General features: G+C 37.8%; 16 protein-coding genes and 1 long non-coding RNA gene across 54 annotated transcripts; 11 read left to right on the top strand and 6 right to left on the bottom strand.

Moving 5' to 3' along the window:
• Positions 1–26017: 26017 nt before the first annotated feature.
• On the bottom strand, positions 26018–47013 carry lrrc38b (leucine rich repeat containing 38b). Its single transcript, XM_079596923.1, has 2 exons — positions 44575–47013; positions 26018–30079 (listed from the first exon to the last, which is right to left on the bottom strand). The coding sequence occupies exons 1-2, from the start codon at positions 45200–45202 to the stop codon at positions 29832–29834; spliced, it is 876 nt and encodes a 291-aa protein (XP_079453049.1). The 5' UTR covers positions 45203–47013; the 3' UTR covers positions 26018–29831.
• Positions 47014–76604: 29591 nt separating this feature from the next.
• ephb2b (eph receptor B2b) lies at positions 76605–237439 on the bottom strand. 4 transcript variants are annotated; one of them, XM_079596905.1, is made up of 17 exons: positions 237083–237439; positions 235655–235740; positions 160489–160568; positions 151759–152443; positions 114307–114462; positions 111623–111958; positions 97617–97741; positions 96229–96391; positions 94809–94917; positions 94511–94575; positions 92571–92693; positions 92231–92478; positions 88484–88699; positions 88242–88391; positions 85568–85761; positions 83278–83433; positions 76605–81956 (listed from the first exon to the last, which is right to left on the bottom strand). In XM_079596905.1, exons 3-17 carry the CDS (start codon positions 160564–160566, stop codon positions 81848–81850), a joined length of 2913 nt encoding a protein of 970 aa, XP_079453031.1. In that variant the 5' UTR covers positions 160567–160568; positions 235655–235740; positions 237083–237439; the 3' UTR covers positions 76605–81847. The 4 variants fall into 4 exon arrangements, with proteins under 4 accessions (XP_079453031.1, XP_079453029.1, XP_079453028.1 ...); XM_079596903.1 differs by lacking the exons at positions 235655–235740; positions 237083–237439 and adding an exon at positions 213673–213844; XM_079596902.1 differs by lacking the exons at positions 235655–235740; positions 237083–237439 and adding an exon at positions 213673–213768 and having other exon boundaries at positions 92571–92684.
• lactbl1b (lactamase, beta-like 1b) lies at positions 214119–260453 on the top strand. 7 transcript variants are annotated; one of them, XM_079596910.1, is made up of 11 exons: positions 214119–214334; positions 224543–224620; positions 237570–237681; positions 245359–245533; positions 248589–248658; positions 250867–251017; positions 252094–252200; positions 254017–254174; positions 256341–256588; positions 257764–257869; positions 258113–260452. In XM_079596910.1, exons 5-11 carry the CDS (start codon positions 248596–248598, stop codon positions 259089–259091), a joined length of 1812 nt encoding a protein of 603 aa, XP_079453036.1. In that variant the 5' UTR covers positions 214119–214334; positions 224543–224620; positions 237570–237681; positions 245359–245533; positions 248589–248595; the 3' UTR covers positions 259092–260452. The 7 variants fall into 7 exon arrangements, with proteins under 7 accessions (XP_079453036.1, XP_079453035.1, XP_079453032.1 ...); XM_079596909.1 differs by having other exon boundaries at positions 214171–214334; positions 224582–224620; XM_079596906.1 differs by lacking the exons at positions 214119–214334; positions 224543–224620 and adding an exon at positions 236436–236696.
• A 178-nt stretch (positions 260454–260631) lies between these two features.
• nmur3 (neuromedin U receptor 3) lies at positions 260632–267259 on the bottom strand. Its single transcript, XM_079596922.1, has 3 exons — positions 266940–267259; positions 263435–264390; positions 260632–261935 (listed from the first exon to the last, which is right to left on the bottom strand). Exons 2-3 carry the CDS (start codon positions 264294–264296, stop codon positions 261583–261585), a joined length of 1215 nt encoding a protein of 404 aa, XP_079453048.1. The 5' UTR covers positions 264297–264390; positions 266940–267259; the 3' UTR covers positions 260632–261582.
• Positions 267260–274396: 7137 nt separating this feature from the next.
• Positions 274397–283017, top strand: LOC306990288 (guanylin). Of its 4 annotated transcripts, none has more exons than XM_079596926.1 (4): positions 274397–274559; positions 281879–282100; positions 282390–282576; positions 282674–283017. In XM_079596926.1, the coding sequence occupies exons 2-4, from the start codon at positions 282029–282031 to the stop codon at positions 282730–282732; spliced, it is 318 nt and encodes a 105-aa protein (XP_079453052.1). In that variant the 5' UTR covers positions 274397–274559; positions 281879–282028; the 3' UTR covers positions 282733–283017. The 4 variants fall into 4 exon arrangements, with proteins under 4 accessions (XP_079453052.1, XP_079453054.1, XP_079453051.1 ...); XM_079596928.1 differs by having other exon boundaries at positions 274473–274509; XM_079596925.1 differs by lacking the exon at positions 274397–274559 and adding an exon at positions 275125–275355.
• A 6348-nt stretch (positions 283018–289365) lies between these two features.
• Positions 289366–294188, top strand: LOC306990888 (guanylate cyclase activator 2B; the record flags this gene model as incomplete). Its single annotated transcript, XM_079598209.1, has 3 exons — positions 289366–290052; positions 291316–291467; positions 294124–294188. The coding sequence occupies exons 1-3, from the start codon at positions 290030–290032 to the stop codon at positions 294186–294188; spliced, it is 240 nt and encodes a 79-aa protein (XP_079454335.1). The 5' UTR covers positions 289366–290029.
• Positions 294189–318246: 24058 nt separating this feature from the next.
• Positions 318247–334186, bottom strand: alpl (alkaline phosphatase, biomineralization associated). 6 transcript variants are annotated; one of them, XM_079596915.1, is made up of 13 exons: positions 334043–334186; positions 331900–331974; positions 329417–329542; positions 328502–328621; positions 326701–326816; positions 325281–325455; positions 324308–324483; positions 323348–323488; positions 322835–322904; positions 322191–322325; positions 320769–320960; positions 320546–320665; positions 318247–319356 (listed from the first exon to the last, which is right to left on the bottom strand). In XM_079596915.1, the coding sequence occupies exons 3-13, from the start codon at positions 329484–329486 to the stop codon at positions 319094–319096; spliced, it is 1578 nt and encodes a 525-aa protein (XP_079453041.1). In that variant the 5' UTR covers positions 329487–329542; positions 331900–331974; positions 334043–334186; the 3' UTR covers positions 318247–319093. The 6 variants fall into 6 exon arrangements, with proteins under 6 accessions (XP_079453041.1, XP_079453042.1, XP_079453040.1 ...); XM_079596916.1 differs by lacking the exon at positions 334043–334186 and adding an exon at positions 333863–333918; XM_079596914.1 differs by lacking the exon at positions 331900–331974 and having other exon boundaries at positions 334043–334150.
• Positions 334187–337835: 3649 nt separating this feature from the next.
• On the top strand, positions 337836–360187 carry ece1 (endothelin converting enzyme 1). 8 transcript variants are annotated; one of them, XM_079596900.1, is made up of 20 exons: positions 337880–338074; positions 339169–339205; positions 344766–344852; positions 346862–347000; positions 348335–348547; positions 348730–348854; positions 349004–349150; positions 349334–349399; positions 349484–349672; positions 350572–350714; positions 351224–351338; positions 354087–354197; positions 354283–354381; positions 354776–354853; positions 354962–355065; positions 356167–356277; positions 356396–356463; positions 357386–357576; positions 358085–358180; positions 359571–360187. In XM_079596900.1, exons 2-20 carry the CDS (start codon positions 339200–339202, stop codon positions 359745–359747), a joined length of 2265 nt encoding a protein of 754 aa, XP_079453026.1. In that variant the 5' UTR covers positions 337880–338074; positions 339169–339199; the 3' UTR covers positions 359748–360187. The 8 variants fall into 8 exon arrangements, 6 of the variants coding, with proteins under 6 accessions (XP_079453027.1, XP_079453026.1, XP_079453024.1 ...); XM_079596898.1 differs by having other exon boundaries at positions 346859–347000; XM_079596901.1 differs by lacking the exon at positions 339169–339205 and having other exon boundaries at positions 337836–338074.
• A 432-nt stretch (positions 360188–360619) lies between these two features.
• Positions 360620–412343, top strand: eif4g3a (eukaryotic translation initiation factor 4 gamma, 3a). Of its 3 annotated transcripts, none has more exons than XM_079596895.1 (34): positions 360620–362461; positions 373957–374026; positions 374798–374965; positions 376679–376771; positions 378789–378821; positions 386823–386999; positions 387622–387733; positions 387963–388069; positions 390806–390988; positions 392146–392245; positions 392347–393060; positions 393141–393229; positions 393504–393738; positions 394523–394647; positions 397435–397560; positions 398259–398408; positions 398675–398872; positions 399010–399156; positions 399548–399784; positions 402456–402560; positions 403352–403490; positions 404663–404766; positions 405054–405144; positions 405292–405412; positions 405509–405723; positions 405829–405947; positions 406651–406823; positions 407533–407658; positions 408830–408911; positions 409133–409231; positions 410065–410211; positions 411075–411156; positions 411247–411393; positions 411476–412343. In XM_079596895.1, exons 1-34 carry the CDS (start codon positions 362298–362300, stop codon positions 411655–411657), a joined length of 5160 nt encoding a protein of 1719 aa, XP_079453021.1. In that variant the 5' UTR covers positions 360620–362297; the 3' UTR covers positions 411658–412343. The 3 variants fall into 3 exon arrangements, with proteins under 3 accessions (XP_079453021.1, XP_079453020.1, XP_079453019.1); XM_079596894.1 differs by having other exon boundaries at positions 390797–390988; positions 392149–392245; XM_079596893.1 differs by having other exon boundaries at positions 390797–390988.
• A 634-nt stretch (positions 412344–412977) lies between these two features.
• On the top strand, positions 412978–418296 carry cstf1 (cleavage stimulation factor, 3' pre-RNA, subunit 1). Of its 2 annotated transcripts, none has more exons than XM_079596786.1 (6): positions 412978–413266; positions 413612–413788; positions 414281–414558; positions 415022–415219; positions 416505–416895; positions 417578–418296. In XM_079596786.1, the coding sequence occupies exons 2-6, from the start codon at positions 413620–413622 to the stop codon at positions 417835–417837; spliced, it is 1296 nt and encodes a 431-aa protein (XP_079452912.1). In that variant the 5' UTR covers positions 412978–413266; positions 413612–413619; the 3' UTR covers positions 417838–418296. The 2 variants fall into 2 exon arrangements, with proteins under 2 accessions (XP_079452912.1, XP_079452911.1); XM_079596785.1 differs by having other exon boundaries at positions 413050–413266; positions 413615–413788.
• Positions 418297–422624: 4328 nt separating this feature from the next.
• cass4 (Cas scaffold protein family member 4) lies at positions 422625–440410 on the top strand. 2 transcript variants are annotated; one of them, XM_079596892.1, is made up of 7 exons: positions 422625–422860; positions 433556–433951; positions 435628–435690; positions 436255–436368; positions 436534–437802; positions 438723–438806; positions 438899–440410. In XM_079596892.1, the coding sequence occupies exons 1-7, from the start codon at positions 422855–422857 to the stop codon at positions 439310–439312; spliced, it is 2346 nt and encodes a 781-aa protein (XP_079453018.1). In that variant the 5' UTR covers positions 422625–422854; the 3' UTR covers positions 439313–440410. The 2 variants fall into 2 exon arrangements, with proteins under 2 accessions (XP_079453018.1, XP_079453017.1); XM_079596891.1 differs by lacking the exon at positions 422625–422860 and adding an exon at positions 425922–426212.
• A 302-nt stretch (positions 440411–440712) lies between these two features.
• Positions 440713–459466, top strand: LOC306990277 (constitutive coactivator of PPAR-gamma-like protein 1 homolog). 2 transcript variants are annotated; one of them, XM_079596890.1, is made up of 17 exons: positions 440713–442402; positions 444011–444257; positions 445602–445684; positions 446874–447002; positions 447722–447812; positions 448827–448891; positions 448983–449239; positions 449716–449800; positions 449918–450139; positions 450228–450399; positions 451658–451907; positions 452090–452204; positions 453372–453581; positions 454560–454749; positions 456014–456152; positions 456865–456961; positions 457628–459466. In XM_079596890.1, the coding sequence occupies exons 1-17, from the start codon at positions 441929–441931 to the stop codon at positions 457931–457933; spliced, it is 3132 nt and encodes a 1043-aa protein (XP_079453016.1). In that variant the 5' UTR covers positions 440713–441928; the 3' UTR covers positions 457934–459466. The 2 variants fall into 2 exon arrangements, with proteins under 2 accessions (XP_079453016.1, XP_079453015.1); XM_079596889.1 differs by having other exon boundaries at positions 456011–456152.
• A 1524-nt stretch (positions 459467–460990) lies between these two features.
• Positions 460991–488181, top strand: phf2 (PHD finger protein 2). Of its 2 annotated transcripts, none has more exons than XM_079596887.1 (22): positions 460991–461548; positions 468194–468279; positions 469138–469252; positions 469508–469668; positions 469852–469993; positions 470296–470482; positions 470851–471013; positions 471093–471180; positions 471811–471917; positions 473148–473239; positions 473340–473429; positions 473595–473933; positions 475330–475449; positions 476193–476308; positions 476471–476649; positions 477328–477395; positions 477966–478135; positions 481026–481324; positions 483798–483893; positions 483977–484086; positions 485351–485645; positions 485844–488181. In XM_079596887.1, the coding sequence occupies exons 1-22, from the start codon at positions 461451–461453 to the stop codon at positions 485930–485932; spliced, it is 3210 nt and encodes a 1069-aa protein (XP_079453013.1). In that variant the 5' UTR covers positions 460991–461450; the 3' UTR covers positions 485933–488181. The 2 variants fall into 2 exon arrangements, with proteins under 2 accessions (XP_079453013.1, XP_079453014.1); XM_079596888.1 differs by having other exon boundaries at positions 461002–461548; positions 481047–481324.
• LOC306990276 lies at positions 475443–496444 on the bottom strand. The gene is made up of 3 exons (XR_013795843.1): positions 496320–496444; positions 490596–490718; positions 475443–476202 (listed from the first exon to the last, which is right to left on the bottom strand). It is a non-coding gene; the product is annotated as an uncharacterized lncRNA (long non-coding RNA).
• Positions 496445–500584: 4140 nt separating this feature from the next.
• ptpdc1a (protein tyrosine phosphatase domain containing 1a) lies at positions 500585–557748 on the top strand. 7 transcript variants are annotated; one of them, XM_079596882.1, is made up of 11 exons: positions 500585–501026; positions 511476–511689; positions 549251–549349; positions 551238–551409; positions 552114–552194; positions 552285–552403; positions 553451–553588; positions 553724–554874; positions 555007–555192; positions 555664–555774; positions 555897–557748. In XM_079596882.1, the coding sequence occupies exons 3-11, from the start codon at positions 549259–549261 to the stop codon at positions 556029–556031; spliced, it is 2184 nt and encodes a 727-aa protein (XP_079453008.1). In that variant the 5' UTR covers positions 500585–501026; positions 511476–511689; positions 549251–549258; the 3' UTR covers positions 556032–557748. The 7 variants fall into 7 exon arrangements, with proteins under 7 accessions (XP_079453008.1, XP_079453006.1, XP_079453009.1 ...); XM_079596884.1 differs by lacking the exons at positions 500585–501026; positions 511476–511689 and adding exons at positions 548257–548448; positions 548590–548665; XM_079596880.1 differs by lacking the exons at positions 500585–501026; positions 511476–511689 and adding an exon at positions 544137–544336.
• Positions 538001–543093, bottom strand: barx1 (BARX homeobox 1). 2 transcript variants are annotated; one of them, XM_079596742.1, is made up of 5 exons: positions 543027–543093; positions 540651–541295; positions 539386–539677; positions 539146–539230; positions 538001–539057 (listed from the first exon to the last, which is right to left on the bottom strand). In XM_079596742.1, exons 2-5 carry the CDS (start codon positions 540850–540852, stop codon positions 538890–538892), a joined length of 747 nt encoding a protein of 248 aa, XP_079452868.1. In that variant the 5' UTR covers positions 540853–541295; positions 543027–543093; the 3' UTR covers positions 538001–538889. The 2 variants fall into 2 exon arrangements, with proteins under 2 accessions (XP_079452868.1, XP_079452869.1); XM_079596743.1 differs by lacking the exon at positions 543027–543093 and having other exon boundaries at positions 538888–539057; positions 539146–539225; positions 540651–540977.
• Positions 557749–564659: 6911 nt separating the features above from the next.
• wnt7aa (wingless-type MMTV integration site family, member 7Aa) lies at positions 564660–575239 on the top strand. The gene is made up of 4 exons (XM_079596709.1): positions 564660–565351; positions 566366–566592; positions 570065–570336; positions 572886–575239. The coding sequence occupies exons 1-4, from the start codon at positions 565281–565283 to the stop codon at positions 573363–573365; spliced, it is 1050 nt and encodes a 349-aa protein (XP_079452835.1). The 5' UTR covers positions 564660–565280; the 3' UTR covers positions 573366–575239.
• The last annotated feature ends 1477 nt before the right edge of the window (positions 575240–576716 follow it).

The following is a 576716-nucleotide window of genomic DNA, read 5'->3' as shown; positions in this document are numbered from 1 at the left end:
AGCAAAAATGTCTAGAAATGATACACATGCCAGGCCAGTAGTTGGCATTGTTACGAAAAAATAATAATACTAATTTACTCACATACTCATTCTTCTACAGAGCCTATAGACTGAACATGTAATACACATACACATGACGTCACCATTTTTACAAATTCATGCTTTCGTAGTTTACACTGGCGATAACGGTAGTGTAAATAATTGGCCAAACCATGTAAAAAGTTTTCAGTTGTTAGTTGAAAAAGGTCTTGTGTAAACGCCCTCTTCCTTACACAGACTTCAGAAGAGTTAAAACAACTTTAATCTAGTAATTTTTGTCTTTTTTTTAGGTGCTTTAAAGCCTCAGTACCCATTAATTGGAATTGCAAAGAAAAGAGTAACCAGTCATTTTGTCATACTGGTTTGGAACTGCATGAGGGTCAATATATACAGGCATAATTTTTCATTTTTGGGCAAACTATCCCTTTAAGATGAATATTCCTAATCTATATCCTGATGTGTGGTTGTAGCAGAGAATGAACAGTTGCATGTTCCCATATCAGACACCTGGTTATACGAGAGTACACAATGCTACACTAATGCTTCCTCTAGATGAAGCATACAGAAGAGCAGTGTTCTTATCAGCAAGCATCTTTCCTGTGAGCTGTGGTGAACTTCCACTCCCGCTATATCTTTTTTCATTAGCGTCGCTTTCTGAAACACCGTTATCACTGTGGTAGATCAAAGCAGGAACAACAACAGAACCACGAACATCACAGCCAGGCGAGAAATTACATAAGGGCTGCGCAGCCATGCCAGATCACCTCGCCTTTATGACCAGGCTGTTTATTACACTCACGCTTTCATCTAGCTGCAAAGGGCCTACACCTCTGATATCGAGATTACAGTGGAGACAAAAACAAAGACTCGACATTGATTATGCAAATTGATCTCTGCATGTAGTCACTTTTAATGGAATAGGCATGCGTGTTTTGCAAATTAGTTAAATGGGTAGTTCACTCAAACAATTACATTTCTGCCATCATTTACTCACCCCCATGCCTTTACAAACATGTATGACTTCTGCAAATCACAAAAGAATATATTTTGTAGAATGTTTTATCTATTTGTATCCTTATAATGAAAGTCAGTAGTGTCCAAACAACATGGGACACCACTGATTTTCACTGTATGGACCAAAAAAAATGTTTTCAAAAATATCTTTGGACATCAGGATGAGTAAATTATGACTTTTTTTAATATATATTTTATTTTTAAATCTTTTTTGGGTGAAATGCATCCATTATAGTGCTTTAGGGGCCTCTATGTTATCATACCCATGAGTTTAGCCGGCCGACAGGGGAAGAAAGAAAGTCCTACATGCTTGGCAACAGAACGAAAGCCAGAGGAAAATGCAAAGAGACAGAGGGAGTGGGGTGCATGGGTTAAACACAGTTTATGATTTGGCAATGTATTCTGGGGTCTTTATGAAGGCCACCAGGCTGCAAATTAGGAGCCTCCACTAAAAGTGCCGCTCCCAGATGGATCATTTCAGGCACGTTATTTACGACCCAGGCCACTTCCTTGTCAGTTATGCAACCGTGCTCTGTTCTCAGGCATTGCACCAGAAAAAAACATCCCCCTTTCTGCCAGAGTCCGGAGTTAATCAAGCTAGGACCATTAGTGGGTCATGAAAAGGATACAAGCTCTTCATAGCACCCCGAGCTAATGGGGGAAACAGCTTAAAGAGCTTATGCACACTTTAAACACGCAGATCGAGTCTTGACTAAGTGAGAGACCAGATGTGTTTGAACGCCTTCGGCCATTAATAAACACCGACTCAGAGGTCTTCCAGAGGAGACAAATAGAGTTACCTTTCTGTGACCCTGTTGCACTGTGTTTGCTCCCGTTGGATTTATGGGCCCGTTTGATGTCAATGTAAGAACCCATGTGGGAACTAAATCAAAAAATGTGACAGAGTTCTCACTCAGGGTTGCGCTCACCAGATCAATAAATCTGTCAGATCAGACATCATTGATCCTTTGGGGAAGACTTCTTCACTAGCAATTGCTTTGAGATTACTGGCTTGACATGCAAGGACGTGTGGCAGCTCTGGTAATCAAATTGTCTGAGGTCGGGCTTGCAAAATTATATAGGGATGTTACAACAGAGGTGCTCTGAATATGGCCCGAGTTACAACAAAGCATTGATCACAAAGCTGTTTAGCAGTAAGGAATAAAAGATGAAGCCTGGAACAATGCAGGAGATTGACAAAATACAAAACAACACTTATGAGCTAGAAAGAGGTAGGCACTTATACTTCTAATAATGGATTTAAAGCAATAGTTCACCCAAAAAAAATTACATTTTGTCATCATTTGCTCACCCTCATGTTGTTCCAAACTTGACTTCTGCAGAACACAAAATACGTTACTTCTAGTTACTACTAATAAGTTACTACTAAAATGTCAGTCAATGGGATTCTACAAAATATCTAAATGAAGACAGAATGTTCAGTTTTGTTCATTAAACTCTCCCATTTAACAAACCCAAGAATTATGCTACTCATGGAAAGACCCAAAGCTTATGTCACAAAGCCCATTTTTCAGATTTGGAGGGCAGCACTTAAAAAATGAATAAATGTATCAATATTAATTTAATAAATTTGAAACTACACTCTAAAAAATGCTGGGTGGTTTTAACCCAATTTTGGGTCAAATATGGACAAACCCAAACGTTGGATCAAAAATGCAATTAAAAAATGTAACCCCAAAAAAGTTCTGTCCATATTTGACCCAAAATTGGGTTAAAACAACCCAGTATTTTTTAGAGTGTAGACATCTCAATAAACAAACTGTTAAAAAATAGAGCTGGGGATTTCAAATTAAAGCATTGGATTTTCAAGAGGCCAAGCCCAAAATAAGAATGTCTTGCCTTTTCTAGGCTTATTGTTGAACATGGCCCAAAACTAACAGATACCCTTGTTATGGATCACCCTTCACTGCTATAATATTACTTACCCCATAAGTTACAACAACACACCATTTTTCACTCAAATAAAACTGTGTAAAGTCTAACATTTCTAGTAATCTGCATCTATCTTAAAAATCGATATAGTTGTTCCTGTATCTCAAAGTGGCACTAGCACTGCCAATGCCATGGGTTCGATATTCAGGGAGTGCATGAGCTGATACGTACATCTTGAATGCATTGTAAGTTGCTTTGGGTGAAAACGTTGTCAAATCCATAAACATTGCGCTTTGTGACAATACACGCTTCATCCTGAGTGTATTGGTAGAGCTGCAAATGATGGTCAGGTCATGAGGGCTTCTATAGTCGTGAAATTAAGCAATTGACAAATCCCTAACCCTAAATCCAACAACCAGAAAAGTCCAAGTGTTCATTTCATTGGTTTAAACTGAATAATTTTATAGCATGGATATTGAGATCTTAAGTCATGATGTCATGCATCAAAAGATATTGGACTAGTTTGGACTTTTTAAAATCAGAATGTTGACCTATTAAGCCAAAATTATGTTTGAACAACAGTCCAAAAGAAACAAATGAAGTAAATGGCTCAATGATTGAGTGTATTTTGAAACTCCCCTTAATTCACAGTATGGTTTCTTAACACTGCTGTAATCTTTTGGCTGTCGATTTTCATCGGAATCAAATATAAATCTACACGTCAGGGTGGAGCTTCTGACTCCTATCGTTACAAGCGCAGTAAATTCAGAAATATTGCACTCGTTAAAGAAGGAAATGACTTTTGGAAATTGTACAAATGTGTATCAAAGCAAGGACCTGTAAACCGAAAAGAGTCCTGAAACCATGACCTTGCTCTAGTGAGTCTACAAAGGCCTCAGCTCTTGGCAGCTCCATATTTCCGAGTTGTCATGGTTCGAGTGATGTGAACTGAAGATGAAGACAAGCATGTCATCTGCTGGAGCAACACAATACCCGCTGCATGACCCTTTTTCCCTGGCTGCCACCGCCAGGCTGGATGGGGATGAGCATAGCTGGGCTGGGGCTTGCTGGAACAGAGTCTTGGAATCCCCACATCTGGCTTATATCTGTGGCTTACGGTCATTTGATTTTTGGCTGATGGCTTCCAGCAGTTCCACAAAGGCTGGATTGTTCTGAAGACTCAGAGCTTTTCTTCTCCAGTCAGCACTGGCGCCGGTGACCACAGCTGGGGCTGCTTTTCGCAGACGCGGTTTCAGCCCCGCAAGGACTGGAGACAGGGAGGAGATGAGCACAGCCCACTCAATGGGGACACAAAGCTCCTATAGACCCTTCCAGCATTTACTGTCAAGAAAGACTGTAATGTCAAGTTATTTTCTGGACGTCCACCCCACTTTGATTCACGACGGTTGTGATGTTCCAGTAATTGGAGCATCACACGGATTTCATGGAGAGAAACTGTTGTGAGGGGCTTAGACCAAGTTGCATTGCTCTGGTACATTCCACCTCTTCAGACCCATCCTCCCCTGTTTTTTCTGCAGCGCATTGCAGGGCTGACAACTGGGTTCAACTTCAGGTCAGGGTCTTTGCTTGACAATGGGCAACCCAGTCTTGAATTGGAGCAGATCAGGCAGTTTTCCCATAGGGTCCTCACACACACTCAGATGGGACTTAACTTAGTGGCCTTTCCCGTTTCAGCCATGCCATCGGAGATCTCAGCATTCTATCTCTCTGTAGACCTTTGCAGGCTCCATCCGTCTGTGTTCTTTCTTAACGGCATTTGAACCAGGGCTACGTGTCCATTCAGTGGAAAACAAGCTTAACTCATTGTGCTGTTAATGTAATTCAGGCTTTTTAGCAAAGTTGTCCCATTAGCACACTAAAAAATACAATACACAAGTATTGTTGTCTTGTTGTTCAGTACTAATATGTAAGAAATATTTTTTAAAGAATACATTAATACTTTTATTCAGCAAGTTTAAAATTGATAAAGAGTGGCAGAAAATACTTTTATTTAATTACAAAAAAATATTTCAAATAAATATATATATTTAAATGAAATAATAAAATAAAAAATTGTTTTACTTTCTATTCATTAAGATAAAAAATTATCACGGTTTCTACAAAAATGTGTAATACAATACAAGTAATGTAGTAATGTACAAGTAGTGTAATGTAATACAGCATAATGGCATGCATAATACAGTGTACAATCAGCATTCATTTATCTTTTTGACATGTTGTCCATACGCAAAAAAAAAAAAATTTTTTAAGTAGCCTACTGTGACAATCAGCGGCTGGAGTGCCCGCGTGAGCCACTGGGGGGCACTCCTTCTCTGTTTCACTCATTTTTATGTTTTACTCTGGACTGATTAATGTTGATTTTATGCACCTGTGTTTTATTATCTTGTTTAGCGCACCTGTCTTAAGCCTGAGTGGCCCGTTGCACCAGTGCTCAGTATTGTTTGTGTCTTACTGCATTACCCAGCGTTTTCCGAGTTCCTTTGTATTTTCTAGTTTCACGGTTCCTGGATTCTTTGCCTGTATCTGGTTTTCCCGTTTGCCTTCTCCCTGCATTGTACTTCTGATATTGGACTGCTTACCTGGTTTTGACCCCTGCCTGTTTCCTTGTACCTGTCTCTGGATTCTCCTCTAATTAAAGCCTGCATTTGGATCACCACTGTCTGCGTCCTCGAGCAGTTTATGACACCTACATGTCATGTAAACTGTAATAAAGTAAATTGTAATAATATTTCAAACAATTTCTGTTTTACTCTTATTTCTGATAAAAATTACTATTCAAAAACATTTCAAATCCTCCCACCCAAACCCAAATTTATAATACAATATAATTGTATTATCTGAAAGTTGTTTTCTTGTAAATAATTACATATTCCATATATATATAAATAAAATATATAAAATAAATATAAACACAATACATAAAGAAAATATATATTATATTTTTTGCATGTAGAGTACATTCGTCTTTTTTTAAGGATGATATTTACTCGGGAAAAGAAAAGATACAGATTAACAAAATGGAAAACTTGCACATATTTTCTGACTTTTTTTCTCTCCATGATATCAATTTCCCTGGGAAATAAAGTGATGAGTTTGACACTTAACAGTAATTGTAGCAATCCAGATTGGCTGTAAAAAAAATATTTTTTTTAAAGAAACGTTGTTTCTTGAGCTCTTTTGGTGACAGGGCTGTAGGTATTTGCAGGACAGAATGTGCTGGTGCGCTCGAGCCAGCGGAGGACATGGATCCTACACATTTTGTGTGTGAACTCTGGCTGAACCCCTGGGTTACTGTTTCAGGCACGCTCTGACAGCCTCACCCCAATGACCCGGCTCGCGACTACGCAGTTCACCAAGAGGTCCCCTGTTCATGCACACCAGTCCCATCAACCCCCCGTACCCCTCCATTATGCCCCACTCTACCCACTGCCCTGCTCTTCAGTTCCACCTCTCCCCCCTTCAGTTTGCCACAGTCAATGAGATGGGTTGGGAATCTGTCTTTGTTGAGTCTTTTAAATATGGACACAAATGTAAAACAATTTGTTTTGCATACCAGACATACTGGTAACACAAACTCTTGCTGGGAAAAAACGAGTTCAATTAAAGTTTAGATGTCAGCTAAAGTGCAACATTTGCATACACATAGAGCTTTTAGTCCAGGATGTACTTGTACAATAATATCAACAGATTTCAAAGGCTTGTCTTGCTATAAATGGATAGGAGAAAGAAATAAAACCTTGACCTTCATTTTAGCAAATCAGGGAATGCTATAAATCAAGTCTTTTATCTTTTCCTTGGCAATAGTAAGATAACAACAATTTAGTCACTAGAATGCCTTGGAGGTAAACTTTTAGTACAACAGCATGCGAGTAAAAAACTGATCTCAGCATCTGCAATTAAGAGAGGCATCACAGTTCAAAACCATTTTCAAACATATATTTTAGGGTTACCCTTGATCTTTCTTTTTGACGCGCTTGTTAAAATCTGAATTATCAAATGGGATTACGAAGCCAGCAACACAAAAGTAAAAGGTTGAGTTTCAAAACCAAGAACAAACTTATTGTCGTACATGTATAACTGAAAAGCAAGATGAAGGAACAACACTTTCAGCTCAACCTGTGAAGGCAGAACTCCATGGAATACCAGTCAACACATAAATCGACTGCAACTGGTTCTACAACACTAATGGCAAATAAAACAGCAAGAGAGCTCAACTTCACCACACACATCTTGAATGATGTCTTGCAAGTTCACACTTTATAACGTCATGACAATCTGTCTTCCGCAATAACTTAACTTAGGCAAAGGAACTTCCTATAAATATGTTTTTATTTTATTGAAAATTCTTAAAATTCTACAAAAAATGATATTATAATTCTATTAAAAAATGACCTACTCTTATGCATTGTTGGCTCTTGTATTGTGCGTTTCTTGTGATATTCAAATCGTCTGCTAAATGATAAAATGTAAATGAATAAGAGATTATTTATGACTCACGGGCTGTTGCAACATTTTATGTTCATTTTTGTTTCTATGAAGAGAGCAAGATAACAGATTTTAAATTCAAATAGATTCCTGTCATCATCAGTTTTCGTTGTTCATCCTAAAACATTTTTTAGCAGGTTCTATTGTGGGGTGGTGCCTAGAAAGCATTTCAACAAAGTCCCACACGCCACACCTCATAAAATGTTTGTTTTTCTTCTTCAGTTTCTTTAATCGCAGACAGTTATGAGCCCCAGGGTTCAGTCTTTGTCAACAAACACCTACTCACTTCAGAAACATGAGTTTCATTTGCAGTGTCACTACATTAACTCACTTCCCTGTGTAAGCCAACTCCTCATCTCATTATCTCCCGGCCAACACCCTCCATTACTGTCCCGGGCGTGACATAATGGTACGGTCTACTTATTCAATCAAAAGACTCCTGCTGGTGCTGTCTGTGCAAAGTGCCAGATAACTGAGCCCATCCCTGACTCCTGAAGCATCCAGTGACTGACTGTCTCCTCTCTGTCTTAACCCAGGGCAATATCTGTCTCCATCACCATATGGTCACACAGACTCTCACCTGGAATCGACAAGCTTTTAATATCATGTCTCAGACAGTGCTTTAATGATGCGCCGGCTGTAAGAAACTGCTCGGGGTTCATTTGTTCTCTTTTGAGGTGAGACGTTTGGTCATTTATTAGTTGAGGTACCAAGTGATTCATCACCAATACTAAAAATAATTCATTTTATTGATAAATGAATAATTCTATACTAGTTCATCTAAATTAATGATAAATGTAAGTCAATGCATTCCTGCACTCTCCCAGCTGATTTGAGTGTTATGGCCAAAAATGTCTATCGAAAACACAAACAATGTCTGCAATCTAAAAAATAAAGAATAATTTTTGAGATGTTCATATAGTCAATAGACATTTCAACTAACAGCCTCCAAGATTTGATCTCCTGTTATGAACTAATAAACATAATCTTTTAAAGTGAAGACCTCATTTTCTAAATAAATTCTGAATAAATAAAACAAAACAAACAAATCGATTTAAAGGCAACTATTAAATGTAAGCATCACAACATTATAATGTACAGAATTAAATGTAGGCCCTATTGTATTATTTTTGAGTTCTGCTAAAGATTGCATTCAACAGTGCTTTTAAATTATTAGTGTTTTTTAATGCTTAACTTTTTTAACATCGCATGATGGATAATGCATTCTGAAAAAAGGTGGAAATTAGCATTCACAATAATAAATTAAATTAATATCTAATGTCGACCAATCACTAATATATTGTGCATCGCGAGAGGTATCCCAAAGACAAAATGCTGTTCTATAAATGTCATGCTAAGGAAAAATTCAGATCTTGAAAAGGTAAAATACTTTAAAACTAAAATTAAACCGTGAAAATTGTATTCTCAAGATGCTTTCCCGGCATTCTCAATTCAGAAGTTCTACCAGAACATGTTTGCACTAGAGTCCTGAGAGGCTCTCTTCCAGCTCTCACAGCCTCCATGAGCAGCCCTTTCCACCACGCGTCGCTCTTCCAGTCAGCCAGGGAAAGACCTGAACTTGAGATGACCCTGCTGAGCGAAGTCCCCATTGGGTTCATCTACAGGCCACTGCACCGTTCCCTCCCATCCTTCCCCCAACCCCACTATCATTCCTTAAATTTACCATTTCCTTTGGTCTTGGAGTTGGATTCAATAGGCATCTGCATAGAGAACAGCCCCCTCCGCCCCACCGCTATCACTCCAACCCCCACCCTGTCACTCAACTTGCAGCCACTCCGTCTGACAGGAGGATGAGATCTTATGTGTTTGCCACACCTCCATGACATCACCGATTCTCTTCCCTGACTGCAAGTCTCCAGTACTGACACATGTACACAATAGTGTTTGTTATTGTCAGTGCAGGCATGCATACATGCACTCCTGTCAGCAGAAAGCTCTGAGTCAGTGCTGTGTATGAGGGTGAGCGTTTGCACCTCATTAAAAGAAGGGCAAAGGCTGCTGGAAAATCAAGAGTCAACGCCCGGAGAGGAACTTCTCTCTTTAAGTGCTCTTTGCATGTGGTTCAAGTTACCAGTTTCCAAAGTCTTTTTCATCATCACACCAAAAAGAGATGTCAGAGGGTTTACTAAAGTAAGAACTATAAAATATTACTCAGAAGCAAATTAGCAGAAAATTAATATTTGATGTTCAAAGAATGTTTTGGGTTCAATGAAAGCTTTTTTATTTATTTTATTGCATTTGTGTCATAATATTCATCAATATTTTAATTATAATAATTAAAAGATTATAATACATCAAACTATCTTACAAAAGTTTTAAAAGGTCTGTTATGTTTGTTTGTTTTTGAAAAAAAAAGTCACTTCTGCTCACTAAGGCTGCATTTATTTAATGAAAAATACTATAACAACAATATTGTGAAATATTATTACAATTTATTTTAAAACTATTTTAATTTGAAAATGTAACTTATTCTTATGCTGACAAAGATGAATTTGGAGCAATCAGCCATTTTTTGTGTATTAAATTCTTTAAAATAAATCTTAATGAATTTTTGAATGGTAATGTATATACACATATACATATTATTTAGGAAGTTTATTTACTGTAATTGTGGTTACAGTATTGCAGAGTTCCTGGAGTGTCTGAAAACGTTTGGTAGATTGTCCTATGCAAGTTGCTTTGGATAAAAGCCATGGAAAAATGCTTGAAAATGTAATGTAAATTATGTGAAAATGACCGATTTAAAACCGGGAGCTCTGATGACACTAAAGTTGAATGATTTTTGGATATGACATTGCACAGAAAAGCGAACACACTATTACTTTTATATGCTTGTAAATGTTCATGTCTTGAGACCATACTTTTGAAACTGTGTATTTTAATGTTTATTGGCTGACCTGTTCTACTTTCACTGTAAATGCGTTACTGTAACCACAATTTTTGCTTTAAAAAATAAAATAAAAAACTGTCAATACAGCCTAACTTCTTTGGAACCTGGAACACCCCTTTAAGCATCGCTTGAAGCCCTCTTAATCATCTGCACATGTGGCTTTGAAGAAACACTTTTTTTTATTCTCTTTTAAATCAATATGGAAAATCTGTGGCAAATCACTTTGAAAGTCTGGAGTATGATTCCACATCAGAGGACCCATTAGGCGAGGATGCTGCAGTGAGAGAAACCATAGCCACGTTCTGCTTTCCTCTCGCTCAGATGAGGGTGTGGGCCATGAGGTGATTAAAGACAGAGCCATAAGTGTCTGCCGAGACCTGGGAATGCCATTAATGGAGAGTGCCAAGCGAACGGCCAGCATAATGCTGCAGACTTTCCCAATTAGCTCATAAAAGACCCATCACAAAGCAAAGCCTGGTAGGAACAGTCCCAGAGAATGGACTTTCAAGGCAAAGCAAGAACATGCTACCCAAGAGTCCTTCAAAATCCAAACCCCTCGGAGAGAAGAACATAGGCAAGGAAAGGGATATTTTAGTTACCTTCTCCCAGATTAAATTGCTGCTGGAGAGCAGACTGAATTAATACATCTTAAAATGGCCCTTATGAAAATTGGATTTCCATTAAGTACCGTAGCAAGGAATTTTAACAAGGTATACGGGCCGATGTCTTGGCAGCCAATTTATGCTTTTTCCTGCCATTAAAAAAGTATAATTCTCATAATAGGTGCAAATTAGAGTGTTTTCGCAAAATTAACCTCATGACTGTCGTTAATTTAAAGCAGATAAGACATGGCTATTAAACGCCACAGTAATGGGAAACATCTCAGTATAAGAACAGCAATAGACTCTCAAAATAGATACAGTGGATAAGATAAGACAAATTGATTACAAAGTTCTTAAATGTCAACGGACAGAACATTTGATTATAAGTAACACTTGGATTTACACATCATTTTGTCCATTAGAATTTTTTATAATCGAACTCTCTATAAAATGTTTAAACAGGAAAAGTCAGACAGAATACATAAACTGTTTTCAGCTCTAGCTTGGATCAGCAGATGTTCTAACTTCCTTCATTATTTGATTGCCAGTTTTTGTTAGCAAGGAAGGTTAATTAAACTTTATTCATGAAATACATAAATAGTATGGCAAACATATGAACAACCCAAAATGAGCAAATTGTCAATCTACATTTTCTCCTGAGAAAAAATATCTAAGTATAAGTCATTTGCTTAATAATATTATTTCTATTCTTAATAATGGATGTATTAATATTGCTTAGTATTGTTATCCCATCCACTCTTTCAGCTTCTCTTATCACTTAAAAAAAAAAAAGTAAAACAGTTATTCTTGCCCGCAGGTCATGAACCGAAACCTCTCTTGTGCTTTGCTGCCACTTTGTGGCAACACTGTGTTTTGCATTCTTATTATTCGACCTACAACTGATCAATATAAATCAAAGATTTAAAGAAATCTAATAAAAAATGTAGCCCCATCAGCTAAAGGCCTAGAGCACAGTGATCCCCAATTTTGAGGTTTATAAACTCATGTTCAAGGCTAACTGTCACGATTTGGTTTTGTTCATGTCATGTTTCTGTCTTGTCATGTGATTTCCTAATAGTCATGTGATCCTGCCATGTGTTCCCTTGTCTGATGTGTCATGTTGTCATTGGTTCATTGGTTCATTGTTCACAGGTGTCCCTTGTCTTGTCATTAGTCTTGTGTGTATTTAAGCCCTCATGTTTGCCATGTGTCTTTGTCAAGTGTTGTTTTCTGTAGATCACTGGTTGTAAGTCTTTGTTCATGTCTTCTTTTTGTGTTTTCATGCCATGTTTTTGTTTAATCTTATTTATAATAAACTGCACTTGGGTTCTCATCTGCACTTGCCTCCAGTGGATCATTTACACTAAATTATAATCACTTTAATTCTGTGCATTTTCTGTGTTCAACAGAACTGCTGTTGGTTTCAGGCCAGACATTGGTTCAACAGAACTGCTGTTGAAATATACGTCACAGCAGTTTCAGGACAACAGATTCAGACCAGATGTTGGTTCTGCAAAACCAAAATGTATCAGCAGTTCCAGGCCAGCAGATTCAGACTATATGTTGGTTCTGCAGAACCATATGCAACATTAGTTCCAGGCCAGCAGATTCAGACCATATGTTGGTTCTGCAGAACCATATGCAACAGCAGTTTTAGGCCAGTAGTTCAGGCCAGCATATTCAGACCATATGTTGGTTCTGCAGAACCATATGCAACAGCAATTTCAGGCCAGAAGATTCAGACCATATGTTGGTTCTGCAGAACCATATGCAACCAGTTCCAGGAGTTTTTAAAGACATTGGTTCAACAGAACTGCTGTTGAATCATGCGTCACAGCAGTTTCAGGACAGCAGATTCATGCCAGACGTTGGTTCAACAGAACTGCTGTTGGTTTCAGGCCAGACATTGGTCCAACAGAACTGCTGATGAATCATGCGTCACAGCAGTTTCAGGACAGCAGATTCATACCAGACGTTGGTTATACAGAACTGCTGTTGGTTTCAGGCCAGACATTGGTTCAACAGAACTGCTGTTGAAATATATACATGACAGCAGTTTCAGGACAGCAAATTTATTCCAGAAGGTGATTCTGCAGAACAATACGTAAAAGCCGTTTCAGGATAGCAGATTCAGACCAGAAGTTGGTGCAGAACCATACGCAAAAGCAGTTTCAGGCCAGCAGATTCAGACCAAATGTTGGTTCTGCAGAACCATATGCAACAGTAGTTCCAGGCCAGCAGATTCAGACCATATGTTGGTTCTGAAGAACCATATGCAACAGCAGTTTCAGGCCAGAAGTTTCAGGCCAGCATATTCAGACCATATGTTGGTTCTGCAGAACCATATGCAACCGCAGTTCAAGGCCAGCTGTTTCAGGCCAGCAGATTCAGACCATATGTTGGTTCTGCAAAACCATATGCAATAGCAGTTTTAGGCCAGCAGATTCAGACCATATGTTGGTTCTGCAGAACCATATGCAACCACAGTTTCAGGCCAGCAGATTCAGACCATATGTCGGTTCTGCAGAACCATATGCAACAGCAGTTTCAGGCCAGCAATATCAGGCCAACAGTATCAGGCCAGCAGATTCAGACCATATGTTGGTTCTGCAGAACCATATGCAACAGCAGTTCCAGGCCAGCAGATTCAGACCATATGTTGGTTCTGCAGAACCATATGCAACAGCAGTTTCAGGCCAGCAGATTCAGACCATAGGTTGGTTCTGTTGAACCATATGCAACAGCAGTTTCAGGCCAGCAGATTCAGACCATATGTTGGTTCTGCAGAACCATATGCAACAGCAGTTTCAGGCCAGCAGATTCAGACCATAGGTTGGTTCTGTTGAACCATATGCAACAGCAGTTTCAGGCCAGCAGATTCAGGCCAGCAGATTCAGATCATATGTTTGGTTTTGCAGAACCATATGCAACAGTAGTTTGAGGCCAGACATTGGTTCTGCAGAACCATATGTTACAGCAGTTTCAGGCCAGACGTTGGTTCAACAGAACTGCTGTTGAATAATACGTGACAGCAGTTTTTAGGACAGCAGATTCATACCAGACGTTGGTTATACAGAACTGCTGTTGGTTTCAGGCCAGACATTGGTTCAACAGAACTGCTGAATCTGCTGTCCTGAAACTGCTATCACGTATATTTCAACAGCAGTTCTGTTGAACCAATGTCTGGCCTGAAACCAACAGCAGTTCTGTATAATCAACGTTTGGTATGAATCTTCTGTCCTGAATCTGCTGTCACGTATTATTCAACAGCAGTTCTGTTGAACCAACGTCTGGCCTGAAACTGCTGTAACATATGGTTCTGCAGAACCAATGTCTGGCCTCAAACTGCTGTTGCATATGGTTCTGCAGAACCAAACATATGATCTGAATCTGCTGGCCTGAATCTGCTGGCCTGAAACTGCTGTTGCATATGGTTCTGCAGAACCAATATATGGTCTGAAACTGCTGTTGCATTTAGTTTTGCAGATCCAACGTCTGGCCTGAAACTGCTGGCCTGGAACTGCTGTTGCATATGGTTCTGCAGAACCAACGTCTGGTCTGAATCTGCTGGCCTGGAACTACTGTTGCATATGGTTCTGCAGAACCAACGTCTGCATCTGCTGGCCTGGAACTACTGTTGCAAATGGTTCTGCAGAACCAACATGTGGTCTGAATCTGCTGGCCTTAAACTGCTGTTGCATATGGTTCTGCAGAACCACCGTCTGGCCTGGAACTACTGTTGCAAATGGTTCTGCAGAACCAACGTCTGGCCTGAAACTGCTGGCCTGGAACTGCTGTTGCATATGGTTCTGCAGAACCAACATATGGTCTGAATCTGCTGGCCTGGAACTACTGTTGCATATGGTTCTGCAGAACCAACATATGGTCTGAATCTGCTATCCTAAAACGGCTTTTACGTATTGTTCTGCAGAAGCACCTCCTGGAATAAATCTGCTGTCCTGAAACTGCTGTCACGTATTATTCAACAGCAGTTCTGTTGAACCAGAGTCTGGCCTGAAACTGCTGTATTTTATGGTTCTGCAGAACCAACGTCTGGCCTGAAACTGCTGTTGCATATAGTTCTGCAGAACAAACGTCTGGCCTGAAACTTCTGGAACCAACATATGGACTGAATCTGCTGGCCTCGAACTGCTGTTGCATATGGTTCTGCAGAACCAACATATTGTCTGAATCTGCTGGCCTGAAACTGCTGTTGCATATGGTTCTGCATATGCAACTGCAGAACAATACGTAACAGCAGTTCCAGGACAGCAGATTCAGGCCAGATATTGGTTATGCAGAACCATATGCAACAGCAGTTTCAGGCTAGATGTCGGTTCTGCAGAACCATATGTAAAAGCAGTTTCAGGCCAGCAGATTTAAACCATGTGTTGGTTCTGTAGAACCATATGCAACAGCAGGTTTCAGGCCAGCAGTTTCAGGTCAGATATTGGTTCTGCGGAACCATATGCAACAGCAGTTGTAGGCCATACGTTGATTCTGCAGAACCATATGTAACAGCAGTTTCAGGCCAGCAGATTCAGACCATATGTTGGTTTTGCAGAACCATATGCAACAGCAGTTTCACGCCAATAGTTTCAGGCCAGACGTTGGTTCTGCAGCATTAAAGGCCATTTTTACCTTTATTTATGGGCCTTCTAAATTTAGTTTAAAAAGTGACAGAATAATGACAGTATTCCTTATGACAGAAATATTCCTTTTTTAAACACATTTGAAAGCAGGGCATTTTGTTATCGCTGAATTTGAACAAATCTAAATACATGCATGTTTCTGCACGTAAAAATATATAAATATCACAAATATATCTGTTTACAAGATAGAAATTGTTGTGTAATTTGTTTTATGTAGTTATGTATATTGTGTGCTGCTATCTTGGCCAGGACTCACTTGTAAATGAGATATTTATCTCAATGTGATTATTTCCCTGGTTAAATAAAGGTTTTAAAAAAAAATCTTCTTCTTCTTCTTCTTCTTCTTCTTCTTCTTCTTCTTCTTCTTCTTCTTCTTCTTCTTCTTCTTCTTCTTCTTCTTCTTCTTCTTCTTCTTCTTCTTCTTCTTCTTCTTTTCTAGTCTTTCTCTGGGTTTTGATAGTACTTTTTAGGAAAACCGCCAGTCCGATCAGTTGGTAACGATATAGCAACCCGTGCCAGAACAGTAAGGTCTAAGCCGAGTTCGGTGGTTCTAGCTTGAAAGCTCTATGAGGACATGCATTTAGAAATTTGAGTCTCATAATAATAATAATAATAATAATGCTAATAATAATATTATCCCAATAAACCTGATATAAAGACATAGTTAAAAAAGCAAGGCATTATGTCAATACCTAAAAACAATATTAAGTTTGAAAAATAAGAAACCTTTAAAATATGTTAATACTTGTTAACATTTGAATGTTTGTATTTACATTACGTATATTGCTTGTTAATACTTGTTAACATTTGAATGTTTGTATTTACATTTTGTATATATATATATATATTTTGTTTTTATTAATGTAGCTATTTTTTCCTGTTTATCCAATTGTATCCTATAAACTAATATATAAAAACTATATTAGAAATATTAAGTATTTAGAAATACAGCCAGGGGTTGTAGGATACTGTGTGAGATATATAATGAACCTAGCTTTGATATATTTGGATCACACTGATATAATCGGCACTCGGTGTTATGGTTTGAACTCTTGTTTGTTAGACTTCAGAATTATTAGTCAACTAAAGGTTCATGAGGTTTAAATATAAATGTGTGTTGCATATAATTTCTTCCATAATTCTAATATGAGATTTTTTTTCCCCGTTTATTGGTTAATTTAGTTTACTTGTTAGTAAATATGTTCACAATCACTGTGAACCTAGTGATTGTATGCTTTGCAAGTTCACACTAACCATGTCTGCCTACAACCACAAGGTGCTGTCATAGTAGCCTACAGCTCATTTGGTGCATCACACCACAAGGGGGCAACCTAACATAAAAACACTCCATCCAGCTATTTTTAAGATTTAATAATTACATATTTTTAATGCACAAATAAATAAAATAATTTCTTGGCTGATAACCAAAAAGAAAAATCTGAGAAATGTTTGAGATATTACTGAAAATACATTGTTTACTCAAAACTTAACACCCACAGTCTCTCATACCGCTCGTTTCTTATTTAAAAATCACATTTCCAAATGTTCTTAAGCAGCTTTCAGCGCTGACTTTCATCCACACTCATTCCTCGCAGAACCTAAATCTGTAGTCCATGAATACATTTCCTCAACACATGGCCAGTGTGCTGATTTCCCATTGCTACTTATGGCTATATGGGTAAAAGTGAATATGATTTTTTACCAAGGTTAAGATTGCTGTGGGTTTATAAGACTTCAGGCCCCTGATAATGGTGCATTCTGGCAGATGTGAATAAGCTCTCTGACATATGCAGTCTGACTAAGCATAAGTCTGTCTCTCTCTTCACATTCTCTTCTCTTATGTACACATTCTCATTTACACGTACAGTATGCAGTATTTTGGTATGGATTACACTTCTTTTTTTGATCTCTGTATGTGTGCACACATTTATAGGGTAGTCGTAGGGTTTATTTCCGTGAGAAAATAATGGAGACATGAAAATAAAACATTAAATACTATGAAATATGAGATTAAACAATGTGAATGAACCAATTTTTAGTGACCCCTCAGTTCACAGGTTAAATTAAAGGTGGATTTCTTAGGTTTAATGAGGTCCCTATGAGCTTCAGCCAAGATTTTCACTGATGGTCAAATCAATGTGGCTATTAATGACCAAACAACAGTTAGTAAATTAATATTTTTTGTTAAAGATACCAAAATATTAATTTAAGTGCACAATACTGTATAGGTTATTATATCTGAAGCAATGTAAAAACATAAAATGTTAAAGTGTACGTCATTCTCCCTCAGTTCTAACAGCTCTGTGGTGCAGCGATCTGTCAGTTTGATTGACAGCTGGGCTTATTCAGGGTTTTTGTCCCCATAGTCCCCATGTGGTGTGACATGCAGCTAGTCTGACAACACACTACCTAAGAGAAGAGCCAGTAACATGATTTCTCTAGGTTAGATTGGCCTCTAGCATGCTTCTAATTCTTTTAGTGTCACTACATGGGGAAAGTGATTGGCTGCATCCGAATTCCCATACTTCTCTACTATATAGTAGGCTAAAAACAGTATGTGACAAAAGTATGTCCGAATTCACAGTACTCATAAAAAGAGCAAACAGTACTAGGCAAAAAGTAGCGGGATGACTAACTATTTCTGCCGAGATTCTGAAGTGTATACGATGGACACATAGGGCCTGTCCAAATACACACAGTTGCAGTCTTGACCACTTAAAAGGTTGTGCACGCTACAGGAAGTGTGCAAGACTGTCCCAGGTCTGGAAAATGCCAAAGAGCAGTACACTTAACGCACACTAAAGCAGACTTTGCATATCTTGTCATTCATCACATTCAGGAACTTGCGTGATCCGATTTTGCATCATATAGGAAAACTTTCCAGTTAATTAGATCAGAAATTATATATATATAATTTGTTTGTAAAACAAAGTGATGCACATTTTATTGGTGCAGAGACTTCAGAGAGTATATGTAGCTTGTAAAACGATTGAAAATTAAGCACCACAATCACACGGTGATTAAGTGTGTCCCATGGTGCAAACAAAAATCTTAAAACACTTTACACCCAATTGAAAATTTTGGCCAAACTCTGTAAATACTTCATACGTCTATAGACAAGCGGTCATACAAAAACCGCAACTGTTGGTATTTGGACAGGCCCTTTACTATCTTGCCACGGGAGAAGATTTGTGAATGGCAGTGAAGCGACGCAACTGACGCTCACATGATAATAAAAACATGGTGAATGTAGTACGTCCAGATTACTACACACACTACCTAAAGAGAAGATACTTCTTTTAGCAGCCAAGAAATAATTACTTATTCAAAACAAGTACCTACTCAAGTGAGTATGCGATTTCGGACGCACCCATTGTTAATATGCCTTAGCTTCTAATAAACTTCAAGAGTCTAAAGGGACATGGTGATGGCAACAAAGAAAATGTGATGGGAGAAAAAAATATATATTTCAATGCTTTTGCGTCACTCGTAAAATGCTAAGTTTCTTGCGGGAAAACAATACTTTTGGGAGAGAACGCAAAAGTTGTGCAAGTGGACACAAAAGCATTGAAATCTCCTTTTTTCCCCATCACCATGTCCCCTGAGGCCCTATGTTAATGTAATGAAGTTCATAAGACCCAAACAGAAAGATGATTTCCTGCCTAATGACACAGAGGGATTTAATTATCATGGGTCAGGAAATGAACAAGATCTGGACCAGAGTTTTTTCACTGTTTAATTTGCTACCAAACTGTGGTCTACCACCAGATCTATCAGATGAAAAAAAGTTTATAAAAAAATGTATAAAAAAAATAGAAACAATAAAAAACATGTTGAAAATTGCACCCTTACTAGTTAAAGTGTACGTCAAGTCCTACTGTAGTTGTACTTTGCAGCTCAACCTATTTCTGTCTCTTCCTACTTTTCTTACACACTCTCTTAGATACACTCAGAGGAGACATGTGACTTTGCATCATGTGCTAATTAGCTCAGACAGGCCTCTGAAGAGAGCCAGAGAATGCTGAGTGAGACAGGAGCACAGCCAAAGCCAGGCCACTCGCCCATGTGTAGTTCTCACTCCCATTGTAACAAATGAAACAAATGTTGCATTCCTTTTTATCAGCCTAATGCGTTTGCTGCTATTGTTATGATTTCATTTAAATGTTTTTTTTATTTTAAATTAGTACATCTTTTCACATATGCGGTTTGCATTAAGGCTACCTTGCAGCCATAATGAACCTCACTCTTTTTAGAAACATCTTTGCACACAGTCATATCGTGTATTCAGAACTAAATTAGAATGAGGTGCGAATACATTCAGAGTCTTGCTATGTGCAACTAAATGTTTATTTCCTCCATCAAATAGGAACACCTTGTTCCCAGCAGCAAGCAACTAACTGAGACCTCACAGATTGCATCCACTTAAAATTGAATCAGAGAACATTAAAATAGTAACTTAGTCCTAATATATCCATTTGTACAGTTCATATATGTATTTGGCTTGTAGCCTAAAGGGCTTCCAGGCATGGCACATTAACTGCCATAAAGTTATTTCGTTCTCAGTTAATTTGCTCCTCTCGCTTTCAAGCAAGCTTGCGCCGCCCGCCCACTGCTTGTTATTTACATTATTTTGTATTTACCCATCATTCTCTTCTCTTGCTTCAGGCCACTGAAGCAGAGTCCTAATTACATCAGATCCATGTGCACTGAGGTGAGCAAAACAAAGTTGACCTTTTCAGGTATGCACTCCTTAACATGCTTTGTAACTTATTTTAAGGCTCAGTGGAATTAAAAAGGTAGATATTAGATCACCAATAGAACAGCAAGGACATTGTTTGAATGTCATTGTGTAGTTGCATCTTGGGGACCTTGACATTTGCGGTGTAAAAGGATCTCAAAACAAAACAAGTTTATTCAAAATGTGCTTTTAGTATACTGTAGCTTTTAAACTAAAAATAAGTGTAGGCTACTTTATGTATTGTCCTTAACAGAAATATACAATTAAAATATACATAAAAATATACAGAACAGTTTGAGTATATTTGGCTTATACTTTTACAACTAAATCTTAAGTATAATTAAGTTTTCAATACTTGGCTTGTAGTTGAATTTACTAATTTGATGCAAGTTAAAGAGACCATGTGTAAAACTGTGAGAAGAATTTAATAAGCTGCTCATGGTTTAAAAATATTGATTCACAAAGAAAACATGTTTCTAATTCGGAGTATCTGAATTTGTGTAGGCTAGTCCCCATATTATTTTACTTCACCCTTTCCCCACCACTGATGGAATTTTCTGGCTATTCAGGTTTTCACTGTTATACTGTAGGGGGCGCTATTACGCATCTTCTGAAATAGTACAGAATCTCCTGATCAAAACATAGGTGAAGCAGAAACAACTGTCGCAAATAATGCAAACAAATTCAAAACTGCCCAACAACATTACTGAATGAAATATTAGCCCAGCAAGGGTTAACAACTAAATCTTTGGGGATGTTGATGGACCATCTACTACTCCATCGGTATTTTGATCATCATTCTGAATCCAAACAGGACAGTCTTTGACAAATGCGTTTGTTTAAAATGCTGGGGGGTTTTTTCAATTAAACCCACATTCAAGAGTTTATTTTAAAAATGCTTGAATAAATAAATAAAGTACAGTTAAAAGTATATTTCTAGTTTAAAAAAAACGTATAGCCTACTTAAATACAAATAGGAACATGATTCAACACAGTAAGTAAAGTCTACTGAGGCGAGTTGCAGTGAGAACATGTGCAGTTTATTAACATAAAGGTAGACAAAATACACAAACAACAAAGACTTCGCTTGACTTGAACCATGCCCTAAACTTGAACAGAAACATAAACTCACCGACAGTGGGTTACACAAACATAGCTGGACGAGACATTGGTAACATGAGGGCTATATATATACACCCACAGAGTAAAGACTTAGCAAGACACACCTGAAAGCAATGAACCAAGGAACCAATCAGAATATTGCACATTGAGCGAAAGGGGCACATGACAGGATCACATGATGGGATAAGGGAATCACATATGCCAAAACCAGGAACATGACAATGGGAAAACTTAAAATAAGAGCCATGAAAACATGGACATGAATACAAAACCAAACGAGACAGTAGTATATACTTAATGTGCAAAAGTATATCGTGTAATTAGCAAACTATAAGTATGCTGTTAAAAAAAGAAGCTTTTTTTATTCTTCAAAGGATCCTGAAAAAAAGCCAAAAATTCCACAAAAATATTAAGCAGCTGTTTTCAACATTGATATTGACATCGATAACATGTTCCTTGAGCACCAAATCATCATAATTTATAATAATATCTGAAGGATCATGCGACACTGAAGACAGGAGTAAATAATGATTCAGAAAATGTATCAATTGATGAATTACATTTTATAATATATTAAAATAGAAAACAGTTATTTTAAATTGTAATGATACTTTACAATATTACTGTTTTTACTATATTTACTGATCAAATACATGTAGCCTTGGAGAACATAATAGACTTTCTTTTAAAACATAAAAAATGATACCGACCTCAAACTTTTCAATGGGGGTATATTTACATGCTTTATGAGCTTTTTTAAATTTATTTGACTTTTATTGTATTTTAATATGGGAAACATGTTACTAAATTGTAGCTTCTTAACTTTAGCTTTTGTCGACTGAAGTGAACTTTAATTCATATTTTCCTTTTTTTTTCACCATAATTAGTTTGCGATCAAAATTATCGCAGTACCTTCCTGGACCCCCTGCTGGACAGTTTCAGCGCTGTAAAATCAACACCTGTCTTCATTATGCAGTTACTCTGCTTAATTTCACATGAAAACCTCTGTAAGTGTATTTAAGCGTTTTTTAATAGCACATGATTACAGTACGTAATGATTCAATTACAGATTGCTGTAACACGTTCAAATGTATGCGATTAGTTTCATAGCTCATTGAGTGAGGGTAATTTCTGAAAGAAACATCATTAGACAGTGTAACAGAACAAGAGCTTCTGACCAGTTCTCAGTGTTCCATTTACCTGTACTTTACTGCAGACTCAACACTTCTTAACTGAGTTTAAATAGGCCATATGGATATATGCTCTATTTTCAAAAGCTTTAGGAATCAAAGCTGTTTGCTTGCACACTCTAACAAGTTTGCTTCTAGTTAGTAAGAAATACATTACAATGTAGGTGATCTATACTTTTCAGTTTTCAGATATGCAAAGGCAGCTGTATTTCGATCGTCAACTTTAGACATTCTACATGCCAACTAACCCTAACCAGTAGGGGGAAAGGGGGAAGATATGGGGAATGTTCAGTTTTAGCACTTATTTTATATGGGACATGAACAAATAGGAAACAATCACATTTTTAAAAGTCGCCCCATTTTATCTGAATCAAATGAGCGTAGCATCCTTTTATTCAATATGTTCTTTGTGATTGAGCAGAAGGCTTGAGAAAGGCATCCTTGATGAATGGCTAATAGATCGACCTCATTAAGAATGACAGTAGTGGTTGTGAAATGTGGTGTGTCTCCCTCTCTCTGTCTTGCTGTCCGTCTCCCTCCCTGTTTTCCTGTCCAATCAGTTTCGCCACACTGAATTAATCTGAGAACGACGAGCAGACATCAATCACATCAGAGGGACGTGGCCTTGGAGGAACATCCTATTAAAGCTCGTTCACATTGTACAAGGCCACATCCACCATTTCCAAGCCATACACAATACTGTCAAGGCTGGATAGATGATTACAGCGAAAACCAGACGCGGAAATTCAAATCTGATGATTACCCACAATCTGCCTGTTGTTGTCTGTACAGGCTTTGTTCCCTGAAGGCATGTGAAATGCGCTGATTGATTCTTTCTTTTTTCCTCTTCAAATGTCAGGTTTGTCAGGGGTCAGAATGCTAGGTTGTTGAAAGGTATGTGTCAACTTCTGCCCACAAGCATGATTCAGGTCACATGCGTTTTTTGCATCATAATAACAAAGCTGTCCATACGCCCTCAATCTGTCAGGAGCGAACGGTCTGCTCTCTGGCACTGCTAAACATCTGTAATCCATCTTCTCCATGCAAATACGAAAATATCATATAATAAATGTAATGAAAGTCTTTAGGTTATTATTCACAAGGAGTGTGTGTGATTCTGCTGTCGTTTTAGTGGTGTGATATGTGTACAGATGGCCACTGTGGAGACTGAAGAGCATGTGCAATGCATAATATATACACTAATGTATTTTTCGTGTGGTATTTTGATGGCACTACAGTGTGTGATCAGATTTTGGTTTGAGGTCAATTAAAGTTGTCCTTTTACTCACTTGTGCATCTCTAGTGGTCTGTAGCTTTACACACACACACACACACACACGCTGCTTAATATTTTTGTGGAAACCATGATACATTTTTTTCTCCAGGATTCTTTGATGAATAGAAAGTTAAAAACAGCATTTATTGCACAAGACACATACTTTGTAACATTATAAATGATACTGTCACTTTGATTTGGTAATTTAATGTATTCTTGCAGAATAAAAGTAAGTTTTATTTACTTTTACTTCAAAGTAAGTTTGAAGTAAAAGTAAATGAATCCTCTTTTTTAACCAATTGTCATGTTAGTGAATGAAAAAAAGAAGAACAAAAGAGTTTAAACCCCAGAGGCTGCAATACAGTAACTTGAGGAACCTACTTTACCTGAAGTTTAAGCTCAGACCAGCAAGCTTTCGCACAAAGATCTCTCTAGAGGTGTCCGCTTCTTTCTTCAGCATTCCTCGCTGTTTCTCTCTCAGGTTTCTAGGTCATCTTACTTCTAATTCACTTCACATTGTTTGCTGGGGGGAAACATGTATTATGTATATATACTTTTCAAATATTTTATAATATAAATTAATTATATAGGTTAAATATATATTTTTATAGTCTTTTATGTATTTTATTTTATTTCTGCTTTGCTCAAAGATCTTATGCTTTGCTTTTCTTTCTATATATTACTGGTTCAGAAATGTGCTACATTGAATACTGTAACTCATAGTCAATATTATTGCTAAACGCCTGTTGTTACTCAACTATTTCTGGACTGTTTTGTTGTTGTTGTTCTGACAAAAGTGGGGACATTATTGTAAACAGACAGGGTAAAATCCCTCCAAAAGGCTTAGTGTATTTTAAAGCTTGCTGTGCACTGTACAGAGAGAAAAGGGTTTAATTTCCATCTCATGTCTCTGGCTCTTGCACATAAAATCCTGGGAGTATTAGACCTACGTTCTTAGAGAGTTTGAGTGTGATTGAGAAAAATAGAGGTCACGCCATCTTAATCGGAATAGACTTCTCTGTAGTGCGTTATGTGAACCACAACTAATGAGAAGAGACTGAGCTCTAAGCTTAAAGTGACACTGTGAACCTCCTACCTGCTCTTTACCACGGAATATCAGAGGATGGGACCTGGGAACATCTCCCGAAAATGGCACTTCCTCTTAGTGTGAGCAGGACAGACAAGTGCTCCCGCCTCTCCCTCCTAGCTCACGCTTCGGCATCCCACCGTGCAAGCCTCAGGCCCTGTAGTCATGGTAACCAAATCAAGTAAATGCTTGCAGGAGGGCTCTCTATTTCCACTCTTCATTGCCTGAGTGTTCTCACCATAGATTTTTTTTTTATTTTTTTTATGGAGAACGGCATTACCATTTCTCTTGCACACTTGCGTCACTGTCCACCTATTACTTTATGGTGCTTTTTGGAGTCATTAAAGAATCATGTGGACAAAATCCAAACAGTGAAATTAGGAGCTGACCATCTGCTCTATTATAAAACAGCAATGTGGGCAGACACCTGTCACATGACCCAACTATGCCATTTCTCTCCACAGCTGTAATCTATATCAAAAAGCATCATTTGTGAATGCAAACACCGTCTTTGGAAATTACGTTAATCCATTTGTGGATTGTAAACTTACAAGACAAGTGGGTTTGAACTGCTAGTTATTCTGACTAAATTAATATTTCACAAGTTTTCATATTCAGTTTCTATGATAGATCAAGTAATAGTTCACTGAAAAAATGTAAATCTCCTTCATGTTGTTTCAAATCTGTTGGGTTTTTTTCACTGAAAAGCTTGACTTCTGATGCAATTAATTTCATCATATTTGAGCAAATTATATTATATATTTTATTATTTCTGAGTGAATTATCTCTTTAAGAATTAAAGGGAAAGTTCAACAAAAAAAGAACAAAAAAAGAGACAATTGTTTGTGTTTCAGTCAGTGGTCACCAAAACTCTTTGATTATAAACATTCTTAAAAAGATCTACTTTTGTGGTCTCCGCAAAGAAAGAAATGCATACAGATTTGGATCGACATGAGGATGAGTAAATGATGACAGAGTTTTCAATTTGGGTGAATTAACTCTTTAATGCAAGTTCTGAATCAATATTAATTTCAACACCTATGAGGTAACAGGTAAATTTTTGACAGTTTAAGAGTTTATAACTTACCTAAATACATTGTTTTCATCATTTGATTCTTCAGATCTACTAAAGTATCTAGCCAAACATGCTATATTGATTACTGAGACTGAAGTCCCTTAAGTCATCTGTGCTCCCGACAGATTGAGGACATGACCGGACAGTTCATTGGAATAATGTCACAAGTGTTAATACTGGGGCGTGAAATTATGTTGTGGCTAAGTCCCTCACATTTATTGTCACTAAAATGACCAATCCCCCCCCCAAAAAAAACATAGTTATGGCTAATCATACTTTACGTGGAAAGTATCACTCAAACACGTCTCTTTCACAGAGATGTACATTGCTATTTAAAAATGGAAGGGGAAATGAAGAAAATCAATATAAAGAAAAAAAGATCAGTCGAAAATAGTTTACTGTTTAATATAGTATTGTATTTCATCAACAGTGCACTGCCATATGTAAAAAAACAAAATACTGAATGATGTCACCGTTGGGTCATGCAGGAAAAAACCTTCATTTAATTTCTCCCCTTCTTTTTACTGTAACTACATAGTAGTTGGTTTTCTAGGTATATGTGTTCAGTTAAGACTGAGAACAAATATACTCCATGTTATAATGGAACACACATCTTTACATCGCTCAGTGTGACAGTTGTGACACAGGATAATAATGCGAGCTCTGGGCTCTTTTCAAATGACACATACTGAATTATTGACAGATGGTACAGCAATGAACACGCTATATTTTACTTGCTATCGTAGACAATGAAGCAAAAGTATTGATTTGATGCATTTTGTCATTATTAGAAATGATCCATGTAAAATCAGCTGCTTTTCTGTACTAAAAACTTATGGGTAACTCATTTTGGTACTAAAAAGTCATGGGTTCCCTCAGGAATTTCAAATGAATTAGTACTTTTCAATTTATGATTTTAAAGAGGACCTATTATGCTTTTTACATTTTCAACTTTCTTTAGTGTGCATGACAAAGGTCCAGTGCGCACAAAGTCCACTCCAAAGAGAGTTATTCTGAGGCTTGGTTGAGTAGTTAGTTAGTGTTAGTAGTGCGTTGAAACTCGTGGTTATGGTCAGCGTGACATTTCCAAAACACGCTCAAAGTTGTTGACCAATCACAACACACTGGTCCAAACAACCAATAAAAGCACATTGTGCTTTTCAGGCAGAGGGGCTTCAGAGACCGGAACTAAACAGGGCTGCGTTTCCAAAAAGCTTCGTAAGCCTAAGTTGATTTTAGGTGGCGATTGTTCTAAGATCAGCTGATGCTTTTGGGAAATGCAGCCCAGAGCGTTACTGACCAACTGGGAAGAGAGGTGCTACAAAAATGTAAAATATGTTATTTGAACATTCAAGCATGAATATTCTCTAGTAGACCCCAAAAAACAAATTCAAGACTTTGTTAAAAGGCATAATAAGGCCGCTTTAAATATTAAAAATAAGATGCTTAATCTAACAACTGATTGTCTTTATATAGCGACTTTTAAAACATTTTCTTTTTCAAATTTCACATTTCAGGTTTGACTATGTATAATGTATGTTGCAGAACAAAACATTAATGTCCATTTATATTTTTTACTCTTATTTTATGTTTTTTTTTTTTTCAAATGTTATCCATAAAGCAGAACCTGCTATTCAAAAACTTTGAAATTCCAATGGGAAACCATGCTGATGTCGGCCTACAAACTGACGTCATGACTAAACAGCTTCATTGTCATGGCATATTAAGTGTCTATAACATTCTGAATTTTCAAAAGACAATACCTCATTTCATTTGCAAATACATACAGCTAGCTATAAATATTTGCGGTGATATGCGGGGGGAATCATTCAATATAACAAATATTATAGCTGCAAGTTTGATTTATGCTGATGATACCATGCTACAGTCGAGCTTTGAAAGATTGTGCATATGGTCAACCGTGTCCTGACACTAGAACATTTACACTACATTAATATGCATTCGTGCTTTCTTACATCCAACACAATATGATGGCTGAGGTTGTGACTGGAATAAAATTAATTTAAAATAAGACGGCCATTGAATCACAATGATTTCTTTTTCCATCCCCAACATTTTTGAAGACTAGCACACTGTCTGCCTCATTTCACAGATCCAATTAATTATTCATGTACTGCAAAAAATGAAGTTGTGATAGGCCCACCTGTCTGGAAAAAAAGCTATATATTCTGAAAATAGCACATCCAGAGCATCTGCTAATGGACAGCAAAAGTGGAACAGAGGATGGTATTGGGATATTCATGAATGTGATTAATTGTGCAAAAGACACAAACAAACTAATCCTTAAGACAGAAGCAAAATGTTGAAGTAATAATAAAGGAAAACAAAAACAATCAAATGTCTTTTCCTGACATTCGAAAATCATTTGCCTCACACGGTCTACTGACAAAATAATTTTCTTGAAATAGACAGTTTTGATGGAATTGACATCATTAACAAATTTAGTTATACACTGTATTAGTATTATTAGTTGACAGACACTAGACAGCAATCTGAAGACACGTGAATGTACAATGGCCTCAAAACATATTTGGAAACTTAAGTCACACTTACAAACTCTGCAAAGAAAGGATGCTGTACTTACTCAGAACATACTTCCCTTTTCTGCAATTGCTTTTTTTCACAAAACAGTCTCAAAGCAATTCTGTATACATTTAATTGAATTATTCATTAACATACAAATACATTATATAAGGCAATTTTTAATTAATCATTCATTTTTATTTAAACCAATCACAAATCTTTTGTTTGTTGTTTTTGTGCTTTGCTTGGTTTAATCTTGCAATGGCAATATAGAAGTTTGACTTAAATATCCAAATCCTGTTTCGGCCCACTGTATGCCTTTTTCAAATATACCTTTAAGACATGAATAATACATTGACATTTGTAGTATGTACTTATCTTTATCCCATAAATATTGTCTTTAGTCACATTAAGGGTAAATATGTGAGTAGTACCATAATTACGCTAAATAAATGTAATCTTGCTAAGATTACAGATTCTCTTTAAAGAAAAATAAATCTATATTTCAAAACACATTAACCTCAGTCCCTCAGTCGAAGCGTTCTTTGGCAGATCTGGGCTGAACCAGTATACCTGGTGCTTTGAGGGCAGGTGTAACTTAGCTAGAACCATTTTAAAGTGCGGCGTTTGACACGGCTATTCACGTTAAGCTCTATTCTAAACTTTCAATTTCAGGTAATGCTTTCTAAAATCTCTCTAAGCTTATGTTATTTTCCCCCATCCTTTCAAAATGGAAAGAAAATGGCTTCCGTCACATATACTTGGCTGTATAAAGCTGGATCGTTTGACTTCTGACTCACCTCGCATGATTTCATATAGCTATTTCATCAGTGCTTGTCTGAACCATTGCTGCCTACCTGTGCTAATTTGGCACAATCAACTTTGCTAACTTTATAATGACTACATGAAGGGAAACTCTACGGACAATAACACTGAGAATTCTACTGCGGGACAGGATCTCAAAGAATTTCCTTCAACACGTAAAACCCTGGAAGTTTGCATACTAAGGCTTACTTTCATACCAAAAATCCTTTGATTCTGATGGTACTGCATCCGTAGCCACTATCAATCAGGCTATTTCTGATCAAGTTCTACTTGGTGTCTGTTCAGTCACGCTGTTTGTTTGAACTCTGTCAAGAACTGGCAGCTCTGAATCATATCGAAGGTCGTTCGGCTCCCTCTTCATTCTTCACTCTCCTCCTCGTCCCCTTTAGTGCCCTTGCTCCAGCGCTGAAAACAGTGGACGGTGGATGCCAGGAAGAAGCTGGCCATGATGGCGGCCACCGAGACGGAGATGCCCGAGAAGATGATGATGAAGAAATCGGTGAGGGTGAGGGTGATCTGGCACTCCCGAAAACTGTCCTGGGAGAGCTGGCTGAGAGGCACACGGCGTCCATCTGTGGGCAAAGAGCACTCCATTCCCTCTATACCTGTATAAAAAGCACAAAAACATAATACAGTTTTAGTTATTATTGAAGAGGCTTCACATTACAATGGTTAGATCAATGCACATGGTTTCCATAAAACAAACTGTGCTTTTTATTTTTATTTTTATGAAAAGCAGTTGCTTAAACAGATTTAGGCCTAAAAGCCCAAGTGGTCTTCCTCTGACTGTACACTTTCATGGGCTGTTGGGTATTAGTCTACTGTGGAGTGTAAGATTGGTAAAAGAGCACACTGGGCCTCAAAAGGGGTGCTAGTGAGCATCATTATGAATCATAAAATGATAAAATTCCCATTTAAAGGCTTAGTTCACCCAAATGAAAAAAAAAAATGAAAAATACAATGGAAGTCAGTGGGGCCCATCAACTGTTTGGTTACCCATATTCTTCAAAATATCTTATTTTGTGTTCAACAGAAGAAAGAAACTCATACATGTTTGGAACAACTCGAAGGTGAGTAAAAGATGACAGAATTTTCATTTTTGGGTGAACTATCCCTTAAATAAATGAATCACAAGCAGTAATTATATTTTATAATATATATTAACAAATAAAACAGTTATGTTAAATTGTAATAATATTTCACGGTTTTACTGTTTCTACTGTATTTGTGCTCAAATAAATGCTTGGTGAGAATAAGAGACTTCATTACAAGACGAAACTTTTGAACGGTATTGTAAAAAAAAAAAAAAAAAAAAAAAAAAAATGAAGAGTAAATTACTCTTCCTGTCATTCCAATGCAATGGGTTGTGGTCAATTCACACTCACACTTAAACTTTACATTTTGCACAACACTAGTATATAGACATGCATGTCTGTATATCTGGTATTTTAACAATTATATAATTGGTCTAAACTGGACTAAATACATAACATAAAAAAAATAACAATGACCATAATATACAGCTCTATTAGTTTACATAGAAGGACTGTACAATTGCACTGTATGGACATTCTGATCAGATTCATCTGACACGAATGGAATCCCTGGACTCGTTTCAAGAACTTTTTGAATTTTTTACAGATGGAAATGAAATGGCAGGGGGCTTATGAGAAGCCCTAAAATAGCTCTCATGTTTATTTATGCCACTGTTTGACCAGCACAGAAGTCAGACTGTCAGCCCTCACTCATTTAAAACCGAAGTAAAAGACGCACGCACATGCACACACTCTCAGTGTGACCCTGTTGATTCACTGCTGTGTGTTAATGAGACTGAATCAAGGGCATATGAGACTCGGGCACGTCTACCACACATAATCATGAAATCCACAGAGAGGAATATCCGACAACAGCTTTCAGCTGCGCAGAAATATAATCAACTCACATTATATAAATGTAAATTATATATTTGTGTATGCGAGTAGATGTTAATAAGAGAGTGATTAGAGTTTACGCAGAGGAATCCAACAGAAAAGAATGCATCTTCATCTGAGCAGAAAATAAAAAGAAATGAGAAAGAAAAGTAAATGATATCAAGGCTGGCTTGTTTTCTTCTATGGCTGACCGCTTAAGCGCAAGAAATAAAACAGCAGGAGCACGTCACGAGATCCAAAGATGATAAAACAAGCATTGGGGTTTATCCACTCGTTTCTCTCTCTCTCGCAGTCAGAACGTGCAGTCTCACTGAAGAATGGGAGTGATGACATGTTCGCTCGCATTGCTTTTAACTGCCAGGTCATCTGATGCACTGGAGCGTGAGGCTCTGTGTGGGAGATGTAACTATATCCAGAGCGAACTCACAGTTTGTGTGGGATAGCTGCACAACGGCAGAAGACGACAGAAGTGTGAATCTAGCATCTCTCATTTTCACTTGCTCTGTACTGTAAAACACTGCAAGCATTTTACATGCTTCAACTACTATTTTACAGTAAAATACTAATTTCTGCATTTTACTGTGAAACAGATAACATAGCATAGATAACATACTGTATTACAATAGGGTGATACATATGCCTGGAAATTATGTATAGTGCAAAACAATGATTAACAATTAATATATAATGATGGGTAAACATATTTTTTAAATAAAATATTCTGAAACTTACAGTGAAACACTTTATACATTATTTTAAAATTTAATTAATCAAGTGCAAGGGCTTATGGGTATTCCCCTATGGAATTTCACCATGCAACAAGATGTGGTTATTTTACAGTATTTTTTTTAACCATATTGTGTTATTAGGGGGGAAAAACATTCAATATCATTCATTATTTTACATTATGCATAATTTTGAACTCATTCATGTAAAATAATAAATAAATCTACCAGTGATATTTTACAATAAAATGCTATATTCAGAAATGTACAGCAAAATCAATGCACGGGTAGGTCATTTTCACTCATAACACAACATAAAAAAAAACAGGATTGTGTTGCATGCTGGGTTCCCACAAAGTTTGTGTGTGATGAAGGATTTGCTGACTGCCATGGGAGTTCAATACTAATTTATTAGCATAATAGCTCTGGAGTTAATTCCAATTCAATGAGGTACTGTTATTTTACAGTATATATAAGCATGATAGTAGCCAGTAATATGCGGACACATTCACAGTAAGACGTTTTACAGTGTGTATTAAACGCACGTGTAATTTCATTTAAAAGGATCTGATGTAACAATTAAAGCCTATGAAGACATTTTAAATATGGGTTGTCACAGTCATGGCCTCAGCCTCAGTCCTGACACCAGCCAGCCGTGTGCTTTTATCATGCTACTGAAACCCATGTTGGTTTCTGGCAACTCAGGCCAAAGGAAATGTTCATAAATAATCATTTGAAAGGAAACCTGACCTGTTGGCTAAAAAATCATGGACAGCTGTGGATTGATACACTCTGCATGTCTTGAGGTTGTCAGGATATTATTAACAGGATGATATTAGTCTGATACCTGTTCTCGTGGCATTAGTCACCAGTTCTCAATTACAGCCAGGACTATCCAATACCAATTTGATGCTTAATGTGTCACCTGTCCTTTACAACAGAGCACCATCATCACAGGTCATGAGATTCAAGAGGTCATAGGAAGCTTTGTAATGCTTTTGTAATAAGATTGTTTCAGACAGACTGAAGGTGCTTAAGGTGAGTTTAACGAGATTAAGGTCCTGCAATAATGTACAATATGTGAAAAATAAGCATGAAAAGCATTAACCTCTAGTGCACCCAATAAACAAAATAGCATCATATTTTACCCCTTTAACAACTTTGTCATGGCTGTAGACAGATATTTAGCAAGGAATCTAACATTGTAAATATTTCCACAGAAACAGGTATGTATTTTTGTGTTAAATGACTAGCTTCCAAGATGAATGCGTTCAGTGGGCTAAATGTCCTGCAGGTATCAGGCATGAAATGTTGATATGATTAACTCACGGGTGGAAGTACCGGGGGAAGTCGAGCTCAGAGCAGGTGGGTGGATGATACTGGAGCCAAATGTAATGGAAAACCTTAAACACTGAAGTGGTGCATAGTTGGAGTTTAGCTTGTGTTAAACAAAACAAAAAATCAGTGCAATATACAGTTTTAAGTCTAAAATAACCCATTTTTTTCTTAGTTTTTTGAGTCAATTATTTGACAGCCTTGATTTTTTTCGATAACTGTATTTCTATAACTATAACATACATTTGTATATAAGTACATTTCAGCAAAAAAAAAAAAAAGTATGCACCTCACAGCATTTACATTACTTTCTCTTTCATCTCCAAGTATGTATCGACATTGATTTTCACATCAGATTCAAGAACAAGTCAAAAATGTGAGTTTGGACAGTCCATATGTGTTTTAGTGTCAGAATAACTCACTGGAGGATGAAGGAGACAAATGGCCTGCATTTATATTCACAGCTTCGTCACACTCATCGCTCTGCTAACTTCAGGCACTTTAAGAGGCTATGCTCTTTGATCATGTGATCCTCACCTGCTTCTCCAGGTTGATTAATGTTTCTTAACACTTCACATTTACCTGCGCGAGGTAGATTTTTTTTCTTCTATTTTCATTCTTAGGAGATGGAGAGCACAGGCTGTGCTCAGAGAGAGATGAATTCATCAATACTCTGTGGCAGGAAATATTCTTAACCTCAGCGCATCGTGACCTGGTTACGGTTTGCAAATGATTTATTTCCGTCACAGGTTACTGTACTTGAACTGGTGGCCTGGGCAGCTTGCTATATTGGAGCTATATTTTGCAGATATGAGGTTTCTGAAAATTCAATCATATTTATATGTCCGCAGGTGCACTGTGCCACGGTTCAAGGAGATTTTGAACACTGTTTGAGATGTATATGCTGTGTTCATGGAGGGCACTAACCAGGAAAAAACAACTTGTCCTATAAAGAGCCTGTGGAAATTTTAAATATGTTTGTTTTTCGAAAACAAAGGTCAAGTTTATTTAAAGGAACTGTTCTACTAAGGATGCTCTGATTGATACTGAGGTGTCAGGATGTTCCCCTACCATAAAAAAGTAAGCTGAAAAGTGGAGCAGCTAATATTATTCAGAGCCCATATAGGGGAGTGTTTAATTGTATTCAGGAAGGGGAAGAATGAGTCAGAACCGTTGGTTCAGGGCAACAAGGCAGAGGGTTTCAAATGTACATGTAAATCATGTGGATAATGTTTTTACAGAATTGTATCTTTTTTATTAATAGTATGTTAGTAATTTGCAATTATTAAATTGCATTTTTATATAATTTTCTTAACATAAATCTATCCACTTAGCTTGTTGATGGGCTGGGCTGTTGATGCATTGTTGAATTTAATAATTAATAATATGGGGTTGGTAAGATTTTTTAGTTTTTCAGTTTATTTCCGTTTACAGAGACTGACAAAATACAGAAACAAGAGTAATATTATTACAATTTAAAATAACTCTTTTCTATTATATTTTATCTTAAAATATATTTGAATTTTTTCCTGTGATATCAAAGCAGAATTTTCAGCATCAGAAAACAACAACATTTATATTTAATAGAAAACTTTTGTAAGATTATAAATGTCTTTAGTGTCACTTTTGATCAATTTAATGCATCCTTGCTGAATAAAAGTACTAATTAAATTTTTTAATTAAAAAAACTCTTACTGATCCCAAAGTTTTGAACAGTAGTTTACATAATTATGACATAGAAGTTTATATATCATTTTAAAATACATTCATATGTATTTAAAAATATGACCCATACAACTTGCTAAATGGAATTTTTTCCTTGTTCATCCTTCCACAATGTCTTGTTAGAGGAACTTTAAAATAGATGAATCAATGATAGGATGAAGTTTTGCATTTTGTTTCGGTGCATGTTAACACTGTAAATGCTGAAAAAGATACTAGGTCTCTTCACACCCTCGGCTGTGAAAGCAGAGCTGTGAACACTCAAAGTAGTCCGTTTCCAGTACAACTCTAAGAGGCCTCGAGGAAAACGAACACACTCGCTTGCTTTTAATGAGAGGATCCGAGACAAGATGTGCCTAGACAGTGTCAGGTTCTCTCTCTCGTGAGTGTCAAAAGATAGCCTTCTGTCAAGCATGCGTTCAGGATAGCTGAGATTAATCACGCTGATTTTCTCTGACCTTTCGACCTAAATAAGTTTTGCTACAGGGAGTAAGCCTAATTTTGTCAATTTTAACATTTATTCTGACCCTGTTATATACCTGGGGTGCACGAGTACTACAAGCCATGACCCTCCAAGTTACACCTACAAGTTTCGAGTGGATGCCACTGACCTAAACAATCTTTTGAAGTAAGACTAGCTTATGTTGCTTTTGATTCTTATGAAGTTTGAAATAACAGTAGTAAAACATAAAATAAACTATACTATCAAATTATTACACTCTTGGTAATTAGGGGTATCACGACTTTTGATTTTTTTTTTCTGATGTGCTGTTCTAACATGCGCTTTTCACACTAAAAGCCTGTCAAACAGCGCCTAGTTACTGGACCAAGATATGTTTCAAGTCTTGTTGCACTATTATTATTTTCAAATACACACAAGGTTTACATACTGTAGGTAAACACAGAATAGTAAACATGCTGCTGCTTGTCCTTAAAGGGATAGTTCACCCAAAAATGAACATTCTGACCCTATTTACTGTATAATGTTGTTCCAAACTTGTATTAATTTCTTTCTTGTGCTGAACACAAAATAAGTTATTTTGAAGAATGTGGGTATACAGCTGCTGGTCCCTGTTGACTTCCATAGTAGGAAAAGTATACTATGGAAGTCATTGGGGACCAGCAACTGTTTGGTTACCCACATTCTTCAAAATAACTTTTATTTCCAACAGAAGAAAGAAACTTAGTCAGGTTTAAAACAACTTGAGAGAGTAAATGATTACAATTATTTTTTGGGGGGGGGGAAATATTAATAAAACAACAAAACACAAAGTCAAAAATCACTCACTGCTTTTGACTGAGAAATGCCGTCAAGAGCATGCCAAACCTGTAGGTGGCAGTGTAACTAAAAGCTCAAGCCCACATTAGCCAATCAGAATCCCGAAAATAGTCACACACTGTGACGTCGGCTGCCTAAAACTCAGTTTTTCGCAGTTTACATTCAAACTAAGTTTTCCAAAATCTCCACTCTGGCCGGAGTTATTAGAAAGAATCGTTTTCAGAAAGAATCGTTTTCAGAGGCGAATTCTCCGTTTGCGTGTAAACGAAGGGAAATGTCACCATTTTTCAAAATAACCATGTAACGTTACGTGTAAACGGGGCCTATATCTTTCAATCAGATATCGAATGTATAAATATAGATTTAATTTATTACTTTATTTATTTATAATGTATTTACACTAAAATTCTCTAATCATTGTCATTTACTTCCCCATATAGTGAACCATGTGGCATTCACTAGTTATATAGTGAACGAGTGAGGGATTCAAATGCCATCAAACGAACAGCCAGGTGATTGTCAGCACTTGATGGATTACATTCAAAATTAGCGTCTGGTAAGAGGAATGAATGCTTCGGTGTAACGCACTCTCTTGGCAGTGATTGATTTACTTGCCCGACGTGAGCCTGATATTGGAGTCTGGCATCTTCCCCATCTCTAACTCCATTCAGGCCATTGACTGTAGGCACATGAATAGCCGGTGTGCATTTCAGCGTATTGACAACCTTGCCTGACCTCAGCTTAACTCTAGCTTTGCGCTCTACCTTGTAATACACTGCACAGGAACTCAAGGGCTCTCTTTGGAGGTACAAGTATAAGCTGTTTGATTGAGCTCTGCAAATGGTTCTGTTTTGCATGTATTAGCATTTAAACAGAAAATCACTGTTAAAGATGAAGCTCACAGAAAGGTCAAGGGGAGGTAGAGAATTAGCAAGCGAGATATTATAGTAAAGAAGCTTTCGGTCCTGTGTCAGCAACAGCCGTGCGTGACTCATTCTAATCAGGAGGGGTTTCCCTCAAACAAGGGACTCAGTGATGTCACCGACACATGGGATTGCTCTCGGTGGTGCAGTTAGACATACTCTGCATACCATTTGTGGCATGAAGCATACGGTGGAGTTATTTTAGCATGCAAAAAATACACACTATCGCATTTACGGAAACATGCCAGCAGACAGAACCGCAGTGGGGGAAGAACATACCGCATGCATTTAAAAACAAACTATGTGCTGAGGATTTATTTGATCTCTATTACATAATAAGGATATATGCAGAAAGTACAGCATGCCAGTCGACATGCAGCCTAGGACATGCCAGATGGTGGAAATTCATTTAATTATAATGTGTTTTTTTTGTGTGTGCGTGCCATTTCTGCCCAACTGTTTAGTTCATTAGCAGGTCATATTTTGATCATGTGATTAAAGACTATAGACAGTAGACGGTAACCTTATAGAAGCTTAGGAAAATATCAAAGTTTTATTCAAGCGGTTTGTTCTACAATCAACTTGTAGAGGTCATGGGTTAAATTCCTAACATACCAATACAATGTTTACCATGAATAAACTGTGTTGCTTTGGGGGAAAACGTGTTGCCCAACGATCAGCGACGTTCATCTCAATCTGAGGTCAGTTTATAAGGTTTCTGTTGACACGTCTTGGGTAAACAGCTGGTTGTAAATCAGTTAAAATGAGCCTCTTCAGGCTACTTTTACACTGGTCAGGGCAGTCTGAGGTCACAGGTGATGTTAATTATAGATGCGCTTTGTTCTGTCTCAACCATGAGCAGTGATGACAGCGGTGGATCATGTTTACACTTGTTTCCCTCGTAAAAGATTCATAGCAGAGGCTGCTGGTAGACTGAGAAAGTCCACTGAGCACATCGTCTCCTGAGGACACTTTGTGAGCAAAGAGTCAAGTTATTTTCGTAAAATCGTAAATTTTTTACATGGATTTCATATGGTGACACCATATAGGGAGAATTATATGTATATAATGTATTTGCATGTGTATTTCTTATACGTATTTACAACAGTTCAAGCCGAGTAGATAATGTCTGCTCACTTTCTGATCGGATTTAACATCACCATATTAATCCATCTGTTAAATGGCACCCCTAGTGACTAGCTCTTTGCCTTCATCCACCAGGCATAGTTCAAAGGTCACACAGTAAAGGGCCCATCCGTCCATTAAATCATTACATCAGCCATTATCCATTGCAGCCCACTCTGCCAGGCTGCCTAGTCTGTGTTCAGGGGCGTATGATCACATGTGCACATGGGAAATCAAAATGTGTGAAAGAGCACCAGCACAAACAAGCGCAGATCAAGTCTGCACTAGCTACACACCAGACGCGATAAGCGTATAAATCAATGGTGTCAATAAAAGCAGAGCCATCCATCCAGTATATATGTCTCTGTCTGTCTATCTATGTGCGTGTGTGTGTGTACAGACTTAAAAAACTGTTTCCTGGGACCATTAGCTCAAGTGATTTGGTCTTGATCTAAACCAGGCTTGGCAGTGATCGACTGTAATGGGCTCTCATTTATTCTGATTGTTGATGCTCACAGAGGATTATCTAGACACTCTCTATTCTCCAAACGAGTCTCCATCTGTCAAACATAGTGATGATGCCACATACTTGTGTATTGAACACACGCATACAGATCACAAATTCTATGCTATTGAACTTAAGTGCGTACTTAACATTTCAGCTGAACATATCAGTTTGCATGCAGTAGATAATTGCATCTGAAACTGAACTGCAATAGCAGAGACATTGAGAATAAAATTGTCATTCTGGGATTCAGCAATGTTTCTTATGAATATGATTTTTTTTTTAAATATCTGGGTAAGTCCAAAGACCATTACCAAAATACATTTTAAGCATATACATATCAATAGCTCTTTGACGGAATATAATGTCCATTTTCAGAAGCTCTAAGAAAACTTAATTGGGCCTGACCCAAGAAATCTTCTTTCAGCCAAGGCAATGCAGGACGTTTCTAAATGAAAATGACCACAACCACAAAAGAGAACTTAGAAAATGCAGAGTCACAAAAATAAATTAAATAAATAAAAATGACTAGAAAAAAAAATGCATCCAGTACAAATGGCCCTCCCCAAAACAAAAATGGTCTTATGCTCAAAGATATAGAAAAATAATAATAAAATATTGACTTCTAAATGCACTTTTTGGAATTGAATAAGTCAATTAAATGCTTATAAATGCCACTATAATGAATTTAAATTATCAATAATATTTTCAATATTAATATTTATTTAGGAGTTGGGAATTAATTATATAATACAGATCATGTAATTACTTTGCCTACAATTTTTAATTGTTTGACAGTAAGTAAGTAAACAAAGATCTAATGGGCCCTATTTTAACGATCTGAAACACAAGTATCAAACGAGTAGCTTCATTATTCAAAGGTGTGGTTTGGGCGTAACGTGAAATAAACCAATCAGAGCGTCCTCTCGCATTCCCTTTAAGAGCAGACGCGCTTGTTCCATGGCGGATTGGCCAGGCGCACGCCAGGAGCAGTTCACAGCCGAGGAGTTCTCGTCAGGGCCGTAAAGGACAGAGAGAAGTGACATTGTATGGGGATGGGAGAAACCCACCCAAGTTAGCTCCGGTTAAACAGGCGTATAATAATTTGGGTAAATGTGTAAGCTAAATTTATGCCTATTTTTTCACATCTTCATGGACACAACAATGATTTCCCTCGTGTGTTAATATTTTTCCTTGTAATAATGTATGATTTGCAAAAATGAAAACTGCTGCGTCTGTTTATATTAGAGAATCAAAGTGTGTGTTTGTTCACACGCTACATAATGGCCAAGCACGCGCCCTTAGCATAGGGCTAACGCGCAACGCGCAGTACAACGGAATTGTTTTCTAAAACTGCAAAATACCACCAGGGAACTTTTGCGCCGGAACACGCCTCGTCTTTTCGCTGAACCGCCCCCGCGAGCGCAAGTTCATTCCCTAATTCACTGACGTGCGTCTGTGGAGGGAAAAGTCCGCTGTGCGCGGGTGCAGAATAGGAATGATACATGCGTCGGTGAACTAAGTCAATTGCGCTGGGTGCAAGATAGGGCCCAATGACCCTTAAGTAGTTACTATACCATCATTATCCAAACCAGCAGATGACTTAAGGAAAATGCCAGAGAATAACCTCAACTTTGGGAATAATTTATTGCTGAAGCTCTGAGATCAGATCAAAAGTGAATTGCAGGATGTAACATAGCCAAGAGCAACGGTGAGAGGATAATCTACAGTAATATTTTCAGCTACTAATCCAACAATTTCTTTCTCTTATCATTTTTCTCATGCAGCTAGAAATAGAAGGACTGATAGTTCCTGCTGCTGGGAAATCCATCTTCTCATTAAGGGGATAATCCACGGTGAGCTCTGATAATGCAGATATGCATTCGCGAATTGTGTCTGACCAACGCAAAGCATCTCGGGTAAGATCAGCAGTTCAACTGAAGAGTTTAAGAGGGTAATAAACCATTCCTCTGATAGGGGGAGAACAGCTACAACGTTTATTTGATTTAAAATTCCATTTTCCTAAACCTTGAGGCAGAATATACCATTTCTCTATAGACTACTCTCTTTCTCATGAGAATTTACTATCACATATCTTAGACTAGAAATGCAATGCACCAAGCATAACCTACTGTATTCAAATCAATAATTGCAGCAGCAGTCGTTGATTAGATCACAACACATCAGTCACTAAAGCTAAATGAATTAGCATGATACTCTCATTCATCATATCATTGTAAGTGAAGTCTATCTCTAGATAGATAAATAGTCTATTAGGACATGCTGTCCATGCACAATCCAGTCATCTGTTTATGTCCGCTCCAAAGGTCATTCTAGGCTGTTTGTAGTTATCACCAGCTGCTCCCTGACTTCCTCAAGTCATAAGTGATGCAGAAATAAGTGGAAAACATGAGGTGAGATGTGCGGTCCTAACTCAATTTCAGCGTGCATCTACGGTGAGCCTGTTGGCAGGTATGTCGGAGGCTTGGCTCCACTTTTGGCTCCCCGTCTGCTGCTGATGCTGATGTGAGCTTGGCTCCTTTATCTCGTACAATTCATTATTACCCTCTAATAACTGCTTTGAAAGCCCATGATAAATGTATTTGTCGGAGTCACTGAGGAATCTCATATTTCACCCAGTGCACAAACTTCTTTTCAATGACCAAACTGAAATGGACATTAGCATAGCAAATGTGAACGCAATGACAAATGATAGTCAATGTGATTTTCTGTTCACTGTGGTTGCATTCTCAGATACTTTTAGAAAATACTAGGGTCTGGCTTCACAGACAGGGCTTAGACTAAGACAGGACTAGGATTTAGTTAAATTAGGAAATTTACCTTGTGAGACAAAACAATGGCACTGACATATTTTAAGATATGTCAGTGCAAGTTGCTTTCAGTTAAAACAGCTCAAACATGCATTTAAGTCTGGGACTAGGCTTGAGCCTTGTCTGTGAACCCGGGCATATATGTTTCACAGTACTCATGAGGACTGCATTTTATTAGCCATTGTGTGGTTACTCCGCAAGAGAGGCTCTTAATTTCTCCTTGCGCTAAAGTAAGGTCATGTTCATAAGTAAACAAACAGCGCAAGCAGCTCAGCTAAATGACACATAATGGAGCTCTGGGGCTGCATGGTGTTTGGCCATTAGATAATATTTGTTCAGAGTTATCTATTTTCCATTTTATCCACAGGGAAATGATAACTAGGATGGTATATACAATTTCAAGTTGTAAATCTCCCTGTCCTCTTGCGGTAAAAATCTAGCATGCAGATAGATTGAGTGAGATAGGGTCAATTTATTCACCATCTGATTTATGGGTTTGTGCCGCTTGTGGGTTTTGTTGTAAACCATAAATAGACACAGTGGCCGTCATTTATCACAATGATCTACAGGTTTGCTACATGTATATAATATTTATTTACCGGTAAACAGAATGCAACAACTTTCAAATGAAATGTTGTAAACTATGGGCCCTATCTTGCACCCAGCGAAATTTACTTTGTACAACGACGCATGTATCAATCCTATTTTGCACCCGACGCACAGCGGACTTTTCCCTCCACAGACGCACGTCGTAAATGAGTGAATTTGCAGTTTTCATTTTTTCAAATCATACATTATTACAAGGAAAAATATTAACACATGAGGGAAATCATTGTTGTGTCCATGAAGATGTGAAAAAATAAATCTAGCTTACACATTTACCCAAATTATTATACGCCCGTTTGACCAAAGCTAATTTGGGTGGGTTTCTCCCATCCCCTGTCACTTCTCTGTCTTTTACGGCCCTGACGAGAACGTCGGTCTCCTCGGCTGTGAACCGCTCCTGGCGTGCGCCTGGCAAATCCGCAGTTATAATAGCAATCCGCCATGGAACAAGCGCATCTGCTCTTAAAGGGAATGCGAGAGGACGCTCTGATTGGTTTATTTCACGTTACGCCCAAACCACACCTATGAACAATGAAGCTACTTCAGACCAACCCATTTTAGATTTGCGTCGGAAGCAAGAGTCATTTATCCCGCCGGTATAATAGCAACAGCGCCCGAGATCCGCCCACAAAGTTACTTGCGTTTCGCGTTTGATACTTGCGTTTCAGATCGTTAAAAAAGGGCCCAAAGTGTCAAAGAAAATAAAAAAAAAACAGATGATGACTGTATATGTTTGTGATCTAATTTTGCATTTTATCTCAGCTATTTATTTGTAAGAAATACATACCACTAATATGTATTATGTATATATTCAGTCACTAGAGGAATTTATGTTTTGCTTTCAGTAAATATGCTTCTTTCTAATATTTCTGTAGATGAATGTCAAATAATGTGTCCAGTGGAAAATCTTGATCTATTTCACAGAGCTGTATTTATCAGACAAAGAACTGAATCTCTGAATAAGCTGATTTTTGTTCTTCTTTTTTGCTATTGTGACCCTTCCCCTGAGAATGATGCTCTTTAATTTTCTCTCTCTCTCTCTCTCTGTCTCGCAAAATATGTTTTTATGACTGTCTGAGTCTGGAGATTATACCTGAACATCTGTTCTAAAACAAGTAGCTTTTTATACTGAACTTTACTTTTAAAACAGTACTATGGGTATACCATGGTACATTAAGGGTGTTAATATCTTACTTTCATGTATATTATGATACTGAATGATTACCATGTTCATGGATCATGGTTTGTTATGGTACAATCATTATAGTCCAAAAAAACATGGTATTACCACAGTACAGTAAAACATACAGTAAAACACCCGAAAATTTGAATTCCATCATCATTACAAAACTTTGTTGTTCCAAACCTCTTTCTTCCAAGTAAAATGAAAGAGAAATGTTTCAACTGTTTGTCTATAAAATGAAAGTCAGTGGGTCCAAAACAACACAGGACCCCAGTTACTTTCAGTGTATAGACAAAAACGCAGAAACATTCTTCAAAATTCTTATTCTTTAATGTTCCACACAAAAAAGAATGTTAAATATGTTTGAAACAACAAAAACTATGACAGAATTTATATTTTCTAGTATACTATCCCTTTAACCTCTGTGAACACTACCACAAAGTAATCACAGATCAGAAAAAAATGGTTATTTTCATTACTGTAACCTCAATGAACAGCAGAACAATATCACAGCAAGAAGCAATTGATGAAAGATCCCATATAAATAGCATGTCCATAAATGACTGATATATCACACACACAAGCACCCTGGCCTGGCGGGAATAAGCAGGTGTTCGGCATGCGTAGCATGTCTAATGATCACACACCACATCCCCATATGGAATGTTAAATGTGAGCTCTGGAGAGGATAAGGGCATCACTGCATACTTTAACATCGCACAATGTTTTGGCACTGTCCTCATTTATCTGTCATTACTCTGGAAATCCCTTGTAGTCATTGTAGGGGTGGGAGAGAGCTAAATTTAGATCAGAGGAAGAGGTCCCTTGTTTAATCTGGAGTAATATAAATAGCAAAGAATCTTGTCATACAGTAACATTTATGCAACAGTAAGACAAGGCTCAACAAGCTACAATAGTTGATGTCAAGGACTTACCATTGGGAAGCTTGTGACTGTTTTCCACCAGCCAGGTAAATAGGTTGGCAAAGTTGCAGTTGCACACCCAGGGGTTGCCCTCTAACCTAACCACCCGGAGGGAGGGTAGCTGGCTCAGGGCACTCACCTGCAGCCCGGACAGGGCATTGCGTTCTAGTTCAAGTTCACGCAAGGAGGTAAGACCCATGAAAGCATCTTCATTGATCATGCTCAGGTACGGGTTGTTGCCCAAGCGTAACTTAATTAGGCTCCTCGACTCTCCAAAAGTCCCTTTGGGGATCTCGGTCAGGTTGTTGCTGCCGAGATCCAGGAAAACCAGCCTGGAAGAAGTGCTAAGGGTGCCCGGCTCAATGTGTGAGAGCGAGTTGTTGCGGAGGTCCAGGTAGACCAGGTCACTGTAGAGCACTAGGAAGTCCGAAGGAATCCGTGGGATCCAGTTGTCTGCCAAAAGTAGCCTCCGTACGTCCAAGGGGATCTCGTCCGGAAGACGGGTAAGTCCGCGGCCGCTACAGTCCACAGTGTGAGGGTCTGGGCAAAGGCAGGTGGCTGGGCAATTTTCCCCTTGAGTCAACAAAGTGAAGGAGAGCAAGGCAAGGACAGGCTGGAGCCGGTAGACACATGGCAACATGGTCAAGAAAGAAGGGGAAAAGAGAGGGAATAGGGTTCTGGGGTGAAGGGGATCAGGGTCAGAGGGCAGGAGATTAGGAAAGGGGAGGGGAAGGGGATATCGAGAAGAGAAATAGAGGAATCAGTGCCAGCGCAGGAGCATCCTGCTGTCCTGGGCAAGAAATCTTAAGGCTTGCACATAGAGCAGCTCGAGCAAGACGCGGACGCTGTTTTCCAAGAGATCATGTAGCAAGCAGCCCCGAAGTGATGAGCAGACTGCTGGCTTTGAAGCCACGAGGGGAGGAGAGATAGCGAGCTGTGGGAGGGAGCACGAAAGCATGAGAGACTGAGAGAAAGGGGTGGAGAAATCAGCAGACAGAGGTAAACAGAGACCAGAGAGGCAGAATGAGTGGAAAATCAGAGGCACGGACAGATTGGCAACGTGGAAGAGGAGGTGGGGAGGGGGGATCTTCCAGCCGCTCTCTCGCAATTAACCCGCGCTTGATCGAAGTCTGACACAAAAGGATTCAGCATAGAGAGGCTCTGTCATGGTGAGCAAAGAGTGACATTTTTGCATCCCTCCATTTGTCTCTCAGCTGAGCGCAGGAATGAATGCTTGACCGCCGGCTGTTATCATGACCCTTGGCACTTTGGAGCCGCTGTAACCGAGCTGTCATGGTCCTAATGAGGAGAATTCCCACAGAGAATTAGGTGCAAGGCAGCGGTGTCCTCTTCCCTTCTCTTTCCTCTTGTTATCTCCCTTTCGTCTGGCTCCCGCGTGCCGTGCGATGCCAAGGCACGACTGTGTCTGATGAGAGGTTGTACAGCACGGTTTAGCTGCTCTGTTGCTATGGTGAGGAAATCCAAATATCCACATAGAAGTTGTCTGCATGCAGATTAGAGACTGGCGTGGGGAACGGGGGAAGTCTATCAGCATGCTGGCTCATGGACTCCACTGCTTTTGTCCTGTGTTGTCTTTGCCGTTTAATATGGAGGGATGAGGCGACCATGCACTCAACACGTGATGTCATTTCCTAGTAAGATAAATGGTCCCACAATTGCAACAGATTTTACATGCAATCATGCTCTTGTGCTCTTATATCATTATATAGCCTCATCCACATTGTAAAAATATATTCTGTAGTTCTGTCAATAAATCAGAAAAGCATTTGGACCCACATAACAGATTTTAGAAATTCTCTAGACTTGACCTTCATATGACATAAATCGATTTCAAACCAATCCCAGAGTTTTGTTGTTGTTGTTGTTGTTGTTATTATTAAACAAACATCAGTGCCAAAGTTAATTATGGAAATTTCTAGAAAGCAAAGGGCACGTCTTCATTCATTTAGCTCTCATCGGGCAGTTCACTCAATCATTGCTGCTTAAAGTAAAGGACAGCGAGGAGGGGCTAGACAGCATGAGACACTCATACAGCTCCTCCAGCATCTCCAGACAGGTAAATGGAATTAGGAAAGCAGACTTCGGTCACGACACAAAGTAAATCAGGAAATGACATGAATTGTACAGGACAGGTGAAACATGCCATAATGGGGTAACAAACATATCAGTCTGCAATTTAATAGAGCATTTTAAAGAGACCCAGAGTGTCATATAAAAAAAAGTGTATTGCATGTGAATACATGTGTTTGTATGTATAAATTTAAATTTTTTTTAGAATTTACTATTTGAACTGCCAAACTTTAATATATAGAGAGAGATTTGAGAAATAAATTGTTTTGTCGTCAATATTTATTACCCTAATATTTTGACAGTATTGAACTTACTTCAGTGAAATATGTCTAATCAGGTAAAAGATTTGTGAATAAATAAGCAGTCAAAATGAATGATTGAATTGATGTGATTATTTTTTGGTCGAAATTCTTCTTTTGTGTGACTTCTTATCCTTCCATTTCAGCATCCTGTGGTCGTGACCAATTCAAGACTCACATTCAATCGAGACACGATCCCTTTTTCACAGTAAAGTTGTGAGAAATATATTATTGTGTACACAAATTCAATTTTCATGATTTCACTTTGGTTAAAAATTTCTGCAAAATGAATGAATATCAATTTATATAGCATTCAGTAGCTTTCTTACATATAAAACCCTTTCTGTGCCTTTCTGGAAATACAGGCAGGATCTAAAAGTCAAAACAGGGCAGTTCATGCAATACAAGAAAAGTGAAGATGTATCTAGAACATCGCTCATGTCTTCATAATGGTGCACGCTCCCGAAGGTAAAGGTCTCTATTGAAGTTCCATAGTTAACTTTGCATGTGTAAATTAAGTCTCCTCCCGGTCCATCCCCACAGACCTCAGACCCGGTCCAAGGAACGGAAGCCTTTGAAAGATCACTCAAATTATGTTCGGAATGAGGCCATATTACCATAAAACTGCACAATTAATTAGATGCCCATGGAAAATATGTAGGGTGCATGTGTGTCTGTGACAGGGGATTGCAATCATGACTTTCCATTCACTATGAATAAATACCACACTTTATATGGGACAAGCAAACTCTTTTTTATGACAGACCATATAAAAAAAGAATGTCTTAGATGGAAGGATTTTTTTTTTTTATATTAGGAGGACCATGTCAGAATATCTGCAGATAATGAATTATGTTCCTCGTTATTGATTTCTGCAACTGGTTGCCACGTAACATCAACAAAAGTAAAGTAAGTTAAATAAATGAAGTTGTCCTCTCTTTCTTCACCTACTTCTGGGTCTGCATGTACTAGGCAATAAGTTTTTCTTCTAAAGTTTGTCTTCTATTGAGAGAAACACATGACGCATTAAAAACAATAGGGTGTGGTGGCATGACTATGAAACTCAAAACAACAGACATGGCAAACATTTAAAATATAATACAAATTACATTTTTTATTAATTGTCTAAGAATGAAGTATACAAATAATGTGAATAGTGCATCTTAGATATGTGCAGCAATATAATTATGGAGGAACTGATAAGACGACTATAGAGTACAAAGTGAATCAAAGTACCTTTTGTTTTTTCATTCAAGGCTGCAACAGAAATGTTTATTTTGGCTGACACTGTTTGCTGTATATTAAAGAATTGACAGTGTGCTGTAAATGTAGAACTACAAAACCAGCCCTGACCTCTCAGATCGATCCAGCTTGACCGTGTGCCCGTCATACAAATCAGGCATGTTTGCGCTTCTATTTTCAGTTGTTGTAACTGTAGATTATAATAAAACTAAAGACACGACACTTCATGGTTTGTTCTTTGTCCCATGGCTCTCTTCTCACAAGGCAATAATAGGCAATAAAAGATGACCTGCAGCCTGCAATGAGCAGTTCTTGCCTCCCTTATGTTTTTAGCTCTAGACCTGAGGTGATACAGTGTGTGGATTTAGCGCCAGACGCTGCTAATGCAACTCAATAGCTTGATATTAAAACTGTTAACTACCTAGAAAATTTCAGAGGAAAGTGAAAAGGCAATATTTTCTCAACTAAGACATTACTGGAATAACTTTGTACATACTATTAAGGTGTTATAATGAAAAGTAGGTTTTGTGTCAAATGACTTATTTAATTGATATTATAACTTGATGCATTTTATTATGAATAAAAAGGTTATTGACCACAACATGCATATCTTTAAATCTGTACTTATCTGAAGTATTGAAGATTGTCACTCTAAATATTCCAATTGATCTAATGATCTAAAATAAGTAATCTGACATTAAATGTTTACATGCAGAAGTTAGAAGACACTGACTGACCGACCGATTGATCCAAAATTATCTTTACAGAGTGAACACTTAATGCATTAATTTCTTTATTTTTTTACGGAGATGAAGAATACTTATAGGAAATAAAACACTAACTCGGCAGACCCTTTGTATTGTTAATGCATTGCTAAAGGGCAAGTAAACCAGCACTGCCCAGCATGAGATGGTGCAATTAAAGCCCTGCGCATCAATAAGTAATGAATGTCAAGTGCAGCATGTTGTTTGGCTTGGCAGGGTGCTAGTGGCCCGTGAAGGCGGATGTCCAGTCCAGGATGGGCCGGAGGGTGGGGGGGGGGGGGGGGGGGGGGGACATAGAAACAACAGGTGTTGGCGGATGTTGCCCTTTTACTCTGTTGCAAGAGCAGCTTTAAGGGTTATCTCACAATTGTTAACGATAAGCATCTGGACAGAACTAACTGGTCCTGGAACAGAGCAAAAGGGCAAACGTTTTCCCACAGGAGGGAAACAGAGGCTTTGGAAAATACTTGAAATGTCACCTCCCTTTGAGTCGATCTCGGAATGTGGTGGACATTCAAAACGCTCGGGCAGCTGTCGAGACCAAAGCTGTGGCCAGAGTGAAAGGATGCCAAGTTTGAGCCAAGTCGGGATAGCGCTTAGATATCAGGGATTAAAGCGTTATCGTGGAGAAATGCAGGTGACGGAAGCAGACAATCTGATCCTGAGCCGCGATAATGTTGATTCACACAAGTGTGCCTCCTTTAATACGCGTTACATAACTCTTCAGTTACGGACTATAAACAAGAGATATATTACCCAGCAAAAGTGAGAGCTTCTAAAAATACTTTTGACATTTTCATGTGAATAAGAACCCATAACTAACACAACAGCCACACAAGATGCATGTCATGTACTGAGAGTAATACATTGAGCTTCTTAAATACAATCTCTTCCATCTTCTGGCAATCCATTACAGTTCTCAGTGTACTGTGGATATAAAACAGCAATAACCTAATGACCTAAAGCGGGCGTACTAATGTCACTTCTTCCTGAACATATTGCATCTGCTCCTGTCTGAGCTTATTTGCACAGAGAAAACAGAACAATTCCTGATAAAAATGCTTCACATTCAGAACAGATGTTCTTGCACTGAGTTTTAGTAGAATTGTCATTGATTCTCCTTCTCAAAGGGATAGTGCACCCAAAAATGACAATCGTGTCAGTGCCGTTCCAAATCAGTGTGACTTTATTCTGTGGAGCACAAAAGGAAAAATTTACTATTCGGGGAATTTAATATTTTTGAAAGAAGTCTCTTATGATTACTAAGGCTGCATTTTTTGATTAAAAAAAAATACAGTAATATTATACAACCCTTTTTTTGTATACAGTTAAATGATTATTTGATGAAAGGAAAGTAAAAAAAAAAAAAAAGCATTTATTTGGAATGGAAATCTTTATTAACATTATAAATGTGTCACTTTTGAGCAATATAAAGAGTCCTTTCTAAATAAATCTTGCTGACCGTGGTAGTGTATAAGTGGTCTATATGATTCATGTGCTATAAGTCTTGTGAATTCATTCTAAAGCTTTGTGTGAAGACAAATTTAAGTTGTTTATTTACTGATGATCTTACAATACTGTGAGCTGTCAACACATGTGAACCAATTTTGTGAACAGGATCAACTGATTAATTGAAAAGAGCGGATTCAAATTAATCATTTGTTCACAAATCAGACACTTCATATAACTTGTTTAGACTATTTTGTGATACTTTAATGGTTCTTTTTGAAGCTTGAAAGTTTCAGTCACCATTAATAGCAAATAGTAGAATCCTGATTCATTTCTCAATTTTCATTCCACAGAAGAAAATCATGAGCAGAGGCATCATGAGTAAATGACAGAATTGTTATTTTTGGCCGAACTATCCCTTTAACACTGGCTTCTAAATTGGCTTTGTCTGAAGAAAGCGCATGTATTTTGTTGATTGAGTCAAAAACTTTTCATCTTTGCTTCGTCACCAGCATCAAGCAGAGACTCTGCGGCAATGCAAAGCGAAGTCTTGTTCTGGGGTCACAGCGAGAGGAAATTAAAAGTATGGATTGTGAGGGTACCACATCGATTCCCTCGCAGTGGGGACGTACTGTCTCACTCTCTTTATCTGTGTCACGTCTCAGCAGGGGGAATGGGTGCAAATCACTCGCCTCCCTCCACCACAGGAACACTGTGAGGCGAGAATGACACAATCCGCCATGAGATAAAAAGTAAAAAAAAGATAAAACAAACAGGGCAAGCTAGAGGTGACATCCATTTAGTTTCTCATTCCCTCATCACGTTGTTTGCCACCTGCCCCGTCGCCAGTCCCCTGAGCGTCCTCATCCCTCCGTCTGGCTGTGCTTTGCTAGTCGACGGCGTTAGCGTCGTATTGCTCGAGCCATCTCAGCATCCTTCACACTCGTGCTATTACAGGAGGCGTTTATGTGAGCGTGACAGCCAAATGATGACAGCGCTATCAAAGTGAGCTCTGTGTTTTTCTCGGCTTCAGCAGATGTCAAGGTCTTCGGTTCCTCTGTATTTTGCTTCATTAAAAGGGATCTTAAGGTCACATTTATTTTATCCTACAGTCAGTATTTTACAAGAACAGCATTGTGTGAAAACATGTATGTTTGATTGTTTAAGCCTCAACCTTTTTGAGAATGTTAACAGGCATTGTGTCACGGGCGGCACTGGCCCTCTAGTGGACAGAACCGGAATTGTTTTTATCATTTTATCATTGTGTCTGTGAAATGTTAATAAATATTTAGAAACAAATATATTATAATATCAATAAAATACTATATTTATAATGCAGATATTATATAATTTATATTATAATAATATTGATTATGATATTCTATTTTGAATTTGTTTTGTTGTATTTTAATGCATTATAATACAGTAGTCAACATTTGAAGTGGATCAAAAAAACAAGAACGGATATTCATAACTTTGATGAAATGTTTTGATCCACTTCAAATGTTGACTACTGTAATATTTTGAAATATTATTTTGTGTTTAGTTGGTGTTCTTATGACTGAACTAATATCTAATTTTTGTATCTTAAAAATATATTTAAAATATATATGAAAACATAATATCCTTTAATTTTCAGTTATTATTTTAATACTAAGTTTAATTTTATCATTAGTTTTTTATATTTCTATTTAGCTTTCCATTATTATTATTATTTTGTAAAGTTTTAGTAATTTTTACTTTATTTCATCTAATATGTATATATTATTTTATTGCAGCTTTATTTAAAATAAAATAAAAAACATTTTAATTGAATTTTTAATTGTTTTAGTTAACAAATAACAACACTGCGATTATTATTTATTTTTTTGTTTAATTTCCAAAAGCACAACTGGACCAGCCTCTCTGAAGTACTAAATGCTAACGTGTGCTACAGCAAAAAATAAAAAATAAATATTAACAGCTTTGGTCGCACGACTGACCATCATTTTTACCAAACCCCAAGCATTTGTCTTCTGCATCCCTGTGACAAGTCATTCCCAATTAACTGAATGGATTTGTCTGCTGAGAAGTGTCTGAAGGGTGAAAACATCATATTCTAAGTGTCAAGATGCTCTACCATCACAACCACATCTTCAGTTCAATACTGCTCGGTCATAGCGACTCAGTGAAAGCACTTGCTCCACCTATAGAGCCCAATTAGTCTGCCATTAGCCTTGCCAGCAGAAAGTGATATATTCAGAGCAGCTCATTTTCCATCAAGGCCAAAGGGCATAAAGGTTCTCCTCCCCTCTATTAAATGTCAGCCGCAGAGGATAAATAGTATATTATACTCATTGCGATAGCAGTAATTTCAGCAGTTTTATTTCATATAGTAAAAGATAAAAGGTCACAAAATACAGACTTGTTCCTGTTAATAGCCATGCGGCTGAAAGCTGAAGCGACAGAGCGTGAAATGGGGAAACCTTCGGATTTTCAAAACGGTCGTTTAAGGTATGGTGTCAGGGACCAAGCAGTTAAGCAAGAGGAGTCACAAGGGAAGTTCAAAAATAAGGAATTTTATTTCCCAAAAATCATGATAACAAAAATAAAAGTAAAGGTTTGGGCCCAACAAAAAGGGTCAAATACACAGACAATAACTAAAGCTCTGAACGTAAAAGACTCAAAACACAAAATACAACTGACTTCCCACAAAAACAACAACGAGGACTTATATATTGGCTGATCAGACCAATTCTGACCCACAGGGAAAGACTAACAACAACACTACCACATACGCTACAAATAACAGTAAACTCTACATAACACTTATACCAAAAAGAATGTACTTTTACTTAACCTTAACTCAACAAAAATACTTAGATACTTTTGGGGTTTAGATTTATACAATATTAAATAGAGAATGAACTATCCCCCCCCGGACATAACAAACAATGATAGTGTCCAATTAGGCCATCTCCACTATAAAGCTGCTCCTGCTCCTAGCGCCACCCCTTTAAGCCAGCCGACTTCCTGGATCTCTCCCGGGTGTGGAATCCAACACTGGTAAGCTCAGAAACAAATAATACAAACAGAATGACAATCCCAAAAATATATTTCTGAATGGTCAATTAAATAAAGTATAATATATGTAAAATGAACTACGTGTCCTGTGAGTTATTTGTAACTAAATAAATATTTGCAACAAATGTATAATGTGTATGAGAAAATAGATATATAAACTAATCCCAAAGGAAACAGCATAAGCTCAGGAAAACTATAAGTGCATGAGGTTACCGCTCTTAAACTGGTTGTGAGGCCATAGCTGTGGCCATCACATATGGAAAGCGTTAGAGTTAACAAGTGATGGCCGCCTTAATGCGACGCAACAGAGGAGACAGCAGTGAGAGTGACAGGAGCATGTGACAGCACCCGAGCAGACAGGTGTCGTCACGCGAGCACATTTCCCATGATCCACTGCAGTAAGCCCACACCGGTCCGGGGCTTTACCTCATCAGCACTGTGTCCCAGAGGCAGTAGCTGAGGTAGCTGCTGATGGACAAGCCGGCTCTAGCTGCTAGCGATTTCTGTTTTGCTGAGAAGGACATTATGTGTGACATAAGGTTAAAGAACTGATATGTTTAACAAGTTTTCATGTCAATACTTGGATGTGCCTGAAAGAGAAGTTTATTGCTAAAGCAGCAACTATCCAGAAAACCCCTACAGCCACCCAGAAAATAACATCTTAGACACTGGCAGCGCTCTGTCCCACACTTGGACTCTAGAGGCTCGTGGAGTTTGTTTTGACACTTGAGACACTTTCAGAAACAGATTTTAAAAAGACAGCAAAAAACGGTAAACACAGTACATGTTTCATATCATTATAAAGTAATTACTTTGTTGACTAGATGCTGAATTAGCAGAGAAAGCACAGTTGTGTTTGCCCGTCGAGGCTGAGAGGACGCTAACATTAGTAGTACCTCAAGCAGTTAAAACAATGTGACGAAAACATACACAAATCTGACCCAAATGTTTAATGTCACGATTGTTACCATGCATTTGCAATAGTTTATATCCGGCTGGTCACCTTTATGCATTTTATTATATCCAGCGAGGTTACATGTTTAAAGCTATTGTGTGATGAAGCAAATTGATATGTTCATGCAGCTAAGAGAAACATTCAAACAAATCAGGAACGCATTAAATTTCAGTTCTTTTTATCATCACTTCAATACACATGTTGTAATTTTGATTCAATTTTGATTTTGATAATCGAGTGTTTTAAAGTAGAAGCAAATAACATTTGAGAGTATACATACAATATACATAAGTGTCTAATTTCAATGCTATGGCCTTTGTGTAGATGTTCAAAGATGGCCATCCTTAAATAATAATAATATATTTTATTTGTAATGCACTTTACATTTGGAGCAAAAGTGCTACAGTTAAGATCATAAATGCATGGTAAAAACATTCATATAAAATACAAATAGACATAGTAGTTAAAAGTCATAAGTTCTCCTAAAAATAAATCCCTTTTTAAAAGTCTCAATAGATTGAGATGCCCTAAGATGGTCGGGGAGGGTAAGCAATTTTCGGAGCGGCTAGCGATAGCAAGTTACGAAAGCAGGAGCTCCCACCGTCCCTTCAGCGCGTCTCCAAAGCCACGCGGTCTTCAATGAACACATGAACACACACAGCAGAGTTTGCAAAGCGTCACGAGACGAGAGACAGCTTAAATTCAAACTGTTCATAAAACGTTAGTCTCTTCAGGAAAAACATTTGGACTAAACCGCTCAATTCATATGGATTAGTTTTACGATCTCTTTATGAACTTTTTGAAGCATCAAAGTGTTAGTTGCATTGCTGTCTATTGAGGGAAAAAATATCTTCATTTGTGTTCTGAAGATGAACGAAAGTCATACAGGTTTGAAATGCCATGAGGGTGAGTACTTAATCACAGAATTTTCATTTTTTAGGTGAACTATCCCTTTAAAGTTCTGCACTACGTTGTGTTATGTTTGTTTAATTCAGTATACATTTTAAAAACTATTGGTTGATTAATCATAGGCCAGCGTGGTCCAAACTAGTTATCGTTAAAATCAACTATCAGTTGACCTCTACCCAGAACACCCTAGCAAATGCATAGCAACCCTAACAACAACACAGAACACCTTAGCAACAGCCTAGACTAGCATTCTAGCAACCCCCCCTACCACCTAGAAATCACCTAGAACACCCTAGCAACCACACAAAACGCCTTAGCAACCGCATATCACCACACAACCCCCTCCATTGTGGAAGTGAGTTTTGCTGCTGGAAGCATCACAATTATTTAAGGCTGCACAATATATGAAAATAAAATTGATTTTGCAACATGGCTTACTGCAATATTCAAATCACAAAGGCTGTTATTGAAATACATTTAATTTAATTTGTTCTGCTCTTAGCTGGTTTAAGATGGTCTCTCAACCAGACCAGGATAGGAGATTAACAAACCAGCTTAAGCTGGATGAAGTCGTTTTTTTCAGTAAAGAGTTTGGTGGTGGGCTCTTTTAATTTGGGCCAGTATGCAACCACCTAGCAACCACATAGCAACACACTAAAAACCACTCTTAACACTTTTGGCAGCCACCCACAACACTCCAACTTTATGGTCGCGAGTTCTGCTCAGGCAAACACCACTCACATTTTCATCAGGAAATGTAAAAGTCTAGTTCTAAATAATTATAGTAATTGAGCTGAGCTTGTAACGTCAAAACATTGGATCATGCCACGTTTAACAGATAATAACATATTAAATGCTACAACTGCTGACAATGATGGGTATTGCACCTCACCTTCCTCAGCATTGTCATCCTATAGCAGCAGCACACACAAAGATAGCACAACCTGACCTACACACATGTACCCACACACACATCCACTCCCATGGCTGCTCCGCTTCACTTGGTTAATCGAATTTGTCTCTGTTGCAGTCCTTTTGGTTCTGGGATTTGAGTTTTTCTGCCCATGAGCGGTGTGAGTGCCCCATGACATGTCATTATTCACTTTTAGTTATTTTACGTTTAGCTGCTCTCACTCATCCGACCCAAACTCTCACTCTCTCTCTCTCTCTCTAGCTGTCTCTCTTGCTGTCTCTCTCTCTCTCTCTCTAGCTGTCTCTCTGAATTAAATGTTAGCAAACAGACATGTAATTAGCACCACCAAACTGTGTCCTGCTTCCCGAAGAGTAAGATTACATAGATAGATGCTAACCAGCTACATGTTGAAACCCTTTAGGTCTGTATATGCTCCATTAGAAATGCACTCACCCACTGTTTATATATTTATATCTGTCCACCGGTGTTCCACATTCCACATGGGGCCGTAAGGCACACCTGGATATCTTGACACCACATCCTTTACTGTCAGCTTAGGAACATGGAAACACTTAAACTGCTGGAGAAGACACTTCTAGATGCTCTAGAGCTGAGGTGATGGTAATGAGCTATGGCACACTCAAAGACTAACGCACATCCAAAACAAAGTGGGATTGCTATCAGTAACTATAGTGAATTGCTATTTAATTAAACTAAATAAAACTCCTAAAATGTGCATCATCTAAATCAGGGGTTTTCAAACCTTTTAATGCCACGAACCACAAATTATTATTCTTTTATGTGTATATGTAGAAAATATGATATCACATATTATGCTGATTTGGTGCTAAAAAAAACATGTTATTATTATTATTATTGAATTATTTATTATTATTGTTTAAAACATTTTTTTGTGGAGACTGTGAAAAAAAAAATCTGGATTATTTGATGAATATAAGTCAATTTAATGTATCCTTGCTGATTTTCAACCAATGTTTAGAAAGCATACTAAAATGGGTATAAACGCCATAAATTTGAACTTATTTATAATTATTTTACACAACTGTTCTCAGAACTTCTCCACCCTTTGTGAACTGGACATTGGTGCAGTTTGAAAAATCCAGATCTAAATAATTATTGCAAGGACGTAAAGAGATCAACTAAAGAGAAACTGAAACTGCCAAGTAATAAATAGGGCCTTTTCACAAATATTATGCTGTGTCCTTATTATGCACCAGTATGCAAAACAGCTCAAATCTTAATTTAATTTCAGAATGATCCAGGTTTCAGTGGCAAAACTAATGCAAGTTAACTGGCGACTTGAAGCTGCTATATTGAGCAACTCCCTCTACTGGTCAAAACAAACACCAAATGACTGAGGCAATGTCCTGGGTCTGTTGCTCAGCCTTTATTACCCACATTTAGAATTGTTTCACTTTGGAAGCTGTTTTAAATGCACAGTACAAAATGTTTCCAGAGACAGCTCCAGCTAAATGAAGCCATCTGGTCACCCAAGCTCCGGGTCTCAGTAGACTACAGAAATACAAAGGGCATGCTAGGTAGCACAAGGCAAGCCACAGACGAGACGATGGTGTCAGGTGATGCACATGCAACAACAGCATCTGTTTTTCTTGGATTGCAGAACTTAGTACAAACACACTGAGTGAATCTGTTAATGATAAACTGAAAATGCATTTCTCTGTATTTTATGATCAAATATGTAACAATCCATAATGAATTCCTATGAATAGTGAGATTTGGCAATTGTAGTGTGAGTTTTGGGCCCAATATAACTTAAGAGAAGCTGGACAGTGCATGCAGCAATTCTGGCATGCAGTCTCGGTGGCTCGGCTCTGCCTGCGAGGGATCTGGCACTCAGTCTTCCAGCAGTGCCAGCATACCCTCCATACACAGACACACTGCTCTCCTAATGCAGGACAGAGAGGCTTTCAGCCCTGCTGTACAGGGCATCTTACATCACACGCTCAGTGATGTGGCTCTTTGTACCCTTTAAGGACCTACTTCTATCTGTTCCAAGTAAGTGGTTTCATCTGAACATCTGCTCGGCTTATGCAGTTTATTAACCCCATATGGTGAAAGGCTGTTTAAACTTCAATACACATTGGTTGTGGTCTATTATTTATGATTAATTAATGGTATTTTTGTAACATAACATAATTGTTTAATTGAATTATAATTCATTAAATAGAATTAGGGCTGCATAACGATTAATCGCAACTAATCGTTTGTAGAATAAAAGTTTTTGTACTAGAATAAAATAATAAAATGTGTGTGTACTGTGTATAATAATGTATAATTTTAAGAAAAAAATCTATTTATATATGAAGTATTTATAATTATATATAATATAAATTATATTTAAATATAAAAATGTATATAAACATGTAAATATTTTTTATGTGTGTGTATTTATAAATACATAATTATTTTACACAGTACACACACATATATGATGTAAACAAAAACTTTTATTCTGCAAACGATTAGTTGCGATTAATCGTTATGCAGCCCTAAATAGAATGATATTTAGCAACGTTTCATGTTAGAGCTGTGCAATATATTGAAATTATCGAAATGTACATATCACAGTATTCATATCACAACGGCTTGCTATAACTGGGAGACAATGATCAAAAGATAAAGACAGTCACTGCTCTTGACTGAATAACTTTTGTAGCTTTAATAAGAATCACTGTACATTTAATTCAAAAAGTGAAGACTAAGCAGCGTTTTATTTTTACATTTGATTATTCAGTTTCTGTTGTTAAATAAACCTAATGTAGGCCAACCTGAAACCCTAAACCCCCTGGTTACACTGATGTTAAAATGACACTTACTTATGCTACAGTAAAACACTGCTGTTCACTTTCAGAAGTTGCTGGGATGCTTTCTACTGACAAAAAGAATGTGAAGAAATGTATGTTGGTTATATCATTTTAAATACATTTTAAATATAATTGAAGCTTATTTTAACACACTTCAATCATTATAATATCGCATCATTTATTGAGTTATCGCATATTGCATTTTTCTTCAATATCGTGCAAATGGAACATTCATTAAAAACATTCCTTGCTCACCGGTAAAACGCTCAAATCCCACCTCGACATAAAATGTATCTGTACTGTACTGTACTACTGGCTATGTGTTGTAGTCATTAAAGAAAACGCATTTTGTTGTTTCATATTTATGTTTAAATAATATAATGTTATTTTTGTACGTTTTAACATTTTAAAATGATTATATGAAAAGGGAACATCATGAGTAAGATGGGATAGATGCGCAATATATCGGGACTCATATGGAGTGGGTCAGACATGATTTTGACCACTTCATTAAGTTTTGTTTTGTAGAAAGCCTTTCTTTAAAGTGAATTTAGTTTTGTATAAATTGTTTTTTTGCTGTATTTTGACATCAAAATACATGTCCCTAATTTTGGTAACAGAATTGAAAATAATATGAGCCACATATAAACTAAATAGAAAACAATTTTCAGGTTGCAGGTCTTTTATTTACCTTAAAAACTACTCCCATTTTGTACCACAAATGTGTGGAAAATGCCTCCTAAAGCAATGCATCAGTGCTTCAGTGCTGTTGACAGGGTCAAAAGGTCAGCTGAAGAGATGGCTTGAAAGAATGACATCATTAACATGCCGCCACCAGCCAAGCAGGCAGAGGGCAAGCAGGGTGGGAGCTGCGGGGTACAGGCCAGAAATAAACCACAAATGGAAATCTCCTGCTCGCTTTCTCCTTTAGATCACCCCTCTCGACCATTTTCCTCTATGCCACAGCGACTTTACTGATTTAAAGCAATAAGACGTAACCTCAGAATACCACTTGCGTGTGTGTAATATATCACAAATGACCTTGGTGACACAACATTCAAATAGACTTCAATTCCTCAGTCACAATTTCGAAAGTCTTGCAACTAGAAATGGCAAATGGGAATTATGCTCCCATTGAATAATTTTCATTAAATTCGTCTGGTTTAGGATCAGCCCTAGGACACCCTGGCATGTCGGTTGCCACGGAGATAAGTCCCCTGTGTGTGAGATGTGACGTAGACTGCTGCGATTTAGTATTCCGCTCCCTCCTTACATGGTAGTAAAGAATCCCTCTCTGGGAAGAGAGGCCACGTGACACGCACATCAAGTCAGTCGCTCTCTTTCAGAAAGGACACACACACAGACTTTTTATCCATGTTATGTGAAAGACGTCCTCTCATCTGGGAAAGTGACACCAGAGATGTCCATTCATCTAGCAGATAGGCTGCGGGTGAAAGGATGGGCTGTCAGTCATGGTGACTAAGCTGTGGTACACTTGATGAAAATGTGACATTTGAGTGGTGTTGGTACATCTTGACCGCACAGTGACAGGAGCAGTGTTACTCTGCTGAAGAAAGCCATTTTTTCCAGCATAACTGCAGTTTTGGGTGACTTTCAGCGTATATTTAGACATTATTATTTAATATAAAAATAATGAACAGATTGATCTGGTATGGGGAAAAGGCTCGGGTCTGGTAACCAGAGGGTTATTGGTTTGATTACCACAAGGAACAACAAGATATGAGCTCTTACTGTACAGCTTCAGTTTTGGTTTATTAAAACAAAAATAGAACCATAATCTACTCATACTCACAGTGAAAACATTGTCATTAGACCAATGAATCATTCATATATATTATTTACACCGACCAACTAAATTCTGGGCCAAGATTGTAGGGATAAAGTTGATACATTTAATATGTTCATTTGACAAAAAAAAATGTATGCACAATTGAAATTGACGTTTAATTTTTCTTTGACATTTCTCAGATCAATACATCACACCACAGCATTTTCATAAATAGACCGTAAAATACCATGTTAAAGGTACACTATGTCATATTTTTTTGTTCAATAGTAACTACATTTAAATAACGAGTCAATACATCATTAATCCTTCTTCCAAAGCAATTTACCCGTGTTGAGTAACCGGCAAAATAACGGAGGTGGCGCATTCCACGGAGAAGAATCCATGAAACGCATTATTAAAACAAGCATCTCAAACTCCATCTCTGCATATGCTGTGAGTTTGGGTTATTTATATAACATTCATCTGGGTCATTAGATTTGTAACATAAATAATTTATAAATCTAAGCCAACATGGGAGAATAAAGGAGAATAAATCAATAACTTTCTAAATATGTAAACCGTTTATCGCCATTTCAAAATAAAAGGTTAAACCCTCGCTCTTTACATGTTTTGATGTCTACATATTCGTGTTCAAGAAATTACAGTGGCTATAGGTAGCAATTATATCGTAAAGAAGGTGTCAAATATTAAAGATTAAATGAACATTTGAATTAAATATGGATCGGCCAGTATTAAACAAGGATTTGATCTACTGTAAAGTGTAACACCAGGCCGCTGGCGCCCTCTGCAGGCATTTGTTATAATACATAATGTACGTTTAATGATTGTTTATATTAAGTATTTTAACAGTGTTGTACTATAGGAATATATTATTCTATATATCCTAAAACCATATGATTACTTGCTTTTGTTACTTTATAATATTATTGCCTTGTTATTATGTATTTTAAGTCATTTTAAAGGCTATTATTTGCTTAGGTCTATTTTAATTACAACAAAAAATATTAATCGTCAAAATTATCGACTGATTACCTAATTACCAAAATAATCGTTAGTGACCAGCTTAGTTGTCATGGAGTAGCTAAGTTTCGAACCTCTGGGGAATCACCCATTTTTAATAAACGCAGAAGAGAGGAGAGTCTGCTGGCAGAAAGAGAATGGACAGAGCTCGTAATAAAACAAGAATCAACATTGGCTTGGATTTTCGGAGATGCCGAGGTGAGTAACCTCAACAGGTGAGTAAGGTATTTTATTGAACAAATAAATTGTAAAATGTAGCTCTCTAACAGAGCTCATTGTAAAGCATTAACTAGTGTGAAGGGTCATTAGAAGTACCATGTCTATATGGGAATAGCTACAGTTTTGTTTTTTAAAGGCTAGAGGGTTAAAACTTAGAGAGTGTGATTTTAAATTATGTGTGCATGAGCATAATAAACACAATCAAAAAGTATGCCTGTGAAACACACATTTACCTGATCTTCTCAGGGAAAACCCTTTACACAAGACATAAATGCCACTACACCGCAGGGAAAAATAGTTGATAGTTAATGCAGATATGCTTTTGTAAAAGTACCTGCAAACATATGGTCTCTCCGGTGAGTTGGTTGTGTGGAATCACAAAGTAGTTTGTGTTGGATTTCCCCGCTGTAGGAACAGGCCCTGAGAGTGCGAGTCGAGACTGGAGACACAGAAACAGCCTGTGAGGGCGAGAGATCACTGATATATGACAGCCATTTTACGAAGGGAAGAGCACAGCTGTGTGCTCTCAGATAAGTGAAACAGTGATGACAGAGAGAGATGTGCAAGAGCAGGATGCTGTGTGGAATTCTGAGTTTTAAGTCCATATCAGATCGAACTGCATCAGATCTCCAGATTTCATTTTATATTAAACAAATTTGCATCTAAACATCTATCAATCAAAACATGTTGGAAATAGCCTATTTTTTGTAATTTCTTTAAGGTAACTTTTGTCGGCGCTAGATAAGATACATAGTATTATCAAAGGTGCTGTATGTAACTTTTTCACTCTACAAAAGCATAAAAATACCATAATAGGTTTGCAGATATTTAGGAAACATGCTGAGTTCACGTACTCGTTTCTGAGAACAGTTTCTTTTACTGAAATGTGCGTTCCGTGTTGGATTGTCTGTTTTTGTTTTGGTCTGCGTGATCTCGCCCACTGCCAGTTCACCCAATAGTATTTCGACACCCCGGGATGCCAGTTGGCAGGAAACACAGCGTATTGCAGCCAGCAAACAAACTGGGTCAGAGATTGCAGAGTCTAGCCAATCTAAAAAGCCTTGGTACCCATCTAAATATCTCTATGAACGATATAAAAATGTATGGATAAATCAACTCATTCCTGTTGCGCGTCCTCAGACTGGTTACGTTTAAAAGCATAATTCAGTCGTTCTGTCGTCACTGGCGCGCAATGAATTCTGGGGTAGGCAAGGCCGCTAAGGATCCATCTGCTGTATATCCTTCATTTCACAGGATCGCATTTAAAGGAGCCATCGAATTGGGACAGATTGTCCCATTGCGGTGACGAAGTCGCCCTTGAATGTGCCCTTCAAAGAATGCAGCCTCTGAATTGGGACGCAGCAGACGTGTGAGGTCTGCGGCGAGCAGGGTGCGCGGAGGTATGGAAATAAATTTTTTGACAGGCAGGTAGGACATTGTATCATTGCATTCGGACCGAATGCTTGGGCGAATTGACGCAATGATTTGACAAACATGTCCTACGTCCTACACCCGTCTCTCTGGGTGACTAGTAAATGCAACAAAAACCCAGGCCAAACATGAAACACCTTTTACAAATTTATTGACTAATAAAAAGGATTGCTTGTGTGCGTTGGTGCTTTATTCCAGCCTTTTAAAATAGTTGAATGAATGAATGCTCACGAGGTGCCTGTAACGATGTTAAATAGGCTATAGGCTATTTAATTAATCTTAAACAGTAACGCACACAGCGTAAAGGAGAATGTGAGTCAACTACTTTGAATATTAATTAAGCATTTTGGGCATAAACATGTAATTAGTAAAAAGTTTGACATTGAAAAAATGACACAGAAGGATTAAAATATTTAATCCAAATAAATAAATAAATGTTCGTGGTTCATAGTGATGTTTTTCATCTGTTCTCACACACTTCAGCGTCGCGGTCACTAGTTTAGATGAACACTGACACCCTGTGGTGAAATAATAGCCTATTTTGAACACCCGCAGCTTTCTCAGATCGGCTTGGGTTGGATTAAAACATGTTCCGATGAGTTTAGAAATTTTGTCTGTCAATAAAAATGTAAAAACAAAAATCTTATTGCGGACACTCATATTAGGTGGCATTTATTCAACTAAATGATCACAGTAAATTGAAAGTAAACATAACCGGAAATAAATTAGATGTACTATTTTCAAACGGAAGTGCGTCACGAAGCTCAGTGCGAGTGGTCCATTGTCAGGATTTGTTTTGTTTGTTCTATGAATGGCTCAGCTAAACAGGCAAAAGACAATTAATTATCATTATTCATTTAAATTATACTAATGTATAATTAAAACATCTACAAATGTATAAAACTGATCAGAGATCAGGTAAAACCATAGGGGTAAAACCCATAGACAGTATATAAGATGGACACAGCGACCCCATAGACTTCAACGGAGAAAAGTGAAGCCCATTTGAAGCACTCACTTCCTGATCGCCAGGCGAACTGCGCAGGCTCAAACTGAGCTTGAACACGTGAGCAACGTGTCTGACAGCTGTCAGTCTTCTATTAGCTGTGCGGAGAGAAATCTGAATCATTCCCTTCCGAATCTCGCAGAGACGGAGAGCGTGAGCATTAGCTGTCCATGAGCTAGCAGTAGGATCAACTTTATCACTCTCTGTGGGCTACTCCCTTCACTTTATCGGACTTAATGCCTCCACGTCCCCCCGATTGCCTGCGAGCTTCTCCGCCGGTCTATACGGTAATTTCTCTACAGTGCGACAGAGAGTCGCGTGAGTTATGACGCAATCGTTAGCCTATTTTTACAAAAACGGCTTCTACGGGGCCATAACGTAAGGTACAAAGTAATGGAGCCTTTTATACATTGTCGAGTTTCTTTAGAAATAAATAATGGACAAATGGAGTCTTTGGACGCCTCAGATGTAAAGTTATTCGCTGTCAAAGTGACGCAAAAATGAATGGGAGTCAATGGAATGCTAACAGCAGGTGAAGTTCTGCTACAATGGCGGCGCCCGCGGAGGCTTCAGTTTCCGGCGGATGGATTACCCCCTTGGTAAAACCGGTAAAACCCATAGACACTTGTTCATTGGTTTTCAGTGACTCATGATTCATGTGTTGACAGAGATCATCGCCCCCCAGCGGTGAACCATCGAAATTTCGAAGTGTTTCGAAATAGTTCTGACGTAATGAAGCCTCGTTTACTGAAATCACGTGACTCTTGCAGTTCGATAGAGAGCCTAAGTCCCGCCCCTCCGCTTCCGGCTCATGGGACCTTATTTCGGAAAAAATATGTATGGAAGTCAATGGCGAGAGATAACTTATCTTTTTATTCCGTCTGAACTGTCCCCTGAACTACACATATGATGTTTGTCAATTTAAAAGGTAAATATGAAAGTCAAGAAAGTCGCAGTTTGTCATAAAACAGAAGAGTAACGTTTAGTTGTATGTGAAAATCGCTCAATGAACTACATCTCTCGTCTCGCACTATGTAGCCTACGTCACAAGATCCGTTGCTCGTATGTGTGTATTCTGGCTCAAAACACGAGTCAGGCATGACGGCGTAACGTTAGGATTATAATGTAAGACTATAGAAAAAATGACAGACGTTAGCTTCAGTAAAGTTAGCTGAATTCATTGAGAGAAAAGGTATGACGTCGCATGTGCGCCTTCTGGGTTTGTAGTCTTTGTAATTACGTATTTTCACAGTCTTATACCTCAACAGTTTTACATCAAACTGCGACTTTCTTGACTTTAAAATGTATCTTTTAAATTGACAAACATCATATGTGTAATTCAGGGCACAATTCAAACGAGATCAAAATATTTGTTGTCTCTCGCCATTGACTACCATACAATATTTTTCCGAAATAAGGTCCCATGGTGGTCGACCGGAAGGGGAGGGACTTAGGCTCTCTATTCGTAAAGGTTTCGAAGCTATACATGAGACGTCAGGATGTGAAGAGACTTTCAAGTTGAAAGTTTCAACCATCATAATAAATAAATAGTTTTTTAAGCCTTTAAGTTTTACATAGGAATTATAACATTGAGAATTTACAGGAAATTACGTTTCAGTGTTGTTATAGCAATATAATTGAATGATTTTTATAACACGAGCATCTACACATTACAGCAAACATACTAACCGTACGTTTCCCTCTGATGTTTGTAACTCTGTAGGAGGAAAGTCGTGTCGTATTTACAACAGGCCCAATCACTACTGTTGCAGATTACAACTAACTAGGCTATATCTAACTATAAAGATAGAAGAACAAAGCTGTGTAGAAAGAATTTCTCACGCCAGGTGCGCGCAACTAATACGAATACAAACAAAACACATAGGCTACGTGAACTTTTACAACAGCATGTAGGATCATACCACCCATCCATCCTCCCCATACAAAATAACAAAAAAAAAAATCTGATTTACAAAACAAAACGGCTTACCTGTTACAGTATGAGATGGAGACGACTGGGATTGTAACTGTGTTGCCGTTACTTGCGGCCTGATGGAGTGGGGTTCTCTCCCGCGGCAATGCGAGTTAACACACAGGAACTCACAGGCCCGAAATGGGCATTGGGCATAACATGCTAGATGTCAATCAAACTCATCAAGCATATCCAATAACACCTTTTATTTATTTAAGGACTTAAGATGTTAATCATGTTTGTAATATTACAATAAACGAAACAACAATCCTTTAATAAATAAAATATTTCTCTAATAACTGGGTGTGCTTATTCATTGTAGTGGGCGGGTCTATGCTCGTCAGGCCCGTCCATTGGCTACGCAGCTGCAATATTGCCAGCTTCTTGTTCATTTTTGCTCCACCAACAAAAATAGTTCCAAATAAAGCATGTCTCAAAGCAACACACAGTAAAGGCACATTCCTGAATATTTTAATTCATTCACTTGTTGCGTTCATTAATGAATCAGCCCTTTAAACAAATTGGTTGAGAATGATTCAATGACTCACTAGTGTTGTGTCCGAGATTGCACCCTATACCCTTAAATAGGACACTATTTGAGGGGACAGCCATTTGTAGTGATGTCCGAAAGCAGTGCACATTATCGAGTGCACTCATCCAATCACACAACTGATGTAGGCCTACATTCAACAGAGAATACCCAAAAAAGAAAATAGTTTCAAATGATTGTTAAACAGCAAGCACAAAAAGCGGCAGCCCTTCTGGCACACTCAGTGTCTGAAATTACTCCTTCAAGTGGACTATAATAGTGGGGTAATGTAGGGAATAGTGAATTAGGGGATAGGGGGTCATTTCAAACACAGCTTAAATTTGAATGAATTGGATGAGTAACTTTCATTCATAAATAAATCAGTTGTTTGTTTGTTTGTTGTATTGAGTAGGCTATGTATTATTAATAATTCTCAGTCTAAGGGTTTATATTTCACATATGTTAGCTCGCAATGTTCTGTTAAAGTCTGAATGCAGAAATAAAAAAAATGATTTTTGAGCAAATAGGTCAAAGAAATGATTCAACCACACACTTATTGTCACCTACTGGCTCTAAAGGTGTGTTGGACATGAAGCAGTACTGCACAGATCAATCGGTGTATGACATCAAAGAAAAGAGAGAGCGTTTCGCAAGCATACCTGTAAGAAGCAGTCCACTCTCTAATCGCTCTCACAGTACTTTGATGTCATACACCGATCAGTCTGTGCAGCGCCGCTTCAACACAAACACACGTTAAGAGTTGCAAAAATCAATTGAGCTACAAGAAAACAAGAAGCACCTTTGAGTTACAAATGCATGTTTTTTTGTTTAAAACATGATTTGTTTAACTCCAAATAGTTACAAATCAACATGAAAACATTGTCATGTCATTTCAATGATATTTATTAGCTATAAAACAAAATCCAGTGCTATACATTATAGAGGTTATTAGCTAGTAATGATTTTTGTCTTGAAAATCATTCCCGGCCCAGTGGCTGTGCTTTCTGTGGGGAGGCAGCGCTGTAAGGCGCTCACAAATCTAGTGTTGTCCTCATAACTTCCCTGACCAATTGGCTTGCCGGGCTCTGCCAAATGACTCAGCTGTCCCCTCCAGGGTCCATCCCATCGCTCTGCCAGAATAATGTCACAGTTTCAACAGGGGCCATTCCTCCACGGAAGCCACTAGACGATCATTCACTCGGGTAGGCTACAAAAAGGGATATAGAAAATATGATTTAAAAGAGGGGTGCAGATGGATTTGCCCTTCATCAACATAAAACTGATTAGTATAAGAGTGATTCAGTCTGTTATGGAAGGTTTCGGGATTGACGGATGAGGGACGGATTGGGACTGAAGCGAGTAAAAGAAAAGATGCTGAGACCTCATCTCAACACAGTCCACCCTTCTGGAATCAATACTCAGCTCAGTGTTCTCACACAGCCACGGTTTTGTGCACACTCAGCAAAGACTGTAACTGGAACACAGCATTAAAAATGAAAGAACCAAACTATTAATCTTACAGTTTACATAGGCTATAGCAAGGGAATTCATAGCAAACTGTAATTGATATTTTATTTATTATGAAAAAGAAAACGCAAAAAAAGAGCAGACTTCTGCTTTAAATAAACTGTGAATGACTGATGTCTCCGCTATGCTTTAGAGAACATCTATTCTGATTCTGTGGATTCGATTAACTTGAATTTAAAAAACAGGACTGGTTTTACAGAAAGATGATGAGCAAAACATTTTTACATTTTTAAACCCAACGGTTGGGTTTGTTCATATTTGACCCAAACGTGGGTAGAAACAACCTAGAGACAAACAATTAGAGTGAGAATATGCACAAATCCGTCCCTGCTTGAGCACATGATGATTGTTTTGGTGTTTGCAAAATCATTCATTCGCCAGCATGCAGTGTGCATTTAAAGAGGATCCTAAATGAAAGACATAAACATTTCACAACAAAACAACTTATAGAAAAATTATAAACAATTGCTAATCTTAGTTTTGTGTGTTAAACCTAGCCAAGGGGGGAGGAACAAAGGTGCTCTTTGTGTACAATGAAGCCAAGGCTTCCATCTGCTGGTCAAAGTAGCCATTGTTATTTCTTCTGCAAACACAAATTGACTACTTTTTAAAATTGGAATCATAAACTGCGTTCATAAAAAATGTTCACTGATCCTTAGAAGATGTCTTTAATAAAATATGTAAAATTGTAATACTTTTACGATGGCTTAAAAACAGAATTTCGTTAGGCAGAGGCAAGTGGTTCCCCAACCCTGGTCCTGGAGGACAACGACAGCGATGTGGGCTACTAAAAGCGGAAAAGTTTGTCCTTTGCCTTTTTTTGTGAACAGACGACAGCGTTGTCAAAACGCAGTGTAGACTATATGTGCTTTGCATTTCCTTGCTATAAAAACTTTGTTAAATTCTTAGATTCTTAGATTTAATTTATGATTCAATAACAGACTAAATCAGACACAGTCCACGGTTAAACAGTTCATCCGTTAAATAAAGTCCACAAGTGAAATAACACCTAATGTGCGACAGGAAAGGCTTAGTGTGGTGTTTGTTTTGATCAATAGATGGCACTGTTGCTCACTATAGCAGCTTCAAGTCGTGTTATTCGTCGTCCTTAACTAATTACTTACTCTTGAAGGTTTTGCTTGTGAACAAAGGCTTAATGTTTGGTTGGTTACCAACATAGCCTATATACAATAAACAAATATTCACCTAGTCCTAGAATGCTAAATCAATAAAAGAATTTCCATTCTTACTATTTCTCTGTTCTAATGTACGGTACCCACAAATCGTCACTAGATGGCGACAGAGTACCTTTTTTTGCGTCGGGTTTTTTTTTTTTTTTTTTTTACGCACCACCACCTATTTATTTTTCTTTCAGGGTGGCAGATGGCACATTGAAAACAATTTAGTGCCAGAGAAGTCTTTAATGAAGCTGTAGGGCATGTGTACTGTGAATACATCTGAAGGGCATTACAGACCGCACTAATGTGTCAGTGTTTTCCCCCCTCTGCAGTCTCTCAGTGAATGTGCGCATGTGCCCGGGCTGAGTTACCCAACAACGACCCAGAGTTCATCGTGTTAAGTAGGTCATACTCAGCAGGTCAGACGTGACGCTCGCCTCTGGAGGAACGTTCTATCATAGGCGCGCGCGTGCGTTTGAACCTCACACTCCATAGTTCACAGTGTTAAATAGGTCAGTCACTCACAGCGGGTCAGATACAACCATGTCGACCGTGGAGAAATTTGTTCTCTAAAGTGTCTAAGTGTAGGCTACGTGTGTGCTGTAAATATTAATGTTAAGTTATTTCCATACCGCAGTAAATCAATGAAATCTGGTGTTTGTGGTTGAATGTCAGCTGTTTCAATAATTTTACATTTAATCATTTAGCAGACGCTTTTATCCAAAGCGACTTACAAGTGAGGAGGAACAAAAGAAGAAATCAAACCAAGGACAACAATATGCAATTGTCGTGAGTATTCCCAGTTACAGTTGTCTAGTACTCACATGCACTCACAGTAGGCTACTACACTTAGCAAGTTTATTTTAATGAAATAAAAAAAAGGATATAGAATAGTATAGTGTTAGTATTAATGATCAAGTGTTGACGAATTTTGGACCCCCCCAAATATGATCATCATAAGCTATATATTTTTTATATAGGCGTATCATATTAATATTAGGCTATACACAATATACATTTTTATAGAAGGCTATAAAGTGTCTTTATACAATATATATACTACATATAAAGACCCAACTTATACTGTAAAAATTAATGTAGCCTATACAAAATATTTGAAAAACATTTAGTTTCTATTGTTAGCCTACCATGTTAAGTTTTTTTTCCGTTAAATATTTATTATTTTATAATAATCAATATTTTATTATTTGTCTAAATATTTTTTTATTTAGTTTAATATTATTTTTATTTATTTATTATTTTTACACTGTTTTCATTCCCATCCTAAAACGTAAGAGGTAGCTTTTTATTTGTATGTGTAAAGACTCAATATATAGCCTACTGTAAAAATGTATAATTGTAAAATATTATTTGAAAGATATTTAGTTTCTACTGTTACATTATTATGTTTTCCGGTATCAACTATAGTAAAATACTGTTTTATATATTAATTTAGATTAAATATTTTATTATTTATCTAAATTAAATTTTTGATTAAATTATATCTTTATCTTTTATAAATCATTAATTGTTTTAATAATTAGTCTTTAATTCCATCCTAAACATTTTAAAAGCATCTAGCCTATATATTTTCATGCATGAGGACACAATTTATACTGCAATAAAGTGCAATGTGTAAAATATTATTGGAAATATTTTTTTTTATTTTTTTTTGGTCACATTATGATGTTATTTTCCCTTGCTATAGTGCTGTATTGTTTGGTGTATTTATTTATTAACAATAACTATTTTGTTATTTATTTAAATATTTATTTGGTTTAATCTTATGCTATTATTTCTTTATTTTACACTGTTTCTCTCTAAACGTTTCCACGGACACTCTATAGCCCCCATTTCTGGCATTATAACTAATGCTATTGACTGTAATTGTACAGACACTGACCTAAAATATGCATTTGAAATCATCCTCAAATTACATTCTGTGTTCATTAATACACAATTCATGCAAGTCATTTTCTATTTTGTTTAATACCAAGACATATTTCCATCCTTTTTAAAGCAATTATAATGCCTTACCTCAGTTTTTAATGTTCCACATGTGCTGAATCCTAACATATTATCATTCTCCCATAGTTTCCACCCTTCACCAATTCTGCTTTAGAAAAAAAAAAAAAGAAGATAATTCAGTTATTATGAACATCATCACTGTATCTCTGCCTCCCTTTTTTTCTCTGGCTGGCAAATGGTGTGTGTCTGGGACAAATTTTCAAAGCATTTGGATCTCTGTCTTGCATTAAGTTCCTCCACAGACCTTCAAAAGGCTCAGGTCTTTGGTTAAAGTTAGAGGGATGTGCAAATGATCTCTGGTAATTGTGGGGTGGAAGAGCTCCAGATCATCTATCTCAGAGAACCATCAAAGATCCTTTAGGTTTTAAGTGTTTAAAAATGGTGGCTCTCAAAAGGAATGTGCTTTGAAACAGCAAACGGCAGACCTCTTTAAATACATCTTCATTTTGGCCTGTGCGTATCTTAATCCCATCCATGATGCTGTGAAATGGAAGCAAATACACTCCCTGTGGGTCTGTTCCACATACAGCCTGAAGAACATTTACCGCTACCGTTGATGGCTGCTGCCACTGAAATGAGAACTGACCGTGTACGGATCTGCTAGTCGGTTGGAAATTGTTTGATTTTGCCTAAAACAATTAGGAAAATACTTCCAACTGCTCAATAATTCACTTTAACTGGACTACTCAGAAAAGAATATTGTAAATAATTTATGCATTGAATGTTATATTACACAAATTATGACTAGTTCAGCTGTACTGCAGTGTATTATTACATGAATACATATTCCACTGAATTATACACTCGGAACATTAGAGACCTTTTTGCAATATTCTGTTTCTTCTAATGGCAAATTATTGTTCACCGCTGACATTTTTAATGCAAGCACTGCAATATTTAATGACCCTTGTGGTCAAAACATTTGTATTTTTCCATATTTGCGTGTATACAAAGTTGGTTGAAAAATCTAATTAAAAAAACATTGAAATAATATCTTACCTTGCGGTCTTTTTGTTATATAATAATATTTAAAATGTATTTCTACATTTTTTTGTTTTTAATCAATTTTAAGAAAAGGTTAAAAATAGAATATCTAACTCTTGCATTAATTCAAACAAATAATACAAAAGAGAATGTTTGAAAGACTTAGATATGCTATTAATAATAATAATAATAATAATGCTTCCAAAATGCTACACACAACAAATAATAAACAACATAATAAATAGCAAAAAGAACAAGAACAACACCACCAAATAATAATAATAATCCATAAGCTCAAGATCACTGTACAAACAAACAAATAATAACAGCAGCTTTCCAACAGCTCAAGGTCACTGCAAAACAAATAAACATCAACAACAAATATTAATAATAATAATAATGTATAAATAGCTTCCCAAAAGCTCAAGGTGACTGCACACACATCAAATAAACAACAACAAATAATAATTATAATAACATCTATTTAGACCAAAAGAGAAAACATTTGGAGCATTTGTATCTGAACAGACAGTGTCAGGAATTTTAAAATGATAAACATTTGGATAATTTGTCATCAAAAATATTTTAGAGAAAAAATAATAATAGTAATAATTAAAGCATAAGAATAATAACAATCCCAATAATAATAATAATAATAATACAACTTACCTCATGATAAGAGTCTTATATAAATAATTAGTATTTCAGGCAAATGTCCAAAGCAAAATCCAAGCACACATTCCAAGTGAACATTTCCAGTACTGATGAATTTTAGACTCGTCTCCATATGTGAGCAACTGCTCTTTCACACACAGTCTCAAGGACTCTGAATCAACAATTTGACAGCAATCTGGCAAAAAGCTTCCACACCTGTCATAACGGTCCCAATGCTGAGGAAATCTGTGAAAGTTAATGGTTTAAAAAAGCTCTCATGAATCAAATATTTTCAAAATGTAATTAATATGCTGAAATGTTATTAAGCAATTTATACCACAAACATCATGTGGCTGAATAAAACATTATTCATATTAGTTAAGTATTTCAGAAATATTAGTATTCAGATATTTCAGAATAAATTACAAAATATGAAACATCACAGAATTATTAAATATGATAAATAAATAAATCATTCCAATACTGCAATTATTTTCATCAGGTTTTCCAATAAAAATATTGTATAATCCTTAAAACAAAGATCCATTTTCTGAGATTCAAATTTCAGAAAGGGAATAAAACGTTTTAAGGATGTGTACATATTTTTAATAAAAATAATATAAATTTGCATTATCATCTCTGCATATATTTAGCTATATTCTGTATTATCTATGACTATAAATGTGATCCCCCTGCCTCCATATCTATAGTAGTAGTCTTTGTTTACAGAAATATCAATATTTACATGAACTATTACTTTTACGCCATGAAATGAAAACTTAAAGTAACATCACGGGCCAGACTTTATCATCAAGGCTATCATAGTTCTGTTTATATTTTCACACAACATGATTCAACATGAGTAATGTTTTCCCGATGTGAAAAGCTGTCATCGTGAGCTCAAGTGGTCTTTTTGAACTGCTCACACTGCAACCAATCTCTGCAATGGCTCATTTGAATGGCATTTCTATTATTTGACTGTATAATATTTGTACTGACAAGAGTGCAAATATGAGAAATGTAAGGGATGTAGAAGTAAGTCTTCTCAGCATGGGATGATTCAACTAAAATATACACGACCAGAACAAACGATCCGCTCCAAATGGCTTCCACTAGTGATAGATGGATCTTCACAGTACGAGATCAGCCCGTGTTTCGGTAATCTGCACACGCCACGGTCAGGAAAGCTTACTGATCGCACTTTGATTGACCTGATACTCTTTTAAATATCTGCCGATCGCATATGTGGAACAATGAACATTAGCGGTCCTTCAAATAAGTGAAGCGCACACATGGCCACTGTTTACATTTGTAGTTTCCTTTTTTTCTTCTTCTTCTTCTTATCATGACCACATCATGATCTTTTAAAAATGTGATTCGAAAGGAATGATGTGTGAGTGCAAACTAGTCCGGTCATCATCATCGTCGTGACCATGAATGAAAAAGCAAGGGGCGTTTCCATTAATCTAGATATTTCTGGGCATCCACGTCGAGCTTGATCACTTTCATGTGCATTTCCAGTGAAAGATGATCGTTGGGTTTTTGGTCCCGTTCTGTTGAGGGTCTGGCGCTGGTGCTATTCCTGCTGAGCCCGCGGTGGCAGTGGTTAACAGGGCGTAAAGGAGGGGGAAGCAAAGGCGGTCGGGATTAGATGAGAAGAACTGTTGGATTGTCAGCGGGTTGTGCACTGAACTCCTGAACTCCAACTTCTCCTCGCAGGAGCCGCGTTTTTTTTCGCATGCCAGTCTCGGCGAGGTCAGCGAGAGGTCGCGGGGCTTTCACACATTGGCCCGTTAACGAGGCCTCCGAAGCGGGGCGAGCTGTGAGGAGACACTGGGATCCGGTCGGAGAGAACAGCAGGAGGGGGAGTGCAGACTAGTGCACTTTGTGAAAACCCAAACACCCTACAGGAACGTCAGCACAAAGGCTGTAGCATAAAGCCCAGTACCATGAGGGGTGATTTGGGGCGTATAAATGCATTTAATGTGAACTTTCTAAGGAGATATTTCACTTTACTCCTGTCTTCAGGGTGATTTTAAAACTGGGTCTTTAAAACATTGAAATAAATGTTCCAGGTTGAGTATAAATTACCACAAACAATTTTTTTGGCCAGAATTGAGGTGATGGTAAGGAACTTACAATGGAAGTGAATGGTGCAGAAAATGTGAAGTTTAATTTTATAAAAGCATTTGCATTCATTCTTTTGATAACATATCTGTATTATTTTAGCTGTAATGCTGTTTTAAATAATCAATATAAGGTGTATTGCATTGTTATTGTGAATAAGTTGTAAAGAAAATGTTACTGAGCCCCTTTTTACTAACTAAAATAATTTGAATGCAAATATTTATGTTTTGTTGATATACTCTTAAAACAGTGAGTATTTTAATGTTGACGGATTGGCACTATTCATTTACATTGTAAGTGCTTTACTGTAACCCAGATATATATATATATATATATATATATATATATATATATATATATATATATATATATATATATATATATATATATATAGAAACGAAGGAACAAGTCACTTCATTTTTGTGGTAATCAACATTATGCCACAAACGCTGTTGATTAGACATTTTGTTCATCACATAATATAAATCTAGACCATTAAGATAACTTGATGGGAACAAAAATATAAATATTTGGGTTATTTTATTTGAGTCAGTTTAACTTCAGTTGTTAGGTTTTTTAAACACTATTTAATTTTACAATAATTTAAAATCTTTTTTTTTTAAGAAAAGGAGGGACAAGAAAGTGTAGTACTTTTTTTGTGGTATACAACATTATGCCGACGCTGTTAATTAGACATTTTGTTCATCACATATAATATAAATATAATTGGTCCATGTGAAGATATAGCTTTATTTGAAGCTATAGCTTATTCGTTAGTTTACATTGTTTTTATTTGACTAATTACAACATTTTACAATATTTTTTTTATTCAATATATTTTTTAAAGAAAATAAATGGAAATTAATCAACATTAGTTTTGTCTGAAGCAAATTACACTTCTTTCAAGCTATATATTTTTAGTATTATGCATTAAAATTTAACCCATGACTTTGGCATTGCTAAAGCAATGTGCTATCAGGAAAACAAGAACTGAGGCTAACACACAAAACACAGAACGTTGTATAACAGATCTCATTTCATTTTTTAATGAGGAGAGTCAAGTTGGGCTTTTTTCAATTTTTAGAAAATAAACCAATAACAATATTACAAATAATGAAATTGTTACATCATTCACAGGGTTACAGTCAAATGTACATTTTATACAGCGAAACAGGACCTCAAATCTCTGTCACAGTGGTCCAGGTGCTCTATTTGGGCTAGCCAAGAGAGAGAGAGAGAGAGAGAGAGAGAGAGAAAGTCTGATGCCCTGTAATGAAAACCAGGGCTGAGAGACATGCGGAAGAATGCACTACTGTCTTCCTAACACCAGAGGGTGCTGCGGCCCTACAGGCACTACAGCTCGGTTCAGGAAGCCATTTTCTATACGAGAACTTCCCACCATATTTGGAGGATGCAGGCAGAAATATGAACCAATAAGAGCGGGCCAGACCAGCTTGTATTTACGTTCACAGTCGCAGATAATCATCATAATAATGGTTTTGCATTGGTATTATGCTGCGGCTGTAGCTGCGAGCATATGCTGTTCACAGCTTGCTGTCACCCAGCTTTCAACAAAACGCTTTAAATGGTGCACGGTTCTGTGCTGATCACGTTTTAGCTTGCCAGAAGGAGCATTTGCAGTTCGCATGTCCACATAATGGCAGCTTATTGGTTATTTTCTCAAGCCATCTGAGCAAAAAGGGTTCTCAGTTTTAAAAAATGTCTACGTACCATCTTTCCCAGCACTTTTAAAGGCCTAGAGCTGTGTTGTGGTAGAAACTATGTGTTTAAGGTGATAATCCATGTGAAAAAAACAATAAGAAGTGCTTAAATCACTCAGCGTGACATTCTTTCACACTCTTGACGCCACATTTCATTTGTCTGTGGTCTACGTAGTGTTCTGTTAAACGACAAATGAGGGAAGGAGACGTATAGCAATTAGTCCCCTACTGAGAAACAAACTTGAGCGGTTAAAGATGCAGTGGAAAAACAGAATTACATAAGACCGTTGTGATGAAATATTTCTATGTAAATACAGGTTTGCTGAAGAAAATGCATAGCAAACGTCAAGCATGTCATAATCTTTCAACATATCAATATCTTAAAACAGAAAGGCTCATTGGCTGCTAATGTTCCTTCGGATCTCTCGATGCAAAGTGCCAGAAACTCGTGTGATCGTCATTGCCAAACTGCAAGAAAAACGTCTTTTTGCAAATAGCGAAGACCCATGAAACTATACTTATGAAACGACACATTTCATTGGAAGGATAAGGAGATGAGGATCAGGAATACAGGATATCCCTTCAACACTGGATTTCATTCAAAGCTCTGTTAATCCGGTGCTGTTAGGCAGATTTAAAACACGCCGTAACTTGCAGGCAGAACCTCTAAATATTGCTGAGCTACTGCCATTAAAACTAAACTTCTACATTTCTGTAGGTCCAAGTTTTTTAGAGACACAGCAGAAATGTGTGTGGATCGTTGTGTGTCTGCTGCAGCTTTGAGTGACAGTGATTGTCCAAGGAGGGTGAAGCAGAAAGTGTTATTCTGAGGAAGATGAGGGATTCAGAACCTTAGTCTCACACTGCAGCAGTGACACCGAGAAACCATTAATTATTGAGAGGATGTGCGCTGGACAGACAGGTAAAGATGGCTGGTGGCACAAGTTTTATAATGTGAGAACAATCTGTCTCTCACTTCTAAGACTCACTCCCTGTCCTAACCAGCAGTTGAAAGCAATCAAGGTCCTGCATATGGCATATATACCATGTTTACACATTTTTAAATGTATAAAAAAAGTATTACATAAAAAAATGTTACTTGTCTTTTTTTTTTACTTTTTTTTTCTCTCTCACCAAACAGGACATTTTTTTTCCTTATCTCTTATCTATGTTAGTTAGTTTATTGACATTTTTCTAGTGTATTTTATACAAATTATTGATTTTTTTTATCAATATTTACCATTTATATATATATATTTTTTAGCCCTGCAAGTAATGGGGCATTTTTCCAATTGCGTGATATTTATTTCCATAGTGGGCTTTATACTGTAGCTCTGCCCGCTGTAAAATCTCATTGGTCCCAAATCCACGTCCAAATATTCACTACCGTTCAAAAGTTTTGGGTCAGTAAAGATTATTTTGAAAGAAATTATTACTCTTATTCAGCAAGGATTGTTGTGAGAGTTAAGAATTGTACATTGTTACAAAAAAAACTAATTTAAATAAATCCTGTTCTTTTAAAATATTCTATTCATCATGTGATCCTAACAAAAATATTAATCAGCACAACTGTTGTCAATGATTTCTAAAGGATCATGTGACACTGAAGACTGAAGTAATGGCTGATGAAATTTCAGCTTTGCCATCACAGGAATAAATTACTAAAATATATAAAAAAAAGAAAAATGTAATGATATTAAAACATTGCTGCTTACTGTATTTTTAACAAATAAATGCAGCCTTGGTGTGCATAAAAGACTTCTTTCAAAAGCATTAACAAGTCTTACCGCCCCCAAACTTAAGAACTGTAGTGTAACTGAAACACTGGCAGTGATTGTGCCACGCTGAATTTATCGCTTTCAGTGTGGACGGACAAATTACACGTTGCTGGTTAGGACAAGGCGTTAAGCCCAGATTCATTTCCTTTCTCCCTGTATCCTCCTGCTGGTGATGAAATAGTTACCAAGAACTGAGAGCTGAAACCACTTAGTTTGTCAAGCTCATAGGAAAGTTAAATCCTACCTCTTTCTGGACACAGAGGAAGGTAGACGTGGTTGTCTCTCAAGATTTTTATCACTACACATCTCAAGAGTTCACACCTGGCATGGCCTGTCTGCTGGATGTAGTGTTTCCTGCCCAAACACTGCGCGACAGAATCTTCTTTCTAATGGAAGCATTTTGTAATGGGAAGAACAGAGAATGGTCAACACCATCTGATTAGAACTTCATCAGCACTCTGAGATTCAGCCTATGGACCTTACCTACACCGAACTGACCTCACAGTACTGCATGCTTTTAACAGATGCATGTCAACCCTGAGGTTATGGAATAAAGCGAGCCCCTCGTCGACTGAGCGAGAAGTATATTGTTTACCACAGTGACCTTAATGCTGGTATGGCGTACCTGCATGTGCACACACACACACACACAAACACACTCGCGCACACAGACACTCCTGCATGGATGAAGATGCCTCTGGCTCGTTCATCTCTACAGCTGCTTTTTATCTCTCAGCCCGTCCTAGTACAAAACGAAAAGGCCCAAAATAAACAATGACAATAGCGACTCTCCATTCAGTTTCAACAACACATAAAAAAAATTAATCTGTACACTAAAATCCAACACAGCTTTGAGGAAAAACCTCTTTGAGGGGGAGTTTATGCTTCAGAATATTATATACAGAGTTTTATTGTTCTTGTGTCTATGGCATGGAGGTGAAAAATCTCAGAGAGTACCGTGGAAGTACCTTACCATGGAGAACGGTAGGAATTACGGGTGTATTCTCTGTAAAAAAATAAAACAAAACCTATACACACTCATTTACAGCCGGTATTGTTTGTGATTTGTGGTTTGAATGTCCTACGAAACTCCGGCTTAATATCATAAGCATTTTAGAAGTATAATTTAAGCTTTGCCCCAATTGGTGAATGTAACCAGTTCAAATATGTCCTACAATAACAATATCCTCATATAAAACTATGCTTCACAATGAACAATCACTTCCCTGTTATGAAAATGTCCTCTAACTGCATACTTTATCAGATATTAAAACCCCTAAACACCTTATTATAAAACATCTTTTTTTTTTTTAAAGAAATGATTTTGGTGGCAAAAATATAAGCATATCAACACAGTGATCTCCAAAGTGTATCAAATCCAAGCTTCCTGTGAAATCAGTTTCGCACCACACATGCTCTGCAGCTCCATGGGCTCCATACGCACAGCGCACACATGCACACGCACACGGTAGGGATCCAAACATAAAAGAAGAGCATAGATGATGTGAAGACCACACCATACTGGCACTCGGGTCCTTCTTTGTAAGCAGTTCACGGAAAGAGCACGCTAAAAAATGTCTTTATGCAACTGTGGGGGAGAATATCGCATGCTGTCTCTCAAACTAAATCATCTTAGCCCATGACAAAAAGGAGGAAGAATATAAAAGATGACCCCCTCGAGCCATATACGCACACGCACACGAAAGAAAATCCATCAAATGTCAATGTAGATCCATCTAATACTGAAACTGGAACTAAAAGTTGGACTACATCAGGCTCGTACTGATGACCTCACAACGTCAAGTGCATCTGATATGTACAGGACGAGGTACAAAGGGATGATGCTCTATTTGGCAGACTGTTATGACATCTGTAGAAGATTTCTTTTTTCTTCCCCCAAGCAATGAGAAATCTGCACCACAAATTCAACACTGTGATAACTACTTTGACTTTTTTTCTCCATTTGTCTGTTTGTTTGTGTTGATGTAATTTAAATGGCAACATGACTGAAGTCTCATATTTTCTTCAAGGCAGTATCAGCTGCCGAAATGAAGTCCCATTTCATGGTGTTCACATACTTTTCCCTCGGCTGTCAGCGAGGGGACAGGGATCAAGGTCCCGCAGGTTGTCCTGTGTGTATCCACTAATCAGACAGTCTTTCTTTCTATTCAAGATTTTCCTAAAATATAAGAAAGAAAATCAGAAGCATGTATTGTGAGGTGAAGGTTTTTTTTTATCTCCTGTTTCTTCATTGCCCTTTTAAAGGGTAGCCTTTCGATTTAGTCCACATATTCAGTCAGCAAGTTTACACCAATCTATATATTTATATAGATTCCTTGTTTTCATAGCTTTAAAAATTCTTTACAAAAAACTCTTTTAAAAAAGAAGACAATAAAAACAAAAACAAAATGAATAAAAGAATAAAACTGGAAAAAGTAAGAGGGAAATTCAAGGGGGCGGAGCCAGTTGCTGGCAAACTGAACGGTCATCCTGTGATTGGTGGCGGCTAAAGCTAAACGATCAGGTGTTGTGACCATATTTTCCAGACGCAGCTTTCCCGAGTCGAGCCCATTAGGGTGTCTGGGGGTTAATGGGGGATTCAGATGTCACAGATGGAGAAGGAGAGTGTTTCGGAGGAGGGGGCAGGTGCATATCCTAGGTGGTCCAGAAGGAAAATCAGGCTTAGGGTCTGTGGTTGCCGCCCCATCCCTTCACGTTGGCTTTCCGCCGCCTCCTCTTGTTCTCCTCCCAGTCTAATCGTGGCATGTGGTCAAACCTCTACCGATTGGATCTGGTTCATCTGGGCCCTCATCATCTGAACGCTGTTGAGGATCTTCTTCTGATGACCTGCTAGTGTCACTCCGACCCTGAGAATGTCCCTACGTACAAACACACACAGAGAGAAAGAGGCGAGATTAAACATGAGCACTCTGAAGGCAGATACCATAATGCTGTAGTAACACATTTTTATTCACTGGCTTCAGCACATTATGCCAAGGTAAACTTAGCATGTTAGTTCAAGACGGAGTAACCGGTAAATTCCTTTATCCCTATCATCCTGTTTGTTGCAGTTGCACAATCCAAGCGTCTCTGAAACAACAACACCTCCTTTGTTTTCACGGCGTGTCTGGTGTGGCCAGGTAACAGTTGAGGTGAGGAGAGGAGAGGAATCTAAGCGTGCATTTCTCTGGCTCCCATTTCCACTGTGATTGACAGCCAGCAACAAAGATAAGGAAATATACCTATATTTATTTCTGAATTTAAACCCAGACTGTGTCTAATCACTAAGAAATTATTTCAGACTGCATTTGATATTTCATTTTGAAAAAAGACAAAGGGGGTAATAAGGAGATTGAACAGTACAGCTACATAATCAATCACATTGAAACCGTATTATGCCCTTGTGCATTTATCATTACACTGCAAAAGGCAGTCATTTACATAAATGCATTTTACATTTAATGCATAAAATATTATGAATGAACAATGAACTGCATTTTAACAGCATTTATTAATCTAGGTTAATGTATAAAGTTTTTTATAATATATATTTATAATATACCATTCAAAAGTTTGAGGTCAGTAAGATTTTTTTGTTTCTGAAAAGAGGACACTTAAGCTCACAAAGCCTGCATCTGTTTGATCAAAAATACAGTAAAAACAGTAATATTGTGAAATACTATTTAAACAAACTGTAATTTCCTCTTATGGCAAAGCTGAATTTTCAGCAAGTCTTCAGTGTCACATGATCCTTCAGAAATCATTCTAATATGCTGATTTTCTGCACAATAAACATTTCTTATTATTATCAATGTTGAAAACAGTTGTGTTGCTTAATCGTGGAAACCGTGATACATTTCTGCATTCTTTTATGAATATTAAGTTAAAAAAGCATTTATTCAAGATATAAATCTCTTGTAACATTAAAAATGTATTTACTGCCGCTTTTAGTCATTTTATTGACTATTATTATTTATAGACTTTTTACAATTACTACTACTATTACTATTATTATCTTACTGACCCCAAACATTTGAATGCTAGAATATATATATAAATATTATATTTTACACCATATTGTGCAGTGAACTTAAAGCAATAAAGAGCCAAAATATGAATTGATAGTCAGCACTTATGGAGTAAAAGATCCCCTAGAGGTTCTGCTGACAGGCTGGGCTCTCTCGTAGGTATAACACTTACTCCATGGTCATCTGGGAGACGAGGTCGAAGCTGGTGAAGTTGCCATTGGCAAAGTTGTCTTTGTACTGGCCCATCTTAATAGCGTCCAGCCAATCATCCACAGTGCTAAAGCTAGAGAAGTCGGGCACACTGCGGTCAAGCAAGGGCAAATGCACGCTGGAAGGCAATGAGAAAGAGAGAGACATGAGTCACACTGTTGCAGTAAAAATAGCCTTTAGCCACCAAGTACACACTGAAATCCCCCTAGTGTACATGGTACATTCCTAAACTACATGTGGTTCACATTTATTTGCCAAATTATCATCAATGCAAAAAAATTAATCTTGTGCATATTTTTGGCAATTGTGTCACGCTTGGGAATTTTGAGCTATATTATTTCTTGGGTCAATATAATTCAATCTCTGGAGAGGACAAAAAGATGTTAGGGAAGAATTTAAGTGCAAAATATCCTCTGCCCTGCTTAATTCTTTAAAAAAATGCAATTAATGTCCCCAGATGACTGTACTTTCTAGCAACATTACTGTAGCATATAAGCCTCGAGGCAAAAAGAGCTGGTGGGAATCGCGCAAAACCAAAGCCTCTCACCATCAGTGTGATGACAAAAGAAACTGGGCCACTTTACATTTGTCCACAAGAAACTGACTAGAGTGTTGCCCACTGTTAGTTCGTCTACCAGCTTTACTATTGTTTGAAGTTCATGATCGCCTGAAGCTTTCAATAATGATTTGATCTATCACCCATCTATATACCCAGTTGATTTTATTTATGTACGTAGTAATTCAATTCCAAAAGAAATAACTGACAGCATTAATAAAGTCTACCACAGGTATCAGAACATAAACCAAAGCATTGACCCCAGATTGAAAACAGTATGGTAATAATTTCGAAGGAGGCTGTTTAAAGACATTTCTATTAAGGTCATATTCCATTTGGTTTTGTAAATATGCCTTGAATGATGCAAGCGAGACGGCTCTGGCAAAAGGTCAGGCGTAGAAAATTCCCCCTAATATATGAAACGCACATAAAAGGACACATGCAAACAGACATACACTTCAGTGTAATGGCGAGGGTGTAAGTACTAAATACCTTAAAAAATAAACTTCAAAGCAAGTAATAAAGCTGTTTTTGTAGCCACACATATATCATGTAACATGGATGGATCTGCACTCCTCTCCAAACAATACAGTATTATGTATGTGCAGCGGTTAGACTGAAAACGCCATTATGATCCCATTCCCTTGATGCTGCCATGGCATACCATAGTGTAAAGTTTCACGTCTGTGTCTTTACTCTTTTCCCAAAAGGCAATGTGTCTCCATAAACTAAATACTGTAGAAACTTGTTTAAACATCTCTGTGACATTCTACATAAATGTGATTTATTGTAATGACTATTGCACACTACACTGCACAAGTTATGTCAGATGAGTCAACGTGTTGAACGTATGCCCCGTTTCAAAGCTTAGAGAGCTGCAACCTTGCAGGTGACTGATTTGGAACACACTACACGTGAATTTATTACAACAGAATATTATGTTAGCATGAAGCTCTAATAAGCATTAACCTCATTGCACAGATATATTTGGTAAAATATATTTAACTTTTGATATTTTTTCCTAAAAAGAGAAAAACATAATAAAAAAAAATGTATGTTGCTTTCTCAAAATAAGGTATCTTAGAAGGTAGCATCATGTTGCTCTTAGGGTCCGAACTAACAATTATTTTGATAATCGATTAATCTTGATTATTTATTCGATTCATCAATGAAAAAATCCCAAAATAATTTTAATGAAAAAAGTATTAATTTTAATCCTAAAATTTGTATTCCACTTGCATGACTTACTGTATATTAACAAATATAATTTACAAAAAAGGATACAACTGTAAAATTTAAGTTATGTGCTGAGGAAAACGTGTCTCAAACGCATTAAACGGCACATGCATCCGTCGCATTAACCAATTTTTGAAGCCCCTAATATGACGCATTCTCGTGTTTAGGACAACTTCCCCACAGAAGCTTGCACTGCGTCCTCTGCTGTTTTTCACGCATGTCAAATTATTCACTTCTTTAATGTGAGTTGACTGGCAGATTATTTCCTTGCATAGTGCGCAGACACGATTAACCGATGATTTGCTGCAGCCCTAGTTGATTCATATCTTTTGAAACACCCTTCACATCAGTGATGCACTAAAATGCTGTCAGACTGGGCAGCCCACTAGGTTTTACAACCACTGACTCATCTGCTTCTGATAATTCAAGAAAACTGCATTCTGCATGTTTTCTAACTCACCCCGATGACAGTGGAGTCATGGCCTTCAAGCTGTTGGGGTTACGGATCATCTTGTCCAGGTTGTTGACAATCTGGCTGAACTTGGGCCGGTTGTTGCGGTCTTTCTGCCAGCAGTCCAGCATGAGCTGGTGGAGGGCACTCGGGCAGTCCATGGGAGGGGGTAGCCGGTAGTCTTGCTCAATGGCGTTGATGACCTGTAGAGGGAGACACAGATCTGTAAGGGTCTCTAGCCTGTTATTAAGAGGGGCGGAGAAAGATACGCTTGATGCATCTCAAGCACTATATATAAAAATTTCAGTGGCAGGTGACAAACGATGGCGGGAAAGAGGGAGGGATGGTTTCGGGAAATGACATGAGGAAGATATGAACTCAGGGTGCCTGCACTTGCATCACCACGTAACATGCGGTCACGCTCTTAACATCTTTAATGGTTTCTCGGGCCTGGTGTTTGTTAATCAGTACGTTTAATTCTTGGAATTGTAACACAAAGTACATAACATTTAATGTATTACATTGACATGAATTGAATTGAAATAAATGTAATGTATTGCCATAAAACATTGTTTTGATAGGAGCTGTCGGCATGGCGCAAGGCAGGTGTCGGTAGATACGAGCCAGCGTCTGGGCGGGGGGTTGTAACACCGCAGGAGACAGAGGATTGATCTGCAGTCTTCATAAATGCACTGTGATCATTATCTGGGTCTTAGGGGGACACAAGGAAGCCATTTGTCATTGGCCACAAACACACACACGATCACACTCACCCTTCACACTTACACAACCACACACACAGACTATAAATAAGCGGTCACAGTCAGCTGCTATCTAAATACCTCCTAAAATCAGCTAATAGATCTTGATTATAAGGGTGCTGATAACAACAATTTGGCAGTGCATGCGTTTCCTCTCTGATCAAATGTGAAAAAAGAACAGTCTTAGAGTTACTAAGTTTTTTGGCAGCCTACAGCCCGAGTCTGGCTCCCTCCCGCCCTACTCATTTCCAATCATGCAACATCTGTCAGATTAAATATGATTAACACATGGCCTGTAATATACACGCTGACTAAATTGTACATTTGGAAAATGTGCTGCAAGTTGTTACAGGAAATTAGGAATGTCACTTAAATAAAACTTAAATACATCTCCAGCAAATTAACTGTGTAGCGTCACTAAATGTGCAAAACAGACATGGAGCGTTTATCCGAACTGAGCCGATGGATGTATCGTCACATTTGAATGAAACAGGATGCTTCAAGCGGCCTTGGTGGCCAGGAACGAGATGCACAGCCATGAAGCGAATAGTGCGAGCAGGACCCGAGTGAGACCCGTCGTTCCCCAGCTCATTATCGTAGCCATTACGGCACTCCATTCAAGGCCTGATTAATCTCATTCAGGCGCCTCAAACGGCCAGCCCGATGGGAGGACCACGACGCTATCTGGAGCTGCTAATAAGATAACAGCCGAGATCTGCGCTCCCTCTTAGCGCATTAGCGTTCACACTTTCAATTTGAAACTATTTTCATTATTTGGACCCATAATTTGCCTTTTCCCAGCCACCCAGAGGGATGCTAGAAATGGGAGCTGTCTTCAAGGGCAGGGAATGTTTAGTGTTGGCACCGTGCTTTGCATGTGAAATCGTCTTTTTGTTCATCAGGAAGTGAGTGTGAAGTACGGGTGAATTTTTCAGGTAGCCTTTATGAGAGATCTATATAGAGACTAAATGATCCCCTTTGACATAATACAAGGACAATAGCTTGAAGACACTCTCAATGTCACATGATGTAGCCACGAAGAGCATACGTTCCAAAACAAACACAAATACAGTCCAAACCTCTTATTTAAACCCCAAAAATTTGATTTCTTGACGCAAATCCTTATGTCTTCTGCATTCTGATGCCAATCAATGGGATGTGATGATCGGTGCGGCTGTTTCTGCAAAGACTGATAGCGCTCATGCAGTGTTTGGGGTTTGAGGTTTGGCCTTGCATACAGCAGAGCAGCACATGGGCAGATTTACGACGTGCTCTCTCTGCTGTTTACCTTAGCCTCTGATTCAACATTGCAGCACAGCTCTCATCTATCACGCGCTAACATACAGCAACCGACCAATAGTCTCTGGCATGAGTGTTTGACTGCTTCTATTGAAAAATTGGTGGTTATACTTAATAAAGATGGAGGATGTGGAGTTTTGAAAAGGTTATGAGTTTGGAACAGAAATGGGAAGATTTGAATAACTAACTAAAGTAAAAGGAATTATATAACCGTGTTTAAAATTCAAATTCCTTAACCATGTAACCGCAGAATAAATGTACACAACCATTGAAAAGTTTGGGGTCAGTCTTTTTTTTTTTTTTAAGAAATAAATATTTTTATTTAGCTTATTAAGCAGCACAACTGTTTTCAACATTGATAATTAGAAATGTTACTTGGGCACCAAATCCAAGGATCATGTGACACTGAAGACTGGAGTAATGATGCTGAAAATTCAGCTTTGCCATCACAGGAATAAATCAATAGAATTTTTTTTAAATTGTGATAATTGTTCAGAATATTACCGTATTTTTTATCAAATAAATGCATTCTTCTTGGCCATAAAAGACTTCTTTCAAAAACATTAAACAAATCTTACAGACCCCAAACTTTAGAACGGTAGTGTAGGCACTTAGGTACTTACGTCCTGATTGGTCATGTCCCAATATGGCCGCTCTCCATACGACATCACTTCCCACATGACAATCCCGTAGCTCCATACATCACTAGCAGAGGTGAACTTCCTATATTGGATGGCCTCCGGAGCAGTCCATCGAATAGGGATCTTCCCACCCTGTATAAACCCAAATCAAACACTCAAATCATCTCAAATCAAAGCACAAGTGTACATGAAATTTGCAAATCAAATAAAACAAGAGTTTTCACCAGGGCACTGGTATAGGTGGGGTCAGATGTGTCATCCTCCAAGAAGCGGGAGAGTCCGAAATCAGACACCTTGCAAACAAGGTTACTGTTAACTAAGATGTTGCGGGCGGCCAGGTCCCTGTGCACGTAATTCATGTCTGCGAGATACTTCATCCCAGAGGCGATCCCTCGTAACATGCCCACCAGCTGAATCACAGTGAACTGCCCATCATTTTGCTGTAAACAAGTACAGAATAGAAATGGGTCAAGACATAAAGATATGTGTTTTAAGTAGTGATTTTATTATTTATTTAGTATGAAAATTATTGCATAAAAAGGACAGAATACACTCATAATTCTCAAAAACAAAGAAACATTATCTGGAGTTATTTCACACTAAATAAAAGCAGAGCCAAATGTGACTTTTTATAGTAAGTTATCTAATGATTATTGGTGTATGTCTATGAATAGATTATCTAAATTTACTAATAAGATTGATTTATTAATAAATGATGCAAAAACAGTGAACATTTGAAGTTTAGGCCTTTCTTATATTATTGTAAATGATTTAATTAGTAAAAATGGCCTTGATAGTAAAAATATACCTTTTATTATTTAAAACCTTCTTCTTTTATGTTGTTTCTACATTAATTTGAGGATTCAATGTGTAAATATATTTATGATTACAAGTTCTAGTCTATTAATCACAATTAAAAACCGGATTAATTAGATACAATCTTTTCTTAAAAATAATTCACAGCCCAACTTCTTATACAAGGCTTTTGTAAAGGTGAAGTGCACAAAAAATATTGTATGAAATTGTGATACAGTTTTTTGAAATTGTGCTACAGTTATCTCTCCTGGGCAACCTTTAAATCCCAAACAACAGCACTAAGACGAGAATAAAGCTGTGGAAATCACGGTTAATGTCTAGTGTGCCCAGTCGGATAAGAGACCGAACACAATGCATTGAGTCAAGCCTGGATTGGTAGAGTTTATGCTACGCAATGCTAGATCAGACATTCGATGATCAATGTGGGCCCGTGGCAAATCTTGCAGCTGTTGACCATGGTGGTCAAAAAGCCCTTTGCTCATGAGGAGGTCCAGCAGTTTCTGACCCAGCTGTGCTTGCAGCTGCCTTCATCTGCAGACCCTCCGCAGACAGCCATGAGGAAAGCAGCATTCAGCTTCCGATCAGAGACGACGAGTGCAGCCGGCGCAGTGTGGACAGACACGCACGCGTCAAGTGGAGAGAGGCGGAAAGCATTAGACGGTGCATGAAAGAACCATACGAGATCTTCATTCTGTGTCGCTTACAAACCATTCCTTCTCTAAACTGCTTGTGTCACGCTCAAACCCTTCCCCCATGTTAAGTCGACTTCAACGAACTTCTCCTCACCCTCCACAGCAATTAAGTGACATCCATTATTCATAAAGCTGGAATCCTTCGCAAATACAGCCTGGCACTCTAATCTGCTCACAGTGTTTGCCTATAGTTTAATTGGAGGGATTCTTCACCCCAAAGTTATTTGGATCTGCAGTCTGAGCAAGCAAACATTCTTTTTATCCAGATTAAACGTGAATTATTCTATCCGTGCCGTTTCTTCTCAGACATGTCTTTGTTGCCGGTTCTGTGAAGCTGTGCTTAACTTTTCAGTTTGACGTTTCTCAAATCTGTTTGAAAGTTTTAGCAGCATACCTTTTTGAATTTCTCTCTCTTCTCATGGTTCTTAATCCACCACAAAACAATATTGGAAGTTGGATCAATGCAAGAACGACAGGTTAGCGTAGAGTCCCCACCCCCTCTTCACTGTCTTACAAGAGCTCCATCAGACTCATATTCTAGCGCTTCAGCACTAACACACAATGTTGTCATCTGCTGTCATAGTGAGGTGCCACAACAGAGATGTGTTGTTTTCAAAGAATCCAGCGTTCTGTCAGAAATGGATGACAGTCTTGCAAAAACAACACAATTGTGCGGCTGCACAAAGATCTGAGGCGTTTCAAAGCTCCCGCATGCTACCAAACTGACGTTATGAGAGCAAAAACACATTAGCTGGTCTTTTTCAAATGTTTTAGCAGAATTGTGATTTAAACCCAGGTTAAACCTGATGTATGAGGTGTTTGTTGTAATTTTTCACTCTTACTTCTACTTACATTACCAGACATCAATCTTTTCCTCACGCTATGGCACGGTAGGGCATGTGCGTTATGTCATGGGGTGGGCTGTGCAAGTATAAACACGAGCGAAACAACTGGCTGGCCAAACAGCTAAAATAACATCAGAACCTCACAATTACAGAGGTTAGCGAGAGCTGGATCTGATTGTGGTGAGAAGAAATAAATTCATTTCAAATATCTAACAAATGGCGGGCCGTTTGGTTCCTGTTTACTCGCCTTCGTTTAAACTACATAATCATAGAGGTTTCTTGTTTCAGATAATTACACTTCCTGAGCCTAACACCCCGAAAAGCTATGTGTCAAGGATAAAATAATTTTTCTCTCATGATAGATCAGAGGCAAAGTCTTACTAATGAGCAAAATAAATCATTCCTTCCCCAAAGATTACATATTTACATAAATCAAAGGCATATTTTCGACGCAATACACAGTGAGGCCAATTAGCAGCGATCAAGGCACCCGGACACCTATTTTATCCACATCAGCTCTGCGTTGAAATCAAATTGACTCGTGCCAGTCATAGGGTGACAGAGCCATTTTCTTATCATCCCCCACGCTGTTTTGTAAGCGGGGATTTGGATGGTTTTTGCACTTGGTTAATCATCTAAATGCGTCTGCAGGGATGGATGCTGATATGGGAAATTGCAGAGAGATGTTTCCTCATGCTAAGAGTTTTCAAATTAAAACACTATGGACAATTTTCGTATCATTCTGTGTGTTCTACGATATAGGATTGAAGTAAATATGGCGGCTCAGTTTATAAGACAAACCGCTCATCTGATGCTTGTAATGCAGAGAACGTGGCCGAGAGAGCGTGACCAATGTGAAATGAGGGCATGACTAACCACAGAGCAACGATTCAACGAATTCTTTAAAGAGACCGTCTTAAAGCAAATGTTAGTGTGGCAACCCGTAGAGATGAATGGAAGAGTATTGAGCTTATTACAACAGTCCTACAGCTGGAATCAATACTGAGAGTAGATGTTTGCGGCAGGGGGCAGCTGGGTATTACAGAGAGACCCTGTGGAGAATTACCTGACGGACAGCATGAGAAATTAGGATTGAACATTTGTATGATGTTCAGCATGCTGATGTGCATACACACCTGCTGATGTGAGATTATCACTTCAATGCAACCAGCATTTGAAGCATGTTTATACTGAGCTCTTGTTTGCTTGGGGAAATCCACATTATTATAAAGAATCAGTTCATTCAGAAGGTCTGTTTCAAAGAAGTCACTGTCCATGAGCGTTCACATATATTGCCCTGCATATTTTGACTTGTATATTTTGAAGTACTAGGGATGGACGATATTAAAATCCTAGACAATACTAACACGATTATAATTATGTAATGGACAATAAATGATAAATGGCTGATATTAAAACACAATACTATTTTGTCTAAATAAATTAAATGAAACAAACAAAAATCAATTGTTTTAAATTCTAAAAAAAGGTATATATATAAAATATGTATAAATATATATATATATATATATATGCATACATACATTAAATATATATAAACATTCATTCATCACTACTTTCAATTAGGTTATATAGTTTGCATCACAAAAATCCTCACCCTGAGGAAAGAGTCCAATGAGCCATTCTCCATAAACTCAGTGATGATCATGACGGGGCTGCTCTTGGTCACCACTCCCTCCAAATGGATGACATTGGGGTGATCAAACTGCCCCATGATGCTCGCTTCGCTCAGGAAGTCTCGCCTCTGCTTATCTGTGTAACCTGACTTCAGTGTTTTGATGGCCACAAACATCTCTCTCTTTCCTGGGAGCTTTAGGTTTCCACTGCACACCTCTCCAAACTCTCCTTTGGATAAAGAAAAGTGGATTATTATTTAGGTCAAGGCACAAGAAAAGCTTCATGGTAAAACACTGTTGGATATTTGGAGGTTTGATTACCTGCTCCAATGACTTGCTCAATTTTCACACACGAGATATCAATCTCCTTTGCAAACTCCCTCACTGCTTCATTGGGGTCTTCGTAGGTAAATGGATCAATGTAGATCTTCATTCCTGGTGACACTTGAAAAAAAAAATCCCAACTATAATATTTAAAACTAATTTAAAATACTATATACAATACTGCACATCAGAATAGTCAATGTAAATGTTTGAAAGCATTAGTAATGTGGGTCTTTGGAAATTTTGGGAATGGCTGGCTTTCCAGTAGCTTTGGATTCTGAGATTGACATTGGAATAGTTCATGACTGCAGTCAGTGGAGTGTAACAGCGTTCGCTAGGAGAAAGATAAGCCATTTTAATGTATGTATCAGCTCTGGAGTGTCATAGTCCCTGATGCAGACCATTTATCAGCAATATCCATTGCTGCCAATCAAATGGCTTTTGATTACAGGTAAATTGGCTTAAGGTGAACTTAAATGTGTGTCATTCCTGCCATAAATCGGATCTTTTTAGCAGCAACAATTTTTAGCAGGATGTTGATGCTGCTCTTTTTTTCCCATTCCCTTTCATGATATGGACAAGAGCAGCACAAACATCCTGCATAACATCACCCCCTTTTTTTACCGAAGAAAACTAAAATGGTGACAGAACTTTAACTTTTTTGCAAACTTTCCATTTTTTAAGATAAAAAAACTGGGTAAGCAAAAGAGAGGGAAAGTATGAACAAGACAAGTACAGGTGAGAAGAGTGAGAATTAGAGCACTGTCTTCTCTTGAGCACTAATGGATGAATGCTGACCTTGATTTTTCTAGGTTTTACCAGCCCCACACTCTTCCAGAAATTATTTCAATAAATACAGCATTTACAGCAGTCCTTTACCAATGATTACACTGCGTAAAAACTGTTTAAATTGATAAGGAAGGGCAAAGAGAAATAAAACTTGAGGAAAAGTGCCGGACCATTTTCATTCAGCAGAGTGAGCAAGAGAGAGATAAACTATAAGCCCTCAGAGAGAGAGAGAGCAAGAGCAAGCGAGCAAGCTTAGCTTTAAATTATTGCCTCGAGAGAATCTTAAAGATTTATTTCTATAAATGGAACAGCACTCCGGGGCTAAGATGGTATTTACTGAAGTATTGCTCATTTCTGACTAATCTTTGATGGATCTTACTAACTTTGAAACACCTGGCACTGAACTCTTTTTGCATTAGATTTGTGTACAACTGTGATGGGAAAATAAACAAGTGGCGGAAAAAGAACTAAGCAAAAGAACAAACAACAAAATCGCTCGTAGGGAAAGTGGATAATGTGCTCTCTGATGAGATTTTTGAGGGAAACTGGGATTAATATTTCACAGATGAATTTTGAGAAACCGAGGTCCAACTTTGAGACAGTGTGTTTGACAGTGAAAGAGATACAGTAGATGTGTCTGAAGTGGGTAAACGTAAGAGAGTGCTTTAGTAAGTGTTTGTATGTATGTAACAAAACAAATTATGGAGAAAAAAATAGATTGAAGTGGATGCATTTAAAATGTTGACCTTCAGTTTATTTGTATGCCTTTAAGCGATTTTGCTAGCTTTCTGTTTGTGTAAACTATATACTACCATTCAAAAGATTAGGGTTAGTAAGACTTTTGTTTTTGAAAGAAAGAAATACTTTTATACAGCAATGATCCACTAAATGTGACACTAAAGACATGCATTGCTTGGCTACAAAAGATTTTTTCATTTTTTTAACACCATTACATGAATAAATTACAATCATTTAAATTTTATTTCACATTATTACTGATTTTACAGCATTTTTTTTAATCAAATAAATGCAGCCTTGGTGAGCACAAGAGACTTTGTTTCAAAACTGACCCCAAACTTTTGAATGACAGCGTACAAAGAGATGTATACATTGTGTGTGTATAGTACTGCCAAGTCCTAAGTACTCACTGTGGCCGCTTGTGTAGTGCTGCAACTTGTCTGTGTATTCTGAATCCGCTCTCTCGAACCCACGTCTGAAAGAACAAAGGCAAACAGCTCTACTTGTACTGTTTAAAAAGGTGCCAATGCCATGAAAACAACACTTACTACTGCCCACCATCATCTTGTTAACACAACCTCATCATTAGAGTTTTTACGAGCTCTGCTGCTCTGTAAATGTTCACTAATGAACCAAATGAGGACAAAGGGGTACGATTTTGACATGTTGTTGGTATAATTGGGGGAAAACACACTGAGAGGAACTCACCGGTTGCAAACGATGATGATGACCACCACCGCAATGAGAAAGACCAGACCAGCAGCCGCTGAGCCAATGATGAGAGGCAGCTTCTCTTGAATGCTAGTGTTGTACTCCTCTGTAGGTACACACACACACACAAATCCAAAAGTTAGTACTTCCTGACAAAACCCACCAGTGTGTCTCTATATATGAAGCAGCCTGAAGCAAGTTCAGACTACACTGAGGCACAGGAGTCCTGCAGTGTATGTCTACACAGGTGAGAGACCCTCACTTCCCCACTTTCACAGTGGGGAATCTGGGACAGGAAGCCCTGTGCAAGATACCTTCAGGCAGACGGGGCTGTACACTTGGACTCCTTGGCTACAGCAGCATATGGGCAGGCGATAGAGGAAATTTGTTGGTGCAAAACAGACGGATTGGGATGTTGGGAAGGCCTGGGGAACTTTCTTTTCCCTTCCTTTCCTGCCTAGCTTTCTCGTTCTCCTCTAGTTGTTTATAATTACAGACTATGCGTTCACAACGCAGACAACCCCCTGGGCTCACTCTGCAACCCTAGAGGCTAAGTAAGCTGCTATCGTGCTACCAGATTTTACCACATTTAAACACTTGCTACGAGCTCCCAAAAGCTGATGTAGTAAGTAAACAAAAACCTGAACTTCATCGGGTCTCATGTGAATTCAACTGCACTGTAACTTCCTTTTTAATCGGTTTTAAAACTCTTGGTTAAATCACTCCAAATGAGCGCAGCCTGCTGGCATGACACATCCGTGTTTGGATCACCTTGCTGAGTTGCTGTCTCTCATCATGCCAGGAGAAAGCTCGGGAGGATAGATCAGACTAATTCTGACTCTCCGCTCGTAATAAGCGGCTTAGAGAGTAAGGAGCCATGAGTGAGCAGCTGCCTCTGAATGAGGAGATCTGGGAAGGGCAAAACGATGGGCGGCCATCCAATGGCATGTTTCAGCTACCATTCTTCCTCTGCAGAGTTTTGCGAACTGAATCTAAACGGGCCCAAACTACATAAGCAAAACAGTATTATTTATGTAACAAATGTTTCCCCAGCAATATTATTGATATTATTAATAATATAAATAATTATCTCAAATATGTAGTGTATCTTTAACTACAAATCTGTCTGTTCTGGCCCAAGATATCATTTATACAGAATCTAATCAGAAACATGCAGCAGAGAGAGGACAGGACATTTGGAGATGCTAACATGGATCATCATTAGACGATTAGATTAGTAGATGAACTATCTGCTTCAGCAAGTCAATTACACACAGGCTTGCTCTTAAGATAAGAACTGGGAAAATGATGGGCTAAATCATATGCATGTAGTTTATTCCCATGAATGCCAAATTTGAAGAGGTGATTTTGTATTAAATAAACCATTGTTTTATCATCATCTAGATTAGATATTCACCCTCAGTCATGGTCTGGAAGTACATCTTGCCGCTGAAGCGTCCGAACCCCGCCACCGTACGGGCTCGGACCTGGAAGACGTAGATGCCTCCGGGTTTGAGGCCACGGATGACTGCAGTGTTGGTTTGACTCTTTACCATTGAAGAATTGTGCTCCGTCTGGTCCTGAAAATGAGAAATGGCAAAAAAGGGTAAAGACGTTAATTTTATAAATCCAGAGTCAGTGTGAAATACTAGTGTGAAATACTGTTTTTGGTCAGTCTTTCACACTAAAGGACATCACAAGAGACTCAGAAGAGTACATATGGCTCTCTAACAGGGCTATCTATGTCATCAAACCCCATCAGGAGAGCCCAAAAGAGGGTGCTGGGCACAGGAACGGTGGCTGACACTTTCAGGCCAGCCACGATTCATTAGTCTGGGTTGAAAGCTGTGGCCACTGTCGCGCCGCCTGAGTGTCTGTTTGTGTAAGCAAAGAAGAGAAAGAGTGATAGTGAAGGAGAAGCAGAGAATGTAGGACTCAGTGTGTGTCTATACATGTACTACTTGAGTGCTCCGTTTTTTTCCTGTCAGCTCTATTTCTGAGCACTGTGATGTGAGCTTTGCTGCAGTGTTTTGCAGTGTTTTGACAGGCGGTCCTCAGCACTGTCTGAGAAAGGAATTATACTGAGGAAAGAGTAAGAACAGGAGCAGAGCCCATGGGACAGTCAGCTTGTGTGTGTGTGTATTACAAAGAAAGAAAAGACAGAAAGTATCTGTTAAACTATGCGTCTTGTATTTAAGGGTGTGGTTGTCTTATGTGTGTCAACCAGCGCAACAAAGCGAGCGAAACGGGAGACTGAAAGAATATCGGCGTACTACAGTATGTGGGTGTGCGTGTTTCTCAAGCACAAGTTAGCGCGCGTGTGTGTGTTTTCTGCGGCCCGCGCTGACAGAGAGGAATCTGTAACTGAAATATTTGTTTTACTTCAGTGAAATCTCTGTTATTTTAGCCACTGGTATCCGGATCGAACCACAACAGTCTTTTGCAGAGCAACTGCGTTTGTAATAAAGTTCGACAGAAAAGGAATTCGCTATTCATGTCCGACAGCTGCCAAAACCCTCAATTAAACAGCAATCGAACATCAGCCAACCTTTTTCACAAGGAACTAATACATTAACATTACTTGCTATATTTTTTCAGTTCAATTTATGTAAAGTAAAATATTAAAATAGTTTGGATCATTTTAATATTTATCATCATTATGATTGATAATCTTACATTTATAGGTCACCCTCACTGTCACATAACCAAAAATTAATAATGCATGCTTATGAACATGTTAAATGACACTGAATGCTTTAATTGCACTAAAAGTGCATACATTACTCAAGTGTGTTTATGTGGTACCTTCTCATAATACTGCAGCTCATAGTCGAGAATGACCCCGTTGGGCTGGTCAGGCTGGGACCAGGAGAGAGTGATGCTGTCAATGGTGCGACTGACCTGATGCATGATAGACACCGTAGAAGGAGCTAGAAAACAAAACAGAGACATATTATATGCAGTATTTAAAGATTGATGCAAAACAAGTTGAGGACATGCTTTTTATACAGCAATATAGGCATTAAAGCACAGATCCTGGTGTGTGATTAAACAGATGTAAATTGCACAGTGCTGAACCACATAAACAAGGTGGGAAAGGGAATTTCCAGGCCAGGCTCTGTCTCACTCATTGGTCATGGTTCCTCAACACGATGTAATCTAGCCTGAAATCTATTCTCTTGTTATATTTCTTGAAAAGAACGGCGGACTAATTTTGTGGTGTGCTGAAAATACGTAAAACCAGGTGCAATTTCTACTCATGAAAACCACAAGTATGGTGAACACAACTGGCATTTTGTGTCTTTGAATTTGTGAATTATAGAGTTTATTTTTTATTAGCATGTCTGGTAATTATGTGGGAGTTTGTCAAACCCTATATTAGTAGCTCTGTTGTGTTGGACTTGTCCAACCTGACTGCTGTACAAAAGAATGCTTCCCTGTTCATTACCGAAATAAAAGTCCAGGGTGTTCCTAATGGCCATTAAGCATTAGAGCGTGGCATACTGGGTCAGGAAAACTCAATGGAGATGCTCGGGAACGCAGTTGAAGCAGTGTGGGCTTTGGAGAGGCGGGATTTATGACCCTTGCCGTCTCCAAGGCTCAGGCCTGTTAAGACACGGGCCTCTCCTCAGGCACACACTTCTTTACGAAAAAGCCACTCTTTGGGAAAGCCCGTCGCTACTATCAGCTTGAGCTTTTGGTCTCCGGGGTTGAAGGAGAGCTTAAGTGGCTTATTCGTGTGCTTATTTCCCACTCTTGAGAGCCCAGAATGAGTTGTAAATCTGTCTCAAATGCACAGGTGATAGAGAAGCTCTCAGTGCTCACTGCTTAGAGCAGCACTGCTCATTTTCAGCAGGTTTTCTCTCAAGGGATATCACAAATATGAAATCTTGTAACAAAATTAATTGTAATAAATGATTCAATTGTCTGTTTTGTTCATGTTACTTAAAGCATAGGCTTAAAATACATACTCCTTAAGAAGTAATGTATTCAAATTTGGAATAATACAATAAAATGTAACCAAACATTACAAATAAAATACATGACTTGTCCCCAGCTTAAAATAAAATAAAGTACAAAAAAAGAAATAAAAATCTAATTTGTCCAACGTCAGGTTCTGTACAAAAGAAAGTTACCCCGTTTATATATATATAAAAAAAAAAAAATGTTTAAATAGAATCTAACAGTCCAACCTGACTTTTGAACAAAACAAAGCAAAGGTCCCCTGTTTATTACTAAAACAATAATTAATTTAATAAAATACGAAGAGAAAAAACGAATTAAATGAAATCTAACTTATCACCACTTTTAATACTAAAGATATAAAATGAAAAATTAATTACTAAAATAAAGAAATAAATTTCAATTTATGATTGTAATTTACAGTGGACAATAATCTCAAATAATTGTGATCAGGCAATTATGATAATAATCTAATATAAAACCATAGGATATTATATTAATCACTACAGGCCTAGTCTGACCTAGTGGGCGTTCATTTATCTAAATGTACATGCTGAACAAGCTATAGTCTTGTTGTCCCTGCCAGTTAATAAATATATGTCAGACGATAATGAATGGCTTCCCAGAACCCTGAGCACTACGGGAGGGCTTGTGAATCCTCGGTCGGTATGCGCCACCGTGCTCGGTCCAACCAAGACCTGTGTTCTAAAAGGCAAGCAACTGGCAACATCTTGTCTGCCTTAATGCTGGTATGCAGTATCAACAGAGGACTAATAAGGTAAGCAGTCAGGCTTCCTCTACAGGGAAGCATACAGGCATCACATTATACATGAATAAAATATATATATTTAAAGGCTGACATATGTGCTTTATGCGCAGCATTTACATTGCGCCCAGCCTGTCGCTGGTAATCCAGTCTGGGCTAATGCAAACAAAGTCAGAGCATGTACAGCAGCTCATAAGAGTGAACATATGCTGATTTGAGAAGGCAGATTTTTGCGGTTTTCCAGTTACTGAGGGATGTTTTCCTCATGCCTGAATGACAGCCGTCTATCACAGAAAGTTATGGGGCATCATAGTTCAATCTAAAATAAAACAGTAGCATCATAGGTTTTAAAAAAAGCGACAACTTAAACATCTTAGTGAAGAAAGTGCACTCTCAGAAATGATTATGACAGCTAGTTAAGTGTTTGGTCTGCTTTTGCAGAATTCCAGTGTTTCCACACAATTGCGCTCCATGGTACAGCTGATGAGGACTATTTATCTGCAAGCCTAGGTGCTTAACTTTTCCCTGGCAGACTGAGTGTTCGGACACATTGGAACGATCACACTGTGCGTGAGGTGCAGAAAACATAAGCATGAGGAAGAGATAACGTTTGCTTGTGGGCACTGAGGAAAACAACCAGATGGAACGGAATGGAATGCAACGGTCCTGTTTAAAAGTCGGATGGAATAAGGATGAGCTTATAGAGTCATATATATCCAAACAGTTCATTGGTAATTTATTCATCACAGTGCTGGGCATTAACATTTATATGGGCTGTTCTTCTGGACCAATATGACAGACACCAGGGTTTTTGCACACTTTATGACTATTTTGCAATAGTTTCTGAGAACTAATTCTGTGCTATATGCCAGTATATCTTTACTTCAACGTCTAACAGATCCATAATAAATAATATACACGCTTTACCAAGTTAATTCCACTCATATAAGTTTATTGGTCTGTAATGGGGCATGGACTTGCAAACACAAAAAAAGCCAATTCTTGAGCTCTGATCCAGTTGAAGTGCCTCTCAGCCATTTTAACTACAGCAAGCCTGGATTCTGGATTCTTTCTTAGAATCCCAACAAATACTTTGCTCAAAATTCCAAACAATAAAAGAAACGAAGATCATGCTGCTGAAAATTCTGCTTTGCCATTACAGGAATAAATTCCATTTTAATATATATTGAAATGGAAAAGAGTTAAGAGTTGAATTGCAATAATGTCACAATATTACTATTTTTACTTAACTTTTGAACAAATATATTCAGCCTTGGTAAGCATAAGAGATTTATTTTAAAAATATTAACTCAAAAGAGTGTGTGTGTGTGTGTGTGAGTGAGTGAGTGAGTGAGTGTATGTGTGTGTGTGTGTGTGTAATACACAACATGTATTCATATTAATTCAATCAAGCATCTTTTTATAGAGATATCTTTTTAATTTACATTATATCAGAGTAAGTGTCACCTGAGAATGATTTCTTAATTCTCGGTGTTTAATGACTTATGAGTGATAATTAAGGACAGGGCGAACAGTGAGTGAGCAAAGAATCAAAAGCTCGGCCTAATAATCATATAAAAGGCTCTGAGTTTTGTGGAATGTTCTCTCAACTCCACTGGCTCTGCACTTCGAGTCTATATAATAGGTTTGGAAGGCATGTGGATCTCATTTGGAGCCGAGTTGTGGTGTGGAAGAGCGACGTAGTGATTTGGTAAGGTTGGTAGAAGTAGCCCTTACAGGTCAGCGCTTATAAATTTCGTCCACCCCCGTCGACTCCCCGAGCCCCTTTTACGGTAAAACTTTTCCCCACAGCAAGCTTTTCCCAGCACAATCTGACAGCAGCTGCTGTTCCTCTACCGCGCAGGACCGTACACTGCGAGTATTCCCTATTTACGAGACTCGCGTCCAGAGAGAACCAGAAAGGAGGGGAAGAGGAACGCACTGCATTTGCATGTAACATTTAGCAATGGACCTAAAAAAAAAGGCAGAGAGAAACAGTGAGTCTGGCATGCGTCCCTATTTCCCATCTGTATTGGATTGAGGGTTTTATGTCTCCACAGAGTTTCCAGCACCGTAAAGCAGCGCACCCCCTTTTCAGTTCATCAAGCTTTAAACCATCTGCACTGGAAAAGATTGAAGCATTAATGTACTCGTATACACACCATAAGCTAATTCAAAAAATAGGCACTTCAGCGTCTTAAGAAGATTGCAGACACTTACAGAGAGTTTGAGTCTAATCTGAAACCCTAAGCACGGTTTCACTGTTCAAGGAATTCTGGTGTTTAGTGAAAACCCAAGCAAGTCTGTAAATGGCAGCTGTCCAATGACGTGCATTAGCATTCCTTCTTTTATGCATAGACGAATAGTCAATATGATGCATGTCGACTGCCATCTGACAGATCTCACAATCTTCTCAGACAATCAGAGGTCTGTTGGCACATCCCATCTAAACAAGGGAACCTGTTCAACTCTTGTTCTTTTTGTTAACAGAGAGGAGGACAAATTATATTAGCGTTCATGATTTTGTTATCCTGCCATGATTTATTTGGATCAGGACTTAGGCACAAGGACAGTGAGCTTATCACGTGATCCCAAGCCGGTACGTGATTTTAGCCCAGGACTTAGGACTAAAAAATAACCTAGGGAATCAAATTACAGAAATACAGATACAAGCCCCACAAAAATCTATACATGTATGTAACATTTTCAGTTGCATATTATCTGCATGATACATTAAGATGCATGATACAAATATTCAAACTATTCAAATCACCTCACTGGGTTTTGCTTCTTTTTTTTCTTCTTTTTTTTTTAAGAGAAAAAAAAGGAACTTCTGCACACTATCAATACTTGCAAATGAGTATAAACATTGTATTAGCAACTAATAAAATATTGTGAAATAATACATTTCAGATTCAAATTTTCAGCAGCCATTACTTCAGTGTGATGTTTTGACCTTGAAATCGATGTACAAGGAGTAGAAAAGTAAATAAAAGAAATGCAGTTGAGGGTCTTGGATATTTTAAAGCCTCGAATTTCAGGATCCTATCAAACAACAGTTTCATACAAATTACACTGGACATTTGTTTATACTTCTTGGTCTTTTTTAAATATTTCTCAAAAACACAATAAACTTTTCCACTTCCAGCAATAAATCAACATGTCTAATTGAGCCTTTGCACCCGTCACTGCAGTACTTTGTTAATCCAAGATGATTACAGCAAAACACACTGTTCTTTGTGAATATTACTGGCCTTGATTAAACAACAGTGATTTAAACACTAAATCCCCGTTGTATTGTATTTACTGTTGTTGGACGTATGAGCGGAATGTTTTCAATCATCAAAGCGGTCGTAATTGGCAAGACTTCAAACGCATGACAATAATGCACTTATATTGTAGTTTTCTTTTCTGTACACATGCATAATGAAATGGATATTTTATGCACTGCTCGCTGCATAGTCAACAGCTTCTGTGGCCTGCCCTGCATACTTATGAAGGCCTTTTCCCTGGCTAATGCAAATGAAACAACCCTTACTTTCCTCCGATGACACCTGATGTGATTAGTATGCAACAGCATGTGACAGGACGAGAGCTGAGATTTTGGACTTTGCCAGTGCTCCAGGTGTCCGGTGCAGTCTCCTGCCCGGCTGCCCCCTGACCCCACCTGGCACCTTCCATATGTGCCCTCTCTGCCACCTTCTGTCACAGTGCTCCCACACCAGCCACCCCCTTTATATTTGTGAGGCACGGCATGAAAAGGGCAGCCTTCTTGGGGAAAGATCCATGTCCGAGGTGGAAACCCCCCCTCTTCTGCATTACAGGTGGCAATCGCCATCCATCTGAAAGCCTAATTGAAGTGAGTCCATATTGAATACCGAAATGGATGACTCTCTCTGCAATAAGGTCAAGACGGTAAAAAACAAAAGTTCACTTCTCAATTACATGGCAATAGAATCATCTAGCTCTGTATCGCCACTTTCTCCAGAGGCTGCCGGTGGCATCACTGTCTCTGGTGGCCCGACAGGAGTTCGCCAAAGCAATTCTGAAGATAATTAAGTCATAAATCTTCCACCAGCACCCGACAGCGCCCGAGCCAGATTACCAGACCCAACTCTGCATAATGTAATTCATTCACACAATGATTCCCCCATCTGATAAGGAACCAATTCATTTCCTCAGGTATTAAGGAAAGCCTGACACATGTGGTACTGCTCACCTTGGGCTAATGAAATGGATAAACAAACAGTAGCTGGAGTGTATAATGTTGAATGACGCAATAGAGTACATGTGAGCTGGCAGACGGAAACAACATATGGGTCGGCCGTTTATCTGGGTGCGCCAGACTCTCACGCAGAAAGCTAATGGCCGGGAGCTAATGTTGCCAGGAGTTTTCTATGATGGACAACAACTGTTATGCTCTAACAGTGCGTTAGACTGGAAACATGCTGAACAAAAAATGGAATATAAAGAAAAAATTGCCATTTGTAATAACTTGGAGTGCACTATTAATTCATTAAATATCTTTCACCAATTTATGTAACAAAGTAAAACCGTTTCAATTATTATACTGTATGAAAAAGTTTGACACAGAAATGTAATAAAAAATTAATAACTCTTTTCACAAGTTAAATTTTCAAAGTTCAATTCATCAACAGTTACTGCATTAAGTATCATGAATAACAATATACAACCTTTTGCTTTTACAGCATTTTATTCTAGGCTATTGTTAATTTATAAATGTTAACATTAACATTTAAAACAAGAAAAAGGAAATCCCGCACACTCAATACTTGCAAAAAGTATAAAAAAAATAAAAATTATTAGCAACATTTTGGTCTCATGACCTTCATCAGGCATATACAACATACTGAAACATATGTATACTATAATATATGTATTATGTATCTATAATAAATTATCATTAACCAAGATTAAGAAATGCTGATAATATAACATTAAGTGTATTTCAATTCTATATATTACAACATTAATTTGTGGTTATTTGTTAAATAATTTTATTATTTTATTATAAATCTTGTTCTAATTTAATTCTTAAATTAACCATGTGGTTTATTTGTTTTATAACATTATGCAATATTTGGTTGATTCGTAAAACCATCATCTCTGTTGCAATATACAGTGCTGCAATGAATTCAGGACATGGCAAAGGATGTAAAGCTCAACCACATGAGGCTCATTGAATCTTGTAGACAGAATTGTTGATTTTTTTAGTGTGTGTTACCATTCATCCATCTCTGCAGTGGGAAGAACCGCACTATGTATAAAGTGAAGCAGACTGAGTCATGTACCATTCATGGGGAGAAGCAAGTTAAACGACCCCTTGAGTAGCACTTGCCAAATGCTTCCCGACTTTAGGCAAATCACAAATTGCATGCGATCTGTCACACACTGCTCTAATAAAACTTTCAGAGAGAGGGACACCCGGGCGGACATTTTCTATCCTTGCCCTGATAAATGCTGGTCTCAAATGTGTGTGTTAGAGTAAAGTGAAGGGCCTGGAGTCAGTTTAGGTTTACTTGATGACTGATTAACCTTGCTTGCCCTGTTGATGCAGAGCTGCAGGGGACAGGCGAGGAAAGCCAAGCAGAAAGGAAAGGTAAAAGCTGTCTTTGTGTCTCCAGCTGCCCGACACAGACGTGCACTATTACTGTAGCCGACCAGAGCTCAAGGCCTTCATTCCAGTTTGCCTCTGTAAAATTGCCTCAATAAAACATTGTGCCTTTCTTCAATAAAGCTTTGTAAAGCTTTCTGGTGTGCCATAATTAAGACAAATCACTAAACTAATAAAATAAAAGCATGCTCTGTTTTAGGACACCAAAGGACACTGTTCTAGATTGCTGCTTGGGCTTTAGTCAAAGATCAGCAACTACCCACGACAACACACTGTGATGCAAGTAAATGGACGCTCAAGCTACTTGTATGCATGTCACTGCATTACAACAAAGTATCAAACCAAGTGAGGAATTAAACCACACGTCTATTAAGCTAAACAAAAATAAATAAATAAACGGGTTAGGTTTTCAATGATAAAACATAAAATGTTCAAAAATAACACGAAAGGTTTGCAGAAATGAAATGTCCACATTTTAAGCATGGGTAAAGTGCATCCTATTATTTTTTGGGCTCCACTGTATCAGTAATTCTCATTCAGGCTACTTCAAATTGCAATTTTATCCATTAAACTCAAAACCCTTGAAATAAGTGGTTGGCACATTTGATTCACTGGTGGAAAAGTTTGAAGGCCTCCAAAAGATTAAAGGACCCTTAACACAGTTTTACAATGACCAAATTAATTTCAAAGGTTCTTCTCTGCTAACCTTTTAAAGCATGAAGTGTCAACGTGTCTAAGTTGAAATGGCCTAGATTTTTCGCACATGTTTTATACCAAGATTAGTGGTTTCACTTTTCATCATCATCTAAAAAACTACAAATTTCTCTGCAAGTGAAAAATGGCAGAATTTTTTGCAGCTTTACTCACTACTACATTCTGGGTCAATGCAGAGAACAACACCAACCTGATACTTAGTGGGCAGACTGGACATAATTCATCAAGATCTGGAAAAGAACTCTCCAAGGCCAAGATCATAACACTCTCCCCATAATAGCAGTGTTTATGAATTGTTCATCCCTTAATAAGTGTGCACGAGGACAGTTTAAGCCCATGATGTATCATCACGCTTAAGTATAACTCGGGCTCTAAAGATCGTCCAGCATACAAACTTGTGTTCAGATTTTTTCTTCCTTTGTCTGCTGTCCTTTCAGCCATTTGAGCCAACTTCCACTGTATTGTGTGTGATAATGATGGACAGTGTAAAAAGGCCTGGGAGAGGATGATAGCTGCAGCTGTGGAGAAACTTCCTGAAAACAATGCTTGAGAAAATAGGAATTTCAATTGATGCCTACTGCAAATCTCATCATCGAACCTAAGATCTAAAAGGGGGCCATACGCATAAGAAAACAAAAACTTTTCACGGCAATCACTTTTCATTTTCTAATTTGTTTGTTTCTCTTGCAGAACATACCTCGCCTCTTAGGCAGCCAGGCTTAAAAACGTGTCTAATTAAAGCTTGCACATGGATACGGACAAAAATGCACACACACAATCTACTGCGAGCACAAAACGTGAAGGGGGAAGCTCGAAGCCGCCTTTGCTAATGAGGGGTGACAAGATGTTTATGTAACCCCAAAGCCCTCCAATCCAGACAAAATTAAAGGCCCGGACAGCCTGACCCAGGCCCCCTCAGTCCTAGTGCCCTGTCCCAGGGGGCCCGGGCTGCTAACAGGGAGCTGGAGTGAGTACTTTCACAGCTCCCCCTGATGGAGGTCCGGGGCTGCTAATCCAAAGTGACAGGCGGAGCGGGGGTAGAACGTCCCAACAGCAGGGAGGAACTCCAGAAGGAAGAAAGCACGGGTTAGAACAGGGCAATGCCAAATGAAAACATATGGAGAACAATCTTTCTATAAAAATATATATAAAAGCAATAGCAATTCATTACGTAAAAAGTATTAAAGGAGCCATATCATGGAAAATTGGATATTCCATGCTCTTTTGAAATAATAAAATGTACTAAGTAGACCTACTCTACTTGGTTTTAATATATAATCCTGTCTGTAACTGTGATTTATGTTTACACCACAGTTTCACCCAGAGGATCAATACCTAACTATGATATCCTTGCTTAGACTAGTAAAAATGCACTTCTACAAAACTAAAACTTTCTTGTCAGTCCAAACTGAGCATTTACTGTATTGACGACACAGAGCTAAATCGCAAAACATGGCCACCCATATTTACACATCAATGACTAATAGGAGATCAGAAAGCTGCTCTGCCCAGAATGTAAGCACCAAAGTACATCCAGGGCTCATTTCACATGCAAGGAGAATGTTTCTTAAAATCACTGCAACCAAAAAAAAAAACATGTATTGCCAGAGAGAAGAAGAAACTTGTCATTAAAGCACCCACCCCCAAAAAAACAGCAGTTTATAAAAAAACTTTAGTCACATTATAAGTGTACTAAAACAACAATGTAATTATATGATAATAATAATAAAAATGTATGAAAATACATCTTTTATAAAATAATGGGGTCGAATTAAATGAAAAATTTAATTGCAAATACTGAAATATTTAATAAAGACTTTTATTTTTTATTTGCAGTCCCAGTATGCTTTTATGAGCAGTAATGTAACATAAATGTAATGTTTAAAAAAAAAACGGCACAAATTCTAGGCGATTCTCCAAGGAGAATATGTGGACTCATAAAGCTTGGGGGGAAAACGTTGGCTTTTGTTTCAAAGATGCTGTTCAGCTGACTCATATGAAGTGAATCTAACAATTCTTCTGTTTCCAGCAGATCAGTCATTTCTTGTTCAAAGAAACATTGAAAGCCTCATCATTCAGCTCCCATGGCAGTTTCACATACGTTCACAAGTCCCCTAAATGTCTCAAGTGCACTTAGTGTTACTGTTGAGAGACTGAATGTAAAAAGTCTTTACAGGATCCCCCTGTCAGTTTATGAGAGCGAGTCTGAATATGCCCTTTCGCCTCTAAGACCTGCTGCGTATGTATGTTTTTCAACTCGAGTTTCAGTGACAATACTTAACGTATTGTCTCTACACTCACATGTCTGTGATAATTGGATTTCAGTATAGCTGACTGCATGAATGCGAGTGAACTAGTTATGAGAGAGTTTGTAGGTTATGTGTGCATGTAAACTAGTTGGTTATACGTTTTATACTACGGGGCTGTTGAATGCTTGATTCTGATTGGTTGACGAATATTCTAATTTGTGCAATTATTTTTAGGGAAAAGCACGGCTAAAGAAGTTCCAGGCAGGTCTTGACCACACTAGTTTCATATCACTTCGCCAAATGATTTTAGTTATTTCAAAGGTATTTACAGCCCACAAAACTAAAACCCACAATGACACTGACAGAGCAAATAAATACACTAAATAATAGGATAAATAAACGTCCAATTATAAAAAAAATTGCCAATAAATTACGTTTTATTATGTATTTAGCATTTATTAGTTATTATGGAAAAGCAGATATCTCTTCCTTGCGCTCTCTCCCACTCAAATGGACATACTTACAGTATGAAACGTGTTATCAGCGCTGATCTGGCGATTTTATCAGTAAAATAGTTTAGAAACTTAAAAGCTACATGATATTTCTAACTAACGAGATGCACTGCAGATAAACATAGTTTCTCTATTAGTAGACGTTGGTGCCAAACACTGTTGGGAGACGCACAGACAGGTAATTCACACACTTAATCTCTCTCTCTCTCTCTCTCTCTCTCTCTCTCTCTCTCTCTCTCTCTCTCTCTCTCTCTCTCTCTCTCTCTCTCTCTCTCTCTCTCTCTCTCTCTCTCTCTAATAACTGCATTAATAACTGCATTAGACTGCTAGCAGTTGCTTAAGTCTCTGTTACTAGCTCTGAAATTACATTTTGGAATTAGCAACGGACGCTTGGGATGTGTAAAAAAAAAAAGCTCTTGCTGTCCCACACACAAGAGCGTCTTAAGGACAGAAACTTGGCAAACATGATGATACATCATGTTTTAAGGTGTGGTAACCGTAGAATAAGTGTAATAATTGACTCTGGGCAATGGAATTATTAGAAAAATAATGTACACCCGAGGTGCATTACCACCTCGAGTGTGCATTATTTTTCGAATAATTCAACGGCCCAGAGTCAATTATTCCTTACATGTGTGATGATGAGGACCTAACATATACACATCTACTCAATCACCTCTCTCAGCTTGCTTTGGTCTCATCAGCTGTAAACACTCCAAGGATAAAAGATACATCGCTTCCAGCATGCTCTTTGCACAACAGATCGGTTAAAACCTCCCTTGAATGATGCAAATATCAGGAAATTGTTGAATTTTGAAGTTAGCGATGTCACAACCAATTAAAATACAGTCAACAACAGAACAAGGAGCTTTACTAGGCTAAAGCAGGGATGGGTTTGATGATCTGTCTGTAGCCAGCAGGATGAGGAACATAAAATAATGGCTGTCTCTGTTTGAGCCTCTAAGAGCTCCAAGTACCGATCTGGCACAATCAACCACACATTTTATACAGACACTTAAAGTACAAATCAATGCTGCAGTCCCTCTGAAATAATTGGAACACAGTAATCTAAACCACAATGGCATCAGTGGAAAAAAGCAGACTTCTGTTGCCTTTGCAATGGCAGCTTCTGATTGTACTATGTCTTGAAAGCATGGCTGTTGCTTCAGGAGGTGGAAGAACGGTTTGTCTAATCAGTAGCAAGAAGCTGTTTTTCATTAAAAGTCATCATTGGCTGGAGAGATCCTAGGCTCCGGATAATCTGTCTCACTATGGTTTGGGTCTGATTCAACGTGGATCACGTTGAGTTTCTGGGAATTATGTCTAACCTCATAGTGACATGGTGGGATGTCAGCCAAAAAAATGTAATTGGGATGTAATCTGGAGGTAACAAAGCGAGTTACAGAGTATTCTGAAATCTGTTTAATGCACTATTACACATAGTGAGTTTAGACTAGTGGGTAAATAAACAATGAAAGCAAAGAGGTAGAGATTACATTTTCTAAAATAACTGGTCAGTGGTTTACCTGAACAACTAATCACCTAATCTTAAATAAGCCCTTAATAATTAGGCTGGTTTCAGATTCACCCTATACTGAACAGACATATTTCTTAAGATATAAAAAAACTTTTAGATAAAAGTGACAAAAGCAAAAAATAATAATACAATGCAATGCAATGTCTTAAACAACAGCTAAAATTAAATAAAATAAAGATAAAAATGACCAAATAAAATAAAACAAAACAATGCATCCTGACCATTGTGATCCATCCCTATTATGTGTTCAAACAGGTGAACAAAAATGAAAAACGAGTAAGAGCATCCAACATGGCAACCTCCTGTGGTACTAGTGTTAATTTTGTCAGCTATTTTTACATTTAGTCTTAGTCCTGTGTCAAATGTACTTTTTATCGTATTTAGTCAACCTTGCCCTGTTTTGATTCAGTCAAGTTTTAGTCGACTAAAAGCCTGCCATTTTAGTCTAGTTTTAGTCAATGAAAAAGTCATATTTTCGTCATGCTACATAATGGTTAAATTGATAATGATAACGATTGATAACGATTATTTTGCTTAAAATTATAATCACAACAATTGTTGTCATTTGAGAAATTTGCATTTCATCAAAATTATTGCACTTTCATAGTACAAAATCTAGAGAATGTCTCATTTAGTCTCATAATGTCTCATAGAACTCATATGCATGGTTTATTTTACCTAATCTAGTTTCCAGATTTTTTTAATAGGCTATTTGTCATAAATTAACCCATTCTTAATTTCATACATTATGAAAACAAGACATATCCCTCAAAAATTTAAACGGTGAAATTTCTTGCCTAATTCCAAATTACATTCATGTTTTTTAATTTAAAAAAAACGTGCAATCGGCTTTTGAAGAAACACAGACTGGTTGAATGACACTTTCATTTTGCAAAATATCTCAAATGGAGATCGCTGAACTCCAGCTTGCATGTTTGCCTGTGTTTTTTAAGTATTCAGATCATCCGCGCTACTTCAGCAGTGTTTAGAGAGAGCGCTACGCAAGGCTTCCAGATTGCAAATATTAAGTAAAACATCGGATAGAAAATGTGTTTTTTTTAACAGAAAATCTCAGATTGGGGGATTTAAATTCTTGAAATCTGGCAACCGCAAGCACGAAAGTGTGTAGCGGCTTGTTAAAAACAGTCTGTAATACAAAAACAAAGAGAGGTTTTAGTAATGCTTTTATTTTTTAACTACATTTTAGTCCCGTCTTTTTTCGTCAGCAATATTGCATGTTGATATAGTCACAGTTATCGTTTAATTACATTGGTGTTGTCTCGTTATAGTCTCGTCTTAGTCATGGAAGAAAAGGTCGTCAACGAATATTTTTCGTCATAGATTTCATTAACGAAATTAACACTATGTGGTACCAAAGCACCCAGTTGACACCAAAAAAAAGTTAATGTTAATAAATAAAAATGTGTAGACTTACCAGCCTGGTTAGTAGTGATGTTGACTGATGAATATTGGGGAGAATAAGGGCTCTGGTCTGATACACCGTTGACAGCCTGGACTTCGAAAGTGTACTGGGTGTGAGCCAGAAGTTCACTTATAAAGACCCGGCTCTCCGTGAGTCCCAGCTGCCGTGGAACGAACTGCACGTTGTCCCCACAGCGAGTGCAGCCCCCTCTGCCACCTCCGCAACTCTTGCAGATGATGTTGTAGACCACGTCATCACGACCACCAGTCTCCCGCGGAGGATTCCACTCCAGCATCAGTGAAGTCTCATTCACACTGGAGATGACATTTTGAGGAGCCGATGGCACAGCTGGAAAAACAAACAAGAAAAATCCTTTAACGAAAGTCTGAAAGAAAAAATAGATTACCCCTGTAAATGACTCAAAGAATTGTTATCTGCCCTTTGTTTGAAATACATATTAGGGGTGTAATGGTTCTCGGTAAAAAAAAATCGAACCGGACCGTTCTCCACCCACGGTTCGGCACACACTTGTGGCGCAGTTAATTTAAAATCTGACGCCGTATACGCATATGGTTTGCTGAAAATAACCAGATGTAAAACAGACTAATAGGGTAATGCATGTTTCTGACGATGGATCCGCATTGTTCCCCAAAACTTTGCTTAAGATTTACGCCGTCATCACCCGGGTGTTGATAGTGTGCAAGCACAGGTTGCTATCAGTGTTTAAAGTAAACTCATTTGGCAATTTAAACATTTAAAGAAGACGCAAAAGAGAACTTGACCACGTTGTGAGAAGATTTGTGTGAACACTCATCTGAAGCGTGCACATGGAAAGCCTTGCACACAAACAGTGTGCAAATATTATGTTCTCACGGACAATTCACACACAAATTATGTCAACATGCCCATCTTGGCGAGTATCCTAGCAAACAGTAGGTTATGTCTTAATGAACGTAAACAGTCGAGAAAGACAACGCATTGTGTATCAGTATCTGTGTCTTAAAGTGACAACATCCTAATTTTCCTGCTGCTGTCTGTGTTTTTAATGTTAATCAAACAACAAAAGACAAGGGAATTACTCACATACTTTTATAGAGAGGATAGTAGCGTGTCAAATAAATGAAGGGCGGTAAAGGAGATGAAAGGATTAGTCAATGTGAAGTCGGACTTGAACTTCCCAGAGGGGTAGACAGAATAATACAATGACACAATGTATATGGTGTGCAATTCCATGTGTATTTCCTTGCATATTTCCATCATGCTAATTTGAATTACGATAACATCGCACAAATCACAGGCTTACTTGGGTCTGTTGAAACATTTTTTTTCCGAGCTGTTCCTGTGTTTGTAAACATCATTTGCATTTGCTCATGCACACACAGCACATTTGAAGAAGAGTAAGAGCACACCAAACAAACGCACCTCCGAGATCTCGTCCTGACTGACAGCCCAACTAAAGCTAACAATACCCTGTGTTTATCTTCAGCCGACATGTGCTCCCAATTACTGTGGGTGCTCCTCTAGGGCCAAGTGAGGTAATCAAGAAACAAACCACTGCCTTTTGCCCTTTTAAAAAAGCCCCCCCAAAAAATGAAGCCTCCAATTGATTACCTATTTACAGCTGTGAATCATTAAGAGCCATCTCTGTCTTGAAGCTCTGTCGCATGCAAAACTGTTTCTAAACATCCCATTCCCAGGTTAGTGGGCGGTAAAGGCTGCTGTTTCCTCTCTTTAATCAGGCAAAGGCCCACTGAGCTTCAACTCTGCGACACGATGCTGCTCTCTTATTCACAACAGCTGCTCTCCTCCCAGGGCCAGGCTTTTGCAAATAGCTTTTGTAAAAAAAACGGTTTCGTTCTTCCTTTTCTTTCTCCTTCTCTGCCCCCACCTTGCCTTTTTCAGGAAGAGACAAAAACATGCCGTTCACAACAACATAAGGAGCTGTCTGTCTCTCTTTCCTAGTCTTCTTGGCCTCATCTGTTTCAATAATAGGGCCATGAGTTATTTTTCTCTGCCTGATCTGTAGTCAGTGGGAATGAAGAGAAAAGGCTGCTGTTTGCAATGGTTTTGGAAGAGAGGTGTGCTGTTGGAGTTAGAAAAGGTATCATTGGTACGTCTTATCCATTTTAGTGATTTCATTTGTATTGTTGAATCAGTTTGAATTTTTCAGCGCATTCATGCGCACCAGGCTAATAATATTCATGATGAATTTTTGTAGTAGAATATTTAGTTAAATGCTAAAGTCCATCACCGTGTTTTCAATTTATTTACAGAAATTGTGCTTTATGTTTTATTTTTTCATATTTAGTGTACATTTTTTTATTTAAAATTTGATGTTATTATACTTAGTGAGATAAAAAACAAAACAAGTTTGTGCCAGATAATAACTTTGAGCCATTTTATCTTAATTTTGTGCAAATAAATAAAAATACTCTATTATTATGTAAATTATAAAACAAAACAAGTTTCTGCCAGATAATAACTTATCTTAATTTTATGCATGATACATAATCAAAAATTAAAAATACTCTATTATGTTAATTATAATACAAATCATTTTCTTTTGAGCACTAGTTTTTTTTAATATATATTTTCTTTTCTTTTTTAAGACAATGAAAGTTCACTCTGAAAGTTTAGAAAATATATTTTTAAAATTAGGCTTTCATGTTGATTGAGAAAAAGCATAGAGGACGCACTTGTACAGGGCATCTCTAAGGGGTCAGAGTCTGTGCGGTAATATCCATTTCGGCAGACACAGTTGGTGGCTCCGTCGTTGGTTGTGCGGCTGTTGATTGGACACTGCAGGCACTTCTCGTCACCTTGCGCAGTCTTGAAGAAACCTGAGGGGCATGCTGAAACAGAGACAGAGAAAGGGATGAGAGAAGGACAAGAAAGTGAACTTTTCAATATTACATGATTTCCAAGTGCCAGAGTACACGAAATAAATGATGGGCCACTGAAGTCAAGCTGAAACACACTTTGGAGTATTTCACACATGTAAAGAGAAGCAGTATAGTCAAGTAAACATAGCATGTTCAGTATATGGGGCTGAATAATTCAAATCCTGTGCTCTTTCATGACATGCTAAGAGCATTCCACTTCATGTGTGATCTGCACATGGATGTCCTCACTTTTATAATTAATAGGTTGATTTTAGAAACAGCATGTGAAAGACAGGGAAAAAAAGTAGAATAAGGCCAGAAACAGTCTATTCATGTACAAATATGCAGATTATTGTGCTTCAGGTCTGAAGGATTGTGACTCCTCTTTTCTTGGTTTACCTTTGCTGTACTTTTCACCTGTGACACCCTCACTTACAACCACACATTTTGGAGTAAAAGAGAACATAAAAAAAAAAAAAAAAAACATGTAGGGTGTGACGTAATTTTATCAACAGGGATTTGATTAGATTGTGAAAAGTAGACATCCAAAGCCAAGAGGGAGCCAGGACTGATTTGCTGTGGATTGCAAATACTTTTGGACTGTGAAGGTCAGGTTCAATCTTGAGAACATCTCATTCTCAACATAATCGTAATGTTTCTTTTCAAATCTATCATTATTTTCTGCTATTGTTAAGGTTTATTAAGCATTAAAGTGAGTCACTATGTCCTTGTATTGAATTCACCCGACTGGATGAAAGTCAGTCGTACGGGTTTGAAACAGCACTTCAGCAGGTTTTGTTTTTTTCATGTTTTGGGTTATCTTTCCCTATAAGACCACCAATGTGTATTAAGAAAAGAACAGGGTATTTTTTGATTTACATTGACTATGTTTGTTGTTTTAATCACCCTTGCTCTACTAGAGAGCAGGAGTGTATTTTCATGTGTACATACCGATATTCCCTGGAGGCCTTTCAGACCTTGCAAGTTTTCATGTTGTACTTCTCTGTACCAAACAAACAAAGCACTTCCCAAAGAGAGGGATAACTGACAAGCACTTGGCCCGGATGAACAGCACATTGCTGTGGAGTACATCCCCCCAGCACTAACCCAACCATGAGCGCAAGAGAAAAAGACCACAGCAAGTGACAGCCCACATCCACACACATCTGGAAAGAAAAGCCATCCTGGCTCGCCAAGTTTGAAAAACCCTGTCACCCCATTCCTAATGGGTGACCTTGCTTCCACGCCAAATGATTTGAACACACCTTCAATATCTGAACCGTTTTAGAGGAGCTAAAAAGCAATAAAGCACAGACACTTCGGCCTCCATAGTCTAAGCTGGCAATCACGGCAAGGATTTGTGCAGCGGGCCGGCCAAGGAAAATGTCTGTCGACGGGTTTATTTGGAGAAAGCAACTCCAGTCAGGGTTCAGCCGTGCTCTTAAACACGCACAAATAAGCCGGACTGTACATCCGTCGAGGCAGTGAGATCACATTCTTACAGCTCAATTACAGGGGGCAGAGGTTAACTAGTGCCCAGTGGTCATTAAAGGGGAGTCTGTTATTTCAGTGAAATGTTTCAGACAGAAAGGGTGCTATTCCCCATTTCCTCTCACCTGCTCGCCACAGACCGTCTCTCTTGATCCCATTTCAACACCCTGGCAAACCACAGGACCAGCTCAGCATCCAGGAACACTTTAGACTGCCATACACGGACACACAAATACACGTTTTTACATTCCCTCTTTGCACTCAACACATCCGCACTCATTTTCTTATTCCAAAAACACCCACGCTCTTTCTCCCTCTTAAGAGTTTAAGCAAACTTAGTCTTTCCCAAATCCAGCTGACAGGTTTCTATAAGCCTCCACCAGGAAACTGACAGCCCAGTTCCCCAAAACACACACACGCACATAAACACACACACACACACACACACAAACACACACACACACACACAGAGGTGTAAAAGCATGGCTAAATATCCCATGTGAATGAGTATAATAAACGTTTAGAAATGGACTGCTGGAAAAAATGCACAATGTGAAAGCGATAGAGCACCTCGGTTTAATATTAGATTTGACATGTTTTTCTTTTCAAATGATTTATGGCAAAACTAGCCGTGTGCAAAGTGAAATATGAGGCTTGTGTGTTCGGAGAAAGTGTCATTGGAGTCACCGAGACAAGCACAACTGCAAAGCTTCAGCATTTAAGATGAAACTCGGACAGAAAGGTAATCAAAAACAGCAATGGAAAGCAGACTGGACCCAAATGGACTGAGATCAAAGAGAGAGAAAACAGGAAGAGATGGAAAACTGCAGCAAGAGTGCTTAAAATAAATCCGCTTTGTCCCCTTGTCTATTCATGTATTTTAAAAATACATTTTAAATCCTGCTCTATGATGAACAGGTTTTTAATTTTCGATCAACTAATTGTATATATATTTTTGGGGACACAAGGTATAAACTTTCCGGGTGATGCAACTTTTTATTATAATGAAGAGATTAAACTAATTAAATGATTGCGGGGTAACAAAAATAACCTTTGACCTCCTAAATTACAAATGTTTAGCATATTAGCTTATTTCTTAGAAAAAATAATTTATTCTATTTTAAACCGCTTCACTGCATATTAATACAGTATATGAGGAAAAAAACAATCGCAAAATAAAAGTCCTGTAGTGTGACCAACAAAGTCATGTGATCCAACCAAAATGGGGGAAAAAATAATTTTTTATAGAGAGGACCCCTGCAGACAGAAATGAAAACTTTCTTGAGAATGGTAAATTAATAATAATACAAAGAGTACATTTCTAAGACTTTGGCACAAGTGTTTTAAACAAGATTTTTCTTGTATCGTCATTGACCCATTAAGAGTTGTCTTAACACCCTAGCTTGCAGGTTGACATACGCTAACTAGTGTTGAAGGGAAAATTGTGCACCTTCACTACAAAAACAGAAACTGAGAGGGCCCGATCCTCCCACCACAAACTCTGCCAGTCTCCTAGAGAGGGTTAGCCTATGCCACGCTGACGAAGGAAGGGGGAGGGAGGCACTGAGTATCCGCGCCTGACTCCACCACTTGCCGTCTGGGCATGACCTTGCATGTCTCCATACTTGCTTCCAGATGGTTCCATCCAACTAAGGGAAATAATGTCAGCCGTGCTAAAAACGTGGGGACTGTGCTAAACATGGCGTAGAAGCGTACGACTCTGCTCGCCGAACTACCCTGTGCAGAGGAATGCAATCGAGAGAAAAACCGTGTCAGCTGTAGCCCCAGGGACGATAGAAATCCTGATTAAAGAGCACATCAGCGCTTTGATATATAGCACATCAAGATTAGAAATGGTTGAATTGTTTGATCACAATGTTTCTCTTGCAAGCTCAGAATGGAAATAAAAAAGTCTGTTTTGTTTTTTGTGCAAAATTTAAATCTGTTTGTATAGAAAGAAAAAAACAAATAATGACACTTTTGAAATTGAAACATTTGAAACACTTTGAAATGTGGACCCTTTGGTCTCTTTTTTGGTGATAGAGATGAATCTGGTTCTGTAGCAAGGAAGAGATGAAGTCATTTTGAAATGCATCATTTGCTGAAAAGATCAGCTTATTTACAGCATTAATTTACAACAGCCAGTCCATGCAGGTTCATACTGGTCTAGCAGGTCTTGAGAAGAAACCTATGAATCGAAGCAATTTATGCTAGTGACCAGATATGGGTGTTTCTTCACACCTTTATGTAATTTCTACCACACTAAACAATTTTGCCCCAAATAGTCTGCGTCATTTTGAATTAACATGTAAATTACCAACGTAAAATATCCTTTTTTATAATATACACTGTAAAAAAAATGTAACCTCTCCAAGTCAAAATATTCTAGTGACTGGTCACATCTAAATTTTTAAACTGGCCCAAGTGAAATTCAGTAAAATAAATTGAATTAATTGTTGCAATAGTCTGTTAACATTGGCTCAATGCGAAATAATATGTCAGACTAATTGAAAATCAGAAAATTTTGACTTGGGGATGTAATTTTTATATATATATATATATATATATATATATATATATATATATATATATATATATATATATATTAATAAAATATATATTATTTGCATACAGCTAGCTATACAAGTATTAGTAATTAGTATTAGTAAGTTGCCTATTTTTTAATAAGTTGCTCACTAAGTCTGCACTTAAATGACCAATATACATTAAAAACAGCAATATTGTGAAAAAATATAACAATATAAAAGTAACTGTTTTTAATAATGTTGTAATATATCTATTTTGATATATTATTATATATTTTGATAAAATAAATATATTTATTACTGGGATGGTAATGCTAAAGCAGCCATTACTTTAGTCTTCAATTAAGGTGTTAAACTGCAGGGAAAAAAATACATGTGTTAGTGAGTTAATTTTGACAGCCCTGAATTCAACATAAAAAAAGTAAAACTATTCTAAGCATTTGAATAATAGTGCAATAGATAATAGTGATAGATAATTACATATTAATTACCAATGAGAAAAGTGCAGAGTTATCAGTTTATTATATAAAAATCCACAAGGCCTAAAGCACTTCTAGTTAAAGAAACACCCATATACTGTCAATTTTATCCAGAACACATCAAAGAGGTCCAAGACCCGCTGTCGAAAACGTAGTTGTCGCATTTCAGTGACTACGGTGAGAAGTATTGAACGCAAACCGCCTGGCACTCTTTCAAACCTTGCCTTGCTTGTGTTTATTGCCTCTAATAACACGTGCAGACCGAGGAAAAGGTAGCAGTGGCATAATGGCAGGCTTAGTGGGCTGTGTGAGTGAAATCCCGTTGTGAACATGTGCTCGGGTGCCAGAACGCTAGTCATGTTTTATTACAGGTAATTCGCTGGCGATTTCAAAGATTGCCAGAGCGTTTTCATCCAGTCTGATTTACGTAGGTGCTAAAGAAAGAGGCGTACACGCAGATGGCTGCATGTGCGCTGGAGCCGGTTGGTAGCGGGGCAGGAATGTGTGTGTACATGTACCGGCGGATATGGCTCCTCCAGCTGCGTCCAATTCAGGAGCCAGGAGTGCAAACAACACCGGAGCCTTTGGGGCTGGCATTTCCATCATGGCTGCCTGCGCATAATGCTGGATGCTCTACAGACACTACTGGCTGTACAGTGTCTAATCCAGCTAAAGTCACAGTTACTTAGGGAATAGGGGAAAAAAAATAAACCTGGTCACTCATGTGCATATCCAATGAACATTTATGTACCTCAACACATACACAGTCACATGTCCTTTGTTCCCCACCAGAACAAAAAGGCCTCTTTGTCTGGGGTGACTGTAGTAGTGACAAACTCCCCTCCCTTTTTTATGCTGCCCATCTATTCAGCCACTCAAAAGCTGGTTTGAAAGTACTGCATTTAATGAAAGCTACATTAAAGAGGGACCAGGGACAGAGGTGTGTGTGTGGGGGAGAGGGGGGCTGTATGTGAGGAGAGATGCATGGAAAAGAAAAACAGAAAAGCGAAGAACCAAGGGATGCTCGGTTTTGTTTGCACAGCAAAAAATGTGCTGAAAGCAGGGAAATGGGGCAGAGTCTGAGGGGTTTTCTGTATGGATGGGGGAAGTCCTATTGTGACCAAGGGGAGCAGTGTGTGAAACAGATGGATGATGTGTTTGTTACAAGAACGTGTTTGCTTTAGAACTGCTTTATATTTAATCAAACCTCAAAATTAATTTCAAATGACTTGGTAGAGCTTAGAAACCTTCTCATCTATAGTATAAAAAAGTGATATTAGGAGCAATAGGTCTTTGATAATGTAGAAGTTCTCCAAATTAATAGAATAAGCAAAATTTAGAGAAGCACAATATATCGGTACCATATCGGTAGTTGGCCGATATTAGATTTCTTAATTTATCCAATATTGACCAATACAAATATTTAATTTTGCATCCTCATTTAATTTATTTTTCCATTTAAACATACCTTTGCTGTCATATACAAATTTTAAAAAATACTGTTAAAATGTAATATTTAGCAACTCTCAAAATGAATATCAATCTTTCATACTGTACATTATAATGTTGTGATGCCTAAATTCACTTGCATTTAAAACAGCTGACTTTAATATTTTAATGTTAATTCATTTAGACAAAATAGTGTTGAATTTGAATTATCACTTATAACATGAAAATCAGTTTCAGCTTCTCACATTGGCCAGAATTTTAATATTGTGCAAAAACAGACCTTGTTCTTTAATTATATTGTGGATATTTAGCAATATGCAAATATGCAAATTATGCAATGCGACTCTGAATGGAAGTGTCCTGATATAGTTGGATACTAGTAGAAATTCCTACTAACATCAAAAAGAATTTAAACTGTAACTGCTTTTACTAGTAGCTTATAATATGATAAAAATATTCAATATAATAATATGCACGAGGCAGGGTAATATGAACAGCCAAGAGTGGTCTTTTGAATTCTGCTGAAATGTGATTTTTTTTAATGCAATTACATGGCCACACAGGTCTACACATGAAAAGGTAATACAAAGTTCATCATTCACCATCTCAAGAGTGCGAGAGTTAGCGAACGAACTCAGTTTGGAAAAGCATCAGTGGGTCTTAGAATTCAATTAAGGCTCAAGCCTGACCAGCTAATTCAATAAAGACTGTGTGAAAGCAATTAGACAACTGGCATTCAGCTCACCCCACCACACGGGCATAAATTACAAATTTATTTCCCTCTCTAGGTCTTCTTGTCTGATGCAATTAACATGCCAGGAACATGTCTGCCCGGCATGTTAGTGAGGAACCAGGCGGCGGTCCTGGGAATAAAGGAGAGCATCAATGATCTTCTCAAGGTCTCTCAATGTCAACTCTGACTCTGACTCCATCAGTCATAGTAACTGGTAACAAAAAAAGGGTTGAGTAAGACATAGGTTAATCAGTGCCATATGCTAGGCTGTCTTACCACAGTATGGTCAGAGTAGAATAGACACCATATTTAATTTGACATGAACAAAATCGGGCAGTGAGGGACAGAAGAACAGCCCATTTAGTATAAAACTTTGAAAAGACTTTTCAATTTAAAGTGGACAAAAAAATGCAGAATATTATGAATAAATACAGGTTATGAATATTATATATGACCTAAGGCTTAAAAGACATGTTGAAAAGGCTACTCAGAGTACTTCTATCCTTCATAACCAGGGTTTTTTTCACATCCAATTGCATTTTCTAATCTATTCTGACTGAAAGACTGCTACAGAGTTTCTTAAGTAGTTATGATGTGTTAGCTAAAGAAAATGAAAAGTCTTTGACAGACACAATAGCCGCTTTTCCACCGCCGGGTCGTTCCTGGCCAGCCGGTACGGTTACGGTTTCCTTTTCCACTGTGAGGCAGATAACGGCCGCTCTTTGGAATGTAATACAAAAGCATCAGTCATTGCCTTGGTAACGCAAGAGTTTACAGACGATATGAGATGTAAATAACACCCGCGTTATAGTGGATGATCAGATTTATTTGAACTTTATTATTCATTTGTGTTAATGTTGCTCAAATAGAGTGCTTAGCCAGCCACAGAGAAACTGGTAGCCAGACCACAGTGACCAATTCTGAGTTGCGACATCACTTCACGTATTCTAGCAGCACGGTTCCGCCCAATTCACACCGCACAGACAAACACCCAACAAACACGTCTATTGGGTTTTACCTGATCAGTGCGTCTGTTGGCGTTGGTCAGGGTTTGTTTTCATCTGACTGACCATGTTCAATCAGTGTTTGTTGGGGCAGTGTGAACATGAGTTATTTTTCATAAAATTCTAAATCCAACTGCCAACTTGTTTTTTTTTTCATGCGGTATGAATTGGCACAGACAACAGTGCAGAGAATTCCGTGCCCAGAGCAGTTTGTAATCGCGCCGTACCGTACCAGGCTCAAGTGGAAACACAACTGGAACCGTTCCTTACCATTCTAAGAACCGTTTAGTCTGACAGTGGAAAAGTGGCTAATGCCGGGGACACACTTAACGACTAGCTGAAACATTCTAAGACTGAACTAAACACACTGACAGACTTTTCAACGACTGGAGCAGATTTTAAACACAGACTGAACGCAACTGTCTCTGACTCAGAGCGTTTGGGCATGATCAGCCATAAGTATCAAATTACATTCATAATCGGCCTTACAGTCATTAAGTGTGTCCCCGGCTTAATGTGACAAATATTTGTATCTGAATATGTGTACTTCCCTGCTACATAGTATGCAAAGAGCATTACGTCCAATAAGCAGGATGTCCGTGTACTATATATGAATGAAATAGCATGGAAACAATAAAAGGAGAAAGTGCTGCATCTACTGAGACTCTCAAGTGTGCAACCAATGGATAAAATGGATATGGATGCTATCCCCATGAGACCACAGGAGCTGAGCAACCATCAAGTTTAAAAAAACTGAAATAATAATAAAAAACCTGGATATTTAAACACATCTCTGTGACTCATAAACCACAAGCTCATGGCCTCGTGAGACTTTCAGAAGTTTAAATACTCTAATTTGCGTGAAATTCTGACATACACATGCAAAGTTCTCATCAGAAATTAGGGGATACATCCTGGTGTCTGTGTCCAATCTTGGCCCCTTTGCAGTTGTTAGAGCTGTCTTCAGACAGGATCTGTAGCCCAAATCCGCCCAGCAGGCGCCGCCGCCACAAATTAAGAGCACCGGTGGAGTGTGTGTGGAGAGAGATTACAGGGAAATGTGTGTGGCACCTGGGAAAAGAGCTCTGTGGACCGCCTGCAACAGCTGGAATGTGACTATGAGCGCGCTTATGTGTGTGCGGGAGTATGTATGCATTTGTCTAACATGCATGCCTCACATTTTAGATCAATGCATGGTCCCCACATGTTGCAGTCAATAAACACATCCAGAGAGAGAAGGAAAATGCAAATGCAAAATCTATTCTAGCTCAAAAGGATACCCTGACATCTGCAAATGGCTGAAGTGAAAAGGTGTGTGTTGTAACTAGAATAGATCAGAATTGACAACCTTTTCAGTCATCAGAATAAGTGCCCTCCAGATATAAAAATATATATATAAATACTGCTGTTGCCAACTTTATCTATTGCTTATAATAAACACACACACATTTATAAGTATGTATGAATATACTTTTACAAGTTTGCTAAATGCATAAGGTAAAAGTATAATAATAGAAAAATACATTTAAAAAAACAACTTCACTTTTAAATAAATTAATTTAGCTTGAGAAGGTGCAGTGCAATTTATACACACACATTATATTACCTTTTGTATTTTTAACAAAAATAAATAGATTTTTCAATTCTTTATTAAAACTGTAAAAGACACCGGTTTCACAGAATGACTGTCTAAACACAGATCCAACAGGTCGGTCACAGAAATGTCTGTTTGGTAGGTAAAAGGACAAAGAGGGCAGGAGGACACAGCAGAAACGCTGCCTCAGCTGCATTATAGGCCTTTACCGTAATGACAGAGAGAAACTGGGCATCTGATAATGGTCCACTCTCTTAGCTCCTTTGTTTGTCGTCCATAATTTGAAAAAATGGCAATGGCCAAATTAGTATTTTAGAGAGGAAGATGGATTCAGGCAATCATCAGATCACAAACATCCAGACGTTGGAAAAAGGAAAACACAAAGTGAAAGAAATGGATTTCTAAAGCTATATCTGTAGCACAATTTTATCTCATCCACAGCCGTCTGAATGACAGGAATCTAAAAAGGCTGCTAAGAAACAGACAGACAAGGATCATTTCGTGTAGGTGGATTGCTTGACAGAGGTCACAAGAAAGGTGTCACTAAAGGCAGACAAAAAAAATCTGTACACCACCACACACACAACCATTTTGTCCCTTCACTGGAGTCTGTTGCAGATGGTTGGGGAGGGGCAAAGCTCAGCAGCCACATTTATCTCCATTAAAGAGTGATTGTCAATCACAGCAGTCCAGTGAGATCGAGTAAAAATCTTGGGGATACAGTGAACTCTTGGTTGACTCTCAGAGCAGTCAGATAGGGCCACAAAATGACGTCCAACAGACACACAAACAGAAAGAGCTCTAGAAAACACTAAACTCCAGTTATTCCAAAGCTCTCAACATCAACCAGACCCATGGCTAATTTGATTATGTTTTCAGTTACTACAAATGTAATAGACTCCGTTCTGAAACAAGCTGGACTTGGTGATCACATATAAACCTGCTATTATAGAGAAGGTCAAACTGCACAAGCATTGCTTTCATCCTCTATTCATATGACATGGCTTCATCTGACACCCTGATCTGGAAATCGGATGCTGCTATTGTGACGACAATGTTACGACAATTTGTAACTGGAATGGGTTCCGTCTACACCGGTCCTTCCCTTTCCTCTAGGGAGGTAAAATGAAAAGACGTGATGACTGTGGTGGTCTCGTTTTTCAATTTCCACCTTTGACATCTTGTCCTTGGTAACAGGTTACAATAGGCTACGCCCTCTGCTGCAAGATTACACGACTTATTTGTGTCTTACTACTAAAAATACAACTAGCCATTCAACATAATGATGAAATAGCCCACCGTAGCCTAAGGCACAAAGGCCAAGCCCTTTATTAAGATGATAAACAAGCAGATGAATCATGCAATTTGGTTAATTTTAGTTCTGAACACTCATGATAGCTGGATCGACGCGTCAGGACGCTTTATGAGTTTTGACTGTGCTTGTCAAAACCTTGGCCCAAAAACTCCTAACGTGCCCTTTCCTCAAGGACGGGGAAGTTGCCAGGGCAACCACAGCCGTTGCCATGCAGGGCCCTCCCTGGTTGTGCATGCATTCCATGTTCTGGTCAGAGGCGCAAGATGCCTCTTTCAGGAGGGGCGGAAGGAGAAGGGGGAGGGCTCTCCTCGCTGGAAACCAAGGTGTCTTCACGACAGAATCAAACTAAGATTGGAGGAGGAAGAGGTGCAGTTCTGAAAAAAAGGAAGCAGCGTGAAGGCAAACAAAGAGAATCAGTCAGGCAGATGGAAATAGGCCAAGCTTTCCTAAACGTAGCTTTGAATCGCTGCGTGGCAAGGCAATGTTTTTCTCTGAAAGAATGGAAGGCGTTTGTGAAATTATGCCATCGAAATGTTTTTTTTTTTTACCTTAATGCTTTAAAGTTTAAACTCAGCCGCACGTACAAAAATCAATACAAACACAAATAAGTCTTCCGTTAAAAGGATGGCAGTTTTTTCCACGGGTAAATAATAGCTGCAAAGTGGGGAGTCGGCACTTGATGAGAAGCAGAAATGAAAGAGAGTGAGATTTAAGGAAATCGAGAGAGTCAAAGAGAGAGCGACAGGCAGTGAGACAGACAGGAAACGAGGGGGCTCTATTGTTGCCCGGCAGATGCAGTGTCTAATTGACAGAGACTGTCTGTGCAGCGTCCAGTGACAGTGGCGGCCTCAAGGTGGGGTGCGAAATGATGGGCAAGCTGCATAAAGGAGCTGTATGTTCCCTGTCAGAGCGGACAGCAGGAGAGGGAAAGGAGGGGACGGCTGTGGGGTAGAGGATCTAGGGAGAGCAGCTGGTGTCCAATCCTGTTGCGATCCCTTCCTACAGATATAAACGCAGATGCGCGCAGACATAAACACACGCACGCAGATGCAATCGAAATGAGTCTAGTCGTGTTCATTCGATTCCAGTCTTGTTTCTGTTGCAAATCCCAGGAGGGTATTTATGTAAGATTATATCAGTTCTGACCAAAAGTTTAATGAGCCTTTGGGGAATCCGACCTCTATTATCGGTTTAATCTGCAAAAACAACAGCTGCATAATATCTCCAAATACACACAGAACCTGTTTTTATATATCAATATCATATCAAAATCAATTAGTGTCAGTCCATTCGTTCTTTTACCATTTAAATATATATATATATAAAATATTTAAAATAAAATGTTATTAAAATGAATCAAAATATATTTTATAAAATAAAACTTTAGTAGTATACAAAAGTATTCTTTTTCACATTTTACTATGTTGCTGCCTTATTTAAACTAATTTAAATGACTTTTTTCACATTAATCTACACTCCATACACCATAATGACAAGGCAAAAAACAGATCTGTGAAAACTTTGCAAATATATTAAAAAGAAACAGAGTGGACAGAGTGACATTTTAAAGTAGTTTAACAAGGCAACAACATAACAAAATAAGAAAAAATTAAGGGTTTTAATAGTTTTGCAAGCCACTGACTGTACATACTAGGGGTGTCCCGATTCTCCAAATCCTCGATTCGATTACATTTTCGATTCTAAGGTCACGGTTCGATTCAAGTCTCGATTTTTACAAAAAAAAATTAAAGCACAGGTTGCTATGCCATTTTTAGACTAGACATGATTATTGACATTGTCAAATTTTAAACATTTATTAACAACATAATGTAACAATAACTTATATCTTCAGTCAATTGGAAACTTAAGCAAAATAACCTCATTCTCTTTTGTAACTGCAGTCTTCTACACAGAAAGTTCAAGTTCACAACAAAACAAACAAACAGTTGTTGGTTTAACAGATAAATCTATGTTTTTGTGGTGCCTGTAGAGATGCCCTGCCACGCCCGTTTCACACATACTCCGTTTGCAGTGCGTATATGCATAAACAAAATGTAGTAATCTCACCATAAATGTATTTAATTAAATACTACTATTTTTCACAGTCATCTTTTTACTTTTCTTTTTACTCTTTCTATATGGCTCTGTTCTGTGCAATGCTGTCGGATCCAAATATGGTCATTTCCTTTTTATCAGCAACCAATCATGAAAGTAAAAGGGCTGAATGCGCAATCTCATTGGCTGATGATAAATCTTTAAAGCCCGTTTTCTCAAAATGACTTTTCTCTCATTCTCCAAGTCCAAAATCTCCACTTCAGTATATTATACACCAAACTTTCCAGTCGTGTACCTAGTTATATTATGAAGACATTTACAGAGGGATTTGTAAATATATTATTCCTAGTCTGATTTATAATATTTCATTCCAAAAAACATGGCGAAAATAATTTTTAATAAATTTAATAAATTAAAACCCCAAGGCTATTGACAGTATATTCTGATTTACAGTATAACAAAAGTAGATATCCATAAATCCCTCTGTAATTTTTTCCCATCTAATATGTGAACACAATGAAAAAATAATTTTTAACCTGGCTTTAGCCAATACTCCGATTTAGTTTTTTAAAATATGCGAATTAGCGCATATTTAATTAGATATTGCCTAATTTGCATATTTAAACATTAAATTACAGAACACTTTTAATATTTTTTTTTTCTCATCTTAATGTAGAATCAACTGGGAAAGTTTAATGGTGATATCTGCTAGTACAACATTTTAAAATATCTTAAACTAACATAACAAATGTATTTTTTTATTTTTTTATGAAAAGTTTGCACGTTTATATGGTTAAATGGTTTACACTAAATTATTAAGCAGCATAGCTGTTTTTTTAACATTAATACAAATATTTTTTTCTTGAGCAGTAAATCAGACTCATGTGACATTAAAGACTGGAGTAACATACTGAAGATTTGAGTTTATAGATAGACAGACAGACATACAGACAGACAGGCAGACAGACAGACAGACACCAGACAGACAGATACACAGACAGACAGCTTTCCTGCACAAAATGATGAAAACAAGACATTGCATCAAGCAAAAACCTGTATCACGTCAATATTCAGCATTTATTGTGTGCCTCCCTGAGGCGTCTACACCTGCATTTTCCTGGGTGGGTATTGTTCGTCTACAATTCATTTGAAGGGTTTAATGGTGGCTATTTAAGGGTGGAATACATTATAAGTGTCAATCATCAAGGCAAAGAGAGGTTGCGCTCCTTAAGCACATATTATTTACGTGCATTGCATCAATTAATTAGCCTATGAATTATGGGTTTTACTGAGAAAGAAAAAACACTTGCCGGTGTTGTATGCTCCCCTAAAATGTCTTCCCCTTCACCACTGTCTGCTTAACCCTGTTACAGAGACTCTAGGGCCGGCTCTGTAGTCCTGCATTTGTACCAATCAATGGAGCCTGTTAAAAGCAGACCCTGGGGGTCAGGGAAATTAAGCGGCTCTGCTTGTGTGGAGAAGGGGCCAGACCAGCACGAGGTGCGCGGGGGGATGAGCAATGCTTCTCTGTTGCTATGGTGACGGGGTGGCAAACTACTATTCGCAGTCTCCTTCATATTGGCCGATCAGCCCTTTGAGAACAATGGCATCTCCATGGCATGGGGAAGGCCATTATATAAATGTTAGGCAGAAGTATGTTGAAGAAATTGGGATTTATATATTAAAAAAGATTGCTTTGTCAAGCTTGTCAGGGCAGAGGTTTTCAAACTTTTTGATGCAAAGGCCCCCCAAATGTGATTAACTCCTTGTGGGACCATCCTACTAAAATGAAAAAGTCTATATGCCATCATGCACAAGCACAAATTTAATAAGCAAATTATTATTATATACTGTATATACATATAAAGTACATTATTAAGACAACATGTTTTACTATACAAAAAAAATGCCATTAAACTAAATGTTATGTGAAAACAATTACATGTACTAAATCAAGTTAGTCCAATAAAAGTCTTATTTCAAATTAAACGAAATCATGTTAAATAGCCCTTAAACGCATACAAAAATTAAATACAATAAATAATAAATAATAAATAAATACACATCATCTTGCGGACCCCAGATTAAAAACCCCTGCCTTGCACGAGTCGGTCTAATGAATCAATCCAGATATTGAAAAATATATAAAACCCTGTTTAAGTTATTTTTTAGGTCAAATCAATGGCTCTCAAAATAACAATTATGTGTGTTTTTATTCTTTTTGGACCACACACACTAAGTGCATGAACTGACCTCCTAAAATCAGTTCACGCTGGAATGAAACATGGGACATTTTTCCCACAAAAGATAATGTGTGCTTGCTTTACTGTTGTAAGGAGACCATATCTCATGACAAGTAGCTGTAGCATTTTCGCACACTCCATTATGTTCCTAAAATCCCACCTGAAAACAATATAATCATTTATGAGACCACAACACAACTCGTTTCCGGATAAATGAGTGTGAGAAATTCACTCATACGTCTATGCATTACTGCTGCTTTAAACACAGGTGCACTGCACATATCACGTAACATAATTGTCACCGTAAATTTCTCACTACACAACGTGCCAAACCCCAAAATCAACACGATCCTTCCCTAAAAACATTTCAACTTCCAAAAACACCAAGCGTTACCATGGGAATGTAGGCCAAGGACATCTTGGAATTCAGCAGAGTCTGATTAGGATGGGCCAATTACGACAGGTCCAGCTGTCAATCATCATAAACTGCGAATTCATCAAACAAATGCTGAACTCACGGATCCGCAATTGAGACATTCAAACATGTACCTGTCATATTCACACAGACTGGTGCAGAACTCAATGCCGGGCCCGTGACAGCTCATTACTGTAATATGAGCTCATAGTGGTTGTTTGCCAGAAGGTCACTTATATACTCTGTGTGAAAAATGAGTGTTTATATATGACTTATATATAGAGAGATATTTATTTCTTTGCACTTCATTTGTTGGCTGAAGAATTTTAGCATGGGGAAGAGCAGTTGAGTAAATATTGGGTGAACGCCAAGTAAAACATATACGATCACATGGACGTAAATGCACACTTACTGGCATCGAAACGAGTTTAAAATCCCGTATTGTGACCGCAAAAGGTCACTTAATCTAAACGAAGCATAATGGGACCCCCGGAGGTTCAGCCCGGAGATCGACTGTGACTGAGAAACTAGCAGGATTAGTCTAAGGTTTCTGGAGCTAGTAGGATTAACCCACAAGGCCTGACAGGACCGGTTGGACAGACACACTTCACAACAAAGATCTTTCTCCCTGGTGTAAGAAAGACATGACAGTTGGATGCTGCTCGGTTTACGGGGCCACATGCGGCTAGCCAGGACGTTCCGCTCACAAGGCTGCCTGCCAGTACAGGGGGAAAAAACTAGACAGGGTGAAACAAAAAGCACAAATAGCAGCATTCAAAGATCATTTAATGGCTTTCAGTAGATTGCATCAGCAAACCTTTACCAATGTGATGGAATTTAAATTGGGGGTGGATCGTTTAATCCCAGCTATGGAGCCCGGATGAATGATCCGTGACAGAGCATGGCTGGTCTGCTTTTGCGTATGCTATGTATAAACACAGAGGCCTCCATCATGCTTTACAATCTGTGACGACATCCACGGTCTTTATGGGCTGGACCTGCTATTTAAGGTCCAGTGACACCGAGCTGAACCACAACAATTAAACAGGCGCCTGCTGCTGGAGGTACATAGTGTTTTGAGCTGAACATGCTAATTGAGTCTATTTCCAGAGAGCTTGAAGCAACCTGGGCCTCCCAAAGGGTCAAATACCTGCTTATCAGCACAACTTACAGGTCATGCCCAGACAGGCTCAATTAGCCAGCACTTCAGCTTTGTATAGGACGACTCCTGCTTTCAGCACACACACTCCATATCAACAGAACCAGGGCGTCAACTGACAAGAAGAACTCTACAATAGCCTGATTGTGGCCTGTGCTGAAAAGCTAAAGTGGGATACTGGATGAAAGATGGACCCTAGTTGTAGGAAGAGTGCTTTGTCTGGACATGAAATGCATGTTGCTAACACTACCATTTTAAAGCAAAACTATGTAATCATGACAATAGGGGACTATACCAAGTAAATAAATGGATTTTCTCAATTACAATTTTTTTTAAAACTTGAACTTAACAAGCTTGAAGTTTCCGGGCAATGTGAAATAATGGCAATAAATCCAAAAATACGCCAAATTAACAAATTAAATGAACAAAATCTGAATCAAGATATTGTGAATAAGAACTGAATCAAATCTAACGGAAAACTTGTGAATTGGAACTGAATCACAATAAATCAAAAGCTTGTAAATTGGAATTGAACCAAATCTTTAAATCTGTATTTACTCAGCCCGAATACTGACAGCTTGGACAATCATACAAGAAAGAAACCAAACATTAGTCTTCAAATACATCTCGCATATTCCCTCAAACATTTTACTGACAGACAAAGTCAAATGTTGCCCTGTAACAAGGACATTGTGCCAACAGCTCTATGTGCAGTGTCAAAAAACAAACCTTAGAGACCAACCTCAAGTGTCTGAGTCCGTGCTTTGATTAATTCTCGATAACTTGTTTAATTTTCATTCATTTCTCTGGCAAAAGCATCATAAACAAAACATACTGTTGGCATACGTTTGAGGTCTTGTTGAAAGACCTCAGACATGCTTGCACAACTACTTATTTTAACTAGTCAGTGGGTCAATGTTTACCTTATGCAAATGACTCACGCAGTGCAGCATCAGCAGTCTTTGCTGTTTCTGGCAAGTTCTACGCAAGTTCTCTCTAAGTTGATGGAGAGAGTGAGTGGAGATAATGTCGTGCAGCTGAGATGATGAGGGTGAGAAACCAAAATGTGCAAAAGGTTTAGGCTGTATGTGAACACAAATTAATTGAAGCCATCCAGATGTACACAGCACCAGCGTGGTTCACTTATAACGTGCTCTGTAAATAGCTTCATGTTCACCTTTGCATCATTTTAAAAATCCTCTAAGAAATATCATATGCATTAATTGTACTCTAGGGTGAGTAAATCATGACAGAATTTCATTTCTGGGTAACCCATTCCTTTAACACCCCTAGATTTTACCAGCCATTGTTTAAGAATGCAAACAATTGTATGTCGATACATATAAAACGCAATGCAAATACTTCTGAGCACATGATGAGCATTCTTTACCTTTCTAACATCTAAGCAGCTAAAGAGATTATTTAGCTTTATTGTGTGCTCTAGATGTCATCCGATATGCTGCTGTGAGTGCGGGCCATTCAAAAGTTGAACTTGGAACTCTCACAAGAACACGGAGAGGGAGGGACCTGGGAACTGTGTTGTTATAGGACCAGGGTGTATTCATTAGTGGAATCAGCTGTACAAAAACAACCATTAATACACAGAGAAGGTATGGCTGCGAATCCACTCCCCCATTGGAGATCATTGCTTTCTGGTGGGCTTTTTGATTTAGCCAAAGTGATCTGTTGGCAAAATAGGTCAATGTGTGAAAACATGTCATGAAGGAACCCTGTCCCCAAATCAATATGTGTCATTCTATTTATGGTAAAAGGGTCACAAGGAGGAGCTGTTATAGCTGTATGGGGAGGGAGCAACATCACCTTATGAGCTTCAGAGCACTTATTTGAGATACATATGACTTCCAAATGTCTCCTCAAGCCTTTTTTCCACTGAGATCGAAAAATCTCCTGTCGCTTTTGATCGTGCCAAATTCCAAAGTGTCAAAGTCAACCATGTCCCATGCCGTTCAAGCCCAGTCGATGATTTATTATGCTCACTGTCGTTTACTACTTACATCTAATTCTTGCAATTGATAGTCATGGATGATTGAGAGAAAAATTGCAGAAACTTTCCAAAAGTATTATGTACACCTCTTCACAACTAGCTAGGGCTGGTCGATAAATTGATAATGCTAATTATCACGATATATTTTTTCTCGATAAAACGATAACAAGAGTTCGATAAATGTTCGATATCATGTTTACGTGCCAAATGCGGAACAAAACAGCGCTTACTAGAGCAATGCGTTTACTTGCTGATTGATTGGTCTCGGTCACGTGACCACTAAACAGCGCTGTGAGATCCAGTGAGAAGCACCTTTGACAGAAAGGAGAAACGCTGTGTGCAATGATACAGTCAGAAGGCTTTTCAATCTACAAATTGCCATTACTGTACTAACTAGACCATGGTACTGTGGCAGAAATGTGGTATATGCATATAGAATTGTATTATATTATTAATGCAGACATGTATTAAAGGAGTAATGGAAAATAATTACCGGTATACAGTATTATTTTGTGATTAAGCTATAGCATTTGTGCATTTATACTAAATGTAACCTATTTAAACTACTGTTTTTCATACAAATACCATAGAAACAATATAGTTAAATTTTAACACGGTATGAGTTGCTATGTGTGTGGTTCTATGGTTATCATATCATGCATATTGTGAAATATTAATACAATTTCAAATAACTATTTTATATTTGAATGTATTTTAAAATGTAATTTATTGTTATTGTATTGTCAGATGTTATGGTTTTTGTTAATAAACATAAATGTACATCTGCATCCTAACTCAAGCAACTGCTGTCAACTCAAGCTACTGTCAAATGTGCATTTCTAAGAGACAAAACATGTAGTATTATTAATATTGCAGCCTGCACTGCAAACTGTGCTGAAGATACGTGTCATCAAATTCAGGGAACACAAACCCGTTTCATGACTTGAAACAATATCACCCGAAACCAAAAAATGATTTTTTCTAAATAGATATTTGAAAAAATGACTGGAAAAGTGTAAAGAATTCAAAAACGTGAAGTGTTTGTCATGTTCAGACAATAAAGAGTACTTTAAAAACAATTAATGGTCTGGTTTCTACAACTTTCACTTATGAGCAAAAAAATCTGCCTTTAAACTTGAAAGAAAGAAATATTTCATAGATAGATATCGATATCGACTGATTTTTGGACATATAGCCCAGCCCTACTGCAAGCTTATTCAAAGTTGTAAAGAAGACTACAACACATCCACCAGTTTAAAAATGACCAGAATGGTGGGCACACAGCATGACTCTTTGATCACCAGGAGCTGTTCAATAATGCTAATGTGTTGTACGGGACCCAGCAAAGCCATTCATCATCATACAGCTCTATTAGACAGGACAGCAATACAAAGCTCAGTTTGCCCCCACTACAGGGCTGTTCCAGTAAACATTTAAATATAAGCAAAGAACAGCATGTATGCAGATGAAAAGACACACAAATTAAATAAATGTATTATTAAGAAATTAAAACTTCAATCCAGCAAGGATCTATTAAATTGATTAATAGACATTTATGATGTTGCAAAAGATGTATATTTCAAATAAATGCTATTTTTTTAACTTTCTAGTCATGAAAGAATCCTGTACGAATGTATCACGATACTAAGAAATGTTTCTTGAGGACCAAATCAGTATATAAGAATTATTTCTGAAGCATATGTGCACTAAAGACTGAAGTAATAGCTGCTGAAAATTCAGTTTTGCCATCACATGAATAAATGACATTTTAAAATATATAATATATATAAAAAAAATATTTTATATTGTAATATAATTTCACAATATTACTGTTTTACAGAATTTTCGGGTCAAATAAATGCAGCCTTGGTAAGTATAAGAGACTTCTTTCAATCTCACCAGCCCCAAACTTATATATATTCTGTCAGTGGCAGTCTTAGAAAGCAGTCTGCGTGCAGCAAGGCCTACTTCTCAGTACTGTGAAAAGAGCAATGTGGTCTTACAGGCATATTTATCATTGTTGGTTAGTTTCGACTAAAGCTATGAGTTTTTTTCTTCCTTTTTTCTGCTTTCTCTTTGGTTTCACCAAAAAGCTTTTACAACAGCCTTATTTTCATACTTAGCTTGCAAAATGCCAAAAGGACAAAGAGAGTCATTAATAACAGGCTCTAATCCATTCCTGCCGGTCCTCCGATCCTAAAGCCGGCCTACTCGTCTGAAGCAGAGCTGCCAGTTTGGTGAGCCACTGTGGTGCCACCACACAGTCTGCTGGCACCAGCTTGAGAAAAGTGAGCCGCCTTGAGAAATGACAGCTTTAGCGTAGGTTCTGCCAGGAAGACTCAATCAGTGTGCCACGTATTACTTCTCTCCTAACCAATCACGTGCTAACACTCACAGTATAAAAGATCGGTACTTACATTCGTCTGAGTTCGCAGATGCTGACGCTGCCAAGTACTCACCCGCGTCTCAATTCCAATCATTCCAACACTCAATCATATCGTCGGTTTTACCAACTCTGACGGCGCGCGAGTGCGAGACACGCGTGCAGGAAACTCATCTCATGAGAGACGATCTTCTATGGTTTTCAGTTCAAGTTCAAATTCACTTTCAACGCTTTCAAGTCGGTTCTCACGTTTGCGCTTCCAGCAGCCACGTTAACATTTACTCACGATCAAATATTCAAACTTCATTCAGGTAAGTATATTAATTTATTTGGCTACTCCGCTGCTTCCTTCACCAGCGGTGGAGTTCATTCGTGACTGTGGTGACGTGGCAGTTTTCTTAACTGCGGATACAGATTGCAGTATTCAACGCAACATACTGTAACGCTTTTCAGTATGGCTGGATAGCTCGCTGGATGGTTGTAGCATGTGTAAGCAAGATTCACGTAACTGATATCCCACAGGCAGCGCAGTGTTAATGTCTTTTCAGCATCGTTGATCCCACGCACACATGGGCAGTTCGCATATACTTCACGATAACTGAATATAAATAAACCAGCATAAGAGTAATACAAATGTTAACCGGCTTACATGCTATATTCAAAGCTCGCGCTCTCGTCTCATACCGGCTGCCCACTCACCAGAGAGTGCGTTCCACTTAAAGGAGCAGTAGGCTACCCAATTCAACTCGTTATGCCTTCTCTTAATTCATCAGCTTCGGTATTTACAGAGATGTCCGGCTATTTTTAGTTTTTCATGTTAATATACGACCACCACCATATCTATAAAGGAAAAAAGCTTAGCTTAAGAGAACAGTTGGTCACTATATTTCTGCATATGCTGTAGTAAAGTACAAAGACAGTATAGTATACATTTACAAGTGCTGGAAATTCTCTAACAAATGTCTTACTATTTAAAAAAAAAAAAAAAAAAAAAAAAAGTCTACAATAACAGATATGGTACAATCGTTGTAACACGTTTTCCTGGTGACTACTTTAATCCACTGATAGCATGTGTCACCAAAACAAATCACAGTCAAGAGACTCAAGTGACATTGTTTTACTCATCTGCATGATTTAAATGTTAATATATTTTTTTCCTATCCAAGGGACTCACTTGGTTGTCATGGCCAGCATCTCCCGGCCGTGGATAAAACTTAATTCCTACAAGAGCAACTCAAGTGTAATGTCAGGTATATGCTGTGCAGCTGAAAATGTATTCTACGCTCAAGTCAACACAATATCAAGTGTATCGAGGTAGTATCTTATAGGTATACCGTTACCTCACTTCAGGTAAGTATCGTACTAAGATTAATAAGATTAAGATTTAGTGCTATTAAAATAAATAAATTGGCACTGCCCTCACAATTCGATTCGATTACGATTCACCAGGTAACAATTCGATTCTACGACGCATTGCGATGCATCAAAATTATTCTGCACACAAGGCAAATTTTTCATCAGTCATGAGGCAATACAAGCAGTCATATATTGAACAACAGATTTTATAGGCTGCTATGTGTGTATTATCACTCTTCTGTATCTTTGACATAAATGTCATTAAACAAAATAAAATTGAATGGTACAGGGTATCAGATAAGGCATTTTCAAACCTGGAAAAGAAAACCTAAATCACTGCTTTCAGTGCTTTGAACGAGAAATGTTTCCCATCTCTCTGCTTCTGAACCATTTGAAATTATATAGTGCAATAATAACAGCCAACTTTTTGTCGTTGTTGCATTGCCAACGTGCTTGATTTTAGTGTGGCAGGTTTTAAAACATCGCGTAAGTTTTGTTACGTTTCCCATTAACTCCGTAGAATCTAAATGTGCCCAGATGTCCGCGTTCCAAGCTTTGGGTGCGATTTTAATTACTCGTCTATCGCGGTCATCTCCCTCCGCTTCAGCCATCTTGATTGTTGTTGTTATGACCCCGGATGTAATTGAAACTTCACAACTTTATTGTCCAACCCAAGGCCAGAAAATAAACGGCGAAAAAAAAAAAAAAAACGATTATGGCACTTTGCCGCATCGATGCTGAATCGTGCATGCCCCGCATTGCGATGCATCACCAAATCTATTATTGTTGACACCACTAGTATATGCTTTCTGCTCGGTCATCGAAAATTCACTGAGTATTTCTATTCTAAGCAGGACATCTTTCTTGTGTTAACACTGGCCCACTGTGGCGAATTAAGTGACCCGATTCAGCTAGACGAAGGTGCATGTCCAATTTCAGATTTGGGCATTTGGAACAGCTAAGGTCAGACATATTGCCAAGCCTACTCCGGCTCGTTCATCCACGCTTCACAGAATTATCCTATAGCGGCTGCTAATGTCCTTTTGGGTCGAAGTGGTAGTAAAACATGTATGTGCTAACGAAGCTCTGTTGCGTCACTAAAGCAGTTCTTGTCAGGCGGTCATTCTATTTCTGAATGTTTATCTGGCAATCAGTAGTCTCTAATTTCATGATTTAGGTCGCGCTCATTCCTGGCCACTGCAATGCCATGTCTACGTGCTTTCAAGTTTTAGTCTTCAGGCTTCAGATGGCTTCACCCTTCAGCAACCCGGATCCATCACCCTGCCCTCCTCTAACAGAGATCATGTATTTAAGTCAATCCAGCTAGACCATATTTCACTAAAGGCGTGGCTCCCAACACCTTAAAAGCTCAGACTCTGCAGTATTTGTTATAATGTTTCACTTTTCTTTTCAGATTCCTCTTATTTCCCATCCTGATCATGGCCGGTTGTTCCTTCCTCGTCTACAATTACAAAATCTATGTGTGGTAGGTCTCCGGTGTCCCCAGGGTGCGTGCGAGGGGTTTTGGCTCACAAAGCCCCTCAGATATTTTCGTATTGATGCCGGAATTGTCTTCGAGGGTGAGTGAAGCACACAGTTTGTTTATCCCTCGGATGCAGTCAGGCTACTGCTCCCAGCACAGGGGGCGGAGTTTCAACAGCTCGTACTACAGCTTCGCCTACCCCTCACAGACAAATTTAAAAACTTTTAGCTTGTTCAAATCCGAGTCAGTCAAAGATGGAGAGACCCAAGAAGCGTAAACATGTAGACCTCACTTCAGGATGGTTAGTTCATGATTACGCAGCTTATGCGTAGTTATCTTCTAGTCATTGATTTGCTCATTCTGTTTTGATATCTATAAATCATATTCTGGGGACCGGATTTATGTAATTTAAGGGTTTGTGATGCCACTAACCCAGGAGGAATGCCGTTCAGCGTTTGTCGTAGTCCTTAAAGCAATCTCGCTAAATGAAATCTTCCATGGTTGACCTTTCGAGTGTTGTAACTTTGCTAAATGTACTCTAGAATTCATGTTCTGTTATCACATTAACAATTTCCAAAATTAGCAATAAATTCCGTTCCTTCTCATCTATGATTAAATTCCTTAATATCTGCCAAGTCTCAGATCACTCCCCCTGTTATCCTACCTAACGGAGCACCTCTGTCTAAAACCTGGTTCAGGTCTCACTTAGCTTCTGTCCTCAAAAGCTGCCGTCTATCCCCTTTTCTCTATACTGGCCATTCCACCAGAATTGGGGCAGCCACTACAGCAGCTGAACGAGGAGTTTTTTCATCAGCCATTAAGATCATGGGAAGATGGTCTTCCTCTGCGTTCGAATCCTATATAAGAACCGATTCTAAAATCATCCTTGAAGCTCAGCAAGCTCTCCAGTAACGATCCAGGTAAATCCTCATGCAAATACTGGTGGTGGTGTCTCGGTTGCATATCACTTACTTACCGAGCAGCAGCTTATTCACATCATCTGATAAGCCATATTGTGTCTGTCTCTATGTGTTGCAACTCCGTTCCGCGTGGCTGTTCAGTCTGTCTCTCGTCTCTGTGTGATCCTTCTCGGCCTAGTGGCTGAGCTCGGTCTTGTCCCAAGTAGGCGGTCATAGCCACGGTCAGTGTGGCCTATCGCGGCCTTGTCCTCATGGTCCATCGCGGCCTGGTTCGTGTGGCCTAGCGGCCTTGTCTCGTGAAACTTGTCTTTTGTGTGGCATTAGCGGCCATTGTGGCTCCTAAGCGGTCTCGTCTATGTGGTCTCCCATGGCCGAGTGGCCTACTGTGGCCTTGTCCTGTAAGGCCATTGTGGTCTAGTGATCTCTAGAGGTCGTGGTTTCATGTGGCTTTACGGCCGTGTCTATGTTTAGCCCGTCTATGTGTGGCCTTTAGCGGCTCGTAGCTCATTGCTGCCCTGTCCTGTGCGTGGCCATTCGTGGCCGGGCCCATCGCGGCCTTTGTTCAGTGTGGTCTATCATGGCCGTGTGGCCTATTGTGGCCTTGTCCTACGTGTGGCCCATCGTGGTCTGTGGCCCATCGTGGCCTCGGTTTCATGTGGCTTAGTTGCCTAGTCTTATAGGCTTTGTCTCTGTGTGGCATTAGCGGCCGTTGTGGCTCCTAAGCGGTCTCGTGTCTGTGGTCTCCCATGGCCGTGTGGCCTACTGTGGCCTTGTCCTCCAAGGCCCATCGTGGTCTAGTGACCTATAGAGGTCTCGGTTTCATGTGGCCTTATGGTCGTGTCTGTTTAGCCGTCTACGTGTGGCCTCAATGGCCTTGTCCTATGTGCGGTCCATCGCGGCCGCTGTTTCGTGTGGCTTAGTAGCCTTGTCTTATAGGTTTGTATTTATGTGGCATTAGCGGCCGTTGTGGCTCCTAAGCGGTCTCGTGTCTGTGGTCTCCCATGGCCGTGTGGCCTACTGTGGCCTTGTCCTTTATGCGGCCATCATGGCTTGTGGCCCGTCGCGGCCTCGGTTTTATGTGGTCCAATGGCCGTGTGGTCTATCGCGGCCTGTCCTGTGTGTGACCCATCGTGGTCTCGTGGCCATCGTGGCCCTGCTTATATGTGGTCTATCATGGCTGTGTGGCCAATGTGGCTTGTCTGTGTGTGCCCTTGAGGTATGTTGGTCCATCGCGGCCTTACTACGTGTGGTCGAAGCCGGCCTGTGGTCAAGCATGACCTTGTGTCTATGTGGTCTATCATGGCCTGTGGTCAAGCTGACCTCGTGTTTATGTGGTCTATCATGGCCTGTGGTCAAGCTGACCTTGTGTTTATGTGGTCTATCATGACCTGGCGCCTCATCGGCTTTTATGTGCGGCCCATCGTGGTCAAGTGGTCCATCGTGGCCTCGTCTTTATGTGGTCATCTCGACCTTGCGCTATTATGGCTTCTGTGTGTGGTCCATTGGACCTCGTCTCTATGTTGTCTGTTTCACCATGTTCACGTACAGCCATCACGGTCTAATGGTCTATTGCGGCCGTGTCTATAGGCATCATAACCATGCATTATTAATAAAAAAAAAAAAAAAAAAAAAAAAAAAAAAGTATATACCCACTATATTGCTTTTATTACGTTATTTTTCTAACTTCTCTTTCTCGTTTCAGGAACCGCAGGATGCTCGACCGGTGGGTATACTTACTTTCAGTTCTTTGGGGGTGGGCTCCGTCCCGGTGGAATTATTCCTCCACCTATCTTTGGGGGTCGGCTGCGCCCCTGCCTTCGTCTTCAGGCAGGATATGCAGATTCCGCTACCCTCGCATTGCTCTCTAAGGACGGGGCCTACGCCAAAGAACTTTATAAATTCATGCTTGCTGGGCTGTTAATAAATATACGCTGTTATATCAATTTATCTCCCGAGTCTTTCTGGTAGAAATGACAGCTTTAGCGTAGGTTCTGCCAGGAAGACTCAATCAGTGTGCCACGTATTACTTCTCTCCTAACCAATCACGTGCTAACACTCACAGTATAAAAGATCGGTACTTACATTCGTCTGAGTTCGCAGATGCTGACGCTGCCAAGTACCTCCATCCTCCCCAACCACCACCCAGATGGCACCTTCCCCTTCATCCTCCCCACCACCACCAGGATGGTCCCTTCCTTAACCTCCAGGGGGGGTCGGCTGCGCCCCTGCCTTCGTCTTCAGGCAGGATATGCAGATTCCGCTACCCTCGCATTGCTCTCTAAGGACGGGGCCTACGCCAAAGAACTTTATAAATTCATGCTTGCTGGGCTGTTAATAAATATACGCTGTTATATCAATTTATCTCCCGAGTCTTTCTGGTAGAACTAGCACGTACAGGCGCCTCCTCGCCCTGCCCAAACCTCCCCACATACCACTACAGTGCCAGTAGCCTTGATTTGATAACACTGGACTAAAACAGACTATGCATATTATACGTATACGGTCATAAGCATGCATGGATACACAGTACAGTATCATACTGAATAGCTCACTTCCTGCTGTGGCTACAGTCATAAGATCTGGTCCACAATGTAGTTTATTTACATTTACATAGAAAGAGACTATCTGAAAGTGACCAACCATATATTATATACAATGCTATTAAATATATTGTTTAATCGTTTAATTTAAAAACATAATATTGAGTCCTGGTGGACTAATACAAAAATTAGCTTCTACTTTCAGAAGCAATATGCATGTGACAGTCAATGAAAAGACTGTGGCTGTGCCTCTGAGGACTGAGACTGGAGATACACAATCCAAAATGTTTCTATATTGGTGAACGAACGTGTACAACTTTCTCACCACAATCCACATTTATTTTAGACTGTATATATTTTCCTTTGAATAAATCCAGGTTTCTTTGAAACTCAAAGTACAATATGTTTCATATTGCATCAACGGAATTATGGTCTTCCGCAGTGGACTCGAGCAACGCGGTACCTGTTGGACGTTTTCAAGCCAGCATCACCATCATGTGGCCTCCTTATAGGATTCATGTCCCATATTCTGCAGCTCTCCAAGCACCTCAGTATCCACAAGGCCACTATTCATAATTGGAGATCGTCCAGGCCTCACTTACCACCCCACATTCTATTCCATCATTAGAAACCGGGTATTATCGTATTAGTCTTGGAATGTTCCTTTTCATGAGAACAGAGTTAACCATCCTCTGTTCCACATGCAAGGAGATATAGCCTACTGTGTATTCAAATTCAGTCCGGTCGAAATATAAAAGATTTTAACGCTGAAGAAAACCCAGAGTCATCGGTTTTCTCCATGATGTCCGGCACGTATGCTTTGAGTTGCCAGATGTACTAAGTCTGCAAGCAAGCCAAGAAATTCAATTCAGTGTGTGGCCAAAATCTGCGGAGAGATTGAAAATCCAAACATAAAAAAGAAAAGAAACAGAGAAAAATATATGAATGATTAGCTACATTTATTTATGCGCAGTGTGTTTGTTTTATCATTACTCTGGAAGGGAACTGAAAGAGGGATTACCTATTTAATTATAGTTTACTAGGCACACAAGGCTATTCATTATGTACACTGCTGCAGAAGAATGCTCTACAGAGACATGCTGCATGGACCACACAGCTCTGCATTTCATTTGGTCTATACACAACACATGTATTCATTATTGCGTATTCTTTTTTGGCTCAAAAATTAGCCTATTCGCGTCTCAAGTAAATTTGTCTGAAAGTATAGGACTGAAACAATGTTTTAAACTACAGTACGCCACTTGAAAGGCCTTCTTAAGTGCAAAACAGCCAAAATAACACAGCATGAGGCAAAGCTCGACGTCTATAATGGCGACAGAGTTTCTGTGATTAAACAAGTGCTCTTCAAGAGGACACTGTCTAAGTGTGCCAAATAAAACCACAGACAAGTGAGAAACAAATCATTGATCAGGACGGGATGAATTTGGTGTCCGCAGAATGTTGAACTTGGCAAGAATTCGCTCAGAATGAGGCCTGTATTAGTTCCTGTATATTTACTTTAGCCCTTCTAAAATGGAGTCCAAAGAAGACTCACTTCATATTTAGATTTATATATCTTCAAGCAAACAGCAGGTGAGTATGTGATGGTATCCTCTAGATGAACTCCATTTCCTAAACAAAAATTTAGCACAGCGGTGGTGAGAAGATATCCATCTCCCAGCGTGAGGCTCTAGATGTTCACAGAGTCTAAGAATAGCTCATTAGATTGTGTAATTTGCATTGCAGTGCTTGGGGCAATCAAAATGTTTAATTTTTAGGCTTGTATAAATTTGGCTGGAATTTGAACAGCCATTGGTTTTTAATTATTTATCATCAACTTCAAACGCGTTACAAATTGTGCTTGCTTACGACACTGAAGACATCATAGACATCAAACCTGGCATAATTTAAATATGCACAAAAGGAGTTATCAGAATGTCAAAGCAACTAAATGTATGCTGATCACTGACTATGAAGCTAAATTGCAATATAAATTTATGTAAAAAAAAAAAAAAAAAACATTGGTCATGTTTTATCTAGCCTAGCCGTAATTGAAGCCTACTAAAAAAAACAGGTGCAAACGTTTTTTTTTGTTATGTGATATGCAAAATTATGTTTTAGGTTGTGACACATTTCTGATTGCAGTACGAATCTTTACATTCTTCAAATCAAACATTCACAAATAGTGTTAAGTCCTAAAACTAAAAGGAAGAAAGTCCTCTCTACCTGTGGTGCATTTCACAGGTGAGTGATAGTGTAAGGTGCATACTACTGGGAATCATCTGACAGTAATCTCTAACGGTTTGATTAAGCTAAACTTTTCTGAGGAGGACTTTAGGTGAATCTGCTCAATTTCAAACTGAAAAGCCGTAAGAAAACATGCAGTTCAGCACAGACAAATCCAAAAACTAGACTGTCTTAATTTCGACTACTTGGATGAATCATGCAATTCATGATTATCAAACAAAGCTCTGTAGAGGTGCTGGCTCATCAAACAAACAATCCCAACAAACAATTCAATAATATGAATTCTACTACTGAGAAACATTTGTTTCTCTATTATCATTCATGCTATTTGGCAGCAACAGTTCAGCTCTATTCAACTCAAAGTCAACTAACACTGTTCATAGCATGCTTTTATTTTTCAAATTTTGGCCTTTTACGTTTTGATCCCTTGCTCCCAAAGCTTTTACACTGCACTTTAGGCAACAAAATATTGAAGGGTTAGGAAAATAGCTCTTTGGAGACCTGCATTGTCCGAAGAGCTAACAGCTGATATTAGCACAGTACGTCAGCCCAACTGTGAGGCATCCATTACCGATGATCCATTCAAGGGGTGAACACATGCTCTTATCTTCTGCCCTTCACCCACTTTCTTGTTTAATCTTTAATCACCATGAGAGGGGACGGGAGACATCATGTAGGGAGACCTTTTGTCAGCAACGGTTTCTTATTTTAGAGTCCATTACTACTCTGCAAATCTATCCCCATGAAGGAAAGAGGCACTCCTTGAAAGACACGTGGCTTTAAGCACAACTGCACTGTTGTGAGAATCGCCCAATGACGAATCGTATTTCACCAGAGAAAAAATCTAATAAAAATAAATATACATGTTATTTTTTACCACCGCTAAGAAGAAAAAAAAATATATATATATTTTTTTTTTAAATAACAATGAAAGAATGCAACCTTTTAAAGTTCTCTTGAGCCACATGTGGAGCGCATCAAACTGAAGTAAAACCTTAGAAAACCTAGTGTAACAAGATTGCATAATTGATCTTTGTAAGGTCATATGACGGATCAGGAAACGACACACTTTGTAGCCTATATCCTTCAGAGCATAGCTGGGGGTCAACAGAGTGCGAACAACTGGAATCCTGCAGCAAAGACAGTCGCAGCGTGACACAGATTGTAGCCCTAGCCTCACATCGGCATGAGAGCCATCTATCAAAATCTCCAGAAAAAGGCTTGAAGTGTATCAAATTCCTAACCCTGCACTAACCTCAAATGTCACTCAAGGTTAAAGAATTGCAATTCATATTGGCTTGCATGTCAATTTTATTCATCCATCACCAGTTGCTGTCGTAGCGGCACAACAGCTGTACTGCTATTTGATCCTGATTTCTTCCCCAGAATCGAATGGTATTTGTGACAAAACATGCCCCGCTTTCTGTAACCCCTTGTTCGTTATTTGCCAGCGGTTAGCACAGACTTGTAGCTCTTCAGAAGACACATGCCCTGTTTCTTTTCTTTCGACCCGTGACGAACTGATACTGCATCCTGTCTAGGCTTTTCAGTGGTCAGAGCATGAATCAAAACAGATGAAAGAGATCTCTGGCGTTTGTGAGAGGTCCCATGTATGATTGGAAAAAAACATCCACATTCTGGCTTCTAAAGGAGATCAAGCCCCTAACCTCTTTTCCACCTCGGCATAGTTGTGCTTGAAGAAACCGTTCCATCAGCATAGACCTCTTAACCCTTCGATTTTCATCTCGGAAAACTCATAAGGTGTCCTGAAAGAAAGACAGGCGTGAGAAATCCCTCAAATGATCAGAGATGCCACAGAATAGTGATTACAGCCTCTGAGGATCATGGGACTCCAACAACGAGAATCCCAGTGGACATGTGAGCTAATGACTGGCTGCTCGGAGATGCATGTGGAACAAGTTAACACATCATGCTCCCTGAGCTCTGTTCCCAGTCGTTTCAGTTTGGCGTTATCACTTACAAGGGAGTGATGAATGTGTTGAGAGAAAAATGACGAGTGTTCCTCAAAGGAGTAAGTGTGGGTGGGTGAGTGGGGAGATATCTTTAGCTTTCAGAAAAGTTACATTTATTCTGCTTCAGAAGAAAGAAAAAAAACAAGCAGGAAAAAAAACAACACCTGGAAGATCTGAAATCTCCATTACGGCTAGTCAACATGAAATAAAAGTGTATCACTACTCCCCTGGGTCTCGGTAGGTGGGTAGACAGCTCCTATGGTACTTGTGATCCTAATCCTTGGCTAGCGTAGAGGAATCTTTATTTTCTGGCCATGCAAGCGACGAGTCTAAGGACTCGACTTGTTGGCTTTACCGTGTGTCTGCTGTCACCAAGAGCACTTTGAGCTCTTTGTCACACTCCCACTCCCAGTGTTGGGCTCTAGAGTGAACAACTCAGTATGAGAGGGTTTAATTTCACTGCTTAATGTTCTTTACTTTCCCAATTAGAGCCCAGACTGGAGGGTTGGCAAGAGCAGAGCAGTTAGGAGCTCAGCCATAAAAGCGTGCCATGGGTCAGATGTGGATTGAAGCTGTCTGAAAATTGCTGCTAAAAAGGCTGTATTGTACATACTCAATAGGTGAGGAATAAGGCCGAAAAGAAAGTTGAGAGGTTTGCATTACATTGCGGCCATGCTATTCTGAAATGTTTGTGTCCATCAATGCAGAAAATTGCTTGATGAAGTGTTGAGGGGAGGCTGTGGTAAGAGGCCACTTCAGTGAAACAGCACTACAATAAACCATGAACATGGGATTATATGAAAGCTTCTGACTGAATACTTTATTGGGACAGATTGAGCATTAGAGCTGTGTCTAATATTGATTTTCATCTATTTTTCAAACCTTCAGCACATTAATTGAATTATGGTTTAGTTTTCATATATAATTTCAAAAAGAGCTAGAAAAGCTCATTCAACAACCCAATGGGTCAAGCAATCACAATTGCAGCATTAAGTCTATATCCACATTAGGCAAACGGTATACATTTTATTTTATTTTTATTTATTTTAAAGTGCAAATACTCAATTACACCTGAGACGTTTGCACCATTATCAACAGAACATTTGACAATAAAGTTAAACTTTTTTTGCAATACTTTTACAGCATTTACTAATCATGGTTAGTGTTAATTTCTTTATTTACTACAAATAAATATGAACATAATAATAAATATTACTACTAATAAATATTAACATAACATGGTATAAATGAAAAAGTATATATATATATATATATACTGTATATATAGGCTATATATATATATATATATATATATATATATATATATATATATATATATTAATTTAATTTTTATTCTTAAAATAAACTTTAATTTCAAAACTTCAAGGAACAAAATCCCAAACATGGTCTCCTACCTGCAAAGCCCTTCCTTTAAACATGGAGGGCTGAAAGATGATGATGGGAAAATTGTTTGTTTAGCTTCATGAACCCCTGGGATTTCAGGCTGACCATAAGCATTGCAGTGCCCCATGTTTGCTGTTAGCCAATTAGAGCTATCATTAAAAGCAGATGCTCCATGGGAAATAAAGGAAGTCACAGTGGTGCCTATGGATCATGATGACTTCTTCCAGCACCAGGAATCCAGAGGGACACACTGTCCTTTACTCCTTTTCTCAACCTCTATATCATCAGGACATGGTTTGTCTTCAGCTTTTTTTATTTTACGGTATTGAGAATTACTGTAAGATTACATCAAACCTCAGCCTTAATCTTCTATGAATGTGCCACCGCTCCACTGTCTCCTACTAATTCAAGCCCAAAAGTGTGGTGGTGGGAAACATAAGTGATGCAAATTATTCATAGCATTATTATTTACGTTTTGTCCTCCTCAAGTGTTGTCTGTTGTAGCATTTTAGCTTTGAGAGATTTCCTATTTATAATGTCTAAAATTTAGATAACATAAATTAAACATAGCCTAAATGAAACACTCTTGTAGAAAGACACACATTTCTCCATATGGGAAACTGCTGTATCTATCGTTGCAGAGCCATAAATAAACTCATGGATCTGGATCACACAACCACATTCCTGAAGAACAGACGAGTAATGCTTACCACTGTAAAACCTGCTCACTCTCTTTCATCAGACTCAAGTTCATGAGAACTTCTCAACAGGTGGAAGGTCTGCACTCAATCAGCTTTGCCAAAGCAAGCACTTTGTCTTTCATCAACAATGCTATGTAGCTTAAAATACCTTCAGCAAGAAGTCCCCCAGTGCCGTTGCATTTGTTTGTGTTCATTTGATGTTCTTGCCTAATGGGTATTAGTCGAAGTAGACTGCAAAAAATACTACTTTCAATTAGCATTTTTGTATTTTATTTTATTTTCAGTTTTCCAGGTAAAAAATTTAACTACTGAAAAAGGTGTCACTGCAGTAAGACAAAAATACATTTATATTAAAGATATATTCTTTGAAATCTTAATATTAGTATTAATATGCAGTGTTGCTTCTCAAGTGAATTTATTTTGTTTTAAAGTAATTTTTAGATATTTTAACAGGAAAAACAAGTTAAAAACAACTAATTGATACTTTTTTGCAATGTAGCCTACATTCAACACGCTCTCTACAGTTAGTATTATATTCCCATAGTTTGCACTTCTAAACCCATGTTCCATAGACTGTGTGATCAGATTACAATTTGGAAAAAATATGAGCATTGATTGTGGACCTAGAGCTCCTAACCATGAACATGTCTCCTTTTATGTCCTTCTGAGTATTCTGCTACCATTTCAAATGAAAAAGGTTCTGCAAACAAGACCCTGTGCATCTCCGGAGATTGGGTCCACGTCTAACGCAGCTCTAAACAAAATCAGATCTGCCTTTATAAAGAGCATTTCTGCTAAAGAAACCTGGCTTGCTTCATTAACTTAAATCGCCTCCCTGGGAGGAAATTTAATATTGTTGGTAAAACGATCTCAATTTTCTGACAAGAAGCTAATGCCATCACAAGCATAAATAAATTGGTATGTTGTCAATATTTTGACAGACGTCATTGTGAAGAATCATTATCTGTTGAAAGTGCTGGAGAAGACTTAATTGAAACATGCATAATTACACGCTTGTTCGTAGCGAGGTGTCTGCTGCATAAAGTGTTAGTGGAGTTGTGAAAGTTGCTGTGAGACAGATCTTTCATCTGCAGATCTTCTGACCTCTTGGAACCAAGAACGTAAGCGGATACCACAGCATCCCGGCGAAAACATCTTTCACAAATCAATTCATTACGCCCAACTCTCAGCAGTTAAAAGCCCTTCTTTCTTGCATCAACCCATCCCCCGAACACTGACCACAGTCCTGACATTGTCTCACGCAGCGGTATCAGCTTTCCCCTGCCAGAGAGATAAATGGCTCAATGAATTGAAGGCAGACCTCGATCAAAACCGCTTATGTATAGAACAGACAACCACCATCAATAAACTATTTTCATAATAAATCTACTTACCTATCTATCTATCTATCTATCTATCTATCTATCTATCTATCTATCTATCTATCTATCTATCTATCTATCTATCTATCTATCTATCTATCTATCTATCTATCTATCTATCTATCTATCTATCTATCTATCTATCTATCCATATGTCTGTCTAATTCAGTAACATTTTAGGTTTAACTTTGCATGTAATACTTTTACAATTTATTAATAATAATGGTTAATGATCATTTCTGTACTAATAAATTGTAAGATTTACTGCTATAAATTGTTAATATATTTAAGAAATAAATAAATGCATATAAAAAAATGTATCCATTCAACCATCCTAAAGTTGAGACAGTTGTGTTTTCAGAAAATAATTAGCTCTATTCCTTTCAAATCTAGCCATTTTCACACCCTCAAAACATAGGCAGTGCTAATCATCAAATGCTCTGTCATAGTTTTCTCTAGCCTTAAGAGTGCTGATCCAAGGTCAGTTCTAGCGCCTCATTAACATTTACCTCATGGGATTATGAAATTTTATGACATTAGCACTCTCTCACTTGCAATCAGGCCCTGCTGTCGAAAAATATTATGAAATATTCCTCAATGAATTAATATTCATGAATGCTTTATGAATATAAGCTAAATGCTCAGTGATTAGGATCATTATTCTCTCTGTTAGGAGTCGGACTAACAGTCTTTCAGCAAAACACTGACAGTGTGATGTGAAAGGCTTTAACAAGTACCTTTTTATAGCTTGTTTGATTTGACTTTGAGCCTCTCCATTTGTCTTTCACAATTGTATGGTTTTTAATCCCAGGTGTTTATAGAGATACCTCAATTCCAAGCAGACTCTTGAAATATTAAAATCCATAGCATGCAGTAAAGAACATGAAGATCAAAAACAAGCAAATGTGTATAATTATGTCAGCTCTTCAATTTAAAGTAGACTGCTAGACGATTTATCGGCAGGTGCTCCTGTGCAAGGATTGTGACCGTACTCATTAACTGTCATTGAATGCATATCGGCAGAGTGCCGCCCTGCTAGTGCCTGCAATGAGCGGCTATCATCACAGCTCATCCTGGACTAGACGGGGAGCCGGGGTGGTAATTACAGCCAGGCTCATGAAGAGGCTGAGCGAGTATGTGTGTGTCTGTCTGTGTGAGTGGGTGCGAGAGGGGGGGTCTGAAACACAGGTGGGCGTTTTATTGTGTCGTCTGTGTCAGCGTGGAGCCTGTCTGAAGGCTGTCGTTGCCGTGGGAACAGGGCCCGCCGTCGGGCGAAACGAGAGCTCCCACTGTAGAGCGAGTTGAATTACAGGTGAGGTAGGCTGAAGGAGAGGAGCACTGGGGTTTGGATAAGAAACGATCAATACGCTTACACGCTGTGAAAGGGCCAGCTTACATTGATGCTGCACAGGGATACTGTGAAAGGGAAAAAAACAGCCATACTACCCACATCAACATGTTTGAGTTGCCTGGGATATCACAGTGAAACCACAACATCAACAGCGGGCCATTTCTAGAGCTTCAGCTTAGTAGGAAACACATGCTGTAGCTTGTAGGTCATTTACACACAAAAAATACAATACAAACATCTAAAAATCCTTAAAATATGATTAATTTAACAACGAAAAATTGCGCAGATTAGCCTAAAAGGCCCAGTCACACCAAGAACGATAATTATAAAGATGACTATAACGATTACTATGTTAGCATCCACACCAACACACAATTTAATTTTGTTTATTATAAGCAAGGGCTGTTGTTATGTTGTCTGCCTCTTTAAATGCTCAAGCTCTTTAAAACAGATGAATTCTGAATGGCTGTCAATGTTTTTATTATTCATCAGCTGGAAAAAAATACTTGTGAAAATGAATCCAACAATATTGTTATAGTTGTGGTGTGCTATTCTTTTACATTTAGAACTATTTTTAAAACTATATCTTTATCATTATAGTTATTGTCCTTGGTGTGAGACATATTTTCACAGAATATATCTTAAATTATAACATTTTAATAATTGCAATTATTTTAATTATTTATAATTATAATAATAGTTTTTAAAAAAAATGTTGTCATTTTTTTTCTTATAGCATTTGCTATGGCATAAAGCCAATATTGTGTTAGTAATGCTTAAAACAATAATGTTGCCAATGGGGTGTTGCCAAAATATACTCTCTGAGAACAAGCCTTAAAATATACTGACATTTTGTTTTCTTGTAGCATGTGAGACTACAAGAATAATGTGCTGAAAAGATGACAGCTAACCAGAACACACAGACAAGCAAACAAATACTTTTCTGCTTTTTAGGGTCAGTAGCAGCTGTGACCAAAAAATGAAGAGTTTTGTGTAACATGACAAGACCAATACACATTAGCAGAAAAGCATGCTTACCTTTGCAAACAGTTCCATTCTCCACAGCCTCGTGCCCTGCTTTACACATACAGCGGCCGATAGGGACCATCCACTCTCCATCTCCATTACAGTACAGTTTAATGGGAACGTCGACCTCCTCGGCATTAGGGACGCACACTCCCCTCGCCGCCACCAGTGAGGTGCTCTCTGCTCCCGAAAGCGTCTCCTGAAATATCGCTCCGTTGCGGATGGTGCGAGGGCACTTCCGGTAGAACACTCGCACGGCGATAAGCGACATGCATCCGCCGTAGTCCTGGAAGGCTAGGTAGAAACCGTTACGGGAGACGGGGCCGAAACTGCGAACCTCTGTGTTAATCTTCATCACGCGTCCGCCCAGGTCTACTTGCGAGAAGCTCTCATCGGCCGCAATGGTATCCACCTTGATCCAAGGGTTTTCCATCCATGGGGGAAAGACTTTGGTGGCCGTGTCGGAGTCTGATTCATAGTAGTAGAGGTTGAAAGTTTCCTTGCAGGAACCAGGGACTTTTGGGATGCTGCTGCAGTCTCGTACTGAGAACTTCATCTCCACATGAATGCGTTGAGCACCTCTTCGGCGGATGTACTTGGTGCGCACCCAGTTATTTTGGTTGGCAACGAAGACATTACACACCTGATAGGTACGAATGGTGTTCATATTCTCATCGTAGCCACTCACTTCTTCCCACTACAAAAAAAAAATGAGAAAGGAAAGGTTTACAGATTTGATTTAGATCCAAGTTTGTTTGTTTTTAGACAAGGAGAAATGGGGAAAATGCTATATATAGCCATACACATTTATTTGTATGAATTATTAAATATGTGCTCATGTGAGAACAAAAATGCCAGGTTAAGAACCGGCTACAGGTAATACAAAATGTCAATCCCTTCGCATAGATCTAGCTAGATTAAAAAAATTATCTGACAGCAGAAACTATCATGTTATAGACACATTTGTATCTCTGCATCAAATATCTGGAGGGCTTTACGGGCACCTGAACCATTTTCAGCAGCTTTCCCCATATGGACAGATTACTGAGCACAGGAGGAATGAGGTGGGAAAGAGAGCAAAATTCTCCTGCTAGACTGCCAACAGGCCCTGGCACTAGGCATAGAGAGGACTGGCACTGGCTTGGGTTTCCTGTAGACCTCCACATTGCAGTGCCAAGCGATTCTGGTCTCCATTTATTTTTGTCTCTCTCTCACTCACTCTCAATTTCTTGCACTGTATTAATATATGTACTATTAATATAGCTCAGACGGAGACAAAGAAAAGGTGATACACTTTGATGTTTACACAATCATCTATTTTTTGCACTGCTGCCTCTTTTCTGCCCTCAGGCAGCGTAAAAATGGAGCCAGCATAAGCATTATTAAATTCTTTCCCTCACAACGAGAAAACAACTGAGTATAGTTTAGTGAAATTAAACAAACATGCTGACTCAACGGCTAAACTAACAAAATAAATTATTTAAAAAATTAATAAAAGGGAGTGTATTAAAGGGATAGTTTATCCAAAAGTTCTCACTCATGGTATGGGTCAATAAATAAAAACTCAAAAGATCTTATTTTCCAAAAAAGAAAAAGTCATACAGGTGACATGAAAGTGAGTTACAGAATAAATGCTTTTGTAACCTATCCCTTTAATTAGAGATGAGACAAGAGAACAGAAAAGAAAAGAGAAATGAAACGAAGCGAACAGAAACGAAAAGAAATGCAGAACATTTACCTTCAGTTGACCAACTGATCATTAGTGTAACAACTCACATAAACACATTAAAAAAATCCATCCCGTTGAACCTATTACAAACCTACAGATAATCAAATTATACGGAAAGCATTTGATAGAGTGAAAGAGACTTCTAGTAAAATTTACAAGTATATATTGCGCAGACTAAAGCATGAAGGGAACACGCACCAGGGACTTCACTGCTCGGCCTAAAGTGACTCCAGATGACTCCATTGTGGTTTTCAGCCAACTTGCCTGCAATCAAGCCACAGGCTTACAGCACTAAACAACTCAAATACCAGGCACAGAAGTCTTGACCTAGTCCAAGAGGGAAAGCCCTTTTCTTCACCTTAAAAAACATTTTCGCACCACGGCCTCAAAGCCCAGCAAGCGATCACCCAAACCCTCCCCAAATCACCCTCCCCTTGAGTGTTATACTCTTCACTTAACAGCTGACATAATTTCCCAAATTAGTTGCTGCTTAACAAGGATTTTGACAGAGTTTTGACAGACTGGGGGAGAAAGTCAAGCCTGTCCAAGACCTCCATTCTATCAAATGATCTTGGACTAATTAAAACAGCATTCTTTCCTTGCAGCTTTTGTTCTTTATTCCCATGTCCCTGTTATTCGGCTGAGATGAACTGAAGTGATTCTGGATAGGATTGTGGTCATTAACAGTTGCTGTGTGTGTGTGTGTGTGTGTGTGTGTGTGTGTGTGTGTGTGTGTGTGTGTGTGTGTGTGTGTGTGTGTGTGTGTGTGTGTGTGTGTGTGTGTGTGTGTGTGTGTGTGTGTGTGTGTGTGTGTGTGTGTGTGTGTGTGTGTGTGTGTGTAAAATTAAGTTTTCCATCACTTCAGCTTAGTCCTTTTAAGCAGCCAGATGTGTTTTGGGTCACTGGCTACCATTGACCTTGCCACCTTTCTTAAGGATGACACATTCTTCCATGAACCAGAAAGAGGTGAGAATTAAACAAGAGAAGACAGGGTGTAGCATCCTCTTGTTTGTAGTCTGTCACTCTGACTAATCAAATTAGAAAGAATTTATATAAAAGCAAGTTGCTAATGAGAGACTGAGTAAGCACGTACCACATGATGGTCCAAACAAACGGCCTATAAATGGAAAGGCTCCCTTTGTGCTGTCTCGGCTTCCCTGCCACTCTTTCATCAGAGGCAAAGAGGAGAACCAAAAGAGACATAATAAGAGCCAAGCGATCAAGCACTGAGTGTGAAATTAGAAGAAACATCTTCATTTCCATAGGTTTTCTCCTTGACTTTCAGTGGGAGTGTGGCTAAAGGGAGACCATGTGTTTTAGGAGGGATTCATTAAATGGGGGGGGGGGGAGGGCAGGAAAAGTATATAATATATAAGCAGTCTTTTTAAACTTTATTGTTAAAAACTAATACAAATAAATATTTTATATATTTTAACTATTAAACAAATAAATACAATTATTGACTTTAATAAGTTAAAATAAATACAATTATTGATTAAAATGAATGATTGATTTAATTAGTTAAAAAATAAATAATAATAATTCATTAAAATCAGTATTTTTATTTATTTATATTGTGTGTGCTGCAAAATATTTTATATACTACTCTTTTTTTTTTTAAATAGTCAAAAGTTATTAAATGTGAAATATAAACTAAACAATGTAAGTTATGGACTTAACAGAGAGAGTCATGCTTACTAAATCTATGGGTCATGTACTGCTTGCTCCTAGCCTGGGTTTCCCCATACTGCCTTTGCGCAGCGCGATTTTATTCACGCTGAAAGGCAGTCTGGATACCATGGACCAGATTTTCGCCTCATCTAGGGAACCAATCACAGAACGGGGAGGGAGCAGCAAGACGATGACGACATCTATGCGACACAACTAAGCAGTTTGTTTATATCCATATATATCTTCGACCCTCATGTTTATCTTGCACAAACGGCAATAATCGTGAACGTCATTGTTTACAAAAAAATATCTTACCCATCGTCTTCTTCCTTGTCTAATTTCTGTCGCTCTACATACATCATCTGCCATAATGGAAACGATTGGCTATGAGCTACGTACAGGCGCATTTGATAGACATTCTTAGCACTCAATAAACGGCGCCGGGCATTCGTAAACCACGCCTCAAATACGAGAAAATGCACATGTGGTTCCCAGACCCAAGTCTCAACGAGAATTGGGTCTGGCGTTAGCCAGGCTAGCTTCCTCCTGCATCTATGGGTAATATACCGCTCTCAAAAATGTGTCAGGGCCATTATCAAAAAGTGTTAAAACACTGTTGGCTGGCTGGCTGCCCTCTGGTTAAGAGTCTTACATAGGGGGCACTTCAGCAGTGGTGCACCACTGGCTTGTGTTATACTGGCATCCAAATACAAAATGATGCCGCCATTAGGTCTAAGGGCTCGCGCTATGCTTTAAGGGGGACAAGCAAATATAAGAAGGACCATTACAGAGACTGCTAGGGCAGAACCCAGAGATTCAGTCCACTGAATGAGAACACAACCTGGTATTTATAGGCCCCACATGGTCCTGATATGCACTCTTTCAATCATGACAAGACAAACTAACTGTATTCTGTGTTCTTCTCTTAATCTGTGTATATTAAGCCAGGCATCACTATATCTCATAGTTAAGGATTTGAACAATCAAAGATATCTATCATAAAACCTTAAAATTTTGTATTCACAAAGTTTGCTTTTCTAGTTAAAAATTACAGTTATACTGTACAAATTCATTTGATTCTACTTCATTACATTTACATTTAAATTCAGGAATTTAATTTTAATTTAAAGTGCGTTCTCAATTTAACTCTGAATGGTGCACAACCCTACTAAATAATAAACTGACATACATTATCCCATAACATTTGTGCTAAACCTGCTAAAAAAAAAACTTTCAGAACACGAAACAACATCACAACATCCAGGTAAGAACCAACAGCATGATCATTTATTCAAGAATTTTTTTTTTATGTCTTGCTGTTTTTGGATGCAAAAATGTGTCCTCAGTGAACATCCTTAACACTTTGGCAAACAGAATGTTTTAGCTATATGAGTAATCTTGTGTAAACAGTGTCTTCGGCATAGAAAAGTATCTCATTTCAATAAATCATGCACCAAAAAAAACGAAGTCACAATTGAACTGAATTAAACTTGTAACTTAACTTGCACTGGGAAAAGGAGCTCTGTGATAAATGGCACACTGTTCTTGTGGACAGAAGTTTAGAAACGATAACTCCCCTGCCACCCAAGACGAAGGAAAGTTCACAGCCGAGCTGTGATCTATAAGTCTCCCAGACAGAGGCTCTCCCGGCTAGAGCGGAGCCGCACGCTTGTGCTGAATTATGAAAAAGGCTCGCTCCAGGGGATGCAGAAGTTGGCCGCGATCAAACTTTTGTGTTATATTAATTGTTCCACTATGACACGGCTCTGAACTTTTATTTGGACTTCTGCATCTTTTACAAATAAACTGTCAGAACCTTATGAAGCTTACATGAAGCTAGCAATTAAAGCTCTCCCAGGGCTGTCATTTGTATTCAAGCATTTGTAAAGTCCTGTGAAATATGCTGACTCCACATCTCAATGCAAAGCGCTCTTTGGACTCAAAGAAATACATCATAAATCTGCATAAATAAATCATACACACAGAGGGACGAAAAGGAGCATGTATGACAGCTCCTGAGGGAAAGTTTCCCAATTTGCAGTTGTGGGAAATCTGACAGATAGAGTCACATTGAGACATTTGTCCTGAGGGGACGTGTGGGACAAATGACATCCGGATATTTCAGCTGAAGTGCAGTGGGATTACAACCCTAAGCGAGATACTGAACTCGCCACCATTAGAAAGATTGACAGAGGAACAGAAAGTGATTGAAAAAAATGAGGCGACCTACAAACTGAGCCGTCTTTGGCAGTCAGCTTCAATTACCTCCATCCACTGGTAATGCACAACATGTGAAGTAAGACAAACAAGCTTCCTATTGCTTCTTTAACCCTTGTGTCTATCTATATCCATGTGGATCATGTTTACATAACTCATACGAATCAAGGACATGACAAAAGAGTTATATGCTGGCGAAGGGCGGCTTGTTTCAATCTTGACATGTGACCACACAGAGATTTGATTTCCTGATGGTGGGACCCCAAAATAATACAATAGTTTTAGACCGATCCACATTGGAACTGATTTCAGGACATTTCTCGAACCAAATTATTTAAGGCGGTTCTGATAGGTTTGTGTTGGTTGAAACATCTGTTTCTTGATGACTTAATCTAGCTCATGTCATGCCAATCAGAAATACTCAAACTACATGGTTTTAAACAAGGAAACCACATTTTTAAGAGAAGCTAAATGGTTGTTTCAGAACTGTATGACTTTCTTCTGTGGAATACAAAATTAGACATTTTGAAAAATGTGTTGTTTTGGACCCCAGAAGATTTTTTTTAATATATATATATATATATATTTGTCGTCTTTTAACAAAAGACAAAATCATAAAGGGTAGAAATGATATGAGGGTACGTAAATTATGAAAATTTCCATTTTTAGGTGAAATATCCCTTTAACAGAGGACATTTGTGAGCATGTTCCCCTTTACAGCATCAAATTTCATTTCATTGTTCATTATTCCTCGCAAAACAGACAGAAGCAGTTCATGAGCATGCAAATAAAGTCACAGATGATTAATGACAGTGTTAGATCTAGACCTTGAGGCAGTCAAGTGAGGGCCACACTATCACACTGATTAGTTACACAAATGTACTAGCTTATTTTCATGTTCTGCGTCAGTAAGCAATGAGTTTAGATGCATGACCAAAACTGGGTTTGAACATGTTGGCATTTACACACATTTGTAATGTCTCCTGCAACGCTGTTCTCTAACTAAGCCGGTAATGACTTAATTTACAGCCTCATGAGGATGTGTACAGACTGCACACACCATTGCTGTTATAAATTAAAAATAAGTCATCCTTAAATAAAATGTTTACATTACATAAAATGCTCCCAGAGAGGCATAAGAAAAAATTGTCTTTTTACGCGATAAAACAACCATTAATAAAGTGCCCTTGAAAAAGCTGAAAAAACGTTACGCTTTTTGTTTATTTGAATTGTGAGGTTAACAATGAATCAAGAGGTTCACATAGTGCTGCTTACTGAAAATGCTCTCCAACTTGACATTTTCTCTACCACTTACTTTGTTTTAAGAGTGTTATCACAGTGAGTGTTATCGTAAAGAAAGTGTCTGATTCTGTGTAGCTGCTCAAATCAGGGGTTGTATGCCACTTTACAGTTATATAGACAGCCAAAAATCTAACAGACCAAATTTAAAGCCAGCAAATTCCACCTTTGATTTCAATAAGTCTTTAAATTATTAAAAGACATCTGAAATTATAACATATGATTTTAAAAAGCTGATGTGCAGGTCCAAACCCATAACTATACAGACATGTGGAGTAATGACTAAAGTCAAAAATAATAACAGAAAGCACATGAAGTATGTGCTCCTCACACCTGGCTGTGATAAAGGGTTACCATAAATCTTTCTTTAATGTAGGAGTTAACTTCCATAATTACACTGTTCAATATATACCACCTGCACAAACCATCAAGGGGTTTAGAATAAATTCAGGACACAAATGTGAATGAATGAATGAATGAAAGAATGAATGAGTGAATGAACAAACCACATCTGGATTTTTTCTCCTTGACAGTTCGGCAACGGGTTTTGTTTTGCAAAGCTATTCAGTGGCATGTAGGCCAACTGTTGATGGAGTGCTCTATATTTTGACTGACACTGATACTTTAGTTAAGCCCACAAGGCTCTGCAGGGGTGTAAGACAATAACTTAAAGCCGTTCTCTCTATAAGGTTTACAGAATCCCACCTGTTTAGTGCTGCAGCGGGGAACCACCATGCCCTGACTTTAGTCAAAGTGTGCTATGTCTTGCTAGAGACTATTCTCTATATCTTGTTTCTTTTAAGAAAATGTATATGGTCTTGGTGTCAGACAGCAGAATAATCAAAAAATGAATCTGAGGGAATGTTGGAACAATCACTAGCATTCCTTGCTGAAGAATCAATTTCCTCTGAGACGCTGGGGCAATTTTGGATATCTATTCTATAATTTCTGAATGTGTCAGAACAGCAAATAAGTTTTGCATCTGGACCATGCCATATTTAATTTCACACTTTATATCACGACATTCCCTCTGTCTGTGTAGCTATTAGCTGTGGTATTGAAATGGTTTGTTAATTCTTCAGAGTTGTAAAAATGAAAAAGATGTGATGACGCAAAGCATGTGTAATTCCGTTTCTTTTGTTACAGAGGAAAGGGAGAGGTGAATCTTATTCGGTGCAGATTGAATCCAGAGCCTCAGACCCGAAGACACCAGACCTCTTTGTTCTTTAGTATTGATTGCTCTAATCAGTACAGAGGGAAAAGCTGCTTGCCCTCAGGTTCGAAGAGAAGATGGTGAGCAAAATGATTTCTAAAGAACTTTGAAGTTGCTCAGCCACATTGTCAGCCTTCTATCCTCTTTTCTTCCTCCATTTTTTAGTCTCTCTGTCTCTCTCAGTCTTCCATTTTTATTTTACTGCTTCCAGACGCATGGAATGGTATAATTTAAACCATCCCCCCAAACAGACACAGAAGCATAAATAATTGAATAAAATAGGGAGTGGTTTTTTAGAAATACACCAGCAAATTACTCAGGAATATACTTTTCTTTCCCCGATCTGTTCGGAAGAACATAGATCTTGGTGTGGGGGAGGAGACGATTAATTACTCCCTGACCAGTGGGCGCTGAGCAGGCATGAGCCTACATGGATGAAACCTAGTCTTTGTGGCACTATATGGTAAGGATTCACATCCAGTTTCTGTCATAATCATCAGAGTAGTAGGATTAATTGATCATTTCATGTAACCTCAGTAAACTGTGTGCAATAAAAAGACTTACTAAATTAGAAAAAGAAATCTGTTAATTTATCGACACATTAAGAACTTACACTATTGTCACTTGTCCCCGACACCGGATATACTGTCCAGCCAAGCTCTGCGGTCGCTGTGGTGGAATCCATCAACATTTCTGTGGAAGTAGGAGGAAACATAAAAAGGTTACACATCCAGGTCATGCTTTGTACAATGTTCAATGTCTGTGAGTTCATATCACCCACAGCATCTAGAAATCTATCATTTATCTTCAATGAACAGAGTGAGGGAAATTGCTAATGTTGTCTCGAATTACACGAGGTTCCTAAATTACAAATAAACCCAGACAAATATAGAGCTTAATCGCTTTTTATCCCCAGTCTTTGCTTAAGGAAATGCTGGGGAAGAATAAAAACCTATGAATATTTCAGATATTTCCATGCATTAACATCATTCTTTATCCAGACATTTATAGAGGCTTGTGATACCACTTAACCAACTGCTCCATAAAATACTATCAACACGTTTGACACGAATCAGCCTTAAATCTGTTTCGATATTACAGCTGTCTCCAGTAGTAAAGATGAAAAATGCTGTAAAATCAAGAAGAGGCAGGAAATAGTGGGTTCTGCTTCCCTCCCGTGTGATTCAGCCAAGATATTTTATAGACAACAGCACACTATCAGGCTCCACCACTGCAGAGGTTACATGGGTACAGGATGTAGGTTAGCAGTTGGACAATGATGAGATAACCACCAGAGAGATTTTAATAACGACATGGCAGCATATTGATACTGAGAAAGCCTAATCTTTCACAGACCTTACAATGCCTTTGCAGGCAAATGTGCATAAATATCCAAGTACCGTTCTAGCCATAGCTAAATTTGTGTTCAGATTGACTTCTCTTATCAGTACTGGGGATGTCACAAAGATTATTTTGGTAATTGAGTAATAGAGGGTTAAAACTTCATTTTGAAATCGTGATGAAAAGTTCGCACATTTAGAAAGTTATTGATATTATCCTGGGTTGGTGTAGGTTTATAAATGATTTACATTAAAATCTGATGAAATGGTGCACATCGCATTCCCAGATGAACGTTATAAGCGAAACAAACTCACAGCATATGCAGAGATGGAGTTTGAGATCCACACACATGTGGAGCAGCATTTACTGTGAACGGAGCCGTTCTGAGATGCACGTAAACACATGTAAATAAAGTACATACATTAAACCCGCAGGGCATATATTTATTTAATTGAATCACAGTCTTTTTCAGTAAATTGCAAATGAGGATTTTTTTAAATGTAGTACTGCAATTTAATTGAGGAATTAAGACAGTCCTTCACAGTACATAGTTTGGGTCACCATTTATATGTGTACAGGATTTGAAACCCCTCTAAAAGACTATTTTTATGACATGCCAAACAAGGCAAGTGAATATTAATTTGGTTTGCTCATACTGCGTGCTAATATGAAAGCTAATTTAAAATATATTGTAGTTGAGTTTTTCAAATATTGTGACTAAAATATATTTCTTCTGCCTCCTAATATTTTGGGGTATTAAAAAGTGTGCTTTCCGTTGATGCTAAATCCACAGATTTCAAAATATAAATCTAATAATGGTGACAGCAAAAAAAAAAAAAAAATATATATATATATATAAATAAAATAAAAAACACTAAACAGGTGTATCGCTGCCTCATCAATATTCAGCATGGATATAATGGCTTTTAAATCAGTTATCACTCAAAAAGCTCCATAAATAGCCCCTCTGTGTACATTTGCATAAAAAATTTATATGTACATTCTTCTTCCCTAGATAAAACATTGATATTCTACAGTTTGTATAGGGACAAGCATTTTATGCATGCCTTCATAGTAAAGAAACTCCAGATTTCAGTGCCACTGAAAGGGGAAGAATTATAATCAGATGAAAGATGACCGTTTGGTTGAGTAGAAATCAATCTAATAACAATTACTTCAATTACTCCAGCTGTTCAACATCAGCTCAGACCTTCAAGTAACAAGATTAGCCAGCCTTTCACCCACTCGTTCTGTGCTGAGACTGCTAGGTTGGAGAAGAAAAAAAATCTAGTAACTGGAGGCCAGTTACTCTACTTCTACTGATTAGTTGGTGTTAAAGAACATCTCAAGTAATTGGGGTCAAAGAGAACACATTTTGCCGTCTGGGGTCCTCAGAGGCACGGGGATGATAGTTCTCAGTTCAGATTGGCCGTCAGTCATCCCATGTGAATATTCCATGTTATCGCATTGATGGCTTAATTAATTTCCTCTAGTAATTAGAGTAAGACTAAGTTGTCAGACTTTTGGAGGGAAATAGAGGAAGTTTGTGTTTTATCACAGTCGAATGCAGCTGTTTTGACTTCCTTTTACAAGCATCAGAGTACAAAACGTCTTTCAGAGCCTCAGCTTGAGGCCAACTAATTACCAGTCTCAGCTATTGGAAATACTTATTCATTTACAGAATTTTCATTAATCTTGCATTAGGCTATTTGATCATTTTAAATGTGCTTTCGAACGCTGGTTGCAATTAAGACGGGCCTTGAAAACGACAGCGATTTCGAAGGAAAACAGTAAGTGTACTGTTTGGGGCTGTGCAGAGGAACGCAGCCTTTCGGGCATGTCTCTATACCTCAGATTCCCTCTGAATTATATTCCAGGAAAAACCAAAAGCATTCAATGAAAAAAACTACATGTGGGTCCAATTTATTTGAAAAAGGACATATTCCATCTCTAAGGCACACAAATTTAAGCTAAATTACGTGATTATCACTAAGCCTAAAATTTATACTCATGAAACTTACTCTGGATGTTCATTCATAGCAGTCTAAAATGAAGATCTGCTTTCAGTTGGTACACAGAGGTGAAATCAAAATCCAATTATAGGCCATAATAAACAATAGAATTGAAAAAGTGGCAAAGTGAATTTTCTAACCTCATGCCGAGTACTTGTGGGCATGTGGTCCTTTATAAAGCACCATGAGTGCATTGACTAGCGGTGAGGTAAACATTCTTTCCCTTTCATAAGCTCCTGTGCTTTATAAGCTACTGCTTTTCGCAGTCTGGAAGAGTGATGCACTGCCTGTCCTGTACCGTACGATGGATAACCCCCCAACCAGAGGCCTCATGCGTACGCAGAGCCAAGCTAGAGATTTACGACTCCCCACAGCTATGGCCGTACCTCACTGCTACGACTTGCTTCCAGCTCTTCAGCCTCTGTGACGAGGTAAACCAGAGGGGTCTCTCGGCTCCACGGGACTCTCTTATGGACTTTTTGAAGAGAGTAGTGGATGTGGCACCATGAGGATTGAATGTGTTTATGCTCACACCACGTCTGGAGGTGACAACACATTCCAACCAGGGCCTATGAATAAGCCTGAGTCATTGGAAGGTTCAGCACAGACACCATTTTAAGACCCAGGAGGACGCGTGAGTTTAAGCTTTTCAACAGGAATGATTTTTATGAATTTCCCCAATGTGAATATGTAATGGTAGGAGGAGCTCTCTGACCGCTTAGTAAAATACCTTCTCATAGTATAATGGAGTTCAAGACATATTGCTTAAGCTTTACATTCATATTACTCACATTTTACCTGAGTTTGTGGTCCGAATTGAGTGTGATGAGATAATAGGTACTGCAAAATAATTGATTTACACAAAAACAGTCCAATCCTATTCATGAATAAATTACTCTTATAATCTGTTCTTTTAAGTGAACTAGAAACGTACAGCACAACTAATATAGTCTGATTCATGAACAACTTACTCTTTTGAACCACTCCTTTTAAACAATCAAAAAGACTTCAAAGTCAGTGTGAAGTTGAAAACTATCATTTGAATCATTCTAACGAATTCACTGAACTCACTGAATCCATCTGGTATTCAAATACAGTAAAAGCACAGCTGATAAAGATACATATAGATATTGCATAGAGATATTGATGAAAACAGAGATTTTGAGGTTTTCTACAAACTTTTATACAGCAGTTTATAACCAAAGTGTTCATAACTTTATAATAATTTTACAAACTAAATGTAATTTAAAGCTTATTTAAAATTTTGTTTCTTGATTGTGTTTATTATTAGCCTAGCCTATATTTGTTAAATCAATTGTAAACAAATCAATTTTGAACTGAATTGAAAGCTTGTGAATCTGAATCTAAATCAGGCCATGTATTGATAACCCAGCCCTTGTTTTCGCTAGGATTTAGGGTGCCATGGCATTTCATCCGAAGGTTAGAAAGGCCAGCTGTTCATTGCAAGGCTGTAAACAAAAGGAGCCTCTGAACACCAGTCCACGTTAATTGATAGGAAACAGGATCCTTTCAGACCAGGGATTACCGTTGGGGAAATTGATTGGTCAGCAGCAATGCTCCTGAGCCAGAAAGTGGCACCTGTTAAAATTGCTACTTTTAAAAAGGCCACAGAAAGTTATTTGGGGAACGCTGCTGTGTAAAATGGCTACATGGATCATTAATAGGAGGGTCTGTTTATTTGGGGAGGTGATTAGGGTTTGAGCTGTAGACCACAGAATGCCACACACACTCTCTTGTTGCACAGGCACTGGACTGTAGCCACTTCACACATATACATTCAGTGACCTTGAATCTAGGCCTGTTTCCAAATCGGCATCAAGAAATGTCAACTTGGAATGATAAATGGAAAGTCTTCTGATGATAATTCCATTTCCTAAAGAATCCCTAATATCTCTAATACCTGTGTATGCGGCTGGTTTATATACTCTCCGGAGGATGCTTCCGGAGAAACCGGCTTGGCTGACTCTAACTCAATTATGTGGGTGGGCTAGTTATGACAGAAGACTATGGTATCATTATTCTAAAACTTGCAGAGGTGTATGTGGAGAGACTGACTGAAATGTTTTGGCAGCTAATGCCCAACAAACCTCCCCTCGCCCTTGGATAGAGCATGGCGGTGCTTCAGACGAGTGCTGGCTTCCAAATAGCCGAGGCCAAAATTCACATCAGTGACTCCCAAGCAGCATGTAGAAGCACTGGTAACACTTTAGAACAAGGCTCAATGTGTTAATGGTGTCCCCGACTAAGGATTTTCATAGTCAAATCAGATTTTTCAAGTCTTGTCTATAGTCGACTAATAGTCGAATCATGGGTGTGGGGGTGGGGGTGGGGGTGGGGAGGGGATGGGCTTTAACAATTTAAAGCCACGATGTACAGAACATCATAAAGATATAGAAGAAAATGTATACAAACATTTTGGATCAATAAAACTAAGAAATAACATATACTGCAAAAAGGCCACACGACAGACAGGATTTGCATTTCACATGCAAATGCAAATCAAATTATATCGGCTAAATTGCCGGTGCGAGCACGCTCTAAGTAGCCTAGGCCTATAGTGCAACATGAATGCACTGAAAAATAATCAACAATTAATTAACAGAATTAAATTAGAACATCATTTTCTAATAAATAGCCTAAAAAATACAAAACGAAATAAGTCATAATCAAGCCACAAGATGCAGAACAAATGTGAGCAAAATGCCTAAAGTGCAGGGAATATTCAAAACACAAGCCACAAATAGTAAAGTAAGATAACCCTGAGTGATCAATTAATAAAATAAAAAATAAAGAAATTATTAAAATAACAAAAGTATGGCCAGAATTTTCAACTTTGTCTTTTTAACTGCAGAAACAACAATAAACGCTAAACTGAATTGGCAGTCTTTTTAGCTACACATGTTCACAGCATCCAAAAATCAAATTAGAACCGGCTAAAAAAAAATTGAAATCACTTGTACCCTACCTGACCGAGAGAGAAAAATCCAGTCTTTCACTCTATCTCTGTTCGTTTGAGTCTTTTCAAATTGTGTGCGCGGATAAAATACATTCTAAAACTCTTAACGTGAAAAATGTTTAACGACTTAATGTTCTAAAACTATTATATTAAAAGATCAAATGCTGTACACCTTATTAATAAAGCATACTAGCCTAAAGAAAAGCAGATGAGCTCAAGCATTTTCCTCCCATAGAAAACTGTTCAAGAAAACGCTTAACGTGACTTTCTATAGGGGAATGCGTTGCGTTCATATTCTGGGTTCATCTGCTTATCTGCACATAGTATGGTTTCTTAATAAGGTGTGTGTAGCCTACTGTGTACAGCTGACTGTATGAAAACATATGATGATAATCAGGGCCGATTATATCCCGTCTTTCAAAAGAAGACGGAAAAACTTGTCAGACGACTTCTTCATACTGTGTATGAAGGAAATGTCTCATGTTGAATTTAGGGCTGTTGAAGTTCAGGCAACACAAACGCAACACATTAGCAGTTAAAAATAAGTGCTGCTAAAGCAGGCTTTTTTTTACCTTATGAATCACTCGTAGGTCAAACCAGGGTTGCTAGGTCCGTGTTTTTTTTTGTTTTTTCTTACACCAAACATTATTTGTAGCATACCTGCCATCTAATAAAACTATCACATTACCATTAGCATATATAACATTATCACATTATGTTACATTTACCTCAGGAAAGTTATCCAGTGTTCACAGTTCCACTAGAGGAGCTTATTTACTGTTAATTATTATGTATGTTTGAATACATTTGCCATTAAGACAAGTGTGTATGAAAACTTCTTTAAGTGCAACTGAGTTGTATACAAACATATTCACAATATTACCGTTTTCACAATTTCTGATCAAACAAATGCAGCCTTGGTGAGCATAAGAGACCTACTGACTATTCATTTTTGTAATGCTCTGTTATGAAAAAGAGAAACACGGTGTAAGATTTCCAAACACTTTGATATCAAAATGTTTCCTCATTAGAAGCAGCAGTACTGTACGCTCCAGGCACATACTCCAGCACAGATTAGAGAAGTCATCTCTACTATGCAGCCATTTGTTCCTCTCAGGCATGTAACCTCACGCTGTTCTCTCTGAGACACACCTGAAAAATTAAAGCTAGTTGGGGTGGGAATACATTAGAATAGTTAGGGCATCTGAGCAATAATAACCACATTGCTGTTGCTGCTATTCAGCTCAGGCAAATACTTTTACATATACGACAAGAAACCACATAAGAGGTAATTAATGCAGGATTGATGTAACACTAGGAGGATCCTTCTGCAATTTACCGAAGGGTCCGGAGAAACCATTTTATCCGAGTGGCATGTGTACGTGATAATGACGTTCATATGTCACGTTGAAGGGTAGAGGCCCGTGTGGTTGGAATGATGAGTGAACACCGCGCCGCAGCTCTGACGTGCCCCTAGTCGTCTAGAAATCTTTCAGCACAACGAGGGTCAATTAGGTGGAGTGCACATAACCGCCGCATTACAGAATGGCTTTGTATGGTAATTGAGTCCGTATGCCAGAGCATACGGCACCCAGAACGTGCTTGGAGAGTAAGGGTTTAATCCAGGAAGGTGGCAGATACCCAAACCCCACCAGCGTTACTTTAGGGGCTTGTGAGGACCAAAACAGAATCTGTTATACTTTAGATTCATCCGCCGAGAGGTCTCTCTCTCTCTCTCTCTCTCTCTCTCTCTCTCTCTCTCTCTCTCTCTCTCTCTCTCTCTCTCTCTCTCTCTCTCTCTCTCTCTCTCTGAGATTAATGAATGCTCTGGGATTATGGTCAGGCTACTAAATGCTGAATTTAGGGGTCAGATGATGATGATGATGATGATGTAGGGAAGTGTGGAGGGATGTGGAAGGGAAGGCAGAAATAAAAGTGGACTCAGCCAACACAGAGTATCAGTGTGTTTCAGAGGAAGAGGAAGCGGGTGGTTGATTTTGGCAGTGTGCGGTTCCTTGTGAAATATGCTACCACAGTCGGCGGAGCGTTCCTGACTGCTTGACACAATGATGTAGCTCTGAATTCCCAGGGTTCAACGCGTGACATCCTATGGTAATTCTCCATCCTTACATAGCCGACTAGCACATCATTCAAGACTGCTAAGGATTGAAAAAGAGTTATAGCAAAATAGAAATTAGGGAAAACTGCACATTCTTTTTATTTCCACTCAGACACATTGACAGATGCACCCCCCCCCCCCCCCTCTCTCTCTCTTTATCTCTCGCTCTCTCTCACACAACAAATGAGATGTCCTTGGCTACTCTCTAATTTGTGTTTGTCTCAAGGCCAGTCCCTCAAATCAATCCCAGCGCCTCTTTAGCAGTTTGTTTAAATGGGTTGGTGTTTCTTCAGTGAAAAGCTTAATTATTTACTTTGAATGTGCCTCACAAAGGGACCACGAAATGTTAATTGCAAGCTGCACTCACTCTTTCCCTTTTTCAAACCCTTCTCGCTTGTGTTGGGATCCGGCTTCAGTTGATTGGCTGTGTCTGACAACACGATGGAGAGAGCTGACAGACAAACTGCCTTTCCAACCGATCGCTATTCCAAAGCAGATCAGAACACAGACGATGGACCTTACATCATATTGGATTATAAAATCCTACTCTTCCTGCCAACCATTTAAGCACTGTGGTCTTTCCATGCTTCGAAATATGTTTTTGCTGTTAAGGAGGAGATGGTGTGCCGCCAACTTGTGAGATGCTAAGGGCTAATGTGTTTTGGTTTTCAAAGAACACCGTATTTAAAAACCATTACAGCTGCTGCAATGTAAATCAAGTGTCATAAATGAATCATTCTACAGTATGGCTACATAAATATAATAATGTGAGGAGGAAGATTTAGATTTAGAAAAGGGGCTGCACAATGAATCGAAATAAAATTTAAATTGCAATTATTAAACCGCAAAAGGCTATGTTTTTTACATTAACAGTGAAAAAAAAATCTAAATGTGCAAGGTTTACTTCACTTTTACCTTTGCATAATTTCATTCATTTTTGTAGACAGAAAAGTTTATTTAAACTTTTGCCAACTACACACAGACTTATTTTTTTGCCAAAATAAAAGCTGGAGAATTTAACATCAAGCAAATGCCATGTGAAAGTATGAAATAAATGTATTACGTTTGTGATGTTACTAATCGAACGTTAAAATCATCATCATCATCATCAACGTCAACAATAGCAACAGGCCCATTTCTAACAGAAAGCTGAAATTCTAGGAATAGACACAATCCTTATTTGCAAGGGTGTAGAAGATCAATACCTTCTGACAGTGTTGCATCAGAGCAAGGGAACTGACATCGTAAAGAAGCATGAAAAAGAAAGCTGACAGGTTTAGAAACATCACCACGCATCAAGTTGATGAAAATGATAATTGCCAGCATCCTACTCCTTGCCCGCAAGGCAGACCAAAGCAATGACGATTAAAAATGTGTACATTGTGCATGCATCATGAACACCGAGGAATCCAATTAGTCACAGCTGTGCGGTTTGGAGGTTTGCAATACATGCCGATTCCTTTCTTCTGACATAGCGTGGTAAGGATATGCCTCTCCTGGGCTTCTTTTACAGCGTGGGCCCTCTGAACGAGAGATGCATGTTCTAGTCTCGGTGACTAATGACCGGAGATGCATTGTATTACAACTTAATATACTGTACATTGTGACAGCAGAATAAAAGATATTGTACTATGGATTTGAAACATTACACATGGGACCCTTCTTCAGGTTGACCCATGAGCAAAATAATGTATTCCAGTTGCATCTCAATCTCTTTAGGTTTATCTTGTGTTGCAAGTTGCATGCTCTTTGAATAACCTCAACAGGGAGCACAAAGATAATGCATCCAAGAGATTCTTTCCTCAGAGTGTTCTGCAATGAAAAACCAAACATGACCTCTTTTATAGTTGTCCAAACAACCATCACCAAATAAACCCTCTCCTTGTCCGTGTGATTGCATTAGCAAGTCAATTTAGCTTGGTCATTAACCTGCCAAAACAATGGTTTATTGCGTGTTTTATGAGCTAAAAGATCCTTTAAAACTATCAGTAAAATTTGCTAACAGTCAGCGTAATTCTGTGCTGGGATCTTCTCATTGATATGGGACTCCCAAGAACCTATGCGAGTCCTCCGCGCAAGCCAAGAAAGCTTTCTTGGAGGAGGAAGCCACAGATGGGCCACTCGCGAACTGTCAGAAACAGACGCTGCTCTACAACACCCTGTTGTGTTCCAGAACCAACTGCAGACAGATAAATATTCATAAGAGTGAAGGAGACGTGTGGCTACAGGTTTCCTCTCTCTGATATCCTTTTGAATATTTAAATCTGGCCATAAGGGACCCTAGACTTTCCTAGACTCACGAGGTTAACCTCAAACAGGAGGTTTGATCTCCTTCTGCTGGCTTTGGAGAAGAGTTACAGTGCTGCATATTTACATTCATAGATTTGGCAGATGCTTTTATCCAAAGTGACTCTGAGCGGTAGGCTATACATTTCTCATTTTACCAGGGAATCGAACCCCTGACCTAGGTGTTGCTAGCGCCATGTTCTACCAGTTGAACAATTATTGAGGCTGCAGTGACATATTAGACCTCATAATTGTCAGACATTTGTGACTATCACATTTTCAATTACTTATCACAGGAAACATACTATAAAAATCTAAAAAGATTAGTCTGGGATCTATAAATCACAAAGAGGCGGAAAGAGGCAGGCTTGTATTATAAAGAGGGTAAAGGTCAAATATTGAAGCTGCACTCACCTGCACTGCAATTTTACATGTGTCATTATAACACTAATGAAAGTGAACACTTCATGTCATGCAGAATAGGCCCTGTGGCCGTCTAACACCTCAGAAGAGAATCCACTCCGACAGAAGAGGGAAAACAGCACCATTTAAACCTGAATGGTTTGAATTTACTGTTCGAATGGTCATGATGTTACATCAGCCTGAGGCTGGATACAGATGGTGGAGGGATAGCAAATCTAATGCATGCTTGCTAGCACTTCATAACTAAACACTGTTCAATATGCCATGACCTTTCACATAAATATTTTTGGTAACACTTTATTTTGCAGTGTCCTTATTACACGTTACATGCAGTTACTATAGTAAATAACTATAAATGATGCATAACTACATGCAACTAACCCTAAAGAAAACCCTAATCCTAACACTAGTAAGTACATGTAGTTAATATTACAATACATAAATGTATAATTAAACTGTAACAGGGAACCCTTAAAATAAAGTGTAACCAGATTTTTATATGAAAAAAAATAGCCTAATAATAAATAAAATGAAAAAATCAAAACAAATTTTGCATTGAACATTTTTCAAATATTATTAAATATTTAAATGCTTGAATCCAAACTAAAAATCCTGTTTGGAACCAGATTTAATGTTTAGGGCAATTAGCGCTCATTTTGAAGGCTGTATGAACATGGTTTCAGCTCTGTCATGATAAGGCGAGACATATGAGGCTGTAAATGTTTAATGAATGCCAAATAAATAACTAATTTCTTAATATGTAGTACTCTCACGTATCTGAGCATCTACAGTCTATGTCACATCACATAATCAAATGGGTTGTAAACTGATCATGCTTGACCACTCTCTAGCGGATGTTATTTGGTCTAATATGAAAGGATTAGCTTACTCGATTTCAATATCTTGCAGGCTTCCTTTTTAGCAGCCATGTGTGTGAGAAACCATGTGTGCGGAGGGGACACTTCATTACCTTTCCCTCTTGTTCACATTAAATCCAGTGAATTGAAAACAATATTTTTCAACATGAACACATGACGCTCCAAAGAGTTTTGAAATATAATAGTTCAAAAAGAACACATAAAATGGAACTAATGTGAATCGGATTTTATTTTGAATTGTGAAATACACTTAGGCTATGTTTTGCATTAAAAACAGAAAATGAACGGTGGTTGACTGAAACTATCCTTTTAAACAAGTAAAAATCACACTGTTAATTATTAATCAATCATGCAAAACACTACCAAACCTGTTCAAGGCCACAAATTATACTCAACAATCGAACAGAATCTCTAAAAGTAACCTAAAAATGTAGGTTATTCAAAAGTAAAATGGCATTCAGTTGTTAAAATAATTTAAATAATGTAGGCATGCCAAAAAAATATTATAATAAAAAAAATGACAATGTAGCCTACTATAAAGTAGAGTTTAGGAATACCTGCACTGATTATCCTGAATATCCAGTGCATTTAGTATCTGACTGGAGTCAGTGAACACATGACTCTAATCCTAACACTAAGGTTTTAGGACACTGTTTTCACTTAAAAAGGGTCATCATCAATAACCTTATATAATAAAAGGAAACAAAGCCAAATTTTAAACAAACAATAAGGCTGGAGTTTAAAAATATATGTACAAAAACATCCTACGAGCATATGCTCAGTTTACAGAGATAGCCAGCGCAGTTACCATTAACACCTAGCATAATTACAGCATGATAATCAGCACTGCGACTCAGCAAAGGCGTGATGAGAAGCCATTTAGAGCAACAGCTTTTACACTCGATAAAGAAAAATTAAAAGTAGTGACCTGCTGGGCTGGATCACACCCTCAAATTACCCCCCAGGGTAATCCATAACCATCTCCCAAGTGCAAATTATTCAATCTGCTACAGTACGGAGTGTACTGCTGACACCCAATATGTTCATAATGCTGTGGCCTCATTACAAAAGCCTCTCTTTATTACCTGCAGCTGCGATTATGAACTTTACCTCGTTAATATCAATTCTGAGGCTTGATAATAGGTAATGGTTCCTTTCGACTGAGAGCGAGATCCATTAAAGACACAAGGGTAGATTTTCTTGTCGATACTTTTGAGGAGGGAGGCGCACAATGGCACTGAAAACGGGTTTTAAGGGGTCTGACGCGACAAGATGATCTCCTGCCAGTCGATGGAGTGCTGTCTGCCAAAGAACCACTTCATTGATATTTGTCAGCATGTAGGCCAGGGTTTCAATGCATAATCAATGCAAAGCTTCTCCTTACTATCCGTAGTAGTCTCTATTAAACCATAACTGGACATTGTGAAAATGACCACTTATTCGACAAATGAGCATTAAAAGTGTGATGAGGTGGCTACAAACGCGGTGAAAAATCTGTAAGAGAACAGAAACGGTGTTATATAGATAAGAACGATAATCTGGAACGATATTTTTTGAGGGCTGACAGAAGCAGCGCCTTTAAGCTGTTATCCAGACCACGGACTGATGTTTTTATCTCTTCTGGATTTTTTTATGGGTGGGCCGTATCAGTTGCAGCTCCATCATGTTTCCTGACCCGAGGAGAAAAGCAGAGTTACTCTTCACACCCGTGACCACTTAACCAGGATCCCCGTACCAAGGGGTTGCACGTTAAAGGGAAAACTAAAAATGAGTGGAAAGTAAAAGCGCTGTCTCGCTGCAGATTCCAGGCCTGTGAGTTTGCTCGTCATCCCGGGATGAGTTATGGCTCCCTGTGGTCCTCTGGGAACTATAAACAAGAGCCTCTGGGGCGGCCTCCACTGCAGACCGCGTGCACCGGACCATTATGTATCCGCTAGCCTGTTGCACCACCCAGACGCCACTAGCCAAGCACAAACACAATTCTGGAAAATGTGCTCCAGGACATTAGAGTGACCGGTTACGTCACTCTGGACAGAAACTAGCTTTAGTTTTACTCAGATACTTGAGCCAAATGACAGAGAGTTTAAACCCATTGAGGGCTCTTATATGTCTAGCACTAATTCAATGCTTGCGGAACAGAAGTGAGGAAATAGGCCCATGAGTGTGCAAGATTTCTGGGATGGATATCGATGCAGCTGTGGAGAGGGAAGCATAATATGTAAGGCAGCAAATTTATCGGGAACTTTCCTTGGAAGACCTTAACTGATGAGTCTCGGTCCGTAAACTCCCTCAGACGGAATTACTAACAGCTGAGGTGCACGACACCCATCTGAAATCTGAACTGCACAAAAATGTTGCAATATCACATGAGCGCCAACACAAACCATGCTTGTATTTCTTTAATTACTTTGAAATCGCAACATAATGAATCGGGAACACACAAAAAAATGTCAGATGAAAAGAAAGCCGCTTGATCTTCAAATCCCAGACAGTTAAAAGACCATCAGACATCAGTGAATCTAATCAGTCGTACAACTGATGGGCCTCATTGCTTATCTAATGTTATGAATCAAGAGTTAAGCCCTCAAACAGATCTTGCACACAGACACCACCATAATTCAGGATCCGCACTGGATGTCTGTGTGGGCTGGAGCTCCTGTGATGAAGGGGTCAGTCAAGTGCACTTAGATTTCTGTACTTCTAAGCGACTGAGTTGACAGAGGCTTTCAGGGCTAGTGTTAATTTCGTTAATGAAATCTATGACGAAAATTGTTTGTCGAAAAGCTTTTTACCCATAACTAAGACAAAAGGATGACGAGACGACAATAATTAAACGATAACTGTGACTATGCAATTTCATTGAAGAAAAAGGACGAGACTAAAATGCAATTTTGTAAAATGTAATGTAAATTTGTCTGAGAAAAAAAGATAAAATATTACAGATTGCTGCACAAGCCTCGACTACAAGCTTTTGTGTTTGCTTTTCTGTTAATAGGATACATTTTCTGCCCGGTTTTTTACTTAATCTTCACAATCTGACAACCATCCGCAAGCGCGCTCTCAACACTGCGGAAGAAGCGCTGAGCTGAAAACTGAACAACAACAAACGATGAAGCTGGGTTTTAATATCTCCATGAGATATTCTGCTTAAATTAAAGTGTCATTCAGTCAGTCCGAGTTCTTTCATGAGCCGCTTGCTCTGTTTGCTGGGACTAAATCTGCTATCAAACCTTCTCAGTGATGAACTGTAATATGGTGATGAAAAAACATGGATCTCGACTATATTGCTTGTGATTGTGGTTGCTGAATGGTGGTAGGTAGGCCTATGCAACCTCTGCGTGAAGTCTTTTTTGCTGTTGTTTTAGTAGAAACACAATAATGTAATTTGGAGTTATTGGAGTTACTATTAGGAATTTCACAGATTTATTTTAATTTCTTTCTTGTTTTTGAAGTTTCTTGTTTTACCTGTTTTCATAATGTTGACAAAAAGAGTTACTTTTTTATGATAAATAGCCTATATCAAATCAGTAGATTATGTAAAATAAACCATATCTTGATTTGTGCTTATGGTGAAAGTGCAATAATTCTCAATATTTGTTTTTCAAATGACAACCATCATTGTGATTATGTTTAACCATTATGCAGCATGATGAAAAGTTGTATTGATTAAAACTAGACTAAAATGCCCAGATATTTAGTCGACTTAAACTTTACTTGACTAAACAAAAACAGGTAAAGGTTTACTAAATATGATAAAACTAAAAAGTACATTTGACACAGGACTAAGACTAAGCCTAAATTAAAAATAGCTGACAAAATGAACACTCTTCAGGACGGAGCTCACTCCCTCTACTCCTGGAGGAGTATGGATTCATTCAGGGGGCAGACGTGAGCCGAGGCAACCTTGAATGTGGTATAATATTGCAAGCTGACAGAAAGTGTGCAAACAAAACAGGGGCTCAAAATACTGAGGTAATTGATCGTCAGGAAGGGCAAGGGTAAGAAGTTTCCCCTGAGCAGAAACAGGCACAAGCCTGTTTGTCAAGCCACTCTGTCACCTGAAATTATCAAATGAAAGCATTCACACAGGACAGGCGTAGTCTTCAATTTTAAAACACACATAAACGTTTGCTTAAGACCTGTGTAATGTGCAGACAAATGGCTTGTTTAAAGTCTGGAGTCTATGTTCTTTTTGTTCTGACGCTTGCATCTCCAATGGCCGTTCGTTCACATCCCTCAATGTTTGCTCTCGGTCGATTACAGTCACTTAAGGTGATTTAAAGATTTGGTTTGATTATCTAGCAAGAGGCATAAAAAGATCTGTATTTTAAACCACCAAACAGACCTTAAGGCACATCATTTCATTGCTTAGCATGAATGCTTTAAAGTCCCCCTGTGGTGAAAATCAAACGTGTAATGTTGTGTCTATGTTGTGTTTTTAATATGCTTTTAGACAAACCATGTGCAAATTGCTGAGTATTTTCTCCTTAAAACAACAGAGAACCAAAGACAGTCTCAAAATCGCAGTTTGAAATTGCTGGTGTTTCTGACGTCACAAACTACCTCGTAACCAATCACGTCAGTGTGTGATCGTCAACGAGTGAATCTCTGAGCTGACATGAGGGAGTGGAGGCAGGGTGATTTGAATATTCATAACTGCATATTACGAGGCAAGGGTGTAGAGTTACATTCAAGCTATTTTAAGGCATGAAGAAATACTTTTTCAAGGAAAAAAACATGTAAATATGTAATTTTGGTGATCAAAGATGAGTTTTAAGGGATAAAATGATTGACTACAGGGGGACTTTAAGCACTGAAACACTGTTTTGTACAGACAAAACAAGTAGCCTAATGTCTGACTATTAAATCATCTGGAGAGAAAAAAAAATCGGCTTCTAAAACTATCAAGGTAATGATAAAAACGTGCCAAAAAACATTGATTAAGCAATAGAACACCATGCATATTTATTGGGCAGTCTATTTCTTTGTACACCCTCTTCTGCTAATGAAAGATGGGCCATAATAAAAGTGTCAGTAAAGTCTGGCAATAAAAAATGGCTAACAGATTCATCCAACATTGTTCTGGCAAAGCAAAGCAGTACCATCAAATAAGGTGCTTTATCAGAGACAAAGCACAGGGTATCTGGGTACACACAGTCTGCTACAATTGCCAAGTTGAAGAAAGAGATACAATTTTCAAAACTGCTTAACAACATTCCACAGACTCAATGCTGCCATTAAGGTATAAAAAGTTTTGCACATTTAAAACAAATGTAACCACTATGACAGCTTATTCACAATTGTGATGCATGATTTAGTTTTATGATGTCCTCCTCCAACCTAGAATTTTAATGTACTGTTTGAAGTGAATGAGTGTTTATCACATTCAGAATCAAATATACTGCAGTAGGCTTATACTGAATAAAGTGCAACTAACTTTAAAACCAAGGTGATCGTACAATAAATGTAACAACTTTACTGCCAACAAAACTATTTCGTGTTTATGACAATTGGATATTTCTGCTAGCATCTGAATAGACTTTAATGTAATAAAAATAAAAACAGATTTATTAAAAATAATAATAATGAATAATACAATTAAAAATAAATGTAAGCATAACTCTGACAGCTCCCTGTGAATCCAAAAAAGTATATTTTAGGGTAAGACAGTTGGACTGCAGGCATCTTGATAACGCACTAGCACAGGCTATTTCCCATCATGCACGACAAGTTCCTGCTCAAAAGGGGAAAGACCAACATTTCCAAAACTGCTTACATAACATATTTGAATTAAGGAATATACAGGTATAACATGCGTACACGTATATATACCAAAAAGAAAAGAAAAAATACTTCAGGCTGGTCCAGCTAATGTGCATGCATATTAATTAAAATTACTTTTTTTAAAATACTAATAACTGAAGTACATTTTAGGCAACAGACAAAAAGGAGCCGTTTTTTTCTCTGGCTTTTCAACACTTGATGCTCCACCTGAGAGGCAAATCTAGTAGAAAAGATTATTGTTCTATATTGTGGCACATTCCCGTATCCACAGAACATCAGACAATACCACACAAGAGGAGGAGCTTTCTCTGTATTTCTAAAGGACACAGGGGTAGAGCTCTGCAGCCTTTTAAAGACATAGTCATTCCTTAAGAAAGTCTTCAATGCCAACATTCATTGAAAGAGACAGGAAGCAAGAAAAGAACTTCGATGTGTGTGTGTGTGTGTGTGTGTGTGTGTGTGTGTGTGTGTGTGTGTGTGTGTGTGTGTGTGTGTGTGTGTGTGTGTGTGTGTGTGTGTGTGTGTGTGTGTAAAGTGTACTGGAGTGTAAAGATCACTCTAATTTAAAATTTGCTATCTTCTGCTATGTTTCTCTTTAGTGCTAGTCGCTAAATAATATGACAATCAACAGGTGCCTTAAAAACAGAGAGAAGAGGCCGTTTTTATCAGTGCGTGAGCACATTATGCCAGAGCACCAACTCCGCGTTCAACTCTAAACAAAGCTGACGAGTGATTTATGCCCCTCCACTGAATATAATGAAGCTCAAAATGGAAAAAAGAGACAGAAAACCAACACAGAACAGAAAGCGGCCAGTATGACTGAGCGATTCAGCGCACACATATCACACCCAGGTGCACACGGTCAGCTGGACAGACAGAGAGAGAGGGAAAGAAAGGGAAAGATAGGGACAGAGGGTTTAATTCACTGGCTTGGCTGGGCAGTGGCCTGGGAAAAGCTGTGAGGAAAAAAAAAATGTGGATAGGCATGCAAATCAGGTCTGCATGTGGACACGCGGAGCTGAGCGGGACTTTTAGGAGAACCAGCGTTCACCTCCCATTAATATCACACGCTGTTAATGAGGAGCTGGGGGAGAGTGGCGGAACAGGTGTCGGAGCAGCTACAGAATGGGAATAAAGAGGGCAAAAGCAGTGATCCGCGAGGAATGCCTATGTGTGCTGGGACTGGTGGGGTGGGGGAGGCCGAAAATGTGCCCAGTCTGAGGGGGGGATACGGCTGGCCCACAGGAGTTTAAAGTTTGAATGCATCCTGCTTGAGTGCGTGTGAATATTCATATGCAAAGCATACACTACAAGTCAAAATTGTGGGGACGGTAAGATTTGTAATGTTTTTAATGTTTTTAAAGTCTCTCCAGCTCACCAAGGCTGCATTTATTTGATCAAAAATACAGTAAAAAAAAATAATAATAATAATATTGCGAAATATTATTACAATGTATATAATATGTATGTAACTATTTTCGGCTGAATTTTGAGCAGTCATTAGTCCAGTCTTCAGTGTCACATGATCATTCAGAAATATACAAAATAAGATTTATTGAGCATCAAATCACAATAATTACATATATATATATATATATATATATATAGGCTATATATAACATTGAAATCAGTTGTGCGGCCACTTTTGATCAATTTAATTCTTCCTTGCTGAATTTACAGGTTTGTTTTTATTCTTCAGCTTAGTGGTTTGAAAGAAAGCTGTGATGTGGCTAGTCATGTGATCCGTTTCTCATAGATGAACTTGCACCCATTTGGTGCAAAAGCTAACACACAGGAAACGCTTTTATACAGCAATGCTATTTATTTGTCTCTTTCTTATGGGTGAATGTGAAAAAAGTGGGCGAATGGCTATAATAAAGCACTATACAACATCCTTGTGCGGCCAGGAAGGAAACATGGCCATCTGAGGTTCATGTCCACATTAAAGGCGCAATGAAAAAGGAAAATGTTTATTCAATTTTAGAAAATTTCCATCAAGGTCTTCCGTGTTGCTTTACTGCGTTTACAATCAAACGCTTGGCGATTTACAGTCTCTACTGTGCTGCTAACTAGACCGCAGTCCATAAAGTATGCTGTAAATCCAAAATAACAATACAAAACTGCTACATAAAACTTGAAATGGGACTGCCAGGCTTAGACACACTAATTTGATATCCCCTATAACAAGCATCCTTGGTCCGTCGCCCAGTCCCTCACATTCCTTTCATGACAGGGTGCACACGGCTGGAATACAAGATGAGAATTTTGGTGCCAACTTCAGGACAAGATACTTAAAGAGACAGGATAACAAGTTGAGAATCTGGACCTTAAGGAAACTGACAGGGGTGAGATTCTCCAGGGGCCATCGAAGCAGCCACACATTCCAGCCTCAGCTCAATGGCATCTTATTATTGACGGCCAAAATCAATAAGTAACTACTGAAAAAAAGCAGGAAACCGTGGAATCTAAAACAAATAATTAGGTGTCTTTCTTAAAGGGATTTTGGTATGGTCATCAAAACATAGGCCTATGCACAGTTTAAGCACTATGATGGTGCACTTTAGTTACAGTATTCATAGTTACAGTATTCAAAAAGTTCCAAAAAAAGAAGCGCTGAAGAAATAAAACAATGATTTATAGATGCCTTTCAAATAACTCAAGGACACCTTACAAACCCAATTATAAACAATATAAAAGAGGCAAAATAGGATAAAAAATATATAAAATCCTATAGGATTACAATTCAGCATAAGTTGATTTTAAAATGTTTGCATAAATTATTAATAAATCTAATAACTATGAATGTAGGAATATAAATGTATCTACTGAATAAATGCAGTACATAGACACATCCTAAAAAACTAGTCCCATCTGAATAAGGCTTTGTGTTTATTACTTAGTTGATTAATATTGTGTATTGTGTGTGAAAGAAAACAAATAAAGGATATGATGAAACACGCCCCGGCTCCTGTATGACACATGTGGCTAGACGCTGTCACCGTTCAGACAGAAAAACTGCTGTCCTGTTTATTTTCACTGTATTCATTCTTGTTATGATGACACAATGGAACAAACTCTAGTGTAAATCTTGACCCTCATGCATGCAATAAAAGTTGACAGCATTTCAAACCAACACACAAACAACCAGAAAAAAACTACATTCTTGCCGTTTTTTCCTCTATCAAAAATGAACTTGACTACATTATTTTGGGTTCTCAAAATCCCCATCCTAAAAGTCCAGTGACCTAGAAAATCAGCATAGGGTTAGTTAGGTACAGAGCATGAGAGCGGGACCATGTGCGGGACCCTCTCCCTAGTGACCAGAGAAGGTGTCTGTACTGAATAACCACTGACAAGCCCAGGATTGAGATGAAGGCTCAGAGGTTAATTGAGTCTCTGTGCTGTGCCTTCCTCTGTGTAATTTACTGTGATTAATGCAGCAAGGTTTCTGTCAGACTCATTTTTACAAATCGGCCAAAGCGCAGTAATTAACTGCAGTGCTGCAAAGGAGCTGCAAATGCGGCTTCGCCAAAACATATTCTCATGCAAGTGAAGAGGAGACACATCTTTAATGGCGTTCCTGTTCAACATTTGAAATATTAATGTATAAGTAATTAATTATAAAGAGCACTGTATAAGCTCTTCAAATATATGCATGCTCTAGCCATGTTAGAGCATGTATAGAGGTTTCTGGAGAGCTTGTACAAAATAGTACATCTCAATCCAGAAATTTGCCTGAAGATTAATTGTCTTACAAATAATTGCAATTGCACATCACATTCTTTATGAGATGCTCTGAGAGTAGTTCATTTACGAGGAGTGGGTTGCTGAGGAAACAGAGGCTTGCATCTATACACTTTACTTAATTTGAATGCATACAGGTAGGCTATATTAGATGAGTAATTAGAGTGCATTATTGATGTACTTTGCGCAACTGATTGCAACAATTAAAATGGGAATAAAAATGTCTTTGCTACGGTTGGGCTTTTGTCACCTTATTAGCCAGGTGTACATTGAAGAGTAGAAATTGAAATTACTAGTGATAGAAAGGGTAGAATTACATGTTGCAGGGCAAACTCAAACCCTCATCACCCAACATTATGGCAATCATATCCAGAGCAAAACAAAGCAGATAACAAACTATATCTCCTGTGGATGTCCTCATAAAAAAAATACATTTCGCTCACAGACATCATTTTTGTAGTAAATCAAAACGAATTAAAGAATGCTATTTTTGTTATGTTTTGTCACTTACTTGCACACCTGTACAAGCTGCATTGTGGATGTGCTTGCTTAACATGATGTGCCAAGCACAGCTACAGTAAAATACTAGCAAAGCCGGTTTTAAAGGAAATAACAGAGAATGGCATGATTAGTTAAGGCTTCGAGTACACTCTTTGAGAAGGGAGACAAGAGGAAGTTGGAGCGTGAAAATATTTCTCAGATCTGTGAAGGTAAATGCAAACAGTATGAGACAGTAAATGTACCTAGATGGTTTAAGAGGTAGTGACGGCTGTATCTTTTCTGCCAGAGGGCCGGCAGCAACCTCACCATAACCTGAGTAAAACGGCAGCCGCTGAAACTTTCCACTGGAACTTTCTCTGGCAGCTCAAACTTTACTTCAATGAAAATCTCCAAAGGCACACAGATCATAGCAGACTCATCAAAAAGGCCTTCCGCCTAACAATGAAATTTCCAGAGCGAATGTTTCATGTTTCACGTTAGTCTTCTCCTGTCCACGTCTTGCCAATGTTTCTCTTAGCAGTTTCTCTGTATTGTCAGAAATAACAGAACGAATGCTAGACAAAGAAATCGGTTGGAAATAAAATGTGATCTGAGTTGTTTTTCTTTGTTTTGTTTTTTTCAAATGCACCTGTTTAAGTTTTCAAAGCTGAAGTACCTGTGCAAATTCAATTTTGTGTCTGCCAAGCCCATTCACTCCTATCATTATCTTTCCTCGATGAATATAAAGAGAGGAATGACAAATGTGCCTCATGGCTGAATAAGTTATGGGTTCTGCAGCTGACTTTAATTTAAAAGTCGAGGTGACAAAATGGAAAAGATTCTGTCCTGCGACCGGCTCGCCTGTGTGTGTATTCTTTTATGATACGGTTGGCCATATTCCCTTGGCAACAAATTCACTGGGCTTATCGCTGGGAGTGTGTGTGTGCATCAATTTTCCAGCGTGTTCCCTTCACAGGGGTGTGTGCCTGCATAAGATGTGTGCATTTGCCAGCAGGCTCATTATAACCTTGTCTGCAAATCTGCATGTGCATTTGCTCCCAACCTTTTTATTTATTTTTTTATTCTTTAATTAGCATATACTTTTTATAGTAGAATACAACAGATTTCTACTGTCTTTTTTTCTTTAGTACAAGGAGAAGATCTTGGCAGCATATAATGCAGGAGGTCTTTGCTAGAGAAATGGAAACCAGAGAAAACAAACAGGAATCCGCTCAGATTTCCCTCATTGTGACGCTGACCTCGTTTCTCTCACTTTGACAATCTAAGAGGCTGCAGACGAGGGAACAGACTAGTCAAAGAAACCTAATTTCTAGCCAAATGTGCGAAAGTTTCTCTTGACGAGTAACGTGAGTGGCTTGTTCTCACACCAGATTAACTTTAAATCTTTGTAACTTGATGTGAGCGTTTCAGGCGGAATTTATCATTAACACCTGTTAACCAGATTAGCTATTCAGAGTTGGGCGGGATTGTTTAACAAGGCTATAGTTGCAGGTCATCAATTTCAAATTAATCATTCACTTGTGATAAGTGTGACTGAAAAGTTTACTCTAATCAAATGTTGTGCCAAAACGTAGTGAAATCTGATCCCTGCCGTTTAGACGAGACGTGTTGACCTGAGCTTTAGTTTTGACAGTTTGAAACGTTGAAATGTTTTGCTTACAGTTGGCAGAGGCCAACTGTTTGGCATAGTCAAATTCCTTCAATTAATAATTTTACTAGTGCTCACTAAGGTTAGCACTCATCATTAGTACTGTTGCACATCCAAGGGACTAGTGATTAGAGCAAACTAAATAACCCTAGATCTAACCCAAAAATGTAAACTTTGTCCTTGTTCTGTATTTGTTGGGGAATAAATGATACCAAAATCATGTGGTTTGTTGGAGGGAGATGAGCTTTTTTTTCTAAATGATCTGACAAACGATAAAATGGGTGGGCTTGGCTTGAGAACAGCTTAGTAACTGCACAGAAACACCCTGACAACCACCCTAGCATTGTGGTGATGACTTTAGCATGGGCAAGCCAAGCACCACTAACATATCTTTAAAGATTGTGAAAAGAACTGATGACATTTACAGCAAACTCATTTACATGCAGAATGAATGGAAGACAGGGTATCTATGTCTGCGGTCCTGCCAAAGCTCTAGGCTCAGTGCTGTAGACTAGAGTAAGCAGCCAACCACACTAAGCTCAGCTCTTGAGGGAAAAGAATGAAGGAAATAAAAAAATGTTGTTCCTAATTAATTATGATGAATTTGCTGTTAGATTACAAAAGATAATAACCATGCTATTACGACATTACTGCCATTAGAGTCTTGAGATACAGATATTTTGGTGTTTAGAGTGTGTGCATGCGTTTAGTAGGGAGGTGTGTATGTGTGTGTGTGTGTGTGTGAATGGCTTGTTTTGGCCCTAGGGACTGTGAGTGAAGGGGAAATGGGGGTTAATTAAACAATCAGATGTAAATACATGGGCAGGTGGTCTACTGTGAAACAGAACATAAAAATCCAATCAAATACACTAACAGCTCCTTAATCCATAGCCTGGCATGTGCCGTCAAAGCGCAGACGCACTTCAGCCTGTTTTCCTGTCTCATTGGCCCTGATGCGCTCCACTTAATTCACGGCTGGCCAAAAAGCCTATCTGGTTTCAAAAACACTAAACTACCTGTGAGTGGGCCATCTCACAGTTTGTGCACACAAAAGCGGTAGTTAAATTTTTCTGTGGAGCATAGGGTCCCTGATGCATTTTTAGAGTGACTAAAACTCTGGGTTGGTGTTCCATTATTGGGGGTTCAATTGTTTGCCCTTTAACACTCAGTGATGCAGAACCGCGCTCTGGGCTATTCGCTCCCGATGAAATGCGGCACATGGCGTGCATTCCAGCCCTGTCCCCGGCACTCCAAAAAGTGGACAAATGTTTGCTGTGTGACGAGCCACTAAGCCTGCAGAGAATGACACCTCTTTCTTCAGCACCTCACTCTCTCTCTCACTTGCTTTCTCCATCAAACTCACTCTCTATCCGTCTGGACAAAAGCTATGAAAATGCAAAATGCTTGACCATTCCACTAGCGTTCTTCCTCTGTTCAGACTTGCTCCTTTTGTCCGATTAATACCTTCATGTCTTTCAGAGTGTCCCCTTCCCCCTTTTGCCCACTTTAGCCTGAGCTCCAGCCCCCCTCAGCCCCAGATGAGCCATGCTCCTCATTATACTGCCCGCTTCCACTCTAGTTCCCAAGATTAGGCAAATGAGCTCCTCAACACACTCTATAGACTCCCCTCAAATTGCTAACTCTTTTCAAAAAGTCTAAACAACAAAAAAATGGGAAGGACTGAATAATAACTACTCTCATGTTTGTCCACCAGAGTCATAAAATGCACGGTTCTCTTTCCGCCTGACACAGAAATCGTTAAACTTATGACAATACGGCTGTTGCAGCGGTGATGAATAACATCTTAAAGCTCTAGAATGCATTCTTATCACAAACAAATTTAGAGAAAATCCTGAATTTATAGCTTTCCACTTAAAACCCCTTATGAAATCAATGGACATGTGCTGCTTTCTGTCCTGTGACCATATTTCCAAAAAAAGGAAGTCTGTTTTAAAAGAAGGCTGTTTTGATTAGTTTGTTACTTGCTAGCTGGTTGCAAGTTGTCTGAGAGGGAGAGGGAGAACTTGATTGGACATATATCTCCAAAGTGCAGGATGAGTCATCATTTTTGGGGGGGGCGGGGTTCCACAATAGTAAAATAGTAAAAATATTTATGAGTACACTAACATAAAAATCAACTAAAAGCTAACACAAAGACTAAAATACTTAAAGCAAACTCTAATTTTGCCTTCATATGGTCTTTTTCTGAGACTTTAGGCATCTGTCCTACTTACATTTAGTTGTATTACGCAACAGTGCTGTTTATTCTGTTAGAATGGCAGAGAGTAAAACACAGTGGTATGCTTTGATTCGCTCAATACAGTGCAACATAAACAAAACCCATGTTCCCCTGCATCAGATCTGAAAGATGTCACAAGAATGACAACTGGGGGGAGGAGGGGGGAGCCTTTTCAAACCCTGTCCAACTAACAGGCATCTTTCTTTTCCCCTCTCCCCCCCTTCTCTCTCTCTGTTTCTTATTTCTAGATTGGTTCTCAACTGACAAGGTCGTAGGTCAGTAAGCAGCAGCGTGTGTGCATGTCTGTGTCATGGTGCCTCAGGCTGTGATCAGGGCTGCAGTGAGCAGTAGAGGGATGAACTCAACACAGAAGGCAAGCTGGAAACCTTGACATGCAACCACAGAAGATCTGGAGCCTTTCACTGTAATAAACACAACCTGTTGATGGCATAGTGGGTTTGCAGACAATGTCACTTGCCCTTGGTGTGTGGCAGTGATCACAGATTATATAACAGAAAATACAATGCAAGGGATACTTCACCAAAAATAGGTATGTCATTATTTACTCACTCTCATGGTTTTTGTACAACTTACTTTCTTCTGCAGAATGCAAACAAGAGATGTTTTCACAAGAGCTTACATGCCAATCTTTTCCATATAATGAAAGCATACAGTAACCAGGGCCTGTTAAGCTCCAAAAGGGGCACAAAAGCCCCATAAAGTGCCATAAAAGCATCACATGTGATTTGCACACTATATTTCCCTATATTTATTTAAGCCTTAATATATATATTATATAAATCTTTTTTTGAGGATCTGAACGGAATTTAGGTAATAATTTTCTTTAAAAAAAAATAATAATAAAAAAAAAATATATATATATATAATTCAAATATATTTTAATATGATGTGAAGGAGGAACGTAGCAAGTTACAAAATGTGAATGACTACAGAGAACTACAGTACAACTAGTAACATTTTCAGCCAATAATGACTTACATTTCTTTCTTTTCTGAGGATGAATACAGAATGAAAGGATGGCACTTTTCATTTTCAGATGTTAGATTCCTTATATTGAGGGAACAGCACATTTCTAAATTAGTGCACACATAATAAATCGATCTATGCTTGCAAAAATAGTGTCAGAAGAGTTTTATGCAGTCGTAAAGTGGCCCTCTCAGAAGCTACTTGAATCCAAAAATTGGTTCATCAAAAAATATATTTCCACCTGGATCCTACAGAAGTGATTTGGAGATGTTCAAATTACCAACGGACGTCGGTTCTAATCCATCAACAGGGCCAAAGACACTTAGACATCTAGATGATGAAATTCATTCTGCAATAATACTCTACAGTCCAAAGTAGTGACGTCTATGGCTTAAATTGAGTAACATTCCTAGAGAACGATTGGATTTCATATTATATTTTTCTCTGAGTAAAATGTCAAGTATCTCAGTGCCTCTCAGACACAAGCTGCCATCTTTGGCGTGAAGAACGCAAATCTCACCCTCTTCTCCGGTACTCTCTACGGTCTGGTATCCTCTCTAAACGCAAGTGCGGCTATTGAAAAGGTGACAATAGGCACAGCATGACGAGAGTTCCTCCTCTTCAATGTTCAGTTTTACGTGGATTAATCAGTAGAAAAGCTCTCAGCAAACTTCCACAAACGCCGGACCTGATGGTTGAGAGGCACCGCTGCTCTTTAGCGTGAAGGACGTGCATTAAGAGAGAAGGAGATAGGAAAAGAGCAGGAGAGAGAGAGAGAGAGAGAGAGAGAGAGAGAGAGAGAGAGAGAGAGAGAGAGAGAGAGAGAGAGAGAGAGAGAGAGAGAGAGAGAGAGAGAGAGAGAGAGAGAGAGAGAGAGAGAGAGAGAGAGAGAGAGAGAGAGAGAGAGAGAGAGAGAGAGAGAGAGAGAGAGAGAGAGAGAGAAGTGAATGAGAGATGAGAGAGTGTGGTGATATGTTCCCCCGCTGAGGTGATAGATGCACTTATGCAAACTGAGGGGTAAATCAGCCGGGACTTGTCTGGCCTGCTGTGCATAGGCAGACCGCATGTCAGATTACATTGTGTTGAACTGAAAAGCATACTTGTCCAGGTGAATATAGAAGTTGGACTTAATCTGGGAGTGATCAGCGCCAGGAGGAAGGGAGGGTGAGGAAAGTGGTGTGAGCTGAGGCGGTGTAGCAGACAGGGTGAACCCTATTTATCACACTCAGCTGAACACCATTTTCGCCTGAATCCAGACTGGAATGGAGCCAGTGCAGTTTTCGCATTAAACCGGGAGATAGAGAGCAAAGACACCTTAGTCCTCGAATATGAATAAATTCAGATGTTGGCACATCAAATTCCTCTATTTTGTGTGCACGGTTGTAGAGCAGACGTGGCACATTATGCTGTGAAATGGAAAAAAAGGGGGATATAATAGACTGCGTTAGTATTTTGTCCAGTGCATAAATGCCTAAGGGTGATGTATCAAGCCTAGGTGACATGCAATGGAGCAGAAAGAAATCATAGCATCATATTTATTTTCTTGAGACAATGTAAAAATTGATTTTTTCCCCCTAATATCTCACAACCTGGAGTCTTTCACTTCACCTTTGCCATAAACAAGGATGCTTAAAAAATAATAATCAGCAAAAGGGAAAGTACAAGGTCATGAATGAAAATGCAATCTCTATTTGATACCTTTAAAGAGTAGATCACAGCCTTCTCCATCACTTTTAGAGGTGTAAAGATCAGAAAGGAGCAATTTAATGGATAATATTTTCTGCTCAGATTGAAGTCACTCTTTGTCAATAAGTCCGGCTGTCTCTTTCTGTGACACACAAATTACTGTAGGTCACTTCTCTTAGATAACACATTTAGCATCGGCACTGACCAAAAATCGATCAGTGTTGGCTTGCCTCGCTTTAGAATGCAGCCCAGTGCCGTGTCAATAATCCTACAAATTACAGAGTAATCCTCCTGCAGCTGCTGTTCACTTCATTTGAGCGAATAGATTATGTCCCATTGTGTCCAGAATGGGTTTCGTGTCATATATAACAGACGTCCATCCTTCCAAAGCTATAAAGAGCATTTTTAAAGTCTATCGAATTTCCATACTTTCATAATTTGATAAATTCCTTAGGGAAACAGGGTATTCAATGAGGGGGAAAATGTAGACTTTGGATCAGGAAAGGTGGATGTTAAACAGCACAATAGACAATGAGTTTGCTAGAACAATATCTAAATAGCTATTTGGCTACAGCAAGCTCAGTGAAAATGGAAAGATACCAACAAAAATTAGACTACACATTTAAGTTCTTTTAATTATTTTTTATATATATTTTTAAGAGGAAATAAATAGGCCTACAGTTTTTGTTTTTATGATTTTAGTTATCTTTTACTAAAACAATTAGTGTCTCAATAAGGGTAAAGCATTTAATTAATTTGACAACAAAAAAGAAAACTGCTGTGCACTACTACTCACTCACTGAACCATCATGTCACACCCACTCTTTTTATATTTTTTGCATGACCTGTCCAAGACATCCAAGATCTGTTTTAAATCCGCATGAAGCCGGACAGTGCCATGTTTTAATGGAGGAAACTAATGCGGCAAAGTGCAAACTTTTCCAGCTACACTGGAAAACTAGTTGCTTTTTCTATCAAAGCTAAGAGCACAAGGCATTCCTCAGACAAGCTCTGCCAATCAGCACTAAAGTGAGGTCAAGGTGTCACTTCCCCTCCCATTTCTCATCGGAGGCTGTTTGTGTCACAGCTTTGAATGTAATTCTGTTGGGACAGAATATGTAATTGGGTTTGACTGAGTGTGAGTATTATGTATCTGTCTCCAAATCACTGATGATTAGGCGTTTGTTTGATGTGTGAACATAAGGTTTCACTTAATGCAGAGAAGTCCTTGACAAACTTCACATCTAGCCTTGTATGAAAACAGACCATTCCTGGTGTGATTTTGCGGTCGAAGGTACAATCACTGGGAGTGAATGATGGGGACAGGGTTAATCTAGGCTGGTACTATTTGTGAGGTGTGCTGAATTTAAAGATGGGTTTGGGCTTCTTGTACCTCACAGTTCTATTCCTTTGAAGTGCAAAACAAAAAATAGGCTTTAAAATATACTTTTCCTTGTTGAGAGCAAACTCGACATCTAAAAGAAAAAATATTTAAAAGAGATTAATAAAAAATAAAACAATCATATGATGTCTAACCCTAGAGTGTACCAGGCACAATATATATATATATATATATATATATATATATATATATATATATATATATATATAAATTACCGGTATTATAATAGATGCATTAATGTGAATTATATTCAACTTAATCTTCACTTCGAACAAATAATACGACAGGACCATTTTTTTTACTTTTTTTTTTACTTTTTTGGGGACAAGATTTGAACTTGTCTCAACCAACTGAGTACATGTCTGAACCATGTGGGCTAACCACACAGCCAAGGCTCAGACATGATGTCATGTCTTTAACTTCATTAAATCACTGCAGTGCATTATAAACCATACTGAGGACAATCTGGGAATGGCGAGAGAGAGTTGCATCGTCCACACAACTATCTACAGTTTTCCTCTTCTAGCAGTCTGACAGTCTGACAGCCCTCTGAGGCCAGTCCAGGGCAGATGGACCACACTGTCAGGGTACAGATGAGCCACGGCAAGACATCAGAGAGGAAGCTAGTCAAGCAGAGAGTCCAATCTCTAAAGCAGGCAGAAATCCAGCTGTAGCTTGACTTGCACAGCCAAACAACATCCAATCCATTTAGCGCATGGAACCATCAGTGTTCAAAACAGCTAAAATTACTTGAAAAGAGCAGATTACAATTCTAGTTCTTTCCAGAGAGCTTCTCACCGTCTGAATCCATGTTTGTACACAAAATGGGGCTGAAATGATCCAGCAGCTCCCCAGCCAATCAGTTGAGGACGCTGACGTACGTGAGCCTCGCCATTCTCGAAAACTGGGTCATCGTTCACCTTAATCGTCACTTTAAAAAAACAGTAAGAAAATAATCTGGAAGGACAGACAAAAGAAAAATCCCTGCCTTGGTTTTTACATCTATTTCAGTCAATGCTTCAAACACTTACTATGAATAGCACTCTAAGCTCTTGCTCCCTCCTCTCAATCAATGGGAAAACAGATCATTGCAACAACAAGGCTGACACATATAATCCTTGTAGGCTAGTATGCCATAGAGCGCTAGTGCTGGAATAGATCCAGCAGAAACATTACCAGCGCTTCAGGCGAAAAGTCAAGTAAGTATAACTCCCCGTCCTGACTGAACTCACTTTTTGGTATCCATTCCACTTTTCCTCTATAGTACTTTTTTGTGCCAGCTAAGATGTTGAGTGCCAACTAGAGTGAGTTGCCAGAGGTCTAAAATGCACAAAACACTAAAACAATGGCCACAACATTCCTTCATGTCGATTTAAAGATTAATGCTCAACCAGGAGAGGATCGAGTGAAGGTGCATGATTAGAAAGTGTGCAAGACTGACCTGCTTACATCAGTGAGAAGTTGTTAATTCATACAAATAAGATGGTCCTTTGTAAATTAAAAAACAACACATCTGGTTCCAGTTGTCTTGGCTTACCTAATGTGGAGGTAATATAAGGTTGGCTACATCTATGAAGAGTCCATCACTGCTTTTGCCATCCGTCATCAGGCACCGTAGGGGAAGGTTCAGAGAATATCAGATGCATTCCAACTCCAGTCTTAATTAGAAGACTAGAAATGATTTTCCTGCACGCTGCTAATGCTCTGAACATACTCGATCGGTGTAATGCATCGCCCTGCTCCGGTATGCCAAGACGGACCTGAGTAATGAGCATATTAAATGCACTGCTGACAGAGAAAGCAGTTTTGTACGCTTGTGTAGAACTCGTCGCTTTCCAACAAAAATATTTGATTATTGTTTGCAGAGAGTCCCCCCGATTTCCCAGACCAGAGTCCTGCATATACAATCTATCTCAATTCGAACAGCTTCCTCCGAGCCCACAAGATGAGAAAGGCAGAGGTCGAGGTGAACTCGTTACGGACTAGGAGACCGAGTGCCTGAGATGTCTCTTGTATAATATTTAAGTTTGTTTTGTTCTGTTTTTCTGCACAGCATAACAGTGTCAATAATTGTTTGTTTAAACATATTTTCGTCTTGCATCGTCTTACATTGATTAACACTGATAGATCTGATACATCTACTTTGCTCTATACAGCTGTCAATTTATTTAAACAAAATTTTAATAGCTGGAGCCAGTATGTGTTACTGTAAAGTCTACTGAAGGACTAATCACTAAATCTGTTCTGTTAATGCTATAATATATTTATTAAAACAAAGAAAGGCTAATGTAAAAAATTTGGCTGCCAAGAATCATCATTTTGGTACAATGCAAGATAACATGCATCAGGATACACAGTCAGAAACACGAATAAATAAAAATGGATTTAAAAAAAACTATTTTGGCTTGCACTCATTGTACATTGCAAAAACGTTGAGGATAGTTATAACCTGCTGATTGACTTCTGACACACACCTGCCATTAGAGTTTGTGTAAAAATTGTGCAATGCACTGGCGAGAGTGCAAAACAAATACGGTAGTTTTGTCCTTTAATAATGTGAAACATGAGGACATACTTTCACTCTTACCGTGTTAGCACACACTCAAATCACCTGAACAATAACTCGACTGCCTCACCTAAGCAAATTCAACTTTCCTTGCAAATACATGCAAGCAACAGCATACCGAAACTCGTCACGTAAACAAAATGCTGTCGTCAAGGTCTTACATGGCTAAACATGAGAGGAATTCATTTGTAAATATTTTTAAAGGCTTCAATAGGTTTTTCAAAATGAAGAAGTGGACGAAGAGTGACGAGGACAAATTTTAAGCCCTCAAAAGGTGAAACAAATGGGCAAACTTTATTCTGATGCCAAAACGTATTAGTTGTACGTTTTAAAATGCTTACTGTCTCACTGAAAAATACCAAAAAGCTTTTAGCGTAGATCTCACAAATAAAAACCACAGCCACACATGGAGAAGGTTCTCAATCACTCTTTACAAAGGAAGGTGCGTTTTTTTTTTTTTGGACAAGAACCAAAAAGCTGTGAGCATTGTGTTCTAAGAAATGAATCGAGATGCCAATATCCTTTCTGTGCTGAGCTGTATGAATGAGTCAGGGGCTCTCATGCAGTATTCATATCCTCTACAAAAGATTTTCTTGGCTGATAAATCTATTGCTATCTGGACATGGACAGGGTAATGTCTGAGTCTCATTTTCAATGGACAGCAGGTCAAAAGGGAATCGAGGGTGAGAAAGAAACCTGTTGATTCTGTTTTATATTATTTTCCTCCTAAGTGTCAAATGTAGCGAGCCTGAAACAGAAACCAGATGCTGTCTGTGTGTGCCCATTAAAGCCAGACTGACAAAAACTAGACTGCTATTGACTTCTGACAAACAACAAAACAAATTTTGTGCAAAAGTGTAAAAATCATGCAAAGCACAAGAGCGAGAGAGTGCAAAACACATTCACTAAATTCGGTACCGGCACGCTGTCTGTGAAGATTTATCTTTCGCGTTTAAACGGACAAAAACACACAACAGTTTTGGCGAGTATCCTTGTACAGTAAGCACGGTCTTAAATGAATTAAAAAGTCTTAAATGAACTTAAAGAGTTTTGAGAAAAGAGAATGTGTCTCAGATCCTTGTCATGTGCGTCAGGTGTTAAAGTCTTAAACCTGCTGCAGACCGTCGCATTAATGTTAATCAAAGAACAAAAGAAAAAGATCAATCACTGCTCTAGACTGAATCACTTGTGAAGCTTTAATAAGGATTAATCTATATCTATAATTTATACAGTGAAGACTGTGCAGAGTTATTTTGATTATATTTTTGAATATGTGATTATTTAAGTTCTGAATACCTCCTGAATACCTGAAATTCATATAAATTACTGACAATAATGCAATAGCAGCTATTTACTTCTGATAAAACACTGAATATAACACACAAAAAGACAAATAGCCACTGCCTGCCCAGAACTAATGACTTTGCTTTCGAGGTAATGGTTCATTTTCATATTTCCCATTCATCATAACTTAATAAAAAACTAGCGAAAATGAAAATATGTAATTTGGTGATAAAGTGTTCAAGTCCTCCAACTCTTCATAAACACGAGGACTGCACTTCACAGACGGATACATTCTTTTGGCCAGTTTCCTCTGGAGACCACGGATGCCTCTGCATTATCTGACATAATGTGGGTTCTTTTGTTCCCAAGAGTAGTGGAGAAACACTATTATGAGTATAGCAGTTGAAAACGTGTTGAATAATGCATGGCGAGTTAATTAATTCACGGAGGTGCTTTGATCGAAAAGTGCATGTTCTTACCACCCTTCCCTAGAGGAGGATTTCAACCCTGCGTCTAAACCTTCTCGGCAGGGAGGCCCTCCGCTGTTTTCCCTGACACACACACACAGACACACACACAAGGGAGAGCAGACAGGTTTGCCGCGGAGCCTGGATGATTGTCATTCTCCACCTGTAATCCTTCCCGACACACACGCAAACAATTCTCTTCAGCTTCGACTGGGAATGTGGCAACCCCAGGACAGACGAGGCCTGCCTTTTTTCCTTTATTTCTTCGGTCCCCTCCTTTTTCCCCCCTCGTTCTCTCTCCTTTGATTTGCGCGATCGCCTCTCTGGTTCATTCGCCTGTCTGGCATATTTGACACATGGAAGGTGAGAGGAAACCCGAAGCGCTAAGACTCCCACATCTGGCCCTGGTCCCTCAAAGAGAACACGTGTTCTGTGATGGCCCTGGGCGAAATCGTGTCTAACCGACGTTCTGAGCCAAAGCTCTTAAATCTTTTGGCACTGATGAGGTCTTAATACAAAGCAGAGTGACAAGTAATGTTTCCTCCACATTGATCCAGCCACATTGGCCTATTCCTGTTAATATTTCACTCTTTACATAAGCAGAACGAGAACAAAAAAACAGAAGCAAAGAAGCATTTTCACTTAGATGTGTCTCCTGTTTCCCCTCCCTGGAAGACTGTATGTGAAAGAAACAGAAAGAGAGGGCAGAAGAGAGCTCGATTTCCAAAGAACAGAGAGTGGATAGAGACCCAACAATGGAGAATGAGGTGGCAGCTGAGTGCCCATCTTTGAGTGTAGTGGATTGTGTTGTCTAAGAGGTCACTGAGCATTGCCCTCTAGCTACACAACTCAAGTGAGGCAGCTTAAGACTCTTCTCTTCTCTCGGTTTCAAGGATTTTGAAGATGCCATCTAGAGGGTGCCAGCAGCAAACCAAAATAGTCCAGAAAAAAATCTTATGAGTACATGCTTTGTGTTCACACCTAAAGCGGTTTTCACCTCTCGAGTGGAGTGTAAATCAGAACATTAAACAATAGTTTGCTCCCGGAATTTAGAAAAGACCAACCTTATGCTAGATTCCCTGGGCTGCCAGCTTCCCATCGGAATGTTCTGTTAAAGTGTTTTGAACTTGCCAAAGGATAAAAAGGTTAAACGTGGATCCATTAGGAGAAGCAGAGGTGCTGCCAACCAAGGTCTTCATCCATTATTCAAAAAACATGGCCTTCCTGAAAGCAGGCATTATTTATGATGTGCAGCAGATCTATGCCAACGACATGTGCTTATCATCAAGCTCTGTAATAACCAGTGGGTGATCTGAACCACGAGATGCTGCAAGAGTTTGAAGAAAATCAATTTGTATTTTGTGTACGTACTGTACATGGAAGTGTTTCTGACCAAGACAAAATAGTGCCTCCAGAAGTTAGTTGTATCGGAAAAAACTTTTGGGGATGTCCTCAAAGGAAAAATACTTCATAAAGGGGCTAAATAACATATTTATTTACTTCTTAAAATGCCCAATGTAATCGTGATTGATTAGCTTAATAAATCAATAAAACAATAGCAGATGTGTTAATGTGTATCATGTAGCCTAACTTTCACACAGACGCATAGCAATCTGTGACTCAAGATGGAGATACTGTCTGTGTGCTTAATGACTTCTTCCTTAATTTGACCCCTAATTTTATAGAAATGATGCAAGTTTTTGAAAACTTTAACATTTTCCTTCTGAGTTCAGACATTAGCTGCTTTTTCTCAACCAATCAACACAATGTGAAACCAATTGATTTGATCAGTACAAAGAGTATTGAAACAAACATTCGTCTGGTCTGAAAACGTCTTTATTTAATAGTCTGTTGACTTGGATGGAACAACCTAAATGTAATTTACTCTTGGCAAGTAACAAGTGGCTGATAACAATCAAAAATGACCCAATAAGTGACTCTCCTACTAAAAAGCTTTTTATAGAGTATTGCATTTTGGAAACAGTCACCAGTACACAAACGGAGTACATTTGTGTGGTGAAGCACATGTTTGCTTTTAAAATGTGTACGAGAAGCGCTCATTAGCTTCTAATGATTTTAGGCAGCAGTGTCTGATGCTGTATACTACACATGTTGCAAGCACATGCAAAACAGTATCTGAATGATAAATCTGAGTGATGGGACATGTGTCCAGAAGGCTGCAAATGCTACATGAAGAGTGATATTAATTACTTCATTAAAAATGATGGGCAGCTACCATAAGGCAAGTTGGCAAGTGAAGTATGCATGTCAGCTTGTCAACGTCAGTAAATTTATAGATTCAGCTAATGCTAATGTCATAATGGCTGCTTGTGGTTAAAAAAAAAAGAAAAAAAGAAAAAGAAAAAAAAAGCTTGAATGTAGCTGAAGAACACTATTATTACTGTTATATTGGCTTTCTCATTGCAAGCGTTGCTCCAGCAATAATTTAAATGACAAATGGCCTAAAAATCAAGCACTTTCTCAAGAGAAAAAAGTCTGAACATAAAGTTTTAAAGCCAGTTCGAACTGCACCAACAAGCACCAAAAACATTTACCAAATTTCAATGTTTTGAGAGAGTAAAAATAAATAGTATTTAAATAATCTTAAAGAAAAAATACTGTGCCATGCTTAATTCAATAAACAAGCATTAAAGGATTAGTTCACTTTTAAAATGAAAATTCTGTCATCATATACTCACCCTTAAGTTGTTTCAAACCTGTATGAATTTCTTTCCTCTGCTGAACACAAAGGAAGATATTTAGAAGAATGTCGGTAACCAGACAGTTTTTGGTTCCCAATGACTTCCATAGTAGGAAAAAAATATACTATGGCAGTCATTGGGAACCAAAAACTGTCTGGTTACCGACATTCTTCTAAATATCTTCCTTTGTGTTCAGCAGAGGAAAGAAATTCATACAGGTTTGAAACAACTTAAGGGTGAGTATTTTATAAATGTTCTATATAAGCCGCACCACACAGGCCATTTATCAGCTTGGCTCAACGGCAGCGCAACACAATTTAATCGGTTCATCGTATAAAGTGATAGTGTCTCTTCAGAAAATTTTACAAACCGCTCAATTCATATGGATTAGTTTGACTCTTTATGAACTTTTTGAAGCATCAGTGGTAGTTGCATAGACTGTCTATGGAGAGTACAGAAAGCTCTCAGATTTCATTAAAAAGATATTGTGTTTGGAAGATGAACGAAAGTCTTACGTGTTTGGAATGACATGAGGGTGAGTAATAAATGACAGAATTTTAATTTTTCGGTGAACTAGGCCTAACCCTTTAAGACACCAGTGGAGATCTTGAGTTTGACAAACGTTTATCATTTAGTAGCCGTTTGTTAGGGGAGTGTGAACTCATTTACAGGCTCTAAAATATAACAGTTAGGCTATGCTTTAGATATCATTACTGTAGTTTAAAATCTTCATCAGAATAAAGGTAATAGTGCAAGAAGAATCTGTGGCTGTACACTAAAACCAAACCATTTCTGCAACCAAAAAGAAAGCCTTTTGTCATTTCCCTTTCCATAAGAGGCTTTTTATTTCATTGAAAAATTCCTGTATGGCTTTCAGATTGATTTGTAAAGCAATAGGTTTAGACCACTGTATCAAATGAGCAGTCTGTATGAGGCAGCAACAAATTGGCAGACCGCGGTAGCAAACGACAGATGCACAATCTGGTAGCTACCATTTTAAAAGCTTTGAAAAGCATGGCAGGCATCAGTGCGCCAGCCATATTGGCAAAGCACTGAGGATACAAATCCAAAAAGTTTAAAGGTGTTAAACGATATCAAAATGTAAATGTAATGTCAAAAATATGACATGCCTGGTGTTAGCTATTCAACCATTTTCATAGATTAAAATGACCACATCGTATCAGACGACCACCACCACCACAACAGATTCTTGACATGTAGAGGGATGCATAATGAGCAATAATCTGTACAATAATTTGAGTCACCTGACCCCATGTAACATGCAGTCGAGGTGTGGTCTTGTAGTTCAAAGGCTAGCCATGCCCTTGACCCAGTGTTCACACCTCATGCACTAATCCAACTTCAGGCCTCTCGTTTTCACGCGCTCAGGCAAGACACGTTCTTCCAGCCTGATCCTGCAGGTGCTTCGGCAGCCATATATCACCACGCAACAGCCTGAGCCATATGGTCCCCACAAAGAGCGGCCTCGCACGGTATGCATCAGAAGAAGCGTGGGCCCATTCTTCATCCCAGACGGGGGGGAGGGGGGCGTTGTAGGAATAAGTGGCCTTTCCAGCCCCATCACTCAAAAGACCCAAGAAGCATACAGAAAAGAGGGACATTTAGGTAAAAACCCAACATGTTCTGTGCCCAAACTGTGTAATCAAGAACATGTTTTTCCAATCACTCTATGAGCCAGGCCCCTCTGACGAGAGAGAGCCCGTCGAGGGACCCGTACAGTTACCACATGCATGCAATGTGTCTGCCACATATCACCGCAGGCCGCAGAGAGAAAGCAAATGTATCAAGAGACAGCCCTGCAGCGGGAAAACGCCTTCATGTCACCAACTCCACACACGGTGTTGAGTTTTGGGGGTGGCTCTTAATAATTCACTCTAAGCCCACCAAAAACATCAAATGCAGATTTATGTTATCGCTTAATCAACGGCTACTGTTTAATTTAGCTAATAATAAAAAATCCCCCCAGACTGATTGATATCATACATAGGTGCTTTGCCAAAAGGGAGCACAGACAAAAGCTCTGTTTCATATAAATTACTTACTTGGACCAGTAAAACGGCACATGGCGAGAAATCAAAGAAATTAGTTTTAAAGGGTGAGAATGATCTTAACAATGAGAGCCAAAGCTCAAAAGATTTAAACATATGACAGTTGAGCCAGCGAAAGGCTCATTCATCAAACGCAGAGCTGTGTTTTCTCAATGCGTGACTCTAAAGTGTTTCGTAACAAAGAAGAAATCAGGCCGCACAATGTTGTAATTGATATGCCAGGCCACTCCTATTGGGACGGTGTCTCTTAAACAGGGGAAATTGGCTGGGAGGTATTGTTTATTTCCCTAGACTGATTAGGCTCATATGACTCATGATAAACAGCACAGGTGGCAGAGATGTCTACTATGAAAACACTGATAATATCCACAGAGAATCGATCCAATTTACATATTATTCTATAGGACCTGATCATCGCCTTGCAGTGTATTCGCAAAGCCACTGTGGTTGAGCGTGATGCTGATGGATTGTGGGTAATGCTTGGAACTGACATCCTAGCTAAACCTATGCACATGACATCTTGTGTTAGTGTCAGATAAAAACGGCATTCAGCATACGCGGCATGAAAAATAACATTTTGCACATTAACTCCATCACATGACTTATTCATTTTCATAGAACCACCTCACATCCTCCTCTTCACATTCATTCCCTCAGGAGGCTGTATAGATTTTCCAGCTGCCTGCCTGGATGATCCATGATGATTATTATCTGAAAGGTAGAGCTTGTGGAAGGTATGGAAAATAGTCATCACTCTTTGCTATACCATACAGTATATTGCGGTCCTGTTTCAGCGAGCAGTGTTACTTCATGGCTACAGTTGTTCCAGACATTGTTTAACCAACCCCAAAGGACACATACCCCAGTAACTTGGCTAATAAGAAAAAACTTTTTTGGAGGGACACACTAATCTTTTTAGTTTTGAAGAGCTGATACCAAAAGCTTCTTTTTTTTCAGTTAAATTTGAAAAAGGAAACAAAATTACCTCTCATTATTGAGGCATCACATTTCCCATTGATAATTGCTGTTGCATTCTAATTGATGAGCTTGATCTCAAATAATGGGTTGCTTATCATTCTAAATCTTTATCCATATTTGCTTGAAACGTCAAATGACATCTCTGAATAAATGAATGCTGATGAGGATTCAAATTCAAACTTACCTTTTTGCCTCCCCATGCATAAAACGGTGAACTGAGAAAATGTAAAATTTTCTTAAATTAAGGACATCAAATTGCATTTAGCATAATTTCGAGATGAGCCACTCTCTCTGTCATGAAACCGCCTCTGCCACAAAAGCATAAATGCTCTCATATTTTCGCTTGGCGGTCCTATTTCATAATTATTAGCCTACATAATTGAATAAAATTTTTATTATAATTCATTAAATGTATTAGGCTACATTTAATGTAATCCTGTGATGACAAAGCTGAATTTTCACCACCCATTGCACCAGTCTTAAAGTGTCACATAATCCTTCAGAAATCATTCTAATATGCTGATTTGGTGCTAAAGAATTTCTTATTATTATCAATGTTGAACAAATCATGACGAATTGAATGACGTTGCCATTCCTTCTAGCCAAGTGGCGAGTTTTATTTACAAATAAATAGATACTTCGACCCTAACTGCAAGCATCTTTTTGACTGTATATGACAATTGAGGCCCTTCCAAAATAGGGTTTCAATGTCTAGACACATTTATTAAGAAAAAAGACGTCTTAATGCCTAAATAATTCTATTGACCATCACACCCACCTGCTCCCCCTTGCTAAGCTCAACCCACCCACGGTGCTTATTGGAGATAATTCAGAGAAAAAGGAAGTCCACCATGGCCCAGTCCTAACTGGACTGCAGCTGCTTAACCCCTAGTAAAACATTAGGCCTATATACTATTCTGTTGCTGTGACCCTAGGGGTGTGCGATATTACGATTTTTGATCGTGGACGATTAAAATGTCTCCACGATCTGCTTTTGAAGAAATATCGTAGGATCGTGCATTTTATCAGTTTGCATTTCTGGCGCCTCCGTCTCAACATACTGTACAGCGCGACGTATATCCACATGAAATGCAGAGGAACGGGACACTCTAGTTCATAAAAATGAATTATTTGCATGTGCTTTAAAGCCTTGCCGGTTAAACATGTCATTCGCTGCTGATGCGCTGTTCTAACGGGCGCTTTTCTGAGCGCAATAGACCCGACACGCGCACATGCAAAAGCCTGTCTAACAGCACCCGTTACTGAACTAAGTTATCTTATTGCGCTAATACTGTCAAATACACACAAGGTTTACATAAACAAAGTTGGTTATGTCTAAAGTGAAAGAACAATAGAACAAATCTGCCTTGTCAAATGCGTGTTGACTCGTTGCGCGCAGATCTTAAAGTGACAGTAGCCCTAATAGTAAACATGCTGCCGCTTGTCCTTAAAGGGACAGTTACCCAAAAATAAAAATTCTGTCATTATTTACTCACTCTCTAATGTTGTTCCAAACCTGTATTAATTTATTTCTTGTGCTGAACACAAAAGAAGATATTTTGAGGAGTGTGGCTAACGGTTGCTGGTCCCCATTGATTACCATAGTAGGAAAAAACTATTATGGAAGTCTCTGGGGTACATCAACTGTTTGTTTACCCACATTCCTCCAAATAACTTTTATTTTCAACAGAAGAGGGAGACTTATTCGGGTTTAAAGCGGCTTGAGAGAATTAAAATTTTTGGGAGAACTATGTTAATAAAACAACAAAATACAAAGAGCATCTCACTCACTCTTGACTGAGAACTTTAATAGTAGCTTTAATAAGAATCAATGTAAAATTTATACAGTGAAGTCGATGTTGTGTTTTATTTTCATATTTGTTCATTTAATTACTTTCTTCAATGCTGTTAAATACACCTGTAGCTGAAAAAATAAAGCACAGTTTATTTAATTTGTATATTAAGTTGTGTATGTGTATCTTTGTTCTTAATTTTTAATAACAAAGACAATGACAAATATTTTTTATCTTCGCCACTTTGGCCTAAATGTCTGCCATTCTTTTTTATTTTATATGTTGTTACCTAAGGCTTTGTTTTTAAAATAGGGACATTAGTTTGGCTGTGATGCTCAGTCACTTGCAAAATAGTAAAACCAACATGAAAAGGAATCGTGATAAAATCGTGAATCGTGATTTTCCTGAAAAAAATCGTGATATTATATTTTTGCCATATCGCCCACCCCTATGTGACCCCTGTGTAAAAAAAAAGATCTTTATATCTCCCCACCTTCAATTCCAGCTTTGATTTAAGTCTGTTTGTATTCTACTCTATTCCAATGGCTGATGTGAAGCTTACTAATGTAAACATACAATTAATGGAATCACTAATGTAAACATACAATTAATGGAATCACCAACAAACCATAAACATTTAATTATACCTTCTATTATGATGCTATGATCTCAACTTCAAGTCAGAACAACAAATAAAGACGTTCTAAAGGGTTCAAATTACTTATGAATTAATAGGAATACAACAGAGTATTACCCTGTCCCCGCCCGCCCTTTCTGAGTGCAGTCAAGTCACAGCTATGGGCCAAATCGCTCAATTATCTCTGCTAATTCCCTCTGTGCCAAGCTAATGCAATTATATGCAAACAAATAGCTCCATGGTAACACTTTTTCTCTTTGGCGCACTTCGCCTTTCAGCGACAGGTAACTTTGATTAGCTTGGCGTGTCAAAAACAGCCTGGGCATCCACTAGTGGAGAATTTCTAAACACAAGTGGAGGGAAGTCAAATAGCTGTATTTAATTTCAAATTGTTCTTTATTAAGCAGAGTAGGAAAGTGGCAATTGGACCCCCTACAAATTATTTCAACATAATTCTGTCACCAGAGGGCCCATAGCATGCAAACTTAGATTAGCCATGAAAAAGTCACAGGTGGCCTGGGAATGGAGTCCGGGTGTTAATCCTGTAAGGAGAAGGCTGACACATAGCCTAAAACTGCGCTTGTTCTAGTTCTCATTGCACTGCCAAACCAGTCTGATTCTTGTGGAAAACAACCAAGTGAGAAGTGTAATTCAGCACTAGTGTGGAAGGAAAAGGCATCAATATAAAAATACTGCGGTAGCAATCAATGAATGTTTATACTTTAGCAAATTAACCCAAGTTCGCTGCTTACTCCCTTGCCCAGTAGTTCGATTGCCCGGAATGTAGAGAATTCACAGTTTGTTTAATTACGAAAATAGCAGGAATTCACCTCTCAACAATTAGAGTCCACTGAGGGATAAACACTGCAAGGCATCTATCACAGCATTCGGGGGTCTAAAGGCAATGAAACAACAAAAAGGCATCCTGTGGCTAACAGAGACCCTTCCACTCCTTTCTGGGAAAAGAAAGCTTTCTGGTTGCGAGTGCATGTTGTGACCCAGCCCTAAGCAATGGGAGAGTCAGCGTCATAGCGGTCCGAGACCATTGCTGCATAGCCATTGACAGGGATGAAGCAATAACATCAGACCGAGTTATAACAGGACCAATGGTCACATATAAGTCAAGCCGTCAGCCCTCCAGCCTGAGAGAGAGGAAGTATGCAGTCAAAGCCTGGCAGACATCATGCGTGGCAGAAATGCCAGGAGACGTCAAGTGTGTGTGCTGGGTAACAGCAGTTCAGGTGAACGCGGCTTTCCTTTGTGATGCAGATGAGGATGCAATCAGCCTGCCTTTATCTCTGAAGACAGACTGTACTCTGGGAGACACAGAGCAACACTGCACCAGTTCAGAGGAATTGTGTTTGTCGAATGCTTTGATGGAAGGCAGATGTTTAATAGTGTGCGTACAAGGTCTGACCTCCTGCAAGAACACAACTGTCACTAACTTCAGCTCAGGAGGATTGTTCTTAGAAGGATAGTTGAACCAAAAATGAAAATTGTGTCATAATTTACCCACCCTTTTTATGACATTCCAAATATGTATGACTTTTTTTTTTTTTTTTATGATTTTGAAAAACTCGTTTGCCCATACAATGAGAGTCAAAAACACATTAAAGCCTATTGACTTTCACTTTATGAAAGAAAAAATATTTTTCCAAAATATCTGCCTTTGTGTTCTACAGAAGCAGGGCTGTGTGATATAGCTAAAAAAAAATATCACGATATAATGTTTCATATCGTTCGGTATCGATAATTATTGACTTGAATTATTGAGTAGAAAAGTTTGAATTTAAACCACAGTTTGTGTTTTATTTATCCACATTATTATACTTTAATTTTTAGATGAACTATTTCTTTAAGATTGACACAGAAATTTGTTTGTTCTTTCAGAAAACACAAACCGCATGATCCAACAAGTATCATTTGCATTTCTTCACAGGTGCAGACAGGATGATTCATTAATTTGTTTGTTTGTTCTCTCACCCTAATTTTATAATTGGCCACTTGTGACACTGATCCAATATTTCAGTATCAACTGTATCAAGTTTATGTGATTACAACTATCACACATGTTATTAAAATGTGGTTCATGTGGATACTAAAAGTGTCAAAAAGCTTTCTGAGTCCCGAAAATACCAATGGTCCTATAACAGTGGTTAAGTGGCCTTGCAAGCACAAAGCGAGGGCTGGTTTTATGCAATTAGGCTGCTTTAATTAGCCCCTTAAGACAACCAGCCAACTGAAACTTAATTAGCTAAACTGCTCCCAGTGCCACAAGCTCGATGTACAGTAAAAATCACATTCAGGGGTCCATAGATGAACTGAGCAAAAATCAATACTCCAACATCCTAGGTGATGTTACAACATATTTGAGGTCTAGGATCACTTGCAGTATGACGTGCATGACGGATGTTCATCCCCTAAGACCACCTTTTAACTGGGCGTATTATTATGGCTACATAAACATAGATTGAACAATGGGAGCTTACATATGCATGAGTAATCGCATTGCTCACAGCTCTAAGGAGTAAAGGACTGCCTGCATATTTCATTTTCAATGTGTTTTGCAGAATGCTTAGTAAATTGCAGGAGACAGTTTGCGCTGCATTTGGTACAGTAAAGATAAACGTTCTCGCAAACTAGGCCGATGGGAATGAGAGAGCCATTCTGATCCACCAGTAAGCACTTAGACATGATTAAATGGATTGATTAGGATGCATTAATCTATGCACACAAACATAGATTAAATGATCTAATCATGCCATGATTTAAATATGTTCTATGTAAAGTCTCTCTAGCTCTGTCCTGAACCGCAGCCTGAGTCTTGTCCTGTACTGCAGATTGAAACAATTATCACCTCAAGGTAGAAAAACACAGCTATCATTTAGCTGTTTCAAGAAAAACCCACATGACCTTCAACCACACACTCAACCGATCCTCTGTAAGTAGTACAGTATTCTGTAGCATACAGTCCCTCATTTGTCCACTCGCTACACTAATACTAAAGTCAGGTGGTCAAATTGCCATGACATGTTATTGTTATTATGACTAAAGAATACGGTCCTTCAGCTTTGAGACCCTGTGTAAATAAGCACAGAATTACCTAAATATATGTACAGAACATAATATGAAACAAAAATACAAGTGATTTTAATTGATTGACAACAGCTGCATTCATGTTTTTGTGAACCTACAATTGTAAATAGGCTAAAGTTTGTTTAGGACAAAAAAAAGTTAACTTCAATTTGAACAAAACATCAAATTGCCAGGAACGAGAACACTACACAAGAACACAAAATATAATGTCAAATTCAGTAGCCTTCATGTAAAACATTAGTAAGCTTCTTCAATAATTATGATTCAGCCTAGTGCATTTTGGTGGAGTATTAATGGAAGTAGAAAAAAATAGGTATGTCAAAATATCGGATCATTAACATTTCACAGTGGATGTAGACTATGATGCAAGGAACAGTCTGAGCTTTGAAGGGAGATAGATTTATATTACACTGGGGGTGTGAGAGCCTCACTATGGATAGAGTGACATCACTCTTCAGACTGATTTAGAGGGGAGGAATGTGGTACAGAGTGCCTCTGATCCGCCTCTGATGCTCACTGGAAACTCCCTTTATACTCCCTTCAGTCACTCGGAAAGCACTTGCAGGAAACTGCCTGGACCTGACCAAAGAAACCCTATATTACAGTCAAATAGTTACACTGAGATCCAGTGCCCGTGGATCACATGGCCATGGTCAAATGCTGAAGAGAGGAGTAATGAGCATAAGTTTGGCAGTCATCACTAAAATTATTTTACAATTTCTGCTAAATTGCCAGTCATATTATATAGCAAGATGAGTTAACTCTGACTGGCATGTTTTGTTTAAAATATTTCCTCACTTAAACAAAAGTAAACATCCTTGATATGGTGACTATTGACAATAGGGGTGGGTGGGCGATATGATCAAAATCTTTTAGTAATTGTATCTCACGATAACGACATCACAATATAGTTATTTTTGCTTTAAATATGTTTTTTAGGATATAAAAAATTAATACCTTTGAAATTTCAGAATTCTTATCACCATTTTAGATATCACAAAAAACTAATAGCCTAAGTTAAAAAAAAACTCAAGCTTATTCAAGCTTACTGAATACAAATAAACAGTGATACAAAGAACAAATAAACTAATTACACGCATAGGTTATAGGAAAACAATACAATAATAGATAAAAAACTAAAAATTAAATAGACCTACCAGAAAACTGTCAAGCAATAAGAAATACTAGGCTAAGTAATCAAACACGGCAAAGTCTTCCCTGTGTAAATTACATAGGCTATACATTTATTCATAATTAAGTTACAAAAGTGATTCAGTGAAGAGCAGTGGTTGTTGTTTGATTAACATTATTTAACAACAGCAAGTAAATTTGGATGCTGTCGCTTTAAGGCCTATACTGCACGGATCGAATACTCGTGCGCATTCTTTCACAACTGTTTACGTTCACTTAAAGGGCACCTATTATGCAAAATTCACTTTTGCATGGCGTTTGAACATAAATTTGTGTGTTGGCAGTGTGTGCAAGCACCCTATAATGATAAAAATCCACCCAGTGCTTTTTTTTTTTATCCCCATAAATCATAAGCATTGTCTCAGAACAAGCCGTTCTCAGATTAGGGCAATGTGACGTAGATTTGCACAAGCCCCTCCCATGACTGTTGACTGACACTGCAGTTTGAGCATAGACCTGCCCTGAGTGAGCTAAACACAGTCCGCCATTGTTTTGACGGTGGAGCAGTTGTAGAGAGAGAGAGAGAGAGAGAGAGAGACACTTCTTTTAACTGTGTTTATTCAGCTCTTACACTGATTTTCTGGAGTAAAATTGACGCTTCACCTTTTGTGTGATGTACAATAAACTTCATTGAACTCATCAGTATATTTTTGGCCATCATTCAGATGTGGTCCGCTACAGCGAGCTTGTGTTAATAGTGATAAAAGCAGATGACAAATACATTATAACCGCAATTAAACTAAACTATAGGCTACCTGTTCTTCCTCCATACAGCATGCTCTGGCTCTGTGGGGATTATTGTCTGACTCCGGGTCAAAATGAACTACTGAGAGTTTGTTTTGATATTATCATTCTGTGAGATGATATTGTCCTGACAGGCTCCGTCCTCTCGAACGGCAGCAGCAGCTCGTTTGCATTTAAAGAGATACACACTAAAACGGTGCGTTTTTCTGAGCCCCAAAAAGTGACAATTTAAACAAGCTGTAAAAAAATATCTGTGGGGTATTTTAAGCTAAAACTTCACACACTCTGTGGACATCAGATACTTATTTTACATCTTGTGAAAAGGTGCATAATAGGTGCCCTTTAAGACATAAATGACTGTGTTTACTAGCAAAGACATGATCACTTTGACACATAAGTATGGGTATTTAACCGTTTAAGCTCAATTAGCCTGCAAAAAGAACTCAGTTCAGTTCTCACACGCTTCAAATGGGCACTAGTATTGTCAAAAGTACCGAATTTAAAAAATGTGGCGAAACCAGCATTTCCCATTTTGAGCGCTGTTGAGCGGATTCTTAAACGCCTCTGATTGGCCATTGTGTTCACGCGCTAAACATGTCTGTGATTGGCTACAATGATCAAGGACCAGCACCAGGACACGACAACGACGCTGACCTGAAGTGTCAACCAGTCTCTCCTCCTCTCCACTCCGACTTCAACCAACCGGAACTGGACAAATACTCTGATTCATTCTGAACTTCTGACCTGTAATGCTTCTGAATCATAATCATCCACTGTTCGCTCGTTGGCCAGAGGAGAACTGGCCCCCGACTGAGCCTGGGTTCTCCCAAGGTTTTTTTCTCCATTCTGTCGCCTGATGGAGTTTTGGTTCCTTGCCGCTGTTGCCTTACCTTCTGGCTTGCTTAGTTGGGGACATTTAATATTCAACAATATTATAGATCTGCCTTAAAGGTGGACGATGATGAAATTGTTTTTTGTATTATTTTCATGTTATCACTGTGAAGCTGCTTTGATACAATCTGTATTGTAAAAAGCGCTAGGCCTATATAAATAAAGGTGACTTGACTTGACTTCAAAAACATGTAAATAGAAGTCTTTGACGCTCTTCACCAAACACTTACACAGAACACAGAAGACGGATCTCTAATATATCTGCTGATAGACAGATCCTCTGAAAGATCATTGTAGCCAATCAAAGACATAGGCTATAGGTTGAGCGCGTGAACACAATAGCCAATCAGAGGTGTTTTAGGGCGTTTTCACACCTGAAAGTCCGCACCAAAGTTTTTATACATATTATACATTCAGTAAGGTTTGGTTTGGTTTCACATTGCAATAATGCGAGCGGACTAAAGAAATTTTCATGAAATACTTGCGTCCTGTCATCATCATCTAGGTGGGCTGCATCTGGACATTGATTGGTTTGTAAAATGGACGTGCGTCTGACGTCAGCGTGTTGTCAGTTCGGCGGGTAACTTTGACAACAATGAATGAACAGACGCATATCGTTTAAACTATATTGTTATTATTATGGCATTACTACCTGCAGCAACAACTAGGCTAAATGAACGTCCTCGTCGTGCGAACATTTTATCGTCGCCGGCAGGAAAGGAGGAGAAGACTGCAAGCGTTTTTTTCCAGTTGACTTATGTCGTCTCCTCCTCTCCCCATGTGCTACCACGGCAAATTTTTCCTGCTATCTTTGTTATCTTCGGCTACGCGGGAACCACCGGAACTTCCTGTAAATTTTCTGAAAATTCGAACCATACAGAAAATGCTTTCACACTAGAAATGAACCAAACCTTAGTTCAGTTTGATCCGTGGTCCGGGGGAGTTTTCACACCTGTAATTTTGGTTCGGATCAAACTGAAAAGTCCGAAAATCCGGACCAAAAAAGGTAGGTGTGAAAGGGCCCTAAGAATCCGTTCAACAGTGCTCAAAATGCTAGAGGAAAATGCTGGAATCGTCACATTTTCAAAATTTCAGTACAACATTAGTGCGCACGTCTCTCAGATAGCGCTGCGAAACAGTCTCTCTGACAGCCGCGCATATAGCTAAATGAGTTGTCTTTCTCTGCTTACTGTGCTTCAACGGTTTAAAATCACTTGTTTTTAAACCGCAATACTTAAAAAGCATGCAAAAGATTGGATAGAGACGATAGTCCAAAGTCTCAACCAGTTAATCATGTCTACCGGTATATAGCCCACCCCAGTTGACAGACTATGAATAGGCTACCTTAAATTGCAGGTTTATTATTAAAGTGCACAGCCACTCGCCGAACACAAGAATCTGCTTAAAATACACAGCAGAACTGACACACTTGTGAAACAAAAACTAAAGTCCAACACTGTCAAAGATAGCATGCTGTGCTGAAAGCGGCTGTATTTCTACAAAAAAAAAGAAAAGTCTCTCTGCTATTCCAGACTTTCTGCATGGTTAAGGTAGCCCTCGGCCGTTCCCTCGAAACGTGACACTCGTCTCACTAGAGAAACAACTGGTACCAGCACTAATTGAAATTTTGCATGCAAAGTGACAATAGCCAGGCCCTGGGTAGCATGGATTAGGCGCTGAATGGAGGCGGATTCTTTGTGAACGCCACTGTGGAGGCTGGTGTGCAGACGAGCTCCCTGCATCTGCTCATTCAGCGGACTGAGAAAACACAGGATTGCGAGCAGGCGCTCACTTTACCTTTATCTAATCCTGCTTCTGAACCCCTATCACCACCTCTCTACCCCACACTCTGCATTTTGTTGCCTTCCCGAAAAACTGTACTGCTATGTGTCTGCTTATGCTGCAGTGGCCCACACTCGGTGTATAGTTGGAAACGGACGTGACACATTTACATTTGAAAGCAGATTATTCAAACTTGGCAGGCATTTCAAAGTGGAAGTGTTAATATGAGGGCTAAAACGGCTAGGCCTATGTTAACAAACAATAGCTTTAATTATCCCCTCTCTCTGTTATTTAAGAGTATTATGGAAATAGATTATGAAAAGCTTAGCTGAAACAAACTTTGCACTTGTACAAAATGCTAAGCAAGATTTATTTTGGTAGTTTATATAACTTCGGAAATACTGTATGACCAAATGGAATATTTTGATCGCATTACAACGATCAACTGACCAATAAATTCTCTGATGAAACAACAGACGTTATTAAGAATTATAAAAAATAATCATCTCTTCAAAATGCCACTATGTATTTCTTGGAAACAAAAAGTACACAAAGCAGAAGCTGAAAGAAATATGGAAAATATTCTGATAAAACAAGTCATAAAAATAGTATTGTGGTACTACATTATCACCAAGGCCCGTATTAAAACCAGCTGTAAATGCTATTTTTACCCTTTACCCTAAAGACAAACATCCATCATGTAGACGAGCACATCAATATATAATCAGCGTTCAGATATTTACAGTATGGGAACAGACGCAGCTGCTTATGAGACGTCTCAAGATGAGAGAGAATTCGCATTGTATCATGACATTATGACAGCAAAATAGAATGCATGCTGGGAATCTTTTGAACGCCTGGCGTCCTACTTACAATAGATGCCAACTCTTGACGTGGTAAAAACAAAATGCAGCTCGGCTGTGGCATTATCCATGGTATATCCCGCTTAATAACATTTTAAAACCAAGAAACATGTCATTGTGATTTGAAATCACATAATGCAAATCCAGCAGATATAGTAAAAAAATCTATTTTTTTATGTAAAATCTGATACAGAATATTGTTTGATTACACTGTGAACCAACTGAGATGCAAAGCAGAATAGCTAAAAATTAAAAAGGCAAAATTAGGAACTATGAAATAGAAGAATGACACAAATAAAAATTTTTACTGATCACTGAAGACGCACAGGCACAAGGACTAAGACTAAATTACACTGTAACTAGTTCAAACCGCTGCATAATGCAAGGTGACAAAAACTTCAAAACCCCCTTTTAGACTGGCAGCATCAAATTAAAATAAAAACAAAAAAAGAGCAAAACCACAAATCTGTCTAAATTCACATATGCAAATCCAACGTGGGTTTAAAAAAAGCACTTGAAGTACTTAGTTCTTCCACTAAAGGAGTCTCAGACTCAGGAAAAACAGAATCTTATATCCTGGGGGTCACCACACAACCTAATTAAATTATACTGATAATATTTCATAGAGACAAGTACACACAAATTAAATACAAGAGAACTATTCCATCCTCACAACTGAAATAAAACATCTAAAATTCATTGAGATTTTTAGCGAGGAGGATAAACACTGTTGTATAAGGCTTTAAGATGACGTCAAATCGCACCTACCCATCTCATCTACTGCCTGCCATCACTTTGTTTTTAAGGTCGAGCAAGCGTTGACCTCTTTTTCAACTCTAATTTTTTATGTGTAAGCGCCGCGCTTTCACGCCATTGGCTGAAAAACTAGGGTGATAGACAGAGGAAAATGCAAATCGACCAATCACTCCAGGGTTTGTGATTAAGCGATCCACAAGGGAAAAAAATCTTGATGAGGAGAAAAATATAAATAATTCAAATAAACATTTCAAAACATTAAGACTAATAGGCTACATATTGTGTGTGTGTGTGTGTGTGTGTGTGTGTGTGTGTGTGTGTGTGTGTGTGTGTGTGTGTGTGTGTGTGTGTGTGTGTGTGTGTGTGTGTGTGTGTGTGTGTGTGTGTGTGTGTGTGTGTGTGCGCGTGTTAGAATCTCTTTTCCAAGCAGCAATGTTGAAATCATCATTTATACTTTTCTGAACAGTGAAGACGATACTAAAGGCAACATATACATTATATTTAAAAAAAAGTTCAAACAACCTTTGAGGACCATAAGGCCTCTAAAAGTAAACGTAAAACATAATTTTGATTCCTTTATTAAACACTCAGGCTTTTTCTAATTTTTTAATTATAATTACTGCACATACGAGCCTAGTTGATATTAAATGTGTGCGCACATTTAAATTAAATTAAACTGGCCCTAGAAAAAAAAATCGACATTTTTGGCGAGTATTGGGGGGGGAAAATACCCTCTAAATATTTTCCCTCTTTGTTCAAGTGACATGATTGGTATAATAATTAATGGTCAGAGCTATCTGAAATTGAAATCCAAGTACAATATAGCCTACATTTAAAAAGTTATAGCCTAATAATGTTAAAGTAGTTATGGTTTATACTGCTCCATAAAACAAATTAAGAAAGATTCATTAGCAAAAGAAAAAAAGGCAGTCATACTGTTGAATGAACTCTTATTTAATTAAAAGTTGTGCCTGAGTATGCAAATGTGTTCATTTTATTATGCATATTTTATTATGCATAACTACACTGTTGTTAGCCTTACTGTGTTTGGAGCATACTAAATTTGATCAACTTAATAAAACCTTGAAAAAAATTATCTTCTGTTAAAATCTCCAGTCTAAAAGTACAGAATCGAGTATGCCTATATTAATCCATTACATGACAATACTCAAGTATCATTAAACTTGAGAACTAAAGCCACAAGAGGTTCCTGTAATACCAGCAGTGCCTACTTAAAATTCATTGAGTATAATTCACTGGACATACACTTCAAATCGCCAGGGATTGAATGTGTGGTCAGTAAGTGAGAATAAAGGACTGTATGGTTGTTTTGTTATTGTATGCTCACTGGAAACCTGCTTCATTGTCCAACATGCTGAGTCCAGCATCACCATTTCAGCTCTGAATTCCCGCTGAACACTAGCGTAAAACAACACGTGAATGCGTTACAAGATAAATAAATAGGAATAAAGAAAAATAAACAAGAATAATATATGGAAGTGGTTTGTGTTTAATATTTCACCTCTGAAATTATTGCCTACAAATAAGGGGCGCGAATCTCGTGCACGCACACGTATCAGCGCGTGGGGATAAAAAACAATGCGTTTTAATGCTCCTATTGCACATGAAAAGATGATAAATATATTATTTCTCAAACTCACTCTAATGCTGTCCAAATAAATGCGTTTCTAAGCCACCTATGATGTTTTAACTATATAGTTCGCATGACAGAACAAGCCTTATCAAAGGGATACGTTCTTGTCAGGGGGAAAGCAACCGTTAAAAAAAAAATCACATTTGTCCCAGTATCATTCCACATTCGTTAATTAGCGAAAAAATTGTTTCATATCTTATTTCTAGGATGGCATTCAAAACTAACGTGCCGTGACCGTAAACTCTCATTCTGTCGGCAAGATGCTGGACTCGCAAAACACGGGGAGAAACATCTTACCTTCAACAGCCAGGACCGAGGGTAGTAGTGTCCATAAAATCCATAGGATATCCATCATTGGTTTCTTAGGGGAGAAATTGTATAAAGTCCAGACATTCAAATAAATTGTGCCCTGAAAGCCATTGATATCAGACACTGGCGCAGACCGGCAGACTTTCACCTTCCGTTGAATGAATACGATGCCATAAACACAACTAAAATCAAAAGCGAGTATGGACGAGACCAAATGAGTCAGACGAGGGGGGAGAGTGGATAGAAGCGCCGCGTTAGATCGACCAGGTCATGAATGTGCATAAGAAACGTCGCTTTAAAAATACCAAAAAATCGTAATAAAGATTATTTCATTGATAAGAATCGAACTGAGCGGATTCCCATCGGCTAGACTAGAAAAGCGTGAAGCCATCCAACCCGAAGCGCTCATTTCTTCTGTCCCACCTGTCAATCAAGACAAGAGCGTAACTATTCAGCCTTATCAGCGGATGCTCGGTAGAAAATAGTGACAATTGGGAATACAGGGATATGTGAATTTAGACAGACTCTGAGATGATTTATGAAGATTAATCGAAATATATGTTTGTTACAGTTGGTAACAATGGTAGCTAATGGAATAGTCTGTCGCCTTCGTTTTTTCTGTTTCCCATATTCTTCATAAAAAAGTAAAGGTAAGACGGCTTTTAAAATTACTTTGAATCAAGGGGACACATAAATATCGGAAAGCGTAAACAAGTAGATATATGCTTATTGTATAAATGTTTCTAACGTATAGGGCCTACATTATTACATTGCTTTAAACAAAAGCCTAAAAATATATAAAAAGTTTTTAAAATATATATATATTTTTTTATTAAAAGAATGTTTACATGCATTGTGGACAATTGTAACTTAGTTTTAGATACACAGATGTTTTATGTGTACACACTGAAGCAAAATCAATGAGAGCAAAATGAGATACAATGTGTCTGTGTCTGGCAGCTGTGACAAACTCACTAGGCCTCATTTGCAATTTTAACAATGTGTGTCCATGGACTAACAATATTTTCAATGCGTTTGTGTAGGTGCCTATAACAACAAGTGCAATGTAAATAGCGAAAATAAGCAGCAAAAAACACAACAGAAAGGCAAAGCTTATGCAACAAAAATATAATAAAAATATAATTTGTCCCTCAGATGATGATAAAAACAAATCTTTGAGAAATTGTAGCACCCTTGCTCCATTGCTCAAACAAGACATTTGAAGCATAAATTCAAATTGTCACCATAATTTACACCATTTCCCTTCAGCTCCCGAGTGATAAAAAAAAAAAACGAACCTAGAAACCTTGTGATGAGTGAATCACGTTATTTTTTTATAATCACTTATTCAGCTGAAAAGTGTCTTGGCAAGAGATGGAGGTTATATTTGTTATGTGAATATAACAGGATCTTGGTGTAGGCTATAAATTATGCACCTGCTCTTTCTTTTCTACTCCTCGCTTATAGATTAAACTTTTTTGAAATTTAATAATATAAAAGTAGCAGACTTTGTGAAGAAAGAAAAAAAAGAAAGAAAGAAAGGAGAGAAAGAAAGAAAGAAAGAAAGAAAGAAAGAAAGAAAGAAAGAAAGAAAGAAAGAAAGAAAGAAAGAAAGAAAGAAAGAAAGAAAGAAAGAAAGAAAGAAAGAAAAAGAAAGAAAGACCTGTGCTCTCAAGTATGTGAAGCTTTTTTTTTCTTTCTTGCCTACAGCTCAGTTGACTCTTGCTTAGAAAATCTCTCGAAAGTCTGGAACTAGAGTTATCTAATCCCAGCTGGTTGTGTACTACACATCTTCAAATCACTATACAGAATGTCTATCTTTACAAAGTAATTTGTGGAGTTTGTTAAATAAAGCTCCACAAATAAAGGTCACTATACAATGCAGGTTGCATTGAATATTTACTGCATTGCTTTTTCAGTAAATTCAGTAAAAAGCCCCAGGGCTCCCTTGTAAAAGAGATTTGAATATCTCAATGGGACAACACCTGGTAAAATAAAGGATAAATAAAAAATAAAAAATATAAATAAAAATAAAAACAATTTTTTTCAAAAAATCTATGCAGAAATTGCAAAGGCAATTTGGCTTTTCGGTTTTAAATCTATTGTATGAGTGGATTTACCCTAAAGTAAGAATGTGGCCTGAAAATAAGCTTTGATTAATCACCTCCCCTTACTTTAAAGCAACTCTATAAGCAGTTTTATCAGTGCATTGATATAGCAAGTGACAGTCACTGGCGACAGTGGTACTATTTTTTTCTTTTTTTAATAACTTTACATCTCAGCCAGCCAGAGAAGAAGAACAAATTTAGGACAGAATAAAATCCCTCAAACAGATTGTTAATGGATAAGCTTTTTGACCTGTCAGTTGTAGTTTGTAAGAAGCGACAGCTAAATTTATGTACCATTGTGTGCCAAGCCACAAACAGAATTTTGAAATATTCCTTAAAGCTATATATGACTGATTTCCTGTTTCAGCAGCTGGTAGCGTAATCCAAATAATGCCATAGCATAATAACCAAAAAATAAGGCACTGGCCCACAGGCGGAGGTGGACACAGGCAGAAGGCACAGTTCGGAGAAGCCCACAAGCTGATTCTCTACACAGATGGAATAAAATGAGTTGTTCTGAGCGACAGTAGCAAGGTATGCATGGGGCACGGACTTCAGATTAATGGCAGCTGAGACTGCTTTTACCATTCCCTGCGAGGTCACAGAATTTGACCAAGTAAATCACGGCCGACTTAGAGGATCACAATATATCAGAACGCAGATATAGACCTATAAGGTGTCTGTCTAAATAACCCGAGACTTGCGGGCAATGACGGGATTAAGTTATTCTATTCCCTGTTATTGAATTTGGAATCTGCGTTTTGTTAGTCCACGCTCTCATGGAACAAAGCTGTTATTGTAATATAAAGAACTGGCAGTATTTTACTTGAAAATACCAGTCAGTCTGTGGAGAAATATCAAAGGATATAAAACTAGACTAACCATGGGAGACTGGACTTTAATACTTTGACTTATGTCTGCTGGAATATCAAGTAAGAAATGTTTTAAATTATTTTTATCATTTCCCGTATGAAAAAGAAAGTGTATTGTGAATTGATACCATTCTCTAATATCACAGTACATCAAAGAGAAAACTACTGTGTGTGTGAATTAGTTTCTGGTGGAGTCATTTAGCCTGAACCAAAACCTTCACATTATAACATTAAAATCAAAGATTGATTTAGCTTTTTTTTTCTTAAGAAAGTGTTTAATTTATATAGCTTCAGCTTTGAGTTTTTGGACTGTGTCATGGATAAATACTTATTTTTAACTGCATAATGTTAATAGCACTAAACAGATTTTGTTTTGACTGCGCTTTCTAGTCATTTTTTAATGCAAAACCATGTATACAAATTTTTATTAAATAAAATTATAGAAACGCACACACTCGCAAGGCAACACACAATAAGAGCGGTTTGAAAGTTCAACATATGGATTATATTTTGAAGGGATATTATAATTTATACTTTTAGAAATAAAAAATGTAATTAAATTATATAAGCTCAACACTGGAGCCAGTACAAAAACTTTAGCACTAGCAATATTTAAATTCAAGTTTTATTTTGGTTTGCAATTGGAAACTCGATTAATAAGCGTACCACGTAAATTTCATTGTAAAAACTTCATTGTAACTGTAAAACATGATCAATATAGAAACAAAATATACACAATATTTAATAATCAAAATTAACACAAAGCAAAACTTATGAATGCTTCCAAACCAAATTTAATCTGTTTATCTTTTTTTGTCATATCTTTTTTTCTAATTGCATATCTAAAAATAAATAAATAATAATACTAATACTGAAAGGACCTAAAAGTTCAACACATCACATCAGTCAAATAAATAACGGTATTTGATTAAATGTCTGATGTGTGTAACTTCAATTTGACTCTACTGAACAAATAAAGTACCAAATTGCTTCAACAGCGCCACCCAGAGGCGGGGAGTTGCACTTCTCTCTACTTTCTCATTCTTGGCTTCTAGTTTTTGATACATAGAATAAAAAAAAAACATTTTCAGTAGACACAAAGTATGAATACTTAATATTTGGCCTACACTACATAACATTGGTGTCTACTCAAATTGCATTTGAGAAAAAAATAAATTAATGGAAAAAATGCATCTCACGTATCTCATTAATCACCTGTAAATAAACCCACGGGAGTCACTACATAAGCTACACAAAACCCCACATTTTAAAGCATGGTATTCTTCAAAATCAATGTTTTCCCTGTATCCATTCACAAGCAGAGCCATTAAACAACCATTTAGTCAGTGTTCAAGACACCCTTATCTGTATTTTGTTATTGGCATGGCAGTCGGCAGAATTTAATGAAGGTAGACTTTAAAGTGCTCTGCTATCTGTTAAGTATGTGTGCTTGATCTCTGACCTTTGTGGCAAGGATCTCTGATCCTGGCTGCTCTAAAATCTGAGAAGACTCTTCAGATGTGAATTAACCCTCAAGGGACACCGCCTCACAGGTCAGAGAAAAAAGATAAGGCTTTTATACCGGCACTTCACATTCAAGGCTTAAAATTAAACTTGGGCTTGACGTGAGGATGGTATTCCACTTGGGGTTTCTTTTGCAGTTACAACTTTCTTTCTTTTTTTAAGGTGATAAATGAGCCTTTCCAGCGATAAGGGATATAATTTGCGAATTTGAAAGTTAATGAATTCTATTCTTCAAAGTGAGCACAATAATCAAATCCATTGATATACAACGCCAGCTCTCTGTACTTCCTCATGTGGTCAGGTTTAGTTACTGCTTATCCTATTCACTTAAGTCATCCTATTAGTGTTTCAGTGTCTCGCTGCCAAAACGTGAATTTAACCTCAATTAGGCTGTGCAGATTTAATCAAAAGGCCAGAAGTCTTGTCCCTCTTTAATTAACTTATGAAGGATTACTATCCAAAGTGTAACTTATGTGATCGGAGTTCCTATAAAAGACAGTGGAAAAAATGCAGTAAATCTATTCGTGTGTGATCAGCGTTTTAAATTGGAGGAAAGTCATTCTTATAGTTTTAGCCATTTCGCATACCGCATTACTTCACTTTTTGGGTAGTTTCGTCGCAAGAATGCTTTGTTGAAGTGCTCAGTCAGTGTGTCATCCTGTAGCATTGCATCTTTATCCGTTTATGAGGGAGACAAGCCTGTGTTAAACAGTTTCGGAGACCTAAACCTCACAAATCAGCCACTGCAATCCAGGACATGGGTTTTATCACCAAAATAAATCCATTTTCTGTTACGGGAAAAGCACAGCCTCTGCTGAAATGATTCAAATGACCGCCGTAGAAAGGCAAAGTGCATCTTTCAACGTTTGTCGTCAATCATATGGTCTGGGCCACATGAACCCCAAATAAACCTTATCCTAATTGATAGAGCTCTCTTCATATAAAGCTAAGATCGCTTCAGCAGCCATGCTGAAACACTTTGGAGGAGGGTGGGGGTGACTTTAGAGCCAGACCTCCTGTAATGTTCCTCAGGTGGACGTATGCAGCCCTAAAGAAGAGTGGCTTTCATTAACGGCATGAAACACAAGCTCCCTGTCCCCAGCTTTGTTCACTTTCCAAATGCAGATTAGCCAGAATTCCCTTGCAAAGCTCCTGTGCGTCCTGTCAGATTTCTTGTAGCCAAAAAATATAATCCCAAGAAGGGGATTTTCTCATGTGCACCTGTGTGCGCATGTCAAATTCCATATGTAATTCTAGACAAAACATGTGCGTTTGTTTCTGTGAAAAGCCAAAGCATATGTTGATTTTGTGGAGGATGCTTCAAGCTTCCTATACACATTTGCTGCAGATTGTTTTGTTGAAAGCCAAAAGACTGGAAAAACTACACAGATAATTCCCATTAACTTTTATTCTCAGCAATGCTTCATGAGCAGACCAAAAAATTAAATAAACATTTATCATATTGTTCTTTAAAAGCATCAAAAAGTTGCAGTCACCATGCAGTACTGTATGTGAAAGAATTTTCATGTAATAATATCTTTTTATTGAACTGCTTGCAACGAAACAAAAAACAAGACTTTCCTCGACTTCCTATATCTGTCTATGAAAGGCTGTAGACAGATTTATGTGAAGGACGAGGGACGAGGGATGTGACGTTTACGTTCTGCTCAATGATACATGAAACAAATGCTTCTACAATGTTCAGGATACTGCCAAAAGAGCTATTCTGGATTTAATGTCAATGTGTCATGCAAAGAAAAGAGATTCAATCAAACTAGTTTCACACAGTCAGATGAGATGACCTACTGTATATAGTCTAGTCTCAAATATAGCCCTACTTTATAATCCAACTATCACAACAGTGTAATTTTATCTGTCGACATAAAGCCGGTGAATTGCAGAACTTGTGCATAATATACATCCACATCACTATGATCAGATGCTTTCTTAACTGATGCTTTCTCATAGCTGTGTGTGTGTGTGTGTGTGTGTGTGTGTGTGTGTGTGTGTGTGTGTGTGTGTGTGTGTGTGTGTGTGTGTGTGTGTGTGTGTGTGTGTGTGTGTGTGTGTGTTAAAAGGAAAGCATGCAGCACATATTTACATGATTATCTATAACCCAGCAAGCAATAGCCGACTAACCAAAAAATAACCTTAAATTTGGTTACATGTCGTTTTTTGCCAAAATAACTTACGAGATGTATGATATTCCATCATGTAAGCAAAGTCAACAGTGATTACAAGGTGTTTGGTTTCATATCTTTAACATGTTCTGTGTAGCCTGTGCTTCTATTCTTGGTCTGGTTAAATGTCTATTAATATCAAAATTTTACTATCTGCTCAAATTTTGCCTTGTTTTATCCTAGACATCAGGGCTGTGTTTACTTTGGACGTCTATTAGACGTGTTTTAAATCCAAAATTGCTTGCTGGGAAACGTCACTCTCAGCAGCGTGTATGGCGTCAGGATGTTCGTTATATCGCTGCAAAGGTATTTCCAACTTTTTTTTTCTTCTAAGCGAAGAACGAAAAAGATCGAACCTATAGCACCTTTAATTCTATAAAGTTATTGAACAACTGCAGTATTTTTACTTTTAGGTCTTTAGCAGGCTATATAGATCAACTAAAATAAATAAATAAATGATTATTAAAACAATTATCATTGTAATGATGATTATTATTATTATTATTATACAACTGCAATGTTTTACTTAAGGATCTTTATAGGTAAATAAATACGTACATACATTGTTTAGCATTAATCTCAATTTGCTGATTTTTACTATTTTTCTCTATATATAATTCTGTCCACACACCTAAAACACCGGATGGAACTGGTAAACAGAATTCAGTGGCTAATAGGATTTGCCACTGTGATTGTGAACTTTTTAAGTGTACGAGGAGGCAGTATCCCACCCCTACCCTGCATTTACCATTTCTGACATAATCTCCACCCCCCAAAGTAAAAATCCTTTATTTATAGCAAGTGCGCGTACGGCAGCTCAGTGAACTAAAAGATTAAACTCTGTGTGTCAGTCAAACCATTAATTTCCAGTACATTTCCATACATTTACCATGACTGACACCAACAGCCCATGATGTGCAACATTTAACATCTTCCTAAATATACATAAAAAGTGTTTAATGATAATGCATTTAATCCTTAAAAAATACATTTAGCAAATACACAATTTGACTGATTAGTATGCTGACTGTCTCATTTGCTAATGCAAAGAGCTCACCGCTTTCAAACAGATTCCTAACTCTCAGTATACTAACTCTCTGCAAATTCAGTAACTATTCACTCTGTGTTGTTCTTCTTCAGACGATTATTACTGCACTACATCTGGAAGATATTTTCCCGATTTACCATCAGGCCTGTGGAACACTCTCATTTTTAATCACTGTTTGGTGGTCTGGGGGCGGCTGGGTGCACCCATTTCTTACTGGGCTCCTCAGTACCACACTGACTGTAAAGAAATTCAGCGCTGTGCTAGGGAGCTCTCAGAGGATGTTTTATTAATGGATGGGGATGACAGTGTTATGGCCAGGCCAGAGATCGGCCCCTTTAAAACCGCAGCAATTGCTTTTTCAGAATAATTTCAAGGTGTTTAGGTGGTGCCTAGACATGAATTACTGTCCAGATTTCCTCCCTTCACCCCAGCTGTCATACTTCAAATGAATTTATAATCGTTTTTATTATTAAAGTTACTCTATCTTAGAACACAATTTGGATTCATTGATTTTAACATTGATTTTGTGCTTAAAATATCATTAATTGAAAATTCACAATTAATTACAACATATTTGAAACTTTTGGGAAAATAAACATTTAAAATGAGCATAAACATGTTTTTGATATATAACATGATTTCTAAAAATCCAAATATCTGAGTAAATTAGTAACTTTAATAATATATAATATAATATTAATATAATATTCCATGTAATTTCCAAAAAGAATACTCACTGGATTGTACTAATATCAAATTTCTCTTTCATGGTTTAACTGCTTTTAATTTTTAAAATGAGGTCATTTTTCTGTAATACCTCAAATAAAATATAGAATTATGGCTGTCTTGTATTTTGTTCCTGTCCTTTGATGTTCTGACGTTTTATTGTCCATTGCACTAATAAAGTACTTTATAATATAGATTATATGGGGGGGAGGGATCACTTTTTTGCAACTATTAAAACCATTTTTATACTATTAAAATCTTACTAAAATAAAATACAAATCTTAATACAATTAACGAATCAGCATCCTTTATAGATTGAAAAATTGATTTTGTCAGCCAAAAGAGCTTTACACAATTTGCCAATTATTCATTGTGCGTCTAGAATCATTGTATGTGTGTGTGTGTGTATAAGCCACTGTGTGTGTATTACTTTGTGCGGTGCAGTTGGGAAATAGAGCAGAAGAATAGAAGACTGACATTCAAGAATCTGGATCATTCTGCCTCTAGATGAGCGGGGGCAGCGAAATAGCAGACTGAATGATCCAGGGGTCGTTCCCATGACAACCTTTGCCCATGGAGTTTGCTGACCCCTTCAGCCTGCCAATACAAGCATAGTACAGATTGTAGGTCACATATGGCACAGACGATCCAATCAGGACTAATCTGGCTTGACTCGGGTCATAAATTACACTGCAAAGCAGGCTTCTACCCAGGCTTATCTCGCTGGACAGGTCAGGGCCACATTAATGTGAGTGTTTATGAAAACAATACGCACAAAGGAATCCTGCATCCGGGTAAACACTTGTTAGCGTGATGCTTTTCTGTTGGCCTGTCTTTGATAAAAACATTCTTTAGAAGAAAATAAACAAAATCATTAAGAGTTTTTTCTTCTTCTTCCAAATACATTTCCCATGGGAGGAAAAAAAATACATATTCATAAAAAAAGTAAATCAATAGCATTAAGTTTTGCGCTAACATCAGAGGAACAACCAAAGCTGATCAATAACATTGAATAGTGACAATCTGTTTGTTACCATGGTGACGTAAACATCTGAACATTAGGCACAATCAATCAATCAATCAGATTTTGCCTGCATCCCATCTGTGGAGGCATGAGGGGGGGCTGTTAATCGCTCTTTTTTGTGTCTAAATACGTGAACCCAAGACGCAGTCAGTGACTGGTACTTGAGCAGACCTACGCACACGAAAGGGAATCTTTTGGACTCAAATTTCTCAGTTTGGTCCATTTGTATCCCTCCGGTTCTGACATGCTTGTAGTCCATGTGCATTATTTATAATATTCTGTGTCAGTAAAGACAAACTGCTGAACAAGAGGTTCACGTCTACAGTCAAATAAGATGTTCAGCATGCAAGAAACTGGCACAAAGCAAGATCCCAGTGATGGCTGACAGATGGGCAGCCGTATTCCGTGCTTCATAGCATTTGCCAGGCTCTCGTTTTTAATGATAAAGATGTTCAGTGTGACAAAACCTTTGTTTGCCTCATCTGACACTGTCACACAGACCAACCACAAAAAGTTGAGGTCAGTTTAAGAGTTTTTTTAAAAAGAAATGTATACTTTTATTAGGCAAGATAACAAAAGATTTGTATTTCAAATAAATGCAGCTCTTTTTAACTTTCTATTCGTCAAAGAATCCTGGAAAGAAAAAATAATTCACGGTTTTTCACAAAAATATTCAGCAGCACAACTTTTTAATAGTGATAATAGTAAGAAATGTGTCTTGACCAGCAAATCAGTATTAGAATGATTTCTGAAGGATCATGTGACACTGAAGACTGGAGTAATGATGCTGAAAAATGATGCTATCACAGGAATAAATTACATTTAAAATATATTAAAATAAAAGTAAGTTATTATAAGTTATATGTTTTTTTGTATTTTTTTTATCAAATAAATGTAGAAATAGTGAGAATGATTATTTGAGTATAGAATTCAAATTATTTAAGTAGTAGGATTCCAGATAAACAAATCTCTCTCATTTAAAAAAGAATAAATAAACAAATAAATAAAAGTAAAAATATGAAAACATCTAGACATTTGTACGGTACATGAGTAACCTTATTTTTATCCCCTTAAAAAGAAAAATAAGACATTTTAGGTTTAAAATAAAATCTGATTTTTTTTTTGTCTTACACAATTAAATCTAGGACATTTAAATATATTTTTCCTGGAAAACAAGATAATATATACACTAAATACAATTTTTGTGACTGATTTATGTGGATGTGGAATCCATTTTAGAATAAAACAAACATATTTTTAAGTAATAGTCCAGAATACATGAGCATTATAAATACTACACACTTGTGTCCACGTACTGCCTTTCTCCAGAGAGACCCTGTATAGATTTCCTATACCATAATTCTTTTTCATTAAAGGTTTCTTATTTTTTCTGGTGTCTGGTGGACTGCCCTCAGAGTCGCAGAGGACGACCGGATCAGCAGGGGAACAGATAAGTATGATTTATTTGTCATGTCTTTGGAACAGCACAACAGAGAAGATACGACCGCCGAAGGGGCCTGATTTTATTTGAAGATGGTAGAGAAATTTAAGGATGACGTTTAACGTACTCTGTTTTTAATATATACGTTGAAACATTAGCTCTTGGTTTATGGCTTACGGTCTGCATCTGAGAATGTCTGTGATTTGTTTATAAAAAGAGAATTATTTTTCCATAGGGGGCAAACGCACCGGTGGAAACACTTACTTGTCACAACACCACACCACGCACACACACACACACTAAACACACTAAACACACACTAAACACACACAAAACACACACTAAACACACACTAAACACAACAACAACTTTCATGGTTATATAAACAGGCATGCACTAATCCACAAGTAATCACTAGAAAAAAAGAGCCAAGAAAGAAACGGAGCTCTTAGAAATGCGCAGATGTTAAATTTTAAAGCAAATTAAAGTGACACACATATAAGCGGCAAAGGTCAACGATTAGGAATCGGGTTCAAGTAAAGAAGCTGCACTTTCCATTCCGGAGCAATGAAATAAACATCTGTTGAGTCCACTCGCCCTGCACTCAAAGTTCAAATGTAGAGGGCAGCCTGAGCTCAAAACGCCTGCTTAAAGAAAGGTCCAACTCCACTTCCTATCGCTGCCCTCTGGTTGGAGATTTCATGAATGAGCTGGTAATAATCATGGGTGAATGGACTGTCACCTTTTCCAGTGAACGAGGGCCAAAAGGGAATATAGAAGCATAGAGAGAGAGGGCAGCCACACAGCAGTTTTTAATGGACAGATGCGAATGTCTGGACGAGACTTGGAAGTTGGCAAGCACGAGCGGATGAGGTCTGCAGAGAACGCTGAGCACCGAGACCCCATTTAGCCTCTCTGCCGTGCTGACAGGGAGGAAGCAATCAGAAATAATATTCCAAAACCAGACGTGGGATAACTCATATTTTTCAGATGGGAGGTAAAGGCTTGCAGGTGCAGAACTAAACTAATCTGATTTTGTCATTAGCACTAATTTGATTTTTCACACGGGATCAAAGTAGCCGCTTCTGGAGACCATCGATCAGCTCTCAAAATTTAGAGAGATGTCATTCAGAAATTTGGCATCCCATCTGAACAAATTAGGTTTGTTCTTGAAATCTGTTAAACAGCTGTTTAAACTACACTTAGGGTCCATTTTAAAAATTGCTGGCCAAGGACATATGTTACAGAGTATTTTCCTACAATTTTCTAATTTTTCTTAGAGCAATAGAGTATCATTTCTTGTTTAACATCCTGTATGCATTCCACAGGCACCACAATAGTGCTATAGGACAAGGTTTTCTTCACATTTGACCGTGTTAAGATCTCATTACATTTAATTTACGCATCTGGAAAAGTGTCTGCAAAACGTAACATATACTGCATTCAAGTTATATTTTAATCATAATGTTTTCCTTGGGAAATGAACCCACGACCTTGGTGTCAGCAGCACCATGTCAAGTCAAAATACAGGAACACTTTTATTACTGCGCGCTCAGAGTCTAGATATATTTTCTCTAACAACAACTTAAATTAAAGGGGGAAATGCATTAATGTTATGCAAGTTAAGCTTTGATTGCTTACAGGTATGCATTAATAGTAATCGAAGCATTTAGGACTTCACATTTATTACTGACTTTGTATAGATTTCAATACAATAATTATTTAGCCGATGCTTTTATTCTAAATGACTTGGAGTATGTAAGTTACTGTAAAATTAGCAGTATGCAATAATTACCTAAAGTATCGATTTCTAATTTACTTTAAATTGCTTTCATTTAGGGTTGTACTAATAAATAGCAGATATATATATATAAAAAAATGACAACAACAATCAATCATTGTAAATGCTACAAGTGAATTTAAGCATCACAACATTATGAACACTATGAAAATGAATATGCATTTTGAGATTTGCTTAAGATGTTTAAGATCTTTAACAGATCCTTTATTTATATTATTATATAATATTAATATACATTTATATTATTTATATAATAAAGTATTTTTAAAGATTCACAAAAGTGATTATGACAGCAAAGGCAAATGTAAACTAAAATGTAAATTTAGAGAAAAGGAGAATGCACAATTATATCAAATATTGATTGATATATACTATTATTTAACATTTTAGGTCCAGTAAGCTTTGGTTAAGGAAATTAATCATTTTATCCAGCAATGATCCATTTGATTAAAAGTGACAGTAAAGGCTTAAAAAAAAAAAAAAATTTACTGCTCTTTTGAATTTATTTTCTATTCGTCAAAGAATCCTGGAAAGAAAAAGAAAATCACGGTTTCCAGAAAAATAAGATAATAATAGTGATAAAAATAAGAAATGTTTCTTGAGCAGCAAATCAGCATATTAAAACGATTTCTGCATGATCATGTGACACTGAAGACTGGTTATGATTTTTTTTTTTATATATATTTTTTTTATATACATAGTCAACAAGTGGATCAAAAAAGTTAATCAAAGTTGTCCTAAGACAAGAACGGGTATTGTTAATAATTCACTGAAAGGTTTTGATCCACTTAAAATGTTGACTACTGTAAAATAGAAAACAGTTATTTTTTTATTGTAAATTTGAATCGCAGCCATGGAGACATTCTTCAAAAACATCCAAAAATCTGACCCCAAACTGTTGAACATTAGTATATACAAAATATAAGCTTTTATAGCCAAAAAGATATTCATAAATCAGAAAAGTTCTGATTTATTTAGAGTCCTGCAAATCACTCAGCAAAACCTTTCAATGCTCACAGCTTTTCTTGCCTCTTCACACACCACCCGGGCATACACATTCTGACAGAAATGCAGAGTTTGGGTTTGAAGGCACTAATGAAATTAAGGCAGTAGAAACCGAATGTGTTCCCCCTCACAGCTCTCATGCGCTGAGTCTTTAAAGAATTGTTCAGGTTCACTGAGCAGAGATGGAACTCTCTGGTGCTTTCATGTGCACAGGAGCATGAAGGATTTCATTTCAGAATCACGCAGAGGTCACCTCCCGAGTGTCTTGTTTTAGGGAAGCATCTTATCTGAAGTGTGAAGGTGTCAGAATAGAAGTTGAGGACAGGAAGGAAAAAGAAAAAATTAGGGTGTAGGGGACGAGGTGGCAAGATTTTGAGGTTTGATGTTAATGTGAGCCGAAGCGCTCCTCTAATGCCACTGCTCCAAATGGGAAAAATTGACTTTCTGAGGAGAGGTGCCACACGCCAGCACTCTGAGAAGCCGGAAAAGGGCTAAGTGGAGTGTTCTGAGCAGGCAGCAGCAAAGCCTGGAGCACAAGCAAATATTTCATGAGTAATTTAATATCTGGAACATGAACACTTCCCCCCCTATCATGGGTTGCGGGAGGACAGACAGCGAGCGATCTGGGAGAGAGAGTCAGGCGGAGGGAACACGACCGAGACTGAGAGGAGACGAGAACTGTGTGCGTGAACGTTTCTAAGGGCCAGTTAAGGGTTGAGAATACCCGCCATACTATGCTACCCTCCTGCTCTGGGTCATTGCCTGGACTCAATCTGTCTTGGCCTAATGCGCCTTGAACGGCGTGCCTGCTTACGGTGGGGCCAACGGCAGACGCACGCAACCTATCAGCGGGAGTTTTGCCTTGTCATCCTGCAGGGTCCTCCCTCTGTAACTTCAGAGACCGATGATGTGTAATGAGTAGCCATTAAAATTAAACCATGGATCTAGTATTTTGCCCTTTGGATTCATGGACTCTTGTCTGCTCTACCTTTAACGTACGGCTGAATCGAACGAATTGCAGGGTAAACATCGCATGCTATCGTCCATGGGTAAACTTGAGACAGCTAAATATTTTCTAAGGGTATATTTTTGTTGATGTTGGGTCACTAAAATGACAAGCAGCTCCACAACGGCCGCAGGGTGTGTCTTAATCAGCTCCCCAGTTCAGTAATGATTGCACTTCATAAGACGACCGTATTGTAGGGCTGTCCTATAGAAAAGTCCTCCCAAAAAAAGTCCAAAATGCAAGTGGAAATGTACGTATTATAATTGGAACATAATTTTTCTGTCTTTAATTGACTTTCATCCCTTACATGCATTAAAGGGAAACAAAGTCTTTTTTTATTTATATAAAAAAAGGTATAGGGTAATAAACATTTCATAAGTAAAAAAAAACACAAAAAAGGCATTTAGACATTAAATATAATTGTAAAAAATTAAATACAGAACAACAGAAATAAATATTTGTTTTATTTTTCTGTTCATTTAAGCATTTTCTGCACTTTTTTTCATAAACTAATTTTTAAAGGTTTAAAAGATTTCAGTAGATGGGGGGGGGGTATGAGTTTTACTTATTTAAAGAAATTTATACTTTTATTCTGCAAAGATGCATTAAACTGCTCAAAAGTGTAAGTAAAGACCTTTACTTACACGTGCACATTTCATATAATTTGCACAAATTATATGAAAAAATATATATAAATGCTTTCTATTCATCAAAGAAAAAAAGTATATTCAAATATTTTCACTAAAATAATAAAGCAGCACAACTGTTTTTAAAACTGTTATATAATAAGACGAAGAAGACGACGAAGAAGAAGACATGTTTCTTGAGCAGCAAATCAGCATTAGAATGATTTCTGAAGGATCATGTGACTGAAGACTGGAGTAACAATGCTTATAATTCAGCTTTGCCATGCATCATCACAGGAAATTTTACATTTAAAATATATTAAAATAGAAAACTAATTTAATATATTATAGTATTACTGTTTTTATTATATTAATCAAATAAATGCAACATTGGTGAGCATTTGAGACTTAAAAATAACTTATCGAACTTTTGAACAGTAGTGTACATGCTTAAAAGTGAATTTCTCATAACTCAGTTACACAATTTATTTTATTGAATTTTAAATGACTGAAATCAACCCTAAATACATAAGATTAAACCGACAAACAATACTAAATTTAAGAGTTAAATGAGGAATGGCTCTCAGTAACACTATTCATATTGTACTTTATAATTGTGTCACAGGTAATTGAGTCAAGTTTAGTGAATCAAGGCCATTGCTAATGTCCAAATTCATGTACAATAACAATTCACATCATCATGAACTAGGGAGCAGAATGACACAACAACAACAGTTTCCCCAAGCATAATGCATCAGTATATCATTAGGAGGAAACCAAGGACAACATGCAAATTAGCAACACTTGCTGAAGGTCAACCACAGGAGTGATCTAAATTCAAAGCATGCCTACAGTACACATCACTACATTATCTGTAATTATTCTCAGTGCGGCCAGTGAATACATGACTTTGAGGATGGCATTATTTATCGTTCTCCTTGTCTCATTTTTTAATTGGAGTCAAGAGTTCTCAAACGGGCAAAAATCCCTTGTGATGGTGTTAAATAAGTGAATTATTCATTCACACAAAACCTCTTCTATTTTTTATCTATCTGTCTATCTAGGTGAAGCTAGTTCAAGATATGTGTGTAAGGGCAACTCTCACATGCTAAATCTGTTCATGAATGTTTGAGAAATTCCTAGGAAAACACTGCCACCGCACTCTGTGAAATGATGTTAGTGCTTGTAAGCACACACAGAGCATGTATTAAGCGAGACTTCAAACAAGAAGGCATCGCACAGCAAGAACATTAATTATGTGGGGATAAGTGACATTTTTAACATATAATAGCTTTTGATGGCAAGTTTTAGCACATAATACATAAAGAACCTCTAAAACCGATGTCCAAAGACAAAATTATATATAGCCTGCAGTTGTGAATGCACATATGATGAGAATGTAAATAAAACTGACTGTTATACAGAATAATAATATAATAATACTGTGAATATTTTGTCACAACTATAAATATATTTTATATAATATATATATATATATATATATATATATATATATATATATATATATTCAATCTTTTGGTAAAAAAAACCCTACATCATTATTACTTTATAGTAGGCCTATGTCTTTTTAGACACTAGATTGTTTGAAAAGTGCTATAAAAATACAAACGCATAAAATGGTACTTCATAAATAAATACACAAATTATATAGCCTAATAAAAAGTCATATTGTATAGCACTGTATACAAATTTGGAATGACAAAAATAGGAAGATACTGGATTTTTTTTAGTTTGGAGGCTAAATTTAAATATTCAACATCCTAATTTATGGCGTAAGGATCTGAAACCAACATTCAAAACCCCTGCTACAAAAATCACACGAAATAATACATTTCTAAATATGTATCTTCTGCTGAAGCCATTTTAACAAGGTATGTGAACTTTGTCTTAACATTGTTGTTCAGTCTGTTACCTCCATTGCCCTGCGGACAAATGCACAGGTCATCAGATAACAGCGAAACATAGTTCTCTTGGACGGGCAATTGGTCAATCCCCCGCTCCTGGAAGCAGCTGTTGCCCTTTTTATTCTGAGCACTGATCAAAGCCCATCCTTAAACCTCCGCCTTAATCATTATAGGTCCTGCCAAACTAATCACAGGTCAGAACTAACGGGACACACCCACTAGTTGCTCTTTGAGGTGGTGGTGAGTGTTTTGCATGTCTACAGATAATAAAACTATTAATATTAAAATATTGTTATTACTACTTAAAGTAGTATTTTATTTATTTATTCCTGGACAATGATACAATATGAAACTACTAAATAAAGAATATATTAGATTAAAAAAATAATAAACTACAAGTACATTACAAAATATTTAAAAAAAAATGCTTTGTAGGGGTTTTAACAGGGATCCATCGTTAAAAAAAAAGAAGAAAAAAAAGTTATATAACTACGATAAGAGCTGGCATTTCAAAGAGTTTTATAAATAAGAAACAGAGATGAACCAGTTCACCCTGACCATGTTTTGATTCACACTCACTTAGCTTTGAAAAGCTCTCAGAACAGCCTGCTGTAGCCTTCCTTTTGAATCTGTATTGAAATTCTTAATGTCTATAATTTTCTGTCTACTTCGATTAGGTATGCTGGCTATTCCTGAAAAAAAAAAGGTTTCGCCATATGTGTTTAATCAACATGTGTGCATGAACGTGTGCATTGATGCAAATGTCCTTGGGAAAAAAAACATGAGTGCAAGAGTGCACATACGCATTAGGGAATATCCACACGCTTCCTCGATAATGTGCATGCTTGCACGCCTGTACGTGAGTGCATGTATGTAACTAATATTTGCTCTAGGCTGCATTGTTCTCTGCTCTGATGATGCCCTCCCGCTGGCCCAATGCCAGACTGGATAACGGGCGCGAATCAGGGGTGACTGACTGGTGAGAGCTGGCCTTGTGAACTCTGGGATATTAGTTGGCCCCTGTTGATTCTCTAACCCCCTCTAGCATCTCTGCCCGGTTACACTGTGTGAAAAGAGCAAGCAGAGAAGCGCTGCCACGCCAGTGGTGCGGCCCACATTGCGTAAAGTAAAACAGCTTTTCCATGCCACTGACTCTTCATTTCATGTGAGTGTCATTTTAAACATTTGTCAAAAGTACTATTCATTCCTTAGGTGTAATTTGTTTTTTTTCCAAGTCAGAAAAGAAGTTGTGCACTTTGGGCTTAAGATTTGTGTGTTCAAGAAGTCATTCCTACTGTGCAATAAATTTGTATGACTCAAATATTACATAATTATCATATACAATTTAAAAATGGAGTTACATTAATTAGTTTTATCACAATTATGTGAATTTTAAATCATTATACTACATTAAATCATCTCCAAACAGGTATTTCAAACAAATATCCTAAAATGACACGCATAGCTCTGATAATTAAGACTGTCATTTAAAATTAAACATGTTTCATTGCATACATAATCAGGTTATAATAAAATACATTAAGTGCCAAAGCTTTCCTGGAAGACTTTTCATAAACAAACAATTCCTTAAATGAATAAGCACTAATTCATATTTAAAAGTAAAACAGATCAAAAGGAACTGCATAAGAGGAATACCCCAATACCCCCCCCCCCCTTTTTTTGAAATTGGAAAGGTTTTTTAATTATGATGTTGATTATTATTATTATTAATAATAGCATTAGCAATAGCAATGTATCGTGCAAAAAAGTAAATTATACAAAAACATTAAAACATTATATTATTATTGTGCTAATGCCCGAGACACTGTAAATGCTAGTAGTTTCATTACTTTACATTTTATACAATCATAACAGTAACACTTTATAATAAGGCCTTATTTGTTAACATTATTAAATGCATTAACTAACATTAACAATGAATAAATTAATTGCACAGCATGTATTAACCTTTTTTTAATGTTACTTGATTATAATATTAAAATTAGTTCGCAGTGCATTATGTTACTAAACCTATGTTAACTAATAACCTAAAATTTTGGATTTTAAAAGTGTATAAGATTAATAAATGCCATAGAAATATTGTTCATTGTTAGTTAATGTTAATGTAGTTAACTAATGCCTGGTAACAAATGAAACCTTATTGGAAAGTGTAACCAATAATTATTATATGTATCGTTATTGTTGTTTATGTTAAAAAATATATATTAATTACCAGCATTAAAATGTCTTTAGCATTAGCTAATTTAAATTGAAAAGAAATGTTTATGTAAATGTCAGTAGTTTTATTACTTTATGATAATAGTCAATAACAATATCTACCTAAACACCATAATATTCATTCTCACATTGTTGTAAATGAGAATAATGCTGATGACATTCCCAAAGTGTAAATTGTCAGTAGGTTAGTTTTGTTTCAGTGCGCTGTATACACTGTGTGTATGAAAGGGTTTGAGACTCTGGGTCAAATCAGTAAATGAATCTGCACAAGCATCAGCAGTGAAATAGGCATGAAGCCTGAAGAGGCACTCACAACAGATGGAATTTCCACCGCTTTGCATGCCATACAAACAGTATGATGGACGTTACACAAAAACAGACGCACAGGGCCTGTTCTCTGCCATTTCTCTCTTGCTCTCAAACACACGCACACATTGAAAGGAGGCTTGGTGGCCGTCATCTGACCTAGACGTATTGGGTCATGCTGCTTTGCGGGTTCCTACAGGCCACGTCGTGTCAAAATGCCACACTCTTGACGGAGGGCTGAAAACGGGTTGGAGGTCGAGGCGACCGGATGAAAACAAGAGGCGCAGGCAATCAGCGTGAGGAACACTCAAAAGCAAAGGTGGTCTGTTCTGTTTGCCCCGAGAACCAAAAGCGAGAGGCAGAGGCCCTCTCGTTATTTTAGAATCTGTGGCAGCAGACACTGCGGGCGACAAACACGGCATTCACAATAACCTACTGAGGCATGAGGCGGGAGGCCAACATGGGTGAAAACATTGTGTACTATTGAAAGACAAGTGGCAATGGTGTTTTGATTGTTTTTTTCTGCTTCAGTAATTCTAAAAAGATTACGCTGAATGTTTAGGCATTCTCACACTAAAACACTAAAACACTCACACGAAACTACAAGTCTCAATGATTAAACAAGTGATGGAATATCTAGTGCAAGCATGCAATACAAATAGTTTCACAAAATGTCAATGTTTTATTCTCTCACCTTAGCCCTAAGGTTACATCTTGATTGTAAATATTTGATTAGTGACGGAAAATTCAGATGACAGCTGTGGCCAAGCCCTGGTGCATAAATGCCAAATAAAACATTTGGAACACGACTGTAAGGAAATGCAAAGCAGCCAGCTCTGTTTTCATCCAAAAGACAAGTTCTTCTGGATTCAAGGGGGAAATGTCAGGCGTGCATTTGTTGACTGGAGAAGTGACATTGGTGAAAAACCACAAGGCGCTCGTTTGAGAAGAGGCTGACTCTGCATGCATTCTCTGGTGGATAGGTCACCCTCAGGGATGTTCAGACGGCACATCGACCCAGACTGCTCTCCTAAAACGCTTGAAAATAAATACTATGAGACATTCTGCTATAACCCAAATGGCTGGGAATCTTTACAGACAGAATGCTTATTACTTGCAATGACAAAACACATTTATTTTTGTTCAACTCGTCGTGATTATGTGCTCTGCATTCCATAACATACTTCCCTCAGATAAATTGATGTTCATTTCATACTTCATATACTGACACGGTACTATATTCCGTTTAGATTCTATTCATCATGATATCGTGAGAATCTTGAAATATTTTGCATAGCTTTTGTAATTATAATGCTTCATTGAGTGAGTCACATGTTTTTATTGCAACAAAATGGTTTTGGGCAATTGCCGTAATCAAACATGCTACGTTGGATTAATGTCTAGACTTTTCCCTGGACACTTCAGGGTATGAACTGTCCTAGTCAGTCTCTGACCGTTGGCTTTCTTTTACTTCTTACACTAGGGATATTCGTTTGTTATGTATTATCAATAATATCATATGACATCTGCTTTATAATGCGTATTAAACCGCAGCATTCCCTAAAGGTTCAAAAACAACTGTATTTGTTTGCATAACCTACAACTGTTTCTCTGGATTTCAGCAGCACAATGCAAGTACACTACCATTCAAAAGTTTGAGGTCGGTAATATTTTTAAATGTTTTTGAAAGACAGTAAAAGACAGCAAAAACAGTAATGCTGTGAAATATTATTATAACTTTAAATATCGTTTAATTACTCTTGTAATTTATTCATGTGATGGCAAAGCTGAATTTTCAGCATCATTACAGAATTATGCTAATTTGCTGCTCAAGAAACATTTCTTATTATTATCATCAATGTTTTGGATTCCTTGAAAGTTTGTTTGTAACATTATAAATGTCTTAACACTTTTGATACATTTATTGCATCCTTGCTGAATAAATACATTAATTTAAGGTTTTAGACAACGTTTTTTGGAACCGGTCACATAAGAAAAAGGATACTACATGGGGTAAAAATCAGCTGTATATAGGGAGATGAAAGCAAATAAATAAGTAAAAAACATGAAGTCATCGGTCAATCTTTTCTGCTTTGTTGTCACCCTTAAAAAAACTAGATTTATGAAACATGCATGATACCGTTGTCTCCTTTCGATTTCCTCCCAGCTCTGTGGAGTGCTGTTTTAGGGTTCCCATTGGCTTGTCTTGGCCTCCTTTCTTTAAGCCTGTTTTGGAGAAAAGCCAGTTTAAACACTCATTGCAAATATTCTTACATTCATTGAACTTTGAGATGTCTAATAATCTTTGCCAAAGACCAGGAGTGTCCAATCCTATTCCTGGGGGGGCACTGTCTTGCAAAGTGTAACTACACATCTGAACCAGCTAATCAAGATCTTAGGCATACTAGAAACTTCCAGGCAAGTGTGTTGATGCAAGTTGGAGCTGAACTCTGCAGGACAGTGGCCCTCCAGAGCCGAGTTTGGACACGCCTGGCCTAGACTCTTTTTAAATAACCTTGACATGAGTTTTTTTGCTTGTAATTTTCTGTGGGGTTCATATTATTTTGTTTCTTTGCCCACCTCAAGTATGGATACTCCCAAACACAAGTTAATTTTCTCTTAGATCATGTGCAACCACAAATTCACACTGGTAAAGTCCAATTAAGTAAAGCAATTTTGTGAAAATTTTAAAAGGTGGGTTACATTAGAGGTAATTTAGGTGTGTCAAACCAAGTTCAAAAGAACTAGCATATGATGAGAACTATCATTTGGGGTAACATTGAAGGGTGATGCAGAATGTTCCCTCTAAGGGGCAGCACATAACCAGGTTTTCCCTTTAGATACTTTGTATTACAATACCGGTATATATGTTGAACGCCATCTGCTGGTGGTACATCACATCGTTTTGCAAAAAGCCACACACGCTCGATCTTGTTTGTCCCTGTATCTCAATTTATTCTGCTTGGTAACTTTAACTTAATTATTTCTATAGTTTGCCCTGGATTTGTAAGTAATATCTTTCATTTCTGACAGTTGAAATGTAATAAGTAGCTATTAATTGTGCACAATAAACCGCATTTAAATAAGATAAATATTTTATGTGTTACGTGCCTACAAGATTCTTCACTGTTATGCTCTTACGGTCTATGAGCCAATGTGGGCCATGCATGCATCTGCTTCAGGTAACGTTACGTCTGGTCGCTATTTTGGAACGCTCTGCAGTAAGTGCCCAGTTCAATTGGAAATATATAATTGTAACATTTATTTGGAGTTTACTATGACAAAATGCCCGTTTTTATGAGAGAGGTCACGTGAATTGTGCAACGAGGACTCGGAAAGCGTTTCACACGTGTTTGGTTGAACATTTTTAAGAAACATGAAACAATAACAAGACTGGCTAACCGAACTTGAAGTGCCTCTATATTATGTGTTTTATACATTGCCTGTAGCTGGTGTAAGTTAGCTACAGGTACTACCAGTTGGTTAACCGTGTATCTGTGAATGTAATCGGTATAGAGATAGCTATAGAGATAGTTCACTCAAAAATGTAAATTCTGACATTACTCACCCTCGATCGTTCCAAACCCACTTCGGAACACATGAAGATTTTTATAATGAAATCTGAGAGCTTTCGTTTCCTCCATTGACAGCTATGCAACTGAAACTTTGACGCTTCGAAAAGTTCATAATGAGATCGTAAAAATAATCTTTATAAATTGTGCGGTTTAGTCCAAAATTTCTGAAGAGACGATCGCTGAATTTTTTTCCACATATTGATCAGCGAACATAAAACAGAAGCTCAACCAAACTGTTTGACGCGCGAGAACAAACCTAATATCATGCATGCAACATAAAGGTGCTGCGTAAAAAGAGAATGAACCTCATTGGTTCTTGCACGTCAAGTGAACATGTCTCCTTTTAACACGTGTGAGTTGATGAATGTTTGTTTATATGTTAATAAAAGCCTAAATTCAATCTGTTCATCATATACATTTTGGACTTAAACCGTTCTATTCATATGGATTCGTTTTGTGATCTCTTTTTGAACTTTTTAGGCGTCAAAAGTGTCAGTTGTGTTGCCTACGTAGAGCTGTCTATGGAGGGAAAAGATCTTCATTTGTGTTCTGAAGATGAACGGACGTCTTATGGATTTGGAATGACATGAGGGTGAGTAATTAATGAAAGAATTTTCATTTTCATCCCTTCATTGTCTCCCAAAAAGAAAGAATATACTCTATCGCCTAAAAACGAGTTGCCAGGAATTCCAGACTTCTGTGACTGACCAGCATAGTTACACATTAGCATAATGCCCATCTATTGTCTTCATTGGCTGCCCGTGAACAACCTTCTTGATCCATCCTCAAACACTGATTTTTTTGTTTTTTGTTGAGTCTTAATCATACTCTAGATTTAATTATATCATATGGAACCGATCCAACCGATATAGATATTATACCGCAAAGTGATGATGTCACTGATCATTACATGGTAACTTGCATACTACGTACGGCTGAAATGTGTCATGTTGCGCCGCGTTATCGACCAGGCAGAACAATCCTTCCAACTACTATAGATAGATTCTTGAATAGCTTACCTGATCTATCTCCGCTCCTCAGTGAACCCAAACTAACAGATGAGCTAGAGGAAATGACTAGCAGTATGAGCATCATTTTCTCTAGTACATTAGAAGCTGTTGCACCAATTAGATTAAAAAAGGTTAGAGAGAAAACTAAAGCACCATGGTACAACAGTGCTACGCATGTTATCAAGAGAGAAACTCGTAACTTAGAGCGCAAATGGAAACAAACTAATTTAGAGGTCTTTAGAATCGCGTGGAAAGACAGTATGTCACGTTATAAAAAGGCTCTAAAAGCAGCCAGGGCTGAGCATCTCCGCAAACTAATAGAAAATAACAAAAACAATCCAAGGTTTTTATTTAACACCGTGGCTAGATTAACAAATAAACAGACATCACCTGAACAAAATATTCCGTTACATTTTAATAGTAATGATTTCATGAATTTCTTCACTGAGAAAATAGAAAGCATCAGAAACACAATTGTAAATGTACAATCTTTGACAGCGTCTTATGATTCAGCCTCAATTATTGCCCCTCAAGAACAACTACAGAGCTTTACAACTATAGGACAGGAAGAGCTAAATAAACTTATCACTGCATCTAAACCAACAACATGTTTATTAGATCCAATACCCACTAAACTACTGAAAGAAGTGTTACCTGTAGTGGAAGAGCCTCTTCTCAATATTATTAACTCGTCTCTATCTTTAGGACATGTTCCAAAAACATTCAAGCTGGCAGTTATAAAACCTCTTATTAAAAAACCACAATTAGATCCAAATAACCTAGCAAATTACAGACCCATTTCAAATCTTCCATTTATGTCTAAAATACTAGAAAAAGTTGTGTCCGCTCAATTGTGCTCTTTCTTGCAAGAAAACGATATCTATGAAAAGTTTCAGTCTGGATTCAGGCCACATCATAGCACAGAAACTGCGCTGGTTAAAATTACAAATGATTTACTTTTAGCTTCTGACCAAGGCTGTATCTCAATACTAGTTTTACTCGATCTTAGTGCTGCGTTTGACACTATAGATCATAAAATACTCTTAGATCGACTTCAAAATTACACTGGTGTTCAGGGACAGGCATTAAGCTGGTTTAGATCGTACCTATCAGACCGTTACCATTTTGTCCATTTAAATGGGGAAAAATCAAAGATAACGTCAGTAAATTATGGAGTGCCGCAGGGATCTGTATTAGGCCCCCTGCTATTCTCAATTTATATGCTGCCACTTGGTAATATTATAAGAAAACATGGAATAAGTTTCCACTGTTATGCCGATGACACTCAATTATATATTTCATCTAGACCAGATGATAACACTAAATTATCTAAAATGACAGAGTGTGTTAAAGATATAAAATATTGGATGACGTGTAATTTTCTTCTATTAAATTCAGATAAAACGGAGGTATTACTGATTGGTCCAAAAAACTGCCCACAAAACCTCTTACAATACAACCTTAATCTAGATGGACGTCCTGTTACTTTATCCTCTACAGTAAAAGACCTGGGTGTTATACTAGACCGCAACTTGTCTTTTGAAAATCATATTTCAAATGTCACAAGAACAGCCTTTTTCCACCTTAGAAACATTGCTAAGCTACGTAATATGCTATCAGTTTCTGATGCAGAAAAGTTAGTTCATGCATTCATGACCTCGAGACTAGATTACTGTAATGCTTTATTAGCTGGTTGTCCTGCATCCTCCGTAAACAAGCTACAGTTAGTCCAAAATGCAGCCGCTAGAGTTCTTACTAAGTCAAGAAAATATGATCATATAACACCAATTTTATCATCTCTACACTGGTTACCTATTAAGTTCCGTATCAATTACAAAGTATTGTTACTGACATATAAAGCCCTAAATGGTTTAGCTCCTGTGTATTTAAGAGATCTTCTATCGCCATATATTCCATCGCGCTCTTTAAGATCGCTAAATTCGAGGCTTCTGGTCGTACCTAGGATATCTAAGTCCACTAAAGGAGGGAGGGCGTTTTCACATCTAGCTCCTAAACTCTGGAATAGCCTTCCTGATATTGTCCGAGGCTCAGACTCGCTCTCCCAGTTTAAAACTAGATTAAAGACGCATCTCTTTAGCCAAGCATTCACATGATGCATCTCATACCTTTTATACTACTGTTAAATCAGATCAAATGCATTCATATTATGAACAGCAGCTACGCTAATTATTTCCCATCTGCCTTTTTTGTTGTTATCTCGGGACGCCTGTCCCGAGATAACTCAAATAGAGTTCGTCAGCTCCAGTTATGTATCCAGCCTCTCATGGAGACTTCAGATGCCCCAACGCCTGTGATGAGACGACTCGACGCCTGTGAAGAGACGACCCAACGCCGGCGATATGTTATGCCCTAAATTTCATGATTAACTAACTGTATTTTGTGTGTATATTTTTGAAATGCATTTTCTGTAAAGCTGCTTTGAAACAATGTGTATTGTGAAAAGCGCTATACAAATAAACTTGAATTGAATTGAATTGAATTGTGTACCGATAAGACGCTGTTTTCTGCTCTATAAAAGCAAATCCTCTTTATAAACACTTCCAAAGGATATGGATGTGTGGTTGAAATTACCATAGGCTATATACACATAACAGCTGTACAAACTTTGGGAACTATATGTTTAAAAATATATTTTTTTTTAAGAGAAGGCAGAGTGGGGAATGTCAGGACAGGTTGGACTCATTTATGCCATTACCACCAGCAAATGTAGTTGTATTTAATAGAAGTTGTGTAATATTGATTAGTATATCATCTAAAGAAAATAAACAATATCAATGTTTTCTTTGGCTTTCAGGTTTTACCAATTTTAATAAGACTTGAATGATGTTTCTGTAATGAACCCGTAGCTGGAGGCAGATTAGAAGAGCAGAGCTTCTTTATTGTAATCTGTTAGGTTTGTAATCAAAGTCCAGGCACGGTTCAAAACATAACAAGACAGCAAACAATAGACAAAAAGGGTCAAAACAATACCAAGGGAAAATGGTTTGTAAGGCACATAAACTGGCAATACTTCGCAATGTGTTCACTGAACCACATGGCTTATAAATCTACAAACAGGAAGTGCCACCAAAACTCAGATGACAGCTCCCTCTGGTGGAGGGATGAACTGTTCATGGGCTGATGTGTTATTCATGCACTATGATTCTAATATAATGCGTTAAATTAAATGAATAAAGAAAAAAATATTATAAATATTGTGTTATAAAGAACTTAATATATTTAATATTCAACAATATTATTGCCTGCATTGACACCATTATATGAGAACTGAGCTGGACAATGACATCTGTTTTCTCCAGAGCTGCTATATGTATAAACTAAATTAATAACTTTTTTACAACAAAAATGAACCATCATTGAACTTACTTAAGCTGGACTATGACGCTGTTTATTTATTTATTTATTTTTAGATCTGTATCACTACAGATCTATATCACTGCTATCTATGTATGCCCAATAAAGCTGTTTTTTATGAACAGATTCAAATCTAATCTTAAAGGCCCCGTTTTTCCTGTGTTTTTGAAGCTTTGATTGTGTTTACAGTGTGCAATATAACATGTGTTCATGTTTTGCATGTAAAAAAACACAGTATTTTTCACAAAATGTACTTATCTGTATACCGCTGTTTTCACTGTCCTAAAAACGGGCTGATGACTTCCTTGTTCTATGAAGTCCCTCCTTCAGAAAAACGTAACGATTTCTGATTGTGCCAGCGGTTCCTGTGTTGTGATTCGACAGCAGCTTAGCGCACTTTGCCCGTAAAGGTCACGCCTCTTACCATAACGTGGAGATGCATGCGCTCAGTGTTATTGTAAGGTGATTTGACTCCGGGATGAAAATAACAGCATCTCGACGACATGGCAACAAACACACTCTTCAAACGCTACTCTTCCTCTTCTCTGTAGGAGCGCAACAAGACCACGCCCTCTTTTTTTGTGTATTCCTGTGTGCGGAGGTTAGTCAAAAAACTGTTCTAGTGACGTCATTAAATCAGGAAGTAGAGGGATGTAGTCCAAACCGGCCGTTCGCTGTAGGCTTTGAAAGGGGACTTCTGTTAAATCAAATATCTCGCTTGGCATTGAACTTTGAGTTTTATAATTGTACAGGTATTATTTATGCTCTAACAGCAACATTACACACTAGCTAAAGTTTAAAAAATGGGATCACGAAGAACAGGACCTTTATTATGGTTTTATGAGCACTGTTGTGAACAGTAATCTGCAGCTAACAGAGCAATTCACGCTATTTTTACCACTCAGTAAAGCACATTCCACAAACATTGCAGTCCTACTGTATGTTTACTAGCGATATAACACCTAATATAGAACATTCTTCACTAGATGAATGCGCTAATCCACAAGAAACTGTGTGTAGCGTAAACTGTTACTGACTGTCATAATACTCTGAACGCTGGCCACTGACGTCACTGCCATTATATGATAGGATGAGGTGCCTTACTTGATCCAGGTTAGCTGTTCGCTTTTTCCAATATTAAGAGATACAGACCCTCTCATCTCCCTATAATAAGACAATCTCTGACTGAATCTTCGGACGAGTCGTTTGAGGATCATTGAAAAATGTGGTGATGTTCAATGTATATTATGAGAAAATGACTTTGTCTCCTCATTTCAGAATGCACTGGTCCACACACACACACACACACACACATTTAAAACGCCTACGTGCAATAAAAAGTGTAGCCTACTGCATTCAACAGTTCATTTAATTTGCATGTTTTATGCAATAATGTGACAGAATTGTCTGCCATTTATGCCAAACCATTTATTTATTTTTAAATCTGCTAAAAAATACTTTTGATGCCTGTTGAAATCTGTCAATTCACTTTCATGACTTTATTACAGGCTAATCAGTTAACATTATGCTAAGCTAGCAGGCTAAACTGTTGGTGGGCTTGCTAGCCAACTTAAAAAAATACATTTGTTTAGCGCTTTTAACAATCTGTGCAATTTTAATGCAGCTTTACAGTAAATCATACATTAATGTTTTAAGCCTTAAAGCTTCCAGTGAGCAAGCAAATGGTGACTGATGGCAAAGAAAAAAAACTCAATAAGATGTCAAGGACGTAGTGGGGAGGGGAAAAAAGCTATGGGAACCATTTTATAAGAATCAGTCATTGAAAGGGCTGTATAGGTGGTCAGTGGGTGTGCTGTCTGAGGCTGATATAGCCCATTATTTTTGTATAAATCTGAGGCTGTAAAGTGTGCATCAATGACATGACGATTTTACCTAGCCTATAAAAAAATTTTCAACCTTCACTTGAGATAACCTGATTATTCTGCCCAACTGCATCGTGTGTAAACACATTTATGTATTTCACACACCCCATTAAGTTTCAAAGCACATCCAGAGAGTATTCATTTTATGCCTTTATATGTCACAGGAGGTTTAAATATTGCATTTTTGTTCTAATTTTCGAAGGTCCTTTTGTTCAGTTTATTTTCTTTTTCCCTCGTTGCTGCTCTAAATCTGACAGCCACCCTGTTGCCTCTTTAATTCCAGTCGTTAAAGGGCCAGGTATAAAGCCTTTTCATCTCCTGAGCTTTTTATCCAAAGAGATTGCATTTCCTAATTACTTGTAAAATTGGAAACAACGTTATTTGGTTTGAAAAGTTCTTCTCTCACAAATAGACACGTTAAAAACAAAAAACTGCCACAAACACGCATGAATGTGTCGTCTGCTTTTGGTCTGCTTTACCAGACCATTGGTCCAGCTTCTCTTTTAGTTAATCACAAATGGCTATAGCAGGCTGCAAATTATGCATTTGCACATCATAGATTACATCTATATCAATACTTTGGAACAAAGAGCCCAGCTGACCATCTTTGTGTAATTGTGTACAAAAATTGATTGCCATTTTCACACGAGCATGCAGTAGTCATTATAATTTGTTTTCGTCTCTGTCCACCTGTAAAATGAGCCGGCAGAGGAAAAAAAAGCCCAGAGTGAGTGGCAGACGGTCAAATCATTCACCAGGACTCTTTATGTTTTCAGCAATGCTTCTCTGGCAAGACGATTAAATCAATGAGGACAATCATAGGAATGCATAAACCCATCCATGTGACTTTGGGATGAAAATCATGATTGAATTGAACAGTCATGTCATGAGGGATACAGGAGAACTATGTGACACCCTTTGGATAATGTGCAAGGTTATTGACTTGATAGCTTTTTTAATACCAGAATGTAGAAATGCTTTTTGAAGGTCTCTTGTGCTATGAAAAATAATCTCATAGTGAGCTGTGATGCACTTCTCAAGTTCTCAGAAGTCCTCTTTTTTTCTTTTTGTTACTATTTTCTGTTTGCAAATTTAAAAAAAGCATTTATTTTCATGCAGTCTGCTCAAACTGAGAAGAAGAGCATTAGACAGTCACCAGAAGATTACATTATTTCTCTAGATTGTGTACATGTGCATTTTATATAAATCAAGGGTTTCATATCTGCAGAAAGCTTTTTGCTCTCGCCAAAGGAAACACGTGGAAAAGTGGTTTCAGACTGAATGAGTTTTGTGCTGTCCCCTGCTTTCAGCTTTGCCGTAACCAGTCAAATTGCACGCATGGGTCTGAATCATAGGTCTGAATAATAAAGTTATACAAGATTCAACTAATTTTTAAGTCAATTTAATGTAATTTAAGTCGAAATTACTTAAACTTCCAAGTTGATTGTACTTAAAAGATTTAGGGCAGCAACTTTTTACCGATGCATTTTATGATCGTTGAAAAAATTATTTTGTGTTCTGCATAAGAAAAAAAGTAGGTTTGAAACAACATGGTGGTGAGTAAATGATGACAGATCTCCTTTCAAGAACAGTATAACCAATTGTAAATCTTCATGTTTCAATCACAAATCACATCTTGAAGGTTTTGCGGTTGTGAGGCTCATATTTCTCCAATAACTATAGTGAACAATCCCTTCAACAATAAATAAAAACACTTATATTACAACTGAAGTCTCTATCTAATGGAAAACAAAGTCAAGTGAATGAATTACTTAATATTTTTGAGAACCTTTGTTGTTCATTTAGTGTGATTGCCTTATATACAAATACATTGTATCTTGGTTTGATATTTTTTCATGCAATGCATTTAATACACTTTTAATTTGGCTTAAGCGTCCAAATACTAATTAAGCAGCATTGCCTATAGGCCATCTAGTGACATGGTTTGCTGTGTAACACTACAGCTCAATATTTGTGCTGCCTGTTCTCCAATGTTGGCAGATGTTGCAGATGGCAGATAATCCAGAATCTTGGGTCTGGTGCAAGCTGGATTTATTCATGACCATGATACCAACATCTGTCGTGACTTCACAGTAAGCTAGCTGAACACGAGAGAGCGTGGAGTGTGAATACTCCATCGTCAAAGAAGAACAGAGTTCCTAAACCTCAATTACGGGTAAGTTCATGTTCAAATAAATGTGTTTATTGCATTTTGGTTTATGCAGCTATAATAGAAGAAAATGTAAGGACGTCAGTTGTGCTATACAGAATTTTGCTAATGCAATGTACATAACTAAAATTTTCAATAGCAGGTCCTTTCCAGACAAGGAAGTGTTGAGTGTGACCAAAATATTGGCTTTATAAAATACGGGCAGATCATGCTTATTTAAATGTGTATTCAGAGATTTTTACATGTAGCAATTGTGAATAGCTTTTAAGAATTTTGCTTACGATTTACTTATTTCTCAGTTTAAAATTGTAAATGGCAGAACAAAACGTGATACAGATAGAAGAAGTGGACCAGATAGACATTACTGAAGCTAGCAGAAAAAAATCTAATCATATTTAATCTCACTAATACCCAGGGTTTATGTAAAATGCTTGCTACATGAAATATGCATTTGTCATTGAAAATGGTTTATTTGCATCCACTTTAGCATATCTTCGTATTTTCTATAAGGTACACTATAGTATAAAGCATACTTTATCCGGCACACTATGCTTTTTTTATATAAAGTACGTTATATGGGATATATGCTGGAGAAGGGAATATTTTTGCAAAATATTACATTGTCACAATACTGCCTGTGGGCCACGAGGGACTGAGAAGCTTTGCAGATCCATGGCCTCTTGTATGAGCCACTGCTGTATATATTAAGCTGGTTGCTCTGTGACTGCGGTAATACAATATAGCCAGCCTGCAGGAACAGTGCCAAAATTATGACCGTTTATGAAAAAAATTATACGAATTGGCGAGTTTGTATTCATATTCCACATGCGTAGGCTTTCCCTTGTGCTCAAATTATCAGTCACAGTGAGACGTAAGCTTTATCTGTATAGTATAGAAAAAAAGAACGAAACACAAAACACATCATTACTGAAACTCTGTTCTATAGAGAATTGCATAAAGGCATTTACAAATGCATAATTTGAAATGGCCAAGCAAGGAGGGGAATGGTAATTCATTTTATGTTTAAATAAAGTGACAATGATTGGAATGGAATACAAGCTTACAGCATATGGATTGTTATCATATTTTATAAAAACTCATTCCCTTATGTCATCCCCAAACACACACATTTACAATAACCGTAAACACTATTCACCTGTTTCCATATATATACTTCATTCTATAACTTTTACCTTTCATCAAAGTTATACATGAATTTTGAACAATACCCGTTCTTGTCTTAGGACATCTTTGATGAACTTATTTGATCCACTTCAGATGTTGACTACTGTAATTAACTCAAGTCGTCACAAGCTAAACTCAGAGAGCATGCCTTTCAGGTGCAAGCACTATTGCTGCAGTATTGCATGTATTTTTGTGTACAATACCCAGATGATCTTTTACTTGCCAAAATGAGCAGTACAACAGAGTATACTGCATATTTTATACCCTGCAATGCACTTAACATTTCTAAACCATTGTGGCAATAAAGTAATATCAACCCATTTTAACCTCTTCCTTGACTTATTTAATAACATTTTAAAATAACCAATTCTATAATTCGAAGATGATACGTGGAAGACACCCATGTTATAGTAGCTTTGTTTCATATTGAATACACACTAATTGACAAATTTCCTTGCGTCAGTGAGCCATACAGACAGATAATGAGCTCTTAGGGACTAAAATAGCACTGGTCCATTTACTATGCTGCAATTCATGAAATTGTGTCATAATTTCAGTGTCACTTGCATAAGGTTTTAATTGGAAATGGACGTGCGATTAAGCAAATCCTTTTTAAATTGCTGTGTCTTTGGAAATATTAGCTACCTTTTGCATTACTAATGTCGTGTTGCGTGATTCAGCTAGTGATTCATTGAAAAATGTCCTTTTTATGTGCTAGACCAAACAATATCCTCTCAGGACAATGACTCATCTGCAGAACAACAGGTTTTGTTCAGATTTCACCCTGAATTCATATGAATGTGAGAAAAGAACAGGTCTTTGGTGGGCATGTATAGCCCTCTGGACCCTGCGTGCGAGACGTATTCTGAATTTTAATAGCAGATGTTCACATAACTCTTAAAATGTGAAGGCTCATCAAATATGTGCTATCACTCCCTGACATCAATAGGCTGAGTATATAGTCTAGTCTATCGGTCAGAGCCCATAAGAATAATGTCCCCTATCCTTGAGGGCTAAAAGGAATGTCTGACTGCTTGGGTTCAAAAGGTGTGAGTCACATACAGATGAGATGATATTCTGTGTCTTTCTTGTGCTGAGTTAAAAACAGCAGAAGATCCGTTAGAGAAGCATTTATTCACAGATGGCAGCTGCAGATAATTGAAAGAATTGAGGAAAAAATGACACCTGAATAACACCTGTGAGGAGCACATGCAAACTATTTATTGGAAAGTGCAGAATGTAAATGTGTCTTACCCATCCTATGTGGACACTAAACTAAACATGTATTTTTTATTTTACACCTCTTAACTCGTTGATTGGGTTGATTAACAGAGTGTGCTCCACTCGTGTATAATTAGGTTTGATTATCTGAATGTGCTTTGTTAATAAAACATCATATATGACAAAGGTGTATATATATATTTTTTTTTTGTAAATGTCAGTTCCATATTCACATTTCAGATGCACTACATGATTTTTTTTTTACCAACTTTGTTTGTTGGTTGAGCGTTATTTATTTACATGTACTTTGCCTACAGTACATGTTTCTACATGTTAGTTAAACACATGCCTTTGATTTGCCGGACAAAAGTTTTTAAAATATGAATGTTTATTTTTCACTTTATGCCCCCCCAAAAATATCAAAATGATTTTTATTTTTAAAATGAGCAATATGCTCATCGTAGAAGAGATGTATTCATTGTATGCAACTGTGTTTTTATGTATTTTCGAATAAATTAATAGATGGGACAATATTTTTTGCATCAAATCATTGGCCTATACAGAAAACCTCCTGCTTTTTTCTATATATGCCTCTTTTTCCATGTAATTTGACCGTACCATGCAGTGAATTGTCTTGTATTTTCCGCTTTGGTAGAGTAAACATGGGAGAGACGGGGAGCAAGGTGGTCCTGAAGGAGACATCTGTGGATGGAGTCCAGCCCCAGGTAATTTCCATAAAGACTTCAGTTTCACAGCCCAAGCATATTTTACTCTGCAGAGAAATTGTGCATGGCCGAATACAAACACAAATCCTTCTCTAAAAAGTAAACAGCAAAGACTAAACAATTAGATTATGGCTTCTCTTGTTGAGTCACAAGCTATGAACTAATCCTTTGATGCATCATTGTTTAGTTCATGACCATCTGTGCTTATATTTTCATGCGAATGTGCGTGTTTCACTGTCATCCCATTAGCAATCCCTTTTGATTTACTCAAACTCATTAGATGTGATGCCGCAGTGGTTGGATCAAGTTGCATAGTCTCTCTCATTATTCCTCAGAATATGAATGTTCATGCTTTACATTATTACAAGATGTGCCAGAACTAAAACTGGAACACTGAGAGATGTACATGGTAAACCTCACGGGACTACAGTCTTTATACTGTCTACTGCATTTGTTCAGCACATTTAAGCACATTGTTCAGGTGCTGTTTTCTCTCTAATTTCACTTATTAAAGAATGAGATCCTATGAGTTTTTATTTTATTTTATTATATTAAACAAATCTCATTTTATTTTATTGAGAAATTGCCCAATGGACAAAGTTGTTCTGTTTTTTTTATATATATATAAGAGACATTGCTCATAGGATTTAATAATATTTTGTAATTTTTTATGAAAGCGTTTAATCTATTAAATCTACAATCTAATTTTATTGTTTAGAGAAATTGCCCATATGGCAAAGGTAGCCTAATTTTATTTAATATTTTTATTTTTTGCAAATGTCAGTGCTATACTAAAACTCCCGTAATCTCACATCTGAGGATTTATAAGTGATGATGGTTTATTTCATTCTGCTGGCAAACCCTGCTGCTCCTGTTAATCCCAATGTTTAGCTCCAGGTCAGATGGTCCAATCACGGACTGCTACTAGAGTCACATGTCAGGGTCTTTAGATGAGTGGAGTTCAGTGTAGATTTAGCACCTGCTAATGGCCTGATAAGATTGGTGTTAGAGAATATCTGCCAAAAGATGATTCTAGTGAGAGTCTAGATGAGTCTGCCAAAAGATGAGTCTAGTGCTATGTAGATTATATGTGACCAAAATGTTGTGCATTCAAAAAACAGTATATCCTTGTGTCCCTTTTATAACATATCCTGCGGTCCCCTTGGGCATGTCTTCTTGTCGACATTCACTTTATGGGATTAAATGCTCTTGCAAGATGAAGTCTGACATCTCTTGTCATCTGTAGTCTTGAGACATGGAACAATTGTCATTAGATTTGAAGTTTGATTCTCCCTATGTGGGAAGTCTGGTAGTTTGGAGCAGGGAACGCCACACAAGCACTGAAAGCGGGAAACAGCAGCCAAGTGAACTGATCTGCTGGGATTAAGATAAAGAACCGCCCTGGTCTGACGGGGTTTAGAGGAGTAAATCTTGGGATTATGATGTCAGGTCAGACGCTGCGGTGGAAGAGGAAATTTAATTGTCAAAGGGAATCAGACGGTCAGGATTTTGCGACAGTCAGTGTAGAGATGGCAGGAGTCAGGTCTGTGTGTTTACCCAGTGCTACCTCAGTTGTAATTGCCATGGAATGGGGTTTTCCACTATAGAAGAGGTGTAATTCCATACACATGGAACATGGAGCTTTACGTGTGGTGAGTGTGGTCAGCAACTACATGCAGGTTTTACATCATAATTTGTTCTCCTTGGCTAAGTCTCTCAATTTTATTATGATTGTTTGGATTTTTTATCTTGCAGTCATAAATTATAATATTCTGAATGACTCACAGCATGAAGAATGGAGCCACCTCAGAGGCACACTGTGCTTCATTTTCTCCTTTATTGTGTAATTTTGATTGATACGTTTCACAGCTTTTTGAAGCATTTTAAAATGACTGTTTTCGATTTAAATATATTTTAAAATGTAATTTGTTCCTATGATGGCAAAGCTGAATTTTCTGCTGCCTTTACTTCAGTCTTCAGAGTCACATGGTCCTTTAGAAATCATTGCTGATTTAGTGCTCAGTTATTATTGGTGCTCAATTATTATCTGTTCTTATTAGGCCTATTATCATTCATGTTGAATTAAAACATTTTTTGCTGCTAAATATTTTTGTGGAAACTGTGATAAATTTTTTCCGGGTTCTTTAATGAATGGAAAGTTCAAAAGAAGAGCATTTATTTGTTTTTGTTTTCTTAATTTTTTTAAAGCCAGACCCAGCAATTGCCATTGACGGTTTAACCAAAACCAGCAAAATGAAGGTGAAATGGACTCAACTGGGCCTGGTCTTTTTCTTGCTGCTGTCCATCATCATGACTGCTTGCTTCATTTGGCAGTACCAGCTGCCCAAGTTACTGGCAGGTGAGTGAGCTGTCCATGAGTCACACTTTTAAAATGCAAATAAATCTTTTTCACATTTTTTATAAATACTTACTACTAAATATGTATAATTACATAGCAATATGGGTAACACTTTAGTTTAGGGTCCAATGCTCACTATTAACTAGCTTATTAGCATGCATATTACTAAGATATTAGCTGTTTATTAGTAGGCTACCTAAAACACATAGTAATGCCTTATTCTGCATGACCATATTCTAAAACCCTTAATGCTTCCCATTACCTAAACTTAACAACTATACCTTAATAAGCAGTAATTAGGAGTTCATAGAGGCAAAAGTTGTAGTTAATAGTTAGTTAATAGTTGGAACTGGACCCTATCTAAAGTGTGACCAAAATATGTCTGGTTTGGTGTCAGGCATGTTGTCTTATAGAGGTTACTTGAGGTGTGATTAGAAAATCCTATTATAAGCTGTCTCTGTGAGTGGAGATTGATTTAGAACTCTAAAGATGGAAGACTGTCTTCTTTTCAGGTGAAGGTGCAGTGGAGCAGTTTTGTGCTTCTTAATCTACACAGACCACTGTCCATTAAGTAATGAGGCGAACTCACTAAACCACACCCCAGTTTAACCAGGCTGTGACCCGAATATGTAATAATGATTGGTGAAACATTCACGCATGAATTTTATCCACAAAAAAAAAAAATTGTTTATTTATTTCATGTGTGTTTTAAATGGTCAACCCAGTTTATTTACATCATGCATTATCAAATCCTGTATATAAATAATTTCAAACCACTGAAACATATATATTTAGCACAAAATAAAAATGTATTAATGCAAACATCTGTCTCTGTTAACGTTCACTCTGTTTTGGAAATTAAACTGGGGCTTATTATTTGTAAATGTGTTCAAAAATAATCAGTAAAGATTTTAATTCACTGATCGGGCACATGATAAATAATCTGTTTCGGTTCTGTTTAATCGGGAAATGAATGTGTTATGGTCAAAAAATGTCAACACTCTAAACGGTTTCCATTGCCCCGTTCATGTTACATGTTTCCTGTGTCTAGTCCTAACTGTGTGCTTATTCTTAAGATGAAAATGCCGGGGATAGATCCAAATCTTTGAGAATGTGCCCTCGGTTCCCGGAGCCCACACTTCTGGAACACCCCATCCCCAGTTTGAAGGAGGCGCTTGAGAAAGTAAGCATGTAAAGAACACTAAACACTTCACTGCTCAAAAATCATATATTTATTTTGGTCCTTTTGAGCGATAATTTTATTATTCTAAAAGTCAGTCATTTGTCGTTTATTTCACGTGTTTGAAATGGTCAACCCAGTTTATTTACATCAAGCATAATCCAATCGTGTATATAAATCTTTTCAAAATATATTTAGCACAAAACAATAACAAAAAAATATTTTTAAAGAGGAGGAAAATCCGACAGACAACGCGCCACTTTTTACTATGGAGAGACGACTGCGTGGGCTGATTGTATCCCTGGTAATAGTTTATTATATAGCCTAGTTCTACACCACTTTAGGCAAACAATAACATTTGAGAATGAAGCGAGGATACGGCTTGAAAATAATGTTTTAATGCACGCACGCAAGTCACTTCAGAAGGAGACGTGCATTAATGTTGCTAAACAGTGACATAATACACAGTGCAGCTGACTACGGCAACTGGTTTAGTCCAAAAATGTGGAGTTCTTTGGCTGTTGGGTCTGTTCGAGGTCGGATCACGTTCTCACCACAAACAAACCGCTCCAGAGTTAGTTTAAAAGCGCAACGAGACCTTGTTTGGTCCGCTTTTGGTGCGCACCCGAGTGCGATTGCTGCATTCACACCTGCCCCAAACGAACCGCACCACGGAGGACAACGAACTCTAGTGCGATTCGAGGCAGGTGTGAAAGCATAGATGCCATTACAGCAAAACTAAACCCTTGCCTGGAAGTAGCCCAGATTATAAATGCTGTTCCTCAATCTGTATGTGGCAATTACCAGTATGGAATGTCATCATTCTTGAGAGTGGTGGTGGTAAAAAATAATGTACTGGCACCTCAAAATCTGTTGCATGAAATTAAATAAAAATGTCAGCTGTGGGAAACAAAATATTAATTTTATTCATGGTTACAACATATTCAGCAATTCAGCTGGCATCATTAAGAGTGATGATTCATAGAATAAGTGCTTTGAATGAACAAAAAATACTCTCAATATTTAAGAACTTTATTTAAAGTTGACATGTAATTTCTGTGGCACTAGCACCACCAGATTGAATCGCAAAAATAGTGACTGTTATAGTGCCCCCCGTCTGCCATTGGTCAGTCAAACAGATAGTCCCAGCCCAGTCTCATACCATTGGTTGAGCTGAACCCGTTGTGTCCAGCTGGTCAGCATGCTAACAGAGCATTGTTTTAATAGCCACAGTGGTATTTCAGGGAAACCAACATATGAATGTCTTGTACTTGTCACAACTATGAGAATATATACCGTTCAAATGTTTGAGGTCATGAAGATTGTTTTTGAAAGAAATTAATACTTTTATGCAGCAAGGATCCATGCAATTGATCAAATGTGAATGTGAAGCTATTTATAATGTTACAAAAGATTACTATTTCAAACAAATTGTGTTTGAATTCTTTAAAAAATGCATCACAGTTTTCACAATAATATTAAGAAGCACAACTGTTTTTAACATTGATGATAATAAGAAATGTTTCTTGAGCACCAACTCGCCATAGAATGATTTCTGAAGGATCATGTGACACTGATGACTGAAGTAATGATGCTGAAAATACAGCTTTAACATCACAGGAATAAATTACATTTGAAAAAATATTAAAAAGGAAAACAGTTCTTTTAAATTGGAATAATATTTTTTCATATTACTATGCATTTTGATCAAATAAATGCAGCCTTGGTGAGCATAAGGTATGTTTTGATCAGTTGTGTTTTTCGAGCAAATCATTGCTACCGTATAAACTAATTTAATAATGTATTGTCATTTGTCTAGGTTGACGCACTGCTGCGCAATAGCATCAACCCCATCAGTCTGCCCTCATTGTCAGCTATTGTTACTTACAATGACACAGTGCTGTGGACGGGGAACTTCGGCAAAAGAAATGGTAGCGATCCGAACTCTGCACCACCAAATGAATACACCATTTACAGGTACGTCATATGTCATTATATAAATGATTTTATACATTGTTTGGACTTCAAAATACTTGCTTATACTGGTTGACAGGAGATATGATCAACTTTCCTCTGCATAGCACACACAGATCGCCCTCATATGAAGGAGTCTGGCATGGAGAGGGGTGACATTATCACCAAATGCCAACTAAGTGTCTGTGTGCTCAAATCCCGCTCTCGAGGGTCCTTCATTCGGACCCATGTAGCTGCAATTATTCAAGCATCATCACATAAGAGCTATGCTATTCTTTTTCATTGATGAAGCACACATTTACACATTGAGGCCAACTGTGTGCCTTGATTGATTTAATCAGTCCGAATCCACTTCTAATTTGCTAATTTCTAATTCTAATTTGCTCACTTCTAATTTGTGAGTGGAGCTGTCATTTCAAGCAATACAGCTTAATTGTGTTGCGATTTCAAAGTAGCCAAAATCAAGCTTGTTTATGTTGAAAGCCATGAACTCAATCAATATTTTTGTTAAAAAAAAATAAAAAAAATACATATGCTATACACAGGAGCTTCCAGTCCAGGAAAAAAGTACAGACATGCATATGTATAAAGCAGTAGAAAGACAAAAAAAATATTATTTATTTATTTTCATTAGTAAAAGTACAACACAACACAAAATTAATTCATTTGTGTGTGTGTGTGTATATATATATATATATATATATATACTAATGAATTTAAAAAAAATGATATAGGCACATGTCCACTTTTGTGTTATATTCCTTTTTTGCTGCTTTATCCCTATGTATATCTGTACTTCTTTCTGAACGCTCCTTTCACCAAGAAAAAATCCTCGCATGCAAACATAATTGCAATTAAAGCACATTCTGATTATGATTATGAAACAGAACCAAATGAATACCAGCATTACTTTTTCCTTTTTGCAGAATAAAGCAAGGAATGTGAAATTTAAAAGGAATTAATTCTTTGTGCTCAGTTATCTAAATACGTGCATTATAAATTATTCATTGGTTATTTATGATCTGCATGCCTATTTCCAGAGGTATGTTTTTGTTTCAAACTGACTGAGGACTGGGTGTGTTTTGCTAATTAATATCATGCTATTGTGCATTATATGTTAAAAAAGGAACTTACATACTCTATGGATAATAATAACATACCTTTTTTTCTATCTAAACTATAGACCACCAAGTCCACATTTAGACAGTTTATGTACAAAGGCAAAGACAAATATCTATTATTTACTGTCACATTTATTTTTTTGTTTATAAAACCTATTCATGGACTGTATAGTGCTGTGCTGTGTTTAGGCCAGATTATTTCTAAAGGCAGTTGCATGATTTGGTCTTGAATACAGATGACAATGCTTCTGTTTTAATCAGATCTGGAAAATATATAGGCATTTCCTCTATTTTTTTAGAAGTAGTCATTTCTACGTCCTGTTAATGCTACTAAGCGGTTTCCAGTTCTAGCTGTGTAAAGATCATCTTGTACATAACTCAGCTACTGTTTTCAAAGCTCAAACTCTTGTAATGGATTGTAGACTGGTTTTATGACATTTTTCAGAGTCAAGGGTTTTCACAAATGCTATATAATTCATCTTTGAGTTGCAAGGTGTTTTGGTCTGTTTGACTCGCATGAATGAGAATGTAGGATTTATGAGGACATAGGTCAAAAGGCTGAAATTGAGCTCATAAAATACTCAAGGCCAGTCTCAGTGTCGAGTTCTGACGCACTCTGGGTTGGCCAGTACGGCAGACAATGCAAACAACTAAACAAAAAAAAGTGTACAAAACCAGCAAGGCATAATATGACCGCAAAATCATTTGGAATTATGACATTTTTATTGAAATATACACAAAAAAATTAAACCTCCTGTATGTCAGAACAGGTTTACCCTTCCTTTACTTGACTGATGGCTAGTAATACAGTCAAGGTTATTTTTTTTATGACATGCTTTGATGTTTAAAGTAGCATTATACTTCACTTTATGTCTAGCCATTTGATTGCATTTTCATGATTAATAATTAAAATTCATTGCTGAACTTCCAGCACCAATCCAAAAGCTGATGTTATTTTCTCATAGCTTGACTATTTCCATAAATAATAAAAATTTTATTTTGAGCACATTTGAATAAAGAATCCGCTGTGTTGTCGCCCCTTCTGTAGGATTGCCAGTGTATCCAAGATCTTTCCCACCCTGATGCTGTATCGGTTGTGGGAAGATGGCAAGGTGGGCTCCCTGGATGACCCCCTGGAGAAGTATGTGGACAACTTCACCATTAAAAACCCCCTGGGTAAAAGCAGAGACTCTGAGCTGAAATACGTCACGGACGGGCTGATCTTCCTCGACAGTGGTGAGGTTCAAATCAGATCGTCCTCGGTAACATTACGGAGAATGGCCAGCCAGCTTTCTGGTGAGTTTCCAGCTTCCAGTTTTGTGCCAAGAAGCAATTCCATGGTTGCACAATCACTGAGGTGTGAAAAAACCACAAGTGTCTGTTTACAGCATTGTAATACCTGTAGCTGCAGGTCATAATGAATGTTTCTTTGAACTCAGCGTTGGGCCCGCTGTTCGGCCTCAATTGCTGGTGGTGAACATGGACAATTTTGTGGAACAAACTCAAGAGCTCAGAATTGAAAACCAAACTCATCTATTCCATTTTCACAGTAATCTACCTGTAGCGACCAGCCAAATACGCATTCACCTACTTGATGTGTGTGGTTACTGTTCTCACTATAAATACACAGGCTGGTAAAGATGAAAAGCTGATTTTTTTTCAGTATATTTAAATATGACACACAAATACAGAAACAGAAATAAATGCAGGCAATTTAAAAGGTCATATCAGACATTTTTAATGATCAACTAAAAAGGTCAACTAACACTTGGGCAAGATTTTGCCATCTTTTGTTAATCCTGGGACAACATTCACATCAAAAAACATAGTCTGACTTCTATGCCTAAACTTAACCCTACCCATAACTTATCCCTAAAATCAAAGGGAAACGATAGGTGTTGTTGTAAGAACTTGACATTAACTCTAAACCAATCCCTCAAATCTGATTGGTTGATTGGAAGATTGTTCCGGGATTCACGTAAAAAAAAAAAAAACGAATGATCAAGATCAAAATAAAAGAGGCGAGCTGATGCTGTGCCTTAAAGACTCGAATGTAAAAGCCTTCTTCGCTCACTTCCTCGTAACTGTTCTAAATCCTTCAGTAACAGCCTCTGTGCAGGACCTGCACAACATTTATCCTACTTCATCCATTTTACTTCACCGTGACAGGGCAGGCCAAGTTTAAAATGAAGGCAGTGAAATGACTTAAAATTTTCGTTTGTGAATGTATACAGGAAGAACCATTTCTGCCGCTTCGTTTCAATACACAATCTTTTTCAACTTTCTGTGGAGAAAGTTTTGTGTTCTGGAAGTGTTTTGACCCCTTTAAGAAAAGACGAATTTCCCTTTCCAGAAAATGTTCAGATGATTGGAGCAAATAGCTTTTATTAAAAGTAAATCACATGCAAGACATTAAAACAACACAAATAAGCATTATTCTCCATACTGTATTTTATTTCATTTTTTTGCAGGTCTACCCCGAAGACTCCGTGGAACTAACTTGCTGTGGAAAGGGAAGACAAAGGCTGCAATCAACCTCCTGCAAGATGATGTGCTCGTCGCAGATCCAGGGACCAAGTAAGTTCCGCCACATTAATCTAGCGGATTTATGTAACCGTATTTGTTTCTGTCAGCTACTTTAAACAAACATCTTTGTGTGTGTGTGTGTGTGTGTGTGTGTGTGTGTGTGTGTGTGTGTGTGTGTGTGGAAAGGTTATGTACCATGATAATAACTTTTCTGTTGTCTCTTAATAACTTGACTTTGAGGTAAAAAAAAAGAAGAAGACATAACATACTCTTCTCTTCACTTTTCTCTGTTAGATGTCACTACAGCAATTTGGCCTTCTCTTTGCTCGCCCATGTCCTGTCTGAGAGAGTTGTGGGTATCAATTACCAGCGATGGGTCACAGATAACATTCTGGGGAGGTTGGGAATGGAGGACACAGGGTTTGACATCAACCCTGCTATCCAAAGTCAAATGGCTGTCGGTGTGTACACCAGTGGCCAAATGGCGCCTCTTTATGACTTGGGGTGGTACCGCCCCTCAGGCCAGATGTATTCGACGGCTGCTGACATGGCTAAGTTATCCATGATGTTGCTGGGAGCCTATCACCGCAAGCTATTGGAGCCTGACACCTTAAAAATTATGCTAACCCCTCTGTTCCGCTGCGACAAAGACTACTTTGCCAATCGCACCGGAACGCCGTGGGAAGTGAATGAACAGATGGGATATGAGGTGCTACGCAAGGATGGTGATCTGGACGGCTATTCCGCTACATTCTCTCTGGTTCCTCGGCTTAAGCTAGGCTTGGTGGTGCTAATGGCGGGCACACGACCGCAGAACCAGGATGTAGTGTCAAAGGCGTACTCGTATATCATTCCCGCCATACAAAGGGCCTTTAGGGAGGCCAAGCGGTTTCTTATTCCTCCCCCCAATCCTGCTCCCTACGTGGGCTTTTACACTTACGGCAACATCACGTTTTACGAGATTAAAGCGGGGCCAGATGGTGTCTTGATCATGCAGCAGTTTGGACCTCAAATTGAGGATCTTATCCCTGAGCGGTACCGGACCATAAAATTGAATTACTTAGTGGATAGAGTCTTTAGAGTTGTGTTTGAGAAAGAATATCCCTGTGTACTGCGTGTCAACACCGCATCCGTATCCCTCGAAGCCCAAGATGGACAGCTTTTTAACTTTTATGTATTTGACAAGAAGGGTGTGTCTCCCGGATTCGACGCTCCAGGACTCAACACATATAATGTGATTCGAATATCTCGCAAACCCACGTTCTCCAACTAAGGATGAAATGGTTTCCGAAAAACTGTGATCTGAGACATTGGGGCTTTATATATGAGCGATTGGGTCAAATTAAAACAGAGGAGGGTTACCACTGTCATTGTTTTTCCTGTATAGCTTGTTTAACCTATGATGAAATTTCAGCATAACCTATTTTTGCACATGCGTTCATGTCCTTGTACATAAAGATGTCCTTATATTTTCATGTTCTTCCTTATTATATAACTTGTAATTGATATAACTTGTAAACCGAAAAACAATTTATGTTTTTGAAATAAGTTTAATCAAGGTTGCATTTATTTAATCAAAAATACAGTAAAAGCAGTAATATTGCAAAATATGAATACAAATTTAAAGAACTGTTTACTATGTGAATCTATTTTCAAATGTAAGTTATTCCTGTGATGGCAAAGCTGGGTTTTTGAAACTCCAAGACCTTGGCAGGACCTTGGCAGGTACTGTATATAAAAACCATTTGTACAGTTAACTTTGTACATCAATTAATAATGCTATTTTCTGGATCTAATATTATGAATAATTTTCAAGCAAAATAGCATTATACAGTACAAACAATGAGCTCTTATTGAGACTTCACTAAATTGGTCTCGCTAAATCACTGTCACATATACATTTTTTATGCCATTGCAACTGAATATGCAGAAATAAATTCAGTTTCCAATGCTTAAATAGTCTTTTATGCAAAATAAGCCATGTACTCTTCTATGAATGAATATTAATGTATAGACTATTCAATCATCAAAAGGTCAGTGAAAAGGTCAGCATGACAATCATTTTGAATGTGAATTATAGACTGTGGTAAAACCAAAATTCAAAAGATCATTATATATAGTAAAAAATGCTCTAACTTTTAGACTTTGTACTTGTGACTGCACTTTAGTGTTTTTATTAACATTATAACAATGCTATACACATTATATTTACTTTACGAGAGACAAGAATGGAATTATGAGAAAGCAAATGAGTTTGTGTCCATAATTTGCTTAGGCTTAGTTTGTACATTGGCAAATTAATACAATTTATTTACAAAAAACAAAACAAGCAATATTCAGAGGAATACATAACGCTTGACATACCAAATTAAAACCTGGTATCTGCAATTGGAACTTAATTCTGTGGCATAGGGAAAAACAGACGATTTGGAAAGACATGTCCTCTGAAACTGAATTTATAACAGAACACATTAAAAAAAATGATAGAGTGTGCAAAATGAATATACTCCCAAATTCTTTTTGTCATGTGAAGTTGGTGTTAATATTCTTTCCTCTCTGAAGCTGCTAGATTAAACTGTCAACAGGCAAGGTCACTAAAATGGAAAAATCAACAAATAATAAACAATATTTGTTTCTTTTAAAAGTAAAGCCACAGTTCTCTGAATGTAATCAAGTAACAATCAAATGGTACAAGAAATATTCTATTTCTCATGATATTGAATTCTAGTGAAGCACTTTTGGCACAAACATTTATAAACCACCAATAAAACTCCATAATTGCACAATTTAAGCCAGAACCCCTGCACACAGCATTCTGACATCATGCACCTGCAGTTAATTGAAAAGACATACTTTTCCCTAATTGTCTGTAAAGATTAATGTTCCATGCAGCTCTTATTGTTCTTTCACTGTTTTTTCTATGACTCCCTTCTGGCACAACAAGTATTATACGTCCTCTTCTCTCTAGTGCGGGAAATGGATCCCTGGAACAATGTGCATGTTTCCTTCTTTTGATGTCCCCATGACACACATGACAAAAAGAACAACTCGTTCCCAACAAGAATAACGGCACTCGTTTGGAATGGATATTGGCCAAATACAAATTTACATTTTATAGAACCATTAATAGGCCTACAGTTTTTTTTTTTTGATAGATAGATAGATAGATAGATCTACAAACATAGGCTATAAATATTTCTGTGCTTTAGTGCAGTCAAAATAATGATATAGGCCTCAAAGAGTAAACATAACTACAAGCAAAGTATACTTAGACTACTTAATTACTTTTATCTTGATTAAAAGATTGAGTACAAATAGGATGAATTCAGGTTGATTGGGACACTTCATTGAGATGACTTGGGAAAAGTGTCCCTAAATCAAGCTGAATTTACTATAGGTCAAATATACTTAGACTTTTCTGTCACGTTTCTGTCAGTACAAGTCAAATATACTTTTAAGTATATTTCCGAGAAGTACATAAAGTATATTTCTGAGAAGTATACTGGGTAGATTGAAATTAGTTTAAAAGAAGTAAAGGCTACTAATAGCACAAACTTCTTTTTTGTAAGGGAAGTCCATACCGATCCAAATATGGACTTGTCAATACAATATCAATCCATATCAATTCAAACATAGTATGTGTCTATTTACATGTGGTTTTAAGGAATTGCCTTTCATTTACAGTATTGTATGGACACGTTTCGTATCATATTCTTTTCCTGTTCTTAGTGAATCACAGATCATGTTTTCTCACATGAAAGCACTCATTCCGCTGTTCCCACCTGATGATGATAATGAATAAAGGAAGTGGGCTGCCCACGCTCCTGCTCTTGGAGATCAGTGGGTGGGTCTTTGGGGATGACATAGAAAGGCATGGAAGAGCTCGTCGACAGGCGTCTGCACACCAGTGCTTGAAACCGTTCTCGGAAACGACTGGAGAGCAGGTTGTAGATGATGGGGTTAACAGCAGAGCTGAGGTAGAAGAGCACTCCAGAGATTATGTGCACATATTCGAATATGTTATGCATGTGGTCCGTCCAACTTGTGATGAAGCTCCACAACAGTCGGTCGATGTGAAACGGAGCCCAGCAGATGGCAAACACTAGAACCACCACAACTATAGGGAGAGAGAGAGAGAGAGAGAGAGAGAGAGAGAGAGAGAGAGAGAGAGAGCATGTAAATCAATGTTACAATCAACTATGAAAGTGAGCCCTCAGATCCAAAGACTAAATTTTTAGTTTCTAGCAATCTAAGATGGACTTTGCACTCTGTTGCATTCTAGGTATGTTTACACTCACTCATTTTCTTCAATCAGAATTAATCCAATCTGATTTCAGAAAAATCGGATTTCTGAAAATTCACTAAACTTTGCAATCCGTTTCACATATTAGTTTGCATGTGCATTACATATATTCTAAATAAAAAATCAGCGCATATGTATAGTAGTCTACCTACACCACGTTCAGAACTGTGGAAAGCCACCGCAATGATACCGTGGGGTACCGTATTTTTTTAAAGCAAATATTTCATTAATATTCAGCCTCTTCCACTGACCACTTCATAAGACTGAAAATTTTCAGTTATAGTAAAACTGAAGTGGTGGGTCATACAAGGAGTGATTCAGAAAATAAAAAATATATATTTTTACTTTATCAGTACAATAAATGTTTTTTGTCTTCTATAATATAATATTTAGTCAAAATGCAAGCTTTGAAATTTCCTTTCCAGGACAAAAAAGCAATGCGTAAATCTTTCAAACACTCAAGTAAACCCTATAATGGCAATTGATGAGCTTATTTAAATCTATCAGTGAATAGCTTTAATGGTGAGTGATTTGTGATATTACAGTGTTTAATTGTATAGAGACATGCTCTATAAATGCAAATAAAAGTGTCTGGGTCCCTTTCATTATGTAGGTTCATAGTCATTATATGACAAGTGTTAGGCTCTCTGGGAATAGCATCATCGCCATTAAGGAAAGGCATTCAGAAGATGTCAAACACTGTGGGGAGGGAGGGAGGGAGGGCACGGGGGTGGTTTAAATTGTTTGTCTAAAGATTTTACCACTCCAAAAATGAAAATCATCCAGATGGATGTTTTCAGACATCTAAGTGATGCTCAGCAGGCTTTTACAGTGGGATTTGAATGTGCCATGCCAGTGGATTAGGGATGCAACTAATTTGGATTTGCCATAATGGTGTGCTAAAGTAAACAAAAGAAAATAAGACTGTAGTTTGAAATGACAAAGTATTTGCATATCTTAAATATAAATGTTGCGGCCACATTGTGTCTTTTATTATTAAAAGAAAGTTTTATGCATAATTACATGAACATACTTTTGAAATAAAAATCATACCATGTGCACTGAAGACTTTAATCTCTCTTTTAATCTTTATCTATTTATTTAGTCTAAAGCACCATTTTGATTGTGAAATAATGGTAAGTTATATCATTTTACGTATTGTGCCACTGCCAGGGTTGCTAAAAATAAAACTATTACATTTTGTTTTACTTGAGATAAAGCTAAAACAAAGTAGTAAGCTGAAGTAGGCCTAACTAAAACTAAAACCAAACAAAATTTAATAATAAAAGACTTTAAAGTATCACATCACTCACAGTGCATCTTGATGACCTGCCTCCTCCGACTACTGTCCTGATGGATTTTCCAGCTGTCGTTGCTGTGGTTGCCAAGCTTGTCCTTTCTCTGCTTCTGTCCCCTGCCCAGTGTCAGACCAATCATCAGATACAGCACACTTATCATCGTCATGGGAACAACGTAAAAGAGCACAGTGGTGACCTGGATCACCAAATTATACACCCATTTGGGCTTGAGCAGGTTGCAGGTAGCTGACTCCAGAACCCTCTCTGGCAGGTACTGGTACTGCAGGCCGTGAAGCGAGGTGTTTGGGATGGCACAGAGCAGGGACAGAGCCCAAACGCTGGCGATGACCCTTTGAGCGTGCTTGTTGGTTATGAAGCAGCGGGTTTTGAGCGGGTGAATCACAGCTATGTAGCGCTCCACGCTCAGCACTGTAACGTTGAGCACGGAAGCAAAGCAAACCATCTCAAATAAGAAGACCTTAAAGCAGCACATGCTTTCGCTGAAGGGGAAAGGGTAGTTCTGCCACAGCTCGTAGATTTCCAGCGGCATCCCGAAGAGCAGCACCAGCAGGTCCGAGATGGCCAGGCTAAAGAGATACAGGTTGCTGGGTGTCCGCATCTTCCTGTCTTTAATGATCACAGTGCAAGTGAGGAGGTTTCCCAAGACCCCGGTGATGAAAATGAGGATGTACGTAAAGGTTACGGGGAAGAAGAAAGGAGATCGTCTAGGGCCCAGAAAACTAAACAGAACTTCATCCACGGTCTGAAGGTGACAGCCCCCACTCTCATCCCTGGTAAAGTTGAATGTAGTGCTGTTGCAGAACACATGAGCCTGGTCTGATCCATTCATAGAGTCGCAAAGGCAGATCAGAGCCATCACGGGAATACAAGGATGAAATGATTAAATGAGGTTAAAGAGCCCTTCTTGAAGTCAGCGTAAACTCAGATTGCACCTTCAGCATGATGGAGACCTGTGTCAAACAGATTTGCACAATATAAATGCAGACTCGACATTATAAAGGTTGAGGTACAGTACATTAGCAAGCAGTATGTTTTACAAAAAATACTACCTGCATTTTTTCTGTAATTATTGTTATCAATTCCGAACGGATTCGAATAACCCTTAGCAATTAACCTGGCATTGCCATTTATTTTGGGTGCTGTTGGATCCAAACTTATTGATTCGGTTTCATGAGACCAGAGTATGGATTACCAGAAGTCTATATTTTGTTAATATGGGCCTTAGAAAAGACTAAATGTGTTTCTTGTGCTTTGGCAGTAGTAGTTCCTGTGTGGACAATAACAATGCATTTCTCTTCTCCACATTATGTCTGTGTGAGATGAAACAGTCACTCTTCTCACAGCTTTTGCCAGCTCTCATTGCTTGGCATTTCTCCTGCTCAGCAAACAATCACAAAATTAAATCTTAAAGTGGGGGCTGGTTGTTTCAGGGAGTTTGTCACAAGTCCAGTCGGTTTTAGTTTCTGTGTTACTTTTGCTTTATTTTTTACACTTGAAACATTGTTTTGGTGACTCTCTTTACCATTGCCTGTTTTGCACATAGAAATGAGTCTTCTGACAATTCTCTCCCAATTGGTTTCATTGTTATCAGCATTAAGTCTCTTAATTGTCAGGAAAGTACTTTTATTTGAATGATTTTAACACCAGAACCTTTTAACCTTTTGTTTTTATTTTGCAACTTGCTTTTGCAACACAACAATTTATCACTTTGCTAAGAAAATCTTATCAAATATAAATATATATATATATATATATATATATATATATAAAGTCTACACACCCCTGCTAAAACATAAATGTAAAAAATTTAATGAAATCATCTCATCAATTAAAATGATTTGAATGTGTAAATTGGCAAGACAAAACATGTCCAAATGATAAACTTTCACTCTATGATGGTTAAACTTTGCAGTTAATCCGCGAATCACATGTGTGCCAGACCGTGGTGCCTGGTCCGCACTAGAGAATAATGAAAAATATTGCCTGAACCTCTTACTGAGAGTAAGACATCTTATCAGTATGTTTTGGGAAAGTTTACAGATCAGAGCCAGTGCTTAACCAAATCCAACCTCAAAGAAGCTGTGTTTTGAAACTGATTTCGGACATAATGTAGCGGTTAATGATCTACAGCAAAATTGAGCACGCTTTGGTGATAACTAATTAGGCCGTAACCGTAAATATATAAAACATTTATTTTTGCGAGTGAATGCAGCACAATCGCTAACATAAATGGACAACTTTAAAGGCGATTTTCTCAATGTTTAGATTTTTTTGGCACCCTCAGATTCCAGATTTTCAATGGAATGGAAATCAGGAAATGGAATGGAAAGCATTGGATTGTGGGATATCAAAGGCAGCGAAGGATACATCTATGCTGCCTTCAAAAATCAATCGGATGAAGGTAATAGGAGACATGAGGTGAAGCTAACATTGGATTTGGACAGAGCTGAATCATGCTTTCCTGCTTTGGAATGCGTCCTCCGAAGGCACGTTTTGAAGATTTCGGACCCTGAACACAGCCACATACCCAGTTGTTACACAGCCACTTTTTTCTCTTAAAATGTGTCACTTTGGTTTTGCAGTGACATTGATGTTATATTTTTTTACATTAAAGATGCAAAAATAGATAATTTATAATTAAAAATAGATATATCTTTGTTTAAATTTTTACATCACAACGCTTTTTTAACAGGGGTGTGTAGACTTTTTATAGCCTATCCATTGTGTGTGTGTATTTTCCCTCCCCCACTAAAAACAATCAATGCCATCTCATCTCAATTTGTAAAACATATCAGCTATTTGATTACCAGTAAAACCAGCTGTCGTGAGAAAGGTAACAATATCCTAACATACAGTAGGCTACAATAACTCTAACCTTGTCTGGCATTGTTGATATTATTAATGATCATCATATCCATCCGAACAGTTGTCCCACTTTATCTGACCGGCTTCGTGCTATTTACGCGGTAATCATTCATAGCAATTATTTTTACCCGCTCTACCTGATGTCCCACTTTTGCTGAACTCACTTAAAATGTAAATCCATATTCGCATGTGTATATATACACAGGGACAGCGAATACGTATAGCCTTTCATTAATTTGAGATAGATGTCAGTCAGCAGGTGATTAAACTTTTTATAGATATATAGCCTATCAATCCTTTAAATTAATCACGACGCGTAAAAATGAAGCAACAGGAAATTAAAAACTACTGTATGTATGGACGTAATAATGATTCCAGCAATGTGAGGTTCAGTGTGGCTATATGCATGCCAAAATCTTTAATTGCATTAATTGCATTACTTAATAGCAACAGCTTTAAGAAAATTAAAACATTTATGTAAAATATTGTATGAATAAATTGTATGCATGCGTATTTCGTCTGTTTAGCTGACTGAATTTGATATTAAAAAGGTAATTTATATAAATGATACTTCAAGAAATACTTAATTTAAACCTTCAGTGTTTTCAAGTGAAGAATGGAGAAAGACACGCACCTTTCCAGCGTCCTCACGCGCATCGCATCCAGACTGGTCTTAAACTTCATGGAAATCCCTGGTAACGGAAAAATGTCAAAACAATCACTGTAAACAATCACTTTTTTTTGGTAAAATTGTGCAGCCATAACAGGCTTTACAGCCGTTATGTGCTTGTGCCTAGACTGAGTATCTCTGATGATGGATCTTTGCGGTGAGGACGCAACATCCAATCAGATGATCGGGCTGCCGGGTGCTGGGCTTTCATCCTTCTTAGGGTTTTTTTTTCTGTCAGGGGTTCTATCTGCAAATCAAACTGATTTTACCTTTGATTTTTTATGCACGACTCGTTTTAAAGTGGATTCAATGGACCAGGAGGGAAGTGCAACCGATGATGATGGTCACTGCATGGCTAGGCACGCGCGCGCATCCGCATCTACAATATCAACTCAATATTTTAAATGCAGGCTTACGGCAGTAAGGAGAGTGTAATTTTTTTTCGAAATGTCTGTAACTAAGTTTTCTTACGACATGTGTCTTGAACGTTTAATATTACCATATCTGTGTTCTATGTCGTTTAGAAGTTTTCTCTAAACTGTGTAAATTAATGTTAAGGACAAAGAGTGCTTGTTAAAGCCGTTACCCGGGCTAGAGTGTGTGTGTGTCCACAACATGGCAATAGTCCTATCATACATCCTTGACCTTGTGGAGACTATTTTTCTCCCAATAAGGAAAACAGTTAATACATCATACGAAATGGATGGGCTCCAAACAGGATGGGCTATATGCGGTATTCAGTCAACTCACACCTTTAGGTCAATCTAATGAATTAATTTCAGCTGCATTCAAGCATACATGCTCTTTTTGAGTTCTTTAAATTACAGATCTGTATTTTTATATATGGTGTATATAGCCTACCCTTACGAAAAATAAGTTTATTCAAGTGTGCTATTAGGCCTACTTCTTTAAAAACTAAAAATACTTTCATTCTACTTTTTATGAAGACTGGGCCTATGTTTCTGAGAAGCCTAGCCTTCATAAAAAGTAGAATAAAATTATTTTTTAGTTCAGCACAATAAACTTATTTTTCTTACTTAAAATTCCACTTAAATAGCCTTAAACTGTTAGACAAGTCTATATTTGGCCTATTTGTACTCAATCTTTTGAACGAGATACCTAAAAGTATAATTAAGTAGGCCTATACTTAGCTTGTTGTGTTGATTGAATAGCCTAATAAATACTTTTTTTTACATAGTTTTACATAGTAAAATAAAACTGTTTTATAAACTTACATTGTTTGAAAATATTGATTTATAAAGAAAACAGATATGTTTCTAATTCTGTAACTGAATTTTTGTGTAGTCCACTGAATTTACGTCAAATCTACTGTACTTCACTCTTTCCCTGCCACTGATGGAATTTTCTGGCTATTCATGTTTTCACTGTTATACGGTACGGGGGCGCTATTACGCATCCTTTGAAATAGTACAGAATCTCTAGAACAATACACAGGTGAAGAAGAAGCAGAAACAACAGGTAGAAAAAAACAGCATATAAATCAAAACTATTAATCAAAACTATAAATCAAAACTGTTAATGACTGAATCTTTGGGGGTTTTGATCATCGTATTGAATCAGATCCGGACGTAGCCTATCTATGACAAAAATGCGATTTCCTCAGCTTTTAGTTTAAAGTGTTGCCTTTTTAATTAACTTTACCACCATTCAAGTGTTGATAAAAAAAGGATGCATGAAGCTATAAAATGTTTGTTTTTTTAAGAGTTAAACTGCAGTTAAAGGTATATTTTCAGTATATAGAATACCTAAATAGGTACATAGTATACTTAAAGTGCAAAAATAAATAGTAAAATATAAGTATGTTAAGTTCAACTTAAAACTTACAAGTATACTTGCAGTATATAACACTATAAATTAGGGCTGCACAATATATCGAATTTATTGAAATATCGCAAATGTATATATCGCAATATGCATATCGCAACAGCTTGCAATAAATGGGGTCATGAACAAAAGACACATTTTTTCTTAGCTTTAATAAGTATCAGGATATATTTAATTCATACAGTGAAAACTAAGCAAAATTTTATTTTTTATATTTTATGATTCAGTATCTTTTATTAAATAAACCTAATGTAGGATAACCTGAAACCCTGTGGTTTACACTGATGTTAAATAACACTTCTTATGCTACAGTAAAACACTGATGTTCACTTTCTTGTCATAAAAAGAATGTGAAACACATGTAGGTTATATAATTTTAAATATATTTTAAAGATAATTTAAGTTTATTTTACACACTTTAAGCATTATGGTATCGCATATCGAATATCGCATTATTTAAGGAGTTATCGCATATCGCTTTTTTCTTCAATATCGCACAGCCCTACTATAAATGAGTGGTTTACTGAGAGTATAGCCTACTTCAAAGTGTACTTTCATAAACTAAAATTTGTGCTTTAGTATTTGATTAGTAAACTAGTGTACCAATAAATTAACTTGTAGTATAGTTGCAGTAGGTCTACGAATGAAAAACTTAGTTGTAAACAAAGTGCTGTTGTACTAAAAGTGGGCCAATTTAATCCCAAGTAGTATTGAAACAGTAGACTTTCAAGTATACTTCTAGTACATTGAAATTAGAATACTTACTATAAAGTATAATTAAAAATATACTTGAAATTTACTTAAAATTAGTATACTAAAATAGTTTAGGTGAGTGTATTTAAATGTATTAGGCTTATATATTTAGATACTTTGACAGTAAAAATGTGCATGTGCACAATGGCAATAAAATATATAATAGAGATGTACAAGATTAAAGGATATCTTCAGAAAGCCCTAAGCCTCTAAGCAAAGAGTGAAATGCAATGAGCGCTGAGAAAAATAGATTGAATTGGATGTCCATATGCAATGCATGTTAATTTGTTTATCATTGCTTGCTTTTCTATGCAAGGCACATAGCCCACACTATGTATCTGTCAAGTCAAATTTATTTGATAGATTAACTTATCCACCAAATGAACTGGAGCAATCTCAGCATCAATATTGGATCATCATAACTAAATTCTAAATTTACAGTCACTAAAATAATGGAAATAGCATATGCAAAAAAAAAAAACATGTCAGATTTTTTTCCTTGTTCAAAGCAGGATTTAACCCTACATAACATAAGGTTACATAAAATCAGATTAGATAAGATAGCATTTTATTGATTCAGGGGGAACCCAAGAACAGCATGGTACAATGATACAGATTTACAACCATTTCAGTGCCCACCGATACATTTAATAACACGCACTTAAATGACACGCTATCTTCTTTGACCAGCATCCCTAAGACAAAGTTATTGTTTAGCAGATAGTCTTGTCAAAAATGTTATTGAATTTTATGTCACAAGAGCAAAACCTGTTTATAACCTTTTGGAGGGGCATAATTCTCTATTGTGAACGTTTCCATGACAACCAAAGTAACACACAATACACAACAAAATCATAAATGAGAACCATTCAGAAGGCTTAGCAGAATCTATTCTGCACAGATGAGTGGTCTGACATTGCTGTGATAAAGTGATTTCTTTTGTCAAACTTGCTGGCATCTTAAAAGATTTTTATTTATATATTCATTTTTTAGCATTTAAAAGAAACTTGCTCTTGCTTTATTATAAAAAGGGAAAAAAGTGGGGGGTTGAAATAAGTAAATAAAATTGACTAATGTCTGTTTACAATTATAATGTTACCTGTGTAATATCTTAAAACTTTCATTAAGACAAAAGGGTCTATGACAATTCACAACACAATCAGCCTAGATTTTTTATTTTTTTTTATTATAATATATTCACTAGTACCAAAGTGCCAGTGCTGTAAGTGACCAATCAGGATCAGGATATGAATCGTTTTTTTATCTTTAAAAAGTTGTTTTTTATAGTTTCCTTAAAACGATGTAACTTATTTTAAGCATAATTAATAGGAGAGTGCAAAAACAATCCATCTTCCAAGCCGATTATTTAATTTACCCAGATACCATACACTTTGATAAACCAATAATTATTTAGTTTATATATATTTTAATTTGATTTATTATTATTTTATTCAAGAAAAAGATGCAAATCTACAAACACCTTCAGGAGCACATAAGAGTTTAAAAAAAGTCTACAACCTTGGCTTGGATTTTCAGAGGTGGCAATAACTCTGAGATGTGTAAGGATTTAAAAGCGACCCATAGATGACTATTTCTTCAGCCTAGGCTCATTAAAAAAAACGTACCAGTGGCAACATTTTTGCAAAACACAAAAAACGTTGCACCACCATGCACGTTTCGCGACAGTTTCAAAGTGAAATGCTGCGTGAACTCAACCAATCAGCTTGTTCAGCGCCCAAGTCCCACCCCCGAAAGTTTCTAAACTACTACCTCGTACCTCGTGAGCAGGGACTTTCTGAGGGGGAAATTTTTACCCGGAACTTCCTTAAGACCCTGGTCCCTGCGGTCGAAACACACCGATAACCACCTTAAAACTTTATCAGAGTAGCACTCATTATGTCTAAGGTTAGCAACTTGTAATGTAGGCTTATGTCATTGATTTAAAAACATCCAGTAAGTCAAAACAACAGTGTATGTGCTGTTACAACAACAGTACGTCGGTGCCCTAAACCATGTGCATCCACGCAGAAGAGTGGAGCTGACGCAAAAACACAACCAAAACAGTGTTCTTTTTATTTTTTTAATCGCTAGAGGGCCAAAAGTTACATGGCACAACAATACCCCTTCGTCCTGGTGTGATCACTGTAACGTAACTACTCTAATGACTTATTGCTTTGCATACAAGCTTTCAGGGTAAAGTATATCGCCTAGGTAGGGTTCCTCAAATCCGGTCCTATAGGGCCACTGCCCTGCAGAGTTTAGTACCAGCTCTACTCAAACCCACCCGAAAAGCTAATAAAGGTCTTTAGTTACTAGAAAATTGCAGATAGGTGAGTTTGATCAGGGTCTGAACTAAACTGGACCGTGGCTCTCCAGGGACGGACTTGAGCAACCCTCAAAACAAGATCATATGAGTCACATGTTCCTTCATTCTTTCCCCTAGACATATTTACAGCACGTACGTGACCTGACAACTACTAACCAACTGTGACACTGCAGCGCGGTAAAAGCTTGCCTAACACTTGGCTTTTGTGAGTGCATTTTCACCATGGCATGCCGTTAAACGCTTCAGTCGTTGGAAGGAATTCATCCATGCAAGCTCTGTGTTCATTGTATCGACTCTTTTTGTTGTTGTATTGCACTGTTGTCATAGCAGAGATCAGTCCCAAATACCAATCCTTGACTCAGTCTTCAGTTAACTAACCTATTTGCATACATGTTAAATTATTAATCATGACTTAGGCTGGCCTTCTGTTTCAAGCACAACGTGTCTAATGAGACAGTCACAATGAATCCCCTGTTCATTAAGTTTCTAATGAATCTATCAGCAGGGCTAGAGATGGATTTGATGATGGTGCAAGGCAGGGATCCAAAAGTCTGAGACCACACTGAAAATCTGAATGTTTAAACATGGGAATGAGTTTAAACGACCAAATTGAAATAAATCTTAAGAGGAACCTAAGCAATCTAATGAAATCTAAGCATCATGACCATCAGGTACTGTATTTAGCTTGACTGCTGTCATTACAATATTATGGTGATAACTTATAATAAACTAAATCATTTTCAAACTTAAAGGGATAGTTCACCCAAAAATGAAAATTCGCCCATGATTTACTCACCCTCAAGTCATCCTAGGTGTATATGTCATCCTTCTTTCAATAAATAATTAGATCAGAATAAAATCAGAGTTATATTAAATTATGCTAAACAAGCTTGGGAGTGAATGGCAGTGTCTGTTTTGAAGTCCATAAAAGTGCATCTATCCATCATAAAAGTGCTCCACACTGCTCCGGGCATTTGCATTACACAAATGGGGTGGCAGTGGATCAGTGGTTCATCTAGGTTGTCTACAAACAGGAAGGTTGGTGGTTCAATCCCCGGTTCCAAGTGTCGAGGTGTCCATGAGCAAGACACCTAACCCCACCTAATCCCCACCAACTGGATGGCGCCTTGCATGGCTTACACCGCTGTCGGTGTATGAATGGGTGAATGTGAGGCAATATGTAAAGCACTTTGGAGGCCATTGGGTCTGTGAAAGCACTATAAATGCAGTCCACTTACATTGCAAAACTGCGTAATAACGGCCTTCTGAAGCGAAGCGAATTTGTGTAAGAAAAATATCCATATTTAAAACTTTATAAAGTAAAATAACTAGCTTCCGATCAGCGCGACGTACTGCTGATATTTAGACTACGCCATGATGGTCGCTCCACTACTTCCGACGCCATAAGTTGCGCTTCAGAGGTTTACAGGTACAAATCTGTTTTGGGGCTTCCGCTGTTAATCATAATTTGGTATATGTATGTGACCACCAGCTTTATTGTGTGATAGCCTACTGTAACCCCACTCACAGGTGATTTGTCTCTTTTACAGCTTCAGTGTGGACACAGTGAGGACATTATGAAAGATAAGAAAAAGTCTCCCACATTTATAGAATCAGCAATTCATCAACTAGACAGTCTCTAGAAAGAGCATGCGACATATTAGCATCTAACATCATTTAGATCACTCTTAAATCTCATGACGTGCATCTGTGCTTGTAAAACTGTGTTTTTCCACAGATGGGCCGTGAGAGAAGAACATTTCACACCGAAAAGTTTTTATAGTTCAGCTTAAGTGCTGTCATGACTGACATAAAATATGGGTATATTTTTTATACTGTAGCATCAGTCATTTTCCTTAAATATTTTATAGATGCATATCAAATACTTTAAATATTGACGTTTATCTGATAAACCAAAATCACCTCTTTTGGGTTTTTAATTAGCATTGCAATCATGGTCCACATGGGCATGATTACAGCATTGATTTTTTCAGAGATGTGGCTGTAATATTAGTCATGAAAACATGGCAGTTTGTGGCTTGATTAAAAAAAAAAACTTTATTAGCATAATTTCATTGGTGTTTTATTTTTGAGTTATAAAAAAACAATGCAATTACACAGTCGCTGACATTGATATGACTGATATATTATCTCTCACGTTTCGAATTACTATGTTAATACATTTTTTTCTCTCGCCCCAGTCATAAAGTAATACAGAGCAATTCTAGTGTTGGGCGGGGAAAAAAGCTGTCAACAAGTTTAGCTGCCAAATCAGTGTTACACATTAATATAATGTTGATGATAAACCACATCCTCTTACATTCAAATTACTGTGTTAGCATGAAAGCTTTGTATGTTTCTATTTATTTATGTTAAATTAATCCCATTGCAAGTTTTGTATTTAAAAAAAGTAAGCTAAAGAAAAATGCAAATAGTAGCCTAATCTAATATTTATATATCTTGGTATCTTCCTTGAATTATGTGTTCAGCTTCGATTTCTAGGCAGCAGTGACTCCCTTATGAATCAGACTCATGCATTAATTGAAGTTCCATGTTTTCTTTTCAGGTGCAAAGATCAAGAGGACAAGAGCTAAATTAATGGTCCATGATGTGAGTCACCATCCTGGGCACGTTGTCACCGCTTCATGTCATTCTGATAGGTACAAGATTTCACAAACGCTGTGACTGTCTGATTATCTGTGTGTAGATTTTTTTCTACACACAGAAAAAGAAAAATGTAAAAAGACAATATTTGACAACTTGACTTCTCTCAACAATCTTAATTGATCTCATTATATGACTTAGCCCATTTGCATTTAATAATTCACTATGTGAAATATCTTGTTAAATTCTTGTCAGGTCAACTAAAGATTTATTTTAAAGGGTTTGTTCTCCCAAAAATTAAACTACGTAGCCTACCATCAAGTCGTTCCAAGCCCATAAGACTTTCGATCATCTTCCGAACACAAATGGAGATATTTTTAACGAAATCCGACAGCGATCCTGTGAAAAACGCAATTTACACATTAAGGTCCAGAACGGTAGGCTATAAGACATGACTAAAGTAATCCATGTGACTTTAGTGGTTTAACCTACATTTTTCTGAAGCGTCACGATTACTTTGTTTGCACACGAAAAAAACATAATTTACCTCTATGTTTACGAAAACATTAACCTTCAATCCAGTAGGGGGAGCACCAAGACGCATGCACGTTGTGTTGACTCAAGACCGGAAGTTGTTCCCTGAACGCACTGTAGATAATATTATTTTGTATATTTTGAGGTAAATTCTGTTTTTTTTTTTTTGCGAAAACAAAGGACTCGCGTCACTTCATAAAAGCAAGGTTAAATCACTGGAATCACATGGATTATTCGTGACTCTAGTGGATTATGATCATGGAGAAACCACTAGAGGATTAGGCTACTTTAATCTACAAGTCTTTGGACCTTGAATGTGTAAGTTAATTGCTCCCAATGGAGGGACAGATCTCGGATTTCATCACAAATATCTTCATTTGTGTTCTGAAGATGAATGAAAGTCTTGTGGGTTTGGAACGACATGAGGATGAGCTAACTACTAATTAAAATGACAGAATTTTCATTTTTGAGTAAACTAACCCATTAATGTTGGTGACAATCAAGAAACATTTTTAAATAAAAAAGATGAGCTCTTAACATTGCTTACGCAGCAAATATAGCCTACAATAGTGGCCAAAAGTGGTGTCCACCCTGTTAGATTTCTCTTTGGCCGAGCGATTTTTTGCGTGGCTCGCCAATATATTCGATTTATCCAATACATAAAATAAGTAAGCTTGACCAGAGTTCTTGTGGAGAGAAGAATGCATTGAAGATGTGTAGCACTGTTCTTCAGCAGCGATGTTAGCGTGTCAGCCTTCTAAGAATATTAACCCAAAGTTCTGTCTGTGTGACAGAACTTTATACATGAAGACAAAATGGATACATAGAAAACTGTTAGGACCTCCCACAGGAGATTGATCTACACTGCAATCTATAGCAATGCTGTTTCTTTGTAATTCACACATCAGTTTAAGCCCGTGGCTGTATGACGTATTCCATACGTCTGTATGGGTCATTTGGTTCACACCTTTACAGACACAGATAGAGTTGACTGCATCTGAGGCACAGTCACAATGTAAATGCATCTGACTAAAGATGATTGAAATTACACATAATCTTTCAGGCCTAGGAAAATGGACATCTTCACCCTTTATTCAAATATTTTATTCAAATATTTTATTTAATATTAAGTATTTTGTGCTTAGTTGTGCTTGGAGTCAATAGTTTTATTTGTGATAACGCAATGAAACATGGCAATATTTTTTGGCCAGGCTGTCATTCAAAGAAATTATGAACACATGCGAACACAAGAGAGAACCGACGAAATATTAATAACTAATTTTGTTGTTGTCAGTGTATTCTTTTCCCCATGTGATCCTTTTGTTTTTTATGAATTTTTTCTTTTGCATAGTAAAATAAAACCTGTAGCTTTAGTTAGCTTTTTTTGCCAAATATTTCTTTCAGATAAATCTGTATTTAAGAAGTATTAATGTTATTAGAATATTAGAAATACTTATTCATAATGATCTTGTTTTTAATAAGAAAATAACAAGAAACAGCAACAATCTCCACTATGAAATAAGCTAGTTGGGGGGACAATATTGTTGATTTAATATCCATTTTATTGTAGATTCCAAATCATTCCAAATAATTTACATTTTACAGTATATGTATGTGACTCAAAAAGCCCTTTTGTATAAAATGTCATTCCTTTTTGGCAGAGTAACAGACATTCATTATTATTTCAAGTATTTCAAGTTTTACAATCTTGCCTATTACCTACAATTGGCTCCATTATATTGTAACCACATGGTGATAATAAAGTTCAGGGGTAAAGTTCTTGGTTAATTGCTCTTTACTGTGATTAATTTATACTTAATACATTGTTATATTGGAATTTTTACTACTGAAATTAAATAAATATAATATTGAAATATAAAAAATACTTTGTAGCCTTTACAATTTCATTTACAAAGGACAAAGTACATATTCATTATTTTATTGAATATTTAATCAAATATTAATCTAACTTTTCTAGAAACTAGAACTAATCTAGAAATCAGTCTCCCAGTCATTTTAACTAAACTTGTTTTCTTTAAATATCCAGTCTTATATTTTTTCTTTAGCTATTATTATTATATTTCATTTCAAATAAATATTGACATATTTTTATTATATTACAAGTTAAATGTAATTTCTTTGTGCACCCCGATAAAGATATTCTATTCTATTCTATTCTGACTTTGTGTTGTTTTCAGAGGTTGAATTTGTTCCCAAGCTGTTGATTTACAGTACGTGATGTTCATGCGAGCTGTCGTTTACCTCCCCCATGTAAAGGCCATTTGGCACATTTGGCACAGGATCTGCTCCATACAACTGGCCTGAAGTCAAGCATTATGAAGACGTGTGAGACAGGTTTAATCATAGAAATTTATAGGGACAGATTTGTGGCCCTTATTTGGACTTCTGTTCCCTAAGGGGCATCTCATTTGATCATTAAAATGAGATTAGAAATTAACTTAACTGAAAAATTATTGTACTGTAAATGCTCTTCCCTTTCATCTCTGTATAATCTTTTATATGGACCATATGCAATTTGTTTAACAATAGTCAGTGTTAAAATGTTCACAATTTCAATAAATGATGTATATAAAAAAAGAGAAACACACAATATGCTACATCTCCCATGAAAGCGGGGGCATAGGAAAGGAAATAACACAAACACGAATTATGTTCTCCTCATATAGGCCCTCATTTATGAAAAGTGCGTACACCAAATTTCCAGCGTACACCTGGCGTACACCCAAAACCACGGTGACTTTGCGATTTATCAATATGGACGTTGGCGTATGGCGCGCTCAAATCCTACGCCAGCTCAGGAGGTGGTGTACATGTACGCACGTTTTGAGTTAGTGCTGAAATGCACAGAAAAACAATTCCTAACACCACAAAACGCACTGACAAACTAAAGATATGATATATTATGACCCACTGTAAAAAAACAACAACATAGAAATTATAAACTTCAGTGTTTATTTTTGTGAGTTAAGCCCGGCAGGCGCGCACGGACTGGGTTCAGTAATGAAAGGCTTTCAATGACCAACAAATAATTCAGACTGACAAAATAATTAAAATGACATTCTTCTTCTTTTAAATAATAATAATAACAAAGACATGTTAATAACAATCTAAATAACAATAAGCGTCATTAATAATCAAAATCGTAATACTAATAAGAAGAATATTACAAATTGTCATGCAATTATTCACATCACCATCATCACTATTGTACACCCCATTACATGTGACGACGTCATGCGAAATTCCACGCTTATAGTTTCAAAACACGTGCTGTAAAATAATGCATTGTGATACCTAGGTAATTTGCTCAACCAACCAGCGATTTAAACTGTATTTCCACCGGAGAAGTTTCTCCTCTTTGCCGTCTTCCTTGTGTCCATGGCGTAAAATGAGGGCGTGGGGGAGGCGGAGACGTGAATATATAGGGGCGTGTTAATCTAATGACGATCGTTTTCAGCCGCGGCATTTATCAAGAGGCAGGTATTGCGTACACCTGAATTTCAAAGGTACGCACAGCTTCATAAATCAGGCGGTGAGAGGAGTGTAAGCATAATCTTACGCCAACATATACGCCCGTTTCGACGCAAGATTGATAAATGAGGGCCATTGTGTCTTGTAAAACCTAGCTTTGAGTCCATCATATTTGATTGGGTTACCGATTAAGTGCTCTCATGAATGTAAGCTTTCATAAACCAATAATGCAGTTTCAAACAATACATGGCATTTTGAAGCTCTTAAATGTGACGTGACAGATTGCTGTAGCACTTCAGGTCAAGCAGTCTTTTTTCCACTTTACTACAAGTTATAGCATGAAAAAACATGCACACCAAAAGTATGTTGAAAGATACAGTACAACTTAACTAAATATACCATGTCTCATGTAATCGCTCAATCAATGTTTCAACTGCGGAAAGACAAAGACAAAGTTTGTGAAAAACGTCACTTAACTTTTTATTTACCTCAGGAAAGTTATCCAGTGTTCACAGTTCGTTAGCTATACAAAAAAGCTTATTTACTGTTAATTATACATGTATGTTTGAATAGATTTGCCAAGTGTGTATGAAAACTATATACAGCAATTATTATATCTGAAAATATATAGCAGTTGAATATAATAGCTCATTTGTTCATTTTATCCTCTAATATTATAGAAATTTACCAAATAAGAGGGTTCCATGTATAGTTTACAGCATTATTTGGGAGAGTTTTTTTTTTTTTTTATAAGAAAATCGAACTGTCTGTATTGGTATCGGCAGATGTCATTCTGAATAATCGCCTATCAGTCTATAAACTGTTTCTCAAGGGCCTGGTTTCACAAACAGGGGCTTAGATTAAGCCTGGATTAGGCCTTATATCAATTAGGACATTTAATTAGTTTTTATAAACGTGCCTTAGGAAAAAACATGATGTGAATCTTGAGACAAAACAATGGCACTGACAAATGATAAGATATGTCAGTGCACGTTGCTTTCAGTTAAAACAGCTCAAACATGCAATTTAGTCTGGGACTGGACTTAAGCCTTGTCTGTGAAACCAGCCATAAGTCTTATAAGTCCACTGTATTTGTATATTTGTGCAAAGAGACTTGCAATGTAGAGTACATTTATGTTTTCCCACTGTCCTGATTTCTTACTCGCTGCTCTCGGATGCAAAGGTCAAAGCAGTTACGGGGCCATTAAGTCATAAAGCAGTTTTAAGACAGAACGCACCTTCACAGGGAGGAGAATATTCACAATATTAAGTAAACACAATAAATAATGATCATTATGTCTGAGCCCTGATAAGCAATAGCAAATTGAAGCATGGGAAGCTTCCGCTGTACAAACACGAGCTTTGAATTTGGCCTCTTCATGCCTCAAGTCCGTATGTGCGTGATTGGCGTGTGTTGTGTTAGAAGCATGTTGGAGTGTCTGCTGTCACATGTGAACGTGTCTGCAATCACAATCATCACGTATAATGACAACGGAAGAGGCTTGGTCGATAAGCAGTTGCAATGTTGAAGTGAAATTGCATCATCAGGTGTGGGCGCCGTCACAGTCTCAGATCGAAGCCTTTCGACCATTTATACCACCATTTTAAAAAACAGATTGTGCAACATTTGTCTAAACATGTCGTGTAGTTGAAAAGAAAGTTCTTGTTCATAATTAATTTGAGTGGGTGTCAGAACAGACATCATGCTGTCATAACCTTTGAAGAAGAAACTTTCTGATTAATGATTGAAGGGTTTATCAAGACTAGACAGACATCAATGTGTACATCCTTTTAAATGTTCATTGTGTCAGTATAGTTAACTGAACAACGTATCTTTATACTTGTACATATCTACATAAAATGACTATTTTAATTATGATGATTACTAGCCTAACTCTTTCCCCACCATTGACAACATTTTCCGTGATTCATGACACAATGCTTCCACTTCATTGATGAGTTTTTCCGGCGATCCCTGTTTTCACTATTATGGCACGCTGTTACGGATCTTCTGAAATAGAACAGCATTTCCGGATCCAAAAATAAGCGACGAAGAAAATCTGCTTAATAAAGAAGTAGCTTACGCACAAGTAAGCTAGCCTGATCACCAAACATTCAACAGCATATAAATAAAAACTGCCTAACGTTACAGAGAAAAAATTTATCCACAAAGAGTAATATGACTGTGCAAGCTTTGGACTTAATCTACTCTATCTTTGTTCACTTGATCGTTGTTCTGATTTTGATCTTGGTGAAGTATTTTGACTGTTGATAAAAAAAAGAAAGAATGAAGCTTGTTTTTTTGAGGCTCTGTTCTTTCTTTTGATATATTGACTGTTCATACAACAAAATATTCTGGGGGTCATGAAAGTTTTGTGAATATAATCAAAAATGCTGATGCTGACTGGGAACATATTTGGTAAATGCTGTAGTGGAAAGAGTTAATGGTAGTTTAATATGAACTTTTGGTCTTCCCTCTCCTGCCCTGAGAGCATATTGATTTTATTACATAATTGTTATTTGTGATAATTAAATTATCTTTAGTTCTCTTTTTAGTTCAAACATTATCCACGGGACAACCGGCAAAAATATGCTTGCTCAAAAACCGTTAACAACTATATATTTGTTGTAAAAATATAAAAAATCATTGACATTTATCATAGTAAATTTGATGATTTTAAATGCTCAAACAACAAAATTGTAATTTAACAGCCTAAACAGCAAAAACTGGGCCAAATACCATATTTCTTTTATTTCTTAGGCATGTGACAACTGAGACATAAAATTGCACCAAAACACAGTGGATTTAGAGTGATGATTTTATGGTTAGTTACATATTTTTTCTTGCTGTCCATTACTCTGTGAAACAGTGCCCTTCAAAGCAATTTTATGATCTTCTTTATATTTGATTCATATATCACTCACTTTGGGCCCAGAGAAAGTCTGTTTTCACTTTTGAAACTTCCTTAGAGGAAGACATGATGGTTACACAATGAAATATGAGATCATTATTGTAATATTTGCAAAAAAGGGTACTCAGTTACTGAAAATGTATATAGGATCAAGGAAGAATGGCCAAATAACAAAAAGAAAGGTGTAGCTTTGTTTTGAGATTTGCTTGCATTGGTATTCTCATTGGATTTAACTTGCTCATAACACAAAGACACTATTGTGTGCGTATTGTGTGGTTATTAATTAACCCTAACTAGAGAATGAAGAACAGGCCACTTAGGCAAAGCTAACTAGAAGATCCATAAAAGTGCATGTCACAACTACAGATGAGGTCACGTAGCATTTATGAATTCTGTTTTACGACATTGTAAAATTTATCCTCTTTATTCATTAACAGCAAAGAAACAGTGACAGGTTCCGATAGGTCGCTGGTCCGGGACCGTTTCCTTTATAAGAGGAGACAGAACGAGGAGAAAGGCAGAGATTGCTGGGACAACCACTGAAAAACATACTACACTAAATCATTCCCGTGAAAGAACCCGCCAGCATGAAGACCGTCCTGTGTGTCGCTTTCCTCGTCGTGGCTCTTTGCCTGGTCTGTGAGGCTGTACAAGTCCAGGTAAGCTCTAGCTTTGATAGCTATCATTCATTACTGCGTCTCTATTATTAAAAACGTACTAGTCACAATTATCCTCTATACTTATTTCCATATGATTTATAGACCGTTTGCATCTGACCTCATTTTGTAACGTGTTTAATATGACTTTATTGAATTCTCCTTTGAGCCATATAGTCATTTGAGCCATTTATAAAGAATCAGTCACACAAATTTCATTAAGTTAAACTCCAGCTGTCAGTCCTGACACACTGAACTCATCAGTTTTTTTTCTACAATCACCAACCTGTAGGAAGGCGATTTTTCCTTTTCTTTGGACTCGGTGAAAGTTCTCCAGCAGTTGACCGATCAACCACGAACACAAAACCCCCGGTTGGCCAAGACGAGCTACTTTTCTGTATGTTCCAGTCCAACCCTGCCACAGGAGTTTGTGCCCCTGTGCATGCAGAGAGGAGCAACACTGTCCTTTGCTAGGCTAGGTAGGAGTCTTGGTTTACTTTTACAGTTGTGCACAATAAATAAACAGTCAATAAATAACATTGACTAACTTGAGTTATTGTTTTTTTTCCGTTTCAGCATCTGTGCCTGTGGATATCTGTGAAATATGTGCTTTTGCGGCTTGTACTGGCTGCTAATTCTTCCCATCATCCCCAACGCTTGATCATCCACTTAATAAAAACCACATATTTTCAAACAATGTTCTCATAGTTAGTTGACTATACGAACGTTGCGAATGTCGCCTAAATGGCAAAACTGAAAATGACAGCACACCGTTTATGAACTGTTACTTAAACTTCCTTCCCCTCTTTCCTTTCCCAGATTTTGTTTTGTTACAGCACATATTTCAATTATTTAATAAAGAAGTGTCTTTTTTATGTTTTCTATTTCTCAGTTTTGCTGGGTTTTATACTCCTTTGTGTGTGGTAATGCCTCAGTGTTCAATAAAATGCATTGAAAATCTGCTCTCTTTGCATTGTGTGTATTATTTTTATTGTTGGAAGAATATATGATTGACGTTACAAAAATGTTTTTTTAAATATTTACTGCCGAATATCTGTTCTCGGTAACACTTTAGAATAATGGTCCATCATTAATGGGTAACTATGCTGGAAGTGATGCAGGACAAGTGAGTAGTACTACATTAAATGGACAGTTCTGTCATAATTTACTCACCCTCAAGTTGTTCCAAACCTGTATGATTTTCTTTCTTCTGACGAACACAAAAGAAGATATTTTGGAGAATGTCGGTAACCAAATTACAGTTGATGGGTTTACCCATATTCTTCTAAATGTCTTCTTTTGTGTTCAGCAGAAGAAAGAAATTCATACAGGTTTGGAACAACTTGTGGGTGAGTAAATTATGACATAATTTTCATTTTTTGGGTGAACTATCCCTTTAACACTTCAGCTACTACTAACTGAGACTTGAACAATTGTCTTTTTTACCCTGAAAATTGTCATAAAATGTATCACTAATTACTCAAATGTTTGTTAGTCACTCTTCAAAAACTACAAGTGATCTGAGCATTAATTTTAAGTTTTTTTTTTTTTCACTTTAAAATAATGGACCACATACCTAGTTTTTGAAGAGTAACACCTGAGTAATATGCATTTTATAACCATGTTCAGAATAGCTACCATTATTTTAAAGTTTTACCCTGTTCTCTTTATATCATGTGTATTTGTATTGTAGAAAGAATATGATTGACATTACAAAAATGTTATTAGATTTTTTTGTACAGCCAAATCAGGCAATTAGTTCACTTTAATGGATAAAAGATTTTAAAATGCTTCATTCAAGAGGTGCTCATGATGTCTGAGTGAATTCATCCTCAACCATTTCATGCCAAGTGTATCCAACTTTTTGATTGACTAGAAGGGAGCAGACTTCCTCATGTTTATATTCTGTATCCTGACAATTTGAAAGCAACATATGCCACGAGTTCTTAATGAGGTTTGGTGGGCCGTTGCTCATAAAAGATACATTGAATGTTGAGTGACAGGAACATTAAGAGTGTAGCTATTTACTGATAGATGTCTTCTTCACTGCTCATTTAAATATTATATTTTTTCATTTACTTCTTGAAATGAAATCTTTCAGGCATGGATCTCTGCCTGTGTGCAGAACAGTAGCCTATGTGTGAATATTTAAAAACGTTTCTACCGAGTGCATGTAGGTAGAACACTCTCACATATAACCAGGCTCATTAGAAAAACATAGCTAGGCCTACCTGTGGCAACATTTTAGCCGAAAGCAAAATATGTTGCATCATACATGTTTCTTGACAGTTTTCAAAGTAAAATGTCCAGGGAGTGGCGCTAAAACCGTGTTTCGTTTTTTTTTCCGGAACAGATGAACGTGATTATGGCCATACGTACAAACTCCAATATCACTACAGTTCTGAATTGGAATGTCCGGTGAGTGGCGCTAAAAGATGAATCCTCCATCATGTTTTAAGATAACGTAGGCTATATTTAAACCCTAAACCTATCCGATAGTGTTAACAAAAGCAAACTCTCGGTTAGCTCTCTTCCGAGACACTGCTACACCTCCTCTTCCCTTCCCTTGCACTATTTCAGCCGCAGAAGAAGAAGCGCCACAGCCTACGGCAGCCCGACCAGATGGAAGAGTAAGCGAGCCCACGCCGACCGAGTCCCCGCGTGCCTCACTGTCTCCTTCTCAATCTCCATTGCTAGTCCTGTTGACCCATGCAGACCAGCACCCATCCGACCGAGCGGCGGGTCTTGTCTCCTTTGGCGGATCGGGTGATGAACAAGACGACAGCCTCTCCATCGACGCATTTGAGGAATAGTGGTCGGGCTCCGTCGACCCTGCCTTTTCACAGTCTGGTGCTAGCGCTGCAGCTACCAGGACAAACTCGGACACCGAGATGCTGCGCATCCTCACCGTGGCCGTTTCAGACCTCGGTCTCGAATGGACCTCGCCCGAGGAGCCGCCCAGAAGTCGGCTGGATGGATGGTTTTTGCCAGGGCGCCAGCAGGCCCCCCGTCACAAGCCCGCTCCCTTCTTTCCCGAGATCCACGAGGAACTCACAAAGTCTTTGCGCGCGCCTTATTCAGCACTCAAGAGCTCCACCTCTGCCACGCTCTCCTCTGTTGATGGCGCTGCAGAAAAAGGGTATGAGAAGCTACCATCCCTAGAGGAAGCAGTCTGTGCCCGCCCACCGCTGCTGGCTGGAGAGCTAGAGCGGTGCACCCCTCAAAGCCTTGCCGTAACACTTCAGCCCTTGCTGGACGCGCGTTCTCCGCTTCCGGTCAGGCTGCATCGGCTCTACACACCATGGCGGTGTTGCAATTGTTTCAGGCCAAACTTCTCCAAGCTATGGACGAGTCTGGCCCGAACCCTGAAACGTTCCGTGACCTGCGCAGCGCTACGGATCTAGCCCTCCGTGCTACCAAGGCTACTGTGCAGGCTATCGGCAGAGGGATGACTAACCTTGTCGTGCTCGAGCGCCACATTTGGCTGAACCTCACAGACATCAAGGAAGCGAACAGAACGACGTTCCTCGATTCCCCGATCTCTAGCACCGGTCTCTTTGGCCCGGCTGTGAAGGGGTTCTCTGAAAGGTTCACCAAAGCACAGAAGTCTTCGCAAGCCATGAAGCACTTCCTGCCTAGATGATCCAGTTCTGCCTCAAGCCACCACAAGAGCGCGCCGCCTTCTCGACCAGCAAAACTGGCGCCTCAGGTTCCTCAGCCCCGCCCTGTGGCTGATACCCGCCATCGCTTAAGGTCGGCTAAGCGCTACCCACCGCCTAGGCGCCAAGCTCCCCAAACCCACATCACGCTGGTTTTGCTTTCAAAGAGCAAACTGTTACTCAGCCAGAGTGTGATCTTTCTGGGCACAGTTATCGACTCTATGACGATGAAAGCGCAGCTCACACCTGAGGGCGCACTCTCTATACAACAGCTGTTAGCCTCCTTCAGAGTGAGCGCACACGTGCCGCTCAAGAAGTTTCAGAGGCTTCTCGGTCTCATGCACTCCAGTTAGGACTACTTCATATGCATCTTGAGTGCATACGCCGTGTGCCGACCCATGCGTGGCGGTCAGGTCGCCTGCAGATTACGGTGGACCAGCGCGGCATACCAGTCGGGCGTGATTGTGGGTGTGGCCTCCAGGAGGAAAGCAATTTTCACAGATGCCTCAAAAAAGGTTGGGGAGCGCTGTGCGAGGGCAAGCCTGTCTCCGGCCTATGGTCGAGCCTGGAGAAGAGCTTACATATCAACTGCCTGGAAATGAGAGCAGTTTGGTTGGCCCTGAATGCATTTCTGCCAGACCTCAGGGGACACCACGTCTTAGTCCGCTCGGACAACATGTCAGTGGTGTCCTATATAAAACGACAGGGTGGCCTCAGATCAGGCAACCTGTACGTCATGGGCAGAAATCAACCTGCGCTCTCTGAGAGCTGCTCATGTTCCGGGGATCCAAAACTTGGGTGCGGACATGCTATCGAGAAACAACACTCCCCCAGGCAAGTGGTCTCTCAACCCACAGACAGTACGTCTGATATGGAGTGTTTTCAGCGAGGCAGAGGTCGACCTCTTTGCCTCGGAAGTCAACACTCACTTCGTAACGTTCTTTTCGAAGAACAAGGACGTGCTGGCCCATGCCTGGCCCAGATGCCCTCTGTTTGCGTTCCCGCCAGTATCTATGATCCCTCAGGTCCTCAGACGGATCAAGGAAAGCGGATGCCCAGTCCTTCTAGTAGCCACTCTCTGTAGAACCCAAGCGTGGTTCCCAGAGCTGGCGCAGATGATGGACACTGCCCTCTGGCCAGTGCCAATGAGGAAAGACCTCCTCGCACAAGCGAACCCCTCGCTCCAACTTATGGGCCCTCCATGTGTGGCCCCTCAACGGGTATCCTGGGACCTCCCAGAAGAGGGCTCCCTTTATAGGCTTAGGCCATGCCCATTTAGGCGCGCTCTGACTTGTTATGGTGCCAAGTCTCCTGATTGGATCGCGCGTCAGAGGCACTTGGGCATAGGATGTGCAGTTGCCGCAGCACAGCCAATTGGCGAGCTAGACGCTCTGCTGTGTCTGCTGTGCAGCTACACTGCGTTTTAAATTATTTGCTTCAGTATTTCTCGAGGAAAGGAGTTTCCCCACTGCGTATAGCTACGCAATACTCGTTCCCTTACTCTTACGGAACCGAGGTTACGAAAGTAACCGAGTACATTTTGATGTCATAACATAATTGTGCAAAGTGCCGCGTGAAAACAAGTCTTTATTAATCCATAATCTGCCCATGTAATCATAATTATGTGAGAACATTTATGTTAGAAAATGTTGCCACAGGTAAATTTTTCCAATAAGGCCTGTGTTGCATAATTAAACACATTCTTGATCATTTGTAGGCCACATAAGAACCCAAACCTGTTTGCTGCGCAGCATTTTCTGCAAAAGCAGCCACCTTGATTTGATGCCCTGTGCTTTGAGTAATAATGTATTACAATGTTCTTTCTGCGTTCGGTTCTGTGTTTGCTCGTAAGCTCAGGAAAGAAGAAGCAAGCCGGCTGCTGATGGAACTATAATTTGCCTATTTTGAAAGCTTCAGTGAAATGGTGAACAAACAGAATGGAGAGTACCATTTCTTTCACTTTGAAGGTTTTGGTCATTAGAGAGGATTTCTCTTCATGTCCAACCACAACCAGCCCTAAAAATATAGGTGACTATCTATTTTTCTGTTTTGATCATGTCTGTGAGCTTTCTAGTTTGTTTATTAGTTGTGTCATCCTCTGTTTCCTGCCTGTTTGTCACCATGGTGTCTGATTGATTTGAGTATTCTGTAGCTTTGTATGTATATGGCAAGCCCTCAGTTTCAGCTAGCTCCTAGTCCGCTATTAGTAATTTTTTGGCTGTTTGGACTATGTTTAAAGCTGTTTAGTCTTAGTTATATGCTGTATTGTCTGTTTATGCTGTATATTCCTTAGTTTCTTGGTTTTTAATTTAAATTAATGTTTCCCCTGGATTCTACGCTCTTTCGTTGAGGTGAGTATAGGAGAGTATATCACGTGTGTGTGTTCTTATATGGTTTATGAGGACACAAATATGTATAATGACATGGGTATTACAACGTACAGCGTGTGTGTGTGTGTGTGTGTGTGTGTGTGTGTGTGTGTGTGTGTGTGTGTGTGTGTGTGTGTGTGTGTGTGTGTGTGTGTGTGTGTGTGTGTGTGTGTGTGTGTGTGTGTGTGTGTGTGTGTGTGTGTGTGTGTGTGTGTGTGTGTGTGTGTGTGTGTGTGTGTGTAAAAAGTACTCGCAAGACTCTGCTTTGTCAACAACACTCCATTTGCTGATATTGATTGTAGGATGGTTTGTTTGCATCATTGAGAATTCCAAGACCATCCCAGGTGCAGACTATAGTGATTCCACAAGAGCATTTGAACAAAAAGAGGCTGTTAGAACTAAAATAGAGTCAGAATCTGTTGTGTTTGGAGCAATCGCTGTCTGGGGTTTTCTGATCGAATGCCATCTTGTCTGCAAGGCTAACAATGAGGAGTGGCAATATGCACTGATGCATTTATTTCCAATCTCTCTGTTTTATTGCAGAGCTACTATAGTCCAGTGGATTGACGCAAACACAATATCCTGCTGTGTCACTGTCCAGTTTTGTCAGGATTAAACTGATGCATTTCTGTTGTATCCCCATTCATTATTAGATCACAAACAGGCTCACTTCTCAAACATGCTGACAACTAACACATTATGATTAAAATAAACTACTTATGCATAGGCTCCCAGATGCTTTTTTTTATTGCAGAACTTATATATACATACATGATCAGGGAAATTAAGCATGGTTGTATCTCTTACAATGAACAATCATAATGACAAAAAAAAGGAAATAAATATCATGGATTTGCGTACATCAGAATATGGAATTATATACAGAAAAAAATTAAAATACAATAATAAGGTTAAATCATAACTTTGAATAAATTGTCATAATGCATAAAAGAAAATTCACTTTTTTTGTTATTTAAGTCTAACAGATAAATTCAGCAAGAAAAACAACAGCTTTGGGTTTTCATTATAAAGATAACCTCTGAGGACGAATGTGTGGGTCACACATTTGTAGGGCTAAAAACATAAGAACTTAAGTCAACCCAAAATGTATTAAATAAATGGGAAGCTGTTTCTTCAACAAAACCGCAAAAAAAATTGAAAATATTTAGAAATGGATAGATTTTATGAAGAATTTTCTAATTTCTTTCTCCAATTTACATTTGTTACAAAGAAACCCCAATATAATTTACCCCTTGTCACAATAAGAATAATTATTTTTATAATTATTACAATATTTAATATTATTTAAAACTTTATTATATTTTGTTAAATGCTGCTGCTATTCACTGTTTTATATAAATTGTGTTTTATGTGTTTAACGTAAATGTAAATGTCATCATTGTTTTTGTGCCAAATACTCTGATTGCAAATAAAATGCAATTAAATACCACCAAAGTGAGCTATTTATGTGTAGCTCTTTGCTTTTTCAATAGAGCTTAACAATAGTTGAACTATTTTATGTTATGAGAAGCACAGACGCCTCCTTGAGAAGCTCCTTAAGATGTACCTTGAGAAGCTAGTTTAGCTTCCCCAACTCTGTCTATCACTGATTCAGCCATACTTCTGAACTGAGATCAGTTCATCCGTAGCACTAATGTATCAACCCCTGACAGCCCTACAGTTTATAGGGACATGGCCTTGTGTACAATCTAATTCCTAAATCCCATTGCAAGCCAGCCAGCTGACATCTACGTCCTGTACGTGCTCATAACAGATGGATTTATGAGATTAACTAGCACTATTCGTCACTTATACTGACAGAGCTGCATATGATTTATCCATAGAGAACATGCACATCCTCTTTTGTTATCGAAGAGGAGTTAAAAATGTAAACGACAGGCTGTATGCGACCACCAGATCATAACAGGTTAGTAACCTATAAACACAATAAGCACTCTTTATATAGCTTGACCTGATGTAATTCTGAATTCCCTCAATGCAATCCCTCTCTGTGAAGAGCCACACTTCTGAGACTGAAAATGAGAGCGCTGATCATTTTCCTCTTCCTGACCACAAGCTAATTTCACAATGTGTGCAGGTTACGGTATAAGTCAAAATTGGTCCATTCACACAAACCGCTGTCCCTTTGTGAGGCTGGATCGAATTGACAGCTTGTTTGGGAAAAATATTATAGCTTCATTGTCAAGCCAGTGTGATTGTGCCACTGCAATCTCAAAGCGTTTCTGTATTTGATAAATGTGAGTGTCTTGTAGGAGTGGATATTTAATATATTGGAAATCTGAAACTCTGGGTTTTCCTTCTATGTAACAGATAACAGGGCACCTATCATAATTAAGACAAAATACTGACAGAATACTACTTTTTAATATCCATTTATTATCATATTGTGTATCTGACAAAAAAAGCAAAAAAAATTTGTCAGATAGGACACGTGTTACAATAATTTAATAAGATACAATAAGAGATTAAAATTTACACAAAGAAAATGTATTATTTTAGACTATTATGATTGGAATTAGTATTCTTCTTGAAAAAAAAATATATGTAAAAAAGTATGTCAGAGAATATTATGGAACTTGGTAATAAGAACTTTAAGCAAAACATTTATTTCTTTGTTTTGGTTTTTAGTGTACATTTGATGCAGATACGGCCTTGACAGGTTTGATTTTGTTAGTTTCATCTGTGCATTGAACAGTGATATTTTATACAATAAAACGTTCATGAATATACCTTTTAGAGATAAAAGTATCAGACATTGACTTTTCAGTCAGACTAAGACAAGATTATTATTATTTGCCTGATTTCAGTGTTCAAAGTATTGGAAGATTTCTCTGTATATCAATTGAACATGATGTTCCTCTTTTCAGCTATTTATGAATGGCTGAATCCTGGATGTGATTCAGTGTATAATTCCGATTCAGACTTTCAACATCAATCAATGTAAATGGTGGCCAATGTTAGCTCTTCACTCTCAGTACATGGCTATCTGCTAGGTAAATAATCTTAGGAAGTCTGCATCTAAATGTCTGTCAGTTTAATTCTGTAGTAAAAAAAAGTACTTTTTTATGACTAGTTTATGACAGACCCATGTGGGGGAAAAAAATATTTGCAGTGAGGGACAATAATTCACATCTTGACTTCTTATTGAATTTCTGTCTTATTAGGACAGTGGGTACAGTTTCTCCCTGGAGGCAGTAAAGACCCTGAAAAAGCTTATGGAGTTTGACACGAGTGCTAACCCGCGACAGACCCACGGCGATGCAGCGTCCCTTTGTGCCGAGCCTGACCTGCCAGGAGAGTTCAGAGCTGTGCGAAAAAGATGATGCTGACGAAGTCTTCCAACGTCTGGGTTGGTGTGCTGTAAAAATCACAGATAAACATATAGACGTACAAGATGCTGTCTTCTAATATATACAATAATAATACATACTACCATTCAAAAGTGGTTGCTATTTGAAATAAATGAATACTTTATTCAGCAGAAGCCCATTAAATGAATCAAGTGTGACAGTAAAGACGTACAGTACAATGTTACAAAAATCTAAATTTCAATAAATGCTGTTCTTTTGAACTTTCTATGCTATATCCTAAAAAATATAAAGCAGCACAACTATTTTTTTTAACATTGATGATAATAAGAAATGTTTCTTGAGCACCAAATCAGCCCATTAGAATGATTTATGAAGGATCATGTGATACTGAAGACTGGAGTAATGATGCTGAAAATTCAGCTTTGCCATCACAGGAATAAATTACAGCTACACTTTATTTCGATTGTCCAATTTAGACATTCTACTATAAGTAACCTTGCAACTACATGTCAACCAACTGTCATTAGAGTATTAGTATGCTATTAGTAGACTGTTAGGTGTTGGGTTCAGGTTAGTATAGGTTGACATGTCGTTTCAAAGTTACGGTAACACTTTCCAATTCTCACTATTAACTAGTTGCTTTTTAGCATGCATATTACTAGGATATTGGCTGTTTATTAGTAATTATGAAGCACATATTATGAAGCATCTACCAGCAGAGTGTAACTGGCCCACAAGCAAAACGATGACTTCCTTGTTTTTCTCATATGTTAGATTTTGAATCAAGCTCCAAAAAGAGAGCGTGGAAGTGTGTTTCTCTGTTCATTGCAACAGTTAACATGTGATTTGTCATGACACACAGAAATATTTTGCACTTTCATCATTTTCCCTCATGGAGCGGCATCAATGGGCAGCCTGATTCCCCTGTCAGTCTCCCAGGCACGCATTAGCTTTCCCCAGCAGTGGCAGGCAGACAGCAGAGGTGAGGAATAATCATGTGATTCTGCAGCCGCCATTATAGCTCTGATCAAAAGAGCTGACAGCTGAGAATATTTCTCTAGTCTTTGGTGCATCACGCGCTTCCTCCGCCTCCTCTGCTTTTTACATTCTTAATAGTGATCATTTAGTTTGACTTTTTGAAAAAAAAAAAATGAAAAAACATTAAAATCTGTAATATTGTAATACAATTTTATATATATATATATATATAATATGTTTTCTATTTTTAATATATTTAAAAATAATATATTCCTGTGATGGCAAAGTTTAATTTTTAGCATCATTTCTCCAGTTTTAAGTGTCACATGATCCTTCAGAAATAATTATAATGTGCTGATTTGCTTCTCAAGAAAAATGTTGAAGCCAGTTGTGCTGCATAATATTTTCCCGAAAACCGCAATACATTTTGATGAAAAGAAAGTTTAAAAGAACATTAGGCCTATTCACTGTAAAAAAATAAAAATAAAAACAGATCAATGAGTCTTGCTCAACAATTCAATTCATTAAACTAAGTTGAAATTACTTAAACATCCAAGTTGATTGTATATAAAAAAATGTAAGGCAGTAACATCAGAGTGTGCGTAAATGAGAAGAGTAAGTACCGTATATCTGCTGCTGCTGCGTATACCAGCTGTTATTTCTGCTATTTGATGTGGAGTTAGGAGTTTAAGGGTCGCTACACGACCGTTGTGCTAATTATATCCACGCTCGTACTACTACATGCTACTTTCAAGCTTCGCTCACCTGACTCAGTAGCCTACGTCGGGTCAAAATATGTCACATCGTGTTTAGACATGTTTATACTTTAATTCTTGTTGTTAGGATTGTTCAGTACTTTGTGGTTGAGTAAAATAAGAAGTAAGTGGTGTTAAATATTATTATCCGGACCGCTATCGAGGCTTCTCGATCAAGGCTTTGCTAGCTCGAACGGAACATAGCATCCGGTCCGGGGTTCTCACAATAAAAGCATCCAGCCGTTTAGTTAATTGGAGGCTTTAAATCGTATCATAGATGACAGGAAGTGCTGTCTACGTTAGTGGTAACTTAACGCATGGTAGAAAATCTGAGAATCCCATATAATAAGTGTTTGAATCATTTCTCACTGCTTACAGTATTAGAGTTTAAGAGATATATAGTCATATTCTGACTGTTGTTATTTTTATGTTTGGTAATGTATTTTAGTGCTCAATGAGAAATTAGTGTGCATATGTTTCCTTTATTCATTTGTATTTTGTTTCTCTCTTTATAGAAACCACACTCTGAATTACACCCACCCTCAAACTCACTCACACAAGAAAGAGGAAAAATAAACAGAATAAGAACTATCTCTCAGCTCTTCATTTCATACTCTAGAATATTTTGCCTTAAGTGGTGTTCTGGCCGACACACCTGAGTGAACCTGGTGATAAACCCAGAATTAGCACCTAGACTGAGCGTCTACCCATTATCTTCACTAAACATAGAGATCTTGTTGCATGCATAATTGTCTCTTTGTAAACATGGCTTCTCTCTGTAATGGGCCATATCTTTTATTGCCATGTTTTATTGGCTGACTGTGAGAGCACTCCAGAAGTTTTAGAGTGGATATAAGTCAGCAAAATTATCAGCAAACATAACACAGGGTCATTAGACAGAGGAGGCTGACCTTTTTAACACTCTGTCAACAGTGAAAATCATCAGTCCAGACCCCTGTGAGATCTGTGCCAACACGGCCTGGACCGGCTGTTTCTGAGCGCACACACTCCCAGCATCCAGCACATGGAGCACACAAGTTCATGTCCACATCAGTCATCAAACATGCATAATTACTCTTACAGAACAGTGAGTGAAATATAACAGGGTAAACACGTTACTAATTATATTTTACAGAGCAAAGAGAAAAATGTGTATTTAAAGAGTGTTTCATTGTTTGGGTCGCATGGTAGATTAGCCTACAAATCTTTGTAAACAGAAACTAAATTTGGTTTTGAATGAAGATATACTACCCCCTAGTGAATAAAAACGATTACTAATACATATAGGCTTTATACCCATAGATATTATATAGAGACTAGATGCCCTATTGGCTGCTGGGCACCGAGAAATACGGCCGCCATCTTAAACCGGTCGTACTCCTAGTTTCGTTGCTTAGCAGCAATTAGATTCCAGAGCACTGTGGAGCATTTTCCTGTTCTAATCGGCGGACCAGCGCAAATAGGGCCCGGGATTACTTTTAACAAGTACATTTTAACATTACCGTACTTTTGGTTGTATTTTGTGAATAGAATATTACCAGATAATTGAGGAGGAGCAAGCTTCTTTGATATTACTGTACTGAAATCGTAGCCAGCTAACGTTAGCTAGGCTATGTTTACTGCATCACTCGGCATGGAGAGGTTGGGTAAAGTAATAATTACAAGAGCTTCTCGGTTATCAGATACAAGCATTCAATGGCCCTGTAGTATAAACATATATAAATATAGGTTATTTGTGTTTGCGCATGTGATATCAGGAAGCAATGTAACGTTAATAACGTTAACGTTAAGTTACCTGTGTAATACACACATGACGGCGTCGGCGATGCGCAAATCGAGTGTGTGTGTGTGTGTGTGTGTGTGAGAGAGAGAGAGAGAGAGAGTGTGTGTGTGTGTGTGTCACAAATCATTATTGTTTCTTCAACTTATTAAAATATCTTACTTTACTGCAACTCTGTTTCTGCTTCTTTATCATATTTATAGTGTGTGATTCATAAAATACCGGTACCTTAGGCTTATATCCTACATCACATATTATGATTTTGGACGTCTGGTCACTTTATATCTTATATCAGAATATTATATTACTGTTAAGCCTACTATGAATATTAAAATATGCCGAAACATGTGTTCTGTATCATAGCTACATGAATGACATTTGCAGAAAAAAACCCCGCATGAAAATCAGTTCGGTCTTCGGTGAGTTATGATTAATTAAATGCGCTGACAGCTCATTGCACCGGCCATACAGATTACACTGAGTGGAGCGGGTGACCGGTTTAAGATGGCGGCCCCACGGCTCGACCGCGCTAATAGGCAGTAGCGGTCGATAGGGCGTCTATCTATATGATGTCTATGTTTATACCTGTGCCCAATCCTCTGGAGACCTTCATGCGAAGTTCAAATCAAACACAACTGAACCAGCTTATCAAAATCTTCAGGTGCACACAGAGTTAACTGAGTAGGTTTATTTAAATAGTAGTAGCAGGCTACTTACTAGAGCTAAAACAGTATGTTCTATAGTTGTATAAATGTCTGTTGTACAAATGCAATCCTGGCATACTACATTCGCCATGTTGTCATTATCATGTGACCTTCGAGCGTCAGTTACGTCGTTTCACTGCCATTCACAAATCGCATACTCTCAGGTAGCCTAGCCTATTATTTTGAATAAGTTTAATTACTTCGCGACTTCTAAAAAAAAGTAGTACATTCTATAAATTATTATTGTTATTAATTATTTATTCCAGACCATTCCATATCACAAAGTAAAAGAAACAGAAAGAAAAGAATAGGCCTAGCATACGAACATAGATTTGCATATAGCCTACAAAACACATTATTGAAGAACATACAAACTTGAGTTCCAGAGCTTCCAGAAAAAGGAGGAATACCTTGTATCACTTAATATAGGACAATTCAAGACTATTATGATTGTATTTCTCGAATCAACCAATCGACACATGAAGTTATACATATAATTCCTTAACACAACATGCAGGGACATCACTAGATAGGAACATTTTGCTTTCACCTGACCACCTTAAGTTCAATTCCTAATGCATCATTAAATGCCACCTGAAGCTTTTTCTTTTTAGGTTTACTATCTACACCATACATGTGCCGTAAAAATTATGTAGCCTACAGTAAGCTCTAAAAAGTGCATACATCACCTGTGCCACATATAACATTTGCCAACTTACAGCACTGGCTCTGCATATCATCATCATTTAGATCATTTCTAATAATGTGACCCAAGTATTTTATTTTATTAGTATTTATAGTATTTCACATTTAACACTTGGTCACTTAAATAAAAAGAGGGAACGTTTTGCTCAAGGTCCTCTTTAGTTTTAACAATCACAATAATCACACTCTTTTTAGTATTAAATTTAATATACTGCATAGTTTGAACAAACAAAGCAACTGTTGTAATCAAGCACTAGGGGACAGAATAGATCATCAGCATACATCAGATGGTTAATAAGACTATCACCTATTAAACGTCCGGTCTTACATTTATTTAACTCAATAGAAAGATCATCCATAGGCTATACAAATTAAAAAGAAGAGGTGACAATATTCCACCTTGCCGAACCCCATTTGTCGTATAAAAGGGTGCCGATACATTCCTATATGGATTGATGTATTTACCAGTAATGTAAAATCCTAATCAAATATGGGGGAACCCCTCTGTCTTGTAACTCTATAAACAGCTTAGTGTTATTAATTCGATCAAATGCCTTAGAAGCATGCATCTAAAAACACATAAATAAAGTAGAATTGTGCCTATTATACTTATAACCTTCCTTTAATGCATAAATCAGTTCCATGCTTTCTTTTAAAACCAAACTAATTATCAGTCTCAAATATTATTTGAGCCTAGCCTATATGTAAGTAGCCTATGCTCAAATACTTTTGAAATTATGCTTGCTAAGGCAATTGGCCTATCATTTTCTATACTCAAAATTTTACCAGTTTTATCTTTAATTGCTGACACTAATAAGACTGTTAACATAGATTGAGGTAACACACCATGTATTAAAATGTTTCAGGTAGGTCTAACATTATTCAGGTACAAAAATTGAACAATCAAATGTAAAATACGTGAATACTCGTCAAGACGTTTGAGAAAATTGTATGTTTCACAAGAAGACCTGAAAGAGAACTCAAATTGGTGCTTAGATGGGTTTTTAAAAAATATACAATTTTAAATATGTCTTTCAACAATGATTATTCTTATGTTTACTTTACTACTACTACTACTACTACTAATACTACTACTACTACTACTACTTCTTCTTCTAATAATAATAATATTATTTAGTATTATAAAAATCTAGACAAAATGCATTTACCTATCTCTTCCACTAGAGGACAGTACTATCCCAAGTAACGTTTTGGTCTTTCATTGATGTCCAGCACTGTTGAATATTAGAAACAGGTGTTCCATATAGTACATTTTAAGTACATTTCCTTCAGGCAAACACTTTTCTTTGCTTATAGCAACTAAATGTCTTAAGCTGCATGTTATGAACACATAATAGCCTACTTGGCAGGACAGAATTGCCTCAGCTCTTTTGGGAAACTCCATGTATTTTTGTGTAGGCCTACTTGAGAAACAGATGTACTTGTTTTCACATCTCATGATCTCAGTGTTTATTGAAACACATTTGCATAAACAACCTGCACCACACAATTCATAACGCACTAATAAGAATGCTCAAAAAGACATTTCACTTGTGAAGAAATAACACGTTTTTGCTCGAAGCTTCTAAAAATGCTGAATGTATGACGACGATTTGATAACTCATCCGTCTGTGCGGTTTACAGCTCACATCAGATCTAAGAATCAAACGGCAACGTTTCCTGTCCAAAAGCATCAGACAATCCCACACAGAATACTAACAGCTAATGTGTTGTTTCGAGAGGCAGTTATGCAAGAAAGGATATCAAAGTGATGTCTGCGTAGGGAGCTGAGACCAGCCTGTTTGTATTTTATTGTATTTTTTTATTATTATGTGGTTTCCATATTCAACTAATCTCTCCCTCTATGATAATAAAGGAGAGTCTGTGGAATACTTGTCCACAACCAAAGTTTTTTTCAGGATTTGTTAACTTAACAATGCTCTAAATTTCATAAGAAATGGCATTTAACACGTTGAATTAAATGTGAAATAGTATAGGCTATTCTTGTAAAATGTGAAACAATTTTCTGTTTTATTTCCGCAATTATTTGATGTCCAGCTAAATATATATATATAGCTATTTTAAGAACATTTTGCTAACATTCCCATTAGGTTATGAAAACATTGTTTCTGAATGGTACCTTACTGTCAAGACATGTTTGTTTTATGTTTTAAAAAAAATCTTAGTTTCTTAGTAACATTCCACTTTATTATTTTGGAAACATTATGGGAATGTTACTTTTGATGTTGTTTTAACGTTGTTCTACTATGTTATTGAAACAAGAAGTAACATTTAAAAAAAAATTAAGCTAGATGAACTAAAATAATAATAATAATAAATAAAAACGTTTTATGAATGTTCCATGCATTTTCAGAACATTATTAAAGACGAGGTAACTTTGAACAAACATTCTGGAAGAACGTTTGTTTATAACTTTGAGAGAACCTTGCCGGAACGTTAGCGAAAGTTCTGAGAACGTTCACTGTTAGCTGGGTGTTATCTTCAATAACTTTACAGAGGGGTTTCCTTGATGAGAAGTTACTTAAGGACACCCCTTTGCTCCAACATGTTTATTATGCCCAAATACACAATGATGTAACCCAACCTCATTGTGTCCATCTCAGTGGGTGGCATTTTCAGAAAAGGGTCTTTTGAACTGTAACTTAGCTTGACCTGCTGTGATCTTGGCTCCTTGCAATGATCTAACTCACAACAATATACGCATACAAACAAGCAGAGCAAGTGAACTTTTAACAGCAGAATAATATGTTAAAGAAAACTAAACCAGGACAAAAGTCAGCGGGTTGGCGGCGACATGCAGTTCCTGAAATCTGACAGAATCCCAAGAAATCACATTTTCATGCTCGTCCTGATCCATACACTTCTGTTTGTTATATTGACAATGGCATTGGACTTGGGCATGCTGATGGGGATATCTGAGTAGGGAAAATGTCCTCCATTACTGAAATGTTGACAGATGGAGTCTTGTAGGCTTCTGTTATTTCTGTTGCTGTTACTCTGTTATTATCATCTGCCTCTGCTGCGCTTTGCTGCATTGTATTTAGGGTACTAAGGCCTTTATATTGAACTTCTTGAAGAGGTGTTATTTTACTGCAGTTTGGCAGATTGATGTAGCCTATTCATCCCCTCCCACACAAATAGCCTTTCAGTGACTCGGTTGGAAAATTTGCTTCTTATTTTTGAGATGAAATAAGCGACACTATGTGTTTGAAAAAGGTGCATGTGTTTTGCTAATATTATTTCTTGTTTGTGTTGTGCCGTTTGCGTGTTATGTAGTTAGCCTACACTGTGAATATTCACGTTTGAGTGGTGACGTTTCATTTGGCCTATACTTTGCAGAACAAAACAGTCTTTTACAGCAATGTTATCCACTGCTATTCAGTTTATTTTCATAAATCCAAAAGGCGGTTAAAAAAACTGGTTGAAAATCAGGACATTAATCTCAGTTATTTTGTTCTATTGACATCACAATATTTTAACAGCAACAATTAAAATCTAAATCTGTTTATTATTAATAATAAATACAACTATATCTCTCTTTCTATCTGTGTTCAGTAGCCTTGTATGAACACAGCAGTATATAGGCCCTACAGTATGTTGTGTTGAATTTATCTGTTCTGTTGCGTGGCAATGAAGCATAAACTGTTATTAGCTACAGTATTGCTGAACTGACTTGACCCTTATTTTCCACCAGGCCTACTCTTTGTAAATATAAAACAGGGCAAATTGGTAAGATGCTATTGCTATTCATGTATTTGCTGAAGAACACAGTCAGCTATTTGAACAAGTTACAGAGTTTGCTCTCCAAAACATTACAGTCTAGTCTACATAAGACGACTGGGGACTGTTAATATTTTCTTATTTTGACTTTTGACTGTTCTTGTGTAAGATTGCCCATGTGTAACTTCTTTCAATTATGTTAAATGCACATCGTGGACACACCTAGACAAAACAAGAACCAGACATTGGACACACTGGGACACTCAAACTCAAGATGCGGACATGTGTTTGCTCACACACATCTCTTACTTGTTACTATATTTCTTAATATGTCAAATATGTTGAGGTTTGACCTCTGAGAAATATGATTGGATTCCCAGGACATCATGAATGTTATTGCCTGATCGTGTGTGTATAAATATGACCCATCTTCCTTAATATATATTAATATAGAATGTTATGGTATTACACTGGCTCTGTCTGCTTGATCATTCTCCCGAGATATCTCGCTCTGCTGCCACACATCACATGGGTTGAGGCGCCTGTATCTTCAACTGATGACTGATAGCATCAAAGCTTTAGATTAGATTTAGAAAAATTAATCGAACAGGGACCAATTTTATTCTTGCCAGATGCTAAAAGGCTACACAGCACAGAGGAGCTTCTTACATTGTGCCAATCCCATTTCCTATGTGGATACAGGAACACCTCACCCAGTCTAAACCAAAGTTTTGTTTGACTGACTGTTGGAAGACTGACGGGAACCTGGGGACACTCTGAATACCGTCCAGTATCAATATAAGTAGGGGACATTGTTTGTAAGGAAGGAAAGTGTTTCCCTCTCAAGCTATAAAATTTATATTTGAATCGTCTGAGTTTGGGCTTTTGGAAAAAAACGCTAAATATACCAATTCCACCCGGAGTCTCTGGCAGTATGCTGCCGGTGGTTGTGTAGCTCTCTGGAGTTCCACTAATAATCCCATTTCATGGGCAGATGGAAGAGTATGGTAGTGGAGAGGGGATTAGAGACTGTTAATTATCGTCTGATTTACTGAGGGACTGTTTGAAGGCGCAGCAAAGCCAGGCACATACTGTAGTCACTGAGAGAGAATGTCCTTGGATTGTCTGAGGCAACTGCTGAAAGACATTTTGACCACGAGCAAGGTGTGTTGAGGAAATTATAGATATTAAAACCTGAATGAAGGAGACAAAGTCGATTCTCAAAAGATTAAACAAAATATTTTATTTCATGCATGAAATAAGACGTTCCCACACAGACAGCGTCTGATATGAGAAGGCCCATGGCATTCTCACGCAGAGAGCATCTGACATGAGAAGGCAAAGGATAGTCCCTTTCGCCAAGGTTATATACCCTAACACATCCTGTGTAAAAAAATCCTTTGTTACCTTAAACCCAGACATCTTAGCTCATGATCTCATGTCCAACATTATTTATATCTAGACAGAACACTGTCATGTCAGCAAAAGTTTCCTGTTTTTAGCTGCAGACCTTAACTGCTGATCGAAACTGCGCACACACATATTGTCACATTTCACATGACCCAGAGAACATTTCGTTCCTGCAAGTTTGTCCTAACTTATGCATTTCTAAAAGCTTGGTTATATATCTTTAATAATGTGCTTTTTGTTTATATGATTATATTCCTTTAAATTCTTATGAGTAAACAATACATCTTCAACGTTAATAAAAGTTAAAGATCTAAAAGTAAAAGAACACCTCTAAGTGTAAAATTTCCATTACAGGTGTTCAAGGATTTCAGTGATAAAGTGTTTGGTCTGATGATGAGAATGGAGGTGGAGGTTGTAAGTGGCTCTGAATCATCATGCGTCAATTCAATTTGGTCCTCAAACTGACCTCTCAGTATGTTAGTCAGCTCTCATTGTTTCATCTGAGCACACAATGCATAACTGTTAAAGGGGTAGTACAACAACAACAACAAAATTTTGTCATAATTTACTTACCCACTTGTTCCAAACCTGTATGACTTTCTTATTTCTTCTGTGGAACACAAATGAAGATTGCAATGTAAGTCCACTGAAGGCGAGCAGAGTTGAACCCATGTGCAGTAGCCTATTCATTAAATCCCAACAGATACAAAGTCAACTAAGACTAGGCTTGACTTGATACATGAACTGGACTTGAGCATGAACATGAAACAATCACCATCAGCGGCCACAGGAAACACTAGACAAGAGAGACAATGAAAACATGAGGGCTATATATCCACGAAAGCTGCATTCGAAATCAAATACACTGAGTTGGTACTACATTTGAATTTTAACTTAGCAACTGTTAAAAACGTATGTTCTATGTAGGATGAATGTGTGTAGAATGAATGTAATTTAGACGTACTACATCTGCCATGTTGTTATTGTGACCTACCAGTAGAGATGGCAATTTCAAAACACTGCTTCGTGAAGCTTCAAACCTTTATGAATCTTTTGTTCCGAGTCAATGGTTCGGAGTGTGTATCAAACTGGCAGAGTCACATGATTTCAGTAAAAGAGGCTTCCTTTCCTTACGTCAGAACTGTTTCGAAACACTTTGAAATTTCAATGGTTCATCACCACTGGGGGTGATGATCTCTGTCAACCCATGAATTATGAGGAGGCACTGAGAACCAATGAACAGATCAACAGGAAACTGTGGGTTTCACCTGATCTCTGATCAGTTTTATACATTTGTAGACATTTTAATTATATATATTAGTATATAATTAAAATGACTAATGGTAGTTAATAGTCTCTTATTGGCCTGTTTAGCTGAAACAAACAAAACAAACCTTGATAATTGATAAAAGAATATATAGACACTTGATAATCTTATTTGAAAGATTTTACTTTTAATAAAAATGTTTTATGCATGTTTGGCCTGTGTTTTTTGTTGTAGTTACACTGTTATGACCACTAGGGGTCACTGTGGAGACGGGTCTTGGATTGTTTCGAAGCCTCGACACAATACGGCACATTTGCTTAAACTGTGTTCCACAAAGCCTCGATCTGCCCACCACTACCTACCAGCGTCAGTTGTGTCTCTTCACCTCCATTCATAAATATTTTCCCGTGGCCTCATGGGATTGTAAAGTGTCCATCGAATGCACACTTCAAAATCCAGGGACTTTCGGGCATAGAACTCTGTTGGCGTACTGTTTTTCACATACTATATAAAAGGGAAGAATTTGATTTTGGGTGCAGCGAAAGACTAATAACTAACTAGAAACACCTGAGCATGATCAAGACAATGAACCAATGACAAAACAGAACTGATGAACACATGACCAAAACAACCAATCAGAACATGACACATTCACAAGGGGAGCACATGGCAGGATAACATGAGGAGCAAGGGAAGCACATAAAAACCAGGAAACATGACTGAGAATTACAAAACAAAAGTCAAGAAACCAAAACAGACGTGACAAAGATATTTTGGGTAAATAAATCTTAGTGTTTTGTTGTTGTTGTTGAAAAATTACTGTGGTCAAATGTTCTTTGAGCCCCAATTTTTCCACAAAATATCTTCAGTTGAAACCCATGCTGATAGAAAAAAAATTTGCTTCTGGCGACAGTTCTGCAAAATGCCAGTGTCTTAGCCTACTTCAAAGGGAAATTCCCAGTAAGTGCTAAAAGATTGTTGGTTTTATCCAAAACTGATGAATGTGAATCTGGCAACGTTTTATTGCGCTGATTGTTGTACGTAGCCTATCGCGGCAGTTCAAAAATGAAATGCTAGTAAGTGGCGCTAAAAGGTTAAATCGATAATGGAAACAAAAGCAAACATGAGATGAAAATTAAGCATGTTTGCAGTTGCTGAAGCAAGTTTACAAAAGCTATACAAAAGCCATATGGATCTGGTTATGCGATGCAAACGTCAAAATGTATTAGTTTATAAATCATAAGTAAAGGTGTTTTTAAATCATAACATAGTATTGTTGTGCAAGGAACCGTGCAAAAATTATTATTTAAGCCTCTGTAATAATAATTAGAAAAAAAAGTTGTTGCCATTAAATTGCCTCTAATGATCACTTCAACTGGAAGCAGTGAATGCAGTGAATTCCAGGGATATGTAAAAATTTCTGAGTAAAAATTTAGTTTTTCCAATCAGCCTATAAATTGTTCTTTCGTGTTCCAAAGGAGAAAAAAACACAGATTTGGAATTTTTGGGTGCACTGTTTGTCATGATGACTGAACACGGAAACAGGGAGCAAGTGCGAACGCAAGGTTTATTCAGACAATACTCAAATACAGTGCAAGCAGATGGTACAAGGTGATGCAGGGACTTCGATGGTCAGGATCCGTGGTGATGTGAAGTGAAGAGGTGGCGGTGAGAAGACAGACGAACTCCGACACGATGAACACGAAGACACAGGAACACAAGGCAGGAATCAAACACCGGAACACCAACACGAACGACATCAAACAACGATCTGACAAGGATGGAAGGAACAGCAGTGAGTATTTAAGGAGTGAGTGAGATAGCTTGCAGCTGGTGATGATGATGATCAGCTGGAGTGGATCAGGTGATGTCACACATACACGCCCACTTCCCACATGCGCTCACACCACAACATAAACACAAGACTAGAAGGAACAGAGCATGTGTCTACCGTGACAGTACCCCTCCTCCTAAGAACGCCTCCTGGCGTTCCCAGGCTCCTTTACCTGCCGATTGAAGTCATCGATAAGGGAGTGATCCATTATGTCTCTAGCAGGAACCCAACTTCTCTCCTCCGGACCGTAACCTTCCCAGTCCACCAAGTACTGAAATCCGCGTCCCCTCCGCCTAGAGTCCAGAATGCGATTAACCGAATATGTGGTCTCCCCATCTACGAGTCGCGGTGGGGGAGGAACCGGGACAGGCGGATTAATGTGAGAATGAAACACGGGTTTAATCTTAGACACATGAAAGGCGGAATGAACCCTCCTGTACGCGGGAGGTAATTTGAGGCGGACTGCCACTGGACTAATGATCTTAGTGACAGGGAACGGGCCAATGAATTTGGGTGCAAGTTTATTAGAGACGGAGCGCAAAGGAATGTTCTTAGTAGAAAGCCACACTTTTTGACCCACGACGTATATCGGAGGCTTAGACCTGTGGCGATCGGCCCTAGCCTTGGTGCGCGCCCCCACCTGGAGTAGAGTCTCACGGGCTCTAGTCCAGGTGCGGTGACACCTCTGGACGAAGGCGTGAGCAGAGGGGACCGCAACCTCGGATTCCAGACTGGGAAAAATAGGTGGCTGGTAACCTACACTACACTCAAACGGAGATAGGCCCGTGGCCGACACTGGTAACGTGTTGTGCGCGTACTCCACCATAGAAAGTTGTTGGCTCCATGAGGAAGGATTCTTAGATACCAAACATCGCAACACCCTCTCCAAATCTTGGTTGGCTCTCTCGGTCTGACCATTGCTCTGGGGGTGAAACCCAGACGAGAGACTAACAGTCGCCCCCAGAAGTCTACAAAACTCTTGCCAAAATTTGGACACAAACTGGGGTCCCCTGTCGGAAACCACGTCCGTCGGGAGGCCATGAAGCCGAAAGACGTGATCTACGACCGCAACCGCCGTCTCCTTAGCTGAGGGTAATTTGGGTAAGGGGATGAAATGGGCTGCCTTCGAGAACCGGTCCACCACAGTCAAAACGACCGTGTTCCCTTGAGAGGGTGGGAGGGCGGTGATAAAATCTAGAGCGATGTGGGACCAGGGTCTCGAAGGAACCGGCAGCGGCTGGAGTAACCCATCTGGAGGTCGATTAGAAGTCTTACCAGTGGCACAAACAGAGCAAGCCAAAACAAAATCGTGGATGTCGCAAGCCATACGGGGCCACCAGAATCGTTGCCTGACTAAAAAACTAGTACGATTAACTCCTGGATGGCAAGCCACGTTGGAACTATGACCCCACTGGATGACGTCTGAACGTAATTCCTCTGGCACAAATAATCGATTCGGTGGACAACCGGGCGGAGGCGTTACCCCTTCTAGGGCCTTCATGACCCTCGATTCGACCTCCCATGAGAGTGTGGAAACGAATAGCGTTTCGGGCAAAATACACTCGGGAGTAACCGGGCGCTCGGAAAAATCAAATATACGGGACAAGGCGTCGGGTTTGATGTTCTTGGAACCCGGACGGTAAGATAGAGAAAAATCAAAACGTCCGAAAAAAAGTGCCCACCGAGCCTGCCTGGAGTTCAATCTTTTAGCAGTTCTGATGTATTCTAGGTTCTTGTGATCAGTCCAGACGATAAAAGGTACCCCCGACCCTTCTAACCAGTGGCGCCATTCCTCCAACGCTAACTTGACTGCCAACAACTCTCTGTTACCAATGTCGTAATTACGCTCAGCCGGGGACAACCGATGAGACAAAAACGCGCAAGGGTGCATCTTGTCGTCTGAAGGGGAACGTTGGGACAGCACTGCTCCTACTCCCACCTCTGACGCGTCGACCTCCACCACAAACTGACGTGAGGAATCAGGGGCTACGAGGATGGGGGCTGAAACGAAGCGGCCTTTCAGTTTGTTAAACACAGCCTCGGCTGTGTCAGACCACCTGAACGCCGTTCTGGGGGAAGTCAAGGCGGTCAGAGGTGCGACTAGTTGGCTGAAGTTGCGAATAAAACGCCGGTAGAAATTGGCGAACCCCAGGAACCTCTGCAGGGCCTTGCGAGAGTCCGGGGTTGGCCAATCTACCACAGCCTTGATCTTCTCAGGGTCCATCCGCATCCCCTCAGACGAGACGATGTATCCTAGAAAAGGGACAGACTGTGCATGAAAATCGCATTTCTCCGCCTTGACAAAAAGCCCATTCTCTAGCAACCTCAGAAGCACTCGTCGAACGTGCTGCACATGCTCCTGGAGAGAAGATGAAAAAATCAATATGTCATCCAGGTAGACATATATGAACTGATCGATCATATCTCGCAGCACGTCATTGACCAGTGCCTGGAAAACTGCTGGGGAGTTGGACAGCCCAAAAGGCATAACCAAATATTCAAAGTGCCCCCTAGGGGTGTTAAAAGCAGTTTTCCACTCATCTCCCTCCCTAATGCGAACCAAATGATAAGCGTTACGCAAATCCAATTTTGTGAAAATGGACGCTCCCTGCAACCTCTCAAAGGCGGAGGACATCAACGGCAAAGGATAAGTATTCTTTACCGTGATGTTATTCAACCCTCGGTAATCAATACAAGGTCGCAGAGAACCGTCCTTCTTCCCCACAAAAAAGAACCCCGCCCCCGCTGGAGAAGAGGAAGGGCGAATGAACCTGGTTGCTAGAGAATCAGAAATATATTTCTCCATAGCCTCTCTCTCTGGGACAGAGAGTGAATATAACTTGCCTTTAGGCGGAGTCTTACCTGGCAGTAAATCTATGGCACAGTCATAGGGACGATGCGGAGGGAGAGAAGCAGCACGAGACTTACTGAACACTTCCTTCAGGTCCAGATACTCCGCGGGCACGTTAGACAGATCCCCTGTTTCCTCCTGAAACACAGAAACAGGCACAGACGAACAGGCAGACACAAGACAAGACTTATGACATTCCTTGCTCCACTCCAGCACGGTCTTATGGTGCCAGTCCACTCGGGGGTTGTGTTGGATGAGCCAGGGATGGCCAAGGACGACGGGTGCAAGGGGTGAATCCATGATGTAAAATGAAATAGTCTCTGAATGATTGCCAGCAGAAATAAGGGTTAGGTTCTCCGTGGTGAGGGAAATGGCGGGAAGGTCTTGTCCATTGAGTGCGTGAACTGCTATTCTGTGTGTGAGGGGTTTGAGGGGAATCTGAAGTTTCCGTGCAAAAGTGTGGTCCATGAAATTACCTTCGGCCCCAGAATCCAAAAGTGCTCGACAGTCGTGCTGGTGGACTGACCATCTTAGTCTTACCGGGAGGAGTGTGGATGTAGATGATGTCGGGGATGAGGTCTTCCTGGCGGAGATCCCACCCGATAGTAGCCTCAAGTTTACTATCGGGCTTGGCCTTTTACCGGGCAATTATAAGCCAAATGTCCCGCTCCACCGCAATACAGGCAAAGGCCCTGGGACCTCCGCCTCTCCTTCTCCTCCCGGGAAAGCCGAGCTCGACCCACCTGCATGGGCTCGGGATCGTAGACGGGGCTGACCACGTCCCTGCCGCTGGATCTCGGCTCGTTGAACCCTCCGCTGGGGTGAGTGGATGGAACCCGACGCTCGACCCTGGACAGCCGAGCGTCCACCCGCAGCGCCAGATCGATAAGTCCAGATAGTGAGGTTGGAAGATCCAGGGCGTAGATCTCCCTCTGGACGTGGTCAGCCAACCCATGCAGGAACATGTCCCACTGCGCCTCCTCGTTCCAGCCGCACTCCGCCGCCAACGTCCGGAATTCGATAGAGAAATCTGACACCGATTTCTCTCCCTGGCGGAGCTCAGCCAATGTCCTGGCGGCCTCTCTCCCTGAAACCGCCCGATCAAAAACCTTCCTCATCTCCTCTGCGAGGGTCTGGAACGAGGCGCAGCATGGGCTCTGGTTCTCCCACACCGCCGTTCCCCAGAGTGCCGCTTTCCCAGTCAGTAATGTCAGCACGAACGCCACTCTTGACTGTTCTGTACTGAAGGTATTAGGCTGGAGTGCGAAATGCATAGAGCATCGAGTGAGAAACGCTCTGCAAAAAGCTGGTTCGCCGGCATACGGTCCTGGAACTGGTAGGCGGGGCTCTGACTGGGAAGGGTTCACTGGTGGTGTAGGGGGAACGGCCGGTGTGGGCGGCGCAGTGGGAATCTGTAGGCGTTGGATCTGCTGGGTGAGCTCGGACACCTGCATCACCAAGGCTTGCACTGCGCGACCCGTGTCGCCGATCTCCTTCTGTTGAGAATCCATTCTTCTAACGCTGTGGTGAATGAATTCCTCCAGCGCACTTGAAGAAACGCTCGCTGCTCCCATCGGTTGGTCAGATCGTTCTGTCATGATGACTGAACACGGAAACAGGGAGCAAGTGCGAACGCAAGGTTTATTCAGACAATACTCAAATACAGTGCAAGCAGATGGTACAAGGTGATGCAGGGACTTCGATGGTCAGGATCCGTGGTGATGTGAAGTGAAGAGGTGGCGGTGAGAAGACAGACGAACTCCGACACGATGAACACGAAGACACAGGAACACAAGGCAGGAATCAAACACCGGAACACCAACACGAACGACATCAAACAACGATCTGACAAGGATGGAAGGAACAGCAGTGAGTATTTAAGGAGTGAGTGAGATAGCTTGCAGCTGGTGATGATGATGATCAGCTGGAGTGGATCAGGTGATGTCACACATACACGCCCACTTCCCACATGCGCTCACACCACAACATAAACACAAGACTAGAAGGAACAGAGCATGTGTCTACCGTGACACTGTTCCTTTAAATAATAGTGTTTTTGCTGTGACTAGCTCATAACTAGCTCATAATTTGAATAAATTCATGTGAATGCATTAACGTTGCACTGGAATTTCATAAAATAAAGCTACCATGACTGAACAGTAACAAGAAGAGTAACCTGCTGCTCTTGGATAAAGATACTATAATGAAGTCTGGCCTAATGTCCTCTTTAATTTGGTACATTATCCTGTATGGCAGTCACTCAATGGGCATCATTCAGGTTCACCGACCAGGTTAATTGGATGTTAACAGAATTACGCAATGCATTTGAAACAAAGACAGCCAACATGAATCCGAGAGGCTGTTTGTTATGCATTCTGTAATGTGATTTACTGTCAACTAATGAAAAACGGCGTTTACATCGGCATCATCATTGTTGTAAGAATGTAGTGACAGAGACGATGTAAACACAGACTCCACAACAGGCACTTTGAGAGATTTTGGTCTGATTTTATGTGTCAGCCTTCAGAATGAGTATTTTATCATAAAGGAGAAATGTCTCATCCGCTCTACCTAATCATGTCAACATTCTTGCGCACAAAGACAGAGCATTGATCCACCCAACCCATCGGGATTCATTTATCAGGAAAATGCAACCTTAATAATATTTTATGCTGTAGATAAATGTAATTAAATAAGAAGATAATATTTCAAATGGCATGTCTTCCTACACCCAAATGGTTTCAAACACATTGAGCTTGTACTTCAGCATTGAATTCTTGGCTTTAATGACATTTATTGTCACAATCTGACCATGGTTCTTTGTTAATGACTTAACTGTGTAGGACTGGTAGTTGTTGTAAAACATGTCTTGTATGCCATTATATGGCCCCACTTTGGAATGTAATCCCAAAGCCCCCAGCTTCTTTTGATATAAATTAAGGAGAAAAGACTTAGCTCTGTTTCATTTAGCATATGGGGGGGATGGTAATCGCTTCAGTCTCAGTGGTGTGAGTGCTTGACAACTGTTATGGATGCAGAGTAGATTTAGACTTCATCCTGACTTCTGATTATTGCTATAAATCATGAAGTCATGACACTTTTTTTCAGTCATGACACATTTCATGAGTATGGCAACCGCTATTACGTTGAGTAGGCTTTTTGAAGGGCTAAGTTGGAAACTTTGAAACTCAATCATTTTTATTATTTATTTATTTATTCATAAGGTTAGAAACCAAACCACACATCCAATGAAGCATTGCAAATTATGAAAACAACATAAATGATGATTATATTATATCTTTACGCCAATAGGTGCCAGCAAGTGAATAATTAATCATTCATTCAACGATTCGTTCAAAACACTGCACAGACCGATCGGTGTTTGGCATCAAAGTACCGCGAGAGCGTTTCGAAAGCATCTAATTGCTCTCGTGGAACTTTGATGTTATACATCGATCAGTCTGTGCAGCGCCACTTCAAGTCAAACACACCTAATGAGTGTTTTGAATAAAACAGGGCTGGGTTTCCGAAAGCATCGCAAGCATAAGTAGAACGTAAAACCATCGTCACCATGGTCTCTGATCAACTTGGCTCATGATGCTTTTGGAAAATGCAGCAGTGAATCATTGAATCAGTTACTTCACCGATTTGTTATTCAATATTAATTTAAGAACGTCACGATTATATGTTTGGATCCTTGTTTGCGGAGCAAAAATAGACAAAGTAACTTGTGTCGTATATATATAACAACTTGTTTATTAAACTGCTCAATTGAGCTCTGTTGCAAATTGCCAAATTTTTCGTTGCCATTGTAACCAAATCTCATGACAAACTTAGTTAAATATCTTTTATAAATGAATTTACACATATTATGGGCATATCACCCACTATAGACAGAGTAAATAAGTAAAAGGCCGTGAAATGCTGAACTTTTGTCGTCAAAAGTTCCCTCTGTCAAAAATATTAATGTTTAACAGTCCAGGTTTCCTTTGAAAGGTCTCAAAGTCCCTTACTTCATCATGTACGTTTCTATACATAAATGGGCCTAACATTGTTATAGAGTCAAGAACTAAATATCATGGTCACCACAAACAACACAATGACGTCTCAGTCTAAACCAAACGATTTCACTCTGGCATATTTTGTGTTTAGATTTTATTTCCCAGAATGGGCTGTTCATGATTAAGACTGTCTACGGCATGTCATGTTTGTAAAAGCATTAAATGGATGCCCTTTGTAAGTCTCAGTGGAGCTGTACTGTTACTGGAGAACTGTGGGAGAGACTATAATGAACACTTTTTATATACCCTGGCCTGCTCTGTTTTCGAACATTTGTTTTCTATCACGCAGGGCACGGTACACGCTGTGCGTCTGGTGGTCCTTTTACTGCAAACCCTGATTTCTGAGTTTCTTTCCCTGTCTTTTTATCTCTCCCTTACAAGTCAACATGTAACCTGTTTTGACTATTGACATTGTTTCATCCTTGATGAACGTCTCGCCAAAACAAATCATCACACTTAACCCTTTAATGGACACACTCAGAATAAAATTACCTGAAATATATATTTTAATAAAAATAGGCGAGAGATCAAATTATAGCTAACTGAATATAAAACCAATAACATTGCAAATAGGGTCAGGTTGAGTTGAGTACAAAATTAATTTTAACATAATATCATGGCTCAAAGTGTGATGTCAATGCCTATTAAAGGGTTAAAACAGAGGGGTTAAGAATGAGATGGGTAAATATTTTCATTCAGAAACCGCATGTATTCCCTGTGTTTGTGCGTTCATAATTCACAAGCTGAAAACCATAGAAAAATGTGCAAACATTAACTTGGGGCACCAATACACCAATGGCAAACAGCTGTACTGTAATTTTCCACTACATTGTGTGATTGTTAAAACAAGTTCTACCAAACACAGGAAACTTTAACACAGGACAATGAATGTTCAGTAAACACTAACTGAAAGTCTTTGACCCTGAGTCTGTCTGAGGAAACACAAGATGTATTACATGTTGAGTAAAATAAAAATAAAACCAGTCTGCACTCTTTGAAGAAAAGGTTGATTCTGTCACTGTCAGGCGATTCCCATGGGATCATTTTACGGATTTAGTTTTAATGCAATTTTTATTTTGATTAAATTAGATGAATTTAACAGTTCATAAATAATATAATAATAAAAAGTTTTCTCTTTATATAGAACCTTTTTGGCACATAAAGGACACGGACACTATTGAACCTTTTTTTCTTAGAGTGTGAATGAAGGATTTACTCACCCATCTTTCAAAAGTCATGACCATTACAAGCTTGTGGCTTTGGTGCAAAAGCAAGAAAAGACCATGAAGGATCAGGGTTTGTGGATGATGGATTTTGGAGGAACAGAAAACAGAATAGCAGGGAAATCCAGTCTGTATAATGGCAAAATATCTCACTTTATAGACACTTTTCTCTACAAATAAACTGTTGTGCTGAATCAACTGAATGCAAACTGTGCTTGTAAATATAACATTCAGTGGTTGCATAATTGTGCTTACTTTTGGGTTGAAAATATTTGTTTTAAATAAAATATAAAACCTTCATCGGCATATACTTGGAAAATGACAGTACATTTTTGTATTGTAACACTAATTTGCCAAACTAAATTGTCCTTTTATTGCATTAAGAATCTTCTCAAAAACGTGCTTTTATGGGCCAAAGTGTTCGGTTGGATTAATTTTATGTCTTTTCATCTGTGGATTTATTTATGGCTATTTCTTCTCATTATTCTCATTATGCTGAGCTCAAGAACAAACCAAAGCAATATGTGGGGGAGGCCAAGCAGAACTGTTCCCCTTCTCAATTCATTTAAATCACCCGGGGCTTTGCAGAAAGCCGGAACTTGTTATTCTGTGTATAAATTTAAAATGATGTGAGTGAGAATGGATGATATTCAATGCCAAAGGCTCTTATAGATATCAGGCTAGATCGTCTTTACAATTATTAATGCTTGCTCACTGATATTTGGTGTATGTTAATTCTTTCAGGAATTCCCCTTTCTGCAATGACCTCAGGTTTGTATATAATAATAAAAAAATGAGACAGACAAATATTTGTGAACTGCGTGCATGTAACTGCTTGGAAGTTCATTGGCTTTTCTTAGGAAAAAAGCACTGGATAGTGAATATTCTTGTTTGTGTTGTGAACGTTCACCATGGCCGTCAAACGTGTAGACACTCATTTCTTTCCTAAAATCATAACTAAGAGTAAAGGGAATAATTTCACCAACATTCCATAAATCCAGGGCTTGATGTCAGATCAAGACTCCAGAATTTGATCCAGAATCTATTAATGAAAAATGTAATTAAATTATTTATTTTATTTCTGGATCTGGAATGTATGTTTTACATTTTTAGTCTAAAATAAAAATTAAATGTAATAATTTGTTATTAAAACAACATTTTAATTCATATATATATATATATATATATATAATCTGTAACACTTTACAATAAGGTTGATGATAATAAAATAAAATACAGCTGTTCATTGTTTGTTCATGTTAGTTCACAGTGCAATAATTAACATGAACAAATACAAACTTTTATTTTAATAATGTATTAGTAAATGTTGAAATGAGTATTAACTAGGATTAATAAATGCTGAAGAACTATTGTTCACTCTTTGTTCATGTTAACTAAGATGTTAACTAATGAACCTTATTGTAAAGTTACCATATAATCATAACATTTCAATGAATTCATTAAACACATTGTATGTTATAATACAATTATTAAATTAATAATAATGTTGTTTATTGCTATGTTGCTTATAAAATTTGTTCTTCAAAATGCGTTATCAGTGTATGAACCACGTTGTAAAATTAGCTTTTGGGTGAGGACAGAGATGACAGAAAATGACAAAACAATTATATAACATAAAAAGCCTATAAGTTATGGGAAACTCTCACAACCAATGTGTACAGTACTAATGCTTTGTCAACACACTTAAAAGCCCTCTTTTTCAATAAATACTTCATGACCTCCACCAAAAACCAGCTGGATCCGTCACCACTCCTCATACCAGGATATCATAAAGCAATCTAAAATAGATCAAAACAGATGATATGTTAGCAGTATATTGTACAAGTTTCTCTGACGCATGAACACAAAATTACTGTGTTTGGTTTGCTAAGCCACAATAAAGCCCACATTTAATCAAATATGTTGTTTGATCTGAAATATTAGATGCATTGTTCGAGATACATTGTCACTTTTTGACTGCTCCTCGGTTCTGAAGGCTTGTGTAAGAGGTCAGGGAGAGAGCAATAGGGGTGAAAGAAGGATATGGCTTTTGCAAAAGGGAGCATTACTGTCTTGTTGCAGCCTCAGCACTCCTTTTATGAGGCCAGCCAGTGGCTGTCAGCTTGGCCCTGCTCTCTGGATTTGATCTGAGAGAGCAAGAGTCCATCCCAAGCCCCTTCCCCCGAAATGATTCAGCCTTGTGCCAGGCCGCCAGATCATGAGATCAGCTCTGCAGGGGACGCAGTCTTTCACACAGGATCCTTTCTGGGGAAGAGGTTAGTTTGGAGAGAAAGCGAGAGGCAGATAAAGTCGCAATGCGAGCGAGTTGTCAGACAGTGCCCTCATTCCCGGCTCTCACACAGATAAAGACTTCCTCTGATGGATTCACTATGTCAATCACAGCCGCTCCAAAAGAGGCTTTGAAGATACCATCAAATTCTCTTCAGGGTCATCTGTAACTGGCACTTTCCTGCGAATATTTTTTTAAAGCATTAGAAGCAAAATCCAATATGTTTCAATAATTTTAGATAGGATCATTTTTTATTTAACATAAAATGAACCTAGCATAAAAATGTACTTTGCATTGGTCTATGCAAATGTTGACTGCATTAAGCTCAACCATTCAACCCTATTACCCAATTATCAAAAACAATGAAAAAATGATTTAAAAAAATAGTTACACTTTATTTTATAGTGTCATTGATACACATTACATGTAGTTACTGTAGTAATAACTATAAATTATGCATAATTACATACAATTAACCCTAAACCAAACCTTCATCCTAACCTTATAGTATGTAGTTCATTATTATTTCTCAGTACTGAAATTTATAATTACACTGTAACACTGACATTTTAAAATAGAGTTTTTTAAATATTTCAAATATTTCATGGAAAATGTCATATTTGGTCCCAAACAAGCTACAAACCTTTCAATATTTAACCTAAAGCTTATTGAGCATGTGTTACCATTTGCCATAGTTTTTAGATCAATGTTCATTCAATGTTTATTGCAAGAAAATATAGTTTTAAACTCTATTAGATGTGTATTATAACAGGGTTAAAAGAAATTCAAACCTATAAAATTATTAGATAATTTTTAGAAATAGAATATTTAGTAAATAGTGCTGTCAAATCAATTACTCATGATTAATCACATCTTACATAAAAGTTTGTGTGTGTGCATGTGTGTGTGTGTATATATATATATAGCCTATATATAATATTTTACAGTATATTTACTAACTTTTATGTTAGATGCGATTATTAAATTTTACAGCACTAATATTGTGTTTAGCATTTTATATTTTAATAATACTAATATTTTATTTGAATATATTATTAATACATATTTATAGATTACATAAATTACTAAATTACATAAATACATAATGATATATTTTAATATATCAAATAAATGATGTGTTATCTATTTATATTTCATATTTTCAGCTAATAGTTTAACTGAGGTTTCTCAAGGTCAAGCAATGAAACATTTCATCAGTCGCCACATCCATTTATGGAAATGAACAGCTTTGGCATTTGAATGTCAGGGTGATATAGGCAGATGTACATTAGGGGGTGGGGAAACTCTTGGCAAATTGTCGTGTAATGCAAAATAGGTAGGTGATGATAAAGTCAACTCGACTGGGACTCCCACAGAGGTCAAAGAAGCTAAAAGAAGATGAGTTTGGGGCCGTGATATCCCCTCATTTCCATAGAGGTAGTCTCTCAGGTGACATCTAATACAAATATCACATTCCCTCATTAAAGCAGCCGGCTGACCGAGATAGTTTGGCTGCTTGTCACACTCTGGGACAGAAATTAAAGGATAAAAATGTGTGTGAGTTATATAATCTATCTCTAAATCACGCTGCAGGACAGAATTCTGCAAGCTGCTTACACTGACTTGCTTTCCCACAAATGTGTTGCAGTCCTGCATACTTGTTGTTTTTATAGAAATGCATCTGAGCACTGTGGTCACAGTGTGTCATAAAATATTCTTTCCTAAAAGCTTTTGGTTACACTTTATTTTAAGGTGTCATTGTTACAGTGTAATTATATTCAGTAATATTAAGCAACTTCATACTTATTATAGGATTAGGATTTGGTTGAGGGTTAGTTGCATGTAATTATGCATAATTTACTGTTACTATATGGTAAGTACATGTTACATATGTAACAAGGACACTGTAAAATAAAGTGTTATCAAGTTTTTTAATGTTATGACAGTAGGTTGCTTTGCTAAACTATCAGCATAGATCCTCATGTCTTAAATGTCAATGTTAGTTGGACTCCTTTCCCATTATTGCTCACTAAGGGCCATTTACTGCGGCTGAGCTCGATGTGTTTCACTAAAACCACAACAGTGAGTGAAAGCCACCTAAAACAAAACGACACATGCAAAAAAGTTTCTCCCAACACATTTCTTTTATTGTGACATCTTTATTGTATTTCCAGAGCTTTGTATATTTTTGAATGACTGTTCTAACAGCATATTTGAATTTGAGTCCAAGTGAAAAGCCAAGGAATATAAACTCTCTTTTACTTAAAATCCATTTGTTTGTCATTATTTATGAACTGCCAACATTTATAGAGACTCACAGACTGCTAAAGAAACAAACAACGATTGCACCACCATTCCGATCATGAAAACATGAAAGATAAACATTATTTCAAAAATATACACCACATTTGGTCTGATGATCATCAAACATGTTACAGATACAGTTCTGTTCCAGATCAATCATTACAATGAATCAAGCATTTCCAATGAATTTTAATGTACATTTTTGTTTTGCATACAAGGGATTCCTCTAAAAACGTGGCTTGACTAGTCAATTGTCAATTAGTAATAGTGAGTGAAAATGAGTCACAAAATGAGTTTTGAACTGGTCTTCACAGGGGAATGTAATGCCGGTCATCACATGCCAGTGAGGTAGATTGTATTTGATTTCAAATAGGAACAAAATAGAAAAATGCTGAATGAAAGAATTATTCTAGTCATTTTCGCATTAGACCTGATGATATGTTACAAAATCTTTCTTTAATAAGCACAGACTGTGATTTCTTCTTGTTATACTTCTAATAATTTTTTTATTTTTATTTTTTCGGACACTTTTAGGGCAAACAATATCAGGTAACTACTGTAAAAAAGGCCAAGCTCACACTACACAACTGTCAAACTCTTCTGTTGTTATTATTCTGTACATCTTAAACTTCCCATGAAGAGCAAAATCTCATGAAACCATCATCTTCCAAAGTTTGGGGTCGGTACGATTTTTAAATGTTTTTGAAAGTGTCTTATGATCAACTAGGCTGCATTTATTTAATAAAAAATACAGTAAAAAAATATGGATCTCCTAAAGAGACATAGTGATGGGAGGAAAAATTATGTTTATGTTTATGCTTTATGCTTTTGCGTTCTCTGCGCACATTTTTTGAGTATGCAAAAGCATTGAAATCCCTTTTTCCCCCCGCCACTATGTCCCTTTAGGCTCTCCGTAAAAAAACTGCATTATTGTGAAATAATAATCAGCTTTAAAATAACTGTTTTCTATTTGTATATACTTTACAATGCAATGTATTCCTGTGATGGCAAAATGTCAGAAATCATTCTAATATGCGGATTTAGTTCTCAAGAAACATTTCTTATTATTATCAATGTTGAAAACAGTTGTGCTGCTTCATATTTTTGAAACTATATGGTACTTTTGGGGGGATTCTTTGATGAATAGAAAGTAAAAAAGCATTTACTTAAGTATAAATATATTTGTATCACTTTTTGATCAATTTAATGCACCCTTGCTGAATAAACATTCCTTTCTTTCTGTGACAGCAGACCTCACAAAATTTCAGAGGTAAAATTCTGTAATGTGAGCTTGTTAAACAACTATTCGTTCCACAGACAGACGCTCAATCTGCATGTTGCCTTGCGACACAGAAAGCGTGATATTTTTTTGGCGTCCTTCTGAAGCATTTTTGCTGGCCAGATTTGATCTCAATTATTCATAATTATGTTCTTTAGAGAACAGCAATATCACACTCACATTTGCACTGAATCACGGCAGTTCTGATATTCAGTACACCAGCAATCCTACGTGTGTGATATCACTTGTAAAAGGAATTAACCACGTTTTACATTTTGTTTCCATTATTGCAACAGAATCTCTTCAAATTGGCCTCTTCGAAATGCCCACACATTGGTCCTGAAGTTGATAAATGCTTTAAAAACGAATCCCATATCATAAAAAAAAATCATAAACTCCACTTGAGAGAATCAGCTCCTGATCTAATCACGGTAGGATAAGAGATGATCTGTGGTCAGCACAGAAGCCATGTTACTGAAAGAAGAACGGCCAGCACAGAGATGTGGCTGAGAGGAGAGGAGCCGGATTTTGTACGGCAGTGGTCTTTGTTCTGGCCGATGCACGCGGCGTAGGCCATGACGTGGGGAATGTAATGCTGCTCCTGGACTCCATGAAGAAGATGAGCCATGGGGCCTTTGGAGAAGATGGCCACGTCTTCACCGCCATGAGTCTCCGAGCGCAAGGGAACGGCAGACTGAGCCAGATAGTTGTTTTCCGCTGAGGGCAGAAGAAAGAAGAGTTGTCATGATATCAAAATGACATTTTTTTATTGTAATTTGTTCATATTAATCTTAATATTATATTAAAATTAAAATGAATAAGAACAGTTTACATTTAGTTAAATACTATAACAAATTACAATTAAAACAATTATTGCTTACAGGCTACATACTATTGTTTAATAGTTTACGATTGTTTAGTAGTTTACAATTACTATTTAATATTAATTGTAATTTAGTTTTAATATAAATGTATTCATTTATAATTATTTGTTTATTTCTCTTAATTTCTCTTAAATATATATATAAGCTATATATAGATTACAATTATGAGCAACATAAAAAACAAAATAAATAATAAAAATCACTTCATTTTTCAAATAATTCAAGTCAACAGTAATAAATAACACAGAAAAAAATGGTTTTCTATATCGCTGTTTACTTGTAATACTCAGAACTAGGGATATAAAAAATTGGTACAGTTCCATTTGTCTTTGTACTGGAATATTTGACATCCCCAGAAGAATGTCAACAGTAGGAATGACTATGAATTGTTCTTCATTCTGTCTGGATTGTGTTCTATCAGTGAAAACAGAAATTGAAAGAGTCAAACCTATGCTGTGGAATAGTAATGAGACAAACAGGGAGAGAGAGAGTGATGGGGAAGAAAATGAGAGAAAAGAAAGACCAAGCCAGAACAATAGCCATAATTCTACGGCTTGTCAAACATATAGAGAAAGAGTAAGAAATATGGGTGGTGGGAACTGAGAGATTCATTTATCATCATTCAACTACCGCCGAGTTTGACATTCAGGACACTGCTACGCTAGAGTTGACACTGTTTCAGAGAACACTTCCCATCCGTTCCATTCAACAAGTCTCTCATTCACTTCTCAAGTCACTATTTCTTTATGGAAATCTTAGGTAACATTATGAATGTCTTTCCTGTCACTTTTGATCAGTTTAATGCATCCTTGCTGAATAAAATAATAAATTTTTTCTTTTGAAATCTTACTGACCCCACACTTTCAAATGGTAGTGTTAAAGAATTTACATCTGCTCCATCTCTCTATCCATGAAGAAAACCCTGAATGCAAGGTTTTAACCCTTACTGCAATGAAACAGGATGAGAGAAGCAGATCCACAAATCTAATACGCTATATTCCCACTTGAATGTAATTACTTACCGTAGTCAACAGTTGAGACATTCTCTCTAGAACCGTTAACCAACTTGAACCCTGGTCCATTTCCATACAAAATGGATGTGAAGGGCTTCTGGTCAATATCACTCAAAGTGGGGGCCAAACCTGCGGAAATGATATTGAAAGCTCTGAATCTGGGCCATGAACCAACAAGAAATCACTCAGTAATTAAAGTGCTCCCAACATGCCTTGAGCCTTCATTGCCTACCAAAGATTGAGTTTCCCCGTGGTGTGTAGCCTCCAAAGCTGAAGACATGAGAGTGATCAGCCGTGACGACTGTTAGTGTGTCATGAACGCTGGTGAGGAGACCGGCTCGAGTAATGCCCCGATCCATTTCCACGGCCTCGTGTAAGGCCTGCTTTGCTTTGCCCTCATGGTGTCCGTGGTCAATGCGCCCACCTGTCATCGGACAGCCCGGTCAGAGGTCTCATATAGAGCATGTAGACATACATTCATTCTGTAAATATCTTTCACTTCAGTAGATGAAAGGGTTGTTATAGTGCCAGTACCTGACAGTAGCTGAGCTGTTACGGTGCAGCTTTTAAAATTCATTTGAATTAATAAGTGGTTGATTTTGACATTTTTGTCACATTGCATTTCTACGAGCAAACTGAGGCATCATCAAATTAATTTAAATTAATTCTTCAAATTAATGTATTCCAACTCTGTCGTCATCCAAATGTTTAATGAGATTAATATTTAAATACTGCAGTTTATGCTATGTTTGTAGTTTAGTTACATAGATTTGTGAATGCTACATAAATGCTACATGTTACATAAATCCTGCATTTATTAAATACATTTTAAACTGGTAATACAGTTAAATGTTTAATTAAAACACACACAAAAACATACGGCTTATATGTATGTATGTGTATATATATATATACATACATACACACACAGTGTGTGTGTGTGTGTGTGTGTGTGTGTGTGCGCGTGTGTGTGTGTAATGTATTCTCCAGAAGGAAACACAATGCATTAAGCTGGGGGGTGAAAACTTTTGAACAGGATGAAGATGACCAAAATTGACATATTTAGTTTAAATATTAATTTCTTTCATTTAGTACTGCCATTCAGAAGGAACAGAAGATGGTTACATGTTTCCCGGAAGACAAATTAAGTACAATTTAATGCATCGTGTTTCCTTCTGGAGCATCAGTGAATGTTTGAACCTTTTTTAATAGTTGTGTTTGAGTCCCTCGATTGTCCTCGGTGTGAAAAGATGGATATCAAAATCATACAGTCACGGCTGGAAAGGGTTCAAATATGTAAAAGATGCTGAAAAACTGAAGAATTTGCAGGACCTAAAGGATTTTTCTGCAGAACATTGGGCAGTTTAACTACTCAGGACAAACAAGAGACTCAAGAACAACCATCACAAAACAAAAAAAAACGACACAGTGTTAAGAATCAAGGGTGTGTAAACTTTTAAACAGATTAATTTGGCAGATTCTGCAAGGAGTATGCAAACTTTTGAGCACAACTGCACATAGAGTCGTTTAAAAAGTAGCTTCCCCCGGCACAAAAAAAAAAGCCAAATAATTGATACTAGTTTAATTAGATGTTAAAATGACCTTCCGTTGCACATCGGCGGTCTAATGAACAGTGATGTACACTATATTTTACCTTCCACCAGCAAGTAGAACCCGCGTTCATTTTTTTTCAGGATCTTAATGGCCACGTCTACCATCTCAGTGAGGGAAGGGTCGGTTTCTTGGTTTCTCTCAAGCTCATAGGACAGGTCTGCTGGCTCAAACAGACCTGCAGCGCAAATAGAGCAGGAATTCAGTAACACATTGGGTTACACTTTATTTGGCAACACTTTTTTATTTTATAGTGTCCTTGTTACATGTCCTTACCATAGAAATAACAGAAAATTATGCATAATTACATGCAACTAACCCTCACCCAAACCTTAATCCAACCCTAACCCTATAGTAAGTACATGTTGTTAATTAATATTACTCAGTACTTAAATATATAATTACACAGTAACACGAACACCTTAAAATAAAGCGTAATCCTTTATTTTAAGGAGACGTAGTTACGGTGTACTTACTCAAATAAGTACTGAGTAGTATTAATTAACTACATGTACTTCCTATAGTGTTATGTAAGTGTTAGGGTTAGTTACTTGTAATTGTGCATAATTTACTGTTATTACTATAGTAAATTCATGTAGTAACGTGTAACTAAGTCACCTTAAAATAAAGTGTCACCAAAAATAATCTCAAAAAAGGTCACTTAACCAGAATGTTTATAAAACTCACCCAACAGATAATCCACATTATTGGGGTTCAGGGAAAGGAGATCCTTCTTGTTCCAAACATAGTAACCTTTCTGATTACACAGAGGTTAAGAGAGAAACAACAAATAGGTTAGAGAAATAGCAGTTCCCTCTTATATTTAGATGCTTTATAGAATGTATAACAAAGCTTTGATCTAATATCGTGCAACCAAATCTCTGTAATCCAGTTTCGCAACAAGTACAAATTGTCTTCATTTGTTATGAAGTGCACAGCTGTAAAGCCAGCTTTAGAGGCCTCAAGAGCTTCGGATCAGATTCAGGGAAGTCAATAAAGAGGGCATCATCAAAAGAGCACAAATACACTGCAAGAGTCAGGCAAACACAGAGAGAAAATGAAAAAAAAGATTTGTCAGCAGAGGCATAGCGTGGAATCGTTTTTTTCTTTCTTTCTTTTTTTCTGAAATGAATTGAACATGACATTGTAAATGAAAAGATGGAATGAAGTGCCCTGTTTTTCCCTTGTTTCATCGTTCACCTTATCCTTCACTCTGTCAGTCCACTCCCCCACAAGGTTCCTGCCATCTTTGCGTGTACCGTTGTGTTTCTTGTCTCCTGGGTATTCCACATCTGGTGTGTTTTTGGGGTACATATATTTCCGCCCACCCCCCATAATTACCTGCCCATCCAAAATGAAGAACAAAAGAAAAACATCACACGTTTATTGTACACACTGATGCGGTCTAAAAGAAAATCCAATTTAAACCAAAACAGTTTAAGATGTTGAAAATGTAAAAACATTAAGATGTTAAATACAGTAGAAATATTTAAGATTCTGCACTATTAAAATGTATGCTGCTAAAATAATTAGTAATTAATAGTTTAAATATTTTATAAATATTATATAACAATAATAATAAATAATGTTACTAAAATATATCTAATTTATATAATAATTAATTTTACAATAGACAATTATATTAATAATAATAGTCACAGTAATAATAATTATTATTATTATTAATATTAAATCATGTTAATAAAAATATAATGTATTATTACTACTACTACTAGTATCATTATTATTATCAATGATAATAATAAAACATTTTTTAAATAAAATATTATCAATAAATTATTTTACCATATTATTATTATATTATTATAAATAATAACAATACTATTATTTTGTTATTTTATTTTAAATATGTATTATTATTATTATTATTAGTTTTTAATACATTATTTGTTTAAATATGTATTGTTATTATTATTACTAATAAACATTTAAATAAATTAAGAATAAAATGCAAAACAGAAGCATTTTAACAAGCAGTCTCAACATTTTAGGCTTCACTGTATCCTAATACATTAACATATTAACATATACCATGGAGGAATAAAACTATGCAAAGAAACACAATATTAACAGACACAGATATTGAAGGATATATAAAACCAATTTATAAAACTGGGGGAGAATCATGAGAAAACTCACATTAATGTCAGGGATATTTTCAAAGAGTTGTCTGGCAATGTCTTTGCATCCACTCTGCAGTGCTTCATCTGGCATCTCCCCGTCTGAATACCAGTCCCGATCTACACAGTGGGCATACGAGGCACTCGGAGTGGCGTGGTTCACTCGTGTTGTTGTGACGATTCCCACTGATTTGCCTAGGGGAAAATACAGATAGCTGAACTGTTAATTGTTCCTGTAGAGACATGTCCATCACTATATCTATATTCTAGTTGATAACTTGCTTTTTCCTCGTCTATCTACTGATTAAATGACGGATATTTAATCAACAGACTGACTTGCAGAAAACTAACTAAAGTATGCACTGCATCAGCTTAGAAATGTTGTACTGGACAAGAAAACAGCTTGATTTAAAGTCATGTTGTCTGGCTAAGGTCGAGCAGTTGTACACTATTTTAATGCATTCTCTGAACACAAGCACCCAAGTGAGAGAGCATTTCCCCCTGTACTCACATCAGGTCAGGTTATCAGTTTGACACTGATTAGACCGTCCGCCTTTTAAACCTCTCAGCTGGATTTTAAAATGTTTATTCTGGTCATGTTGTGCAAATTCCACTCGGCTACATTCACCTCTACCTTCAGCGGAGGACTTTCGTCTTATAAAACGCTTCATTTGTTTTTATTTTCAACATGAGAATAAAATATGAGCAAGCCGTCTGCGTGCTGCGCTCATCAGTCAAACTGTCACTCTTCTCATTTATTCCTTTACTTCAGATAAGGACGTGTTTTTCCACTTTCTGAAATACTTTATCTGCTCAACCTGTTTTTTTTTGTGCTAGTGTCACCTTTGTTTCTCTCATGCAAAAATAAGCTAATGGATTGGAAGCAAAAAATATGAGACCAGAAACGAATATCCCATCTATATTCTAATCACAATAAGAGTCGGCACAGGCATTATAGCTGCTGTATGAGAGGATTCAACAGTGCGTCTCACCTGAGTCTTTGGCCCATTTAAGAATGGAGGTGACCTCGTTCCCCTGAGTGGTGTTGCACTGGGATCTTACAGATGCTGCGCTCACTCCAACCGTACCCTCGTTGGCTTTGACCCCACACAGATATGCCGTGGCAGTGCCTGCACTGTCTGGTACCTGAGCATCGGTGTTATATGTCTGTGAGAAAAACATGCAAAATTTTAATAGCTGAAGGGATTATTTCACAAGAGCTCTTAGTGTAGTTGTGTAATTGCATTATTATACAATTAGCATGATTATAAACATCCACAATGGTGATTTTTATGAGTCATAAATTCTAAAATCACAAAAAAAAAATCATAACAATTGTATTATCAGCATTCTGTCACTTCGGTCTGTTTATTCTTGGGTTGGTGACAGAGCTCTGACACTGCTATCGTCTTCTTGTTTTGCCATGTGCTCTTCAGTCCATGTGAGTTACTGGGGAGTGTGGTGTTCGGATCCTGGCACTTCGGTCTTGTTTTGTTTTCGATTTTGTGTCAGGATTCGGACATTCATGCTACGAGTGTGGATATTCGGTTGCGAGCGCATATGATGAGTATTCCCTCGTTCTCTCGCGCTCTATCTCGCAAGCGTGCGGTTTCGAGTTCGCTTGGGCTGTACGCTCTTCTATCTACGTGTGTCGTTGTGTTCGGTCGGTGTAGCAAAAATCTCCATGCCATCGCCTCGCTAACGTATGCGGAGGAAGAGGAGAAAGGCTTCACCTTACAAAATCTGGTGGTCTTAGAGCTTCCTGCTCTCCCTGATATGGCCACAGAGGTCATCCCCTAACTGCCCTGCCGCTCCGCCCAAGCCTTCTGCCGTGCCGGCTTCACCCAAGCTACATGTGCTGTCCTGTGCCCACTACATCAGCTGTGTCTCTCTTGGAGCTCTTATCTTTGTGGGGTTCTCCTTCCTTACCCAATGCCCCATCTTGCCAGCGCCTGACCAATCTAGTGAGATTATTTGTCCTGGATTGACAGTCTCGCATGTGTCTCGCGGCTTTCTCTGCCGATGATCATTCTTTCTAAAATCTCCCCTCTGGATCTATCGATACCTTCTGTACCTTGTTAGTCTTGTTAGTATCTCCACCATGGCCTTCCACTAGGACTCCATATAAAGTATAATACAGAAGGATTTATTGGATTAAGTGAAAAATATACATAAAGCCAAAAAGAAAAACAGCTGAATAAATCTAGGAGATAATCACTGACCATCGTTCACCATCCTCACTTTTAATAATGGTTAACATCTGTGAAAAATGTAACTATGGGAGAATCATCATCCCAGAACTGTGGCTGAATCAAACTACTGTATGATTTAAATCTCTCTATGACCCGGGGTGGGCGACTGCATGGATTATGAACACAATGGAATGGCATGATGGGATTACAAGGGATGTACCTTAGAGAGGGCAACATAGGGGAATTTGTCCATCTCCAGTTGTGTTTCCTCACCGCTCTGTCCAGTCATTTGACCCTTTAGAATCCGTGCTGCTGTGACCGTAGATACACCCATACCTACCAATAACAAAAGTATGATAAAGACAATTTTTTTTACAATATATGCTTTCCTTCAAGCACCATCAATCATGAATAACATGGTCTGCCTGTACCTGAGAAAGGAACAAGCCATTCTCAAATTAATTCTTGAAGTCTATTCAGAATAGTGAGATTAAATCAAATGACTACTTGTCATTTAACAACCCGCTATACTTAAAAGCACAAGGACCAAATTAGAGTACAGTTAAAAGTCTCAAGCTTGTAGAACTGTACAAAACTGTATTAGAAGAAATGTTCAAAAAGCACAATCACATTGAAAAGAGTTCACAGAGTCAGTCTTCAAACCTTATACTCGTAGAAAGCTTAAAATGAAATGATAAAATATTACACAAAAAGTAATTACTACTGGAATGTGTTAATGCACTGAATGAGGGTTGTGGCTTGAGTTGCAACTATGAAATGAAAATGAATCTGAAGTACTTTTTTAAAAAAGCAATTAAATTTGAGTACTCTAAATGTTTATGTAAACGCTTATTAATTTACCTTGACATCTTATGTAAAATATATTCCAATCTTCAATAAAACTATTAGCTTGAAAAGCAAGTCATCAATTTCCAATTAAAACACTATTATCATTTGAATGATATTGACTCTTAAAACCCCAGCACAAATCTTGCCAGCATTTTCACAGTCAACCGGCAAATTAAGTCATATTTTATCCGTGTTTGCAGTCTGAATTGAATGCGATGAGATGAAAAGACCGTGTACTGCAAAATAATGGCAATAAACCTTTTTATTGAGTTGTCCTTGCATGCACATAACAATGCTACCAGTGTAGACCAATTCATGAACAAATGGCTCTTTTAATATGTTCTTTTTTAGTGAAAGAAATCCACACAGTGTGCCGATCCTTTTAATATACCATACAAATCAGTTACCATTTGAAGTCAATCCTTGAATGAACTTAACATCAAATGATCATGACAAATGATTTATATCATCTACAGAATTACAAAACCTACATGAAAATTCAGAAGTCTTTTCTGAACTTGGTTGGCTGACCTCCAAGAAAATCATAAGGCACATTGTCATTTTAATAATCTTAATGCATGAACCAACAGGTCAACTGATCGTAATCTTCTCGTATCTCTATTTCAACAGTCGCTTCTAGAAAATCCTGTATATGAAATCATCCTTTTTGTAGCTGGTATGTGTTTATTGTTGTGGTGGACAGCACTGAAATAAACCAACGTGACAGTGGTTGAACTGAGGGTTCATAAGATAGATTTTTTAGGTTTTGTAAACTCATGTGTTTTATACCAGCATTGCTTTCCTTTCACAGGGACAATAAATATGATGATTTCTATTGTTACTGAGATAATCTTAATTTTTCAACCAGAAAAAAACTGCCTCTTCCCTCCATCCTTTTGGTGCCCAAGCTCGCTTTGATACGCATTGCGCTTTCAAATTCGTCCAGAAGAAACCTGACGTTCAACCTGACGTTGACTGTGGTTAATTTGCTTATTTCTCATTAACTTGATATCCATCACTACCCGTGTTAATGCTTAATTTTGAAACAGGTTCAAAAACAGTAACGGTGCTTTTAAAAAATATTTAACTCTTTTTTGTTAGACCGAGTATTGCACAAACAGTTTATATATCATGGTAAAGATCCACAGGGATCCATGGATGGCGTGACTTACCATCACCGAGAAAAAGGATGACATTCTTGGCAACGTTCTTGTTGAGCTCTTGGAGGGTCAAAGCAGTGTTTAGTGAGCGCTGAGCCCAGCCCTTCCAGAAATCAGGGTTCTTCTCTTGTTCTACAAGCCGTAAGAAAACATGTTTACACGTTTGCCCACAAATGATAACACAAAACCAGCAAAGATGCTCCTGCAAAACAAGATAATGACAATGGCCTTAGACGGAAGTCCCCATTTAGAGATGATGAGTATGCTATCTCTCTCTAAACTAAACTGAGCGGAATATATAACAAATGCTGGACAAGAACAACAACTGAATTTCTATTTTATGCATATCTTGTTCTGTCCACATAAGCTTCTTAAACCCACAATCACGTAAATGAACATATCTGGGACCATCTGACCCGAGGGTCCAATCTTCTTATAAAAGCTAATGTACATTTGAAATGAGTTTTATTCTATGCCCATACTTGGAGCAAGGTCGAAAAGAAGACTATTAAACCTTCGGTTTAATAAACCTGGCCTGAGATGGTGTTACGCTGTTTATGAATCACTCATCTGACACTATGACTCTCTATGAATCAAAGACACTAAAAGCAAACTATAAGGCAGGGCTCATTCCAGTTCTAAAAGAGCTACTTTCCTGCAGTTTCGTTCTAAACCTGCTCAAACACAAATGTTTTCAATTATCCAGAAGTCTTCCAGAAGATCTTGACTAGCTGGTTCAGGTGTATTTGATTAGGGTTGGACGTACACTTCTCTGGAAGTTAAATCTCCAGGAACATTAGCACCACTTATAATGCGCTATTTTTAAAGAGACAAAATGCTTATCATTGCAGAAAAAAGTATAAAAGTATGCAATTGTCCTATCTAATACAGGCAAAAGGCCAATAAACAAAAAGTATCTTAACTGACCTGGAAACTGAGGCTTTGCCAAACCTTCCCAAACCAGGCAACCGAGGATAAGAAGTGCAGCTACCTTCATTTTGTCACCGTTTGCAGAATAACTCACGTTCCAAGGATCTCAGAAGACTCTAAAATCTGCAGTGAAAAAAAGATTTAGTCAATGCTAAAATATTTCTTCTATTCCCAATTTAAAGTTCAGAGATAACTACAAGTAAGCCGTTCATATGCTGATTTGAGCTCTGTGTCAGTGTATTTGTTAGAGCGGTCTAACCAAATAATATTGGCTCAACCAATGCCGTGAGTTTGGGGCGGAGCTTCCTTTCTCCAGTTATTATAGACCTCCTTGATTTGAAAACAATCATTATTGTTGCCGTTACATTTGGTGACAGAAATGACACACTTCATCTTTAAGCACAGAAAACAACTATTTACCATCCCAAGACTAGTTTTTTCCTTTATAATATATTATATTCATGTGCGAAACAACTGAAAAAAGAGGACAGATTGTTTCAGGCGGGTATGTATGTCACAAAAACTGATCCAAACAATCATTTAGTGCCATATTTGAACATTAATTTGAGTAAAAGTTGCACACCTGCAGTATTAAACCTCTCTGCCTTCTACTCTTTAGTCAAGGTCACTTTAATGGGATTGAGTGCCATTGCACACAGTGCTTTAATAGCCATGACAAAGCTGATTAACTGGACACCTCGGTTCTAAGGCACAGGGCCACACGATTTCTATTACGAACACACAATTCCTCAGCTTACTTCACATCCTTTTAATGAGGACTTTAGTCATTGTGCAGAAATCATCAATCAATATCAAAGCCATACATTCAATCAACCTATACATTGCCCATGCTGGAGCTTTGACCACTTGGTGTTTACATTTGTAAAACTAAAAAAAAAACACGTAAAGCATTGAAATGCACATCTATAGGGTTTTGGTGACACTTTATATTAGGTGTCATTAACTACTATGTACTTACATCAAACTTGTTAGGTATTGTAAGAAACTCAGACGTGAAGACCATGAGACTCTGTTGTATCTTCAGCAGGATTCTTTATTGAGAATACGAGTTGTTGGTAGCTGCAGTCATCAAGTCTGACTAAAGGAGCTGTATTTTATCGGCATTTGGTGGGCAGTCCTTAAAGGTGTGGACTTTACACACAGCCTTAGTGACAGCTAAAACAAAAGCATCTAAAACATTACAGAAACTTACCCCTGACAATGAGCTAAACATATTTAGATGTGACATCTTTAGGTCAGAGTTGTGAACCTGACCTATCTCAAATAATTTAAACTTCAGTTTCAACAGGTTTCACAACATTCTTGACGGTTTTGAGCCCCATCTGGTTTCAAGAACTAACATTAAATAAATTTCACTTAAACAATTGACTCCCATCAAAGAGGAGAGCACTTGGTTAGAATAGAAAACACGAATGGTTCATTGTAATTACACTGTCTTTAAAAAATATATTTCCACAGTACACAATGCAATGCTATTGTGTTCCAGTTTTATTGCAAAACAATTTAGTGGCAGGCTTCAATAGTGGTGCAAAGGATCAATAAACTCACGGTTCGGATCATATTACTGTCTTTTTGAGTCAGGGATCGGATAATATTTTGGATCAGCAAAAAAATTGAGGGAAGGGGGGTATAACTTTGCTTTTCATTTATTTCATAAAGCCCAATTTAAGTACATTGATAACACAGCAAAATAAAAATGAATATTCTTTAAAAATTGAAAGTGAATATTCAGTAAAAATTTTCATTGTATAAATTCAATATAGATTAATCTTTTTTAAAGATGTGTTTTGTTGTTTGATTAACAATAATGACTTAGCAGCAGATATTGGCTGTTGTCACTTTAAATGATACACATCTGATTTCTTTCTCAACTGTTTAGGTTTACTTATGACATAAAAATGACTGTTTACAAGAATACCTGCACAGATGGGTTTTTTAACATAACTTTTTGTGTCTGTTCAAGCACAAGGAGACGCAAAAGAGGAATAAATACGGTGATGAGCCTCAGTTTATGCGGCTGTGCGCACAGATAACAACGCACGATCAAGTTTTCTTTCGCCTCTTCTTGCACTTGAATGGTTTAAAATTACTTAACTGTGTAAATTATCAAGAAAAAAAAGGTCCAAAGGATAAACGAATCACATGCGTGCAGAACCGCGGGGCCTGGTCCGTAGGGATCACGGATCAAGTGCGATCCGTTGCAACCCAAGGTTTCAAGGTATGGTTACGTTTAAGGGTGGGTTAAGATGTAAGGGACCAATATTGCTCCAAACCCTTTGGTATTTTTGATTATAAAACAGTCCTAAAAAATCAAGAGGAGGCCAACAACCAACCACTAATGCAAGTCATTTGTTTCCTGTGTTATAATCGACACACCATTGCACGACATGTCGACTTGAACCAGTAAACTTCTAAGCACCCCCCCACTAGTTCTAGTTCTGTTGCAGAGAGATTTTTACCATGACTTGAGGCTCATTCACAAGCTCTGTCAAAAACGCAGTGGGGCTCCAGCTGGCAGTACTCTTGAAGATAGTCTGCAGGTGAAGAAACACAGCAGTGCCAAAACACAAAGGAACAGCAAACCGGAGAACAAAGTTGTCAACAAAATAGAAACTCCTTCTCGATTCATGGCATCTGAATGTAGAGATGTCCTTCTCTTGGAAGAAGAAATCACATCCAAAACAGAAACAGAAAACCACCTATCCTTCCGGCACACTGCAGGCCCGAACTACAACTGCGAATTAGAGCTGCAAGTATGTGCTCAAGAGGATTAGATTAGTGTTATTACTGATGGAGACAATCTTCCGTCATGCCTTCATCTTATAAAAAGAGACTTTACATTGTTTTGAAAGGAACATTAGTGAATAATATATTCAGACCTATCAAAATCAATGCTTTCTGTTTCTCTAGGGCATGCAATTTCATGTCTACCCTAGAGTGGCATCCTATTTTCTAACAACAAATCAGTTATTTTGTTTTGTCAGGACCTGTTATGTTTTGTTAATGCCCGTAAACCCCTGAAGGCATAACTGAAACTCAATCGCTCTAATAAACAGGAACATAGATCACAACACATCATGTAACATGATTTACATTTAACTCTTAACATCCTAGAGGCCATTCGATCACAGAACATCATCAAACACTGACATAAGAATTTGATTAGGCTGTACATCTTGGTAAACACGACAAAACAAAATTAATCTAATTATGCTGATGAGTCTCTCTGAACAACAAACCCTTTTAAAGAAGAGCAGAAATTTTAAATGTTCTCAACTTTATATAAACCGAGGCTGCACTGGGCTTTCTAATCGTGCTATTGTTACATCTACAACTACATTAGTATCAGTGCATACAAATCAGTTGGGCACATGATCAATAAAAAGCTCACAAACTCATATTATGTCTGGGAAGCACTCAGGAAGTTGTAAAACAAAACCTTTTATTCCTGTCCCTGCATCGCATTGTTTTCTCTTTATGCTGTTTCTATTTTTCCTTCTAATTCTGTTATGCTCTGGTATAGACATGTTAACATTTTCCAGTAGCCAACAATCACAAATATGAGAAAGTAGAGAAAGACAAAAGTGAGGCACAAGGCTGGAATTCATAGTCTGACAGAATGATCCCTCGCCCATACTTTCCAATGGAATGTTTTATCATAATTTGGAACCAATAGTAACTTTCAAAGGCATATGCATCTCTCCCTATGTAACCTCAAACAGTAGCCTATGTTGTTTTTTCTTTATGACCAACATGCACTTCTTAGACTATTACGTTATTCATATATACAATGAAATGCAATTCATATAGACAATTACTTTACTTATAGCTTTACAATAACTTTTGTTGCATAATATTTTAATATTGATTCTTTAAAAGTGATGAAGTGTTATAAAATAGCATTAAAATATAAGAAAAAAACATCTGACCACCAAATCAAAGTCAATGTGATTTAACCAACATGCAGGAAGCCATTATACTGTCATGTGACAAGGACACCATAAAACAGAGAGGACCCCTTCAGACCTTCAGGAAGGTGTCAAGGTCATTAAAGTTTTTTTTTTTTTTTATATATATATATATCACACGTTAAACTTTTTTTGAAATATTTTTGAAATACATATCTCATGTCTGACATTTATTTGTCATTAACCTATATTTTGTCTTGCTTTGTCAATGCATTAAATCTATGTCTTTACAGTTATAATCGGTTTCCCTGGATCCATGCCACTCTACAATGTACCAGTGTCTCGTGTGCAGTGATGCACAGAAAAGCGTTTCTCTTTTCAATTACATCCTTTCATCTTTTGAGATCATCCAACACGCGATTACCGCTTGGCAGAACAGGAAAACCATCAACATTTCCCACATCGCTGGAGCGAGTCATTGTTTAATTGCAATAAAGTTGGAAGAGCGACTCACCGTTATACAAACTGAGATCATTCACAACGCAACCTGAGCAACTTGTTGGATTGGTTTGAATGAATAACAGCACAACTCCCCAACTCTTCCCCGCGTTGTCATTAGAACCCCAGTCACATGAGGCGATGTATGAACAGAGTCATTCAGCAGATAACCAGCGCTAAAAGTGATCCTACTCACCCCTGTGCTCGTGCTGTAGGCTATCCGTGCACCTCTGCGATTTCAGCAACACAGGACTCACGTTCACGGACAGTTCTCTCGGGCTTTTATAACGCTACACAACGCGCGAGCCCAGGAGAGAGAGAGAGAGAGAGAGAGAGAGAGAGAGAGAGAGAGAGAGAGAGAGAGAGAGAGAGAGAGAGAGAGAGAGAGAGAGAGAGAGAGAGAGAGAGAGAGAGAGAGAGAGAGACCGAGAGAGACCGACCCCCGGTTAGTAGAGTCCACTATTAATAATAGCGCTATCTGAAGCGCGAGCTCCTCCTGTTGATAGTGTGCCGTTTGAGTTGAAGAAGAACATCATTCGATTTGCAGTTTTAATTTTTACCTCGTAGATATATCCTCCTTCATTCCTGCATTTGTTTATTTGCTTTAAACAACAATCTTGTCACATATTGCAGATTCACTTAAGAATTAAGCAGTGTAAAAGTAATGAATAGATTGCAATGAAATATATTATGAAGGCCTATCCTAGGCTATATAGGCTATATATATATTAATTTAATTACATTTCACGTAGCCTATTTATGTATAGCCTATATATATAGTATATATAAAGGTGATGAAAATAGCAACACTAAAACGTACAGAACGTTTTTGGCAATTCAGTTTTATCGCAGCCATTTAGAAAATAAAATAAAACTAAATAATAATAAAAGTTATACTAAGCTTAAAATGACAGGGAATGGGGTTATTAAAAATAATACATATAACACATAACAAAAAAAATGTGCAACATAATGTGCACTCATTAGAATTCATTATAAGTGTTTCTCTAAGGCAAACAAGGTCGCAAGTCTGTACAAGTCTATATAGCTTACAAACAATAAGGTCTCAAGAGACTTCTTCAAATAAAAAAATGATGTGCTAATGATGTGTCTAAGGCTTGCATTCACCTTATATTACCTCTAAACTTTCTACCCCCCTGACTTTTTAAACTTCGTTGACATTCTGATCAGAGTCAGACTAACCACAAGATGTCACTATGAACGCAACAATGCGCTTGATTGCCCATCAGAGAACTATCTCGCTCATTGAAAGTCTATCGGCTGGCCATTGACCCTAGGCTACTCTATGGGCATTTGCTTCCCTGTGATTTCCAGCTGTGAAAAGTCTATAATCCACATAAACCTCCTAATAACTTTAACAGCGCATTTTATTTTAGCGATAAATAGGCTACTTAAAGATTAACATCATGTTTACAGGATTGGTACAATTAGTTACCAATCCTAAACTGTAATAATCGCTCAGTATGAACTAATGCAGACATGAAAGTTGTGTTTTTCCTGGTAATCTCTTCTTAAAAAGTATACCTGTAAATGATATTTACTTCATGAATGAATCATTTATGTGAACAAATCTTCCATTTGATTCCAATGCATTTAATGATGCTGAATTCGGAACCGCATATACTATAGCCTACTCTTATAGGCTACTACTTTTACCATATCTTTCTATGGCAGAAATACTAAGAGTAGGCTAGTAGATCTTTTGGTTCCCTGTTTTCGAGAAAATATGGACATTAAAGAGGAAACCAATGTTCAAGTGCAGGTGTGAAGGAGCATTTCATTGTTTGGGTCTGCTGAAACAGAATGGATCAGAGGTAACCAGATTCTCTTTTAATCATTCTTGGGGATTTTAATAAAGCAAATGTCTCCCATGCAATGACCAAATTCAGACAGCATGTTACATGTCCCACCAGAGGCAGTAATATACTGGACCACACCACAACAAAAATGCATATCACTCTGTTCCATGTGCAGCTTTGGCTCTCTGTGATTATTCATTTTATACCAACCTACAAGCAGAAACTAAGATCAGCTAAAAGCCTGTTTCGTTTGCACTGATTCGAGTGTTTTTGAAGCACCGATCTGGATGAGTTCAGATAACGTAACATCATACAACAGTTTATGCGGGGATTAAAACGTTCTTATCATTCAATAATGATAAACCATGGTTTACTGGGAAACTCAAACAGCTTCATCAGGCCAAAGATGATACAGAAGTGGGGATGAAATCTTGTATTACCAGGCCAGAAACAGACTAACAAAGGAGGCTAAAAGAAGATACTCTGAAAAGCTGGAAACCCCCCTGATAAAAAAGTTATCAGGCAATGACCCAACATCAGTCTGGACAGGAACATCACCAAGTACAAGACAATGCCCCCACGATCTGAAGAATCAACGACTGGCTGAGGGTCTGAATTTGTTTTACTGTGGTTTGAATAGCCCATCACACCCCACACCAGCTCTGATCTGCATTTCACACATATACCAGCACCTTCTGCAACCCCCCTACTGCTATTTAACCTGCAGTGGAGGACGTGAGCCGGGTTTTCACAAAAAGAAGACCAGGAGAACTCCAGGCCTGCATGTTTAAAAGTCTGCGCTGACAAACTGGCCGCAATCTCAAGATCTTCAACAGATCTGCACCTCCAAAGACCCCTCAGTCAAGCTTCTGAAGTTTGCTGATGACACCTCAGTCATTGGCCTCATTCAGGGTGGTGACGAATTTGCATTCAGAAAAGAGGTCAAAACTGGCTGTCTTGTGCAGTCATAACAACCTGGAGTTGAACACACTCAAAAGAGATGATAGTGGACTTCAGAAGGAACTGCTGCGGAAGCATTGGAGTCATTCAGGTTCCTGGGCACCACTATCTCTCAGGACCTGAATGGGACAATGACATTGACTCCATTGTGGAAAATGCCCAAGCAATCCATTATGAACAAATCACTTTTCCACAAGGACTTTAGCAATAGTCACTGGAACTAAACAGCGTTACTGACAGATTGGGAAGAGAGGTGCTGCAATCATTTGAAACATGTAAAAAAAAAAGTGTTTTTGAACATTCAAGCATGAAAACTTAATAGGCTAGACCCCAAAAACAAAATCAAGAATTTGTAAATGGCCATAATAAGTCCCATTTAAAGTCATACTGGTTGACAAGTTCACATTGATGAAAAAATTATATTTCTGCCATGACATTTGTGGGGAAATGGTTATGAACACTTGTTTTGGAGTATTTTAGTAGATTTACTGGTTCTGTAATCTAATGGGTTTGCATATTTTAATAAAGAACCAAACAAATGGTTTGTGACTTGTTTCTAGAGAATCGCTTAAATCATGATTCAGTGAAAGTGACATGACGTGAAGGCCAAGTGTGGGAACCCATACTCAGAATTTGTCCTCTGCATTTAACCCATCCAAGTAAGTGCACACACATTAGGAGCAGTGAGTAGTGAACACACACACACACACACACTGCAAACCATGGATACACACACCCGGAGCAGTGGGCAGCCATTTTGCTGCAGTGCCCGGGGATTCACTAATGCTCAAAAGGCTTATATCTTGTTAGTGAATTGATTCAAAAGATTTTAACTGAGCAGATACAGTGACTTAATTACTGTTAAAGCTTAAAACATCTCCGTATAGGTCTATTTATTCTTATAATAATAGCTTACTAATAAATAAACAAAAGGTAGGCTACGTAGTTAATTTTTATTAAGAACAGAATCTGCCACAAGCGTTTATGGTTGTAATTAGATTATTGTTAAAAAAATTGTTTTATCATGTTGTAACTGTGGCAGGCACTAGGCTACCTGACAAGAGGTTCATAAAAAAAAATCATTCAAATCTTTGTAGGCGCCCATCGACCCTGTTATCAGTGCTGGACTGCCATCAAAGACCCGCCCACAGCTAAAATGCAATTGGTCAGAAGTAGAAAGTGGGAACTTGCTTTGGAATTTGATTGGTTGACTGAAGTTACTATTATAATCCCGACGGGTAGGCTACTATCTCGCAGTTAAACTGTATTTTCTTGTAGTGTGTAGGCTACGGCACGGTAGCCTATGTCGAGTCAACAGGGGAATACTGGCTTGGAGTCGTTTGTTACAACCAAAAAATACATGTAATATAGTAATTACACCAGAAAGTGGACTGCTACATAGGAGAGAGAGAGAGAGAGAGAGAGAGAGAGAGACTAAAAATATAATGGTAAGGAAACGGAACTTTTCCTTGTTTGTCAAAATAACAAATACTGGCATGTTACTGCATTGCTGAACTAACTTAAATAATGTTGTATATTTTGCCATATGAATTTGACAACAGTAGGTAGAGCTGTACATGTAACATTAACATTATATAGGTAGGCTACCAGTACCTATGCTACATGTCTCGTCTTTCTATCTTTATTATTAGTGCTTAAACCTGTGAATCTTTCTGTCATAAAGACAGATCAATTTAAAGATTGTGAGCCTATCTGGAAACTAATAGGCTATTATATAACAGTCGTTGATAATGGTAATCACTTATATTTGTTCTAACTTTGTCACATTACTGTTATGTTCTGCATTAAGTCAGTTCCGTGTGCTGCATTAGTTTGAACAGAGGTTACTTATTACCTAGAATTCTTCATAAGTGTTTCCGTAGGGCAACATGTCACATCTGCACGCACCAACAACAGGGCTGTAAACACGGTCTGGCTGGTAACTTCTTCAGTCTTATACTATTGACATCATGTTTAGGCATGTCTTGCACCATTTCCTCTGGAGATTAAGTTGTCCAATGGTTGAAGTTTTTATAGTGTTATCCTAGAAAGGACAGCACCGGGGAATCTCTGACACCAGAAGTTGTGACCTTTGTCGTTATCATGAGACTTCATGTTGTCTCATGTTCCAGAGCGGAGATCAGCATGTTGTTGTTGGTCCTCTCGTCTGTATTTCCGTCTTCGAAACCCTCCTTGATTCGGATGGGTTTCTACATTTAATAACACATGATTATGTCCTAACTGTTTCTGTTTGAATGACATTTGACATGTGTGATTTACTGGTTTGTTTGGTTAAAATTGGTAACTGTGGACTGGATAAGAGGGAGCCAGACTTTCAAAGGGATAGTTCACCCCCCAAAAATGGATGAAAAGTCTGTCATCATTTACCACCCTCATGTTGTTTCAAACCCGCTTGACTTACTTTCTTCTTTGGAACACAATTTTAAAGAATGTTGGTAACCAATCTGTTTTGGTTACCATTGACTTCCATTGAATGGACAAATAAAAAACACTTCTCAATTTCTTCTTTTATATCCCGCAGAAGAAAGAAAGTCACATAGTTTTGGAAGGACATGAGGGTGAGTAAATTATGACAGAATTTTGTCTTTTCTTTTCACTGGTGTTTGTGATGGAGCCACTGAGTGTTTGTGAGTTGATGAAAACCTTAAAATGAAATAAGATTTTTAAAATAAAAATGTTAAAATAAAAAACTATCAAAATAAAATACTTACTAAATAAAGATGAACATTTTAAAAGTATAATTAAATGTCATGTCTTGTGACTATTAACCAACACCAGATAACTGTGAATGTTGTTAAATCATTGAAATATTAACATAAAATCTCATGCACGACAGTACATTTTTAAGTTTAGTTTTTTTTTGTCAGCTGACAAAAAGAAACCCTCTGACCTGCTTTAAAATCCTGTCAGATAATTTGACTTCAGACCACTTTCCCCAAAAATGTTCGGGTCTGATCCAAGTGTAATTTAAGATTGTAAATGAAACACTTGCTACTGAAAGTGTTAATGGTGTGCAGGTTGATACTCTTACCACCAGGGAAAGACCTCAAATTATGCATCACAACACTTAGATCATGAGTCAGAGTTACCATCAAACAAGCTTCTACTGCTTTCCATAAAAATGAACACCTGAACTTTGATTCTCAGATCATTTTTTAAATATTATATGAATGATGTAGAATGACTTATGTAAAAATGTGCGTTATTAATTGGCATGTGAACAGGAATTAGGCCGCATCCTGATGTGGAATGAAATGTACTTTCTCTCTCACACATACTCTCAAATAGCGTGCTTACGCATTCACATATTAACACAGTGGCAAACAAATGCTTTAGTCATACCAGGGAAATGCTTTCGTGCCTTAAACAATTGGACGGTTTACAAGATCAGTGGCAAATTTCTGACTCATAGCTGTGGTTTACTGCCTCACTGAAAGGCAGCATTTGAGACTTGGAACAGGAATCTGGGCATATTTTGTATTGTGTCATTTACACTGTGTGACTTTCCTTTTACCAAATCACATTCTTTATGAGCATGGAAAATGCAGGAATTGATCCCAGATCAGCTTTGTGTAAATACTAAAGCAGGGCAGGTTAGTACACAAAGCTGATCTGGGATCAATTCCTGCATTTTCCATGCTCATAAAGAATGTGATTTGGTACAAGGAAAGTCACACAGTGTAAATGACACAATTTAGAGGCTATGAATCCATCATTGATTGGACTGTTGATAGAATAAGCACTCAAGCTATTCTGTACACCTGCGCGTTGCTTTGACCTGGGGCTGACAGATGGTTGAGAAAACCCTCAAGCCAAAGCCCTAGACCGGATACAGGCAGGTCTCTGAGCCTCCAGTCAAACTTGCAGTGAGTCATGTCATTGGAAAGAGACGTAAAGGGAAGACTCCATTGTCATTGCTGGTCGCTGACATGCTGCTGGCTGCTACATGTCTGCACATCTGCTGGGGCAGAGCCGCCAGGAAAGTGTCTATGAGTCTGTCTTTGGACAGAATTATGCCTGAAGTAGCCCATAAAACCCAGGAAGTGACATAACATGAACCCTTTCCACAGCACAGCAAATGGGACGACAAATAGATAATCTTATTCCATTTTCTCGATTTCCATACCATTCAAACATTTTTCCAAAGTGATTGAAAGAAAAATGACCAAACTATAATTTTTGTTTAAACTATGGGAAATATGTACATTTATCAATATTACACACCAAGCTAGCTAGTGTGCTTAATGTAGGCTAAAGTTGCAACCTGTTAAACAGTCTGTCGGTTTTCTTTCTTAAATTGTATATATTATTTATTCTATTTATTTATTTTTACTCAAAAATAGCAGAATTAAAATTGTAGATGTTTCAATTTTTGCTACAACAACAAAAAAAATATATAAAAAAGATTATATGATTGCATGTAATGTATGATTTAAATATGGCTGTGACATTAGGTTGGGAGAGCTAAAAAATCTTAAAGCCTTTGGCTATAAATTATTATTTTAGTATTCTGAGTTAGATGAAATAATCATTTTAGTTTAAACTGTGTCTCATAGTGTCATGATTCTGCCTTCTAGTCCTTGTCTTTAAGTCTTGAGGCAGGATCATGACAGACCCATGTTTTATGTGCAAACACATGGCCTTGTTGGGCCATGTGCTTGTGTTGTCTCATCTTCTAGCCCCGCCCTCCTTGTTATCCTCGTTTAGTCATTATTGCTTTACCTGTGTCACCTGTTATGTTATCATTAGTCTCGTCATTATTGCTTTACCTGTGTCACCTGTTATGTTATCATTAGTCTCGTCATTATTGCTTTACCTGTGTCACCTGTTATGTTATCATTAGTCTCCCTATTTAATCCCCTTGTGTTTGCTGTCCTGTGTCGGTTCATTGTTATTCCATGTCAAACCTTTGTCTGAGTATCTTGTCAAGAGCTGTTGTCCTGTTGCGCTATTGCCTGTATTAGTTGTTTGTTTACTTGTAGTTATTAGTGATGGGCAGATCGAGGCTTCGTGAAGCAATGAAACAGTTGAACCAAATGGTTCATATTGTTTCGAGGCTTCGAATCAATCCGACACCCGTCTCCACGGTGACACCTAGTGGTCACTTGCAGGTGTTGATCCTGAAACAACCTTGACGAGCCATTAAAAAAAATGTGTTGTTTTTTTATTATTGTATTTTTCTAATATGTGAAGCTTGTAACCTAGGCTCCTCACTGTGCATAATGTTATTTTGGTCCTGCAAAATGAATATTAATAAAATAAATCAAGCCACAATGTCTCACTTTTTTAGATATTTTTATTCAAAAATATTAATTTATCTGCTGTGGAAGGACTTAGCCTACTTCTTTTTTTACAGATAATTTATCCAGCCTTTGAAAAAATCCTCTCACAAGAGACACTTGTTGCTGGTATGCAAAGACATTTTTTAGCCAGGACATACAAATGAGGAAAGATTACTGCTCTCTCTTTCCAGTAAGTTAGTGGATCATGAGTTCTGGGCAAATAAGCATCGTTGATGTATTTTTTCACTTCCACTGTGGCATCAGCTCCTCAAATGGCGCATCATGGATGATGTATTGTTGCAGTAGGCAAGCTGCCGATCACAATACACACATCTCACTGTATTTGGGGTTTCTAAATGGAAATGCTCCCACACCACAGATGTACGGCATCTCTTCTGGGGAGCCTCCATTTTATCTATCTATCCAAATCTATCTAGATATGTATCTCTAATCTATCTATGTAATTAGATATATGTATCTACAATCTATCTATGTATTTAGATATATAATATATAATCTATCTATGTATTTATATATGTAGCCTATCTTTAATCTATCTATATATGTATCTATCTATCTATCTATTAATCTAGCTGTCTATATTTATATCTATGTATCTATTAATGTGTCACTATATGTATACTCTGTGCCTCTAGCCTATCAGTCAATGTGTTGTGTAAATTTAAATGTAAGCCTAAATATAACTAAACAAATCGCACTATAAATGTCACTATATCACCAAAAATCCGCTATCTCAAAATCAAACTCCTCTCACAAAAACCCACGAGGTCAATATGCGTTAATTTCACTTTTATACAGATGTGCGATTGTGTGGTCTGTTTTCGACCTGTCAATCAAACGCTGATTCGGCGGATCACACCTGATGAAACACTTAGTGAAACATTTCGAGGCTTCGTTTGGCCATAGTCACGTGACATGGGTGTTTTGAATCACGCTTCGGATCAGTGTTTCGAATCATCTGCGCTTCGGGATCTCGCAAAGCTTCGGAACGAGTGTTTCGCGTCAGCCATCCCTAGTAGTTATCTGTCACAGTCTCTGTCTAGTTAGTCTCCATTGTTCTGTCTTGTTTTGCCCCCTCGTGGGTTTTGTTTTTCCCTGTTTTTGTCTTTAATTAAACATTGTGTGTTGCATACTGTCTGCGCTTGGGTTCATCCGCTATCCTCGTAACACATAGTTTCCAAATGACATGACAAAATAGGCCCATCATATGTTTTCTGTAAATGCCAGAAAGAATTGTGCTTCCCGAGTTGGAAGAAATTCAGCCCTTTCTGTCAGTACCCTCATTTGTTACTCTCCCGCCGTGTCAGGGTCATCAAATGACAGGACTTTACCCCTCTGAGGTCGTGAGAAGTACGTCTGGCCAGAAAGTTCTATACAATATGCTAACAGTGCATCCCTGGGTGTGGTTCTGTTTGGACTGGATATGGTTAATATTTTACAGTTCCTTAAAAGGACTTAGAAGCTCTGAATTGTGTTTTATGTGCCTGGTTGAAATGGGGTTTGGCTGAAAGTGAACATATTTGTTTGCTGTTTGAAGACCACTGCTGACTGGAGCTGTTCAGATGCCACAGAGGCCTCATTGACTATTGGCTTTGACAAGACTGAAGACAATTGGTCTTTCATGCACCCAGATGACAGAAATAAATTATAATATCTTTACAGAAACAGTAAAAACAAATGCATTTTCTTCATGTCTGAAATCTTTTCATGAAATTAATAAAATGTTATGCCAATTAATTAACTTAATGATAAGAAAAGCCCCCAAATAAATATGATGACAACAAAGGCAAAGTCACGCGAAGAAGAGGAAGCAAAAACATTTTTAAATACTTTAATATTAAATAAAAGTGATAGTAATAATGTGATAAATTGACGTAGTAATGTAAAAATATTAATATATTTCTTTAGTATTTAATTTAAATATGCTCTCAGTAAAGTCACAACATATCATCATAAAGATAAACATTTTTATCATAAATGGAATTTAGCCTAATAAAAAAAATACACATGCGTGCTTGTGTGTGTGTGTGTGTATATATATATATATATATATATATATATATATATGAGTTCAGACTTGGACAGCAATATCTGACTGTCATACTAATAAAGTGACTATTCTAATCTAGGAAGCTGAAGAACATAATGGGCGTGATCTTGTACAAGCCCCGCCCTCTGTCCTAGAGAGTCCTATTGGTTGGATTGAAAGAGGGTGGGAACTCACCTCTAACAGTTCCCTCCCAGTTCTAAATGAAAGCCCATTGTGGAATGCACACATTCTCTCTCTTACATGCGTATACTCACACACCCTCACGTATGTTCACCAAGGTCCTCTCTTCTTCCTGTTTTTCACAAGATCCTGCCTTTATGGTGACGCTAGTGTTGTCGCAGGCTGAACTTAGCTTCCCATGAATCCCTTGTTTAGGATTCCTAACTAGGAGGGCTGCGCTAAGGAAAGCTGAGAAGAGAGTTTTGAAATCTCCCAACACATGTTTGTTGTGAAGACCGAGCTGACCATGCTTTGGAGCTCATTTCCTGACGTTGGGGGTTTGTAAATTTGGTTCGGGAGGAGGTGAAAGCAGGGGGTGGAAGAGGAAACCCCATTCACACACAGATCAGAAGCACTCTGACACGCTGAGCAGAGAGAGCCTCCTCTAGTCCTTGGGGACGACTAGCTTCAGAACCTTCTCCTGATGGAACTCACGAGAGTAAACATTCCCAGGATTCCCAAAAGCTGCTGAAACACCCTCGGCAGAGGAGATTTGGTTTAGTTATGGAATCACTGAGGGAATCTATTCTTCATTTGACCTTTCAGATGTCTAGTTACAAACGGGCCACACTGGATGAAGAGGAGCTGTTGGACACCGGCTCCGATGGGATCTACCACACTTCTACCATGCCGGTGAGAGTTAATTTCTTTAACTTTTTTTTATAACTTATGCCTCTTGATGTATTTGTATTGGAAAAAAAATAGTGATCCGTTTGCTTGAGTCTTTACCAAACGTCTTTACCAAGTTACTTCCTGGTGCTTCAAACATCCGCTGTTAGCACTGTTGTATACAACTTTCTTCTTAAGCTTTTTTTCCCCAGAAGTGTTTCTTCTATTTGTGTTGTGTGAATACGCCTTACACTTCTGTTTACATTTAATAAGCACACCATTTATTTAGTAAAAGTCAATACAAATGCTAGCTCATTTTTTGCTTTGCATTGAACTCAAGTAAGACATTATATATGGTAACAAATTATAAATGGTACTTGACATAATGATAGTTAAACAACATCAACAAATGATTTGGAAGGAATTTATTTGAATATAAATTCAGCAAAAACTGTAATATTGTGAAATATTATTACAATTTAAAGTAAAAAAAAAAAAGTAACCTTTTTAGTAACCTTTTCATTTCGAAGTTAAACAAGTGGAAGTCCAAATATGTTCTGGTCTTTTGTTTCTCGACCCAGAAATTCATTATCCTTGACCGTTCCTAAAACATTTTCTCTGGATCATCGAGAGTATTAAATGTTCTGGGTGCCTTTATTGAAAACATTTCACTCTCTTTGTTTTACTTTCTCCCTCTGCTCTCTTTTGGAGAGAGACATGAGTTTGGCATCAGGACTTATTGAAGCCACACAAAACATACGAACATGCATGTTACCTGGCATGCATCCAAACTAAGCTGAGTAATTGCACAGCTGGGCAGTTGGCCTCTAAAAGTGACTTGAACTCTGTGAGCTCAGTAGGACTTAATCTGATTGGTATTACAGAGATCATTTATTAAGTTCCTCTTGCACCTCTTCTGCCAAGAGCTGATCAATTATGACATCATTGAGCCTTATTTGATCAGTACAGAATCTAAATAAAAGAGAATCAGAGAAAAGTTTAAAGCTTGAAGTTCATAGCCCATTGAACCCAAACTTTTGAACAGTAAATATGTCTATAATGTGGATAGTATGGTCTTGATAATTTTGCATAGGAGGTAAACAATGAAATTCTTTTGACTTTGGTATCTACAGTAAAACTATACTTTGGGTTATTGAGATCTTGTGAAACTAAAGGAGGCGTGCGGATTTCAATGCTAAAGACTTCATTTGATGTCATTACTGTATGAGAAAAACATTTGAGATATTAAAAAGATCTAGTTATGAATATTTCTTTCCAGCGGTTAGGTTTTGAATTGCACTGTTTGGCAGCAGTGTTCAGACTTGGCAGTCTTTCCTAGAAGAGAGCCTTTCCTAGAAAGTAGGAAGTTTATCACTGTGTTTTTGTGGGTTAGTTTCTCTCTAAGTATTTAATGCTTAACCCGATGCTAATAACTGTTTCTGGTTCAATACCAGTTATACTCTGTGGACGGCATCTGTGCTATGCTGTCGATTACCACAGAAAATAATTGTGGTTACAGTAACAGACTTACAATGAAAGTAAAGCAGGCCAGCTTTCCAGAGGGTTTAAAAGCAGACATGACTTTTGACGTGTGTGTGTGTGTGTGTGTTTGTGTGTGTGTGTGTGTGTGTGTGTGTGTGAAATCATTCTTTCAGTCATAATTTTTTGAGGTAGGAATATGATCTGTGTTTTGAATTGGAGCAGAACGACATGGATATTTGGTCCCACCAAAGTTTAATATTGTTTTTGGACATGATCATATATCATTTTCCCATGCAATATTATATAAAACCTGAAATAAAACCTGCACCGTTTTAAACCAATATTTACCAGTACCAGATTGAATAGGTATCACTTTCATTAAGCAACACAAATAATCATATTCTCACCCTTGAGGATTCCTTCTTTGTCAATGATCACTCCTTTGTAACTGGTTTCAGTGTCATTTGCGTCATCTATGTATCATTGCTGATTTGAAGGGATAGTTATTTCAGTCTTAACCCTTCTTCTCTGATTATGTTTGTGATTAGCAGGTCGGGCTGCAGCGTGGTCTTGGTCTCCGGTGCTGGGCGGAGAAAACCCATGTTGAGAGGAAACTAGTGGTCATCGTGTGCGCTCTGTCCGTGGCCCTGTTCATCTGCATCGTGTCTTTGGGTCTGCGCTATAAAGAATGTGAGTGACTAGATCCTTTCAGTCGATGGTACAAATATTACATAAACGCAGTGTTAGCATTTTGAAGACATAAGCAAATAAAATACAGTATATATTACTTTATATAAGAATATTTTAATTAAATGTGTTTATAATAATTATAGAACAATGTGTATACGGTGTATATAATATTATTTATAAAAAAAGGAGCTTTCCGTACAAACTTGCAGTTGTTATGAGATTTCAAATAAATATAAAATTCAATTTAAAAAGCTAAGTCAAATCAGCATTTGCTCAAAATAGTCCTTCCTGTTTTATTTATCAGAGAACATGCTTTTTTATATGTACTAGGACTCTATATGCTCTGGACCTCATATAAGAAGCATTTACTCACTTTTATTGCAGCTCAAAGTTATTATTTTCAAGTGAACTGAATGTCACTTCCTGCTATTCAGGCATCCACTGTTGCCCAAGCATGACAAATCGCCGTATAAAAGAACAACGACTTTTTGCCAGACTGTTTACCTCTAATTTCCTCATCCTCTGTCAGGCCTATAGTTTCTTGGCCTTATCTCTCCAGATTAGAAGCTAGGGACACATCTTTTTGGGCCAAATGTTTTTCTTAGAAGAGCTTACAATGAATCTGTTGAAGCTGCATTCTCCACAAGCCAAATAAAATCAGTGCAAATTATTTTCAATATTAAACTTAATACTGTAGTTGCATAACCTCATTCAGTGGACTCATGCCCAGCCTCAAAGCCAAAGTGAAAACAAAGTAGTGCATGCCTATACATTGTTTTCTTAACATATCGAGGAGGGGAGGGGGGGTATTTTGTACAAGCAAAATACCTTTTCACAATTAAAGCGTGACTGTTGAAAGTTGCAAATTACTAATTGCTATACACTGCTGGAGACTCATTGCGTGGCCATTTGAGCAGGATTCTGAATAAATACGGTCTCAGAAACCACATTTTGGCATTACCCACTGATAAGTGAATAGTTCCAGATGGGCTCATGTCCTGGGATCTTCCTCAAACAGACATTCAAAGCATATTTATGACATGCAGCTTGAATGCAGTATGAGGTACTTCACAGAAAGTGTAGCACCCCAAAATCCCAAGCTTTAACTTTTTATGATTTACATTTTCACGTAGTTGCAGTGGGGATGTATATTTTATTTGTATCATGCATTGAGCCAGTACTGCACTTCATTTATGATTACCCTAGTGTAAGATATGCTGAGTGAAAGAGACATCGGGAAGACTTTCTAATCTTTCTGGCACATATGCGTGATATAAGGCATATATTGTAATGGAAACAGCAGTATATTTATATACTTATATTGTTTTTAACAGCTCATCCTGGAATGTGCCTGTCAGAGCCTTGTGTTACTGTGGCAAGTTCAGTTATGGGGTCCCTCGATCGGTCGGTGGACCCCTGCCAGGATTTCTACAACTTTGCATGCGGGGGCTGGATGAAGAAAAACCCGCTGCCTGAGGGCAAGTCCCGCTGGGGTCCTTTCAGCAACCTGTGGGAACACAACATGGCCGTCATGAAGAACTTATTAGGTAGGAAACGCAGTTCAGGGAGATCATCACCACAAATTATGGGCAGATATACTGTAAATAAAACAACTTACCATTTTTACGACGTCATCACGGCCCTTTTATATGAAAGGCTCCTACCAACTTCGTTTCACTTCGCTTTAAAAGTTCTTGTCATTGAATTTTTCTATATTTGTTGAATTCAGAGAATACCAGCATGAAGAGCCTGACCAAAGCGGAGGAAAAAGCCCAGTGGTATTACCAAGCTTGTATGAACGAGAGCAAAATCGAAGAGCTTGGGGGAAAACCACTTCAGGATCTCATCAATCAGGTGACCTTAGATTCATGAACAAACCCAGTCACCCTATTTAACAATATGAAACTCAAAAGATCTGTTGTAAATATATCAGCCTCAATGAAACCCTGCCTTTTCTCTTAATCTGGGATATAATTCTTAATAACGGAACTATGTTTTTCCAGACAGGAGGTTGGGGCTTGAAAGACCCGTGGGAGAAAGATAACTTCCAGGAGGTTTTACAGACTGTGTCAGCCAACTTCCGAACCTCCCCCTTTTTCACTGTTTTTGTCAGCACAGACTCAAAAAGCTCCAACAGCAACATCATCCAGGTGGGAACACTTATGGATATGTTTTTTATCACCATAACATGAATTCTTATGTCTGGGGGAAACTCCTCACAGTTCTAGATACCATATTTTGATTTTTAATAGCTGTTGGAATATATGATAGCATGCTATTTATCATGATGCATGTCACTGTAGCCTAGCTTGTTGATTCCCCTTTTTCCACAGGTGGATCAGTCAGGATTAGGACTTCCCTCTAGGGAATACTATCTCAATAAGACAGCCAATGAAAAGGTAAACAAAGAGACCCAATGTTGTTCATGAACGTTGGTAGTGTTTTGCCGTGATCTACAGCTTGTGTTGTTATTCCTTCTTTAGTATTTAAAAGCATATTTGAACTTCTTGGTGGAGCTCGGGATTCTTTTGGGCGGATCAGAGGAGACCTCTCATAAGATGATGCTGGAGATCATTGACTTTGAAACGGCCTTGGCAAACATCACGGTCCCTCAGGAAAATCGACGTGACGAGATGAAAATTTACCATAAAATGCAAGTCAAAGAGTTAGCTGTGAGTACTGCGTGGTTACTCTACTACTGAAATCTGTGGTTCTTTACTGGTGGGTCATGACCCAAAAATGGTCACTCACAGCATGGAAAGGCTAATAATTAAATGCATAGTAATGATTGAAAAATATTACAATGGAGACCAAAAAGGTTTTCCATAATTTTGCTGTTGCAGACTCAACTCTGTCACTTGGTTTAATTAGTTAAATTAGCCGGATGCTAACATGAGCAGGTTGCCTGACAATGGATAAACATTTATACCGACTACAAATTGTTTTGTACAGAAACATTATTAAAAGTTATCAGTTTTTCTGTTCAGCATCTACTACCATTGAAAAGTTTTTTTTTTCATGTTTTTGAAAGTAGTCTCGTGTAAAACAATCAAAAATACTGTCAATCAGCATTACCGTGAAATATTATTACAATTTAAATTAACTGGTTTCTGTTGTAATATATTTTAAAATGCAATTTATTCCTGTAATGGCAAAGCTGAATTTATTTTCAAAGCTGAAGCTTTTTGGATAAATTGAATTCAATTGAAATTATTTTTTGTAACAAAGTCTTAACTGCATTTTTTTTTAAATCAATTTAATACATCCTTACTGAATAACGTATTAATGTCTTAAAAAAAATCATACTGACCCAAAACTTTTGAACAGTTGTATATGTCATGTTAGTAATGTGAAGTTGTTATGGTGTCCAGTTGAAAATCTGGGTCCTCCTGAAACAAAACCGGTTGAGAACCACTCAAAATATTCTCAAATGTTGTGATTTATTAAAATGGGAGTAACATTTTCAGAACATTTCCTTTGCTGAAGACATATAAAGGATTCTTTCATAAGTCAAAATATGTTTTTGCATGTGAGCTGGGATATCAGTCATGTGTTTGTGTCTGTGCTTTAGACCTTGGCTCCGGCAGTAGATTGGATTCCTTTCCTCTCTGCAGTGTTCGCCCCTGTTGCCCTAAATGACTCTGAACCGGTGGTTGTATACGCTAAAGAATACCTCCAGGAAGTCTCTGAGCTCATCAGCAACGCCAACAAGAGGTAAACCAACATTAGCAAGAGTTAGCCAGCTAGGCTGTGTGGGTTTGTGGGCGAGACCATTACCCCTTTTCCAACAGAATGGTTTGGAGCCAGAGCCTGTTCTCGGCCAGTAGCCTGTCACAAACCGGCCACACGCTGACATAATGATTGATTATTGATTACTTGACTATAACCAGTCTAAAAAAAAACATTGCGCGTTGTTTGTGCAGGCAATGAAGCTCTTCTGTTTTGCCGTTCACAGTACCCGTTACTCTCATCTGGCCTTTTCGGAGATAAATTGAAACTGAAATCGTTGATTCACTCTCTCTCTCACACGTTGGGTCTCTTTCGCGAGCATAGTTTTATATTTAGATATAAAGAGCAATGTTATTCGATTGCTCAACTAGACAGCGGGAGTATTTTTCTCCACACCGGAACCGTGTTGGTGGAAAATGGGTATATGTAAAAATCACATTCTCCTTTGTGAAATTGTCTGTTAGCTAAGATCAAAGCTAATGTGTCTCCCCCAGTGTCTTGAATAACTACATGATCATGAAAGTGGTGCGGAAAATGGTGTCCATCTTAGACCAGAGGTTCCAAGATGCGGAGCAGCGCTTCCTTGAAGTCATGTACGGCACCAAGAAGGTGAGAAACAAAGATCAAAGCTGCCATCTGTCAGCCCAAGGCACCGCTGTCACTGAAAGAGTCCTGAATGATCCTTCAAATATCAAATAACAACATGTTTTTCACATTTACCTTTCTTTTTCTGTTTCCCTACCTATCATACATGATTTCATTTTTCTATAGTTGAGATTTTAAGGATATTATTCATTTTATTGATTTTTTTTTAATGCATAAGTTAAAATAAATAGTTCATCCCAAATTGTGTAATAATTTACTCCGCCTCATGTCATTCTAAAACCATGTGACCTTCTGGACATGTTTATGCATAATCATACTGCCAAACTAGAAAGAGCACAATAAAATATCATAAGCGGTCCATAAGACCATGCTCTGTGTTTTAAGTCTGTCATCTATCTATGATTTGACAGAATCCAAATGACATTGATTGTCATCAAAATTAATACTTTTATTCAGCAAGGACCCTTATATTGGTCAAAAGTGACAGTAAATAGATACTTTTATCAAAAAATATATTTCCAATAAATGCTGTTTTTCTATCTATCAAAAAATAGAATGTATCAAAGTTGCCACAATTTTTTTTAGCAGCACAACTGTTTTCAGTATTGACGATAATAATAAATGTATCTAAAGCACCGAATCATTCAGATGATTTCTGAAGGATCATGTGACACTGAAGACTGTAGTAATGATGCTGAAATAATTACAGGAATAAATTACATTAAAATTATATTAAATTTAAAAATATTTCTGTTTTTACTGTATTTTTAATCAAATAAATGGTGAGCATAAAAAAACTTTGTTTAAAAACTTTACAAACTTACATACTTTTGAATGGTAGTGTAGTAATATATTTGGTGTGGTGCCTTTAATTATTTATTGAGCTTGATAGTACCGCTATACACCATAAAGTTCATATATAGAAGAGAACATATTATATATTGGATATCGTGTAATAATAATAATACAAGATTAGAAACATTTGGACTGATAAGTAAATATGATTAATTTTGGGGGGTGAACTATTCCCCTACACTGATTCTTCCTCTTGCATGGATCATTTGATGCAAAAATCATTTTATATTCAAAAACTAAATTACCCAAATATTAAACTGTCAGTGTGCTCAGTCAGCATGAAAGGCAAAAGAGGGAAATGTGATCATTTGCCCTTGTCCTCTCTCCTCTGCTCTCCGTCTTTTCATTTTCTCTACTGGTATCAGAGTTGGTGTGTATGGAGAGGCGGTGTGTTGTTCTGCAGGGAGCCTGGTTATATAGACTCTTATCAGGAGGAGATCCTGTTGCCCTGGCCTCACTTTCCGCTGAGGTCAGGCTGAAATAACAAACGAAAGACTGAGCCTTGGGCGACGTGTGTATGCGTGATGGGTTATGATAAGAGATAAGAGAGGGTCCATAAGGACCGGTCACCTTCAGCACAACTTAGTATTTTAGTGTCGCTATAGCTTTTATTATTCCATTTAAAGTGACAGTTCAACCAAAAATGAAACTTCCTGTCATAATTTACTCAACCTCATGGCATTCCAAACCTATAGGACTTTCTTTCTTCTGAGGAACATTATTGTTGACTCCGCTTTCTGTCATACAATGAAAGTGAAATATGACATGGAGCTGTCAAAGCCCAAAAATGACAAAAAGCACCATAAACGCATTGTTAAAGTAATCCATGTAATGTCTGTGCTGGATTCCAAAAGCTCGCATGGCAGCTTAAAATACCAAAAATAAGCCATTATTCACTTATTATCTTCACATGTGCTGTCGTCATTTATTCACCTTCTTGTCATTCCAAACCTGGATTACAGAATTTCCATTTTTGTCTGAACTATCGCTTTAAAGTTACTATAATATGACTTAAATGATTAGTTCACCCAAAAATGAAAGTTCTGTCATTACTCACCCTCATGTCGTTCCAAACTAGTAAGACTTTTGTTCTTTTTGTTCTTCAGAACACAAATTAAGACTTTTTTTTATGAAATCTGAGAGCTTTCTGTCCCTCCATTGATAGCTACGCAACTACCACTTTCATAACGAGATCGTAAAATGAATACATATGAATTGAGTGATTTAGTCCAAATTTTCTGAACAGATTTGATTGCTTTTATATGATGAACAGATTGAATTTAGGCTTAGTTAAGCGAATATACGTGTCGTGTATATATATATATATATATATATATATATATATCGTTCACTTGACGTCAAGGGTCACCCTTCACTCTCATTGCATTTTGTTCTTTTAAATGCTGTTTTTTTTTCAAGAATCCTGAAAAACCTGTATGATTGTTTCACAGACATTTTCATTTTCCCTTAATGTCTCATTTCCTTTAAAAATCAAAACTCCATTTTACCCACATAATCTTTTTTATTGTGAGCCGTTAGCCGTTATCTCTCAAGCCTCCGTTTCTAAACAAGAGATGGGAAGTTGAATGGCTGACAAGACATGTCCTGTTGCTGCCCCGCATATGGGCGTCATATTCAAGGAGCCTTCAAGAGAACAATGTAATGTCTTTTTTCGGGGGAAAAAAACCTTCTGTTTACCTTGTTACATGCACATTTGTTAGTCTAAAATGTCTTGAACAAATTATTTGTAATTTCTTGAAATACTAATTCCCCTATTGTGCACATAGAAACTATAGCTGCAGAAGTTCAAGTCTGGATGTTCTGTAGATTGTTTATGAGGTGTCACAAGATTATCGAGGATGCTAGTTGTTAATATATCACCTTTGTGTTTTCCAGAGCTGCACGCCACGCTGGAAACTTTGCGTCAGCGACACGGACAGCGCCCTGGGCTTTGCTCTCGGGGCGCTCTTTGTCAAAGCTACTTTTTCAGAAGACAGCAAAGCTTTTGTGAGTATCTTGTGATGTTTTGCATGCCATCCCTGTCTTTTCCTCCAGGCGTATAAACTATATTCTCTCCTGATGTGTTTGTCAGGTTGAAGATATGGTCTCCGAGATCAAATGGGCCTTTGAAGACAGTCTGAAGACTGTCGGATGGATGGATCCCGAGACAAAAAAAGCCGCCAAAGAAAAGGTGAGAACCGACAACACGATCCCAAACGTTTTCCACCACTTTTGCCCACAGGGATAGATCTTGCTGGAATCAACACCTATCTAAAATGTCAGACTTTTCCCTTTTTTGATTTGGCATTAGTTTTAGAAATGGTGAATGTTTATCATTTTCATAATTTTTTGCCTCGTGGACAATACAAATCTCTAAAAATATCCCATAGAGATACTTTAAAGGTTAAATATAACTACCAGAATATCAGAGAGACTATTTTGACCAGAGTGCTCTTTTGTCCAAGAAATCATACAAATAAATGGTTTTTATGCTTGTTGATGCTCTGCAATGCCACCTGGTGTTGAAGCCTAAACTACGCTCTTATAGTGTCACTTCAAATATTTATTTCCTTTTTCTTATCTAGGCAGACGCGATATACAACATGGTTGGTTATCCAAAATTTATTATGAACCCCAAAGAACTGGACAAGGTGTTTAATGATGTATGTATACATTTTGTTCATTTCTCTTTGGTTTTGATTCATGGAAAAATGTCTTGAATGCGGTAGAGTGTCTGAACTAAAATCTCGGCCTCTCAAACTGTATATCAGTTTGATGTTGTTTCAGAGCTTTACTTTCAAAACGTCATGAATTATTACAACTTCTCTGCACGAGTGACGGCCGATCAGTTGAGAAAAACCCCCAACAGAGATCAGTGAGTATCAGTCCAACTCACACACAAGATGATGCTCTGACACATCTCTTAAAGGGATAGTTCACCCAAAAATGACAATTGTCATCTTTTACCAGTGTTATTTTAGTATTATTTATATACTATTATTGTAACGCCGGAGCGGCTGAAGCAGAGATGAGGCAGGATCCAAATGCAGCACACGCTTTATTTAACAGACTAACTCAAATACTAGAAACTAGACAGGACAGCGGTACTCGGGAACAGGAACAACCAACATTGACGTTAACAGTTAAACATTAAACAAGAACTCACAAGGACGGGGCAGAAACACAGGTCTTAAATAATCAGAGACAAACGAGCTAAACAGGATAACAAGGGGGAGTGGGAAATGAGAGACACCTGGGATAACTAATAGACAAGACAGGGAAACACTAATCATGACAATTATATGTATTAATGTTTTAAATTGGCTTTTATTTTTATATTTTCAGTTTTCATTTTAGTCAATTTTTATTCGCTTCTGTCATTTCTATTTTTTTATTTATATATTTCTATTTTACTTTAATTTATTTAGGTTATAATAATTTTAGTACTTCAACTTACTGGAACTTTATTTATTTCACTTAGTTTCCAAGGACATTTGCATTACAGTTTAAGTTTAATGATTAATCTAATATTTATTTTAATCTAATATTTATATTCTATTTCACTTTTATTTAAATTAATGGAGACAGACTTTTTTTTATAGTTTTTGATTTAGTTTTTATGTTTGGAACACTGTCATTTACTCCACCTCATGTCTTTCCAAACCCTTGTTGACTTTTTCTTCTGTAGAATACAAAAGAACAGTAAAAAAAGACATTTTTCAAAATGCATACAGGTTTGGAACAACATGAGGGTGAGTAAATACTGGAAGAATTTGTATTTTAGTTTCAAACTACCCCAATGTCAGTTTAAGTGTATGTCAGTGAACAATCAATTCATTATGTATTTCTTTCTTGCGTTTCTCTCTGCGTACAGATAGACAGTTTGTTTAAAACGACCCCAATGTCAGTTTATGTGTATGCCAGTGAACAGTCGAGTCATTATGTTTGTCTTTCTTGCTTTTCTCTCCGCGTACAGATGGAGTATGACTCCACCAACAGTCAATGCCTACTACAACCCAACAAAGAATGAGATGGTACTTCCAGCAGGCATTCTGCAGGCTCCCTTTTATAACCATGCTTGGCCAAAGTAAGAGTCTCCCACTAACAAAACCTCTCTTGCTTTTTTAACCTCTTGCTTGAGTTTTTAGAAAGAGGCGGACGTTACATCACTTATCTTATCCTATTGTGTATCTGTTGTTTTCTAGAGCAATGAATTTCGGTGGTATAGGAGTGGTTATGGGGCATGAGCTCACCCATGCCTTTGACGATCAAGGTAACAAAATGATTCTCTCCTCTGTCAGAAGGTTAGGTCTTCAGTATGTAACATTCAGTCACTTGCTGAAGAGTCAAGTGTGCCACTGATTCATTATTACAGAGTTACATAACCACAGGAGAAACTATATACCTGAGTGCCTGCTATGGTAATAGTGAATATGTCTCACACATCATTAAATTAGTATTAAATTACTAATAAAAAATATGAAATAAATATTAGACCATCAAATGATGTGTCTCTCTATCAATCAGTTTTAAGAACCTCAGTCTAGCAAGTATTATTAGTAATTAATAATAAAAAAATATTTTTGATTTCTTATGTTATCAAAACTAAAAACTTGACTAAAAAACAAAAAAAGTTGTGGGAAAGTATTTCCTAGTTGGCTGTAAGGTGAAGACGTTTTACGTTTAATCCCGTTCCCATATGGGGCGCTAAATTATTTTCATTCTAATAAAAAGATCTATTGTTTTTGGGCGAGAAAATAAAAGTTCTCCATGTGTAATCCTGCAGTTTATTTTTTTATTACTGTTTAAAGTCGGCAATAGTTCTTTCCTCGCGTAATCATATTTTCATCATCAGTGATGAGGCTTCGCGGAACAATCGTCACGTGCTTCCCGCGGCTAGACTAATAAGGTGGCCGCTTTTTGGGGGCGACAGGTCAACATTAGTCCAAGACATGTGCAGAAATGTGGTGACCATGTTAAATATTAGTCATGCTTCGATATTTTATTAATATTTATACATTTAATAAATAGTATTTTTTTCATTTATAATGTAATATAATTGTATTGTCCTGTATGATTTGTAATTCTGTCAAATTGCTCCAGCTTTTATTACAGAACTGTAATGCTGTAATGTGTATGTGACCATTTATCAATATGTGTGTGTTATAACACAGTGTTTTAAACATGTCCTACAGGAAGAGAGTATGATAAGGATGGGAATTTGCGTTCGTGGTGGCAAAATTCTTCAGTGGACGCTTTTAAACTCCAGACCCAGTGCATGGTGGAGCAGTACGGCAACTACAGTATAAATAAAGAACCTCTGAACGGGAAACACACTTTGGGAGAAAATATTGCTGACAACGGAGGCCTGAGGGCAGCTTATAAGGTTTGTGAAGATCCTGTTGTGGAACAAGACTTTGCGGGAACTAGAATTTAAATCGATTTAATTCAATCAACAGATTTGTTTGGTTCATCAGAGAGTTATAAAGAGATGAGACGCCAGTGGTTACTTTCCATAACACGACAACAGCTACGGCGAATGACGTATGAGAATCTGACACGAACGGCATTACGATCTCTATACGTCTCTCGTTGGCGGCTTTGATAGCTTTGGGACCGTCGTGATCCTGTCTCACTGAAAAGCCTCGCAGTGCAACAGGTGGCCCGGGACGGGTCGCTCTACCTCCAGCCGCTCGGATTCTTTCCGTTGGCTGAAAAGTCATAGGTTACAGAGCAGATGAGCAAAGCATATGGCCGGAGAAGACCCTGCGTTAACCTCTCAGATGGAGAGGAAAATAACCGTTGACACGAGGGCGCTGTTTATTTGTGATCTCAGCATGCAGTGTAGCATGCAGAATTATTAGCGGACTAATGTTATCACACTTGCTTCGCAGGCTTATGTAAACTGGATGGAGAAGAATGGCGAGGAGGCCACCCTGCCTGCCCTTGGAATGACCAATCATCAGCTGTTCTTCGTGGGATTTGCTCAGGTTTGTGCCTCAAAAATGTTTGCTTTGAACGCTATCTGGGATGTTACACTTGTTTTAAAGGGTTTAGTTGTTTTACTGCCCGCAACCTTTGCACTTCAGAGTCTTGTTTCTCTGCTTTTGAACGATTGGTTTGCTTAGGCGAGAACCAATATTTATTTTCCTCAGTTTGATTTGAAGATTTACCTCTGATGTGGATTGTTGAAGTGAGGTGTGCCTAGCCTATGCTATTACTGGACTTACCGGTAATAATATTCGCCCGACGGACAAAAGGAACTGGCAAAAAAAAAAAACTGTATTTTCATATACATTTTTTAGACATGTTTTAAAGGTGGGACCCCATGTTTTAGGGATTAGAATATCTCTATAATATATATTTTTTTTTTTTACATTTTACATAAAATACATTTGAATGACTCATTATTTCAAATGAAATAAAATGTATATTATTTTAGGCATAAAATATTATTTAATTGTAGTTTTTAGTACATTACATATTATAATACATCAACATTTTACAGCCTGTCTGTGTTAAACATAAAAACGCAACAATAGAGCAATATATAAATAAATAAATAACTGGAAAAACTTAAATTCATTTTCAAAAAATTAAATAAAACAAAATTGTATAAATATTTAATTTGGTAACATTTTACAATAAGGTCCCATCAGTTAACCTTAGTTAATGTATCAACTAAAATAAACTAACAATGAGCGATACATTGGTTACAGTATTAATCTTTGTTAACATGATTTCATAAGAATACAACTGTTCACGCTTAGTTCATGTCAGATCAGGTCCATTTATATGTTGACAGATACAACTTTTTATATAAAAAATAATATATTTATATATATTTGTAAATTTTGAAGTTAACATTAACAAATGCTTTAGAATTTTAATTATTAGGCATAAAATATATATAAAATATTTTATTTGTTATTATTTTCATGTGAACCAATTTAAAAAAATGGAACCTTATTGTAAAGTGTTTGCAGTTTAGTTTTTACATATTGTATAATGTAATTATACTTCAATATATACTTCAATTATTTATAACTACTATACAACTATAATTCATAATACCTCAAATATTTAAAACCTGCCTATGTTAAACAATATGCAACAGCTAGACTGCGATGATAATTTTTTTAGCCCTAAAATTCTAAAATTGAAAAAAAAAAAAAAAAAAAAAAATTAAGAACTAACTAAAATAAATTGAAAATATTCAAAATACATTTTTTAATAAAGTAGAAATTAAATTGATTAAAAATGTAAAACTATAATACCCACAACACATCATGGCAGTGACTTTTATCTGTGACTTTTGCACAGACAAACAACATAATCTGGTTATGTCCTATTATGGTCTTTTTGTTTCCTTTTTTGTAGGTGTGGTGTTCAGTTCGGACACCTGAAAGCTCTCACGAGGGCGTTATCACTGACCCCCACAGTCCATCACGTTTCCGGGTCATTGGCACCATCTCCAATTCCCATGAATTCTCCAAGCACTTCGGCTGCAAGGCAGACTCACCCATGAACCCCAAGCAGAAGTGTGAGCTGTGGTGACAGGGACTGGAGCTGGAGCTGGAGTGAGCAAGGTGGTGAAGCCACCGCTCTTATCACTCAAAATATGCCAAACGTCCATCTCAGGTTGCCTAATCTAGACTGCCAGGAAAGCTGGTGGACTTAAAGTGGACTACATGTTTTCCAGCAATTATTTGCCTCTTAATGAGGAGTAGGTGTAAAAATGACTCCATGGACGTCTATATAATGGAGTTTTATTCTTATCATTCAAAACACTGGAAGTTAGTGGTTAAATGTAATGAGAGAAGGTATTGCTTCTTTTGCAAATATGTTTTGAATACGTGCCTTTTTAGCAAATACTTTTATTTTTCTAATGGGAAATAATATTTATGTCCTCTGTATTACGTTGTTGGTGTTTTTCTTTGTCTGTAATGTTTTCCAATTCTTATGCACAACACAACAATATTGTTAAATAACATTTTGCTCACATTTTAATTAATTGTTAACAAGATTTATACAAGATCACGTCCTATCTGTTGAATTTGCCGGTGTAATATTAACTTGAACTCAGGCAAATTATCAGATTTCATTATCCTTATTACAATGTAATTCTAATGATGTTAATTGAAGAATGCATTTGTGAGCAGTATGCCCACTGTTTTCATTGGATTTGTTTTTAGACCATTATACAAGAAAGTGTTTTTGAAACTATGCAAATATGACTTGCTGGGCAAAATGTCCAGATAGATTCCAACTGCCCCCTCCACAATCAAAATAAATAAGAAAAGTGGGTAACAATTTACAGTAAGGTTTCATTTGTTAAAATTAGATTTGTGATTTATAGTTCGTCTCTCTGTCCCCCTGCAAACATGACCGACAGATGGCGCCACATTCACACATGTTAATCGAAACAAAAAAAGCCTGTCAAAGGTTTGCTAATGTTCTTCTTATTAAGCTTATCTAAACCCAGTATACATACTCAACATCATAAGCAAGCGTATATATTTCATAAACGCTGAATTTGACAAAAAGCCTTCATCAAACGTACGTAATACTGCAACCAAAATCTGGGCGGGACCTTTTTTTTTTTTTTTACAAAAGGTGAAATTGCAGACTTATATGCAGTCAGCGTATGATTCATTCATTTCTTATGTTGAAGATTGATGGCTTGGAATGTAACAGAGATGCCATTCATTGTGTGAAACAGTGCAGGCATGTGGCGAGGGGCGACTGCCTTTATGACGTCACTCTCATTGGCGTATTGCGATGTCCCATTCGCGAACGAATCGTTCTTTTGCCCGAACGAGTCGTTCACAAATCGAAATGAATCATTCTAAGCGACGGTCGAATCAACAACTCACGGACTTATTGAACCGAGAACCTATTTCGAATTTGGCTGATGTGGCAAAAAAGTTAATTTAGTAGCCGAATAGCTGAAAGATTACAAACAAAATGTACCGGAAATATGTTTATGACTTGATTTGTTTTACAGTTTTATCTCAACACACACACACACACACACACACACACACACACACACACACACACACACACACACACACACACACACACACACACACGCACACACGCACGCACGCACAATAAATTAATTGGTTTTATGAATAGATTTTTTTGTTTTTCAAACTAAAAGTGTTGCAGATACTTTCTTCATTCAAGATAATACAGAAGTCTAGTATTTAAAGTAGGCCTAAATGCAGATTACAGAAAATGACTTAATCTTAATTGAACAAAATTTAAAAACAAGAAATGTACTGTTTTAAAGCATGAATAAACATAGCATTATACATGCACTTTTGTTCAAATATAAATAATCAAATACTACAAAAATAAGTACATTAAAATATCCAGGGTGTAATATTATAAAAAAAAGAAAAAGAAAAGAATAATAAGAATATAATCGGGTAGAAAGATCTAAAATAAATACTTTGTACACTTTGTAGGTCTCAGACGTTGTCAGGGAAAACCATGGGGAAAACGTAATTGCGTCACGACGTAAAATAATCACTGAATCATTTTATGAACCGCATCTTTGAAACGAACTATTCAAATGAACCGATTCTTGAAAATGAGTCGTTCTTCCGATCACTACGGAGTGGCGTAAGGTGAACCCGAGCATCACCGAATTCACCCGACGTTTACCGAACCGTCCTTCCAGCCGGACTGCTGGAAGCAGCCGCAACAACGCCATGTTGAGTGAAGTCTCCCATCTTTATGAGAAATTCCTATAATGCGACTCGTTGATGTGATGTTACTACGCAAAGCTGAGGAAACAAACCCGGAGACGGCCATCTGAGGAGGCGAAGAACAATTCAACCGGGGAGATCCAGGGTGGCTGGAGGGGGATACAACCCCCCTGTCGTCCCCATGCGTAGAGCAGCTACAATCCCCGATTTCAAAGATAAAATGACATTTTTGTTACTAACAGTCAGATTTGAATGAAATCCATGGCATAAGGATATAACGTTACACACGTCCCGGCCTTCGTAAAGAGAAGAGACGGCCAGATATTGTTGGAACGTGCGACCGTTTTCAGCTGCGTATTTTTTTTTTGTTTTGGTTTAAATTTCTGCAATGAGTTTGCCACCGAAAGTGGTTCAGAAACCGGCCGCTGTCTCTGTTAGTGGACATGTTACCGGACCGGCACCGCCAACGCAGCTCCGCGCAGCGCTGACCTCCGTGTCGTTACCACCGGGAGTCCAGAGCGCTCCTCCGCCGTCAGCCGTGCCGCCTACCCAGTATCCTTCACTAATAACAAAGCCCCTTGTGTCCCACGCAGATTAATGGGCAAACGAGTGCGAATTTCGCTTTGTAATCACATAACCTGCGTTGTTGTTTGTTTACATTCATGTGTAACTGGTTTTGATGACGAAATTACTAATATAATATTGCATTAGTTCATATTAATATAACGTTAATATAGCAACCGTTGCCAAGGTGATAGGTGTGTTTATCGATTACATCGAAGGGATGTATCTACATGGTTGGTATCTGTTGGCACTTGCTTTGTTCGTTGAACTTGACAATTCCAGCTTTGTGTCCATAACAGTTTCAGATCATTCAGAATCTGTGAATTTTTTTAAATAGTTAGGCTAACAGTTACCTGCTGAATTTTCTAGTTTTATGATCGAATGCTTTTCCTCCTAAAGGCCTCAGTGCACAAGTCAAAAGAGACAAGAATGGCATATGTTGCTAGGGTGTTGTTGCTGGTTGCTAGGGCGGGACTAGGAAGTTGCTGTGGTGTTAACTTGTGAATGGCTGATCAACTGCAAGTTTAGAAAATATATATTTTTAAAGATATGATCTCTCCGATCTCTTTTCAGTGTAAGTTTTTTTTCTTCCCGTTTATCTATCTTCCAGACAAACAACTTGTGTGATCTCTTAAAGGGTTAGTTCACACTAAAATTAAAATTCTGTCATCAGTTACTCGCCCTTATGTCGTTCCAAACCCGTAAGACTTTCGTTCATCTCCAGAACACAAATGAAGATATTTTTGATGAAATCTGAAAGATTTCTGTCCTTCCATTGACAGCTACGCAACTACCACCATAATAAGATTGTAAAACTAATCCAAATTTAATCCGTAGTCGAAATTTTCTGAAGAGACTCAATCACATGATGAACAGATTTAATTCAGGCTTTTATTCACATTTAAACATTGATCAGAAAACAACTGAAACTGCTTGATGTCCGAGAACAAACCTCATTGGTTCTTGCGGAAGCTCAAACGTGCTGCGTAACACGTGAATGAACCTCATTGGTTCTTGCGGAAGCTCAAACGTGCTGCGTAACACGAGAATGAACCTTATTGGTTCTTGCGGAAGCTCAAACGTGCTGCGTAACACAAGAATGAACCTTATTGGTTCTTGCGGAAGCTCAAACGTGCTGCGTAACACGAGAATGAACCTCATTGGTTCTTGCGGAAGCTCAAACGTGGTGCGTAACACGAGAATGAACCTTATTGGTTCTTGCGGAAGCTTAAACGTGCTGCGTAACACGAGAATGAACCTTATTGGTTCTTGCGGAAGCTCAAACGTGCTGCGTAACACGAGAATGAACCTTATTGGTTCTTGCGGAAGCTCAAACGTGCTGCGTAACATGAGAATGAACCTCATTGGTTCTTGCGGAAGCTCAAACGTGCTGCGTAACACGAGAATGAACCTCATTGGTTCTCGCACGTCAAGCAAGCAGGCTTGACCTTTGTTTTAACATAACATGAGTTGATGAATGTTTATATGTGAATTAAAGCCTATATCTTTTCATCATAAGCGAGTCTCTTCGGAAAATTTGGACTAAACTCAATTCATATGGATTATTATGATCTCTTTATGAACTTTTTGAAGCGTCAAATTGGTAGTTGTGTACTAGATGTCAACGGAGGGACAGAAAGCTCTCAAATTTCATCAAAAAAGATCTTAATTTGTGCTTCGAAGATGAACGAACGTCTAATGGGTTTGTAATGACATGAGGGTGAGTAATTAATGACAGAATTTACATTTTTGGGTGAACTTACCCTTTAAGGGGAATTGACTTCAAATATGTACTTTGGGATGAGCTAGTTTGTTTGCACATGCCAATCTTATTATCTAGCCTAATTCTTTGACATTCATACATTAAATGTTGCGCAATTATTTCTCTGAGCCTCTTTGTTTACTAATATTTGTAAAAAAAAAAAAAATATCAAGCTACCGTCAATCCCCTACCGAGACATTTTTCCCCCCGCACAACTGAATTGAAAACATCAACAGATATGAGGCTACGTCATTCTAGTCTGATTTTGAAAGTAAATCACGTCAAATGAAACTCATGTTCGCTAGTGTTGGTTAGGCTAAATATGATAGGAATCTCTGCCTGATTTGATGTAACGCGGAGTAATCGGTCAAGTGAAGGCTGTTTAGACACAGTTGAGTTAAGTAATTGAGCAATAGGCGTACTGCAAATCTGGGTCACCCTCTTGAGCTCTTTGAGAATTTCAGTTGTTCTGCAAGTCTGAGCCATGATTTGCTGAGGAAGATTTAAAGGTGAAGTGTGTTTGTTTGCAACTAGTGTCACCATTGAGAATTGCACACATAATGAAGATTTGAAAACAGGTTTCAAGGAATAGTTCCAAAAACTCACCCTGATGTCATTCCAAACCTGACCTTATTTCCTCTGTGGAACACATTTTGAAGAACTGGTTTTGTCCATATAGTAAAAGTCAATGGCACCCACAAGTTTCAAGCTCCAAAAAGTAGATAAAGGTGGCGGTAAATTAATCCATCCAATTCAACTTTAGCATTTTGAGTACCACTGACTTCAATCAACACATCTGAAACATTCTTCGAAAAATCTTCCTTTGTGCTTAGCCAAAGAAAGAAATCTATACAAGTGTGGAGCAACATAAGGGTGAGTAAATTATTTTTTGGGGTGAATTGTTCCTTTAATATTAAAGCAAAATGACTAATTTTAGCATTATATCTTTATTGAATGCATCTGCCAAATATTTATGTAGTGGAGTGAAACTGAAACCAACTTGTTGGCAAACCTCAGACTTCTTCAGATAATCACTTTTCGCAAATTGAAAGTCATTCAGAGCACAGATGACATCTTATTTCCCTTTCGATCAATAGAGAAATAGTTCACACTATACCTCACTCTAATCTACATACTATGTTTATTGTGTGTATTTTTGTAACCATGGATGTGCATATGTGATAATGGTCAGGAATCAGGATGTCATCATTTGTTTGCCTTCTGCACACACTGATTTGGCTTTATTTGGCATAGTGACCCTTGCAGTAGTCTTGCAGTAAGGTCCAATCTAATTTAAACCTGGGAAAAAGGTTTTAGCAATTGACAAATAAATCTGGTAGATTGAACGAAGTAGACGTAGAAATATAAAAAATGTAATGTCACTAATCAAAAAGCAATTTTTTTGGCATTGACCATGCAAACGTTTTTGTACAAAAGTCAGATGTTGTTGAACACTGTACTACAACTTAAACAACTCTGATTGGCCATTCCTTTCACATGCTCAACATATATGTGTGATTGGCTACAATGGTTAAAAAACCGCTGTATATATAACTATGTACAATATCTTTGACTCTAAGAAATTGCATCAAGAACATCGACCGGTTCCGATGTTCGACTCAGATTATCTGGTAATGTGAGGCGTTTACAGATCAAATCTTAAACCTCCCATTCTGCTCACGGACACATCGGGGCCGCCCCGACATTACCAAACATGTTTGATATTGAGGATTTTAGATCGGGATGATTACGACTATTACGCCAGTACTTCCTAATAGCCAATGAGAGACAAGTATAGAAGGAGATGGAAGTGACTGAACTTTTGAAATGGCGACCGCGAAACAACAAGCACCTGTACAGGGCCGGTGAACAATGGAGATGGAGGAACGGCTGGTTGAAATGTGGCAACAACAACACGCCTTTATAATGTCTCCTCAAAAGACTTTCTTCTTTTCTTTTCTCGCTTAAGAATATGTATTGATACAGCAAGTTGCCATGACACAGTATCCATTTTGTTTACATGTGCTTCCCCGTGAGATCACGTGATGTTCTAAATCTGGCATGATAATCTTAAGAGTATCGTGTAGTGTGTGATGTGCCACGATTTTCACGATCTTGTAGTCTCTGCAGGTTTTAGATTTAAAAGAAGAAAATCTGTGAAAATTCTCCTCAAGCCGGGGACACACTTAACGACTTTAAGACTGATTATGAATGTAATTTGATACTTACAACTTATCATGCACAAACAAACACGCAGAGTCAGAGACAGTTGCGTTCAGTCTGTGTTCCCAGTCGGTGTTTAAAATCTGCTTCAGTCGTTGGAAACAGTCTGTAAGTGTGTTCAGTTCAGTCTTAGAATGTTTCAGCTAGTCGTCAAGTGTTCCCGGCATTGGGGACACACTTAACGACTAGCAGAAACATTCTAAGACTGAACTGAACACACTTATGCCGGGGTGAACACCAACTGAACGCAACTGTCTCTGACTCGGTGCGTTTGGGCACGATCAGTCGTATTGTATCAAATTGCATTCATAATCGCTGCCTTACAGTCGTTAAGTGTGTCACCGGCTTTATTCAGACTGTCAGTCCAAATCTGATTTTTGTGCATATCCGATTGAAATCCAATCAGTTTTAGCAAGTGTGAACGGCAAAAAATCACATAAAAATGTTGTAATCCGTTTCAAGCTACATCCATATGTGGTTTGAGATCCTATTCAAATAGAATTTCTGGAAATCCGTTTCAGTCTGACTGCTCTCATCGGATTTTGCGTGGTTTATGTGACTTTCTCACATAAAACGTGAAACGTGAACGTCAGACATTGCTATAGGAAACATGCTGAAAGTCGCTGCCGAAACAAGGCTGTGTTGTTCCGAAGTTCTGGACAAGTAGAAAATGACAATACAACGGAGACACGTTTGTAAACCAACGTAGACGACAGCACAGAATAAAGCCACGCATACCAGCCTCCTACATTTCTGACGCTGCCTTAGAAGATGTAGTAGTCAAGCGCTGCTAGTCATTGTCATGTTGTAAAATTGAGATTAGACAACATCTCTATTGTAAACCCCTCCATGTTGCGGTTGTTGTTGTTTTTGGCATATTCCTACCGACGCAACGTCATTGCCAAAGAAACCAATGCAGATAAAGATAAAACAGAAAACGAAAGAGCTGCATGGATGGACACACAAATCGAATCTGAACAGTTGCGATACACAATGTGGACAGTCAATAATTTTACAATGACAGTGTGAATGTAGCCTTATAGACTGTTTCCAACGACTGGAGCAGATTTTAAACACGGACTGAACTGTTTCTGACTCGGGGCGTTTGTGCATGATCAGTCGTATAAAATTACATTTATAATCGGCCTTACAGTCGTTAAGTGTGTCCCCGGCTTTATGTGAGTGATGCAACCAGATTTCGCAATCGTTTAAGATTTAAAAACTCCTGTAGTCTGAGCCTGACTTTACTTGAGAGATGAAAAAGGAATGAACTTTGGTTATTGTCTTTAGAAGACTTAAGGCATACACACACTACAAGATCATCCGGCCGATTTTGGGTCCAATTCTCCCTTCCGACAATCCTACGTAAAGTCCCAATTATTCTTAAAAATTATGGTTTTGATTGGTTTCATTTGCCTGGAATAAATCCACATTAAGTAAGGTATTTTTCTTTGACGTCATGCCACCTCCATCACCTAGTGATCTCAGCTTTGTGGCCTCCCACATTGAGATCTTCCCAATCAGTTTCAGACTTTAGTTCTCTAGGTTTTATAATTCCCAAAATGATTTGTTATTGCTTTGTTATTGGAAATCGTATTCAGCTGTTTAACAGTGATCGACAAACCTCAAACCTCAGCAAAAACATGTGGCTGTAGAAATGAACTATTGTGTGCACACATGGTTGCACTTATGTCAGATAGCGATGATCACATCACTTGATGCATATCAGCGTCTTCCACTTGTGAAGTGTTTATGATTGCATAAATCGCAATTACGATCCCTTCCTGTGCTCAGACGTCACTGTATTGCTTCATCTCGCAGAGAAAATCGTCACAGTGGACGGGATTCCTGTTCGCGGGACGCCTGCCTTTGGTGATGATGCTGCGTTGTGAGCTTGTGTGTAAGGCAGAGGGGGGGTTTGGGGTGTTGGAGGGAGTGGTTGCCAGAGCGACGGGTAACATATGCGACTGGCGCTGCACCCCTCAGACAATGGCAGCGCTGCTTAGCATTCAGAGTGTGAGGCTTCCCACCGCCTGCCAACAATCGCCTAGGTCAAAAAGAGTCTCACACACACCGCCTGCCGCAACCCCTTTCTTAGTTCCAACACATCTTGTCACCTGCTTTTCCACTTTTTCATCTCCTTCGCAGACCACAATCAGCCCTAAATGCTTATCAGGAAATTGCTAAACCAGTAGGGATAAGGAACTCTCATTCTTGAAGGTGAAGTGGGTATTTTTCTTTTATCCAATCTCTATCTTAAATGCTTTAGAGATAACTACAAGTAAGCTATTTGTAGGAAGCTATGGCTTGCTCTGTGATGCTGGGAAAACATTGATCCATTTGAGTAATTTAACAAAGTTATGGCTTCAAGTCTCAGCCAATTTCGTGCGATTTGGGCGCGACTACTGGGAAACCTGTTTGAAAACATTTTGCGATTCCACTGCATAAATTATATACATAACTGGCTATTTTCCTGCAGTAAGCGGTTTCTGAGAATCATTGTTGAACATTGTTGATATTTGAAATCCACCCAAACAAACACACCCCTCCCTTCATTGCTCCGCCCCCAAAATGCCAAAACATGCAATACAAGAGTCTCTATCATAGCAGAAGCAAAGCAAAAAAAAAAGCGAAAATGACGAACGAATGACAAGGAAGAAAAAAAATTAACATATACAAGCAAGAGTTTGTTGTTAGTGCCAGCAGCACACAAAACTCAAAACCAATGTTACTCGCATATGGAGCAGAAACAACGCAACCTCAGCGTCCGTTCTCAGGCCTTCCTGCTTAGGTCTCTCCAGCGCAAGAAAGTTGTTCTAATATTAACGCAGGTCCTAAAGCTCTTGCCCAGTCATAACCCTATTTTCCCCCAGTGATATTCCTCTGACTTTTTTCTCTTTAGTAATATCTCTCAGCCATCTCTCTTTCAACAGTTTTTCTTCAAATCTCCCTCTTGCTCTCTCCTCCCCCATCATGAGTGGATTCGCCCCCTACTGCTAGTTTTTCAGAAATCGCTTACTGCACCGTTAGGGGCCGTTTACACAGAAAGCATTTTTCCATTCCAATGCGCTACTTTTCCATTGTTTTTTTTTATTTAAACACGCGCTAGACGGACGTGTATGACCGTTGTGCTCATGCCTCGCGTCTTTTGCAGCGTCTTTAGACTGTTAGGAGTAACAAACTACTCGTTTTCACACCTGATTGTTTGTTTCGAAACAGGTACTTAATTTGTTACAATGTTGCATTTTCCTCTTGGTATGGTTTGCTTTCACAAGGCAACCATTCAAAGCGTACTAAAATGTGTTCATGCAAGTCACATGTGAGTACAACTGTCCTCTTATTGGTCAGCGTTTTCTCTGGGTCATCCATCAAGATGATTGACAAGTTCTCTCCATGAGGTTATTGTGGCTTTATTTGTAACTGTCGAGTCAAACACTAACACACACAAACACTATACTAATGTAGCCGTCATTGCCGCTGTTAAATTGTTTACTACATTCGTATTAATACTGCAGCAAATTCAAACGTGCTCTCTCTGGGTCTCCCAGCGCTGTCTAGAGGTTTACTGTGTCAAGATAAACGCAAACACTATATGAATGTTAAGCCTGTTGTATGCTTCTGCGTCAACTCCACGCCGTAGCTACGCCGTCACTCCTACGGCGTCGTGGCCGTTTTATGGTTCTGCGTCGGGTTGTGTTGCATCGCGGTGCATTTCACCGCGAGAACGCTAGGGGGGCGGTATCACAGCCCTTGTGGTCTGCGTCGCCTCGACGCGTAGTTACAATTTTTTGGAGGTGCACGTCGAGCTACGGCGGAGGGGGCGGAGAGGGGTTCGCGTCGACGCAGAAGGGTCTGCGGGGGTACGCCGTCGATTCGACGCAGAAGCATAAAAAGGCCTTTATAATGAAGCAAGAGCAGGAATCAAGGCTTCTACGGGACAGCATTCTCGCACGGAGAAGCACAACTGCATAACATTTTAAAGGACAAGTTTGGTATTTTACACTTAAACCCCTGGTTTCAGATAGTTTCTGATGAAATAGAACGGTTAAGATTGAAATTTGGACACATGCTGCTGGCCCGAGAATTTTCGGTTTCTGTGGTAGCACCCTCCTACCTCCACAATGGCTGCATAGGTGCACTGGAACAATCCTTCCTAAAACGCATTAAACTTTCGTTAACAAAGACGTGAAACTCACGAACACCCCTGGTGTTCACTGATATGCTCACACAAAAATCGCTGCAAAAGATGCTTTTCAACAGGTGTTTTACCATTCGTTGTAAAACTGTGGAGTGCGGACCTATTTTTCCAAATGCCTCACACCCGTACATTCTTCCATTGAGAGCTTGAATAATAGACACTCCAGCCCAGTTGGTGGCGGCGGAGTAATACCGTACCTCACAACACATCCAATACAAGTCAATGGAGTTGGACAAAAACTACGATAAAACCTGTTGGAAAGCATCTTTTGCAGCGATTTTTGTGTGAGCATATCAGTGAACACCCCTGACCACTCGTGAGTTTCACGTCTTTGTAAACAAAAGTTTAATGCGTTTTAGGAAGGATTGTTCCAGTGCACCTGCAGCCATTGTGGAGGTGGGAGGGTGCAACCACAGAAACCGAAAATTCTCGGGCCAGCAGCATGTCTAAATTTCAGTCTTAACCGTTCTTTTTCATCAGAAACGATCTGAAAACAGGGCTTTAAGTGTAAAATACAGAATTTGTCCTTTAAGATGAACGTGCTCTTTTGGTTTTCAACTGTGATAACTAATGTGCTCACTCACAAAATCAAACACTACTGCTTTTTATTTAGCACATTTCCTGTTATCAATTATAATACCATTTGGTCCATTGGGTCAGATTGCCTTCACACCTCAAGCGAACCGCCCTAGAGTTAGTTTGCAATCGGGCTAAGACCACCTCGTTCAGGCGGTCTCGGAGTGATTGTTTTGGTGCGGATCCGAGCGTGATTGCCGTGTTCACATATGCCTAAACGAACCAAACCAAGGGAGAAAACGCACCAGGTTCCGAAACAAACACTCAGGTGTGAATGCACTATATTTGGCTTTCTGTATTATGCATTGAACAATGACACTTTACCTGTGAGTCACTTTCTGTGATCTCTCAAGTCAAAGTTGTGGTGTTGGCTGCAGTACAGTGTACCTGGACTACATTTAGTTTCATTCATTTTATATACGTTTAGTGAACATATTCCTCAAAGAGTAATATGTCTGTATAAGAGAGTATAATATACTGTATATCTCCAGATGAGGGTCGTAGGGTTCAGATCCTCATTTTTAGAAAAGTCAGCGATGCATGATCATAGAAAAAGTCCTGAAAATCATACTGCGCCTTTATAGCACACTCTGACCTATAGCAAAGATTACATCTCTCTCTCTCTCTCTCTCTCTCTCTCTCTCTCTCTCTCTCTCTCTCTCTCTCTCTCTCTCTCTCTCTCTCTCTCTCTCTCTCTCTCTCTCTCTTTACTTTTAATTGATCCTCACCTTCTTTTGCTTCATATCTTTCTTGTTCCTTCCTCTACTTCATTCCTTTATTCCTTTCCTTCAGTTGCTTCTTTATTCTTTCTTTCTTTCTTTCTTTCTTTCTTTCTTTCTTTCTTTCTTTCTTTCTTTCTTTCTTTCTTTCTTTCTTTCTTTCTTTCCACAGTCCCCTTCTCTCTATCACTCCATATGGTGCCTAATTGGATTTACAGTAAGCTTCTATGAAAGTTTAAGGCTACACACATCCTTTGCCATTCTCTGAAGTACTCGTTCTACTGGCAGTAATTAAAGATACAATATTTAGAGACTAAAAGACCACCACTTTCCAGAGACCATGGCACTAATAGGATACTTTCAAAAGAGATCCTTATTAACAATTGTCTCTGTGTCTTAAGAACCCAGATTACTTTTTAAAATGAGTGCTTTTGGAAAATGTGTAAATTCTTCTCAGATGCCCCACACCTGTGGGCACACACCTGCGTGTCGTGCCGTCAAAACACTGCCATGACCATGCAAAGGGATTTGGTTATGCAATGGAGTGCCAAACCGTGAACACAGGAATCAGATCAGCCTGTAATTCCAGTAAGTCGTGGCTTGTGTCCTGCCAGAGTCTCGCGAGTGTCAGCTGTCAGTTTGAACCTGATCAAATAGCCTCATGGGCCATTCCCCAAGCTGCATTCCTCAGGTGCACCCCTCTGATCTCTGATTGGGTACCGTGGATGTGTCCCTGATGACCTGGAATATAGGTTTCCAAAGTCGGATTCACTACACGGGTGCACGTGAGAATGCACACGTGCACTCATTTTGGGTCGTTAGGAGTGAAGGAAAACCTCTCCACACACATTATTATACCTCTCTTCCTGGCCTTTTTTTCCCAGCTTTTACTTCCCCCATCCCCCTTTTTTCTCAGAGTTTAGGTTGGCAGAAGGCCAGAGAGGTAGAAGTGGGGGGGGGGGGTGGGGGGGGGGGGGAAATGGGAAAGAGAGTGCAAATCGGAAGGCAGGATTTCACTGAAAGACTAAAAAGTGTTCATGAGTGCATGAAGCGCATGAAAGAGGAAAGCCAGACCTCCTCCATTCCCCGAAACCATGTGATCTGCTCATCTCTCGCTTACGGACACCGATATCGTAACTGCCAGAGCAGGTTCCTGCTCTTTTGTTTCTCTTTTTTGCTGTCACATCCATCCATCTTTTTCACTATACGCGTCTATAACTGTGTCTTTGTTCTGAGTGGCTCAGTCTTGTGTCATAATACCTCAGGCAGGTATGACAGTGCAGCATTTATTGTAAACTCTCTTTCCCTGTTGGAGAACTTCCTTGAAAGAAGACCGGCTGAGTGATGTGTGAATGTAATTGTAGGTAAAATAATGATGATATAACATTTTTCAGGTCCCATGACTCCCATGTCTTTTAATAACGTGCCACCTGTGACCTGAACATGTTCAGGTTTAGGTTATCATTATAAATTTTTTGGAGAGCCAACAGCCGTAAAGAGGTACATGAATTTTAGATCATGGGACATTTTTGGTGGTCAAGTAACACTGTTCTGATTTTCAGCGAGGAATTTTGCAGCTTACTTTTAATATTTTCTATTTGGTTAATGTGTTAGAACACACATTGTATCCAAAAGTGCACTGATCCATTTCTCACATATTTGGAATTCCATGTCAGGATTTCTGTCTGTCTGACATCTTTCTTGCTGGTTGAGGTACGGGGTGTGCTGAAAGGGGGAATTGGAAATTTTAGAGACGGGTGGGAGAAAATGTGTTTGTGTTAACTTTCTCAAACCTTTGCCCTAAATGCAAGTCATTGGAGGAAGTGAACGGTAATATTAATTGGTGTGAAAGAGTCTGCACCATTATAGCTGAATGAACTGAATGTTTGCTATTATGAAACACAAGGCTTTTTTGGCTAATATTTCATGTTTCATGAACTTCTTGGTTTAAAAGGTTGACATTTTCAAACCTATTAGAGATTTTCTCTAACATTACCCTTCCCAGGATCCCTCGGGGACTTTCACTGGAGGAACGCATGTTTTCCGCCCACTCTGGGGTGACGGCCGTCTACAGCGTGAGTGATCACACACACATGTACTCTTAGACATTACACATCACTATAATACATATACATAGACAATCCCTAAGGCCAGAAACATACTCGAAGTATGCAAAATTGTGTGGTCTCATTGTACATGCATACTGTGAGTTTAATCATTATTATTATACCCAGATGATATAGATGCCTTTATTTGTCTGATCTATATGTTTACAGTTTAACTAACTTTAACTAATCTGCTCAGGAAGGTTTTCCCAGACTGTTGCTGCACCATAACAGTTGTTGACTTAAAAAAAGACAATTTATTCCAGTTTGACAGAAAGAAACTAGAATTGTCAAAACTTTATATTTTGTACGCGAAATATAAAAATGCACAATTGTCATACAGTATAAGGGATGCACCGATATGAAAATTTTGGCCGATACCGATAGTTCTTTATATTTGAAAGCCAAAAAACGATATATTGATTGGTAAATCAACATTTTTATATAATTTTTGAGATCCTGATTACAAAAACAAAACGAAAGTCTCACCATTAAAAGCCATGTTCCAAGCACACAATTATAATGATTTTCTCATTATAATTTCATGTAGCTTACATGTTGCACTTTACTGTATTTTCCTTTTTGAAGTGATTCCAATCATATTCAAGCAATTCAAAACCATCATGGCGAACATCATCTGTAGTATCTGAACTTGACTTGTCTAAAATGTAAACAAGCTCTTTGCTGAAAGGGGCTATGGTGTGACGGTGTGTAAAAAAGTTTTTGGGGGTTATTCCACAGGTATCCAGACACCCTGGTTCTCCGTACCCAGGTCATGACCTCAGCAAAACCCACCCAAACCTGGCAGGCACCCCTCCCGGCCACGCCACGTCCCAAGCCCTCTCTCAGGTATCAGTCCCTGCTGGCCCCTCATACCGTTTCCTCAAGGGCTGGGAGACAAGTGGAGCGGTAAGTATCAACATGTCCACATCCTCATCTGTCTGTGTACACAATTGTTTGCTTAATGACCTGCTATTTTTTCTGTTAAAGGGGTCATGAACTGCATTTTTATAAAGTTCTCTGAGGTTATTAAGATTTTGACATCAAAAAACCTCCTAAATTAGAGATAAAATCCTGTTTTTGACCCTCTCTTTTAAAAACTCTGTTATGATAGGCACGCCGCGTTCAAGACTTAGAAGTAAACGCCCACTGCTATGATTGGGTAACAGTTTTCCATATTAAAATAATTTCCATGTCCACGCCATTACTCGTGTAGAATTGTTTTGAAAACCTCCGATGTTGAAAAATATCCCGTTACATACAGTAGTTGAAACATTTTCCAACAATGTGAAACATTTATGCACATTACGCTTTATAAGTTTTGGTTGTGGCAAATACAATTTAAGTACCAGTACTAAGTTCCACAGTTATAGTTAACTCAATAACTGTTTTTTGTGTAAACGTAGTTATGAATAAATATGTACCATCATTCTTAGGCTATTCATCGCTTATCCTTTTCGATAAAGTGAAAAACTTATACATTTTCATTTGCAGTGTCATGTTTTAAATAAAAGGGGAACGTGTTGTAATGTCTTTCTGATGATAAAACCGAAGATCTCTCTTACTGAAGCTTTTATTCAGGATTACAGCGAATGGCTTAGATCAAAACAATAACAAAAGCAGCATTCTCTCTATGTGCTTTCTTCTGTATCCGATAATGCCCTGTATTAACCCATTAAATGCCGAAGCAAAGGAAAGAACAGTATCAGAGCTATTCACAGATTGACTGCGGCGCTACAGTATAAATACTCAGAACATATCAAACGATCTGTAACAGACTAAGCAATAGTGATGCATGGTAAAAACACTGTATCATCTATTATTATCACCCTCTCTGAAAAGCCTGCGCCGAACAGGCTCTGTAAAAATGCAATTTAAAAATCCAAAACGAGTTGTTTGGGCAGCTTGGTTTCAATAAAAACTGTTTTTGGACTAACAAGAAAGTTTTGACTTCTAAAAACTTACAGTGTAGTTTAGGACAATGACCTCTTGTATGTAAAAAGATCAAGGACTATTTGCTTTCTCAATTCATGACCCCTTAAAGACAGAGGAGAACTTATCAAATGTTGGTGTTGCTATATTTTTCTAGGTCACCTTGTTTTGTACCAAAACAATATGTTTGTTCTTTGCGTTTGTTGGGTCTGAATTTACTGTGACATTTAGAATTTTGTATTACATTTATATGTCTGATGTCTTGGCACACATACACACTATACAGAGTGTCGAGGTTTTGTGTTATGAGTGATTTTTGCACTGCTCTTCCTCACCATGGTTACCACCAGCCTGAAGGAACACTGTCGCTATTTTATAAATAGTGTTTCCAGCTGACACAGGTGCTGTAATGATCCCACGACTTTCTCACACACACACTGGACAGATATATACACACTCTACAGACACTTTTATATACACTCCTGCTGTGGATTGATTAGAGGGTAATGTATTCATCTGGGTTTTGTCTGACAAAGAAATTAAGTCAATATGCACACACTCACACAGTTAATGATGATCTTTTTTTTTTTTGCAAGGCACTCTTGCTATTTTGTATCCTGTGCTCTGAATGTAAACCGAGCTTCAAAAAGGAAGTTGCCTAACCTTCGGTGTCTATGATTCACTCCTTAGCCTTCATATAACCCAGCTCAGAATGCAGGCTCCTCCCCCCTGGTGTATTCGCCACAGACCCAGCCAATGAACGTACAGCCTCAGACTCGGCCGGTAAGCACTGCACTCCGCTTACATAAATGAACATTGAACATCTAGACAATTTTTGTGGCCCTCTTGATTATATCTTAATGCCATAATTACAAACATGTCGTCTTGGCATGCTAATATGTAGTAGGTCTGAGTGGTATGATGGTTACTGTTATGGTTGGAATGTTTCGATTAGTAGAGAATCTGTTTAGACAGATTTTTTTAAATTTCGACACCAAGCAAAAAAAACTATTGCCTATTCTGCACATTGTCCAGCAAATAGACATTTTCAGTGTCGACACTTTGGTTGCTACCATATTAATATAGAATATAGAATTCAATTGATGTATTTATAATGCATTGAAAATGTAAAACTAATTTGAGATGAAATACCTTTCATTTGAACCATTTTATTATGTGGATTATCAAAAATATGAATAAATTATTAGTATTCTAATAAGACATTTTTAGTTAGAATTTCTGTTATGATAATATAACTACTAATTACTCATATGATATAATATCTGATTTACTCTATTGTTTAAAAGCTTGGGGTTGTTAAGATTTGCTAATGTTTTTGAAAGAAGTCTCATATGCTCACCAAAGCTACATATATTTAATAAAAAATACAGTAAAAACAGTAATATTGTGAAATATTATTACAATTTCAATTTGTTTTTAATTTAATGTTTTTTAAAATGTTATTTATTTATGTAATTTGCAAAGCTGAACCTTTAGCAACTATTACTCAAAATCATTTAGAAACTCTAATTACTCTAATATGCTGATTTGCTGCTCAAGAAACATTTCTTATTATAAGGAAGGAATGCTTAAATTGTGCTGCTCAATATTTTTGAGGAAACCATATTTTGTGGAAACCATAGATTTTACCAGGAATCTTTGATGAATAGAAAGTTCAAAATAACTATTTAATGCTTCCTTGCTGAATATAAGTATATATATATATATATATATATATGCGTGTGACCCTGGACCACAAAACCAGTCACAAGTCGCACGTGTATATATGTGGCAATAGCCAACAATACATTGTATAGGTCAAAATTATCGATTTTTCTTTTCTGCCAAAAATCATTAGGATATAAGTACAGATCATGATCCATGGAAGATATTTTGTAAATATATATATATAAAATGTTACTGAACCCAAACTTTTGAATGGTAGTGTATTCCATGTACCAAACATAGTCTGCTTGCCTCATTACTAAAAGAATATTATACAAATTAGAAGTCTGGTCCTTAGGTTGTTAGGCTTACTTGAGTTTATATGTTTTACACCAACTTCAATCATTTATTTAAAAAAATAGTTCACCCAAAAATGAAACTTATCCCAGAATTTCCCATTGGAACATGACTCACTCGTGAACACGCACTGGCTGTTGCTGGAAGCCAGTGATTATAGTTTATATAGTTTGAAATATGGATGCGCTTTTTGGAGCTTTGAAAGACTATTCATTGCTATTACAAAGCTGGGAAGAGCAAGGATACAATTTAATATAACTCCGATTGTGTTCGGCTGAAAGAAGAAAGTCATAAACACCTAGGCCGTTGCTAGAAGCTAGTGATTATAGTTTAAGTTGTAAAATATTTTTCCTACAAAAACCCATCGCTTCGCTTCAGAAGGCATTTATAGGCTATTAGGCATTATATTTATATGGATGGATGTGCTTTTTGGAGCTTCAAAAACTCAATTCAATACCTTTACAAACCTGGAAGGAACTGAAAGAAGAAAGTCGTATACACCTAGGATGCCTTGAGGGTGAGTAAATTATGGGATAATTTTCATTTTTGGGTGAACTATTCCTTTAAGACCAAAAAAATAATTAAGATTAAAGACCAGCCAGTAGGACCACCTGTTCTGCTGACATGTTACACAACCCTGCTACACTACTCTTGTTTCATTTGTAATGGAAATGCAAAGGCACCCAAGGTGGATCATCTGTTATCCTCACTGTCTCTCTATTCTTTCTCTTCTTTTGTCGCTCCTGATGACCTCAAACCATGCTGTTATCTCCATCAGTTTATGACGGGACCTCGGCAGACCCACCATCAGGTAAATTCCACAGACCTAATGTCTCTATCCTATTAGACACTTCTTAAGATGCTTATGGATTTTGCTTATGTGTATAAAGATCTGGACTGAGACCCGTAAAGTTGTAGGGTTCGAGGAAAAACCGCATCGGCTAAATAACGAATGATTAAAAATTTCAAAAGAGAATCGTACCTGTAATTTGCAAGGATTGTGTTCTGTGCCGCCAATGTCTTAAGTCATTTCTGAACTGTCACACTGACCACCGTTTTTGAAATGCATGTATCCCCATCAGTTTTGCATAAGATGTATAACACCAGTAACAGCAGTGCAAATACAGTTTTGAGCACATTGGTTCACAATTTTATTGTAATCTGAAAAACCAAACCTGATATGTCTGTGGTGGTAATGGTTTCATTAACAGTTCAGTCAGCCCTAGAACCCCAAAGCAATTCCACTGGCTGAAAGAATTTTCAATGGTTTACACTTGTGGTGCAGAAATCACACTCTTCAGCTTTAAAGAGGCCATATTTGTCTCTGATTTTGTTTTTGGGGTCTAGAGAGAGCAGGTTTTCATGCTTGAATGTTACATTATTGCAGCACCTCTCTTCCCAGTCTGTTAGTAACCCTCTGTTTAGTTTCTGTTTCTGTGAAGCCCCTCCTTCTGAAAAGTACTATGTGCTGTGCTCTGATTGGTCAGCTGGACCAGTGTGTGTTGTGATTGGTTAGCCGCTTCTGACGCGTTTCGGAAATGTCACGCTTCTTGCCATAACCGCGAGTTTTAACACACTACTAACGCAACTCAACCAGACCTTGCCACCTTTTGTTTGCACATGCCTTGGGTGGGAATTATTCAAGGGAGGAATATTGTGATGTGTTTGTTCCCGGATGAAAAGAGGTGTTTCAGGGAGTTCAGAAACAGTGCTGATATAAAGAATCTCCATTTGGAGTGACTATGTGCTTTATTATACATTTGCAGACCTTTTTCATGCTCAAACAGCAACATTACACACTAAAGAAAGTTGAAAATGTAAAAAAGGTCCTCTTTAAGAACCATTATGACTAGAGACTTATTCATATTCCCATATCCATGTATTAGCTCGACTTTGTAACAAGCTTCCCGTCCTTGAGAACCAGACATTAGAAGTGTCTCCTCTGACTCATCCATTTCTTGTCTTTTCTAAAAGATCGCCTAAATAATGATGATTTGCATTCATGTTATCTGATGAGCAGATGTGCGATGAAGACTGACATTGATTGCCAAATCTTGTCAAGGCTGTTAGTGCACCTTTTATTAGATGGAATACTTCAATCAATGTGTCACGTTCCTGAGCAGAATCATTGTTGTAAGTGTCTAGACGACTTGGGCTTTTGTCAGTCGTAAGTTAACCAAATGCATTCAGAGGTCATTATGATCATTAGAATGTAAGTTGCATTGCTGAATTCATGAGCAGCATTACACATGCCTGTACATGATATTCTATCCACTGTGCTTTGGTGTATTATTACATGGAAAAACTTGTTTGTCATTTGTTGCTAATGATTTGTTTATGCACTTTGCGTGTAGCCACAAGTCCATCCATGCAAGTGTGTGACTATATACGCCTGACCTTAAAGGAAAGTTGAGTGTCTTTCTACCCCGACCTGACACACATCTCTCCTCTTCAAATGGCTGTGCTCTTCACAGGGCTTAACCCTATAAAGCCTATATCATACTAAATGAGTAATAAAAGCCTGATGTATTAAATATGATACTCAACAAAAAACATGTATGCAAACTTTATTATAGATTACCGTACTATGATTTCATATGTCAGGCATAATTTATTTGCACCAGAATTATAATAACAAGAGACAATGTATTACGCTTAACCATTTGTTATTGATTTGTGCGCACAGCAGTTATAAAATAAGACTGATTGACATGAGGGAGCAGCAGCTTAAAGATTTGCAGTACAGTACTGGGCAATAGCATTTAGAAAAGATGCTTTTCCTGCTGTCTCTAAATTACTTTTCCCCCTTGAATTTTAAGATGTGCTAACCCATGTGCAGCGGGCTTAGCTTGAAATGTAGCGCTGCTGTATTATGTTAAATTATCTTTGGGACAGCAAAAGAAACTGTTATTTGATGGTTTAGATTATAATTGTGCACCATTACGTTAAAATGCAGTAAGGTATCTTTTTAATAATGGAAAGTGCGTCCATAACTGGCTTTATATCGAACGTCACATGAACAAACAGGAAAACATGAACAAACAGGTCTCATCATATCCGCTTGTTGGAGAAAGTGTTAACGGCAGTGAACTGACGGCGATATCTGTGGACTTTTAAGCCATCCAAGCTAGTTATTTTTATTGTTAGGGAATAAAAAAAATTCTGTTTTACAGAATACGGAAGTTTGTGCACATAACCTCAATACTTCTGTATTATGTAGTGCAACACAGAAAGAAGATATGGAATGATGTATCAAAAAAACATACAACGTCTGGGCCGAATAGTAAATTGAGGTGTGTTTACATTTACTGTTGTTTAGCTAATTTTTGTGGGAATTTTTTTATTCGGAGAGAAAAAAAGAGCAAAAAGCTTAACAATGTACACAGGTCTGTTCGCCCTATAGAACAGCGCTTGACTGTGTAATGTGCGGCAGTCAAAGAAGCTTTGACATCTGTGCTGATGTTAAAAGAGCTGAGTTAAGGTTTCATTTCTCCCCTGTGGCTGCGGCAAGTCCCAGCTCGCTTCCACTGCAGACTGGCTAAAACTGATGCCTACAGGCCATTAGAAAACAAACAGAAATAGGAGAGAGTGGAGAGGGAGTGACACACACACACACACACACACACACACAGAGGGTGGAATAGTTGGCTGGTGTTGAATATTGGTCAGAGGAATAGAAAGAAAGAAAGAATATTTAGGTCTGAGCCTCATCAAGGTTCTGTATCCTGCATGATGAGTGATTCTGTACTCAAGGGCACTTGTGATTAAGAAAAACATTTGAATGAAAATTTATTTTAAAATATTTAGATATTTTTAAAAAAATCATTAGTTTATCCAGTTCAAGTTTGTATAGCACTTTTCGCAGTACATATTGTTTTAAAGCAGCTTTACAGAAAATGCTTTAGGTTTATAATTACCACGGCACATTGATTTTAATGACATTTTTCGAAAACAGTCACAGCTGTCCTAAAATTCACAATGCATGAATTTGAAATAGTTGCGTTTCAGTAAGGGCAAAGATTAAGAATATATTCCTTCAATAGTTGAGAGTTTTTTTATCTTAGTTTTTAAGGTTTAAATAAACATGTATCTGTATGTTCTTCATGTGCTTAGTATGAATTATTGTTGAGAATCAGTTTATTTTAGTTTATTTTTCCATGCTGACCTGATTCGATTGCAAAGCTGAATATATTTATTCAGCTTTACAATCGGATAATTACATTTTCAATTATTTAAAAATAGAAAACAGTTATTTTAAAATGTTATAATTTTTTACAATGTTACTGTTTTTACTGTATTTTTGTTCAAATAAATGAGGCCTTGGTGAGCATGTTTAATATTTTATGAATACATAAGAAACACATTTTAAAAATACATTATTTTGTTAATTTAAAGTGGTTGTGTGCTTTTTTATTGTTGATCATATTAGATTCAGCTTTATTGTACAAGTACATAGACAATTAAATGCAATTAGCATCTAATCAGAAGTGCAAATAACAATGTTGGAGAATAACAACTATTTGTTCCATTCATGTTCCATCTTCCATTTGTCCCCTTCTCTCTCTTAGTTTCTCATGTTCTCCCACACTCATTTCTGTCCCTTTCATAGATCCACAATCTCTCATGCCCTTTTTCTTTCAGTCATTCATGCCCTCTTTCTCTCTGTTTCTGCCATTCAGATACATGCACTCATTCTTATCTCTGTCCCTCACAAACACACAGACACCAAGTCTCCGCTTCCATCCCTCCATGGCATTTACACACACACACACACACACACACACACACACACACACACACACACACACACACACACACACACACACACACTCTTGTACAGCATTGTGACAGTAGTTTAGCACAGTGGTCTTCCCCTCAGGCTTGATCCCCTGTTGGCCTCTATGAGTCACAGTGAGAGGAAATCACCCATTACACACACACAAGCAAAGTTTGTTCTCCAGTGGTGGTCATCATGTTTCTTTTCTTTCTTGTTTCCTTTGTCAGGTCTTTGTTTCCACCTTTGACCCTAAAGTGGCTGAAATTCTGTAAACCGATATTTATGTTAATTTTTATATTTAAAGTGATTCCAACTCAATATAGGCTAGTTTATTTGTGCCATTATCGTTGAAGTGTTGATGTGTTATTCTTTTTTCATTTAGAATGATTTTTATAAGATCAGTAGTGGTGATGTTTAAGCTTTGTAAACTTCTGTCCCTCTTATTCACTTTTTTGATGATTGTGATATAGCTATCTCACATTCTTTTCTGAGCATTTGTTCAGCCATCATCAGTTTCTTTACTTGGGTTCTTTGCTTATTTTTTGCTGATTCCGTATTTTCCCTATCTCCTTATGCAAACAGAGTGCACTTTCCTCATATGCGATAGATTTAAATAAAGACCTGTTCCTCTAAACTAGTTATTTTAGAGTCGGAGCTTCTTTTCAGCTACTGTCGTGAGTTCCCCCAACATGCTACCATTACATGATCTCACACATAGTCTATCCATTTACACCAAAGCATGCCAGTCGAGACCTTTAACCACGTTATTTTATAGGTTACATAGTGAAACCCAGTTTGGGTCATTGCTCAGTGTCTTTTATTCTGTGTATTTAACTTAACTTGTCCGGTGTACTTAACTTAAACTTGTTGAGAGCCACATAAATGATTATGTCCTCTCTCAAAGAGCACAGCGACACTCAACAGCAGGTTTATTGCAGGACCACTATGGTGAGCACAGACAGTTACACATAATCTCCACTCAGTTTACAGTCACTAGCGGATCAGTTCTGTGGTGTTAAATCAGTTTTCAGCCAACCGTCATGGGGCGTCCGCTGGTTTTATTGTTCTTGTTTCTACACATAGTTCTGGCTTTGGGAAATCTCCCCGAGGCTTGTTTAATGATAGGCCTGGATTATTCTGAGCCATGTTGTTAGATGTTTTTGGCTGTACCTGAGCCATACAGTTAGGATAGATGATGTCTAACACTGTGTTTTACACCGGACGCGACAGCTGCAAAGTTGCAAATAGCTTCAAATATGTCAGAAATAGTGGGTTATAATGGGTTCGGTTTTCTTTTGTTGCATCGCGTGCGTCTTGTTTAGACACAGTGTAACATTATGACACCTGGCTAATATGCTGTTGGTCCTTCTCATGCTGCCAAAACAGTGCCGACCCGCCGAGGCATGAACTCTAGAAGACCCCTGAAGGTGTCCTGTGGTATCTGGCATCAAGACGTTAGCAGCAGATCCTTCAAGTCCTGTAGATTGCGAGGCGGAGCCACAGTGGATCGAACTTGTTGGTCCAGCACATCCCATAGATGCTCGATTGGATTGAGATCTTGGGTATTTGGAGGCCAGGGCAACACCTTGAACTCTACATCATGTTCCTCAAACCATTCCTGAACAATGTGTGCAGTGCGGCAGGGTGCATTATCCTGCTGAAAGAGGTCCACTTCCATCAGGGAACACCATTGTCATGGTTCTACGCAGCCCTGTACGCAGCAGAGTGTGATGCACTCTATGAGAGGAGTGTGACACTCCTCTCATAACCATCATTTACATTTTGTGTGACTTATGCAACAGTAGACTTACTGTTGGCTCAGACCAGACGGGATAGCCTTCGCTGGTAGGCTTGCTGTGGTCGTCTGTGTTACCGGTGTTACACAGTGTTCGGCCGTACACCGATTACATTTCTTGCTTACCGTGGCCCATCCCCCCTGGCGTTTTGCTTTTTTCTAGAAATAAAAAACATTTAGTTCAGTTGGACAACGGATGCTACAATTATAAACTGAAAGCGTTTGCTCTGCTCCATACAGCACAGTCAGATTTCACTTATCACATGAAGTGAGTAAGGAGAGATGACTGACAGGGCGATGGCGGAGGATTTCTTCCCCAACAGATCCTGAGAGTCAATGCCAAATATCTTGTAAAATGTGCAGTCAGTACCGCCGAAAGCGAAAGTGAAAAGTGAGCGCGCCTCCCCCGGTGTTATCAGTAATACTGGTGTTGTCGCAAGTTTATTTACCAGTGTGAAAATTTTCACACCGTCACATCCCTAGTCGCCGGTTTGTGGTTTGTCCCTCCTTGGACCACTGTTGGTAAATTCTCACCACTGCTGACCGGGAGCAACACGCAGTCGCCTTGTCATAACAATTTGGCTTTTGTAAAAGTTGCTCAGATCTTTATTCCTGCACATTTCTCCTTCATTCAACACATTGATTACAAGAACTGATTGTTTTCTTACCATCTAATTTACCCAGACCTTGTGCCCTCGTTAGGAGATGATCAATGAATGTCCATAATGTTTTAACTCAGCGTATATATGTGATATTTGAATTAAGTTAAGGACGACTTAAAATTTTGAGAAATGAGGCTTATTCAAACGGTTTGTCACGTCCTGGAATAAGCATCTGATCATGGCCTTAATCGACCTTCTAGTATGCCTATATTGTCTTTAATGTGTGATGGATTTTTGATATTGTGTGTGACGATAAGAAAGAAATATTGTGAAATCGCAACCTCTCGTTCATGGCATCCAGCAGTGTGTTGAACTTGTTACTAAACTACTAAAACATTCACCTGTCTGTTGTGACAGATACCTGGGTCCAAGTACTACACTAAGAATCAGCAGCAGGCTCTAGAAGATACTGTCCTTTAATCTCTCCACTATGGCTTTCAAATAAACCTGCAGATACTGCATAATAACTTGAACATTGCTCACAACAATCTGAAGTTTGACAGTGGTTGGCTTGTTTATTGTTGAAGGCGTACTCTTTAAATAAGAGTGATTACATTTTTCTGTTGTGCTGACTATTAGGATGCTAAAGCAAAACATGCTCTCAGCATGCTCTCTGAGAATTTGTCTCTATTAATATTAATACTAACAATAATTAAAATCTTAAATAATTATATCAATATAGTATTAATTTGTTTATATTTATTTATTTATTAAAAAACATTTTATTTTATTTTATGTTATTATTGTATAATATATTTAATTTATGACTAATATAATATATTTTTTTATTATTACTATTGTAAAATATTTAATTACTAATATAGACAACAAATACAAAATTATTATTAATAAATTCTTGGTAAGCCCAAAATAGAGACATTTTTGCAAATGTATCCATTCACTACAATTTTATAATCTGCCCTTTTTTCTTAATAATTTTAAGGACTAAAAATGTCCCCTTTTTCGAAAAATCAACCACACATATTACAGATACATTTAGACTACCATGAGGGAAATTGCATATGGTGTGTGCATCAATAGTGTGTGTAGAATCAGGCAGAGAGAGAGCGAGAGAGGTGACCTCTCGCTCCAGTGCTGCCTAGTTGCTGGCGCCCACTGACTGGGTTTGCTGAGGTAATATTTGCAGTGCGGAGTGAGTGAGTGAGCGAGAGAGAGAGAAATCGAGGGAAAGCGGGGGAGGAAGTGATGGGGGAGGGGATGACTCCTCCAGCAGGCATGCAGTATTCTCCTGATGAATAAACCGTTGTGCCAGAGTTGTGCCATCACCCAGCTACAGCAGAGAATGAGAATACTGCTCATATCTCCAGGCTGCTGTGTGTGTATGTGTGTATTTGTTTCTTTGTGTCTGTTCGATGAGCAGAATTGATATGATTCATCAAGTATTTGTGATTGCAGCTGTTCCAATGTCTGAATGTCAGATTGTCAATTAGATGCCTCATGATTTGAATAAACTGCCTGATAGGCACAGCAGAATGTCCTGAGGTGAACTGTCTTATGTCAACACTGACTTCTTTTTATGTTTCTGCTTAACTCTTATTTCTTTGACTTCCTCCACAGTTCCTCCACAGGGCTCAGATGCAGGCAGCACGGCCCACCCTCCCTACCAACAGCCCCTCCCTTCGGCCGGGCTCACAGACCCCCACGGCTACGGTTTATTCCCCCAACCAGCCCTTCATGATGACCATGACGCCCATGCCCTTTCCTACCCAGACACACCAATACTACATCCCCCAGGTAAAGTGTCAGTGTTACTGTTACTGAGAAATAGATATTGCCAAATATGGATTGCACATACACAAAAAATATTTTCAGGGTTCCCATTGTGACAAAAAACACATTGGGAGTTTTTTTCATGCAATTTTACATTATTGCCGTTTTATCCTTTATTTTATAAAATGGGATGCTTAACTAAACTAATCATTTTCTGTCTCTGTATATATATATATATATATATATATATATATATATATTCATTAAATATGAATATATTCATTAAAGGTAGGGTAGGCTATTTTTTTCATAATCTCTTTTTGTTATTCTGGTTGAAACTGGTCTTCACATCCTGATAGTAGTCAATAATAGAAGTGGTCTAATTATAAAAAAAAAAAAAACATATACCGTCTGTGGAAGTCTCAGTACCTAAAAATGTTATTCAAATCATTGCAATCGGTCTGAGTGCAAACATACTCTATAAATAACATTTTAAGGCTATTTAGTATTTACCATAAAAATTCAGATGGGATGCTTAACAAAAGTAAAGTAATCTGGTGTGTGTGTGTGTGTGTATGTATACATATATATAATTAATATATTTAGTAGTTTATATATAAATTAAATTCTCCACCTTTTCTCTCAGTATCGTCATAGTGCACCTTACATGGGACACCCTCAGCAAATTACCATCCAGCCACCAGGGTCTGGAACCTTTTACCCAGGACCCGGCCCTGGAGAATACCCCACTCCTTATGGCAAGTACAGACCTCTCTGTAGAGCACACTTCAGTGTGAGTGTGCTTGCGTCACACCCAGCTGGTTCATATTAGCTCCAGGTAGTTTCAGTGTGTGTCTGATTAGCTGAGAAATGACCCCGTTTCCAGAAAGCGATTCACTCCGAGGCTGTTTAGATCTCATGTGAAAGCAGCACACACAGCGACATGACTCACTTTTTTCCTTCCTTCCTTCTCTTTTCCAACAACAGCTGCCGGGCCGCCATATTACACCAGCCAGCCAGTGTATCCTCCCTCTCCACCCATCATAGTGCCTGCACAACTGCCACCTCCACCAGCCAAGCGTGAAAAGAAACCAGTGAGTACCTGAAACATTCCACCTCGTTTTAGAAACGCCAAGGGATCCACTTAGTTTTCAATTCATTTCAGACTGATAAGGCTTGGATTTAATCCCAATGGCCCTGGCTGGCAGACCCAGATTAAATGCAAAAATGCTGTTAAAAGGGATATTCGTCAAGTCTTAGTTTACCCTGATATTGGCCTTGGCTTTTTGTGTAATTATGTCATGCTAGTCTATTAATTTTCCAGAAATCAAGATGAATAATAAGTATTGAATTTGTCCGGGAGTGAAGTCGATTTGTGTGCCATGCAACTTCTGACATATGGTTTTGTTGCATGCTGGGAGGTTGGCATAGCCAAGGTGTTTTATCCCAAGCCAAAGTGAGAATTAAGCCAGTTAGAAATTTCACCCATCCTCCTGCAAACATTAGTGTTGGGATTTTAATGATGGGATCTGGAAAATCCTGCCACGTAAGTGAGTTTGATGCCTTTTTGAAAGATTTGATCTGTACCATCAAACCAATTGGACTTGCTCCTCAGTATATTTGTGTTCTTCTCACCCCGTACACTGCTTCAAGATCCCTTCGATCATCCAGTCAATTGACCGTTCGCAAAACCCCGCCCTCGAACGGTTCTCGTCCAATCCTAGCTCAGCAACTGTAACTAAGGAGAAGGACCTCCGTCAAACATTCCGATTTCAGCAAGATAGTGAAATGATGCGCCTATGGCAGTGAGGTCTGCACGGGCTTAAAACTTGCTGTATTTTATGATTGCTTGCAACTATTATTAAAAAATAGGCTACATGTACAAACACCGTTTCACTACGGCACTGCGCCCCCTCATCAGTCAGCAAACAAGAGAGAAAAAAAAAGAGAAAAAGCACGGACTTACTAATTACGAAACTTTGATGTGGTTGAACAGGTGCACGGTCACAAATTCCTCTGGAACTCAAACATTAAACTTCAAAACAAAGTTTGCGCAGTTGCACAACTATTTACACAAAATCAGTGCGTCCTCTGATTGCAGTGTTGTGACTGAAATAGCGCACGCGGGTGCACATGCGCAAAACAGTTTTGTAAAATGATATATGATCAAATAAAAATTATTGATATATAATTTTACAAAACTGTTTTGTGCATGTGCTCCCGCGCTATTCTGTCTATACTTTCTGTCGTGCCCTGGAGGATATGTCTGCTGCATTACTCCAAAACCAATCACTTAATGTATGGAGCTCAACCCAGCCATGGCTATGGTTCTCAATTGTTTGACGGGCGGAGTAACAATAACTAAGGGGCGTGGCTTTTGCGAACGGTCAATTACTACTACAGTCAGTTCCTCGTTCACGTTTTAAAGGGATAGTTTACTCAAAAATGAAAATTCTGTCATTAATTACTCACCCTCATGTCGTTCCAAACCAGTAAGACCTTCGTTCATCTTCGTAACACAAATTAAGATATTTTTTATGAAATCTGAGAGCTTTCTGTCCCTCCATTTAGAGCAACGTCATTGCATCTTTCAAAGCCCAGAAATTTAGTAAAAACATTGTTAAAATAGTCCATGTAACTACAGTGGTTTAATATTATGAACTAACACTTTAAGTCTAAAAGTGTTGGTTGCTCCTACGCTTTGGAATAGTCTTCCTCTCATTAGATCTCCCCCTACCATTTTTACGTTTAAATCCTCCTTGAAGACCTATTTGTATTCTTTGTTTTAATTGAGGGTGGACATTTTTCATTTGTCCTTTTTTGTTTTTTATAGTTCTTGTACAGCACTTTGGTTTTAACATCGGTTGTTTTTAAATGTGCTTTATAAATCAATAAACTAAACTAATTAAAGATATCAGGTCATATCTAAGCATTTTTCAAAGATTGATTTTGAATTCACAAATTTGTAAAACATAAATTGAACTCTCAGGATAAAGATGCCAGTGATATATTTCAGTTCTAAAGACCAAACCCAATTACCAAGACCAATTAAATTAATATATATTATATTTATATTAAATATAATATGTAACCCTGGACGACAAAACCAGTCACATGGGTCAATTTATTTACATTGAAATGTATACATCGTCTGAAAGCCGAATACATAAGCTTTCCATTGATGTATGGTTTGTTATGATAGGACAATATTTGGTCGAGATACAACTATTGAAAATCTGAGGGTGCAAAAAAATCAAAACACCTTTAAAGATATAAATCGTCTTTAAAGTTGTCCATTTATGTTCGTGATTGTGCTGCATTCACTCACAAAAATAAATGTTTTATATATTTACGGTAGGAAATTTACAAAATATCTTCATGTAACATGATCTTTACTTAATATCCTAATGATTTTTGGCATAAAAGAAAAATCGATAATTTTGACCCATACAATGTTTTTTTGGCTATTGCCACAAATATACCCGTGCGACTTATGACTGGTTTTGTGATCCAGGTCACATATATTATTTATATATATATATATAAAATGTCATGCTAGTGTGTATATATATATATATATATATATATATATTAAATTAAATCTTGATCCACTTTACAATTTAAAATAACTGTTTTCTATTTTAAAAAATGTTAATTTATTCCTGTGATAGCAAAGCTGAATTTCTAGCAGTCATTACTCCAGTCTTCAGTGTAACATGATTCTTCCATCATTTCTTCTTAGTATCACAGTTGAAAACATTTTTGATTTTCATTATAAATGTCTTTATTTGTTATTTATTATCTGTTGTTTTGCACCATTGTCCTCCCAGATCCGGATTCGAGACCCCAATCAGGGTGGAAAGGACATCACGGAGGAAATCATGTTTGGAAGCCGGAATCCTACTCCTCCTGCTGGGCACCCGGTCTCCACCTTAACCCCACCTGCAGGACGGCCCTCTTCGACACCAACCCCACCCACAGGACACCTGTCCTTTACACCCACCCCTCCACAGGCAAGAAATACACATTGTTCGTTACCTCCAGAAACAGGCATCACTTCAAACAGGGCAGGTGTGGTATAGGCTAAAATTACATATAATTTCATAGGAAAGTGAGTTATTAGGTGCCAGAATTGGTTCTTTCTCAGTTATTTACACTTGGAAGTAATTTTTAAGTGGAGTGCAGTTCTTGATCCATTTTAACACAAGTTCCTGTGTCATGTGAGTTTTTAACATGTCTTTAATAATTAGCACCACTTTAAGCTCTCACTACTCATGTCTATTGGGTCCCTGGCTCAGCTGTTTTAAGCTCACCTGTCTAATGCTATTTTCCAGACATGTACAACCACCCACTACTCTCTCTCTTTCTCTCTCTCTTTCTCTCTCTCTTTCTCTCTCTCTTTCTCTCTCTCTCTCTCTCTCTGGCACACAGGGTGTGCATGGATTAGTTCCAGCTCACACAGTCTGCCCCCAATCTAATCCCTATGAACACACTGTTAGGCTGTTGGCTGCACCATTATGTTTTATGTATATTTTGGTCAGTGGACAATAAAAATAAATAAATAAATGTATCGATAAAGCATGTCAATAAACGGCTAAATGTTTTCTCCAAAAACATGGTATCACCATGTTACCTGTCCAAAAACCCCCCCCCCCAAAACATTAGATTACCTTACAAAAAAAAAAAAAATGGTATTACTATGGTACCTGTCTACATAAACAGGAGATTAACATGCCCAAATAAATTGGTATAACCATGGTACCTGTTAAAAAACCATGAGATTAACTTTTCCAAAAATATGGTATTACCATATACTGTACCATATGTCCAAAACACCATGGTACCATGATATCTACAAAATCATGGCTTTACCATTGTACATGCCCCCAAAAATGTGCTATTAGCATGGTAACACGTCCAAGAAAACCATATTACTAAAATGCATGCCTGAAAAACAAAATTTGTATTGTCATGGTAATACTATGCAAATAAATTATCATTATTATTTAATCTACTTAGCCCTTACATGAAAATAATGTGCTTTTGGGCACTTTAAATGTCTAAGCGTGTCATTCTGGGCCAGAAGAAGTTATGCCAATAGTACAAGGTCTAGCTTTGCAAGGTTGACTGATGTGTCTGCTTTGTTCTTTCTCTCTTTTTCACCCCATAGCAGCCAAGCAACTGTCAGACCCCAGAACAAGCGACATACGTCAACCCACCTCAGAGACTCTCAGAGAGTCCTGCATACATGGATGACAAACCCAGCTTAGGTATAACTCTACACACAACCCCCCTTTATGATATGATTTGTCCCCTAAAGGAATTTTATTTTATTCATGTTTTGACCCTTTTTCTGCTCTTGACCTTATAGATGACAGGCCAAAAATGGAGTCTGGTCCCATAAAGTCTGTATCTCCTGGGCCTAGGCCTTCAGAGTCCTCTTTAGAGAAAAGAGAAGCCCCAAGTCTTCCATTATTAGCCTCTTCTTCTCCAGAGGTGGCTTCCGATGTTCCCTCCCATCCTTCAAGTGGCTGCATTAAACCCACTGCTGCAGGCGAACCAGAATTTATTTCTACTACAACCACTAAGGCTCAGACGCTTCAGGTCATCTGCGACGAGGAATCTCTTCCTGTAATTTCTCCCAGATTGTCTGCTTCGCCCTCACCGTCCCTCAAAGTGGTAAATGGCCTTGCGGAGTCTCAAACTCCCTTATCAAGCTATGAAGAGCCTGAGGTCCAGGAAGCCCTAAAGATATCATTGTCTTGTGAGGTTCAGTTGCCAACCCAGGGTACGTCATCCACGGAGAAGTCTGGTCAGGAAGTTCCAGTGGCCTTGGAGGAGCTCCAGGCAAAGCACCTCCCTTCTCTAGCTGCACATGTGCCCTTGACCCCAACCGTACAGGCCTCTTCAAGTACCTCTAGCACAACTTCTGTCCTTGCACCACCACCTGGTTTAGCACCACTAGTGCAGTCAGTTGTCCTCGAGACACCAGAGCAACACAAGACCTCTGACGATGTCCAACCAAAGGCCCAGGATGCATTAGAATCACAAACTCAGAATAATTCTAAAAAGTTCATACCATCAGGTATGTGTGCCAACTTGTGTCAATATCAGGCAACATAAAAAGTTCAATGATAAATTGCTAAATGTCTTTTTTTGTGATAGCCCCAGCTGTTTCTGCTGTACCAAAGTCCACTTGGAAGAAACCAAATGAGGAAATTCTGATGGTGGAAACACTGCCGAAGGAGAAAGAGGTGAGAGAGTGTGTGCATGGAGGTTTCACATCAGTGTTAAGGCCTGTTTACACCAAGGACAATAACTATAGCGTTCTAAACAGTTCTAAAAATCGTTCTATGTATACAAAAACAAAATGAGATTTCATTACTACAGTATCGGGGAAAACTAAACTACAAAGCGTAAGACAGACTAATGACATTATTATCATAACCCAAACCATTATGCAGTCATTCATCTCACATAACGCCTCCAGGCCCTTGTGTAATGCTGCTTTTCTTCGCTCAACATCAGGAGGAGACCTCAAAGGAGAGCTCTGCTGAAGATGAGATGGTCTCACAGCTAACCTTAGGGACCTACAGCAGCCCCTTTACAGTGCCTGAGCACCAGGAGAAGCTCTCAGAAGAGAACGGTGAGACTGAAACAGAGCCTTTCAGGAACGGGGTGGAGACCGAGAGCACTGACAGTGGCGTTACGCTCGGGGACAGCAGGGGGTCCATGTGTTCCCCCACTCCACTCATGCAGGAAGGTAAGACTTTGCACAGGATATTTTTATTGTAGATACTTAAAGTCCCCCTGTGGTGAAAATCAAGCTTTTAATGTTGTTTATTTGTCTATATGGTGTTTTTAATATGCTTTAAGACAAACCATGTACAAATGCATTAGTCAACAACATTGCTGAGTATTTTTTCCTTAAAACTGTAGTGAACCAGAGACAGTCTCAAAAATGCAGTTTGAAATCGCTGGTGTTTCTGACGTCACAAACTACTTTGTAACCAATCACGTCAACGTGTGATCGTCAACTAGTGGATCTCTGAGCTGGTGCGAGTGAGTGGAGGCAGGGCTAATTTGCATATTCATATAACCTTCCGTGTATACTTAATGAGGCAAGGGTGTTGAGTTACAATCGATCAATTTTAAGGCATTTTTTCAAGGAAAAAACGTTTAAATATGTAATTTTGGTGATTAAAGATAAGTTTTAAGGTATAAAATTATTGACTGCAGGGGGACTTTAACAGTTATCTACCTTTCATTCATTGGAGGTCACATGATTGACTGTTTTATTAAAACAGTTTTATTAAATAGCAGTAGTCTTTGGTTTACAGCACAGCATTGCTATTGCTGGTGAAGTTTTGATTTCAGAGAGTCCTTTTTAAAGTTTTTGTTGTTGTTGTTTGTGTCACCAGAAAGCACCTTACAATTTTATAGAATTTTTTTTGATGGTTCCAATTTAGTATTCGGAATAAATTATGCAATAAATTAGTCTTGTTAACATAGTTGACCTATATTTTTGCTGTGCTTTTCCTCACCAGGTCTTGCGCAATCTAATGGAAAGAGACAGTATGACCGGGACTTCCTGTTGGGCTTTCAGTTCATGCCGGCCTGCGTGCAGAAGCCAGAGGGACTGCCTCAAATCAGTGATGTGGTGCTAGACAAGGTGTTTTTTTGGTTATTGTTGTCTTACGTACATTGTCAAAAGTGTTGGAGGCCATGTTTTCCTTTTGGAATTCTAATGTCTTACTGCATCTTTGATTTGTAGACAAAAACATTTGCATAAAATGCATTTGATAAATAAAACAAACTTATTATATAACATTGGGAGCTAATTAGCACATTCAAGGCTTTGCACACATCTTTAACCCTTTAACATTTTGTTAATGGTTGAGCAACTTGTTATTTTGATTGCAGTTTTTAACCCAGCATTCAAATAAATGCATGAACTTGAACTTTCTAATTATCAAAGAATCCTGAAAAAAATGGTCAGTTTCCACAAAAATATCAAACAGCACAACTGTTTTCAACACTGATAACTGAAAATTCAACTTTACCATCACAGGAATACATTAGAAAACAGTTATTTCTAAATCGTAATTACTTTTATTTCACAATATTACTGTTTTTACTTTATTTCTGATCAAATTAATGTAGCATTGGTGAGCATAAGAGAGCACTTTTTTTTATATATATATATTTAAAAAATCTTGCTGACCCAAACTTTTGAAAGGTAGTGTATGTGAAACAATGTAATGCTTGAATGTTATGGCAAGTTGTTCAGCTAAAGAAAACTATTCATATACTATGCAATTCTTGCCTCATTAAATATACATAACCATACATGCTTTGTTGAAATGTTTAATTTGAACACTTTCCACAAATGAACAAGCAGTTAAAAAACGTGTCCCTTGTCCAATGTCTGATCAGTGTTATTAAGGCTGCAGTCCATAACGCTCTAACCAAGTACCACCTCAGAAAATATGTGGCTCTTCAAGTACCACCATAATAACCAATATGAAAATACAGTAGCGTAGTAGGCCTAACTATTCAGCTACAGTTATGCACAGCTCAAAAATGAGGCAGTTTTATTTCTAATAAGAATATTTATTATTGCCAGCCACTTTAAACATTGTAAAAACACAGTTTGAATATTAACACTGCACTGTGCTGCTTAGATACAGGTACGGTAAATAAAAAACTTAAATAATGATTCAATTTAAAATGTATTGCACCTAAAAGTGAAATAAAAACTGTTGCCTACTTAAAGATTATATTATGAAAATGTATTGTACTTAAAAGTTAAATAAAATCTGTACTTAAAATATTAAGTTAAAAAAGGGCTGTAATTAATAAAAAAAAAATGAACACCGGCTGTGTATTAATATTTTACCTTTTTTTTTTTTTTAAAGTACATTTAAAATATTCTGGCTGACCCCCGTGAGTTTTTCAAGGCGACCATTATTTAGAACTTATCACTTTATTGTTTCCATAGTGACTCGTCATTGCTTGTCACGAGACACACCGCAGCCACAATAGCACTGAATGACTGATGATCTGCTTTTTTTCCCTTTTTATTCAAAAGATTCACAAATTTGTTAGCTATAGCATGAAATATCTTATATTCCGATTTGTCAATTATGTGCAAGTGGAAGTGTTTTGTTGTTTAACAACCTTTTATAACGCAGTTCAGAGAATCGGATCTGTTTACAACACGTGAATTCATCCACTTCTTCCAAAATACATGAAAGTGACTGGTGAACTGGGAGAAGAATAGAGTAAACTTTACTTACACAATGTGCATCTGATATGAATAAAACGTGTCGTCTAATTATAATGGAAATGATTATTATTGTCGCTTCCATAGACAGCAGTGTGTATTCTACAAACTCTAAATTTATTGTTTTTTTAGTAAGTATGTGAATTTAAATGTCTGAAACCTGAAATAAAAATTGTGGTTGTAAACACGGAATAGTGATATATTCATGGTACGGATTCATGATGTACTCGCTCCTTATATAAATTTAGAACAAAAAAAAGTTACGGACTGCAGCTTTAACCTCATAATTATGCAGATAAGAATCCTAACCCAGGTTTTACAATGTGAAACATCACTACCTGACTACGGTACTCAGTTTAGCGGGGTGATCCTAATAATTTTAAGTGTCAAAAGCACATTCTTTTTCTACTTCCTAAAAAAAACCTGCAAATACGTACATAACATTTTCCTCTTTTCGTGCTTAAAACGCGAAAAGTACAGTAATGTACAAGTATGTTCCCCTGACTTCTAAACTTCAGCTGAGCTGCACTCTTCAGCCATGAAACTCCCTAGACGTCCTGTTTCCATTAAAATTGCATTACGGTTATGTCATACTTGGCAGTAGGCATCATTTAGCCTAAAGACGATAGAAAACAAATGCCCTGCCCCTGTTTGATGCATAGTCTTAAACTTTAGTCTAATCTGTTGATATCTGTTGAAGCGAGCTTGTCATTGTCATTTGTTTATACTTTCTCAGTTACTGTTTCCGACAACACTTGTTTCTGTTGTTTTAAACACACGCTCTGTACTTTCAGTTTCTCATTTCAGTTCCTAGATTTGACTCTGCATGTGTACTCGCTCAACATCTGTTTCTGGCTGTTCCTGTTCCCTCCATCACAAGATGACTGGAGCATAAATCGTTGAACATGTTGTTGATATATAAATAACAAATGGAGCTCCATGGCACATATTGTTTGCCCATCAGTGTTGTAGGGCAAGGAAAGGCTGATCTCAAACCAGTTTTTTCACATACTGATCGTGATACAGCTAGTACAGCATACAGATAGGTACTGCTAGTTCAAGATCAGCATAAGCAGGCGGGGAGGGACATCTGGGGTTTCATTCATGTCACAGCTCTGTTTCTCACTGCGCCCCCTGCTGGATAAATCATGGAAATCATCTCTTCTGTTTCAGATTAACCAAAACAAGCTGCCGCTGAGGTCTGTGGACCCCAGGTTGATTTCCAGAGGCGCTCCCCAGGACTTTACTCCCGCTTTTGCTGACTTCAGCAGGCAGATGCCAGGAGGACGTGGAGCCCCAGTGAGTTATAATAACTCGTATGCTGTATTACAGACCAAAATACTAAAAATAGTTTTATTTTTAATAAAAAATTAAATGGTTTTCTCACACAAAATATCCTAATCTATTAACCCCTTCAGGCGGTATTGAGCAATTTGGGAGAACATGTAGCAATTTTGTTGATGAATCTATCCATATCAAGAAACCTCTGAAGGATAATATCTGGGTCATGTGTCACCCCAAAATCAAAAGAAATTATTTTCCCCCAAGAAAATATTTTTAGGGCCATTATGATTTTATTTTCATAACAATTAACCACATCCCAAATTCTCATTACTGCATTAGTGCAAAAAAAAAAAACTGTTACTACAAAGTGAAATAAAATAATGACATATTATTTAAATGATAAATACTGGTAAAATATTAAATATTATCAAATATTAAATATATATTAATGCCTTTTATGTTGATTTTAATTATTTTCTAATATTATTTTACTTTAAAAAATCAACAAAGTATTTTAATAAAGAAATAAAATCTAATGAAAATCACCATTTTGAGAGTGAGATACAAATACAAACTCAACATTAAAATTCTACATTAAAATGTGCTTAATTTAGCTAAATATAATATATATTTTTCTTTTGATTTATAAATATGATTCACCCAGCTATTTTCTACATTTTAAACTGACACTCTGTACAACACTTTATCCGAAGCTTTTGCATGTGCGACGACCCCCTCCACGCAAGATCATTGTAAACGTTTCGGGGATCGATGACGTTCAGCTCAAGAAATCAGAGAACGCCTGGAAACCTGGGATGAAGAGAGAGAGTGCCCCAGAGGATCCGGATTGCCTGAAAACCCAGGTGTGAATTCATGTTCTTTTATTACGATTATCCATCAGTGTAAAACATTCACAATAAAAGAAGCACTTTCGAGTTTGAACTAGATGATGAGGTTGTCACATGGATGCTTTTGTTCTTGTCAGGCACTGGGATTTGTTTGACGCTCTCACATCCTTTGAGTCCTGTTTTGTCTCTTTAGAAAGCGTGTTTATTTTGTTCTAAAGGTTGTTTTGTTGTTATGAACGCTGTTAACCGCTGTGTCGGCAATCTGTTTTCTGGCACTTCAGGAGTTGTTCCGGAAAGTTCGTAGCATTTTGAACAAGCTCACACCCCAGATGTTCAATCAGCTGATGAAGCAGGTAACGGATCTCACAATCAACACAGAAGAAAGGCTTAAAGGAGTCATTGACCTCGTGTTTGAGAAGGCCATCGATGAGCCTAGCTTCTCTGTGGCCTACGCCAACATGTGTCGCTGCCTGGCCACGGTATGTTCTATGCACTTTGGCGTTAATATTGTGCACATTGCAAAATTTCCATGTCTATTTTCTTCTGACTGTCCATTATTTTACCTCACATTATTCTTTTATTCAATATGTCATGGACATATCCGATCCTATTGTAGCTAAAAGTGCCCACAGCAGACAAACCTAATACAACAGTTAACTTCCGGAAGCTGCTATTGAACCGCTGTCAGAAGGAATTCGAGAGGGACAAAGTGGACGACGTCGTACTTGAGAGAAAACAAAAGGAGCTGGACTCTGCCACATCCGTAATTATACAATTATTAGTATCAAGACTTAATTTAGACCTGCTTGTTTGACTTTTTGTCTGTAATGCTTATTGATGTACTATATTCACCAGGCCAAATGTATTTAATACACTGTAAAAAAATCTAACCTCCCCAACTCAAAAGTTTCTAGTGACTGGTCACATCTAAATTTTTCAATTGTCCCAAGTGAAATTCTGCATATTGATGAAAGTAAATTTGCAGAAATTTGCAGAATTAAAAAAAAAAAAGTTTAAGAAAGAAAGACATACATGTTTGGAACAACATGAGGGGGGAATAAATAATGACATAATTTTTTTTTGGGTGCACTATTCTTTTAAAGACATCATTAAAAGCATGATGCGATTTAAATGAAACTCTCTTTCTCTCGTAGTCCTCAGAAAGGGAAAGAATGCAAGAGGAGCTTGAGGAGGCAAAGGACAAGGCCCGGCGTCGCTCCACAGGAAATATCAAATTCATCGGTGAGCTGTTCAAGCTCAAGATGCTGACAGAGCCCATCATGCATGACTGTGTGGTAAAACTACTAAAAAACCATGACGACGAGAGCTTGGAGTGCCTCTGCAGACTCCTCACCACCATCGGCAAAGACCTTGACTTCGAGAAAGCCAAGGTAACTCCCCAACAGTTTGTTGTTATTCATTCTGGAGCCGTATTGATTCGAATTTCGCCTGATCATTGGTGAAAATTCCTTGGAAAGGGAAATTGAAAAGGCTCATGGTGCATCCAAGGTCAAATATTTTTATTTTTATTTAAGTAATCTAATATGACCTTGATGGAGACTAGAACCACTGTAAAACATCTCGCTAAAAGCAAAAGCATGCTCAACTAATAAGAACTGCCCTCTTACACAAAACGGTACCTAATTAACAAGTAGGGTGCAAAATTAACATTTGTCAAGCACCAAATATGAGTAAAAAAAAATGTTGGTGTGACATTTGGTTGATTTAATATGTTGATTTATATGATACATAGTTAAAATTGGATTGTAAGAGTGACAGTCTGACCCTCGCTGATATGTTACTCAAGCAATTCAAATTAAAGACTGCAAACGCTCTATTAAAGAAAACATCTGTCACAACTTGCACACCTTTGTGGAAAATTTTGCAGTTTATCTAGCATTCTAAATATCGTCCAGACCTCCATGTGGCAAACACACGCTATCGTTCAAAAGTTTGGGGTTGTTTAGATATTTTAATGTTTATGAAGGCAGAGTTTTGCACCGATCATGGTTTTTCATGGGCGATTATGATTGCCAATATTTACAAGCAAACGGACCGATTCCGATACCAGTTGCCAATTTTTAAAAGCAAATTTGATTGTTTATTTGCTCTATTACATGCAAATTACAACTAAAGATATCAACTCGATTACAACTAAAAATATCTGTAGCCATTTGAAATTAGAGGCAACCAATACATTTTAAACACCATCCAAAGATGCTACACAAATGTAGTATAAGCAGTTGTTTTTGATTTAAATTAGATGTATCATGATAGTGTATGTGAAATACTGCTCATATCACTACCACCAACAAATTCAATATGTATCTTCCCCTTTTTTTACTGGTGCAGTTTTTACTGTAGGCTGGAGATTGACTCATATGATTCCACAAGAACCATCTACATAACGTCAAGAACAATATATTCACAGTATGGCTTGTAAATATTTGCAAAAGGTTAATTTAAAACCTTATAGGCAAGTAAAGGGTCCAAAATTACAAGATGTTTAGGGGCAGCTAAATCTGAAATCATATTCAGATGTTCTTCTAAGTTCCTCAAAGAAAATTCTTGAATATCCAAAGATTCAATGCCAGAACCTTGAAAATATTGGCAAATCCTGTAATTGGTTTCACCTTCAAAGCGCAGAGTGTGGGAACAACATGTAAACTATTCTGTTTCCCAAATGACTTTTTTTTTCCATTGGACAATGCATAAATCCAGTCAATCAGACTGGGCTTTACCATTTTCAGAAAGCTTTTGACATGTTTGTGTGCAATATGCATCAGACGCTTCGTGAGCTGCCTGTGGGCGTCCTGTCTGAGGCTACAGTGTACAATGATTGGAGCTTTATTTAGAACGAGAGGACACTCAAAAGCCGAATTTTTCGATGAATTCTTAACTAACCACATACCGGTAATTGCTGTTGTTCACTTGCCATTTCTACAGCATGCCTCTGCTGTTTCTTTTTTTGTTAAAGTAGCTACTAATAAATCAGTTTCCCTTGAAAGGCAGCACTCAGCAGGCCACTAGAGCTCAATCTGTAAAGTGTTAACTGTAAGGTGTTGCATTCTGTGAAATTTTATTCTTTACAGTGTGCTCTGTTGTATACTGTACATTTTGGCAAATGTTGTCTCATCTTGGTATTTTATGCATACCATGAACAATATACATACTGCAGTAGTACAAGTACAGGATAGTATTCTGAACATAGATAGCCTTAGGCTACTTACATGCTTATTTACTAAGATGACCAGATCTGTGTCTGTGTCCAGCTTTTTTACAGTGGTGTTCAGACTATGGCCCAAAGGTTTGCCTGGGAAAATAAAAATAAAAAAATCACCAAGTTTCCCAGCACAGCTTCTTACCATTATGGCACAATTGTGTAATTTTGAGATTTTTATCTTTAATCTGATGTCTGTGAAGATCTTGAAATACTTTTGTCTTTTGAAATACTTAATTAAAATGTCGTTAGCTCTACAAGAGGACTAGGCTGGGGAAAAAAAGTCATTTAAATATGCTGCAGTGCAAAGCAAAAGAATGAGGAATAATCAGGCATGGGAGTGAATGTGTTCTGAACGTTGTACACACATGCAGTCTAAATGTTTTCCAGCTGGGCCCAACAGACGGCCATAAACCCTAGAGCGAAGTATTAGGCAAGAGGGTAAATGAAAATATTTTCTGTATCCATCCTTCCTCGCTGACCTTGTGGCTGGAACTTCAGGCGTTTTTCAGCTAGCAGGGAGTCAGGTTGAGAAATAGGTTCTGCGTTTATAGACCTTGTTGATTTAGGAGCTTAGTGCAGTTCTTTGTCTCAAAACATTATTTTTAGATTTAAGATAACTCCCTATATGTCCTAAATAATGGATGGGTACAGACAAGAAGATCTGTTCTGTATGATCAAACATCATTGCCACAGTAAAAAAGATCTGTCTTTTTTTATTATCAGTATTTTTTTTCAGAGAAGCAAGTTGTGATTGACAAGGGCCCATGGATTCATGAACTCAGTCTTTGATATTGAACTGATGTATTCTTCATCACCCTCTTCTCTGTGTCCTTGAATAGCCCCGTATGGACCAATACTTCAACCAGATGGAGAAAATTGTCAAAGAGCGCAAGACGTCGTCACGGATACGGTTCATGGTACAGGATGTGATAGATCTGAGACTGGTGAGTGCCAGGGGGGATTGTGATTTGTGTTTGTTTGTGTGTGTTGTGAGAGTTTACTGATAGCCATTCCCAGACGTTTATAAAAACCTGGTTTTTATACAAGTAACAGAAAGAAGCAAGAACATTTGTGTAGTGTCTCCGCTCTTGTTATTTTTTTATCACATTTTTAAGCTATTATGAGGAATAAATTACATTTTTAAATATATTCATATATAAAACAGTTATTTTACATTGCAATAATATTTATCAATATTACTGTTTCTACTGTATTTTTTATAAAATAAAGGCAGCCGTGGTGAACATAAAAGACTTCTTTCAAAAACTTTCAAATATCTTACCAACCCAAACTTATAAACGTTGGTGTATGTGTGATAAAAATAACAATTATAATATTTTAGGTCATTATTAAAAATGGGAAATTATACCTTGTATGAGAATTTTACAATTATAAATGTTTATTTATTTATTTATTTAGTCAAATGAAAATGTTAGCTAGGTCATAGAAACACTGAACTCAAGGTTAAATACAAAAATCTGTTTGCCCGTAGCATTGTTGAGCTTGGTGTCTCTCCCCTGCATTCCTCAGATTTAATTTTCACTTTCGAGTGATAAAAATGTGTGAAAGAGAAGAGTCTAAAAAAGGAGGGAACATTGTCAAATGTTGTACCCAACTTTTTAAAAAATCTGAATGGTTTGTAGTGTTATATAGTTTGGAGTTGTAACCATTTTACAAAATGACACTGATCAATTAATCATAGACATCTGATCTCCCTGTTTATTTATAATTTTAGCATAACTGGGTTTCTCGGAGAGCAGACCAGGGCCCTAAAACCATAGAGCAGATCCATAAAGAGGCCAAGCTGGAGGAACAGGAAGAACAGAGGAAGGTTCATCAGCAGCTTCTGTCTAAGGACATCAAGAGGAGGCCAGGTGAGATCCACAGCACACACTTAAGGCTGATTTATACTTCTGCGTCGGACCTACGCCGGAGCCTCTACGCTGTAGGCAACGCATTGGTTTTCGTTTATACTTCTGCGTCGTTGTCCGCGTTGACGCGCAATTACACATGCAGAGGGAGCGTGTGAAACCCGAGGGAGGGGTTCTAGCAGACCAATCACAGCGCTTGCGTTCACGTAGAATTGGCGCGTTGTTACATTTTTGGAGAGGTGCACGTCAGGGTACGCCGAAGGGTACGCGCGCTACGCACAGCCTACGACGTAGCTACGGCGTGAGTTCGACGCAGAAGTATAAATCAGCCTTTACAGCTTTATAGTGCATTTCCAGTCATACCAGGCCAACTACAGCGCCACCCAGAGGACAGAACCTCATTTAAATGTCCAGGTTTATTCTGAGATAAAATAAGAAGATCAAAACATTAATGGGAACATGTTGTTTGCACAGCAGGCTTTCCAGACAGCAAATGGCTTGTTTGTAGAGGAGAACACATTAATGGTTAACCAGGATTGATTGTGCTTTTGAATTTGTTCATGCAACAGCAACTTGACTGATTATTTTAAAGTGCCCATATTATGCTAATTTAAAGGTTCCTGATTTTGCTTCGGACTCCTACAATAGGTTTACATGCATCCAAGGCCATAAAACACTTTTATTTTCTAGTAATATACATTGCAGCAATCACCTCTTTTCTCACATTGTCTAAAACGGTTAGATTAAGGATTCAGTCTCTCGAAACCCCTCCTCTCCGAGAGCTTACTCTGCTCTGATTGGTCAGATGGCCCAGTCTGTTGTGATTGGTCTACCGCTTACAGCGCACGTCAGAAACGAAATGCCCATTGCCATATCTGAATTTCCTCAGCACTTGTTTACACAGTGATATGAACCGTAACAATGTCGTCGGTTTTACCGTACAAATTCAAGTCCTCATCCTTTGGAAGTGCATTAAAAGTGGATTTGTTTTCAAAATGCAGAAAACCGCATCTTCTCAACATGTCAACAACAAGAACCAAACTCTTCCGGGCCTCAGCTGCAACTACAGTGTTTGAGGGCGTCACTGTGTAAACAATGTTCAATGGCTAATATTGGCTAGGGGTGATGTGTTGTGACGTAACTTGTGTAACGCTGCTTTGTGGCTATGGTTACAGATCAGAGAGAACAGCGGTCGCAGAGGGAGGAGACGTGGAACACCGTGCCCACTACTAAAAACAGCAGGACCATCGACCCCACAAAGATCCCCAAGATCTCGAAGGTGAAGAGATGGGTCTCTGCACATACATTTCATATTTCACACATGAGATTTTTTGATGTGAAACGGAGCAAACAATCTGAAATGTCAGCACAAAATTGATTGGAGTAACACTGCCACCTGCTGATTATAATCACAGTTGTTAAGTGCAGCACAGAATAGGTTGACATTGACACCACATGTGCCAATGTCAACAATCAATAATAAGGCATTTTAACATTTTGTGAGTTAGTAAATGCTCTCTCTTGACTTGCACCGTCTGTGATCCCTGAACCCCAACCAATCCACAGCCTCAAATCGATGAAAAGATTCAGCTGGGTCCACGGGCTCAGATCAACTGGATAAAGGGCAGCAGTGGCGGAGCCAAAGCCAGTGACTCAGGTGAGGAAACATCCACACACGACACACTGTTCAAGACTTTGTAAACCTACCAACATTCATGTATCTTGAATTGACCGCCCTTGAATTAGATTACTGATTTATATATATTACGTGTATGTATACATGAATGTACACCCATATTTCCAGAGTTGACACGCTCTGCCAGTAGCACCCTGAACCGTTATTCAGCGCTGCAGTCGTCCACGGCTCAGTCCAGCCCACCTCCAGCCCAAACCTCCGAATCCGATTCCAGACGCTCGCTGGGAAGGTAAACAACATCTGAAAACAGATGAGCTACAAATACAAATTTACAATTGAATTATCTAAATGTTTGACATCTATTCATTCTGTATGTCTCTGTCAGTCGAGGCAGCACCGGTCGTGAGCGCGGTGACAAGCCGGCGAGTTTGGGGCCGTCGCGACCGGGGCCCTTTAGCAGAGGTAGCAGCGCTAAGGAGCTAACTGACAGCGTGGCCCCTGAGGAGACACGGAGAGAGGGGCCCGACTCACACCACTCCCCTCGCAAAGCCAGCATCTCAGAGGAGAAATGTGAGATCGAGAGCATAGCCACAGAGACGGGTGAGGAAGGACACTTTCTTACACTAGTGAATGCAAATAGATTAAAGCTGCATATCCCATGTTTGCAATTTATGTTTGAAATACTGAGCTTCTGCTTCATTGCAGTGAAATCAGAGACGCTGCAGGTCACTGGTGTTGCAGAGAAGCCTGTCTTGTCCGAAGAGGAGGTTGAGCGGAAGTCCAAGTCCATCATCGATGAGTTTCTGCATATTAATGACTACAAGGTACAGCGTCACAGTGCCCTCATACTAAACCACTTATAATCAGTACCAAACATCCTTTCTACATTTACAATGTAACACAAATCGTTAAATATACACTATTGTTCAAAAGTTTGGGGTCAGTGAGATTTTCTATCATGTGACTGTGATTAAAAATCAGCTTTGACATCACAGGAATAAATTACATTTAAAAATATTATTTTAAATTGTAATATTTCACAATATTACAGTTTTTACTGATTTTGTTAATAAAAAATGCAGCCTTGGTGAGCATAAAACACTTCAAAAACATTTTTAAAAATATAACAAAAAAAAAATGTACATTTTTGAATGGTACTGTATTACTATCTATGAATATTTGGTATAAAATAGGATTAACATAGTTTCAATTTATAAATGAAAATTCATGTAACCTCAAGGTAGTGTTACTGTTTAGCTAAAAAGAAAAATCCCAGATTAAAAGGCTGTCGTAAGTACTTTGGCATAATCTTTTCATATTGTTATAAATCTGAATTCTGGTATGTAGTGGTTGGAAGTCTTCAGTATGTGCCCCTTTTTATACAATAATGCATTGGGAAAGTCTATATTTCATTGTAATAGTGTCTGTCTATCATTTTGATTCAGTGTGTGTAAAGTAACTTGACTATCTGCTCTATGGCTGATTGTAAGTACTGTGAAGTGTGAATGTTTTCGTGTTTGTTTGCAGGAGGCAGTCCAGTGTGTAGTGGAGATGGAGCAGCCCTCTCTGTTATATGTGTTTGTACGCATGGGTCTGGAGTGCACACTGGAGCGCAGTCAGAAAGCCAGAGAGCACATGGGACTGCTCTACTATCAGCTTATTCAGAAGGGCATTTTACCCCATTCTGAACTCTACAAAGGGTGAGCACATACACACATTTCATGTAGGATGTGTTCACACTTGGCAGGTTTGGTAAGATTGCTCTGTTAGTGCGGTTAAAGTGTGAACGCTGTCATCTGAAACCTGGTGCGCACCAAACAAGCAGATCGAGAGACTCGCATGTTCAGGGGGTCTCAGTCCTATTCCAAACAAACTTTGGTATCAACTAAAATATGAATGCAACACAGACCAAAGACATCTAAACAAATTAAAAACAAGATGTGACCCTAAAAAGGACAGACTGCTTAAGCGTACTTGGTTTTTCTCGTCATAAGACCTACGTTGCCCATTATAGTTCGGTAGAGCCGTCTAAACCACCGTCCTTGCAGCAGATCTTCGTTTGTGGGCACTGTTTTGACTCCTTTACACATTTTATAAGCTGTTTGTGAGTTCTAAGCTGGTACAAATACCAGCATATAAACACACAATAAGCGCATTTAGCCCCGCTCACAGCGTTGGTTTGGATTTTCGGTAAGTTCGTTGCAAAATATATATCATAAAAGCGTTGTTTTGTTTTGGATTTTTAGGTTCGGTCTCAAAAATGACAGTGTGAACGCTAAGCGAACCAGGACTAAATGTATCTTCTTTGAACGACAAGTGTGAACACACCCTGAAATCAAATGTACTGTAGTTTGCCTGTATGTACTTTCATACTATGGCATTAAAGCGCTATGGATTTTCTCTCTACAGGTTTTCAGAGATGTTGGAGCAGGCTGATGATATGGCCATAGATGTTCCCTTCATTTGGCTTTACCTCGCTGAGATGCTCAGTCCTCTGTTGAGAGAGGGAGGGATGAGCATGAGAGAGCTGTTCAGGTCAGGACACCACTGGTCACATCAAACAGCGATTAAGAAGGGTCTTATGAGTTCTGTTTGGTGCTTTTGTGTAATTTGTGTTAAAAGAACATTCCACCCCTAAAACCCATGTACATGTTGTCCTTAATTAACAGATTTTTTGGTTCTTGAGGTGGAATCTCCTTTCAAAGAACGATTTAACAAATGCATGTACTGTTAAAGCTCCAGTACAAGGTCAAGATATTATATTAGGTAACACTTTAGTTTAAGTTCCAATTCTCACTATTAACTAGTTGCTTATTAGCATGCATATTACTAGGATATTGGCTGTTATTAGTACTTATTAAGCACATAGCAATGCCTTATTCTGTTATTCTGTATGAATTATATTATATTATATTACATCTAAAACAAGAAATTATATTATATGCTCTATATACAGTATATCTGTAGGTTTGTGGGGGAACGTTGGAGCCTATCCCATTCCCAAAATGTCTTCTGGCATTATATTACATTACATTATTATATTATATTATACATCTAAAACTTGAAATTGAGCTTCAGAATTGTGGTAAAATGCTTTTAAGAGTCAACTAAATAGACAGAAGAGAGAATTGGAATATGTATTACAATCTATAATAAATGGATTAACAATAAGTGAGAATAGGATAATTTACCTGGGGGTAAATGCAGATGATTGTGTGTTTCATTAAAAGAATACTTATTTAACCATTTAATAAAATAAAAATATATCACGCATCCCTAGAAGTTACTTTGTGTCAGTATTACACTACAAGAACATTTCACCATATTTTTGAATAATTTATGTAAAAAGTTTGGTTTAAAACAATCCACACACACACAACTTTTGTAGACAAGAATGTATTAGTGAAGGGTGGACTGTATCCAAAGCATTTTGCGCAGTCAGAAATGTTTGCATTCTTGCAGTCAGCATGGCCTTTTTTATTATTTGGATTGTGATTCGAGACTGGTATTCCCAATAAGTTGAAACGCAGGATTGAATACTAAATATAAATAAATAAAAACATCCTAAATGCCTCACTGTTTTCTGCTGTCTGGGGCTTTAACAGTTTGGGCAGTGCACAGTAGTTGCAGTCATTCCAGCTCCACACGGGCTACAGCTGTCAGGATTCAGTTTAGCGTCTAATGGAGATTTGTTTTGTTTCTACAGTGAGTTAAGTAAACCGCTACTCCCTGTGGGAAGAGCTGCCATCTTATTTTCTGAAATACTGCACCTACTATGCAAACAAATGGTAAGCTCAACTTTTGTTGACATGGTGTTTCAGAGCATTGAGTTCATCTTTATCTAGTTGATCCATCTGTGGTTTAGAGGCTCCTGCATGATGCTGCCAAAAATGATCATCTTTCATACACAAACACCTCTGCGACAGTAACAATTTGCAGTAAAGTAGCTTTGTGTATTGTTTTGGCTCCTGTGAGTTTGTGTATTTACATGCATCTACTTGTGCTAAAGAGCCATAGGAAAGTTGGAGACTTGTGGAGAGAGTCTGGGCTGGACTGGGCCGACTTCCTGCCCGAGGGAGAACTTCTTCCTGCCTTCATCTCACAACAGGTGCGAATACTGCCTGAACACCTTCACAAATTCAAATACTCATAAATAAACAAACTACATTTTTCATGAAACAAATTTTTTTAACAAGTAGTGGTGTAATAATAAACTGAGGTAATAATCAAGAACGCTCGCTTCAAAAATGTTAGCTCTTTTTCTTTATTAGGAAGTCGGATTCATTCATTCGATTTACCAAATCATTTGAGCCCTGTGCTGCATTTTAGATTGTTTTTGTAGCAATATACAACATAATATCATAATAACAATGATTAAACGAAATAAATAAGTCATCATCAGTTTCCGACTGAGTTAAATAAGTTGTGGCGATATCCTCCCTGTTTTGTGCTAGACAAATACTGTTCTGATTCAGAATATAAAAATTTCATATACACTAATATGCAAAAAGACAGAAATTAATACTTTTATATAGCAGGGACACATTAAATTGATCAAGTGACAGTATTTATAACGCGGCAAAATATTTAAACTTTAAATAAATGCTGTACTTTCTATTCATCAAAGAATCCTGAAAAAAGTAATGCTGAAAATTCATAAATTACATTTTAAAATATGTTGACATAGAAAACAGAGTTGTAGACTATTTCAAAAACATTTTAAAATAATATTACCGACCCCAAAGTTTTGAATGGTAGTGTATGTATTGCAATTAAAGATATATTTATAAATACAAATATATATTTATAAAAATCTACATAGCTTTAATGTAGTTTGCTACTTTTTATTAGTAGCTTGTATTGGAACCATTGCAAATTATGAATAGCTTGAAGGTAGAAGACGCAAATCAACCAGTCGTGTCCTTTTTCCTCTTTTTCCAGAAGTTAGAGTTCACCGTGTCCGACATCTCCCCTGTCTCTCCGGACACAGCTAAACCCAGCCTCAGTCCTGAGGAGCTCTTTAAACAACTGGAGCAGCTACTGCTAGAAGACATGGCCAGTGACGAACAGATCTTCGACTGGATCGAGGTTAGACTGATCCCACACTCACAGACACACTCACTATGCAAAAAAACACAAAAACATTTCAAGTATATGCAGGGCTTGACATTAACTTTTTTGCTTTTTTGACATCGATACCATGGGGAAAAACTGCCTTATAGATATTTTTTATATTATCTCATAATTTGGCAGCAGGTACATTAGGTACTGCTGTCACTTTAAGACATGACGCACGAACCCATTATACCGTTACACATGCGTTTTCTTTCCCAAATGTTTGTTCACTTAAAATATAACTGACTGTGTTAACGTGAATACTCGCCGAGGCCAGCATTTTTACATTATTTTATGTGTATTTGACTGTTTAAGCGCAATTAGCAGTGAAAAAGTTCTTCATTTAGTACTGAGAGGCGGCTTTATGTGTGCGCACTTTGGGTGTCTGTGAGCACAAAATCTGCGGAAATGAGTAAAATTATACACATGTCCAATCCCATGCCGAAATTCAAGCCCTGTAACACCAACAATATTCATCCAAAACAAATGAAACTGAGTGAGTGAGAGGAGGTGGGTTTGTGTGTCAACTCGCTGTCGGAGAGAGTGAGAAAGCGCAGCTGGAATTGTGTATCTATTCTGTGGGAAATGAGTATTAGAAGCATTTCAGATATTTCAGTATAGAAAAATCTATATTTTTGACAACACTACATTGCACTTGGTTTATTATTTCAGATGCCTTTTTAAAAGACTACAATTGAAAAATGTATTTATTATATATCAATTTCAACCCACCAAAGTGTCTATTAGGAGTGTGCGCTACACGCCACTGCTGAAATCCACCAGCATTTAGCGGGTGTTAATGTCAGAGTATGACACATTTTGACTTTTCTTTTCAGGCTAATTTGGACGAATCTCAGATGAGTTCCTCTCCGTTTTTGAGAGCTTTAATGACAGCTGTATGTAAAGCAGCAGTTAAAGGTGAGCAAACCACTTATTCATGTGCCTTCTATTAAACAGCTTCATCTCTATCATCCTTTTGCCAATTGCTTTTATCTCTTTCTTCTCCAGATGAAAGCACGTCCTGTAGAGTGGACACTGCTATCATCCAGAGACGCCTGCCTATATTACATAAGTACCTTAACTCAGACACAGAGCGGCAGCTGCAAGCACTTTACGCTCTCCAGTCTTTGATTGTCACCCTGGATCAACCACCCAGTATGTAGCAGGCGCAAGTAAAGATGCCAAAGCTGAACGAAAGATTTCTACGATCGTAATTTTGATCTATTTCTATTCACAGATCTACTCCGAATGTTTTTCGATTGTCTTTACGATGAGGACGTCATTTCGGAGGACGCTTTTTATCAATGGGAAACGAGTAAAGACCCAGCGGAGCAGCAGGGAAAAGGCGTAGCGTTGAAGTCGGTCACTGCTTTCTTCACCTGGTTACGCGAGGCGGAGGAGGAGTCTGAGGATAATTGACACAAGCGTGTGGCCGACGCCCAGAGGCCCCCTACTGACGCAAACTATAAAATGCATACAGACTATACAAGTCTAGCCATAGACACACCTACTCCTGCCAACACAGGAGCTTTGACTTTGAAACGCTGGCCAACTTGAGCTGGAACTCTCTGCGACACGGAGGGAACACTAAATACTTGTATCATATATATAGAAAATATTTTTGTTTTAAAGTTTGACTTTTTTTTTTGTTACTTTTAAAAGAAGAGACTTAAAATAGGTTCTGAACTCTTTAATTTATTATTTTTTTAAGAGACTGCAAATATGAAGTTTTATTTAACATTTGCAGGCAAAAAGAACATTGATAGAAATAACAGAATAAACATGTATCATAACAATAATATTAATTTTGTTTAAATGTTTCAGCAGCCTCCCTGGATTCATGTGATTCACCTTAAAACAGGGTAAATATTTCCAGCGAAAGAATTAAACGCATAGGTTTTTTTTGGCTCGAGGTCTGGGATCGGTGCTGATGTTTCAGGCTGCGTGGAGAAGCTCCCACCACTGGTTCTTCTGCTTCGGCTTTAGCGAACTTTGCAAATCACATGACAAACACAATAAAAAGAAATATGCATCCTGACCAGAACGAAGATAATTTAGACATCGACATCAAATACCTGTATGCATTGAAGGTGAAGCGCAAACACTAATGCAAGCCAGGATTGCTCAGTGTTCTTGTAATGAAGAATTACAGAGGAAATGTAAAGCTTGTAAATACATTAAAGAGAAAAAAATGAGATTTAAAAATTACCATGATGGTGTGCTGTTTATTTTTGGAGGCATATTTACTTATTTACTAATGCTCTAGTTAATCTCTGCATTCTGACATGTGGATGTCCATCTTGAACAGATGATTTGCTGTTTTTACCTCATTTGTGTTAAAGGACAAACCACATTGTGTAAAATAATTGAGGAAAGACCAGATTAATTTAGCCCCTTTTGCATGGTTTTTATTTAATTATAAATAACACATATTTCCAAATAATATTTGGGCAAACATTTAATAAATGTATATAATATGTGTAATTAATTAATATGATATGTACTTATTACAGTAAGTTGATTTTCACACGAGTTCCTTCATTTTTTTTTTATTGCAGTTGTATGTAGTTATTTCCCCCATCCCTCTCTCTCTCTGCCATATAATTCTAAATGCTATTTCTAATTCTGTGTGTCCTTGAATACAAATAATAATAACTTTAATAAGTCAATGAACAGATCAGCTGTTCAGGGACATTTAAAAATGATATATATTAACCAAGGTTTTTGGATATTTAATTTGCACTGTATTTTATTTCAATTTCCTAATTGACTTTTAAGCATTACATATAATGATGTTTATAGAAAAAAGTTTCATTTGATTAGTTATATAGTGTGACCAAAATTTGTTGGTGATTTGTTTCTAATATCATAAAAAAATAATCTATAAATTGACATTTCGGGGACTTTTACTTTAAATCAGACAGAGACTTTTAATTTATTGGGTTTATTCCCACAATTCCACCGTATACGCGTACGTCGTGACGTCAGACGTACAGAGCGTGTGTGCACCTCCTGAAGTCGTAAACTGGTAAGTCGTATTTTATGCAACTTCAATTGAATGAAACTCCGCTTATATTGCAACATTTGTTTACTTCAAGCCTTATTTCAGAAACAGACTCAATCTACCTTTAAAATAATAAGCTGCTGCCTATATCACGTAAAGATTTGCGACAACAATGCAGTAGAATACACAACAATGATTGTGTTTTAAATCCAAGCGAGTAGCTTACCTGTTACCTAGACGTAGACAACATTTTGACTATCATAGAACGCGCCTAAGCATGTTGTTTAAGTAGCATGTAGCTCATTAGGTTTAGAAACACAAAACTACGTGCATTCTGAGCGTTTCTATCTTGCTTTATTCACTTGCAAGCAGCAAAGATGTTCCGACCAAAGCCCACACTGAAGGACAGACATCACCTGTACAGGCTGATCATCAGCCAGCTGCTGTATGACGGCTACACCAGCATCGCCAACAGCCTGATCAGTGAGGTGAAGCCCCAGAATGTGGTGTCTCCATCAGAGCAGCTCATGCAGCTGGCCAAGACAGGTATAACTCCAAAAACATGTCAGCTTCTCACACTTTTTAGTGCATGTAATTTTACCTCCCCTGTTTAATTTGCTAAATAACTCCCTAAACTGAACCTGTGAACTTTCATACATTTTTTTTTTGCATCAAAGAATAAACAATATTCTAAGAGGGTTGCAATACATGCAATTTTGAAATAAACTCACATGTATGCTATTATCTATATTAGATTATATCTTTATTAAGGAAAGTGATCAAATAATAAGGGTAATATGAAGGTTAATTTAACGCACATTTCTGCCTCGTACAGAAGCTTAGGGATATATTCCTTTTAACAAAATTTGAAACGGCAATCCAACACAGTTGGCTTTAAACACAACTCCAAAATGACACAAGTTGCAATCGGGTGAAATACTGTTATTAAACTTTATATAAAAATATAGTTTATTGGGTAATGATTATAAATCATATTGAAAGTATTTCTTGTTAAAGTACTTTAATCTGATTTTCTAGGAATGGAGAACGATGACAGTGCGGTGCAGTATGCCATTGGCCGCTCAGACAACGTGGCGCCCGGTGTGGGCATTGACCTGGAGTTTGATGCAGACGTGCAGACCATGTCCCCAGAAGCATCGGAGTACGAAACCTGCTATGTGACGTCCCATAAGGGTCCGTGCCGCGTGGCCACCTACAGCCGGGATGGCCAGCTCATTGCAACGGGCTCCGCCGACGCTTCCATTAAGATCCTGGATACTGAGCGTATGCTGGCCAAAAGTGCCATGCCTCTAGAGGTGAGTGCCACCTTTGCCTAAAGTCAGTGGTTTATGGTTGTTTTTAAAGTCAGCATGAAATGAAAATTCACCATTCATTCAAAATCCATACATCTATTTTCTAAATGCATGTTATAGATCTTATTGTGAACAATTCAAATGTGCATGTTTCTTTTTTTCCCCTTTTTATTGTGTAATATTTTGCTTCCAGTGAAAGCAGACTTCTACGTGGCGTCGATTTCTCCAATCATTTAGTCCGCTTAAACTCACCCCTGCAAGCCCATGTTCATCTGCCTCCAATTTTTTATTCAATGCCCACATTTCCAAATCCAATAAACAACCTTATTTTGCAGTAATCCATTATGCTCGGATGTACGCCACACTTCAGAAGTCTAGATCTGCCTTTCCTTTCATTTCATCGTGACTAATAATATGTTGTTTATTTCAGTTGGACAATCTGAACGTGTGATTCTGTTTGTTACAGGTGATGATGAACGAAACGGCTCAGCAGAACATGGAGAACCACCCTGTGATCAGAACATTGTACGATCATGTGGATGAGGTCACATGCCTGGCTTTTCACCCGACCGAACAGATCCTGGCCTCCGGCTCTCGGGATTACACCCTCAAACTCTTCGATTATTCAAAGCCATCTGCAAAAAGAGCCTTCAAGCACGTACAGGTATACAGACAAACTATATCAAGCCTCTAAATCAGAGGTCTTCAACCCTGCTCCTGGAGATTCACTGTCCTGCAGAGTTTAGCTCCATCCCAACTAATCAAGCTCTTCAGGATTGCTGGAAAATGAAAAGCTGAAGCAGGTTGGATATAAACTCATTTGCAGGGCAGTGGGCCTCCAGGAGCAAGGGTTGAAGGTTAAACTCTAAGCCTAAGGGAACGTTTACACGACAACTGTACTAAAACCGAAAAGTTTTTTCAGAAACAAACAGACGAAAACATTGTCAAAACAATCCCGTTCACACGGATGTTGAACATAATGTTATGAGATCTTTTGTAAAGCATATACAGCTCTAGGGGTCAGAAAATATTCTAAGAATATAATACTATTCTGAAGGGGGTCGCACACCAGACGAGAAGCGTCGCGCTGCGTCTGACAACTCAAGGTATCGCACACCGGACACGCTCTTTGTCAGTTTATGGCCAGGAATGTTGTTATGTTTAAGGACATTATGGAATTAAGATCATGTCTGTACTATGTTATGATTGTACTGTACAATTAAATACAATCGTTGCTTAGTCTGCAGTCTGAATTCACTTTATCTCAGAGTGTCCGTTAACTGAATGAATTGAGAATATCACCTGAAAATCTGAAACCATCAGCAATTTTCATTCAACCAGCTGATTTTTGTAAATGAATGGAAAACTAAATGTATATTGCAGCACAGGGTGAAGTCAGTACATACATAACTACGATTTGAGACAAATAAATGTAAATTTAATATAAAACTATGTAAATGACACTCTGTGGTGTAGCAGGATTTTGAACACGGTCCTGAGCCGTTGGGTGCCGCGGACAGACGCCGAATGGCGCCGCCGGTGTGTGTACACTCAGAGAATAATGTGTTCGCATTTTAAAGCTGTGGCGCTGCGCTTCTCATCCGGTGTGCGACCCCCTTGAGTGTTTTTAAAAGAAAATTAGGTTGTATGTTATATAAGCTGTACATTGGTTGAATGCATTATTGCATTAAACACTTGCAAAAAAAACTGCAAGGCCTGGAAGAGAGCAAGCCTCAGCCAAGTGAGAAAAAGTAATGCAAAAGTAACACAACTTACTTTCCATAAGAATTTATGTAATTAGTTACTCTTTTAGGGAGTAGTGGATTCCTTTTCAAAGTAACCCCAACACTGGCAATATGACTTTAAAAAGGGTTTTCTTGTGGCTCTTCATTTATTTAAGCTTTTGTCATGGATTTCTTTGGAACGCTTCTTCTTTTCATTTTCTACAGGAAGCTGAAATGTTGCGCTCCATCTCTTTCCACCCATCTGGGGATTTCTTGCTGGTGGGCACGCAGCACCCAACTCTGCGCCTTTATGACGTCAACACTTTCCAGTGTTTCGTGTCCTGCAACCCTCTAGATCAGCACACAGACACCATCAGCGGAGTCTGTTACAATCCCAGTGCCAACAGCTACGTCACCTGTAGCAAAGATGGCAGCATCAAGCTGTGGGATGGAGTGTCTAACCGGTGCGTGACTACCTTTGATAAAGCCCACGACGGGGCTGAGGTCTGCTCAGCCGTCTTCTCCAAAAACTCCAAGTATGTTCTGTCCACTGGAAAGGATTCTGTTGCCAAACTCTGGGAAATTTCCACAGGCCGGACTTTGGTCAAGTACACAGGTGAGATGGTGAATTATGCGTTGTGTTAGATTATGGATCAGGTAAGGGCTTGATGGAGAGAGGGTGTCACTGACACTGAGGATGTCAGTTTTACGTTTTGAGTAATCCCGATCTCAAATTAAGCAGCAATGGGTCCAAAAAAACAAGTTTTAGTGATTTACTCTTATGGGTCTTTCTTTTAATAACTGGTTGTGGTTTGTAAAGACCGTTTACTGGTTTGAATCATTATAAAACATTACTTAGTATAGTTTACAGCATTAACCGTGAGATCATTTGTTTTGTTTATAAGCAGAATAGACTTTATTACTGAAATATACTAATATGAATCAGAATTGAACCAAATCTTGAGCTTGAGAATCTGAATCAAATTGAATCAGGAAATCTGTGTATTTTAGCAAGGCTAGAACACTATTGACCAATGAGCATCCAGGAATGAAACTGTTTATTTTATAATACATATTAAGATGGTCTCTTTTCGTCAGTAAAAATAGCTATTTGATATTTCTCTTCATGTTGTTTTCTTGGAATTTACATTGGCCAATTTGGGGCAAATAAACAAAAACCTTGACTCATATTTTGGAAATACGTTTTCTGTCATCACGCCACCTGTCCAGTGTTTTTCATCATTGTGACTCACACACTCTGCTACCATCTCACCCTCATTGTGTTTCCTGTCATGCAGGTGCGGGTCTCAGTGGGCGACAAACGCACCGCACTCAGGGTGTTTTCAACCACACAGAGGACTATGTGCTGCTGCCGGACGAGAGAACCATCAGCTTGTGCTGCTGGGATTCCCGCACAGCCGAGAGGAAGAACCTGCTCTCCTTGGGCCACAATAACATCGTGCGCTGTATCGTCCACTCACCCACCAACCCCGGCTTCATGACCTGCAGCGACGACTTCAGAGCCCGATTCTGGTATCGCCGCACCACCACTGACTAAGAGACATTTGTGTGCTTTGAGACCAAAACGGTCTGAGTTTCTTTTATCAGCAGGTCCCAAACACAGAAATGTCCACACTTTGTAAGACTTCACAGGCTCCTTTGCCAAGGTATCATTTAACACACACAAAAACGTTTTTTTTTTTTTTTTTTAAGCATCAGAGACCTTGTTGCCTCTTATGACTGCGGTACCTTTGTATTACTGTCGGGCGGTGCTGTTTTACAAATCATCATCTGAGATGCATTGTTTTTAGAACTTTACTTTTTGGATTCAAGGCCATTTAGTAACATCAGAACGTTCAGCTGTAAACTGAACTGTAAAAAAAAAACTTTGTGTTATTTGTGTATCTGACAGCAAGTAGATGAGTATTAGTCTAATGGAAAGTGCCTAGGATGACGTCTTTTCAGTTTTGATTTGTGTACTGTTCTCTTTGTTTTATATTAAAAGTCTCTGAGAGAAGTGTGTCTTGTACCGAATTTTAATAGAAACATTTCTGAAGCGTTTGTGAATGGCATTGAATCATTAAATCATAGTTGTTAGCGGAGTTTGCTATTGCTCAAACTTTGGATTTCGGATTTTAACAAACTCCTAACCGTTAGCATTAAACTTTTTTGTTCAACTCGTTTCTAAACCATCTCAACTATGAAAAAATTCAGAGTGTAAAAATCCTGTAGACTTAACACTACCATTCAAAAGTTTGGGGTCGGTAAGATTTTTTTTTTAAGAAGTCTCTTATGCTGCCAAGGCTGCATTTATTTGATCGAAAAAACAGTAAAAACGCTAATATGGTGAAATATTATTACAATTAATTGTATTCTATTTTAATATACACTGATGAGCCAAAACATTAGGTAGTGGCCATGATGTGTACAACTGCACCATTTACTTGGAAGTGATGTCACCATGATTCACCATTGAATGACGACGAGCTGTTGGAGGGAATTTGATGCTCTGGGCAATGCTCAGCTGGGAACACTGTGTCCAGCATTTAATGTGGATGTAAACACGCCACCTACCTAAACATTGTTGCAGACCAGGTACATCCCTACATGACAATGGTGTTCCCTGGTGGAAGTGTCCTCTTTCAGCAGGATTATGCACCCTGCTGCACTGCACACATTGTGGTGTTGCCCTGGCCTCCAAATTCCCAAGATCTCAATCCAATCGAGCCTCTGTGGGATGTGCTGGACCAACGAGTTCGATCCACTTTGGCTCCACCTCGCAATCTACAGGACTTGAAGGATCTGCTGCTAACGTCTTAAAGACACCTTCAGGGGTCTTCTAGAGTTCATGCCTCGGCGGGTCGGCGCTGTTTTGGCAGCATAACAAGGACCAAAAGCATATTAGGCAGGTGTCCTAATTTTTTGGCTCATCTGCGTATTTTAAAATGTAATTTATCCTTGTGATGGCAAAGCTGAATTTTCAGCATCATTACTCTAGTATTCAGTGTCACATGATCCTTGATGAAACATTTCTTATCACAGTCGAAGTTTTTTTTTTTTTCAGGACATTATAAATATCTTCACTGTCACTTTTGTTCAATTTAATGCATCCTTGCTGAATTAAAGTATTAATTTCTTAAAGGACAAAAAAAAAAAACCTTACCCAACCCCAAACATTTGTGATATTTAGGGCCTAGAAAATCCATAGAGACTTGAGAAAGAGCGTCATGGTGGCATGACAAGGACAAAAATAAACTGCATGATTTTGCCTGTCCTTCCTCAAATCTTTGTCATGAATCTATTTGCAGTCCTTCCTTTGACTTGATCAGTTCGGCTTGCAGCTTTGATGGTTTTCAGCAACTGTTTGTTTGAACATTTGCTTTGGTTTTGCGTCTTCTATGTTTATCTTATTTGTGGCTAGTGTTTGAAGCAGAGTGCTCACAGAAAGAAATGGAAACATTGCCCACCGCCACATAGAGACGAAATGGCACATTAGTCATTTACAGAAGCTGTAACCACTGTTTGCAGAGCCATTCTCTAGAAAGCCCTAGAAAATCAGACATGTGAACCAGCAACATCCTCATACTGTGTGTTATGGTTGTTTAAAAGCTGGTCTGCAATTGCTAAAACGCTATAAACTAACACTGTCAGATTAATCATGTATGACATAGACTCGCAGTTCAAGACATTTAAAAATGCTGATATTTTTGGAAATTCTTCAGTAATGTCAAATGGCAAGTAGGTAATAGTTTGTAACATCTAAAAATAGGTTTTTCGCTCTGAGGCAAGAATAGGCCCTATGCACAGCTTCACTACTTCCTGAACTTAAGCAGGGTCCTTTGTTTCCTGTCTGCCAGGATTGGCCAAACTGATTAATCCAGGTGTGTCTGATTATTGTTGTTGGTCAGACACACCTGGATTAATCAGTTTGGCCAATCCTGGCAGACAGGAAACAAAGGACCCTGCTTAAGTTCAGGAAGTAGTGAAGCTGTGCATAGGGCCTATTGCTCTTTTGAAGCAATCTTTTTCGAGGCGTAATTGTTTGTCTAAAGTATGTCTAAATATTTGACACAGAAGGGTAATTCCTCTTACAGTTTCAAGATCCTCCTTGTCTTGCGCTGGCCAGGCTCTTAATAAGTACAATCACAGTGAGTGTTACTCAGCCGGTTTACTGTGTGACAGATCTGTGTTTATTCGTTCGGTTTTAGGGATTGTCAAATGAGCTCAATGGCTTCGCAGAAGAAATGTTTACACGCATAATAGGTGTAACAAGTAAATAGAGTTGTGTACAGATATAGTCTAGATAATCTGTTCACTGCTTCTATCAGACCACTACTGGAAATTATGTGTAGCACAATAATGCAATGGAATTAATAACTTCCTTATTCTTTAGAAGCCCGTTTTATCAGTAGGCTGTTGTCTTCTGTCATTGATAAAACTGGTGTGATGGACTTTTGTGTAGCACATTTAAGATAGTTTAAATGAGCTTTTTGTGCATATAGAATCTGCACAAAACATATAACTACTATGTAACATCAAATTTGTATACCAAAAATAATTTTGAGGTTTATAAACTTTATATACATGTTAATGCTATCAAATCGATTAATCATGATTAAAACATAAAAGTTTGTGTTTATATAATGTATGTGTGTCTGTGTATATATTTATATATACTGTATGTATATTATACGTGTGTATAATCGCGATTAATCAATTTGACAGTATGTATGTGGTATATATATATATATATAGCTAATCCAGCAGTCATATCACCCTGTAGCCCAAGACTGGTTGCCCACAGAAGCTAAGCAGGGTTGAGCCTGGTCAGACAGTACCTGGATGGGAGACCTCCTGAGAAATCCAGGTTGCTGCTGGAAGAGGTGTTAGTGTGGCCAGCAGGGGGTGCTCACCCTGTGGTCTGTGTGAGTCCTAATGCTCCAGTAAAGTGACGGGGACACTATACTGTCAAAAGAGCACCGTCCTTCGGACGAGACGTTAAACCGAGGTCTTGACTCTCTGTGGTCAAAAAAAAGTCCCAGGATGTCCTTTGAAAAAGAGTAGGGGTGTAACCCTGGTGTCCTGGCCAAATTTGCCCCTTGGCCTCTGTCCATCATGGCCTCCTAATCATCCCCATATACTGACTGGCTTTTGTTACTGTCTCCTCTCCACCAGTAAGCTGGTGTGTGGTGGGCGTTCTGGCGCAATATGGCTGATGCCGCATCATCCAGGTGGATGCTGCACATTGGTGATGGTTGAGGAGATTCCCCCCTTCCATGTAAAGTGCTTTGAGTGCAGAGAAAAGCGCTATATAAATGTAATAAATTATTATTATTATTATATTTCTTATATACCAATGATATATATATATATATGTATACACCCTGTATATCTGTAGACACTTTATCACATTATCATCATCATTGGTTTTAACTAGTTGTGCTTTGGTAGCCTAGATTACATAGGATGCCAAGTGGCAACCGATATAAATTTTCATACCAATTTTCCTTAAACATGGGAATTTACCAATATTAAAATGAACTGCATAGGCCCAACAATATGCATATGTACATGACATTGGCTCAAAAGTGATATAATTTGTCCTCTAGATGTCTCAGTGGTATATTCTCAATGATTCAGTTAATAATTTTGCAGCTAATAATTAACTGCAAGTAAGTCAATCCATATTTAATATTGTGTGGACTGTATTTTCTTTGACTTTTTTGAATATCAGATGAATTGATTGTATACTGTAGTGAATCATAATGGTGTAGAGTGTGATTGAATTATTGCCAGTGCTTTGATGTCAACAACAAAAGAAGGGAGTGTAACTTTACACAATTAGAATATTATTAGTTGCATCTAGAATTGTTTGTTTGCTTTCTAAGCTGTCCGCAACTCCATCAGACCTGTCACGCATTTCTGGGTTACGAGCCACCAGTTGAGAACCATATCATTGGTGTCCCACCCCACCCAGCCGATACAGGGGGTCTATCGGTTGTCTTGACTACAAAGTCTGTCCACTGGAGAATCCATCCCATAAATCAGCTCATGTGTGCGCAGACGAAAGTGAAAATGGATTTTTTTTAAACAAATAGTGGAAGTAGAGTTCTAGTAATACTGATACCCTTTGTCTTTCTTTTGGAAAATAACCTACATTTTGTCTGACCAACTTCTGCTTTTCTCCTTTCCTAAATCAGGCATACAAATATTCTCTCATAATTTCATAGAAGTTGGAGGAGGTGCGGTAGCAGTTGTTAAGGGGCATTCGGATTGGCTGACGCGCATGAGAGCAAGACACATGTCATGACTGAATGCTTCACTCCCCGCCCCTTATTGTGAAGTGTCTGGACTCCGGGTTTATTTGGGCAATGTGTATGTGTGTGAGAGCAACAAGAAGACCATAGTACATAGAAATAGAACAAACAGACATAAAAAAAAAACAGAAATACAGACTGATTAAGACTCCATTCACAGATGCTGTTGGAGAAGCTTTGCTGTGTCTGTCAATTCTACATGGACTTTTGAATGGGATTAATTTACTGCTTGGATCACAGGACTCATATCTCAGAAAGATGGAGGTCAGTACAGTTTACTTCTGAATCATCTTAACTTCTTCAGGTTCATCTTTAGATCATTTCAACCCTCAGTGAGGTTTCAGAACTAGTAATCTGAAAGCCATTGCAACCTACCAGCATGCTGTCAATGTTTCAAACAGGAACCGGTTTTCTCTACAATACTTTTTTTTTCTGGCCGATGACCAACTGCTGGGATTTCACTGTTCAGATGTGGTGTCAGCCTGTAACCCTTGCCCTGACCACTCTGAGCCTCACATACAGACCCCCAAATGTGCAGAGGGTGCTGTGTAACGTGATGCCGCTAACCCTGAGAGTGAAAGGAAGAGAGTGGCACTTTATGGCTGTCGTTAACATGCTTTCTTCTTTTGAAAATAGGGTCGAGTTAGTTGGAGAGGTTGCAGGTTTGATGGGGGGATGAAACGTCAGTTGTAGATGGAAATTAGCAATTTTACTATTCTTAGTGAAGAAAGTCCCTGCTCTATATGAGCATATTTTTGTGTGGTTATCTGATGCTGTTTTTGTATGGTGAAGAGCTTCGTGTTGGGCTGTTGATCTTTATTTGTCACTTCCCACCGCAGCTGCGGTTCACGCCTTCATTGTGCGTATTTGCTCATAATTGCAAAATCAATCAGATCAGCATAGAATGCTTTGATGAATAGAATGTTGAAAAAAACGCATTTATTTGAAATAGAAATATTTTTTAATATTAATATAAATGTCTTCACTGTCACTTTTGAGAAATTTAATGCATCTGTGCGGAATAAAAGTTTGTTTTACAGTGTCCTTGTTACGTATTTTACATGTACTTACCATAGTAATAACAGTAAATTATGCATAATTACATGCAACTAACCCTCAACCAAATCCTGATCCTACCCTAACCCTATAGTAATTACATGTTGTTAATTTAATATTGCAGTACTTACACAGTACACAGTAACAATGACACCTTAAAATAAAGTGTAACAAAATTCGGTAGCACTTTATTTTGATGGTCCCTTTTGAACATTCTGTTAACTATAAGTAACTGTGCAACTACATGTCAACTAACTCTCATTAGAGTATTAGTAGACTGTCTGCTTAATATCCGCAAACTCTTTATTGTGATGCTCCTCCAATAGACACTCTACTGACTATAAGTAACTTTGCAACTACATGCCAACTTATACTAACCCTAACTCTACCAGTCTACTAATGCTCTACTAACACTCGAATGATAGTTAGTAGACATGAAGGGGCAACGTTACTTATAGACAACAGAATGTGTTAAAGGGACCATCCAAATAAAGTGAAACCCAAAATTCTTACCAAGACTACTTTAATGGTTGTTAAAGTTTCTCCTTCATTTGACCTTTTGGCCAATTTTGCACTCTTCCTTATTTAGTGTATTTTACTCATCTGCGATGTGGTGTGACGTTGTTTCAAAATCACACCCACAGTCTGATTCAACTCGCCCACACTATCAACAAGAGATTCAAATATTAAAATGTTGTATCCTTTATGCGATCTAGGCTATATCTTACAGATAGTTCCCTAATCAAATGGTTATGACCCTACATTATTTGTAGAAACTTGATTTCCTTCAACCAAAACTAGTACCAAAATAATTGAAAATGAATATTTAATTTAAAGTCCCCCTGAGGTGAAAATCAAGTTTTCAATGTTATTTATGTGTCTATGTGGAGTTTTTAATATGCTTTAAGACAAACCATGTGCAAATTCATGTCAACGCCATTGTTGAGTATTTTCTCTTAAAAGTGCAGTTTGAAATCGCTGGCGTTTCTTACGTCACAAACTACCTTGTAACCAATCACGTATGTCAGTGCCGGTGGGCTTTTAGCAAAAATTTGGTGGATTTAGGCTAGCAATATAGCGAGTATATGATGTATATTACGATATATATGATAAATGAAACTATATGCCTTTTCACCACTGACGTTCTGAGTTGTTCAAAGCGGGTCTGATTCTGAGATGGCAAACGGAAACATGGTTCACGTAACATTAGCAACTCACTATTAGCTGTTTGATAACAGTCAAGCAAAAGGCTAATCATTTTAATATACCGTTGTGTGTCCGAGGTTGTAAAGAGCGATACCATTGTGCAGCGTTTACCTCAGTTAACTGTGTGAATCTCTGCGCTGGCGTGAGTGGAGGCGGGGCTAATTTGCATATCCATTATTCCGGTATACTAAATAAAGCAAGGGTGTAGTTACATTCAAGCTTATTCAGGCATGAAGAATTTTCTTTCACAGGAAAAAACATTTAAATATGTCATTTTGGTGATCAAAGATGAGTTTTAAGGGATACAGTTATTGACTTCAGAAGGACTTTAAACGAAGACTTCCTTTTCAATAAAAATAGTTTAATCAGCATATTATTAGGTTACTTTTTGCAAGTTGTACTTACACTATTTTTTTTTTTTAAATACCACAAGATAGAACTTATAATTCTTCATTTGTCATGCATGTTCACTTTGTCTAAATTTAACACAAGGACAGAAATAGTGCTAGCTAAACTAAAACTCACTCTGATTTTGGGGAAATGGATCTGCAAACACTTGGTGACTTGGGCTTGATGTTGCCTCAGCTATAGAAAAACGTCAACATGTGGTGACAACATGTATGCATAAAAAAGCAGAAGACATGAAGGGTCAGGAAATTGGCTTCAAAAAATAAAAATATTTGTGTAAATGTGTCCACTCATCAACCCTGACCCTTTATTTACAGTATATTATAATCACGACTGATTAATCTGCTGTTTATCTTTGTTGAATCGTCTAACAGTTGCATTGCATAGATTGTATGACATTTCCTGCGATGCATCAATTTCAAAACACTCAAATTTACAAAAGGGGAACTTGAAGCTAGTGGGACTGATAGTGATGATTTCACTCACTGATATAGCATATCTATCAGTCAGTCATTATTAGCTCCTATATCCTCCCTGGAAAAAGAAATAAATAAATAAGAGTCATGTGAATCGATGGGTCACAGGAAGTCATCTCTGAGAAACAAGAGATTTGAATATGATATCATCATTGTTGTGAGACAGGAAATAGCAAGTCAGATGAGTTATAGATACAAAGAGAGGGGGTTCATGTTCACTGCCCTACTTCTTACCAATGCGTTACATGACCTACACTATCCAGATATCACTAACCTAAACTAAGTTTACGGTAGCAATCAATTACTGTTAAAACATTTTAGTTGTAAAAGTTAACGTTGATTAATGGGGACTTGGTTCAATAATCTTTTTGATTGGATGGAGGCAGTTCTGAATGCAAGCTTGCAGTAAGAAAGGGATGGAGTTTAGCGGACTAAATCATCGGAGAAGCCCAGCACATGAGCAAAGAGAAGTATGTTGTTTCACTATATTTAAAAATATAGTAAAAACAGTCAAATTGTAAAATATTTTAACAATTTAAAATAAGTTGTCTATTTTTATATATTTAAAAACATAATTTATTCCTGTGATCCGAAGCTGAATTTTCAACATCATTAATCCAGTCTTCAGTGTCACATGATCCTTCAGAAATCATTCTAATATGCTAATTTTGTACTCAAGTCAAATTTCTTATCAATTTTGAAAAAAGTTGTGCTGCTTGTATTTTTTATATCTTTTGTAACATTATAAATGTAAAAATTTCTTTAAAAAAAAAAAATATATATATATATATACACACACACATAAATAAAAATAAATTTTCAAAAGCATGCATACGGTGCTTGGAAAGCAAGTGGAATTTTTCTTGAGTAGACCATTTGCATGAAGCACATCTCAGACGCCCTACATTGTGTGGGAAAGTCTAATATATCAACTTAACAAGGCAGCTTCCTGTCCCTGTGAAGAGACAGACTCATTGCCTGTGACCCTGTGTGCGCACTGCAAATATTTACTGCAAAGCAATCCCGTCAATCCTAGAGAAAATATTCTTCTGAAATATGGACCACTTTGTCTAATCAACAGCAGTCTGAAATATGTGTGTAATTAAAGACAAAGGTCACTTCTTTTCTTCTTTGAAACATGAGAGGACGATATTCTGCGTGGTTTTGTCCATGTAATGGAAGTCAATGAGGTCCAATGTTGTTTGGACCCCACTGACTTTCATTGTATAAACACAATTGGTTAAAATATTCTCTTTTGTTTTTCACAGTTAAAGAGTTAATATTGCATTATAAAGTTGTAAAGATGAAAAGATCTGACGCGTCATTCCATGCACAGCTAGCATTCTGGTCTCGTACCTAGAATAATCTGCTGTGACGAGCTGGTTTGACACTGGGGTTTTCCACTTTCACCCATGGGTTGAGAGGTTAAAGTAAATGGGAAGCCATTTTGACACATCTCATTTCGCAGAATGGCTAACACATTCTTACCGTAGAAGCGTACACTTAAGATTACTTCGAAATTGCAGAAGCATCTTGTTCAAAGGAAAATATCTAGTTCTCTTAATGAATCTCAATTTCATTCTGAATTTTGGTCATTGTGGGAGGAGCCTAACATAATAAGTAAGATATAATGTACAGTCAGCAAGTCAATGAACTCAACAGGGTGATCATCATCACATTATTTTATTGTGTATAACTATAACTAAGTAATTTAATGGATATTACATTAATTTGAATATTTAAAACATTTTTTTTTCCTGTGAAGCAAAGCTGAGTTTTCAAAATCATTACTCCAGTCTTCAGTGTCACATGATCCTTCAGAAATCATTCTAATATGCAGATTTGGTGCTGTAGTAAAATTTATTATCATCAATATTGAAAAAGTTGTGCTGCTCAATGTTTTTGTGGAAACTTGAATAGTAATTATTTTAAATAGATATTTTATAACATTATACATTTCCTAATTTCTAATATATATATATAGAATAACTGTAGTTTGTCATCAAAAAGGTAAAAATATATATATATTTTTGATTATTTTTTAGCTTTATCACCCAGCCCAAGTCATTTTAGAAAAATATAGCTGTGATTAACCAATCTAAATCAAGTTTTCCAGTAAATTGTGCAATAAATACTGTTAAAAACCTACAAGTGTAGATATTATCAATATGTTAAAGCACAGCATGGCATAGCAGTTTTCATCTCACAGGAGAACAAGACGTGTGGAGAGAGAGGGTGTGAGACATGAAGGAGAGAGACAGCTGCTTCTTGAGAGCTGAGGCCAGCTGTCCGAGTCTGATCCACACAAGCAGGCGTGTGCAGGAATCCCATCTGAATTTGACCTCCTTTAACTGTACACACGCGCATACTCCAAACACAAACTTAGAAATGTACACACTCAGCAATCTTCCCTTTTAAGACGTGTACGGTCATACACACCAGGGGCAAATTTAATAAACGGCTACACCATTTCGGCACAGTATTTGAGCACAAAAATCTGCTGGTTAGACTACTAAGCTGTAGGAAACATTGTGAAAAATGTTCAAAGCTTTGCAGTTTTTTTTGCAGAATTATGTTAAAAAATATGAAGAAATACATAATTTTAGTGCTATTAGCATCACAAAACACAATGGCAAAAATAATGCTTTTCTTGAACAATCTTCCTGTCATCCATTGGCTGGGCAAGCAGATAGCTCCGCCCCACACTCACTCCATTGGTTGAGCCAGTGTTGCTATGTCAGGCAGATCAAGATGCTCAAACAATAATTTTACCACATATTATACATATGTATATATACATAGATGCCTCGTTAGCTGCTGTTTCTATGGGCCGCTATATGTCGAGAGAGCAAATTGACTGTGCGGCCGCAACCGTATATCCTTGTATAAATATCTATACCTACAATAGATTTAAGTAGAGGATTTTGCCAAACTGACACAATACAAGACAAAGGCGTTTGCTAACATGACATTAAAAAGTTACCATAGTTTAAAAACCTGTATATTGAGTTAATATATAAAAACACAAACCGAAAGGTTATCCTATAATTTAAATCTCAGTGGTTTTTACAACCAGACGCTGCGTGATGTTGTGGCATCTTGGAAATCTCATTGATTTTTACTGAGTGACGGGAGCATCTGAAATGTTAGCCGTTCCAAGATGGCGGACGCATCGATGTGTGTAATGGTCGAATGTGGATCTACGTATGCATATCTACGATTTTATCCTCCCAACTTACGGATGACTTACTGCTTTCAAATTAATTTTCAAAGTTTCAAATAAAACAAAGATGTTTGGATTAAATGTCACATTTAATAAGTTTATTCCTTAAAGATTCTTTGCTATTGTTTGTGACATTTACAAGCAATTTCTGAGTGAAAAGCCCCTGCTATTTGTCTGTTGTGCTATTAGCACTAATACAACAACCAACTGTGATCAAAACGAACACATTCTCTGTCAGTCAGTTTTGTTAGTATCAATGTTCTCTTGAAGATAATATAGATGACATGCATAACCACAAGAAATACATATTATTTTGTATGCTGGCAAAACCACATCACGCTATGACTACTATAAGTATGTTGAGCGCAACTTCGAGTTTCGTTCTCATTTGCAGCTAAGTTCCCATGCACACACAAAACATGCTGGCACCAGCCCTATTGTGCTTTGGTCTGTGTGGGTCAGAGTAAGAGGGCCTGCGGTCTGTTGTGGTCAGCGTGCATTAACCAGAGCCTGTGTTGCAGTCGACTGGAGGGCTTGTGAACGGAACAGGTGCTCGGTTTGTCAGCCATGTGGGCTGAATAGGGGCTTTGTCACTGAGGGTCCGTCCATGAGCCATTTAAGGCAGTGCTTGCGTCTGCCTCTTATCAGCAGAGAGTGGAGGTTAGAGGAAGGAAGCCTGCTGTGTGTGTGTGTGTGTGTGTGTGTGTGGAGGGGGGGGGAGCTGAACATCAGCTACTGAACACACATGCATACATGTACATTGCAATGAAGAGGAGGTGGTCACCTATTTCTGCAGAGCTATTTATTTTAGCGGTTATATTTTGAAGTGTTATTAGGGTGGCAGTTATATTTTGAAGCGTTATTATAGGGTGGTTCTGAGTCAGTCCAAACATTCTAAAGGAATATTCTGTTAAATACGAGATCTGTTTACAGCACCTGCAAATGATTTTCACTTGTTTCTTATTAAAAAGAAAAAGAAAAAAGAAAAAGTGAATTAAAAGGATTAGATTAAATGTAATAATAAAAATAGAATTACAGTAGTATAAAATAGAATATAATATATATATAATTAAAATGTATCAAATAGAAATATATTATATAATAAGATCATGTGAAAAAGAAAGGACACCCTATATTCTATGGTTTTGTGTATCAGGACATAATAAAAAAACATCTGGACGACAGCAGTTCTTAAAATAAGGTAAATACAACCTCAGATGAACAACAACACATGACATATTATATCGTGTCATTATTTATTTAAAGGGTTAGTTCACCCAAAAATGAAAATTACCCCATGATTTACTCACCCTCAAGTCATCCTAGGTGTATATGATATTCTTTTTCCGACGAATACAATCAGAGTTATATTAAAAAATGACCTGGCTCTGGCCGTTTATGTTTTGAAGTCCATCAAAGTGTTTACTGCTTCCATAGGCGCTGCTAATCAAAAGTATTTGATGAATTGATCATCAGGTGTGATCACCTCTATAAAAGCAGAGATTTTGGCAGTTTGTTGGTCTGGAGCCAAAAAGGAGGAAAGACATCCGCAATGACCTTAGAGAAGCAATAGGGGTTATGCAGAGCGCCCAGCGTTCGAACCGGAAAACAGGTCTACGCATTTCCGCTTTTCACTTCCGCAGCGGTACTTGATCTCTGAGGTAACTGTTAATTTTCTGTTCATTTTTGCTTATTATAATAACATTCTTACTTCTGATCAAACTTTAGAGAAAAAAAAAAAAAAGGCGTAAAACTTAAAACCTTTGTCTAATAGAGTACTCGGGGCTCTGGACGTCCGTTTGGCAATACGGTGTACATCGGAAATTGATAGTATGGGTAGCTCCTGTAAACACAGGCTATAAAAGGTTGCTATTACTACGCTGTGTTTACCTCAGTAGCTGACAGCCGGAAATAGTTATAACTTATACCCGTTTTGTAGAATGTTGCGCATAACTCGTATTGTTGCTGCCATCAATCTGAGAAGGGTTATACGACCATTTCCAAACAATTTGAAGTCCGTTATTCTAAGGTTATTCACAAGTGGATATTAACATTCAAGATAGTTGCCAATCTTCCCAGGAGTGGACGTCCCAGCAAATTCACCCCAGGGTCAAACCGTGCAATGCTCAGAGTAATGGCAAAACACCCAAGAACTACCCCTCAGACTACAGGCCTCAGTTCATGTTCAAGTTCATGGCAGTACAATTAGAAAAAGATGGGACAAGTATGGCATGTTTGGAAGAGGCCTCTTCTCGAACATGGCAGCATGTCTTAGGTTTGCATTTGAATGAACCTCCAGACTTCTGGGACAATGTCCTTTGGACAGACGAGTCCAAAGTGGAGATGTTTGGCCATAATGCACAACGACAAGGGGGAAAACTGAACTCAGCATATCAGCACAAACACCTCATACCAACTGTTCATCGTGCTAATGGAGGGTTTATGATTTTTGGCTTGTTTTAGCCACAGGACCTGGGTACCTTGCAGTCATTGAGTCGACCATGAACTCCTCTGTATTCCAGAGAATTCTAATCTAGAGTCAAATGTTTCTAGTGTCCGACAGCTAAAGCTTGGCCGAAATTGTGCCATGCAACAGGACAATGATCACAAGAACACCAGCAAATCTACAACAGAATGGCTAAAAAAAGAAAAGAATCAAGAACAAGTGCCCACAAACCTCAATGAACTGAGCCAAAATTCCCCGAGAATTATGTGCGAGACTGATACTGTCATACAGAAAAAGCAATTCCGTATTGCGTATTGCTGCTAAAAGTGGCTCTACAAGCAATTGAATCATAGGCGTAAGGCTAGTTAGTTTGTCACGCATGGCTTTTCCATTTTTCCTTTATTTTTCTTCAAATAAATAATGACAATTGTTGTTGTTCATCTTTAAATTTACCAAAATTTAAGATAGGCTAACGACCAGATGATTTTTATTATGTTCTGATAGGTAAAACCATAAAATTTGAATGTGTGTGTGTGCGTGTCAGACAATACTACACGCTTTGTATGACCTTACATTTCCCGAATGATAAAAAAAAGTAATTGAAATCTGAACTGAACGTTTAAATTGTTATAATTGAATTGGATTTGATTTGTTTTATGCCACTGATAATAAAGCTGAGTGACTGAGATAGTTGTGTAACTGTGTTCATTCAAGGTATTCCTCCATAATGTGCTCCAGTACTGTAGTAGGACGTGGTGTGTTTCATTTCAAGCATGTGCACTGTTGCTGCTGAGGAATTTGTGAGCACATGGGACGGGATTTAAAGAGACGTGTGCACATATTACAAGCGTGTGTGTGTGTGCTGAGCGAGTGGCTCTCCAGATGTCACACACATCAAATATCTTGTTTACTGTATGATTTGCAGGTGCAGGTGTTTGTGTTTGTGTCTGAGGGACTATTTATAAATAACTGTACAGACATCTGAAGTACGTGAGTATCAAACTCTGGAAACGCTATTGAGTCGATATTTCTGCTAAAAATGATTTGAATGGGTTCATTGTCCAACCTGTTTCCCACTTATAAACAATATAGACCAGAAACCCAAATGTTGTATTTTTAGGATTTTAAAATGTAGACATGTAGGGAAGTGTGTGGAAAATGTTTCCTTTTTTTCTAAAGACAATTGTTGCAGGAAGTGAAAACCACGCACAGAGAAAGGCTTTTCATCCATACACCTGGACACTAGGAAAACATGCACATATTCTTGGGATCAGTAAGATATTTTGAAATGTTTTTTAAATAAGTCTCTTATACTCATCGAGGCTGTACTCATTTGATCAGTAATACAGTAAAACAGTGATATTATGAAATATTATTGCAATTTAAAATAACTAATATTTCTATTTTAATATATTATCAAATGTAATTTATTCCTGTGATGGCCAAGCTAAATATTCTGCATCCTTACTCTACCGGTGTCTTCAGTGTCACATGATCCTTCAGAAACCATTCTAATATGCTGATTTGCTGCTTGAGACATTTCTTATTATCATCAATGTTGAACACATTTGCTTAAAATGTTTGTGGAAAGTGGAAACATATACCATTTTTTTTAATTATTTGATGAATTGAAAGGTTTAGCATGTATTTGAAATGGGAATTTTCTGTAACATTAATGTCTTTACTGTCACTTCTGATATGTGTCCTTGCATAATAAAAACATTAATTTCTTGGCCTGACCCTTTTTCCTGACCCCAAAGTTTTGAATTTATAGACATAACAAAGCATTTTATCAAGATGATATCGATACTGGTAGTATAATATTGCAATAAGGCAAAGGAAAAAGTATATTTGTGTTGTATATTTTTGCTGCCTATATCTGAACAAAGCGTCAGAGGATAGACTAACTAGGGAACAAGGATCACATGGATTCTTTCAGCAGGGCTACAAAGCCGTGCCTAGTTACGCACTGGCCCATTATCCTTGTCACACAAGGCCATTGTTTATTCAAAGCCAATTCCAAGACAGCACTGCCATCCGTGGTTCTTCTTCATTGTGTGTCATTGTCATTACGTGTCTTCTTCTGACCAGAACTTGTCTTAAGGGACTGATCTCTCATATCTTCTGTCTTCTGTTTCCTTCAGACCCTGTATGCCAGAGCTCTCTATGACAACACAGCCGAAACTGAAGATGAGCTGGCTTTTTGCAAGGGTGACATCATCGTGGTGCTAGAAAAAAATGTAGCGGGGAACATCGGTTGGTGGACGTGTTCTCTTAATGGACGTCAGGGCCTGGCACCAGCGAACCGCCTGGCTCCTCTTTCCCCAGCAGAGGCTGAGAAACTTTGTATGAACTTAAGTGCACAGAGAGACAACCATAGCCATCAGAACATCTATCAAACTCCAAATGCTCCAAATCCACCGGGGAATCCGATTTATGAAGATATGAATACAATATACAAAGTGCCCCATCAAGCCAACCCGTCACCAGATAAGCACACGGCACAAGAGGATCCAGAAGGAACCAGGTCTCCTCATAAAGTAAGTCTCTCATTGGATCAACAGCACCTTTTCTATTACTGGGTCATGTTTATGTTTTATGCAATAGTTAGTTCCTGAGTTTGAATTTGATTGGCCCAACGGCACTGGAACTTTTCAGTGTTCCAGACTGTTAATTTATGCATTATTGGTGAGTATTATTCAGTGACTATTTCCTCAGGTTACATCGTTACACCAGTAGATGACAATAAGTGTTTTAATGAATGAGTAATTCATTTGAATCATTCATCCAATCAATTTGTTCAAACAGTGATTTACTGAATCATTCTTCCAACCGACTCATTCAAAACAAGTCAAGACAAACAAATGACTGGCTGCATCCAATTATGCATTAATTCCCTATATATTAGGCAAAAACCAGTATGTGAAATTAGTTTAATGTCTAAATTCACAGTATTGAGGTCATGAGGCCATGGGAGAGGATTTGTGAATGACAGTGAAGAAACGCAAATGATGTGGCTAGGTCACATGACAATGCGGTAGCCCTGTATATTTTCTATGGCATCGCTGTCAAAGAGTAGGCTAATAATTTTAGAGTTAGGGAAAGATTTTTGAAGCTTATGTTGTAACAAATGCCAGTAGACTGGGACGTTTTTAAAACTAGCGGTTCATTCATAAATCTGTAAGATCTTACCTTCATTCTGTGGAAATACAAACCGGAAGACGAAACACACACAACGAGCGCAGCTTTTAAAAGGGGCGGAGATATATAAGGTCTATAGGAATTCACATTCATATTATATGGAACATATTTTTCAACAGTCACAAAGTGTTTACTTATTCGAAGGAAGTAGGCTACATACTCATACAGTAGTATGCTATTTCAGATGCAGCCACTATCAGTATGAGTGAGTCATTGATTTATTCACCCAACCGATTCATTCAAAAACAATGATTCATCCAAGACCAGAAAAAAAAAATATTCAAAGGATTTCATTCTGAAACACTCAATAATTTTGTACTGTTGAAGTGTGTCTCTTTGCCTGAAACTATTTTCGTTGGCAAAAAAAAAAAAAACGCTGAAATTTTTCAAAAATGTAAGGTACTCAATATTAACTTTGTTTATAGAACTGTTGTATAAAAGCAATATCACCCTTGCAATCATAAAAGACAGATCTGAATATTTAGATGATTTAGTATACATTGAACTGAGGCAAACAACAAGCAAGTTCTCGGAAACCCCTGCTGGCAAAGAGTTTACAGATGGGGACCAGGGGCCTCTCTCTGCGGGGACAGGTATGTAGCACAGGGGCTTTATGAGCTCATAAAAGAACAGCAAAGACAGATTTCAGACACCACTAACTGCAACCAGAAAATCTAGGGCTGACGACCCCAGAGAAAGAATGAGAGAGGGGAAGAGAGAAAGACCGAAAGAAAGCGAGAGAGAAGTGCCTGTGCAAGTTACTGTGTAATAGGTGAGGCAACTGGGTGCACATGTTGCCCACTTCCCCTCCTGCTTCAGGGAGAGAAGTTTACTATAGCAGCTTATAACATGGCTTTAATTAGAAAACTGGGTTAACAGGGCACAAATACAGTAAAGTGCAAGGATCCTGTCTCGCAGTAAGAAGCGGGCCACGTGTTGCCACCTCCACAGAGTATTGAATTGTTTGTTTGTTGAGTTCGTTTTGTGACTAGACATACATTTTTGCTCTTTTCAGGCTCTAACTGGTACAGAAATATATGATGTCCCAAGCCCGGTGAGAAAACCCTCCTTGTTCACAGTAAGTCCTCTTGAGGTTTTCTTTTTAAATCTGTTAGTCCAGTGTTTTCCAACTGAGGTCAAAGGGACCCCTAGAGGGCTGATAGGGGGTCTGCAGAATTTATTTAGAGCAAACAGGGTGAAATGCAGGAAAGAAATAACAATTTAGAAATTATATAGTTAGAAATCTGATTTACAATTACAGAAAACATTTTTAATGTTTAATTCTGCTTTTTGCACAATTTATTTTATTGACTAGCACTGCTTTATCATATGAAAATATTTACAGTATAAATCAGTTTTAATTTAAAAAATACAATTTCCTCAGGTTTATACATCTAATATTGATAGCAGGTAAAAATGTTTTTCACATTAGTTAAGTGACAATATCATAATAGTTATTTGATTTTGGAAACAATGGTGTTTTTTGTGTGTGTTTTTTAAAAGTTGGAAAACCTTCACACTAGTAATTTTTGTTTATACAATCAAAAGTTCATAGAGACAGTGATGGTCAGCTTTAGAAATACTCTGCAAAATAATATTGATAAAATGTAACTTCATAAACTGTGTAACTTGTCTTTTGAAGCCATCTACACGGCAGCCTTTGGAAAGGGAAACATTACTGACGTCAAGCACAGAGTTTCATAAAAGATATGAAATGCTACAAAATGCAAGATTCGCAACTACAACCAAGAAAAAAGTAGGCATGGTAACGCCTGTACAGTTACACATAAACACATTAAAAACATTCAAGAAGTCTTCACTGATGTAACCCTGCTTCAGTACAAATGCTGAAACAAATCAATTTGTGAAATTTCAGAACCATTTCTAACAGAAACCTTCAATACTTTTGCTTTTATTATAGGTCGCCACTATACACCCATTAGTGTCCCAAGACCCCAATTATGACATCCCGATACCCTCCATCAGTGAGGATATTCAAAAGCCTCCATGTGGTTTTATTACCATGCCGAAACCCTCTAAGTCTGAATGGATTTATGATGTGCCTCTCTTCCCACAAAAACAACGACGTGAACCTGATTTTAACGGAACCATGCCACCCAAAACTATTAATTCAAACAAGCCTTTTTATGACACTTTGCCAACACACATTTGGCCTGAAAGGAAGCACGCTGTCGTCCAGCCCCTCTATGACATCCCCAAACCGAGCAATGCTGTGGTGCAATTTTGTACAGACACTGGGAATTCAACAAATGCATGCATCTATGATGTCCCACCTTGCTTTAAACAAAAAGAGCCCCCTGTAGTGTTACCCAAACATCAAAGCCTTCCTGACTCTATAAAGAGCCAGGAACCCCTTGACTACAGGGGTAAACCTGGATTCATGTATGACCAACTTCAACATTGGCCCTCAAGAGACAGGACCAGGCGGCCTGTGGAAGGGATGATTAGAATGGACAATGAAAATAACAAAGACCACCAGAGGAGCTCAACGGTGTCCACTTCCTCCACGGCTTCCAGTTCTTCCGGGAGCTCTTGCGACTCCTTCATGCTGAGTTCCCCGGAGCCCGAGCCCTTGCGTGAGGTCACGCTTTCACAGGAGGAAGCTGGCAACAGGTTGCTCGAGCTGCAGGAAGTGGTGTGCCAATCCGTGCCCAAGCTTATGCTGTTCGTCAGCAGCCAATGGAGGAGCAGAGATCACCTGGAACAGCACCTCCATAAGATCCGCACGGCCGCCGAAGACGTGACCGACTCCGTCAATTGCTTCTTGAACTTTGCCTTGGATGTCAGAGGTAATGCGCAGCGGCTGACAGACTCTAACCTCCAGACCAGGCTCCTGAAGCAGCTCTCCATCGTTGAAGACTCAGGCTTGATCCTTCAGCAGGCCTCAAGCGCTCTACGAGATCTGGGCTGGCTGCTGGATAAGCTAGTTCAGGATGCCGGCCAGTCCCAGGCGCCTGACCACCTGGAGCGGTTCGTTATGGTGGCTCGGACCGTACCAGAGGATGTGAAGAGACTGGTGTCCATCCTGATCGCAAATGGAAAGCTTCTTTTCAGAGTGCCGACTAAGGAACCAGACATGGTGGAGGATGTAGGCTCATCTGAATGGAGAAGTAAATGTGAACCAATGGTAGACTCAGGAATAGATGAGAGTGACTATGTGCAACTTCAGGTAGGAAAATCACACTACACTCTTATTAACATTAACAGGAGTTATATTAATAATAAAAATGCTGTTACTCTAAATTTGGGATCCGTATCGATAAGCCAAGCCAACAAGAAATGCACACTATAAAATAAATAAAATATTAAATATAAATAAATGAAATACATTAGAAATAAAATGCTAAAAACTAAGATATCAATCATTGTAAATACTACAAGTGAATTTAAGCATCACACCATTACAATGTATAGTATGAAAAATGGATATTCATTTTGAGATTTGTTAAATATAAATATAGCAAATTATTAATTTGACTTGCATTAATGACAGCAAAGGTCATCTAAATGTAAAAATTAAAGAAATGAACATGCATGATAAATTATAAATTGTCTATATATTTGTAATGATTATATATTTATGAATATCTGCTGATATGGTACTGATATATCTTGCATCCCTGCAACAACTAATAATAATGTACATTTTACATAAATCAATATCATTTGTATATACTAACTTTCAAAACTTTGGAGTTGGTCATTTTTTTTATGTTTTTGAAAGAATTCTCTTTTGCTCACCAAGGCTGCATTTACTTGACCAATAATACAGCAAAAACAGTAATATTGTGAGATATTTTTGTATAATTTACAATAACCATTTTCTATTTTAATACATTTTAAAATGTATTTTTTTCCTGTGATGGCATCATTACTCCAGTCTTCAGTGTCACATGATCCTTCTGAAATCATTCTAATATGCGGATTTGCTGCCTTTTAAATGTCACTTTTGATTAATGCATTCCTAATAAAAGTAAACTTACTGACCCCAAACTTTTGAATAGTAGTATAACATTGAATAAATTCTAAGACATGAACAATAATATTGCTTACCTAAATATTTTTAACCATGTTATTGTTTTTCAACAGACAAAGACAGAGTTTGACCAACAACCAAAACCAGCAAAGAGCAGCTTTAAATCAAAGAAAAACGGTGATAACGTGAAAAAACAGGTAAAAACGTGTGACGCTCCCAGTACAGTGTTCAAAACTCATATTGATTTGGACTTTCAAAACAATTTCATTATTTATTGTGTCTTCAACAGGTTTTCAAATCGCAAGCCGTTAGCCCCTGCAGTCCACTCCAAACCTCCATGAAGCCTTGCATCTCGGACCACTGCCGGCTATATTTTGGAGCCATTCAGAAGGCCATCAGCGTGTTTAGAAGTAGTCTGAATGATGGCCAGCCCCCGGAAAAATTCATCTCCCAGAGCAAGCTGATTATTATGGTAGGCCAAAGACTTGTGAACACTCTGTGTAGTGAAGCGAAAAGTCGAGAAGCCAACCGGGAAATGTTGTCTATGAGCACTCAGCTGTGTGCCTATCTCAAGCAACTGGCCATGGTGACCAAGAAGGCAGCTGTGAACTTCCCTGACAAACTGGCTGTCCAGGAGGCACAGGACATTGCCAAGGAGTTGTCTCAAAGGGTACAACACTTCAGAATGTCACTGGACGTCTGAGCAGCAGTTTTGCCATCTGGTAGCCCATTTTATCGTGAGAGGTGGGCTGGTGAAGACAACATGCCCAGACAGCAAAATAGTGTTGTTTCAACCCAATTTTGGGTCAAATATAGACAAACACAAACATTGGGTTAAAAATGTAGCCTAATTAAAAAATGTAACCCAACGGCTGGGTTTGTCCATATTTGACCCAAAATTGGGTTGAAACAACCCAGCATTTTTTAGAGTGAGATGTGGGCCGGATCTTGGCCGACACTATGTTGCCGCCTGGGTGATATTTGTGGAATATCACAATTTCTGTGATTTTTATGCGAGTCTAAAGCTGCCACACTTAAACCGAACCCCACCTTTTTTTTTTTGCTTTGTTTAACATGTTAGTCTGGATGAGGAGGCAGTGTTAAAGGTAACAAAGGGACCACTTATAATTTTAACCTCAATTAATGATATCGAGTATGTTTACATGCACAACATATGCTGATGCAAGAATAAAAGCCTTTGTACAAATATCGGTAATGGTGTTTACATTTAGACATTTCAATTTTAAGTGTTGCAATCAGGTTTTGCTTTCACCTTTTTTTCACCTGATAACATAACATTGTTTAAGGTGTTTGGATGGTCTGTTGTTGGGTTATTAAAAAATATTATTGTATGATTGTGCATGTAAACATACTAGATAAAGACTGTGTAAATGTTATAGTGATAGTTCACCCAAAAATGAAACTACTTTTAATATTTAGTCCACCCTCATGTTGTTTAAACCTGTTTTTCTGTGAAACACATGGATACATTTAAAACAATGACAAACTTATTTTTTTAGTACAATAGTTTTCATGTCAAGCTCCAAAAAGGATAAAATAACTAATCGAATGAATTAATACTTGAATGAATGAATCTTATGTTTTTTTTTAGTTCTATTTCTTACTCATAGAGTAATATGGACTAATTTGATGGTGTCTTTTGGTCCATTTTGGAGCTTGAGACACATTAAGTTTCTAAAAAAAGTTTTTTTTTTTATGACAGAAGGTTAATTTTTCGGGTGAACTATATAGTAAGACAGTAATACAGTAACAGCCTTAAACATGACCTGTGCATTTATTCGTTGCATTCTTTCTGATATACTCACTCAGCCAAACCTCAGACTTTAAATTGCACTTTTATAAAGCCATTCTGTATACAGATTTTTGGTCATAAGTAGACAAAAAATGTATGTATAGTATGTGCCACTTTTTTGTATAATAATTGAAAATGCAGTGTTTCAGAAAATGTAAATATTTCCTCAATACAATTGATGTTACAGTTTTTGTATACTTTGTCAATTTTTTGTAGTTTTCAGTATTCAGTTTTCACACAGTAGGAATGTAGAATTCTCTGTTTCTTCAGTTGTCTGTGAAACGATTTCTTTTCGACACAAATAAAAAGATACTTACCAACATTTTCTGTCTGTATAATATATGTACTGAGACATTTCTCAAAATATCTTCTTTCACAGAAGAAAGTCATACAGATTTGAAATGACATAAGGGAGAGTAAATTGACAGAGTTTTAATTTTTTTTTAAGCACACCGTTAAGGGACATTTAAAGTTCTCTGGCTGTTTTGAATGAAAAGAAAACAACTGACAGATTACCAGTGTGGTAAATCGAATTAGATCATATCTTATCACCAATGTGTGCCAAATGATCTGCTTCTAATGAGAAACGTCTGGCTTGGTACAAAAATAAATAACGCACTGGCGCCCTCTATCGATTGAACCTTGAATTTGTATTATTATTTTCCTGTAACCAGGACCCAAACATGAGCCTCAGCCAACATGGACCCCCAGTATTAAAAAAAAAAAAGCTATTCATTAACTTTAAGAACATTAACAGTTATTAATGTATTATATAATTCACTTTAGATACTAGATCTAACGAATAGATCACACACAACTGAAATGATGTCCGTTACCATAGCAAATACAGATGATATAGGAAGCACACAGCCCTATAGAAGTCAATAGCAAATGACATATTTGTGTATACCGTAGTATTAGAGCATATTAATAGTGCTCGTAGCCTATTCATATACTATTCCAGGTTATTTATTCCTACTGTACGTAGTAGGAATAGGTATTGCTAAAATGTTCAACTTTAAAAATAATATAGGCTATTTGTAATCGGCTACGGGCCTACGGCTAGCCATTATGAGACGTTTTAAATTAGAGTATCATAACATGCATGCAACAGTTCTCCTCCACGAGAACCGCGCCCACTGAACTCCAGACTCCACCTCCGGTGTGACTGACTGACTGTACGTGCCCTGCGTCGCTCCTCTCCTGTCTTTCCCCTACTCACCAGATACATCCAGACCGCAGACATGGCTCCATAAGGGTGCACATGGCGGCAAGCAGCCATGAACCAAAAAACAACTCACCAAAAACTACAGATGCATCTCCGATTTGATTGATTTTCGATTGATCAACTATCACATCCGCCGCAATATTCTTCAATCCGGTTTTCAGCATTCGGGAGAGGCTGCTTGCTTGCAACTCTCTCTCGCTCTGTCTCCATTTCCTCCAGATAATTTTACGTTCTTACTTAACCCGAAATAACAGTAGATATCATATAAAACAACAGTCATGGGTGTGCAGGGTTTCCAGGAATACATTGAGAAGCATTGCCCCAATGCCGTGGTGCCAGTGGAGCTCCAGAAGCTCGCCCGGGGTAGTCTGGTCGGCGGCGGCCGGCAGAGACCCCCTCAAACTCCGCTCCGGCTGCTGGTTGACGCCGAGAACTGCCTGCACCGGCTCTACGGCGGTTTCTACACCGACTGGGTGAGCGGAGGCCAGTGGAACCACATGCTTGGGTACCTCGCAGCCCTCGCCAAAGCCTGTTTCAACGGCAATATCGAGCTGCTAGTGTGCTTCAATGGCGCCCTGGAGAAAGGCCGTCTCCACGAGTGGGTCAAGCGACAGGTGAACGAGAGGCAGACCGCCCAGCAGATCGTCAGCCACATCCAGAACAAGGGAACCCCACCGCCCAAGGTCTGGTTCTTGCCCCCGGTGTGCATGGCCCACTGCATCCGCCTGGCGCTCCTCAGGTTCCATATCGGGGTGAGTAGCGGCAGATGCTCGCTGTGTTTTTGACATGCAGCCATTAGCTTAGCAGAACCAGACCCAGATCAAGTGATCAAGCAAGTGCTCGTCTTACAAGACAGTGGGTTGGCAGCTAGCAGGTGGCCTAGACTTATTTCGTGGTGTTGTTTATACAGTTTAACAAAAAACATCAAAAGACTGTTTGCCTGTCTTAGCTGTCTCACAGTCTGGCTAAGCTGAAAAGTTTCCATAACCAGTCAGTAGACCAAGGGAAGGTAATCAAACTAGACTGACAGTGAAACAGTATTCTTCAAATATGAATAAAGCCCTACCTTGGTTTACATGTTGCATTCATTCATTTACACAAACATGTTAGAACCAAGATTTTTTTGCTGGTTTAATTTTTCACCCTGATTGAAGAGCTGAGAACTGCCCCAAACCTCTCTAAAAGCAACATACAAGCCAGCTAATCAGTTAAGGCTGGTTTTCAGCAAGGATCCAACTTGTTGGAACATAAATACATGGGTTTGGTGTGCAGGGTCTTGGACACAAATCTGTAGGACATGCTGGTGGTATCTGATCAGATCTAATTTCCACAGGCATTTAGTGAACACAGAGAAGCCAGCTGTAAAGGTTGGCAATGCATTGACATTACAACTGAAGGAAATCGAAGCATAAGTGATGAATGACATATTTAACAGTAAATATGGTATAAATAAAAACAAAAAAGACTATCTTAAAGATTTATTCAAAAAAATTGTTTTACCCTGAACCTCAACAGAAAGGAAACGTGTTATCTATGTGTACACCTCAATAACCTTATACATGAATAACCAAATATAAACCTCAGAATAGAAGAAAAACATGCATTTATGTATGAATGTAGTAGTAGGTTGTGCTGGCAAAAGGAAGCGCCACCTCTTCTCTTCTGTGATTGGTTGTTGCGTCACACTTGTGACAGAAATAGTAAGCACTGCTCTGTGATTGGCTGCACACTCTCCTGCGTCACTTCTGCTGAGATTTAGCATACAGGCTGAGACTAAGTTTATGGGCCCTGTTCTCAGAAGAGAGCCATGACTTAATACATTTTTGCCCACGAACACTTCTGTTTGCATTGATTTAGTTTTTTTGGGGGGTACTTTCAGCTAAAGTTTTAAGTGTATGTAATATGGATTGTTATTTATGTAAAATTGGAAAATTATACTACTGGGATTTTTATCTGGTTATCTCCTGTACTCATAAACATTGGATCAATTCAGAAACTGAAATGCAGGCCAGGATGTGTGCAATATGATGGATTAATAATGTATTTGTTCTCGAGTCATGCCTTGTTTTCCTATCAAGTAAAGGCCATCGAACATCCTGTTGCTCAATGTATAGTTTTAAAATTCACATCACAGCCCAGAATCATCTCATCATTGATTTTTTTCAAATAATGCTAATCGATTAAAGCATTTGACTGAGAAGCCATTATGTGATGCAATTAGAAATAACATTTCCTAGACTAAACGTGCCACACATCCTTTCATGGAAATCTGTGAAACCCTGCAGCATAGTCGATCTCATCAATGTAAATTTGTTTTCGTTCTTCTAATGAGCCTTTCTGTAATTTGCTTCCTCACTCAGGTTGTCCAGACCATCGAGGATCATCACCAGGAAGTGATTGCCTTATTTAGAGAAAATGGGTTCCATGGCCTGGTTGCCTATGATTCTGATTACGCCCTGTGCAACATCCCGTACTACTTCAGTGCCCATGCTCTCAAGCTCAGCCGCAACGGCAAAAGCCTCACCACCAGCCAATACCTGATGCACGAAGTTGCCAAGCAACTTAATCTCAATCCAAATCGTTTTGTCATTTTTGCTTCACTTTTAGGTAGGTTTGTGGTTTCACTTCAACATGACACCTACATTAACCCTAATGCATGGTCTTAAGGCCATTGCACACTGAGTCCGAAATTTTCGTATGCGTTTTTTCGTATTCGTGATTCGGTGGCTCTGAATTGTCAAAGCACCATTCAAACACCATTCAAACTGCTTGTTACGGATGCGAAAAACGCAGAAAATCGAACCCGTTTCGATTTTTTTTATGACGGACGAAAGTTTCGGAGGCAGTGTGCAAGCGTGATTGACATAACGTGAGGTCGTATTTATTTTTTAACGTGCGAAAATTTCGGATGCGAATTTCGTACTCCGTGTGCAATGGCCTTTAGTCTTGTGACTATTATATATTATATATATATTATTGTGAATGTTTTTCCAAAGACAAAATGGTTTGTCTTTATAATATGTATTCCATCTAATCTAATCATCAAGTCCTGCATTACCTTTGTACAAAGTTTGGGGTCTGTAGTTTTTACTTTGTTTATAAGTTTTCCACTTTGCATGCAATTAAAAAGAATGAGGGCTCTCACTCGAATTGATACGGAAAAACTGACGCCATAGTTACAGTCCATGTCACTCTGCGAACAAGTGCTGAGGAAGATCTAGTGCAGGAATTTAGATATGGTAAGAGACCTTATTGCCATCTTTGATTTGTAACTGGAATGATAGCAAGAGTGTGAGGGATAGACATGCATCTCCTCAGTGGGTTGAGTGTTCTGCTGATGAACACTGCAAAAATGTTTCCAAGAAAATTCAGTTGACAAAAAACTTCCGACAATATGAGCTGTGGAAAATTATAAGTGATCTGGGAGCTTTATACACTTTTTTTTTTTTTTTTCACAGCAGATTCTATTGAAAACACTAAGTCTATCCCTCACTTTCAAACCTGCCATGGCGCTTCTCTGAATAAGTTCTATAGACGTTTTGTTTCCCATACACATGCTGCAAGTGGTAGATCAACAACAGCAGACCAATCAGAGAAGAGTAAGCTCTTTGAGAGGAGGGGCTTAGAGAGACCTTTTTTTCTTTCTTTTTTTAAACCTTGAATGCATGTAAACCTATTGTAGGAGACCTCCAAAGCAAATTTAGGAATCTTTAAAATAGCATAATAGGGGCTCTTTAAAAAGTATTTTATTCAGCAACGGTGCATTAAATTGATCAAAAGTGACAGTAAATGCATAATTGCAAAATATTACTATTTCAAATAAATGCTGTTCTTTTGAGCTTTCTTAGAAAAAAACATGTAGAAATAATTGCTCAAATGTTATCAATATTGTCTCAAATCATTAAATTTCATGGCTGAAAAATGTTTTACAGCTTTTAATTGTTTTTGAAGGTAATCACATACTGCCTGATGAAGACTTGGCTGCCTTTCACTGGAGTTTACTTGGTCCTGAGCACCCTTTAGCATCCTTGAAGGTAAGCCACTTATTAACTTTTTCTTTTATTGATTTTGTCTTCGTCTGCACTCTGCATATATATATTTTCACTTATCATTTAGCTGTGTTCATTAATACTTAGCACTTAATGGCCAAATAGCCTATCTAACATTTTTAGCAAACATGCATTCAGTCTGGCTCCATTCTGGTATGCTCATTGAATATCCTGTTTTACTCACAAATACTTTATGTAATGGAAGTAAATGTGTTGTGTATAACAATTTTAATACTTAAGGTTTTTCTATGTTGACCGGTAAATGTTTAGCCCCTGGTTTCACAGACAAGGCTTAAACTAGTCCCAGACTAAAATGCATGTTTGAGCTGTTTTAACTGAAAGTAACTTGCACTGACATATCTTAAAATTTGTCAGTGCCATTGTTTTGTCTCTAGATGCACACCAGTAATGTTTTTTCCAAATGCACGTTTATAAAAACTACTTAAATGTCCTAATTGAACTATACCTAATCCTGGTTTAATCTAAGCCCTGTCTGTGAAACCAGGCCTAAATGTTGCAACAAATAAGACTTCAGTTCTCATTAGATTTCCTCAGTTACAAGCCAATGTGATCAGTTTCCTTGACAACGAGATTGATATGAAGTCTGGAAAATAACTTATTAGGACCATGCAAAATCACTTCAGCATTGTCCTCAACGTGTATTCTTTTGGTTTAAATACTCAGTCTTTGTATCTCGCCCAAGCAAATCAACTACTGCGACTATAAAGGAAAGAGTTAAGCTGAGGAATGGCTCCATGCGTAACCTTCTGTTATCTTCTCTCACTGTTGCTGTTGCTTGACAGATGGCTTTATTGATTCGCTGTGAGCTTGAATAGAGTGGGCTTTACTCGATTTTAACACCTGACTTGGAGATCCACGCGTGCTTAGTCACTTTTTGTCGCTATCATTCTCGACTTATGTTGTTGTATGTCTGTGTTTGGGTCTATCTATATTTAGTAATTACTTGGTGGTTATTGTAAAAACAAAAAAAAGGCCTTTTTTTTTTTGCAGTTTATGATTTTCATTATCAATTAAGCTTGATTAACCTAATATCTGTGTGTTTGTACACGTATCGGATTGTACCCAGTCAGATATGTACTCCTATGATGCCCATCACATTTTAAGCAGAAGGAGCTTTTGCTGGGGGTGTGATGGGTTGTTTTCTCTGACCCAGGTCCGCGCGCACCAACTCGTTCTTCCTCCATGTGATGTCGTCATAAGAGCCGTGGCAGACTATGTCCGCAACCTACAGGATGTCCATGATCTGGACACAATCACTAAAGACATATTCAAGCACTCTCAGGTAAGCTAAGGCACCATTGTAGCACCTTTAAAAGGATGGTTCACCCAATGGGTGAACCAATAGGTTGGTTGCCTTGAATAAAGGCAAAAGCACAATATGGCTTGGTCTGATTATTAAATCAGAAAGGCTGCGAATTAGAAGCGTTGTGTTCTTTTAAACAGAAGCAGCCCATGATTTGGTCAGAGACTGGCTCGATTCGCATCTCTGCATCTGTTTATAACTTGCATTTGGGACAACATTCACCAACTGTCTCTGTCCAAACTTGAAGCACTTATAAACTAATAAAATCTGTTGTCAACAAATTAAAAGCTTTAAGGGTGCCATAAATATGAGTGTTGTAATTTTACAATTGTAATGTAAAATGCAGTTATTATTATGATTTATTTTGTAGTCGTAATATTACAACAATTTGAGCAAAATGATGCAACTGTAAAATCAAGCTTTAAAAACACATTATATTTCCCCCCAAATCATGCAGCCCTACCTTCATGTTGTTGTCATGACTTTCTTATACAGAACACAAAAGAAGATATTTGAAGAACATTTTGGCTATTTTTGTCCATGCAATGAAAGTCAATGGGGTCCAAAACAACAAATTGTTTATATTTTTTGTTGGGGGGGAGGGAGTAAACGATGAAATGTTTTATTTTGGGTGAACTATGCCTTTAAGACAAAGAATTATGGACCATGTGTGTTAATTCTGTGGTTTTGCATTCTAGTCCAGAACCGATGACAAAGTTGTCCGTTTCAAAAAAGCAGTGGAGTATTACGCCAACGCCAGCAAGCCCCCTTACTTCCCCCCCTATTTAGGTAAGATTGTCTATATTTTTGATTTTCCATCTCTCACTGAACGGCATCTGTTCCTGTTGGTTCGTGCTTGTTAAATTCTTGGAGCAGGACATGTCTACTAATGCTTGCTTGGTGTTATGTTTTCCTGTCTGTGTTTGAGGCCAGGTTTTAGAGGCACGCTCTCTCTTTCTTAACCACCTCTCTCGGTCTCAGCCCTCACAGTAATGTGAGAAATTTCCCCACTCGCCTCGGACCTTGTGTGCACTTGGAATGGCTGCTGTGCCCTGTGCATACAAATAGGCTTCTTTAGAAAGGACTCTTGCACAGAGAGCTGCTAGTCTGGAGAAACTCTCCTCCGCTCGCCTGAAAACTTTCAACAGCTCCATTGAAATGGTGTCAATTGAATAGTTATGAGACGAGAGGAGAATTCGATTCGACATCTTCCAATTAGTTAGAGCATGTTTGACAAATTAGAGGGATTGTCTTGTAGAATTATAATACGGTCTTTTCCGAATTCAGACAGGTCAACTTTTTGCATGATTTTAAATGTTCTGATGCTGTCAGAATGTTATGGAAGCTTATTTCTGCCACGGAATAAAATAAAATAAAAAGGTAATTGTGGCTTTTTGCAAGTTTTAAACTCTACAATTCTGAGGTAAAATATCGATTTGCGAGATGTAAACTTGCAGTTATGAGTTTATAACAGTGTCAGAATTGTGTGATTTTTAAAAAGTTGCAATTACCTTCCTTCCTTTTTCCCTGGTGGAAACTAGCTCGCATAGAATGGTATGGGCAGGACCGCAAGAGCTGTATTTCATAAACCTCAATACATCTCTGTGCCTACACACATTTTGAATGCATCAAGGTCAGTTTCTAGGGTGGGTGGATGTGCGGTACAACAAGAATTTCTGTAAGGGATTTTTAGTCTTTTCTCAGTATGGCTGTTTTTCTTTCCAAGTTCCACTACTATTTTCCCCCTGTCTTTGCTCCAGAGACTGAACCAGATTTTTTTTTTTTACATTTGTATGCCTACAGTCAGACCAAATCAGATGGGAGTGCCAGCAGCACCGCAGATGCTTAACATTCCAGGCAAACCTGGGGTGAGTACCATTTCACCATTATGGTCCATCCTGAATGACTCGCGCTCACTCATCGCACTTGACAAACACATGTTTTCGTTCATTCTGCTAGGTCCAGCATGGCTATTCCGGCCCTCCGTTGGCCGAGCCTGTCCATGAGGCGGACCCGTCGGGTAAAGGGCTCCTAGAACAGAACAGCTACAGCAACATTCCTAGTGACGGGAAGGAGCACACGCCGCTCTACGAGAGGTTGTCCCCCATTAACCCTGCTCACGGCGGCAACTCCAACCACACAGACCCGGCCTTCTTCACCATGTCATCCACATCCTCGTCCTCAGAAAACGAGGAAAACACAGGCTCCACTGCCAAGTGAGTAACTGAATGTAAAAGGGAATGTATGTGGGAAATGTGTCTTTTCAAAAGACAGGTTTGTGGGAGTTACTGTTTTGATGCTTACTATTATTTCTGCTACGGAAACTATCAGCTGACATTTTTTTTATGGTTTATTATTTATTTATATACACTTGATATTGGATATTTTACCAGAAAAAGGGAAAAAAGTTGTAAAAAAAAAAGCCTTTTAATAACACAGATAAATGTTACCTTTAGTAAATTACAAAATTAATGTTACATTTTTATATCATACACTATAATGTTTTGATGCCTAAATTCACTTGTAGTATTTAAACTGTTGATTCAAATGTTTAGTGATTTATTTTTTATTTGTTTAGACAAAATAGTGTAGAATTTTAATATTGCCCATTCATTTGTTAGCAGGCATATATGTCAGCTTATTGGTACCCGACGAAATTAATATCGTTGCATCCTTTCATTCTCAAATGTAGCCATGTAAGTGACCATAAGGGATGGGACAAACAGAGAAACCAAATGGACAATATCCCAGAAGGAGACCATGGGGACCAAAATAAAGTAGGTCCACTTTTTAGCTTTATATGTCAAAATATGATATCCTTGTTTAAAGATAATAAATAATCTTGATACAATAATTTTATATCCATTTAGTGAATTCTTTGATTTCTCTTTCAGTCTGATCCATCTGTGACCTCCCCTGTAAACCAAGGCCTGGTGGTCAGAGGTCACGTAGGGGTCAATGCCCAGATTCCATCCCTCCTCTCGATGCCAACAAGAAATCACATGGATATTACTACTCCCCCTTTACCAATGGTGGCACCAGAGGTGCTACGAGTCGCAGAGCACAGACACAAAAAGGGCCTCATGTACCCGTACATCTACCATGTTCTTACCAAGGTCAACCTTTAGCTACTAGCATCTCAGCTGTAACTCTTCCTTATTAAACTGTTATGATTGATGGTGTTTGATGGTTGTTTTTTTGCAGGGTGAGCTAAAGTTATCTGTCACTATTGAGGATGAAGCTAACAAAGATCTGCCCTCTGCGGTGCAGCTGTACCGGCCAATCCGTCAATATGTTTACGGGGTGCTCTTCAGCCTGGCCGAGGCCAAAAAGAAGGCAGAGAGACTCGCCATGAGGAGAAATCGCCTCCCGGATTGTGAGTAACAGGACTAAAACATCTCATTTGCAACAGTCAGGAAATAAGGAAAAAAAAAGTTTTTGAAGTAGCATCAAAATTTGATAAGCTATTGGCAATTTGGCAAATACAAATGACAGATTACGGAGAAAACTGTTCATGAATATTAATATTGTATTGCTAACATTATTACCCAACCTTTTTGGCACAAATAGTAATTAATGTAATTAATTAATCATAAGCTAGACCTTTACCAAAAAAAAACCTACATTTTGGAAATATTTAAAGATAAATCTATCATACATTTTTATCTTCCCTAACGGTATTATTCCAAAGTTCCATTAATAGATGTTTATAAAAAGGCAAAATTTTTGAATTTGAAACTAAAAGATTTTATATAGTTATTGGAATGTTGAAGTTAAAAATAACTAAATTGACTTTTCAGCTAAAATAAATACTAAGACTTGGGATGAATATCCATTAATTTATAAAATCATAATCTAGATCATTCTAAATTTCACAATTTTTTTCCCTATATCAGTTTATTGTTCTGCTACTGTTGTTCAAATCTTGCATGTTCCTGAATTGTTAATTGAATATTGAGAAATGTGTATTTTGATCAGATGGGTTGGTCCAACGTTCCAGTATTCAGACATACTTGAAACCGTTAGTTCCCAACCCTACTGGTATTGCCTGAACTCTCTCCAGAGGCCTGTTGATGGCTGATCTAATTACTCTCAGAGTAGTGCACTTAAATGTTGACATTAGCTTGTTATTCTTGGTCGTATGCAGGCAAATGAATTTTTCCAATAATTAGCATCATTCAAGAACTAACATTAGCTCTGTTAATGCTGACGTCTTTTTTTTTACCTCCGTGGAAAATAGAATACAAGATGTGAAAATGGAACAGGAATACTCCATTATTCAAAAGTAAACATTCCATTAATTTATTCAATTAGAGAAAATCCTGTCAAGCCAGACCTACTATGAGCTCTGGGATTAACAATGTATGCCTCCATAGAGCTAGGGAAAAAGAAATGGCTCAGTGATAAAAACTGCATTACCCATGATCCACCAATAAGAGAATATTTGGCTATTTTTCAATAAATAATATATATTTTGTTGGTTTACACTCAATATTTTTAAATCTCTTTGGCAAGTTTTTTAAATGTTCGATTACATGCTATATATGTTGTCAAACATCATGTTAAGCTAATTAGTTCTTGATGTTTAGTCACATCTGCAGACTAAACAGTGTTTTTGTTTTGTGACATTATAGATCCAACAGTGATAATAAAAGAATGGGCTGCTTACAAAGGCAAATCTCCACACACCCCTGAACTAGTGGAAGCACTTCCCTTCCGGGAGTGGACCTGCCCGAACCTGAAGAAACTCTGGCTGGGCAAGGCAGTGGAGGACAAGAACCGGAGGATGAGGGCTTTTTTGGCCTGCATGAGGTCGGACACTCCAGCTATGCTGAACCCTGCCAATGTCCCCACAGCACTCATGGTGCTCTGTTGCGTACTACGGTAAGCATCTAAACACAGTTTCTGTTTCTAAAGTCTTGGAAAGACATTAAAAAAACATGGTAGTTAAATGCTTTCCCACAGAATACAAATGGCTTAAACCATTGCAGTAAGGGCCTTTAGTATCAGTATCAGTTCAGCTCTTGTTTATTTGTAATATTTCACTCCTTTGTGTTTTAATTCAGGTTTATGTTACAATGGCCAGGAGTAAGAATTTTGCGTCGTAACGAACTTGACGCTTTCCTAGCTCAAGCACTTTCTCCTAAACTTTATGAGCCTGACCAGCTGCAGGACCTGAAGGTGATTTATGTGGAGAATGTTGCACGAGGAGCGTCCAGAGAATACCCACAAACCCACATTAAAGGCCTGTTCACATCAAGGCAAATGCAACAGAACGACATGAGAGAAAAATATTCACAAAAAATGCTGTGCGCAAACTATTCGCACAGAGCCTAATGACAAATATGTTATCTCTAAAGAAAAGTTTGGATAACTTTTGTCATACAAACGTGAGAAGCAAAAGTTAAAATATCCGCAGATAATTGCTTGTATGCAAAGCTATTTGTGCGGAGTATGAGAACACATTTGTATTTCTTAAATTGTTTGGCATCCAAAGAAAGGACAAAAAATTCAAATGATTTTTTGCCTACAAAACTTTTCATCATTATGATGACGACTTTTTATGATTTGTTTTAAGTTTGGATACCTGAACTAATTTTTTGGCATCTGAACTAAGTGTTTGTGTTAAAATAAGGAAATACTCTGTGAAGGAGTTCATGGATAAATGAATACATTTGTTTTAAAGCTTGTGTATGCGTTTCATGTTTAGATTTGGTTCGAACCGGCTCCGATTTATCCAGTTTAATCTGATATGTTTACATGTTAATGTATTTCAAGCAAATAGCCAGTTGCGTTTCAAAAAGTGAGGTTTTAAGTATTTTTCTGGACACTTCTTATTTTGTAAGAACGCTTGCCAGGCTGATTGGCCTTGATGCTTTTGTGAAAGCATGTTTTCATCTGATAGTCATTTTTGCGGGAAAAGACATGGCATTTGAGCAATTTGAGTGCTAGGAATGTGGTCTTTTTGTGTAGATGGTTTACTTGCCTGGCTGAGCTGCTTTTCCCCCCTGCTCATTTCAGTCTGTGTTGTTGTGAGCTCATAAAAACACGTGAACCATCCACACTCGCTGTGCTGTGTCGTGTTTGTCCATGTCTGTCAGCTCTGTCGATCTATACGCGCCTTTTGCTTCGCTGCTGCCTTTGCTGGTTGCTCTCGCTGGCTGTTCGTGAATTGGCTGGTGTGGTTTGTGCATTAGTCTACATGTATGGATAGACTATGGTTTGTTCATGCTTGCTTTGTGCTTTTGGCTGAGGAAGGAGGGGGTTGTAATCTGCTGGGTGGTTTAGCATGTTGCTTATTTAACCTTAAGAGCTTTGTTTAACTGTCACTGCATCTGTCGCCTCCAGATTGATAACCTGGATCCACGTGGCGTTCAGGTGGCTGCTCTTTTTATGAGTGGAGTGGATATGGCGCTGTTTGCCAATGACGTGTGCGGGCAGCCCATTCCCTGGGAACACTGCTGTCCGTGGATGTACTTTGACGGCAAGCTGCTACAGAGTAAACTCATCCGGGCCAACAGAGACAAGGCCCCACTCATTGACCTCTGCGACGGTCAGGTATAATTGGCATGGCAACACTGTTTTTTTTTTTACATGCATAAAAGTTTCAGTCACATGATTTACAGACAGAACGACTTAACTGACCTTAAACTTACACACCAGATTGAAGTATTACAGCAGAAAAGATCGATGATAGAACTGTGTGCTAGGGATGGATTGAAACTAATTTTTCAGTACAAAACCAGAACCAACCAAACTTATTGATACTAAATGAACACCTTCACCAGGCTGCAAATGAACAATCATGGGTGACTGAAGAAATTAAACTAGCATTTTGTAATTCCATGTAAATAATTTGGGGTGTGTATGTATGTAGTTAAAGTATAGTTTTTTTTTATTGTTCAAACATTTGAGATATTGTTCAAAAAAAAAAATTTCTTCTTCTTTCTTTTATTCAGCATGGGCACATTAAATGTATCTATTTCAAATTAACTTTCTATTTATCAAAGAATCCTGAAAATAAATCACACTTTAAAATATATTAAAATGATCAATTATTTTTAAATTTCACAATAGATCACAATATTCACAAAGATTTCACAATATTACAGTTAACTGTATTTATATAAAATAAATGCAGCTGTTATGAGCATTAAAAAAAATCTCAACTTTTGAATGGTAGTGTATATATAAAATGCATTAAAATTATAAATATTAAGACATCAACCAGAGGTGCTCACATATTCTATATTTGCAAACACTGAACCCAAACAAAACCTATAATAATATATAAATTATATTACGGATATACTCTACTTTTAAATGTTTAACAAAGATGTTTTTGAGCTTGCAGTCTGTAGTGCACTTTAATTTATGGTTCTGTAGCTCACTGTAATTCATTGTTTGCACAATATATACTGTAATATTGACTTAATTGTTAATCTTTAATCCACATTATTGGTGTGCGGTTGAAGCGATTGCAAGCAAGAGTCCTAGCCGATCTAACATGTACATGTGTCCTCTTGTTGTCTCCAGACAGAGCTAGTTGCCAAGGTGGAGAAAATGCGTCAGAGTATCCTGGAGGGTCTGAACTTCTCTCGGCCACACCAGCCCATCGCATTCCCCCCTCCACCTCCACACGCAATGCCTTTCTACCACCACAACAACACCTTCTACCCTCCACCTCCTCTGCCCCCACTGCAGGCTAGAGGCAGGGGCATGCCTGGTAAGAATGATCGCTAGACTGCTTGGTAGCACATATTCACAATATACCAAACACCTTTTCATTAGTAATGGTTTTAGTAGCTTAGATGTGAAATGTTTGAAAATGTTTTTCTTTTAAAAGTAGCATGCAAATACCATGCAAGTCATGTTTATTACTAGGTAGTAAAAGTGAGGAATGAATCAATGAAGGGCTTTTCACACTGCGCTTAACCCTGGTTTATCATCGTTTTAACCCGGCTTTAAAACCCCGGTGAACCCTTGTTCTTTAGAGAGTAGGAGTTTTTTTTCTATTTTGACCAAAAATAGGGCGGTGTGAGCATTATGGAGCGCTAAACTCTGACATGTCATTTGTTCCATTCATACTCGCCGTCGTGACCAAAGCCCACAAGTGAGACTCATGAGTAATAAGTTCCAGGAAATCTCTAATACGGACAAAGAAATTCAGCAATAGCTGCAGCTGAATAAAACGCAGATAGAGTAAACATGATGAGAATTTACGTATGATAAATTTACTTTAAGCCAACTCTGGTATTTTTATAAGGATAAGGTATATTTATAATGCAATGCCAATTGACATAGCCTTTATCACTGCATTTAATACTGTAAAATAATAAAAAATTTTTAAATCACATGCTTTGGACAGTTATGGAAACACAGCGCATTGTATAAAAAGTAGTTTCAGCGTTTGATGGAAAAAATGTCAATTGGAGTGAAGAAGAGACCGTTTCACCCTTACCATTAATAGTCTGAAAACAGGGCATTTGTGAACTTACCATTAATAGTCTAAAAAAAAAAGGGGGTTTTGTGAACTTGGTCAAACGATTCTTTGTAAAGATCTGACCATGTACTGTACATCGCTGTCATAAACACGATTCACTGAAAAAGCTAAACCAGTTTGATTGAATCATTTAAAGCTGCAGTCTGTAATTTTTTGCACTCTAGCGGTTAATAAACAGAACTGAATGTGTCTTGCGGAAGAACATTGTAGCCCGTGCTACTTCTCTCTGTTTAATGTCTATGACGAGTCACGCAGGTACTGGGCTACTCCGCAGTGGTACAACCCAAAATAGTCAGAACATAACTTATTATAGGTGTACCGTAGTGATTCAGAATAAGATAAAAACACGGTTTGGAAAATGGATTCATGATGTACTTGCTCATTATATACATTTTGAACACAAAAAAAGTTAAAAACTGCAGCTTTAAGGATGCAACTTTGTCAGAGTTATTAAAGTTACGTTGTTCATGTCATTCCTCTCAAGTAGGCCTTCAAGCCATCCCTTCACAGGGTGGTAAGCTTGAGATTGCAGGCACAGTGGTGGGTCAGTGGGCCGGTAGTCGTCGTGGAAGAGGAAGAGCCGCGTTTCCCATACAGGTGGTGTCTGTTGGTGGACCAACCAGAGGGTAAGCATGAAATATCCAGTCATTTTCCTTTAATAATGCTGGTTTATAAATAAATTCTCCCATTTTAATGTTTGTATTTCTGTCCTCTTATTTCAAAAATACATTTATATTTACTGTTTACATTTATATTTACTTTCCTGGGTAGTACAGTTTATTTTTAATCGACTTGCTTACTCGCTGTTTGTATTTGTCTCTGTTGTATTTGCGTTTAAATATTGTATATAGGGCCTGACATTAACACCAGCCAAATGCGGGTGTATTTCAGCATTGGTGTGTAACAGTCACTCCTACTAGCCACTTTGGCGGGTTAAATTTGATATATAATATTCATTTTTCAATTGAAGTGTTTAAAAAAGCATCTGAAATAATAAACAGAGTTCAATATAGTGTTGTCAAAAATATAGATTTTTCTATACATATCAACACTGAAATATCTGAAACAGACTTCCATTATAATGAGTCCGTCAGGTCTCAAAGTGACAGCAGCCTAATATACATGCTGCCAAATTATGAGATAATTAAAAAAATATCTATATGGGAGTTACTCCCCATGGTATTGATGTCAAAATTGTGGCCAGTGAAAATTCTGAGTGACTAGTAACTTTGGAAAACCACTAGCCACAGTGGCCGGTGGCCAAAAAAAGTTAATGTCAAGCCCTGTATAATTTTTCTTTATAATTTTTCTTTAAATGTATTGCCTTTCTTTGAACAGTCATCCAAGAGGTGTGATTTCTACTCCTGTTATAAGGACCTTTGGTCGAGGAACCAAATACTACAGTAGAGGGTTCAAGAGTCAGGGATCATACCAGGTGAATGTTATATTCATATTGTTTATTGAGTATATACACTGCCGTTCAAAAGTGTAGGATCAGTAAAACAATTTTTTTAAAGAAATTATTTTATTCAGCAAGGATGCATTATATTGATAAAGTGACAGACATTTTTAATGTTACAAAAGATTTCTATTTCAAATAAATACTGTTCATAAAATAATGCTGAGGAAAAAATGCATCACGAATAATAATAATTAATAAGAATAAATGTGTCTTGAGAACCAAATCTGCTTATTAGAATGATTTCTCATCATTCATGTGACTGAAGACTGGCTTAATGATGCTGAAAATTCAGCTTTGACATCACAGGAATAAATTATATTCTAAAATGTATTAAAATAGAAAACCGATATATTAAATTGTAATATTTCACAATATTACTTTGTTTTTTATCAAATAAATTCAGTCTCGGTGACCATAAGATAATTCTTTCAAAAACATAAAAGAAAAACCTACCAATCAACCTCAAAATTCTGAATGGTAGTGTATCAATTCCAGAGGTCACATGTCCTGGGACATATCATTAAATTATTTAAATGTAGTGTGTGGTTATTCTTCAGAAATCAGTGATGGCGTCATTTTTATTCTTCATTTTTACACTGATTGGATTGATGGACATGGTGCAAAATTGATTTTTAACAGAGCAAGCCTGCATATGCTGCCTCAAACAATGAAGAGATAAAAGACAGAAAGAAGCCCAAGTTGGCGACCAAAACACCACATCTGTCCTCAGAAGATGCAGAGGAGAACGGCTTGGTGGAGGGTGAAGAGGCAGACCAGCTCAATGGGAACGAAGGGGAAAGCAGGGCTCCAAACCAACCTGAAAGTGCCTTTAGCAACGAATCTAAAATGTGCAATACTAATCCTCATTTAAATGCACTAAATGAAGACGGCGAGGGCTGCAGAGATGAAGTCCTGGGCGCCGCTGTCTTACAAGCAGAAGAGTAAACCTATTTTTATAGAGAGGGTGAAGGTTAAGTGTTAAGGAATATCTGGAAGGCCTACAGTCGGTGTACATTTTTTCCTCTCCGATAGCGATAAATGAGGACTTACGAATTTTCGATGTCAGCGAGTTAAAGCCACAAGAAGTAATGATGAGGATACCTCTCGGTAAAACACAGATATACAAGTCAATACATAGAGAATCTTACCAGTTTAATGATGAAAGACGGTGTTCTCCCTCGTCAATAATATTACACGTTTTAAAACTGGTTACATGAAATTATTTTACTTTCTCGATGAAATGCAGAAACCGAAATACTGATTTTCATTTGCCAGTCTTTTAGTTTTTAGTAAGTTAAGATTCATATATCTATCTATATTTGCCATTGTAATTGAGTTCGTATTGTCACAGTAAATGCTTTTTTTTATTGTTTTAGAAGCTAAAAGTCACCATTTGAAAAAGAGAAAACCAAGAACGCGTTTCTCCCGTGTCATCACAGAGTTTACTCGTGTTTCAAATGTGAGGTTGTTTTGACATTGAGTAACTAGTATTACTACTGGATCTTAAGTTCTGATGATTTCAATACGTCATACATTAGCGGTTATAGGTAATATGTCAAGAAATGGTTCGAAAAATCTCACGAGTTGCAAATGAGCTCTTGCGAAAAACACCAGTCTCTTTCCATGTCAGAAAATGCCATGCAATGTGGTTTCTTGAATCAAACGTAGCACATTAGTACAACTGTCTCAGCTAAACTTTCTGCATGGCTCACGATTTAAAAAAAAGAAAAAAAAGGTGTGTAGTTCTAATGCATGTTGTCCTATTTCTTCCTTTATTACAAATACCGTGCCCATCTGCAAAATTTGAAAAGGCTGATAATCAGTAATAGTCCTATAAAAGGTGTTAACTGTTAGTCATTAACTGATTTGCGCTAACCTTAAGTTTATTATTTTTGTGGTTTATTGACCTCTGTTGTATTTACTCCAACATTATCTAGTCACTTTAAATATTGTTAATCCTGGTGTACTCATCACTGTATACATTATTGTTCTCTGTTGCTGTTTTCCGCATTCATACTAGCATACCAATCTTTGGGAGAAAAAAAATGGCTTTGATCTTAAATTCTTCCCCCCTTTCTTAGCTCAGAACAAGTTATGCGAAACATTCGACCCTCCCTTTTGAGAGTTTAGCCTAAGCAAGTACACTTGTAATCATTTTGATGTTTACTTTAGTGTTTTCAGAACTTCTAAACGTACCTTTAAACGAGAATCATTACTTCTCCATCTAATCCTCCTGATGCTTTTCATTGCACATTAGTGATCAGAAATATGGTGTATTCCCCTCAGTCCCCTGCCGCAAGTCTAAGTAGGTTACCTTGATGTAAGTTGATCGGAGTTCCTCCCCAACTCATGGGTTGTAAAAGAATGAACTACTGTTGGGTTTGAGTGATTGTTGATGGATTGTGGTGTGATGTATTTGAAGGAAATTGAATGCAACTTACAATGCTTAATAAAAGTCTTTATTCTTTTAGAATAATTCTCTTTGTGTGCGCGCGTGTTTTGATGGCTCGTGATCTCAAACTTTATTAGCACAGGTTGCAGTTTTCATGATTTCACAGTGTTATTAGTCAAGCTTTGCAACAGCATGTGGATGTTTTCAGCCCCCTGCTGGAGAATAAACTGTCAAGTCATGTTCTTTAGTAATAGACTTTAGTTTTTGCTGCATGAAAACAGTAATGTTCTATAAATTGAGAAAGGTTTGTAGAACATGTAAATATAGGTTTATAAATGATTGACCTATTTTTGCACTCTAGAAGCCAAATACTTATTTTAACTGTTAGTTTCATCTTCCTCTTTTTGTGGCTTTGACTTTATGGCAGCCCTGAGAACCATAAAAAGATGTGACATTTAGGGCACTGATTTTGCGGAAAGTCTGAACAAACTGGTGGCTAATCTATATCTCAGACCAACTAGCACCACCAAGAGGTCAAATGTGCACTTACATTTCAGGTTGCAACTGAACTGAGTGAACTGTTGGAACACAGCTGACTCAATTTGGCTTTACTTTTAGCCAACTAAATTTATTTATAGGTTTTAAAATTCACCCTAGAGCCATTCATCAGATCTTCCCTGAAATTTCCCCAAAGAAGTTTGGGACAGCACTTATTGGTCAGAAAGAAAGAAATATTTTGCTTATACAATTATAGTCACTGGTCTATTTGTTTTGTTTTGGATCTATTGGGTAATGCATAGTAGAATGACACCAGTTTTGGTGGTCAGTCATATTGCCAGTCAGCCAAAAAAAATGTATATATTTTTTATGTATTTTACCAACACTTTGGTGTTTTGAACACTGGTGGACATTTTTATGTTCTTTAATTCTTTTTTTAAAACATTGCCATTATAAAGCAGACATTTTAAATATTCCAAATGATTTGCTTGTAGCACACTGATAATTCCATAGTGAGTGAACTGGATATTTCTCTGCTATATCTTTGTAATGTTTGGCTATATTTATATTTTTTTTTAAAACTTGCCTTTTAATGTAGTTGGCACAATTCCTCAATGTAGGCTATATATAAGTTGCAATTATAAAACTTCGCAAAATACATGTGTATGTATATTGTATATATGAGAAAAGAGGCCTATGTATATGTGTGTGTATTTATACATACATGTGTGTGAATATATTCATGTATGAGAAAATAGGCCTATATACATACTGTATATTGTGTGTATACACACAGACTTACAGTAAGTTATTTACTTTTATGTAAATATAAATTAAGGAAATTATGATAATGTTTTATATAACTGTATACATGTATTTGAATTTACTTGTCTTTCTTTAGCTTATATTAAAAAAAATTCATATGAGATATAGGTAAATATAAAATATCGTATTCTTCAATTAAAAAACTAATTAATGCACTACGTTTCACAACTTAACTAGTAATTTTACTCGTTTTAGTTTGCACTATGCCGTTTATCTATCTATAGCTCAAAATAAGAACCATATGTCAAAATTTGAACTAACTCTGTTCTTTTAATCCTGTCTCGTCTATGCCATAACTGCACGAGACCTTATTAACGTGTCACAGACTCAGCTGCAGCTGGTTCGACGGTTGGCTGGAGATCCCTGAAGGTGGATTTTCGTCTTTCTATCGTCCCGGGAAACCCGGAGAAGCAGCCGCAGCGTTTAATGAGCTCCATTCATCTGGACCAGCATGACCGAGGCGATTTTTCCCGTCTTGCAGACTGACGTAACAATATTACAATGAAAGGATGCATTTTCTTGGGCTTTATGAAAGTCTCCGCGCTCGTATAGTCACCAGGGGGCATGCACACGTCAATGCAGCGCGGGAAACATTTTAACATCGTAACATTGTAACGTCGGATCGGGGGAACGTTCGAATGGACGTAGGAGCAGCTCCGCGGCTCTTCATATCGCTGTAGTTTGTGTTACGGGAGGTTCCTGCTGCCCCCATCCATCTCTCCGGCTGTTGTTGTGAATTGATCTAACATGGCGACTGTACCCGTGTATTGCATCTGCAGATTACCTTACGACGTAACCCAGTTTATGATCGAATGCGACGCCTGCAAAGACTGGTTTCATGGCAGGTAACCGCAATATTTCGTTCAACTATTTAAGTGTGGATTTGGATGGAAGCGTTTTGCCTCCCGTGCGCACATTTTGTATTGCTCTGAAGAGCGAGGGCCGCTTGAAGAAGAAGGCGGAGTTATATTTAGCTGGCTCGGTTGACACATTTTTGTGAACTGTACAAAAAGATTTGCTTAATCGTAAAGCCATTTCGATGTATTTTCTACGATGTGAGCTCGATCTGCGTGCATCGCACGCTTTGGTTGCGTCTCAGACTGGACGTTGTCGTAGTAGTGAGCCGTGGGTGTCTGCGAACACGAATGGCTTTTCTTTAACACCTTTTTTTTACGGTCCTTTATGCGCCGTATTTGTCCAGATTTGCTCCTATATCAGTGCTTTAACTGGCTTTGAATTGTGTGAAAACTGTCCTTGTCCTTTCTGGTGTCTGCTGGAAGAATAATAGGCTGCATATGAGCCAGACATTGCAGATTTAGAGCTGCTCTGCACATTTTAACATGTAGGCTATGACATCTAGCCATTATCATAGACTGTATTTCATCATGATCAAAACCAGTAAGTTCAGATTTATTCGCCGTAGCCTATAGGTTCCGTGAAGCATCACTGACAGCAGCATGTAGCCGTAGCAAATGAGTTTAACTAGATCCAATAATGGGAGTCTATCTGTAGTCTGTTATTATTCGATTTCATCTTAAATTTCCCCCGCGAATCATTTTGTATTGTTAGGCTTAGTGAAACTTGGGTGAACAAAGGTTTAAAATTCTATTTTGTAAATGTAAACAAAGAACAAGCGTTCCAGTTCACTGACTGATACATTTACGCGCGTTTAATTTTAACCCTTTAATGAGCCCAGTGATTGTTACAGTTCTAACGTTCAATTCATGCAGTCAAAGAATATGATAATTAGCTACATGACTGTTATCGTTTAACGATCTAAACAAAGTGACCGTTCAACACACAACGCGTTGTAATCGTGTCTCGTTTTCAGGCTGAATATGCGGTTAACTGCATTCAAATGTATAAGGAATTATTTGAATTGACACTAATGTGTTTGTTTCTGTTGGAGTGAATGATATTTTACCGCCCTCAGTGATTTTAAACGTCTGTGACCTCTATATGGAGAGGCTAGGGCGACTGATTCTGTGAGATCAGATGAAGAGAGAAACCAGTTATGGCGTTAAAGTGTTTACACTGATGTTAACACTGATAATTCTGTATTAAGCTGTTTATGACTGTGTTAACTTGTCTGAAAAATTGTTTCAGTCTTTGAATATTGTAGCACTTAACAGATAGTATATTTTTAATTTTTTTACTAAGCATTCACCAATACAAAATTTGTGTGCAGAGTCTGATAATTCTGATCTTACAATATCAGTAGTTGGGTAGTTCTGCTTTTTTATGCTTGCTAGTTCTAAAACACTGATCATCACACAACTTTAGAATACATTTTTTTATCTATTGCAGTTATTTAGCTTACTTTAAGGTGGTTTAGCCTAGCCTACTAGTTTCTCAGTAACACTACAATAAGGTTTTATTAGTTAATGTAATAACTAATGAACAAAACATTTGTTACAGTATTTATTCATCTTTGTTAATGTTAGTTAGTAAAAATTGTCGTTCATTGTTCATGTTAGTTCACAGTGCATTAACTAATGTTACCAACACAACTTTTGATTTTAATAATGTATTATTAGTAAATGTTGAAATCAACATTAATTTAGATCAATAAATGCTGTAGAAGTCTTGTTCATTCTTAAAGGGATAGTTCGCCAAAAAATAAAAGTTCTGTCATCATTTACTCACCCTCAAGTTGTTCCAAACCTGAATTATTATTTTTTTTCATCTGCTGAACACAAAATAAGAAATTTTGAAGAATGTTGGTAACCAAACAGTTTCTGGTCCCCTGTTGACTTCCATAGGCTAGTATTTGTTTGTTTTTTCATACTATTGAAGTCAATAGGGGACCAGAAACTATTTGGACAGAATTTTCATTTTTGGGTGAACTACCCCTAACACTATTCATGTTAACTAAAGTAGTTAACTAATGTTAACTATAGACCAGCAATGAAATAGTGGTATTTTATAAAAAATTAACCTTAAGTTCCATGCATATTACATTTCTGGTCACTCAAGCTTATAAATAGAGCTCAGAAACAAAAAGATAAATATATGAATATATAAAAATCAATATTACAACTTTCTTTGACTGCTGCAATTCACCATGACAAGTTTAAATTGCTGCATTCCTAGAATTATCATTGATAAATTTTGTCTTACAAAATGCATTCTGATGTTTATCAGTTCTGTATAGTATGCAGAACTTCACAGAAAGCTCAGCAGTTTTTCGTAGAACTAGAACGCCTGTCATTTGGTTACACGCATCCCCCGCCCTTTGCATGTTTGTTTATTAAATATTTTGGTAAATTTGACGATGCTTTCATCTACTGATAAGAGTGGCTACACACAGCTCCATTTGACACGTTTGACTGTATTTAAATCCGTTCCACTGAATTCTGCTGATAAGCTGATTTTTTTAAACAGATTTTTTTATCAAAAGACCTGAAGATTAAAAAATATTAGCCTAGGTGACTTCCTCCAGCTGAACATTTGTAGGAATAACTCTCCGTAAGTAACAAGTACTGGTATTAGGGTTCCCAAGATCATAGAAAACCTGGAACTTGTGTTTTACAGGCCTGTAAAAGTCATGGGAATTAAGTAGCCTAAATTTAATTTATAAAGCACATTTACACACAGCATAAAACTGACCAAAGTGCTGTACAGTGAATAACTAAAAAGACAAATAATTCAAAAAACACATAGGATCAATAGTCACAATTATACAAAACATGAGTAAAAAAGAAAACCTTTTTAATATATATTATTTAATTAATATATGAATACACATTTTTCTAGTTTTCTATGCACTATATTTCATTGGCTAAATGCTTGTGTGTAGACCGTGTATGTAGAGTAAACTTGCTCACAAGGCATAATGATAATTTATTATAAAATTAATCATTCTTTTAGTCGGTTTTTTTAAAATTCCAAATTATTTTTTAAAGGTCTTTTAAACTAATAGAAAATTGATTTCTTAGAGATTTGTAGGTCAAAAAGTGTGGGAACTGTAAGTTACACTGCCTGTTCAAGTGCATGTGAACTCTGTAACCTCGCTTTTTACCTCACTTTCACCCCGTAGCAGCCATGGGATCCAAACCAAAATCCGGCTGTCGGAATTTAACCACAATGCTATTTTTAAGTCATTTCATTTTATTTTAGAAACAGCTTTTGTAAACCGATGATGAGCATCACCACCAAAGATATTATAAGTTCCACTTCCACACTGTTATTATTACTTCCTTTTGTTTCCTGAATTAATCATTCTACATTAACAGTTCTACTATTTATATATGTTTTATAAATGTTTAATCTGTTCCAAAAGGTGCCTCTATGATCAGCATACATTTCCGTCAAGGGTAAACATGTTGATAGTGATTTCTGCAAGCATGCTGGCCTGCGAACAGAAATGAAGACGTTTTGTACCACTGCGGTGTGCAACGCTCCTCCTGACCACATGCCGCTCTTTGTGGTGTGGGCGTGTGTTCTCCACTCTTCAGGTGGCAATGAATGACATCATTCCCTTCGTTTACAGGGCAGGGTGCCAGCTACAAGTGGCGCATCAGATCCTAAAAGAGATTTGTCCCTTTAATGATAATATCTAGTCTGTGACAGAGCAGCTTTGGCATATTGCACAAGTTTATTAAATATGTTTTATAATAATACTCTCTTATTGCACCTGTCTCTAAGGTGACTTTACAGGAAGAATAATTTAGAGCTGCCATAATGTTGTATATTCCTTCTTGCTTTTGTTGTTGTTGTATTTATTGATTTAATCTGTCATGACAGTGTGTAATTACATTGTCTCAGAGTGAAAATCCAGTTAATTTCCCCCTCAAGGACATTTTCTTGACTTTGAGCGGTGTGACTTAAGCATTATTTAAAGACTGGTTATCATTACGCTGTTGATCATGTTATTTTCTTGTTATTCAGACACAAAATAGAATACGACTGCATTAAGGTACTTAAGGTGTTGTTGTTGCTTTTAAGAAGAGGCTTTCTTAGACGTGACTATTTCCGGAGAGTGATTTTGAGACTTTCTTTTCAGGACCGTCAACACTTAACATACAAAATGGCCCCGTAAATAAACATTATCATCATGCGCGCTGCTGCGGATAGTTTGCAGGCGGTTGTTTAGATTAAGGGTCTATTGTGCCAGCACAACAAGACATGTTGTATTGAATGTAATTTCACAGAGAGACAAGCTGTGTGTATTCTGTCTTAAAGGAACAGTTTACACAAAAAGTGTTTACTCACCTTCATGTGGTTCAAACCTAAATGCAAACCTAAAAAGGACATTCCAAGTTCCAACACTCTTTTACAAGTAATATAGGACATATGTTTTATTTTATAGTTTGTGTTGTTTTTGTTTTTTGGATGTTGACCACTGTTGTCTGTAGCATTCTTCAAATGCTATCTTTTTTGTTGTTGTCTTTTTAAGTAAAAATAGCGAATTCAGTTTTGCATCACAGGAATAAATCGTATTTTAAAATATATTAAAATTGAAAACCATTATTTTTCACAATATTACTGTTTTAACTGTATTTACTCTCTTTGTGTGGCACAATTAATTCATATATTTTTGTATAAACATTGAGTTCCATCAAAAACATGTTGCGCATGCCATGTACATTAAATTATTATTATTTTGTTCTATGGAACACAAAAGGCTAAAAAAAAATCACACCTCACCTTCTTTTCCGAGTAATATAGCACATACTGTACGAACTATTTAGGCTACAGTGTGTTTGGTGCTTTTTGTATCTTGACCACTGTGCTCTCTTTAAATTGCTGCATGAAAATTCGTCAAATATTCTCCTTTTGTGTTCTTTGATAATAAAAATGGCGGATGGGTTTTGGAATGACATGACGGTGAATTAATAACTACAATATAATTTTTTTGTGTAAACTGCTCCTTTAAATCGACAAGGGATTGGCCCCTTTTTTTCAGTGTGCAGATACTCATGATAAGGATTAGCCGAGGAGAGACGAAGAACGTGGAAGGGTGTATTTCACTGCTAATCCTGATGCCCGAGTGGGCGGTTTGACCCTTTACACCCACATGCTCTCTTTGTTGTCCTGAGGCTCAGTGATACTTGGCTCCTTTCACTTTTGCCATGATTCAAGGGTGCTGACACCACCCACCATCTGAGTGGACAGCATGTGTGATATTCATATGGCTGCACGTAGTAGTTATTATACCACGCTGGAGGAGAGCCCATAATGGACACTCCCAATGCAATATTTCCTCATGACCCGTGAGCAGCTCCTCCTAATGGCTGGAATGTGTTCTAGATGCATCGGTTTATATTAGTATAGGAGGAACATTTGCACTGCAGATGGGGTGACAAAAAATGCATACAGTGCCTATAATGTAATGCAGACATGCATTTTCTGTAAAGCTGCTTTAAAACTATGTACTGTGGAAATCGCTATACACATAAATGTGAATTGAACTGAAATATAAAGAGGATTCAGGCTCTTGGAGGTTTTTTTCATTTATGTTTTGTTCATTTACAGCACTGAATCACAGTGGATTTAGTTTGTTGTTTAGTTCAGTTATTTTATTTTTGCCACTGATCAGACAATCTCAAAGTCAAAACGGATATGTAAAAACAATTATTTTTGATTTTATATAATAATAATAATAATAAATTTTATTTGTAAAGCACTTTACATTTGACACCAAATCTCAAAGTGCTAAGCTGATATAGATATAGATATAGCTTAAGTGCTAAGCTATATCTATCCCCTTTAATATGACAGGCTAGTGCACTCATTGGGTTTGGAAGACACGCACATAGTTAAATGACTGGAGATCACTTGCATGCCAACAAGTGACCACTGACAACTCTAAAGGAGTTACAAATTGAAGAGACTGTGATACAGCAACGCTTCAACAGCTTTATGGGACAGTGGTAAAGAGAAAGCCACTATTAAAAATGTCACCTGACATCTCGGCTGTAGTTTTGCCAGAAGGCATGTGGCCGACTCTGAAGCCAGCTGGACGGAGGTTGAGCTTGTTGGCCATCAGACTACACGCCATATTTGGCTTACGCTGAACATTGTGCATCATCAAAAATGCACCATTTCCATCATGCAGGACTAGGCCTGTTCCCTGAGGCATTGGATTGCCAGGGGCCACCAAAACCTCAGGACGTGTGGCCCGAGACTGCGAAACAAAGCTAGGGCTTCAATAAGGGGCAGCCATGGGCAGGAAAGTGGCCAGATGTGCAAAGCTGACAAAGTTGTCCACACCAAGTCTATAATATTCGGAAAGATGTCATCTGTTAACATTCCAATTCCGAATATTTCATCAGAATTCAGGGCTTGTTTTGAATGGTTGTCAGTGGAGAATAATTCTATTAGAATTTGTATACGTATATAGGCACTGTGTATTGTAAATACGTTTTACAGAACCGTGATTAACCAGGTTTAATTTGCTGTAACTCAATGCTGATTGCTGCTGTGCTATTTTAATAATATTGCAATGGATCTATAGAAACAAACAGATGCACATTTGTTTGTTACAGCTGCGTGGGAGTGGATGAAGATGAAGCACCAGATATTGACATCTATCACTGTCCTAACTGTGAAAAAACACATGGCAAATCCACCTGTGAGTATCTTTCCTTCATACTGTGAATGAATTAGGGTTGTACTAAATTGTACTAAGTTGTACTAATACTATATCATAAGTAGTATTTAAATTTTATATCATATTTGACGTAATGCATTGTGTATATATAAACTATCCTTTAAAAGTTGGGGTCAGTAAGATAAAACAAATAATGTAATAAATTGATCAAAAGTGACTGTAAAGACATTTATAATGTTACAAAAGATTATTTTTTCAAATAAATGATTTTCTTTAGAGCTTTCTATCCATCAAAGAATCCTGGGAAATAATTAAGTTTCCACTGAATTTGACTGAATTTTATGACTTTATTTTGTGTTTAAATAATTCAATATTAAAAATTAAATGCATTTAAATTTAAAATTGTAAATAAAACAATGATTATGTTTTACAAGAAAATATACTATTTTAGTCTTTCTACTTCAAAATTTCATGTTTCATTCAATGTGTTACTTGCCATTTCTTTGCAATTAATTGTGAATTTCTACATCAATGTGGTTTCAGTCCAACCCTATAATGAATGAAAACAAGTTTTAGATACGTGATCATTTATTTACAATTACAACCAAAGTAGTCTTGTCCCATTACCAAAATTACCAACTAAATACCATAATATTCATGAAAATAATGTAATTTAAAATGACAAAGAACTACATAGTTTTGGTTCCAAACCATCATGTTGATGTTAAAATCTTCTTCTGCATTTATGCTTTTGCTTCTGCAGTTTGCATTTTTATTTCTGTATTAAGAAACTGGTAGCATCAAGAAAGAGTAAAGTGAATTATGCTCAGTATGTGTGAATTAGATTTGGTTGGTTTCATCTGTTTATAATTTTAACAGTGAAAAAGAAAAAGAGCTGGAATAAGCATGACACGGGGCAAAGCGGAGACGTCAGACCGGTTCAAAACGGCAGTCAGGTGTTCATAAAAGAGCTGCGCAGCAGGACATTCCCCAGGTATAGTACACATGTATTTATTCACCTCTGTGAAGATCATCCCAGTCCAGTGTGAAGAATTTAAAGGGCCAGTGCTCCTGATAATGTCCAAGTCTTTCAGTTTATCCAGTGTCCAGAAGATGGCGCTCCATGATCAGCTTTGCTCATGCTCTGAACTTTTCCACCAGACATGTGAAAAAGATTCCAGTATGATGTCTTGGAGAGATTGTGTTGGTGACTGTAGGTAACATGCTTACTGTGTATTTTCCACCGCAGTTCAGAAGATGTAGTGGTCAAGCTGTCTGGAAGTCAGTTGACATTGGATTACCTTGAGGAGAATGGTTTCAATGAGCCAATTCTCATCCAGAAGAAAGATGGGCTGGGGATGGCCATGCCTGCACCCACATTCTACGTCAGTGACGTGGAAAACTATGTTGGTAAGTGAATTTAGGGAATATGTGTTGTTAATTAGAATCTATTAATATTAATATAAATGTAAATGTAACAAATTATTATTATTAATGCAATTTGCTGAGAGTGAAAGTATAACAAAACCAAGTGTTCCTCCATTTTTTTAATGTATGTTGTTCTAATTGTTGTCTACTTTTTTTCATTCAAAGGGCCTGATGTTCTTGTGGATGTTGTTGATGTAACCAAACAAACAGACAGCAAGATGAAGTTAAAAGAGTTTGTTGATTTTTACTACAGCACAAACAGAAAGAAAGTATTAAATGTGATCAACTTGGAGTTTTCAGACACAAGGTAAGCAGTCCTATAAAAAGTTGCATAGGGATATAGGAAAACTTCAGAAGTCTATACAAAAACCAGTGTAATTTCACAGTTTTACTAAATAATTTGATACAGGAAAACCTAATACAGTAAAGCACACTCCTTTTTATTAATTAACATAAATATTTGCAAATTAAATGTAAACATGGCATTTAGCCTTCAAGTTTTTCTCAATTAAATACAAATGTCAGTATAATAATATGTCATGGGTGTTTTTTTTTTTTATAAGTGTGTCATTTGGAGAATATTTACTATTGTTCCCTTTATTTCTGTAGAATGGCCACTATTGTTGAGAGTCCGCAGATAGTTCGGAAGTTGTCCTGGGTTGACAACTACTGGCCTGATGATGCATTGTTGGGGAAGCCCCAAGTGTCCAAATACTGTCTTATCTGTGTGAAAGACAGCTACACAGACTTCCACATTGAGTGTGGAGGTGCCTCTGTGTGGTATCATGTGCTTAAGGTGACTCCTTCATATTTATTTATACCTCAATGCTACTTATTTCTATGACAATAAAGCACAAATAAGCTTACCATATTTTTTTATACAGAAAAAGTGTTGATTTTAAAATATATACTTTTGTGATATATTTTATTTTTAGATGTGATATGGTGTGAAGTAAAACAAACTTCTTAATTTGTTGAGTAACAAATGTATATAGAAATCAACAAAGAACTGGTCAATTTAATACACAAGTACATCATAATATTCATTTTTGTTACATGATTCTCCAGAATACTTGATTTTGATTGTCCAGTCACCGCATTCTGTGGTCATATTTTGTTGTATAGTGGATGTTGAAGTGTATATTTGACCTGTGTGTTGTATAGGGAGAGAAAATCTTCTTTCTGATCAAGCCCACCTCTGCCAACCTTTCTCTGTATGAGCGCTGGAGTTCCTCATCCAACCACAGCGAGATGTTTTTTGCTGACCAAGTGGACAAGTGTTACAAGTGCACACTTAAACAAGGGCAAACTCTTTTCATTCCATCAGGTGAGATATTAGGATGCCAGAATGAAATAAAAAATGAAGCTCTAAGCTCTAACATTTCTTTGTTTTTATTTAATGGCAGGATGGATTAATGCAATACTGACTCCTGTGGACTGCTTAGCCTTCTCCGGGCATTTTGTCCACAGTCTGAGCGTAGAGATGCAAATGAGGTCAGTGATCTGCTTCTTTTTCCTTTAAGACAAGCTTTGTATGTGCATTTTTATAGGTTCCCATAATGCAGTGTGATTGTCTCAGTGATAAAAAATCCATCCAAGATGGTGCCACAAAGTTAGAAATTCAGTCAGTGCTCAAATGTATCCATAAAATATAGTTACATATAATTAAAAATGCTTGTGTATTCCCTGTATTCTGATGCATTGTTCAATTAGCAACATCTCATTAGGTTTTGGAACAGAACTGTAGTGTACTGAAGCATGCTATTTAAAAAAAAAAACAAATTATTATAATACAATAGGCACAGAGGGTTTGGTGCATACTGTAGGACTATTATGTGGGATTATAAAGGCCTAATGTCTTTGGCTGTTGCCATTTTAAATGTTATTACATCCTGTTTGCCATGCAGTGACAACTGGAGGATGGTGATGCAATTGAAGCGTTCAAGCGTTAAACCTTCGCTGTTCTATTCTTGGCACTTACAAGCCTCTGTAGCAATGAAAAGAAAGAGGGCAAGTCAAGAGCATATGCTTTTGCCTTCTGAAGTGCATTTCTCACATCTGTGAGACCACGATTTCCTCTCAAGGCACACTTTTCAGTAATCCTCCCTTTGCTTCTCCACTCAGAGCATATGAGGTGGAAAAAAGACTCAAAGGTGCCAGCCTCACTCCTTTTCCAAACTTCGAAACAGCATGTTGGTATGTGGGGAAATACTACCTGGAGCGGTTTAAAGGTGAGCGAATAATATAAATAATGTTAAAAAAGTGTGTTTTTACATGGCTTGTTTGTAGGTATTGTAGTTTCACAAAACTCACAAGTAGTGTCAGTTTCACTGCAACCATTTACCTTTGCAAACTTAAATCATTCGCAGCAAAATTCCCCTGTGTGACTCCCCTGAAATGGCTTCAAAGGTTTTGCTTTCGAAAATTGCCTCTCCATCCTGCTAGATGGAGATTTATCCGTAATAATGAACTTTGGGACTGGAAATAAAAAGATCTAATGTCGTAAGGTAGACTCAAATGACTTCCTTCTCGCTCGCTTCGTGCGTGATCCTGGAAGGGGCCTGCTGAGCAGATGAGGAGGGTCTGGATGCCCGGCGTATTATTGCAGTCATTACATCGGTGCATCGCGGAGTTCACAGATGATTAGCTTCAAAAGGCAGAATCACTTGCTCCATTACAACCTGGTGTTTAAACTCCCCTCATCTGGCCTTGGACTGCGTGTTTATATTTCCACCATTTTCCCCCCGTCACGTTACTTAATTTTGCCAGATTGCTGTAGCGCGCACATTGCAAAAAGGACCGCAGTTGGTCTCCAAGCTATCTGATGTTCGGATGGGGGAATCGGCTTTCAAGGTCATCTTTTCAAGGGTTCAACTCTCGTGTGTGACTTCAGGTAGAGGAAAAAAAGACCTTGGCTCCAGGCCCAGCAGGCCAACTGGGCCACCGCCAGCTCTATTGCTTCCCTTCTCGTTTCACTGTTTCAGCTTTCACTTTATGTTCTTGTTATTCATTTAAATGCAGTGTGGAATATGTTTCCTGTAGTGGCAGTGTATCCAGTCCAATGTAATCAATGTTGAAACCGGCGCTCCAAAAAACCGCCCATGACTGCACATGACTGTTTTTAGGCCCCTCTGGATTGAAGTAATCAGTTTGATATATGAATGGCCTTTGTTATTGAACAGTAATGGGTCAGGTTGAAACTGTAGTCCATTTTTATCTGCCAATGCCCACCCCCCGTTTTTTCGGTGAGTTTCATGCTCTGAGCATTTCTGACAGGCTGACCACGGTTATTGGCATTGCTGTTAATGATTTAAGGAAAGTTAGACCTTTCATCAATTTGCCTATTTAGAAAACAGCCCTTTCTGGAGAGGATCTTATGTTACTAATAGGGCACTAGTTGAGTGTTTGGATCCAGATGGGAATAATGGACTCTGATGCAAAATTTCCTAAACATTTTGCAGGTTTGCATAAGGCGAACAAGCAGCCACCTCCTTACTTGGTACATGGTGCCAAAATTGTCAATGGAGCATTCAGATCGTGGACTAAAAAACAGGTAAATATTCGATTTGACATTTTCGATATTCTCTAGTTTCACTGATTTAAATTATAGGTTAGTTGACTGTGACTCTCGTCTTTTGTCTTTTTTTCCAAAGGCTCTTTTAGAGCATGAGGACGAGCTTCCAGAAAACATGAAGCCAGCACAGCTCATTAAAGACCTTGCCAAAGAGATTCGGATTTCTGAGGTGAGACACTGCAAAGTCGTTGCAGACTTAAGTTGGATGTCTTTACTCTCATTTATTCGGATATGATCTTGATTTTTATTATGTAGAATGTTTTTGTAAATGTTCAATCAGCTATTGCCAGATTCAGTAATGGTTGACAACTTCTTCACTGTGTCTTTAACTCAGAATGCAACAAAAGCCATAAAGAGCGAACCCAGCAACTCAAAGCCCCCAGCCGAGGAACCCCCGTCTGCTCCATCAGAACCAGAAGAGCCCACGTCCCCCACACACATCTCCTCCCCGCCACGAGATAAGCCAGCTAGGAAGAAAGCCACAAAGCCACCCAAACCACCCAAAATGCCCAAGGTACCCAAACCACCGAAGGAACCCAAAATAAAAGAAGGTGGCAAAAAGAAAGGGAAGAAAGCAAAAGAAAGTATTTTACCTGAGAAAAAGCCCTCGAGTCTGGCAGCTCTTGAATCCCATGCAAAGGACATCCTGAACAAGATGGACCAGCCCAAAAAAGTAATGTTTTTTTCATCCGTATAATATTCAATATATATAGTTTATGCATATGAAATGACTTAAAAGGGTGGATTATAATTTCCACTGAACAACCATCAAAATGTTTAATACAATAAGTAAAATGCAAAAAGAAATCTTCATAAAAAAATATTCAAGGCAAAAAATAGTATATGTGCATATAAAATTCATTTATATGCACATATAGAGCCATATTTTCCTACATACACTACCGTTTATAAGTTTGGGATTGGTAAATTGTCTTAAGATTTTGAAAGAACACTAGCCTGGGAAAACCCAGACCACTTCCGGCAAATTTAGATTTGCTCTGCAAGTGGGTCTGGCAAAGAGCCCATTGAAACCCATTTCCAATCCGTCGAAATCGCGGCACCAATCAGAAACGTTGGGGCGGGCTTTACACGATGACGACAGAGCAGAGACGGTGACGCAGATTTTGTACATTACAAAGATGGATGTCGCCGTGGATCATCACAACATCACTCGTTCGAATCAGCTATCGCGTCTGTTTCAAGCGATTTAAAATTGTCATTTTCGTTAACACAAACAGAGAATTGCTGAGAGTCTCGAGATGTTTCTCCGTCGCTCTGCATACGTCATGTCATTCATCGCTCTGATTGGTTTTAGATCTATCCGACGTCCGTTGGTGACGCCCCTGTGGAAATGAATTTTCTATGGAGCTTTGCCAGACCCTTACTCAGTTACAACTGAGAGTGGTCTGGGTTTTCCCAGGCTAAAAGAACACTGCATTTATTTGTAAAAAAAAATAAAATAAATATATATATATATTTTTTTTTTAGAAATCTATTTTAATTAATCTGATACTTTTTATAATTATATATAAATATATATATTTAATAAATAACATGGCAAAGCTGAATTTTCAGCATCAGTCTTCAGTGTCATATGTTCGTTCCTTCAGAAATCATTGTAATATGCTAATTGGGTGCTCTGTTACATTTCTATTTATCATCGATGTTGAAAACAGTTTAATATTTTTATGGAAACGGTGATCTTTTTTTCATTTGATGAATAGAAAGTTTAAAAGAGCAGCATTTAATGCATCCTTGCGTAAATTTATTAATTTCTTTACAAAATTAAATCTTACTTACCTCAAACATTTAAACGATAGTGTATATTTTTTTACTAAAGCATTGTTAATAAATTGAAAATGCCACAAAGTGACTTGCAGGAACATTTCTGAATTAATTTTGAATCTATTTATTAAAATGAACTGAACATAAATGAAATATGATACTGCATGTGCAAAATCATTGTGAATAAAATCACTGTAAATATATCACCCTGCTCTAGAACTGCCAGTATGCACTTTTGTTCATTTGAGAAAAAAAAACATGTTATTGTCTCTCACATTACACAGCTGTTAAAAACTGGGATGAGTATCATGGAGAAAGAGACGAGTAAACCGAATGACGTTGCAAAGTTCGAGATGATTCGAGAGCATAATAAGAACAAGACGGAGGCCAAATGGAAATATAAGGTACGTTTGTTAGGTTTACAATGTAAGGACACATTGTAATGAATAACCTTGTGTAATGCAAACGTAATGATTTCCTCCATAGCAACATAGATCAGTGCTAGAGAGAGGCTTTGAAAATCCACGCAAATAATATCAAACCCCGACAAGTTGAAAAGTAGCAAGCAGGGCTTTGGGATCATCCAGAAAGTGATTTACACGTTTTAGATCAAAGCAATCAGCAGAAATAACTCTGCGGCTCAGTCACTCTCTCTGTTCTGGGATCATCAAAGCGGCAGAACCCTTTACCCAGCCTCAGAGTTTACCTAATGCTATAATGCTATGTCATATCCCAGACATGCCAGCTAAGTATTTACATATGCCTTCATTTCTACTATCAAAATGAGCGTGTTGTGTCGTTATTGTTGGATAACACGGGATGGCTTTTGTAGGAAAAGCTTAATTCTGGTGAACGGAAGGCATTACAGGGCCTTCGTTCAAGGGGGAAAATTCAATGCCAAACAGTCCAGGAATGTTTGTAGTTGCTCCAAGTCTCCTGATCCGAGTGCTCCTTTGCCGTTCGCCAAACATTTGCAGATGGAGAGAAGTCTCTGCTAGATAGTCTTCAAGGTCATCAGCCGCAATGGCTTTAGTCTTTGACGTCTGATCACAGTGGACGCGGCTGACAGCGAAGACCCGAGAAGTGAATGAGATGGGAAGAGTTTCAAAGTACTGATGATTGTTTGGTGTTTCTTTTCATCTTGCAGAACAGCAAACCTGATTCGTTATTGAAAATGGAAGAAGAGCACAAATTTGACAAAAGTCTACTCAGCCATAAAGACAATAAATTTGCATTTTCATTGTCGAATAAGAAGTTGCTGGGGTAAGTGCAGTATTAAAGTTACAATTTCAGGCATGCATTATTAAATAGGCCCATGTTAATAAATACTTTGATATGATCAACAGCCCTAACTTTGAGCAATTTTATGTCTGTGTTGTCTCTTCTGTCAATCCAACTAATGTTCTTTTCATCTGGTTTCCTCAGATCAAAGATGGTCAAGACCCAGACCAATTCGAGTGTTTTTGGCTCAATACAGAATATTAAGGAAGAAAAACCCAAGCCTGTGAGAGACGAGTACGAGTACGTCTCTGATGAGGGGGAGCTTAAGATCGACGAATTCCCAATCAGGAGGAAAAAGAACGCGGTCAAGAGAGACTTTTCCTGTAAGGCTTCATGATATGCGATCTGGGCCAGGGTGATTTTCTGATTAAATAAAACATAATTTGAAAGCAAAAATTATTATATACTTTATAATCAGGCCCAGATGGAATCAGTAGACTTCTGTTAAATTTATTACACTGATTTTGGGACGACAAAATGATTCTTAGTAGTATTTGAAAGTATAATAAAATTAGTCAACCTCTCAAGGGGGTGGGGTCCAAAATAAATGTTTTGCAATATCTGCCAATGATGAGTGAATTAAGTAAAATTTTACTTAAGATATTTACTTTAGATATTCCTTATTGGCCATGAAACTGTTTTTCATTATTATTTTAATGGTTTTAATATTTTTTGTCCAAATAACAGTGGAATTGTTTAGTTTTTTTATGAATATTTAATTAGTAGCAAACAGCTCAGGTCAATGCATTTCCTAATAAAGTTACTGGCCACCATACATTTAATTTAATGAGTTTTGCTTGTATTTGGCAGTGTTTGTTCTCTGGGTGGCGCATATGTAGAAATATGTGAGTGACAGGCATTCAGATTATGTTGAAATCCATGGCCACTTATTCCATGTGGGCCTGCCTATATTAGACACACTGGTCTTTTAACTGATTAACAATAAATCTTTCATTTCATGCTATGTGAGAATAATCTTGAACATCTGACGTTATTTACAGTTTTATCAAACATCAAAGAGCCCATTCTGCCATCGAAAAAGCCAAAGCTACAACCGTCGGACACGAAGGTAAGCATCAACTCCATTTATAGTCCTGGTCCAGTGTTATTTAACAGAACATCCATAGTATTTCTCTTTAATCAGACCGTGGTAAAAACATTAAAAGACTGATTTTGACAGTAAACAGGAAGAAATTAGGACAAAATTCAAATCTCCAATCTTTATTTCATGAAGTAGCTGATTAATTCCTTCTGCATGCATTTAAAACATTGCAGCGCTGATGTTCTCGGCTTGCGATAATTCACCCGTAATGTTCCGACTTAAACCAACATACGGCACAAATCAAAGAGAGCGAGCTGCAAGACTGAGCCAAATATCACCTCAAAACTGATGAGGGAAATAGCTGTGGACTGAATCAAATGAGAACAAGAAAGTTAATCATGACAGAGGCCCAGGCGAACTATGTGAGGGGTTACAAAAGGCTACAGGATATACCAATAAAAAACTCACAAACCTAAGAAAAATCCTGTATATAGAATGAATATCGCTCATGCAAATCAGTTCAGCTTCTTGTGTATATTTTGATACATTTACATTATGTACTTCATGTCAGTTTTTTCCCCCCCATTGTTATTTCAGAATCCAGATTCATCAGATGAAGAATCGCTCCACATAGACACGGAGGCCAAGACAGAGGTCAAAGGTCGTAACTCCAAGGTCTCCAAGAAGAAAGGGGGCAGTTCAGCTGGGATTCTGGATCTCCTACAGGCCAGCAAACAAGTGGGCGGCATTGACTACAGTAACAACAGGTATGCACATTGTTATCCATATCCTGGTGTTTGAAAGGCATGAGTTAGCCAAGTCAATTAATAAGGCTGAATAGGTTATTTACTTTAATTTTAGCTTTCGCTTTAATATTTAGAAAATAATAATTTTGAGATGCAACTTCTCCAAAATAATTTTAACATGGAATGGAATGCTGAGACTATCAGGATGGTAAACCGTTCCGAGAAACATCCCCTCTAGGGCAACGTCGGCTTTAATATACATTTCATAATATAATCCATAGCCTTTTGTTTTTGTGTAGACTTTGATAGTTTTGTGACAAATAAGTCCTAAATATTTATTCCATATTTTTGTTGATTTGAATATCTTCAATCTGCGTTATATTTTTTCAATGTTTTAAATGCGTATATACATGTAGATGAACATTTTTGGCCGAGTTAAAACAGTTTTAAAATACTTAGCTTCGCATTCTGTTCTATACCGTTTTGCTCCGTCCATCTGTTTTTGAGCACAAGAATGTGTCTTGTGGGAAAAATCGTGACTAGTATCTGGTGTACATGACCCTAAACTAGTGTAATTATACAAGGCTTTCTTAAGCAACTAGTTGTTTAGACAATCCATCGACTGGTCATTTGTGCACATCCCTAGTTCATACATTTTCATGATTCATGTGGTATGTTTTGTACATTACACACGCTAATGTGGCAGAGTATGTATTATGGATATGTTCAGTGTTTGGCTGAGGGCCATAGGGAACATACAATTTATATGATGAAGCATGTTCCTGACCCTTAAAGAATTAAAACGCATCATATTTCTTGCTTAACTGTTAGTTTTTAAACTTCACACTGTAAACACATCGAGCGCAGGCGTTTCTTCATCTGTTGAACAATGGCTAAAGTAATAGTTTGCACGGTTCTTTATAAGCAGTTTACATGTGCTGGCATTATTTGTTTAATCCCTCTACACTATTAATTTGTCAAACACAGCAAAAGCTTTAGGCCATTCCTCTTCATTTTACTGTTTGCTGTTTTGGGCACATTTTTGATGGTCTATTTCCACTGCGCTGAAAGCTGCAAATCAGCTCAAACACAAAATGAGAAGGAAAACATGGTTGAAATATGTTAATTTCTCAAATTATTTTTTGTGTGCTTTTAAACCTGACATATGACTGCAGGATTGTGGGGAGGAAATGCCTCCAGTCAGTTGCGACCACATTAAACAAGCTCTTGACTCATTGTTCCACCTCACTGGTTAATCACTTAATAGGTGGTAATCTGCACGGGCTAAAGGCCCTTTCACACCGGACGCGTACACGAAAAAGCGAAACGAAAAACCGAATAGTTCGCGTGCGAAATAGGGACAATTTGAGGAGCTCGTTCAGACAGTGGCACCGCATCTGACGAGACAAACCACTAACTTCAGGGAACCAACCGGTCCGGAGCAGCGTCTGGCAGTCTGCTGAGGTGAGGGCTACGTTTACATGCAATCAAATAAACAATCCACTGTGTGTGATTGGCTGAAGCCTTTTCTGTCGCCGCAAAAGTAAAAAAAAAAATCGACATTGAAGCGAAAAAAAAAAAAGTCGTTTTTTCGCCGCAGCACATTCGCGTTCGGTGTGTAAGCACTCATTACACAACAGCTGATCAAAAAATAAAACAATCGCGCGAATTATTCGTGCGTCAAAATCGCGTCCAGTGTGAAAGGGCCTTAAATCTGTATTTTTCTGCTAGTTACCTCAAGCTTGGAAGCAGATGTGTGGACACAATAGTTTACACGGTAGAATCTTCTTGTGACATGAAAGCGATTTATATGACGAGGATATTAACTTTTTATGGGGAATGAATGTTTAGTGACAGGTAAGTTAGAAAGGCAAGAGGGAGATGTGCAGATTGGTGGTTTATTGAATGAGCAGATGTAATTATAAGACAGAACAGGTTCAGTTTTGGTTGAATGAAGGTCCAGTATGAATGAAAGCAGAGACATTAATGCAGGTAATTTGGTTTGCCTTTTGTTAACACACCTTGGATTGAATCTTAACTAGGATTTTCAGGTTAGTTTTCCAGGCCCACCCATTAGGTTTAAATGTTCAGTTGATTACATTTGCCTGAGATTTAAACAAGTCCACATGACATTGCCATACATCAGCTGCAGTGGAAAAGCTCTGGCCATGATTGACATCAACCATTTCTATGGTGGGTTAAAGGTGATGTGTAATGTTTTGAATATTAAAATGTTATACTGTAATAAGTAAAATATTGTATACAACTTTTTTTTTAATTTACGATTTTTAATATGCACAGTCGACTAAGTAAACTATTAGTATTTCCTTGAAAACTGGGTTTCCATCCTATTTTTATGCAGATTTTGGGATATCGCCAGTGGGCATTTTGGGGGGATATTGCAAAAAAAATGCTGAATTGAAACACTAAGATGCAAATAAAAATTTAATAATGCAACTAAAATGAACATATTTGCATGCATTTTTTTAATTCAGCAAGTAAACATGAGAATTAGTTGCAATGGAAAGACATTTGCTTAATATTAAATTGATAAATGTGCTTCAAGTCATGAGACGGAATTATTTGGCCTGGTAATACTGCTTTATTTGCTAATAGCTTTTCATGATATTCAGAGTTTTAGTATAAATTTAAATTTGCAGCTTGGAAACGTATATATATATATCATCATTAACCTGACCAGTGGCGTCTGCTTGGGACTGTTCATCTGAGAAATCTTTCTGCTACTCTAGTGGTGCAAAAATTACACACTTCACCTTTAAGTGTCCATCTCCATTCTCATTGCTCCCCATCACCCGACTCAATTCCTAAAATTTCGAATCGCTTCTCATTCCCACTGACACTTGGAGTAATGTGCGTGTGTGTTGTGTATTTCTCATTGATGGACTTACAGTCAGCCACCTGCATCCCCCAGCACACAGGAGGCCATCCAGGGCATGTTGTCCATGGCTAACCTGCAGTCATCAGACTCTTGTCTGCAACCATCCTGGAGCAATAGCCAAGCTAAGAACAACTCTCACAGCAGCTCAGCCAGCAAGAAGCCGAGCGGCGCAGCCGGAGCAGGAGGGAACAGCAAGCGACCAGCCAAACGCTTGCCCAAAAAGACGCAAAAGAGCAGCAGCGTGGACAGTTCGGACATGTTCGATGATGACCAGGACCACATGGACGCATGCTTTAAGGATTCTGATTATGGTAAGTTCTTCAAACGGATTCTTTAACTGTGCTTAAAGCGATAGATCACCCCCAAAAGTAATATCTTCTGGGGAACACAAAATATATTTTAAAAAATTTAATTTGTCAAAAATTGTTCATTCAAGGGGTTTAATATTGTTTGAACCCCAAAATGCAGAAGTAGTTAAGTCATACAGGTTTGGATTAGGGCTGCATGATGTTGAAAAAATGTTTTATATGCGATAATCCGTAAAATAATGTGATATGCGATACGACAATGCTTTAAGTATAAAACAGAAATTGAATAATCAAATGTAAAACTAAAACTGCTTAGTCTCTTCAGTGTACTAATTAAAGATACACTGATTCTTACTAAAGTTACAAAAGTAATTCAGTCAAGCACAGTGAGTTTTTGTTTCTTTGTCTTTTGTTGAGATTAACATTAGTGGTGGAACGGATCACAAAATTAATGGTTTATATGGGGCGGAGGGTTACTTTTCATTTATTACCTAAAGCTCACTTGAAGTTATTCGATAGCTACTACATCAAAAACTACTAGCCTAACTGATAAAGTTCACACATTATTTAAAACAAGTGAACAGTCAGTAATAAAATAAGAACAAATACACAAATTACAAGCAGAGGTGAATACTAAATAACAAAGTTACAAAGTCTAACAGTAGTATTCAGGTACAGAAATTAATAATTAGGCCTAAATGTAAAATAACACTTTGTTCACTGTAGAAATCAAATATAGTTTCATCTTTGTTAAAGCTGTATTTTGTTGTTTTATTAAAGGGATGGTTTGGAGTACCCACACACACAGACACTTTTTTTTCCCTTGGTCGAACATTATTAAAGTTAGATCTTATTTCGAGATATCAGCCGAATGGCTTAGTGCAGGCGCTAATGGATCCGAAAGTTGTATCTTGTAAATTACTCCACTAATAATGCCCGGAATGGTACCAAACTTCTACAGTAGTACAAATAGGTTCTGTACTGAATATCCCCACATCATCTAAAATATCCCCACATCATCACACACCCTTCACCATACCTGGAGATTGGCATGGAGTACTTTCCATAAGATCATCTCTCAATGCAAATCAAACCAGCTATTAGGCTAACTGAAATAAAACCATGCCAATCTCCAGGTATGGTGAAGGGTGTGTGATGATGTGGGGATATTTTAATTCCAGAGGGCAAGGGAACTTTATCAGGATGCAGAGTATCCTGGATCCATATAGTAACTGGCCTTTAAAAATAAAAATCTGCCTGCCTCTAGGCACCCTGTATTTTAAGGAAGAACATTTATTTATTTACGATACATTATTCATTCACAAAGAAAATTGGTGTCCTTAAAGGTTGGATTTTTCCTATTTTTTTTAATTAAGGCATTAAGTTCAATTTCCAAAAGATGATTTTTTATTCCTCTTTTTAGTCAACTTTAGCATGGGTGTCTAAACTTATGCATAGCACTGTATCTCATGCCATTGCGATATGCATATAGCGATTTGTACATACTCGATATTTCGATATATCATGCAGCCCTAGTTTGAATGACATGAGGGTGAGTAAATGATGACAAGAGTTTTAATTTTTGGGTGAGCTATCCCTTTAAGAACCCATTTGGAGAACAGATTGTAGTCCTCTCGTACCTTAATCTTGGATAGCTTGTTTGCACTATTATCTAGACCAATTAGTTCCTCTGAGACAATTTGTCAAGGATGTTTCGTGATGACTTGGAATTGCCCAGGTGTCCTTAGAGCAAAGCAAAACAGTGTAAATCTGCTCTATCAACGTTCTGATTAGAGTTTGATTTTGACTTAAGGGTTCTCATTCACGGCACAGTGACAGGCGTGTTTACTCTCAGCTAGAACTTTTCAATCCCCCTTTTTGAATGGTCTCTTTTATAGCTTTTGTGAACCCCTTCCAAGAACAGCAAGACCATTAGAAGCCTGTTAATAATCCATTAGCATGAGTTTTAAACTGTTGTTTTAAATGCTTTTTGATCTGATACCCTAATTAGTCATTACTAGCACGCACATTCCCGTTTGGACTCACACTAAGAGAGCGTTTTATCAGGCACACTAGCATTCCTCCTTTCTGTAAACATTTTTTTTCTTTTTCTTGATAATTTAATTGTTGGAAATTGCGTGTTCCTGAGTGGTTGAGTTCAAAGAAGCTAGGTGCATGCAGGACGAGGCAGGGCAAGGAACAGCTGCCACACATCTGTGTCACGCTAACATCCTGTCCAATGAGAAAATACTTAGCACTGTAGTTTATGGAGTGCAAAAATAGGGTGGTATCTCATGTATAAGCTGTTTAAAAGTAATGTGCTTCGACATATTTACATTGCTTTCTTTAATGACTTTAGACCATACACATAGCGCTCCAAGACAAAGAGAAGTTCCAGTAGAAACTGAAATGGTGGAATCTGTAGAATTAGCTAACTTTTGCCTTCTTTAATCTTGTATTTTTCCATTTTATTCAGTTTATCCATCTCTGGAATCTGAGGAGGACAACCCAATTTTCAAATCGAGATCGAAAAAAAGGAAAAATACAGATGACACTCCGTATAGTCCAACAGGTAGTGTGAAGTCTACAATCTCAGGTGGGAGTCTGACTATAATGTAAATGTAATCACATGGGATTATATTCATACTGTTGCAGCACGAGTTGGGCCCACTGTACCACGACAGGAGAGACCAGCTCGGGAGGGGGCACGTGTGGCGTCCATAGAGACAGGACTGGCAGCTGCGGCAGCTAAATTGTCTCATCAGGTTAACGCTTTAAGCTCATAATGAAGCGGTTCATTCAATGCAATGCCAAAATGTTCACATATCATTAACTGATATTAAGAAATTGTGACAAACGGTCACATTGGATGGGTTATTTAATAAGCCAGTATTAAGCAACTTTGTGATTGTCTGCATTTGCAGAAATTATAGGCAAAAAGCCTCGTAATTTAAATTATTTATTATTTTCTACTTCTAAATGAAGTAAATTCTAGGGCTGCACGATTAATTTATCAAGTCGCAGAGGCTGCAAATTAATTAAATAAATACATGCGCTGAGTGTTTCAGAGTGAAACATTGCACTGCTTGTTGTTGTTGTTGTTTACATGCGAGTGGCTCATGATCTTGTATTTTTGGTGTCTCAGTAAATTCTGCTCCCCACAAACTCATCTCTGCATCTGCTCTGAGTTTGGGTTGCTTATAATGTGCATTGGGAAACATAACATGCACAAACCATCTTCCCAAACTTGTAATGAGAAGCGCTTATAAACCGGCTATTGTCAACAAAAGAGAAGCTGCGGTTTTCTGCCAAAATAAAACCTCAATTGGTTTAACATTTGAAAATTAAGAAAGCCAGTATTAGTATTGAAATTGTACAGTTGTACTGTAAAAGAAAATTATTATATTATTTTTCTTAAATGCTATTTTTATTTATATATATATATATATATATATATATATATATATATTACAGTAAAATATTACAATATTATTATTTCAAATTGTATTTAATATTTTTTAATTAGTAATAAAAGTAATAATTAAAAAATAATATATTTTATACTCAAACTAAATAAAATTTGCCAAATTGTGAAGCCCTACAAACTAGCGCAGCAAACCAAATGAAAGTTTATCAGAAAAATCGCAGTTAGATGTTTTCCCCCAAAAAGTGTAGCCCCAGTAAATACAGAGGAAAACTTTTTAATATGTTGTGGATGTCTTATTTGCATTTGCAAGGATTTTAATGTAAAATTAAGAAATATTTAGGTCCTACACTATTTCGCACATTGATGGCATTGTCCACGTGAACTCCCTTGTGTCTTGAAGCACAATGTGCTCTTTGAATCATTTTCAAATCATGCTGGAGAACATGATCATCAGGTTTTTCCCGAACTTGTGGGAGTTCATGCATTTCGAGTGTCATTACAGTTAAAGACATTCTGAATCCTCTCTAATAGCTTCCATTTTCATAGAAACATCTGTAAGACTGATTTAGCTAAATGATCCTACTAACTAGTTCTCGCTACAGGAGGAGCAGAAGATTAAGAAGAAGAAAAAGAGTACCAAAAAGAAGCCCGTGGCTGTAGAGGAGCCTCACAAACTCTCTCAGGACAGCAGCTCTCCAGAACCCACCCCAGACTCCGAGACCAACCTGGCTGACCACGAGTACAGCACTGGAACGGGCAAAACCGCCGGCGGCTCGCAACCCATGGCCCCCGGAGTCTTCCTCAGCCAGAGGCGGCCTTCATCATCGTCATCATCTCAGAACACCTCATCTGTCCCGCCAGCAAAAGTCGAACGTGGGAACTCGACGGACGCCAAAGGTGATTTTGGCCAAAACATAAATAGGATCTTCTTGTTAATTCATGTTTTAAAGGTTTGTTTATGTTGCACTGGCCAATCTCAGTCGCAATTTCTGCACCATTAATCATTTATTGACACAGCTGTGGCTTAATAATGTATTGATACGAAAGGATGTTGTTGTCGCATATGCTAACCATTTAGCTTTGTCTCGCCCACAGCTAAGCGGCTAAAGAAAGGAATGGCAACGGCCAAACAGAGACTCGGAAAAATCTTAAAGATTCATCGTAACGGCAAGCTCCTGCTGTAACATGGACAATGGAGGACTTTCTCCTGATGTTTATGGACCCGTGGACTGATCCCTCCCTCCCTCCCCCCCTCGATGAGCCGGGATGAGAGCAGCAAGGACTGAAACGGGACGGGAAAGCGAACAGGATCCCACAAGTTTTCAATTTCTAAGAAGAACATAGCTCAGATAGGTTTTTGCCTCTTCTTTTACTTTATAACTTTCAGATACTAAAAATGTACAGAATACCTGCTATTAATATTTTGTAAGAAGAATTTGTCTTGTTTTACTATGGCTATCAGTTTATCAGGGGTTGCTAATATATAATAAGATACAGTACATAGCAGTCATTCCAAGACAAAGAAAGTATCCCTTGCATGTATTCCAGTTGCATGCATTGTTTTGGGAGGGAAAGGGTTAGTGGAAGGTTGCAAACAAGAAGTTCATTACTGCTTTTTGGATGTGGCTTATCATTATTATTCATATTTTTTTCTTTTTTTATTCTTTTTTTACAAGTATTACTGATTTTCACTAACTGCCTGGGTGATTTTAAAATCCCCCATTTGGAATTTACTTTCTTTAAGCAAAAAAGCATTTTTATATGCATTACCTACACGGGACAACTGAAAAAGTACTTTTCTGTTTGCTAAGCACTATCACAGATAATATTTATTAATCTAATATAATTGTACATGCCATAGGTAGCTTGAGAAAAGCCAGAAGGCACTTACAAAACATCAGTGAAGCACAAATATGAACTCATATTGTTAGTAATGTTGTCTCAACAGCTACAACTATAAAATGACAACTGTAGTTTTTTTTTTATCACAGATATAGGAAAAAATTGTTTTTGTGGGGAAAAACATTAAACATGCATATCGATAACAAACCATATTTCCACTTAATTACATGGTTAAAATATCTTATTTCCCCTTGTTGTTCTAGCAATTCAATGTATCACATGAAATACAATGTCACAACTAAACTTTTACTGAATTGTTACCACATCTTTGACATTTTTATTTATATATTGTTTTGTCATTTTTAGACATTGATACTATGATCAGATTTACATCATCCTGGTTTTGACATTATTTTATTGTTTGACAATGTAGCTCTTATTACGGTTCCATGATACGTTACAAAACACTTGCCAAAAGCAACGAAACACTACATAAATGGGATCTCTAGCACTGATGATAAGCCTCATCCATGACATTTCACTACATGGGGATACTTTCTCTCTTCTGTTTGTTTCACAGGCAGCACCAATTACCCTAGAATGAAATATGCATTTATATTGCTTCACAGTACAGTATGTAGAATGTAGCCTGTATATAGCTTTTTAAATGACTACTTTTTGTATCCTTTTTTCCTTAATACTTCATTAAACATTTTTACTAGTTTTTGCTAATTACAAACAAAAATATATATAAAGATATAGAAATAGTCATTACCTTTTTCATTTGTTTTGTTAGATGCACAATAGCTGTACTTTTTTAACCATTGTTTTGTTTTCATTTCATTTTGTTACATTAGACAAAAGGTGTTGCCTGGAGAACAAAATACACAGTGTAACATTTATTCTCATATGGCCTTACATGCAGAAAACCATGTGTATTATGATTCATTTATGATGGGGGATAAGGAAAAAAAAAAAAATCTGTGTTTCTACGACCAGCCTGACATTTGAGCTAAAATACCCCTGATGGATTTTAAAAGTTATTTTACTAGCACCTTGTGAAGTGTTTTCTGTGTCAGTGATGTAATTTATTAATGTTTGTAGCCTTTTATACTTGTATAATTCTTAAGAGGTTTTGTTTTAAATCGTTTATCAGTCTGTGAGCCCCTTAGGACACTTCTATCATTAACATTGGGCAATGGTTCCTTTTTTTTTTTTTTTTTGTCTTAGCAAAATTTGTCTTCATTGTTTTCATCAAATCAAGGGCAACTGCTCTCATCAATACGAAATGTTACATTATTACTGTTGTTATTATTATTAAGCAGCTATTTTAAAGATCCATACCATCATGCCATGAGTTTTATTTTGGTAATAGAGTATGTACATTCTTAACCAGGTTTACTGTGCTCATAAATTGCAGTGTTTTAGTTACCAATGTAAATCTCGTATCCACCTTTCCGAATCGAAACAATGGAACTATTTCAGGTTTTTATTTGTACAAAATGTGTGTTGCTTTGTTGTGGTTTATTTTTATATGTTCAAACAATTAAATGCATCCACTGTTTCATGGCAGTGAATGATACTTTTGTAGTAGTGCACTCTGTTTTCTGACTCACAAAAGATGTTTTGTATTAACATCCATGTCATGTGTTTGCAGAAATGCCCTATTGCCGTTTATATTTCACCTTTTGTATTAGGATTTATTGCCCTATGCATACTTTGTTTTTCTAAATGCAGTGAGTTGCTCATTATGTATATGAAGTCTGTTCCCATGCCATAACGGCACACAAAAGTCAGTTTTGGTAACATGTTCTTCCACCATTCATGTGGAATGGCAGGGCTACACACGTTCCCTGGAACATGCTGTGGTAATTACTTTTAAATGGGCTCATGCTACTGTACCATTCAGGTCTGATGCCCTGGAGAAACTCTCGACTCGCACACAATCCCCCCATTTAGAACCACATTGTCCACTGGGAGCCGAGCTGCACTTTTTTGCTTTTGTTCTTTAATACACAGCTAAAGCCAAAACACCAGCGAGTCCAGCCGACGGCTCCGACCAAATCATTTTCATGAACCAAGCCAAGGTCAACATTGTTAATACTCTATTCGTGTTGCCGGACTCTGACGTATAGTTCAAATATAGTCTGAGCGTTATTTGGAACGGTGTGTATGTGTAAGGGGACGTGTGTAGTATTCTACTGAACTTATGAAATCTTTGCTCTGTGTAAATTATCTTTGTGTTTTTTCTTTACTTCCTAGTGGCTTCCAATAGATTTTAAGAGCAAGGACTCGTTTTCACCGTCTCTTGTCTTGACCTGATTTACGAGGATTGGAGGTGAACATGCAGAGAGCCACCAGGTGGAGATAGAAATCCCAGAAAATGCGTCTGTTGCTTGCTTCTCAGTGGAAAGGGCTGGCAGGTACATCTGCTCCACTTATGACATCAGTATCAAAATAAATGTTATGCTCTAGAATGTACAGCACAATAGCTGCTATAAACAAAATGCAGTCTTTTTTTAATAGCTAATTTGGAGAGGAGATATAGACAATATAGCCTATAGTTCAAAAACAATTGTCCATAAGCAAACAATTACTGTAAAAAATGTGGCCTCAACCAATTTCACATTTTTTGTGTTTACTTTCTTCCCTTTGGTCTTTAACGTTAAGCACGATACCGCATAAATCTTAACGGCATGACATACATTTCAAATAATTTGGGGTAAAACCATATTTGAGTAGGTATTTGTTATTGTTGGAGTATGTGGAAGGGTTCCACTCTCAACATGAAAATGCAGATTTTGTCATCGACATCTGCCACGTATCCCACACGGCGCAGAGAACGCCACAGCTCATTGCCTCCCGGTAAACCAAGCAAAGTAGCACCCAATGTCCCCCCTAAGTACTTTGTAGCATATTAATGATGTTTATCTCTGAGAGGAATTGCAGAAGAGGCTCGTATATCAGGCCTAACTTGTTCCTGCCACCAGTTTGTTTGTCTGTGCACAGCAGTGTTTAGCAAACATTGTTTTAGCAGTTAGTTAACATCAGAAAAAGCAGTGCCATTTCAGAAAGATGGAGTATGACTGATTTGGAAGTAATCGGGTGGTTAAGCCCTTTTTAAAAAATGGTTTCACTTTATTTTACAGTAAGTGCACTTTTGTGTACTTACTGTACCTTAGAAAGTACTGGGTAATATAAGGTAACTACATGGGTTCAGGTTAGGTTAAGGGGTATGTTCAGGGTTATTACCCATTGCAAAATTACTATAATAAGTACATAGTATGTACATGGGGACTGTAAAATAAAGTGCTACCCAAAAAACAATGAAATGTATGTAAAATTAGGACATTACCAGAAAACCCTAACATCTCTATTCATGGGTTCTGAGGGCAAGTTGGGTGATTTATTTACCATGTATTTTAATTATTTAGTTGTAAAACTTACATTTACAGAAATGTTTGGACACATCTACTTTTTAATTATTATCCAATTTTTATATATATAATTAAATTCATGAAAAATATGAAACTTTGCATAATTACAGCATTTTTACTTCAATATTTGATCCAACTACAATATAAAAACTAAAACAAAATATGTTTTGGGTATACTTAATAATTAAAATACATTTTGTAGAAATAAAATACAAAGTATATACTGCGAGTTTGAAGAGTCTCACTTTTTTAAAGTGTATTTTATTTCTACAAAATGTATTTTATTTCATAATTATTTGGGGGAATTATTTACTCCCCAAAATAATTGAAATAAAATACAAAGTATACCCAAAACTTTATTTATCTTAGTAAAAAAAAATGTAATTTGTTTTATTGTTTTTAGTATGTTTACTAAAAATATATATATTTTTTAATTATTCCAAATAATTAAAATTATTTTGAGGAAAAGGAGCATAAGAAACATTCATTAATTGTGTCTAAACTTTTGACGGGTAGTATTTCCAAATGCACAGTTTAGATTTGCAGATATGAAGAAGACGATACTTACATTTAAAATGTACTCTTCATCCACAGAGACATCTGTCCGATGTCCTCAGAGTGTGTGTTATTGTTCAGCTTGTGGATGGCAGATGGCTAAAGCAATGCTGGTCATTCTCCTCGCCAAAAAATCCTAGAGAAAAAAACAGGCACGTCGGCTCCATAGATTTTTTTTTTTTTTTTTTTAAGTGGATCAGTTTTGTAGTGGATACGGATTTACTTTTAAAATCTTGTTTTTAACATTTCAAAAGTTTTCTGATCAGTGTTGGGGAAAATTTATTTTAAAGTAATGCGTTACAATATTGCATTATTTCCTTAAAATGTAACTAATTGTGTTAGATGCTTTTTATTGAAAGTAACGTGTTGCGTAACTTTTGCATTACCTTTTCTCACCTGGGCTGGACTTGTTTTTTGTTTTGTTTTTTAAAATAAAATTTTAAAAAGTTGTTTTTGCCAAAAGTGAAATGACGCAGGAGAAGAAAAAGTATCTCAGATTTTAATTCAGAAATGTAAAAGCATTACCTCACTCGTTAATTTAAAAACGATTATTCGTAATGCGTTACTTCCAACACTGGTTCTGAACAGTACAGGTGATGTAATCAAACACTTTTTTACACTATTTTATTATTTTTTAATGCTTTTTTTAAAGGACAGCGTCTACAAAATTTCTAATGTTTAGAAGACATTATTTTTGCCAATTTTATTTAGCCTTTTCCCTCCAGTTCTATACATGTTTACCGCACTGTCACTGGGCTTAAAATAATTTCTGAGTCCAATAGGATTTAATTCTATGTGTCTTTAGGGAGGGCAAGTGGTTTTATAATTGCGGTGTCAGGGGAGTCCAGGTGGATCTGCTGAGTGTCATATTTGAGCTTATCTCATGGTGATCATATGCAGTGTAGCGGTCACAGATGTGAACGGACTGTGATTTCAGTAAAAGCCCTGCGGTCTTCTTAACAAGCCCCCAGTGGTTCAGTGAAACGTGCCATGCAGAAGATGCTTTAATTGCATTGGAATGTTTTAGTAAGTCATGTCTTTGTGTGGCCTAGCGGTGATGCAGGCATCGCTGTGTGTTATTGGTGGTCTTCAGTCTCGCAGTATAGGGTCGTAGAAGTTACATTCCTCACAGTTCAAGAAGATTTTTGCAGAGGGGAGCAAGGTCCCAGTGATGCCCCTGAAGTAATCCTTTAGGGACTTTCTGTTTTATGTGCATGTGTCTATATTCAGTTCAAAAGTTTGTGGTCAGTAAGAATTTGTTCTTCTTTCTTTTCTGTTTTTGACAGTAAAGACATTTAAAATGTTAGAAATGATTTATTTCAAATAATTGATGTGTTATGGTTTCCATAATACATAAAGCAGCATAACTGTTCTGGTAGCGCTTTACAGTGATGTCCCATTAGTTAACGTGTGTTAATGCATTAACTAAAATTAACTATCAATGAGTAATACATTTGTTACAGTGTTTATTGGTCCATAAAAATACATTTATTCGTTGTTAGTTCATCTAAGCTCAGATCTGTTAAATAATATTTGTTAAATAAAACATATACAACTTTTGATTTAGTGCATTAGAAAATGTTTAAATGAAAAATCACTAAGATTAATAAATACTTTAGAAGTATTTTTTGTAATGTTTGTTCATGTTAACTAATGTAGTTGATGTGAACAAATGGAACCTTAGTATAAAGCTTTACCACTGTTTTCAGCACTAAATTTGACCAAAAAAAAGGTTTCTTGAGCACCACATCGGCATATTAGAATGATTTCTGAAGGGTCATGTGACACTGAAGACTGGAGTAAAGATGCTGAAAATCCAGCTTTGCCATTACAGGAATTAAATACATTTTTAAATATAAATGTATATATATAAATTTGTAATAATATTTCACTATATTATTGTTTTTGGAGCATTGGTGAGCTTAAGATGCTTATTGTATTGTAGAAAGAAAAGAAAAAAAATTCGGACCCCAGACCTCTGGGGTATATTTACCTATTTAGGAAAAACTTTTAGGAAAATAGGAATATATAGGAAAAGCTTAACATTATACAGTATCTAAATTAATATGGGACTAAATATGTTTTTATAGGTCAGGGTTAAATTGCAATGCTCACTTTTATGCAATATGTTACAGGTGGACTCGGCTCCATCTCCGTATTTAACAAGTGGATAAGCAGCCTTGGCCTGAAAAAGGTTGAAGACCCCTGCTCTATAATAACCACTGATGACACAAATAGGTTAAAACGAAATGATCTGACATACTGAGATGTTTTAAAGCTGTTGGACTAGCTATGAGGTCATAAGTGTGGGTACCAGAGCTGATTAAATAAGTGGGTCACGTGAAGTGGAATATTCCACCTGCAAAAGATACTTGAAAAAAAAGTTTAAAATGTTGTTGACTTTTTGCCAGAACTTTATGAATGGGCATATCTATGCCTCCATTAGCCAATAAGCTTTTCCCATCAGGCCTTTAAACTCTCCGTGACCCCCATTCACATGAGCAGTTGTGAAGTGTTTCACACTGTAGTGTGATCAAATCCTTGTGACGTGAATAAACATCTATAATCGCAACCTTTCAGTTCGGCATAAACAGAGAAGCCCAGCGCCAGATGCAACAAATTTAGGGTTGAGGCTTGCAAATGCAAACATCTGGTCCTTTACCATACATACGAAACCAGCCATTTTCTATGTAAGCAACCCCAATGACCATAAGGAAACACTTGGGCTGTAACTTAAGAGTAGAGTCAGTGTCCCCAAATAACAACGGTTTGACCCACAAGTTAATTTAAAAAACTAGTATTTAGTATATTGTACATTTCCCAAAAAAGTTTCATGTTTCAATTTTCAATGCAACGAGTGATTCGAATCTCATCTGTATCATCTGTCCCCAGATCTAACAATACACATTCAGCTTATCATTTTCGATATCATAATCAAACATGAAATTAAAACTGTAATCCAATTCTCCCCCAGCCAAAAAGAAGAAAGAAAAAAAAAACGTTGTGCAAAGATTGTGTTCAGCTGGCACAGGGAGTTTCCCAAATACAATTACTCTGTTTACATGCAGTAGTACAAGACGGAAATTGCTTTTGAAAGTCTTTTCCAAGGACACGGTTTTGTAAAGCTCATGTGTACAAAATTATTTTGATGAAATTGAGCACCACTCCATGCATCGGCAAATAAGATGGTCCGTTTTCAGCCGAACTTCAGCAAACGCTCACTTGATCCCACTTCTGTGACAGCCCTCATTGTCAGAAGCGCCCTCCTTAAGCTCTGAAGTGCAAGAGTGCTTTGAGCGCAAGGCAAATAAACAAACGTGTCCAAAAGACTCTATAATCTTCCATAATATTTGACATTCCCTCCACAACCTACTGTATACCAACTATAGGTCTTTAAAGGGAAAGAATACGAATGGCCGTCGTACCACACACCGATGGTGGTCAACTGTCTTTCATTATCTGTCATTTGAGAGGACATTTTGGTGATGCCGATTCAAATTGGCCCCGGCTCTCCACAAAGTTTGGTTTATTATTTAGCGGACAGACGCTGGACTCTCTCAGGGCAGACGCTTAATAAGAGGAGATTGGCTTTCTGCTGAGTGTGTAACAGATATCTAAATCATTAGGGCTTTCTTTCTGCCATGTGCCACCCCTCGGTTCTCTGCCCTCTGAACCCCGAAGGTCAAACGGCTGCGAGCTCTGTGACCCCCAGCATTTCCTCCGAATATTAACAGGCTTGTTATGTCGTCAAACGGGCCTGATATAGACCATGGCCTCATTTGGAAGAAGCCCAATCAGTGCGAACAGCTCCAGAGTTCAGCACTCCGGCCTCAGAACGGCAGAGGCTTTCAAGTGTCTCATTGAGAGGCATAATGATAACACAGAGAGGAAGTGTGGGGCATTTTGGGGAGAAATTATGTGGTCACATGCCCGCCGGCTGTAATGCCTCAGTTAAATTCGGCTAAGTTGCACTTTCGGGCTATGGGAGAATGAATCGAGTTAGTTTATGTTACAGAAACGAATGTGGCACAGTCGTATTAAAGCTTCTCCAGGCTGATGTGAGGCAGACCACTACAACTGACAGGGATTATTCTTCGCTCAATTTTGGTCAGTTTAAAGTGGGGTATTTAAAAGGGAGCATTTCAGCCTGCTTTACCACAAGTATGCGGCAGATCTAAATAATTATCAGAGCTCTGACAGCCGTTCTGTTTCAGAAGAGTTTTGAAGTTCTTACAAGAAGACGGGCATCTGTCTGAGAGATCTAATTTTTATGAAGTGCTATTTACAAATACAATGCTGGATGACAACAATTAAAAACCTTAACATGTATTAATATGAAATGAAAATGTTGCCAAAACAAAACAACCAAGCTCTGGAAGAAGTCTGATTTCGCAGCTATAGTGAACCCTTGCCCAGGTCAGATCTCATTTAACACCAAAAGGGTGTATGGCAAAAATCACTCATGTCACATTCTCCACCTTGGAGCATGCAGCAGATGCAAGGTGCTCATTCTCCAAACTCTGTTGCCTGACCTCTGGCTCTCTGGAGTGTAAATAATTGTTGAGTTTTTTCTTTAAACAAAATTGGGAGAGCTAGCGGAAACAGCAGCTGGTTTAGCCTCTTGTGTCTGGCTCAGGTGCTTTCACATAATACAAAGCCAACATTATCACCTCTCGTTCTTTACTAAAAGATTTGGTTCAGTGTATTTGGTTAAACATTCAATAGAGGTAATATCCTGTTGGACATATTTGAACAGCTTGATTTGGAGTGACATGCAGATTTAGGAGAACATTTGTAGTTCATGTTTAAGAAGTCGGCATCATATTTTTATGAATATGCATGTATAAAAATAAATGAGTAAATAAAACTACACAGTAGTAAATGCTTCTTAAAGGGCTAGTTCTGTGGTGAGAATTAAATAACACTTCTTCAGTCCAGTAGTCTATACTTTGATTCATTCAGCCATAATTATAAATAAGCAACATGATGTTTAAAACAAACTTGAGCTGATATTGAGATCTCATCTAAATGTGCAGTAAAATGAATGTAAAATTTCACGTATGGATTATAGATTTGATTTGTGATCATGTTCATGGATGTTAAATGACAACTATCATTTGAATAAGCAGGTTCTCTTGTTTGATTTATTAAATACTATATATAACATAGCCTATATAACAACCATACATGTTTTATGTATTCTACATTTATTCCGGCTGCATTTGCTGTTTTCAAATGTGCCATATATAGCCTATTATTTAAATGTTATAATGGTTGTGGTGATGGAGTGGAATAAAATTTAGATCAAATACATTTTATTAGATTATAGGCATTTTAGCTTTAAAATATTTTCCTTTAGTTTTACATTTCATTCTAGCGAGTAGCGAGGTAAATAACAACGACAAATTGTAGGCTACTTTACAATCATTTACATCGTTTAGGTATTTCGAAACGATTGTAATTAAGCTAATTTGAATAAGATAGTGCAAATATCATAGTTTGAAACAGGCTATAGGCTAACGTAAGAAAGAACTTTAAGTTAGACATTTAAACACGATTTGTAACAACCCTCCGTCATCTCTTTCATAGTCTTGAGGGGAAAACCTTTATGACATTGTCAGCATTTTTAAATAAAGCATTATTTGGTCCTGGTAAACGAGAACAGCTAATTTCCGCAGTATCGCGTGAATATTCCTAAATCCACTCTGTTTTGCAGGGTAAACATTTCAACACTTACCCCGCATCACCAGTGAAAGGCTGCACTTGACTCGCTCATCCCGCCCACACGCGCTCTATCTGCCGCTTTAATCAGGAAAACATCCGCGAGCGTTTGTGCAGCGGAAATGGACCGTGACCACTGATGGCGGGAAGATGGATAAGGGCTCATCTTCAACCATTGATGTTATCGCGCCCAGCGTGAAGGGCTGAGCCGATAATTACCGTCTGCGGTGGTCAAACAACAACACCTGTAGATCCGCGGAACATCTGCCCTCTAGTGCCGAGTAAACATGCTGCTGTGGCTATGAGGGGACTCTTTGGCTAGTTGTCACACGTTTTACACCAGTAATTTTTACAAAGGTAGGTTTATTTTTTTAATAGTTTCTGTATAGCCACATTCCTTCGATGTAGCCCACGAAAAAATATGGAATCATTTGCTATTTCAAATATTGAAGTTTTCAGCAAAACTTCGAAACAATTTATGAGCAACAGCAACCAAAGGTAAGTAGCCAGGCAGGCCTAACACGAAAAAAACAACAATCATCATTTGTTTTGGTCACCAGAAGTAATAGATTTGTATAAAATTAGCTAGAACATTTAAAGACAACTGCTTGGTCAAAAATTACATTTATGAAATCTCGAGTAGGCTACGGTTTAAAACTTTTTGTTTAAAATCTATTTTAAAATTGAAATAGGCCTATATAAGCTTGATATATTTGATTATATATAATAATATACAATAATCAACTATAATTCAAACTCAAAAAGGAAATTGTTTTTGGGAAAGTGTTGACTTATATTGGGATTTGATAAAACCTAAAGTTCTGAAAGAGAGTCTGGGTTTGCAGTAATTTGCCCTAATTATACTCCACCAATTAATTTGTTAGACCCGTGGAGTCCTTAGGAAATGCCATCTGCTTTGCCAAGCGTGGATGAAGAACAATTTTGGGGTCTATGAATAAATAAACTTTTCCACCAGGCAATAATAATTCATGCGTTTTTGTCTTTGAGCAGGGCGCAGATGACACAAGGAATTCATATGCAATGCATTCCCCCAAATTAAAACTATAAATAGATGGCAGCAATCACGCAAAATAAATTAACTGTCAAAGCAAAACTATTTACAAGCAGAGCAGAATCCCTGCAATTAAAAGCAAATTTGTTGCATGTTTGAGTAAGTGGTAGCAGATAGGACACAGAAGCAGCCGTCCGTGACAGACAGATTTGGAGTGGTCTTTCGGCTCTTTTCGCGTGGTCATGGCTCTTAGGAACATTGGCAGAGAACAAAACAGGCACTCCACTCGAATACCTTACCATTTTACACCAGAGAGTGAGTTGACAGACATCTGCAGAGGCCATTACGCCCCACAATTATGATGTCAAGGACCATTTGCTATGCTGTTGTATAGACGAGTCACTTTCAAAATATACTATTTTTGTAACCCACTGTTATCACTAAATCTTTGTGTATGTAAATACCCACTGTGTTTAACTTTATTGCATTGTTTAGAATTGTTTATGGGAATGCCATGACACTGGAAAAATCAAATGTCTCTAACAAGGGGAAGATAAAAAGTTTTAAGGCGCATCATAATTTCGTTTATGGACATTTATCTTATTTTGACCATTTACCATAAGGCCTTTGAGTTTTCCAATTCCTCAGTTAAAATGCCAATATATAAGTATAAATTCAGAAAAAAAAGAAAAAAAAAGGAGAAATGAAGCAACGGGTATCTGCTTATCTCTCTGTCTTTCCCCCCTCCCCTTTTCCTTCTCTCTTCCTTTGGGTGACCCAGTGGGACAATAAGGCAATGACAGATAAGGAGTGATTTGCTAGAAGCAAAACCTTTAAAATAAACAAACCATTAGGCTGTGTTCTGAGAGGAACTAGTGCAAGCCGCCTGAGTGATTCTAATTCAGGTGAATTACAGACAAATTTCCCTGGCAAACTCGCAGCTGTGATAATAGCGCCCAGTCTAGAGCCTGCACAGTGTCCAGACTAGAACCCAGAACCTCGCTACGCTCACACAGCCCAGTGGTCTGGTTCATAACACAACACCTCGCAGAGCACATGCCCATTAGTGTGGGTGTATACGTGTTTGTGTGTGCGAGTGGGTGGGGGGTGTCAGGAAGACAAAGAGGGAAAAACTCAGTGCCGTGTTTTTCTACCTGGGAAGCATGTTTTTGTTCTGTTTCAAAGTGTGTGTTCCAGACTGTAGAGGAAACCAGAATCTGCCTTATTAAAGTGAATTGATTGAAGAGTGTTTTTCATGCATCTGGCACAAAGCATTTAAATTTTAGCTTTTGCCGTGACAATAGGCCTTCTGGTCTCTTTGAATGTCCAATGATGTGTCGGACTATTTCAGTTTCAGACGTGCTTTTTCCAAAAAAATACTACAGATATCTTTGATAAAGTGTAGCTATGTTTTCACTCATTCGTATGAAAAATCATCATACTGGCTCAGGGTTCAGCAAAGCCTCCTTTTTTTGAGGCATTTAGACAGTCTGTTAGCTTTGAAGCTATTGTGTATAATGTTGACAAAATTAACTTTTAGCAGATAAAAAAAGATATTGATGACTCGTCTTGCACTCGTGGGCTTATACAATGTTTTGTAACAAGTGATATCTAGAATCTTCTCTCCCTTTTACCACCTGCTATACTGACTAGCATTAGCAAATCATGAACTTTGTCCGAATGTGAATACTATATTGCTGTTAAAAATTAAGATTTCACAACGATACCATATAAGAACCATTTTGGAACAGTTCCTAAAATAACAATGTTTTTCTTAATGTGAAGAGTCATGTGTGACATATGAAGTTAGCACATTGCTGACTTCCAATATCTGTGCGCCACGTATTTCTGTAAGTCTGAGTGATGCAAACAAGCTTCCGCTCTATTCGGCCATAACGGACCATCTTTTGTCAATTGCGATTCATATAGAATAATGTATACATTTATGATTATAATATTGAATATATCAGTAATATGATACGAAACTAATAGTAATGAGTTCAAAAAAGTTGAATTTCACCCAACTTGAGATGATAGTGCGTTTAAGTCCTCTTGTGAAGAATCATTAGCCTATATGGCCTACATTCTATTGTAATTGTACAATATGTTGTATTTTGTACATTCAACTTATAAAAAACAAAAACGCTGCATCCACCATATTTTGACAGGCCCTCAAAGAAAAATCCCACTCGCAAATATGACTTTAGATCACATGACAATGTCAACATAGCTGATATGTAATCATTATACACATCAAAACAGTATCATAACATATCAAACAGCTTTTTCCCTTTTTAAAGATGGCCAATAGCATTTAGTTTATATCACAGCTCGACCAGAACTGTTTTACTCGGTAAAGTCACAGTTTCCTCCTAATCTCGAACCGTTTCCCCTCCTAATCTTCTCCATATCCCTTTAAAATATAGAATTCTGTGCAGAATTCAAATGGGTCCATTGCGTTTTGTGGTCTGCGCCAACTCTCAAATGATGTGCTCTGTGTTATTGTGTCTCTGGACCGAAGCAGACTGTGCACGCTGCGGCGGTTCGCGTGACACTAACGTGAATCCAGACTTAATTCTCCCCAATGGAAGGCATATTTACACCGTCTGAACCGTTTTCTATCCCCTATATCAGGGATAGGCAACTTCGGTCCTGGAGGGCAAGTTGGAGCTAAACTCTGTCCTGCAGAGTTTAGCTCCAACCCTAATTAAACACACCTGAACAAGGCAAACAATGTTTTCAGGATTAGGCCTACTAGATAGATACAGGCAGGTTGTTATCAGGGCTGAAGCTAAACTCTGCAGGACAGTCAGTGGCCCTGCAGGACCGAAGTTGCCTATCCCTGCCCTATAGTGTGCTTTGTGCCATTCACCATGTAGAAAATAGTAAATGTGTGCACAAGTGAACGATTTTAGCCGCAGCTTCAGTGTCTATTTGGGGTCGGGAAGCTGTAGATTCTAGTATTTGTTTGGACAGAACATCTGATAAGAAACTAGTGCAGGGTGATGTCATCAAAATTACTGATCCATTGGAGGAAGTGCGATGTGCGAAGCATAAGTTTTGAATGCTTATATCTTCTAAATGCAAATTTTGTCATTGTTTTGGAGATAGCCTATAAATCAGTTACACTAACATATTTATGGACCAAAAGCCAAACAACTTTTTGATTTCGTGGGGACTTTAACAGTAGGCCGTACGCGATTTATGATGCTGCTGTGTGTCGTTCTTAATTTTAGCGAATCAGCGCCACTACTGGCACCAAATGGAACTGCACTCTGTTTTGAGCGAACAACGAAGTCTCATCGAAAGTTGCGGAGAATTGTATAAATATTGTTCCCCAACAGTCTGTGCAGAGCAATGTCACGGTCTCGAGCGCTTGATTGCAAGCGGTGATCCGCTTCGGCCGCAGGTTTCTTCTCAGCGGGATGTCATTACTAAAGCTCTCACACGCTGAGCCCCACACACGGACGCACGTGGCCGGGCTGGGGGGTGGATGAATGGCCCACAACGAGCTCTGCTTCTGATCAAGAGCTGGCCGGCCGGGCGAGTGTGTAAGGAAATACTCTAGTGGGACCATCAGAGCGCATTAGACTGACCGAGAGCAGCCTGGGGGAAACGCAGCTGCCCGGAGAACACACTGCAGCAGTATTTCATCAACATTAAATACTCGCCTTTAATCTCAACGTATGCAGGCCACACCGAGAACGAGCGGTCATATTTGTGTTTACAGGTTTTCTGTTAATTGCTGTCTAGGACGACTGCAGTCAAGTTCACTTACACAGGGCAGTTGGCGCTGGCTTAATAACATGAGTCCCATTTTTATGTTGCCTACTGGAAACATGCTAGAAAGAAAAATGAGACATCATTTTGGCTTCTAACTTGTTATACTTAACTTAAATTGCCAAAGCCAATCTTACATCCACTTGTGTGTGTGTGTGTGTGTGTGTGTGTGTGTGTGTGTGTGTGTGTGAACGGAATGCTGATGTAGCCTACCCCACAAACTAAGTCTTGACTGTTTGTAAACAGTCTGTCATTTCTCAAAAGTGCCTATGATAATTGCTCTACGTCTAGGAAGTGCAGAATTATGCCCAATTCGGCATTGAGCTTCTAACTGTGTGTTTGAGTGATCCTAATTGCTGTGGGACTGTGCATTTATTAGGCTATTTATTTATCTTTAGTCACACGCTCCCCCAATACGGCCAACAACTTCAGGCAAATCTAAATCACAATCTATGGTTATTTTTTTGGAGTGATTAAACTGTAAAATCACTGGTAGAAACATGCTGAAACATATGCTGTTTAGGTGTGTTTGTAGTAAAAAAAAAAAAAAAAAAAAAACCTGATTGTGCAAAAAAAAAAAATCTTTCCATTTTGTTAACTTCCATCAGACCTAAATAAAATAGGCTACATCAGATATTTGTTTTAATCATTTATATTCTTGAATAATCTCCAAAATCACATATTCTGTTCAAAACTTTGAATAACCTGAGCTCAATAATCTATAATAACCTAAAACAATACATCGGAAATATTCCTTTAAATTACGTGTTTTTAAACAAGGGATAGCATGAAAAAGCAACAATGACTATAATTCAGATTCTGTTCTATTCAATAATGATTAATAATAAACTTGGTTGAAATTTAAGTTTATTAACGAGAGTATTAAATAATCATACCGTTTCGATGTTCAACTGCTGATGTTCTGATGAAATGTCAAAATTAATGAAGGTTGTGTTTCAATTAATCTGCTCAAATGTATAGTAACATCAACTGGAAAATTTAAGTTGGGGGGACATATTACTCCTACTATTTGATTACATCTCTAAAATGTGCTGAAACATAAAATCCAAAAAAAAAATTATTTTGTTGTCTTCACATTACATTTAGAGCATCCACCACAGTATGAGTTGTCCCTCATTAGTCTTGCCAGAATGGTTTATGTGCACAAACACTACTTGATGAAAACTCGGCCTTTTCATTCAAGGCTCGACAAATTAATTCCCATTAGTGCTTTTCATCTGTAACTCCGCTCGATGTGACACGCTAATAGCGTGATTTGTCTGTGAGGTGTTAGTGATGTCTGATTTAATAGACACAACCCACTCAAACACAAGGATAGAATAACACATCTCTCAACAAAGATGTTTTTTTGCGTGCACTTCCACCTTTTCATTGACAGCTGCTGTCACCAGTGTGTTATAAAGAACTCCATATGCTTGTGTACGGCCTGTGATGTCTTCTTTAACACATTTGAACACATGAGCGTTCACCTCGACTGTCCTTAAGGAAAGGTGGAGAGTGCATTTGTTGGGTGTGATAAACAGAACCTAAATGTTGGCAACACTGCTGCAAAGTCACATCTATTCACGGCGTGAAAACCCTGTGTATCCTCGGATTACCGTCAATATGATAATCTAACAATAATGTTTTAATGTTTATTTATGCCAATCATTTCACAGGCACAATGTGTTTTATAGCTCAGTACTGGCATAAATATTTTGCAGTTTTGCGTTTTATTATTATTATTATAGATGCAAGCTTTGGTGGAAGTAAATATTATATTGAATGTCATTAATTATCATGAATAACGACTTAAATTTCTCTCGGCTCCTAAGACATAACTATTTATGTTTATTTTATACACTAGTACAATATAAACTTCTTTCTTGGTGTTTTTTTTTTTTTTTTTTTGAAGGCTCCTCGTAATCAAACATTGAATGGCAAAAGCTACATGACATTTAAAAAAAATTCTACTTTTGTGTTCCACTGTAGAAAATAACAGACACATGAGCGTACAGATTTGGAGAGACGATTTGCATGTTGGGGGTGAATTTTCATTGATATAGTACCTAGAAGTATTTTTACTGGATCTGCAAAGCCATATTTTGTGCTTCTTTTCTTCTTTTGTAAGACTTAATGGGCTTGGATCTCAGGGCGTTAGCGCTGACTGTCTTGTCGACCACCCCTTGGGAGAGCTGTATAGTCTGTTTGTTGGGTGTGATAAATTGGTCACATGCTTGAACCTAAAGGTTGGCAAATTAACAGTTAATTAGGGTTTGATAAATAGCAGATCTGCTCTATCCCCATTCAGCTGCTGCAGGCCCTCTCTCGACCCACTCTCTCTAAGGCAAGTGTTTATGTGCTGGTAACAAGTGTCGATGCAGACTGTTATGTCTGCATTTTGTCACATGAGGGGATTGCTCTCAGATGTGCTCCTTCCCCCAAGCGCACACACACACACACACACACACACGCAATACGCATCTATCCTCAGGTTACTGCACATGGCACCCTTTTTCTCCCAACACACACACAGTTTAAAACCTCATCCTTTATGTTTTCACTTATAGAGAACATGTTCAGAAGATATTTCCTTACAATTGTAAGCCATGACAGAAATATTAAGTGCAGTAACTTACCAGTTAAAAGGGAACATTTTCAGAACTTTGGCTAACGTTCTTGCAAGTTTCGGTTACACTTTACAATATGGTTTCATTTGTTAATTTAGGTAATGGACTGTATTAACAAACATGAACTAACCATGAGCAATACATTTGTTACTGTCTTTGTTCATCTTTGTTAACGTTAGTTTGTATCTTTGTTCAATTGTTTGTTCATGTTTCTTCACAGTGCATTAACTAATGTTAACGAATGCAACTTTTGATTTTAATAATGTATTAGTAATGTTGAAATGATCATTAACAAAGATTAATAAATGCTGTAGAAGTGCAGTTCATTATTAGTTCGTTAACTAATGAAACCTTATTGTAAAGTGTTACCCAAGGTTCTCTTAAAGTTACAAACATTCTTCCAGTAACATCAATAGATTGTCTGTTTAAAGTTATTTGGTCTTTAATAATGTTCTGAAAATGTTTGCACAAAAACGTTATTTATATTGTTCATGGAATGTTCTGAAACATTTTAGTTGAATGTTCCCTTAACGTTCTCATAACCAAGAAATAACATTTTTAAAACTTGACATTTTGAACGCTCAGAGAACATTCAGAAGTAAAAATTTTATAACAATGATAACTAAATGTTCTTAGAACATATTTTAGCTTGCTGGATATACAGTTTAATGTGCAGATTTATTATGCATAACGTATTGTTACACATTTGCCAAATGAATGTACTAATAGCCAAATGCAGTCATGTACCTCCAAAATTACAGTTTCACTGACGATTCGTGAATATTTAAATGTGGATATTTATTTAAAAAAATCTGTTGTGAGCAGGAAAAATATCATTTTCAGTTTGTTTTATCAATTTTATTTACTATATTATGCGTAATTTTAAGCAGTCTTCTCTCCTTCAGAAATGACACATGGTTTTGTAATGTTTTTGAGCTTGATTTATTAATAAATTGCATAATTTCACTCATTGCCCTGTTTTTATGAATGTGATGGCCTCCTTTAGGTCATCAGAAATGTTTATTCAGTGTATTATCTGCTGAAAATGACATTCAGAATGCACAGAGGGCAACTCTGCTTGCCATAACTAATATTAAATTGATGATAAATAAAATTGCATTTCACTTTATTTAAGCATCCTTTTCAGGTTAATTAAAATATGTATTTAAATAGTCTGATGTCAATATTAATCTTAGCTTTAAAAATCTGATATGACATGACTTCCATTTGAGGATGTTTTTTTTATTAAAAATAATCTGAAGACAAAATATGAATTCATATTATAGGCAGTTTTCAGATTTTCAGAGCAGTTTCAATGACAACTGTACAGCCCGTGTGTAATATTGACCTTTGTGTACTTCCAGCTTAATTGTATCTGACTGAAGTTATACATTCAATTAACATGCAATGACTGCTATTATGTCAAAGATATTTGGCAACTTTACATATTCCTTGGTGTATCATTATAAAGAAACAAAACCCAATACAACTAATATTCCTGTTTACAGAACTTTATTATTATACTCTTGTGTATGAAAATACATGCACTGCACACACATATATGCTCTGCTCTATGCACAATTTTCTCTTATCCTTTTTTCCCAAATGTAATAGTCACTGGCTCATCAAGTACTCATAAACAGACATTCATAGTGTCGGTGGTGTTCATCTCTGCAGATGACATGTAAATTAAACTGTGCCAAGAGAGGAAGGGTAGTTTGTAAAAACACGCTCTGTGACCCCTTAGAGAGTCATTCATGTTTCAACAGTGGAGCGTGGGGCCAGGAGACGGGAGGAAACAGGAGCATGTATGGACATTAATTACTCTATGTGCGGTACTGCTGAAGTAATAATGTGTTGCAGTTCCTAGACTGACAGCCAGAACTCCCTGCCACTTCATCAAGCAACCTGACACTGAGTATACAGTCCATTTGATTGTAAAGAGCTGCAGATGCCTTCCTTTATGGACTAATGAAGTCAGATATAGGCATGTAAATTCATTGACTGCAGGTTGTGGTTGTCACGGTCCTATGCTCTCAAAGAAACTCATAATTTCAGTTTATAATAGTCTAATAATATATATATATATGGGCCTATTTATATATGCGTGTACAATAATTGACGACGGCCGTTGAATTTTAAGAAAATTTCTAATAATTCAATGAGTCAATTATGTGCTCATACTACGGTTACCAGACCTCAAAACATTGTTCAAATGTTGTATTTCAAGACACTTGTCATGTTTTTGTCCTTAAAACGCTCTTGGGTGTAGGAATAATTTCTTAGGCATCTAACCCAAGCCTACATTGCAAATTCCAAAACGTCATTTTAGAGCTAGTAACAGGGGCTTGAGCCATTGATACCAGACTAATGCAGTTATTAGAGAGAGAGAGAGATTTAGCGTGTATGAATTACCCGAGTCTGTGCGTTTTTTAACAGTGTTCAACCGCAGAGTCCTCTAATAGCCAAACTAAGTTTCTCTGCTTCAAGAACAGTGCCGTTATTATATCGCTAGTGAGAAATGTCATGTAGCTTTTAAGTTGTTAAGCTATTGCGCTGAAAACACGTTTCTGTGCGACTGCGTGTCCGAACTTTGTGTTTGAGGGGGAGAGAGAAAGAGAGTATGTGCTTAAATCCTGTACATAATAAAAGGTTATTTTGTGGCGAAATCATGGAAATAATGTAATTTTTATCCTATTGTTTACTATATTTATTTTCTCGGTCAGTGTCATTGTGGGTTTTGGTTCTTTTGCTGTTGAAGGCTGTAAGGAACTTTGAAATAACTGAAATCATTTGGCTACGTAATGCGGTCAAGACCTGCCTGGAACTACTTTAGCCGTGGTTTTCCATGAAAAAAAATTGCACACTAGAACGTTCGTCAACCAATCAGATTCAAGCATTCAACAGCCCTGTAGTATAAATGTTGCATTCACGCCATGTTGTAATTGCTGTAATTTCGAGATGACAAGAAGTGACATTCTTCTCTATCACTGCCTAAAGTAATATGCAATGGTCAGGAGGTACAGCGGTCATGTACAAGCTCTCAGAATATTCCCAGCTTTCAATTTACGAGCTCTACAAGGACGTGAATGCTTTTTGCATGTTGAAATCTCAAAATTATGGTAGTTATGACGTGGCGTGAGTATAATTCCTTATCAAGAAAGCGAGCGACATCAGAACTCCCACACGTTGGACAGCCAGAATTACTTTAGACATCCGTAAGGATATGATGTGAAGCTTAAAAAAAAGTAATAATGTAGTACACATGTAGTCAGCCAAACACTCCCTGACAAGTGAATACTTCATTTAATTCCCTACGTCCAGCAATCAGTCAGAATCAAAGCAGCTGCTTTGGCTCAGAGTACCAGTGTTGCTCCCATCAACACCATTTACCATGATCCTGGCAGCTCTGTTGAAGGCAGAGACAGCACATGGTGCAACCGAACGGTGGCGTGGCCCCCAATTCTTAGACAGTCATTAGCAATAATGCTTATTATGTTAGTGTTCCTGGTTGGTCGCCAGCTACGTTAAAAGTTTTATGTATCCTTTAATTAACCAAAGAGCCATACTGAGATGTATAATAAAGCAATTTCACACAAGCAATTGTGCTGTGGAGCTGAATATTCATTACAGCATGGTTAAGAGTGAGATATTGCATTTAAACAATATTTAAATAAGTTAAGCCAAAGCACAAGCTTTACAAGTTGTTTTTTCTAGTTAAAATAATAATACAATTCTTAAAACAAGAGAAATTTACCTGAGAAGCAACACTGCGTAAGATATTAAGATTTGTTTTAATACAACTGAATGTTACTGAACAGAGTTTTTCCACTGTTTTTTACCCCCAGCTGCAACTTTCAGACGCCACCTTTATTTATTAGGAACTTTCATGTAATGGAAAGCTCAGGATTGTGGGATATCAAAGGCAGAAAAGGATACATCTATGGTGCCTTCAAAAATCAATCAAATGAAGTGATATCAGGAGACAGGAAGTGAAGCTAACATTGTATTCGGACATGCCTTGATACCTTCCTGCTTTGGAATTCATCCTCCGAAGGCAGCATTTTTCAGCTTTCGGATGTAACCATTGAAATCACACAGCTTTCACATAGCTCACACTTTCTGGTCTCTGGCCTGCTGCAAACAGAGTAAAGCAAAGTGATACAAACAGTAAAGCGTCTCAGGTTGTACTAAACATATAAGATTAGAGGACTGAAACTAACTTATCATAATCCTAATAAATTCTTAAAACCATTCTGAATGTGTTGGCCTGTAGAGTAAGATTGTATCAGGGCAGGAAAGCCCCTCGTTGAATATCTGGCTTAATCTTTTCTTGGCCTTGATCATTCTCTCAAAAATCTTCTTTTAACAATGAAATTGAGGAAGCGGAGGCGCACCAAAAGTGGTTAAATGTGGTCTGGCTCGCCAGCGCACGGGCTGTGATGGACTTCCTCTGCAAAGTATTTCATTTTGGATACAGTCCCTTTCTAAACACAGCGCACCTGGGACAACAGCTTTGGTTCCAGACCCAGTGTTAATCAGCAGCAATGCATGCCTGCCAGCGGCTCGTATATACAATTAATACTGTGCCCTGACTTTTAACAGCCGATCCCGCTGCTCTTATGAAAACAGAATACCGCAGAGTGCCACGACTCCAGCGTTTAGCCGAGGCAGAATGACAACATTTTTACGGAAATCTTCCTGATTGCTGAAAGGATCTCAAAGAATTCGCAGGGAAAGTGGCAAAGAAAAATATTTAAGCGGCCCTAATGCATTCTTTCATGAGCTGCGGTGTGTCCATTGCCTCGGCAATAAGACAAAACATATACCCGGCGGAATCTAACGGTTGTCTCTTTGGAAAGACAAGTTATTTCACATGAAGGTATCCACGACTAGGCTTTCTTAGTGTTTGACATTCCAGTATTGATTCCACTCAGAGGGTGTGGAGGGGATTTCCGCCATAATCCAGTGAAAGAGGGAAGTCTTTGGAAAGCCTTATCTAACACCTATTTAGTCTGCCGTTTACAATGACACAAGTTGACACATGGTAAATATTCCTTTCTTTTTTTCTTCTTCAAGCATTACTTGAAATTGCTAGATCTGCGGCTCAGAGAGCAAATCCACCTCATTTGTATTTTGAAACCGATATTGGCAACGATCTGATAACCCTCTAGACGACTATGACTGTATAGCTCTTTGGGGGCTTTTACATAAACAGGATAATGCAAAATGCTAGTGACTAATAGCCTATCAGAGACATGCACCCCAGCAGCATTCGAGAGAGGTCAGCCGTAGTCATTAAGTTAATGTTCGTCCACAGTTTGGGCTAAACACAGCACCTTTTATGGAATTATCATAATTAGTCTAACCATTAGCCTTAATGGGGAGTAATGGCCAGTTAGATGTTATTTGGTAAAACAACACGCCAGAGGCCGAAGGTGTTTTATTACGTCTCTATATTAAGCGCGTTCTGGAAGGTAGAAAATGTTTCCAGATCGAGGGCGAAATTGGCTCTGTGCTAATTCAGTTTCCACATCAAGCAGAGGAAAGACCACCCACTAAGAAAGTCCAACTTGGCATGTCTGTATGCTGTGACTCACTTTAAGTTTCTGTGAATGTGATTGGACTTTTATGAGTAGCTCAACCTCCCATGATATTGAAGCGTTTTCCTTTTCGTTGGCATCATAAGTGCTCTGATCTTGCTGATTAATTCAGTACAATCCATAGTAGCTCTGATAAAACTGTGTAAGCAACCACAACAAAAACCTTTCCCACTGAAAATCAATGTCAACGATTGTCGATTTATCAAAATAGCAAGATGTATTGCCTGGGAAAACCATAACCTCTGGCATTGCTACATACAATAATTTTTTTTAATGTGGGTTGTTTTATTCTGTGTTGTTCATTCCTTCGCTCTCCCTCTAATTGCATGTTTGCCTTTCATTCCCTTTGGGTTACCCCATGCTCCACACCATAGAAAAGCTTTTGAACGACAAGAAGAACATGGCATCAGAAGGTAACTCTCATTCCAGCGGATGGGATCGAGCTTGTTAATCAAATGCTTTCCAGATCACACTTGAACTGGAGTAATTACTCTTTCCGAAGGAACTGCTGCACACAAAGACTTTTGTAAACACGTCCAATAACTACTTTAATTGGCGCGCAGGTCGGCTAACAACCGGCTATTTGGTGTTAGAGGTAAAAAAAAGAAAAAAGAAGTGTGAAATATGAATGAAACGGGTTTTCTGTCGGAGAGATTTATGATACATTTATCAACTCGTTTTATGCCACAGTTGGTGTTTAAGCTTGGTCATGGGCCATTTGCTCCACACAAGCACCATCTTTCTTCATTTGACTGCACGGTGTCAGCCTTTGGAAGACATTTCCACAGCAAGAGTGCAGTTTCAAAAGCCTTGTCCTCCCCTTAGATAAACCTACTCTGGAGATGATGTATAAGGATCTAATTGCATTTCGGCTACATATTTCCTACCAAAATGACTTTATTGTACAATGTTATTGAGGTTAGGGGGGTCACAGATCCATTTCTGTTGGTCTTGACATGTAGAAACAGAACCCAAAAGAGGTGCTTTTTAAACTATTCATTTCTGCAGGTCACTTCAGTGATGCTCAAAAAGAGGGCGATAAAACACAAAGGAGAACATAAACAATTTTTGGATCCTATTTTATTTCATGGACAGCACTGTTTAAATATATCCTTATTTGGAATTTTTCTTAAACACTATAAACTAAAAATAATAATACACTGTAAAAAAAAAATGTTCCTCACATTTTTAAGTGCAATCAACATGATGTTTAAGTAATTTCAACTTAAATTACAATTAAACCGACTTGAATCTTGTATAACTTAACTTATTTTGATAAGTTAAAGCAATGTAAAAACATTGTTGTCTTATTGATCATATACTTTTTTAAGTGTAGTAGAACTTTTTTATTAAGCAATTTAAATCTTTTTATTATTAATAAATAATAATTGAAAAATTAGGTGGAAAATGCAACCGTTCCATCAGGTCAACATGCTCTGGAACGCGTTTAGCTGCCAAAACAAAATCAAATCAAGGCTTATACTGCCACACTACATTGATAACATTACATCAAAAGAAAATAATCAATTAGGGCTAGACAACGACATATTATCTGCTGTGCTGAAAGGTATGACAACAACATAATTAGTTTATTTTTTTTCCGTTCATTTTCTCTTAACATCTAACATGTTCTGACTTATTTATCTTTGAGAAAACTTGAGCTGAGGAGCATGCAGATGTTTAAAGTCAAGACATGAAACCTTTTGTGATTGTCAGAATGCTTAATTTACCGTGACTGAAGTTTCTACAACCTTTCCATAGCATTTTTAGACCAGTTAAGGTCAAGATCCCTTTTTTTGCTAGTATCTTTCTTTGCTAATATAAGCAGCTTCATTTTTTTTTTAAAGTGACGTGCAATATTGTTTTTAAAATGTTACCACCTCATTAGTTACATGATATACTTTCTATATAATTACCTCCCTGTGCAGCTTTTTGAAGCTCAATGGCTTGTATTTTATCTTTACCACAGAGTTTAGACAAGAGCATGTCAGTGATGGTGATTAACCATTGTGTCACTTTCAAGGTGTTGAGAAAATGTGTTTGAAAAAGGCTTTGTGAAAAAATAGTTGCTTTCAGACCAACGAGTTCTGCTCTGTTTCATACTAAAGCTTTGAAACGCACTCATGGTTTATCCTTTGTGCCTGCAGGTGCGTGCCGTGCGCTGGAAACGCACTCATGAGCTAATTCGAGGCAAAGTAAAGCTCTCATCTGGGATTGGTAAGAGTCTCTCCAAGCACCCTGAAGACTTCCAGCTCATTCTTGATTGCACATGGCAGCCTCTGACCTGCACCGAAGGCACCCGCTGCCATGGAAGATTGATGATTATCGATGCAGAAACCCTTTGCTAATTCAGCGTACAAGGTTAGTATGCTTTCTTCAATGAGCCAAGCAGATAGCTGGCTAACTGTTTTAACCTCATCTGCGAGTAGCGATGCCATCAGTGATTTTCTTGAATCGAGGGAAATACTGGAGGACAAGGAGAGGTTACGGCCTCCGAAGTCACCAAAGGACGAAGAGTCGGGCAAAGTTACATTCTCGACTCACATATTTTTCCCCAAGTGGATAAAGCAAATATACCTCAATAACATTCCCATCAAGCCAGTAGAAAATCAGCTTTAGCATAGTTCTTAGATGAAATAAATCACCTGTTATGAAATCTGTTCCATGATATAAACAATGACCATGAATTTAGATTAACAATGCTGTGGAAAATTACTACACAGAGGAGATTTGGCCCGAAATATATTTGGCTTTGTTATTCAGAACATAACTTATCATGGTACCTGCACTTCTTCATCTCAACACCTTTTAAGAGCTGTTTTATCCTTTTAGGATGGACAAAGCAACTGTGATTTACATTGTAGTTCAGTGAGTTTATTCCCTCTACAACTTTTTGTTTTATTTGCTTTATCAAAGCCAACCAGAGATGATTTCCATTTGATGATTTGACTCATATTATAGTATCACTTAGCATTATCATTAATTTTTTTAAAGTATTACAATTATTCACTTTTGATCAGTCAGTACTGTGGGTGAAAAACTGGATCACCGAGTAGCGTCATGACCTTCTCTAATGAACAGTTTTGACAGTTCAGGGGACAATATTACAGAAACATTCTCTAGCCCAATGGCTAATTTATTTATAAATTAAATCCAGATGGGACGTTTAACAAGTAATTTGCAGTCTTGGTCTGGTGGAATTTAATTATCATCAAAGCTAAACAAGTATGAAATATCACCCACAGTTCATATACGACTCAGATCCACAAAAACTAAGCTTACTCATTCTATTCAGTTTTATTTCCTTAGAAAGAAACTGACAAAAATCATTATTCCTGACTGATTATTTCAACCTATTGACGGTCCTAAAATGTAAGCCATAATTTTTGCAAAATCAGACTTTCAACAAAACTGTGTTTAAATATCAAACTCTCTCAAATAGAATGGTAGCACTTTACAGTAAGGTTTAATTTGTTAACATTAGTAAATATCACTGGGTATAAGGAGCTAATAATGAGCAATACTTTTACATTATTTATATTGTTGTTTTATACATATATATATATATTTTTTAACATTCCAAGTATAAATCAGCACATCATGTATTATGAAGAAATATTAACCAACAACATTTATAAATTACTTTTAATATAGATTAATACATGCTGTAAATAATTGTTGTGCGTTCGTAGTTCATGATGTTAACAAATTAAATTTAATTGCGATTACCACAGAACATTTTTTTTTTTATGTTTTATTTTGTAAATAATTCTAGATTCTGTTCATTTTTCCTAATTGACCTGTATTCATTCACAGCAACCCTCGGGTTTATTTACAGCTTGTAGGCCCTATTTGCTATGTGCCATTAAATATTTTATAAATGATTCCGGAGTAGGCCTACAGTCATTTTTTGCCAGGAGCTCTTGGCAAAACATTCCTTCTCCAAACATCTTGCATGTAGCTGCCAGACACAGTGCAGTTTTAAAGTGTAAATTAGTTTCTATGACACACCGCTAATGTAATTCCTGTAATGTAACTCTTATGAATGTGTAGTCTTCATTGACTGGGCCAGATCCAGGTATGCCAGAATGACTGTGTTGGATGAGCGAGCGGCTCTCATTCCGCCGCATTCAGGAATCTGTATTGCAGAGCAGATGTTTAAATCCACTTCTTCTGTCATTTAAAGTGCTCCTGCGGCTTCATTTATTGCCGAGCACTTGTAAACTTTCACATAAAAAACCCTCAGTGAACCTCTATTGAGGACGTTAAGTGTAGTTTGCTATTTATCACTGCTCGCGATGTAGCCAGGCAGATGTGCAGTAGGCAACGCAGCCAAAATCTTTTGAAGAGACGATTTCATTGCTTACAAGGCTCTCTGGAATAATCGATTCTGATTGGTCAATCGCACCATCCAACGGTCTGATATTTTCTAACGGAGTAGCCTAGTGCCCGCCCACTTTTTCAGCAACCTTGTAACCGAAAGTATTTTTCCCATGGGGATTTTAAAAATATCTTTGTTTACGAGTTATAATCCATGAACTAAGCTAGCCAATTGCGAGTTGAATCACAGCATTAACCTATAAACTTTGATTGGACGCAAATAAGTATTTGAAAATCTGACAAGGTACAAGACTGTACTTAACGGTTTTAAAGAGGAAACAAATCTACAATCCCAAGGTACAGTGTTCTTTTGCGGCAATTTGCTTGTTGCGATTCTATGATTGGTGTAGATTTCTGCAGAATCATGGGTTATGTAGTTTTTCATCAGGACTTTCACATGATTGTTTAAAAAAAGTTTGAAATAATGTAGAATGGTTTTAACAAAAGCATATACAATTGATTAACAACCTCGTAGCTCACAGTTGATCTGTCTTTATAAGTTCAGGTTAAAGATCAGTTCCCCACAGAGAAAACAATTAGATTTTTACTTCTGGAACCAGACTGTTGCACTCTATTACACGGCTCTTTGGAATGCTTAATTCCAAATGGTTAATCGCGCCTTCCAGCAGCAAGATATTTCTTGTTAATGTTCAATGTTATTCATCCATGTAATCTATGGAAACATTGTAAATCAGTCCAATCATTCGGGTTAGTGAAAAAGTTGGGTTTCACTTTATTTTAATGTGTCCTTGTTACCATGTAATTCTACATTTAAGTGCCGAGTAGGCTAATATTAATTAACTACATGTACTTACTACAGGGTTAGGGTAGGATTAGGGTTTGGTTTAGAGTTAGGTGCATGTAATTATGCAAAATGTATAGTTATTACTATAGTAACTACATGTAACGTGTATCAATGACACTGTAAAATAAAGTGTTACCAAAAGTTGCTTCTTTCATATTGCCACAAGTGCACCAGTCCTACCTCACTCACACTCAAAACTACAATTCCCAGCATTCCTTCTGCTTTTCACCTGCACATACTCAGCCATCATCTGCACCTGCAACTGATCGGCACGCTCATCACCATGTATTTAAACACACACCTCAGTAACAGACTTGTCTGGTCTACGACTATACGGATTACTTACTTGAGTTATTTACCCTCCGAGATTTCTCCAAGATCTTGTCTCCTAGTTCCCTCGTCTGTTCTCCACCTCCAGCGTTCCGGCAACCCCTGTAACGCCTCCTACAGACTGTGGGATTTTGGCAATCCTATAATATCTTTACAAATCGCACTGTACGACATGGATCAAATAATCTTGGGTACGACATGTATTTAGACTGTACTATGTTGACACCTATTGAATCATAGGCTATGAAGCTAGTTAGTAGGCTAGTGGTAAACAAAGTGATCATGCGAGATTTCTGACACTGTCAGAAAATTATCGCAGGCTAACAACCTGCAGAAATCACCACGATTGGTCATCTTTTGTCCGGGACAGCCCAAAATCTTTCAATGTGTACCGGGCATAAGACAAAAACATTGTTTGTTTGTTATTCATTCACTCTAAAGGCAACCAAAAGGTGTGTGTGTGGATATACTTACCATTTGAAGTCATCCCATCTTCACCTGCAAACCTAAGAAGTATTATACTTGTTGTCTATACTCTTTGGACACTGTTCAATAAAGCGTTGTTTTGTTATTCATCCATCTCTCTCTTGAGTCGGATATATCCTGACATATCGTATCACGTCGTGTACGATACTTTCATACTGATGCAGATAGTGTTTATTAGTAATCAATTGTAGTGAAAATCACCTCAGAGGATTTCATTAGCCTATAAAAACTACTGTAATATAGTTGTAATGTTTGTCTTGTTGCTAGACCGATTGTTTTTTTAGGCCTACATTAAAATATACTTTTTTTTTCTTAGCAAAAAGCTCTAATACAATATACAGGTAAAATCAAAAAATATTTAAAACTTAAATTGTTTAATGTGCACATTTATTTATATGATGAATACCCTCCATTCCATTTCTGGGTTTTAGGTTTTAATTAACGATAACGTTATGGAGAGGATAATATACTACTTCTAGAGTGACCGTTGCTGGAGAGTTTGATGACATCATATTAACTGACCTGAAACAACAGGCCTTTTGTTATGCCTCTGCATGTGCAATCAGATTTTTAAATTGTTTATTAATGGATTGATTGCTCTCAAAGTAAAGGTCATTATGTAACAGAGAGGGAAACATGCTCTATATTTGATACTCAAGTTATACTACAATCCGTAATGAGCAACAGGCAGCGTTGGAGCAGGAATTCTTATTCATGCTTTGGAAAGCTGATGCTCTGGTTTCTCATTGGCAACATTCTGGGAAAGGCAAGGCTGTTATGTATCGAAACACACTTTTGGAACCTAACGTGGACGCTGTAATTATTGCATAGAGAACTTAATGATTCATGTCAAATGGATTAGCCCTAAAAATCTCAGTTAAACAAAGCCCTGGCATGCCGTTCATTTGAACATTTATCAGTCGCACATGAGAGTGATTTTTCATGGTCGATGTACTAAACAGGCTCTAAACAGCGGATCGTGTTTGTATATTCGAGCAAAATATCGAGCGACCTTGGCTTTCAGCTGGCCGGCAGTCACGTTGTGTTAGGTACAGGAAAAAAGCTGGAAATGTACTGTACGTCCAGGCATATTTTGACACTTGAGACACTAACTGGAGCCATTACAAGCCAAGCTGTATAGCAAAGTTTAGTGCCTCATACTTCTTTAATGAAAGAGGTGTAATAACTTTCGCAGTCAGTTTTCTGTTACACACCATACTGGAAACTAATTATATGCTCTCCCACGTTTAATGCGACGCTATGCAAATGCCTTGTGTACTTGCTGCCGGGGTAACAAATTGCCATATCATGTGTTACAATTACTTCTTCAGTCCTGGCTAGCCAATACATCTTTCCAATGAAATGATTTGAAAGCTATGAATTATGGCCATATTTCAGTCTAAAAGAAACAAACCACTAATTGCGATGTGGCCTCTCGGTAATTTTCAAGAAAGAGCCCAGAAAGCACTCCAGCATCGGAGGGGGGGAAATCGCTTACTTCTGCTCCTGCTTTATTTTGGTTTCGAATAACAGACACTACTAATTTGGTGTAGGCTCGACCTTTGGCCCCCTGCCTCTCCCCGCTCGGCTCCCTCAAGGGAAGGCTCCAATCAGCCCACAGCCTCTCCGTTTTTCCCGCCGATCCATCCTTCGCTACCAAACGGACTGGAGACTGCCTTTCCGAAATGTTTCTGCTAATTCCCATTTCCTCTATAATCACAAGCTTTCATGTGAGTGGCTCGGCGAGTCGGTGCGTGGGGGAGGTGGTGATTACTCCAGGGTCCCGAGCATTAACCTCACCAGGTGTCACTGGATGGCCTGTTTACTTCTGTGATTAATGAATGAACTAAAAGTCTTCTTACCCCCCCAACGTCTTGCTCTTTTTTAAACAAGGAGCGTGCCACTGAATCAATTGGGAAAGCTCGGACAAGCCTGTGCCGTATCAGGCTACAGAGGCAGACCTGTCGAACCGCTGCGCTCTTTGTATTAGTTTGGCAGCTCGTTGGGAGGTGGTGAGGTAGCAGTTAGAGGTGCAGTAAAGGTGAACCAGCAAGCGCACTGTGATAATGTTTTCTTTTGGGCTGGAGACAACACAATGGCGACTTTTCGACTGATGCAACGAGAATGAAAGCTAATTTCCTGTGTTAAAGAAATTTAAACTAGCATCCATCAAAGCGCTTGTTGAAATTAAAAGGGTCTTGGTCCAACGCACAGGAGTTACAGCTGGACTTTTATTAGACCTACATTTTGCCTTATTTTTGGGATAATCGTAAAAAAAAGGCCCGTGACACGAACGGTAGACGAAGCCAATCACACAGTTGGATCTGTCGAATGGCCTAATTGCACGTGGCATATTGAAAAACTGACTTAAATTGTTTTAAATTCGACGTAATAGAGCGAGTTTGAGTAAGCTGGTAATGTTGGATTTACAGTGTGTAAAAAGTGACATACAAAGCCCACAATTAAATGAGCATGACTGTAATGACCTCCCTAGACACCGCAGTTCAAATAATGTTTGTAACCTCGACAAGGACACGTCAGTTACTGTTGGCCTAATGACTGTTTTTACTGCCAAATGGACATGGAGTAAAAAAATAAGCTGGGCACAGTAAATTACCTAATAATTGGAAAATATGTCCTCAGTACCATTTTTCCCAGAGGAAAGTATTCTTTATTCTAACATGATGTACAGTATGTTCTGTGGATTTTGGTCACAAAAATAAACCTTTTTGTGACTAAAATGGCCATCGGAAAAAAAAAAACTTGGAAAATGATTTGAATCATACCCGTTAAAAATTGGACATACTTGACAGAAGATTGAAATTGTTTCAAGCTTAAATGTATGAAATTATTTTTGTATATGCTCATTAACTGTTCAGAAGTTTGAGGTCAGTTAGAGTGTATTTATTTTATAAAAGACTTTTATTTAGGAAAGATGCATTAAATGGGTCAAAAGTAAGTAGTTTTATTTAAAGTGTAAATAGTTTCTAAAAAGTGTATCATTGTTTCCAGAAAAATACAGGAAACTGTTTTAAACATGATAAAACAAACCCGATCTCACGACAATTCGTAAAAATTTTACGAGGTAGATAATTCTTAATTTTTTTGCTAAATCGTACATATTTAACGAGTTGTCCAATTCGTACAAATGACCTACCTCTGACCCCGCCCCTAAACCTACCCGTCACGTGGGTTTAGACAAATCGTACGAATTTGTATGAATTAGCCACCTCGTAAAATACGTACAAATTGGTCATGATAGTGTGGATAAAAATAAGAAATGGTTTTTTTTTTACAGCAAATCAGCATATTTTAAGGATCATGTGACTTTTCCTTAAGGAAAATGCAGCTTTGCCTTCACAGGAATGAATTACATTTTAAAATATATTCAAATAGAAAACAGGTGAAATTGTAGGAATATTGTACTGTATTGATCCAATAAATGCCTTGGTAATAAGCCCAGGAGACTTCTTTCAAAAACATAAAAAATCTTACCGACCTCAAACCTTTTATTAGATAGATCAATTGGACTAGAAGGTGTCTAGGAATGAAGATTGAGATTGTTCAGGCTGGCATCTTTAAAGCTGCTAACATGTGTGGTTTGCTACATACTTCACATACCTTCATTTGTGATATCTCATAGTTTTGAAGACTTTATAATTCTATAACGTGGCGAATAGTAATCATAGAAAAGGTAGTTGTGTCTAGTTTTGAATAATCATAAAACTGATATTTCTTTTAGTCTAGCCTTCTAAACACAGCTAAATACTTGTCATGTAGTTAAATGTGGATATTTCATTACCCATAGCGTGCAAGACAAACAGTGCAGCACTAAAGTACGGTAAGGCATTTATTTTAATCGGAATGATGTACCGGGGTGCATTAAAAGCTTAACTCTTCACCATTCCCTGCATGCATGATCGTGAAATGATCAGTCTTGCACTCTGCCTGAAAGCACTAAAGACATTTTTGCCATCAGCATTCGTCGGTGGTGTTAATCCGTTTCCTATGGAGAAGGCCGAGGGGGTGTGTGAAAGCAGGCTGTGTGTCATCCCTTTAGCTCTGACAGAGTGCCTGGAAGGAAAGGTGAGGAAAGGTTGTGTACACAGGTGATTACTTAATCACTGTATCCTCTGTGAGAGAGGGCCAACAAAAGGTCACGTCACTCAAGCAACAAAGCTCAGTGTACCCTCGTAACCACTCTGCTCAAACAACACTATGCCAGAGACCTCACCTAATGAAGGAGTGGTTACATTTGTTTTGATAGCTTCATCAGGCTCATCTCAACTGAGAACACTCCTAAAACGTGCCCATGGTTTGTGTTTTGCTGGAGTTTGATGGCGATAGTTGGCATGCTTTGACTGTGGAGTCTCTTACTTCTTTTTGTGCGTGGTTTTGTGCATTTCTTTTGCGTGTGACTGATGACCTTCAAAAGTTGCTCTTCATGCTCTGCAATCCACCCTCTTTCTGAGCCTCTACGAATCTCTACTTTGTGACTGTGCGACTAAACAAACATTAAGTGGCTCTTCAGAGCCTTAAGGACTTAAGAGATTCTCGGATTTGACAGGCCAGCTCAAATACAGTGAAATGTTATTCCATTTAACATACTTTTTTATTATATTTAAAGGTGCAGTCAGTAATGCTTTGTTTATGTTGCAGTAGCCGATGTGGTAATCGTTTTAGGCTGCTGACACCTAGCACAGTGCATACAGTATCGTGCTAAAGCGGTTTCAGTTACCAATGCGCTTTTTAAATAAACGTATCAAAATACATTTAGTATTTGCCTGATCATGTGATTTCAAAATGGCCACCCCCATGAGGTGACCCGCCTCCATGTAGAATTAATGTATAGTCATAGTAGTAGCTTTTATTTGGCCAGTAATACAGAGCAAAGTCATCTAATTTTAGTGTACATCGTTTCTGAATGTTTTTCAAAAATACGAACAATTTCTTCATAAATGCTGCAAGGAGGATAAAATATGAAGTGCACCTTTAACAGAAAGCTCTCTGTAATATTTATTCCATTTCCTGGTTAACCTTAATCTGACACAAGTTGGTTATGACTGAGGTTGTGTGTAAGGAAACCAATCATCAAATTTTAGAAACTTGAAACGACATTGGCATTTGCCCAACAGCTATCAAAGACAAGACCAGCTATTAGTGCAGTTTCTAAAATAACTCTCACACGACAATCTTATTTGCCAAGAGGCGTTTAGCCCCATCACCGTGTAATGGAACACATCATTTAGGAAAGTACTGTCATTTGCCGCATGATATCCTGTCAAGTATATGCTTCAATTTGGTAAAGCTCCTGTACTCTTGGGCAGGAAGCAGATTTGTTGCATAATGCTCTCTCCAGATGTTTTGGACAATTGCAAGATCCCTGCAATTAGAGTCATCAGTTCACAATGCACACACCACCGACGTCGGGGAGTCACTAAAAGTAGCGATGCTGCTAACTTTACGACTTGATTTCAGTAACGTGACAATAGCTCAGCTCTTTCTAAAATTGCGTAGCTTTTCCAGTATCTTGCTGCTCTTTCCAATGCAGTGGTGTAGCGTAAATCAAACTGAGGCAATAGTCACAAGCTCTCCTAAAATGTCTCTTTCTCTCTCATGTAGCTTTGGGAAGTCCAATTCATATTATTGAATCAGTTCATTTGGAGAGTCATTTTAATCAGAAATAGTAAACATTTAAATGAGCAAATGCTTCAGTTTATCACAATGTTTTGATTTGATTTTTGTTTAATTGAGTGTATTTACTGTAAATGTTTCCCTGTCACCCTTATAGTGCCATATTGTTTTGTGCCAGTAATATTGCTTGATGGCAAACATAATACAATTCATCCCCAAATAACTTTTGTGTAGCTATAGATACTTTTTTAATTGGCTAGCTTGACTGCAGTGATATTTTAGTATTTATTAATATTGTGAATTAGCTTTTATTTGAATGTTTTCAGGTTTTATTTTAATTTTAGTTGAGGTTTTAGTAATTTTGTTATTTGCTTTTGTCATTTTTATTTCTCTTTTAAAAAATATATGTTTATAGCTTCCATTTATTTTTATTCCAGTTTTAATAATTTGGCACTTCAGTTAAACATATTTATTTCAGGTATTTGTCAAGTCAATATTTCTACTTTTCATTTACGTTTTATTTTTTTATTTTGAGTTCATGTAATATACATTTTTTTAATTTAATTTAAGATTTCAATTACAGAAAAAGATTTGTAACTTTTAAATGACATTTAAAATTCAGTTTGACAAGCTTTTAAAGCAATTCAAATATATACATACATAATTTGAATTAATCGAAAATGGCACTGGTAGCTTTACTATAGTGTTTGCCATAGATTTTCATTATTATAATTTTTTTTGTATGCAATAATTGATGTAATTCTCAATCCAAGCTGCTTTTCCAGAACTACAAGTCAAGGCATAGGTCTATCAATCACACATACTCTGCAGCTTATACAATTACATCACTGTTCACCACAAGCCATTTAGACACCCGTTGACAAACTGACTTGCATCACCTTTTGTTTTGGAGCTCTTAATGGATCATGCTATAACTGTGCCAGTCAGTTTTTCAACAGTCTTTATGAGATGGCTTTTGCTTGTCTGTTTTTCTTCCCCGCTGATGTTAACTCGTTCGCTCGCAGCAGCTGTTTTGAGGATCATCTGTCAAAACAAGAGGGAGTGTTTTGTCAGGGAGATGGAGGGAGGATAGAATGTGTTGTGACTGCCACAGGTGGGGAACCTGACAAGAGGAATAATGAAAAGTCCCAATCTGCATCCCAGGGCCTGTCACTCTGGAATGCCACAGAGAGATTTCCTCCTACAGGAAAGGATAAGATGGAACATGCTTTAGTGCTTCGGTTTATGAGCAAACCGTGGCCAGATGACTGATCTGATGTTAATGAAAGACAAACAAGCCATTTGTTTGTGGTGTAATTGAAACAGCCAGGTTACAAGATGAGAGAATAACAGTGACAGTTGGGAATTGCCGTAATGTGTCAGGTGTTAACAGGTACAGGGAATAATTGGGAAAAAAATGAACGGGAATGCGCTTGAGAGAATTTAATTAGGCTGTTAAAGTCAGGGCAGGAGTTGAGGAAGAGGACACGTGGGTTTTGGAGGCCGAGAGAAAGGAACGCATCAGACACTGATGCCTTTGAATGGCAACTCTAATATCATTTGCCACCTCAGTTCATGCTATTCATAATGTTTATCAGTGCTTGCAGTGTGCTACAAAAAGAGGACTGAGGCGTAAACGGTCTTTTCACACTCGTGGATTACTTACAATAGCTTGAAATTTAGGGTGTGATCTAAGTGTGAAGATATGTGTTAAAACAGCAAGTCAGTCAGTTCTTTACAGTTGCGACTCATTTAGTTTAAATATCCAATAAAATGACAATGGAAATTCACCTTGTACATACTTTTTGCATTACAAAAAAATGAAATGCTATGTATTATCATTAGTAATACATAATTTAAAATTATGTATCTGACAATTTAATTTAAACCAATAATAATAGCGGATGTATTATATAGATGAGTATATGTACTCGTACATTTTAATTGCTCTTAATTAGAAATATTTGAGCTAGCGAATTCATACATTTAACTTAAAATGATCATGTAATCTCAACTTAAATATTGTAAGTAGCAAAAACTTAACAAGCTTTAACTAGCTAATTCAGTAAATGGTAACTTGTTGATGCTTTCCATAGCATAGCAATAGCTGAATGAGTACAACAATATAAAACATTTAACATACTGTATATCTGTTCTCGAGCACATGCTCCACATGATGGTAACCCCTAAAACATCCCAACATAACAAAAACTCTTCTAGTATAGCAAAATATTAAACATGACTAAATCTCTCCCTTAACATTAATCTTGCAAACACAAAAAAACATGTAACAATTGTGCCATTTGCAAAGCATGCTGGGAAATAGAAATCCCAGCCCAGTTTCAGTTAAATTTAAGTTTGTCTAACTTAAAAGAAACAAGTTCATAAACTAGTTGTGCACTCAAAGTTTATACTGTTACATTTAAAGTATACTATGCAGTAAAAAGGGGGCCAGTTTAGCCCCAAGTAGTATTAAAACAGCACACTTAATATACCTGAGTACATTGATATTAGTATTACTAAAGTATTCTTAAAAATATACTTTACTTAAGTATACTTAATCAAATTAACTTGAAGTATACTTATTTTTTTTGCAACCAGGTTATGTGCCTTCTGCAATGGCAAATGATGGCTGCTCATCACTTAACCCTTTTGTAGTTTAAAATAGTGACTATAAATCATGGCTGGTTTCTCATGCTCTGCTGGTTTTGAGTCACTGATTACTCGGAGAATAAAATAAACTTGTGAATAATCTTATGAATGCTATCTTTTAAACCATTAGTAAGACAAGACAGTAATCATCAAATATGATTTATGCCAGATAATCAAGTGTGGTTTGCTACTAACAATAGCTAAATAAAAATAAAATAAATGTGAATAGGAAGACAGCCAGGGCTTTCCAAATTGTCAGGGATTTTGGCGATACTGTATCACAGTCAACACCACTTTAATACGTTACGCCTGATTAAACAATGTGTCATTTCTCCCTATTTTCTTTAGAGCGAGTAGTGAAACTTCATGTGTTTGGAATTTTTTTTTTCATTTGACTTTGATCAATTTTGACAAATGTGTTACTGAAAGGTACGAAGTTTGACAAATGACACCATAAAAATACAACTAAAGTATATGATGCAGAACAAAACTTGAATGGCCCTTTAATAGTTTGAGGTGTGATGTTTCACCCAATTTGAATAAACATTAACTCTGAGAACATCCAAAGAAAAATTAGGGCATTTATCTCCATAAAACAATGTCGCTTTGTATTTCAATCAGCTTTTGCAATGACTCTTGCAACGATTCTCTTTGTTTTGTTGACCTGAGACACGATGCCCACGTCTTCCCCTCCACCGTGGGCGCAAAGCCTAAGAAATCATCCAAAAATATTCACACTTCTCTCAGCCGAACGTCATAAGTGTATTTTGAGCAGTGTAAGGGACATATTTCATTCCTGTTTTAAAGTTTGAACACTAAACCCAAAACACACTCTCCCATTTTTCCATGCACGCACTAACAGCCCCAAAAGTGACTCGGTAATGAGATGTTGTTTGACATGCATGCAACATTTGTGCAAGCCATTTGGCATTCTGCAGAAAAAGAGCGAGAGCGGGAGAAAGAGAGAGAGAGAGAGAGAGAGAGAGAAAGAGAGAGAGAGAGAGGAAAAGAGAAAGGCTGTCATGTGAACTCTGTCTCAAACCAAGCCCATCGCTACACTGCCTGTAATAATAGAGAGGAAATTGAGCATTAAATACAAATCAACGGTTATTAATTTCAGCGTGACAGAAGAAGGGCGCAGAGGTTGAGCCTTTCAGCACTCCAGCGCATGCAATTGCTGTAACTTCACCTCTGTACATATATAGGAGGGGCTATCAGTGCTGTATGGGGGACTTTAGACAAGAGGAGGCAAAGACCCTTCTCTGTATTTGGGATTCTTTTAGTTCATGTAAATTCATGGTTCGGTTCCATTTGATGTAAAGATGATTTCTGGATTAAATACTTATCAGCAAGAAACATTTATTATTATTATCATCAATGTTGAAAACCATATTTGCTGCTTAACATTTGCCTAACGTTAACCCACAAAAACTGTTTTCAACATTGATGATAATAGTAATAAATGTTTCTTGAGCAGCAAATCAGCATATTAGAATGATTTCTAAAGGATCATGTGACACTGAAGACAGTAATGATGCTGAAAATAAAAGTCGGTTCTTTTTTTGAACATTCTGTACAAGCAGCATAACAGTTTTCAATATTAATAAGAATTAAAAAAGGATCATTTGACACTGACGACTCGAGTAATGACTGCCTAAAATCTAAAATTCAGCTTTGCCTTCACAGGAATAAATTACATTTTAAAATATAACTTTTAAATGAAATGTTATTTTAAGTTGTAATAACTTTTCACAAATTTACTGTTTATGCTGTGTTTTTGATAAAAAAATTTGATACTTACACATTTGTTTTTGTATTTGTTATATTTTGTAATATTTATACAATAATCGTTTTTTCTTCTGTAATATTTCTCTCTTTTTGGTTTGTTTTTGTACTGATTATTCTCTTTTTTCTTACTTGCAAGGCACTGCCCTCTCTTGAGAGAGAAAAAAAAACACCCAGCCATGTTGAAGTGGGGAGTGGAATTATATACAAAAGTCCTTTCAAGTCAATGATCAATCACAGTCTCTCGCTGCAACTGCACATTATCAAGCGCCGGGTCCTCAGTATCACGCCGCGCTCAGAGAACTTACAGAGAATGATGGGACTGATCAGAGCTAGTGTTGGGAGGCCTTGACCTTTGTCTCCTTTTATAAACCGTGGAGGAAGTTGCGCTTGATCCCAGTGTTTTCCAGCACCTGCAAAATGTCAACCTGTTTAGATTTGAAGCAGAGACACTGATAGGACCATCTGGACCTTCACTCATGACATCCAGCCACGGCCCGTGTTCTCGGCCAATGCACCCTGAAAATGGATCAGCGAAGACCTCATTTGTAACATTTTGACTAGCACAAGGTGAAAGACCCACTCAAAAGAAGAAGAAGAAAAAAAGAATCAAACGTTAGCTAGCTAAATTGATTCAAAGCTCATCCACCATCTAGTAAAAAGATACTCGTCTGCTGTAAATATTATTTTTTCCCACTTGTCAAAACAAAGATCTGCAATTGCTATTAGGCTTAATCTTCAGTTGATTGTCTTAAACGCATTAACACATTCTTGACTCCTACCCTCATCTGGAAAACGCCTTTCTGTTAAAGTGCATCCATTCCAGGTGCAGACTTATTTTGTTTCCCTCTTTTATTCCTAACATCTATGCTCTAAATTTCTTTTTAGCTGCACTAAGTTAACACCTTTTCGTGAAACATATTGCAACATAAAAACGGCCCTTCAGAAAGTACATGCATCTGCGGTAGGTCCTCTGTTTTCCTAATGAAATGGTGACAAATTTCTCTGACTTTTCCATGGTCTCGGTTTCAGTGCAAGATGTCATTAACAGTTTCCATAACTCTGACCCCTATGAGAAAATGCTATGTTAAACAATTCAGCAATTATGCTTTTTTTAACAGTCATATAACTTATGTGCATCTACTTGAGAGCGCTTTTTTTCTCCCCATCTGTCCATTTCAGATTAGTCGTCCTGTCAGCTTCGGTGAATGCCGTTACACCTTTCCATGGGCAGACCCTGGCAGAAGCAAATGAAAAAAGGGTGTGAAAAAAGCAAGTCAGTGGACCTGAGACTTCACTCTTGAAATTCGGTATGACTGAAACCGCCAAGGGCAAGGTTGGGGGAGAGGCAACCATCTGGCACGCCTGCGTTTGACTGGCACATAGTTAAACAATGATGCAGTTTGACAAATTTCAAGCGGAGCTTATGAAAAGATAACATAAACACAACAGTCACCCAGAGTAGTGCATCCACCTGTGTGCGTCGTGGAGAAGTGTGAGGTAAAGGTTGCTGCTAATGAGGGAAGCACTGGCTTGCTCTTGGATTAAGGTCTTTGTAATGTAAATCACTGTCAGATAAAGAGCCTGTGTTTACTCTTAGCATTAATATTTTGATCAGCATGTTTAAGAGAGCCGGCTCCTTAATGCACACGCTGCGGGATGCCTTGGCGCGGACTGCCCTGTCGTCGACCGCGTTAACATGTCATAAATCTCTTGCCAGCTCCAGCGCGGCTCTCCATGCTGAATCTCGAGACGTGTTCCTCTTAGATTTTCTTGGCAAATCCGATGTTATTTCGTTTAGATTTTTTTGGCACATTAATACCCAATTAGCCATCACTGAATGAGTCCTAAAAGGATGAATGTAAGAGTGTGGACTGGGTGGGCTTTAAAAAATCGCCTTTGCTGTCTCTACAACTTTTTTTTTTCTTTTCCATTTTTGACTCACACTTGAAAGCTTGTTTGGTATTTTCCTTGGAATCGCTCTCATTCATCCTTCCTGCATAACACGCCGTGTGCACTGCAAAGTTTCACGGAAAACGTAGAAGTTAAAATTGGAGGTTTCAATAACCAAAAGCGGCTTTTTTTTGGCAAATATTCTGTCATCCCCTGATTGGGGTCATTTAAGACGTCCTTAACAGCCGACTAAACCACGTACCTGATGCAAAACATCTGTTTATGGGTGTAAACTGTGTCTTATGGCTGTATTTGTCCATTGCAGTGTCATATAAACAGTCTTGATCATTCTAACCGACAGATTGATTGGCTCAGTCGCTTGGCGTTGTTTCATTCTGTTTGATGGAGTAATATTCATCAGTCACAACTGAACGTGTGTGTGTGTGTGTGTGTGTGAGAGAGAGAGGGAGGGAGAGAAAAAGGGTTTCATCAGCCATTAGCAGTTTCAATCTGTAATATGTGGCTGCACTGATAATTCCATAAACATTAATATGCCTTTGCAAATTACATAAATTAATTTGAACTTTATTTTATTTCACAGAATTAGTCAGCTGTTGGCTTGGCTAACATTAGCAAGATCTCACAGCTGTTTGAATGTGACTTAATAAGAAGGATTGACATTATGCTGAGTATTATTCTCCAAGTCTACTTGTTGGTAATCAGGCTGTAAAAAGTTTTTTTTTTTTGTATTTAGATCGCATTAAAGACTAACATACTCTCTGATGCTAGTGAAATCCAATTTGTTCAATCATGCAATGTTGCATTTGTCTTTTTTATATTTTATTTCAATATATTTCTTTCCTAGGTCCATATGGACTCAATGGACCAAAATTTGTATCTGCTGATTGTGGTGTACACATATTCCAGAAAAAAACAGACTGATTACAACGGTAAAGACTTTCTTTTCTAAACGTTAACTGCGTCATCTCAAAACAAACCGTGACAAAAACACATTCAATTGGTCAAAAGTGACAGTAAAAACATTGTCACAAAATAATTATTTTTTTAACATTCTATTCATCAAGAATCCTTTACACAAAAATATTAAATGACACAACTGGTTTCAAAATCATTAGCATTAGAATTATTTCTGAAGGATCATGTGACACTGAAGGCTGGAGTAATGAAGCTGAAAATTCAGCTTTGCCATCATGGGAATAAATTACATTTGAAAATACAGTAGTCAACATTTGATCAAAGTTATACATGAATTTTGAACTATACCCGTTCTTGTCTTAGTCCAATTTTGATTAACTTTTTTGATCCACTTCAAATGTTGACTACTGTATATTAGAATAGAAAACAGTTATCATAAGTTGTAATATTATTTCACAATATGACCGTTTTACTGTAAAGACTACATTTCTCTCTGATGCCAGTGAAATCCAATTTGGTCAATGATGCAATGTCCCCATTGTATTCCATACAAATGCGGCCCATCTGGATCCTAAAAAATATATATATTTGTTTCTTATGTCTAACACAATGGACGCGTAACCCACATTTTTATCCACTGATTGTTGTGTACACATATTGCGGAGGAGAAAAAAGAAGTGATTACAATGTTAAAGACTTTCTATTCCCAACTTAAACTATCCGTCATCTTAAAACATAAACAGTGACAAAAAAACAACAGAGTGTGACCGGCTTGCTACTATTTTCCAGATCATTACAATTACGTAGCATTCTCTAAACGAAAATGGCCGGAAGTCCTGAAGTCATTCAAAGCCGTGTGATAACATCTCTGACAAGAAACTGCAGAATAGGGAGAAACAATATTGCATTATTTCAACCTCTTAATGACTGCCGTTCTGTCGACCGCAACCACAGAGTTTCGTTCTGACCCACAGCATGTACTGATTCAGCTGCCCGTCGTCCCTGACTACTTTATTTAGAATGCTAAAAACTCAAATAACACTTTTCTCAATGACCATTTCTTACTTCAAATTGTTTATGTGGTTTGAGAAACCAGGAACAGAGCAAGCTAGTAATATATTATGAGATCCAGACCTTTAAAGGCAGGCAAAGACATAAATCATAGCTAATATACTCAGGCTATAAATTGATGAAAGTGAAAAGAAGTGTGGTGCGGACCAGTCATTGCTGCGTGCTGAGCGGCATGGTTTGGAGGCTCTGTATTGTTTTGAGTGTTTGTACTGAGTCCATCTGTCATTATATGGCTGTGATTGATTGATTTGGTCTTAATATAGCTTGTAGCAGTTACACTCCACTTAGTCTCAGCTTCAGACCGCATTCCCATGAACGTCCAGTCCGTTCACTGACCATATGATGCATAAAAGTGTTGACTCACCAGTTTATTTCTGTTTGGCTGGGTTTATGCAACATCCGGATGAAAGGGCACGTTGTTTTTTTAATTGACTGGAAACAAAATGGTTGTATCACACTATTGCCTCCTTGACTTCTTTTTAGTCAGACACAGTTTTGGGTGTACGCATTACAAGTCATACAAGGTATGTAATCCGATTACTTTTTCAAGTAACAAGTAATGCATTACTTTTAAATTCACTTAAAATGACTTTTTTCAAGTTACTTTGTTTTCCCATGTATTGACTGACACGTGTCGAATCGAATCTCACTTGCGCAAAAACAGATTCAGCATTCTTCAAAATGAATAAAACTGTGAAATGTAAACTCAGAATATTACCAAATCAGCGAAAATTAAATATGTCAGAAAAAGTAACGCAAAAGTAATGTAACACATTACTTTCCTTAAAAAGTAACTTAGTAACAAAATAGAGTGGTGCAGGGATGAAGACACAATCTGGAAGTCTAATTTGTCCCTGGTTTCCTTGAGTAAAGCCTGTGGTAAACATAACTTGATGATACTTCTATTAGTTACTTTTTTAAGGACATTTCAACGCATTACTTTAAAAGTAATTTCCCCAACACTGGTCAGGCAAATTAAAAACCAATGCTTTTAAAGATTACTTAAAAAAAAAAAAAAGATTTTTTATTTTTATTCATGGCACACGTGCACCAGTATTTTGTTTTTTCATTCTTTGTTATATTTGTGAAAGCTAGATTTTCGGCAACTGTTTAGAAAGAAAGTTGACCATAGACATAATTTGGATGAAAAAAATTATAATATGAAATATTGTTTTATGTTTTTGTACCTGTTTTAAAATTAAAAGCTGTTTTTCCCCACTTTAAGTTAGTTAAGTTTAACAAAATGTTGATTGAAATGTAATGTTTTCCAATTATATTAACGGCTTACAAGTTGTAATTAAAAAAAATAATCAAAATGTTAAAATATTTCAACTGTAATTATTAAATATAAAAATTTAAGTCAAATGTCTGGCAATACATGTGGCTACACTTCACAATTGACTCGCCTGGCTTGATGAATCCATTTCTGCTCAAAATTATATCCCGAAACTATGTAATGTGATAATTATCTGTATATAATTGACAGTGTGATTGACCAGCTGTGTAATGCCCAGCTTGCAATCGCAAAAGCAACATCCATCGCTACAGTCACCACAGATAAGTGTCCAAATGAGAAATGAGAAAACATAAGCAAATGTTTTTGAATATACTTTAAATGTATAATGCATTTCTTAGTCAGTCTTACATCAAAGGGATGTCATTTCAGATGTAATCAAATCTCCATTTTAACAAGTCAAATAAACAGTCAGTTTTTCCCCTTTTTTTTCATGTTTTTGATATGCTTTCTCCCCTAATTCAAAATGTCAGAAATTTAGCATGATTATCTCATTGTGTTTGCTGCTATCGACCTACGTACTGACTAGCCAATAAATATGCAACATGAAATGGCGTGTTGATCAACGCGACATGGCGCTAAAACTTAAAACTACTTACCTCAAGCTCAATTTGCAAAAATGGAACGTCAAGTTGGCCTCTTTTCCCTAGCCATGACATCATCATCCATATTCTCCTATTTATCTTCCTCTTTTTTTCAGCGCACATAAAAAACACAATTACCAAAGTGTGATTCACCTTGGTCTATTTGTTTACTATGCTGATGACGTTTTATTTTCTATTCTTGCGACGTAGCCTACGATTTAATGTCATCATCGTACAGTCTTACATGTCGTACCCAAGTTTATGTCGTACAGTGTGATTTGTAATGATCTTATAGGATTGCCGAAATTGCTCAGTCTGTGGCAGGCATAAAACAACAACATTCAAGGATCCCCACGTAAGGCATAAACAAGAACACTGGGTCAGATCCTTCTGTTTTGTGCCATGTGCACGTCTTGAACTTGTTACAGAAAATCTAGACAAGTGTGTCCAGAGAACAGCATATCCTCACTTCTTGTCGTGTCTTCTGAAAAGTCTTTAGAAAGTGGGATTGACTTTCATGTTGGATTTTGAGAGGAAAGATTTTTTGTGCAATAATTGCTATATAATGAGCGCTTCGGTCACCTCCTGCCACATTGCGGCCGTGTTTTTTATTTACTCGTCTGGTCAGAGCCAATAGCTCAGTTAAAGAGATGGAAAAAATAAGTCTTTCCAGCTCCTGCTGGAATTTGATTTCTTCCAACAGCTGTCTTGCTTTATACTACCATGAAGTCAGGGAATCGCCCATCTCAAATCAATCACAGGGGGCTGACATTTCCTGCAAACTGTGCTCATAGGATAAATGGAAGGGTTGGGGATGGGAGGAAGGGGGGGTCGCGGCTAAAAAAAGGAACATCAAATTGGCAGCCGAACAGCTGGAATGATGTCCTTGTTTATGTGCTCTAATGCCTTCTCCCATTAGTCTGATGTCTTTGAGAAGTCATTTGCTGCACTTTAGGAAAGTCTCAGCACTTACATGGAGAAATATTACTTTTGATAGGGTTTCATTAAGACTGGGAAATGAAGTACTTTTTCCTTAATGAATTTTAGATCTCCCTCTTTTTTCATTTTCCAGAGTGATTCCTCCTCCTCCTCACTCATGCTATGTCAAAACATATTTTCTGTTGACTTGCTGCAGGGAAACTGCTGCGGTGGACGGAATAGGTCGGGACGAAAATGACGGCATGATATGTGACTCACACAATAACCGATCGAAAGCGTAGGCGAAGACAACACGTGTTTTGGTACTGTTTGTACAATGACGCAATAACGTCTGCTTTTGAGCATTACGCCGTGTAGCGTGCACATTGCGGTCATTAGGAATTACAAACTACGGCTGTTAAGCTTTGAGACACATACAAATTGTGTTTATTTTAAAGCTGGGCTCTGAGAGAGTGCCCTCTCGCTGGCGTGGTCATGTAAGAGCACTGAAACAGTGGAGACCTTATTCACACCTCGCTCGCTAAACTCGGCAAGTGAGATCTGAACAGAGCCGCCCAGGAGCTCAGTGCGCTCAACCCAATGAATAGCTCGTAATGTGCATGTATAGTAATGAGGCATAGAGACCCTTAAACCATATACACTCTATATTTGAATTTTCCTCTCTCGTAAAAATGTCATCACCTCGCTGTTCTTCAGAAATGGTCTTTTAGTATGTGCTTTGATAAATGTGGCGTAGCAATAGGCATTTATTTAGACATTTTGCAAATGTTTCACAATGCATTTTCAGTGAATAGGACTTTTGTGTTTTAGCATGCAGCCGGTGAGCATGGTGCATATATTGCCATGGCTACAACCAACAGCAACAATAGCATCCGTATTTCTAGTAGCTCAAACAGTAAAGCATGTAGCTACGCCAAGGTCATGGGATCGATTCTCAGAATGCCTGGTTTCACAGACAGGGCTTGATTAAGCCAGGATTAGGCCTTAGTTCAACTAGGACATTTAAGTTCAAGTTGAGCATACAGTGGAACGAAATGTCGTGCCTCGCAGGACCACGGTGCTACATAAATACATACAACAGTGAGGTAAAATACAAACTATACGAATGCTTCACATAAATACTGTACATGTGCAAAGAGAAACATTTTTAGTCAAGCAGCTGGTTGGGGAACAGTGCAGGATGATTCGAAGTGCATGAGCATGTAAACATACATATATTGCTGAGTCTTTATGTACACGCAACAGTGCTTAAGTAGCTTTTATAAACGTGCCTTAGAAAAAAAACATTACTGGTGTGAATATTGAGACAAAACAATGGCACTGATGTATTTTAAGATATGCCAGTGCAAGTTACTTTCAGTTAAAATAGCTCAAACATGCATTTTAGTCTGGGACTAGGTTTAAGCCTTGCCTGTGACACCGGGGGTATATCTTAAATTAATAGTTTACCCAAAATTAAACTTCTTACATCATTTACTCACACTCATATCATTCTGAATTCATATGGCTTATTTGTTTTGTGAAACACAGAAGAAGATATTTTGAAGAATGTTTTAGCTAATCTTGTCTATAAAAGTGATGACAAATCTATCTATGTGTGTGTGTGTGTGTGTGTGTGTGTGTGTGAGAGAGAGTTTGGAATGACACAAGGGTGAGAAAATGTTTGCAGATTTTTCATTTTTGGGTGAATGTTTCAACTTTCATTACAATAAAATAAATGTAAATGTAGTTCAAAGTGTTATACGCATTTGACGTTATCACTTAATATTTGAACAGAGAGTGACATTATAGCATGCTGTCAAACACAGTCCAATGAAAACAGGGGGAGGCTGGACAACCGTAGAGGTACTCCACACTGAATCGAGTTTCAGCGTAATTGGGATCATACGCGGCATGTGCAGTTCTGGCACGTAAGTTAGATTAATCAGAGGGGCTTTAATCGTGAAGAATTCTCCTGTGTGTGGCTGGGCAGACGCTCAACTGTGGGCCCCTAAGTTGAGTTCTGTTTAAGTGTGCACCTTTTGACTCCACAAACACCCATCTCAGAAAGTCAGGGTCTCCCTCCCCCTTCATCCTAGTTCGCTTCTTGCATCAGCGCACGAACATGCCACCCCAACAGAGTCCACTTAATGATTAAATTGCATCTCACGTGGAAGTTCCAAATCACCAGATTCCTCATAGCTGACTCTTCCTGCTGATTGTAATTTATGTCGGAAGTCATTGCCGTCCAACGCTCGGCCTTCACGAGGTCCAGACAGGAAAGAAAAGACATGTGGAGCGTTTAGCCGTGTGCTGAACGTCTGGAGTTGGCATCGCGCAGTCCGTAAACACGCTACCTTTCACAACACATGATTACAGGTAATGAAAGTTGCCACGGTCATCACTGGTTGCCTTTCATGCTGTTGCTAGAAGTGCGTGTGCACCTGTTCTTAATCTGCATAAGGATTGCAACGGGACCTGAGTATGACATGGGTGAATGCTGACGAATGATAAAACTGTTTAACCGAGACATGGGGAGTTTGGGGCCTTCAGACATGCAAGCTCAGTTAGTCATTTAAAACAAAAACCCTAGGAAAGGTAATGCGTGCTGATGGAGAGTTTGGGATTTTGTGTTTTAAAGCATTTTGATCTCCCTAAAAGAGGTTGTCTGATCGCACAATGGAGCAAAATATATTTTCGGCTTTGCGGGATCATTTTAAAATCTTGATCTTGATTGAAGAGACTTGGAGTTTATCAAGTCCAGGCTGAAAGTCTGTTTCTGGGATGAGGTTTTGTTCACTTGAGTGCATTAGGCATTCCTGCCGATGACTTCATCCACAATGGATTCCCTTCAATCCAGAGGACAATGTGTGCATTTATTTTCCACAAGCTCTTAAGCTAAATACTTCAGAGCGAAATTTCAGCACCTGTATTGTAAACCCATCTCTTTTGTTCAGATGAAATCCATGCTAATGACCCTGCAAGCCTGCAAATAACATTAAATGTCCCATTAGGAAGGAAGAGCTGTACAGGATTGTGCAGGGTTTGTTTCCTAAAACTTGTATGGTTGTCATTGTGCACTTAGCACTGTTAAGTGTCTTGTGGAACAAAAACTAAAATGACAATCCTGTGGTTATGTCTCCTAAAGACTTTACCTGAGTTTCTTCTGTTTTCATGACATTTTTGTCTCTTTAACTCTTTTAACTGCTTTGCATGTGTAAATGAGATGTGGTCTACAGTAAATTGTTGTGGGTTATTTTTAATTTTTTTAAAACATCTGTCTCATCACTTGCAGAAATTCTGATGATTCAGTCAACTGCATTTGTTTCCTTGTAATCCAGTTAAGCACCAAAATGAAATAATTGTAGGTTATTAAATTGTGTGGAAAGACCTCCATATGTTAAAGCTGCTTTGTTATGTGATGATATTTGGGATATGTAATTTTGTATTTGGTCAAGGTTGAGTTGAGAAATGAAAAGATGTCCAGCGTATTTTTAGTTGGTTGTGCTTTATAAGTCTGCTACGTGCAACTTAAACAGATCTTTCTTTTTCTTTTCTTTCTTTTAGAGACTGAGAGATACAATTTCCCGAGAAATATTTGACCTGCAATAATTATCACAGTTCAGTAAAGAAATAAAGTTACCCCAGCAAAGGAGATTTGAAATGAGAACCTTCCACTCTTCCTCCTCATCATTATCATCCTCTTCGTCCTCAAAAAGCAGGTCCAAATTAAATCAATATGTATTTAATATCTGTATCGTGTGTGTGTGTGTGTGTGTGTGTGTGTGTGTGTGTGTGTGTGTGTGTGTGTAATAATAATTATATTATAATATAAATTATTAAAATTGGAATAAAATAGAAAACCGTTATTTCATATTGTAATAATATTTCACAATATTACAGTTTTTACTGTATTTTTTATTAAATAGATGCAGCCTTGGTGAGCATAAGTGACTTTAAAAGAAATAGAAATGACTTCTTTAAAACCATAATAAATTGTAATGTTTCCAAATGTGACAGGTAGCTATATATAGTATAATGTATATATATATATATAGCCAAATATATACGTTTGTTTATTCATTGATTTTGTACAAATATCATACGTCACGAAATTCAATGTTTTTAGGGTTACTGTAACTTGAAATGTAACTTGTTTTTATAAAAAAGTTTTTGTGTGTTTTTTTTTTTTTTACTCTTGCACGACAGAACATATTAAAATAACATTGTCATTACCCTCGTCAGCCTATAGCCTACTTATTTTTGTTACTGCTCAATAAGGTTCAATAACTTTTATCGCTCAGACAAAAAAAAAAAAAAAGCATGTAATTTCTGTTTGGCAGTATTTTGATGTCGGCTGACACTCGCTGGGTTTTGGTCTTAATTCTACACATTTGGATCTGACAGCTCCAGTCACGATGTCACGTTGACGTGTTGCTGAAGCGAACACACTTTAATCCAACATTTCATCTAAAACAACGGACGACGTCACGTAAGAAGACAAGACAACAATCAAACATAGGCTACAACAAAATATAATATATAATGTTTAATTTAGCCCCATTTAAATAATAAGAAATTGTTGTTGTTTTTTAAAAACCGCAATTCTAAAACTGGATTCTCAATATAACTATGTAGCTTATGTAGCCTACTCACAAATCTCTCTCAGAATAGAAAGTGAGCACGTTATCTGATATATGTTACTGTGTTTAGGCCTGTAACATAATTTATGTAACCTTTTCTATAGATATGGCGTTCAAATAAAAGTTATTTCACTTTGCACTTAAATACAGTTAAACATGTTGTAGGCAATTAGATTTATTAGTGAAATTCCAGGCGCAGATATGCTAGATTGAGTCAGGGTCATAGTACCTAAGTTTTAGCAAACTATAGACTTTTTTTTAAACTTTAAAGGTTAGATGCTCGTTTTGACACTTAGGCCTATTAGAATTCTTCCTTGTCTTAATTGACAAAAACTGATTAGTCTACGCTAAACATAAATATTCTGTATAGGCTAGCTATTACAAATGTATTCCAGAATTCCAAAATATCCCTAAAATAATATAATTATTTTTCAGTGCTACATATAAAATACATAATGCTATATTTGGTCAATATAAATAGCCTATATATAATTTAAACAATAATTTTCGGAAAAGGCTTGTAAAGACTTTGGGTTGGGTTGCGGAGTGAAATGAAACCATGCCTTGCACGTGGCTAAAAACTTTTTTAATTAATGTTTCCCCCCGTTATTGTACGCATCCACATATACGAGCTATTGATGATACCGTTGTTTTTTTGTGTGTTCAAGAATGATGATCCTGTCCTGGCACTAAAACTCCAGTCTCCAGAATTTATACCGAACCAAGCGAACAGATAAGGATTAAATTAACCAAGACAATCGTGCATTGCAGCGCATCATTATTCCTTCATTAATGTATGATTTTGAATAATAACCCTGTCTGGAGTTCTCATTGGTAAAATTAAACCAGGAAGATGCGAAATAAATTGTACTAAAGCACTAAGGTACAGTAGGTTATGTCCCATATATTACAGACAGGGTATCAGTAATTTTACTTACAGTAGCCTACGTCCTCACAGACTAAAGCAACATAATATTTGGCCTATATAGCCTTGGTATTTAAAAATTAGTGCAAGGAAATAGTCATTGGGTTATTTGTGTAAATTTAAATGCATGGACTTGTCTCAAATTTAGTAGAGCCAAATATATTATGAAATTGGTAAAATGCAGAAATTCAGCAAAATGTGATTTTGTTCATGGTTCCGTTACATTCAGCAATGATGTGATATTAAAATAACGAACTGTTTTAATTAAATATGTCTCCTAGAATAAAAGCGTATCGTTGTTTATATATTTTAGACAGAGACTCAATAACAGCCTCATGTATTTAAAAAAAATGTATTTGCTAATGTATCACTTCGATGGTCTTTTTTTAAATCGAACAATTCCAAAGTTATCAGCAGAATAAGATCATTTTAGATTTTGCAAATACTTGCGCAAAATGAACAGGCTACACATTCATCACACTGCAAATCGCTTATTTCAGACACTTCTTCTTGGCACCATAACCAGTGTCTTTGATTAAAAGGATCTTTCTGTGAAAATAAATAACCTCACTTCGAAAATATTGTGTTACCACATATTTACTTTTACTGCGTAAACACGCCAAAAGAAGTTTAATGCGCGGTGTGATGGCGCTCAGTTAGGCCATAAACAATTTCGCATAAAATTACACAGCGCCTCAGAGACAGGGGAAGAATTGGACACAATATTAAACGAAAAACAGCAACAAGGAATTTTACATTTATTATTAATACTAATAGCCTATTATTGAGTTTCATGCTGTCATTTGTGTCTTTTGTGGTGCCATGTTTAAGAAAGAACGTCACAATTCCACAACATCAAACTGTCTTCGGAAAATGTACATTTTAATTATTATTATTTTTTTAATATTTTTGAAATACCAATGAAAATCATAAAAAAGCACAATATGCTGATAAAAAGGTCCATGACACCACAGCCTTCAATGCTGAGAGAAAGGCCATTCACTACCAACCACCGTTCTGGTCCATGGAAAAAGTTCAGTATGACTTTTCGAGGCCCGCAAAAGTTGGCGTAATCAAACAAACAGACAAAACATAGGTAGTATAAAATCAGGCCAAGTGGTTAGGTCTGTGTAAGTGCCATCATAAAGGCATCGGCGCGCAATCCGATGAGGCCGATTATGGGCCCGACTGCGTCCTGGAGACAAACGTATTCGGATGTTCTCGCTTACTCCTCTTGGTTTGCATCAGAAAGTGAAGAAGCCCCGCCGTCGGATGAGCGATCGGCTTCTCGCGTCCTCTCCTGCTCCGACAGCTGCTCGCTGCTGGGGATGGAGTTCTTTTTTGGACGGCCCTTAGGTTTGGTCGGAGATTCTAGTCCTCCTCCTTGCAACACCTTGAAAGCAACAACGGTACACATCAGCTTAAATTTTCACAGGTATGACAGTTGAATCATAATTTGTAGATCTATTATTAGAACGTACGATTTTTTTCCATTTCATCCTTCTGTTTTGATACCATGTTTTGACTTGAAGCTGACTCAGGCCTAAAGACTCTGCCAGGTCTATTCTGTAAAAGAGAAAGATGTCGATTAAGCCATTTCTCAGATGATAGTGATACCAACTGTTCTTTACATGTAAACTGTATAGAAAACAAAATAATACAGTTGGAAAGAAGTCAAACATTGACATTCGTAAAATACTTTACATTAAAAGCGTGTTTACCTGTCAGGAGTCGAGAGATACTTCTGTTTCTCAAATCGTTTTTCCAAGCCCATCAGCTGCAGTTCGGTAAACACAGTCCTACTCCTCCTTCCTTTCTTCGTCTTGCTCACTGCATCAGCTCCAGGATCGAGTTTACCCCGAAGATGGAGGTCCAGCGGGAGATGGTGGGAGGAAGAGCCCATCTGCCGACCCGCAGCTCCGGACAGAAGCGCGGAGCCCAGCGGTGACCCGAGTGAGCAGGACAGAGGAGACACTGGGAACTTCAGGATACTGGTCGGGTCTGCTTTCAGGACTAGAAATCAAACAGTTGTGTGAGCCATGGAAATTTAGTCTGAATTAAAACTTCTTGACATTTTCATGTCAAATAAAAAAAAGAGTTTGGATGGATCCATAAAGGTACATCAACGTGAATGTGCAGATTTATAGCCTATATAGGTCTATAAAATAATAATATAAATAACATAGGCTATATATAAAAATAAAATTTCGCTGATCGATCTATATTAGCTGCAATTGAACTGTATACTTTTGAATTCATAAATAAGGATCCTAGAAATCTTGAATAACTGTTTAAAAACTTCAAAACAGACAAGGGTTTATTTAAATTAGTCTTAGGTTAATTTGCGCTTAAATCTATTTTAAAGATTGACAGTGTTATTTTTCGTACATGGATATTTCAGCGTCAACCTCGAAATTAGCTGCCTCACTGTAAAACTGTTTTCATTAAAAAAATATCTTTATTTCTAACCATTTAACTTCACAGTAACTTTATTCACTTACTCGCACTTTTCAATCTGTAGCTAATTCAATTCAAAGTTGTTGAAAAGCAGTGTATTTATAAATGCAGGTTGTAACTTTGGTAGCCTACCACTTTTTTTACACATTTTAAATTTGTGATTATAAAATAAATAAACTTTGTATTTTAGCGAATATTTAGTTGTATTATTATTTAGGCTATTTGCAGCGGCTGGTTAGAGTTTTCTTTCCCAGATTCTCAACAGAAAAGAAAGCATGAATTGGATGCAGTGGGCCTGAAATGAACGTGCATTTGCAAGCTTGCTCGGTGCATTGCATATATTTCGCTCTGAGATATCTGATTTGCTTTGTATTGGTCTGCAAAGACACCGTGTAGTCTTTTGTCTTTGAGTAGGCAAATAGAGAGGTTCTGCAATTTGAATGTCCCTGTATTAAGAGAAGGTTAAGATTAAAGGATTGCCCATGCCGGATCTCAAAATATTGTCTGACTGAAAGGTCACGGTACTTACCTAAGTGGTTGTGGTATGGTCTGGCGGACAAAAGGGCATGTACTCCAAATTTGAGAAGGTCTCCAGTGGGACTTGATACCTTGTGATCCGGATGGTCTGTAAGAATCTCTTCAATCATGAAACTCCTGTACCTGTGAGACCTTTGGTCTGGATGGACATCATGGGGGTAGAAGTGCGCCCCAATCTCCAAAGGATGTTGCATTATTATAGTTTAAATGTAGCAGATGTTCTCCGAACCTCCTGGTAGCCAGTAGAAACCTTGAGGTCACATTGAGGATTCAGATGTCCTCGTGAAGCACCGATGCATAAACGTCCATTCAGATTTTTAGATGCGACGATCATCTAAAAAAAACCATCCTCGCGGTTGTGGAGAGCTCTTGAAATACGTGAAGAAGACGTTGACTGATTCTCGATCTTTGAACGCTCAAAGTACGAGTGTAATTGATTTCTTTTCTTTCGGGGAGTTCCGAAATGTGTGGTCCCGTCCACGCAGCTGGAGTGAGAAGTCTGATCCGCCCAGAGAGGGCAGCCTGTTTCTGTTCTTAACGCACCAACCGAGCTCTGAATCAGGAACTTCGACATCTGAGTTTAAGGAGGTCCAGCTCAACGCCACACCTCCTCCTCCTCAGCGTGCTCGGCCACCCTCTGTAAATAAAGGGAAAACACATAGTCAAAACATTCAACTTGTCCTGAGACTATCGAAATGGCTTCGAATATTTCAATAAGCTTAAGCGGCTCAGTGATGCTTTTGACAGGATCTATTACTTCATCCAAAAATAGCATACATAAAAAAAAAGCAATGCATACAAAAATGAATTATTCTATGATCATTAGCCTATGTCACCATTTTCTTATAGTTTTTCAGACACGTTTTACACTACATTTCAGCTTTTTTATTATATTTCTCGAACATCTTTATTTCTTCTTGACCATTAAATCAGATGAGTCATCTTTCACCAACGTTAGTTTATTAATTATTGTCTCTAATCTATTAGCTTACTAAACAAATAGGTTCTAACATTATCAACACATTAAGATATTAAATTTAACCTTGTAAAAAAAATGAACGAAAGTCTTGCAAAAATAAAACAGAATAGGTCCTCTCAAGGATTTGAGATCATCATAAAATGACACACAACTTCACCTAATATAATATTTTTTTTCCCAATTCTGTTGGTTATTAATAGATAATACCAATTATATTTTATTTTAAAGAAACTGGGTCTTTAAAAAAAACATCCACAAAAAAGGCCACAAAAAAGGCTCCAAAATCTTATATAAAATATGTAGTTTAAATAAAGGTTTAACACTAACTGGTCTTTTAAATCGCATAGTATAGGCTAATTGTCACACATTTTTTCTTTTGCTTGTGATGTAATAGAAAACCAGAAAAGGCGGTTGCCCTTGTGTTATAACTGATGAATAAAACAATGCCATTCCTGTTAAACTGTTGAATCATGCAGTCATTCAACTTCATGTAAAGAGGACACGTTGCTAATTTTCTCCGGAAAACACTGTAAACCCGTTTAACGTGGTGGTCCCAGTATAATAATAATAAAAATACTGTTTGTAGAATACAAGGTAGGCTATATAATAACAAATATAGATCATATACAATAAAATGTCTTATTATTACGCATCAGACTCAAGGCAATTGCTTCCATCTTTTTTTTTTTCTGTATTCATAGCATTCTGCTTTATGTTGAAATAGGATATACATTCAACATTAAATTATAAAATAAGACACTGGTCAGTGGTGAAGCGGTCACTCATAAACCACATAATCGCCGAATTGTGTCTCATATTTACAGTCTTTTGACAGAAACGTTGTTTAGTTTTTACAAACTTAATAAAATCTTATGGCGCGTCGATTTTATCATGTAGCCTATCGTTATCCCAATATGGAAGCAGGCATGCATGTCTTCTTTTTCTATCTTCTTCATCATACTATATTTTTCTTCGTCCGTGCGAAATTATATTAGCCTATAAATCGTATATATAGCCTATATATATTAGTTTAGTGTTAGTGTTTAGTTACTTTTTTTATGCAAACAATTTTATTACAACATTTTGAATAATGAACACACATTCAAAGGCAACCATGAAAAACATTAATCATAATCAAATCAAATATAAAGTAAAATAGTATAACATTTATATTTATAAAATGTTTAGTTACTTTTTGTAGTGTGTAATTAGCGAAAGAAAGAAAGAAAGAAAGAAAGAAAGAAAAAAAGAAAGAAGAAAGAAAGAAAGAAAGAAAGAAAGAAAGAAAGAAAGAAAGAAAGAAAGAAAGAAAGAAAGAAAGAAAGAAAGAAAGAAAGAATTAAAGAAAGACAGACATAGACGTTCAACCCCTTCTCATTATTCACTTACGATAATATTGGCGATGGCATCGTTCGTGCTTTAGACTTACAATGTAGCCTGCCTACATAGTAAGTCTAAAGCACGAACGATGCCATCGCCTCTTGTCGAAGCACTTCTGTATTTCAACCACTAGGCGACATCATGTGAATGGCAGATTGCAAAGCATCAGTGAACAAATGCCCAGATATAATGATCTTTTTTTTTTTATTAAAGCCAGTTCAGGTCAGGCTCTCATATCTGCGTGCATTGCAATCCCAGTTCAGAGCAAATGCAGCTTTAAACTGCATAATTAACCAGTGGAGTTTGTAATGTATTGTGGGAGGTGGGACCACTTCGGCAAAAAGGTGTTAATCTATTATGTGCTTAACCACGTGCGCCACCAAGCTTCTTACAAGACGCCCATAGACACACTAGAGCATCATAAACATCCATCTAAAGTGATCAGGCATGCCTTGTATTATGCAGCTACATTGGAGTTCAAATGTCTAGCATTGTCTAACATTGTCGAATTTTGAAAAGCTTTAAACAGGCCATCATTCTATAAACAAATATGTGGCACTGGCCATTGAACTTCTTTTTACAAAAGGTCAGATGTTCTTGCTTTCACTAAAGTACATAATGGCCTTTGGAAAATTATCAGATAAAGTGGCATAACATCATTAGGTTTTACTCAAATGTGGAGTGAAGGTAGCTCAAGTGCTGGTGACATCCAAGCAAATATTTAGCAACGTTGTACTTAAATTGTTATTATTTTAATTTATAGGCTAGTAAATATATTAAATTAGAAAAATGCTAAATAGTATCATTTTCACATTTAGACGTTATTATAGACGTCTATATTCAAATGAAATGGTAATTTTATCATGTTTGCATGTGTGACTTTCCTATTAAATTAGTTTTTGATTTCATAAATGACAATGATACATTTTAAAAAGTACCCCAGTTCATTAGTTCAAGTAGATCAAGTAGCCTATACACTCTTAAGATGAGTCAACAACACTTCACATGAAAATGATAAATCAGCCAGGGTCCGAATGTGCTGTTTCTTCGAGTGTTTTGTCCCATTTCCTCACATGCGCTCACCGCCCTTCATCCCTGCTTTATATCCCTCATTTGATCACATGACCACGGATCGACCAATGACAAGCCTTTTCTGTTTCCTCCAACTTGTTACAATGTAACATCCAGTTGAGCAGCGAAACTGATACAAATGCACGCGGCACTGTCTGCTGTTGATTCATGCGTTTGCATTTCACAATGACCCCAGTGGAAGCAATGGACTGTAACTAACAAAATCCGTTTCCAGGGACGAGGACGAGGTATGTAACAATAGGACACACGAACCCTAATGTTAGCCTTTGCTTTTAGCGCAATAGCATTAATGGTTAGCTAGCTGAGAGATGCACCGCAAGAGATTAACATGCAGTCAATTAGTTAATATAGTGATCTACTCTCTAAACTCTATCATTTTGTCTCGGTTTCCTTTGATACAGTGTATATAACTACAGAGATCTACAGAGCAAAGGGGAAAACAAGCTGCATTGTCCTTTTTGTGAGCTGCAATGCATGTTACTGCCAATAATGAATGTTGGACATTAATGTCTGTGATCAAAGCAGAGAGTTATTTTTCTGTAGAGGATGACTTTATTTTCCAGTGTGCAGAAGAGATATATATTTGATCTTATATTGTTTTCATGTGCTCCCATGTGTGTTTGCTTGTTATTGTAGTGTCTGTCCAAGCTCCTTGATGAAAAAAAATATATATATTGTTTGCATTTTTAAGTGTGTGTATGTATGTATTTTATTTATTTACCAAAGCAACATTGGTATTACGTTACTACATATGTACTTACTATAGTAATAACAGTAAATTAGGCATTATTACAAAACTAAACCAAACCATAACCCTAGTAATTCGTAAGTAAATATAATTAATTAATATTACTTATTTGAGTAAGTACAATGTATCTATGTCACCTTATAATAAAGGGTTACACTTTATTTTAAGGTGTTTATGTTACAGTGCAATTATATATTTAAGTACTGAGTAATAATAATTAACTACATGTATTTCAGGGTTAGGTTTAGGATTAGGGTTTTGTTGAGGGTTAGTTGCATGTAATTATGCATAATTTATAGTAATTCCTATAGTAATGTAACATGTTTAACAAGGACAATGTAAAATAAAGTGTTACCAAATAAAGTGTATGCCAACATTACATTCTCATACACTTTGCACAACATAATAACATATTTATTATAGGTCCGTTATGTCTTTATTTTTGGATGTTGCATTTAAAATGTGCTTTGCTGAATGCTCACACTGTAAAAAGTGATTAGTTGATCTAACTTTAAAAAAGTGAGGAAACCTGTTGACTTAAAATTATGAAGTAAATCAACTTTATGCGTAATTAGAAGGAAAAAAACTTATGTGGAATTGTCAACTTAATTTTGTCAATTACGCATGAGGTTTATTTGCTTAATAATTTTTAAAAAGTGTAGTCAACTGATCACTTTGCAGTAATCAGGGGAGCAGTACAAATATTACATAAAAAACACACGTTTTCCCTCTTGAACTTGGGCTGGAATTCATGGTACAGTTTAGTCTGGATGTCTTACATTGATGTAAACAAACTTGACTCCTCAACAAATGTTTCCCATGATAGTTCTCTGCATACAGTTGCAGTTTCTGAAGAAATATTAGTGACATGTACTTGGTGGTTTCTAAAAAGAGGGGATGTAAAGGGTCAGACACTGAGCCAGCAACAACAGCAAGATTTCTCTTAACGGTTCAGTGAGTGCTATGGCTGAGGCAACACTTGAACTCGAGCTTTGTGGTCATATCTGAAAAGCAATTTAAGCCTGACTAAACACATTTTTTTTAACAGTATGCTGAGAGTGAGAGTGTTGTGGTTACTAAAGCTGATACAATTTACTGTCACAATAAAGAGGCATGCTGAATAAACTAGTCTTTAATTCAAAATGATTGTTTTATGGTTTATTGCATAAACAATTCAAATTTTATCAATGCAGTCATCAAAAATAGTAGCTATAAGTTAACAGAAACAAATCAGTAGTCTGGTTAAAGGGATAGTTTATCCAAAAATGTATATTCTGTCATCATTTACTCACCCTCATGTCGTTCCAAACTCGTAAGACTTTCGTTCATCTTTAGAAGACAAATTAAGATTTTTTTGATGAAATCTGAGAGCTTTCAGTCCCTCCATTGACAGCTACCCAACCACCACATTGATGCTTCAAAAAGTCAATAATGAGATCTTAAAACTAATCTATATGAATCGAGCAGTTTAGTCCAAAATTTCGGAAGAGACACGATCACTTTATATGATGAACAGATTGAATTTAGGCTTTTATTCACATTTAAACATTGATCAAACATAAAAGCTCAACCGAAACTGCTTGACGTCCGAGAACAAACCTCATTGGTTCTTGCGGAAGCTCAAACGTGCTGCGTAACACGAGAATGTATCTCATTGGTTCTCGCACGTCAAGCAAGCATGCTTGAGCTTCTGTTTAACATAACTGATATGTGTGAGTTGATAATTGTTTATATGTGAATTAAAGCCTAAATTAAATCTCTTCATCATATAAAGTTGGAACTGCATGAGGTAATGACAATTAATAATGAGTAATTAATGACAGAATTTTCATTAAATGCATTTAAACACCCATTGTGCATAAACTCATTGTGCAACAACACTAATCTGAAATAAAGTAGCCTATGTATACACTCCTTTTCATAACTCTGTTTGAAAACGCTTTGAAAAACCAGTTCAAAGTTTAGATGAAAGTGATCGCCGCGCTTTGATTAAATTCAGTGGGCAGCGTTCAAGGATTCACCCAAGCTCAGACTCCGACAGCTTTTGTAAGGATGACAGCTGGAAAATTGTTTGCAAGCATATTAATTTATTAAAATACATTATAATGATTGTGAACACTGGAATTGCAGGACTAAAATAGGAATGAAGTTAGGACTAAAAATTATCTCCAAATGTATATTAAAATATAAGACTCAAGACTGACTTGAAAGCACCCGAGATAGGTCTGTCTTTTCTATCAATGTGTTGATCAGGATTAGGAAAAATCCATTTCTAATCAGATGAATAGCACACACTGATTGACTAGTGTCAGGTTGAGTTTTTGGACGGCTCAAGTGGGGTTTCACTTTGTCTCTGTCAGATCTGTGTGTAAGGAGAAGCGTACGTTACAATGCAAATGAGTCTCATAATGCCACTCCGCTGTCCTGCCTTCTCATTTTACACTGTGAATTAATCATGGTGCATCAAATGACTGCTAACATCATCCTGAATGTGCCAAAGTTTGTGGAACAAACCCAACGCAAATTAGGCATTACTTAAGGCAGCACTATTCTTCTCCACTTTCAATAATTGTTAAAGATGAATACATGTATTGGTGCTGTCTATCTAATCGATTAATCGCATCTACTAGCATAAACATTTTTGTTTACATAATGTGTGTGTGTGTGTGTGTGTGTATATATATATATATATATATATATATATATATATATATATATATATATTTATGTGTGTGCGTGTCTGTGTGTGTATATACAGTAGGCTATACACACAGACATATAATTTAGATAGATAGATAGATAGATAGCTACATTATTATTATCAGCTACATTGAAAACATTCATTGTTAGTTAGAAAAGGTAGCCTATAGGAGGTAGTTGAACAGTCAGTACGTTTGTGAGTTTATTGAATGTAGTTTGAAAGTGGAGTTACATTTAAGCGTCTGTCAATGAAGTGTAACCCAATTTTGTACAATAACAGTGTCTTGCCTTCGTCAAACCAAAACTATTTAGTAGGGATGGGCGCCAGTGAGCGGCATGACGGTATCGTTACCGCGGTAGAAAATGTCAACCGTAACAGGTTTTTTAAATTCCGTGACATGTAAATAAGTAGGCGTGGTTAACTCACGTGCATTGTGCGTGAGACTGAGACGCTGATATTTGTCAAAGAAAGACGAACGAGCAGATCAAGAGGACCCACAAAGGAATTACGTTATCTAAAGGGTTGTTGTAGTTAACGTGATATTTGCGTGCAGTGCCCGGACAGTTTAGAGCAGGGGTAGGGAACGTCGGTCCTGGAGAGCCATAGCCCTGCAGAGTTTAGCTCCAACCCTGATAAAAACTCACCTGATTGTAGCCTAGTTAATGATCCTAAAGACATTAGCTGGTTCAGGTGTGTTTGATTAGGGTTGGAACTAAACTCTGCAGGGCTATGGCTCTCCGGGACCGACGTTCCCTACCCCTGGTTTAGAGGAATGCAACGGGGCTTAGCCTACTTGACAACAGTTCATATCAATATCTCTTATGTGTAGGCTACAGTTACTTTTACACACGAAAATCGTATTCAGGGTGGACGCGCAAGCGGTTGCCGTGGTAATGAACAACCTGCTTGTAGGCTAATTCATTGAAGCGAATGTAACGTTAACGTTACATAAGTTAATCCTGTAGCCTATCTGATGTGTATATTAACACGGAGGAATATGAAAATCCCTAAGTAATAACTCTGTTTTTCAGCAAGATGGTTATAGTCATTGCCACTCTTACCTGTGATTAAAGTAATGGCTACAGTCACAATGTAATGTGAGCCAATGTGAGTAGTCAGCTGTTGACACATGATATGCAGTGTGGTCACTGTAGGGTTAAACTGACACATTGAAGTTTCCATAGCTTCTATGTACATGCTAGTATAGTATAGGTGAAAAATCCATCACAGTATATACACAACAATAAGAGATTGGTTGGTAATAGTCCTCCCAATATTTTACAAGGTTGATTCCTGTGAAAAATCTCAATGATTTGATTAGTCTGAATGAAAACAACAACAACAACATCATAAGGGTTTATTTGTTTGTCTGGTTCCTCAAGAGTCAAGAATCTCCTTTAAGACTCTGTTTTTTCAAGAGTCAAGGTCTCCCTTAAATGCATACAGTCATTTATTTAACACTGCTCTTATATAGAAGAGGTTGTAACCTCCTCGCTCATTATATATTCCACTTGCAGTGACACTATATCCAGCGTGTGACACAGCACCACACTTTGTTCAATTTCCTCCCGGGAGGGAAAACTCCCAGGCAACCAGCCTTACAACTTCCTCATTTATGTTGTGTCTTGACTGTTTACTCTGCCATTGTTTTGTGTCTGAGGCTTTAAAACCATGTTTGCTTCCACCTTTCAGCGTCGGCCATGGCAGCAGGCGTCAGTTTGTTGAGTGACCTACCCTACACCACCGGCAGCTCAGCTAACAGCAGAGAGTCCAACGCTGACATGGAGCCAGGTATTCTACTGCTATTTCTCTACCTGTGACTGGGAGGTATTTTAAACGGTCTTTAATTGAAAACAAATAAGATGTGATTCTGATGCAAGAACTGAACAGACAGAAATGTTTAATAGCCTTTAATATATTCTAGAAAAAAGTGTGTTTTATATTGTGAAATGACTGGAGCCCTATTTGTTACAGAAATAAAAGTTTGATGTATGCTATAATATCATTTTGAGATCTTATTCAACAATTTATCATTACTGATTTACTTGAAAACAAAACCGGATTGGGAAAATATTTGCATTGTAATTATGTACAATAACATTTTAGTTGTATACAGCATGTATACAATAAATGGGATTTTAATGTCTTTTTATTTTAAGACATCAAAAATAAGAGCAATAGTGCTTATATTGTATTAAATTATAATACACCATTCAAATAGTACATTTTGTGGATTCATTGTTTTGGATATACCGTTCAAAACTTTTTTTAATTAATACTTTTATTCATTAATACTTTCATGTTACAAAAGATTTCGATTTCAAATAAATGCTGTTCTTTTGAACTTTCTGTTCATCAAAGAATCTTTTATGACCTGATTTTTTTATCACCTGTATCATGGAAAAAAGCTCAACATTAATACTAATAAGATAATGTTTATGATAATGTTTCTTGAGCAGCAAATCAGCATATTAGAATGATTTCTGAAGGATCATGTGACTCTGAAGGTTGGAATAATGATGCTGAAAATTCAGCTTTGTCATCATAGGAATAAATAAAAAATTTAAATATATTGAATATATAAACTTGTAATGATATTTCACAGTATTACTGTTTATATTGTATTTTTGATTAAAAAAATTGCACCCTTTGTGAGATCACAAAACCGTATCGACCCCAAACTTTTGAACAGTTGTGTAACAACATGGCCACATTAACATAAATAGACTGGTGCAGGCATCGTAAAGTCTTTTGTTATTTGTCCCCATCTATTTTAAATGACTAATTCCATCTCGATGGGCTCCTCTAAATACAGAGATAATGCATCTCCTTTTAATCTTCTTTGAATTCAAGTGGCTTAGGTGAGAAAGTCCACTCTAATGGCCATGCTAACAATAACTTCAAACTCATTTCCATTATTTAATAAGCCTCTTCAAATGCTGCGGAGACTGACGTATGATGAAACTACTTTTCTTTTATGTAGTATTCCGAGTTCTGAGTTACATAAAGTCTTTGTATTTACTGCAGCAGATGGAATGCATTAGTTGAAAAGGTGTAATTTCAGCCTCATTTTGTTGAAATGCATGCAGCGTTACGCAACCAGAGATGTCTTTATCATTTACATAAAACACATCATCCTGTTTCTCTTCCACCTGAGACCACACACACACACACACGATTCTGCACAGCCTCCCACTGACTTCGGACTTGGTCACCATGGAGATCCCCTTCAAGTGCAAGTGCAACTGATGAACCGGTTGAATTGTATTGGTCTCTTATGCCGCTGTTGTGCAGCTAGGTGGTTGTATAGCGATGATTCACTGCTCTGGGGTCAGCGCTTAGTTTGCTCAGGCTGCGCTGAATGTAGTGTTTTCATCCGAGTGTTTAACGAGAGACATGAAGAGACGGGCTTGCTCTTCCCTTGTACACAAGATCTTCATGGGTTTTCGAAAGACACGTCGGCACTCTGCTTCCGAGATCTTGCTGAAGATCCTGAGGAGGATGCGTAGCTCAGCTGTGGAAGTTCTGACTTCATCTTCACATAGGGTTATTGTGGCGTTCAGCATGTCCGAGGCACAGACTGACATCACAGGCTGTGGGTGTAATATTTAAGTTGAAGACTACTTGGTCTGATGGACTTAATTCTGCAATCTAATTTTTCATCATCTATTTCTTGCAGTGAATGTCAGAGTACCGACTGCAAAGTACACCAAGGTGGGCGAGACTTTGAGGCATGTCATCCCAGGACATATGCAGTGCTCCATGGCGTGTGGTGGTCGAGCATGCAAATACGAAAACCCTTCTCGCTGGAGCGACAAAGAGCAAGCCATCAAAGGACTGTACTCCTCTTGGTAAGCTGTCTTCTGGCTCTTTTGTTAGAAGGAACGGAGTAAATGTGTATTGTTTCAAGTGAACATAAAATATTTAGCAGAGTCAACATCCATTCATTGTGCTAGTCCTACACAATTCAGATACACTGTTAAAGGCAACAAAATTTTAGGGATAGCCTAAGTTTGAGCTTTTATTTTCCAACCATTCAGATGGCCAGTCCATCTTAACATTTGTCCTGTCTTGTCTTGTCTTCCATGAATATAGGTTTTGATACTGATACGCCTAAATAAATAAGAAAAGGAAATAGCATAGCGTCCAACACTTGGATGGGAAAAAACCTTTAAGTGCATAGATCCAAAAATAGCTCAATGATTGAAGAATGAAAAATCAATATCCACACACATCAAAAATATAGTGTAAAAAGCTCACATCAATGTATTATACAGAGGCCAATTATGCAATGTTCAGCTAAATGTTTTGGTACCTAAACAGTACTTCTTATTATTTGGCCTCAGAGAATAATAAAATAAAATAAATGTATTTATTATACAATCCAAACTACTTGTCCATCTTGGATTTTTTTTTTTTCATGAATATAGCCTTTGAGAAATTCATTAATTAAATAAACAGTTATCATCTGCTTTCTATTTTTATTTTGTAATATTTGTATTAATGTTATTCAGTCAGGTATTTTGTTGATATCTCATTCACATTCTGTTCACAGGATAACTGATAACCTGTTGGCCATGGCAAGACCTTCAACTGAAATCATTGAAAAATTCAACATCATCGAACAGTTTCATATGTATGTTGAACTCAGCGGCAAGCTACCAGTAAGTGATTCCCAAGATGCACCAGGGATGACTTTTGCTGATGTTTAATCTTCCTTCCTTAGGTGTGGCTTAAAGACAGTAATCAACCTGCAGCGTCCAGGGGAACACGCCAGCTGCGGCAGCACTTTGGAGCCAGAGAGCGGCTTCACGTATCGCCCGGAGGTTTTCATGGAGGCAGGGAGTGAGTAGCTCACACATGTACTCAAACAAACACCTATTCCTCCATCAGTAGTCAAGGCAATCACGCTGCGATAAACCCTCACTGTTATCACGTTTAGAAATTGTCAATGTGTTTGACAAGCTAAAGAACCTTTTTAAACAATGTTTGCTTTCTAAACATAGTGATCATGCAGTTGCTCAGCTTCCATTCAGGTATTGAGGCTTAGGGGGATTGGAAGCCCTTAATAAGCTCTGCTGAGAGTGCTGCTGTGCTTATAGACGGCACCCTCTGGGAAACTATGTAAGGCACAATTTTCCAGCACATTATTATTTCCAGGCACAGCATGTTCAAACATGCATGAAACGTCTCTCAAATTAAGGAAGAGGTCCTCCATTTGTTAGATAATGTATGTTTGTATATAACATATTGAGCCGTTTCTTCAACTATGTGGTCTTTTGGCCTCCTGGACTTTAATGATCTTTAATGAAAATGTCCACCACAGTGCCATTTCCACCTCATCACAGATAATGTTTTATACTAAATAGCATTCTAGGATGGAAATTACAATTTTAATATTTAAAAAATAAAATACCGTGACTTTTTATGGTTACTATATGAAATGTAATATTTCAGTTACTTTTTTGCATAGTTTGACCAAATTGCAGCCTGATTGGAAATGACGCATGGTAAACATTTTGTTCACAAGTGATAATCTAATAACTTGATTGTCTTCTTGGGAAAAAAATGCACTAACTTTAGAAAAAAACATTTATTTTTATTTTTATTTTTACATAAATGTTGAATAAATGTCAGTTTATTTCAGTCTTTTAATATTAGAGATTTAACATTTACTAATTCATATTTTAATATGGAAGTAAAAATAGTTTTTTGGACAAGGGTAACAAGGTACCTTGAAATGTTACTTTTACTAAAAACCAACCTCTGGGACATAAAAGTGACTGAAGAAATTCCCATGATTCTGTGCTAAAAGCAAATAACAAAAAAAATAATTTCTTGAAATGCACGACTTTGTTTCATCTTATGAGATTTGCATTCAACTTTTTCCAGTTTATTTTTACAACTTTGGCTGGAAGGACTATGGCGTGGCATCCTTGACTACTATTCTTGACATGGTGAAGGTGATGTCATTCGCCATGCAAGAGGGCAAAATGGCTGTCCACTGCCATGCTGGACTTGGCAGAACAGGTCAGTATTTTGATTGAACAGTTTGCAGTGATAACTTAAGAATTTAAAAAAATACCTGTTGTAGTTTTGCTTTGAATCCTTTTCACTGATTATCTGATTATTAACTACCCTTCATCCACATTCGTCTTCTCATAGGTGTCTTAATAGCATGCTTCTTAGTATTCACATCCCGGATGAGTGCAGATCAAGCCATTTTGTTTGTTAGAGCTAAACGTCCGAACTCCATTCAGACTCGTGGTCAACTGTTGTGTGTGCGAGAGTTCGCCCAGTTCCTCGTGCCACTGCGGAGTGTATTCTCGTGTGCCGAGCCCAAAGCTCACACGGTCACACTGTCGCAGTACCTGACTCGTCAGCGGCACTTACTACACGGCTATGAAGCGCGACACATGAAGAACATGCCAAAGATCATACACCTGGTCTGCAGGCTCCTACTGGACATCGCAGAGAACCGGCAAACGGTGGAAGAGGAGGTGTTGGACATCCCAGACCTCACGGAGGAAGTGGAGAAGACGGTCTCGCTGCAAGCCCTTCAGCAGTTAGGGAAGGAGATGAGGGGGAAAGGGATTCCCATATCCTTACCTCGCTCTCCTGACCAACCCAGCTTGCTTCTTAAAGAACCTCAGTGTGATCTAGCTCATGACCGGCCGCTCTGTAGCGACCAGGAGTTTGATGTTCTCTGGAGATGGCCGACGGTAGACAATACCTACAAGTCTCAGCTCATCTTAAGAAAATGTCTTAGCTATAGCGACTCAGCCTTGCACAAACTGGACTCAAGGGTGCAGGTACTACAAAGTCCCCAGAATGCTATTGGCAGCAAATCTGGGTTAAACTTTACAGAACTTTATTCGTCGCAGAGCAGATTAGCTATACAAACCCCTGAACTTCTGTCGTCCCCATTGACATCTGAAATCAACAACAGTCCCAAACATGGCTCTTTAACTGGTTCCTGTAGCTCCCTGGTACAATCCCAAAAAGTTGAAAGCCATGCATCCTGCTCTCCTGTCTCCATAAAACGGGTACCTCTGAAGGAGACAAAGCGTAGCATGTCCTACGGCTTTCTAGAGAAGACTAGTGACAGCAGGACAATGTTCTCAACGTGTCAAGGTGGCAAAAGTCACATGAGCCCTAATGAAAACACAACCTCTGATGCCACACAACAATTCACAGATGTTCCTATTTTAATGCTTCAGAGTGAACTCTCACCTGAGACTCGTCATCTGTTTGTGGCCAAAGCTCTCACGATGGACATCCATGGAGAGGAACTCAGCACAGTCTCAGTGTGGCAGGTAGGAGCTTTGTTTTATTCCATAGATCATTTCTGGATGAATTGAGTCTCAGACCTTCAATTCCATATTCTGTTCTTCTATAATGCAACTCAGTAACTTTAAGTCATTTCTGCAATTGCTGTTGCCCCTCAGACAGAGCTGAACTCCCGTGAAGGTGCATGGGAGAGGTTGTGCACCGAAAGAGATCCTCTTGTGCTCTCCACACTCATGTGGTCTTGGCTAGAGCAACTGAAGGAGCCAACCATCACAAAAGAGGATGTGGAGACTTTGGCTGGAAACCAATTCACTCCCCAAGATGCTCTGAATTCACTCGACAAGGTACCAAAAACATGGAAAAGTGTCTTTAGAGCAGTGGTTCTCAACCTTTTTGACTCCAAGCCCCCCCACTTTGTCCGAGACAATATTTAAAACCCCTCCTCCAAATATGTACCTCTGATGTATGTTTGTCAAACTACCATCATATGTAGGCTACACACAAACAACAAGTGCATTTAGCAGCACACAATATAGTTTTGGATGTTCGCTAAGTTCCGTCGCGAAAAGTCGACCAATCAGGTTGTGAACGTATACCTATGCCTTTGTTCAGTATCTTGAGGTTTGTTGTAAAAATGCCAATTTGAACGCTAAGCGGACCACGGCTAAATATCTATTTTTTTTGCTGGACCAAACGAACCAAGCGAACTGAACTACAAGTGTGAACACATATTTAATTACAAATGTGACTTGTTTTTTTAACCATCTAAATGGATTATGTGTACGCTAAAACATCTGTTTGTCTTTGTTATTTAGGGACAAAAACAAACCCTTCTGTGTATTCTTGATTGCGCTGCTCATTTGCTAAAAATACCAGAGGAGGTTGAGAATGCCTTTTTTGAACGCACAATCAAAGCATTTACTTGGGTAAGTCATGGCCACGAAATAGTTTCACAACAGACTATACTGGTGAAATGGAAGTGAAGGTTTTGTGGACATTTTGAATTTTTTCATCCTAATTCTGTGATTCTAATCTTGGTCTAATCCAGATTTCCTCAGATTCAGAGAACGGGCGGTTAATCTATAAGACTCTGAAAGATGCCATGATCCCTGTCCTCAGTGATATGAGGACTAAAGCAATGGAAGAGCTTGAGCTGACCTGCCACTTTTCCCACGTACCCTGACACTAGATGTGGAATCTGAAATCTGGAGTCTGCACTGTAATTTTGAAGAAAAAAACAAACAAACAAACAGGTTTAGTTTAGTTTTTTTCTGTTTTCAGTGGTGTCTTAGCCATGATAACTCATCCAAATAATGTATTTTAACATCTTTTATTTGTGAGAGAACAATAATTACTGCCATACATGTATGTGCCACAAGTTTTTTTTAGGCTATTTTTCTAATTTTGTTCCTTAATAGTTTATTTTTGTTACACAATATTTATTAGCTAACTGAGGAAACTATTTATTAATAAGTATGTCATGTATTTATTTTATGCCTTTGTTTGGCTTTAACGAACTGAGGATTCTCATGAAAATGGGTTTTGTCATAAGAATACTGTTTGAATAGATGGATGATGTTATATGACTAAAGTTTAACCAAAATAATATCACTGTGCAACATGTCTCATTTTATGACAGTCTTTAACACTTTTATTGAATGCAGCAAATGGTCTGATTTGCTGATTCTTGCCTTTGCAATTTAAATGTTTGTTTTTAAGGTACAATAGAGGACAAGTGAATGCTTTTATTCATAATGCAACACGGTTTACTTTAAGAATAGCTCAAAATGGCCTTGATCAAATGGCCTTGATACATTTATTTGAGAATGTATCAATACAATTCCTGCTAAAACAAAATGCAGTCCTGTACAGGCTTTTGCAGGATGATCTTTATCTTTTATTGGCATTATTTATAACTAAGCTGCTTCTTTTAACGAACTTTAAAAAAAAGGAATATGTAGTAGCCTACTATGTTTGTCATGTGGTGTTTTAGTAAATAACACTGGTGTTGAAACTGACCTCATTTGTCAACTAAAATGCTATCATTGTCTTGTCTTTTTAAGTAAATATCATGTAGCCAGCAGAATACACGTTTATTCATTCATGTCTGTGGAAGAATTGTAAGATGTTTTCTTGTCCGATTCCTAAAGAAAGATTATTGTGGATTTTTCCAAAGCACTATGGGCCAGATTTACAGTTTGAAACCATCTTTTGGCGTTAAATAAACTACTCACAGGATTTACTAAAGACAAAATTAGCGCCGAAAAGGCATGGATGCAGTTATTTTTGTGGCTTACCTTATTGCACATGCATTTGTTGGAGTTTTCCTTTCACCCGATCTCACGGCAATTCGTATGAATTTTTCGAGGTGACTAATTCGTACGAATTCATACGACCTCACTCGTACGAATTAGTAAGATTTTTGCTAAATCGTTCATATTTTACGAGTTGCCCTATTCTTATTAATTCGAATGACCTACCCCTGACCCCGCCCCTAAACTATACCCATCACGTAGTTTCAGACAAATCGTAAGAATTTGTACAAATTAGCCACATTTTAATCACTCGTACGAATTGGTCGTGAGATTGGCGTTGGGAGATGAGACTATAAATGAATCATGCAACGGCGGCAATGCAATTTACTATTAGGCTACTAAGGTTTGCGCTAGTAAATTTACTGCTATGCGCCATTATTTAACGCCCCAAAAAGCTTGTTTTCCTGACGCTAACGCTTAATTGGATTGGCTCTTATGCTAATTTGCCATGTTTAGTGAATCTGGCCCTAAATATTTATTTATTTATTACTTTTTCATTCAAGTCTATAAAATAAAGATCTGAATGGTATATATTTTTTTGTATAGTGTCTTATTAACATCAACCTTGCCTCCATTAACCAAGATTCTTTATTACACTATTAAATAAATCAAACAAATATATAAATATTTCTAATAAATATAAAATTCATTTTCATTGTGTTCTGGATCATAATTTCATGAAAGAAAACCTCACCATTGCAATTAGACTGGGGTCACCTGGGTCAGCTAATGCTGCAAATTATAATTATAATTCTGATAGTTCTGTTTCCTGTACTGTATTTTTTGAAGTGTTGCTCTCCAACCAACTCCAGCTTTTGAATAAGGCAAGATAACACATGAAGTTTTAAAAGCACTTGGCATGTTTAAAACACAGAATGCTTTTTATAAGACTCTGTCTTGTCTTGTGTGTCTGGATCTTTTCATCCGGGCTGTTCTGGAGCTGCCCTGCAGCTGTAATTACTGCCAGAAGTGCATCAAACAAACTCCAGTTACGTAAAAGTGTGCCCTTTTTCCCTGCCTCATGTTCTGCTAGGCCAGAAAGTAATTTTCCATGCATAGATCCACCAGAGTGTGATAAATGGTGTTTTATATTCTAATTGAAAGGTATGCCAAATATGAAGATGAATCTGAATTTGGGTTTGTGCTGAGAACACTTTTATTCAGAGCGCTGCTGTGACGGAAGAAGTTCATTTCTGGTTTATTTTATTTTTCTTTAACAGTTTACAGGAAATAAAGATATTTAGACACCTTGTCTTCAAGAAAGGATGTAGCATCTGGGGTGAATATTAAAACAACAGCATGTGTTCTTAGCACTTTGTTTCATAGGTCAAGACTGCTGTAAAACAGACAAAAGGCCTCTACTTAAAAGACCCTCATACAGATAGTATAGATATATTTATTAAGAATGAGAATCTAGAAGGATATTCAATATATTTTTAATACTTTTTTGAGTTACAGGCACGCAAACTTTGGAAAAAACATTATTTATGGAACTAATGTTCTGTGCAATTGAGTTGGTAGAAAAAAAGGATACATTTCTATTTTCAACATTATTTGTTCTTCAGATATTCCTCTTTAAAAGACAAAAGCATTAAGATCCCTATATATCTCTGGAAATTAACCATATTGGGCCTTAAAATGTATCGATACCAAAAGAAAAGTTTAACTACCAGAATCTATAAGCATATTAAGATATCGTTAATACTTCTTGAGTTTGAGGCATGCAAACTTCGGCCAAAAAAACAAAAACACATTTTTTAACCATTTTTGACGTTAGCTATAATGCAACAAATATTGCTGAAGTCAACAGATTTTACTAATAGACATATCAATCTCTGTGTAAAAAATATAATAATTATGCTGCCATCTTTCTACAGTCATTATTACCCCACTGTAATTTAGCTCCAAATATCAGGTGAAAACTGTAATTTTGACCCAGCTCATTAGGCTACTCAGTATATATTTGGGCTTTCTTCTTCATTTATGTATTACTTTTATTGGATTATTTTATTTTTACCCAACTGTCTGTTTTATTTATTTATTGAAGGGTATCACTATTTATTTGAATGGTTGTATTTGACAGACTGTGGCACACTCTTGTTCTCCTGGATCTTTGCTCAGCTCTCAATGCTGTTTGGTCTACAGGTCTATAGTTTAGTTAACTATTTAATTTAAAAAAATAATGACTACTTAGTGCAATTCAACGGTGAATGTTTTTAATCTAGCAGATGAGTATTATTAGTGTTTTTAACAAAAATTCTCATCATGAGAAGCTTCCAGCTTCAATCAAGACTTTGATAAGCAGATCAACAGCCCCACCTGGTGGTTGATAAATACAGCAACTTCACTTAAAAAAAATGCTAATTAATGTTTTTTTTTAGACATCAGTGGATATGCACGCCAACTGTCTAACTGTTTCGTCTATTCTATTCTATTCTGTTCTATTCTATTCTTACATGGTAGTAGCAAGCTTTCTGTCATATTTATAATAATTGTCGAAAACAACTAATTATCTTATATTAGGCTATATTACATATATATTTCTAAATATGGTAAACATTACATTTATATTATATAAAATCAAAACATGGTTGTATGTTTGTAATGGGGTTCAGAAGATTTAAATACATTTAACATGAAGGTGGATCGTGTCAGTATTGCTTTGTTCTGATGTGACTTTCTTTAGGGTTCTATTTTTTTTTTTTTTTTTTTGCGATGCACCGGAAGTTGCAGTAGCTATGCATTGAGTGCGATAAATAAACGTTTTAAATTTTATGTAAATATAAAAAAATGCATGTTATCTATGTAAAACACTGTATGTCTTAACATGTTAAAATAAAATAAAAATAAAATCAGTAACTCCCTCACAGGGAGGTCACCGGGCCATGTTCATCATCATCATCCGGGTCCTGGGGTTTCAGCACTGAGTCTGACGCTGACCGCGGGTGTTCATCGCTATTAGCCGACTAGCCTTCAGCTTCCATTGAGGACACACTGAAGGTATGACAGAGCGTTTGTGTGTAAAAATAGTCATCTCTTGTTACCAAGCAAACCGTGACGGTTTTATCGCGAGTATCTGTATTTTTCTTACGTCCGATAAACTTTACGAGAAGTTTACATGGCTTACTAAGTTACATTATTTAAGAGCGATGTGTAAATTAGCTTGCTGGCTAGTGTGTGAGGGACAGTTATCCTAGCATGCCGTTTGAATCGAGCTGATATATTTCACATACGATGCTCTGAAGAATGTTATAGTGTCGTGTATGTCAAAAATGTCGTGGAGTTTCTACTTGTACTGGGGTTTGTTATATTTGGTGGATAGATGTAACGTTATTAGCAGGTTAGCCAATGGAGACCGCCATTTTTTTACGAATCAAGCGAGGGAAATTTGAGCAACCTACAAAGAGTTTGAGAGGACAGACTAAGAGACTATTGAGTCCACCATTATAAAAAAATAATAATTGATTATAAGTGACTGTCTTCAACTTGTCTCAGTTTAAAATAAGGTGTTGGCAGTGCAGTAACGTTAGACTCTTTAATCTTAATACATGCGGAATGTGGAGCATGTATTATCAGATATCTTTAAAGATATCTGGACTTGTTCAGCACAATTAACGTTAGATTGTGTCAGTTAAAAACAGACATGGTGCAAGTCGTGAGTCAAATTGACAATGTATAGTATTCAGTATTTTTAAAAAAAATTTGCTGAGTGGAGATAAAGGATTTGTTCACCCCAAAAATAAAAATGTCATCAATTACTTATCCACCTCATGTCGTTTCTAACCTGTAAGACTTTAGTTGATCTTCAAAACACAATTAAAGTTATTTTATTGAAATCTGAAAGAGATTTCTGTCCCTCCATTGACAATCCACACAACTACGTTACCGCTTTGATGCTTCAAAAATGTTATAAAGAGATTGTAAAACTTAGACAAGATCGCTTTATCTGATAAACATTTAATTTAGGCTTTTCACATATTCATCAACGCAAACATCAGTTATGGTAAATGGAAGCTCAAGCATGCTTGCTAGTGAATGAATGAGGTTTGTTCTTGTGCATCAAGCGGTTTCAGTTGAGTTTATGTTCGCTGATTAGTGTTTATGTGAATAAAAGCCTAAATTAATCTGTTCAACATATAAAAAGATTGTGTCTCTTGACTCTCTTCAGGAAACTTGGACTAAACCGTTCTATTCGTATGGATCAGTTTTATAATCTCTTTGTGAACTTCTTAAGGTGAACCACCAAGGTGGTAGTTGCGTAGCTGTCAATGAAGGGACAGAAATCTCTCAGATTTCCTTAAAATATCTTCATTTGTGCTTTGAAGATGAACGGAAGTCTTACATGTTTGGAATGGCATGAGGGTGACTGAATTGAAATTGTTGGGTGAACTGTCCCTTCAACATGCAGCATGATTGGAAACATGCAGAACTGCCAGAATGTAATTTAGGTGTGTGTTGTCAAATGCCAAGTGGGCAAATTTAACGGTTTCACTGCCAGATCCTCTAAGTAGTTATTTTGCCACTGTCTTCTGCTTTGACAGAGCATTTGCAATAACCAACTGGTTAATGTCAAGTTGTTATTATATCAGTATTTGTGTGCATTCAGGAGATGTACTGCACCACAGCTGAATCGGCAGCTCCATGGTAATATACAATAAATATCAATATTCTAACTTTCCATCAAGTTGTCCTCACTGACAGCATGCGGGAAAAAAATACAACGCAGTATATTGTCTAGTTTGTGAACAAATCACTCAATTTGGGTAACAAATAAGAAAGAAAAGATCGGGAGTCTTTGCAAAAACAACATTAAAGGAACAGTTCATTATTGTGACATTAATATTTTATTACAGTTACTGTTCACATGTGCATGCTTATAGTTAATAACAATTTATAAACTCATGAATTGCTTTATGAAAAATGATCGATGCTCTTTGCAGAAACAGACTTAAGATAGTTTAGAAACACGAAATTGCGTTTAGAATGATGCGCACCTACAAGCTACCAACAAGATGGCTGAATACAGGACAAGGCTTTGAGTGCTTCGCTTCCCTCTTGCTTGCCTGCTGTTACTGACATCATCTATCCCAGAGCCAAGCTGGGCCCAAGTCCGAATGTGGCGGCATTTAATCTTGACTGAGATGTTAGTACGTAGCCAAGTCACACACAATGTCAACATGGCTTCCCGGTGCCGAGAGGGTGCCAGTGACTTTGCCAGCCCCTCCATTTTGCTGCATTACCCGTGGTGTCTGATGCAGTTCGAGGGAGCATTTTGTAGTCCTACAGATGCCCGGTTGTGGTCTTTCTTTCATAAATGCGTTCTTTCACAGTAACTTTAAATGCTGTGCGATGAGAACAGCGACTATTTCGAGTTTTGAACAGTCGGTTTATTTTGTCAGCAGATTGATGAACCTTAATTCACTAACCCTTTTCTCGTCCACAGAATGACTGTTTGGAAATCCTAACATGGCGGGCAAAAAAGGACTTGGGAAGACATCAGTTTAGTTACTTCTGCTACTATCCAGTTGCATTACTTCACTTCCAGGTGGAAAGGAGACATGTTCACCGTGGGATGAGGTAGTAGGTTGTATAGTTTTAGGGTCACACCCACACTGGGAGATAACTATACAGCCTACTGTCTTTCTCAAAGTGAGAACGGAGCTACCTACGGAGTTTCATCCTACATTTTCTGATGTTAATATCAATGATAGCATTGTCACGGTATGTTTTGTTTTATTACTGTTTGAAATATAATTTGTATGTAATGTGGTAATAGTTTTGATGCTTGCGCAGTGTGAGGTAGTAGATTGTATAGTTGTAGGGTAGTGATTTTATCCTGTGAAGAAGATAACTATACAATCTATTGCCTTTCCTGAGGGGCAGAAACGCATCTAATTATGTTACAAAATCTGATGCAGTGTTTTTTTTATCAAAACATGTTCCATGTCTCTAATGCAATAAAAGTATTTGCAAATTTATCAGTGTTTGTCATTGATTAAAACTGATATTTATGTAATGCCTGCAAAAAGAATATTTCCAGGTTAAGAGGGGAAGACACAATCCTTGATTAATAGAAAAAGTGTATGAAATATAATAAGAGGTTGTTCTTGTTGCTGCAGCAGCATCGTACATTCATCCTGGAGATGGCGCTCTTGTATTGTCTGTAAATATTGAACACATGGCTGAATCTACAGGATGAGAGATGCTGTATGTCCTGAATGTTCAGCCCTCGGTTAACAGGGTGTCTTTAATTCGTAATCCAGAATGTGCTGGATTTCTATTCTCTTGAATGTTATTATGCTACTATAGGTTTATGTTAATTTGGTGTAAATTCACCAAACTATGAATGCATGAAGGATCTGTAGGTACTTGCATTGTGGATAATTCTGGGATGAATGGTTGCTTAGCAACTAGCAATATTGTAATCGTTGTTTGAGCTAGACTTAAATTTAATATCTCTTCATGAGGAATCTTTGGGAACCAATCTTTGGTTCCAGTGGCAGATTATTTTTTATGAAATGACCTGCTTAATAATGGGTCTGGTGTTTGTGTGTGTGTCTGTGTCATATTTGACTTGGATTTTAAAAGTTTGTTGCTCAAACTTTTTCTCAAACATCAACGCTCCATAGACTTAAATCTAGTACTTGACAAGGAATATGAATTGTATGAATGTTTAACTGCAATAAAATAGACAAAAATCATCTGCAGAAGTAATCAATCACTTTGATTTTGTGTGTTCTGGGTCATTCCACAAAAAGTGTGCCTTTTTTTATTTGTCAAGACAAACTTGATGTACTATTTTTAAATTGCACTGGGCCTTCTCAAGCTAAACTTGTTTATATATGTTGGGATGGAGCCTTGCGAAACAGGGTCGACAGTTCATTTAGCCACTACTAGGAAACACATTTAAGGGTGTAAATCTAAAAATCCAGTTTTCAATCTCATCAGTTGTTTTATAGTTCATTTTCAGATTGTGTCTGTCTATAAGACAATTTGATAAAAAGAGCCATTTTAAAGAGTTCAGTCTTAGTCTTTTTTTTTTCTAATTTATTGATTTGTACTTTTTTTTTAAGAGATTGGTAATAACTGGATTTGTTGATGTGGAAAGGTAAATTGAGCTTTTAATTGTTAAAGTTACTGCTTACACAAATGTTAAGTTATAAACATTCATTTAATCTAAATTTCAATTCCTTCTAACTTCGCTCCTATTGTTATTAATTGAAGTGGAATGTGTTAACCTTTCATTAAAAAACAAAAAGTTATTGTACTGTACAGTTCTTGGTCACGGAGTAGGCTACACGTGGTTCTTGTATTTTTTTATTTTTATTTTTTTGTTTTGTTAAAGGTGGATAAAGATGAGCACATCTCTCACCTCGCAATTAAGGGCTTGAGGTGGGTGAGGGGGAAATCTAAAGTCGAACAAGTTTTCTTTTCTCATGGGAGGAGCAAACGGGTGCAGGAAAATAGATAAAAGCTCTGTTTAAGAAGCTGGAGTTACTGCGATATGATCTTCGCCAAGAAGCGCATAGAGAATATTCATTTCTTAATCAGATTGGTCATTATGGTGTTATAGCGCGATATATATAAATCCATGTGACGCATCTATCGCTTATTGGGTTGTCGTATCTCAAATCAGATTTTTTTTTTTTTTTATCTCCATACGTACCGTAGCCTACTTCAATGCATACTTGTGTTGTTTGGTTGAACGCGCGTGATTGCGGTGTGTTTTGAAGTCATTAATCGCGTTATCAACCTGCTACTCGGCTTCAGGAGCACAAAGACTTATTAAAGGAATATCGGAAAGTTGAATTTCCTTCAGAACACACCCTGATAGATTTAACAGATAAAGGATCTTCTGGAAAGGGTGCTGTGATTGTAAGATCGGGTAGTTGTCTGTTAGTTAATCGAGACGCGTAAAAGTGATTCAGAAGTCGTACATATGCAGAATAAGGTTCATCTCCACGCGTCCCGAAGGATATCAGCTCAGGTGTTCACGTCAAGTTCTCTCGGAGTTTTGCATCCCTCTAAGGATTTGCTTCGCTTGTGATAAAACCTCTTGTTCACCGGTTAGGAGACTACTATCATTTCACAGTCTATTAACAAAGTACAGGCTGAACATGACAAGGAAAACACGCCGCTGGATTTTTCACATGTTCCTCTGTTTGGGGATTATATATTTGAAGATTGGGTAAGTATGGTAAAATGGAATTTGTTTACCTTTTTAGCATGTTAAGAAGTATTGCAGCATTTTTGCAAAAATCCAATTTTAGTCAAACATGCCTATATTGATGAGAATTGACTTATTGCTAGCACATTGTCGGTTTACTGCCATTATGACTTGCATTTGATAAAGTTGTGTGAATATAGCCTATTGTCAAAGAAACAGTGGAACCTTTTTTGTTATTTGTGTCTGAAACATCTCAATGACCTTTATTGTATGGCTTTGTTCAGTTACTGAACAAATGCAATTCTTACAAAAATTGTATGATGAACATGTTTTTTTAAATGTAGTAATTTTTTTTTTCCTTAAAGTGGAAACCACCTATACTTTACATATTAATATTTGAAAAAATATTATTTTTCAAGTCAGTGTGGCCTAACCAAACGTTGACTGTTGCCACGAGAGAAAAAAAGTTAACACAGAGGACCCCTTTATAACATCCTCATTGTGTCAAGATTATTAAATAAACATTTTTTTTAACTTTATGAAATTACATTTTGTTCATGTCCAATGGAGTAGTAACCCTATAAAAACTTCATATTTATGACTTAAAAAAAATAAAAAAGTGTATATTTTCAAGGTGCTAAGAAACTAATTTAGTAATTTTACTTGATTGATACTACTCGATGTTTGTAGAACATGTATGAAACCAACAGGAGTAAAGTGATGACATTTCTATGAACTTGGCACTAAATCTTTAAAAAGATTTCTACTTTTTATCATCTCGAACAAACATCATTGTCCCATGAAATTTTCTTTTTTCTTTTCCCTGTAGAACAATATTTAAATATGTAATGAGTAATAATACTCAAATAATAACATCATAGTTCAATTGTCCCCCAAAGTGCTTTAGTGCTCAGTTTTATTACCATCCATGTATACTGTGAATTATCCTTTACTCATGGCCCATGATTCCAGAAAGAAATGTAAGTATTTTAAAATTTTCTGTATAAATATAAACCCTTATTTCTAAATTTACAGGGGCTTTTCCTCCGTGGTTGCGTTGGGAGCAAGTATTATCTGTAACAAAATTCCTGGTTTGGCCCCTCGTCAAAGGACTATCTGTCAAAGCCGGCCTGACGCTATCATTGTCATTGGAGAAGGAGCGCAAATGGGAATCAATGAGTGTCAGTTTCAATTCAAAAATGGAAGGTGGAACTGCTCGGCCCTCGGGGAAAGAACTGTCTTTGGAAAAGAGTTGAAAGTGGGTATGTTACCAAATTATTACATTTATATTGTCAAAGTATTCAGAAATGAAGTGTTTATATTTTTAAACTAGCGGCCTCCTATTGCAGGCACAAAAAAAAGAGAGAGAGAAAAGCACAAAGAATGTTGTTTGACCAAATCACCAAGTCAAAAGCCCAAATAAAGCTGTTTAAGGCTAAAAGTGCGGATGAAGAAACCTTTAGATTTTAGTTTGGCTGAAAGATTGACAGTCTTTGTGATTTTTAATAGTGAAATCACAGGCCATTCATACACCTGCTAGAACACTCTTACTTTGTTTATTACTTCGTAATTACAAATATTATATAGAGACTGGACAAATTTTGGAGTCCTGGAATGACGACATATTGTGTCCTGTTTCCCTCACTTTGACATCTCATTTGAAATGATTTGTCATTGGATGTCAGGTAAGTTTCAGCTGCATTCATGGAGCAAGTGCCAACGTGGCTGGATTTATAGCCCTCTCAACAGTCCACCCTCTCAAAAGAATTCTTTTTCTAGTCGTCCTGTCTTATCTGTAGATTTTAATGATTTGGCAGTCAGGGTTTTCACTTTACCACGGGTATAAGTTACAGTGGTTGAATGGTAGGACCAAAAGAAAGTACAGTATTGTGAAGAAATGTAACAATATGTCACCTTAGAGAGACAAAGCAAAAGTAATTAAGCGAGTTTTTCACTCGGTGTAATGTTATCCATTTTCCCAAGGCAAACTTTGGCCTGTTAAGGGGTCCTTCAGTGCTATTGAGCCTACGACACTTTGATGAATGGTGACGTGAAGGACTTTGCTTTAGTTTCAGACCCTCTTTGGCTGCTAGCAAAGAGGAGTTTGCATTATTGCGTGTGTTTTTTCTGTGGAAGATCGAAATTTCTCCTCTTTCCTTTTTGTTGTGCGCTCTTAGGATCCAGTCAGTGTTGCGATGGTGTGGTTGAGGCCCAGGGGAAAAGCTAAGATCTGTAGAGACTTGTATCTATCGCTGAAGGTGAAGCTGTATTTTATCCCTTTGCATCAAAGACAAGCGCCTCTAGAAAAAAGAAAAAAAAGCACAGTGTTTCGTCTCTTTCCATCTCATTCTGGAGCTGCACACACTTGAATGGCAGCCTGGATTTGTTGTGGGTGCTGATTATATTATTTAATGCTGTCTGCTTGGACAGCTGCTTTAGGTCTTGTGTTGTGTGCCCTCTCATCTAAGCGCTGCAGAGCTGACGCTGACCTAGAGTGACAAACCGTGGTCTCCATTTCTGAAACAGCCCAACTGCTTTATTTACCCAGACTCTTTTTGTCTATGGTCAGTATAGGGAGGATTAAAAATAGTGGACAACCGTTCAAACATGATTGGTTTCAGTGGGTGTATGACTAGTCATGCTTAGTAGTAGAAGGTAGGAGATGAAAAGAAGTAGTTAATCCTCTGAGGAGGGGCTTGCGTACTCAAAAAAACAAAAAAAATGTTGTTGAGTAATGTGCAATAATTTTCAGGGCCTGGTACCAAGGTCCACATTTGGCACACACGGCCATAGATTCCTCTTTTAGGTGCACATTTTGCCTTCTCCAGTACCCGTGGACCCGTTCACCTTTTTATCGCATATATATGAATGAAGTTGCGATTGAAATATAGCTTGCTGGAAATCAGCAGTTGGACAGATATGCGAAAGGCGTATCATCTTTTTGCTTGTGTTACTTTATGTTGCTTGAGCGCAAACCTCCTAAATCTTCTCTGACTTAACCACCCTCTGGTATGCTCAAAAATAGTTTTCCTCCAACAGCATTAATGCCTCAAGTCCAGACAAGTACATTGTATGAGGTTTATAAATTAACCTCTTGCATTTACAGTTTTGGCAAGAGACGTCTCGCACAGAATCATGCAATGCCACTGCTTCAGATTTCTCTCGAAAATGAATGACACTCATGTCATAACACACATGTTTTATGGGTGTCTTATCAGCTGTGTTTGTGTTCAGAATATCTTGATTTGAGTAAACATAGCTGGAGTGATATACAAAGACAAGGAGCATTCTGCTCTTGTATTGATGAGAATTGTAAGATTTCGCGTCAATACGGTCTTCATTTTCCTTTCCTCAGGATACATCCCTTCTCCCCCTGGCGACAAGCCCAAACAACTCATAAAAATCTCCACATAATTGATGCCCCAAACTGGCCTTTGTTAAATTGCATGGGCAGAGTTCCAAGATGTTTATCATCAGCAGGTCAACACATACCAATGTTAGTGAGTTTCAGGAAACCACGGAAGTTTCTTGATCGCTTGAAGGTGAAAATTCCTGAATTGCTGAGCCGGTCTGTTAACAGTCTGACATATATATATTTTTTTTTCACTTCTTGCCATGAAATGATTAAAAGATAGCAAATATATTAATTGCAATAACTCATGACATCACTCTTTATGAGGCCTAAAGAGGTTAACGTTTTAAGTGTTTCTTTGGTTCCAGGTGTGTAAATGATTCTTAGGACAGTCAATATATGATGACTCATTAATCCAGAAAAGGATATTTACATTTCCGGGAATGTTAACATATCTGAGGAACAGTGAATGCATCTTTTTTTTTTAATTCCCATGGACTCTTATTTTAACTTTTATATTTGCAAACACTATTATCCTAAGGAACTTACATAGCTTTTAGTTGTATTCCAGTGCTTCGTTGGCAGCATTAAAACAGTAACAAAGAAAATATAAGAATAAAAAGGAATAGTGAAAGTGTCCATTTGTAAAATTGGAATTTGGTTAATAGTTCACCTAAAAGTTCCTTGTTGCTTGATGTCACCTTACAAAATGAGTCCCTGAAATAACTGTTTGCTGGATTTTCAGACCTATCTTTGTCCTTATAAATGAAATACACAGTTAACCTGGAAGTGCCCTGTTTAACAGTGGCAATCAATTATAGCAGTGCTCTGGCCAGGGAGGCACTGCATGCCTGAGGAGTTCATCTCTACAGGGTGGATCCCTCGTTCTGACGGAAGCTGGGACAGTGGCCAGACTAGAGTCTAAACACATACCCTCTATCTCTACCATTCTATTGTCTCTGAAATAAACCCTTGTCCTTTGTGCTTATTAAAGAGATGGACTGTTCCTTCCTTTGCTCATCTGTGTGCAAACAGTTATTTGTCTTTCTGTTTCCTCTCTATGACAACTGAAGGACAATTATTTGTGTGTTGAGTAATCACAGGTATGTGATCCGTGTTTGTTTTGCCTATGGTGGGCTCTAGATCATTTTTTATAGGCCTACCACACTTTTCTCAGTAAGCCCCAACACACCATCTTCCCGAGGCCATACTGTTAATCAGTGTGAAGTGTGCATGATAAATGAACTAAACTTGACTCGACTAACACGTTTTATTATTGCTTTGAGTGTCAAGATATGTCAGGTATTTAGGGGGGTTTAAAACTGCCTATAACTGGATCTTGTTGTCAGAAATACTGACATAGAATGTTCTTTTGGTTCCAGGCAGTAAGGAGGCAGCCTTCACCTACGCCATCATCGCTGCCGGGGTCGCCCATGCCATCACGGCGGCCTGCACGCAGGGTACGCTGAGCGGCTGTGGCTGTGACAAGGAGAAGCAGGGCTTCTACAACCAGGAGGAAGGCTGGAAGTGGGGAGGATGCTCGGCCGATATTCGCTACGGTCTAAGCTTCTCAAAGGTGTTCGTAGACGCCCGGGAGATCAAGCAGAACGCCAGGACACTCATGAACCTCCATAACAATGAAGTGGGACGTAAGGTATGTGGCACACTCTACAAGACATGAATAAAAAAATACTAGGTTGTTTAGTTTACATTCTTGTAAGTCCTACTAGGCTGTGTTACTTGAATTTTCTCTCATTTGGAGTGGGTAGTAGATTAGTAATAGCAATGAGTAGCAATGCAATTTCGGTTTTGGCCCGCACATGACCAGCAATTTGTGATTATGGCAAAACTGTAATTGTTCCTTTTAAGGGATTCAGAAGTTGTTAAGGAGATGTAATTCACTAGATAGTGGGCTAAGGTTAAAGCTAGACTGTGTCATTTTTTAAATTGATTCTTAGCAAAAAATACTTTGTTCTTTCAAAATGATATGTGCTCATTAATGTATAATTACTTCTACCAACTAATCAAGTATTCTCGTAAGCGTAGAATCTGCCATTTATAACACATACGAGCGAGTCGCTCGAATGGCGGAAGCCATGTTGCGCCTCCATCTTGAAATTACATTAGCCAAAGAGGGACATACCTGGAAATTCAAGCTTCGCCTTTCGCGTTTTTACACTGTGGCACCGTAATGAATGCGAGGGGGAGATTACTCGCGACTGCCGGCAGATTTGAAATAATACGGCCATCGTAGGAGTAAAAAAAACGCCCTTGGAATGGGAGGGGCTAGAAAGTAATATTCAGTTGGTAGTCATATACAATTTCACCGCTAGATGGGAGAAAATCCTACACAATGTAGCTTTAAGCTGGTAAGACATTCAAGAAACTGTTTGATTTTACAATCACAGAAGTCCAAAAGATTTGGTGTGTAATTGAAGAAAAAACATCTAAATGCATACCCAGAATCCCCAGGCAGTTTGACTGACCTTCATAAGCTTTTCATCATTCAGTGCTAATCTGGAGAGTGTGATGTTTCAGCACTCTGGACAGAGCTTCTTTTGAAGCTTTAAACCCCTAAGCATGACCAGTCATTTTTTGTAATGTTTTATCATAAAAATGTGTTCTGCCGTCTGTTGCCTCACATGGACCAATACTCTCTTTATTGCAAGTACATTCAGTCAATTCCCAACATCCTTGTGAGCTCAGAGCTCAGATGCAATTTTCTACTTTTCATTGAGCAGTTCTCAATGAAAGGAGGGTTGTGGCATCAATTTGCCACACCCATTATTTTGATTGGTTAATGGATTGCTATACAGTGCCTCAGTGAAAATGAAAGGGGTGTGGCCTCTCTTAAAATGCATGGATCTTTCCTTTGTAAATTTTTCCGGAGACTTACTGTTTATCAGAAATCAGCAGCATGAACGCACTAAGCCTGATATGCATCCTAGATTGCAGACAATTGCCAAAAGGACTCCAAAAAGTCTGAGAGAGAGAGCGAGAGAAAAATAAATAAAAAGCAAGGTAAAGCCTATCCCACCCAGCAAAAGTGAAAAAGAGTGAAAGGAAGAGAAAGAGAGGGAGAGAAAATACACATTAACAGACCACACCAAAGATTATGCCGCCTCGAACAGGCAATCCACTGATGCCAATCAGCCCTCTTGGATATCTTTCATATCAAAACAGGCACTCTGCTTCACTGAGTTCTGCTTACGTTTGCCCATTCATTCATCTATTCTGAGTCAACCTCTGTCCCACTCATATGTAGGGTATGTGAAATGCATTATTGTTTTGCATTTGTTCTCATGAAAAATAACTACCGGTCAGAAAAAGATCTCTGCCTCCCTCGGTTACACTGCTGCTCAAAATATTTTGTTTGTACCTGTGGGGTTTGACGTGTGTAGGTATAACAAGGGGAAGCACACAGGCACCTGAAACCTGACTCCTGAGCTTTATCTGTGTACACTACACACAGCCTGATTGTTGTAGGAACTCTGCGATCATCGTTCAGTCAGTGTTTATATCATATCCTGTGCAGATTCCGCTCTATTGCTTATACAAGACAAGAGACTCCTACAGACAACCTCTGATAGTTTGCCCATTGCAACAATTTGTGGCGTGTGTTGTGTACACAAATGAAACGGCTTCCTACAAGTAGTCAGAGAGCCTGTGAACACAAGCTGTGCTTTGCAGGCCTTCTCTACAGAACGAGAGGAATTAGGTTGTCTAGCACTGCAAGTTTAACAATCCTTGCATTCTTCAAATCGGAATGTTAAAAAAAACCTTTGTCTCAACCTGTTCCCAGAAATGTGCTTTAAAAGACCCAACTGTATGCCAGGGAGGGTAATTTCACTAATCCCTACTGTATCGTTAGTCTATACAGTTTGCTTGAATATGCCTTATAGTAGATGATGTGGATATATGCAAAGTGTTTAAACCATGGTTTCTGACCAAAACTACCTCATACTTTTTCGTAAATAAGATATTTTCCTTCCTCATACATTCTCCGCTTAGCATCAGTAATTCTATCTTTTGTAACGGATGATTGCACACTTCAAATTTGTCACCAGTCAGACTAACTAAATCAACAATGAGTCATCAAACAGTCTACTTTCATAACTACCTTAGGCTAAGATTCCTAAAAGGAACCTAGGTGCCCAAGTAATCCCAAAGGTATTGACTTGTTTATTTTTCCTCCCACCTTAGATCTTGGAAAAGAACATGCGTTTAGAGTGTAAATGTCATGGTGTATCTGGATCCTGCACCACCAAGACTTGCTGGACCACTCTCCCAAAGTTCCGGCAGCTGGGTTACATCCTCAAGGAGAAGTATAACCACGCCGTGCATGTGGAACCGGTCCGAGCCAGTCGGAACAAGAGACCTACCTTTCTGAAGGTTAAAAAGCCTTACTCGTACCGGAAGCCCATGGACACGGATTTGGTGTACATTGAGAAGTCGCCCAACTATTGTGAGGCAGATCCTGTGACGGGTAGCATGGGAACCCAGGGCAGGATCTGCAACAAGACTGCGCAGCAACCCAATGGCTGCGACCTAATGTGCTGTGGCCGAGGATATAACACACACCAGTACTCGCGTGTGTGGCAGTGCAACTGCAAGTTTCTTTGGTGTTGCTACGTCAAGTGCAACACCTGCAGTGAACGGACAGAAGTGTACACGTGCAAGTGAAAGATTTATTGCTGGGGTATTGATACACGCCTGTGATTTATGTGGCAGAGGGTGTGCAAGTGTTGCAACAGAATGACCAGTGCTGTGGATTCCAGGTATTGAGAGGAAAGAGCCATTAGCACTGGAAAACGTGGGTCTGGTGGAGTCTAGACGGAGTAATTGGATGCAATGTTTGCAGCTTTGCTCCACATCTCTGCTGAAGGCTTCGGTGTTGGTACCAGTAGACACCTTTCTGTTCCAGCACTGAGCAACAGAGCGAAGTAGCCGGCAAAGGCTTGATCTGTGGACCATGAGAAAGATGTGGGGTGTGATTGAGGGCGTTCTGCTCCGTAGATAGTAACGGAAGGGTTTTTTGAGGAGCTTTTTGTCCTGAGGGATTGACGTTACAAATCTTACAACATACAAAACTGTACATGGACACAACGATGATATTTAACTTTTAATTTAGAGAAAATGGCTAATGTTAATTTATTTAATAAGGAAACTACTGATTTTTCTCATTGTGTTTACTAGCTTAGATTTAGCTCTTCTCCTGTTTTGATATTGTGTTTTGCATGGAAATAAACTGACCAACTTTTGCACTGTACATCATGTGGTTTAGCTTAGGGACGAAACAACGACAATGCACGATGCAAAAACAAGTGCGCTGCACTCAAGGTGTAATTATTAGTCTCTGAAAGGGGAGACTATACTTTTCTTTTATGTATCATTGTGAGTCTTTGTGCTTCCATTTCCCCCACTCCTTCAGTGTCAACCCTTGCACATATATTCCCATGTACAAATACACACTGGAATTGTGCATCATGTTTAAAGGCTCATTCCTTCCAAAGCGAATAAATGTAGTGTCATTCTTTTTTAACATTGGTCCACAAGAACATTTGTGCTCCCAAATGGCTTCAAATTGGAATAGTCCAAGCAAAATAAGCGTATTTACATGGGAACTAAATTCTACCCACTTACACTTAAACTTTATGACCTCAATTGACACAAAGCTTTATGCTAATGAGGCCACAAGCTCCCCTCGCTTTTGGCTAATATTTGCTCTGTTGGCAGAGAAAGAGATTCAGTACTTAATTCACTTTGGAATGGAACAGCCTCAATGCAGATGCCCCACCTGCTACTGATGTGGAATGTTGAGATCAGATAACCAATTCTATTAATGTTATATATTATAGGTAATATAACACTTTTTGCTGCTAGTTTTGTTCTGTTCTGCAACGGTAGTTAATACTAGTAGTATTTTGTGTGTTGTGAGCAAATGTGGTTGTTCAGACAGATTGTCCCTGTGTTGACATATATTTTGTAAGAGATTATTTTTATATGAGTATTTTATTTATTTTTGTGTAAAGGAAAAACCCACTACCAATGTCCTTTAGATGGACAGAAATTAGAGAGATAAGCTAGAAACAATGTGATTGTGTCATGGTACCAGCTTGAGCTTGATAAGTTTATGTAAACTACATCTCAATGAAGTATCACTCATAGTGGTGTAGTTAACCAAGTACGTACGTAATGATGAAATTATTGCATATTACAAGACGATCATACTGGTGTTCAAACATTCGAGTTGCATTTTCATGACAAAGATCCTGGATGTGGGATCAGTAAGGGAAACTAGTGAAATAACCCTGGGACAAAACTCTGGTACTGAGAAAAATTCATAACCAAGGGTTTTTACCAAAGAACATCTGAATTTGAGCATTGCGCTTTGTCAAGAGTCTAAAAACAGGACGGCATTGATGCAGTTATTTTTGCAAAATCATTGATTTCAACAGATGTTTTGCCAAATTGATTGTACTTCATGATTGTGTAATCATAAATTGTTGTGCATTATGTTTTGAACAGTGTTAATAAATGTTTCCTTGGCTTGCACCAGTTATTTTACTTTATTTCCCAAGAGGGTCACAACATTTCCAAGGCATATTTTTTATTTATTTTATGGGGTAAACATAAATAGCCAAATCAGTTTATATAAACCAGTCTTGAACTAAATGACCTGCTATTTTGAATCATCACATTGTCCATACCATTGTTCAGCCAACAATGTGTCTTACCAAAACAGAGTCATCACTAGCTTGACAGTCCCTCAAATTAGTAAAGTGGTAACAAGTGACAAAACGTCCATTGCTGTTAAGTTATGGTTGACTACTGGTTTTGACAGTTTTTACAGTTCTACATGGATGACCGCAGGGCAGGGAGGAAGCTAACGAAAGTACTTGCATGTTAATGGTAGGGCTGGTGTAGGGCTTTAATTGATGAGTAGCAGTGAGGAGGGTGCCTCAGCAATAGGCAGATAGAGAGAGAGAAGGGGTGGGGGAGAGGGGTGATGGATTACTCTGACATCTGCTTCATTCACTTCCCAGCGCCGTCACCACAACAACACCATTGTGGCCCCCAAAAATGCTGTCCAGTCTCCCTGAGAAGCGAGCCTGCCCATTAGCGAAATGTTAACTATGCAAAATCCAGCTAACTTTTGGATGCTATTTATTTTGTTCCCTCTAAAGGCGAAAGGGGTGGCAAAAAAGAGAGGCTTTGCCATTGTGAAGGATGATGTCAAGAGGAATTTCGATCCAAAAGTTAGAAAAGATCTTAGCATCACCCCTTGAATAATCGCCACAAAACGCTCCTTTGAGAATCGGATGAAAACTCATCAATAGGCAGCAGTGTGAAAGGGCAGCTGGCCAAACAGCCTTGGTTAAAGTAACATCGACACCCAGTCACCATGAGCTGAATCACAATATTGTGTGGTTTTGAAAAACCTTTTGGATGTTACTCTCTTTTGGCTCAGGCTCCTGATTCTTTTCCACATTCTGAATGGCATGACGTTGGAGAGCTTAACACTTGTAGATGGAGGAGACAAGAAGTGTTAGAAGAACAATTAAGGGGAGACAAATTCCTCATCTAGTAGTCTCCGCTCATTACGCCTTCACTTTCCCTTCACAATGAAGCCATTTAGTTAACAGAAACTCTCTGTGAAAGTTCTCGTCTCAGAGTTGCGTTTCCTTGTCATCATGCCAATGTGTGTCTCCCCCCATTATGTTATCATGGCTGCTTAATTTCAGATGTGCAGGGATCAAAATATTACCTTCCAGCATCACTTCTATGTAATGCAGTTGAGCGTGTTAGCCACCTGTAAGGGTGCATTGCAAGAAAGAATAAGTTAACTTAAACCGCCAGCCAGGTGTTCGGCATGATGGCAGAACGTATGCACCTCACCCTAACTCTGACTTCTGTTCTTGAGTTTAATATCATGCTGTCTGCCAGCAACTCTTAATGCCAAAAGGCTATCATTGAAAGGCTAATTAAGATTCCCGCAGTGTTTTCCTATAAACTGCGCTGTTTCACTGCCAA

The sequence above is a fragment of the Phoxinus phoxinus genome, assembly GCF_949152265.1.
Source record: "Phoxinus phoxinus genome assembly, chromosome: 22".
NCBI classification, from domain to species: domain Eukaryota; kingdom Metazoa; phylum Chordata; class Actinopteri; order Cypriniformes; family Leuciscidae; genus Phoxinus; species Phoxinus phoxinus.
Note: the sequence above shows the minus strand (reverse complement) of the source record. Positions and strands in the feature narration are given on the sequence as shown.

Bases quoted from the DNA above. Each gene is read 5' to 3' on its own strand.
- lrrc38b (XM_079596923.1), bottom strand. From the start codon at position 45,202: ATGTTGCCATGTGTCTACCGGCTCCAGCCTGTCCTTGCCTTGCTCTCC. The intron at 30,080-44,574 runs GTAAGTCCTTGA...CTTTTTATACAG, and splicing joins CAGTCACAAGCTTCCCAATG to GTATAGAGGGAATGGAGTGC.
- ephb2b (XM_079596903.1), bottom strand. From the start codon at position 213,730: ATGATGGATATCCTATGGATTTTATGGACACTACTACCCTCGGTCCTG. The intron at 92,479-92,570 runs GTAATCAAACCT...CTTTATCCAAAG, and splicing joins TGAGCAAGTCATTGGAGCAG to GAGAGTTTGGAGAGGTGTGC. The intron at 88,700-92,230 runs GTGAGGATTTTT...ACTTGTTTACAG, and splicing joins CATTGGACTCTTTCCTCAGG to CAAAATGATGGGCAGTTCAC.
- lactbl1b (XM_079596910.1), top strand. From the start codon at position 248,596: ATGGGAGAGACGGGGAGCAAGGTGGTCCTGAAGGAGACATCTGTGGAT. The intron at 248,659-250,866 runs GTAATTTCCATA...ATTTTTTTAAAG, and splicing joins TGGATGGAGTCCAGCCCCAG to CCAGACCCAGCAATTGCCAT. The intron at 257,870-258,112 runs GTAAGTTCCGCC...TTTCTCTGTTAG, and splicing joins GTCGCAGATCCAGGGACCAA to ATGTCACTACAGCAATTTGG.
- nmur3 (XM_079596922.1), bottom strand. From the start codon at position 264,296: ATGGCTCTGATCTGCCTTTGCGACTCTATGAATGGATCAGACCAGGCT. The intron at 261,936-263,434 runs GTGAGTGATGTG...CTCTCCCTATAG, and splicing joins GCAGGTCATCAAGATGCACT to TTGTGGTGGTTCTAGTGTTT.
- LOC306990288 (XM_079596926.1), top strand. From the start codon at position 282,029: ATGAAGACCGTCCTGTGTGTCGCTTTCCTCGTCGTGGCTCTTTGCCTG. The intron at 282,101-282,389 runs GTAAGCTCTAGC...ACCAACCTGTAG, and splicing joins GTGAGGCTGTACAAGTCCAG to GAAGGCGATTTTTCCTTTTC. The intron at 282,577-282,673 runs GTAGGAGTCTTG...TTTCCGTTTCAG, and splicing joins ACTGTCCTTTGCTAGGCTAG to CATCTGTGCCTGTGGATATC.
- alpl (XM_079596915.1), bottom strand. From the start codon at position 329,486: ATGAAGGTAGCTGCACTTCTTATCCTCGGTTGCCTGGTTTGGGAAGGT. The intron at 325,456-326,700 runs GTACATCCCTTG...TTTTTCTCACAG, and splicing joins CCTATGTTGCCCTCTCTAAG to ACATATAACACCGATGCTCA. The intron at 324,484-325,280 runs GTGAGACGCACT...ATTTTCCCCTAG, and splicing joins TAAATGGGCCAAAGACTCAG to GCAAATCAGTGGGAATCGTC.
- ece1 (XM_079596896.1), top strand. From the start codon at position 344,724: ATGGAATCACTGAGGGAATCTATTCTTCATTTGACCTTTCAGATGTCT. The intron at 349,673-350,571 runs GTGAGTACTGCG...TCTGTGCTTTAG, and splicing joins TGCAAGTCAAAGAGTTAGCT to ACCTTGGCTCCGGCAGTAGA. The intron at 358,181-359,570 runs GTTTGTGCCTCA...CCTTTTTTGTAG, and splicing joins TCTTCGTGGGATTTGCTCAG to GTGTGGTGTTCAGTTCGGAC.
- eif4g3a (XM_079596893.1), top strand. From the start codon at position 362,298: ATGAGTTTGCCACCGAAAGTGGTTCAGAAACCGGCCGCTGTCTCTGTT. The intron at 387,734-387,962 runs GCAAGTACAGAC...TTCCAACAACAG, and splicing joins AGAATACCCCACTCCTTATG to CTGCCGGGCCGCCATATTAC. The intron at 398,873-399,009 runs GTATGTTCTATG...ATCCTATTGTAG, and splicing joins TGTGTCGCTGCCTGGCCACG to CTAAAAGTGCCCACAGCAGA.
- cstf1 (XM_079596786.1), top strand. From the start codon at position 413,620: ATGTTCCGACCAAAGCCCACACTGAAGGACAGACATCACCTGTACAGG. The intron at 414,559-415,021 runs GTGAGTGCCACC...TGTTTGTTACAG, and splicing joins AAAGTGCCATGCCTCTAGAG to GTGATGATGAACGAAACGGC. The intron at 415,220-416,504 runs GTATACAGACAA...CATTTTCTACAG, and splicing joins GAGCCTTCAAGCACGTACAG to GAAGCTGAAATGTTGCGCTC.
- cass4 (XM_079596891.1), top strand. From the start codon at position 426,135: ATGCAAGCTTGCAGTAAGAAAGGGATGGAGTTTAGCGGACTAAATCAT. The intron at 433,952-435,627 runs GTAAGTCTCTCA...TGCTCTTTTCAG, and splicing joins GAACCAGGTCTCCTCATAAA to GCTCTAACTGGTACAGAAAT. The intron at 437,803-438,722 runs GTAGGAAAATCA...GTTTTTCAACAG, and splicing joins GTGACTATGTGCAACTTCAG to ACAAAGACAGAGTTTGACCA.
- LOC306990277 (XM_079596889.1), top strand. From the start codon at position 441,929: ATGGGTGTGCAGGGTTTCCAGGAATACATTGAGAAGCATTGCCCCAAT. The intron at 449,801-449,917 runs GTAGGTCCACTT...TTTCTCTTTCAG, and splicing joins ACCATGGGGACCAAAATAAA to TCTGATCCATCTGTGACCTC. The intron at 450,140-450,227 runs GTCAACCTTTAG...GTTTTTTTGCAG, and splicing joins TCTACCATGTTCTTACCAAG to GGTGAGCTAAAGTTATCTGT.
- phf2 (XM_079596887.1), top strand. From the start codon at position 461,451: ATGGCGACTGTACCCGTGTATTGCATCTGCAGATTACCTTACGACGTA. The intron at 461,549-468,193 runs GTAACCGCAATA...TGTTTGTTACAG, and splicing joins AAAGACTGGTTTCATGGCAG to CTGCGTGGGAGTGGATGAAG. The intron at 484,087-485,350 runs GTTAACGCTTTA...TTCTCGCTACAG, and splicing joins CAGCTAAATTGTCTCATCAG to GAGGAGCAGAAGATTAAGAA.
- barx1 (XM_079596742.1), bottom strand. From the start codon at position 540,852: ATGCAACATCCTTTGGAGATTGGGGCGCACTTCTACCCCCATGATGTC. The intron at 539,231-539,385 runs GTAAACACGCTT...TCTCTTTTACAG, and splicing joins TATCTCTCGACTCCTGACAG to AATAGACCTGGCAGAGTCTT. The intron at 539,058-539,145 runs GTACGTTCTAAT...GTTGCTTTCAAG, and splicing joins GGATGAAATGGAAAAAAATC to GTGTTGCAAGGAGGAGGACT.
- ptpdc1a (XM_079596882.1), top strand. From the start codon at position 549,259: ATGGCAGCAGGCGTCAGTTTGTTGAGTGACCTACCCTACACCACCGGC. The intron at 554,875-555,006 runs GTAGGAGCTTTG...GTTGCCCCTCAG, and splicing joins GCACAGTCTCAGTGTGGCAG to ACAGAGCTGAACTCCCGTGA. The intron at 555,193-555,663 runs GTACCAAAAACA...TTTGTTATTTAG, and splicing joins CTCTGAATTCACTCGACAAG to GGACAAAAACAAACCCTTCT.
- wnt7aa (XM_079596709.1), top strand. From the start codon at position 565,281: ATGACAAGGAAAACACGCCGCTGGATTTTTCACATGTTCCTCTGTTTG. The intron at 565,352-566,365 runs GTAAGTATGGTA...CTAAATTTACAG, and splicing joins ATTATATATTTGAAGATTGG to GGGCTTTTCCTCCGTGGTTG. The intron at 566,593-570,064 runs GTATGTTACCAA...TTTTGGTTCCAG, and splicing joins TGGAAAAGAGTTGAAAGTGG to GCAGTAAGGAGGCAGCCTTC.